Source organism: Linepithema humile, chromosome 4 (assembly GCF_040581485.1).
Source record: "Linepithema humile isolate Giens D197 chromosome 4, Lhum_UNIL_v1.0, whole genome shotgun sequence".
NCBI lineage: Eukaryota > Metazoa > Arthropoda > Insecta > Hymenoptera > Formicidae > Linepithema > Linepithema humile.
In genome coordinates this window covers 24,159,813-24,733,731 of record NC_090131.1, presented here as the reverse complement: position 1 = coordinate 24,733,731, position 573,919 = coordinate 24,159,813, and the positions used below count along the sequence as shown (strand labels likewise).

General features: G+C 36.5%; 49 protein-coding genes, 6 long non-coding RNA genes and 3 pseudogenes across 134 annotated transcripts in view; 33 read left to right on the top strand and 25 right to left on the bottom strand.

The window, feature by feature from the left end:
- mspo (M-spondin) overlaps nucleotides 1–27,039 on the bottom strand; it is a 164,973-nt gene extending 137,934 nt beyond the window's left edge. The window contains exons 1-2 of the mRNA XM_067354435.1: nucleotides 26,496–27,039; nucleotides 21,110–21,344 (exon numbers count right to left, since the gene is read on the bottom strand). Coding sequence (XP_067210536.1) covers nucleotides 21,110–21,344 — 235 coding nt within the window. The 5' untranslated portion in view covers nucleotides 26,496–27,039. The remainder of the gene's footprint in view (nucleotides 1–21,109; nucleotides 21,345–26,495) is intronic.
- The window catches only part of LOC105672472 (uro-adherence factor A), a 159,584-nt gene extending 32,194 nt beyond the window's left edge, over nucleotides 1–127,390 (top strand). Inside the window, exons 1-21 of one of the 17 annotated variants that reach the window (XM_012367416.2) lie at nucleotides 65,119–65,607; nucleotides 95,391–97,046; nucleotides 102,199–102,390; nucleotides 104,063–104,173; nucleotides 105,121–105,210; nucleotides 105,448–105,534; nucleotides 106,403–106,501; nucleotides 108,662–108,742; nucleotides 109,354–109,449; nucleotides 109,815–110,049; nucleotides 110,996–111,067; nucleotides 112,079–112,244; nucleotides 113,014–113,123; nucleotides 113,297–113,472; nucleotides 113,806–114,022; nucleotides 114,623–114,744; nucleotides 115,147–115,323; nucleotides 120,604–120,918; nucleotides 121,327–121,578; nucleotides 125,966–126,099; nucleotides 126,368–127,390. In XM_012367416.2, coding sequence (XP_012222839.1) covers nucleotides 95,424–97,046; nucleotides 102,199–102,390; nucleotides 104,063–104,173; nucleotides 105,121–105,210; nucleotides 105,448–105,534; nucleotides 106,403–106,501; nucleotides 108,662–108,742; nucleotides 109,354–109,449; nucleotides 109,815–110,049; nucleotides 110,996–111,067; nucleotides 112,079–112,244; nucleotides 113,014–113,123; nucleotides 113,297–113,472; nucleotides 113,806–114,022; nucleotides 114,623–114,744; nucleotides 115,147–115,323; nucleotides 120,604–120,918; nucleotides 121,327–121,578; nucleotides 125,966–126,099; nucleotides 126,368–126,551 — 4,539 coding nt within the window. In that variant the 5' untranslated portion in view covers nucleotides 65,119–65,607; nucleotides 95,391–95,423 and the 3' untranslated portion in view covers nucleotides 126,552–127,390. Of the gene's footprint in view, nucleotides 1–65,115; nucleotides 65,608–95,390; nucleotides 97,047–102,198; nucleotides 102,391–104,062; nucleotides 104,174–105,120; nucleotides 105,211–105,447; nucleotides 105,535–106,402; nucleotides 106,502–108,661; nucleotides 108,743–109,353; nucleotides 109,450–109,814; nucleotides 110,050–110,995; nucleotides 111,068–112,078; nucleotides 112,245–113,013; nucleotides 113,124–113,296; nucleotides 113,473–113,805; nucleotides 114,023–114,622; nucleotides 114,745–115,146; nucleotides 115,324–120,603; nucleotides 120,919–121,326; nucleotides 121,579–123,140; nucleotides 125,791–125,965; nucleotides 126,100–126,367 lie in introns of those variants that run through there. The other 16 variants (XM_067354404.1, XM_012367419.2, XM_012367418.2 and 13 more) reach the window with 16 other exon arrangements.
- Nucleotides 34,770–35,989, top strand: LOC105672422 (uncharacterized; annotated as a pseudogene).
- LOC105672473 (erythroid differentiation-related factor 1) lies at nucleotides 55,726–61,457 on the bottom strand. Its single transcript, XM_012367428.2, has 9 exons — nucleotides 61,276–61,457; nucleotides 59,989–61,027; nucleotides 59,462–59,887; nucleotides 58,603–59,388; nucleotides 58,348–58,527; nucleotides 57,893–58,266; nucleotides 57,449–57,767; nucleotides 57,059–57,359; nucleotides 55,726–56,969 (listed from the first exon to the last, which is right to left on the bottom strand). The coding sequence occupies exons 1-9, from the start codon at nucleotides 61,315–61,317 to the stop codon at nucleotides 56,828–56,830; spliced, it is 3,609 nt and encodes a 1,202-aa protein (XP_012222851.1). The 5' UTR covers nucleotides 61,318–61,457; the 3' UTR covers nucleotides 55,726–56,827.
- Arr1 (arrestin 1) lies at nucleotides 62,320–64,422 on the top strand. Its single transcript, XM_012367434.2, has 2 exons — nucleotides 62,320–62,684; nucleotides 62,937–64,422. Exons 1-2 carry the CDS (start codon nucleotides 62,377–62,379, stop codon nucleotides 63,766–63,768), a joined length of 1,140 nt encoding a protein of 379 aa, XP_012222857.2. The 5' UTR covers nucleotides 62,320–62,376; the 3' UTR covers nucleotides 63,769–64,422.
- An 899-nt stretch (nucleotides 127,391–128,289) lies between the features above and the next one.
- LOC105672478 (copper homeostasis protein cutC homolog) lies at nucleotides 128,290–129,018 on the top strand. Its single transcript, XM_012367435.2, has one exon. The coding sequence runs from the start codon at nucleotides 128,290–128,292 to the stop codon at nucleotides 129,016–129,018; it is 729 nt and encodes a 242-aa protein (XP_012222858.1).
- Nucleotides 129,019–129,343: 325 nt separating this feature from the next.
- LOC105672476 (uncharacterized) lies at nucleotides 129,344–138,712 on the top strand. Its single transcript, XM_067353910.1, has 20 exons — nucleotides 129,344–129,534; nucleotides 129,709–129,794; nucleotides 130,002–130,073; nucleotides 130,336–130,416; nucleotides 130,719–130,781; nucleotides 131,276–131,495; nucleotides 131,634–131,725; nucleotides 132,007–132,372; nucleotides 132,548–132,721; nucleotides 132,976–133,066; nucleotides 134,585–134,670; nucleotides 134,883–134,963; nucleotides 135,170–135,241; nucleotides 135,503–135,589; nucleotides 135,903–135,965; nucleotides 136,442–136,667; nucleotides 136,802–136,896; nucleotides 137,181–137,528; nucleotides 137,705–137,878; nucleotides 138,125–138,712. The coding sequence occupies exons 2-20, from the start codon at nucleotides 129,717–129,719 to the stop codon at nucleotides 138,260–138,262; spliced, it is 2,607 nt and encodes an 868-aa protein (XP_067210011.1). The 5' UTR covers nucleotides 129,344–129,534; nucleotides 129,709–129,716; the 3' UTR covers nucleotides 138,263–138,712.
- Nucleotides 138,713–140,371: 1,659 nt separating this feature from the next.
- LOC136999570 (copper homeostasis protein cutC homolog) lies at nucleotides 140,372–141,115 on the top strand (annotated as a pseudogene).
- A 274-nt stretch (nucleotides 141,116–141,389) lies between these two features.
- On the top strand, nucleotides 141,390–161,935 carry LOC105669624 (probable inactive allantoicase). Of its 7 annotated transcripts, none has more exons than XM_067354425.1 (14): nucleotides 141,390–141,576; nucleotides 142,111–142,192; nucleotides 142,398–142,469; nucleotides 149,790–149,870; nucleotides 150,077–150,148; nucleotides 150,402–150,482; nucleotides 150,689–150,760; nucleotides 151,018–151,098; nucleotides 151,393–151,455; nucleotides 151,930–152,146; nucleotides 152,281–152,375; nucleotides 152,685–153,047; nucleotides 153,222–153,401; nucleotides 161,326–161,935. In XM_067354425.1, the coding sequence occupies exons 2-14, from the start codon at nucleotides 142,118–142,120 to the stop codon at nucleotides 161,458–161,460; spliced, it is 1,587 nt and encodes a 528-aa protein (XP_067210526.1). In that variant the 5' UTR covers nucleotides 141,390–141,576; nucleotides 142,111–142,117; the 3' UTR covers nucleotides 161,461–161,935. The 7 variants fall into 7 exon arrangements, with proteins under 7 accessions (XP_067210526.1, XP_067210531.1, XP_067210525.1 ...); XM_067354424.1 differs by lacking the exon at nucleotides 161,326–161,935 and adding an exon at nucleotides 153,656–154,266 and having other exon boundaries at nucleotides 141,391–141,576; XM_067354430.1 differs by lacking the exons at nucleotides 153,222–153,401; nucleotides 161,326–161,935 and having other exon boundaries at nucleotides 152,685–152,840; nucleotides 152,921–153,047.
- Nucleotides 148,064–149,280, top strand: LOC105669618 (copper homeostasis protein cutC homolog; annotated as a pseudogene).
- Nucleotides 161,936–163,698: 1,763 nt separating the features above from the next.
- On the top strand, nucleotides 163,699–164,194 carry LOC105672419 (copper homeostasis protein cutC homolog). Its single transcript, XM_067353909.1, has 2 exons — nucleotides 163,699–163,788; nucleotides 163,853–164,194. Exons 1-2 carry the CDS (start codon nucleotides 163,699–163,701, stop codon nucleotides 164,192–164,194), a joined length of 432 nt encoding a protein of 143 aa, XP_067210010.1.
- A 372-nt stretch (nucleotides 164,195–164,566) lies between these two features.
- On the top strand, nucleotides 164,567–169,860 carry LOC136999756 (probable inactive allantoicase). Of its 2 annotated transcripts, none has more exons than XM_067354455.1 (10): nucleotides 164,567–164,753; nucleotides 165,224–165,304; nucleotides 165,504–165,575; nucleotides 165,819–165,899; nucleotides 166,193–166,255; nucleotides 166,730–166,949; nucleotides 167,080–167,174; nucleotides 167,470–167,832; nucleotides 168,010–168,189; nucleotides 168,444–169,860. In XM_067354455.1, the coding sequence occupies exons 2-10, from the start codon at nucleotides 165,230–165,232 to the stop codon at nucleotides 168,576–168,578; spliced, it is 1,284 nt and encodes a 427-aa protein (XP_067210556.1). In that variant the 5' UTR covers nucleotides 164,567–164,753; nucleotides 165,224–165,229; the 3' UTR covers nucleotides 168,579–169,860. The 2 variants fall into 2 exon arrangements, with proteins under 2 accessions (XP_067210556.1, XP_067210557.1); XM_067354456.1 differs by lacking the exon at nucleotides 164,567–164,753 and adding an exon at nucleotides 164,918–164,945.
- A 2,300-nt stretch (nucleotides 169,861–172,160) lies between these two features.
- Nucleotides 172,161–222,065, top strand: snu (snustorr). Of its 4 annotated transcripts, none has more exons than XM_067354417.1 (17): nucleotides 201,538–201,620; nucleotides 202,012–202,130; nucleotides 202,521–202,611; nucleotides 203,018–203,107; nucleotides 203,334–203,435; nucleotides 207,803–208,042; nucleotides 211,087–211,401; nucleotides 211,722–211,829; nucleotides 214,857–214,950; nucleotides 215,642–215,809; nucleotides 217,032–217,180; nucleotides 217,467–217,674; nucleotides 217,837–218,014; nucleotides 218,466–218,652; nucleotides 218,860–219,125; nucleotides 219,359–219,445; nucleotides 220,073–222,065. In XM_067354417.1, the coding sequence occupies exons 3-17, from the start codon at nucleotides 202,538–202,540 to the stop codon at nucleotides 220,285–220,287; spliced, it is 2,481 nt and encodes an 826-aa protein (XP_067210518.1). In that variant the 5' UTR covers nucleotides 201,538–201,620; nucleotides 202,012–202,130; nucleotides 202,521–202,537; the 3' UTR covers nucleotides 220,288–222,065. The 4 variants fall into 4 exon arrangements, with proteins under 4 accessions (XP_012222852.2, XP_067210519.1, XP_067210518.1 ...); XM_067354416.1 differs by lacking the exon at nucleotides 201,538–201,620 and adding an exon at nucleotides 216,459–216,590; XM_012367429.2 differs by lacking the exons at nucleotides 201,538–201,620; nucleotides 202,012–202,130; nucleotides 202,521–202,611; nucleotides 203,018–203,107; nucleotides 203,334–203,435 and adding exons at nucleotides 172,161–172,371; nucleotides 177,659–177,910; nucleotides 216,459–216,590.
- Nucleotides 201,325–201,620, top strand: LOC136999764 (uncharacterized). Its single transcript, XR_010890082.1, has 2 exons — nucleotides 201,325–201,411; nucleotides 201,505–201,620. It is a non-coding gene; the product is annotated as an uncharacterized lncRNA (long non-coding RNA).
- Nucleotides 222,066–223,344: 1,279 nt separating the features above from the next.
- LOC105672503 (retinol-binding protein pinta-like) lies at nucleotides 223,345–228,729 on the bottom strand. The gene is made up of 5 exons (XM_012367477.2): nucleotides 227,318–228,729; nucleotides 225,571–225,730; nucleotides 224,458–224,563; nucleotides 223,980–224,352; nucleotides 223,345–223,737 (listed from the first exon to the last, which is right to left on the bottom strand). Exons 1-5 carry the CDS (start codon nucleotides 227,481–227,483, stop codon nucleotides 223,655–223,657), a joined length of 888 nt encoding a protein of 295 aa, XP_012222900.1. The 5' UTR covers nucleotides 227,484–228,729; the 3' UTR covers nucleotides 223,345–223,654.
- Nucleotides 228,730–228,927: 198 nt separating this feature from the next.
- On the bottom strand, nucleotides 228,928–233,305 carry LOC105672502 (retinol-binding protein pinta). The gene is made up of 5 exons (XM_012367476.2): nucleotides 232,935–233,305; nucleotides 231,093–231,252; nucleotides 229,980–230,085; nucleotides 229,502–229,874; nucleotides 228,928–229,259 (listed from the first exon to the last, which is right to left on the bottom strand). The coding sequence occupies exons 1-5, from the start codon at nucleotides 233,098–233,100 to the stop codon at nucleotides 229,177–229,179; spliced, it is 888 nt and encodes a 295-aa protein (XP_012222899.2). The 5' UTR covers nucleotides 233,101–233,305; the 3' UTR covers nucleotides 228,928–229,176.
- A 1,205-nt stretch (nucleotides 233,306–234,510) lies between these two features.
- On the bottom strand, nucleotides 234,511–239,867 carry LOC105672504 (retinol-binding protein pinta-like). The gene is made up of 5 exons (XM_012367478.2): nucleotides 237,998–239,867; nucleotides 236,665–236,824; nucleotides 235,546–235,651; nucleotides 235,064–235,436; nucleotides 234,511–234,821 (listed from the first exon to the last, which is right to left on the bottom strand). Exons 1-5 carry the CDS (start codon nucleotides 238,161–238,163, stop codon nucleotides 234,739–234,741), a joined length of 888 nt encoding a protein of 295 aa, XP_012222901.1. The 5' UTR covers nucleotides 238,164–239,867; the 3' UTR covers nucleotides 234,511–234,738.
- A 491-nt stretch (nucleotides 239,868–240,358) lies between these two features.
- LOC105672500 (retinol-binding protein pinta-like) lies at nucleotides 240,359–244,441 on the bottom strand. Its single transcript, XM_012367475.2, has 5 exons — nucleotides 244,052–244,441; nucleotides 242,796–242,955; nucleotides 241,403–241,508; nucleotides 240,917–241,289; nucleotides 240,359–240,674 (listed from the first exon to the last, which is right to left on the bottom strand). The coding sequence occupies exons 1-5, from the start codon at nucleotides 244,215–244,217 to the stop codon at nucleotides 240,592–240,594; spliced, it is 888 nt and encodes a 295-aa protein (XP_012222898.2). The 5' UTR covers nucleotides 244,218–244,441; the 3' UTR covers nucleotides 240,359–240,591.
- Nucleotides 244,442–244,675: 234 nt separating this feature from the next.
- LOC105672505 (uncharacterized) lies at nucleotides 244,676–253,795 on the bottom strand. 5 transcript variants are annotated; one of them, XR_010890074.1, is made up of 10 exons: nucleotides 250,609–253,795; nucleotides 250,172–250,351; nucleotides 249,694–249,879; nucleotides 249,329–249,543; nucleotides 248,640–248,993; nucleotides 247,663–248,421; nucleotides 247,388–247,448; nucleotides 247,146–247,289; nucleotides 246,388–246,858; nucleotides 245,542–246,079 (listed from the first exon to the last, which is right to left on the bottom strand). XR_010890074.1 is itself a non-coding variant. In XM_012367481.2 (5 exons), the coding sequence occupies exons 1-5, from the start codon at nucleotides 247,746–247,748 to the stop codon at nucleotides 244,882–244,884; spliced, it is 780 nt and encodes a 259-aa protein (XP_012222904.2). In that variant the 5' UTR covers nucleotides 247,749–247,880; the 3' UTR covers nucleotides 244,676–244,881. The 5 variants fall into 5 exon arrangements, 2 of the variants coding, with proteins under 2 accessions (XP_012222904.2, XP_012222903.1); XR_010890073.1 differs by having other exon boundaries at nucleotides 250,172–253,795; XR_010890075.1 differs by having other exon boundaries at nucleotides 246,388–246,654; nucleotides 250,172–253,795.
- Nucleotides 253,796–253,948: 153 nt separating this feature from the next.
- BNIP3 (BCL2 interacting protein 3) lies at nucleotides 253,949–279,615 on the bottom strand. Its single transcript, XM_012367483.2, has 6 exons — nucleotides 279,390–279,615; nucleotides 268,090–268,267; nucleotides 264,187–264,274; nucleotides 254,802–254,875; nucleotides 254,430–254,582; nucleotides 253,949–254,162 (listed from the first exon to the last, which is right to left on the bottom strand). The coding sequence occupies exons 1-6, from the start codon at nucleotides 279,430–279,432 to the stop codon at nucleotides 254,111–254,113; spliced, it is 588 nt and encodes a 195-aa protein (XP_012222906.1). The 5' UTR covers nucleotides 279,433–279,615; the 3' UTR covers nucleotides 253,949–254,110.
- Nucleotides 279,616–280,981: 1,366 nt separating this feature from the next.
- Nucleotides 280,982–284,936, top strand: Paip2 (polyA-binding protein interacting protein 2). Of its 3 annotated transcripts, none has more exons than XM_012367484.2 (4): nucleotides 280,982–281,213; nucleotides 282,137–282,344; nucleotides 282,414–282,605; nucleotides 282,705–284,936. In XM_012367484.2, the coding sequence occupies exons 2-4, from the start codon at nucleotides 282,171–282,173 to the stop codon at nucleotides 282,807–282,809; spliced, it is 471 nt and encodes a 156-aa protein (XP_012222907.1). In that variant the 5' UTR covers nucleotides 280,982–281,213; nucleotides 282,137–282,170; the 3' UTR covers nucleotides 282,810–284,936. The 3 variants fall into 3 exon arrangements, with proteins under 3 accessions (XP_012222907.1, XP_012222908.1, XP_012222909.1); XM_012367485.2 differs by lacking the exon at nucleotides 280,982–281,213 and adding an exon at nucleotides 281,236–281,601; XM_012367486.2 differs by lacking the exon at nucleotides 280,982–281,213 and adding an exon at nucleotides 281,661–282,067.
- Nucleotides 284,937–286,623: 1,687 nt separating this feature from the next.
- Nucleotides 286,624–294,832, bottom strand: alpha-Cat (catenin alpha). Of its 2 annotated transcripts, XM_012367472.2 has the most exons (8): nucleotides 294,593–294,832; nucleotides 293,422–293,760; nucleotides 292,607–293,339; nucleotides 292,087–292,113; nucleotides 290,873–291,106; nucleotides 290,153–290,758; nucleotides 289,399–290,076; nucleotides 286,624–288,823 (listed from the first exon to the last, which is right to left on the bottom strand). In XM_012367472.2, the coding sequence occupies exons 2-8, from the start codon at nucleotides 293,736–293,738 to the stop codon at nucleotides 288,659–288,661; spliced, it is 2,760 nt and encodes a 919-aa protein (XP_012222895.1). In that variant the 5' UTR covers nucleotides 293,739–293,760; nucleotides 294,593–294,832; the 3' UTR covers nucleotides 286,624–288,658. The 2 variants fall into 2 exon arrangements, with proteins under 2 accessions (XP_012222895.1, XP_012222896.1); XM_012367473.2 differs by lacking the exon at nucleotides 292,087–292,113 and having other exon boundaries at nucleotides 294,593–294,829.
- A 1,062-nt stretch (nucleotides 294,833–295,894) lies between these two features.
- On the top strand, nucleotides 295,895–303,286 carry SF2 (splicing factor 2). Its single transcript, XM_012367455.2, has 4 exons — nucleotides 295,895–296,327; nucleotides 296,968–297,352; nucleotides 297,481–297,675; nucleotides 303,066–303,286. Exons 1-3 carry the CDS (start codon nucleotides 296,158–296,160, stop codon nucleotides 297,670–297,672), a joined length of 747 nt encoding a protein of 248 aa, XP_012222878.1. The 5' UTR covers nucleotides 295,895–296,157; the 3' UTR covers nucleotides 297,673–297,675; nucleotides 303,066–303,286.
- Nucleotides 302,861–307,939, bottom strand: LOC105672418 (uncharacterized). Its single transcript, XM_067353908.1, has 9 exons — nucleotides 307,139–307,939; nucleotides 306,597–306,809; nucleotides 306,153–306,403; nucleotides 305,833–305,979; nucleotides 305,727–305,754; nucleotides 304,160–304,389; nucleotides 303,733–303,997; nucleotides 303,475–303,650; nucleotides 302,861–303,134 (listed from the first exon to the last, which is right to left on the bottom strand). The coding sequence occupies exons 1-9, from the start codon at nucleotides 307,224–307,226 to the stop codon at nucleotides 302,961–302,963; spliced, it is 1,572 nt and encodes a 523-aa protein (XP_067210009.1). The 5' UTR covers nucleotides 307,227–307,939; the 3' UTR covers nucleotides 302,861–302,960.
- Nucleotides 307,940–308,077: 138 nt separating this feature from the next.
- Rab3-GEF (Rab3 GDP-GTP exchange factor) lies at nucleotides 308,078–331,996 on the bottom strand. 11 transcript variants are annotated; one of them, XM_067354268.1, is made up of 33 exons: nucleotides 331,858–331,996; nucleotides 329,039–329,269; nucleotides 328,657–328,825; nucleotides 328,423–328,588; nucleotides 327,965–328,148; nucleotides 327,650–327,807; nucleotides 327,278–327,578; nucleotides 326,829–327,161; nucleotides 326,689–326,721; nucleotides 326,217–326,329; nucleotides 325,308–326,023; nucleotides 324,577–324,809; nucleotides 323,954–324,151; nucleotides 322,341–322,718; nucleotides 322,116–322,184; nucleotides 321,833–322,033; nucleotides 321,487–321,679; nucleotides 320,958–321,050; nucleotides 320,734–320,873; nucleotides 320,503–320,661; nucleotides 320,107–320,389; nucleotides 319,701–319,837; nucleotides 319,234–319,374; nucleotides 318,383–318,527; nucleotides 318,163–318,292; nucleotides 317,827–318,043; nucleotides 317,486–317,758; nucleotides 317,023–317,202; nucleotides 314,602–314,610; nucleotides 311,119–311,191; nucleotides 310,907–310,953; nucleotides 310,521–310,662; nucleotides 310,091–310,304 (listed from the first exon to the last, which is right to left on the bottom strand). In XM_067354268.1, the coding sequence occupies exons 2-32, from the start codon at nucleotides 329,132–329,134 to the stop codon at nucleotides 310,543–310,545; spliced, it is 5,688 nt and encodes a 1,895-aa protein (XP_067210369.1). In that variant the 5' UTR covers nucleotides 329,135–329,269; nucleotides 331,858–331,996; the 3' UTR covers nucleotides 310,091–310,304; nucleotides 310,521–310,542. The 11 variants fall into 11 exon arrangements, 10 of the variants coding, with proteins under 10 accessions (XP_012222859.2, XP_012222860.2, XP_012222866.2 ...); XM_012367436.2 differs by lacking the exon at nucleotides 310,521–310,662 and having other exon boundaries at nucleotides 308,078–310,304; XM_012367437.2 differs by lacking the exon at nucleotides 310,521–310,662 and having other exon boundaries at nucleotides 308,078–310,304; nucleotides 327,965–328,139.
- Nucleotides 329,896–339,324, top strand: LOC105672489 (uncharacterized). Of its 3 annotated transcripts, none has more exons than XR_010890040.1 (4): nucleotides 329,896–330,197; nucleotides 330,838–331,172; nucleotides 331,420–331,631; nucleotides 332,475–337,375. It is a non-coding gene; the product is annotated as an uncharacterized lncRNA (long non-coding RNA). The 3 variants fall into 3 exon arrangements; XR_001100827.2 differs by lacking the exon at nucleotides 332,475–337,375 and adding an exon at nucleotides 338,966–339,324 and having other exon boundaries at nucleotides 329,897–330,197; XR_001100826.2 differs by lacking the exon at nucleotides 332,475–337,375 and having other exon boundaries at nucleotides 331,420–332,412.
- bbc (choline/ethanolaminephosphotransferase 1 bbc) lies at nucleotides 334,073–345,804 on the bottom strand. Of its 5 annotated transcripts, XM_012367450.2 has the most exons (11): nucleotides 345,568–345,804; nucleotides 344,711–344,858; nucleotides 344,494–344,616; nucleotides 344,290–344,393; nucleotides 343,271–343,405; nucleotides 342,069–342,203; nucleotides 340,588–340,719; nucleotides 339,208–339,366; nucleotides 339,001–339,126; nucleotides 338,779–338,920; nucleotides 334,073–335,425 (listed from the first exon to the last, which is right to left on the bottom strand). In XM_012367450.2, exons 1-11 carry the CDS (start codon nucleotides 345,802–345,804, stop codon nucleotides 335,349–335,351), a joined length of 1,518 nt encoding a protein of 505 aa, XP_012222873.1. In that variant the 3' UTR covers nucleotides 334,073–335,348. The 5 variants fall into 5 exon arrangements, with proteins under 5 accessions (XP_012222873.1, XP_012222869.1, XP_012222870.1 ...); XM_012367446.2 differs by lacking the exon at nucleotides 343,271–343,405; XM_012367447.2 differs by lacking the exons at nucleotides 340,588–340,719; nucleotides 342,069–342,203.
- A 314-nt stretch (nucleotides 345,805–346,118) lies between these two features.
- mRpL21 (mitochondrial ribosomal protein L21) lies at nucleotides 346,119–347,620 on the top strand. The gene is made up of 5 exons (XM_012367456.2): nucleotides 346,119–346,280; nucleotides 346,472–346,583; nucleotides 346,859–346,984; nucleotides 347,067–347,387; nucleotides 347,480–347,620. Exons 2-5 carry the CDS (start codon nucleotides 346,484–346,486, stop codon nucleotides 347,578–347,580), a joined length of 648 nt encoding a protein of 215 aa, XP_012222879.1. The 5' UTR covers nucleotides 346,119–346,280; nucleotides 346,472–346,483; the 3' UTR covers nucleotides 347,581–347,620.
- Nucleotides 347,621–347,977: 357 nt separating this feature from the next.
- Nucleotides 347,978–352,658, top strand: Nagk (N-acetylglucosamine kinase). The gene is made up of 7 exons (XM_012367451.2): nucleotides 347,978–348,199; nucleotides 349,107–349,378; nucleotides 350,424–350,508; nucleotides 350,706–350,804; nucleotides 351,070–351,322; nucleotides 351,571–351,869; nucleotides 351,959–352,658. Exons 2-7 carry the CDS (start codon nucleotides 349,182–349,184, stop codon nucleotides 352,205–352,207), a joined length of 1,182 nt encoding a protein of 393 aa, XP_012222874.2. The 5' UTR covers nucleotides 347,978–348,199; nucleotides 349,107–349,181; the 3' UTR covers nucleotides 352,208–352,658.
- A 386-nt stretch (nucleotides 352,659–353,044) lies between these two features.
- Nucleotides 353,045–358,145, bottom strand: Hr96 (Nuclear hormone receptor HR96). 2 transcript variants are annotated; one of them, XM_012367444.2, is made up of 6 exons: nucleotides 357,971–358,145; nucleotides 357,490–357,915; nucleotides 355,306–356,636; nucleotides 354,981–355,197; nucleotides 354,489–354,908; nucleotides 353,045–354,221 (listed from the first exon to the last, which is right to left on the bottom strand). In XM_012367444.2, the coding sequence occupies exons 2-6, from the start codon at nucleotides 357,625–357,627 to the stop codon at nucleotides 354,024–354,026; spliced, it is 2,304 nt and encodes a 767-aa protein (XP_012222867.1). In that variant the 5' UTR covers nucleotides 357,628–357,915; nucleotides 357,971–358,145; the 3' UTR covers nucleotides 353,045–354,023. The 2 variants fall into 2 exon arrangements, with proteins under 2 accessions (XP_012222867.1, XP_012222868.1); XM_012367445.2 differs by having other exon boundaries at nucleotides 355,306–356,064; nucleotides 356,152–356,636; nucleotides 357,490–358,138.
- Nucleotides 358,146–359,033: 888 nt separating this feature from the next.
- Nucleotides 359,034–369,925, bottom strand: LOC105672613 (lymphocyte cytosolic protein 2-like). Of its 3 annotated transcripts, XM_067354291.1 has the most exons (10): nucleotides 369,784–369,925; nucleotides 368,848–369,194; nucleotides 367,102–367,164; nucleotides 366,361–366,419; nucleotides 364,686–365,305; nucleotides 364,173–364,528; nucleotides 363,962–364,100; nucleotides 360,694–360,867; nucleotides 360,201–360,339; nucleotides 359,034–359,838 (listed from the first exon to the last, which is right to left on the bottom strand). In XM_067354291.1, the coding sequence occupies exons 2-10, from the start codon at nucleotides 369,052–369,054 to the stop codon at nucleotides 359,691–359,693; spliced, it is 1,905 nt and encodes a 634-aa protein (XP_067210392.1). In that variant the 5' UTR covers nucleotides 369,055–369,194; nucleotides 369,784–369,925; the 3' UTR covers nucleotides 359,034–359,690. The 3 variants fall into 3 exon arrangements, with proteins under 3 accessions (XP_067210392.1, XP_012223091.2, XP_012223092.1); XM_012367668.2 differs by lacking the exon at nucleotides 369,784–369,925 and having other exon boundaries at nucleotides 368,848–368,931; XM_012367669.2 differs by lacking the exons at nucleotides 366,361–366,419; nucleotides 369,784–369,925 and having other exon boundaries at nucleotides 368,848–368,990.
- On the top strand, nucleotides 365,936–368,015 carry LOC136999719 (uncharacterized). The gene is made up of 2 exons (XR_010890042.1): nucleotides 365,936–366,527; nucleotides 366,899–368,015. It is a non-coding gene; the product is annotated as an uncharacterized lncRNA (long non-coding RNA).
- Grx3 (Glutaredoxin 3) lies at nucleotides 369,903–371,389 on the top strand. Its single transcript, XM_012367671.2, has 2 exons — nucleotides 369,903–370,037; nucleotides 370,389–371,389. The coding sequence occupies exons 1-2, from the start codon at nucleotides 369,988–369,990 to the stop codon at nucleotides 371,023–371,025; spliced, it is 687 nt and encodes a 228-aa protein (XP_012223094.2). The 5' UTR covers nucleotides 369,903–369,987; the 3' UTR covers nucleotides 371,026–371,389.
- A 1,207-nt stretch (nucleotides 371,390–372,596) lies between these two features.
- On the bottom strand, nucleotides 372,597–460,088 carry Gprk2 (G protein-coupled receptor kinase 2). 6 transcript variants are annotated; one of them, XR_010890033.1, is made up of 10 exons: nucleotides 433,916–434,660; nucleotides 424,705–426,549; nucleotides 416,427–416,522; nucleotides 415,160–415,517; nucleotides 414,113–415,019; nucleotides 413,547–413,684; nucleotides 412,607–412,735; nucleotides 411,577–412,296; nucleotides 383,669–383,888; nucleotides 380,188–382,806 (listed from the first exon to the last, which is right to left on the bottom strand). XR_010890033.1 is itself a non-coding variant. In XM_012367462.2 (8 exons), the coding sequence occupies exons 2-8, from the start codon at nucleotides 424,754–424,756 to the stop codon at nucleotides 412,201–412,203; spliced, it is 1,776 nt and encodes a 591-aa protein (XP_012222885.1). In that variant the 5' UTR covers nucleotides 424,757–426,549; nucleotides 433,916–434,660; the 3' UTR covers nucleotides 404,772–412,200. The 6 variants fall into 6 exon arrangements, 1 of the variants encoding a protein (XP_012222885.1); XR_001100832.2 differs by having other exon boundaries at nucleotides 380,188–382,564; XR_010890035.1 differs by lacking the exons at nucleotides 380,188–382,806; nucleotides 383,669–383,888 and adding an exon at nucleotides 372,597–374,310.
- Nucleotides 379,193–404,549, top strand: LOC105672495 (large neutral amino acids transporter small subunit 1). Of its 3 annotated transcripts, XM_012367468.2 has the most exons (12): nucleotides 379,193–379,521; nucleotides 385,944–386,191; nucleotides 386,578–386,824; nucleotides 393,922–394,047; nucleotides 395,530–395,668; nucleotides 395,981–396,104; nucleotides 396,639–396,839; nucleotides 397,413–397,487; nucleotides 398,059–398,218; nucleotides 398,300–398,392; nucleotides 398,695–398,753; nucleotides 399,634–404,549. In XM_012367468.2, exons 2-12 carry the CDS (start codon nucleotides 385,949–385,951, stop codon nucleotides 399,634–399,636), a joined length of 1,470 nt encoding a protein of 489 aa, XP_012222891.1. In that variant the 5' UTR covers nucleotides 379,193–379,521; nucleotides 385,944–385,948; the 3' UTR covers nucleotides 399,637–404,549. The 3 variants fall into 3 exon arrangements, with proteins under 3 accessions (XP_012222891.1, XP_012222887.1, XP_012222889.1); XM_012367464.2 differs by lacking the exon at nucleotides 398,695–398,753; XM_012367466.2 differs by lacking the exon at nucleotides 399,634–404,549 and having other exon boundaries at nucleotides 398,695–398,759.
- Loxl2 (Lysyl oxidase-like 2) lies at nucleotides 439,244–445,500 on the top strand. 2 transcript variants are annotated; one of them, XM_012367463.2, is made up of 9 exons: nucleotides 439,244–439,765; nucleotides 439,995–440,239; nucleotides 441,725–441,871; nucleotides 442,243–442,524; nucleotides 442,974–443,183; nucleotides 443,699–443,996; nucleotides 444,443–444,571; nucleotides 444,755–444,878; nucleotides 445,022–445,500. In XM_012367463.2, the coding sequence occupies exons 2-9, from the start codon at nucleotides 440,044–440,046 to the stop codon at nucleotides 445,142–445,144; spliced, it is 1,509 nt and encodes a 502-aa protein (XP_012222886.1). In that variant the 5' UTR covers nucleotides 439,244–439,765; nucleotides 439,995–440,043; the 3' UTR covers nucleotides 445,145–445,500. The 2 variants fall into 2 exon arrangements, with proteins under 2 accessions (XP_012222886.1, XP_067210394.1); XM_067354293.1 differs by lacking the exon at nucleotides 439,244–439,765 and adding an exon at nucleotides 439,800–439,815.
- Nucleotides 447,651–453,600, top strand: boss (bride of sevenless). Of its 4 annotated transcripts, XM_067354281.1 has the most exons (9): nucleotides 447,651–448,676; nucleotides 448,974–449,102; nucleotides 449,444–449,938; nucleotides 450,628–451,137; nucleotides 451,454–451,705; nucleotides 451,778–451,945; nucleotides 452,153–452,493; nucleotides 452,723–452,956; nucleotides 453,213–453,600. In XM_067354281.1, exons 1-9 carry the CDS (start codon nucleotides 448,544–448,546, stop codon nucleotides 453,507–453,509), a joined length of 2,559 nt encoding a protein of 852 aa, XP_067210382.1. In that variant the 5' UTR covers nucleotides 447,651–448,543; the 3' UTR covers nucleotides 453,510–453,600. The 4 variants fall into 4 exon arrangements, with proteins under 4 accessions (XP_067210382.1, XP_012222884.2, XP_067210383.1 ...); XM_012367461.2 differs by having other exon boundaries at nucleotides 451,457–451,945; XM_067354282.1 differs by lacking the exon at nucleotides 451,778–451,945.
- Nucleotides 454,905–459,700, top strand: LOC105672496 (synaptic vesicular amine transporter-like). Its single transcript, XM_067354300.1, has 9 exons — nucleotides 454,905–455,065; nucleotides 455,299–455,470; nucleotides 455,540–455,749; nucleotides 456,117–456,383; nucleotides 456,476–456,516; nucleotides 457,234–457,380; nucleotides 457,709–458,030; nucleotides 458,286–458,505; nucleotides 459,049–459,700. Exons 2-8 carry the CDS (start codon nucleotides 455,377–455,379, stop codon nucleotides 458,501–458,503), a joined length of 1,299 nt encoding a protein of 432 aa, XP_067210401.1. The 5' UTR covers nucleotides 454,905–455,065; nucleotides 455,299–455,376; the 3' UTR covers nucleotides 458,504–458,505; nucleotides 459,049–459,700.
- A 6,654-nt stretch (nucleotides 460,089–466,742) lies between the features above and the next one.
- LOC105672490 (cGMP-specific 3',5'-cyclic phosphodiesterase) lies at nucleotides 466,743–479,932 on the top strand. 2 transcript variants are annotated; one of them, XM_012367458.2, is made up of 13 exons: nucleotides 466,743–468,724; nucleotides 470,706–470,908; nucleotides 471,469–471,800; nucleotides 471,968–472,204; nucleotides 472,468–472,825; nucleotides 473,032–473,201; nucleotides 473,459–473,681; nucleotides 474,216–474,290; nucleotides 474,362–474,400; nucleotides 474,817–475,098; nucleotides 475,619–475,995; nucleotides 476,151–476,587; nucleotides 476,661–479,932. In XM_012367458.2, exons 2-13 carry the CDS (start codon nucleotides 470,855–470,857, stop codon nucleotides 477,299–477,301), a joined length of 3,225 nt encoding a protein of 1,074 aa, XP_012222881.1. In that variant the 5' UTR covers nucleotides 466,743–468,724; nucleotides 470,706–470,854; the 3' UTR covers nucleotides 477,302–479,932. The 2 variants fall into 2 exon arrangements, with proteins under 2 accessions (XP_012222881.1, XP_012222882.1); XM_012367459.2 differs by having other exon boundaries at nucleotides 466,744–468,724; nucleotides 472,477–472,825.
- A 2,596-nt stretch (nucleotides 479,933–482,528) lies between these two features.
- On the bottom strand, nucleotides 482,529–486,332 carry LOC105672497 (golgin subfamily A member 7). 2 transcript variants are annotated; one of them, XM_067354320.1, is made up of 4 exons: nucleotides 485,947–486,099; nucleotides 485,475–485,534; nucleotides 485,094–485,258; nucleotides 482,529–485,010 (listed from the first exon to the last, which is right to left on the bottom strand). In XM_067354320.1, exons 1-4 carry the CDS (start codon nucleotides 485,989–485,991, stop codon nucleotides 484,720–484,722), a joined length of 561 nt encoding a protein of 186 aa, XP_067210421.1. In that variant the 5' UTR covers nucleotides 485,992–486,099; the 3' UTR covers nucleotides 482,529–484,719. The 2 variants fall into 2 exon arrangements, with proteins under 2 accessions (XP_067210421.1, XP_012222894.1); XM_012367471.2 differs by lacking the exons at nucleotides 485,475–485,534; nucleotides 485,947–486,099 and adding an exon at nucleotides 486,137–486,332.
- Nucleotides 486,333–486,407: 75 nt separating this feature from the next.
- Nucleotides 486,408–500,959, top strand: LOC136999718 (uncharacterized). The gene is made up of 3 exons (XR_010890041.1): nucleotides 486,408–486,524; nucleotides 486,637–487,060; nucleotides 500,819–500,959. It is a non-coding gene; the product is annotated as an uncharacterized lncRNA (long non-coding RNA).
- Nucleotides 492,658–499,606, bottom strand: LOC105672417 (uncharacterized). The gene is made up of 17 exons (XM_067352833.1): nucleotides 499,431–499,606; nucleotides 499,174–499,293; nucleotides 498,935–499,052; nucleotides 498,253–498,514; nucleotides 498,009–498,161; nucleotides 497,812–497,902; nucleotides 497,394–497,530; nucleotides 496,974–497,178; nucleotides 495,774–495,920; nucleotides 495,450–495,569; nucleotides 495,223–495,340; nucleotides 494,164–494,425; nucleotides 493,893–494,042; nucleotides 493,685–493,775; nucleotides 493,301–493,437; nucleotides 492,826–492,958; nucleotides 492,658–492,663 (listed from the first exon to the last, which is right to left on the bottom strand). The coding sequence occupies exons 1-17, from the start codon at nucleotides 499,572–499,574 to the stop codon at nucleotides 492,658–492,660; spliced, it is 2,394 nt and encodes a 797-aa protein (XP_067208934.1). The 5' UTR covers nucleotides 499,575–499,606.
- LOC105672566 (titin-like) lies at nucleotides 500,455–503,686 on the bottom strand. 3 transcript variants are annotated; one of them, XM_067354299.1, is made up of 6 exons: nucleotides 503,324–503,686; nucleotides 502,630–503,012; nucleotides 502,128–502,457; nucleotides 501,593–501,751; nucleotides 500,830–501,430; nucleotides 500,455–500,769 (listed from the first exon to the last, which is right to left on the bottom strand). In XM_067354299.1, exons 2-5 carry the CDS (start codon nucleotides 502,968–502,970, stop codon nucleotides 500,926–500,928), a joined length of 1,335 nt encoding a protein of 444 aa, XP_067210400.1. In that variant the 5' UTR covers nucleotides 502,971–503,012; nucleotides 503,324–503,686; the 3' UTR covers nucleotides 500,455–500,769; nucleotides 500,830–500,925. The 3 variants fall into 3 exon arrangements, with proteins under 3 accessions (XP_067210400.1, XP_067210399.1, XP_012223014.1); XM_067354298.1 differs by having other exon boundaries at nucleotides 502,630–502,998; XM_012367591.2 differs by having other exon boundaries at nucleotides 502,630–502,988.
- A 45-nt stretch (nucleotides 503,687–503,731) lies between these two features.
- abs (ATP-dependent RNA helicase abstrakt) lies at nucleotides 503,732–507,077 on the bottom strand. The gene is made up of 10 exons (XM_012367586.2): nucleotides 506,771–507,077; nucleotides 506,233–506,500; nucleotides 505,807–506,152; nucleotides 505,584–505,717; nucleotides 505,340–505,496; nucleotides 505,100–505,262; nucleotides 504,702–505,002; nucleotides 504,365–504,514; nucleotides 504,106–504,288; nucleotides 503,732–504,010 (listed from the first exon to the last, which is right to left on the bottom strand). The coding sequence occupies exons 1-10, from the start codon at nucleotides 506,801–506,803 to the stop codon at nucleotides 503,874–503,876; spliced, it is 1,872 nt and encodes a 623-aa protein (XP_012223009.1). The 5' UTR covers nucleotides 506,804–507,077; the 3' UTR covers nucleotides 503,732–503,873.
- Nucleotides 507,078–507,203: 126 nt separating this feature from the next.
- Nucleotides 507,204–509,611, top strand: LOC105672562 (TGF-beta-activated kinase 1 and MAP3K7-binding protein 1). Its single transcript, XM_012367588.2, has 6 exons — nucleotides 507,204–507,436; nucleotides 507,685–507,922; nucleotides 508,088–508,220; nucleotides 508,287–508,527; nucleotides 508,610–508,866; nucleotides 508,962–509,611. Exons 1-6 carry the CDS (start codon nucleotides 507,346–507,348, stop codon nucleotides 509,433–509,435), a joined length of 1,434 nt encoding a protein of 477 aa, XP_012223011.1. The 5' UTR covers nucleotides 507,204–507,345; the 3' UTR covers nucleotides 509,436–509,611.
- Nucleotides 509,612–509,642: 31 nt separating this feature from the next.
- Nucleotides 509,643–512,434, bottom strand: LOC105672563 (4-hydroxybutyrate coenzyme A transferase-like). The gene is made up of 6 exons (XM_012367589.2): nucleotides 512,016–512,434; nucleotides 511,518–511,670; nucleotides 511,187–511,426; nucleotides 510,566–510,970; nucleotides 510,220–510,486; nucleotides 509,643–510,116 (listed from the first exon to the last, which is right to left on the bottom strand). Exons 1-6 carry the CDS (start codon nucleotides 512,173–512,175, stop codon nucleotides 509,926–509,928), a joined length of 1,416 nt encoding a protein of 471 aa, XP_012223012.1. The 5' UTR covers nucleotides 512,176–512,434; the 3' UTR covers nucleotides 509,643–509,925.
- A 128-nt stretch (nucleotides 512,435–512,562) lies between these two features.
- On the bottom strand, nucleotides 512,563–519,846 carry LOC105672564 (4-hydroxybutyrate coenzyme A transferase). The gene is made up of 6 exons (XM_012367590.2): nucleotides 519,435–519,846; nucleotides 515,195–515,347; nucleotides 514,549–514,788; nucleotides 514,068–514,472; nucleotides 513,712–513,978; nucleotides 512,563–513,246 (listed from the first exon to the last, which is right to left on the bottom strand). The coding sequence occupies exons 1-6, from the start codon at nucleotides 519,631–519,633 to the stop codon at nucleotides 513,062–513,064; spliced, it is 1,449 nt and encodes a 482-aa protein (XP_012223013.1). The 5' UTR covers nucleotides 519,634–519,846; the 3' UTR covers nucleotides 512,563–513,061.
- Nucleotides 519,847–520,818: 972 nt separating this feature from the next.
- On the top strand, nucleotides 520,819–524,344 carry Vha55 (V-type proton ATPase subunit Vha55). The gene is made up of 4 exons (XM_012367587.2): nucleotides 520,819–521,046; nucleotides 521,901–522,367; nucleotides 522,485–523,150; nucleotides 523,281–524,344. Exons 1-4 carry the CDS (start codon nucleotides 520,959–520,961, stop codon nucleotides 523,545–523,547), a joined length of 1,488 nt encoding a protein of 495 aa, XP_012223010.2. The 5' UTR covers nucleotides 520,819–520,958; the 3' UTR covers nucleotides 523,548–524,344.
- Nucleotides 524,345–524,907: 563 nt separating this feature from the next.
- On the top strand, nucleotides 524,908–528,315 carry okr (DNA repair and recombination protein RAD54-like okr). The gene is made up of 10 exons (XM_012367614.2): nucleotides 524,908–525,064; nucleotides 525,326–525,541; nucleotides 525,619–525,809; nucleotides 525,899–526,101; nucleotides 526,180–526,622; nucleotides 526,699–526,960; nucleotides 527,054–527,216; nucleotides 527,287–527,692; nucleotides 527,847–528,010; nucleotides 528,091–528,315. Exons 1-10 carry the CDS (start codon nucleotides 525,062–525,064, stop codon nucleotides 528,281–528,283), a joined length of 2,244 nt encoding a protein of 747 aa, XP_012223037.1. The 5' UTR covers nucleotides 524,908–525,061; the 3' UTR covers nucleotides 528,284–528,315.
- On the bottom strand, nucleotides 528,295–530,164 carry LOC105672579 (uncharacterized). Its single transcript, XR_001100846.2, has 2 exons — nucleotides 530,033–530,164; nucleotides 528,295–529,346 (listed from the first exon to the last, which is right to left on the bottom strand). It is a non-coding gene; the product is annotated as an uncharacterized lncRNA (long non-coding RNA).
- On the top strand, nucleotides 529,340–540,915 carry su(sable) (suppressor of sable). 7 transcript variants are annotated; one of them, XM_067354275.1, is made up of 8 exons: nucleotides 529,340–530,934; nucleotides 534,425–534,809; nucleotides 535,030–535,297; nucleotides 535,531–535,874; nucleotides 536,032–536,245; nucleotides 536,326–536,621; nucleotides 536,721–536,916; nucleotides 537,103–540,915. In XM_067354275.1, exons 1-8 carry the CDS (start codon nucleotides 530,891–530,893, stop codon nucleotides 538,935–538,937), a joined length of 3,582 nt encoding a protein of 1,193 aa, XP_067210376.1. In that variant the 5' UTR covers nucleotides 529,340–530,890; the 3' UTR covers nucleotides 538,938–540,915. The 7 variants fall into 7 exon arrangements, with proteins under 7 accessions (XP_067210376.1, XP_067210375.1, XP_067210381.1 ...); XM_067354274.1 differs by having other exon boundaries at nucleotides 530,792–530,934; nucleotides 534,422–534,809; XM_067354280.1 differs by lacking the exon at nucleotides 529,340–530,934 and adding an exon at nucleotides 531,283–532,795.
- LOC105672468 (U6 snRNA-associated Sm-like protein LSm8) lies at nucleotides 540,596–541,795 on the bottom strand. Its single transcript, XM_012367412.2, has 4 exons — nucleotides 541,593–541,795; nucleotides 541,466–541,506; nucleotides 540,997–541,124; nucleotides 540,596–540,806 (listed from the first exon to the last, which is right to left on the bottom strand). The coding sequence occupies exons 1-4, from the start codon at nucleotides 541,621–541,623 to the stop codon at nucleotides 540,716–540,718; spliced, it is 291 nt and encodes a 96-aa protein (XP_012222835.1). The 5' UTR covers nucleotides 541,624–541,795; the 3' UTR covers nucleotides 540,596–540,715.
- Nucleotides 541,796–543,355: 1,560 nt separating this feature from the next.
- Nucleotides 543,356–545,995, top strand: LOC105672609 (HAUS augmin-like complex subunit 6). Its single transcript, XM_012367663.2, has 8 exons — nucleotides 543,356–543,692; nucleotides 543,802–544,099; nucleotides 544,177–544,330; nucleotides 544,418–544,560; nucleotides 544,631–544,803; nucleotides 544,874–545,261; nucleotides 545,340–545,567; nucleotides 545,651–545,995. The coding sequence occupies exons 1-8, from the start codon at nucleotides 543,513–543,515 to the stop codon at nucleotides 545,788–545,790; spliced, it is 1,704 nt and encodes a 567-aa protein (XP_012223086.1). The 5' UTR covers nucleotides 543,356–543,512; the 3' UTR covers nucleotides 545,791–545,995.
- A 736-nt stretch (nucleotides 545,996–546,731) lies between these two features.
- On the top strand, nucleotides 546,732–549,646 carry Pi4KIIalpha (phosphatidylinositol 4-kinase II alpha). The gene is made up of 6 exons (XM_012367666.2): nucleotides 546,732–547,478; nucleotides 547,640–547,758; nucleotides 547,888–548,380; nucleotides 548,459–548,724; nucleotides 548,826–548,965; nucleotides 549,242–549,646. Exons 1-6 carry the CDS (start codon nucleotides 547,109–547,111, stop codon nucleotides 549,333–549,335), a joined length of 1,482 nt encoding a protein of 493 aa, XP_012223089.1. The 5' UTR covers nucleotides 546,732–547,108; the 3' UTR covers nucleotides 549,336–549,646.
- Nucleotides 549,647–549,793: 147 nt separating this feature from the next.
- On the top strand, nucleotides 549,794–553,893 carry LOC105672612 (stabilizer of axonemal microtubules 2-like). Its single transcript, XM_012367667.2, has 6 exons — nucleotides 549,794–550,596; nucleotides 550,751–551,028; nucleotides 551,415–551,735; nucleotides 552,022–552,271; nucleotides 552,368–552,639; nucleotides 552,827–553,893. Exons 1-6 carry the CDS (start codon nucleotides 550,525–550,527, stop codon nucleotides 553,074–553,076), a joined length of 1,443 nt encoding a protein of 480 aa, XP_012223090.1. The 5' UTR covers nucleotides 549,794–550,524; the 3' UTR covers nucleotides 553,077–553,893.
- Nucleotides 553,512–563,271, bottom strand: Stat92E (Signal transducer and transcription activator Stat92E). 7 transcript variants are annotated; one of them, XM_012367576.2, is made up of 10 exons: nucleotides 563,131–563,271; nucleotides 561,902–562,053; nucleotides 561,646–561,802; nucleotides 561,158–561,519; nucleotides 560,929–561,075; nucleotides 560,365–560,836; nucleotides 559,597–560,272; nucleotides 559,326–559,508; nucleotides 559,016–559,250; nucleotides 553,512–556,723 (listed from the first exon to the last, which is right to left on the bottom strand). In XM_012367576.2, exons 2-10 carry the CDS (start codon nucleotides 562,030–562,032, stop codon nucleotides 556,540–556,542), a joined length of 2,547 nt encoding a protein of 848 aa, XP_012222999.1. In that variant the 5' UTR covers nucleotides 562,033–562,053; nucleotides 563,131–563,271; the 3' UTR covers nucleotides 553,512–556,539. The 7 variants fall into 7 exon arrangements, with proteins under 7 accessions (XP_012222999.1, XP_012223002.1, XP_012223003.1 ...); XM_012367579.2 differs by having other exon boundaries at nucleotides 559,326–559,496; XM_012367580.2 differs by having other exon boundaries at nucleotides 560,929–561,060.
- Nucleotides 563,130–567,052, bottom strand: rtet (major facilitator superfamily domain-containing protein rtet). The gene is made up of 7 exons (XM_012367583.2): nucleotides 566,352–567,052; nucleotides 565,763–566,025; nucleotides 565,380–565,671; nucleotides 565,000–565,220; nucleotides 564,819–564,909; nucleotides 564,554–564,691; nucleotides 563,130–564,470 (listed from the first exon to the last, which is right to left on the bottom strand). Exons 1-7 carry the CDS (start codon nucleotides 566,569–566,571, stop codon nucleotides 564,376–564,378), a joined length of 1,320 nt encoding a protein of 439 aa, XP_012223006.1. The 5' UTR covers nucleotides 566,572–567,052; the 3' UTR covers nucleotides 563,130–564,375.
- Nucleotides 563,681–564,785, top strand: LOC136999721 (uncharacterized). Its single transcript, XR_010890045.1, has 2 exons — nucleotides 563,681–563,802; nucleotides 564,148–564,785. It is a non-coding gene; the product is annotated as an uncharacterized lncRNA (long non-coding RNA).
- Nucleotides 567,053–573,919: the final 6,867 nt, after the last annotated feature.

The window sequence follows — 573,919 nt, the reverse complement described above, 5'->3', positions numbered from 1 at the left end:
TCCGCATTCTTCGCGAAAAATCTTTTGTTGTTTTCTTACTATTGACATGAAACATATATTTCTTTTTATTGCATAGTTGAGCGGATCATTTTTCGTTTTCACGCCGGCGTTTTGTCCTACTTGCCTATACACGCTCCTTCTCGCTCTCGTCGGCGGAGGAACGGTATGAGAATTTATGCGGAAAATCCAAGGAATTCGCTTGCAACGAATCGTCCAGAAACCGCTGGATCGTGCTCCCCCGAGATTTCAAAACGATGTTTTACCCGGCGTCCAACATACCCGGGATTCCCATTCTTCGTAGGAGGGAACAATAATTTCATTCCGCGCTCGGCATTCATTCCGCATAATTTTCTACGCGCGCACGTACGATCGGAGAATTGAACTTCCGGTCGGTGTGTAGCTTGTATTACAATCGTGACCGGGTTCGGGAGAGTCTTGTACGAAAAGCTCCGCCATCCCGGGGCGACGCCAGACATTCCGACCGCCGGGACCGAAACCCGTATAAGCGGGCGGGGTGGCGGGAAGTGGTCATACCCCCGCGCCGCCGTTTTATAAATTTACGCGCGAGCCCGTCGAAGAAGAAACCGAATCCCCGCCGCTCGTTGTTTCTGCGAAACTTCACGCCCGCCCTGCGGTCGTGCAGTTTGCATTCTCGGCGTGACTCGCACAGTAAAATTTCATCTCATAATGGCACCCCGGCCCTCCCCGTCGCCTTACACCTTCTTCTATCTTCTCGCGCCGACGGTGCGACGGTGGTCTCCACGGTGCGAAGTCGTTTCCGTTTTATTAGACAAGTTTCCCCATAAACAGGAAGGGAATCCGTGTCGTTTTTTGACCGGGTATTTATTGTGTTTTTGCCGTCGTCGTCGTCGTCGTCGTCGTCGCGGTATCGCGCGCGCGATAATGCCGCTCGTGGGAGCGAATTCTCTGTTGTGACCGTCGCGAAATAAAAATGCAAAAACGCGCGGAACTTTCCTCGACTTCTCGCACCGGCAAATGATGACGCTAATATATTCTTTCAAATGTTGAAACGTAATTGTGTTTTTTTTTAAAGTGAGATTTTACTTATTTATAAAAATTAAAAATTAGAGTGAATATGCAACGATAATGTTTCATGAAATCCGGATACCGTTAAGCGCTAATTTCGCAGACCAGTTAAATAAGTATCGTTAGTCAATCAAGAGTTTCATAAGTATACCTGGTTACGCTTTGCTCTCTGTGCGAGGAAAGCAGCGGCCTTTAATTAACGAACGACTGCGGAACTGTCAAAGACTCTTGGTAAAATGGGACGAACACCACTACATCCCTCAGTCTACGTAATTGGACGAATCTCATCGAGTATCGCGTTTCCGGAGCAGATCATAGAGCGGTGGTGCAAGAAATAAACATTTGTAAGAGAGGCAGTTGGCATCTTTGAGAGTTGCTGATGCATTAACTACGATCTCGTGTACGATAGAACTGTGTACCGTTTGTATTATCTATGATGAGCAGTACGACGAAGACGATTCCAACGACGACGACGACGACGACGACGACGACGACGACGACGGCGACGGCAACGACGATGACGAGTGACGCGTAAGCCGATTTGCAAGCATAAATCACAGACGAGGGTCTATGCGCACTTTGAATCATGAAGATGAAAGCTTATATATACAAATAATATCATACAAGTAATATTAGTCCAACTAACGTATCACGGCAGTTCAGCGTTTTCATTATTAAATATGTCAAATGTAAATGAGCTTTGATCTCTAAAGCTCTCAAGAATTAATCATTATTTTAATAAGCGCAATGTACATAACGGAAGCTGCAACAATGCTTCTCTCGTTAACTCGGTAAACAAAATTTGATAATTATGTTACAAATTGAACGATTAATTAATTGCAACAATGTTCCGATACATCAGTACAGCCATTGTATTATTAAAAGCCGAAAAAAAAGAAAACGCGCGCGAAAGCGAGAAGATATTTGTAAAGATTTTATTGTTTGAGTCAATGCGCGGGGTATCGGCTTTTCTCGGTTACCGCGAACACAATGGAAACAATGGCGAGGTGTCGTGTCGGGTATTGCCAGAAATCCCGTGGAAATCTTGATATGAAACGAATAATGTATGCCGCGCATCTGTTGTTCTGTGAAATCGATGCTGCCAGCAGTTATTTCGCATTTTGAAAGCGATATTCGAACGCATTAAATCCATTTTGCGTCCTGAAGCGTTACGTCTTGTTTTTCAGTCAATCTTAATTAAATTTCCAGTTACAATTAATTTCCCGTATGAAACTAACGTGGAGATAAATTCTATTTTATTTAATGAAATGGCACGATTTAATGAAATGTCGGATTTTCTCATAAAAGACGGATAACATTATTAATACCCGGAGTTATATTTTATTAAATTCTATTCTCTGTATTTTTACGTATTTGATACACTCAGCCGCTCTCTTTGCCTCGTCTCTGTTGTGCCCGCTCATACATATCTCTATTTGTAGCGCGCCCGTGCGCTTGGTTATAATTTAAAATCTTTCCTCTGATGAGGTACTTTTCTATAAAATGAGACTAAAGAACTTAAGAACATCGTTATACCGTTTGCTCGCGGCAGCATCTGAAATTCCTCTTTACGTTCGTGCTTTCTATACAAATGTTTCGGATCTCGTGGTTTTCGCTCTGGAACAATATCTGATTTAATTAAGTTAAAAGTGAACCGATATTTGCAGTTCTGCATCATTGCTGCCGCCGTTGCTTTTAATTATGTTGCACTTTTGTTGGACTTGGCGATTCTTCTCTGTTCGCATATATTTTTTTGCGGCAGAATGATTTGTTTTTTTTTCAAATCCCAAAAGCCATGAATGAATTCACCGTAATGAAGACCATACAGCAGCCTAGGAGTCGGCATCGCATGTAACGTTTTTCGCCATTCATGCGTCAGATTCATGCGGTCGGGAAATTTTTTTTTTTAATTATTCCTACATATTCACATAACGCGAAAGAGGGGTTTTCATTCCTTTTACGCCAAAGCGCACGTGTAATTCCCTGCCTATAAATACACAAAAGTGCGTACTAATTTAGTATCCACGCAGAAAAGCGCGCAATACGTACAATGTGCATCGAAAAAGATTGTGCATATATGAAAACTTTCAATCGAAAAAAGCGCTACACACAAAGTAACTTATTTAATATAAATCAAAGTGGTGATTGGATTTTTTCTTTCATAGCTTGCAGTGTTAGACAAATAAAAATTCTATTATATCGTATTCTTTTTACATATAAAAATATATATTTTATATATAAAATATATTTTAAATATATATTTTATATATAAAAATATATTGAAAATACAACGGGAAAGTCGGTCCGCGATGTTTTTTTGCATAAATTAATTAATACGAAAAGTCATATTAAATTCTCGTATTTCTAACGCGTGAAATCGAGTAAAAAAGACACAGGTGAAGATCATCAAACTGTAATCCGAGAATAACCCCGTGTTCGCTCCTGCCTTCAGTTCAATCACGTACGGCACTCTTCGGCCGCGTCGAAATTTTAAACGAACGCACGTGGCGAGTGTTTGCTCGCGACACGTGCGTGGTTTCTGCGAAATGCCGTTGCGCCTAAACATGCTCGTTTCCAGTCGGGGCACGATTTTTCGGCGCATTTACTCCGGGGTCGAAAGCGCGCCGTACGCGAAGGGTACTCCGCTGAATTAACGTCCTTGGTGGCGGGTGCGCGACTTTCGAGAATGAATTCGTCGTAATGGAGCATTGGTGTGCGTTCGTTGCGTATTTTGCGCGGAGGGTCGGGCCACAGTCGGCAAGGGCGATCCGAGCAGCTTCCGCGTACGACCAGCTCGCGCGGAAGAGAACGATGAAGAACGACTCTGTGGAGCGCGTCTCTCTGGGAGTTGGGACGCGTCGGTACATAAATACAGAGTACAGCGACGTCATCAACAATTCATCGCTATTATTAGCGGCGTCCTAACGGCACTCTCTGCAACAGGGACTCCCGAGGGCGGCGGGATAGGGGATGCGGCCGGAATGGCGACGGCCCCACGTAGTCGCTACACCCCGAACCGGCGACGAGAGCCCAGAGCTTCTGGTACACGCGCGACTACACGAACGCGGACGTCTAATCTGCATGACTAACTATGCAGTTTACCCCTTGCGACCACCCAAGTTGCTCGCCACCGCCGCCGCCGTCGTGGAAATTTGCCGCTTGTGGAAAACAGATCGCATTATCAACTTGCTTGCGGAGAACTGCGTGTAAATCGCCGACTGATGAATGATTTTGTCACCGAGACAATCGAACTGCCACTAAACTGGCACACGAGTTATCGTCGAAAGCGTTATCGCATATCGGCCATTTTATTTTATTTTAAGCTCTAAAAAAATATTCAACAATTAAGCAATGTTGAGAAGTTTTTGACTTTTTCTTCCAAATGCACGCTTGATAATATATTATTGCTAGAATAAATTTGTACCGCAATGATACAATTTTACTGATAGTGTCGTATTAATTTGTAATGCTAAGAGCAAGAGATTTCAGTGGCTTTAATAGTTCTTACGTGACATGAATATCGTCTGCGTTTCGTGTAGTGAATAAATTCTATTGGAAATTCAGGTAACGCCGTTTTGTAGCGCGAATCAAATTATATATTTATTTGAAATACTTGAACATATTTTACATCGATAATTTACAACTCGATGAAAAAATGATTGTTAGTAAAATAAATTGGTTTTCATCAATAAATATCTAAATTAATCGTATAGTTTAATTAGTTGTACAAAACAATTGCTGCCTGGAGACAGATTCATTCGTTATAATGCAATATTAAAATATATCGTCGCGTTATTATATATAAAACGTGTTGCAGCAATGGCAGTAATAATCGGATTGGCCAATAACAAACGGATAAGTTATTGAAGAGATCCCGTTCGGACTGTTGCCTTTTCATCAATGTTTAATTGCATTACTAATTAATGTCATTTAGAATCCGACTTTCGCGGAGATAATGGAACCTATTAATAGTAGTTAGCAAATCTTTAATCGTTTGGACGATATTATCCTTCTTATCTTCATCCCGTATCTCAAACTATCGCGCTACGCCGAAATTAGCTAGAAGCATGAGAATGAAGAGGCGTTATGACTCAACGTTGTTTGCTTGCATTGAAATTTTTCCCGAGTCTCGTTTTTTAAGCATGTCATTAAAATGGCATCGCTAAGTAATAGCGACGAAGGAAGTGCGCTCGCGCCTTAATTTCACGTAGTTAACGATATTTTGCGAGCGGGAGCGTGTACCCGCATTAAGGGAAAGATGTCGGGCGTAATCGCGTAAAGAGGAACGGATCACAATTTTTCCCTTCCTACGTGACTCTCCCCCCCTTTCCCCCCCGCTTAACACCATCATTGTTGTCTGGCGTTCGCCGTCTGGTTCTCGCGCTCCAGGTATTAAAATTAATGACACGTTCCAAAATCCATTCTTATTTCCCTTCTTCTTTTCGGAATAACGAGCGTGAACATTGGCGCGTACATTTGTAAAGAACAGAAGCAGCTGGACACCCCGTGTTTCCGTTTCGACGCTCGATTAATCAATTGACATTCGTCGCATTAATTAAACCGCGTTGTGCGATATAAAGCTGCGTAATATTTATCGAGTTTTTAGTTGGCTTGAGATGACATTTTAAATACGTTTTTTCTCGCAGCTCACGTGTTACTTTACAGATGGAAAAGTTAAAATTTGTAAGTTGTTGCGACGCGTATACAGTGAGGTGCGAAAAATCGCGAAGAGAAAGTGAGAACGTTGCATGTCAGTTGAGGAAGAGTCGTGACTGTCGGTCGCGCTAACGAGTTTTGTCTAGGTGAGACGTAACAATGGGTTGCTTTAAAAGTTCCGCGTAGGTGGGGTGAACGACAAAATTATAGCTGGGGTTAACTTTCGCAAAAGTTTATACGAGTTAACTCGCCCCTGTTCGCCGAAGTCTTCACCTTCGATGCGCCGCGGTGCGCTTTATGGAGGTCTGTGCGAGGGCCTCGCTATCTCTTTTTTTTTCTTTGATCGCTGACAGTGAATAAAGTATGAGCGTTGACTCCGTTAGCCATTTGCAAGAATTTAATACGCCGCGCGAGGATTAATTAGTATCAGAGCACCTTAATAACGCCGTCAGCGCTTTCGAAACTTTTGTCCGGCGGAAATTTATTTCAAACCGATGACAGTTAAATGAAAAAAAAAAAAAAAGGAAAAAGAGCGCGCGCAAACCTCTTGCAGGACATCGTGCACGCGCTAGAGAAATATAACAGAAAAATATTTCACGTTCAACACATACTAGGAACTCAATTCTCATGCAAATGCAGGACGCTCCCCCATCCGACGGCAATCTTTGTTTTATTCCGTACGTTTCAGAGGATTCTAAAATATATATATACACTCTGAGGGAGACTGCCTGCGACAGCAAGTATCGTGGCATTAAACTTTTGTTGCTCCGGGACCTCGGCTCCTAAATCTCCTATCTTTCGCCATAAACCTTAATGTCCAAATCGATATTCATTTCGAACCACCTTGCCCACGGTGCTTAAAAGTGTCCCTGACGCGTTTCGAATAAAAGTCAAGACCTCCGCGGCATCCATTTGCAGAAACGAAATGTGGGTCAAACTTACAAGGGAACACCGTCGTCGATCCAAACTCATCAATTCAAATAAAACTTTGGAAAATATATAGGATGACTCGAGACACGAATACCGGTATGCCTTATTCGTGTCCAACGGCCCTTTAAAAGCTCGGCATCTACCGTCAAAGTCAAACAGATGATATCCGTTTTCTCATGCGTAAATCTTTAAAATAATGCTCAAATATTAAATGATAATATTTTGCGGAGAATTAAATGTCACCAATGCAAGACATTTTTTAAATCTTTCTTTTCAAAATATTTTTCTCAAGTTTTATTTTCAACTTGATTGATTGTCAGCTTTTATTTATTACATTTCTATAGTCAATAAGAGTGCAATCGAGCCCATTCACTTGCCAGAGCCATGCAGTAGAATGCGCGTTTATTAACGCGACAAAAGTGCGCACGCATGGTGACGCAACGCGGATGCCGCGGATGTCCCGACGAAGCCACGGTGCGCGTCGGCATTTCCGGCGGCTCCCTTCTGAATTTTCTCGCAGACGGGAGGAATCGGAGAGACTCGGAAAGTTCGCCCACGATGAGTGTGCACGGACATTAACTCACCGTCATGCGAGGAATTTCGCCGATCGATTTTTCCAAGGCAATTCGGCATTACGCAAAGCTGCGCGCGATACATTCCGGGCACGTCTCAAACGCAAGAAGATCCCGGATCGACGGCCTCCGTGCTGCTGGAAAGGTGTTCTCTTTTTCCGTTTCAGCGGGATATACCCAAGAGGAAAGGCCGACTATCTTGGTGTTCTCGCGAAAATCGCGGCGCTTTATAACGCCGCATTAACCGGCAATCTTCCCGTCCGCTATACCGCGCGACGATGGCATCCGCGAATCCTTTCTCGAGGTAGACGGGAACAGAACGTCGATAAAACTTTTAATTGCCTTCGTTCGAGGAAAAAGGTTAAAGGTGGAGACGCGTGGCTTTATCGGCCGCCCAATCGCCGTGACATTTTTCGAAAGTTGCGTCGCTCGCGTCTGAAAGGCACGCGTGCACCTTCTAAATAAATGTCGAAGCTTCCGTTTGGAAAAGTTTGCAGGATACTTATTATTATCGTTCGAAGCAATTGTTTTGTCCGTTTAATTATGTACGAGTGCAATTCATAATTAGCAGTTGTATCGGTACGCTTGGCGAAGTCATTTCGCGGCGTTATAAATACTTAATTAATTAATCCCAGCAAACTTCCGCCTCGCACTTTATTGAACTTACGGTGGCTTTCCTCCGTCCTCCTCGTTTTTCAACCCCCCCGGGTCTCGGTTATCTCGGTTACTCACGCGGAAGGCTTAATTAGAGCGACCCTTTATACAGTTACATCGGAGAGCAACGTCGTTAGATCTTTGTTGGACCTTTCGCGACGAAACGGGGAGAAAAGGGACGATATTGCGCGGAGTAACCGGTGGCGAAGTTCGCGGGGCGTGCTCGACCCTCAAGACAGAATGTTACGGGCGACGTGAGTTCTGTTAACTCTCAGAAACCAGAAGCGCGCCGGGATAAGTTCCGAGTTTTCGTGTACCGTTTTCCTTTTCTTCCTTTTCGAGTTTCTTCTCACGCCCTTTCCCGCCACTCGACTTTTCTTATTACTCCTTCGATCGGTCTCGGGACACGGCCAGATTCGAGGAACAAACGAGAATCCGGCGATACCACGGAGTATGATCACGGAAAAAGCGGCGCTCGCTCGCTCGCTTGCGCGCGCGCGCGCGCGCATAAAAGCGGATATATTTACAAGTTTTAAAAGAAATATTAAGCGGAGACTCGCCCGCGGCGCTGGCGGCCGCGAGATGGTGGAAGTTGAGTTATCGGTGCACTTTGCATAATTTATCCCCGCGCAATACTTTCCCCTCCGAGGGGAAGAAAAGTTCTCTCATTTTCCGGCACGACATCGATCGGGAGCGCAATGTTACGTGCGTTTATTCATTACTCTTCACGTGTAGTGCAAGCAACATTGCGCGAATTATCAATCAAAGATGATGATATTAAAACGCGACGTTTGAATATGCGTTCTTCAAGTGTGCTACTGAATGGCGGAGTCTCAGCGATAGCGCTCGAAAGTGTTTACTCAAATCTCAGGATTATGGATCTTTACGTATATCCGTCTGAAATTAATAACTAGGGCGCGGATGTTCGTGCACGATCCCGTGTCGCGCGCAGAGAACCGCTGCGTGCGAGTGAGTCGAGTATTCGCTAAAGTAGCATTTCTCGAGAAGACCCGATTATACACATTATACACGATAGATATATTGAATTCAGATGAATTGACAATCGGGTTTTCTCGAGAAATGCTACCTCAGCGAGTACTCGACTCACTCGCACGCAGCGGTTCTCTGCGCGCGACACGGGATCGTGCACGAACATCCGCGCCTTATCAATAACTATACTATATGACAAGAAAATAGACGCGTCTCTAAGCTTCTAACTCAGCAAAACTTTGCACACATTATGTTGATAAGAAAATAAAGAAGTGATAATAATATCATGGCGCAAGATTTATTTTAAAAAATCTGTGTCTAAATGTTATAATAATATTTCATGAAGTTAAATGAGACGAATGCAGAATTATTTTACTAAAGTGGGTTGACCTTTTTATTAAAAGCTGCGATATTAATATAAACGTAGTGCGTTTGTATATTTTATATAATAATATAAAAATATTCACATTAGATATAAATCGCTTTATGCAGAGAGATACAAAATTTAATTGTTAACAAAAATCACAATTTCTCATAAATCGATTCATCGCCTCTCAGGAAACGTTCCTTCTTCATTTCTTGCCATGAAAGAGACATGGAAATGTAGTTTAATATTTTGAATTCCATGTATGCGCGGTAAGGATAAAAGATGAAGCGTCAAGAAAAACGAAACGTGCTCGCAGGACGTGACGAGATATTGAAAATCTTACGAATCATCCCCACGAGAGCGCCGGGTCGATCGCCATGTCGCATCGTCGAGCAGCAAAGAGGCGGCTTTCACCTCACTCTCGGCAACTCGATGATCTGTTTACATCGCGCAGAAGCGAGCTGCTTTTGATTGCACGAGGCCAAACGAGAATGTACACCCGGGGATGGTGGTATCTTGTTCGCCATCGGGCCTTCATCCTGAGATTCTCACGGAATCTTAACGGCTGCGCGCGATTCTCGGTTAGAAAATCGGAGCCGCTCCTACGCGCCGGTAAGAGGTATCGAAGCTGCATGAAACGATCGTTGTAAATCCACTCCGCGCGCGCAGATATAAAACGGCTATATCGCCGTTATAGTCATATCGTCGATAAAAGCAGCGGCACGGACGTGCCGGCATATTGCTGGCGGTTAACGGCGAAATCGAACGACGAGTGGCTCGCGCGCATCCACGCTCATAACTGTAAAAATGCCACTAATTCGTTTGTACATTAACGCGGACGAATTATTGCGAGGTGGGAGAAAAGAGGCTGTAAAAACGAAGCGCTACGAGACCTAAAATTGCGCGAAAGGAAGGTACAGTTAGCCCCAAGTTGTCGGATTATTAAACGGAATATGGTGGTATAACAGTTTAGTTTTATTCGTGACAATTATGGAGAGAGAGAGAACGTAAAGCTACGTGGAAGACAGTGGCCTTAGAAATGGCGTTATCATCTTATGCAAAAGTGATTATTTCACGCGCCACTCCCTTGGCGAACGGAATAATGGAATTACAAAAGAAAACAATATAAATTTTTGCTTTTTATTTATTTATTTTTCTTACGCGTCTCTTTTAACGTTCGGCTGCAGACAGCCGAGGCAATCAATGATCGACGGTTCAAACGGTGCTCGTCGCGTTTGAGATAAAAGAAAATTTACATTCAGACCCGGTAGTAAGAACACGCGTGGGCGGAATTTCGCGTGCAGTCGTTCTTACTGAAGGCGCGCTTAAAGCGCACACATGAAAGCGAATGGTGTACAGAACCACTAAGCTCACCGAGATAGAGACTATTACTGCTGTTACTGCTGTTATGCAGTGTGTATATAATTGTAATTGTATTAGAGGACACACATGCAGAATGTTTCATTTCATGATCCGGAGTTAAATTGCATTACGCTTAAACTACGCGACGGAGGACAAATCATCGGATAAATTGAAATGTTTGCGAGAGAAAATCGTCATCTTCGAAATTTAAATCCTCTTTTGCGCGTTCCGAGTTAATCCTAGAAAAAAACATTCGACATCGCTCTATTTTAATATTTTAAAATTGAAAACTGTGGAACGCGCAGATATGCAAAATTTAAACACATCTAAGAGATCGCGCGAAATAATTTGTTATTAAGCGCGACCGAATGAATCATTTTTACGGAATAATTCTACAAAGTGAGTCGGTTCAACCGTGTTATCTATCTGTAGCGGAGCTACATTTTGCACCCCATATATTCGTCCATAAATCATCGGCTCCCGTTATTCAGAACAAAATTATACACTATGAATCATTCATATACGAATTTACATATAAATCCAAAATTAGATCTACAAATCTTGCGACTAATAAAATTGTTCCGTTTTAAGTAGATAATTGTATCAATACGGGGATTTCTTGCAGATATTTATATTTGTAATGTTAATACAAGTGTCTCATAATTTTACTCACCGTAAAATCTACAAAAATTAGTATTTAAAAACCGTCGCAGCAGAGTGATCGAAAATTGCGAATATCGTTGGCACAAGAACTTCATAGAGAAGTTACACTTCTCAATGTATGTGAATAGCGCGTCGGTAAGTTATGACAACGGTCAAAGCGACACGAAAACCTTCAGCGAAATATCGAGCACCATCAGTATGCCTTCCGGATAGCGCGACACTAGCACGTACGCCAAATAACCAGGGCAATTCCAGAAATGAAATTCCACCTACGTAGCACTAAATCGTAATTAATATCGTGTTTCCGCCAAACTTGCTCGTTAATCAGATTTTATTCCGTGCAAGAGCGCATTATTATGACGATCGTATAACCGAGAACGTGTGGCTCATTACGCAAATGATACTTGCAGCGGTATATGTGTGCGTCTGCGAAGCCATTGCTGATAGTGCGAGTACGCCTGAGATAACTTGTATGTAAAGGTAATTCCCTTTCATAAGGACTCGACGGGGAGAAGAATTTATTAATAATGAGTTGTGAGTATTCACTACGAAACGCTTATCAACAGAAGAGATTTGCCGTCTGGAAATTACGATATGATTGTAATATTTGTATTTACAAAAATGACAAAAATTTCGAAAAATAATTATCTTAAAACACGAAAGTTGCGTCAATGGTTAGCGCGATTCTATCGTTTCTTTTCTTGCTTTAACTAAAAGTTGATTGAACCTAAATGTAATGAAAAGTGAATGACATATTTTTTTTACGAAGTAATTTATTTGATAATTATTATAGTAGTATGAAAGTCATAAATATGTTATTACTAAGTCACGACACGTCAACAGTGGCCGCTCTTTAGTTTATTTCATCCTGCCGCGCGAAGAGTCGTCTTTTGAGATTCACCGGGATCACGAAGAACGAGGCTCCTGATTCGTCCTGGAATCGAAGAGCGAGAAAATACGGGTGATTTGCTCCCCGTACCAATCGCGGGAGCTTCACGAAGGAGGGTGGCGCCATTTGAATAATTTCACAGGAAATTACCGCTTGACACTGGTTGCTCCTAGATCCTGTAGGAATTTTCCGACTCTATTTGTCGAGTGCGCGGCTCTCTATTATGACGGCGAATATTAAAATTCAAAGAGAAGACTCGCCCTGATAAAAACGCGATATCGTAACGAACGAAACGCGATACAGCCATCGCGCACGGGGAGGAGGAAAAAGGAAGCAGAGGATCCCGAAAGGAACGTGATACGGTGTAACGAGAATGCATAGCCGTGGAAAGAAGTTCGGATAACGAGTGAGGTAATTACAGCCGGCGCGCGGAATCGTGTACGCAAAACCTTTCCCCCCCTCCTCCCCCTCCCTCCCGCCCCGCCCCGCGGGCGCTTTGTAATCCAATCGGAAGCGGCATATTCGCGAATTCGAAAGTGCCGAGGAGCGGCATCGCCGTTCGTGTCGCGCCTCGTTATGCGTTTCGGTGTTTTTGCGAATCATGCAAATGCGCGCTCCGCGACAAAGGCAAAAGGGTATTTCGTTCCCAGCCGCGTCCGGGAGTGCGCCCGGACATTGATTCGCGCGTAACATAATCCGTAGCGCTCGCGGAAACAAATGAGCGGGGTAGCCGCGCGACTGAAACGGAAGACGGATAAACGAGTAAGGATAGAAAAATAAATGCGGGGGGGGAAAAAGCGGTGGGAAAGAGACGGATCGTGGGCAGGGCGGCGGGTTGCGAGAGTTGACGAGGAGGAAGGAAGGGTATGACAATGGGTAGTCAGAAGCTGGTGAGCTTGAGGGCTGGCGTTTATTAAATCAACAAAAGCCCCTCGGGGGATGGTTTTCAGATGCGAGTACTACATCTGCTACAGAAAGCTTTCCGTCGTACTTGTCCCTCCGCCGCTCCCCCCCACCCCCCTCGCTCCCCCTCCCGCCGACCAGAGACCTCAGACCTCTCGTTCTCTCTTTCTTCGCCTCCTTCACTTTCCGGGGCTTCTGTCAGACGCTCGTTCGCTAACCAAGCTCTTCCTTCGTTACATTTTGCGGTTTGTTCTGGCTGGCGATTACGACACTGATAAGGGGAAAGATTCGCCGACGAGTGAAAAAACCCATCGGGTAGTCGAAACCAGAAGCACCGCGGCGCTCCTAATGAATTACTTCGGACTCAAGACGCTCTCTCCTGTTGGCCACCAGGCTTTTCACCCTCCCGTTATTCATCCGGCCAACTTCTGTCGTTTATATTCCCGCATCCGTATAGTGCGTTACGATCGGGATTTATCACTCGTCAGATACAGTCGTCGAAGGTAATTGATGATTATTTATCTTATTTGTATTTGCACGTTAATTATTTTTACGCGCATGCATGCAATTCTATATTTATTAAATATCACGAAGTAACGTGGACTGCGAACAGGGAGAAAAAGCTTCTTCACTGTTTCCAATTTGATAAAATATATTAAAATCGTGCGCGCGAGAACAACTTTATGTTTCATAACACATGGATTATTTGCGGAATAATACCGGCAAGATAGCGATGGCCAAAGAGAAAAGCATATCGTGAAAGAAAATAATACTTAAATATCACTCGTCTAATGAGATCGCTTTCCGCGAGCGCTCGTTTTCATTACCTCTTTTAATCCGACATTCTCTTGAGAACGCGTTAATAACGTACGCGCGTAAAACTAATTAAACGGATATCAATTACGCAGTCGCGCTTGCGACTCGTGTCTCTCCGGATATATATTTCTCCGTTCTATTTTCGTCGGGGATAGAGAGAGAGATGCGTCGATATAAATATTTTTCGCGGCGACTCCCGGCGAGAGCGGTTCTTCGATCGCCACCGGTCGTCGTGGCAGTAAAATAACGCGGACATCGAGTATGCCGGACACGTCGTTATTAATGTGCCGCCCATTTCCTGTCGCGGCAAATTATTATCCGCATTATCGCTATATCGCCGTGGTATGGCGTGTTTACATCGCGCGGCATCGGGACAAATCGATACCCGCGCGCATTATTCCCGAGTTTCGAGAGTAAACAGATCCGGGATCTTTGCTCCTGATCCAGTCGCGAGCGCGCCGTCACGTAGCGTCGGTGATTCTCAAGTGCCGATAACGTTTTTATGAGCTCGAATTGCAAGCGACACGCGAACATCTTCACGGATCGTCGAGAATTACGCTCGTGAAAATGATGACGGCTCCAATTTCCGACATAGATCTGCGTAATGCCATCGCGGCGCGTCATCGTCTCGAATTGCGAGAGCGAAGATCCCTCGTGTTTCGCTCAATTAGCGTGTTACGACTTGAGCAGGCGGCAATTATAAATCTGCTCGCTCGTCGAGCAAGATGTTCCACAAAGATGAATTGGTTCGGCTTTTTAGATTTGCACGGTGCCGCGAGCGTCGAAGTAGGTTAAACAATTACGACGGGAAATGGAGTCGGAGAAACGATTTTCATTGGGGACAAATGTTAAAGCGAATATTATTATTTGGTTCGATGAAATTATTAGCCCGCTCTTTTCGCGTGAGCGGACATAGAGAATTTTTTATAACCCGGCTGATCCGTCTCTTTAATGCGCGCGTTGTCATGCGGAATATATCATTTTGGATGCAATCTCATCAGAAAGCGGACGAGGAAAAGAGTCGTACATTATCATACATGTGAACCGCGTGCTATTACAGCGCGCAGCATTCATATAGTGAAACATGAAACGTTCGCAAACGACAAGCAGTCGTACGTTAATGGGCAATCAAAAGCGTACGCGCGCACGTAAAGCAGGTTTCGAAAGTGCCTCTTTATAAAGAGTATTCTACGCCCGAGCGAGAAGTAGGCCGGACATTTGGACGGACTAAAAATTGCTCTTTCTCTCTCGCCGCTTGTCAAGACACGCCGAAGTGCTTCCGCTTTTCTCAGAGTATCAGGTGTCGAATAGAAAGCGGACGCGCCATGATCAGACGGAGATGGCCGGATACGTCGCGTTCAGCAGCCACGTCACGTCAGAAAAATTGTATAACAGCCGTCGACCGGCGCGGAGTCATACTTTAAGGTCGATGAATTTAACGTGAAGCTAACTGCGCATTATATAATCCTTTCACACTGGCGAAGGAGCCAGTGATCCGTCGCCGTCACGGCGCGTTTGCGCCCCCCCGCCGTCCGAGATTTCAATCTTAACAAATCCGCCAACAATGGCACCCTTTTTCGCCCCTCCCCCACCCTTCCCATCCCTTCTTCTTCTGCTTTTTCACCGTCAATATGGGTGCAGCCGGTGTATACGGGAAAAGAGAAACGGGAGCAAAACGAGAGAAGCTCGGCTCTCTCGGTCCGGGCTAAAAATACTCCTCCCCTTCGCCCGCTTTCTTCCCCTCATCTCCTCGTCCTCTGCCCACTCCTTCTCTCCCGCCCTCTTTTACCGTTCCTTCCTTCTCGCTTTTTCTGGATCTCTCCACTCTACCTCGTCTGTAGTCCAGCCGACTCTCTCTCTCTCTCTCTCTTCTGCTCTATCTCGTGCTTGCAACCAAACCGTCGCTCTGGCTATAAATAAAAAAGGAAAAAAAAAATAACGAGACCACCGCACACACGACGCGAGTGTCTCGGGAGTAGAATAATTAGAAGCGGTTCTCTCGGCTCGGAGAAGAGGCAATTCGCGTCGCGCAAACGTTCCCACCTCGCGCAGTTGCCTATTAACAGATCCAGATTTTGACGGCAAATTACTTTTTCCTTTAACATTAACAGTTAACTTTAATGAAAAGATATCTTTATAGTCATTTTTATTACGTAAATGTCACATTTTTGCATTTACTTCTTAATGAATTCTTTGCATATATAATTTTTCAATCTTTCGTGTTAAATAAATATAAATAAACATAGTTTTTTCTTTCAGAATCTTTTTAAGTTACTTTTTTACATTTATTTTCTTAGATTCTTGTTGTATCACCAAGTCGAGTATCTCGTTAAAGCGAAAATGTCGGCTGACGAAAGAGAAAAAAGTGCTTTGGAGGCAGAGACGAACGTTATATTCCGTAAGTTCCGCAAAGTTTCGCGCGAAATTAGCGTCCGCGAGCGCGCGCGTAATGTATACAAGCGTCATTCGCGGCAACTTTATCCTCGATCTTACTTCGCGCTACCGTGGCGTATGTGGCCCCGTTCCGCGTCTGGCGAAGTCTGCTTTACCTCCGGCGAAGTTCCAAGGCATTCTGCCGGCGGTGTCTAAACGGAACTTGCACCGAGAAATCTACAGTGTATTGTGTACGTCGCGCGCGCATAAAGTTATATTGGACATCCTCTTGCGCTCGCTCTCGTGATCAGATTTTCGCGGGTACGATAGTGGATTGCATATGAGCTTTCGTCGCGGCATCAAGATTTTTGCCCCGACAGTTAATAGAGTAGCAGCAGCTTAGTCAACAGCTAATTATCGATCGTTATATTGGTAAATCGATCGTTTTAAAAGACAATATTTTACATATTAATATTATATATTACCTTATAGTGGCAATATAATTTATGCATTTTTTCAATGTAGAAACATAATTTTTTAGTAATTGAATTCTTAGTTGATTATAAATGCAGGCGGTTATTTGTGAAAATGCATAAGTGGTCATTAGTGAATCTATCCTAGCGCAGTCAGGCGCATTCGCGTCGCGAGCCGGCGTTTACCGGAGATATTTTTGGGTCGCCCTATGTCGCGCTGGATGATGATTCATGCTACGGGAGGGAAGAGACGCTCTCGAACGTCCAAAGAGACTCAGCCGAGAGAGGCTCAAAGATGGATTGAGTATCCGCGTGAACGCACCTCCGCAGTCGAGGCACGTTCGCGGGAACAGTACACAGGATATCTTAAACGGTGTTTATCCCGCGCTCAGTCATCGGCCCGGCGAACCTCGTCGGTGACGAGGCAGATAATTCTTTTGCCGTCGCCACGACGGGATCTATTAGCATACGGGAATAGGCAAACTTTCGCATACAGCTGAGTGCCTTTTGGCTTACCGATGGCTTCGAAACGACCCTCTCCCTCAAATAGCCCGAACTTTCGGCGTGTATCACCGACGCCGAATAAAAGTGGCGACGGAAAACATATTATGGAAAACATATTGCCGTAATAATCCCGCCGCTCGTATAAAAGAAAAAAAAAAAAATCTGAATATCGATCACGCACGACGCTCGTTGTGCGGAAATAATTTATCGCAATGGAACGATTGCGGCGTGGATACATTGACGGTGCTCGTGCAATATGTACTTCGCATCTTTTTAATGAAAAAGCTGTTGCATAAATGCAGTCTGTTAAAAGAATGCAATTATTGCAGAACAATAATATATTTTTGCTATATATTTTCTGTTATAATTTTCTTTTCTTTGAGGGAGGGAGGGGTGGGGGAGGGGGGGAGGTATAATTTAACAAAGCGAAACGATTGCATTATTGAATACATTTTTAAGCGCGAAATTAAATTTGCGATTTAATTAGAACATTCCAAGTATCGCGATTGTTTTACATCTCTTAGAAAATATTTCATATTTCCGCACTTTGTACAAAGACGTTGATAAGATTTTCCTCTGTTATCTGATGTAATTCGCTTTGCCCCTGAAAAAGATATTTGTTCGCCATTAGCGTAGCGTCTACCGTGCATTAGCGACGCTATTATTATCGTGTTTACTTTGCAGATACGCGCGCGGTAACAGCGCGCCCCTTTGTTCCTCGTGGATACGCGAAGTTGCGAGCTCGTAACTGAGCAAAATGCGTATTTATTCCGACTCGATTCAATTATGGTCGCGTCAATGTGCTCATCCTTGACTCTCGTTTTAATTAGAGGTTACTTTCCGTGTCACTTCTCGCGTATACATATAATGCGCACCGAAGGATCCATTTCTTACAGAATGATTTAATGATATTAATTACGTAGAATATGATGAAAAATGTATATACTTTCCCACAGTTGCAGATTTTTTCCGTGCAAAGTATGCAATATTATTGTTGGTTTTTTTTTCTTCATTCTTATTGTTGGATAATTGAGTAAAAATATTTTATCTTACTCTGATTGAATCAAAATATTATATCACCTGAGGAATCTGTCTATTTTTACCCGAGATATTTATCTCTCTATATTTATAAAATATATAAAAAAACATAATACGTCATATATTTAGATTCGATCACGTTTAAGAAAACACAGCCGCGCGTGATTCCGCTGCAGGTGCTTTCACTTAAATTCGGAATTTAAGAACGGCGATAAAGGGAGCGATGATCGAAGGGGGGCGGAAAGAAAATACAGAGCAAGGAGAGCGGAAAAAAAGAAGCGAATTTAATCGACCATAGCCGGAGCCATGAAAGGAAAACAACGGCGGCGTGCGGCAACAATTTTACGATTTGGCCGCGTAGCTGAAGGAATGGCGGAAGCGACGGGGGTGTATATATACGGAGGGATGCGAATTCCATTCCATTAGTCGGCCGTTAACGATCGAACGTGTTCGCTCGTCCGTGTGCACGCAGGATATATCCACGGAGCGGTCTTCCGTGGAGATCCTGCGGAATGCACAGAGAAACCTATCGCCATCCTCCCGCCCTCTGCGTCTCCACCCGCCCGAATCACCACTGTCGAAGTCCCGCTCTTCCTCCCGCGATTTCTCCCCGAGACGGCGTAAAGGATTTTCGATTACGTTTTGTCGCCGCTTTTGTTCCGCTCCGCTCGGTTTCGAGCCCACTTCGCGTGGCCCCTTCGAATCGCGCGAAAAAAAGACTCATCCCTCTGGATCTTTTATTTAACCATCGTTCGATTCTTTTTCCGGAGCCGATCTACGAATTTTCCCGATTTCTCGCGTTGCGTCTCATCTCGTCTTCGATCGCGAAATTGCATTCTTACGAAATTCACTCCGGCAATATAGCTATCAGCCGAGAAAAAACTCTCACGGATCTCAATTAAAGTAGGTAAATAGAATTTATTTGAATAATTTAACAGTACATATTTATTAAGCGACGAAAGAGAAAAATTTTCAAACCAGGAGAAAAGCAATCCACGAATCTCCGATTATGTGAACGCGGAACAAAATGTAGCATTTGTTGTCGTGTTCTTTCGCTTATAAAAGTATAATATTTATTGTTATCGAAGAATAACATTCTTTTTATTATTCATTTTATCATGCGCAAAAATATAATTGTCATTAATTTCGAGATTGAATCGCAACGCATCAAGAGATGCGAGATATTTCGGAAAGTAATTCTGAGTCGCGAAATTCTGAATTACGAAAACGATTCGACAAAAGGGCAAAATGCCGCGAGGTCGGAGAACCCGGGATTCTCCTCATATCGCGCTACCCGATCGCGGTTTCTCGACTTCGCCGGAGTCGTGAAATTGAATTTCGGCGGCGGCGCGCGCGGCTTTCTAATTCGAATTTGAGGTTTCTCGCGGAACGCTCGTACATTCGGCAAAACGGCCGGATCAGGTCTAACGGCGGGATTTATTCGACTTCGCGACGGAAGAAAGGAGCGGCTGGTGCCAGGCGGTGAGGGGAGGCGCGGGGAAACGGTCGACGGAGAGACGAAGCGAGAACGAAGGGTCGCGACCACAGACACCAACCGAAAGCGCGAAACTATGGAGACTAACTGGTGGCGAGAGGGGTTGCGAGGGATTTATGGACCGACGAAGACTTACGACACCTGTTCGTGTGTATACAGGGTGTCCCGACCGGGCTCGATTAACACCCCAGACCCCTCCCATCAATTCGCGATCAGTTTATACTCTTAGCGAGAGAATTATTGTATCGCAACGTTCAATCATCGCGAATACAGTGTGAAAAGTTTTGGATAAACAATGATCTCTAACCAAATACAAGAATGTTGTGAAAATAAAAATTGATTCGGTAGTTCTGGAGCACCCGGTATATACACACTCTGTCGTCACTTTGGAGGCATCCGTGCACGCGCGAGGACATCTCGAATTCGCGTCAGGCGCGGACGACTGCGAACGCCCAGCGGCGTCATGCGATAATTCCCAACTTCTCCAATTATCGTTTTATCCCCCGCACGCTGCCACGAAAAGGAGGTCGAAGAGAATAAACCTCGAGAATAAGGCTGCGACTGACGTTGCCCGTACCGCGCGCGCGGCCGGGCGCCCGCAAACCGCCAAGAGAAATAAGTATTCGCTGTGAATCGCGCACGGAGACCTGGAGGGATTTGATCGAATTAAAGTTTCGGCGGTGACGCGCGCGGTAGAATCCGCCGCCACGGGGAATCGATAGTGCAGCCAACGAGAAAGCATCGACGGATCTCATTAAGGTGACGCTGCTCACCCGCGGATGATCGCGTTACTCATGGACAGCGTAGATGTCGAAATAATTAGAAGAATTCAGCGGATCTCAGCTCTTTTATTGCGTTCCCGATCGACGGGATTCGAATCGCTTCGGGAACGATTTAATCTGATTTCCATGACGCCGGGTTCGATTAAAACTGTATTAAAACGTAAAGAGCGACGTACACTCTAACGCGCTATTTTGCATTTCAATTTTCATGCTAGCCGGAGCTAAATCTCGTCGCTAATGGGACACCGATTTATGAATTAAGTATAACTGTCGGCAGAAAAACAGCTTTTAAGGTCGTTTGAGACTTCTTTTATGTGTAAATCCTACAAATTAAAGTTTAAAACTTTTGATCCGTTCGCTAAATATAATCCACCACTGTGACTTTAATTCCAGATTGATTCTCGTACTTTCCTCTGCGTACTTATATCGTTTTGTATTTTATTAATAAAAAAAATTGATATGTATTTCATCAATATACAATGGAGAAGAAATTGCAGGATGAAAAACTGTCTTGAATAATGACGAGTACCATTCTAGGATCAAAGTTTCTTATTCCTTGCGAAGCTTGTTGAACACAGATGCATGCGCTACTCACCGATGAGTTTGCCGAACTGCGCCGGCGGCTTCCACTCCGGATAATGTCGCGGGAAACGCGCCCTGGACCAGTAGGTCCTTAGGGTGATCTTGTAGAGCGCCAGCTTGTCCTGCTTGTCCTGCTTCTCCTGCCGGTCCTGGGCGTACGATCCGCACTGGCTGTGCACGGAGAGGAAACGCGTGGCCAGCAGGAGCAGCAAGAGCACCGACCACCGGTGCCACGTGCCACGGGACATCTGCGGACACGTGATGAAGAAAAAAGGGAATGATGAAAAAATCGCCATCGTGCCGACGAGCGCTATTATTCTCCGCCGCGCGCGCGGTACGCGACATATGTTTCACGCGCGCGTGTATATGTTGCATACTTGGGACGCCCGTAACCGAAATGCGCGCGCGATGAGGAATCTGACGCGCGCGCGTTACATCCGACAGTTTTCCCCAGCGTGCGCGAAAATATTAAAAGGAAACGTGAAACTTTTAAAGTGTTTCGCGGAAGAAAACGTCGGGGAAGGATAAAGTTGCAAAACGACTTACAAATGCAGCTACTTCGAGCTGTAATTTCTACCGTTGCTACGCGATATGTCGGGGAAAATGTAAAGCTCATCTCTTATCGGCGGACGGCCTGAAATAGAATAAAGCAGGATAACAATTCATCATGTCTTGCGCGAGCGCGCGCGCGATCGTCTAATATAGCCGCTGGTAGAAAAATATCGCTTTAATATCAGGATTATAAGCGTAAGCGCATCCCGCATAATCGCAGAGGTCGAATATAGCGAAGAAAAAGTGGAATACAAGTTTCATCTACTTTCGCCATTTAATTATGACACCTGCGGACAACGAAGCTTAATTCAACTTTTTATTATTTTGAGAAGCAAAAATTGTTTGTTAACATCGCGCTGGATTTTACTTTGTAAAATTTTATTTAAAATTACATTTTTCCGGAAGACTTTGCTCCGAAGGAAAATATTGACTTCAAATTTATGTGCACTGCATGAAAATTGTGTTGTTAAGCAGATTCGTTTTGGTAACCCGGTTTCGGCGCGGTAAACAGGATTGATCCGGCAAGCGTGTCGGCGAGGGAAGAGAAGGCGACGCGGACGCGTAGTTCTCCGCGTAACTGCTGAATAATTCAGGGGCCACCGAGAGCCCAGAGCGCGGGCGGGGGTCTCGGGGTTCTTTTACATGGATGCAATCAAAAGGATAATGCGATATTACCGCAGCAGGCCGGATAAAGGGCCGTGTAAAAGACGACGTTCGCCGGGTTCGCGCCATTACGCCCCCTCCGACCGCGGCGCGCCGCGTCGTAAGAACGTGCCGATTTCTTTCCTAAGTGAATCCATTAACCGAGGAAAGGTGAGAACGGACATCTCCCAATTATCATTTCAGCCGCGGAAACGATCGTGAGAGATGTCCGTTGTAAAAGCGAGCACGTAGCCGCCGCCTGCTCGCGCATACGTATGTTCTTCGCGACTCGCATAAATTTCGCGGCGTTTAAAAATTCCGTAATCTACCGATCAAAGATTGTTCTCCTCCTTGAAGGATTAGGCGAACGGCGATACAATCGCGTTGCACGCGCACGCGATTCTATCCTGCGAGCGAGGAATGGTGCGCTTTGTGTTTACATATGCAGATACGCGTACTCAAAATTCAAATCACATCCGAATTCGCTTCCGATCGGTCGACGCCAACCACTCGTGTCGCGAGTCGTCGGAATTTCACAGCGGTGATGCTCTCTGCCGGCTCTTTTCCGGTTGACCACTCGACACCACGAAGTCTCGTCCCTGGAATCGTTCCAACGCGAATTCGGGAATTGACGACCCATCGTGCGGCTACTTAATATCTAACGAAATGTACCCGACTACCGAGTGGAATACGTGGCCAATTTTTCGTTTCTGATTACTTTACATTATATATATTAATTTTACGTAGGAAAATATTTATGTATGAAAAAATGTTTAATACGAAAAAATTGGGGTGAATAATTTTTGTTGACAAATTGCATGTGTTTGACGTTCTATGCTAATCGATTTTCGTATAAGAAATTGCAGCAACTAGGCCATTCACGAAAGATGAAAATAACGTGAATATTTTTGTAGCATAAGTACGCTAAGTTTTACGCTGGGAAATGTTAATTATTTACAGTATTAAACTTGGAGCAACTTTTTCCCCGCGAATACAAGTTTCGGTTTTTGAGATGAGCGCTCCGCACAGCGCCGCTACTCTTCCTAACGAGGGACTAAAACATAAACGGACAGTTAATGAAAAGCACACGGGAAATATTTATATCCCTTGCGTGAAACTTTAGCAACTTTAAATCCACCGTCAAACATCTCTCTGAGCACCGGCACGAGGTAACTGCGGAACTTTCGTTGTTTCCGATTCGGTATTGATCACGACGCTGCGATTGTGAGAAACTGAATTCGAATGGGACGCGATTCGCCTCACTTGACGTTATCTACTGTTCTACCTTTGTACAAATAGTTTTTGCTACTTGCTGCAATTATAGGAGAAATTTACTTTTGCACGGTGCTTCAAAGACATAATTTTGTTTCGCAGTTTTATTTTCCAGTAACTTACATTCAATCGTTTGTTAAAATTTTTAATTGTGCGAAGATAAATATATATAATGATATACTAGTAAAATTGCTGCATTATAAAATTACAAGAAAAACGTTTGTATCAATTTCTCGTTAACCATAAAATAATTCACTCAACACGATTTACGGTTTCTCTTGCAAAAAGTACGCCTATGTTGTTTTACTCTATTTTTCCGTACGACACGAAGAAGTGGAGCAGTGACTTATAAGCTAAGTCCTTCCTGCGCGGGGAACTCAATTATTTTTGCGCGAGAAAATACGACGAGCATCTCACAGGAGACTGTCCTCAATATGCGACTCGCGTTGCGTAAAAATCCGTAATTATAGTTCGCTCTCGGCGTCCGACTCGACGACCGGGCGCACCTCGGAGAACGCCGAGCCGTTGAGCAGTTTCGCAGAACGTTCTTGCGGAGATGCAAGAGGGAGCATTATTTAACCGCGCGACACAGCGATTCTCTCTCTCTCTCTCTCTTTCTCTCTCTTCCTATCTAAATCCCCGTGAACCGCAGTCATAGCGACGGTGGGTAACTGAAAACCTTTTTGCTTTACATTTCATTATGTTTCATTACCGGGGCCGGTGGAGTAACTCACGCGGGCGCGAATTATGGTTCTCGCATACGAGCCCGGTGGCCGGACTCGCCACCGGTCGTCGTACAGAAGGGGTTTACGTCGTTGGTTTTTCTACCCGTTGACCCTATTCCGTCGCCGTTGTCTCCGGAAAGTAGAAGCGACGACGACCGAGGGAAATGCGACCGGCGACGGCGGGTGTACAAACGACCGCGAATGACGGAGAGAGAGCTGCAAGACCTGGGGCCCGTCCGCTAGTTTTCCCGGGTCGGGCGACTGATTAATTTAATGGCCGCGGGGGCTGATTTCTCTCTCTCTCTCTCTCTCTTTCTTTGCCTCCTTGTATCTCTTGTCGGTCCGTTAACACGATTCTCCGTCCTGGTGTCTTCGAACTTCGCCTTTCCGCGCGCGCTTTCCGGTAAGCAACAAGTTGTCGCAAATCTGATTACTTGTTGGCACGTAAATAATGAAAAGCCCGGAAATCTGGTCCGAGAGGAAGGTTTTTGCATGAATTTGAAAGACGTAGTGTCTTTCTGTCAATTTTCGTTTGAGAGGATGAATTGAAACGGTAATTTTGCGTAGCGTGAGGATTTCAAGAAGAAATCTTGAAAGTGAAATAATTTCATCATTCCCTTTAAATTTCAACGCAGTATTCTTCCTTTTTTTTCCGTCTGAATATCGATCCTTTCATCGCATTCGAATATTTTTATCGCGTCTTTGAAATAACTCGATTTATTTCTCGTGTTCTCAACGAGATTATAAGCACATTACGCGCTGGACATAATAGAAACTAAGTTTTCGCATAAGGGATTTCGTGTTACAGATAATTAGCTTTGGAGAATTAATAGTCACGTGTTGAGGAATCTGAGACGTACCACGTCGTTGTGTATAGTGCTGCAGCGAGCTCGGATTCAGGGTTCCAAACCGTGGTTAATGGGATCTCCCCTCGCCAAAACCTGAGCTGTGCATCGCGTGAATACGTAATAGTTGCTGCGTAATAATAACCTTAACTCGCGGATGTAACTCCGGTTACACAACATCGGAGCTCTCATCGTACGTCAGGTATCAAATGTCATTGCCAATTAACGAACCATAAAATGTACGATGTATATAAAATATTCGTCCTTTTGTTGCGCATAAAGTACAAAATGAATGTAATAAAAATAATGTAGAATTTATGTTTTTGCGGTTTAAAATTACACATTTGTAAAATGATAACAAAATTGTTAATTACGTGTATTTTCAGTATTTAACATTTTAAATTGCAAAAAAAATACTAACAAATATCGTTCACCATGAAAAAATTGAATAACGACGCGAGACGAAAAGCGGAATACGAAATACTCTATCGTAGAACTTGGCGAGCAAGAAAAAGCAAAAACTTCAGGCGTACACTTTGGACACGTAAACGCAGTGGCGATTGCTGGCGATGCACCGGCGCGCGGAACTCTTTTTCGATCGAAAAGTGCCTTCAACCTCCTGTTTACCAGCTCCGCGTTGAGTGAGTGGTCGGTTAAAGGGCTTAAGCTCATTCGCGTAGAGGCAGAATGCATTCGCTTAAGTGTTTCCGAAAACAAATTACCCCTTCCTGCGCAAATCATTTCCGCCCGTCTCTATTTTATCAGAGAAGCCACGTTTCTCTTCTATTTTTCCGGCTTTTCCAGAATCGCCACCAACGAATTACTTTGTGCAGCAACGTAAATTAAGGATGAATGTTATTGCGGCCAAAAGATTTTTAACTGTCACGGTGATGCGGCTAGAACTGATATGTGCCGTCGTGCATAATTCAGCGTCGTGCGTACGAACGCTGTATTTACCAAAAATTTCTATCTCCAAAGGGACATTTATTATGCGGTAATATTTTTCAGTTGATGGCGCAGCAGATTCCCAAAAGCATTTCATGAAAATACTTTTTACGAACAAATGAAATTCGTGTTTGAAAAAGAGCTCGACGTATAGAGGGATGCACTTTATAATCGAATCGCAAAATTTTATTTTCTAATAAATAGGGTCTAAATGTGCGCAACCAAATTTCAATAAATTTTTCGAATTGCGTAAAAACCATACTTTTATCCCCGATGATCACCGATTAATAATTTAAATTTAACTACAGAAAATTGCATACTGTGTCGAATACTGAATAATAATAATTGCGAGCAGTGAAATCGATGATTGTATTGAAAAATCGAAACGCACAATTCATTTCACATAACGGTGTTTTACCTTTCTGACAATTCGTCACACTTTTGGTTATTCCGCTGCCGCTCTCTGTCTACAACAACCCTTTCTCCTTCGGGATGGAGGGACGGCGGAGTGAGTAAGAGTACTCGCGTAACACCTCTCACACGTATATCACACAGACATCGTCGCGAGTCAGAAATCGTATTGCGAAATCGCGAAAATCGCGGCGCGCGGAAGGGAAAAAACGGCACAGGTGACAAAGTTACTATCTTTTTTTTCCCCCGATCGAATTCAAATTATTTCTTTCGCGAGGTTTCTCCGGCCTTTCGCCGAGGAAGCACCGCGACGACGACGCGCCCCTGGTGCGTATCGCCGGCACGCGCACGAATTTGGCCACGGACGATTTTCGGAGAGTGAGAGAAAGAGAGAGAGAGAGATAGATAGAGAGAGAGAGAGAGAGAAAGAGAGCGGGAGAGGTTCTCACGTTTCACACGACGCGCGTCCACCGCGAATACCCCTTTTTCCGGCGACGACGTGACGCCGTCCGTCGAGTTCGATGCTTTTAGCTCGAGGGTCGCCGCGGTACTGCGAGAGCGAGCGCGGCCCGTACGCGGGCGCTCGCGGAGCATCAACGTCGTGCCGCCCGCGCAACCGCACGTACCGTACGTTTCACCCCGTTGGTCGATTTCAAACTCGCGCTCTCTTATATTCGAGCGATTCTTAGAAAATATGTATTAACATATTTCTTTTTGCTTGAAAAAAAATTGCATTTATGAAATGAAAATTAGTACAGATTGGATTTTCTAAAGTCGAGCGAGAAAAAGTCGATTGGCAAGTCTGCCGACAGCACGTTTTAATGCATGCTCTGTAGGCATTCATGTTTTTCTAATATTACGTAATCAAGTGATATAAATATATTATTGCATTTGTGCCAAAGCTAATAACGTAAAAAATTGATCATTTTTCTCATATTTGCGGTAATGAATCATTATATATTTTTTGCAACAAAATTGGTCGTAAACCGTGCTATTATGTCGCGATAAAAATATTAAAAATCTGATTTACCGGTTGCGTGTTTTCAATTTTGTTAATAAATATCTAATTTTAACACAAGCCTTTTTTATCCCGTGTGCGCGAGTATGTGATGCTATAGCGCGATAGTTGGCCTCGGATGTATTAACATTTGATATTTAAGCACGTTATCGTGGACGAATATATACATATTTCTTCGATCAAGTTGCACAGTGAAATGCTTTACTTTTGACTCTTTTGCACGATTTTTCTTGCTTACGTAAAAGCAACGTCGTAAAAAAACACAAAATACTTTTCGGGAAAGCAACGCTATTTTCTGTACTTATCCCGAGAGCCAGAGTTGGATACACAAATAACCTTCCATATTGTCGGGCGTATATCTGCGAATAAAGTTTGCCGAAGGAGAGCGAAAAAAGTTTCAAGAAGGACGATTGATTTGCGAACTTGCCATGTAAACTCGGTGCTTTTTATTATCGACGGGATTTTAAAGCCATGAATTATTGAAATCGTCAATGAATAAAATGTTTTTAAATGTGAACATCTCGTGCCAAGCTACGCAAGAATATGCTGAGCTTTATGTCGCCAATCGTTACACAGTACTCTTAATTTTTATTCTCGCCCACTGACGTCACCTTCTCTCCCGCGTGTGATATCCCACTGCAATTCTTTCCGTTCTAGTTTATTGGACAATTAGCAATACGTTAATTAGACCAATACAGAAAAAAAAACGAGTATCATTAGTGACGTTCGCTCTTCTGACGTTGTTAATTAGAACGCCTTCGTTAAAATCGTTCTTTTTTTAATTACAACATAAATAACTTTGGTAAGTATATTTGATGTATAAAAAATGTAAAATTTAACAAGCACCGGATTTATTTTATTTTAATTTGGCTATTTTAATTTTAGCTATTTTTTAAATTATAGCGTAGTTTTTTGATATATTTGTTGCTGACAACTCTTCGACCACTGTAGAAAAAAAAAATACATCTCCTGAAACGTAAACAACCTATTTTCATTCAAAAACTATTTTCTCACGCGCGACTTGTACCTCGTTTTTCCGTACTCGCGCGAGATTCGCTGATGCTGGCATTGCCGAACAAATGAATTCCGCTGCAAGCATCCACCTCAAACGTGCGCGCAGCAAGTTCGCTGTTTCTCTATTTGCGCTTACAAACGAAAGCCTTTCCACTACGCATATTCACCTAGTTTGATTTTAATTCAAGAGTGGATTTAGAATCATAGCAATGCAGCTACGAATGTAAAAAAGATATATCATAGCGTAAAGCCATGCCGAAAGTAATATTCGCACTTGATCATTGTTATATCTGAGATTATATCTAAAAGCATCCAATTTGAATCTGATTTTCTCGAAATAGCGGCTAAATTCCCATTTTCAGAACATGAATTTTTCCATTATTCCTCTTCTACGAATCGTAGAATCCAGCAAGTTCGCTTATCGAGAGAGGCGTGTCCCGTATATTTCATGCAGGTACTTTTGCCGATCGTGCGATCGATAACTCTCTCTCTCTCTCTCTTTCTATGCGTTCCTCGAGTAATAACGATTGCCGCGAGCGTGCTGTAGCGCACTCGCGCGAGCACACGCGCGAGCACACGCGCGGTTCTACGACGAGGAAGAGAACGCAATTTACAGTGAGACGCGCGCCCGGGAACGCCAGACTTATGAGAGGGGAACTAATTGTTAATTATGTCTACCGGTAGATACACACACGGTTGCCGGGGTGAGAAGGGAAACTCGACACACACGACGAGCCAACACAAACGAAGGTGGAAGTAAGTACATCTGACGCACACGTATGCGTAGTTTGCCGTAAGCAAGGGAGCGAGGGTGAGCGAGAATGGGAAGGGAAAAGCGCGAAATGGCTGGGAAGGAAAGCTCTAATTCGACAAAGCTTCGTCATTACGGCGCGTTTGTTCTTGCCCCGCTGTTCGCTCCTTGGCGGCCGAGTGAGATGGGGATCGATGCCGCGGGACGAACAGCGAGAGACGAGAGCAATCGCAGAGACGAGACGGAAGGAAGCGTCGTTTAACGGAACGCCGCCGCCGTCGCCCCGACGCGATCGTTTCCTGAGAGCCACTTAACCGAAATTATCTGGTCCGACAAAGAGAGAAATCGCCGCTCTTGATCTTCGTGGCTTGATCGACGTGAAACACGTAACGCCGATAGTCTATAAATTGCGAATAGTATTGCGAGTCGATGCATGGGTCAAGATTCACGTTGAGATTGAAGTTATTTCTGTATTTTCGACAAGACAGAACAAGCGCAGCGAAATTATTATCAATCAAGTAATGCATAAAGTTCAAAAAATGCACGAATTTAGAAAAGTGGAGGCTAAATAGCTATTACAATGTGAATTTCGTACAATATTAATACTTTGAAATTTATAATCAATTAAAATTTGCAATTTACTATTACAATTTTATGTAATTAAATTGTACATATATGAAATTGTTTATCAATTTTTAATTAATTTTAATTAAATCATGGAAAAAGGTTCTTTGGAAAAATTTAATAGATTTTGCGTTTGTTTTCAGACAGCTTTTATTAAATTAATATCATAATTAATAGCTATTATATATTTTAGTGATATTAATTAAATGTGTAGCGTTATTTAATTTTTGATTTTGTCAATATAAAAATTATTGTCCCAAAATTAATATCATGTTGTGTTCAATTATCGTAATTATTCACACGAGAAAAGATGTCCCTAAGCTACCTCGTGTAGCAAAATGAAAGATAGTACCTTGCCGCGCTAGTTAACGGCGGTCGCAAATAACATCAGCATGTTTCATGCATGCTAAATTAATGGAACGAGGCCACCTCACCTAAAAATGCTTTGCTAAATAACCACGGGGATGTCAACAAAATATGGTGTTTTTTTTATACTTGGAATATTAGAGAACAGTTTTTCTGTGTGCGCGCCTAAATATTCCTTGCTATCTTTATCTCAGGCGATAATATCGATTGCCAATATTATTTCAGAATGACGCGATAAAAGCATAATAACGTTGGTCTATTTTATTACAATACAATAAATGTTTAAATGCGCAAATTAATATTATTTAATTTAATAATGCGAGTGCGCTATAATTATTTAGAACTATTTGTAGAAAAGAATTAATTTTCTCATGTTATATATTATATTTAAAATTATTCTTTATTCTCGATAGAATGATTAAATTAGCTGAATTGTGGATATTCTCAATTTGCTTTATGCAATAAATAGTTCTCGGATTTGTTATAATTTGTGTTAATACATCACAACAGTTTTCAACTAATAATTTATTCGTTTGTTTTTTGAGCGAGGAATTAGTCTAGATTTCTTAATTAAACGTCTACTGCGTAATACTCGGGCGGCCGACTGAGAACCCTCTCGTTACTTTCGTTGCTTTCGGTTATTCTTTATTTTGACGTCTCCGCGGAAAATTCAAATTACAAAGTTAGCTCAGCCGACGAGAAAGACGAAGAAGAGCAAGAAGCCGCTCAGCTGCTTGGGAAAGAAAGGAGGACACGCCACCTTCACAAGCGGCGATTCGCGTGACTTCCGACCAGCAGCTAGAGACGCATTCGAGTAGCTTGAGGGAAACTTTTGCATCTTCGCGATCCAATTCTCCGTTCCTCCTTTTTTTTCGTCTGCCCTTCCCCTTCCGCGTCCCTCTTCCTCTATCTTTCGCGAGGTGGTAGTCAGTCATTCGGTCCCGTCTCATTAATTCTTTCCTGTCTTCCGCGAAAGTTGTATCTTGGATGTTTCTTACCCCCCTCGGAACTGCCGGCCGACTGTACGCTCTCGCCCCCTTCCTCGGCCCCTCTCTCCCCCCTCGTCCGTTCTTTCCTCCCTTCTGCCCTCTCATTTTTCATTCGTCGCCGCTTGGAGAAAAGTGCACTTTAGCCATGTCACCTGTAGACAAAGATACAAAGGAATATGCTGTGCATTTGCGAATATCACGTAGCCGGGCCAGTGGAATATTTCATACGCCGTGAGTGCATGTCGTTGCTCTTAGGTCCGTATTTATAACCGACAGCGCTTAGACCCGAAAACACGCGAGCGCGCGAGCAGCCCCGTTTTATATGCGAGCAAATCCACGTTCAAACCCGTGTCGCTCTTCACCGAACATCTCTTTCCTTATCTGGCGTATATCTTGGTTCTTGCGCGCGGAGCACCGCGAGCGACGATTCGGGACGTTCGCGCGGAACGGATGGCAGAGAGCCGGGTGGAGAGATTCTCGAGTTTCGTCGGGACGTATCTCATTAGGATAATTAGGCTGCTAAGTTTCCCCTGATCTCGTCGCGAAGTTATGATAATGATGCCAACCGTAATTTCTCGTATGTCGTGGGCGGCCGATTCTTTTCTCTCTAAATTCAATTGGTGATTAAATGCATTGAAATTTTTGTACGATTTATTGAGAGACGCAGCACGCAAGCGTTCTCGACAGTACACATGCACTTTTGCTATCGAATTAAATTTTCCATTCGATCCTTGTCCTCTCATCTGGTTACATTCTGTAAAAGCACTCCTTTACGCTCTCATCCGAAAGAAGGAGCATCGAGCAATTTGCTCTTCGACGTTTCTCTCGCTCTGACTTCGCGGGTAATTGTTCAGAAAGCCATGCGACTAGATTTTAAGTAAATGGGAAAGAGGGGCAAGACGGACCATTCCGTCACGAACTCCGAAAGTAATTTATAGAAAATGGACATCGCCGGAGAGGCGAAAATAAAGCTTCCGTTCGATTAAGGTCTGGAGATGAATGCCGAACGGAACTTACATTTATCCGCCGGTTAATCTATATGTATATATATATATATTTGCATTAAACGGCGGAAGGAAAAACTTGCACAACTTTACGTTGAGTAAAATTACAAATCTTAAAGTGACGTAGTAATTACGGTGCGAAACTCGCGTGAAATCTTGGCTAAAGCAAATAAAAGATGAAATTTCGATTTGTATTATATTGATGTGATCGAAAGAAACACGTCGTCAATGAAAAAAATTCCATGGAAAATTTCTCATTTATAAGCAACGTGGTTTTTATAATTGAAACAGTAAAATTATCCAAGTCCTTTTAATATTACATGAGACAATCTGGAAAGGATAGGAGAATGTAAAAAATAGAAATAGAATTTTATATGTAAATATAGAAAGAGAGAAACTAATACTTATCTAAACAGATATGAATTATTAAAGTCTCATTTTTTATTAATCGCAATAATCGTAGCATATATTGTTAGCGCTAAAATCACGACTTTTTAAAAATATTTTATTTAAAAACTTTTTTAAATATTTTTAATATTTGTGATTATTTTGTAAATATTTTAGATTTACGTGCATATTAATGTGAATTAAGTAAAATAAAATATATAATAACTAACGTATCCGTAAGTTTTTTTTATTTGAAATTTTTAAACAAAAAGATAAAGTGCGTATTTTTTAATTAAATGACGTTACAAAATAAATATAGGAGGTGGAATGTATTTTCACATTATGTTTATATTTGTTCTTCTCTCGCGGTTCGTATTAATTAAACGTATTTTCAACGTCCACGCCGCGAAAGTGCCACTCGTAGAAACTAGAACGCAGTTATTTAAGCGCGAGATAAATCGCGCTGAAAGTTATCGCCACACCGGATGACGGGACACTTTATCGAATTCCCGACGAATGATGGATCATCGGTCACGTCGCCAAATTCATCTCGAGCATATTGCAGGATAGGCGCTGAATTATCGATACACTCTGAGACACGCTCGGCTGCATTTTGCAGCGCATTCTCGATACAATGGCCGCGTGTGATCGATATCCTCCCGTATGTTCCGCGAGATTGCATCGTTGATAACTTGGGATAATATGCAATGTTTGTCCTTCCGCGAGTATGCGATATTACTTCAGTCTTTGCATACGTCGCGCGTAACTTCTTCAAAATCTCGTTTTATTAAATGTAACATAAACATCGAGGATTCTGGGACATTCTGTATCGAGCGCATTAACATGGTCTTTATTTTTAACTCAAATATTGCTCGCAAGCTGTGCGAGTTATATTTTTATATGCGAGGAGACAGACTATCGGAGTATCGAGCGAATATCGAGATATTTATAATCGAATATTCCTTAAATAATATTCCTTATCAATTCGTTGTGTTATATGATATCATTGACAACTTCTCTTATGTATACTTCAATCGATATATCGGTTTTCGTGTCAGGGCATCTAAATATTTTCTCACGGGGACTACACTTCATATCGGGACGTGTACGAACTTCCGGCAAAACTGGTTCACGCGACAAAACTCTAAGCGCGAGTGGCACTTTCGCTATCTTTTCCATGTGCCTGGCTTTTCAAGCGTACACACGTCCCGTGCACACTTCAAATCGTATGCACCGTCGCAAAATCGACCTATATAAGCAGTGAAAAGACATATTTTTTCAGTTGGCGGACGGATAACCGAGATATAAAATTAATATTTCACTCTAACATGATTATCAATATCGGATATTGAAACGTTAAAGTTTTAATGATGGAAAAGTTTAAACAGTATTTTGTAAAAATCTAACTTTCAATCTTCAGTTCCGTATTTAGTTTAAGATATCGTGTTTTTTTTTTAGTATTGGAATTTTATTAGAATAGATCTAGTTTAAACAATTTGCAGTAACGTTATTTTTCGTAAAGCCGTTTATAAGTCACGTGAGAGAAATTGGCGAGGTAGAGGCATACATTCGTTCCACCGACAACTCGATGCATTCTCCTAAAAGCTTGAAATAAATGCTTTCCATTATTCACAAAGCCGATAATTTACACGGAAGAGCTTGTTGGGTTTCGTCGGTAAAAAATCCTTCGACGTACTTCCTAGTTAATTAAATGAGATACCTTCAGTCGCTCCAACTAACGCGTTTCACTTGTCAGATTATACGTTACTTTTTTCACTCATAAACCATGAATTCGACGTCGCGCAATCGGCCATCTCATGAATTTCCCTTCTCCCGTCCGACTGGCATCCCTCATTCCCGGTGACACCCTCATTTTCTTTTTTTTTTCCGTTATATTCTTTGTCTTCCTCTCCTTCCCCTCCCTCCACTCGGCCGACGGGACAAAGTCAATGTCAATGGCTTTCCTTCGCGAACCCTTAGTTTTTCCTCTCTGCCTTTCATCATTCAATCCCCCTTTTCACCTTCTCCACTCCGCCGCGGTCGTCTCCTTCCACCTTTGCGGAATTCCAGGATTATGACGAAAATCTGACGAGCGCAAAGGTGGTTTCCGTCAGACACATTTCGCATTTTTCCCGGCGCCGCCCGGAGAACGCGTTTTTCCGCTTCGCCAAATCGGGACTCTCGCGGCCGGATGGCTTCAAAAATCGCTTTCCCGCCACCCCTGTGAAAGGGTGACTCCGCGGGGCTGAATTTACACGTAAATTGAATAAAAACGGGACGTTTCTTAATATTGTTTCGAATAAAGCTTTCAAGTTTACGGCTCAAAGGCGTAATATCATATTTCGTTAAACATTGAAATTGAGACAATTACGTTATTCACTTTAATATTTATTTTATTCTTTTCGACCAAAGCACGCGAGAAATGTGCTTTACGTCGGAGCCTTCAAATTTTACGCGCAATTTTAGTATTCCAAAGGTATTGTTTCGGATTAACGTTGCTCGAACTTTCCGGTCGATTAAAGCTGTATCGCGAACATTTTCCAGGGTGGGAAACCTCTTGCAAATGACAGACGTGCCTGCGGAACGGAAAGGAATCAATATCAATTGCACAATTGTTCGGAAAAGAGGGCCAGGGGAGGAGTGCGGGGAGAAGGTCACGGGGGGGGAGGGAGGAGAGGAATGGCTCAAACTTCGTGTCCCAATGCGCCGATAGTCCGCCCACGGCTTTTCCACTTTCGATTGGGTACGATCGAGAATTCTTCGGAGACTCCAATTCTCCGTTGCAAGTGGCCCTCTACGTCGCCGGCGCTGTTCCTGCAATTGAAAAAGTTTGTTCAGCGAATTAACAATGGCCGACGTACGACGGTAAGTAAATGTCGAGTGTATCTCGCGACGAACAAAGCTTCAACGAGGCGATATTCTCAAGAGAGGTGTCTCCCTTTTCCGCTCCTCCCCTCGTTCTCGCTCTACCTCCTCGCGCTGCCTCTCTCGCGCTACTTGCACGAGCAAGCAACTTTAAATGATTCCGCGACGCATTATGAAAAGAACGTGCCGCACATTCGCAGAGAGATAAAAGTTCCCCTCGTTGCGCGCCTCTCGACGGGTTTCGGCGCGTCTCGGCACTTCCTGCTCGTTTCGTCTTCCGCTCGCTTCTCTTCTTCCCGTTTTCGTCGCTTTATATAATTGCGTCCGCCTTTACGTCCGCAGTTTTGCGCAATTTCATTACCGCGATTAGCATGTTATCACCGTCATCTGCATCGAGCGTCATTTCGCGCGCGTCTGCGCGCCGTCAGAGGTTGACGATGAATTTTGCGCAAAAATTTATGAAAATACGGTTAATGATTTTATATAAAGAGTCATCGATACGTGATGGTCGAAAGCTTGAATGCTGAAAGCGCTCCGCACGTTGTAAATTTTGGAGAATATGCGCGACGGAATGACGCGATTTTGTCGTAATTGCAATATAACGTAAGTAACGATACACGCTTTTCTGTTAGATGCAAATAATAATATTGCGCAAAAAAAACTTATAATACGCGCGGTACATAAATAAAGAATACACGGCGTATCCAGCGTGGATCACACAGTACGTGCACATCGAAGTATATTTTGCACTCGACGTTACTTTATTTTCCTACATCTCGCGTTTGCATTTTATCGATTTGTGTGTTGAACACCATAGCGCAGCTTTTCAGTGTATAAAAAGGATCATACACGGAAAAATCCATCATATTTCTAGCCCTCCTTTTAGAGAATAAATGATATTCCCGTATCGCATCTACTCGACGCTTGCTTTAAAATTCAATAAAAGATTAGTATAAAGCGTAATTAATTATGATTTAAATTTTCTGATAAACTAGTAATTAACTAATTGAAACTACCGTATACGTCGGGCGTTGAAATTTTATCTGAATTATATAAAATTTCATTATATCACTTTAATTTTTCAAATGATGCTAATTATTTTACAAAGAATCATAATAACAAAATAAGATATATGCTCATTGCGAAAATTTTGAACAAAATGTTTATTTTGCAATTGAGAAAATTAAAACTACGAGATTAACAGATTATAAACTTGTATAAAAAAAAATTACATTTTGTATAGTAGGAAAAAACAAAGAAAGAATTGCCCCAGTATGCAAAATAGTGAAAACAAACGAAAAAATCTAGATCGAAGCTTTGGTGTTTCAAACTTCAACAAACAAGACGTTTCGGTAACATGCGCAGCATAACACGCTCTTGTTATTCCCTCGCGACTTAAAATACGCTTCGCTTGTATATCATAACCGGACACAAAAGCGCGCAGATTATGCGCGGATAAATACATTAATAAATAACATATCGCGCGCGCATTCGGTTCATCTTCGTGCCGGCCGACCGTACGAGTTGTGCAACGTACGTTATGCAACGATAGGGGGATGCATAAATTATGAGACTCACTTTCAGAGCGATCGACAAAGCTCGAGACACAATGTAAAACAGGAAAATTCGGTATAAGGAATACGAAATAAAATATGACATTTCCACTGAAATAACATAAAAAATGTAACTGCGCGGTATTTATTTTGCAATATATTTTTTGGCAGCCAAAACATTTTTTTCGGACTAACGGACCGCCATATTATATTTACGAAAAACGTAAATGTATTTTAAACAAACTATGCGTTTTCACGAAATATCCGAAACGACAGTAATTGACTTTTAGACAACTGCGCGATAACACGTTGAAATAAATATTTACTATCGGTCTATTTGTCACAAATCCAATTGTCGATCGTACAGGATCATTTTTATATTTCATCGTCGCCGGGGCCCCTCGGGGTGTCATGCGGGATATTTTGAGGAGGAATCGCGGACAACTCGACGGCCTCGTCGAGTATCGCGAGAAAAAGAGCGAGAAATAGAGAGAGAGAGAGAGAGAGAGGACGAGTATCCGGGAAATCTCACGTCCCTTCGAATCGCGTAGATATCGCTCTTAAGTGCAGCTCGATTCTTCCCTCGGTAGCAACGAGAAGCGCGACAACGAGCGATGCCCCGCATTTTCCAAGATGTACTCCCGCGTGGCGCATGCATAGACGATCAAGCCGACGATCTCGTCTTTTTTCACACGGAGATTGAATTCGTCGAAGTAAACTCCATTCGGCGTCCTCTCGAAGGCGCGCGCGCACGCGCGATCTCTCCGCCGAGAGAGCCGAACGGTCGTTTCGTCCTGTCTTCCTTCTCTATCCTCATTTGTGCACTGCTCAATACTTTGTATTCACCGTACATACAGCGGTCCTCGACAGCCCGCATCAATCCAACTGCACCGACCGTGGCGAGCGGCGCATTACTCACATTGCGGGCGCGACTCCGTGAACGTTGTTTACGTCACCGGCGGCAGTGCATCACCGGAAATGCGCCGCGTTCACGCTTATCTCGACGTGCTGTACTCGCGTGCAACACGGTTTTCCATAAAACAATAAAGATAATGAAATTAATAATATTTTTTGACACAACTGTTACATAAATAATTGCGTCGGCTTTTATTTCATTAATTTTTTCGTATTTATTTTTTGTTTAATTATTCTCCGCTTTAATGTTGGAAAATAGTGCGCGATTATTCTTTCGTCCACGATGTGGATTAACTTATTTTACGAATGCGCACTTGAGAGGAATATATTGAAATGTGCGATGTCGACCGGCTGCTTCGGTGATCCCCGAAACTCTTCCGAGAATATTCACGAATGAGGTCATTCGAACGTCTGATAGCGGACAGCCATGAAAAAAAATCGATGAATCCTGCGGTCCTAATGACGTTCTTATGCAGGTCAGTGAGACCGACTTTAGTATATCGACGTGCTCGGACTTACTTCAGTCGGATACAGCCAGCGCACGGTATCTCCGGGAATGGCGATATGTAGATTAGGCGAATACCAATTTCGCGTGTTCGTGACCTGCGCCGAATGGAACGCAATACATAATCGAGAGATACTCGTGAGACGGATAACCGCGTTGTTCCTCGGTCATAAAAATCGTGTATTCGTCGGATGATAATCCTCGTAGTTTTTCCCGCGAATCGTCAAATATATTTTACGTTATCTCGCTTTGAATAAAGCAGCACTTTCTGAATAAGCAGCTATTTCCAAGATATGATAGGAAGACTAAATAAATATAAATATAAAGAGTCATAAATATTCGCGTTAAATTTCTTTGCAAATTATTACTTCTATATTTCGGAAAATAGGTTGCTATTAGAGAGTAATTAAATATTCCCGGTTCTTATCATTTTCCTGACTAAGCAGAGTAAAAGAGCTTCATCTGAATAATTGAAGTCTGCGCGCGAATGTATGAGGTAGTCTAATAATATGCGCAAGAGCGTCTATTTCTTGAGTTAATTTGCATATAATTTTTCTGGACATTTCTTTAGGAAAATTTAGTTTATTTCTTGACGCAGATCTATTTCGTGCCATAAATTGACAAAAATTAGATAAAAGATTCATTTAGAGACAAAGATTAAGAGCTAAGCCATATAAATGTCTCGTTAAATTTTCATTACGGTAACATTGATACTGAAGTTTCTCATGCGTAAAACTCTATCGCGAAATATTTTTCTTCGGACATCGCGTACGTTTCTGACGAATATTCCAACCGTACCGGCCGCAAGTCCTCGCGGTATTTAAACGCGGGATTTGTAGAAACCGCGCAAATCGGCTTGGCGCGGCTAATCTCTCTCCGTGAGTCGAGTTACCTTGCAAAAATAGCGGGACCAGTCCGTCGGACGCGTGCGCGCGTATTAGGCGGAGAGGCAGAGAATAAAAAGGATTAAGCAGCGGGAAGCGGGAGAGGAGCTTCGAACGCGCGAAGCAAAGTTCACGGAATCGTGCGGCGCGGAGATACAGGCGTGCGAAGTGCGGATGTCGTAACTAGACGAACGCCGAAATAAAAAGTTGTTCTCGATCGCGCGCAGATGCTCGCGGCGGCCTCACTCTCTCTCTCTCTCTCTCTCTCTCTCTCGAGGCTCGAATCTGACTCGTTGAAAATATTCCCGCGACAAAAACTTCCGCGAAGTCGCCGGTATTACAACGCGGAGACGTCAAAGTTATGCCACGAAGATTCGGCATTAAAATTTCTCTTTATTGCCGCGGCGAAGAAAAGGGAGATTTCTTATTGCGTTGCCCGACGGCGACCTCCCTGCAAAAGTGACTTAAGTACCCTCCTCGCTCTAAGTGTTTCCTTCGCTTATATTTCAAATATCGCTCCCCGTCCGGTCCTGACTCTCTCTCGCTCGCGTGTTTCTCTCCCGTTTTTATTCGAGCGTTACGAGGGTTCTCCTCGCGCACGGTCGGTGGGAACAATGCCGGCGTCTCGCAAACAACAAAATCCGCACCGCTTACAAGCTTATGCGCGCGGGGCGTCATAAATACGCGGATAACTTGAGCGCCAACAAATGTTCCCGCAGCTGAACATCAACTGCATCACCGTCGCTGATATTCAACTTATTCTCACGTAGTCGTGTTCATCGACTGCGCATATGTATAAATTGTCACGCCGCAGTTCTCTCTTCTCAACTGTCTTACATTATTTTTGTCGCACCCTGTATATTGTTTTAATTAACGCCATTTTTTGGGTTTCTTTCGCCTTCATTTTCCGGGTCTCTTAAAGAAACAGATACCTCTTAACAGAAGGCTAGCGCAAACGGGAGTAGAATGCGTTCCGCGTTTGATTTTATCATTCTAATTTAAATCCGACAACGAGAGAAACTCTCACTGCCCGTCCGAGCCAGATTCCCTTTATTTTAAGCCGCCTCTCTCTCTCTCTCTCTCTTTTTTCCGCATGCAGAGTTTCTTCACCGAATAACACTGCTTTAAAGCATTTATGGGATACCGGTATTGCGCATCGGACGTATACACCTCTCGCACATCTGCGTAGCGACAACCACTGACACGCCGCTTGTGCGACGGGATATGCTATTACGCGCGCAAAAAAGCTCACTTCTGAAACTACCTTCATGGTAGTAACTTCGTCCTCCGCCTGGCACGAGCTGCGAAAATATTAAAGCGACGCGCCCTTAACCGTCGATGACTTTAATAAAATTCAAAACACCCACCCCGCCCCGACGTACCGCGGCATGTGCAGTCCCTTTTGAATAGCGGCGCGATGAAACATCCGTGAAATTATGCTGAACATGAGTCCCCGTCGGTTTCGCACGTGTACGAATGAGTACCGCAAAAGCGAGACGCGGAAGAAAATCTGTGTGAAGTACGGGAGATAATTAAAAGACTAACAGAGATAATTAGATGAATCCTGAATTATGAAATTAATGACCACCGCGTCTGCATAATTTTATTATATAATGATTATTAATGTTACCTTTAAAAGTTATGTTATCTTGTTCACTCCGTTAATGCATTTAATTGGAAAATGTTGTCCTTCGATAATTTTATCGAGTGCAAAAATGCAGAGGATTAAGCAAACAAACTCATGTGGCAATTTGTATTAATTTTAAAATATTTTCAAAACACATACACACATATTAATCTGGCTTACAAAGTGTAAATTATATGACATGATAAAATATTGACGTAAATGTACATTTTTATATAATCGATAAATACTTCATCGTGCGTAAGATCTGTCTGGAACGCATTGTGCGGCGCAATAATGGACCTATAGCTTGGAAACGCCGGTATGTGTTATTTTATGAACGAAATCGTAAAAGAGACTATAGGAGGATTGCGTTCCGATACGAACACGGAAACGGCGCTACGCCGTTTCAATAAAATCGCCTTATTTAAGACGGTTGCTTCTAACGCAACATCTTCGAAATTGCTCGGTTCTCAACTATACTTTAGATAAATGTGTACTATTTTACGATAAGATTTTTAATGCGAAAGAGTCGCTTCTTAAAAGCGTGGATTATCACGACATAAAAATAACATCTATCGATGTAAGCGTTATAAGAAGATTAAAGGGGTAATATATTGTGCATCTATGGAGTTTCGTCGACTAATGTGATTAATCTCGATCCGCTTGTAAACATCGGTCGACGGTCGACTTTAAAAAAACGATTGGACATTCGCGGGCTGGCTTGCCGTTTTCGCCGACTCATCTCCATCATATCGTGATTTGGTTGGGGTAAGGGTCCCCCCTAATAAGATAAACCGAGTGGGCAAACTGACGGACGAGGGGACGGGCGCGCGCTCCCTCGCAGCTTAGTCACGAGACTTTCGCCGAATCAGGAAAATTATAATTCTCGTAAGTGCTGCTGCTTCCCCCCTTCACGCCTGAAAGGAGTCGACGATGTTCACAACGTTCGCTGTCTTTGTGTGCGCGGGAACGTCTTTCGAATTGCACCTTCCATACGCTCTTCGTCCAAATAATTTTCCGAATACCCCGACGCTCATCCGGCAGAATAAAGTGGCACAATAAATTGAAACATATTGCAGGATTGAAGGAACTTTATTGGCGCTCGTGAGATCCGTCGAAAGTGGACAAGGATCAAGAAATCTCGTCATAATTCTTTTCGCAGAAATGTGCTCAGCTTTCATATAATAAATGTCGCGGACAGTTTAGGGGAGATGATTGACGCATGTTATCACTGGAAGAATGTTAAATATATTAATAAGTTTCAGGAAAATTATTAAAATTATGGATAGTACGTGATGTTTTCCGTAAAGTAAAAAAAAATAGATTAAATTGTTTAACAAAATTTAGGAGAAGAATAGTGCTATTAAATATAATAATTCGTTCCCACGAATAACAATCCACAATATTCTTCCACAATATTCTCAACGTTATGTCGTGAATGTCATCAATAGGAAATGAGCGCCAGTACAGATGGAATATAACGCGATATCTGCGTGTGGTTGCCATCGTGGCTAACGTGAACGCAGCAGCTAAATTCAGACTTCATCGAACCGATAATTTCATGTATAGAATATCCGGGACCCTCATTATGCATAACAAGCGATCCACAGCGAATTGTGCGGCTAATTTGGACGTGCAGTGTTTCACTAATTTTAATTCTCGTCGAATATGAGTTTCAATTAAAAAATTTACCCTTGGAAAATTGGATATGATACGATTCTGGCTCGACTCACCGTTGGATCAAATACAATTAAAATTCCGCTTTTGTAATAAAGTTACTTATGAACCAAAGTAGAATAAATATTCACATTGCGTAATTGTTTAAGTAATTTGTGTAACGATAATTTGTACTCTCGCAGCTGGACAAAATTTGTACAAAATCAATTTTTCACGATGCTGTTAGGACGGTGAAAGAAATTGAAATGTACTTACTGTAACGCTCGCGCTTCTTTTACAATTCCTTTCTATCTGTGGGCTGTACATGTTTAAGCGATTCGCGAAAATGAAGGGGAGTACATCGGCTTACGCTTCTCCCCCGAGTAATCGTTTTATCTTCAACGAGGCGTTAGACGCACGTAGCATTTGCAATCAACTCGTTTAAGCTAAACGAATTTTAATACGAGCACTTGGATCAGCTTTGAAATTTAAATTGTATGATGTTCGCGGGAAAAAGAAATATACCGAAGAATACCGATGATTGTGGAATAATGGAATGCGAAACAATTGCAAAATTTTCTCTTCTTTTAAAAACCCATGCGAAAGCTGCAAGCGAAATAGAAACAATAATTAAAAGAATGATAAATATAAATTACAATGATACATATATTAATAACAAGGAGGATACTTTAAGATAAAAATTGCATTGAGAAGGAACTATCGAAAAGTAGCTAAAATATGCAACAGCTTTCTTTTTAAGGAAATTGGAAATAAAGACACACGGAATTGAATATGACGGATATGTGTTATGAAAAATTCACTATGTTAAAACAGGTCGAAAAGTGCATAAAACGTTCGTGAGAAAATATTTCCGAAGACATTCTATTACATTGATCATATTAAAAGGAATCTTCGAAGAAGAGGAAATTTCCTGAAAATTTCTTCCGAACTGAATATCCGCCTTCGAACTCCCGACATTGATTAGACATTGATACAACACTGATATGCAGATTATATTAAATAAATTACACACATAAAAGTTTGAAGTCAAATATTTTAAAAAGACGTTTTAACGGGACGTTTCTCAAATTTTTTCCGTATCTTCGGAACACTACTTTCTCGGGTTTTCTATCCGCCATCGTGACACTTCTATCGTTATTTATCGTGTGTCGCTCCATCTTCGTCCGTTTGTTTTCCAATCACGGTGGACAGTTGGCCGATTAAATATTAACCGGCGAAGACGTCGTCGGTAAAACTTTCGAAATCGAGTTGCGTCGCAGCACGGTGAAAGCAGATAAGACTGTTAGGGTCCGTCGTAATCGAAGGAGAAAGTTTGCGTAGGTTACACATCGAGAAAGATAGGTCGCTATCGATCACACTGTCATACACGCCGCCCCGCGTTCGCCGAATCGCGACTGACGTCACAAGCCCGCACACATCGCGTGCAAGATGAAAGCGTCGTTGACAATCTAAATGACATCTGTGAAAAGCCGAGAGGCAATTGGAACGGAACGCACACGTCGAACTGAAAGCTAGAAAAGTTTTTCCGACTTTAAGTGAAGCACTTATTTATTCGACATATGTGCAGGTAGGCACGTAGAATTATGCGTGTTACTGAAACTCATTAGTTCATACATTATGACATGGATGTTATATTTTTATCATTCGCTTTATAATTGAAATTTCCAGCGATATTCTTAGCGAGAAAAATTCATTGCGAGGTCATGATGCTTTTAATACTTTAGTGATTGCAAAATGTGTATACTTAAGTGCATGTTAACATGAACCTATTATTCATATATGATGCACATTAATTCAATGAGAATGCCATCGCATGATGAAAGCCTGGAAAGTGCTACAATAATGACATTTTATCAATGTACCTTGCGCATCAGTTTTTAGATTCATAAGATTATGTTTTAAAGAAATAATTTGATGAACGTTACGTTCTTATTTTATTCTTAATAGTGGAATTTGATGTAACCGTTATTAATCAAGTACAAATCGGGATAAGTTTAACCGGAATTAGTGTAAATAGTTTTCACATTAGATGCAAGTTTACATTTCAAATTACAGCAGTTGCTTCAGAATTGCATTACATTCATGAACAAATAAGATACAATTCTGACCAAGCTTTAGATGGTTTCTAGTAAAATAGAGAGAAACTAATCGATTTTCGCGTTTAAAGGTTTTATAATCCTCTTTTCTGTCGCAAAAGTAATTTTCGAGCAATCCTCCTTCAGGAAACGCGATTCTTCGCGCAATGAAGTTTTGAAAAGGAACCCGTCGATACCAGCGATACGCGGAGGAGATCGCCCGAGGACGAATTATCGCGACATCCGGCGCGCTCTTCGGATAATCTCGTCGTCGGGAACAAAAGGATCGCGATGCCGACGACGTCTAACGAAGAGTACGATGTTAAACTCTCGGCGCAGCAGGTGAGGCTCAGGCAGGAATACGCGCAGCTGTTTTCCTCGTCGCGAACGCATGCGAACGTCGACATGTCAGATGCCGTTTCCTAAAATCCCGTTTATATAATCTACTTATGACTGGCGCAACGTATCGGGCCCAATGCAAATCCATTTAATCGTAACTCTTGCGGAATAATTCGGTTATCCTAGATCTCTCGCAACGTTGTGCGTACGTACGTACCAGCCGGCAACCGCAATCGTAAGAGGGAGCGAGAGAAAGAGAGAGAGAGAGAGAGAGCGGCTGACCAATTCGCTATGTTTCCCCTTTACGATCGTTCTCGTTCTCTCGTTTTGGCAAAACGGGCCGAACCGTGCTTCGCAGCTCCAGTTATAGTTGCATTTGCAATTGCACTTCCTCATCTCCGTATATTCTATTGTTTATTAAATACGCGAGCGCGCGCACGATCCGATTTTCAACTGGCAGCATCGAATGTAATCGTGATAGCGACGAAGCTCCGTGCTACCTTTTGCCTCAAGTTCGAGCTTCGCCGAACTACGTGAAATTAATTCCGTCATTTTGTACGCTATTTGCGAAACGCCGAAAATCACGGATGCGTTCAATGGGTATTGTCGCGAAAACCAGTGTAACATCTATGAGAAATAGGTTTTTAGACGTATTAAACGCACTGTAAAATAGTTTTTTTTTTTTTAATATTAAATTACGTCGCTATTTGGCTACATTTCCTTTAGAGATGTGACGCATTATTTTGTGAAATTAACTTTCTACTTAGCATAAGGAGATTATCATATTTTCTATCAATCGAACGCAACTCTTTTTGCAGCTTTTATTCTGCAAATTTAAACGCGAAATAATGCTATCAAATCCGCGCGCATTTGTATAATGGACTCCAAGAATTTAATTTGTTTCAAATTTAAAAGCAGGATTATATATTATTTCAAAAATATTTTTTTCAAATTTTATATAAAATATGTTCAAATATCGAGATATCAGGTGTTCATTTCTGTTCTCCGAAGATTGATGCAAAAAATTTCGCACAAGTTTTCGCGAAAGTTCCGTTCTTTTTCGGGGTGCACCAAAAGTCAGAACGATGTCAGCTCGCCGTGGCGTCATCGCGTGACGCGAATGCTCCTGGGGAAAGTTTTCTCGCGGCAATTATTTCTCGTTTAGCGGCGGAGGCCGTATATCAGATCGACTCGCCACGGTCGGCCGAGTCACGTATCGCGCGCGGCAATATCGCCGGGATCCTTATTCTTTCTTATTACTTAATATCCTCGGTAACGAGGACAAATGCGGTGCCTCGCGCTCCGGCTGGGCTAATTGGCCCCAGTACACTCCGTCCATGTTTCTTCTTCCTCCGCCGTCATCAATCTGTACCGCGCATTGGCGCGATGCCGCAGGACGAATGTGCCTCGATCGAGGAGCGGGCGAACGTCGGATCCTTTCTGTAGATTTTGTGCTGCGGAGAGTGAAATATATGGCAAAACCGCCAATTGATGTTCGCCGGTCGAGAATTGGTTGAATCACCGATTCGTTTTTCTAATAGAGATTAAAAACTTAATTACGAAACTTGGATAAATAAAGGGAAAATCATTGAGATTGTGTAAAACAAACAAAATAACAACTGCTTTGAGTGATGATCTAATTGATTAATTAGATTGTGCATTATAAATTACGTAAAAATACTTTTATCTTTATTGTAAAATCAAAATAATAAGCTTTTCGTATAGAAATTTTAATATAGAAATCAATTTAGATAAAAACGTTCTCCATTTTCACTCGTAGTCGCGCAGTTTATTGCGCTTTTCCGCGCCGGGCGAAAACGCGCCATGTGTGTATTTTGATGGCCCAGTACCCGACAAGAGAGGGACCGAGGTCCACGACAGAGAATCGAACTTTATTAGCCGCGTCGATCGCAACGCGGCACGCATGTTACGCGTGCGTTGAACGAATTAAAATGCAATTTCGTGTCGCCGCGGGGCGCTAATAGCTGCCGTGCGTATACTGCGTCAAACATTCGGTCGGATCAATCCGGTTTACGATCTAATTTATATCGGCAAGAAATTTGCGACACAACGCGGTTAAATCAAGGGCGACGACTCGTGCGCGATCTGCTGAAATACATCACGCGCTAGACGAACGCGTTGGATTGGGAAAAAAGTAAATACAAAAATTGCTAAAAGTTAAAATCGGGAGCTGTGGAGGTCAGAAAGCATATAATTAATATCCTTACAAGGAATAATTAATTCTACATTAACAAACGGATATCGATTATTCCAAATCTGTTTTAGATTTCTGCGTTCGAAACACTGCGCGAAATTCTTGATTAAAATTTAGGAATTTTTAATTTAATTAGAGCGGGCGCAATTCTGGCGCACGGTTAGACGAAAATTTCCTCCGGTCGGACTGCTTCGGAAACGGAACGAATAGCTTAATTCTGACATCGCGCAAGGAGCGAGCGAATTCGTAAGGGAATGAAGACGGCGTTAGTCAGACGATAAGGGAAGAAAAGAGCAGTCAGGCGGACGAGCCGAGTAAATCTGCGAGATCTAAATCTATAAGCTAATTTCTGCTACACAGAGAAAAACAGAACTTATTACGCCACACAAGATTTTCTTCTATTATTTTTCTTCATTTTGCTTTACAAAGAATTGTGTATTTAATTTATCCTTATAATATAAATTATATTATATTTATGTCGTCACATATTTTATCTAAATTATACACATTATATTATCTGTGGACAAAAATAAGCGTAAAATTTTCAAAATTTTTCAATGCTTTCGATATTATCAATATTTTCAATTGAGAAAATACAGTAATCAGCATTCAGAAATATTAGACAGAGAATATCTTTCTATAATTTCTAGTACTTTCTAGCTTGTCAATATCTGTTTCTATCAGTATTCTGCCGTATGTAGAACACACTGGAAGCCACTGGTGCGTTTGGGAAGCTTCGAAAATTGAATCATAAATTGAAGTTCATTTGTTTCGCCGACGGAAACGAGTACTGCATCGGTAATGTAATGGCGGGTGAAAAGGATGATAAAGAGTTGCAGACCGGATTCGTCGGGAATGAATTGAATTGAATTTCGTCCGCTCTTAGCCGCGCTATGCGGCTTTGCAACGCGAGGATATCTTTCGCGATAGTGTGAAGATTTTATATCCTCCTCCGCGAATGTGTGTTACAATAAAGCTGTTGCATTGGTAGAAAAAAAAACATGTAAAATAATTCATGAATGTAATTACTAAATGTACGGATCAGTCTTCCGCCATCAATCTCACAGTTGCAGAATGTTATTTATTTTTCGTAAATAATTCACACAGTTAAACATTGGAGAGATGCGCGGAAGTCTTTTTTTTTTAAACCGACTGTATTGCTGAACATTTTTTAAAAAAACTTTTCATCATCTCGACATTTTTAACGTCCTGCCGTCAATCTACCAACTGAAGCGTTAATTAGCACCATCTATTCTCCGCGCGAGATCGAAATCCCTCGTGCACGAAATCTGCGCGTCGCGTGTCAAACATCGGGAGCGCCGATGAGCGACTGAAATTTATCACGGGATATTTATCGAACCGGAAACGTATCCCGGGGAAAATGTTCGCGGAAGACAGCCAGTTACGCGGATACTGATAAACGGCTTGACAATGCGAACGGCCGAACTAAAACATGGAAAGCGCGAGACGGGGTGAGACAGCGAGGGAGTGGAAAAACAGGGAACGCTGTGCGCGCCGGTGGCGCCGAGTTATTAATTAATTCATTTGAATTTCACGTCGGCCAGGCGCCATGGGCTGAAATTAGAATTTGTTACCGCGGGGGGGCAAGTGCCCGGGCACTTCGACAATGCCCGTGTCGTGGAATGTGGCCCTGTTTTGCGCGGGTGCATCGCGTGCATCGCAACGCGAGGCATTATTAATTAGCGCGGTCGCGCTCCCGAACCGCCGCGGGCCATCGCATTGTTCCGTGCGAAATTGTCAGCTGAACGTTCAACACGTCGAAGTCTCGAGGATCAGGCCCGAGTCGGCGTTTACATAGTTTGAGAATGAGATTGGCGATCTGTGATATTGGCGACGTATATTTCGTGTCGCTTCGACAAGTCACAAGTGACGAAACGCGCGGGAGGAAAAGAGATGCGCGTTTGAAAGTTTCAGATTACAAGCGCATTTAATTACGTCACTCTGGTGTCTGATATTCCCACCGGTATAGCGGTCTGATTGCAAAAGCCTTATTGTTTATTCAATGCGAATGCCCGATGCGAAATAGACGGCCACATTTAGCGATAAATACGTAATAAGAATTGGACTCGGCGAGACTGCGCTTTTCCTCAGAAAGCAAAAACTCTGCGAGAATATAGCCGTTTCAACAATCACCCGACAGATGAAGTCGCTTGAGCCACGTAATCGCCATTTTGAAGCTTCCAGGTCAGGAAACTTTTGCCTTATCAAAAATAATGAGGACTCTTAGGGAATTCAACATTTTTTTCAGAAAATTTCGCTTTACGACGTGAATGCGCCGGCTATAGTCGAATATCGCTAATGCGTCGTCTACAAAAAGTGCACGGGTTGCGTAGTAACCTGTTGTTTTCCCCCTTGAATCGTTGATCCCTCTCAGTTACTCTGAGCCACGTTTCGCGCAGTAGTATATCGACACAGTAAAATGTATACAAAGTTTTACGATCGTAGATACGGTATAAGAATTTATTCGAGAAGGGCAAAACGGGCAACTCTCTATTCATGTATACAAAATATCTTTGTTGACTGCTGTGTTACATCAAGAAGATATATAATAAAATGAAGTAAAAATATATATTGGAGCGATAAAATATTTTTCTTCGTTCGTTTTAATATAAAAAATCCGATTGAATTATTTTAATAAATTTGTATTTTAATAAAATTGTATTGATAAACTACAATTTCTTCGCATAAGAGATACGAAAAGCGGAAAAAACGCGCTACTCGCGATATTTATTTCTACGCAGAATACAATGGGCTTCGTATCGTCCTTTTACTTAATATCTCGCAGAGCGCGATTTTCACAAGTGTTATTCGTCATTGTCACGTCTGAGAAACGGAGCCGGTGTAGAAGAACTTATCGTCCCGTCTGTCGGAGTACGCAGTGGGTAAATCTTCGTAAAACGCGCGCGCGGGGGACGAGCCCGGAAAATTTCGCGCTCTGTTTGACGTACGTCGTATAAATCAAAAAGCATTTCCACCGGACGGATAAATACGTCTGTGTTTTTTTTTTCACAATGCACGCGATTTTACTGCATTTGGCGAACGTATCGTCGGTTACTTGTTGCACCACCGTTCACCTCTCATACTTTCGCGACACATTTCAACTCGATTTTCAGCGAATATAAATCTTAGACTGAAACAATTGTTTCTTCAATTAAAATTATTAAGAATTGAATAACATTTGACACAATGTTTTAAGAGTCTAATGTTCAGTTGAACAGAATTTTCACTCGAGACACATAAGTATCAAAATATTTAATATCAAAACTTAAAACAAATGCCACATTCGATTAAAGTGTGATAGAGGGGAAGTTATTTTGTTCTTCGACGAGCAAATATTTCCCGGTTCGCCAAATACAGCCATAACCGTAAAACCTGCATAAATTTACCTTCCGCGAGATTAGGTCGTTTGCGGGACTCTCTCGATGTCGAAATTACAAAGATTAGACGACGCGGATATTCACGAGAATTCAGCGTGGCGCGCGTCATCCCCCCCCCCCTCTATCGCGAAACGAGGCCGTTTTTAAACCGGGCACGTACTGTCTGTTTATTCAAATTTCCAACACGCGTATATGAAACTTTCGCCTCGCCTCTTCCCTCTCCCGGCCGCTCGTCTTTCGCCTTGCCAGGTTCGCGCGACTCGCCGTGCAGGAGTTCACCAGCCAATATTTCACGGGTGCAACGATGGGTGGTTGGCTGGATGCAGTACCCGCCTCCCTTCTCCCTCCGGAATTGCAAGGAGATTGTCGGCCGTGTCGCGCCAAGTCGACGTAACCGCACGTGTTCGCGGGGCGAACGTGCCATTTAAAATCCGCATTACAGGCACGTTACAGCACCACGGCCGCCTTGCTCGCGCGTTTGTCTTCGCCAGCCGGCCGTAATAGAATAATCCCGACTGGTCGTGGCTATAACTCATCCCCGATACCACTCCGATAACCTTCCAAACTTTGCGGCGGACGGACGATACGTGCGGAATATCGTCGGCGGTGTTACATTTGTATCCCGCGGCGAGATGGAGACGGTTATTTGCGAGTAAGACGCAGGTGGGGCTCGGATTAGAATCCCCGCGGCGATGCCTGATTGATTATTTAACGTTTGATTATTCTTTGATTTATAGAACAATACTGTTTTATCGATAGAAGTGTTAGAGAATGAATACAGAGTGCGAGTTAAATATACATGTACGACATACTTTGGATTCGTAAAAAATGAGCTGTTCAAGAAATATTTCATTCAATTCTAAACATAAACATAACTCTAACAATTATTTCGCACTTTTGTATAGCCGTATTAAAAAAACGATTCACACATTACGCAACAATACGACAAGTATAATATTAAAATTTTCTCACTCTCAAATAGCCAAATATTAACAATGTTGGCAAATTGACAGCAAATTTCATTAAGTTTGCTGTAAATCTATCAATATTGCTAACATCTTGCCGGGCCGTTTCACAAATACATTGATTAATGTATTTATAGATTACACCCAAGTTTCACTATTATTCACGTACATACACGATGTCCAAAAACATTCATCGCAAATGCGAGACCGTAACGAGAGATATCATCGTGTCTCGCGCCCTAAATCACGCGTCCAGCAAATGAGTGCATTCTAACCGATAAATTTAATATATCAGCGACAACGGGCCGGTCGCAACTGCTTTGAGAAATCGATCTATGTCGATTTGATCTGATGATGGAACTATTGATGGTGGAACCACGTGTTTCGTGTAGGTCAATAACCTATAGAGCGATGACCTATCCTCGTTACTAGTAATTAGTTGACCGGCTGATCGTAATACCGTAATAATTACGTTACATTATGCAGCGCGCGCGACACGTACGCACGCATCAGTTATAAACGGTGCACTCGCGCCGGAGTTTTAAAACATTATAACTCCGGGCAAAATTGACGTAGCGACATGCGACAAACACGTATCTTATCTTCTTCACATTCCGCAAATGTTTATGTGCAGTACATATGTTCTTATCATGACACTCGTGTATACTCGTGTATACATAATGTTTAAAATCGTCAAAATACTAAAATACTTAAAAATACAAAAAAAAAAAAAACAATTGTTTCTCTGAGGAAAAATTTTTTTCTACTCTGTGTTGCGTCAAATAAAATTTGATTATCTATTTAAATGTTTATGAAAAACTTTCTCAATCGCTATAAAATGCGTGAAAAGTTTTTGTACATATTTCAATGTCGAAATAAGATTTATTACTCGTAGTTCTAACATTATCTCCGCGGCTGCCTTAAAATCTCTTTATCTCTCCGGCGCCAGCATGAAACTCTTGCATCGCCTTACCGGCGATCTACAAAAAACTCTGTCGAATCCCATATTTCACGGTCTTCCGAGCATCGAATCTCGCATCAGAGACGAGAAGACGACCGTCGGAAGTGCCTTGCTACCGAGGAGAATCGCCGTAAATGCAATCGCGCGCGAGAGCGGTCGCGTGCCGACCGCGCCGACCTGGAACGCTAGGCTCGCCGAAAATATTTTCCCTTAGAAAAACCAATCGCGCGGAAAGGAACCGATAGTCGCGGAGCCGAAGGTCGAAGGGCAACGGCGGAATGGATGGCGGAATGGGCAAAGGCGACGATGAAAGGGCCGAGGAATGCGCCGACGGCACACAGACGAGACACCGCTGCCGAAGAGTCTAATTGATATGAGCAGATAAGACGCTGACGACCGCGTCGGATAAGGACAAGCCGTGAATTCGAGATTCCACGCGAAATTCCACTCGTCGGCGAAACCTTTCTGCTCCTCCCTTTGCTATTTCTTCGGGTGCGTTCATTCAGCGAAAATATTTAAGAACTCAATGGGATGAACTAGAGTTAATTTAACGATGATACAAAGCGAGCGTTTATGTGGGAAAACGGTATATTTTCATTAAAAGTCGCAAATGATACGATTAAAAGTGTGTACAAATGGTATTTACAGAATTTCAATCGAAGCATAAAGAATTTGATTCCACCATCCGGTTTGTTCTCTATAAATTTGATACATTTAAGTTCGCGAAGACGTTTATATACTTCAATGTGATTTTAATGAAACATTTATATAACACAAATAAATGCAAAACCATGGAATTTCGAAATTGATGGGCCTCATCGCGGTTTAAAATTAAAACGGGTCAGACAGAGTTAAATGCTGAGCGCTTCTTGTGCAGCCTCATCTATTTTGCACCACGTCCACCATTTTCCCCGAAAGCGTGCAGAAGATAAGGTACAAGGCCATAAATTGCGTGCGTTCAATCCAGAAAGGGTAGCGTGGCTAAGCGTGCGAGAGTGGGCTGGAGGGAAGGACAGGGTCGGCATTTCGCAGCGAATTTCTTCGCGGATTAATATTTGCGGCGGCGGCTGCGGGCGACGGCTTCCTGCAAGGTGAAAAGGAGGAGGGACATCCCTTCGCCAGGTCCAGAAGATGGAGCAAATAACGAGCGCGACGTCGAGGACAAATGGGGAGGATCCATCCCCGGACTTACCCGGGTAACGCACGACACCACCACCTTGGATTTCTAAGGAGAAAAAAAAGGGGGGGAATTTTTTCCCGAAACTGCGACTTCATCCGTGGATTCAACCAGGATTTCCCGAAATAATGTTTCGGGGAAGGTCTGCGCGAAATAACACGGGAAGGCATTAGCGATAAAAATGCCATTTCATCAAGAGACACAGAGTTCAATTCTCTTCGATATTTTTCCGCAAATTCAGGAGTCTTTATTAGGAAAGTATGATTTTGCGATGACATCGTGTCGATCCGATGGTCGAACGGACTGCTCCGTAAACCAGTGTGTATTTTAATAAATCGCGATATCCGAACTTTCCACTGTGCACATTTCCGCGACACCTGTCACCCCCGTCAAGTAGATTCCATTAAAAGTGGTGGATTTAGGTGGGTCGCGTCTTCGCCTGGCAGATATTTAACCGCAACGTTGCGCAACGTCAATACCGAAATCGCAATGTCGCGATCTCGATGATATTTCGAAAGAGAGAGAGAGAGAGAGAATGAGACAGAGATTGCTTGGAAGGGTCAGCGGCGAATTCAGAGCTCGTATTACTGGTTGCACCGAAGCGGGAGAAACATTTAAGTCCCACTGGCCGAGACGTATTGAAATTTCGAGAAGAGGGATAGAATAATTTATATTTAGAGTATCTTCTGCGCAAAATAATTTTTACGATTATTTAATTATTATTTTAGGAGAGTAAAAAAAGTTATTTCTAAATTTTACCATATATTTTATAGAAGCATCAACTAGGAATTACCAGTTTTAAAGAACGAATAATTATAAATCTGCGGAAGGATTTAGGACCCTTTTTAGTAGTTCTCTTAATAGTCAGAGTTCCGAGGGACCGTTTAAACCACCGCTATCAGTGAATCTGCGAAAGGTCAAACCACAGACGACGGCGGAGTACGAAATCAGGATCGGGCGGGAAATGAAAACAGGAAGGAGACAACGAATCGGCCGATTCTCTTCCGTCTGCTCCTTTTGTTTTGTCTTTGACATACGCTCTGCCGGTGCGTCCTCCCTCTTCTCTTCCGGGGGAGGTCGAATCCATTCGAGCGTGAGGGATGCGACTGACAGCTGGAATTGTTATATCTCGGCGGGCCGGACGGACGCCCCGCTCGTAGTTCATCGATCTTCGACCGGTCGACGTCGCCGCTGCCACCGCCGCCATCGACGCGATGGATTGGTTCGTGCCTTCGTTAAAATTAATCAGGCGAAGCGCCGGTGCGATTGCCTTTTGTCTATCGTCCGCAACAATTCGCAGTATATTATCCGAATATGCATACCGCGCGCACGTCGTCGGATGTCCTGGCAGAAATCTACTTAGACTCGCGGCCGATCGATTCCGGCCGGAAAAGAAGATGAAACGGAATTGTGAATTTAATCCCCCGCTATTGTAAAATTTGCCATTATAAAATCATACAGTTTAATTCATTGAATTAAGATCCAATCGCGATAAAACGAAAGTGATGTAGAATTGCATTTTTTAGCGTTTTGATAAAATTAGCATAATGCTTTATTTCTTAATCAGTAATGAATATTGAATCTGAATGAATTTAATTCATATTGAACATTGTCGCACACAAAATCTAATTTGTGCTACAATTTGAAAATTTTTTATTCAACTCTTGTTTGCAATTTCTGACATCTTACTTGTTGCACACTCGATTGTTCCAGCAATGTTACATTGCGTTTATGCATACATTTTACAAATATGACAATAATTAGATGAAAACATGTATTCAATTACACAAAAATTTATGAAAAATATATTGCTACAGTTCATAGATTACGCATTGCCCGTCATCCGCATAGATGAAACGTTAGTTTCCATTACTACGCGAAAATGCTCAACTCTGATAAAAATATTATAGAAAAAGCATAGACACATGTTTTATGTGGGATATTCCGTTTATTTATTTTTTTTTTTTTTTCAGAGATCTCTCCGTTTCTGATATCTGATAAAAAAAGATTAGCTCAGAGCAAGTTTCTCGTTGACGTGAAACATTTCTGATATACGCGCAATCAAGTTCGCAGCCGTGATTTAGCAGAACTCGGTTTCCTTTAATCTTCAACTTCGACCGGCCTCTCGGCCACGCAACAACGGTTCATCTCGGATTCTCTAATAAATGAGTTTTTTATCGAGTTTCCGCCCGACCGAGCCGGGCGCACCTCGCTTGCTTGCTCGTGTATATCAGAAACTTATATAAGCCACACAACGGCCGGGTGGAGACTCATTCAAACTCTCATACCGCCATCCGTCTTTCCGAAGACACGGAGACGCCTGTAAGAACACGTACGAAACCCCGACCTTGGCGATAAACTTAGGCTTTAACTTTGCCCTCCAATCTTGCCTTTATTTTAATTAAAATGTCATGCCGACATCCAACCCTGTCGTCAGATAAGTTCCCTCACCGAAAATCGAGCACTATTAAATCCTGATAAGGACTGTCGAGGAAGAACCTAATTAATTCATTGAGAATTCGGCTTCTGAAATATTATCCATCTTGAAACGCGTATGAAACAACGTAATATCTACTTAGGGAAGTAACTCGTTACATCTGAAATAAATTTCCGCATTCTTTATTCTTAGTTTAAAAATATATATTTTATATTTACACACGTTAGAATAAAAAAGCTGCACTGACGAATTAGAGTTCTTGTTCTATATATTTGCACTGTTAGATCGGTAATACAAACACCAGCACTTTCTCTTTTATACATACTGCATAGTTACGAAAAATTCAACATTAATATCATTCATCAATATCCACACTCACACACACTCTCTCACACACACACACAGTTTATATATACAGTGGCGTGTAAAAGTTTCCAGTGACATTTTGTACGCCACTGCATATATATATATATATATATATATATATATATAAAATATATTATATATATATAAAATATATTATATATATGCATAAACTGTATGTATGTATGTATAAATTTTATATATATATATAAAATTTATTTACACGTCGATTAAGATTCCACTTGCTTCAACGTACAGTCCAATTCTTGTAAAAGCTCCGTTACGTGTTTTATTAAGGTAGATCCAGACATCGTATCCGGTCGCAACGTTCGTACATAACACTGTTTGTATAGATTAGCGAGTGTCTCGTGTCTGAAATTTTATCGAAGATTACATGTTAAATTATGCCATAATTTAATATTTACTTAATTTAATAATAGACGAATGTAAGAATAACGTACTCTTTTTTATTGTGGCTGGGACTTTTACTGAGAAACAGTTTAGTCACTGATCGCAGAAGAAACTGCAGTCTCTGTTCAAGCAAAATAACGAGATTCTCCTCATCGTCCATCAACTTTTGTTCCTCAGCCGCTTTCTCGCGTTCTGCGCTGTCATTTTCTATTTTATTATCAGCTATCTCCTTCAGCTTTTGTTTCACTGCATTATTTCGCTCGCACAATATTTCCATAATAGGTATACATTGTAAAATTAAATCCAAGCCGTTCTGGTACGCTTTCAGTTTGCTGTTGAAAGTTGTGCCATCTGAAAAGTCAAACGTGAAGTCTTGTTATGTCGAGAAAAAAAAATCGAACGATGAAAGAATAATAGTCTGCCAGAGAAGGTAAACATACTACGTGCTTGGTATTCCGCCAGAGCGACTCTTTCCATTTGTACCGTCAAATATTCGCTACTCTGTTCTAACGAGAGTAACAACTTCGCCGCCTTGTCGTAATATAATTTGCACAACTGCAAACTCGTTTTTTTCTTGCCACTATCGGCGTCCGATTCGAACTCTCGATAGACGCGATGATATAATGAAGCTAATCGATGCTGAATAATCGCAGCGCGGAATTGATAAACCGGCTGCCGTGGTCCTGGCGTATCCACGTCGCAATGCTTGAGTGCCTTCTGAAGAATATCGACCACTTCTCTCTCCAATTCCACCTCAGTCTGCAATGAAAATAATTCATCAGTACATCTGTTTATTAATTTATTATTTAATTATTATTATTCAGTTATTATTCAGTTCGCGAAAGATTTATCAATTTATTCATATATTCGGCAAGTGATTATACTTTATATCCGGCTGTGGGATAATCTTGCAATAACGTAGCCATCGTGTACAACGTTGTCGACAGGTCCCACGTCACGGTATCCCATATCGACGGATTCGTTTTCCTACTGCCTAGAACTTGCACAGCCTTCTGATAGCTCGCGAGTGCCTTATTGTAAAAGTGACGCTCCTGCGTATTTTGCTTGCCGTGCATATGCGCGCAGAGCCGCATGAGTCGGCCGGTATTAGAATGCAAAAGAGCGAGATTCGCTTCGTCATGGACGGTTTCGAAGGCTTTAACGCCGGACTCCAAGTGAGTCAAGGAACATGTTAGAAGTGCCGTTACGTCCGCGGAATTTAATGATTCCTCAGTCTGATTTTCTTGCTGGTATCGAGCTGTAAGAAGTTAGTTTTTCGATTAGTGTGCGATATGTATTCGCGCCACTTTTCGCTGTCAAATGCGCAATAATTACATACATCCCGCTTGGTTCATGTAAAGAACACCCAATTCGTTATGAATGTTTCCTAATCGCCTTAGCAAATTATTTCTGTCCATATCTATCGGTTCTAGCGACAATGCTTTTTCGTAACATTTGTAAGAGGAGACCAGAGTAGATTCTAGACTTTCCAATCCCTTCGGTAGTAACTCGGCACCGTCTGCAACAAAATACACATCGTTAACGATCGTTAATGCTACTTACATCGTAAAGTTTTGCGTATTTTGATATTTACTCATATCCAAGTCTTCCATACTGAATAACTCCTCGACTATTTTCTCCTCCGTTTCGTTCTTCGTCTCGTAATCTTTCTTATGTTTCTCCACGTTGCACCAATCCTGCACGGTCATAAAACAACAATCTCCTGCGCGACCTAACAGATAACTGATCGATTTGTCATTCCTTACGCCACAGAAAATTTCCAGTATCTTTTGGCAGTACAATACTGCCAGCATGTATCGCAAAGAGGCGCCGTAATTCTTATTCACATATTCTTTCTCGGCGAGTACGGCAAATATCAACGAAGCCTTCTCGTATAACAGCGTTTTCAAGTGAGCGCGCCAGCAAATATTATCGCTCTTTTTCGGCGCCTGCCACGTGGGTAGTGTCTCCACCTTAGGTTTGCACAATAAAGCGTTTTCGCTCGCTATTTCCTTCGTAATGTTCTTCTCGTTCTTCTTCTTCTTTTGCTTATTTTTCTTCTTGTGTATGGGACTATAATTCTCTGATTCTTCTTCCGGCATATCGTCCTGGCTTTGCTGATTTAATGGGGCGTAAGGCATGGGAATCGCTTGAAAAGGTTTCGCCACATTCGGATGCATCTCTTCATACTTGCGTTTTTCCTTCTCAAGTTCCTCCGCTTTCTTTTGCTCCTCGTCGCTGTTGTCCTCGGTTGGAAAATACCGAAGGCACTCGAGTCCATAAGTAACGTGCTCCAATCCGGATAAACATCTCTCTTCTATCGTGCCAGAGATCGGTGGCGCCTTATATTTTGGTTGCTCGCGTTCTGTTTGTTCCTTCACTACAAAGACAATTGACTCTTAGCTTTTACGAGAATTTTAAGAGAATAGAATCTAGGTCAAAGACTTACTTACTGTTGGCTAGGGTCAAAGATTTAATCGCCGCGCAAGTCTCCTCTTCCTCCTTCTGTTCTTCCTCTTCCTTTTCGTTCTCTTGATTCGTGCTATATTCACTATGGGTGTCTTCCTCGTCGCTTTGATCCGATAAGCCTGGACTAGCTGGATCTGTGTCCGACGGTATATACAAATCCGAGAGCATGAAATGCGCGGATGTAACAATCTGCGGATACTTCTCTCTGGCCAGTAATTCAACACAATTTTTCAGCAACATTCTAATTGTACTCTGATAACGATGATAGTCAGGAGAGTACTTCATGTTGCGAGCTACTCTGTACAATAACATTGCAACAGGCACGGTAAAGGGGTTCTGTCCTTTCTCTTCCGAAACGTCACTGCACAATGATGTTAAATCATACAGCTTTACAACGTCGTCATCCTTACCTAAAAAAATATTTCATATATAAATCAAATCTTGTGTATTTAAAATAGTAAAAAGATAGTTTGAATTTTTCATATATTTAGGAAGCAAGGTTAATATTTACCTTTAAATAACCAATAAGTATGTCCAGCCTTCGTCGCGTTATTCTTTAGGAAACTCAATATATTCTGAGCGACGTCTCTGATCACTTTAGGGCTAAACTTTGAGTCATCCATATTTGGCAGATCTTCCGTCTTTATCAGTTCATATTTTTGCACGATACCATCCAAATGATAGCACATCACCACTTCCGGAACGTTACACATTAAATTATCTAACCAATAGTCTATCCCTGTTAAAACATTGATAGGCTTGGACATGTCTCTTAGACGTAAGCTTATACATGGATGGGTCTGACCGCCGAATATCGGCATGTCTGTTCCAATAAGCATCTGTATGTTCTCGAATGTCCATACAACATTTCTCGCAAAATTATGATTATAGTTTGGATCAGGTACTTTCTCTTCTTGTGTTGGCTCAGGTAAACAGGGTTCTAACGTTTTCACAGGTAATTGAGGTTTCTCATTTTGTTTGTTAGTATCCGCCAGTACTATAGAATGATACAGAAACTTAGAGACTAGATTTCTTTGCTGTAAACTATTTCTACTGTATGCTTTATGAAAGAGACGTTTTTCCTTGTCGCCAAGATTTTGAAAAATATGTTCATAGAAAAACTTCTTCAGCCATTCCCAGTCACTTTCAGCTTGCCTCAGCAGATACTTGTGTATATCAAAGTCATCTAGCAGCAATGTGTTTTCAATACGATGTACCATCATCGAGATCATTCCATGATTGTAAGGCAGTTTAAGTAACTTTTTTATGTTTTCTGCATCTGATACCACGTCCACTTCACCAACACAATCGGGAAACATGTGCGCCATGCGAAAACTGGAGAATCCTGTACTCTGAGACCAGACATTCTGCAAACCGTAACTCTCCGCGGAACTGCTCAGCCAGTTGCTAGGTGGAAGATTCAAGTCTGTGTTGCATTGGAGCTGAGCGTATGTTGCTGGCGTTTGAACTGCAGAATATTTCACCACTGCTGTAGATTTCACAGGCTTTTTTGGCGAGTCTGGCGGTACAGCTAAAGCCATTGATTTCATCTACAATATAAAAATTGGGCAATTCTTAAAAATATCCTTACATAGTTTATTATAAATGAATTTATTTTGCATGCAAATTAAAAAAGAAAACACGACATTATGAAAAAACAATTATATTATACAGGTCACGCCTTTATAAACGTGATTACAATGACGATACAAAAAACGTTTTCTGCTGGTCATAATATTTATAATGAAGCAATATTTGAAACATATCGATGTATTGACAATTTTGACAGCAAACTCACCGCGTTAAAACTGACATCTGAGTGATCTGAATCCTTCGACATTTTTGTCCATCGAGCAGTACTCTCACGTGTCTCACTTTGCAAAATAATCGCTCCAAAAACTTCTAGGACTGAGATAGTGTATTATTCCTGCAATATAAATAACACACTACTGCACACTACTGCTTATGTTATTGTGATGTCGCTGTTGTCGTTGCTTGTCGTTGTTACCTATCGCTACACTGTCAGTTTCCTACATTATCAGGTCGAAATAACACAAATTTTGTAGGCTATCGATTGAACAATACACAATTGATTATTTTAGATTAGATCTACATTTTTCGCTTAGAAAAGATTTTATTCAAGACTGAACAATTTACAATTTAAATTATGTGATTGTAGATTTCAAAAAAATTAATACATAAAGATTTACTTCTATCGGTATTTATATATTTTTTGCAATCCTTTTAACTTGATTATTTGCTTTACTTATTTTATTTTGTAATAACTAGTTTTGTTTTATAAATAAATATCTTTCTATTATTTAAAAAAAGTGGAATTATACAACTGATCTAATATTCTACTTTTTATTTATTTTGGAAATAATATTTTTTATTTAATATGTAACTGAATAAAAGAACACTAATTTACAATAAAAAATAAATTAAAATAAACATCAATATGTTTACTGAACAGAAATGCTTGCTTAAGACATTTGGCTTGAACGACGAAACGAAGCCCAAGAAGCCCGAAGATCAATCGAGTGATAAAAGTCCCGAAGTTACGTTGGCGTAAAACATACGTAAAACATATTACGCAAGAGGACACGCTGATAAAATCATCTTGTTTGCAACACAATAGCAAAATCGCAAAATTAAATTATTCACAATCGAAAATATAAGCAATGTTTCTCGCGTCATGAATAATCTACACTGCGTAATTATCTCAGAAACGCAGAAAGCCGTTGCATGAGTGCGACCTAAACGCTAAACCATGTCGCTAAGCGTCTTAAGAAGCCCTAGAAATCGATTATGCGTCACCGTAGTCGCCTCATATATAAATACTCGACCCGTTGCCAGACGATCCAGTCGTCTGCCGAACGAGAAGAAAAAAAAATTCACTATGGTAGCAAATTTCAAAGTCTACAAAAAATGTTCGCCGAACGGCAAGCTCGCCGTTTACCTGGGCAAACGCGATTTCATCGACTATCTGTCGGGCACCGAGCCGATCGACGGGGTGGTCCTGATCAGTCAGGATTACGTAGACAGCGGCAGGAAGGTGTGGTGCCAGCTGATGTGCAGCTTCCGGTACGGCCGCGAAGAAGACGAGGTGATGGGTCTCAACTTCCAAAAAGATCTCTACTTAGCATCCGAGCAGATCTTCCCGCAGATTAAGAAGCCCGACTCCAATCCTACCAAGCTGCAAGACAGGTCAGGACGCGTCTCTTAACGATTTTTGAACCTAGAAAACATAGAACACAGGATGAGTCGTTATTTTCAACCGGGAATATTTATTATTTTTTTTTTTTTTTTAATATCAATTAATCGATAGAAATTGATTGGGAGAAAAACTCCTCGAGGCATCAAATTATAAACGGCTGAAGTAGATTTCTCATCGGTGGAGGAGGTTAACGCACATCGTAATGCAAATCAATTATAAGACCAAAAATATCTCCGGAACAGGTTGCTGAAGAAGCTGGGCTCGAACGCGATACCGTTCACCTTCGCGTTCCCGCAGTGCGCGCCGTCCAGCGTGACCCTGCAACCCGGTCCCGACGAGACCGGCGATCCCTGCGGCGTCAGCTACTACGTGAAGGTGTACTGCGGCGATACGGAGACCGACTTAACCCACAAGCGCAGCACCGTGCTGATGGGTATACGTAAGATTCAGTACGCGCCTACGAAACAGGGCCGTCAGCCGTGCACGGTGGTGCGCAAGGATTTCCTGCTGAGTCCGGGCGAGCTGGAGCTCGAGGTCACCCTCGACAAGCAGCTGTACCACCACGGCGAGACGATCGCCATCAACGTGTGCGTGCGCAACAACAGCAACAAGATGGTGAAGAAAATCAAAGCGCTGGTGCAGCAGGGCATCGACGTCGTCATCTTCCAAAACGGCCAGTTCCGCACGGTGATAGACGCGGTCGAGACGCAAGACGGCTGCCCGATCGATCCCGGCTCGAATCTGCAGAAGGTGCTCTATCTGAAGCCCAGTCTGGAGAGCAACAAGAATCGCCGCGGTATCGCGCTGGACGGTCTGATGAAGCGGGAGGAGGGCGAGCTCGCGTCCAGCACGCTGCTCACCTCGCCGGACGTGCGCGACCCCTTCGGCATCATCGTGTCCTACGCCGTCAAGGTCAAGCTGTACTTGGGTGCTCTCGGTGGCGAGCTGGAGGCCGAGCTGCCGTTCATCATGATGAAAGCCAAGCCGTCCGAGCGGGTCAAACTGGTCCCCACGGACAGCGTTATGATCGAAGACATACCGCAGGAGAAGGTCGATGAGAAAGACAGCTGCTAAATTGACATTTGAGATTCTGCGAGATCGAATCCTACACTGGGTTCTTGTTTCGGTTCGCCGCTGACTGTTTAGTCAATATGGCGAGCGTAACGAGGTTTCTAGTCAATATAAATATAAAAAAGAAAAGAATCTAAAAGTATTCTAATGTATTTTTTAGAAATAGTTGAAGCCACGGCATTGTTGAATCGACTTCTTATATGTCTCTATAAATACTTGATAATAATATAAATACAAGTAATGCGAGCAACGCTAATCGATGCAGTCAATTTCTATACATTATACATTATAAAAATATTGGATTAATTAACTCTGTCGATAATTTGTCGACAATTTTGCGAGTAGAGCGCTAGTTGATTTATATGATCGATAAATGTACTTTGCGTTATTTATTTAGGATGCTATTTATTATGGGATGCAGATCATGTATATTGATTGTTTTTATATGAAATGCAAAATTACAATAAGCTTCGCTCAAAATTGCACGCGACTAAAATCCACTAAGCCCCGCATGATTCATTATTAAATATTTACGTTGATAAAACCCCTCAAGCTGTACAAATTTAATCGCACGCTTCTTTTATTCAACCGAACATTTCGTGCAATGGTGATCATAAAATATACTTTACAAAATCAATAAAAAAGAATGTACTCTGATTTTTCGATAGGTTCGATTTTCCTCGTTTAGGTCTCAGAAAAAAAAATTCAGTTTTGTTATTCAAAGCGCATATCCCACTCTCATTTGTTAAACTCTAGTTTGACATTTCTCGACTTTATCATAGCATATGTCGAAGGGCTCGAACAAAATTACGATTTTATTATCCAAGATACACACATATTCCCGCTTTCTCACCTTTATTAATAGAACTCTTTCGTGCCAATGGCGAGACTCAAGTCCGTAATGTCAGAATTATTTAAATACGGCAAATAGAATACGCTGATATTTGCCTCTCGGCTGGAATCTCATGGGCACCTTGGGCCCTACGAGAAACCACAACAACGTTCGTTCGTTCGTTCGCTCGCTCGCTCGCTCGCTCGCGTGCGCTCCGCCACATACGGGGTGTCGATCTAATTTCCGACTTCCTGCCGAAGAACGTTCGAGACGAAGGGCACGGGCGGTCGTCGGCGAAGGAAAACCACCCGATATGCGAGGAACGACGGGCGTCGGTGGGGCGGCGAAGAAAGATAGACAGATAACGCCGCCACAAGATTGGAGCGAGCGAGAGTGAAGGAGAGGAAGGAAGAAAACCGATAATGATGCGGCGGTGGTTGAACGAGGAAGGGAAAGGGAGAGAAAGAGAGAGAGAGAGGGAGAACGAAGGGGTCAGTCGACCGGCTCCGCAAATGCCGAGCGCCGAGCCGAGTGTCAGTCAGGCTCGAGACACCCGCGCGAACGGAACGAAAGAGAGAAAAAGAGAGGAAGAGAGAGACAGAGAGCGGTGGTGGTTGGCTTGCCTCCCCTTTTTCGGATACGTTCTTCGGATGCGACCCCTCCTCCAGCGCCCTCCTCCACCCACTCAGGCGAAATAGTAATCTCCCTGTTCCGCGTCTCGGAACAGTGTCGCGCGGTGTGTCGTACGGGATACGCGCAGGAGAGCGGCCAAACCGCCCGGTTATCACCCGGCGTTGTCACCCCGCTCGTTATCACCCCGCTGCACCTTCTCCTTCTCCCGTTGCCCTGCTGTGCATCGTCCGCGATCACCGGCCGGCGCGACGCCGAGGACGACCGCGGAGAGGAGGTAACGTACGTCGAAGAGGAAACGCACGGCGGCGCGGTCCCGAGTTTCGGCAGAGAGGGCCGACGATCGAGGCGGCCGGCCACGAGCTAAACACCAGCCGAGTGTAAGTACGCACTTTATACATTCGCTTTGCGCTCTTGTCCGCCCTTTATTTATTATAATACGCGACCGCTTCCTCTCGCCCGAGGGAGGTTCAGCCTCCTCTCTCTCTCGTGGGCCCCAGACGTCGGCATCGATTTCCTCGCACCCCGCCATCGCCGCCACGAGCCCTCGCCCTTCCAGCGACCGCTCTCTCGCCGCCGACCTTCGCGCTCTCTCCTTCTTTCCGTCTCGCGATTACGCGAATCCGGCGCTCTTTTAGAGCATCCTCCGAGACGTGTCACGCGGCAAAGGCGAGACGTGACGAGCGACGAGTGCTATCGACCCGGCTGGTGAACGGTATATTCCACAATGAGTACCGAAGGACGAGTGTGCCTGTCGCGCGAGGGCTGCTCCGAAAAGCCGGCTCTCTGAAAAAGGGCGTGTAATTCGCGCTGGATGCACGCTTCGATTTCTTCGAGAGAAAATTTGCCCCGTGGGTTCTGGCTTTTGCTTAGTTCGATAGAAAAATTGTATTTATCATTTGAAGAAGGATGAACATGTGTTTGTAATGCACTGACAAAAAATCGAACCACCTCAGTGAAACTTTACATGTGTTACGATAAGAAATAAATGACAACAATATTAGTTAACAGTATAAGATAAGCATTTTAAAAAATATGTTTAAGTGTACAACTAATATTTTCTGAAGCAACGTGATCAGGGTGTGCCGATTTGTTTGTCAGTGTATTTCCAATGTAACTTATTGAGCGTAATATACGCCCATAGCAGTAAGAAAACAGTTAAATGTTTATGAAGGGAAGATTTAAATATACGAAATGGAAGAATATGAAGATGCTTCTTAATCTCGAGAAGAGTAGTTTGTCAGAGCTATTTTTGAATTCTAAGAGTGTAGTTTTAATTTTAAATCCCCGATTATACGCGATGGGCCGTTACGTTTGTGGCGCTGCTATGCGTCTATATAATATTGATGTTTGTTACAAAATTTTTACAATTACATCATAAAATATATACGTGGCGATCGTGGAATGGGAAGACATAGCCGTTGCGTATTCAAATTAGCGCTTTGAGTTTCGGCGATAAAAGTGTTTATCTGGATCGAACGGTGCTACGTATTACGGAAGAAATAAAAATATATACAATTTTATTGAGATCTGGCTTGTCAACAAACACCTAGTCGAATAACAGTAACGAAAATTTTCCGCGGTTGATAATAAAATAAGGCAGTGAGCTCTCGCTGATGGCGCATTAAACTTTCTGGCAATTTCGCGAAAAAAATGGAACGCATAAGAGCTAACGGGACGAAAGCTCGTTTATTATACATACGCGGTTGAAGCGAACTTCATGTCGAATGATTAATATGGCACTGTTTGTAAATACAGCACCGCAAATGAAAAACTGGCCACCGCGGTGCGCAAGATACTGCGACGTGTGCGACGAGTAGAAACTCTCTTAGGAGGAAGTGCCTCTTTCTCCTTCGATGTCGGCATCGTACACCCGGTATTGTTGTTTATGGCGCTATAATAGTGAGAGTGCTCGTACACTAGAGTACATTTCGAGGGGAAACAGCCGGAGAATTTTGTTAAGGCGCTACTTCTATTCGAGCCTCAATCGAGAAATAAATTTCTAATTAATTCTGGATTCCAATAGAAATTTGTTTTTCGACCCAAATATTAATTTTAATATAAAAAAGAGATCTTCAGAAAGTTTTTCGATACAAAGTTTGTTAAAATTAATATTTTTCATAAATTAAGGTCTACAAATCTCAATAGCGGTTGATTATTTCTAAAAATTGTCCAAATCGGCCAAACAATCTTTTTACATAAAACGCGAATATACATTTACAAAATTTTAACGTAAGAAATATACATCGTTATAAAAAATTGCCTATATTCTGTAAGCACACGGCGCAATTAAGATAGCGATCGCTGAAATAACGGGCATGGAGTTGCGAGTTCACCGCAACAGGCTTAAAATATAATAATTGAAAGCCACGCTACACTGCCGGAAATACATGTAGATCGTAACAAACGGGCATTCTTCCTCGTTATCGTAAAAATACTTTTGCATTTTATTGCGCGCCGTTTTCTACGCCTTGGGTACCATACTCGCGTGTAACGCCCGGGCTCGACCAGTCGTGCCGCGCGCAGCATCATCCAACCGTTCCGGTCCCTCAAATATCCGTTAATTATCTTGTCGCTGAATAAGATATGTCTCTCCGGGCTTCCGGCGCCGGATGCAACTTGTCTTTCCTGAGAAATTAGATATCTCCCGCTAACACCTCGCGCATCTTCGAGTCGCGCTAACATCCCGGACTCCGTTCTGGCAGAACGCGGATTATCAGGTCGTTGCGCGTGAAATATGAACGCTCCGCAGCACGTTTCTCCATTTAAAACACGCCGTTATTTCACGCATGCGTGCGCGTCAGTCAGCTGAATCTATTTTCGAGCGAAAACAATTGAAAAAGTGTCTTCGGAAAATGCGTGCAAGCGGAGAAGATGCGACGTTAAAGGAATTTGTTGTGAATTAGCGCGGTCTGTTTCTCAACATCGATCGAGGACTCTCGCATGAGCGCGACCTCGTCGAAAGCGAGTCACCTTTATCATCGTCCCAGTTACTTTCATACGGCTTCCTCGTCGACAGTTCGCGATGCAATCGACGAGCCGGGATCGTGTTCCCGAAGTCTCCTCTCGGTGGACATGATTTACATACGGTCACTCGGCGGCCGCAAATAACGACCTGCCCTGTCGCCTTGCACCACTCCGGCACCGTTTCTCCCATCGAGATTCGACGCGAATAAGTCCGGCTTCTCTCAGCGTCGATCGAGAGCGAATGTCGGCGGAAGGTCGAAGAATTTTACATCGGCAAGAAAACCGACTTGCCATTAGCGTCTTCCTTGTTCCTTTTTCTGTCTATTTATCAAATTTATTCGCGTTTAAAAGTAGGTCAAGCATCTTTTTTGCCCCTTGACGATAAGAAATCTGCTTTGGACGGCGAATTGTAGTGATTTATTTCGTCGTATTTTATTTTGTATTTTATTTTATTTTCTCTCTCTCTGTCGTTTCCGATGTTGCATCGGCGCGTCGGCCTTGCCGCGACCCTTCACCTCGTGGTGAAATTCGCGATTCCGCCGCCACGTTTACGGTTACTGCGCGTGCTGAAAACGTGCGCTCCGTCTGGCCGGCTACCTTGCGGTCGCGCCGACGAAAGCCAACGGCGTTCGGTCCTGTCCTATCGTATATATGCATGCTTCTCTCTTTTGCCAGGCCTGCCTACCTACCTACCTGCCTGCAAGAATCCACGCTGCTCCATCGACGAACGTGACCGGTCGAAAACGGTGCGATTCGCATTCGGAATCTTTAACGCGCCGCGTCGCTATTTTCTAAGCCGGCCGGCTGGAATCCCGCACGCTACATTCCGAGCCGAGCCAGCTCTCTTTCTGAATCTTTCTTAATTTTTTCCGGGAGACGCGAACCGGAGAAAAATGTTACTTAACGTTACTTAAACTTGCGAAAAATTTTATTTTTATTTATATTTTCATCTGAGCGTGTAATGTTTCGTGCAGTGTTTGTCAATTTTTGAAAAACAAATTATTTCTATTCTTTCTTTTTCTTTTGTTTTTATTTTCCCATCATGTGGACACAAGCTATTCACGCAAACGGATGATGCTTCTCTTCTGACCAACTGCGAATAATACAGCTGTTTACAAGCAGACACGTTCCCCCATGAGGCGCGAGCGGACAACGCTCGCGCTGACTCTCAATCGTATTCGACGACGGGGGACAAAAGTCGCGTCGAGATTAACGAGCTTCGTGCCCCGAGACAAATTGGAAGAACTCCCCCCGGTAATTAGCAAAAGACGAATAATTCGTGGCTCTTGTTGCACAGAGAGACGGCGCGCATTCAGGCGGACGCACTTTCATTTTCTACAGCGCCGAAGGAGCCGACGGAACGTCAGAGAGATGTCAAAGAGCTCGGCATCGGCGTTCGACGTGGTGCAGTGAGATGGTGGGAGGGCGGGCAAGAATTCCCGAACGCACAGAGCCCCTTTTATCCCCGCGACCCGACGTGAGAACGGGCCGTCGACTCAAAAGAGCGTCGAATTTTCAACGCGATACCGGCAAGCGGCGAGACACGCATTCCGCGTCCGGCATCCGACGCGCGCGATCGCGAGACACGCGTATAAATTTTCACGCGTTAATTTCACGCGGCGACAATTATAGATGCACTCGCGCGCGTCGCGGAACGCCGGCGCGGCTCTCGCGCATCCGTTCCCACAATCGACGATCGAAATACGAAGTGCGAGGGTCTACACGCAGTCTACAGGGTGTCCTGCAATATCGTATGTTCTTCGAACACGGTTCTTTGGCCGATTTAAGTGAGCCAAGTTTTTCTTACAATTAGTTGAGCAAGTTCGGTGAATCGTAAAAGTGAATAACAAAATGCAGGGAACAAAAGGTGAATAAAAGTTCAACGTAAAATCGGTAAAATTGACACAAAATGCGCATATTGCCAGAAATTTCGTATTTCGAACAATTTATTTATACGGCGTTTACATTTTTATGATAATATTATAATATATTCTCTTCTTCAATTTTATAAATCAATGTTTTTTAGCAATGCTTTCATTGCTTTCTATTCATATAACGTGGTAAAAATATTTTCTCATTGTAAACAATACTCGATGCATTCTATTGCATACAATGGTCTCGGACAGACAAAAGCGACACGAGAGATATTGCAATGTAATGCTAATTGTCGTGCCTCGTTGCTTAGAACTATCTTCGTTGACGATGCGCAACGAAATAATACGAAGGATGTGATAAGAATTGATAATATTTAATCCCGAATAAAATTACATAGAAATATTTCATTAAAATTTATATTTAATCTCTCCGTGATTCAATCAGTGAGTAAAAATATTAATTCAAGTTTAATTGATTTAGTTCAAGTCGAAGTTCTGACATTTTTATTTAAACATTGATTCCAAAAAGAAGAAAAATTGTCGACGTCTACTTATCTTTCATTCAGTCAGCTATGCTTTTAATCTGAATTGATGCATTCGAGTGTGCGAGATGTGGTCTGTCTTGCGGCGTCTCGCTGCATAAAAACGCGATGTTTCGCGAGTAACGAACTCGCGTGAGTCATCGGTGCGAAAATAAAGAGTGCAGAAGCCCGCATGACCCCAGCCGATAAACTAGCTTAACAACAATGACCACATCGCGATGCATTCCTTGGAAAAGGAATTTTTCTGATTCGTTTGGGACACCGTCGCGATAATAAATTCTCAGTATTTGCAGTGGCTCTTTACTGAGAGAGAAAATTAATGTTTTACGAGTGAAACAAACGCGTAGTTTTTCTTGAGTAATTATTACCGCGCGTTTCCGTCATATTGGTGGACACATATCTGACACGGATGTTGCGATATCTCGCCGCAGGATTATCTTCCTGCGAAGTTAAGCTTGGAAACTTGTAATTTGCTTCAAGCCAGCGACAGTGAGTTTTCAATTGTGCCTGATCGAAATTAAATCATTTGATAATAACATAATATTTAGAATTTTGTACAACACACATGTTCTATACAGATAAATTATTTTTCTTTTATTTTATCTGTAGATTTTCGACATTTTAACTAAACAAAAAAATGTCTCTATGCATGTGAAAAAATCTAACACATCTACATAATTGTTATGCATATTCAAAATAGCGCGGATTTCGCCAATCGTTCTTTCCGCAAGAAAGTGGGGCACGCGTCGTTTCGCAATTGTCTTGTGCAATATCTCGTACCAGCAAAAACATAGGAAGTGCCGTGATAGCAGCCGCAAGCACAATAACGCATATTGTATCAATCAGAGGACGCGTAGCTATCAGTGTCATACTTGATAAACCACTGTTGATGTTTTATCGAATACTATCATCGAATAAATTCGAACAAACAGATATAGCGTAAAAAATCCAATATCTTATAAAAAGATAATACAAGACTTAATATTTTGACACAAGATCCATAATGAAAATGTTTTTTAATATCATGTTAGCGAAATTTGTGATTACACTAACATCTTTTTATTTCAAATAATTGTATTTCCAAACTTCTTTCTAGCATAAGAAGTTTGTGAAATTGCGTCTATAAATCAGATTAACACGAAAAGATCGACGGCTACTTAACGAACGCGATTCGATAAATATGGACGTTATTACCGGCTGTAATAAATTCTTACCGTTTTTCTTTTCTTTGATCGTGCGCTTTTTTCCATGCAATTTGCCGCGGAAATATTAACATGCCGTTTTAGAAGCACCGTTTAAATACATTTGACAAAATGATTTTAAGTGCAGCACAACTCATCGTAATTACCAGTGAAGCAGGTTTGCCGGGGATTTTCAGCGGTTTAATCGGATCGGCTAAACGAACTGCGAGAAAGTTTACGTCGAAAGTGCTTGCTTTTCCGATACAACGATCAAGGAAGCGCTCTGCGCTATTAAGGATAATGGCAGCACGACTTTATGATAGCGTATTATTTTATGAATACAGTGGAGAACAATCTCCTGATTTCCGAACTCGTCGAAACACGTGTATTCTCGAACGTGGTGAAAAATAAATGCGTCTTACGCACGCGAACTCTATTCTTGTCTCGACAACGCGACATAAAGAAGTCTTTAAGAGATAATAACGTCGCGAAACGCTACCGCTCTTCACTAACAAATATTCGTGAGCACGTAATAAATTCCGCCTGAAATGAGCGAGATAAAAATATTTATCCGATGAGATGATGCAAAAGCGTTTTTTTTTGCCTCGTTCACAGCCACGTTCCGTTAAATTCAATCTTTGCAAAATCGATATTGCTCGAGGAACAACAATAGCTTCACTGCGGGAGAAGGAAAATGCGCTATATGCACAAATAAGTGCCGAAGGCAGAGAAAGTGAGTGGGTGACACACCATGTTTCGTTCTCTGCTCTCGCGATTTACGTCATCGTTAGCACAAAATAAATCTAGAAGTGTTGTAAGAGAAATAATATAATAACAAATAATCAAAATAAAGGATAATCCAATATTATTTATATTATTAATATATATATAAAAATTTAGAAAACTTTTCATTCTGCTAAACAAAATTTTCGAAAAGAATTATGTCTTTTCCTTCTATTTTTTCATGAGAAAAAATCATTTCAATCGGTAATTTTGATAGCTAGGAAAATTATATCTTAAAGTAGGACGAGTAAAAGAATAATGCAAATGGCAGTTTGTAATTAATATTTATCAAGATTGAGTACACTTTTCTTCAAGCTGCTGTAAACCTACTTTTCTGAATTAATTTTTCAATAGATTTCGCAGAGAAACATGACACGTTCGTTGTACGTGACTTAAAGGCGACACATACATGTGATAAAACAAACGCGAGCACGAATTTACGATTCGAGGCGCCAACATAGGCGTAAAAAAGGACATTGTAAAAGGTCAGAAATTTATCCTTAATCGTTATAACTAAATTAAAATACGATATCTGTTAGCAAGACACTGCAATTTCGCAGTTAATAAATATTTACATGATAATAAAAAATATTAGAGAAACAATAAACTCAAAAACTTACTCGAAACGCCCGAAACGTTCCTTCCACGTTGCACTACATCCCGTGACATCATATGCCGGGAAGTCGAAGAGTTAGTTCTTGTCCTCTCTTATCTCGCACCCGCCATTAATGTGTCACTTTATCTACACGGTAGTCCCCATAGTCCGTTCGCGGAAATGCCGTGACCAATGAAATACGGTCTCTTGCTGGTCAGAGCTGAAATTAGACAGTATCTTACGATGCAAATCGATTCTCATTTATATGTTACTCGCAAATCTTTCTCCGAATACGCGTTCTTTAACTATTTTTTTTTTCCGCCACTCTGTTTCGTTATTTTTATAATAATATAACGATGATAATAAAATAACATAATTCACTTTCTTAAAATTTAATCACTTTAAATTAATGAATTTATTTTCTATCACTTCTAAAAATCCAACGAATGCTTCTTTATTCCACAGGTTTTATTGTAAATAACAAATTGCCATCGATTATTAAATTGAAGAGAAAAGTGATAGATCGCGCATTCCTGCGGTGAAAACTTTAGTAAGATAGTATAAAGTTTTGACATGATTTACCACGTAGGGAAAAATTCGTCATCAAACTGTTTTCTAAGCTTCGTGCTTGTCGTATTCTATGTAGGTATTCTATATCTACATATCTTGTGACTCACAAGTGCGATTGTGCTATTGTTAAAACGCACATATGTAGTTATCACTTGTGTCCTGTGCGACGTTCAAACTATGTTCAAATATTATCGTGAATCAAACCGTGAGGTATAATAAACGCTGAACGATAATAAAAAGTTAATGACATCCGTGACTATTAATTAACGGAATATAAACTTGATTTTTATCGTCGTTTAATGAGAATTCCGCCGCGAGAATGCCGAACGGTACACGCTGAAAACACGCTAAAATTCCACTGGAAATTTCTGCAGGCTCGAGTCGAGCTGGTGAAATGGCGTGATCTTTTTATAAAAACCATCGAGCACATGTTGGCACCATAAGCCAGCCGGCCACGTGGTCCGTATCCTTTCGCAATGCAGGTCTGACTAGTGTAAGAGATACGTCAGAATCTGCACTGTTTATTTTCTCGACAATGCAAACGACCATTTTAGAATTTAATTATTTCCAAAAAAATTTCTCACAATTTGCTATTGTCTAATTTACTTGCCGCGTTTGCTGTTATTGATGTCAATCGCCCATATTCTGTATTTATTTAAAGTTATTTAAGAATTATTATTTGAGAAATATTAAAAAATTTTAGGATGCACTTAATTATTCCAACAAATTAAACAGTTGGATGTTGCTAAATTTTTGCATTAAAAATAATGCTTCTGCAGCCGCAATATTTTTATTTTTACACAGAGAATAAAAATTTTTTTACAGGCTGCAATAATAATTAATATCGTAGAAGTGCTTGCGCGCATGCGCGCCGCCGCTGTATGTTTAAATTATAATAAATCCATGTCATGTCATTAACGTACTGACACATTGACACACGATGCAGCTGTGTTAATGTCATTACGATTTTTCTACGGTTTCTGAGCCGCCTAGGTGCATCCCTTATGCTTTGCGATTCGAAACTACATGCTTCTTCGAAATGTTATGTAAAATCTTTTTCGAAAATATAAATAGATAAAGACGAATTTTGACGAAGAAAAAAATCTATTTTTAATTTTATTTCTCCGTTATAATTTTTGAACATTTTTTATGTCACGTGAAAAATGACTGCAATCTTGAATTATGTAAGAATTTTTGAAGTCTATCACGCACACCCGGTATATTTTCGTCGGCTGCAAGGCGTGGTAGGGGTATCTCTGCGTGGAGAGCATATAGGGTGAATCAGCACGCATGCATTTCGGCCGACGGAGTGGTCCTCGTCAAACGGAAGTGTTTCGCGTTGACTCAACCATGAAAGCCACGGTAGTGTGACCGTCTAGTGCGCCTTGCATCGTTTTAGTTTCTGTCAGAACAGGTGCTTGCACAAAACAGCTATATACTCAGAAATAATAGTAACAAGTGAGAAATATTTATATATAAATATCACTATACGTATTTCAATAAACACGAGACTTTATTTTGGGAATTCTTTGAGAATTTCATAATTCAGCAAAATTTGTGATTAAAAATAATCGTATTGTTTGCATTGAATTACAAAAACGTAGCGAGGCTAATATCGCGATGACTTTTGATTGCGATGCGCGTGTAAGTGTGAAATTCTTTGCGATTCTATCACGTCATCAGCGGTCGGAGCACTAGGGATCAGATGTTCTATTTTTGACATCGAGCTGTTCCAAAACAGAGACAGGTCCAATTTCTGTCATCGCTTGACATGAGCATCGGGCAAAGCCATGGAATTCAGTGCAATAGATATACGGAAATTCAGAGAGCATATGTGTGTCGTAAATATCGTATATAGTGCTCGAAAATGGTCCCGAGTGATCTTCTTGATTAAAATGAGCGCGAAATCGTGTTTACACAATTTATACGTGTATTAGAATCGATATACTCGAATAGCGAATATCTCGTCAAAATTTGTGCCTTCAAATACATGATTATTGAGCTAATAACTTTATCGCCGATTTCGACAAAGAAATTAATATAAGATTGTAGTACATATTTTGAGAACCATTATCTTATATTCATTTCACAATCAAAGTGTTCTGAACATAAATTCCATTAAACATTAAATTATTTTTGTAGGTATATTGAGCAAATTCTAGCACACATAATTCGATAATGATAGCGGACGGAAATCGCAATTTTACCTTATTCTCTTCATTAAGTTATTCACGACCTAGAATGGGTGATTCAACGACTGCTTACATTGTTAGAGACGGATTTCCGCGGAAGACGCCTTATCTTCGCGTACAGCCGTCGAAGAAGCATCGCAAAGATTTCTCGGACCATTCTCCGTGGCTTACAGTTATTTTCAACGTTTGTTGCCGCGAGCGATCGCTCGGTGGATTCGAGCCCGAGTTACGAAAAAAACGGCCGGCCGGCCGGCCGTTTTGCATGCTCGCGTAGATCGAAAGCGACTGTTCGCGCGGAAAGATCCACTGTCTAGATTAAATCGTGGAAGATACAGTTCCTCGTCACGACGCCCGCTCGAATGGAAAGGCGTATGTTGGGGATTAGCTATTAGTTGCAAAGGACTCTCGACCGGCAATGCATAATGCATGAGAGAAGTTTCCTGATGTCACTTTGTGTAACGGAAAAAGAAAAGACGGAACAAACGTCGGAAGCAAAATGTTCTCCCGTCGCAATTCAAGCGCGACATGAAATTGATGATGAAAGGATGTGCTACAACGATCCATCGTAAATTGTTAGATTTTTTCATATGCAAAATATGCAAACCACCGATTAAACGATTCAGTATAATATTTTAACTCACCTTTTTAGAAATGCAAGACAATTGTTTCCATTAAAAATTGTTTGTCAATAATTCACAATTGCTTAATTAATCTTAAAGTAAAAAAATTCAACTTAGATATTTTATTTTTCTCATTTTTTTTTAAATTTAGCAATATTTTAATTGTAATAAATCTATATGAGATCGATCTTACAATCAAGTGTGTTAGAAATCTCGATGGATCGTTTCACTTACATTTTTCACACTTTACTTTGTCCCTTTTTCTTTCACGAAGAAATCTAAGTATAAATCTATCATTCGCAATATTCTAAGTGCAAAAGAAAGGAGTGATTTTATATTGTTTCTTTTTCCGCGACACCCTATATAAACTCGGATAAATCTGACTACCAGAAACCTAACCGCACGGCGTGACTCACAGCCGTGCTTTTGGCAGAATCTGGCTGCAGCCAGATGGCAAGGTAGCATTGGAAGAGGCACCGATAAATGACAAGACTGTAAGTCCACGGCGCGACGTTTATGAAATTTCGTTCGTCGGTCTTTGTATGGCTGCAATTATTCAACCGCGCGAATTCTTTTCTTCAAATTTCTCCGCTGCAGACGCCTTAAAACCATTTACGATCCTCCCACTGTTTTGTGATCCTCGGAGAGCGGGTCCGTTCTTTCGATTGAAGACTCGCCACGCTCGAAACCGGTAATAATGACTAATCGCTGAGAGTCGCGAGACAGTGATGCATCTGCTCTGATTCATTCCCGAGCGACGTTCGGAATGAATTAGTGTGGAATCAGCACACGAGGCGTGTAACTGGTCATAAAGGAATCATAGTAACGTTTTAAACTGTCCTGTCAACGGTCATTAATTCGGAGAAAGCCAACTGGACCAAAAGTATAACGTTTCACGGATATAATAAAAATGTGACATATAAAATGTAACACGAGTTACAAAGATATTTTATTGCGTTATGACTGCGGTTATTTTCGGGCGTAAAATTTTTCCAAATAAAATCTGAAAATAAATTTTTAAAAATGTTGGTGAGTTTGGTATTTATCAATGCAATTATCGTTTCAATTTTCTTCAATACTCTTCTCCAATTTTTAAATTGAAAAATTTATCACTATTTATTGCTATCGTTTAAGCGCGTGCAAATAAAGATAAAAAAATATAACAAAATATGAGATGTGATTTTCTTTGCACAAGAAGCATCCTGACGGACACTGAATTCTTCGCGCAAATAATATTCGTCATAATTCTAGAAAACACGCTTCCGCAAATATTATCGCACATTTTCGCACCTTCGTGCGTGCTTTCGGGAGAATCGCTCTGGCTCTTGTTCAATGTACGTAAGCGACCGCGCAGCACTTATTCAGAATTCCGGATATATAGAGAATCTTGTAAGGCTGCGTGCACGTTCTGTCGTGCGTAAATTTAGGCACGGAATCATAAACCTAGTGCCACTCCCGTACGTATAATGCGTCACTCTTGCCAGCTCGTGCACTCACGATCGTATATTCGTATGTATACGACGAATTTACCGAAAAGTACCAAAAATCCCAGACTTTTTCGCTTAAGCTAATTAATCCGAGATACTAAAAACAATTTTACAATTATAATTACGCATATTTATAATTAAATATGTATCTATCGACTTTTATTATTTTGATTACGTCAAGATGAATCTAAAGTTAATCTATCGACGTTGTCGATAAGCTCGACCATGTTCCGTACAATTTCCGAGAACCTATAAATGATAAACCGATGAATTAATAACGCTTGCAAGAGCCAATCCGCTCGTAAAAGATGCTCAAAGATCTTGGGTGTGTGTTTTTCCTTTTATGTATAATTTATCGATCCGCCGAAGATGCGTATCATATCGGACGTATGAAGATACATCCGTTTATAGTCTCATTTCGTTTTACGTTGCATCGTGACTGTCGCACGATCCCGGTTGTCGGCGAGTCAAAATGTTCGTTAAAACGCCAGTAGCGGCCTGCCGATTACAGAACTATGTCGCAGAAGCATTCAACCAGGCTGCAATTAAAAGTAACGCGGAGAGAAAACGCGTTTTCCTTCCCCCGTCGCATTCCTCGAGAATTTTTCGCATCGTTACCCTCCGCGCTGCTGCGCCCGATGATCGTTCTCACAGCGCGTTAAATCAGCGCTTCTCAATCCGCCATATATCTTCGCGTTATTTCTCCGAATTAATCGCACCGTGTCGTTTATTCGACTCTGATTAATATAGTTTTAATGCAGATAAATTGCCGTGGCGGAGATGGTTAAGTGTATCAAACACATTGTCTCGAGCGGTTAATTTTCACCCCGGAGTTTCGCCGGGGTTTTGATTCGTTCTATAAGAAATTTACATTGTTATCGATAATAAAGTAGCTGTATCATTCGACCGATAACGCTCGGTTATCTGACACGGACGTTCTTGGGCCTAGTTTTGCTCTGCGAGTCCCCAGATCTAATCAATTATCTTAAGGTGTGCCATGTCTACTGTAAGTCAAACAGTCGTCACGTCGTTAACTTACGTAAACATATCAAATGTAAGTATATCGTAAGTTCTAATGCAAGCTCACGTTAGAAATTATACATTCATTTTTTAATATATCACAAATTGCGTGAATATTTAATCTATATAATTTGATAAAAAAATACATTTTATTTATATTTTTCACGATAATGTAATTATTTGTGTCATACATGTATCTTCAAATAATTTTATATTTATATACATTTAAAAGATATGTAAATTCTAAGCGATCACAAGTGGCAATTGAAAGACATTCTTAGGTAAGTATTAGAATTCGACGAAACTTTAAAGCGCTGCTCGAGCGCATTTTTTCGAAGTCATTGCGTCGTCTGTCGCAACGTCGTCTTTTTCTACTTAGCTGACGATCGGATTAACAGTGGCCGCTGAGAGCTCATTCACAATAAGTGCTAGGCGACCATCACTTTGAGGCAGTATCGCTACTGAAATGTTGACTTAGGTGAAGTGTCGAATGAGATGACGTCACTCGAAAATATGACAGTGAAAGGCCTAATCGATGTGGCAATGCACATGAAATGTTTCAAATAACAACTCCTTGCCTTATCCATTAAATGGATAAATAAATGGGCCGTCAGAAAAAAGAAAAATGCAGAGAGATAAAAATATTTTAAGATATCTAAGAAATTACAAATCCTTCTTGCGGCGATGCATTTGAAAAATCAACTAGGCTCTTTATTTTTAAATCTCACTCAAGGAACAATCACTTGTATCATTCGATTCTGCGACTTGCACCGGCGATCGTTAGAAACGATTTTTTCGTACCGTTCCTCCGTGACTTTAATGTCGCTTATTTCGCGATGATAATAATCGCCGATCTGTTCGGACGTTTCTTTACCGGGATTATTAATATTTTAATGAATCACACGAGGATGGATGGGAAGAAGCGATGCATCGCGAGTGAGATCGGCATCACTCGTTCCCTCGTTACTGAAAGTTAAACAGATAAAATGAATTTATTCAGCGGGAACGCTTCTTGCCTGCTGCACCGCGCACGTTCGTGGGAATTATCGAACGAAACGGAAAGGCGTAATCACTTTCATGTGTTTTAAGGCTATTAATCGAGCGCCGATATTAGCGTTCTCCATCACCGTAAAATGTGGCCGATGAGATCCTGCAATATGCGCTCAAGTGTGGAACTATTAATGTATCTGGTGCGCTCGGTCGTTTCGTCGCTTTCCTCACGTTACTATCCTTTTCGTTGCATGTATGTTACGCAAATTGCATGTAATGAGATTATTTGTATTTCATTTCATTGAAGCGCAATTTTTTTACGATTGCGATATTACTGTTGTATTTTTACACGAGCATAGATAAAATCTTGCATTACGCAAATAAGAATTATATTGATAGCATCAAGAAAATATTTAGTTGATATTAGTTTCGACATATGTATAAGCTGGATTAATTATTGTTAATTACAAGTTATAATCATTATTATATTGGATATAATTATTATCCAATAATTATTAATCATTAATTCTTCTCGGCGCTGCAGAGATATTTCTAATAAAATAAATTTACCACAATTTAATCTCATATCAAATTATGATAAATATAATGTGATGAATAATCTGAAATTGTACGAAAATCGTTGCAATTAATCTGAAATCTTTGGAAACATATTTCGATGAAATTTTCATCTATTTGTATTAATACAATATTATTATATTAATTATATTAATTATTAATATTATCTATATATTTTTGTTAATATCACATTTATTATTATTAATATATTATGACACTGCCAATTTATCATTTAAACACTATCTCTCTTATCGGATACGATGACTCTCTTGCGATAACATAAGGAAATCGTTTTTGCGCGACGCTATCGATTCCGTCATCATTATTCGAGCACATAAAGTGGATATTCCGGAATAACCCTTCGCGATCCGATCTCGCGTAATCGTCATAAGTTTTACACGGCAAGAAAATCGCGAACGGGAAGAATTATCGAATTATCGTGGGTCAGCATGCGCTTTATCGGCGTGGGACCGATAACTCTTGAAAAATAACGCGAAGCCGCGCGCTGCCGCCGCCGCCGCCGGCATGTTCCACTTCCTGAACATACGTTCTGTCTATGAGCGCGTGATCTGCGTGCTCGTGTAGGCACGCACGCGTGTAAAATCTCCCCCGAGCCGCTGCCCCTTACTGTCCGCCTTTGTGGTTGCACCGTGACGCATTCGAAAGATTCGTCGATAGTCTCGTGCGTCATTGTGGGTGGTTTCGCCGGCGCAATACGCCGCAGAACCGCATACGATCTTATTATAAAATATTATAATAAGATATTCCATTGTGAGGAAAGTTATTTCATTTCGTGAAATGCTAACGTGGCGTCAACAGAACAATTCCGATGTCGCCGAGTCGACTCTGCTGTCAACAAATCACGAAATATGCCCGTTCGCGCAGCGCGTAGGACAATTTTATTCTTAAAGAAACAGTTGAAAGAGAGAGAGAAGTCCATATAAAAACGATTTGCCTTGATTAACACCGTGTTCGTAAATAGGACGACGCAACGGGCGCAATAATAAACGCGATACGAAATGAGCGCGGTGAAAGCAGCAGCAATATGCGCGTCTCTTTTACAATGTAATAATTGTTTTAAGGAGGGCCTGCGCGCGTTTTCATCTCGCCGCGCTAATGCGAGGGTCCGCCGAGTTGTAATCGACGTATCAATTGCCGTTGATTTACGAAGATATGCGTGCGCGCGAGCACGCATCGCGTCGGTCGGATCGCACGCTACTACTTTTTAACGCCTTCTCTCGTACGCCACGCGAGAGGAGCGGTGGACGCAGTCTAAAGACGCACGGATCTTTCTTATTTCTTGTTTTTTTTTTTTTTTTTTTTCCTTTCGTGCCAGCGCGGCCGCGCGGTGTATCGCTGATTGACTCGCGCGCCGGGTAATTAACCGCGTTCAGGGCCATGTAATGCACCGGCGGGGAATAATATTCATTCGGTTAGACAGCCACATTCGACGTGCAGCGATTGTGCAATCGGCGAGTCGTCTTTAATTAAACCTATATATAGCCGTCATCGTGCCAACGATCGTACGATACTAATTTAAGACGGTCCGCCCGTGCCAGCGGCTGCATTTAGAAAAAGAGATCGACTCGGAAGTGCAACGGTCGGACCCATTTTTTTTTCACGAGCGAAAGTTATGACGATGTCCGATGGGAGATAGCGTTGACGCGATAAATTGGAGATGATAATAACAGCAGGAAAATACTGATGTTACCAATGATAAAAATAAACAAACAAACTTCATCGAAATAAAGTGTTAAAATTGTTTAAATTGATTGCAATGATTTTTATACAATTTGGAACTATTCTCCATACTGTGCTTATCTGAAATAATAATCAGGATATTGATAATTAATAATTTATATCACACTACCGCGCGGAACTTAATTAAGAATCCGACTTGTCGCACATGTTGCAATCATTCCTCGTTACAATTAAAACGCTCAACATCCCTGTTACCCAATTTCTATTTAATTAATAATTTGTGTATCGGGCGATCTCGAGAGCGCGAGAAAATTGCCGAAAGATATCATCTGCGCGCTGGTATGCGTATTACGTCAAGAGACGAGCGGTCGCATTGTTCCTATCGTATATTATGTGAATGTAGGCCTGTAGGCGTGAAATAACACGAAACCTGTTACGCGGGTAGTATCGCGCACAACGACTCCGGAGAAAACGCGGATCATTCGCGAATCTACCGTGACGTCCCGAAACGAAATCTCGCCGGCGACGACGCGATTCGCCGCATACCTCGGCGATGGGAATGCCGCTTCTCTCGAGAGTGTATAAATACTAGTTCAGGGGATCGAAACCCGTGCGATCTGAGTAACCTGAGATTTCTATGTCAGTGACACACTGCGATAATGAGCTCAATGTTTTGCGGTGGTTTTTTTGTTAAATATGCATCGTGTAGCATCGTGATTTGTAGCAACTTCAAAATCTTTGAATAATTATGAATCAGAAAAATTACTATAAAAAATAAATAAATAGTAATTGTAAAAAAATTGGAAGTAAAAAACAATTATTATACCAAAATATCATACGAGCAATCTATAGGTTTAATCGTCTTGATATCGTTATCATCTCCGCGAGATTAAAGCGTCACAGTTGTGATATGACTTTAGTTTCTAGCGGCGCATGTATACCACACGTACATCTCTGACGCACTTTTTCGCGTATATTGCGACAAAAGCGCGTGATAATGTCGCGAAGGAACGAGTATCGGTTATCGAGTGGCATAAGAACCGGGATTTACGGCTCGCGCAATTGTTCCTCGTAATCGGTTTCCCGTAGTGTCTCTTTAAGTCCGTTCTACTTAACGATAGCGCGGTGGCGCGAGTGCGCGCGTTACAATACACCGATACGTATGCGCCAAACGGTTGGAAACGTGATAAACAGGTTTCTCTCTCCGCGGCGAGGCCCGGGTGTATCCGTGGAAAGAAGACGATTCTCAGGCGAAGATATTCGCCAACTCGCCGTGCCGTATGGCAGGCAGAATTTAAACCCGCGATTGCGTTTAGAGGCGACGTGCAATGAAATGACTCGGCGAAGTCTCGCGCGAAGTTCTGAAAAAGCGAATTATTCGCGCGACTTGGAAATCGAACCTGCTTTTATCTTCGACAGTATTATCAAGCTATTACACATTGAATTATCAAAACTAATTAAGTAATTATTAAAACTAATTGACCGAAATCAACTCCGACTCATTTATCAAATTTTTGATGAACGATACGAGAAACTGTTAACTTCAGCTTAAGTCAACTATGACGTAAATTTAAATTATCTTTTTAAAGTAATTAAATTTTATCAAATGTTGCTGCTTATTTTGTAGCATTTTATTGCCGCAATCATTGTACAAAAAGCAACACGTAAAAAAGTCCGTAACATGAGAATTGATCAAAGTCACGATCGGATCCTATTATCGATGGAGGTGTCGAAAGAATTTGTCAACTGACGAAACGAGGATAGATAACAGAGTTAGCATTGTGACGAAAACGCACTTGACATGCCACGTAAACGATATATCCCAGTGTCGAAGGTCCGTTCTGACAAAGCAATCTGAGACATTCGACGTGCTCCTGACTCGATCGTCGTGAATGCGACTTTTTCACGCTGTTAAAGCTTCATCAATACTGAATCGAAGTGCTATGTTAACCATCTGGTGGGTATTAAGTATCTCGGCATCCGGCTCATTTGCTCATCGAGAAATCGAGGACAAGCGTCTATTTATACGGGTAGCTATTTGGCTGAACGCTTAAATCTACTCTGTTCTTAAGTTCGGCGACTCGCGTAGAACGAAAAGCCACTTGAAAATCACTTCTTGTTCGCTATGCGCTTGAAAAGCTCTTCTATCATACATTCAGTTTCACGCATGTTACGGAAATTGTTCTCCATGTAGATACAGATTGGTAAACATTCTAAGTAAAATATCCAGCGAACGTTATTCCGCAGCAGCGAAAGCAAACACCGTAATACCGTTTTGTTTAATTATAGTAATATTTTGATATATTAATAACAAAAAATTTGTGGTTAAAATCGTCAGTAAATGATTTGTATCTACAAAACCGAATAGAATTTAATTTTCAAAATTCTCCAGCTTGAAATGAATTTTCGCACAACGAGAAACCGGAAAATTCAATTTTGATTTCATCTTTTATCGGCACATAAATCTCAGAAATATATAATAAACAGCTTGATTCTACGCTGTAGAGAGAGAGCTCGCTTCACAAGTTTCAAGAGACTGCGTTTATATCGAGCTGCATAGCTCGCGGTTCTCCACTGTGCCATGCATCGCCGGCCTACACCCTTTTGCTCTGCAAACATGTTTTGGCATTTAAAATGTAAATCTTCCAACACACACAGGCATACACAAGCAATTGCCTCTCTCCCGTATTTCGTTTTTCGTTAATGCAGCGATTGACCGCGATTAAAGATGGAAAGGCAAACGGACGTGTGAAACTGCTCGCGCTCAGGGAGCAGTGCAAATGGCATCGATGGTATTCCCATGGTACTCGTAAAGTGCTCGAGGAGCAGCGCGAGTGGCGCGCCGACTGCGAAATCAAGCGTCAGCTTTCTTCGGCGAGCTCCGTTCCTCTTGTCCACTCGATGCGCCGCCGCGCGAGCACGCTTCATTAATTCGCTCGTGGCATAACGATCGCCGGTCGCGCGTCGCTGAGCATCAGTCCCCGTCTGTTTTGCAACCTGCAACCACCCGCATTCTTCCGCGTCGTCCACGGCGCGCAGGCTAATTTCGCGTTACCGGAGTTTCTCGTCGCATACGAATGTCCGGTCGCTTCTTCGCCGCCGTTTTTTCGCTCGGCAAAATCACCGGTTCGCGAATCAAGTACGATCGAGCCAGGTTTCTCCTGTTCGTTATACAAGACGTCGATATGCAAGATCGACGAAGAGACATTTCAAGTGCCTCTTTCCGTCTTTTCATGCGTCCATCGGAGGTTATTATATTAAAAATAGATTTCTTTATGAAAAATTAACTATAAGAAATTCCTTTGAATTTTTTAAAATATTTGATTGCAAATAATTAGCCCAGAAATTAAGGTTCTGATTAAATTCCGCTTGGAATTAAACGAGTAATCGGGAAAATAAGAGTAGAGAGAGATGATGAGAGTCGAGGGAGCGCAGACACCTCGGTAAATAAGATACTCCGATGAGATTTAATTGAATTTCACAGGTGTTATGTTCGTGAGGTTGCAGTTTTGCGAATTTCGCAGCGTGCTTTCCGCTTCTCGGAGCGGAGTCGCGCATCGCGGGATGATGCGCGAGCACCGCGGTGTTAACGCATGCTTGCACGTCGGCCATGTGAAATGCAGCTGTAATGTACAACACGTGGCGTGGCGCGAACCGATCTTGACGGAAACGGATATTTTTCCAAGTCATTCCCGAGTTAATCCTCGAATCCATTAAGAGCTCTCGAGCCACTTAGCTGTGACACGGTAATTTGACGACGGCGAGAGATACGATAACTCTTTTTTACAAAATACAAGTGTGTTTTGATAAAAATTAAATGAGCTTCGGGAAATAGCAGAGCAAATAGCAAAATCTTTCTTCGCGCCTTATTTCACAGCGAATCTCAAGTTCCGCGGACTTTTAATTCCCTATTTTCAATTCTTTATTCTCACACTCTACACTCTCCGTAACTAACTCATTCCGTATACGATGCCGATGCAAAACATTAGCCCGTTTCTTCGCCAGTCAAACGATTCTCCCAGGAATACCGCGTTAATTGCAATTCGCTACGCGCGGTAACCGAACGCACAGTAATGTGCGCGCGCGTCTTTCCCCCTCGCACATTTTTCCCGTTTACGGTATTGTTTGCACCAGTTCGCGAATACCCCAGCCGAGAGAGCTGGCGCGCTCGCGCGCTCGGCCGCTTCCGGTGACCTTGGCGCATCGCGGCACATAAGCGACGCCGTTTCTCGCAGCCGCTACTGAGAAAGCGAGACGAGCAAGACTCTCATTCATTGTCTGCGATACGCGGATCGGTGGTAATTGACGAAGCGAGCGCGCGGCACGCTCGGTCATCTTCATTCGTTCCGCGGAATGCCGCGAATGCCGATTCTCGAGCGGTCGTTCAACCCGCCGTCGCCGTCGAGCGCGCGGCTTCTCGGCCGCAGGCCTCGGACCGGCCTCATTGGCGTTGCTCCGGGCCCGCTCCGATCCTCCGCTCGGATCGCGGAAAAGCGAGCGAGCTTTGAGCGAGCGCGAGCACACGCGTCGCGCCGGCGCGACGTGACGACGTGCGAGGCATCTTTCCAAAAAAGCGTCCTACATGCTTGGGAAATGCACCTACAGTGTCCGGTTACCGTGCAAAGCTTCGCCATCGAGACAGACGTCTATGTTGTAATAAAATAATAATGGCGTAGCAATAATAGTACGAATATAAAATTGTAAATTAACATTACACAATTTTGAATTGATTTTTGTCAATTAAAATTAATGTTCTCTTTTCTGGCTAGAAAGAAATTTCTCAATCGTCTACTTTAAAGAACTCTGGCTCGGAAGATTATTTAAAGCAAAATTTAATAGAAAAACGACAAACATTTATTATTGGTATCGTTGTACGAAGAATGATTGCACTTGCCAGTTGCGCCGTCATTATTGATCAAAATTGCAACGAAGTCTATTTTGCAAGTTAATTCCACGAAAGCGAGATTCAATAAAATGCAGATGCTGCAATATTCCATTCTCCATGAAATATACATGCCAAATGTTCGAACAGTCTTACGAAAACAATAGGCTACACAGAAATCACTCACGAGCTGATTGTTTGAATTCACATACTAGTTTTACTAGCACCTGGTCGAAAAATAAATTAACACTAGAATACGCAACATAGCTAAAGACGTGAAATTCAATTTGTTTATTCAAAATATCTAAAATACATATCTACTGTTAACACATTATCAGGCGCCGCGGAAGTATTTTTAAATGCGCGTTATATAGTGTGCTTCAATTGATTGAGTAAATAATCAAAAAACAAGAAAAAAGAAAAAGAAAAAAGAAGGGGAAAAAAAATAACCCATCTTTCCATCTTTCATGTAAATATTTGATGCTCGATATTTTCGGTCACGAAATACCTGAAGAAAACAGAAAAGCACCCGCGTAGCCCCCCCTGAATTATCTCTGGGTGGGCGGTCGCCCCCTCGCCCCCCCCCCACCGTTCCATGGCGCCTGCACATTATAATCTCAGATCCAATATTTATATTTTTAATCATTTTTAATCTGATAATTATTTCCTATTTTTGTATGTACAAACTTCGTATTTCATGTTTAAGGTCATTTATTTTTATTTATTGATGTGATTATATTCCACTTTTAATTTATTTTTCTGTATCTTTCTTTCATATTGGAAATTGATCGATTTATAAAGTTCTAGTCAAGTAAAATTTTGTATATCGCAATTTCTCTGAGCTCACGCGATTTCGCGGTCAAGAAGCCGCTCTCTGACAAGAGTCTGACCGTCAATTTCCCGGCTATTTTCGAAACAAAGTGCTCACGATCGACAGCTGCGAGCGCAGAAAGCCTGCGTTTATACAGCGGCGCGTATGTAAAATATCGCGGTACGCCGCTCCATTCTCATTACGCGCGCCGCGTGCGTAATGCACGCGGGATGGGCGGGAATGAGTAAATGCCGGTACACTAACACGCGTAACACACACTTGGCTCGATGTCCGTCAAGCCAGTTGTCGAGCGATGTCCATTCGCAACGAAAAATCGTGCTTCTCACAATCAGCAGTACGCACGATGGCACGACCGATCCGACTTGGAAATCGTGACGCATTATTATTAATTGCGTTAACGAAGCGCGTGCCCGCGATCGTGCATCGCCTAACGCTTCGCCGAAACACCGTTACACGGTCGTTTCTTGAATTTAGCAGCAATGTGTCGGCGAGTGATTATAGCGGGAACAATAAAACACGACGTTCGACTAATGCAATTGTATCTTTAGTGCGCAGTATAAAAAATTATGACAATAATTATCGTAAATCGCGAAAAAACCATTATAAAATTAAGAATAAAATTATTTATCGCTATCAACATTTATATTATCTTTATTGGTGAATGAAGTCTGCGAAAAAGAAATTTAGTACTCTCTCCATTTTGACGAAAATAATTTTTCGTTTTTATTTATTGCTGATCGCGAAAAAAATTTGACAAAAAATTACAACTTTGTGACATGCAAAATAATTCAGCAGAAATGTTATCTCTATAATTCGTAAACAGACGCGCAAGTTCGTGATTTAACAATCCATTTGTAAAAATACGTCCGCCGTAAAAATTTCCACTGCGCAACATTAAAAACACAGATATCAAAAGCTTCTCTTGCCATCGCCGAATCATTATTCTCGGTGTACCTCGAGAGAGATTCCGGATCTACACCTGCGGATGGGTTCGCGTATCATTTATACTTGCCAGCTAAAGGTTCGTAGAGCCGTATATCAGCGTCCGTGCTCTTTGTCCGACAACATCGGGAGAGGCTGAATCCCATTTTTACATTCTTACTCCATTCGTATCGACCACACGTCTCGCAAGACGTTCTATCTAAATATTTGTGCTCTCCAAAAATACTCGACGCATCGCCGAGCACTATTCGAGAAGCTGCCTCCACCCGATCGTCGCCAATTTTTCTCTAAAACCGTCGCTGTCAGGAATAGAATAATTGTCAATGAGAACAATAATAATAATCCTGAAACTTTATAGAAACCTGGCAATCTGCTCGCCGGGATAAATCCAGCTGTTAACTAAACAATATCAAATTTAATTAGATTTTAAACGTCGTATTTAAATGAATGAAAATAATAAATCTTTTTTACGTGAATAATATGTTCGTTTGTAAGAAAGAATAAAACATGAAACACTCTGAAGGCAGACCGTAGTAAAGTATTATATGTTCTGCGCATATCTACGCTCATCAGAGTAGAAATTGCGGAAGGCGACGAAATGACGGGACTTAATCGTAAAGCCGGAAACTGCGCGATCGTGTGTCGCCGCTCGGCACCGTCGTCTCTGTTTCTCGTCCGCGATCAGCGGGGATTGATCGGATTTCAGTCCTTGACATAGAACTTTATCTCGTAAATCCATTTTTCGAGCTGAATCTTGTATTACACGTGTCCGCCGTCGCGAAAATAAAAATTGGAAACGCGCCAAGGAGATGCCGTTTTCACGATGCGCGAAAATATTATTCAACGTAGGAATCGCACGAAGTTCTGCGAGCAACGAGAGGAGTCCGTGCCTGAAATACGCATTGGAATGAAGGGAAAAAAATGAAGTTTCTCCTCGAAGTACCGTGTTGCGCGATTTATGAACGAGACGAGCGCTCGCTCGCGCTCACGGGCGCGTGCCCGCCGCGGAATCACGCGTGCGCCTTCCGAAGGGGGAAAAACAAAAAGGGGACGAAATGAGGAAAAGGAGTGGAAGGACGAGCGGGTGTGTGGGGAGGAAAGCCGGTGAGTAAGTAAGGCCGGATAAGTATATCCGAGGCTCGCGCGCGCGGTAAAAGTGCGTCGGCCGTTTAATTTCGGCTTTCCTCGCGCCGAAAATATTCGCGCGCGCCACACTTTCCGTCGCGGCATAGCTTAACGGCTAACAGGGATTCCTGCGGCGGCGGCCTACCCGTGTCGGTTACCTAATTATAGTTGCACATAGAAATCTGTAAGGGGACACCGCACGAGTATCCGAGTGAGAAAGAGAGAACTAGAGAGAGAGGAGAGAAAGAGAGAGAGAGAGAACCGGGAACCGCGCCTTATGCATTCAGCTTGTGCAATGAAAGCGCACACCCCGCGCGAGAGACACGCGGAAGGCCGCATGCGTGCGTACGTCGTGTTTCCACGGATTTATTTTTCAGAGATGATTTAAGAAGGGATAAACGTCTCGTTCTCTTGTGGCAAAGCGGCTGTATGACAGCACAGAAATTTTTTATCAAAGATATTTGAACCATTAATCTTAATATTTAGAATATATATCGGATTTGAATTTATTAAATTATTTAGATTGCTATACTAAATCTTAGTGATAAATTTAATGACAAATTTGTTTATTTGTTAATATTTATTCTTTATTACGTAGCGGAAAAAGTAAATCAATGCGTAAATTTTATCAGATGAATCATAACGTTACAATTGTGATATTCACGCCACTAATTAACGCAGTGAGGTGTATTTAGAGGTGTACGTCTGGAGAAACCGGAAACAATTGAATGAGAAAATGCGCGATTCAGTAATTTAGTGATCTTCTAATTTGACGCGGATATGTAAAGTAGTACAGCGTAGTTGAATCGAATCGAATCGCCGGCTCGACGCTGTCCCAGTAAAATGTTAGCCAGATGAGGACCTATCACGTTTCTGCCTAGACAGAAAAGCGTCTGCATTATTCATCAGTCCCGAGCGAAGCGGAGAAGTAAAATTTGCATTATTGATCACGGCCGAAAAGCTATTACATCTTCGTAGGACGCAGCCTCCGAACGACAATGATCCCACACAGACAGGCCTAGGTGTTGCGCACCCCTTAAATTACGTTATTCAGCTTAAAATCGCCGTTACTTTCACCTGACGACCCGTGATTCCCTCTTAAACCGAGTTAGCGGATTTAAATGACTAAGCGCGCAGCATCTCGCTCGCAAATGAAAAGGACGCGCGTCCCTTTCATTTATCGCTTGTCAAGTGACATCGTGCACATTAATTCATTCACTTTGGCGGCACGAATCTCCCGAGAACAATTATCCCACGCTTGTTATTTGCGTCACGAAATCGGCGCGTCTTATTGCGTTACCGCAAAATACGCCAACCGCGACCGACGTTCTCCGATTAGAATTTAACGGCAGCAAATATAGTTATTATCTTAAAATATCTCGAATAAGAGTGGAGACTTAAAATGTTCCGTGCTTCCATTATTTTTAGCGCATTATTCAGAAATACTTTCGACGCACTCTAACGAAATTGATCGAAAACACGTACAGCTGCGCAGTTGCTTATTAATTCATTGACCGCGTTTGGAATCTACAATGAGTCTTTGTACCGAGGATTTAATTCCATACTAGCGATGCAGAGGGGATTGCAGGAGTGCGCGATGAATGCTCTTACGCGCAGACCTTGCGTTTTCAACGACTCGACCGCGCGCGCCGCAGAATTGGTATGCTGGCAGGTATACTTAGTGAGCGCGCTGCTATAATGCAGTTGCAACATTTTAACCGGACACGAAAAAAGACAACGGCATGTGCAACACCCTCGCGTGAGCATTCACCGCTCGTACTCGATTCACGAGCGCGAGAGCCGATACGATTTTGCTATTTGGACCACGGCCGAGATTGTTTTTCTTAATGAGACATAATCGCGAAAACAACCTCTATTTATTATCGTGATGCGCATTGTAGTATCATATCTGACGGCTTTATCTCACCGTGAAATGCACGTCGCGCCCTCGAATTTTCAAGGTGAAACACACTCGGCAAGGTCCGATCGCGTGATCAATTAATTTTTATTAGCGTGAAATCGTACGAGGCTCTCTCGTAATCCTTATATACAAGATGTAACAAAGTTAATTAGTATGAACTACAAATCCGCGAATAAACAAGTAATTAAATTTTCTTCGGTGAAACTTCGGAGATGCGGTAATTTTCATAACATTAACGTCCGGCAAATTTCTTCGAAATATCTCGCCAATTAAAGTTGAAATTTGAACATTTCTGATCTCGAGATACGCACAGCGTTTCCAGATTATATTGTTTTCTAATTTTCTCGCAGTATTTCGTCGGCCTTCCTTGACTTCCTTGACTTCCTTACTCAGATATCCGTTGCTCTCGTGAGTTTTACTTTTCTGCAACCTGAATATACGATGAGGGTACGACCTTATAACATCGCAAGGTGTACATCGAGTGCACCTGTCGCACGATCCAACATATAGAAAAATCCCTTTCCCCTGCCCTCATACCTCTCTTTCTCTCTCTCACTCTCTCTCTCTCTTCCGTCTGTATAGCACTCGGTCTCGTTCGCTCACCGCATTTGGGCAGAACATTTTCCGAGGATTACACGACGATGCGTCCAGCGCGCGCGCGCGCGCGTCTTTGAATCGCGGTAGTGTGTCATTCTAAAAATAGAGAGAGGTTGAAACGAGAGGGAAGCCAAGACGTGAGAGAACGAGAGGTGGCAGGACGAGAAGGGAGGAGAGTAAAGACACGGAGAGGAAGGGGAGAGAATGAGGCAGAGAGAAAGAGAAGGAAAGAGTACCTCCACATAGTCTCGGTCGTGAACCCCAGAAACGACCTCGGTGATACGTAAAGAGGAACGGGAGAGGGAGAGGAAGAAGGACAGAGAGAGAGAGAGAGAGAGAGAGAGAGAGAGAGAGAAAGAAAGAGAAAAAGATCGGGTTAGACGAACAGAGAGAATTAAAAGAAAGAGGAAAAGAGATAGAATCGCGGAGAGCAACACGGATAGAGAAAGAGAGAGAGAGAGAGATTAAATTAAGCAGCGCGAAAGACTCGAAGACGGCATAACGCGAACTAAGAAACTAGCAAACGAACGAACAGATAGCGGTAAAATTTCGCGCTCGATTTCGAATATTGCGTCGTAAAGGTGAGACGAAACTAATACGTGCGCGCGGTGAAGCTCACGCAAGCTCGCCACGCAGCTTTCTAATTTTGAATTCGGCCGCGTTGGTTCACGACGGATTCGAGCCGCTTACACTGTCCCTCTGTTTATAAACTCTTACGGCTGGGGACGCAGCGCTGGAATTTGTCAAATTATCAGATGGAACGCGGACACCGCTAACCTCCCAGGCGGTCGAGAAAGAAAATTGATGGTATCGTGCTCTTTCGAGGACACAAGGTGCTAATAATTTCCTTGAATTAATACTCGCACAGGTAATTCTTTAATCAAAAGCAAAATGAGTGAAGTTAAAGAAAGAATAGTGGACTAAAAAAAGAATCATCTGGAATCTAGTGCTCGTTTAATTCCAAAATTTTATCAAAATTCTCATCATTATTTGATCAAGATATTCAATGCTGAATGCAAAAGCAATTACAGATAACACTTTTCTCGAAATTTTGCCTTAGAATGTTTTTCAAGAATTATGGATTTCATATTTTGGAAGTGCATTCCGTTGTATAAGCATAAATCCGCAACGTACGGAATAGCTAATAATAGGAAGTTGGCTTGCCGGCCAACAACGCCGGTCTGCAGTCGCGACTGAGCTCTATAGAGGCGTAACTTCCGTTAATATCGCGGCGGACTTGATGCTCTTGGTACATCTCGGTGCTTGCACATCCGCGTATGAGAATATTAAGACGGCGCGCATTCCATCGCGATGGTTTCCGTGATTTCGTAAGCGAGGCCAGGAATCGAAAGCGCCACGAAACGCGTACTAAATGTAGTAACGGAGCCCCGAGACTGTTCTAGAATACTATAATTTTCAGAGATAAGTATAAAAGCGGAAAATCGCTGTCGTGCGTCCAACATTTTCCGCTATGCGACTTTTAAAAAAACAAATTTAATCTGGGCGATTAGTCACATGTATAAATTTATACAAACGCAATATTTATTATTTTATTTATTTTGTAATTTTTAACGCAGATTCTTATCTCACGTGTGCAACGAATAGAAGAAATATTATTATTTCAGCTATAAAAAGATTCAAATTTTTTAATAAACACATATAAATATGTGAATGGAAAAGTGCAAATTTATGCTGTTGTTTTATTTCTACAACTTAATACGATACTGATTGATACGAGATTGATCTCGCGTCTGGAGAATTAATTGCGTTAAGATATGACAGTAACAAATTTCGCCGAGCATTATTTGACCGGCAGACATTGCCTAACAAGCACACTATATATTTCTTCGGCCGTGATCTTGCACGACCACTTGCGCGGACTTTATTTTGCATAACCATAAACCAGCGGCTACTTCATCGAGTGGCAGATGGTTCGTTCGCCATGCGCGTTCCTGAAGAGCTTTCTTCGCACGCCGATACGATCCACAAAGAAAGTCAAGTGCGCGGGTCGAGGAGATCGAATGCATGTAAATACCATATTGAATAAAAAAAAAGGAAAGATGGATTATATTAACATAGATATTGCATCCTCGATATCATGCTCGATAATTATGATTGATGGCAAAAGATATATGTAAGCATGTTCAACAAAATTCACGTCAAAATATCTGAATACGAAAGTTTCTCTCTCTCTCTCTCTCTTTCTTTAGAAATTTGTAGATTTTTTGTGAATTCCAATACTGATATCAATATAAAAAAAATTAGAACATGTATTTTTATATAAAAGACGTTTCATCGAAGTAAACACTTGTTACGTTAACTTTCATACACACTTTCATTATCCAAAACGTTAATTTGAGTTCGTCACGTTTTTCCGCTTCGCAATCACGCGCATCTCAAGGAATTTTTATTTTATCTCGCACTTTCTAGCTCGAAATTACATAGAGAAACCGGTTGCGCGTAAGTGTTATTTATCGGTCCCACATTTCGCGTTCCCGTTGCCCAGTTTCTGTATTAATCTGCGACGACGTTTAAATTTATACTTATGCTTCTTTTGCTAGCGCGAGAAAAGGAAATCTATTTTCTTTATATTACTTCAAATATATATTCCGCGCGGAAGTGTTAAAATGTAACAGGAGCAGGTTGGATTATCGCCGTAATATTTCAGCCTCTAATTAAGATGAGCTTTTAATTAAGACCTTGATAATCGCCCGAGCGCGTCATAAATTGTGGGATTATTCTAAACGATTGTTTCCTTGCCTACAGGTGTCCACGGTGTGATCGCGCGAGGCAGCCACAATGGCAGAGGTGGCGACGAAGAAGTCGATCAATGTAGTAAGTAGCAAGAAGAGCGAGGTGTGCGGTGTGCAGTCTAACAACGGTTTGATTGATTTGGATGGTCTAACCGCGAGTAACAACCAACTAATCTCATTGTGCGACGACGACGAAGACGATCTCGTACTCACAAATAACACGCGCAACGAGCTCACCGGCGACGACAAGAGCCTGCAGGAGTTAATCGAGAGCGAGCTGGCGCTGCGAATCTGCTCGAGCAAGAGCGACGAGGATGAGGGCGCCAACGCGGAGGAACCCGAGGAAATCGCCAGCCAGCCGGAGACGATCAAGAGGATCGTCCTGGACCGCCGGCAGGATCCCGTCGACATCAACGCGGAGTTTATAGCGGCCGAGAGCGAGCATTATTCCTTAATCGAGGAGCCCTACGGCCATCGGAACGGCCACACGTCCCCGGACGCCGACGGCGTGAAACCGGAACCGGTGCACTTCCGCGATGAGCAGAAGGAACAGGTGCTCCTCGAGCAGCCGGAAGTCGGCGCAGCGCCGATAATCGTGCAGAAAGCGTGCGACGACGAGCAGGCGTCGACTCACGGCGAGCCTATCAGCGGCGACGACAGCGAACACTATCAAGCGACTATCGTCAAGGACGCCGCGCTTCCCACAGACGAGACGGACTTCAGCAACCCACTCGCGGACGAAACGAGCTCTCGGTCTTTCCCGGCTTCTACGCTTTGTCCCGCGGTCAAGTATCAACATGAGGAGGAACTGATGCAGAAGAACGATGCGGAACAAAAGCACGCGGGCGTCGCCCCGAACGCCGAACAGGCGCCGCTTTCGGCCGGTTTGCAGGCCGCTCAGTTGTCCGACAACTCTAATGAAACGATCTACCGGCCGGAAAAAAATCTCGAGGAGCAGAAATCCCCCAACGAGTCTTCCGCGAATGCCGATAATCTCGATGATTCCGAACACAGTCGTGTCGAGCAGGTTTCAACGCTGCCGGGCGAACTATCTCCCTCTAAAACGATCGGGGAAACAGATCTGAAGCTGCACGAAAAGCTGGAAGAGGATTTTCATGTGCAATCGATTCAAGAGCAACTCGAGATGGAAACAGCCAGCACGCAGGAGTTTCTCGACATAGAACGTCGTGTGTTGAGCGAGGAAACCGATCAGGAGGCGCCTCTGATCGTGGTGTCGTCGGAAGTCGGCGAATTGCAAACGATATCGGAATCGATCTCCGAAAATGAGTCGGCGGAATTCGGCAAGGAGATCGCGGAGGATGCGCAGAACCCGGTGGACGAGTCCTCGAGCGAACTCTCAGCGTCGGACTCGACCTTCATCGAGAAGACCGAGGTCGTAGTGTCGGATACGGGCGTGACGATCTACTCGGAGACGCGACCGGCAGCCGAACAGATCGAGAATCTGGATTCGTGGACCACAGTTGAGGAGGCCACGAGGCCCGCCGACGCCGAGGAGCAACGCGAGGACGCGTCGAAACGCGATGTTAACGAAGCGACGAGAGACGATAACGAGGATAGGCTGGACGATTCGCTCGCGCCCTCGTCACCCCGCGCGCCCCTAGCAACACCAGACGAGACGGAGACGAGCGATGTTTCTAACGCCTGCGATGTAAGTGTGTCTTTTTTCGTGAATTAATTCACGGTGCCCACGCACGACGAAGTGGCTCGAAAGAAAGAGAGAGAGAGAGACTCGAACATTCGAGATCTTGATCGGCGAGAAATCGAATCTTCGCACTCGCAACTATTTTCAACGCGAGATTAAGCAATGATATGCATCGCTGTCATAAAATTTATGACAGTGATATATATTTATTGTAAGTGTAAAACGTGAGAGAAAATTTCTAGTTTACGACACATTTTCTTTCGAGCTACCGTATACAGGTAGGAGTAAAAGTTAATTTTCTGGTTTATTATAATAATTAATTAATGCTTAATTATTGATGTCTGGTTTGCGCTATTTTATCAGTGTCGAGTGACATCGCTGTTATCGTTCTTGAAAACTTTGCTGCCATTTATTATCAGGAGTATGCAAAAGTTTCCATCGTTAAAGCAATTTTCCTTAGCAATGTCTTATGAATAATACAATATTTGTAGTCAAAATATTTTCTACCGCTTTATGACATCTTTCGGACAAAAGATGCGATCTATCTACACGAGCGATGGAAAACCTTTCATAACCCTCATATTATAGTTGCTAATCAACTCCGTGATATAATTCCGCCGTTTGAATGGCGAAAGATCGCAACGGCCTGGCTTTATATTTAAATTATACGACTCGCGCGTGTCCATAAATTGATACGAGCGTTTGTGCTTTCGACGTAAAGCTGCGAACACATCTCAGATATTCATATCGCACACGTTGCACAAGAGAAATACAAGTGCCATAACTTAGCTGCGCGTTCAGGTTGCCGGTGTCGGATAAGTCTTGCGAGCACATTGTGGATCCACTCCTCCTAGCAATTTCTGCAAGACTAATTGCGCCATCGCTCTATGTAACTCCTACGCGCTTTTACACGTTAGCGCGATTAATCTCCTTTATTCCTTTTTTTTTTCGGAGCCTCCAGCGCCCCTTCGGAGCGATTCTCGGAATGCCCACGGCATCTGCATAACGCGCGATACTCACATCGATGCGTTAAGTTTAGCAAATTTATGTTCCCATTACGGCTCGCAGCGACGCGTCGCCGCTAAAAGGATAACGCCGACGCGTTAACATCAATCCGTTCGATTAATTCTCCGACTCTTCGACGCAGGCCTTTGAAATGATCAGAGACACGAAAAAGATGTCTAAATAACAGTTAATCGCCGATAGTTAATATTCCTCTTCCTCACGATCGTACGTCCACTTAGATTTCTGCGCAATTGCAGCTTCGACGTAGTCCGACGTGCCTTTCGCTACAACTCATTACTTCGCAAAAATCCAAACCGCATTATCCCGTCTACATCTCCTCGATACCCTCGAAGGTACACCCTCCCACGATCAGCGGCGCGTGACGATCGCTCACGCCACAAATCTCATGCAAATGCAAGACCTGCAGTCGCAACGGAAGCCGGCTTATCGCCACGAATTTCGTATCAGTCCGCGAACCGTCACTTATCACGCGGCGGTTCAACGACACTTGTTCTTGCGAAAGAGTCCTCGACAGTTAATCCTTAATTAGTAGCGTCTAATTTCTTAAACTCTTGTACGATTCATATTCCGGATATACCGCTAACAACAAGCTTGATAATTACATTCGGAAGTTTCCTGCAGTCTATATTTGTAATGCAAATTTTTGCAAAGAGATGGTAACAGCCAGAATTTTGGCGGTAATTAATTAATTGCGTGTACGTAAACGGGAAAAAGAATTTAAAGGGGGGAATAAGCGAGATATATGTATATTCAAATTGCGTTTCTCGCAAATTTGGAGAAATAAAAAATTAACTTCTACAACGCAAATATTAATGATAAAATTCCAATGAACTATTTTTGGTATCGTGTGCTTTTATTTACAGACAAATTTAATTAAAATTTTAGTTCAATTTCCAAAAAATAATCTCATTGGAATGAAATTTTGGTGACTTCTTGATCTTAAATTTTGAGAAAAGAGAGGAACGATGTTTCGCGTTGAAAATATGAAAAAATGAGCCGATGCAAGGCCGCGTGTTTGTCACCGTCTAGACGGATGTTACTAGTTAAGGGCCGACCAAGATTGAGGTCGCGTCAAAGTCGATGCTACGCGCATCCTCGCGAAGCAACGGCCGCTTCTCCTCGGCCGCTCGCTCGCTCCTGGGACTCCCCTACCTCGAGCACGGTGGTTCTGCTGGCCGAGCAGCGAGTACCGCGAGCTCTTACCTGGCCAACCGGCTACACGTGCCCGGTGGAAGTGGCCAATCGGTGACGGCCGGGAAGCGCACGCTGCGTGCCACGCTTTGGAGAGCATCGAGTTTCCTGAACCCGTTACGAAACGCGCGCTCTCCTCGGGAGAGCCGACTTCTCGGTCTCTCAGACATCACCGAAGCACCACGCAGCGCGGTGTTCACGTCCGAGGATGATCATCGATCAGGTACGAAACTGCGGATCGCGGCGATCGATTTGACCTATCTGTAGGTCGCGGATTGATCTCACGGGGGAGGTGCGCACACCAGACGACACGGTCGTTGAGCAAGAACATTTGCCTTTTTTTCCACCAAGGTCTCCTTGCAGTCCTCTTCCTTCTCTTTCTCTTCATTTCTCTCTTCTTCTTTCTTTCTCTCTCTCTCTTTCTTTCTACTTTTCTCCCACTCTCCACTCGGCCGCCGACCGTCTCGCTCGCGCTGGAAACCCAACTCTTTCCTTCTCCTTCTGTCCTTCGTTGGCTTTCGTCGACCTCGTTGCCAAGGTGGACGCGCGTCCGTCATTGTGAGTGCGTGGCCGGTGTCGGTGCTAGAAGCTGCTCGGGCTTAGCGTCGGTAGACAAGAGTCCGTGGATTGTGATATAAATTGTGAACCAGTGGTGATGTGATCGGTAGTGAGGGATCGATATTGCTTTCGCGAGAAAATTCTCGGTGAGTACCATGGAGAACGTCGGCAGCGACTACCATCCGGTTTCCCCAGAGGGTAATTGAAGTAAGCGCAAGCTTACAGCTTTGCATTGCAATTGCGATAGAGAATACGTAAGCTCTGTGAAATATCACGAGTGGCCGCAGAGAGATCGTTACGAGTTCCGATTGTTCGAAAGAACGCTCGAGAGCGTTGGGCATTGCGCCAGTTATTCTCGAATAGCAATTTTGTAAAACATATTTTATATAAGATTCTCACGAAAGCATTTAAAATTTTTATGCAATGAGAAAGAGAGAGAGAGAGAGAGATATTTGAAATATTGAACGTAGCATCGCGGAAAAATTCGCGCCGAGTTGTCGAAATTATGCTCGATATTTTTGCAACAGAAAATTTCCAAAAATCCATCTTTAAAACATTGTTCGAATTAATAGAAGCACTGAAATCAATCATTCAGCTTCTCTGTGCCTTATCAATTTATCGCTTGATTTTAAATGGCAACAAGAAATTCGCGTGCATATTCTCCGCCGAGATGTGCGCCGTGATGCAGGACATGCTTGATTGGTGACCGAACGAAAGTAAATAAATATCCGCCAGGACAACGGAGTCATATCGTGCCGATTTCCCGACGCTAAGTAATTAATAGTCGAACGTCACACAGTCGAGATTACACCGGCGTGCATTATGTCACGCTCTGCGCCACGTTCGCATAGCTCATGCGTTCCGGAATATTGCTTTCCGCGCGCGCGAGCTTATCGGAAATCTTCCTTGTCGGCCAGTCATACTTGTCGAGCAATTACGCCGCCGCGCATAAATCGTCGAGAAAAGGAAGGGGGGGGGGGTATAAAAGCTCGGCACTGTTATCAGTTGTCTCTGTGATACTCGAAGCAACTCGTTTTTACATTTGAAAGCGAGGTGACCAAAGCTACGACGAAAAGAAAAGCGAAATGCTTCCTATCTTTTCAATTTATAATTTTAATATTCAACAATTTTAACTTACAATTCTCCTTTTTATTCGACCCGAATCTCGCGGTGCTACCGATGATTATTCCGTTACCTGGGCGCGTTATCGTGAGCATGTGTTAGATTATTACCAGCCGGACGATTATGACTCGAACCGAGAATCACGTAGGCGGGCGACGCTTTAATTGCAACATGCGATATCAAACTAGTTCTGCCGGCGGGTGAAACCGTACGATTAAACAAATATTCCGGCTCAAATCTTGCCTTTCTAACGGACGGATGATCGCGTTATGCACGCTCACGTACGTCTCGGGTGTCGAACATACATCGCGCACTGAGAACATGAGCCTGATTATCAGAAGGAAACTTACAACGGGATATTTGAGAGTATCGGAACGAATTTTATCTGTCGACATAAAGAAAGCGCTCAATCCGAAAGTGCGCTTCTAATATTATCGCGAGTATTTTTATTCACAATTTAAATATTGTCTTATTAATTAATATTGCGAAATATAGAATTATTTTTAATAAGTAATCGAATGATATTAAGCCTAAATTGGCCGATAAACTTAAAATTAAAGTTCTTAATATTGAAATATCTATATGGAAATAAAGGAAATGCCTTAAACAATTTCCTTAAAAAAAAAACCACATGTGCCGACTGCTTCATTAGCAAAAACCGTGCGATTTAATTTATTACCTCTTTAACACGCTTTCTAGCACAACATTTTCTGCACATTTAGTCCGCAATTTAATCGTTTTACGAACGGAAAATAGACTTTTCGCGAAAATCACTGCGCGCTAAACGAAGATTTATTTTTCCGCAGAAAAGAATCGACTAAACACATGGAAAGACAACGCAAACGGTGTGCTAATGTAATATTTTTTTACTTGTGTCAGAAAGAAAAACTGCCTTACAATACCGTGAAATCGATATTACTGCTTGCAAATCACGTTCGTTAGGCGAAACTGAACGTAAACTTCCGTGTCCAACCGCAAGACCGCATTTCACCCACCTCGACGCGCGCAATAAAATCCATTGAATCCCAGTGGCACAATAGCAGTGCGCTAAATCTAGTTCCTCCGCGCCTTTCCGGGAGGCCGCGTGCCACCTACGGTAAGTCACGAAAGAAGCATACGCCATTTCCGACGGAAGAAATCACCGTAATTTCCGCCTTAATTATTCGAGATGCGGAAAAAAATTCCCACGCTAACGCCGTAAAAATCACCTGAGATGTTCCACATGTAACACACGTGTGTTTTCTTTTTTTTCTCCTCGCAGAGCGAAAGCCGCGAGGAAACGGTGACCACCAGCTCCAATGTGGTGACCTCCTCGAAGGGCGGGACCAAAACGAAGAAGAAGAAGATCGAGGGCGTCGCTGGTAACGATGCCTCCTCGCCGAACCTTACGCCGCGCACAAAGAAAACCAAGAAGAGCAAGAAGAGCGATCTCGAGAAGGAGAACATCTCCGTGGTGAGTTATAAATCGTTTTGATAGACGTCCGCGCGCACGCGCGCGTGTAATATGTGTGCGGGATGTCCCGCAGCCATCCTTTCACCTACACGGATTCTCTAATCGCCGTGACGTCGATCCGGCCAGAACGAAAATCCGAACGGACGCCAGATCGAAGTGCCGTTGAGTCGTACGCTATAAAGTTAATCGACGAATCGAAACCGCGCGTTGCCGGATGAAGCTCAACTCGTCCATGTTCCGTCGTTTGTTATCGCTATATCGATATTGTCGTTCGAAACAATTCCGAATCGGTCGGTGGATCGATGAACGAGCAGAATCGTTCTGGGACATCCTGTACGCGTCGCATATCGTATTTGTTAGTTTATTATGGTCGCGTTAATCATCGACATCGGAACTTTCGTATATGTATATGTCAGCGCGATTTTTTATCCGATAATCGTCGGTTATCGGCGTCTGCTATCGGGGTAGCATAATTGAGGGCGGTCCTCCGTGATGCGCGGGTATGAAATCACCGAGCGCGGAACCGTTATCACATTAATTATCGCTTTGCTCGGTTACTCGCCCGCCGGCGCGATCGCGTCGGTGAAAACCGGAAGCACGGCGCTTTCGGGCTCTCATCTGCATACGACGCCGATCCGCCCGCTTTTCCGGATTTCGTCGGCACAGATAGGAGCGAGTTTTCTAACGTTGTGTCGTTCCTTTAGGTATCAGCGATCTGATACGCGATCACGACCGATATCGAAGTGCCATTAAGTAGAGCGCGGACGATATCGATCGAGAACGCGACATTTCCTTTTGCGGTCTGCGCGCGTGCAATTGCAGTTACATACTTTTACTTCCGTTCCGGGAATTGTAATGTTAAAAACGTTCAGAAAATTGAAAGATGTTATGCTAAAATTTAAATAATCCATTGATTCAAGGTACTTGATGGATCGACTGCTTAAAAAGAAGCACCTTCATTAAACATCTCAAACTAGTATCTATACCATTCATGTTTAATTATATTTATATCAATTAATGTCAATAATAAATTGGTACTATTTGCGCATGCAGATAATTTTTGTCGCGGAAAAATAAATTATATTTACAATGCAAAGTGTTTCACGTTGTCATCTAGTTTTGCGTAGCTCAACTCAATTTACTTTTAATTTTGTGGACTATTCATTTTTGCATAACATCATCCAATTATGCGCGAACAAGATTGCGTGATGCATCATTTGCATTCCGTAAAAAATAAAACGTGATACATTTGTTACTGTGCATTCTTTCCGCTAGTAGTAGCTCGTAAAATTTTTATCAAAATAGATTTCGAATTGATCGAGGAATTTATTAAAAAAGAATGCAGAGAAAATTATTGAGATTTTAATGCTGCAATATCTCAGTAGGAAAATATAATAAATTTTGTCGTTTTAAAATATTTCACAATTTTCATATATTGTTTATATATATTTTTGTACAATTTTATGTTAAGTATTTCTTCGGTTATACTTTCGAAATCTTTATTTTGACAAATGCGTCACAAGAAGCAATACGAAATCGATTAGCATGTCATAATCATTCTTGCCGTTTGGTATTCTATACAACTAATCGGCTCGACGCAAGTTAGTGTAGACGCGGCTTATTAATCTCTCGTTGCATGCTCAGTGTGTTCGTGTTTCTTTTTTTTTATCAGAACAGTAACTTACGAGACGCAAGCATGCACACGGGTACACGGCGATCACATTCGGAGACGATCGATTTCTCCGACGAGGACGATTTGTCGAATGTCAACGTTAAGTCATTGGTAAGTTGCGTTGAAGCGCAATTGTCTGAAAACTAACAAGTTCGCGCCCAATAATTGAGGCGTTCTCCAATTCCTAACATTTACAACTCAATCTGGTTAACATCATGCATCTTGAAAATTAACTTTTGATATCAATGGACTCGTAATTCTGTTCAAATTTTGTCAAACGAAAAATCAGCTTAGAATTCGTCACATCTTTGACATTTGACGTTAACTTCACGAAACATTCTTGTGTGTTCTCTGTTCTGTTTTTCATTTCTTTTTTCATTTTCGTTTTTTTTTCGTACCTCTCAGCCCATCTGTTCACGCGTGGCATTGAGATACGTTACATGAGAGAGAGATACAAGTACCATTTTCTAGCTTCATTTCTCAGTCGGCGGGATAAATAGACGCGGTTCGCGTGCATGAGATTTATCCTGGTGAGCCCCGCGGCCTCTCACCTCGTGATCTACTAGATGCGATTGCAGAGATAATGGCCAGCGCAGCTCTAAATAATTAGCGGCGGACGCAGCTGGCACACAATCGCTCCATTAAGCAATTAAAAAGTTACCTCCGCGCGCGGCGGCGCGCCGTCTGATTAAGCGCGCCGTCAAAATTATGTTGTCACTTTCGGGAATTGCGTGTGTAACTTCGCCGTAAGCGTGACCCAGTGTGAAACCGCGCTTTTGCACGAGTGGAGCGTAATGAGCTGAAATGACCGAGCATATTTTAAATCCTTTTTTACGGAGGGAAAAAGGCATATATTTCTCCGCGAAGTTAAATCGGGACGAAATGCATGGATGAACGATTGACATTAACATAGGTATAATTAATGTAACTTTTTTGTGAAAATATATCTGCCCGTGTAAAATCCCGTGATGAAGGTGCAAAACGAGTGTGCTAACACCGTTTGCCGCATGCACACTGACTCGCCTGCATTTTTGTTCCTCTTCTTTCTGCGCATGCAGACACAGAACTACGTCTCGGAGACGAGTCGCAACGATCAGGAGAAGCTGTGCCGGGAACGGATCGCGACCGGCGTGTCCATCAAGCAATTAGTAAGTAATAATTATACATTTGCATTTATAGCGAAATAGACATTCCGACGAAGACGCTCGCGCGAGATAAGCTAAGTCACTTTCGAGCGGGATAGGCACGAGAGAGCCTTTCTCCATAAATCGGAAAGGCCTCGTTTTATTTCGTCGATAAGAGCGATAATAATTTAACACGCTTTCGCCACAAATCTGCTTCGTTAATAGCTGATACATTTGTCAGATGTATTTTATTACTAACAGTGTCGCAGCTTTGGCGACATCTCGAACATGAGCGACGGCGATCAGGCGACTTTCGGAAAAGCGAACCACGCGATGGAAATCGAGGAGGTTTGTATAAATTTATGTTTTGTAATTCGTTAAATTATGTGCATCGGATGTCTCGTGTTCGTTTGTCTTGTCCGTTGCATTGGAAAATGAATATTTTGACACATGCAAATTTCGGCAAATTTATTTTTTTGACATTTTTTCACTAAAATAATTTTAAAATTACTTTTACTATTTATTGTTAAATAATTTACAAGACTAATCAGATTTTTTCAAAAGTTTTCAAAAAGTATTATGACAATATTATCGTGAAAAATAAAAGTCAATAAATATTGCCATAAATTTTCATTTTTTTTTTTTACATAATCGGTATCTTTTATTTATAAAGCAGATATTGACTTGCGCGACTTCTTTTACATAGTAACAAAGTAAAAATATTGCTGCATAGACAGAATTTGCAAGCATGTGAATGCTTATTAACGATGTTAGAAGTTAGTTTCTGGTATAATGTGTAGGACAGGAATGAGAAATATCTAACTTTCGTTATTGCATGAACTATTTTTGATATTTGCTTCAATATTGACGATAGTGTTATCCGAATTCCGAACAAATAATATGAACATCCTAATAATATACTAATTGCATCTCGAGCGTGAGTTCTGCGAAATAATTGCACAATCTACATCTTTTGAGAAACGTTGCATCAAAACACACACAGCTCTGTTGTACAAATTAATTCAAATATTATCAATATCAGATTCAAAAAATTATTTTTACTATATAAAATATTTTTATTGACAAATTTTCAAAAATTAAGTACTTTGGGCGTAAAATCTTTGCATCGGTTGCGATGCACATTTCGCAGAGCTTGCATCTCTCACGACTCACCACTAATCTGAATTCTCGTTGACGCTCTCGCTCCCGATCGTAGAAAGCGAGATCGATGGGTGATCTGAGATTATGCGAGCGGGGTTACTCGAGATTCGCCAAAGACGCACCCGTCTTCACCGGGGTGTCGGTCAAGGCCCTCGTAAGTACCTTTCGTAAGACGACACGGACAACATCGGAGTCGGTTGAACGATGCGATAAAGCGCGTATCCCGTAACGAAACTTGTATTTAATCGAAGTTTGCGATCAGGATTTCTATCCTGGGAGTAATGATCTACAAAGTCTCCCGCGGTGTAATTGTTTTATCTTACGGTACCCGGAGGCGGTCTATTATTTACTGTGCTTGTACTAATCGTGCACATAAGCGAATAAACGTTAGGAATACAGATAGCGTTCCACCAGCGTCGACTTCGCAATAACGATTATTTCCCGAGAAGTTAGAACTATTTCTTCCAATTAAAGCATATATTTTGATTTAAAAAAAATCATATTTTTTTAAGGAACAGAATTGACGCTGCTTTCACTCAATATAAATTTGTAAAATTGACTTCAACGCCACTTGTTTATCGGGATGAAATTTATCCTACTGTAATTTTGCTTTAGCCGGTTAAATTTAAAGCTTCGGTCGATTCGAGGAAGACTCGATTTACCTTCGAATACGCGAATGATTAGAAAGTGATCTGAAACAAAAGTTTCGGTAATATATATTTTCCTGAATGAGCACTCTCGGTCAAGTACATCGCTACGCGCTTCGAGAACTCGCATACACGCCGGAGTAGTTCACCGTCACGCTGCGAATGCCGTCTCTCCATTTATGGAAGGGCCGACTTGATAATAACCCACTACGTATTTGCCCTACTTCAGCCAACGGCGAGGAAACGCGGGGTATGGACTACAATTACGAGTTTTTGCCCCGTATCCACCCATTATCGGTTATCGAGATTTTGACGTGCGGTTTCGCTTCTGAGAACACCGAACGGGACACACGTGTCCCGTCGCAATTTCACAGATGGTTCCTCTTACGTTTCCTGTCATGAGTTCAAATAAGGAGAGGAAAGCGGGAAAAGCGGGTCAAACTTCTTCACGAATCGCGAATTGATACGCAGCTATAATAAGATCACAACGTCACAAAACCGATAAAATCGTCTTTTTCAATTATAAAATTGAAAAACAAGCTAGTTGTGATTGCTTCGCATTGAATAAGCAATTAAAAATAAGTGTAAACAAATATTTTAATAAAGATACAGTTAAATTTTTGAAACATGAGAAAAATATGTAAAATGACGATGCTTAAAATATGACAATTTTTATCTGTCAATTAATTTTTATTCGTCAACTTTTACCGCAACGTGATCTGACGATTTTTGTTTCTTATTTAAAAATCACACAGCTGATGACGTTTGATTTAAGATCCTTTTTATCTTCATAAAGAAAAAAAAATATCCTATTAGCGATGCATCCGTGTTAAAAGGTGGCTAATGTCAATCCATTAAGCGTTCGCAATCATATCGCTACTAAAGAGATGTATATGATAATATCTAACGGTGCCGAAAGCAAAGTCAATTCGAGATAAAGAGCGAATTCGTGACGAGGAATAATCACCCGACGCGATTCGATGGATGTTCTATACTACTCCTAATGTTGTCCTTTGTCGTTCGTTTTGTTCGTCCTCTTTCCTCCTGTCGTTCGATGCAGCAGTTGGCAAAGCTTCGATCAGCGATTAAAATGTCCCGCACATATACCGGGCGAGCCAGAAGTATTCGCGTATTTTGTAAAAATGTAGTATTCTCGCAATAAAAATACAATGTTCATAAAATAAATATCTCTAATTTTACATCACTGCGCATGACACATCGGCCAACAGTTCTTCACGCAAAATTGCCATCTCCGTTGCCTCAAGGACGTAATACATACATTTTATTGGATAAATACTCGGTGGAAAATATATGTTTAGAAAAAAAATACTCTCGGACGTAAATATTAGCGAAGGCTCGAGCACCGTCGCCGTCTCTGATGACGACACATCGCGCATACGTGTCCTCGAACGCGTGAAAGATCTTACCCGCAAATTGCGTTGAAATTTCCGGCCGCGTTGACGATACCAGAACCGTACGATCGTCACGAGCCCGCTAACTGCCGCATCCCAAGACAGTAACCAAATACCGCAACTCGTCCGCTTTTTTTATATGTTTGTTTTTACACTAACCCGCGGCCTGTTTCTTCTCTTTGTTGCTCGACGCTACCTCCTCCCGGCATGCGAAACCTTAATTGTCAAACATTGAAACCGACACCCGGGCGACAGAGGGCTTCCTACTGTAGTTTGGCAAGCTTAACGAGCGAGGGTAAGGACAAGGACCGGGCATGCGAGAGGCCGAAGCTCGAGGTAAGACCGAGATAACGCGCGATACGTCGGCTCGTACAGAGGTTTGACTTGACCCGAATTTTTTTGATCGCCTTTTTGCTACCTTCAGGAAGAAAGAAAAATACGTACGCTTTGCTTTCTTGCCCTGCGATTGATTTTTTTGCTTTCAGACCTTTGTACGACTTGGAAAATGAACGTCACCCTTGTGCAGATCGGAAATCGCAACGCGCAGAAGCTAATGCAGTTTATAATATGTTGGCATATTTTGAACAGTCGGTCTTCACTTAAAATTATTTTTTGGAATAATTACAATTGTGAAATCATATTATCTGAACTACTTAATAATTTTGCCAAATAAATTTCAGCGGTTTAATAATTTTACACGCACAATCTCCATTTGTGCACAATGGTGACTCTTTGAATTTGCTTATTTTCTCCCTAATAACTACTTTTCTCCTTGCATAGTTATTTTGAGAATGATAAACGGATGCAGAAGATAAAATTTTCCTATTCAGTTAACGATATCTTAAAAGGGCGAAATGTTTCTTCGCGTTTCTTTTTCTCCTCTTCCTTTCTTAGTTCTTTCATTCATAGTGCTTATCATCTAACACGAATAACATTTGTATTTTCAGAAATCGAGCTTTAACAAATTCGATGCTCTCACCAAGAAGACAGTTCTGCATGTGCGTTCGGTTGACGCGGCAAAAGTGCAACAACAGCTAAATGCCGTGAGTCTTGATTATTTATTTCATATTAACTTCCTAAAATTTATTGCCAATATTTTTAACACATTCATACACATTTTTAAAACTAGTTTAAAATTAAATATATGTTTAAAAAATGTTTAAAAAAAAATGTCTTATGTAGATACATAATTATGACTTTAACAAAATTATGAGAAATTATTTTATATGAAAAGTTATGTAAAAAATGATTGTTTGTGCAGCAACGCGATTGCTGTTGAGCTCGAAACTTCACTTCAACGCACATTTAACCGAGACAAACCTAGAAAATCACCTGCTCGCTTCCCCTAAGAGCATAGAGAGTGAAAGTCGTAAAGCTGCTAATTAATTCGTATGATTATGCATTGCAGGTGGGTCAGAATAGCGAAGCGAATACGAATTGTCGCAGCTGCGGCAAGGTCGTGTTCCAAATGGAGCAGACAAAGGCCGAGGGACTGGTCTGGCACAAGAATTGCTTCCGGTGCGTGCAGTGCAGCAAGCAGCTTAACGTGGACAATTACGAGAGCCACGAGAGTACGCTGTACTGTAAGCCACACTTCAAGGAGCTCTTCCAACCGAAACCGGTCGAAGAGTCCGACCAGCCCGGTAAGATGATTACCGTCGCGCGCAATACCGCCGCGCGGCCGCTAATCTACTTAAACGGATCGTCTTTTACGAATTACTCGTTAAATCTTAACGCATGTACTTAACGACCGACGTCGATTCCGTCGTCGATTCTATCTCGCCGCTAATCTCTCCGGCCGGGACGGACTTTGTGCGGTTGAGGCGAGCCTCAATTCCCGGTTGGAGAGCATCAAACGAGCATAAACATGTGAAATACGATTTGACAGGGAAATTGGCAGAGATAAAATTCATTTTCGTGTCGGTCGTAAATTTTTTTCACGCTATTATTAGCGACGTGCTCGATTAATTCCAGTCACTCGTTACATTCCGCGATTACCTGTACGAATCTGCGTCTCTTTTGTTTCTTTAAGCAAATAATATGATTTAGGTTAAAGAAAATTGTGTGGAACTACATATATACAATTGGAGACGAGACTGCATTTTCTTCATATAGAGAAAACAGAAAGAAAGCTCTATGCGATGAAGATAATATTAGATTGTTGCAAAAGATTGATCGTGTTTGTCAAATAAAAAATTAAAGACAAAATTGCAGAGTTTCAGATAAATTTTTATGAATTGAATAGTAATTGACTTCAATACATTTTTTTCATCTGGAAACAAATTTTTGTTCAATTTAAAAAACTGGGAATTTTTAGCATGAAAATCGTTAACCTCTTTAAAATAGAAACCTTTAGCGAGAAGCAGCAAAACTTTTGCACCAACCTAATAGTTTGTTTTAATACGCCGGCGTGTAACTTGGGGGGTCTTCGGTACACCGTCGTTTAAGACCCATTTTCTTAAACGCTTAGCACAGAGGCTAAAATTATAGCTCTCTTTGCTCTCTCTCTCCCCCGTATAATTATACGTAAGCGTGCTCGCGAGAGGGGTATCGTTAATGCGACAAAGAATTGTCTTGTGAACTCCGCAGTGCGACCTCGAAAGCCGGAGCTGATCATACGGGAGAACGAGCCGAAAGAATTGCCGCCCGATGTGGTCAGAGGTAACGTTCGACATGTGTGAGTGGCGTGGCTACGCGAACCTGGAGAGATTGTTCTTAACTTGTTGTGTGTCCGTTTTAGCGAGTGGCTTTTTAACTCGTTAATTGGCTGCTGATCGAAAATTTATCTGTGCATCGAATCACGTCACATGTCTCACGATCGACGTATCGATTAATAAAACGCGGAGCGTAAATCGTTATTTTACGCTGGGCGTTTCATTGATCGACATATTTTATCGGTACAACGAGATGATATATTTATTTATGTAGTTCACAAAATCGTGAAGTAACTTATTAATCCCGCATTTTTTTTTTTCAATTAATTTCTTGCATGAGAGAAATATTGTTTCGTTGGGAAAATAACATTGTTAACAATTGCACACATTGAACTCATTCATACAAAATTATCTTCGATACCTGTTCTATATATTTTGATATTGCTTTATACATATTAATATAGCTTTTTTTTTAATACAAATTAATAATATTTTAATATCTTGTTCACGTACTCACATATATATTTCTTTCACTTCATTTTACAACGTTTTTTATCATCTAATATATGTAGAGAAATCATATATCTGCAAAATAAACTAAAACAAGTAGATGCATCAACTTTTTCACTTATGCGGGCGAACATCCATCAATAGTTCGTGTGAAACAAACAGGCGGATAATATCTCGTAGATATGCAGTGCAATATCGACGAGAACGTAAAACTTTACTTGAAGCGTAACACGATCAATGTTAGAAACCATATCTCGTGTTTGACTACACTATCATATCGACGAGACTCTATCTGGTTCGATAATGCGAATGAATCTTTCAATGAGATTTCATCTTCGACGTTTTGAAAAATTTTATATTGAGTATACAACTTTGCCTTCTTTACATATCGCCGTTTTCTTGTAGCAGTCTAACAAATTTACCATCGAAAAAAGTGTATTCGGATATTTGAATAGCGCCGGTAGAATCGCGAAGAGAAAAGTAAAGAGATATCTTTTTGATATTTCAGCTTCCGACAAACCCGACTTGGGACTTGAGGAACTCTCGAGCTTAAACGTCAAGTCGCGCTTCCAAGTTTTCGAAAAAGCTAGCATGGAGAACTCAAATGATATCGAGAGATCGCCGTCGCAGATCGCCGTCAAGAGATCGCCCAGCATCCTCAGCAAACTGGCCAAGTGAGTAATTAATGACAAATCCCTTACGCAGTGGAAAAAATATCATGAAAAATCGATGCGCGATATTTGAGATATCTGCAAAATTTATACAAATTTGTATGCAATTTCACATTACACCGATAGGATATTAGCTAGTAATTCAAATTGCGCCTCTCTTCAACAAAAAAAATACACAGCTTTCCCAGTGGCGATAATTTTAATTCGCGATATCTTACCGTGACACAGATTCTCTTCTGTAGAATGCACAATAATGAGTCTGTAATTTCGTTAAGCTGACGTTTCTCAATTATAACAAAGCTCGCAATTACTCCATTATTTTTGCATAAATAATTAAAATAATAATTTCAACACTAATAAAGAATTAATAATTAACATCGATAAAGAAAAAATATCTATTACGCTCATAATGACAATCGCAATTTCCTCGTAAATTAACAAATTAGAATTTTTGGAAATGTTAGTATACTTAGAGATTTCAAGATTTATCGAAACGCCAACTTTTCATCTCTGATTACAATATCGAAATAACAACATCGAATTACAGCATTGAACAATCTCAATGCTGAAAATTTTATTTTATATTTTATTTTACTGAGTCAGTAGACTTTGTGGCAATACTTCTTGCGCTACTCAGCAGTCAGCAGTTTTCTTCTTTGTAATTTGAATCCTGAGAAAACATATGAAGTAAACATGTTACAAGTGTAGAGAAGCCGACCGATAATCATTCATGCGGAATGTCCGTAATCACTACGTACGTTTTCTCATTCAGATTCCAGGCCAAAGGCATGGATATCGGCGTGGCGGATGAATCTCTCAATGGCATACCCTACGAGGAATCCAGCGAAAGTGAAGATGAAGTGGAAACGGAGGAAACCGAAGGTAAGTAAATGAGAACATATTTATAATACGAGAAAAGGGAAAACGCGATAAAAATGTGAAATCGCAGATTTAGCAAATATAAATTTCTCACTAGAAAATTTAAACTTTTTTTTTCACTATATTTCTTATGTGTTAAATGTGCTAATTTTAAAACTATTTTTTTTTAATTTTAGAACTGGAGACCGAAATCATAAAATCGAAACGCACCACGCGCGAGCGTCCGATTAGTTTCTCGAAAATGGACGATATCAAAAATCGTTGGGAGTCGACCAGTCAACAAGGAAGGCGCGAGATTCAACGCGAAGCTAGGAAGGAAGAAATCGCAGGAATTCGTTCGCGATTGTTCATGGTAATTTAGTAAACTGATAAGAGACGAGTGCGAGCTTTGTTGCAATTATTTCGTTAAAGAAAGAATTTATAATTATTACAATTGTTTTGTTGTTGATGTGGACATTTGTATACGTAAAATTATACTATTTTCTTAATATCGTAAAAATGAAACTAGAAAACAACTACACACATTTCTTTCGCATTTTGTTCGCAATTTTTTCTTCCTAAGAAAAGAAAGCTTTTAAGAAAAGATAAAACCACCACGCCGCACTAACACGCAATCTTTTCTCAACACCGCATCTTGCTAATGTGTTATTAATTCCTTAATGTCTCCTTTTTGCTGGCTTTATAGGGTAAACAGGGTAAGATGAAGGAGATGTACCAGCAGGCGGTAGCCGGAAGCGACCGCGTTACAAAGATAAATGCAGCAGAGGAGATCCAGCACTCGACTGCCCACGCTCGCTCCATCAAAGAGAGATTCGAACGGGGTGAGCCAATTGCAGCCTCGGACGACGAAACCGACAGTAAACCGAAACCGGAGAAAGCCGACGAGGAGGTGATTGCAGCAGGTACGAATTGGTAACTTTCAGTAATTAAGTGACTTGCGAAAAGGCACAAGTGTCGAAAAGGTAACTTCAAACGGACTGGAGACATAATTTGAACGATTCAATTGAAAGTACTGCAATTATGAACGCAAAAAGAAAAATATGATAATTCTGGAATTACGTGCACGAAAGCAAATCTCTATTTGCAATGGAAAATGCGAAAAGTCTTTTGGCACTTGTATTGTTCCACATTTTACAACGAACTTATCAGTAATTGCGGATAGAAGTGAAAACGAATCAATGTTCCTGAGTTAAATTAATATCTATTGTTCTACCGTTGAATTACCATCGAGAATTAAGGGAAAAAACTCAAAAGAAAGCAATCTGGTATTGTTTTATACGCACGAGACATTCAGTATGAAAAAAAAAAACTCTATAGAATAAGAGACTGCGTGTTAAAGAGGCCGTATTAATATTCAGCGGGTTTATGAGAGATTTTTTGCCCTGGACGAAAAGATATATCATTGTGTTGTCGATACATGCGGGGTGAAAGTATTCGCAATGCTAATTGACAGTTTAAAGTGCCGATGATTTATGATAATCTATATTGGTCCCGCTATATAGGTATCAGCAGAAAATCGCGATCGCTCTTTTTGGAGCTGGACGCCTCTGCAGCGAAGACAGGACGTCCAGTAACGCCAGTGCAACCGAAAACACCGACCGAAACCTCACGGCGCGCACGAGACGTAAGTTCAAGCTTTTTTTTATTTATTATCTGATCGAGCCGCACCCACAGTTTGCTTTCATCGTGGACACATCGATCGACTTGTCTGCTGAAATTACGAATTTGCTATTTTTCACATATAATTTATATTTTTACATTAATTACATTCGAATTTTAATTTAATTTCTCTATTCAAAAAGATATTGGAAAATATTTTTTGTTTTATTATATGTCAGATTATTCACGATGCGATATTATATCGCTTAATTTAAAATTCAAAGCAAAAAGCGCATCAAGGTAAAAAATCTTATTTAAGAGAAAAGTATTTCGTCTTTGAACGAGAAATGTTAAGCGTGAAAAATTTTGCAAAATGCAAAGCTTGGTTTATCCAGTAATGGTAATTCTCAAAACATTTGCGGAAAAGGCATTTATGGGTCGTCAAGTCTCAGACGATGTGGTACGCAGCTCGGATACGGCCGAGGAGATTCACGTAGAAACGTCGGAAATTACGAACAAGTTCAAATTCTTCGAGACTTACAAGGAACCGGAGAAACAGCGGAAGCAGTTTCGAATCACGCCGCCTCGCGATGGTCAAGTCAAGGTTCGATCCTTTGACTTTGTTGATTGATTTATGTTTCTGTGTAATTTAATCTAACAACCGTGTGATCAGCGCGTGTTGACTAATTAAATAGCCGTGATTTGAAATCTCGGTGAAATGCGATTTAACATAAAAACTTACTGCTGGCATTAAAAAACGTAGATAGAAATGATTCATTAATACAGAAAGTGTAATTTAATCTCTAACTGATTGCATTTTACGCTAGCAACGAATAGACGTGTACTATATTTTCAGAGACAATGCCTTTAACAATCTAGCTATCTACTTGCTATAGAATCAACTTTTATACAGTTTTTTAAACAGTTATACATTTTGAATGCAGCTTTTATCGATGATATTATTAGTTATTTGATAAAGACCTTTCGGTTATCGATAAAGCGGCGATAAAGACTAAATTCGCATTGCAACACAAGATATTAGTTTCCCAAGAAATGGCGTGATCTCATTTCCAATTAAGATAGGAGAAATGTTCGCAATTGTGCGCATTTGCCCGTTTCGTATTGCATCACGCCTTTATCCACTTGCAGTTTTATGGGCATTTAATCATTCTGTCTGATACTAATGTGGTTTTATTACTTTCCTCAATTATGGCTGTTCGCAATAAATAACAATCACTGCTTAACAAAACTGCACAAAAATTTCTCTAATAAAACATTCGTCCAAATTCACAAAAAAAAATTGAGATCGGAAACATTTAATACATGAATAAAAAATAGGATCTCTTATTAAACATAAAAAAATAGTCCACTAAATAGTTTCCTTTGGAGAAAGAAAAATTAATAACAAAATTTTCCAAATTACTTATTTTATGAATGATATTTCCAATATTTTTCAATGGAAAAGATTTCGCTTGGAAAATGTTTAAAAAATTCAACTTTCAGTATTTTTCCGATGGATAAAATATCTATCCGCAATTTAAGGGGTAAAATTCCAATTACTTGCCACCTAAAAACAGTAACTGAAACTTTTTCCTCTTTTACTCACCAATATATCCCCGGCGTGGGATACATGTCTATCGATAATTATCGAAGCGCGATAACAAGTCCCGCCGTCGTTCGCGGACGCAGCTTATAAAAGGGTCCGTGCACACACAGTGGCGAGAGAGTTGACTCCGACAAACCGGACTGTCCTTGAACCCCCCCGGAGCGGCCGGCGCAGCAGCGGCCATACTTTTACCGTTAGTATTCCTACATCCTTCCATTCGTGAAGAGCCGAGCGAGGAGCAGACCGGGGATCGGCGGGCCCCGAGAATCTAACCGAGGGAAGGCGCACCACCATCGCGCGCGACGCGGGCCCTCCCAGTAACTCACACACCGAGGGGAGGAATACACACCGCCGGTCCGTATCCTCGTCGTGCGAACGGCATAGCAACCGGCGGCCCGCCGTCGTCGAACAGCAACCGGCTGTCGCGCGCCGTCCGCACGAACTTCTCACGAACCGGAGAAAGAGGGACCCTCGAGTGCGTGCCGAAGTGACGCGGACGGGACTCGCGGCAGTTTAAGTGACGACGCTCAGTCGCGATCCGCTCGCCGCGAAGGAGCTTTAATAACGGAAATTTAATTACGGGAAAAGGTAATTATCGGCCCGGCGTGCGCGCCCCAGTCAATCATTGTTCCGTAATCGCGATTAAATTGTCAGGTGTGCTGTACTTTTCGCACATACTACTCGAGATTACTCGGTATTGAGCATCGCTCGGTGTTTGAGCGATGCATCTTGAAAAAGTGACGCGGAAGAATCCCCAATTGACAAGCTGACGGATAATTAATGCTCCGGCGAACGCTTCGATTGACGGCATTCCGGCAATCGCGATCGATTTACGTACTTTCGGCAAGATGATCGATGCTTAATATTCGGGTCTGGTTGATTAAAAATTGTTTCGTGCTTGTGAGTGACCTATTTGCTAAGGACGACGCCGAAATTTTTTTTATAATTAATTGAAAAATAATCATCGACCTGATAACGCGTTTTGCAGTTGCAACAAAATTTTTCGGAATAGTGTTTGGAATTTAAAAAAATTTTGAAGTATAAATTATATTTTACGGACACACATTTTACTTGCTAAAAAAATCTAAATTGTTGATGTCAAAGTTTCAATTATTTCAAGGTGTTATTAAGGCGCGATTGAATTTTTCGGAATTAAAATGACGCATTTTAATATCCGGCCTACTTTTACTAAACATTTCCCGGTATTTAAGTTTTTTCAGTTGCTATTTATAGCAGATTATTCAGATCGAAAGCAATTAACCGTCGATCCGCCAATTAATTGCATTATGCATTCACGCTCATTTACATATTGACAAGATACACGATTGGTTTTTCTAAATACTTTAAATACGGTTAGTGTGTATTTGGTATGCGAGATCTTTCCAATTATAGGTTGTTCTCTAAAGTGTTCTCGAGCGATACATTTTGACGCGTTCACAAAAGAAGTGAAAATTGCGTGCGACTTTCTTATGAAAGTTTCAATTACCTTGAAGCATTTAGATAGAATAATTAATATGTGCAAAATAGTTGTGTTTCCATCGAATTGTTGGTTGTTCTAATTGCTCTCTGAAGTATACAATCAGGGTCTTTTTCTGACTTTATCGTGCGACCATAAGAGCGTTTCCGTTGATGGTAATCTGTGAAGGAGCGGACGTCGCTCGGGGCGCAATCTCGTCGCGGCTTGATTTGCCGCTTGACGTGTCGGCAGAGGGATACCGTGTGATCAAATATCCTTTCTGGACTGCTGATTTTATGGAATTCTGCTGGAAGTACGCTCTCGTAGCTTCTCCCGACATTCCATTACTCCAGCACGAAAGTTAAAGTAGCGCGAAAAATTATCCGTTTCTTTTACTTTTTGTATCGTGACTAAAAAAAATCTTTTATTTATTAACACACAAATTTGAATTGAAAAATAGATAATAAAATAATTCTTTCGTGTGACGGAATTTCCTGAATTCCGAGCAAAATATGATAAATACGATTTTCTTATGCAACCCAAGAGAAACATAGATCGGGAATTATTGATCTTTCATTTCCTGTCGCTTTTCGCTAAAAATTCACGCTGGATTGATTCGAATTTATAAATATCCCCATCGTCAATAAGATTATTCAGAATTCTTATTCAAAATTTGTATTCAGGATTCCTATCTACGATTTCATAATGATAAGACATTTTTTAATTGATGATACGATTATGCAATCTTTCTCTGCATACATTCACAAAAAATTTCCAGTCATTTATTCCTCTAATTACTTTAATTAGTTCCTCCTAACTGTAATATATTCATTTCAACAAGTATTGAAGACTTTATTCTTCGCTGCTGTCTAAACGAATCACGCATCGTGCTTTTCATCGTAGAGCAAAACCCGTCAATATAAACGAAAGCAAGAAGCGAATAGATAAATCATCGCAAGTGACGACAATTGACTATTCCAGATCGCGGCTCTTGAACATGTCAATCGTCATTTAAAATGTCAACCTTGAAGCGGCCCGCAGCCCTTTTGCCAGATTAAGCCGACGATTTGGCGGCGGTACCGTTCCCGATGGAACGTGAATTGATCGTGAGGGTGGTTGTTTTGAAATGTCATAAGTTTCGAGCAACCTTCAATCGTTCTGCGTCATCAGATTCCCAGCCTTACCTGACTGTCTCAGGCTCAGGTATAAGCGCGCACGGGTCGAAAAGGGCTAACCCTCAGAACTTGCAAAGAAACAGTTTCGATTCACAATAGGAATTCCATTTGATATTGCGTTGTCGTTGCTAAAACTTTCAAGCATGCGAATGTCTGGCTGTTAGTGTGCGTTGCATGATTTCTTCTTCAAATTGAATTTTTTAGAAGCATGTGAATTTTCCTTAAAGTTTCTGTTTGTGCGCAATTGAATTTATTTATAACATACTTTTTCTTAATATTGTATTTGAATTTTACTCTCTCTCTCTCTCTCTCTCTCTCTCTCTCTCTCTCTCTCTCTCTACATTTCCTCTCTTTTGAATATTATTTAATTTATTATCTTTGACGACTTTCCTAACTTTGTTGCATTATATTAAATGTTTTATACTATATTATATTCATATACTTAAGCCTTCAGAATAAGCCTTCGTTTAAAAAAAACCTGTATTCTTCCCACGAAATTTATTGCCGTGTACCACCCACGCTTGAATCCCTAAAGCTGATTCACGCCGGATACGGTTAAAAGGAACATTTCGGTCGTCGATCTCCAGCTTACCTGGATCTCCGACGATGCATCATGGCTTAAAAATTCGGCTTAAACTTATCGCGTGATAAAATGAACAATATATACGAGCTCGTGTTCTTTTCAATCAACTCGTCCTTGCCACGAGTAACTTCTCTACGAATTTTAGAGCAACAATCGCGCGAATAAAAAACGATGAATCATGAATACATAATCTACTGATATCAACGCTTTGGCAAATTCTTTAAAACATGAAACAAATTCATGAAAATACATTACATAATTAATATAAAAGTATTGCGCACATTGATTATAAATAAATCATTAGTGTAAATAATTAGCTAGATAATATATCAGATAAGATATTTTTCTATAATTTAACATTTTTCCTCAAGATTATTTTCATAATATAGATACTTACAAACAAAATTTTGATTTTTGATTTACCGATTTTGAGCGATAAAAATAATTAAACATTATCGAAAATAAAAAAATAATAAAAAAGATAGTCAAAATAAAAATAGTATCAAAATTAATATAATATTATTTCTTATATATTTATTATTCTCTTTTTTGAACAACAAAATTCGAAAAAACAATCTCTTTAAAAACAACAATTTATATGCAGTAAAAGCATGATTCAAAATTTATCGAAGAATTTGCCAGTTAGAAATACATCCTTTTATCAAAAAATCAACACATCTGTGAAAATAAAAGACATTATCTGATTGTGAGACATCAGACATAGTACGTCTGTCGTTTTCTTGTGCAGAAATGATAATGGTTGTGCGATTATAAAGTAAGCAATAAAATAACTGAAAAATATTGAATTAATTAATTAACATTAATTTGACTAATTATCTTTACATCTAAAAACTTAAAAAAAAAAACTGTTTTCTTTCAATTTGAAACAAATGGATAATGAAAACTATAAGTCTTGTAGGACCTTCTGAAATAAATTATTCAAAATATAAGAAAAATTAAGATTACTTTATTAGTTATGAAAATAGGATGATCAAGTTATACGATTCGAGCCTTATTCAATTATTATGTCAATATATATTATTTTTTCCTTAACAATTGGACAGATGGATTCACCAGATCGAGAAATCTACCGCGATCCCGACGTGGTCAGAGCCGACGACAGAGTGAACGAGGTAGTGCACACGGACACGGCGAGGAAGATGCTGTCCATCTTCCGACAAATGGAGGAAAACGCGAGCAAGGAAGAATTGCCGGAGGGCCCGAAACCCCTAAAGCGCTTCACGCCGCCTCCCGAGGACAAGTACGCCAAGGCGACGGCCTCGGACTCGGAAGAGGACGAGGAAGAAGAGGGCGAGGAGTCCGACGGTGACGACAGTGCCGAGGAAAGAGATCCCAACTACGTCCGCAGCTCAGATAAGGTAAGATTTATGTCGAATATTTTGGGATCAAGCTTATCGATAAAATGGAACCGAGATACAAATGAAAAGCTGTTGCTTAACATATGATACTGGGATGAGTACGATTTATTTACTGGAATTATAAAATTCCTCAAGTTTCCTTTTTACTTCTTTCTGAAATCTTCCCTTCGTCTTAAATATATACAATTCCTCCGCGTCTTAATTACCGAATGAATTAAGATCTAACACTCTAAAAGTGGCCAGAGTGGCCGGCTTGTCCGAACGTGTTGTCATTGCAGCATTAAGAAATTAGCGCGAACTTCTTTTCGGGCAAACCGATATTTCAGATTTCGTAGTTTCGCGAAAGTAGGCTTGTTGGCACGTACCACCCTGTAATCTACGGCCTTCTCCCGTCTGTTGTCCACCTAGGTCGAGGACGAGTTCTTGAAACAGGCGCAGAACGCAGCGCGCGCCAAGACTCTACGCGCTAAGTTCGAGCACTGGGAGGAGACCGACGGCAAAGTCAGCAATCACCACATCGCCGAAATAGAGATGGCTCAAGGCACGGGCGATCAGTCGAGCATAGAATCTGCGAGCAGTCTGAGGGCTCGTTTCGAGTCCCTCGGCTCGCAGACCAACGAATCCCCGCGCGCACCGAAGGTCAAAGTCAATCGATTTGTGGTGAGTACAGCATTATGTTCGTTATAATCGCACTTTCATTCTTCATTCGATAAATATACTTCAACACCATATTACGACCTGTTCATATAGTTATTATTATTTTCCTTGCATCCACTAATTTTATATATACATCACTCGTTTTAATTCGTCTTAATTCGTCATTTACCGATGTAATTAATTAAGGAGACGTTTTGGAGAACTTTGATCCCTTTTTTTTTTTTAACAACAACATTTCCATCAAATTTTTCCTTTTTCGTTTGTAAACAACTCGGCATTATAAAGTATGCGCATGGTGTGATTTGTAATTATCGTCTGCCTGTTTTATCCATTTTCAATTTATATGTTAGAATGATAAGTATGGTTTTATTCTACAAGCAGTGTCTATATTGTGTCAAAATTTTAGAAGAAATCTAATATTTTAGATACACGTTTTTAATAGACGTTTCGTTTTGAGTAATAAATTGCAATATTTCCAATATGTTTTGACGCAACTCGAGCACTGCTTGAAAGCACGACCGAATTTTTAATTTATTTTATTTTATGTGCTCCGTTTTCTATACATATAATGAGAATTTAATTTTGCACTTTTTATTGGCGACACATATATGTATATTTTGTAATGAGAACTAATCGCTTATAATCACTTAATCCGCTAATTCTACGTTTTGTACAGTGGATTTTGCGAATGTAATATGTCCATTATGAAAATATATGAAAATATGTCCGTTTGCTCGCTGTTATCAAAATTTTCTATAACTTTTTTTCGCATGAAAAATCAATAATCTTAATTGTTTTTTTTATGATATAATATAATGTCCAGTTAAAATTAAGATATATTATACAGATTTGTTATATATTCGCGAAAGCTAAATTTTAATATTAGCTAATATTTTTAAGCTATTTATTCGCTTAGCTTTAAATATCTGCATATATTATCTTTAAATATTCGTTTATATTAAATGGCAAGAACTGCGAACGTGTGCTATATTTTGGAGCAATAATAATATCTTAATAAACATTATTTATATTGTTTAAGCAATGAATACTATCAAATTCATTACTCGAATTCTTAAACCATTTCTATTTTCATAGAAACATATTTCTAATATGTAAAATATGTAATATAGAAAATTTTATATTCAAACTTACCCGTTTACGTGATGAGAATTTAATCCTTTATTGCTTGCAAGAAATGAGCGCACATAACGTAGAAACTTCAATTCCGCATCTAAAAGTGAAAAAATAATTCAATTAGTTTAATAAAAATACAAAATTTACGCAGTTGGATGAAATTTTTAGGGAATATGTGTTGTAAAACTCCAAATGTGCGAGCGTCGACGATTTAACCACTTTTATTCCTTTCGTTGATTATTGTCGAGCATGATCGATGTGATTATTTTTTAATTTTGCGTTATTGTTCTTATATTGTTCTTTTTTTTGTTTCGTTTAAAATCTGCCTGCGACATTTTAATCGAATCCTGCCCGCTTGTGTCGTGTGGTATCATAAAGAAAAAATTATCACAAGCAATGTCAAATTATCTTCTTTTTGTGACGCGATGCAGTAAGGGAGAGAGACCGAAGATATGCGGCTGGATTAAATCGATTGCGAGGAGGGGAGAGAGAAGGAGAAGAATCGACGGAAGGAAGGAGAGCGTCGGCAACACAACTGCGATGGAAAAAGTTTTTTTTTTTTTTAAATCTCGTGCATTGCGCAATAATGTTCGGTTATCGTCAATTACTGTAACGATCTTGTGTTTTTCTTAGGGAGATGGTTTTAACACGCCGAGCGTTACGTTCTCGTGTAGCGAATCTAGCCCGTAGACTGTACCATATGTTATGCGTTAATATATTATTACACTATGAAAGTCTGCGCAACTCCGGATCCGTCGAGCGTTTCATTCAATCGCCAATTAGATACGAAGAAGTACGTCAGCGGAAAAAAAGAAAAAAACAATCCAAGGCAGATGGCTGTAAAGCGCGCGAGGCAGCAATACGCTGAGTCACGTAAGAAAAGGCGTGCGAGAAATTCAGTACATCTGTATCGCAAATCCGATTATAGTGCTGTCGAAAAATTTATAATCCATCTATTAATCATTATTTTATATAAAAATCTATATATTAGAAGAAGGAAACTTGGACGGTTTCAAAATTTAATGAGAGAAAGAGAGAGAGAGAGTCATATAATTTTTAATATTTTACAGAGTATTTAATATTTTTGTCTAATTGAATAATATTTTTATTTTATCAAGAGATCGCGCAAATATATTTGTTACGCGGAAACGCTCGACATCTTATCTTAATATATATATTTATAACAAAGAGAAAAACCTTGTTTACTAATTTACTTTATATAAAAAAGACGAGCGCCCATCTGCGTCATAGGTACGTCGGTTACACAGCTTCATTATCATCAAAATTCTATTAGACACGTGTGACCGACATACCAACATGAAGCACGATGGATTCGCTCCTAAGTAGTGAAATTCGTAACGATGCGGACTCAGTCAGCCATAACTTAACGGTGATCCATTAAAACATCTTCATAATTAATCAAAAGTTCAAATGTAATCGCGTGAGCGATTGTGTGATTAATAATTTTTATATAGCAATTCTTATTCGGGACAGAGGAGTCACGATGATTTTACAAAGTATCAAATTTTGTTGAATACATTCAACTTTCAACATAACGATTTTTCTCGGAACGGATTTTAACTCTTCTTGACACAATCATTGAATGTTACAATATAACGTGCCTTTGTGATTTCTTTGTGTGTGATAAATCATCCACTATTTAGAGTAATCAGTCAATCAACTAATTGATTAAAATACATTATATTAAATCACGAGGCTGGTTGCAAAATATTTCGAGCAAACAGTAGATAAATAATATTTGCAGATCACATCTTTATCATCGACAATTATTCATATTTTTTTTAATTCATCGCATTTAATGAATACTTAACTAACAACAGCAAGATCAAAACTTTTTTTCCTCATCGTTACGATCTTTGTCTACCGCTTTAGATTTCTGATTTTCATAAGTGCCAAGTTTTTCGTCGATAGATGAATGAGTAGAGAGAGAGAGAGAGAGAGAGAGAAACAAAGAGCGAGAGTAAGAGCGCGAAAGAAAAAGAAAGTGCGTGAGAATGACAAACAAGAAGTAAAAAGTAATGCTTCCCCAAATTTCACGTGCGGGATGAGAGCCTGAAACGAGGAATTATCGCCTGTAGAGGAAGTGTCGGGTGCTCTAGGGCCGACTAGTGGTTAGGACCGTAGCTATTTCGATCGCTTTTACAAATTTCGACTCTTTTTACAGCTTAGCGCGGTAGTGCGTAGATTTTTATATGCGTCAACGATCAAACTGTTCGGGAAAAAAACACACGTGTATATACAATATATATATATATATATATATCTATACACTTGTGCGATATGAAAGACCGTGATTACGTATTTTATTGTTTAGAGCGCAAAAAATATTAATTCTTGTTGTATTACGCCTAAGTGCATTATTTCTCGTGAGTAAGATATCCTTTTATCGATGATTTCATTTGTTTTGATACTCATCGCCAGATCATGCAGGAAAGCAGCTTCGTCATAAATCTTTATAACTGACATTTTCGCTGATACTGTCATATACGAGAAAGTTATCGAAGCACCGTACCTATCGGCACACTTTACACTTTCAGAGAAGAAGCACAATGCGACTGATTTTCGGTCGCAGAATATCAGGGTAAAACGCGATCGCTTATCGAGTTTTTGAATCGAGTGCAGAGAATTGTTTATAGACGCATACGAATTTTGTAGACAATTATTTAGGTGCTGTGGAAAGAAAAAAAAAAAAAAAAAAAAGATCGAAAATGTATATTATCGAGACAGCCGATGTCTTTCTATTTTACGCGAAGTGAAAATATGCGGATGAGATTTATATCAAGAAGCGCTAAGCTGGTTTTGATTTGCGAACAATCCGCTCGAATAATCGAGATGTTAAAATTTCGAGACAATTTCGCAAGTTCTCGTTACGGCCTCTCGAAGTCGCCTAATTTGTAGCATAATAGTTAGCGATAATATTATATATATATTTCACGATTTTATTGCGACCTTTAGCGTATCGTTTCTATCGATGTATAACGATCCTGTTCTGTTAATCTTTCTCGTGTAACATTTATTACGATAATACACAAGTGGTAAATAAAAGAGATGCTAAATCTGTCTCGTCGATTTGAGAAGCAGCGCGGCCTTTCCTCGTCTTCTTCTTTCGCGTAGCGTACATATCCCTTACACATTACATTTCATCATTCAAATACACTTCCCATTATTCAATCATCGCATGGGCATTCATAAGGATAAATTATTATATCGTCTTGTTTTGACGTAAACAAAATAGGAGATCCAGACGACCTGCACGGACGTGTGCGAAAGCTGTCAAAAGAAGGTCTACCCCTTGGAGAAAGTTGAGACCAATAACAAAATCTTTCACAAGCAATGCTTCCGGTGTCTCCAGTGCAACTGCATTTTAAGGTAACGAAAGGAAACGCGTATGAATTCTTGCTTCTATCATACTTGCCTATCAGCTTTGTAATTTAATAATCTTGTACTTTTCGCCAGCGAAATAATATTAATATACAAATAAATATTGGCGACTGTTTTAAAAAAAGTTTTCCTGCAAAAATGTAATGATTATGATTCGTAGAAATTTAATATATATTTCTTTAAAAACTGAAATGTTTTTTAAGTACGCCCTGAATTTAACGTAATAAAATTATAACGATTTTATGCGTTCGAACAGGATGGACTCTTTCACCCTGAACAATGGGAAGCTGTACTGCATCCCGCACTTCAAGCAACTCTTCATCACACGAGGAAACTACGACGAGGGCTTTGGCGTCGATCCACACAAGAACAAATGGGCGACGAACTCCAACAATTCCACAAGCCCGTCGCCAATCGCGGTCTCAAATGGCGAGCTCTGATTTTCCAAGTCTCCCACCTCACCTTCTTCTCCCCTTGTATATCGCTATTGAATTTTAGTCGAATGCATAGGTGGATCTGAGCGAAGATTAAAAAAAAAATCTAATTTTCGTTCCTCAAAAATGCGTGGAATGCATATTTGTTGAGGATTTTTACTGTATTTTATGATTTTAACGTTTTTTTTTTTTCTTAAAAGCAGTGTGCTAGGTCCGCCTATGGTCAGAACGCGATGATAATTATAACAAATTGTATATTTTTCCTGCGTTAAACCCGTGAGTACGCATAATTGTATATTTTAATTAATCAGTAATCATTGGAATCAAATGCGGTGATCTGTCTCGGGGAGACAATCCCGAATGCGAATCCTTCTCGAAGTGTAATCTTGCCGAAAACGCTAAACGAATAAATTGAAAAAATGCGCACGATTGTAAATCGGAAATGCGAATATGATTTAGATTATATCGAGTCGAGTTAATAGTGGAAATATACACGTTTCGTTCCGTCAGTTTGTGCGCGTCATCGCGTATCTAAAGTGCGTGGAAAAAAAATATATTTATACGTTCGTTAATGAGCGAAGTAAATTTGTGGTATTTTCATATTGTAACGTGCTGATTAGTGTTTCATTTCTAATTTTAAATTTCACTGTCATCGCTCACCGTAAAATTCGCTTGATATTTGTTACTATTATTTTATTGATATTTTATTATTATTATTATTAATATTATTTACGTGCGCCGCACTTGGTATTATTTTATTATATATGTTGTATAATACAATATTACATTACGCTTCATGAACCTTGTATCCGAACCTATCCCTCAATAAATAAGAATTTTATATATCTTTGCAAATTATGTATCTTTCCGCGATGCATATGCGTTTAAATTAATACAAGCAATATTGTCCGTGATATAACAGCGTCATAATGAGATTTAAATTAATTCATCTAACAACAAAATGAAATAATTATGCACAATCGAAATACCAGAGAAAAAAATTGTCACAAATAAATAGCTGACAATGTTATCAAACAGTTCGCGAAAAAGGCATGGCTAACAAATGATATCGTTACCGTTTCCTGATAAAACACAGATGGCGAGACTCGCGTATACTGATTCCGACTGACGAGGCACAAGCTGGTAGCCATATCTAAAGTGCTACCAGCTGATGCAGTCTCGTCTTGTGTTGCTTGGAAAAATTAATTCTCACGGCGCATTTATATCACGACAGATCTATAATAATAATTTTGTCATTCGCTGGCTTAAATCTACGCAGCATAAGCACAAGTGTTACATAAATCAGTAATATGCGCCGTGAATGCAGCGGTGCAATACATCTTTAATTTATTTAAACCTAAATCTCTCATCAGTCAATCTATCTGATCGATCAAGCAGCTGATAAGCCGAAGTAAGTCACAAAATCATAAATAACATTTCGTCATTCTCTCTGACCAACTTTGTTTAATGTACAGAAATGCAAATGTCATTAATTATTCTTGTAAATATAATACTTGTTTACTTCGGTTGATAATTTACCGAAGAGATATAATCGCGCGCTAATTTGCCAGCATATGATGTAGTTTTTTTACGACGTAAACTAATTTATTCTCAGAAATATGTTTTTCTGAAGAAGTGCAATTATATATTAAATTATATACAGGTGCAAATACATTATTGCACTTGTAAAAAAATTAATATTACTCGATCTATCAATCGTTTGACTAATTATTTTACTTTGCAGATGGAGATCTGCATCGACTCCTTAGAATCTGCGAGAAACGCGATCGAAGGAGGAGCTAGCCGGCTGGAGGTTTGTATGGCCCTTTCGGAGGGTGGTTTAACACCGAGCCCAGGTCTGATTAAACAAATAAAAACTTTGGCGACCATTCCGCTTTACGCTATGATCCGCATTCGCAACGGCGATTTCATCTACAGCCACGAAGAGCTCGACGCTATGCTGCACGATTTGAAGATTCTCAAGGATCACGAAGTGAATGGCTTCGTCTTTGGCGCGTTGACAGCTGATTGCGAAATCGATATTGTCGCGTGTGAAAGGATCATTTCCGCCGCACGTCCCTTGCCGGTGACGTTTCATCGTGCTTTTGACCTAACGAACGATCCTTTGAAATCCATGGAAATCATCGCGAATCTTGGCTTCCAGAGGATTCTGACATCGGGACAGAAGAATACAGCTTTGGAAGGACTAGAGCTGATAAAAGTCTTGTTGCAAAAAGCGCCAAAACATCTGATAATTATGCCTGGCGCTGGCATTACAAGAGATAACATTCAAAAAATTATGGAATCTGGTGCTAAAGAATTTCACGCGTCAGCAAAGAGAAAAAAAATCATGACCTATAATGCGAATAAAGTCAGGATGGGCACCGGCGAGGACAATTTTATCAATGTAACGAATAGAGAACTAGTTAAGGATTTAGTTAATATTATCAAGAGTCAATGTACCGCCTCGTGAAAGATTATATAAAAAATAATATTAATTATATATTTTTATATGGATAGCATCTAAATATAACATGCACTCAATGTATTTAATTACTTTAAGACGAATAATGTTACATTATTGTATTTCTGTAATTTTGTATAATAAATAATAAATTGTTTTTTATTCTCATTTGTCCAACAATGCTAAAGATTAATTACATAAATACAATAATTATCGACCGTCGATCAGCACAAGATAAATTCTAATTTTCGTATTATCGATCCTCAGTTTACCATAATAATAAAAGCATACTTCTAAACACTGTACATCACAAATCACGAGATACTCAAAGTTTCAGAGGTCAGTTTCTTCAAGCCGTTGGAAGTGTTAGCAACATATTTTCTGAATTATCCTTTAAATCGTATTAATTAAAATAGACTATTCTATTTAAATAATCGTGTGTGAAATTAGTACATAGATATAAAAATTCTATGATTCCGAGCAAAGTTCCAGTTTTCTTTTAAAAAATAAGTTCTAAGTATTCCGGTATGTATCGACCCTCTATTCTAAATGATCGTATCAGTGAAATCATTAGAAACGTATCATAAAAGCATAGATTACTGTAAATTGTTAAATAGAAAAAATTATATAAGTATATATCTCAATTATTTATGCGATATGCTTATCAAAGCTTTAACGCTGGTTTATGTTGTCCAATAGAGGTGAAAATGGAAAACAGTACTGAATCTAATGACGAAGTCAACTTTAACGGATCAATAGCATTATACGAAGCCACATGTGCAACAGTAATTTCTTTTTAAAACGTGATTTTATATAATTGTTGTGTCTTTATCTGTACCTCTATTGCTAATTACTATATATATATATATAACGTTTTGATATAATGTAATATAAATTTTTGCAAGTATAAAAAAAAGTTTTAAAAATTCCGTTAAGAACCCAATTATATATTCGATAAGCTTATCTACATTGTTTTATGTTGTCTAATAAAGGTGAAAAGAAGGAGCAAAGATTCCAAACAGATGGATAACTCTGAAGAATCGGACACAGATATATTCCCAAGAGTAAGTTCTTTTTAAAACGTGATTACACCTACTTGTTGTATTTTTGTCTGTTCCTCTATCGCTAATTATGCATATTGTTTTGGTACAATACAATATAAATGCAATATATATTGCAATCGTAATATAAATTTGCAAACTTTTGTAAGTATGAAAAAAAAGTTTTACGATGTATAATGCCATATAATGTTTAATGCCGTTAAAAACTCAATTATATATTCTACAAGTTTATCTATGCTTAAACATTTTATATTGTTTAATAAAGACAGAAACGATGAGCAGCGCTGAATTTGAAGAGCTCGACTGTAATGAGTCAATAGAATTAATCGAAGTCACATCCAAAAAAGTAATTTCTTTTTAAAGTGTGATTACTTAGTAAACAAAAAAAATATAACTGTATTGTTGTTGGAGCGAACATATTTCTAATATACTGGCTCGTCACTAATTTTCCAAATTTTTTAAGTATTAAAATAAAAAACAGCACTCATTTCCTACTCGCTTTTTAACGATACTTTTAAGTTTTCTCTTTTATATATATATATATATATCACCATTTTCTCCAATAACTCAATACATTATTCTATTCATATAATAAATTACTGTTTTAATGAACTGATGCAAATTTAATAAAAGAACTGAAAATTTTAGAATAAAGCAAAAATTATATTTGCAACCGACGATTTCTATGGCGTGGCTGAAAATCTACTTAAAGTAAGTAGTTGTATTAAATATAACTAAAAATTCATATATATTCATGTATATTCGTCCAATATTATAAAAGATATCAGATATGATATAAATATAATAATTATAACAATCTAAATTGCAAAGTATTAAAATTTAAGAATCAAAGCTGGATGTTCGTGTTGAAATTATATTTACAAATTAGAATTATGTATGTAGTAGAATTATGTACGTTTCAATTTCTGAGTCATCTTCAGTATGAAAAGCTACAGTGATATCAAAATAAACGCAATGAATAAACAAATAAGCAACAATTGCACGAACAACAAGTTTAGCTCTTAAGCCTTGACATACTTTAACTTAGATTGTTAAATCAATTGAGTCACAATTTTCTAATAATTATAACAATAAAATATATTTCGACATAATCGAGAACTAGTCTAAAAAGCAAAGAATGTGTGCAGAAAATCTGCAATTAATACATTTAACATCGTTGACGATTTATTGTCGTTTCATTTCAGGATGACGATCCTGTATGCAATAAACACACGTTTTTTGATAATAAAATCAACAACAATGTCGATGGATGGAAAACTCAAAAAATACGACATAACAAAAATAATTTTGTTATTATCCAATTGGCCGGTGCAACTGATATACATTCCATTTGCATAGATACCACGTGCTTTACCGACCCCTATATTTCACAGTTTTCCGTACAAGGCGAATTGCTATCTAAACGTTCGTGAGAAATAACTTATAAGTAGCGACTTGTTAATCCTAACTTATTAATCTCATTATTATATTACTAACATTATAAATGACTTAATATTAATCCCTAATTGTAGTATCTATATATTAACATAATTTATTATGTAGTTACATTGGAGAAAACGTATATGCAAAACCGGAAAGAATTAAGCGGAAAGTGCAGAATGAAAGAGTATATGTACATGGAAAACGAAACAAAGGTTAATATTACAATAATATATATTCCAAAATCTATATTACTAAAATTTATATTATCTAACATATGTAATTTTTGTTGGAATTTGAATTGAGAATGATATAAACAAGGACACATAAATTATAAAACTTAATAATAAATTCATATATATAATGACAACTTATTTTTATAATATATTTTATAACAATAATTCTTTCGCCAAAAATGTCTTACGTATGAGAAATGTGTTACGTTTCGTGATGATTTTGCTGTCAATGGATCATTGATTGTCAAATGCAATTTCAGAAATGGGACTATTTGATTTCGAGACAAAAGCTGAACCCCGGCTACCCATCTATACGTAAAAAGTTCTTCAAAATATTACCGCATAATCCAGTGACCCATTTGCGACTCAATCTTTTCCCAGACGGAGGAATTGCCAGATTACGCGCTTACGGACGAGTGATACCCACCACCATAACAACAATGAATAGGGAGATTAATTTAATCTCATCTGTGTATAATAGTGATTGTGTATCATTTAGTGAGAGTTACATTGGACATCCTAATAATATTATTCAACCTAACAAAGCCACAAGTATAATTGACGGATGGGTAACTGCAAGAAAACATAACGAATACTACGAAATTAGTGATACGTTTTATGATGAGGTACATAAAACTGTATCAAATACTAATTATGAAATTGCAGTCAATTATTTAAAAATCCCGTAAAATAAATGTTTTTTTTAGCGCAATATGTATTTTACATCAATATTAATGGAATATCTCTTTACATAAAAAAAAATTATTATTTACGCTAAATAATTTGGTATAAAAATTTTAGATAATGACCGAACACTGGGCTTTGTTTAAATTAGGATGCAGTGGCACAGTCACTCGTATTGTTATCGATACAAGACTTTTCACTGGAAATGCTCCATTCATGGTACAAGTGCAAGGATTGTATGAGACAGATGGTGTAAACACCAAATGGAAAAACATCATACCGCGTACTTATGTGAGCTTAGTTTAATTAATTTTTCACGTTTTGAGGGTTTGGCTGTTTTAACTATATTATATAATGTAATTTATATTTGTATTACACAATTGATGCTACTAATTAATCACCTCTACTATCTCAATTTATTCATATTAATGAAAGTGATAAGTGCCAATGTAACTTCACGAATGCACAAAATTGTTGTGAAATGTCAGTATCAGCAAATTATAATCATATGCAATATTCTTTTTATAACTCAAATAATCTTACAGATAAATCCAGGCATGGAACAAAATATTATAGTGGAAACAAATCGGAGAATTAAAGTAACTTCCGTAAAAATAATAATTGGACCAGATGGTGGTATATCTAGATTCCGAGTGTTTGGCATACCTGAATTTAACGCATAAAAATGGAAAGAATAGAATATTTGGTGAGGACGATTTATTTTAAACAACTTATACTGAAAAAAAAAATTTATAATAGTTTCACTGTAATAGTGCTTTTTAAAGCCAACTTTATTTTTATGGGTGTTCTAATTATTTAACAGAACAATTTGAAGTAATAGCAATTCCTATAAAAATAAGTATCCGGACTATAATTACTTTAATATATAATTTTTGTTTTTCTCAGTATAATAATGACAATAATGATCAAACTATAGCATTTATCAAAGTAAAGACAAACTGTTGACATTCTTTTCTTTTCCACCAAATATTTTTCAAAAAATAGATAAAAAATGTTAGCATTTTTAATAACGCATTGTAGTATTTTATGGTACTACAAATATTTATTTTATAGCGTTTTATGTTCTAAAGTGACTCAATAAATCATAATTTTTACTGCTACACAAGTTTAGTGCATTAAATTCTTTTACTTCCTCGAACCGCGAGTTTTGATGATGTATAACGAAAAAGGCCGATATCTGCCACCATCGTGGCGGGACATGACAATCATTTCCTTGTGATGCCCACATCGTTTTACATTCATAGGGATAAATTATTATATTATTCTGTTTTGACGTAAACATAATAAGAAATCCAGACCGTCTCCAATGCGAATCCTCCTAAAAAAATCGTGACCTATGTGAATAAAGTCAAAAAGGGCACCAGTGAAGACGATTTTGTCAATGTAAAAAATAGAGAATTAATTAAAAAATTAGTTAATATTATCAAGAGTCAATGTACCGTCCTCGTGAAAAATTATATAGAAAATAATATTAATTATATATTTTTATATGGATGGTATCTAAATACAATACGAACTCAATGTATTTAATTACTTTAAGACGAATAATGTTATTATTGTATTTCTGTAATTTTGTATAATAAATAGGTTTTTATTATCCTCATTTGTCCAACAATGTTAAAGATTAAATACATAAATACAATAATTATCGACGGTCGATCAATGCAAGATAAATTCTAATTTTCATATTATCGATCCTCAGTTTACCATAACAATAAAGGCATGTTTCTAAACATCGTACAACACAAATCACGAAATGCTCAAATTTCAGAGGTCAGTTTCTTCAAGTCGTTGAAAGTGTTAGCAACATATTTTCCGAATTATCCTTTAAATCGTATTAATTAAAAAAGACTATTCTATTTAAATGATCGTGTGTGAAATTAGTACATACATATAAAAATTCTATAATTCCGAGCAAAGTTCCAGTTTTCTTTTAAAAAATAAGTTCTAAGTATTCCGGTATGTATCGACCCTATATTCTAAATGATCGTATCAGTGAAATCATTAGAAACGTATCATAAAAGCATAGATTACTGTAAATTGTTAAATAGAAAAAATTATATAAGTATATATCTCAATTATTTATGCGATATGCTTATCAAAGCTTTAACGCTGGTTTATGTTGTCCAATAGAGGTGAAAATGGAAAACAGTACTGAATCTAATGACGAAGTCAACTTTAACGGATCAATAGCATTATACGAAGCCACATGTGCAAAAGTAATTTCTTTTTAAAACGTGATTTTATATAATTGTTGTGTCTTTATCTGTACCTCCATTGCTAATTACTACATATATATATAACGTTTTGATATAATGTAATATAAATTTTTGCAAGTAAAAAAAAAGTTTTAAAAATTCCGTTAAGAACCCAATTATATATTCGATAAGCTTATTTATGCCTAAACGCCGTTTTATGTTGTTTAATAAAGGTGAACATGATCAACAATAAATCGAAAGAAGAACATAACATTGAACAATTAATGGAATCGTGCGAAATCACATCTACAAAAGTAAGTTCTTTACAAAATGATCACGCCTACTTATTGCGCCTGTGTCTATACTTATATCGCTAATAATACTGACATCTCGATTTGTCATAACGCGATAAAAATTTCCAAATTTTTTAAAATATAAAAAAAAGTTTTGAGAATTCTATTAAGAACTTAATTATATATTCGACAAGCTTATCTACATTGTTTTATGTTGTCTAATAAAGGTGAAAAAAAGGAGCAAAGATTCCAAACAGATGGATAACTCTGAAGAATCGGGCGCAAATATATCCTCAAGAGTAAGTTCTTTTTAAAACGTGATTACACCTACTTTTTGTATCTCTGCCTATTCCTCTATCGCTAATTATGCATATTGTTTTGGTACAATACAATATAAATGCAATATATATTGCAATCGTAGTACAAATTTGCAAACTTTTGCAAGTATGAAAAAAAAGTTTTGCGATGTATAATGCAATATAATGTTTAATGCCGCTAGAAACTCTATTATATATTCTACAAGCTTATCTATGCTTAAACGTTTTATGTTGTTAATAAAGACAGAACCGGAGAGCAACTCTGATTGTGAATCTGAAGAGGACGACTGGAATGAGTCAATGGAATTAATCGAAGTCACATCCGAAAAAGTAATTTCTTTTTAAAGTGTGATTACTTAGTAGACAAAAAAAAATTAACTGCATTGTTGTTGGAGCAAACATACTTCTATGTACAAATATACTGGCTTCTATTGAAATCACCAGTTTTGCAAATTTTTTAAATATTTAAACAAAAAGCAGAACTCATTTCCTACTCGGTTTTTAACGATACTTTTAAGTTCTCTCTTTTATATACATATATATCACCATTTTCTCCAATAACTTAATACATTATTTTATTACTATGATAAATTACTTTTTTTATCGACTGATAAGAATTTAATAAAATAATTAAAAATTACAGAACGCAGCAAAAATTATATTTGCAACCGATGATTCTTGCGGCGTGGCTGAAAATCTACTTAAAGTAAGAAGTTGTATTAAATATAACTAAAATTTCATATATAAACATACATATTCTTCCAATCTTGTAAAAAATATCAGTTATGATATAATAATAATGATTATAACAATCTAAATTACAGAGTATCAGAATTTAAGAATTAAAGCTGGTTGTTCGTGTTGGAATCATATTTACAAATTAAAATTATATACGTTTTGATTTCTGATTCATCTTTAGTGTGAAAAGCTACAGTGATATCAAAGTCAACGCAATGAATAAATAAATAAACAACAATTGCACGAACAACAACTTTTAGCTCTTGAGCCTTGACACACTATAATTTAGATTGTTAAATTAACTGAGTTACAATTTTTTAATAATTATAACAATAATATATTTCGACATAATCGAGAACTAGTCTAAAAACCATAAAATGTGTGAAGAAAATCTGAAATTAATACATTTATCATCGCTAACGATTAATTGTTGTTTTATTTCAGGATGACGATCCTGTATGCAATAAACACACGATTTCCGATAACAAAATTAACAACAATGTCGATGGATGGAAAACACGAAAAATGCGAGAGAAAAATGAAAGGAATAATTTTGTTATTATCCAATTGGCCGATCTAACTGAGATACATTCCATTTGCATAGATACCGCGTGCTTTATCGAGCCCTATATTTCAGAGTTTTCCGTACAAGGCGGAATACCAGCCAAACGTTCGTGAGAAATAACTTCTAGCGACTTGTTAATCCTAACTTATTAATCGCATTATTATATTACTAATATTATAAATGACTTAATATTAATCCCTAATTGTAGTATCTATATATTAACATAATTTATTATGCAGTTATACTGAAGAAAAAGTATATACAAAAACGGAAACACAAATTAGGCGGACAGTGCGGTATAAAAGAGTATACGTACATGGAAAACGAAACAGAGGTCAATATTACAATATTACATATTCCAAAATCTATATTACTAAAATTTATATTATCCAACATATGTAATTTTTGTTGGAATTCAAAGTACTAAGAATAATATAAACAAAGACACAAAAATTATAAAACTTAATTATAATTTTATATATATAATGACAATTAATTTTTATAATATATTTTATAACAATAGTACTTTCGTCAAAAATGTCTTGCGTATCAGGAATGTGTTACGTTTCGTGATGATTTTGCTGTCAATGGATCATTAATTGCCAAATGCATTTTCAGAAATGGGACTATTTGATTTCGAGACAAAAGCTGAACCCCGGCTACCCATCTATACGTAAAAAGTTTTTCAAAATATTCCAAAATCCAGTGACCCATTTGCGACTCAATCTTTTCCCAGACGGAGGTATAGCCAGATTACGCGCTTACGGACAAGTAATACCCCCCACTGCAATGAATAAGGAGATTAATTTAATCTCCTCTGCGTATAATAGTGATTGTGTATTATTTAGTGAGAGTTACATTGGGCATCCTAATAATATTATTCAACCTAACGAAGCGACAAGTATAATTGACGGATGGGTAACTGCAACAAAACATGACGAATCGAACGAAACGTCATACGATGAGGTAGATAAAACTGTATCAAGTACTAATTATGAAATTGCAGTCAATTATTTAAAAATCCCGTCAAATAAATGTTTCTTTTAGCGCAATATGTATTTTACATCAATATTAATAGAATATCTCTTTACATAGAAAAATAATTATTATTTACGCTAAATAATTTGGCATAAAAATTTTAGATATTGACCGAACACTGGGCTTCGTTTAAATTAGGATGCAGTGGTACAGTCACTCGTATTGTTTTCAATACAAAACTTTTCACTGAAAATGCTCCAGTCACGGTACAAGTGCAAGGATTGTATGAGACACGTGGTGTAAACACCGAATGGAAAAACATCATACCGCGTACTCATGTGAGCTTAGTTTAATTAATTTTTCACGTTTTGGCTGTTTTAACTATATTACACAACATAATTTATATTTGTGTTACACAATTGATGCTTTTAATTAATCACTTCTACTATTTCAATTTATTTATATTAATGAAAGTAATAAGTGCCAATGTAACTTCACAAATACACAAAATTGTTGTAAAATGTCAGTATGAGCAAATTATAATCATATGCAATATTCTTTTTATAACTCGAATAATCTTACAGATAAAGCCGGGCACGGAACAAAATATTAGAGTGGAACCAAATCAAAGAATTAAAGTAACTTTCGTAAAAATAATAATTCAACCAGATGGTGGTATATCTAGATTCCGAGTGTTTGGCATACCTGAATTTAACAGATAAATGGATAAAAATGGAAAGAGCAGAATATTTGGTGATGACGATTTATGTTGAACAACTTACACTGGGAAAAACAAATTTATAATAGTTTCACTGTAATAGTGCTTTTTAAAGCCAACTTTATTTTTATGGGTGTTCTAATTATTAAACAGAACAATTTAAAGTAATAGCAATTCCTATAAAAATAAGTATCCGGACTATAATTACTTTAATATATAATTTTTGTTTTTCTCAGTATAATAATGACATTAATGATCAAACTATAGCATTTATCAAAGTAAAGACAAACTGTTGACATTCTTTTCTTTTCCACCAAATATTTTTCAAAAAATAGATAAAAAATGTTGGCATTTTTAATAACGCACCATAGTTTTATGTTGCTATAAATATTTATTTTATAGCGTTTTATGTTCTAAAGTGACTCAATAAATCATAATCTTTTCTGCTACACAAGTTTAGTGCATTGAATTCTTTCACTTCCTCGAGCCGCGAGATTTGATGATGAATAACATAAAAGGCCGATATCTGCCACCATCGTGGCGGACATGACAATCATTTCCTTGTGATGCCCACATCGCTTCACATTCATATATATATATAAGGATAAACTATTACATTATTTTGTTTTGACGTTAACATAATAGGAAATCCAGACTGTCCCCAATGCGAATCCACCTCAAACTGTGACATTGCCGAACACTCTATACAAATAAATTGAAAAGATGCGCACAATTGTAAATCGGAAACACGAATAAGATTTAATTATATCGATTCGAATTAGTAATGAAAGTATACACATTTCGTTCTATCAGTTTGTGCGCGTAATCGCGCATCTAAAATACATGAAAAAATATATATTTATACGTTTATCAATGAGCGAAGTGAATTTTATTATAACGTGCTAATAAGTGCTTTATATCTAATTTTAAATTCCATTGTCATCGCTTACCATAAAATTCGCTTAATATAACTATTATAACTATTATTTTATCATTATTATAATTAATATTATTTATGTGCGCTCGATTTGTTATTATTTTAGATGTATAATACAATATTACATTACGCTCCATAAACCTCGTTTTCGAAACTATCCCTCAAAATAAAAATTTTATATATTCTTGCAAATTATGTATCTATCCGCAATCCATATGCGTTTAAATTAATATAAAAAATATTATTCGCGCTATAACTGTGATATAATGAGATTTTAATCAATTCATCTAATAACAAAGTGAAATCATTATGGACAATCAAGTACCCGAAAAAAAAACTTTGCTCCAGATTTCAGTAATTACAAATAATACAGCAACATTGACGGAAAACTTGACTCTTCGTGATGTATTGTTATTATATTCTTTGCTGCACCGTCACAAGTAAATAGTTCACAACGTTATCAAACAGTTCGCGAAAAATAACTAACAAACCATATCGTTACCGTTTTCTGACAAAATACAAATAGCGAAACTCGCGTATGTTGATTCTCGTTGATTGACAAGATACAGGCTGGTGGTCATTTTTAATGTGCTATCAGCTGATGCAAACGTTTCGTGTTTACTTAAAAAAATTAATTCTCGCGGCGAATATATATCACAATTGATCTAATAATTTTGTTATTTGCTGGCTTAAATCTGCGCAGCATAAGCAAAAGTGTTACATAGATCAGTAATATGCCGTAAATGCAGCGGTACAATATATCTTTAATTTATTTAAACCTAAATTGACCTCAATCTCTCATCAGTCAATCTATCTGATCGATCAAGCAGCTGATAAGCCGAGGTAAGTCACAAATCATAAATGACATATCGTCATTCTCTCTAAGCAACTTTGTTTAACGTACAAAAATGCAAATGTCATTAATTATTCTTTTAAATATAATTCTTGTTTACTTTGGTTGATAATTTATCGGAGAGATTTAATTGTGCGCTGATTTGCCAGCATATGATGTATTTTTTTTACGACGTAAATTAATTAATTCTCAGAAAAATATTTCTTTAAAAAAGTGCAATTATATAATAAATTACATACATATACACATGCAAATACATTATTGCACTTGTATACAAATTAATATTAATCGATCTATCAATCGTCTGACTATTTACTACACTTTGTATCAACTTCTTAGAATCTGCGCGAAACGCTCGAAGAAGCAGCTAGCCGACTGGAGGTTTGTACGACTTTCTCGGAGTGGTAACTTAATACCGAGCGCAGGTTTGATTCAACAAATAAAAACTTTGACGATCATTACGCTTTACGTTATGATCTGCATTCGCAGCGGCAATTTCGTCTACGGCTACGAAGAGCTTGACGCTATGCTGCACGATTTGAAAATTCTCAAGCATCACGAAGTGAACGTATTTGTCTTTGGCGCGTTGATAGCCAATTGCAAAATCGACTTGTCGCATGTGAAAGAATCGTTTCCACTACACGACTCTTGCCGATGACGTTTCAACATGCTTTCGATCTAACGAACAATTGTCTTAAATCGATAGAAATCATCTCAAATCTTGGCTTCCAAAGAATTCTAACATTGGGACAGAAAAATACTGCTTTGGAAAAACTAGAGCTGATAAAAGCATTGTTGCAAAATGGCTTGATAATTATACCTGGAGTTGACATCACAAAAAATAACATTCAAAAAATTATGGAACCTGGTGCTAAACAATTTCACGTCTTGGCAAAGAGGAAAAAAATCGTGACCTATGTGAATAAAGTCAGGATGGGCACCAGCAAAAACGATTTTGTCAATGTAAAGAACTAGTTAAGTAATTAGTTAATATTATCAAAGGTCAATGTACCGTCTCGTGAAAGATTATATAAAAAATATTAATTATATATTTTTATATGGAAAGTATCTAAATACAATACGAACTCAATGTAATTAATTACTTTAAGACGAATAATGTTACATCATTGTATTTCTGTAATTTTGTATAATAAATTGGTTTTATTGTCCTCATTTGTCCAACAATGTTAAAGACTAAATACATAAATGCAAAATTATCGACAGTCGATCAATACAAGATAAATTCCAATTTTCATATTATCGATCCTGAGTTTACCATAATAATAAAGGCACGCTTCTAAACATCGTACAACACAAATCACGAGATGCTCAAATTTCAGAGGTCAGTTTCTTCAAGCCGTTGGAAGTGTTAGCAACATATTTTCCAAATTATCCTTCAAATCATATTAATTAAAAAAAACTATTCTATTTAAATGATTGTGTGTGAAATTAGTACATACATATAAAAATTCTATAATTCCGAGCAAAGTTCCAGTTTTCTTTTAAAAAATAAGTTCTAAGTATTCCGGTATGTATCGACCCTATATTCTAAATGATCGTATCAGTGAAATCATTAGAAATGTTTCTTAAAAGCATAAATTACTGTAAATTGTTAAATAGAAAAAATTATATAAGTATATATCTCAATTATTTATGCGATATACTTATCAAAACTTTAACGTCGGTTTATGTTGTCCAATAGAGGTGAAAATGAAGAACAGTATTGAATCTAATAACGAAGTCAACTTTAACGAATCAACATTATTATACGAAACCACATGCGTAAAAGTTATTTCTTTTTAAAACATGATTTTATATATAATTGTTGAGTCTTTATTTATACCTCTATTACTAATTACCACATATATATATATATATATATATATATATATATATATATATATAATGTATATAATATATATATATAAATTGATATAATGTAATATAAATTCTTGCAAGTACAAAAACAAGTTTTATATATATAAAAATTCCGTTAAGAACTCAATTATATATTCGATAAGGCTTATTTATGCCTAAACGCTGTTTTATGTTGCCTAATAAGGATAAACATGAGCAACAATCGATCGAAAAAAAAACAGAACAATCAACAATTAATGGAATCGTGCGAATTCACATGTACAAGAGTAAGTTCTTTGCAAAATGATCACGCCTACTTATTGCGCCTCTGTCTATACTTATATCGCTAATAATAGCTACATCTCGATTTGCCATAACGCGATATAAAATTGCAAATTTTTTTAAATATAAAAAAGGTTTTAAAAAATCTATTAAGAACTTAATTATATATTCGACAAGCTTATCTACATTGTTTTATGTCCTCTAATAAAGGTGAAAAAAAAGAGCAAAAATTCCAAACAGAAGGATAACTCTGAAGAATCGGGCGCAAATATATCCTCAAGAGTAAGTTCTTTTTAAAACGTGATTACACCTACTTGTTGTATTTCTGCCTGTTCCTCTATCGCTAATTATACATATTGTTTTGATACAATACAATATAAATGCAATATATATTGCAATCGTACTATAAATTTGCAAACTTTTGCAAGTATTAAAAAAAAGTTTTATATATATATACGAATGCCGTTAAAAACTCAATTATATATTCTACAAGCTTATCTATGCTTAAACGTTTTATGTTCTTTAATAAAGACAGAAACGGAGAGCAACGATAAATCCGAAGAGTTCGACAGTCCATGGAGACAGTCAATGGAATTAACCGAAGTCACATCCGAAAAAGTAATTTCTTTTTAAAGTGATTACTTAGTAGACAAAAAAAAATAACTGTATTATTGTTGGAGCAAACATACTTCTATGTACAAATATACTGGCTCCTATTGATATCACCAGTTTTCCAAATTTTTTAAGTATCTAAATAAAAAGCAAAACTCATTTTCTACTCGCTTTTAAACAATACTTTTAAGTTCTTTCTTTTATATACATATATATCACCATTTTCTCCAATAACTTAATACATTATTTTATTACCATGATAAATCACTTTTTTTATCGACTGATAAGAATTTAATAAAATAATTAAAAATTATAGAACGCAGCAAAAATTATATTTGCAACCGACGATTTTTACGGCGTGGCTGAAAATCTACTTAAAGTAAGTAGTTGTATAAAATATAACTAAAACTTCATATATAAACATACGTATTATTCCAATCTTGTAAAAGATATCAGATATGATAATAATATAAATAATTATAACAATCTAATTTACACAGTATCAAAATTTAAGAATCAAAGCTAGTTGTTCGTGTTGGAATTATAATTACAAATTGAAATTATGTATGTTTTTATTTCTGTTTCATGTTCAGTATGAAAAGTTACAGTGATATCAAAATCAATACAATGAATAAACAAGTAAGCAACAATTGCACGAACAACAAGTTTAGCTCTTGAACCTTGACATACTATAACTTAGATTGTCAAATCAACTGAGTAACAATTTTCTAATAATTATAACAATAAAATATATTTCGACATAATCGAGAACTAGTCTAAAAAGCATAGAATGTGTGTAGAAAATCTACAATTAATACATTCATCATTGCTGACGGTTTATTGTTGTTTTATTTCAGAATGATGATCCTGTATGCAATGAACACATGATGTTCAATAACAAAACCAACAACATTGTCGACGGATGGAAAACCCAAAAAATGCGAAATAAACGGCATAATTTTGTTATTATCAAGTTGGCCGGTGCAACTCGTATAATTTCCATTTTCATAAACACTGCCTGCTTTATCAACGAGTTTTCAGAAATTTCCGTACAAGGCAAAATGCTAACCGAACGTTCGTGAGAAATAACTTCTAGCAGCTTGTTAATCCTAACTTATTAATTTCATTATTATATTACTAATATTATAAATGACTTAATAATGATCCCTATTCGTAATCTATATGTTAATATAATTTATTGCAGGTTTAATTGGCATTAAATATAGGCCAAATCGTACAAATAAATTAGGCACATCTTGCAATATGAAAGACTACATATCCATGCACAATACTACAGAGGTCAATATTACAATATTATATATTTCAAAATCTATATTACTAAAATTTATATTATTCAACATATTTTACTTTTTTTTCAAATGGAAGTATTCAGAAGTATTAAAGAGTAATATAAACGAAAATAAATTATAAAACTTAATCTTAATTATATATATATAATTTCAACATATTTTTATATGTTTTATGACAATAGTCCTTTCGCCAAAAATGTCTTGCATATGAAAAATGTGTTGTTTCGTGATGATGGTCAATAGATCATTGATTGTCAAATGCAATTTCAGAATTGGAACTATTTGATTCCGCCATTCACTCTGAGCTCCGGATATCCATCTATGTGTAAAAAGTTCTTCAGCACTTTACAGCATGATGTAGTGAGCCATTTGCGACTCAATATTTTCCCAGACGGAGGTATTGCCAGATTACGCGCTTACGGAGTAGTGTTGCCCATGATTACAAAAATAAATAAGGACATTGATTTAATCTCCTCTTTGTATAATAGTCATTGTACATTATTCAGTGACAGTTCCATTGGACATCCTGATAATATTATTCTACCTAATGAAGCCACAAGCATTGTTGAAGGATGGAATACTGTAGAAAAACATTACAAACACTACAAATTTAATGAAACGTCATTCGATGAGGTACATAAAAACTGTATCAAGTACTAATTATGAAATTGCAGTTAATTATTTAACAATTCCATAAAGTAAATATTTCTTTTAGTGCAATATGTATTTTACATCAATATTAATGGAATATCTCTTTACATAAAGAAATAATTATTATTTACGCTCAATAATATGGCATAAAAATTTTAGATATTGGTCGAATCCTGGGCTTTATTTAGGTTGGGATGCAAAGGCACAGTCACTCATGTTGTTATCGATACAAGACTTTTCACTGGCAATGCTCCATACATGGTACGAGTGCAAGGATGTTTTGGAAAAACTGATGATAATTTAAACGACAAATGGGAAAAACTCATATCGGATGTTCATGTGAGCTAAGTTTAATTAATTTTTCACGTTTTGTGTATTTGGCTGTTTTTACTATATTATACAATATAATTTATATTTGTAATACACAATTAGCGCTTCTAATTAATCACTTCTACTATTTCAATTTATTCATATTAATGCAAGTGATAAGTGCCAATGTAACTTCACGAATGCACAAAATTTATGCAGAATGTCAGTATGAGCAAATTATAATCATATGCAATATTCTTTTTATAACTCAAATAATTTTACAGATAAATCCGGGCACGGAGCAATTTATTACTGTGGACAAAGATCAGAATTCTATCATAAATTGGGTGAAAATAACAATTAAACCAGATGGTGGTATATCTAGATTTCGAGTTTTTGGCGAACCTAAAATTGATTGGACAAAATAAATGGAAGCTCTAGAATAAGGTGATGACGATTTATGATAAATATCTTATACTAAGAAGAAAAAAAATTGTTGCTGTAACAATATTTTCACTATAATAATCTTTGTAACAATATCACTATAATAGTGCTTTTTAGCGTCAACTTTATTTTTATAGGTTTTCTATAATTATTTAATAAAATAAATTGAAGTAATAGCAATTCCTATAAAAATAAGTATCTGATCTATTATTATTTTACTACACAATTTTAGTTTTTCTCAGTATAATAATGACAATAATGATCAAACTGTAGCATTTCGCAAAGTAAAGAAAAACTGTTGATATTCTTTTATTCCATTGACTATTTTTCAAAAAATAGTTAAAAGAATGCATTTTCAATAACGCATCATAGTATTTTATATTGCTATAAATATTTATTTTATGGCGTTTTATGTTCTAAAGTGACTCAATAAATCATAATTTTTACTGCTACACAAGTTTATTGCATTAAATTCCTTTACTTCCTCGAGCCGCGAGTTTTAATGATGAATAACAAAGAAGGCCGATATTTGCCACCATTGTGGCGGGATATGACAATCATTTCCCGATGATGTCCACATCGCTTCACATTCATAAGGATAAATTATTATATTATTTTGTTTTGACGTAAACATAATAGGAAATTCAGACCATCCCCAATGCGAATCCTCCTCAAACTGTAATATTGCCGAACACGCTATACGAATAAATTAAAAAGATGCGCACGATTGTAAATCGGAAACGCGAATAAAATTTAATTAAATATATCGATTCGAATTAATAAAAAAAATATACACGTTTCGTTCTATCAGTTTGTGCGCATAATCGCGCATCTAAAATACGTGAAAAAAAATATATTTATACGTTCGTCAATGAGCGATGTGAATTTTATTATACCTGCTGATAAGTGTCTTATTTCTAATTTTAAATTCTATTATAATTAATATTATTTATGTGCGCTCGACTTGATATTATCTTAAATGTATAATACAATATTACATTACGCTCCATGAACCTCGTATTCATACCCAACCCCCAAAATAACAATTTTATATATTCTTGTAAATTACGTATCTTTCCGCAATCCATATGCGTATAAATTAATGCAAGAAATAATATTCGTGTTATAACTGTGATATAACTGAGATTTTAATCAATTTATCTAATAACAAAATAAAATCAGCATGGACAATCAAGTGCCCAGAGAAAAAACATTGTTTCAGATTTCAGTAATTACAAGTGATATAGCAACATTGACAGAAAACTTGACTCTTCGTGATGTATTGTTACTATATTCTTTGCTGCACCGTCACAAATAAATAGTTGACAACGTTATCAAACAGTTCGCGAAAAATAACTAACAAACGATATCGACACCGTTTTCTGACAAAATACAAATGGCGAGACTCGCGTATGTTGAATCCGAATGACGAGATACAGGCTGGTAGTCATTTCTAAAGTCACGGCCGCATTTACTATAAGGCGCATAAAGCGCAAGCTGAAGCCTCATTTTGAAATCTTACTCCTCACTAATGACAATATAAAAAACAACCTAGTTATAGTTGTAAAATAAAATACTTACTTTTAAATATTAAATTTATAATATAAAAACTAGAGGCCGCTAAAAAATTTGTTAGCGGTAATTGTTTATTAAATTAAGCCTTTTTGCATCATGTAATGCATGTCAACTTTTATTTTCAATAAACTTAAAAAAAAATGCGTATGAATTTGATTAACTGAAATAGATTTGTTCTTTTGAGGCCTCATAATGATGTTGCGCCTAGAGCCTCCAAAAATATAAATGCGGCCCTGTCTAAAGTGCTATCAGCTGATGCAGTCGTCTCGTGTTTGCTTGGAAAAATTAATTCTCGCGGTGTATTTATATCACAATTGATCTAATAATTTTTATTTGCTGGCTTAAATCTGCGCAGCATAAGCAAAAGTGTTACATAAATCAGTAATATGCCGTAAATGCAGCGGTACAATATATCTTTAATTTATTTAAACCTAAATTGACCTAAATCTCATCAGTCAATCTATCTGATCGATCAAGTAGCAAATAAGCCGAGGTAACTCACAAATCATAAATGACATTTCGTCATTCTCTCTAATGTTCTATCTACACCGAAGGATGATCCTGCTTGTAGCTCATCCGATCACTTTCGCCTTCAGTGTGATTCTCAATGTATTTCAATGCGTCTACATTACTCGCTCGAATGAGCAACAAGCAGGATCATCCTTCGGTGTAGATAGGGCATAAGCATCTTTGTTTAACGTACAGAAATGCAAATGTCTTTAATTATTTTTCTAAATATAATTCTTGTTTACTTTGGTTGATAATTTATCGGAAAGATTTAATCGTGCGCTGATTTGCCAGCATATGTAGTATTCTTTTTACGACGTAAATTAATTAATTCTCAGAAAAAAGTTTCTCTAAAAAAGTGCAATTATATATTAAATTACATACATATACACATGCAAATACATTAGTGCACTTGTAAAAAAATTAATATTAATCGATCTATCAATCGTTTGACTATTTACTACACTTTGTATCAACTTCTTAGAATCTGCGCAAAACGCTCGAAGAAGCAGCTAGCCGACTGAAGGTTTGTACGATTTTCTCGGAGTGGTAATTTAATACGGAGCGCAGGTTTGATTCAACAAATAAAAACTTTGACGACCATTGCGCTTTACGTTATGATCTGCATTCGCAGCAGCAATTTCGTCTACGGTTACGAAGAGCTTGACGCTCTTACGTTGTACGATTTGAAGATTCTCAAGCATCACGAAGTGAACGGACTCGTCTTTGGCGCGTTGATAGCCGATTGCAAAATCGACTTGTCGCATGTAAAAAATCGTTTCCGCTACACGACCCTTGCCGGTGACGTTTCATCATGTTTTCGATCCAACGAACAATTGTCTTAAATCGATAGAAATCATCGCAAATCTTGGCTTCCAAAAAATTCTAACAATGAGACAGAAGAATACTGCTTTGGAAAAACTAGAGCTGATAAAAGCATTGTTGTAAAATAATTTGATAATTATGCCTGGAGTTGACATCACAAAGAATAACAATCAAAAAATTATGGAACCTGGTGCTAAACAATTTCACGCCTTGGCGAAAAAAAAAATTGTGACCTATGTAAATAAAGTCACGATGGGCACGAGCAAAGACGATTTTGTCAATGTAAAGAATAAAGAACTAGTTAAGCAATTAATTAATATTATCAAGAATCAATGTACCGCCCCGTGAAAGATTATATAGAAAATAATATTAATTATATATTTTTATATGGATAGTATCTAAATACAATTCAAACTCAATGTAATTAATTACTTTAAGACGAATAATGTTACATCATTGTATTTCTGTAATTTTGTATAATAAATTGGTTTTTATTGTCCTCATTTGTCCAACAATGTTAAAGACTAAATACATAAATGCAAAATTATCGACAGTCGATCAATACAAGATAAATTCCAATTTTCATATTATCGATCCTCAGTTTACCATAATAATAAAGGCATGCTTCTAAACATCGTACAACACAAATCACGAGATGCTCAAATTTCAGAGGTCAGTTTCTTCAAGCCGTTGGAAGTGTTAGCAACATATTTTCCGAATTATCCTTCATATCATATTAATTAAAAAAAACTATTCTATTTAAATGATCGTGTGTGAAATTAGTACATACATATAAAAATTCTATAATTCCGAGCAAAGTTCCAGTTTTCTTTTAAAAAATAAGTTCTAAGTATTCCGGTATGTATCGACCCTATATTCTAAATGATCGTATCAGTGAAATCATTAGAAATGTTTCATAAAAGCATAAATTATTGTAAATTGTTAAATAGAATAAATTATATAAGTATATATCTCAATTATTTATGCGATATACTTATCAAAGCTTTAACGCTGGTTTATGTTGTCCAATAGAGGTGAAAATGAAGAACAGTATTGAATCTAATGACGAAGTCAACTTTAACGAATCAACATTATTATACGAAACCACATGCGCAAAAGTTATTTCTTTTTAAAACATAATTTTATATAATTATTGAGTCTTTATTTATACCTCTATTGCTAATTACTACATATATATATATATATATATATATATATATATATATATATATAACATTTTGATATAATGTAAAATAAATTCTTGCAAGTAAAAAAAAAGTTTTATATATAAAAATTTCGTTAAGAACTCAATTACATATTCGATAAAGCTTATTTATGCCTAAACGCTGTTTTATGTTGCTTTATAAAGGTAAACATGAGCCACAATCGATCGAAAGAAGAACACAACAATCAACAATTAATGGAATCGTGCGAATTCACATGCACAAGAGTAAGTTCTTTGCAAAATGATCACGCCTACTTATTGCGCTTCTGTCTATACTTATATCACTAATAATAGCTACATCTCGATTTGCCATAACGCGATATAAATTTGCAAATTTTTTTAAATATAAAAAAAAATTTCTTAAATTCTATTAAGAACTTAATTATATATTCGACAAGCTTATCTACATTGTTTTATGTTGTCTAATAAAGATGAAAAAAAAGAGCAAAAATTCCAAACAGAAGGATAACTCTGAAGAATCGGGCGCAAATATATCCTCAAGAGTAAGTTCTTTTTAAAACGTGATTACACCTACTTGTTGTATTTCTGCCTGTTCCTCTATCGCTAATTATACATATTGTTTTGATACAATACAATATAAATGCAATATATATTGCAATCGTACTATAAATTTGACAACTTTTGCAAGTATGAAAAAAAAGTTTTATATATATATACAAATGCCGTTAAAAACTCAATTATATATTCGATATAGCTTATTTATGCCTAAACGCTGTTTTATGTTGCTTAATAAAGGTAAACATGAGCGACAATCGATCGAAAGAAGAACACAACAATCAACAATTAATGGAATCGTGCGAATTCACATGTACAAGAGTAAGTTCTTTGCAAAATGATCACGCCTACTTATTGCGTCTCTGTCTATACTTATATCGCTAATAATAGCTACATCTCAATTTGCCATAACGCGATATAAATTTGCAAATTTTTTTAAATATAAAAAAAAAATTTTTTAATTCTATTAAGAACTTAATTATATATTCGACAAGCTTATCTACATTGTTTTATGTTGTTTAATAAAGATGAAAAAAAAGAGCAAAAATTCCAAACAGAAGGATAACTCTGAAGAATCGGGCGCAACCATATCCTCAAGAGTAAGTTCTTTTCAAAACGTGATTACACCTACTTGTTGTATTTCTGCCTGTTCCTCTATCGCTAATTATACATATTGTTTTGATACAATACAATATAAATGCAATATATAATGCAATCGTACTATAAATTTGCAAACTTTTGCAAGTATAAAAAAAAAATTTTATATATATATATATATATACAAATGCCGTTAAAAACTCAATTATATATTCTACAAGCTTATCTATGCTTAAACGTTTTATGTTGTTTAATAAAGACAGAAACGGAGAGCAACGCTGAATCTGAAGAGTTCGACTATCATCATTCATTGGAATTAAAAGAAGTCACATCCGAAAAAGTAATTTTTTTTTAAAGTGTGATTACTTAGTAAAGAAAAAATATATAACCGTATTGTTGTTGGAACAAACATGCTTCTATGTACAAATATACTGGTTCGTCACTAGTTTTTCAAATTTTTAAGCATTAAAATAGAGAACAGCACTCATTTTTCAGTTGCTTTTTTATAATTTCTTAAACTCTTCTCTTTTTTATCACCATTTTCTCTAATAACTTAATACATTATTCCACTCACATGATAAAGTACTTTATTAATCGACTGATAAGAATTCAATAAAATAATTGAAAATTATAGAACGGAGCAAAAATTATATTTGCAACCGATGATTTTTACGGCGTGGCTGAAAATCTACTTAAAGTAAGTAGTTGTAATAAATATAACAAAAATTTCATATATAAACATACATATTCTTTCAATATTATGAAAGATATCAAATATGATATAAATATAATAATTATAACAATCTAAATTACAGAGTATCAGAATTTAAGAATCAAAGCTGGTTGTACGTGTTGAAATTATATTTGCAAATTAAAATTATGTACGTTCCGATTTCAGATTCATCTTCAGTGTGAAAAGCTACAGTGATATCAAAGTCAACGCAATAAATAAATAAATAAATAACAGTTGCACGAACAACAAGTTATAGCTCTTTAGCCTTGACACACTATAATTTAGATTGTTAAATCTATTGAATCATAATTTTCTAATAATTATAACAATAAAATATATGCATAATCAAAAACTAATCTAAAAAGCATAGAATGTGTGTAGAAAATCTACAATTAATACATTCATCATTGCTGACGGTTTATTGTTGTTTTATTTCAGAATGATGATCCTGTATGCAATGAACACATGATGTTCAGTAACAAAACCAACAACAATGTCGACGGATGGAAAACCCAAAAAATGCGAAATGAACGGCATAATTTTGTTATTATCCAATTACCCGGTGCAACTGTTATACAGTCCATTTGTATAAACACTGCCTGCTTTATCAACGAGTTTTCAGAATTTTCCGTACAAGGCAAAATGCTATCCGAATGTTCGTGAGAAATAACTTATAAGTAGCGACTTGTTAATCCTAACTTATTAATCTCATTATTATATTACTAATATTATAAATAACTTAATAATTATCCCAAATTGTAATCTATATGTTAATATAATTTATTGCAGGTTTAATTGGCATTAAATATAAGCCAAATCGTACAAATAAATTAGGCACATCTTGCAATATGAAAGACTACATATCCATGCACGATAATACAAAGGTCAATATTATAATATTATATATTTCAAAATCTATATTACTAAAATTTATATTATCCAACATATTTTACTATTTTTTCAAATGGAAGTATTCAGAAGTATTGAAGAGTAATATAAACGAGCATAAATTATAAAACTTAAGCTTAATTATATATATATATATATATATATATATATATATATATAATTACAACATATTTTTATATGTTTTATAACAATAGTCCTTTCGCCAAAAATGTCTTGCATATAAAAAATGTGTTACGTTTCGTGATGATGGTCAATAGGTCATTGATTGTCAAATGAAATTTCAGGATTGGAACTATTTGATTTTACCATCCACTCTGAGCTCCGGCTATCCATCTATGTGTAAAAAGTCCTTCTGCGTCTTACCGCATTACAACGTGACCCATTTGCGACTCAATATTTTCCCAGACGGAGGTATTGCCAGATTTCGCGCTTACGGAAAGGTGATACCCGCCGTTACACCAATAAATAGGGACATTGATTTAATCTCCTCTTTGTATAATAGTCATTGTACATTATTCAGTGACAGTTCCATTGGACATCCTAATAATATTATTCTACCTAATGAAGCCACAAGCATTGTTGAAGGATGGAATACTGTAGAAAAACATTACAAATACTACAAATTTAATGAAACGTCATTCGATGAGGTACTTAAAACTGTATCAAGTACTAATTATGAAATTGCAGTCAATTATTTAAAAATTCCATAAAGTAAATATATCCTAGTGCATTATGTATTTTACATCAATATTAATAGAATATCTCTTTACATTAAGAAATAATTATTATTTACGCTGAATAATTTGGCATAAAAATTTTAGATATCGGTCGAATCCTGGGCTATATTTAGGTTGGGATGCAGAGGCACAGTCACTCATGTTGTTATTGATACAAGACTTTTCACTGGCAATGCTCCATACATGGTACGAGTGCAAGGATGTTTTGGAAAAACTGATGATAATTTAAACGACAAATGGGAAAAACTCATATCGGATGTTCATGTAAGCTAAGTTTAATTAATTTTTCACGTGTTGTGTATTTGGCTGTTTTTACCATATTATACAATATAATTTATATTTGTATTACACAATTGACGCTTCCAATTAATCACTTCTACTATTTCAATTTATTCATATTAATGAAAGTGATAAGTGCCAATGGAACTTCACGAATGCACAAAATTTTTGTAAAATGTCAGTATGAGCAAATTATAATCATATGCAATATTCTTTTTATAATTCAAATAATTTTACAGATAAATCCGGGCACGGAGCTATCTATTACTGTGGACAAAGATCAGAATTCTATCGTAAATTGGGTGAAAATAACAATTAAACCAGATGGTGGTATATCTAGATTTCGAGTTTTTGGCAAACCAAAGATTCTTAGACAGAAAATATGAAAGCTCTAGAATATGGTGATGACGATTTATGATAAATATCTTATACTAAGAAAAAAAAAATTGTTGCAGTAACAATATTTTCACTATAATAGTCTTTGTAATGATATCACTATAATAGTGCTTTTTAGCGTCAACTTTATTTTTATAGGTTTTCTATAATTATTTAATAAAATAAATTGAAGTAATAGCAATTCCCATAAAAATAAGTATCTCGACTATAATTTTACTACACAATTTTAGTTTTTCTCAGTATAATAATGACAATAATGATCAAACTGTAGCATTTAGCAAAGTAAAGAAAAACTGTTCATATTCTTTTATTCCATTGATTATTTTTCAAAAAATAGTTAAAGAATGCATTTTCAATAACGCATCATAGTATTTTATATTGCTATAAATATTTATTTTATAGCGTTTTATGTTCTAAAGTGACTCAATAAATCATAATCTTCACTGCTACACAAGTTTAGTGCATTGAATTCCTTTACTTCCTCGAGCCGCGAGTTTTGATAATGAATAACAAAAAAGGCCGATATCTGCCACCATCGTGGCGGGATATGACAATCATTTCCCGATGATGTCCACATCGCTTTACATTCATATAAAGATAAATTATTATATTATTTTGATTTGACGTAAACATAATAGGAAATTCAGACCGTCCCCAATGCAAATCCTCCTCAAACTGTGACATTGCCGAACACGCTATACGAATATATTAAAAAGATGCGCACAATTGCAAATCGGAAACGCGAATACGATTTAATTAAATATATCGATTCCAATTAGTAAAAAATATATACACGTTTCGTTCTATCAGTTTGTGCGCATAATTGCGCATCTAAAATACGTGAAAAAAAATATATTTATACGTTCGTCAATGAGCGATGTGAATTTTATTATACCGTGCTGATTAGTGTCTTATTTCTAATTTTAAATTCCATTGTCATCGCTTATCATAAAATTTACTTAATATAACTATTATAACTATTTTTTTATTATTATTATAATTAATATTATTTATGTGCGCTTGACTTGATATTATCTTAAATGTATAATACAATATTACATTACGCTCCATGAACCTCATATTCAAACCTATCCCTCAAAATAAGAATTTTATATATTCTTGTAAATTATGTATCTTTCCGCAATCCATATGCAATTAAATTAATACAAGAAATATTATTTGTGCTATAACTGTGATATAACTAAAATTTTAATCAATTTATCTAATAACAAAATAAAATCATCAAGGACAATCAAGTGCCCAGAGAAAAAACATTGTTTCAGATTTCAGTAATTACAAGTAATATAGCAACATTGACGGAAAACTTGACTCTTCGTGATGTATTGTTACTATATTCTTTGCTGCACCGTCACAAGTAAATAGTTGACAACGTTATCAAACAGTTCGCGAAAAATAACTAACAAACGATATCGACACCGTTTTCTGACAAAATACAAATGGCGAGACTCGCGTATGTTGATTCCGAATGACGAGATACAGGCTGGTAGTCATTTCTAAAGTCACGGCCGCATTTACTATAAGGCGCATTAAGCGCAAGCTAAAGCCTCATATTGAAATCTTACTTTTCACTAATAACAATATAAAAAACAGCCTAGTTATAGTTGTAAAATAAAATACTTACTTTTAAATATTAAATTTATAATATAAAAACTAGAGGCCGCTGAAAAATTTGTAAGCGGTAATTGTTTATTAAATTAAGCCTTTTTGCATCATGTAATGCATGTCGACTTTTATTTTCAATAAACTTAAAAAAAAAATGCGTATGAATTTGATTAACTAAAATAGACTTATTCTTTTCAGACCTCATAATGATGTTGCGCCTAGAGCCTCCAAAAAAATAAACGCGGCCCTGTCTAAAGTGCTATCAGCTGATGCAGTCGTCTCGTGTTTGCTTGGAAAAATTAATTCTCGCGGCGAATATATATCACAATTGATCTAATAATTTTGTTATTTGCTGGCTTAAATCTGCGCAGCATAAGCAAAAGTGTTACATAGATCAGTAATATGCCGTAAATGCAGCGGTACAATATATCTATAATTTATTTAAACCTAAATTGACCTAAATCTCATCAGTCAATTTATCTGATCGATTAAGTAGCTAATAAGCCGAGGTAACTAACAAATCATAAATGACATTTCGTCATTCTCTCTAATGCCCTATCTACACCGAAGGATGATTCTGCTTGTAGCTCATCCAATCACTTTCGCCTTCAGTGTGATTTTCAATGTGTTTCAATGCGTCTACATTACTCGCTCGAATGAGCCACAAGCAGGATCATCCTTCGGTGTAGATAGGGCATAAGCAACTTTGTTTAACGTACAGAAATACAAATGTCATTAATTATTTTTCTAAATATAATTCTTGTTTACTTTGGTTGATAATTTATCGGAAAAATTTAATCGTGCGCTGATTTGCCAGCATATAATGTATTCTTTTTACGACGTAAATTAATTAATTTTCAGAAAAAAGTTTCTCTAAAAAAGTGCAATTATATATTAAATTACGTACATATACACATGCAAATACATTAGTGCACTTGTAAAAAAATTAATATTAATCGATCTATCAATCGTCTGACTATTTACTACACTTTGTATCAACTCCTTAGAATCTGCGCGAAACGCTCGGAGAAGCAGCTAGCCGACTGAGGTTTGTACGACTTTCTCGGAATGGTAATTTAATACCGAGCGCAGGTTTGATTCAACAAATAAAAACTTTGACGACCATTGCGCTTTACGTTATGATCTGCATTCGCAGCGGTAATTTCGTCTACGGCTACGAAGAGCTTGACGCTCTTACGCTGTACGATTTGAAGATTTTCAAGCATCACGAAGTGAACGGACTCGTCTTTGGCGCGTTGATAGCCGATTGCAAAATCGACTTGTCGCATGTGAAAGAATCGTTTCCGCTACACGACTCTTGCCGATGACGTTTCAACATGCTTTCGATCTAACGAACCATTGTCTTAAATCAATAAAAATCATCGCAAATCTTGGCTTCCAAAGAATTTTAACATTGGGATAGAAAAATACTGCTTTGGAAAAACTAGAGCTGATAAAAGCATTGTTGCAAAATTACTTGATAATTATACCTGGAGTTGACATCACAAACAATAACATTCAAAAAATTATGGAACCTGGTGCTAAACAATTTCACGCCTTGGCGAACAGGAAAAAATCGTAACCTATGTGAATAAAGTCAGGATGGGCACCAGCAAAGACGATTTTGTCAATGTAAAAAACTAGTTAAGGAATTTGTTAATATTATCAAAAGTCAATGTACCGCCCCGTGAAAGATTATATAGAAAATAATATTAATTATATATTTCTATATGAATAGTATCTAAATACAATACGTTCTCAATGTATTTAATTACTTTAAGACGAATAATGTTACATCATTGTATTTCTGTAATTTTGTATAATAAATTGATTTGTATTATCCTCATTTGTCCAACAATGTTAAAGATTAAATACATATATACAATAATTATCGACGGTCGATCAATGCAAGATAAATTCCAATTTTCGTATTATCGATCCTCAGTTTACCATAATAATAAAGGCATGCTTCAAAACATTGTACAACACAAATCACGAGATGCTCAAATTTCAGAGGTCAGTTCCTCTAAGCCGTTAGAAGTGTTAGCAACATATTTTCCAAATTATTTAAATCGTATTAATTAAAAAAAACTATTCTATTTAAATGGTCGTGTGTGAAATTATAGTACATAGATATTAAAATTCTATAATTCCGAGCAAAGTTCCAGTCTTCTTTTAAAAAATAAGTTCTAAGTATTCCGGTATGTATCGACCCTCTATTCTAAATGATCATATCAGTGAAATCATTAGAAATGTTTTATAAACGCGTAGATTACTGTGAATTGTTAAATAAAAAAAATTATATAAATATATATCTTAATCATTTATGCGATATGCTTATCAAAGCTTTAACGCTGATTTATGTTGTCCAATAGAGGTGAAAATGAAAAAAGGTACTCAATCTAATGACGAAGTCAATTTTAACGAATTAATTTCATTATACGAAGCCACATGTGCAAAAGTTATTTCTTTTTAAAACATTTTATATAATTGTTGTGTCTTTATCTATATCTCTATTGCTAATGACTACATTTATATATAACGTTTTGATATAATGTAATATAAATTTTTGCAAGTATAAAAAAAGTTTTAAAAATTTCGTTAAGAACTCAATTATATATTCGTAAAAACTTATTTATGCCTAAACGCTGTTTTATGTTGCTTAATGAAGGTAAACATGAGCAACAATAGTTCGAAAGAAGAACGCAACATTCAACAATTAATGGAATCGTGCGAAATCACATCTACAAAAGTAAGTTCTTTGCAAAATGATCACGCCTACTTATTGCGCCTCTGTTTATACTTATATCGCTAATAATACATCTCAATTGGTCATAACGCAATATAAATTTGCAAATTTTTTAAATATGAACAAAAGTTTTAAGAATACCATTAAAAACTTAATTACATATTCGACAAGCTTATCTATGTTTTATGTTGTCTAATAAAGGTAAAAAAAAGGAGCAAAAATTCCAAACAGAAGAATAACTCTGAAGAATCGGGCAAAGATATATCTTCAAAAGTAAGTTTTTTTTAAAACGTGATTGCACCTACTTATTGTATCTCTGCCTATTCCTCTATCGCTAATTATACATATTGTTTTAATACATTATAATATAAATGCAATATATGTATATTGCAATCGTAGTAAAAATTTGCAAACATTTGCAAGTATAAAAAAAAAGTTTTATGAATGCCGTTGAAAAGTGAATTATATGTTCTACAAGCTTATCTATGCTTAAACGTTTTATGTTGTTTAATAAAGACAGAAACGGAGAACAACGCTGAATCTGAAAAGCTCGACTGGGATGAGTCAAAGGAATTAATCGACGTCACATCCGAAAAAGTAAGTACTTTTTAAAGTTTGATTACTTCGTAGACAAAAGAAGTAAACTGTATTGTTGTTGAAGCAAACATACTTGTATGTACAAGCATACTGGCTCGTCATTAGTTTTCCGAATTTTTTAAGTATTAAAATATAAGAATCACTCATTTTTCAATAGCTTTTTTATAATTTTTTAAGTTCTTCTCTTTACTGTCACCATTTTCTCTAATAACTTAATACATTATTCCACTCACATGATAAAGCACTTTATTAATCGACTAATAAAAATTCAATAAAATAATTGAAAATTATAGAACGGAGCAAAAATTATATTTGCAACCGATGATTTTTACGGAGTGGCTGAAAATCTACTTAAAGTAAGTAGTTGTATTAAATATAACTAAAACTTCATATATAAACATACATATTCTTCCAATATTGTAAAAGATATCAAATATGATATAAATATAATAATTATAACAATCTAAATTACAGAGTATCAGAATTTAAGAATCAAAGCTGGTTGTTCGTGTTGGAATTATAATTACAAATTAAAATTATGTACGTTTCGATTTCAGATTCATCTTCAGTGTGAAAAGCTACAGTGATATCAAAGTCAACGCAATAAATAAATAAATAAATAACAGTTGCACGAACAACAAGTTATAGCTCTTGAGCCTTGACACACTATAATTTAGATTGTTAAATCTATTGAATCATAATTTTCTAATAATTATAACAATAAAATATATGCATAATCAAAAACTAATCTAAAAAGCACAGAATATGTGTAGAAAATCTGCAATTAATACATTCATCAACGCTGGCGGTTTATTCTTGTTTTATTTCAGAATCATGATCCTGTATGCAATGAACACACGATTTTCGATAACAAAACCAACAACAATGTCGACGGATGGAAAACTCAAAAAATGCGAAATGAACGGCATAATTTTGTTATTATCCAACTGGCCGGTTCAACTCTTATACATAACATTTGCATAGACACTGCCTGCTTTATCGACAACAAGTTTTCAGAATTTTCCGTACAAGGCGGAATGCTACCCAAACGTTCGTGAGAAATAACTTCTAGCGACTTGTTAATCCTAACTTATTAATCTCATTATTATATTACTAATATTATAAATGACTTAATAATGATAACTATTTGTAATCTATATGTTAATATAATTTATTGCAGGTTTAATTGGCGTTAAATATAAGCAAAATCGTATAAATAAATTAGGCACATCTTGCAATATGGAAGACTACTTACGCATGCACAATAATACAGAGGTCAATATTGCAATATTATATAATCCAAAATCTATATTACTAAAATTTATATTATGTAACATATTTTACTTGTTTTATCAAATGGAAGTATTAAGAAGTATTAAAAAGTAATATAAGCAAAGATAAATTATAAAACTTAATCTCAATTTTATACATATATATATATAATTACAACTTATTTTTATAACATGTTTTATAACAATAATCCTTTCGCCAAAAATATCTTGCATATGAGAAATGTGTTACGTTTCATGATAATAGTCAATAGATCATTAATTGTCAAATGCAATTTCAGAATTGGGAATGTTTGATATCGCAATCCGATGTAAGCCCCGGCTATCCATCTATATGTAAAAAGTTTTTCGACGTGTTACCGCAAAATACAGCGACCCATTTGCGACTTAATATTTTCCCAGACGGAGGAATTGCCAGATTACGCGCTTACGGAAAAGTGGCGCCCATCATTACACCAATAAATAAGAGCATTAATTTAATCTCCTCTTTATATAGTAGTCATTGTACGTTATTCAGTGACAGTTCCATTGGACATCCTAATAATATTATTCAACCTAATGAAGCCACAAGCATTATTGACGGATGGGATACTGTAAAAAAACCTTACAAAAACTACAAATTAAATATAACGTCATTCGATGAGGTACATAAAAACTATATCAAGCACTAATTATGAAATTGCAGTCAATTATTTAAAAATTCCATAAAATAAATATTTCTTTTAGTGAAATTTGTATTTTACATCAATATTAATAAAATATCTCTTTACATAAAGAAATAATTATTATTTACGCTCAATAATTTAACATAAAAATTTTAGATATTGGGCGGATCTTGGGCTGTATTTAAGTTGGGATGCAGTGGCACAATCACTCATGTTGTTATCGATACAAAACTTTTCACTGGCAATGCTCCATACATGGTACGAGTGCAAAAATGTTTTAGCAAAACAAATGACAATTTAAACAATAAATGGGAAAAACTCCTATCGGATGTTCATGTGAGCTACATTTAATTAATTTTTCACGTTTTGAGTATTTGGCTGATTTTACTATATCATACAATATAATTTATATTTGTAATACACAATTAGCGCTTCTAATTAATCACTTCTACTATTTCAATTTATTCATATTAATGAAAATGATAAGTGCCAATGTAACTTCACAAATGCACAAAATTTTTGTAAAATGTCAGTATGAGCAAATTATAATCATACGCAATATTCTTTTTATAACTCGAATAATTTTACAGATAAATCCGGGCACGGAGCAATTTATTACTGTGGACAAAGATCAGAATTCTATCGTAAATTGGGTGAAAATAACAATTAAACCAGATGGTGGTATATCTAGATTTCGAATTTTTGGCAAACCTGAAGCTGATTAGACAAAAAAAATGCAAGCTCTAGAATATGGTGATAACAATTTATTATCAATATCTTGTACTAAGAAAAAAAAATTGTTGCAGTAACAATATTTTCACTATAATCCTTGTAACGATATCACTGTAATAGTGCTTTTTAGCGTCAACTTTATTTTTATAGGTGTTCTAATTATTTAATAGAAGTAAATTGAAGTAATAGCAATTCCTATAAAAATAAGTATCTGGGCTATAATTATTTTACTACACAATTTTAGTTTTTTTCAGTATAATAATGACAATAATGATCAAACTGTAGTATTTAGCAAAGTAAAAAAAAACTGTTGATATTCTTTTATTCCACTTATTATTTTTCCAAAAATAGTTAAAAAATGCATTTTTAATAACGCATCATGGTATTTTATATTGCTATAAATATTTATTTTATAGCATTTTATATTATAAAGTGACTAAATAAATCATAATCTTTACTGCTACACAAGTTTAGTGTATTGAATTCCTTCACTTCCTCGAGCCGCGAGTTTTGATGAAAAATAACAAAGTAGACCGATATCTGCCACCATCGTGGCGGGATATGACAATCATTTTCCAATGATGCCCACGATGATGATCGCTTTACATTCATAAGAATAAATTATTATATTATTTTGTTTTGACGTAAACATGATAAAAAATCCAGACAGTCCGCAAATCCTCCTCAAACTGTAATATTGCCGAACACGCTATACGAATAAATTGAAAAGATGTGCACGATTGTAAATTGGAAACGCGAATAAAATTTAATTATATCGATTTAAATTAGTAAAAAAAATATACACGTTTCGTTCTATCAGTTTGTGCGCATAATCGCGCATCTAAAATACGTGAAAAAAAAAATATTTATACGTTCGTCAATGAGCGATGTGAATTTTATTATACCGTGCTGATAAGTGTCTTATTTCTAATTATAAATTCCATTGTCATCGCTTACCATAAAATTTGCTTAACATAACTATTATAACTGTTATTTTATTATAATTATAATTAATATTATTTATGTGCGCTCGACTTAATATTATCTTAAATGTATAATGCAATATTACATTACGCTCCATGAACCTCGTATTCAAACCTAACCCCCAAAATAACAATTTTATATATTCTTGCAAATTATGTATCTTTCCGCAATCCATATGCGTTTAAATTAATATAAAAAATATTATTCGTGTTATAACTGTGATATAAGGAAATTTTAATCAATTCATCTAATAACAAAAGAAAATCATCATAAACAATCAAGTGCCCAAAGAAAAAACTTTGTTTCAGATTTCAATAATTACAAATACAGCAACATTAACGAAAAACTTGACTTTTCGTGATGTATTGTTATTATATTCTTTGCTGCACCGTCACAAGTAAATAGTTCACAACGTTATCAAACAGTTTGCAAAAAATAACTAACAATCGATATCGTTACCGTATTCAAAATTACCGTAGACAAAATACAAATGGCGAGGCTCGCGTATGTTGATTCCGATTGACGAGTTACAGGCTGGTTGTCATTTCTAAAGTGCTATCACCTGATGCAGGCGTCTCGTGTTTGCTTAGAAAAATTAATTCTCGCGACGTATTTATATCACAATTGATCTAATAATTTTGTTATTTGCTGGCTTAAATCTGCGCAGCATAAGCAAAAGTGTTACATAGATCAGTAATATGCCGTGAATGCAGCGGTATAATATATCTTTAATTTATTTAAACTTAAATTGACCTCAATCTCATCAGTCAATCTATCTGATCGATCAAGCAGCTGATAAGCCGAGGTAAGTCACAAATCATAAATGACATTTCGTCATTCTCTCTAAGCAACTTTGTTTGATGTACAGAAATGCAAATGTCATTAATTATTCTTCTAAATATAATTCTTGTTTACTTCGGTTGATAATTTATCGAAGAAATTTAATCGTGCGCTGATTTGCCAGCATATGATGTAGTTTTTTAACGACGTAAATTAATTAATTCTCTGAAAAATGTTTCTTTAAAGAAGTGCAATTATATATTAAATAACATACGTATACAAATGCAAATACATTATTGCATTTTTTGCTTCACTTTGTATCAACTCTTTAGAATCTGCGCGGAACGCTATTGAAGAAGCAGCTAGCCGACTAGAGGTTTGCACGATTCTCTCGGAGTGGTGATTTAATACCGAGCGCAGGTCTAATTAAACAAATAAAAACTTTGGCGACCATTGCGCTTTACATTATGGTCTGCATTCGCAGCGACAATTTCGTCCACAGCTACAAAAAGCTGGACGCTATGCTGCACAATTTAAAGATTCTCAAAAATCTCGAAGTAAACGGTCCCGTCTTTCGCGCGTTGATAGCCGATTGTAAAATCGACGTGTCGCATGCGAAAGAATCGTTTCTGCTGCACGTCCCTTGCCGGTGATCATGCTTTCGATCTAACGAACGATTGTCTTAAGTCAACAGAAGTCATCGCGAATCTTGGCTTCCAAAGGATTCTAACATTGGGACAGAAAAATACTGCTTTGGAAAAACTAAAGCCGATAAAAGCATTGTTGCAAAAGAATTTGATAATTATGCCTGGAGTTGACATCACAAAGAATAACATTCAAAAAATTATGGAACCTGGTGCTAAACAATTTCACGCCTTGGCGAACAGGAAAAAAATCGTGACCTATGTGAATAAAGTCAGGATGGGCACCAGCAAAGACGATTTTGTCAATGTAAAGAACTAGTTAAGTAATTAGTTAATATTATCAAAGGTCAATGTATACCGTCTCGTGAAAGATTATATAAAAAATATTAATTATATATCTTTACATGGATAGTATCTAAATACAATACGCACTCAATGTATTTAATTACTTTAAGACGAATAATGTTACATCATTGTATTTCTATAATTTTGTATAATAAATTGATTTTTATTATCCTTATTTGTCCAACAATGTTAAAGATTAAATACATAAATACAATAATTATCGACGGTCGATCAATGCAAGATAAATTCCAATTTCCATATTATTGATCCTGAGTTTACCATAATAATAAAGGCATGCTTCTAAACATCGTACAACACAAATCACGAGATGCTCAAATTTCAGAGGTCAGTTTCTTCAAGCCGTGGGAAGTGTTAGCAACATATTTTCCGAATTATCCTTTAAATCGTATTAATTAAAAAAAACTATTCTATTTAAATGGTCGTGTGTGAAATTATAGTACATAGATATTAAAATTCTATAATTCCGAGCAAAGTTCCAGTCTTCTTTTAAAAAATAAGTTCTAAGTATTCCGGTATGTATCGACCCTCTATTCTAAATGATCATATCAGTGAAATCATTAGAAATGTTTTATAAACGCGTAGATTACTGTAAATTGTTAAATAAAAAAAATTATATAAATATATATCTTAATCATTTATGCGATATGCTTATCAAAGCTTTAACGCTGATTTATGTTGTCCAATAGAGGTGAAAATGAAAAAAGGTACTCAATCTAATGACAAAGTCAATTTTAACGAATTAATTTCATTATACGAAGCCACATGTGCAAAAGTTATTTCTTTTTAAAACATTTTATATAATTGTTGTGTCTTTATCTATATCTCTATTGCTAATGACTACATATATATATAACGTTTTGATATAATGTAATATAAATTTTTGCAAGTATAAAAAAAGTTTTAAAAATTTCGTTAAGAACTCAATTATATATTCGTAAAAACTTATTTATGCCTAAACGCTGTTTTATGTTGCTTAATGAAGGTAAACATGAGCAACAATAGTTCGAAAGAAGAACGCAACATTCAACAATTAATGGAATCGTGCGAAATCACATCTACAAAAGTAAGTTCTTTGCAAAATGATCACGCCTACTTATTGCGCCTCTGTTTATACTTATATCGCTAATAATACATCTCAATTGGTCATAACGCAATATAAATTTGCAAATTTTTTTAAATATGAACAAAAGTTTTAAGAATACCATTAAAAACTTAATTACATATTCGACAAGCTTATCTATGTTTTATGTTGTCTAATAAAGGTAAAAAAAAGGAGCAAAAATTCCAAACAGAAGGGTAACTCTGAAGAATCGGGCAAAGATATATCCTCAAAAGTAAGTTTTTTTTAAAACGTGATTGCACCTACTTATTGTATCTCTGCCTATTCCTCTATCGCTAATTATACATATTGTTTTAATACATTATAATATAAATGCAATATATGTATATTGCAATCGTAGTAAAAATTTGCAAACTTTTGCAAGTATAAAAAAAAAGTTTTATGAATGCCGTTGAAAAGTGAATTATATGTTCTACAAGCTTATCTATGCTTAAACGTTTTATGTTGTTTAATAAAGACAGAAACGGAGAACAACGCTGAATCTGAAAAGCTCGACTGGGATGAGTCAAAGGAATTAATCGACGTCACATCCGAAAAAGTAAGTACTTTTTAAAGTTTGATTACTTCGTAGACAAAAGAAGTAAACTGTATTGTTGTTGAAGCAAACATACTTGTATGTACAAGCATACTGGCTCGTCATTAGTTTTCCGAATTTTTTAAGTATTAAAATATAAGAATCACTCATTTTTCAATAGCTTTTTTATAATTTTTTAAGTTCTTCTCTTTACTGTCACCATTTTCTCTAATAACTTAATACATTATTCCACTCACATGATAAAGCACTTTATTAATCGACTAATAAAAATTCAATAAAATAATTGAAAATTATAGAACGGAGCAAAAATTATATTTGCAACCGATGATTTTTACGGAGTGGCTGAAAATCTACTTAAAGTAAGTAGTTGTATTAAATATAACTAAAACTTCATATATAAACATACATATTCTTCCAATATTGTAAAAGATATCAAATATGATATAAATATAATAATTATAACAATCTAAATTACAGAGTATCAGAATTTAAGAATCAAAGCTGGTTGTTCGTGTTGGAATTATAATTACAAATTAAAATTATGTACGTTTCGATTTCAGATTCATCTTCAGTGTGAAAAGCTACAGTGATATCAAAGTCAACGCAATAAATAAATAAATAAATAACAGTTGCACGAACAACAAGTTATAGCTCTTGAGCCTTGACACACTATAATTTAGATTGTTAAATCTATTGAATCATAATTTTCTAATAATTATAACAATAAAATATATGCATAATCAAAAACTAATCTAAAAAGCATAGAATATGTGTAGAAAATCTGCAATTAATACATTCATCAACGCTGGCGGTTTATTCTTGTTTTATTTCAGAATCATGATCCTGTATGCAATGAACACACGATTTTCGATAACAAAATCAACAACAATGTCGACGGATGGAAAACTCAAAAAATGCGAAATGAACGGCATAATTTTGTTATTATCCAATTACCCGGTGCAACTCATATACATAACATTTGCATAGACACTGCCTGCTTTATCGACAACAAGTTTTCAGAATTTTCCGTACAAGGCGGAATGCTACCCAAACGTTCGTGAGAAATAACTTCTAGCGACTTGTTAATCCTAACTTATTAATCTCATTATTATATTACTAATATTATAAATGACTTAATAATGATAACTATTTGTAATCTATATGTTAATATAATTTATTGCAGGTTTAATTGGCGTTAAATATAAGCAAAATCGTATAAATAAATTAGGCACATCTTGCAATATGGAAGACTACTTACGCATGCACAATAATACAGAGGTCAATATTGCAATATTATATAATCCAAAATCTATATTACTAAAATTTATATTATGTAACATATTTTACTTGTTTTATCAAATGGAAGTATTAAGAAGTATTAAAAAGTAATATAAGCAAAGATAAATTATAAAACTTAATCTCAATTTTATACATATATATATATAATTACAACTTATTTTTATAACATGTTTTATAACAATAATCCTTTCGCCAAAAATATCTTGCATATGAGAAATGTGTTACGTTTCATGATAATAGTCAATAGATCATTAATTGTCAAATGCAATTTCAGAATTGGGAATGTTTGATATCGCAATCCGATGTAAGCCCCGGCTATCCATCTATATGTAAAAAGTTTTTCGACGTGTTACCGCAAAATACAGCGACCCATTTGCGACTCAATATTTTCCCAGACGGAGGAATTGCCAGATTACGCGCTTACGGAAAAGTGGCGCCCATCATTACACCAATAAATAAGAGCATTAATTTAATCTCCTCTTTATATAGTAGTCATTGTACGTTATTCAGTGACAGTTCCATTGGACATCCTAATAATATTATTCAACCTAATGAAGCCACAAGCATTATTGACGGATGGGATACTGTAAAAAAACCTTACAAAAACTACAAATTAAATATAACGTCATTCGATGAGGTACATAAAAACTATATCAAGCACTAATTATGAAATTGCAGTCAATTATTTAAAAATTCCATAAAATAAATATTTCTTTTAGTGAAATTTGTATTTTACATCAATATTAATAAAATATCTCTTTACATAAAGAAATAATTATTATTTACGCTCAATAATTTAACATAAAAATTTTAGATATTGGGCGGATCTTGGGCTGTATTTAAGTTGGGATGCAGTGGCACAATCACTCATGTTGTTATCAATACAAAACTTTTCACTGGCAATGCTCCATACATGGTACAAGTGCAAAAATGTTTTAGCAAAACAAATGACAATTTAAACAATAAATGGGAAAAACTCATATCGGATGTTCATGTGAGCTACATTTAATTAATTTTTCACGTTTTGAGTATTTGGCTGATTTTACTATATCATACAATATAATTCATATTTGTAATACACAATTAGCGCTTCTAATTAATCACTTCTACTATTTCAATTTATTCATATTAATGAAAATGATAAGTGCCAATGTAACTTCACAAATGCACAAAATTTTTGTAAAATGTCAGTATGAGTAAATTATAATCATATGCAATATTCTTTTTATAACTCGAATAATTTTACAGATAAATCCGGGCACGGAGCAAATTATTGCTGCGAAAGAAAATCAGAATTCTATTGCTAATTGGGTGAGAATAATAATTAAGCCAGATGGTGGTATATCTAGATTTCGAATTTTTGGCATACCTGAAGATGCTTAGACAGAAAAAATGGAAGCTCTAGAATATGATAATGACGATTTATGATCAATATCTTATACTAAAAGAAAAAAAAATTGTTGCAGTAACAATAGTTTTACTATAATAGTCTTTGTAACAATATCACTATAATAGTACATTTTAGCGTCAACTTTATTTTTATAGATGTTCTAATTATTTAATAGAAGTAAATTGAAGTAATAGCAATTTCTATAAAAATAAGTATCTGGACTATAATTATTTTACTACACAATTTTAGTTTTTCTCAGTATAATAATGACAATAATGATCAAACTGTAGTATTTAGCAAAGTAAAAAAAAACTGTTGATATTCTTTTATTCCACTTATTATTTTTCAAAAAATAGTTAAAGTATGCATTTTCAATAACGCATCATAGTATTTTATGTTGCTGTAAATACTTATTTCATAGCGTTTTATGTTCTAAAGTGACTCAATAAATCATAGTCTTTTCTGCTACACAAGTTCAATGCATTGAATTCGTTTACTTCCATGAGTCATAAGATTTTGAGGATGAATAACGAAGAAGGCCGATATTTGCCACTATCGTACACGCGAGACATGACAATCATTTTCCGATAATACCCAGACCTTTTTTATACTTTATACAACTTGATTGCAGCTGTTCAGTGTGTATAAACGATTATTTAAACTATATTAATTGTTCTATATTACTCTCAATTACACCGCGATCTCATAATCGATAAATTTTATGTTCTTTCCATAAATCAATTTTTAAAGAGAGTCTTATGCAATAATATTCTTTCTTTTTTAAATGTGTAAAAGACACTTCATTCTTCATTCTGAAAGTTTCATTATTTCTATCTTTATTTCATTTTATCAGTTCTTGGATCGGCATAAATCTATCATATCGTATACACAACTTCTCTCTTAATCTAATCACGTCAATTAGAGATTACATGTAAGGTTGATTTTGCCAGAAAATAGAAGCAAATAGTGTAATTTATTTTTTTTCCAATAATCACCATGATCCTTCATCAAACAGCAATCTATTTTGCATAATAATATGAATAATAAGAACTATAATTCGTTATGTTTATCAAGCAATGTAATTTTTTCCTCGTTGAAATAACAAACACTTAAAGCGACGCGCACGTATACACGCGGACGTATTTGTATCGCGTTACGTGAATCAAATCATTAAACGTGATGCGAAGATCCTGCGACTTACCTGTGGTAAGAAATAATAAATTGTCAAACAATATACACGAGAAAAAACAATAGAAGAGATATATGTTTTGTTTATTTCAGCGTCTGATACATCTCCGTATTCATCTCACTTGAGTCTAGTGACGAATAATAATAACGTAGTAATAATTCTTTACAAATGCAAATTAATAATTGCGCATCTATTAAGCTAGCTAGCTAGCATTTATTCCAAATTTAACGGGCTAAGCAAGAGACAAGTGTATCGAATTTAACGAAGTTCGCAGTCTTCATGAATGTCTTGCAAAGAGACAAGCAAAAATACAGTATTTTGTACTATTCGGACTATAAAATTGCCGGAATGCGAATGATGTTAATAAACGACTATCTCGCAACGTACAATTGTCGGATAATAAACGGTTAGTTAAATGTATACCAAGAATTGGCCTTCAAAATAATCTTTCTTCCCGCAATTTTTCACAAGTGAGAAATCTACAATTCAAGAATAAGTAAATTTGTTTCTTTTCACGACACTAATAAATATAAATAGAGTCTTGCAACGCGAGAAACGATTATTAAAATATTTGAATAATATGAACTAAAAATGATAATTAGCGTAACGTATAAATCGTTTTATGAAATTAATTCGTTCAATCATAAGTAATAAGAAATTAATTTGTTTAATGATAAAAAAAACTTTAAGAAAATAATATAGAAAATTATCCTTAGTTCGTGATAATATTTTTATAACTTCTTGTTGAGAAAAAAAAAGCTTCTTGTGTAAAATGGCCGCGTACGCGGAAGACTATGGGGCCACGAGGCCGTAGACGGTGCACTTTCGTTCGTGACACACGCTCGCGATTGGGAATGTGTGTGCTGGGATATCGTTGATTCGAAACGAAAGTGACTAATGTGCCAGTGTACGTATACCTACATACGGTCAAGGAGCAAGTTTCACAGACACACGAGCGCTCTCAGGCGAGCGTCAACTGCACATGTAAAAACTGGTTATCCACATACATATACTTATGTCGCCATAGACAAGTTTTTGTACCGATTCGACCAGATTACTCTTACATCGAAATACTTGAATGCACAATATTTTATTTCAATTTTTAAAGATTCTCTCTCTTTTCTGTGTCACGTTGATGTTTGAACTTTCCAACAGCGAGCCTCTTTCGAGCATCCTAATGAGTCTCTCGTTTCACTGATTATAAAAAGAGTAATATCCATATTTTCTTAGTTCAAACGATTCTTGACTTGAAGTAAAGTCTGGAATTCATTTAATTATAGTAATTGGTCTGCAAGTAGGACGCCCTTGGGAGCCTTTCGCATCTGATCGATATGTGCGATAAAGTAAACGTTGATATGTTTAGCAACTTTCCTACGTTAAATAATCATGTGTCAAGCTGTCCTTTTATATAATTAATCATATAAACGTACGTTACTGCAAAGAACACAAAACGTTAACACGGGCTGGTCAACACGAACGAAGATCGCATATGTCACACTACGGCTATTGCGTATGTCATATTAGAAGATAAATGCATGTGTAAACACAGTTTACTTAGAAATCATGAATAAATCATAAATAAAAAATGCGTGCAATGTATCGGTGAACATTAATACACATGTAAACAAAAAAAATACTTATATAATCATCTAATTGCAGAGCAAGAGGCATGTACGTATATAGGTCAGCATCCTTGGTGTGTTTAAATGAAGTTGCGAATGCTTCGACTAATATAAACGATTTAGAAACGATATCATTTTACATATATCTACATATATCAAGTACATGTAGATTATTTAAAAATGTCTCATAATAAAATTTAATATTTTGCAATATTTAATTGACGATAGTAACATTGGCTCGAATTTTAAAAACTTTTTCTTGGTTTGCTCAATCGAAAGATTAATTTAAAACTCTAGCTGCGGTTGATTCTCTTATGAAGAAGCAGATATGCCAGATATTAAAGAGTTCGATGCGCTGCTTTCTAAAATGCATATATTTTATCGAATTTCCATGTCCAGCGTATACAACGACTACGGGCAACCGAAGGAGAACAAGATTCGAGATGAGTGATCAAGAAATTGCATTATTTGTTTGGTCTCATGAATCATCTAACCTTCAAAAGGGTCATTCATCTCTTGATACTTTTCTCAGACTCTATCCTGCAGATCCAAAACGCATTCCTACCCAAGTATACGCCCGCCTGTTTGGTTATGGTAGTGTAAATTGACCAAGAGCCCGACTCTGTATACTTCGCCGTGTCAGGTAAACGCGGCGGCAAGAAGACGTGGATACACCTTTCCCGCGAGCGTGCATGTGTGCGCGCCGCGGAGTGGTTAGAGCACGATCGTGCACCCGCGCGCTCATACGTGTGTTGCTCAACCGGACTCCGTACCGTCAGTGCGAGAAATACGTTCAGACGGATCGGCCGTACGCGTATCCGCGGTCGCGCTAGGCTTCAGAATCGTTCCTCCTCAACAGTGCATCCGCGAACACGCCGCAGGGAGATCCCCGCGCGAGAATTGACGAAACGAGCTCGACGAACCGAAAGGCAACAAACGAGGTCCCGAACGTGTCCCGCGATACTCCGAGAAAAGGTGCGATACCACCGCGAAAATAGTGATAAGTCACTTTCTTCTCGACATGGAATAATTACGTTTTCCAATCTAGTGAACAATCGCGTTCTCCAAAATAGAACGTCGTATTTTTTCAATGTGAAAAATTGGATTATCCAAGGCAAAAACTTTTTGACGTGCAAAGTAGTCCTATTTTCTATAAATTAATTTTCTTTGTCTTTCGATAAAAGTAATCATTGAAAATAAAAAATAATTTTAAAAAGCGTAAAGATATAGCTATAAACTGAAGCACAATATTTAAAGCTAAAAACTGAAAGTATGCAAAGGTTAAAAATGTGCAAAATGAATTCTGGAGAAAGTGCGTATACGTGATGTCTGCGATCACTTATATTTGATATTATAAATTCGATTCTGCTGATCAATAGCAACTGATAATTTCATCAAAGTGATTCTTCTAAAAAATGCATTTCTCAATACAAATAGAATATTACTAAATAGACCTAACACACCATTTTTCAAATTCAAGATGGTATCTTTTCTTAAAACTGAACTAGCACAGCACTGGAATTCGCGATTATGTAGTTAGCACATGAATATTAATATTTATTCGTACAAGAACACGTGTTAGAAATTATTCTCTCTGAATCTCTGAGAGTGCTGCCTTCAGTAAGAGTTCTGATCCCAATTCGAATACATTACGCTGCACTTTCCTACTTTCATCGCTAACTGGAAAATATGAATCAAGAAAAGATGTCATGAAGCGAGAGGCATCATAAACCTCTTTATGAAAAATTGATTAAATCTATATTGAACAATTTTAAACACGCTAAACAAGTGAACAAATAAATATAAATAAATAAATTTAACAATAATTATTTTATACAAATCGCAAACAAAATTTTTTCAAACTATATGAAATTGTCATGTAAAATTCTAGACACAAATGTTTTTATTAGACTTCACGCGCGAAAATCAATTAAAATCTGTTATTAAAACTTGTGTAAAATATATGTTGAATAGTGTAATAAAATATTTAGTATCTGTGCATATTTCAACATCAAAGATTACACTATGTACACATATCTTACTATTGAGTAATTGTAAACTGTGCAGGTGTCTCGCTAATAAGTCGACGACAGACTAGATACGTTTCGTTGTTAATAAACGGCTAGCAATACATAACACGCAATAGTTAATACCATATTTTTATAACAATCAGAGTATTATGATTATTAAAGTTGAGATCGTATAAAATATATTTTTTACTGTCAATTATCTAACATTACACAAAAGACCTGCTTTTATAATCAATTATTTAATTTTATTTATTAACATCAATTATGTGGCATTATTGTATTTTGTATATGCAATTGAAAATTTATGGATAACTTTATAATTTACAATAATGTACTAGTAGTATGTACTAGTAGTATAGACATTGTATATAAAATAGATTTTTAATATGATATCGAAAAATAGATGCACTAAACAGCAAAATTAAAAATTACTAAATTTCTGCAGAAAAATTGTCGATTTTTAAACTGTTATAACTTTGCAAAAAAAAAATCGTACAATAATATACTTGTCATTTTAAAAGGCGAAGCTTCTACTTTCACTTTCATAAGTCGATTTTCATTGAAGATGGTTTTGTATTAAAAGAAGCGAGGCAAAAAAATAGATTTTTAATATGATATTCAAATAGAATTTAAATCTCAAAAATTTTGTAAATTTAAACGACTTTGAGTCACAAAAAATTTTTTTGGCAACTGAAATTCACACAAATTTGAAGATTAAAACCTGCTCTTTAAAACGACTTATATAAAAACAGGTTTAAATCTTTAAAATCACGCAAATTGGAATCGCGAAAAAATTTTTCGTAGTTCAGAGTTGTTTTAATTTGGAAAACTTTGGAAGTTTAAATCTTGTTTGAATTTTCCTCGTTTCCTAATGCAAAAGCATCTTCAAGAAAAATCAAATGAAAATAAAAGTAGAGACTTATTCTTTAAAAAGGATCTCTCAAGCAAATTATTGCACGATCGTTTCGCAAAATTATAACGATTTAAAAATCGACAATTTTTCACACTGATTTTCACACAATTTGTTAAATGGTTGGGTGTTAATAAATTGTTGTCTAATTGTTCACGGCAACGTCGCTCCTATTCGCCGAGTTGCGTGATGCGAATAATTCATTCTTTCTAGTAGCACGTGCGATCATTGTTTTCCGATTGCATACACTGTACCTTCCGCTTCCACAATGCGTAATCAAGAGAAATATCTTTCGACTAGTTTCATGTAGAAAATTAACAGATCATATGTGTCCCTCACATGTGTATGCAACGAAAAATGTTGTGTGTAAAAAATTTACATTATGTAAAAAAATTTTTATTAAAACTAAAATTATTAGATATATCTCTTTAACGCCGTAAAAATTTATTGATACGACTAGAAAGCTTGTTTAATTATGCCAGAATATTAAAAAGTCTAAAAAGTCCATTCTAATTGATAAATAGTTATTTTATTAATGAAAATTATAATAAAGTGGGACGAATAATTATCACATTTCTATGCGATTTAAGATTTTATTTGCAATCTATAAAACGGGAATATCGATTGTGCTATGTGATTTGTGGTAATAGGATTTTATTTCGCAGGATTATGTTTCTCAACCACGTGAAGACATTTAGCATGTTTTCAAGTATCGATATATTGCTAATTAATCAGGCAGACTCGCGACATTTACGAATATCATACGGTCACTTGCTGACCTCCATAAGCGATTCCGGTATTGCTCTTGTAACAACTCGAAAGTAGGTTCTATATACTTCGACGCGTTGACAATTGCAAGAATCAATACTAAAATATGACTGTTACTTCATCAAGAAATTACAAGCTTGCGAAATATTGTTATAACAATTAGTATATTAAAAAGTGATGTGCAAACTTTTGAATCCGAAGTAAAAAGAAAGCTTCAGCAAGAAGAAGACGGAAACTAAAAGATAGAAAGTGAAATTGTTTCGTCTCGTGCCAAATATGAAACTGATTCATTAGATAACGGTTATACCATAGAACTTATAAGTCCGAGAGTTTTAAAAGAATATAAATAACTAAAACGTATAAATTAAATTAAAACCGTGTCATGTATATTTTTTGTAGAACAAAACAACAAAAAAAAAGAAGTATATTGCGGAAATGTCGGGACGCAAAAAATATTACAAATTAAAATAACAGTTATTTCGATTTTAGAATAAAAATGTTGTCTGTCCTGTTTTAATTAGCACATTTAATTTATAGTTTTTTTTTTTAATAAAAATTATATAAGTAAGCAAAATTATTTTCGTCTGTAAACCTATTTCGAAGAAGTCTGGAAAAAGTCTCTAAACTAATTCCTATTTCTATTTTGAAATAAACAAAAATAAATTAAAAATAAATTTTAAAATAAAGTTTACATTCGATATCGCGACCAACTTACTCTTTGTTTCTTGAAGAAAGATCGTGCGAAACTATCACGCGTACAAAAGTCTTATCTTCTCGCGACCGGCATTTCCCGACTTTCACAAAGTTGTCTCGGATATTTTTCACGCAGGACCGAGACCTTAAAATCTCTCATTGCATATGCAAATATGCTACTGGTGGGAAATGTCAGAGTGGTTTTCAAGATATTGCGCGTGGCGCAGTCCTACAAAATTCTGACGACATTATAGATCCGATCGTGCGACTGCAAAAAATCGACGAATTTTTATTTTTATTAATAAAATTATATTCATATAATCCACGATGTTATGCACGCAGAGATTTTTGTGTTATTTTAATTCTCTTCATATTTAAAACATTACGATTAAATTGTCAATCGCATCTTTTTCCGCGTCACTCAAGTGAGACTGCAAAATGCGCAACAATAGAACAATAGTGATTGAATACCGACTTAACTGCTTATAACAAATGCATTAATGAATGAATCATTAGAAAAATATGAATAACTAGCATAAAACAATGTTATAGTCACGCGCTATTGATACTGGAAGAATTATTACGATACATTTTTATTACCGCGCGTTTGTAAAGATATTTGGGAAAAAAATTTGCCAATCAATCTTCTTACGCATCTCATGCATTTTTAATCAAATCCATAATAATAATATCTTGGTTTATGCTGTAGTTTATCAATATATTGTTGTAAATTATCGATATATAATAAAGAAATCAAAATTTATCCTTGATTTTAATCATGTTGTATATGTTATTATATATAATTGTGTAATTATATATAACAAAAATTTATTTTTTTCATATATAATTGCAACATGATCATTAAAATCAAGAATAAATTTTGTTTTCTTTATTATATTAATCAATAATTTACAAATTTAAAAAAAATTAATTCTTGTTATACATAATTTTAAAATCGTGCTGTCTTACTTACTGTCTTATTACTGTCATTATTATTACTTAATTAGCACTTCAAAAATGCTATATTAAAAATGAAAAAATATATGATTAAATTGAACATTATTACATATTTCATTTTTTTAACACGCAAGAACAAAATTTCTTATATATATATATATAGTTTTTTAACTTCAATGGTTTTTAAATGTTTTCGATAAAGGCTGGATTAAGTAACATTCATAAAAGAACTGGATCGACACCTTTGCAATTTCTTACTTTCGATTGCCGGGCGACAACGAAGGCGACGCATGCCCGCGCTGCATCGTATCTCCCGTGATGTCCGAGATATATCCTAACAAGCCAAAGAAAATGATCGCTATTTTCAGTAACGTCACTGTATTTTCTATTCAAGTAGCCGACAGATCATTATATATCACGCTTTCTTCCTAATGACCTCGAGCGTGCACATCTCGCGCAACCGCGGTAAAGCTACGTTCAAAGTTTCACTTTCAACTATTGTTACGAATAAGCGTGCACACTTATTAAAGTAAATATGTATTAATATTCCTCGCGACGGAGAGCGAGTCATCGAGAGCAATCGAAGAATGTTCGAGACGTACGCAATTGACGTTAAATAATCTGCAGATCTTATGAAATAAAAAAAAATTCTAACACTCCAGACTCGAACACTACAGACCAAAGTTAATTTACTCGCAGAGTTAAAGTTAAATATTAGAAAATATTGCGCAAAATTATTTTAATCTATAATAAAAAAAAAATTCCATGTCGATTACAGCAAAAGATATCATGTTGAATACGTGAACCCAAAGCAAGATCTTGCTTGATGATTTAATATGTCGTTCGCATCGCGATGAGTAGTGTGTGTGGGCAGGAAACCTTCAATAATCTATTTACCTTTCAGCGTGGCGCTCGTACACGGGTGACGTGTTTTTAAGTGGAAACAAAAGATGCGCCGTCACTGTTGAATCTGCCACGGGACTCTCGCGCGCGAGTTCTCGCGAAATTTCTCAACCCGCCCCAGGTCGCCCGCGAAGTGAAAACTGTACGAAATTGCAACGTACACGATGGATAACAAGGGATTTCAGAATGAGGATGAGCAACGGCGGCAAAAGATAAAGAGGATGTTCAGCTGGAGCGATGGACTCCCACATAGGTAAGTCACGATTCATTGAACAATAAAAATAACGGAAGGGAGCTGGCAGATTTCACAAGCGTGGCCACTTTTCGCGTGTAGAAAGTATAGAAAAAAAAATGACAGTAGAAAGCAAATATAAATGAAACTCTGACGAAATTAAAAATGCGTTTTAGATATGCAAAAAATGCAAAATGCAAATATGCAAAAAATTATCTTTAGAATTTTTATATAGCATAAATTTTTAAGATATAGCAGATTTCTTTTGGGTGACACGTATACCGAACAACTTGAGGATTCGCACACGTGCACAAACATCGGCAAATTTGATTTCATTTCTCGAGAGTGGCTAATTACACAGCATCGAAATTTACGCATACACGCCGGATGTATTTTACGGTCCAGCGAAACTTTCTTCGACTGGTTTCTACGAAAGTCCGCGCCGTTTACGCATGCATAATCCCGTGGAATTAACGATCGCGCGATATTTCGATGTATTATGCGCAATTCGCGCAGCAGCTTCGCGAGAGAGCAAGCAGGAGCAAAGTTCTGTTTCAACGCGCACTGCGCACTGCGCATTCCATGCGAGATTTTGTAATACGTTGTAAGAACTTCGGCGCGTATTCAAGGCGAATTCGCCTTGAATACAAACGGCTTCTTTATAATAAACGAAAGACGAGATATGGATGGTTTTTTCCATTTACCGAGCGATGACATTTGCGATAGCCAACTTTAAAAATCCCGCTGTCTTGTCGTTTCATTAATTTTATTTAACTTTTCAAATCGTGCTGTCTTAGTTTTTCAGAAATTTTTATCGATCGGTAATTGTTAACAAATTATCAACGCAAACTCTTAATTCATAAAAGATCCTTATCATTCAAGCGCTTGCCAATGACATTAAGAAAAAACCTCGACAAAATCAAAAATCCCGATAATTTGAAGTGTAAGCGCAAATTTTAGGTCACATCGTGTAATATGTGCAACGTGTGCATATTTATTCGTGTTTGTTTTTCTTTTTTTTTGCGAGTGTAATTTCCGTCGCAGGAATTTGCGGCACACTTCTCACAGCAACGAGTCTCGCTTCTTCGGAGCTGCGAGTTCGCAATCGTGCGTGAAAGTGGTCGGCGATGGCCAGCAAGTGCAACGAGAGATCAGACCGCGTGCTTTGCCTGACTGCAGCATTGTACAGTGAAAGGACAAAATATAAATGAACGCACGCACGCACCGCACGTAACGCATCTTCGCTGATTAGAACACTTTTACGGCAGTAATAAGCTGATTTAATACGAGGTTTGCTTCGTTCCCCCTTTTACCGCATAAAATGACCGTATCGGCTGATCGGCGCGATAATACGTGCAATTTTCAGGGAAGGTGCCTTAAAACAGCGCGTCTCGCTTATGACTTTGTGTTATTGCATAATCCGATAATGTGTAATACTATTACGCAGCTAGGAAGCGCGATGTAAAACTCGAAACACGTGATTTGTTAACGGCTCGATGAACGCACAATACACAACAGACTCTTACTTTAAGTGTCATCCGCAGCAAAATTGCAGTGTGTTTTTAACAAACTTTTTTAGTATCGACTATTATGACATAACAGCAATCTTCAACAATTATTTTTCCGATCGCGACGCAACGCTAATTTAAATGTAAATGGATAACACGAAATTTTTATTGGATTAACATGTTAATTACTTTAAACCGCACCGCAAGTGAAATTAACTCCACGAATTCTATGACACTGCCTTGACAAAAAGAGATGTACAGAGAGAGATAATCTTTTATTTTTTTTTTTATACTTTAAGCCAATGTCTTTGTTGCCCAAATACTATACCGCGTGACTGAAACTTTTTCAAACTACAATCAAAGACTTATAATATTAAACTAGTATTAATTTTAATTTAAGAACTTTCTTTTAGAAAGTACAAACTTATTTCCATCCACGTACTAAAGAAAAAAAACAGGAGGATGTTAAAGAAAAATATTAATTATGCCGGATATGAAAGACTCATGCTATACATGTTAGAGTCAATTACGCTCGATAATCTTCAGTGATCGATATTCAGATTCTAAAGTTTTATCCGCAGGTGTATATCTTCACAGGTAAGATGTCTCTGTCAGGTGTCTCTTCCAAGAGATGGCACCACAACTTCTACTTCTTCGCGACAGGACTTTGAGGGTCGAATTAACATAAACGTTTTTTTTTTTTTTTTTTTTTTTTTTCGTATTTCGCAAGTATCGTAAGTGAAGAAACCATTAACTCAACGACCTATTTGTCATCGTAGCAGAAGTGCAAACATCGCATCGATAATATTGCTAAGTCGTCATTTCTATCTTTGTCAATAATTTTTTATCGAATTGCGGAACTTTTTTATAAATTTAAAGATTATATTTAACAGAAGACGGCAATTAATTTTCGATTTTTGACGTAAGCTTCTTGAGTAATATTTAAACAATATTTTTTTATATTACGTTATCTTGTTATTTTAAAAATTTGATTCATAAAAATTTCGTTACTTGTAGAAATGGCAAAAAAGCGACATTTAAAAAGAAAAAAATTGCATTTTAAATTACTAAAATCAATTTTTTGAATGCACGTATATTTATCATTTATTTATTTATTTTTCATTAATACCAAATATTAATTCCAATACGTAACATAAACATATAAAATAAACATCTTAATTACACAAGTTTTTGCAATTTCCATTGACGACAATTATACAAATTAAAGGCCACGATACTTCCGTTTAATTTTCATAAGTGCTTCATCATTTTGTAATCGAGAATCAGAGAATTGACGCACAACCAACAAAAAATCCTTCGAGAGTGTAAAAAATTCGAAACATATATTTGATGCGCTTTTTTAACGTGATCAACGTTGCCATCTTTAATAATTAATATTATACATGATAAAAAACTTTTTATCATATATAATATTAAGAAAACAAAAACATAGAAATAAAGCTTCTTATAAAATGCCGAAATGTTACATAAAATTCTAAATTGCTCACAGTTAAACGCGCTAATAAAAACAATTTGGAAAACACGTCTCCTAAGATGTTTATTAAAGTATATAAAATACGCTATTAATTAATTTTCGATTATTTCTTTTCGAGAATTTTTTATGCATTATTGAATCTCAATTATTTCGTTATATCATTATAAATTCACCTATATATGACTAAAAAGTCAACCTCATCTGCGAAATCAATCCTTCAATAAAAATTCACATCCGCCTTTCTCTTTTTCTCGTCTTTTATATCCATTGAATGTAATTTTTTGAATCCGTCAAATCCGTGATTCCGTGATTTTTTGTATTATAAATAGGCACGTCCGCGCTAATGATAATATTTTGATACTGACGAATAATTTCCTCATATAATGCACGTTGTAATTGTAAGTATATAGAATTTTGTTGTCAAAAAGTGCAAATAATAATATCTCAGTAAACGTGACATATTTCATCCTCATTTTATTCATCATTCAAAAATTATGTATAACAATCACACGTGTTGAAAGAATAATATTTCATTAATATTTTAAATTCCAAAGGCAAATTTACATTCCAACAGAGCCGAATGCTTACAAGTAATTCAATCATATCTCAACTCACGTACACATATATTGCAGCTGCATTATATGTCGCAGATTATGCGCACTTCCTCTATAGATTTTTCAACGAATGAAGGTTTTATTTGTTTTGTTAAGCAGAATATGTAACACTAATGACATTTTAATGAGTTTTCCAAATATATTTAAAAATCTAAAACTCTATACGAATTAACTTCTTAATTCAATTATTTTTCTCTTTCTCTTTAATTGTTGTACAAACTTATTAGCCTATTTCTATAATATAATTTTATGCAAATACTTTAAACTATAAGGACTAACTCGTCACATACAATAAGGCGCAAAACATTGGGCGCAAAATATATCTGTTTCTCTACTCAGTTCAAGACGTTAAATTCTAATGACGCAAACAGATAAAAAGAAATTTTAATGCTCATCTATTATTCAATGCTGAAAGCGACGTATCATTGCAAATTGCATGTAAAAATAAATATTTATTTGCCCAATTGCCTAATTGCGTCAATTGTGTCTGATCCGTACATGACTATAATGACACAGTATGCCGGTTCAATACATTACGCACGCATTATTAATTCGATGACGCAGGTTTAATCTTTCACACCTTTGTTTAACCAGGATGGTCACGTTGACCATACTTACTACTTTAAGATGGCTCCATCGGATCAGATCGAAAAAATTGGCCTTGCCGCAGATTCTCGTTCCGTCACGTCCTCTGAATGCCGTCAAAAAAATTGGCGAACGTCATGCGCCGCATGATTATCGAGTGACTAAAAAGACACGTGTCTTTCTCAAATTGTGTATTCATTAAAAAATCTCGGCGAATCCGATCGCATGCAAACGCACAATATCTCGATAATCAACATAAATAAATGTTTTACTTTTACGAGAGCCGATGATAATTACAATCCAAACTTCCTATATTTTCACAGCTATGTTAGTGGAGAAATGTGAACTTTTCTAAGGCAATATATACTAAAATATTCAAAGTTCCCGTAATAAAAGTTTTTGAAATTTAATCTTTTTCTCGAAAGCTTATTAAAAACAAATAAAACGTCGATCCTGTTTAATTGCAAACGCATTCATTAAACATGCTATTACGTGAATGCATAGTTTCTCCTGCTCTGTTATGTCACGTATCGTTAATGCTTCATCACCAATATGCGAAAGATCCGAAAGTCTCGTCATGCACCAAGCTTACAATTAGACGTACAGGATTTTGGTTTTAGACTCGCGGGACACGCGCAGATGGAACTTCCGTATGTATATCTGAATATCGATCACGTATCGACATAGTCTCGTCAGACGTATGATCTCTTCCAGGGAATTTACGTAACCCAGCAGCAGCTGGACTGACCGCTTTCACGTCTACGCCGTATCTTTGGCCGCGTTTAGCGACCTGGTTCGTTGAGAGTCCCGTAACATTTTCTTACATGTAAATACCGTCTATTTGTTCGAGTCGCAGCGTGCGATCGTGAAAGCAACCTATAGATCTATTAATTTGCAATTTGCATCTTGAAGAAAAGAGTCTGACAATGAGTTTTAATCGATTCAACATGTTGCTGCGTAACAGTAACATTATTATTTCTAATATGGTTTTTTAAGTCCAATAATAGGACGTAGGAGATTAAAATTCGACACATAAATTTCGCTTCAGGAAAAAGTAGAAGCTCCTAAATGGTTACCAAAATTAAATATTGTAGGATTTTAAGAATTAAGAAATGTTGAGAACCAAAATAAGTCTTTAAAAATGACTGCGATGATCATTAGGTTTTAAATAGGACCTTCGTATTACTTAGAGAGTTAGAGACGGAAAATAGAAGCTTTTGGAGAACCTACAGTTGCCAAAGGAGCATACAAATTATTAACTTATCGGTTCTAAAGAGACAAAATAGAATCTCAAAATCTTGCATCATTAAAAAAAATCTTAATTCGATTATAAAGAAGAAAAGAAGATGAAATTTCGACTCAGATTGGAATGTGAATATAATATATAAAATAAATTAAATTATTAATTTCTAATTTCTAATGCGCACACAAATCAAAATTACAATCAAACATAATTATATTTCTTAAATTAAAATTAAACAAGTTGAAGAACTCATACGTAAACTTTTAGAAAAATGTTCATATTTTAATTATTTGTAAATGGAAGTTAAACTTTAAACATTTTTTTCTAATAAAAATGAATAAATCTGAAGATTTGAATTGATAAAGGAGAAATTCATCCTACAATGAGCAACGATACCAATTTCTCTTTTGACTACTCCCGAAAACAGGTCAAGGCTGTTCATGACACCAATCGCGGAAGAGATGTAACGCATTCCCCGAATCCGTCCTGGGAAGATCGATCTCGAGTCGACGAACATAACGAGGATCGCGTGCTGTCGCTTGACCCGATAGTCATCGAGTGCATGAGCACCGAGGCGAAGACTTTCGCTTTTGCACAGACAGATCTACGAAAGTGTCTTGAGATTGTCAGACCTTGATGACACGAAGTCAGACTTGACTCGCATAAGCATTCAGTAATTGTTATTGTTAAACTTGTTTGTTTGAATATATAATATAGAATACGTGAATTGAATTCACAAATATCTTGAAAGAAACATTCGTGACGCTATTTTTTTTAAATGCTGTCTGCATTATGTATATTTTATGTTATAATAATGAGTTTTATAGGTAACATAAAAAGAAATACATTTCATAAATGCACGTTCATAAATGTCTGTCGCGTTTATAAATCTGTTTAAATTATAACTAAGAAATATTCAAACAAAAAGTTTTAGTCATAATCATGCTTTTGTAGTACCGAGTTGCATTCACACAAGACGCTTTTGTATCGTGAATAAAATCCTCGTTTTGACTCATATCAATGCCGTTAAATAATCGAGTATTTCATTTATCCTACGAGACACGTATAAAGTATAATATTGTTTATAATGTTAATCTCGATTATACAGATGAAGGAAATGATATTTCATGCTGTGAAACAATCATTGTTGTATTGTTTCAAAGCTTAACTCACTTTGAATTATTTAAATTTTAATTATAAATTATACGATAAGAGAAATATTTTAATATTCCGTCTACAAAAACTTTTCTAGTCAGATAATGAAAAATTTTATATAACTTTTGAATAAAATATGATAAATGAAAAAAAAAAGATTTTGAATTAATTCTCACTAGAATCGTACATCAAGACACTTTTTTGCGATAAAGCTTTTATACTGCTATTTATAATGACAAATTTATGGACTCTTACGTCAATTGATTATCACATTGATAGCAATAGCATTCGGAATTAGTCAATTATTGCATCGTCGTAAAGGCATCGTTGATCGCAACGTTTAATGCAAGTGGAGAACGTTGCAATAGCTAGTGACGCGTGAAGTGTAAATTCAATTGTGTATGAATACCATCGAGAGAGGACAGATGTAGAAATCAATGATATCGGCGTACGCGCTTGCCTCAGGGTCGAAAAATAACGAAATAGCGTGCATACTTGCGTGCGATCGTCGCGAGAAACGCTTTCACTTTTCGGTGCGGTTCGACTGGATGTTGAACGAAAATTCGAGCGAGTAATTGCATTAAAAAGAATCTTACAAGCAACAGCGTGTTAAAAATTAATTTGACAGTATGCAATTGCAAATTTCAAAATTACAATTCTGAATTAAAATTATATGTAAAATAATTACATATAAAATCTGTACATTTATGTAATTAATAAGAAGCACGATACCTATAAAAATCTGTTCTCTCTATTTCCGTTTAAATACGCTAGCTCTTCTTTTGTAACAAACCATCAAATTTAATACTTGCACGTAAAGTGCGTGACGTAAATGAAAAATATTTTTTTTACTATATAATACAATAACTAGATAAATAGATTTCAATCAGTATAACGCAATCAAAACATGAATATGCGAATAATCAGTTATGTAATGCTGAAATTTACTCACCAGTCGACATCCCACGTCTCGATCAAACGCGAAACAATTTTGTCCATTGAAAAATTCGGCATCGTCATGATGTCCACTGGAGCACCTGTGCGAATCACCCAAAGGAAATACTGATTGGAAGAGCTGATTATCATCACTTTATCATCATATCGATCAACACTGCATCTGACACTCTCGACGCACAATTACACACGCGACGAATTCTCGCCCGTAATTTTACTCGACACTCCCGTCACTACTGAAATACCTACGTTCAAGAAGACATTCGCAAGGTTTAATTCATGCCATCACGGCAATGCTTGAAAATTTGACGAATGATATCCGAAACGACGCAGTTTGCTTTACGAAGGTCATTGAAGGTTATGTCACGATACAATTGCGCGCCAATTTGCTTCCACTGCACGATGCGACACTATCGGCACTTCTGAGTATGTTTGCAAACTACGAAAAAGACGCAGACAATTTCATGCAGTTACTTGCTAATTTCAGTAGGAATGATTCGACATGATGCGACGAATGTGATCACTTTGCCGAACAATCGGTAGGTTGCTAATCACACGATCATGCAGGCCAGCTAACATTTCGCGATGATTCTCTATCGCTAGATTCGATACACCTGATTATCTATTTGTTCGCGGAGCAACTTCGAGAGAAAAATAGTGAACGGGAAACGCAGAACGACGCTCGCGCGCTCCCACCATAAAGCGACGAACGCGATTGACTTCACGAATGCCGAAAAACTGCTAACCGACCGTGTGCGTTAGGTAACGCTTCGCGATGATTGCCCGTCGCTGGATTCGACACATCCGATATTTGTTCGTCTGTGGAACTTGCTTCGAAGGAAAAAACACGCAACAAACGCAAGCTCTCACTCTATTCCGCCGTCGTCCCGCGAACTAGTGACCGAAGACGAAATACATCTCGTGACGTCACGTTCATATGACCCGATCACATGATTCCGTTCCGTTCAAATTTCTAAAACACATATTCCGCACATTATTTTTATGGTAAGTAGCATAATTAATTACATATTATCATATGTCTAAATTCTATTTAATATTACATTCCAGTATGTATTTTAAAGTTTAGAAGTTAATAATATATCGCTAATCTAATAGAAGTTATTTATATATATATATATATATATATATATATATATATATAATCTATAAAAATAGTTTACTTGCGCAATCTATTTTTATATAATAAAGTGAAAGATATGAAAGTAGTTTAAAACTGAATTACACAAACGTCAGTATGAGGTAAGATTTTGTAAAGAGCAAGGCGGCTTAAGCGCTGACTGTACTACTCGAATATCATAAACGTACTACAACACGTCCAAATCAATACTTCAGGCATTAATTCACAATTCAAATTTAAAATCAAAATCAAAAAAGAGTTAAAAACATTGTATTGTACAAAAATGTACTTTTAGATTTGACACAATTTTAAATTCGCGATAGTAAATGATTATTCATTTCGGCGCAGCGTGCACCTACTTTGAGGTGACTGTATACGTAACCGGAAATCGCGCTTTACAAATTTCTCGTCGAATTATTGCCAGTCAGCCAGCCGGAGACAATCATGCTTCCTTCATTGCAAACTCCAAACGGGACGCCAACGACGACTGTAACGAAATACGTTAATGCATGTAATTTTGTGCAGCTGTCTGTTTGGCAATCGACAACAATCGATACGTCCTTGTGCTTAATTATTAATACTTCTACAAAAACAAATGACAGGAGCAATGCCCTTTAAAGGCCATCGGCGTTGATGCAAGCTGATAGTAATGTAAATTCAATTTCCTTGCACACTTCAGTAATTTCTTAAGACGCAAATACACGATAGCCTACTTTTTCTTACGAGAAAATTATACAGAAAATCTAAGCCATCTATCGGAAATAATTGCAACATATGCAATATTTTGTAAAATTTATAATTTATGAAGTTGAATTACAAACTTTAATACATGCAGTGACGATTACGTCGTCTAATTATTCTCGGATATTAAATAAATAATGGTATCAACGATCATGATCCGGTTTCTTCTTGCAACATGTCTCATTATCATAAACTTCGATTTCGACTACGGGCCGCGACTGCACGCTGCTGGCGCAGTCCGATTTTCGACAGAAAGAGAAAAAAACGAAAGATTCATAACTCTCGGTTATTTAATCAGATTCACATTACGTCAGGTGCTGTGGCTACGTTGCGCAATGTTGGGGAAAGTGCAGACTGACTTGACCACCGTTATGGTTGCTACTTCTTGACCTGAAATAAAATTGCCGCTGGAACAATCGCATATCTACATATTTGCATAGCAAATACAAAAAAGAGTCGCAGAAGCAATATTGTTTTCAGTTCGATAATGCGCGATATTGTAAAGCACAAAAAGATATAAAAAATGACGGCTTGATATGGGTGACTTAATACGCACGTCAGATATTCAATTACTTTATCTGTTGTTTGCAATACAGATTTATTGAGAAGAGTGTTTTATTCACGGAATCATTCATGATTTTTTAGAGAAGCGCACGCGGAAGAATTAGTAATGCGTGCCAAAGTCTTGATATGCATGCCATTGTGTATCAGACACATGACAAGCCAGTTTAACGCGGAACGTATGCAACAGTGTAACAAATAATATATGCAATTAATTTTTACTCTTTCTTTTGATGAAAATCAAAGACGTGATTAATGATTGTAAGAAACGTGACAACTAAATTATTAAATCAATTCAGAAGTGTAACTTAAACTCGCTTTAGATGATTTATAATTTGCGAAAGAATTCCAGAGCAAAATTGTTCATAATTTTATGTAATAGAAAATATTTAAAAAATCGAAATACACATACGCTAACATATATTTTATACACGTGCATTCTGATTTTTTAAATACTTTTTTGTATTACACGGCATATAAAATTATACACAGAATTCTGTCGCGAATTATAAATCGTCTGAAGTGGACTTAACAATAGAATGAGTAATTTTAATAAGGTTCTTCCTTTATAAATATTTTGTCGCTGATTTGTACCGTTCTCTTTTTTTAACGGTTTCCGAGAGGGGAAACGCATAGGAATGTCATTTGCATATATTAAGCGCATGTGGGAAGCTCTGACGACCTCCGTGCGAGACATAATCACTGAGGACTGCACGTGCAGCGAAAAAAGATCTAAAAAGGTGAAAGACCATCATCGTGGACGATAGCGCGGCTATTTTACTAACGAGATTGCCGAAAGATTCTTTCGTGATATTCCGAAGTTTAAACTGACTCTCAAAACGTGTCGTTGAGTGCGAGCAATATCTCCCAGTAATATGACGCATGTTGTTTTCTTCACCCCGGCAACCCAACCATGACAAAAAAGCTACTAAATGAGAATGCATAGTGACATTCTATTCTGTGAATCTCTTCGACGAAAAATTAAATATTCCCATTACGACGATAAAAACACAACAAAAGAGACACGAGCGCGACAGATCATTAAAGAAATGATATTACATTTCTACGAAATTTAAATAAATGTAAACCACTTAAAGGAAGAATATTTTTAGAACAAAATTTCTTAATAATATATGTTGACCGAAAGATAAAATATGCAGAAGTGGGAAAAAAAATAAAATCGATACAACAAGATGGTATTAATCAAAAGATATCGATGTAGCTGACATTATTAATCATCAGTGTAAGATGCTGTCCGGAATTTATCAAAAATTCTGTGACATCAATGGACAAAGCGCAAATTGCATAGAAACCTGTTCTCGATTTATTCCGTTGATTTGACGTTCGACAAATTTCGCCTCTTATTCGGCTTAAAACAAGTCAACAGAATATTATCCACAAGTCGCGTACAACCGCAGGATTTAAGTGATTTCCACGGTCGTTAACCTTTCACCGTATTTCCCGGTTCGCCGCTAAATTAACGAGCAAAGAGAATTTTTCACGCTAACAGGAAGAAATCAAACTTCGCCTACGCATTAATCATCGCTCGTTTAAATTACACGAGTCTTTGTTATCTAATCAAACATAATTTTATACGAGAACAAATTTACACAAGAGCAATTTCACGCAAAATACTTTTTATACTTATATAAATTGCACAAAGCGTAACCATTATAAAAAATTTTTTGTTAAGGTAAAGTTTTTTCTCTCATTTTTATGGATAAGCAAGTGTACTTGAAATCCCGAGAGTTCTGTTTTCGTCAAGATCTAACAATTGCAAGCTAAAAAAATAAGAATTTTTTTTATTATATCGCCGCAGCTTGCGCTTGGTATGTACTTCTCGTTAAGCTCAAACGTCACGCGACATCGAAAGAATCTTCAGTATCTTATTATCGACGATGACAATGGCATAGTGAGATGTTTTATCAAATTAACTGCCGGAAGTAATTAAGCTATACGCAAACGGGCTAAGGAAGCCGGCGACTTGTGCCCTTGTCATTTGCAATGTGCTCGCTAATTTGCACTAAACATTGGGATCACGCGCCATCGAATTATTCGAAGAGACACCAAAATTGGAAAATACAGGATAACGAGAATTTTCTAGCCGCCGAAATAAACCAAGAAATAAATGCATGAATTAAGATTCATGCTCAATTAACGATCATCGTCAGAAGACCATTAACCAATAATTAGATAAAAAGTTATGCAGGATGCAGTATATGCTTTAACAGAGGAAAATTGAAAACGGAAATTGAGCAATTAGATAAAAAAATTATAAACTGTGCGCGAGTCACAAAGAAATAGCCTACATTCTGATGGATCCTCGTGAAAAGAAAACATTGCTTTTATGATATAAACTTTATATAATAAAAGACTGCAATACATAAGAAACAAGTAGCAAGAAGTACCAAGAAGAAAGAATCGTTAGAAAGCAAAGACCAAGATAGCAAATTTAAAATGAAAAACCGCGAGAGGATATTAACAAGATAATATGAAGCAGTCACATAAAAATCAAACGCGCGAAATTACGTCAGGCATTACGACGGAAGTTGATATAAGTTTGAGAGAAGGAAGTTTATGCTGAGTCGGCATCGACGGTATAAGCGCAGAAGAAGCGGAGAAAGCGATCTCGTGATGCCAAAACGGATCTCCGGATCGACGTGCACCGAAGAACGGCCTTTCGCGAGTGAACAACAGGTGATGGGAAGAGGTAACTACAGTGTCGAGATGAGCGAAAGCGCCTGCTGAGCGTAGGATCCACTTCTTGAATCAGTTCCATCGTACGATTGCAAGTAATATTAAATTAACGAGTAAATTGCTAGTAAAGTACAGCCTTGCAAAGTAAGGTATTCTTTTTTGCACTTAGCAATGTTTATCGGATATCTATAATTGAACGCAGTGATCTCTCTTATGTATATAAAAAAAATTAAATTATGTTTGTAGTACTGTAAAGAAATTTGTTTATGCAAATTAGGATGCATTAGAAACAACGTATTAATTTTCATTTGAATAATCCTTTATTCTTCTATAATGTCAATAATTCTTTAAAATTCTTTCATTTTAACTCTTTTTCTAGAATAAATAAAATTAAAAAATTTTTTTAATTGACTATAAAATGTATAATTTGCTGCAAAATTTTTAGTTTTAACAATTATATAACATTTTATTATATATATCTTTTCCCGTTCAGTTTTTTACTTGTCAATTAACCAGAAGCAAGATCCCGAGTGCAAAAATCCCGGTTAATGTATTCCGATTAATAGATAAAAGTCCGCGATAATCAACTGGTGATCGGCTGGAAATTCCAAGAAAATCGGAAGTCAGGAGAAAAAATCGGCGCCGAAAGCGTTGTCGACGAGAAGCCGATGAAGTTGCGGGCACAGGCGAAGAGGGAGGCGCGGTATGTGGCGAAACCCTAGGGAGCAACAGGTGGAGGGAAGGTGATGAGGAGTGCTCACCGTGGAGGGAAAGCGTTCGTTAAAGAGAGAGACGACTGGGGAAGTCTATCAGGAGAGAAGTGTAAGTGCGACGGCGCTACCGAGTGTCGCGGTAGGCCCCGTTCGTTCAATTCTCAGTCTCGCGTCAGGACTCGAAAGTTGCGGAGGAGTACGGTACCGTTCGATCGACTGACCGCTCTTCTGTCTCGCGATCAATCGACTAGCTCTTCGAACAGCAAAGTTTCCGGCTCTTCCTCTCGTGGTGCTTAGTGTTGAACAGAGTGTCAGAGTGTGTCAGAGTGTGTCAGAGAAAAATACTATCAACTGATAAATACACCCCGATGCTGTCGGTCGTCGCATACTCTTCTCATCTACGTCCCTCAACACCGGTTTCCGGTCAGAATTACACGTGAACTTTGAACGGAACCTCTCGACGAGGACAGGAAAAATCTCGGAATTTCGTGCTACACCGGTGCTTACACCGCGGAGCTGCGAAAGGTACGCTTCGGGGTGCAAAGCTTATTGCTTCAGCAAGTCTCATAGAATATAAAAAATAAAAACATTTTTTAATGAAAAATTTTGATTTTTTAATCATTTTTGACTAAAACATTATGGAAATAATTTATAAAAATATTGACAAGATTGTCATGCGCTTTGAAATTGAGAGAATATTAATATTCTGAATAATATTGTGAATTATTATTCAGTAATTAATGATTATGAACACAATTATTCTTTTAGTGATATGTACTATATTCCTCAGTAACTAAAATATTTTATAGCTAAAATGTTTTATAAGTTGTTTATTTGTAACCGAGAAACTAGAGGTTATTTTCTGATTTAATCAGGAAGATATTTTTAACTTGAAAGATTAAAGAATTGGACAAAGAGAACTGGTTATCATGACATTTTGAATATTACAAACAAGGCGTGACTAACTTTTTATGCAAAAGGCTCATGTTAAATTCATTAATTTATTACTAATAAATCAATCGTACATCTATTAAAAGAAGAATCGATAAAATATTTGGCTTTGTGCAAAAAAACTTCTAATTAGGATGAGATGCATAATAGGCACATTTAGCCGAACAAGCAACTTGCTGGTTCGCTCGCAACTACGCAGGTAACGAAAATAAAGTCAATACTTTTTGCAAATCTTTACTTCCTAGAAACTCAAATCTTCTTAAACAATGTCCATTACTTAAACAATTAATCCATTATGTCTGCCAACATATGTGTTTATCCTGTCTTTGAGAAAACCCCTAAAACGCCGACGAATCTCCATAAAAAAATGATGGATCGAAAGTCGCTAAGTATCATAATTTTAAAAAAATTGCTAATAAAAAAAGAGACACGCTCGGCTGCGCTCCTGTCAATTTTTATGCTTCATGGAAACCGACGAAATTTTCTTGACTCCGTAACACACATATTCTGAGTTTATTGTTCAAATTACTCCGAGTGAAATTTTCTTCAAATTGACAAAACTTTTTCGCACGCGAGAAAGTGGTTTGAATCTTTCAATCCGACGGTGATCAATTTTGAGCTCACAATAATGAAATAGAAACTTTAGAAATTGCAGAGAATACAGAGAGAAAATAGAAAGAAAATAATTCTATTAATCTTTTTGTTTTTGAACATTTGAAGAATTTGTACATTTTGTATTTAGAGTGTCCATTCTCACCTCGAATTTTGTACGCTAAAAACTGCACATTACATCATTATTGAGAAATGCATCATTATTGATTTTTAGATTCTCATGACAATAAAATGTTAATTTTCACATTCTGGACATCGCAGAATGTTGGCTCGCTTTCGATCTCAGTTGAATTTTTATTGGACTGTGAGATTTTGAATTCCAAAAGGAGCATCCTGATATCACAGCTATCTGCCCATGCGCATATACATACAATGCGATTGTCGCGGAGACGCGCGGAATATTCACACCGTGTCAACCTCACGTAATAGAAGAAACGGGAGTCGCGTTCTGATGATACCGGAACACACATCGCAGTGAAATCGAACGTCATGAGGCAGACGACCGCCTTCGAGCACATCTTCACACGCGCGTCAACATTTCCTATCTCTCGTTTCTCAGAATACCAACTTCCTAATATCTGCGCAAAGAGCTTTTCTCCGCCGTGCAGATTGCCTTCTGGCATTAATATTTTCTATAAAACTACGATTTCCGTAAAGCTGCATAAAAGACAGCGCATCTGAGAATCTCAAAAGCCATTTAGATCCTCGACGCAAAAGTTAGCTGCTTGAATCTTTGACATCTTGAATCTTTTTGTATCAAAAAAAAAATTCTAAATTCTCTTTCTTCTACAAAATTTTTTTGAGAATATAATATATATTGTTTTTTTATTTTTTAATTTGACTTATTTAACATATTTGATTTTAGAGAGCAAGAATACAAGTAAGAAATTCATATTTAGAATTTATATTAAATAATAATTGTTGAATTTATATGAAACAATAATTGTTCATAAATTTAATCAATTATTTGATATTTAATATTCTCACGATTATAAATCTTTGGAGAATCTAAATTGCAATTCTTCTTGAGCGCACCGACATGCGTTTTAATCATCATAAAATTTTCAACGGATTAATTAATCGTTCTCGATATACGGAAATGGACGAGCGCATAACACGAGAGTGTAATGTATAATGCCGTACAACGTCGTAAAGTCTCACGACAATATCGAGCCGCGATGTGAAAGACCGAGAGAAGTACACTTTCTAGACAGCAGAAGGAAAATGCAAGTTAAATGCGCCCGCGGCAAAAGTATTGTTTCGTCTCTCGCGATGCGACTCCGTAAGGTCACAAATAACAGTCGTGTCATAACTTTCATCTCTAATGCTTTCCACGGAACTCATTATAGTTAGTATACAGCAAGTTTCAAATCGCATTTATATCGTAGCACATTTTTCCATTGACATGAAATAATTCTAAGTAGAAAAAGTTCTATTATAAAAGAATAAAGCATACTTATGTAACACTAATACACATAACGCGTTAGAGAAATTATATAAATTATGTCAGACTAATTAAAATAATAGCAGCAACAATAAAAAATGAGAATACAATTCCGTCATCCCTCGATAAATTGCGCAGGTAACGTAATGGTAACGTCACTTATGCAATAACGAGAGCGGTTGAAAAATTGTGTTCTAATTCGCCACGCTCGGGCTTGTAGAAGCGCGCTTATGAAACGACCGAGAGATTAATTCGCGGGCGTTAATTCGCACGAAACCGTGCGGATGAACGCACGATGGCACATCGCATGAAAATACCAACAGAACGATCGCGCGTTCGCACGCTTTCTCGCAAAAAACCCGAAGATTGCCCAATTCTCCTTCGCTTCCTCGTTGCGCATGATGACTGCGATTTTCTGCGCGTACTTCTCTATTTATCCGTGGGATCTAAGAATCTTGTTTGCAACGATTTCGCATATGAGATATGAGCGAAAGACCGGAACACGAAAAGTCGTGTAATTTTCCCTTTAAGTATCGAGTTGTTATTATTGAAACTATTTATTTCTCCAAAGAAAATCTGAATTTTTTCACTTATAAGATTTGTTTTAAAATTTTGACATATCTTAAATTATATTCTATTTATTCGATATATTATCTTACTATGTGAATCACATGTGCATTACAATATGTGAATCACAATTACATTGTATAATATGAATCACACTTTTGAACTACATATATAATCAGGGGAATTAAATAAGCAAGATCATACGAAGGATTTACCAGCAGCTCTTGGAAATCCCTATCTGCCATAATATTAAATGCAGCTGCTCGCTTTATGACGTCACTGGAAAACCCTTCGATTCACTTCAATGAGTGTCTTTGCTGACATATAAAAAGCTAAGATTGTTAACAAATTTTAAATGATTTTTTACCAAGTTTTAATTAGTGATAACATATTGATGATGAATCGCAATAGTCCGTGAATTGATAATCATTTACACGTCGATCTGTCAGAATTATACTGCGTATCTCGCTCGCCAATATATTCTATAACGATTTAATTGCTTTCTGATTAACATTGCAGATTATTGTAATAATTATATCTTATTGATAATAATTATATAATTATTTTAATATAAGATATAATTATAAGATATAAGATATAATTATTACCAATAAGAAGTCAGTTATATTTCTTTAATCTTTTCTTTAATAAACATCAGCAATTGCTTTTAACAGTGCAGAAAACTGCATTAAACAGAAATTAATCCAAATTTACCACTGTAACACAATTGATACATAAATTTTTTATATATTTAATTAGATTATTTAATAAAATAATGATTAGATTATGAACAATATAATGAATCGACGGTATTTTTTTTTTTTTAATTGCTCTATTTATAATATTTAGTAGGATTAATTTACTTTTTAATTCAAATAATAGTGCAAAACAATAATAATCATATCAAACTTCTATTTACATAAAAACATGCTTAAGATAATTTTTTTTCTCTCTCTCTCTTTCTCTCTCATGCTGCAAGTCATAATGTTAATAAAAGAAATTTGAACTTGTTTTCTTTTTTTGCATTACTATATAATTTAAATCTTCAAAAAAAAAGGAATATTCGTAATCGTACAGATTGTGCATTCCGAGAAATACATCTATCTATTAATTGTACTGTTCATTTTACAAGATTTTATTTGTTTGCGACATTGATTGCCGTAACGATTACCATCCACCACGAAAGAATCAAACGATATTTGAACAAAAGCGTGTGAATCTCGAAAAAACAGCACAGTTTAAAGTACAAAATCAGAGTATTTACATGTCTGCAAATGTAACTGGAGGCGATCCACGTGATTTTTCATAACCCAAAGAGGTTACGGAACAACGTGATTGAAATCATCGAGGAGAAGAAAAAGTCGCGTAAAAAAGGAGCTCGTAATGTATATTGTTGTTACGAACATTGCAAAAATAGATGCATGTTATGCAACGAAAATCGACAACTTGATTATTGAGACTCGATCTCTTCAAGAATGTCTTTATTCAAGTTGAATGAAGTATCGATACTTTGCTTGTACAGTTGTTCGACGTAGTTTATCAAAAGCTTTGATGATTTTATTTATTTGGCATAGATTTAAATGTTGAAATATTCGGTACTTTCTCAAAAATATTGATGCCTAAATAAAATAAACTTTGATTTTTATTTAATTAAAATAATATAACTTAATATTGCTTGATAAATATTAATAAGCATCGATATTTTTTGTGCAGTGATAATTGAGAGAAAAAAACTCTTTGTCAGCATAATTAATTAAACATTAAAGCAAATTATCTACTTTAATAGCATAACATCAAGAAATACTACGTAATTTTCGCTGATCTTGAAGTATTATAAGCATTCGCGATGATCAATCAATCACAGAAGATAATTGCAAACGTAAACGATGTCTACGACTTTTCGATTCGCATTGCGCAAGGGAGCCGTCGTCGCGTAAGCCGACCCCAAAGAAATGACAACGGAATCGCGACAAAAGATCGCTCCGTCGCGATTACGAGACGAGACATAGAAACAAACGGCAGGACGAAGAAATCGACCCAGCGAAGGTCGCAGTCATCGCGCGACGCTTGTCATTTCAGTCACGTTTAAAAATCGCGCGATGCGATATCGCGAGCAGAAGCGCGTCGTCGTGTTGGGAAATGTGCCAAGGTCGGTCACGGGTGTCGATTTTAAAGCGAAAGTGGTGCAACGACGTCTTGGAAATGCGCTTGCGGTTCCGCGGCGGGCACGGGCGTTCACTAAACTACGAGGTCTGATTCCGTCACTGGCAAAACCAATAACGCTGTGTACACGGTACTTACGTAAGCTCGTAAAGCACGCGCGTATGTAACGCATAAACATACCGTAATAAGAAGGCATACCAGCGAAATTATCATTCCAAAAGAAACTTCATAAATGTTTATGGGCTTATGGACGGGTGTTGCTTGAACGATTCGCAATGTCGGAGAAACATTGTTAACTTTTTTGGCAGCTGTGTCACATATTTACACTTATTATATATTTAAATTTATATTACATTTATCTATCTCTAATTATTCTATTCTGATAATATACTTTCTATTACAGTTAAGACGTCAACTTTACGAAACAATTTTGTTAACAAAAAATCATTCCCGCTGCCGGAAGTTGTGAAATTTACGCGCGTGTTTCCGTAATTTCCTCCTTTTGACGTCACTAAGTTTAAGATGACTGACGTGGGCATCGCGAGCGCGTATCATTCCACGCCCATAAAATTTCACCCGAATTGAATTTAGGTCGGCGGTATTTCCTCCTGAAATACCTTTCCATTTACACGAAAGCGATTACATGGTTCGTCGAATAAGCAACTCTCTCGTTGAAAAAATAACGTTGTTACGTTATAATTATATAAGCATCGCGAGTACGTACGTCTCAAAGTTATAAAATCGCTGAAACAGATAACGCATGGCTCGCGTATCATCAATTGTTTGCACGATGAAGGTTGCAAGAAATGAATATTAATTATACAATAATTGCTTACACAAGCGTTACAGATCTTTTATAACGTTATGTATCATCGGAATATCAATTCTGTATATAAAACTCAGACAGTTTATTAAGTGGATGGACATTTAAGAACTCGATGAAGATGTTATAGGTGACATATTATCTGCTAATCGCAGCTACAATACTATCTAATGCATTAATCCACGGCAAAATATGAAGTTTCTCTTGTTAGGAAGAATCTGAATAATACTTCCTGGCTATTGTTTATACAAAAAACAAATAAATAATTAAACATATTAATTATAATGCAATCATTTTTTGTTTTTTTTTTTGTTTGTCTTTATATCCTGACAAACAATAAAAGTATTAATATTGTGTTAAAAATATTATTCAAAAAAATTTTATAAAAAAGTAATAAGCTTAAAAAACTCCTCATTACTAATTCCATTAACCTTCTTCAGGTCGTTAATTAGGAGTTAAATGTACTAACTAAATGTAGATGAAACAATGTGATATAAAGAACGATCGTTTCGCTTCCATTGTTTCATATTTGAAGGACATTTTCTTTATATAATTTGGTGTTTAATTTTTTTTATATAATTCTACATAATTCTAACAAAAGCTATGCTGATTTTACTAATGCTATGCTTACTAGCCAGTGTGTGTGTCGTAATCGATCGTGAAACGAGCATCGATCGTCAATGTTGCAAAATTTTTGGGCACGATTGGAATCGCATATCTGTTGAAAATCTCTCAAGGTTTTTTTTGTATGACCAAGGGCATAATTAAAAGCATCGCACGTGCCGTCAAACATCAAACGTCACGAAATTGCTGATGCACATACTCGCGCGGTAAAACATCTCTTAAGTGTAATAAAAAATTGTTAAAGTTAAATCAGTTCGTGTATAAATGCGCATTAATTATGCACCAACGTGCAATAACAAAATAAATAGACTTTGCCGTTTTTAATTTTACGATCTTTTTTAATTGTACGATGAAAGATATTGAAAAAAAGCGTGGAAATAGACGAGTCAATTAACAAATGAATTTTTGCTGAAATTAGATGTGCGTTTATATTGGAAAAGTTGAGCGAGATGGATTAAATATATGATCCTTCCATTTACAAATTACGTCTAAAAACAGTGAAATATGGCAAGTGCGCCTGTGACACGTGCGTCATCTAACGCGTTCGAAGTAATTGCGCTTTAATTAAATGCCGTCCCAGCGCGACAGACTTTAATTACGTTCGTTTTCGCAAAAACGTTTCAAAGTCGAATTGCGCGCTCATTCTGTCGCTTGATTAAACGCCACATTATAATTCGTGAGATTTCCAATCTAAATGTAAAAAGGTAGATAAAAAGATAGATTTTTTAAAATATGTTTTACACAGATTATTATTAATAAAGTGTGTGATTTCACATTTCCATATTTTGTGCTAACGTATTATATCACTCATTTATTTAATTATGCAAATAAGATATTATTATACTTAAGGGTTTTTCTGAAGTCTCGGCTGACTTAGAAAAAAAAGATGAGATACTGTTGAAGAAAACAAGCGTGGACTATTTTTTGCGCCTAAGGAATAAAATAAAATATGGAAAGCAGGGATGAATCACATTCGTGTTTCGACTATGGCCCAGAAAACAAGGAGGCTGCTGTTTCCACACGCGTCCTTGCCTCAAATGTCGCATTGTGCAACATCTGCACTCCGATTTTTGAATACTAAGCGTCATTTCGCTTTCACGCAGACATTTTCATTGACATTAGTGAATGCGTACTACATGTTAGCAAATATCAACGTCAGCGAAATAGATCTTCGCGAACGTAACAGCACGCTAACAAATTGCGAATCCTTCACTACTTGATACGAAGACGTCAATCGGATATACATAGATATTACACGGATATTTTACACAAGATGAATTAATATACGGTTTTTAATTAATTTTTTTATTATAATATCCTCGTAATTTTATTCGGAATTTTTTTTAATTCAGCCAAGCGTAAAATAAATCATATAAAAATTCTACATTTTACCATTTTCTAATCTCTACTTCGTAAAATTTACATACGCGCCTCTTCATCGATTATTGTATACGCTCAACATCTGTTTCCGCCGCTAAATCTATTTTCCCGGCGGATGAAAATTATCTGCACGACGAATTGAAAATCCCGTTTCAGCCACGAGCAATTAACGATCCCCGCGAATCAGAGGCATCCCCAAGGCGTTCGACTTTGCAAGGAATGCAAGGTAACTGCAAATTTCCAGTAAACTAGATTCTAAGCGAGATGAGCGTATACTCGTTTGAACTCCTTTTATCTGCTGCAGCCTTCTCATTATCGTAATCACTTTGAACGCCGTTCGTTTCCGATGCACAGATTATTTTGCTTAAAATCTTGCCAGTTTGTTAACACAGATTATTATTAATTTGTTAAGCATTTATGAACAGTAAGTAGCAAGAGTTAAATTCCTGAAGCTTACGGACGGCTATTAATCATTTATCAAATCTTCACTGAAATGAAATAAGAAATTATTTCAAAAATAACAAAAAGACTATCGTAAGCAATGTCCAATAAGTATCACGACCGTCGGGGGGGGATATAATTCCGCTAAATGAGGACGACTAAAGCTTGTGTTCTTAACGTCACGTTTGCGTAATCGATATCTACAACTGTCGTACGAGTTTCAGTGTCATTTTGCGAACGGTAAATCGCGTATCTACCTCTCGTCATTCATACGTCAGGCGGCGTTCTGCGGGCGGATTTAACGCGATTACGACGTAATTACGACGTTGCGATCGTACGGCAATAAATCATAGCGATAATGATATGCGACACGGCATCCGCATGTCACAGTGGAATCAACCGCACTAAGGGATGTGGCTGATTTGCAATTAATCAAGCCGCGAAGTTGCGGCTATCGCGGATTAGTTTATAACACGGTTTACGCTAAATGGTAGCGTCTCCTCGTCTTGTAACAGACAATTTCTGTGACGAATGTGAGAATTATGCTCGCGCCGAGCGATACACGCAGTACATATTCCTCGCCTTGCAGTGAAGTGCGTACGAGCGTCTTTGACATGATTGAAGACTGCGCTTTACATGCAACCGGCAACCGATTGAAATTATTCTATTGATCCTTGGCTGATTAGAGAACAACCTTTGCACGTTTGTTCGTCGAAATGTTTATTTATTGCGCAATTTTTTTTACCGCAAAGATTTGTGCGTGATTATACTCTGAATCAGTGCAATTCGCAACCGTGAACAAATTTTTCCAGAAGACATAAATAAATATTAATTTTTCATGAAAAGATTGTAAAATTAATTAGAAAAAATTATGCCACTTGTCAATAATATTTTATCTAAAATATTTTACTCTTTGCACTTTGAAATATCACTAACAATTATTATTTATTTGTGTGTGATCTACAGGAGCAAACAAATCTATGATCAATTGATAAATAATACCATTTGATTGATAGTAAAAATATTTCCTCGATGATTGATGCAAAGAAGGAAATATTTCATCGCTTCAAAATAAGATAAATCGAGACATTCTGATTATTACGCAAATTATATGTAAATATCATTTAAACGTATATAGTGAGAAGATTTTTAATATATTTTATCGCAATCTTTTATAAATAAAACTAACAAGAACATAATTTATAGTAAAAAAATCACAATCTTTTTTGCGATTATTTGTCGAAGGATTATCGGATGAATAAGTGGTTTACGCGACCGTGACCATATCGCCTTAAGCTCATGCAGTATTAACGACACCAACGGTGAACTCCCGACGCAAATACTACACAAGAATCTCATCTACACTATCTTGTCAACCTTCGCTGTCGCCTCGGCATGGCAATTCACATGACCGATCAAGTTTAGTCAGGAATCACGTTACAATTCGATCATAGTACATATTTATTCAAGTGGATACAATGCGCAATTGTTTTCTAAACGTCTTTTTATGCTTCTGCCGAATGGACCGCGCAATGATGAATTAATCAATGTTTTTCGTGCATCGCGAATTGTAATAATTCACAATAGCATTTGACTTTTTATAACAGGTGTAAAAGAAACGTAATTAAAGAATATTAATTCTCTAGCGTAAATACAGCAAAATGTATGAACTAAAATTATAGATTAAAAAATTCAAGTAATTTCTTATTCTAGAAAAATTCTGTGTCTACCGAGTTAACTATTTTGTAAACTTTATGATTAATTCAAACAACAAATACCAATGCTCTGATCGATAACGATTTAAAGTCTAAAGAAGAGTAAACGCAACCTTGGTAAGTTGAGTAATCGATTTACCAAGCACTATGGTTTACTTTACATTCAGGCACGTGGCATTATTCAATGAATAATCATAACCAATAGAGAAACTTATACTTATTCATAGTTTTCTTTCTTTCAACTTTGATTCGTTAGATTACAAATAAGATTTTCAACGTCAAAGAAATGTGCATATTTTTATCCAACAGTAAATGCGAGATAAATAATCTTAAATTCATAGCATTCGTAGCATTTTTGTATGTATTCTTATAATAATAAAAATACAACTGAAACAGAATGGCATAATATTTGCATAATAAAAAAGCTAATTTAAATGCACGCTCACCTTGATTCTAAATTTGATCTTACGGTTTTCGTATATATGAAAATATATTCTTCTCTCGCAGGTTAAATATAATAAATCATGGGGCGCAAACGGGACATAAAATCGTGCCCGCCCACGACCAGATCTAAATTTGCATCACGAATGCACGATAGGTAACAATGATTTTATCGAAACGCATAATCCTAATGTTTTGATCTTCGTATTCCGCTACGATCTTGCATTCGCTAAATGCGTATTAAGCTTCTAAGCTGAGATTTATTCAATAAACGTGAATCTACACGATAAAAAATGTTAACTATCATCAATTAATTTTACAATGATTCTCGTATAAATTAAATAATTTAATCTAGGTCTAAAAAAAATTATTATAATAAAAGTATTATTATACTTTAAATATTTTATTTTTTTTTTTTTTTTTTTTTTTACAAACGAACTGGATAAATTCCAAAGAAATTTAATTATTTATCATGTTTATTAATTCGAAGGTCGGAGGAATACAAAGATTAATTACACAAAGATAATGGTTTGTAACCGCAATGGATACTTTTTTCTTCGCAGTCGCGAGACGATTACGCGACACAAACGACGCAACAAATTGCCGACAATGTTACAATTGCCTGCCATCGAGCTCACACAACGACCTAATCGGTAAAGAATCCTTATTTTGCTCATGATTTTTAGCAATGAATTCAAGTGACAATTCGCTTTTATATACGAAAGATTTTTTAATGATCGTTTCTCAAATAAAAAAAAATTGAAATCATTGTAGTTGACATATTTCGATTGTTTCTCGATTAAAATAAAAGTAATTGCTGATGTAACTTAATAACAAATTCTTTATCTGAGAGGCGTATCGACGCACTAACCATTTTAGGTCAAAAAAAGCTATACGACATGCGGCTCGAGTCGGCGACATACCATCGAACTCCATGCTGGTCACCGAAATTGCATTGCAAGAACAGGCTGATCAGCAAAGGTGTTTTTATACACAATTATTTGTTGCAACCGTCTCTTAATGTAATCACCTTTTAATATTCCGAATGGTCGGATTTCACGCACGCATTAATTATTATTATTAGTGTCGTGTTAATTACGATCAGATCAATTTTTGTGCACCGTGAGAATATCCAAAATTTTGATTCCCAGATTTCGTTCTGATTGTTACAACTGGATTGGCGAGAATCAAAAAGTGCGCCGGCACATTCTTTTTTTTTTTTAAATACACGCTCTGTCGCAACGTAACATTTTACCGCTGCGGCTGCACTTCTTACCAACGCACGCATGCACGCAATCGTGCAAGAAAGTTTGATGCGGGAAAGTTTAATTCAGGATTCTGTTTCTAATTAGATACGCCATGTTATAATATGTGTGTCTAAATATATCTTATATACGTGTGTGTATATTTTAATTCTTCAAGTGTTCAAGTGGTCTTCAATTCTTCAAGTGTTTCTCATATTACACAACACAAAAATTTGCATAACGTAATAAATAAAATTCTATCTTGAATTCTAAAGCAATACTTTATCAAAACTGACCTACTTACTATTATAAAAATAATAAGCATTCGACCAAGTTATTGATATACCAGAAGCATTTTCATCTTTATTATGTTGCTTTTTTGCAATATCAGACATTTTACTGCACATATTGCGCAATGCAATCGCCTGATCCGATCTTTTCCTTTCTTTTTCGTACGCATTCTGAACGTCACATATCGTAAGCCATTTACCGCAATCGAAACCACATCGTAAGAGATTAGCAGAATACTTAAGTATAAAATACGTATCTCGGAAAAGCATTACGCCTATGCATTTACATTTAAAACCGTCATGCTAACAATTTACATATATTTATCTGCAACGCTCACATGCGATAAAAATTGCGACAGAAGTGTTTCTAAGATATTATTACAGGCGAGAAAATGCTGTTATTAAATTGATAAATAAAATCATATTAATTTTATTTCAATTTTATGTGTACATCAAATTACCTGTGCACATTTGATTCAAATTTTACATATTTTTGTTCTCTTCCAGAAATTTAATCCAAAATTTAAATTAATTAAATTATTTCACGTTAATATTAAACGGTTCTATAAAATAGTTTTCGCATAGTTTCTATTTTATCAGCCGCTTTTTTATTAAAAATTTAATTCTTTAGAAATATGTATATCAAGTATAAAAATGCGTTCTTAGAAAGTATAAATTGTATAAATATATAGGCTCGCGTGTTAAATCAATTATATTAAGAATCGGAGCCGGGTGTTTGTCGCTTGTTACAATCTTTTTTATTATTACATAAACATTTCGGTCAATTTTTTGACCATTTTCAATACATCATATGATAATTGTCCAAATATTAAGATAATATGAGGTCAATATTTGCGAAAGCTAGAATTAGAAGTGAGCGTTTACTATGAACGTTCTTAAAAAGATTAGCGACACACACATACACATACACACATATCTAATTATTAAAATAACTTATAACAAAAAATACCTAGTTATGTAAAAATGTGAAACATAGTCAAGAAAACTGCAATTAACATTACAAGTCACAGATTCCTGATAAAGTTAGAAATTGTTACGCATAATTAACGTCAAGTATACATTGGCGTCAGAACGCTGTGTTTCACGTTCTCGGGCTAATTAGTTTTCATATACTTTATTTATTAAGATTGATATATTTCTTTAATTATTCTTAACGAATTGCAAGAAAAGTAATTTGCATTAGTGACAATAATAATAAAAATCATCACTTTCCTTGATTGCAACTATAAATTATTCACAACATACGATCTTGCAATATAAATTAATTATTAATATAATTTGACATAATGCGGATATAATGAATATATAATTATTGATGAAAGGTTAAATTTCCCGCGACATCAGCATCATTAAGGTTCTGTTTTTAGTAGTAGAGTCGCGGAAAGCGATTGCGTCATACAGCTTCTTTTAATTTTATCGTTCTTCCTACGTATAAGTTATCACATGCACTTAAAGTGCATCAAACATTGTATTTACTTTATTTCTTCTAAATACATTGTATTAAGTATACCAAGTAAAAGTGCTTTTTGTTCTACGAATATTATTCTCTCTCGTTAATACTTATTCACAACAATTATCTATAAAATAGAAATTTCTTATACTTTATTTAATCGATATAGAATTATTGAAAATTCATAATAACAATTAAAGTTGATCATTCAACACAATTGCACGGAATATTAATAATAAATTCTAATATATATTTCTTTTCATTCATCTTAAATTGACATTAATTGTTAATATTTAAAATTCTAATATATGTATATATTTCTTTCCAGTCATTTTAAATTGACATTAATTGTGAATATTTAAAATTAAGTATTTATCATCATCATTTATTACGACATAATGTTATTTTATGTAACATGCAGACAATATGAAATTTCTCGCATGCAATTGCGGATTAGCATACGCATTTACCGCGATTTCCCTAGACTCGCGATACAGTTTTTGCACAGTTCGAGGTAACACACATGCCAACGGCTATAACTCAGAATGATTACACATGTTGCATTATTGCTAAATCATTCCCCTTCACGTGAATAATGCGTGGTTTATAACTCAATAAAAGCATGCGTGAAAACTCAGAAAAAGGGGGTTTTGCAACGAGGAATTTCTTAAGGCCACAATATATTATACGTGTCTGTAAATCACGTAACCAATTGTTTTTGTTTTTTCTGTAATAAGATTTTGTTGTTTTTTATATATTATAATAAATATATAATTATCTATAAACTAGAAATGATAATAATTATATTTTAATCAGTGATTTAGAATTCGTTGGCTTGCATATCGCATTAGTTATGCATTTCTGTCTCTTGATCTTTTTTATCTGAGATATGTTCGAAAGTTTCTTTGATTAATCTAGAGATAACGATATATATTCATTATATAGATGATTACTCGATAATCGATTGCTTGAATTAATTCAACCATTTAAGATTGCGCAATAAGTAACGATAGCAAAATTGCACTAATACTATATCCAGTTTTGATAGATAATCGTGTCTATTAAAAAGAATAAAATCCTGTCGACGTCTCAACAACAAGAAAACATTTTCCTAGACAAACATAATTAATAAACGAATATGGGAGTCCGCATATTTTATCAATGACAATTATAATCAATTTGGAGCGAATTGAATCACAAATACATACAATAGAAAGGAATGAATCACAAGTAATTAAAATTATGAATTAGCTTGTTCCTAGAAAATAATCATTTATTAATCATCCATTTAAGAAGAACAATAAATTTAAAAATTTATAATTAATTTACATACAACAAATATAATTTTATAATATATTACTATAATCTTTTAGTTGTAATAATTTTTTAGAGACGGAGATGCAGATTAAATTTTTGTATCTCTAGAGATACACTTGCTCCAATGTACATGAGACTTGCGTTCTATCGCGATTTAGCTATGAAAATCGGAAGACGTAATGTTCATATTCTCGCGAAAGCTTAGCTGGAGAAAGGGAAATCGCGAAGTAGATCACCGAAATTACGAGCGAAATAGAAGTGGAAGAATTTACGCTCGCTCGACTTACGCGCGCATGCCACATTGCAACCGCTGAACTCAATGTCTGTGAGCATTATGTATTCTGCATCTAATGCATCTGTGCATCTGTGCAGACGTGTACACATGTTCACATGTTTACTTGTATTACACACTAATGACACACATGAGCGAGCGTCGACGTATTGCCCAATGAATTGCCACGCGCGCGTCAGCAAAAAGAAAGCCACACGCCTGTGTGTTGCACAACTCGTTCTTTCTATACGCACACAACGCCGCGCAATCTGCACCAGAGACTTACAGAATCGTTTTTTGTCAAGTGCAATATGCGGTAATTCCGCAGACGCGCAATTGCGCGCTTTTTAGGGTCTCCGTACCGAGGCAATGTGCCGATGTACTGCAATTTTCTTTATTTTAATAAAATTTTAGAAAACAATTTTACATTTTAGAGACTTACTTCAAAAATTTATACTTCACAAACTCAGAAATTTATAATAAAATAATTAAGAATTTTATTTAAGGAACAAAACCAATTCATAATCGATTATTGCAACTATAATACAATTAGCTACTTCGATATTGCAAATTGGTGTTTGCATTATAACTTGCAACGATACACGAGTATCTTACAAGTGCTTTACAAGCGATTGCACATAGAGATCTTTGCCGACCATCGCATCGTACAAAATTGCACAAGATATCGCATGTGATTTGTAACATCCTCCGCGACGTAATTTCGCATTACCGTAATGCTCATTCTTATATTGCAGCGACGGAAGTGCGGGTGCCGAAGATCTCACGAACGTCACGACGATGCAGGGTAACGCAGACAGTAACGTAGACCTGACGGTGACGCCGAGCACCGTCCTGGCGACACCGGGCCTGAACAATCCCACCTGGAATCGTCAGCAAGCGGTCAGCGTCAGGCATGCTTTCAAAATCTACGGCAGCAGCAAGAATCCAAACCATGTCATACAGAATCTCAGTATGACGGTAGCCAAGGGCTCGATGTAAGTATATTCATTATTTTAATTAATTCAGATTCTGCGATAAAATATTGGATTTCGTGTATGAAAAAGAAAATACAAACAAATTTGATCAACTTTGTGTGAGAGAAGCTAAATAACGGGAAGCATTAAATTAAAAATATTTAGAATATCATGCAGAGAGAGTATCAATTATATATAAATATTTTTGCCAATTAAAAATAAAATTATGATAACATTAATAATGTATAAAAATCATTATATTTCGATGATGTAAACCATACTGATTTTGAACATCGCAGTGTATTTTTATTTAAAAAAATTTTACTTTATTAGTCTAAATCTAAAATATTGTTACAATAACGCATTACAAACACACTTGGGCAATGTTTTATAATATATTCATAATAATAATTGAGCAATTTGAGAATTCATTCAGCTATATTATGCACGTATTTGATGTAGCACGCTATAAATTTACGTATACCACTGCTAAGATTGCTTAACTTCCTGACTTCGGTGCCTTTTCTCTCGTAATCGTCATCGAAATCAAGAAAAATTGAGCATTTATGGCTTTCTACTGATACTGTCTCGAGAAAGCGATATAAGAAACTCGTTTTCTAACTTAACGAGTCGTTTACTGGAACGACGATTAATCCTCACAATGCGGTACGCATTAATTAACACGATTTCATCCGCCAGCAGTATTTCGAGATCGCAATTTATGATAAGAGGCCACGGCGATCGTTATTTCATAACGTATAACAACAATATATTCTATATAACCACCAGGAAGTTCAAACGGTAATTTCCGTCATTATTACAATTTGTTTCGTAATCGTTATAAGATCGAGATATGCAATTATATTGTGTCTATCGTGCTAACCGTCGCGAAATCTGAATAATAGTTTAGTATTATTATGCATTCAAGTGTACGATCGATTGATTTATTTTTAGTCTACGAAAATATTCATAGAATTTAAAATTATATATCTTGGAGAACATGCACATAAAAATGATAATATAGTAATACAAAATATGTAAAACACTAATTTAAATAAAAGATAAAATCGGACAATAAACCCATCATTTAGCTACTACAAGAACGTTGTTATTATAATTTAATTTTAAACATGGACACATCTGATTTTATACTTCTGACTTCTATTTTATTCACTGATTCTTTCTGAACACACTGGTTTTATTATTGCGAAATGTCTGACTAATCTTCTAAATTTTATCATCAGTTTTGTGCAGCCCATTATGTAAATGTGTTATCAAGTAGTATTTATTTATTTATTATTTTGCAGCGTTATATGTTATTTTGAAAATTTGCGTGCGTTATTGTTGACACTGAAATAGACCTGATGACAGGCTGAAATGTTTATAGATTTTATCTTAATACAAGGCTACGCACGAATAACTAGCAGTAGCTTTTTTTGCCTCTCTTATCTTTTATTTTGATTGTTAATTATCGGAGTCTTTATAATTTTTACACTATCTTAATTGATTACCGCACAAATGAAGAATAGCTTTAGTTAATTTATTCAAAATATTTCACTAAAAATATGCTTCACTCATCACTTTTTTTCGGAAAAAATCAGCAATATTCTGAATATTTTGATAGATTATTTATTCGTGAAGATTTATTTTATAAATCTCTTATTGGAATTCGTATTTTAACTTTTAGCAACTCTGTCGCATCTTGTTGATATTTGACAAGGCTTTAATTTGATTTCTTTTATTGATATTGATGCATATTTTTTTGTTTAATTACCTTGGCTCTTAGATATAATCCGCAATGAAAATTGGTATAAAAATACTGCTATCTAAAAACATTTATATAAGACTTTAATTAAAAAGCTTATTTGCGGTAATTGGTGATTAATATTCTATCTCTATTGATCATAGATTCAATACTTATCAAGCACAATAACATCGAGAAAACTTATTGTTTCTTAATTGCTTCCGAACTTTCCTTTAATCCTTTCCTCGTAATCAACTGATTACGTATATTGTACATTGTGCATAAGTGACTAATTAATTGCATGATTCAAATTCTCTAATCTTACATAATTTTCAAGTAAAGCTTGTTGTAACATCCTTATGATGATCTTCCAAAGTTAAGAGTAATTTCAAATTTAATTATGTAATTTGCTTTTACTTCTTATCTCGTTTTCTTTCGGCATTATTAACAAATAAGTAAAATTTTTTTTCTTAATTAGAATTAAATAGCTGCTGTCATACTTTTTTTAGTAAGAATTAAAATCTATATTTGGAAGACGCGTTCCGATTCTGTCGGGAGCGAAGGGAATACCGATGACGTGGAGAAGTGTTCTTCATATGAAAAGGCATAATGAATAAATCGATGACGATTCTTAGTGATTCACTTCGGTATGAAGGCAACGTCCCAGACCATGTTCTCAATTTCCATTTACTTTGTCGCGAGTTACATCACGTACACTTCGCGTTCAGCCTTCAGCTGACTCCACCGTTGCAATTTAAATCTGATTATTCGTTCGTTGTGCCTGCTTCAACGAATTCTTTACAAGTCACAAGTCTGTCTTGAAACGGCATTCATTCTGCCTCGCTTCGACTCTCTCGTGAGCACTTATCAGTCATGCAAACAATTCTGTCTCTCGACTTCCGGCAAAGCTTCTAAGTTCGAAGTTATGAATAATCCCCGAGAAATCATATTTACCTGAACTTCAAGGACTGAACTTTTCAAGTTCGCTAACTATGCTTTTGTTAGCGTCTTGATGAAAATTGCAAATGCAAATGACGCTCGACTAAGACTGTTGATTTGTCTATTCACATTTAAAAATAATCTCGAAGGCTAAAATCTGTAGAATGTATGGACATTTTTCATCGGCAATATTTGTTTTTTTTTTTTTTCGGTCTAACAATTAGCTTTCTATACAGAACGTATGGAATTTGCACGTATTTCTTTTATCAATTAAGATATATTTTACAAAACACCTTTTATTTTTCACTGCGTTTTGCTTCTCTCAATGTAACGGACAATAAACACCGAATGAATAAAAATCGTTGCAAATTATTCGCATTAGATACGGACTGCTGGGCGCCAGCGGATGCGGCAAGACCACTCTGCTATCTTGCATAGTCGGCCGGAGAAGATTAAATTCGGGCGAGATCTGGGTGCTGGGCGGCAAACCCGGGACAAAGGGCTCCGGCGTGCCCGGGAAAAGGGTTGGCTACATGCCGCAGGAGATCGCACTATACGGCGAATTCACCATTCGCGAGACCATGATGTACTTCGGCTGGATATTCGGAATGTGCACCGCCGAGATCGTCGAGAGGCTGCGTTTCTTGTTACAGTTTCTTGATCTGCCTTCGCAGAATCGCTTAGTGAAGAATCTCAGGTATGCATTTTTCGCGCCGCGATCGCATTGTACCTGCTCGTAATAACAATGATATAGTCTGAAGCTAAAGAAGAAAAGAGAAGAACTTATATTCCTGTTTTTCTCTATCATATGCATATTCTTTAGAATAAAAGCTTCATTTATTTTACGATTGAAAATTTTATCCTGTAAAATTAATTTGCTGACAATGAGTTGTATGATTTTATATCGAAAGAGTTAAAATTCTTTTTACATTTTTTTAAAATCAACATTTATTGTTACTGTTTTAAAAAATGCACATTTTATTTATTTTATCCATTAAACATACTTTTTTATATTAGCGGGGGTCAACAGAGGCGAGTATCCTTCGCAGTGGCTCTCATGCACGATCCTGAACTATTGATCCTGGATGAGCCGACCGTAGGCGTAGATCCGCTATTAAGACAAAGGTATGTAATTTTTTTTGTTTAATAAACTGCGTGAAAAGCAAATGCGCTGTAGCTAATTATATGGTTAATGAGTTTGATGTTAGTAATTAAAAGATATTGATCGAGCTATTTATGAACTACTATTTATGAGCAGCAATGATCAATTTTGCATTCTCGATTAGAATAATTAAATAACGTGACAGACCGTGACCCATCCTAAATAAACCTTCAATTTGCTGTTCATTAGCGGAATATGTATGCCACTAACGATGTAACAACAGTTACACGTGTACGATCAATTCAGTATTATTAGCAGCAGTAAATAAAATATCCAGGTTAACCGTAAATTATTCACGTCGTACGTGAATGCCTAATTCCCGTATAATGAATTTAAATTTATTTTTAAACCTTGTTCTACAAATTAATAGTATTATAATAAATATTTTAATTAATTTAATTATCCAAAAATTATCTATTTAAGTCATAATTTTTGATAAAAAATCCATGAGATTTTTTACTACACAATGATTCTCAAGTAAAAACCGAAATAAAGAAGAAAAGAGAATTGAAGGATGGTGAGAATCTTCGTTCATACTTTCGCTGAAAATCTAAACAACAAAATAAATCGTGCCAGCGATTCGTGACCAATGCACCAAATCGCAAGTCACGCTTTTAAGCTTCCCTTTAAGTGAAAGTATTAGTCAAACGAATCTAAATGGCAAAAAAGAGTAACAAAAAATGAACCAGGTCAAATTTATCAAAGCGCGCCGTTCACACTTTTCCAGCCGTCCTTTTCTCTTTTTATCCGATGTTAAGTCATCCATATTAAATAACAAAAATTTGCTTATTACTTATTAATTATTCATGACAAATTTGACTAAAATAATTTAAAAAATTTTGCTTTTTTATGATTTTACTAACGCTTGTTTTTCAGATTTTATCAATACTTGTTTGTAAGATTTTATGCTTATTCCTTAAAAAATGTCACGTCAAATCTTAGTACTTAGACATTGGACTTTGACTTCTGAAATAATAATCAATCACTTCTTGCGTATAATGTCTGGCTTTTGACAGAAAATCATTCAACCCCAATTAAAACATTGCATTGAAGCGTTTTGAAAATGAATACGAATGCTTTCATGTGAAAATGAAGTGTTTAAAGAAGTAATATGCTAGGCAACGGTCGATAACCATTTTAGCATAAATTTAAATAATACACGTATGCATGATAAGTAAAAAATATTATTTTTTCAAAGAATAAAGCACCGTCACAAAATTAATGAATAAGTCATTACGAATAAATCTTGCAGAATTGCAAGCTATTAACAAACAATTAGATATTATTGATAACTACATAAGCCTACTGCAATTGTTTGCAAAATATTTTTTATCTTGTCGAAAACAAATTTTATTCACGCAGAAGGGAAATCATCACTTCCGTCCGCGAGCAAATGAAGCGAATTAACCAAATGCTTTCCACAATAACACATGCTGTCTTTATAACAGGAAATCATTTACTGTAGTCATTACGTTGTATCATCTCATGTCTCACTCGCTCTAGTGCGACGTTTCTCTGAGACATAGAAATTTCCCAGGTATTCCCGGTCGCATTTATACGCCATGACGTAAATGGAATGGAAAAGAGCAAAATTGAACTTGCGTAAACATTTAGAAGTGGAGTTACTGCATCAATCCTGTATTTGTAAGCACCAGATACATAATTAGAATCCGTGGTCAATTTTGTCCGAAGAAAAAGTAAAAAATAATGATAACAATTTAAGTAGCATAAAGCGAAGCTTTGAGCATTTGTCTTGTTGCTCGAAAAAATTTATAACTTTATTGTGATTACTCACATTTTGACTCCACTTTTCTCAATTTCAGACACGCACAATTGTCTTGTGAAGCATTTATGAATGAACTCGATCGCTTTCACAAGAATATTTTTAGGAAAGTTATGACTTGTCAGTTTTAGATGCAGTTTTATTTCAAGGATCCGTTTTAAAAATATATTGCAGCTTATGCTAATCACTCGTCTCGCTTTGTTGAATCGATGACTGCTGTCGACTTTCTTGTACCTGTTGAATTATATTAATTGTGCATAGCATAACTAATCTTTTACGGTTCAATAATCTTCCTACTCGAAACAATCATTGGTTAAACGATACAGTTATATGCTAATATGTAATAACGTTAATTATTAAAATTTCACGAAAAGATTAAATTATCACATAATTAAGTATAATTTTGAATTTATCAACTAAATTATTTTTTAAAAACTTATAAATTAATGATTTTTATATATTTTATGTACAAAAAAATTAATTTTTTAATATACATCTCTGTTTAATGATATATACATTTCTAGACACGATAGATTGGAGCGTCGTGTCTACAACGAGCACGGCGACTTTCGACTTTTACTTTGTTACGGTCTAGTTTTATATCGACAAATAATCTCAATGTTATGCAGTAGTTAGCAAAATTAACCGACTGGCAGAAATCTTTTCAACACGATTCTACGTATGTATGTCTACGCTATGTTTACGTCCCAATAATACATTTTTTTACTTACTGAATGTAGAATATAAAACACAAGGACGCCGACCTTTTTTAATCCGGGTATCAAAGTTCAAGGTGGACCGATTGTAAGAGAATAATCAAAGTGGGGCGAAAAATTAATGTGTGAACGCGTATAATAATATTACATTAATCGAGTTTCGCACAAACACAAACACGTACTGATCATCAATAATGATTCTGTAAATTTCCGATTGCAGAATAATCAGAAATGCTTCGATTGGAATTTACGATAGCAAAAGTTGATCATTGTGACTCAGCAAAATATTTGCGCGTAGTATTTTATGCATTTAATTATAGTGCAGACACATTTACTCAGTAGTGCGCAATTATGCGCGCGTTCGTTCTCTCTTTTATTCCTGAAAAGAATAAGTTTTGAATAATTTTTTATATAAATTTATCACAATTAAAATTACATGATAATAATATGGAAATTAATTAAAACCTGTTTTCTCTATTTTTACTTTACAGTATATGGAACCATCTAGTTCAAATCACCAAAGATGGTAACAAGACCGTCATCATAACAACGCACTATATCGAAGAGGCCCGACAAGCGCACACGGTAGTATTACAAGCTCTTTAATTAGCTATCATGAGATTTCATTAACAAAGACTTAATTCATCCTTAACATTTCTCAGTTTTGTTGACATATTTGAAGTAAAAAATGATAATCAGCAATTTACTACAATTAAAGTTAGATAATGTATTCTAAACATTTGAAACATTACATACTTATATAAATTAATAACAATTTTGAGCGATTCTACTCGTGCCATATCAATCGCAAATGCCGTTAATAACTGACGTGGTACGATTACATACGATTAATATGCCACTGGTTGTCTGTCTGCATGTTACGTTAGACACAAATTACATTGTAATCACCTAGGAAATCGATCTTGATTTTTTACGACTGATTTATATTTTGCAATAATTATATTGGAACTCGCGATTACGTAATCGGTCGATTCGAGAAGGATTCGTTGTTTTCATCCAGTGATTTATCAAAAATAAGTCCGAGGATTAAAATTATTTATGGATATAAGAAAAATAAAATAATATTTTTAAACATTTCTTATACAGATTTGCATTGCAGACTCATTTTTAGCTAACATCCTGTTAGCTAACATCTTGTTAGCTAACATCTTGAGACTTAACTTTATAAGCTAAAGTGACAAATGCAAAGTGACGAATTTATTTGCGTCACAAAAGTTATAAGAACATGAATAGGAAAGAAATGATTTTATTACAGATCGGTTTGATGAGGAGCGGAAGGTTGTTGGCCGAGGAAGCACCCAGGACTCTTTTACAAATGTACAGCTGCGCCTCCCTCGAAGAGGTCTTCCTCAAGCTATCCAGAAAGCAAGGGCAATACGCTCAACCTCCGACAGAGCTGAATATCTCGAATAACATTAGCTTGGTGAGCGAAAAAATTAATGCAATTACTTTTTGAATTTTTATACAATATTTGTACAATGTTCTGCACATTTTACCTCAAATAATTTTTGCGAACTTTTAAGATCGACAAATACACTATATTGCACAGTGTAAAAAAACAATAATTTGTATGCAATTTTTATTTGATTTGAATTTATTATTTCTGCCAATTGTGTAATTTATTATTGTCTTTGTCGCTACTGCTTATTTAAATATTCATCTCAACGACATTGTTAATTTATACTCTTAAATTTAATGACCTCTCAATTATTTTTTTTTTATTTTTCAAGAAGTTTTAATTTTTATTTTTCAAATAACTTTTATTTCTTATTATGAACTCATATTACTCTTTACATCGGATAGCTATTACATTATATATGTACATCAATATTAGTGTTAAGCACCCGCCCAAATATTGTATTACATTATTAAATATCTTTCACCTTCGCGTTTAATTAATTTTATAACAAATACGTATCCGATATCGTATACCTGCGATGTATCCGCAATGATCTAAGCAATTTGTGTGCTATATTCGTTAATTATGTCCGATTTGCATCAAAATTAAAATTCAGCACATTTGCAGTTTTATTTCCTACGACCACGCTTTGTTTTTTTTTTCTTGCACACAGGCTTCTTTAAATTGGAGCAAAAAAGAACCAGTATATGTGACGGAGGAATCCGGCGTTGTTGGCCTGAATTTCCACCAGAGCAAAGAAGTCCTGATCCACGACTCCACTAACGGAATAGCGACTCACTATGACGTAAGAGATTGTCTTATTGCACATCACAAGTTAAATTTATTCTAATTCACCAGTGCACATACAAATGCTTCTTTTTTCATCGTCAGCCCAGCACGATGTGTTTTCATGTTGTTAAATTTTTAAAGTGCTTTTATACTCGAAAATTAGTGTCACTTAATTTTAATATTTAAAAGTAAGATAATGATATACATCGAAAAATATTATTCATATATTCTAAATATTATATATGTCAAAGAATATTAGTTTCTTTTCTCATTACAGTGAATATTAAATACATTAAATTGAAAAAAGATATATTATTGGATTATGTTAACGACTCAAAATATTAACGACTTTTTTTATAAAAAATCATAAATATGTATAAAAATGCATAGACTTTCAAAAGTAAATTTTAGATTATTATTTTCGGCATAATTCTGATATAAATGTATTGTAAATCAGATGCATGGCAAAGCGGTGCCGAGCGCAAAGGGAACCGTTCTGGAGTGCGACGATTGCGGCAGCTTCACGGACTGTTATAAAATCACCAGTTGGGGCAAGATCAAAGCGCTTTTGCAGAAAAATTTCCTGCGCATGTGGAGAAATGTTGGGTATGTTGCTGATCGCACAATTATTCGCTCAACAATGTATTATAATATAATAAACTTTGTAATCAATATTAATGCTTGATATAATCAAGCCCTCTACCTTTTAATTTTATCATTTATTTTCTTTAATAACGCTATAAAAATATGTTATTTAAACATTGAACTACAATAATTTTTTAGAGAAATAATTAAAACGATACTTTACGGAAATAACGAACAAGCGATTCACAATATAATTACAAATGTTCACAATATAATTACATCGTAATTGTAATTTATTTCCTCGCAGCGTGATGCTGTTCATCTTCGCTCTGCCGGTAATGCAAGTGATTCTCTTCTGTCTGGCGATCGGAAGAGATCCCACAGGACTGAAACTAGCCATAGTTAATCATGAGATGTTCTACGAAAATATGAGTTGCCCCGTTTCGGATGACTGCTCTTTCACGCATCTCAGTTGTCGGTATCTCAATTTCTTGGATAATGAAACAATGGTAAAAGTGAGTATCTCAATTATTACATAATATATAATAAAATATAACATACTGCAGCAAAGAAAATGCTCGGAATAATTAAACTAAGTTGAAGAAAATTGATTTAGCAAGCGACAAAGATGATTCTTTTTTTTCTTTTCTTTAATTTAATATTGTTTTCCATTGCAGATATATTATCGAGATCCAGAATCAGCGATGGACGCCGTACGCAGAGGGGAAGTTTGGGGTACTCTGTACTTTACGGAAAACTTCACGGACGCTCTCGTGGCGCGGATGGCCTTAGGAAAAGATTCCGACGACGAGACTCTTGATCAAAGCGAGATCAGAGTTTGGCTGGACATGTCGAGTAAGCATTCGTTCGATTCAAGCGTTAATTTGAAATATATTATATTTTATATTATATTTTATATTATATTACATACATATTATAACTTTTTGTCATCTCACAAATTTTACTCATTTACCATTATTTATTTCTTACTTGACACGTGTCAAATCTTCCGCTTGGCATTTATTAATCGCTTCCGTCGAAATATCACATTTGCATATCAATGTATCATTTATCAGTTGCCGTTTTTAAGAACCGTATTATTCAAAATATGCGCATGTATCTTTTTCTATTCATGACGCGATGATTAAACTTGAGGGGATCAAAGTTTATTTTGTTTTCCTTTCCGTACGCCTGGCGAAGTATTTACTACTGAACGACGCTATTTGCATCACCTCTCCGTATAGACGTGCTAATGGCTGCGTCTCGCGCCGTTTGTTTTGAATCAATGCTATTTTTACCATTGCAGATCAACAAGTAGGCCTGATGCTGGCGAGAAACCTTCAATATTCGTACAGAGATTTCGCCAAGGACCTCCTGTCGTCTTGCGAGCAGAATGCGAAACTGGCCGACGTGCCGATTCAATTTAAGGACCCGATTTACGGCACCAACGAACCCAGTTTCACCGACTTCGTAGCGCCCGGTGTAATTTTGACGTAAGATAATTAATATTCACATAATTTATTAATATAAACTTTAATTTAATTAATAAATTAATATAAATTTCCGTTTCTATTTTCTAAATGTTCTAATTAATTAAAATTATCTTTTGATAATTCAATACTTTCGCGCGAATGACTTCAAGAAAATGCTCTCCGCGAAGATGCATCTTTGTTGTTTTTAATGTTAATCTTTATCCACAGCATCGTCTTCTTCTTGGCCGTCGCGCTGACGTCATCCGCGTTAATTATCGAGAGAATGGAGGGTTTGCTGGACCGCAGTTGGGTGGCCGGTGTGTCACCCGGCGAGATTTTGTTCTCTCACGTGGTTACACAATTTGTGGTGATGTGCGGTCAGACGGCTCTGGTGTTGATCTTTATGATCTTGGTGTTCGGCGTCGAATGCAAGGGCGATATCGGTTGGGTTATCATTCTAACGATACTTCAGGGACTCTGCGGCATGTGCTTTGGTAAGACGATTTTGTACTGTGACTTTTATCTGTTCAAATAATACGATGAATTGATGACCATTTAAGATATTTAGATTGCCGTTTTGTCTTTATATTTTACTGTCAGTGTTACATTCCTCTTTTGATAAATAAAAATAAATAAATAGAAACTGAAATAAAATTGACAAATAAATTCTAGCGACAGAGAGAAAAAAGAATCGCCTTGTCATCTGGACTTTTCTTTTTTTTTGCAGGGTTCGTGATTTCAGCGATTTGCGAACTAGAAAGGAATGCCATTCAACTTGCTCTGGGCAGCTTTTATCCCACGCTTCTTCTCAGCGGTATGTATAAAGAATATCTGTTAAAATAACTATATATGTATATAAGATTGCTTAGAATCCTTTTTTTCTATTTGCAATAAGATTTAAATTTTTTTATTTTATTTGTGTAAAGCATGTTTGGAAAACAAACAAATCTTTATATAATTTTCTGTGTCGATTAATTCTGTATCGATAAACTGATAACTCGCTTGATATAATATCGCTTCGATATTGTGCGTAAATATTCGCGATTATCGCGCAGACAGATTTACTGTATCGTCACGTCAACTGGTCATTTTGATCTAAATGTCACATGTTGAAGTATTTGCCGTGACTGAAAGTGAAAGCTGACTATATATGCTGTGTTCCAATCGACTCGCTATACGAAATGCTTCGAAACTGTCTCATCCAAAATACAAATTCAATGCTCTAAATAATATAATTCTCAGAGATTTTTTTCCAGAAATAAGAAAATAATAACAATAACATTTAGTTAAAATATAAAATCTAACAGTTTGCTTGAAAATAAAGTAAGGCAAAAATAAGAAAACTTTAAATAAAATAGAGAAAAATTTGATAAAAATTAAGCAAATAAAAATTCTAGTATTGAGTTAATCTCGACAAGATACGACAACGACAATTTCGCAGGTGTAATATGGCCGGTGGAGGGCATGCCGACGTTCCTGCGATACATATCGCAGGGTCTGCCGCTGACAATGGCAACGACCGCCCTGCGCTCCATGCTGACCCGCGGCTGGAGCATCACGGAGCCGGACGTCTACAACGGCTACATCTCCACCATCATCTGGATCATCGTGTTCCTCACGATAAGTCTGCTGGTGCTGAAGTTCAAGCGCGGATAAGAATGAACTCTCGTTCTCGCGTCCAGACTGTATCCGGTGTACAGTGCCTTGCGAACATTGCGCGAAGAATAGATGGCGGAGTGCTGAATTAGAAAGGAAGTGTGTTCCCGAAAAAGAGAAACGAGTCGTGCGGCGGCAAACACGCGTCTGACCGATGGACGAGACGATCAGGACTGGTTCCTCGCGTTCAGGATCTTTGACGCGACGTCAGCGAGACCCCCGACGTTTCCACCGGGAATCGAAGTGATTTTTCGAAGACGGTCTTCTTCTCTTATGTTTATTATAGGCGATGCTGTAAAATTAAGGAAGCGGGAACCGGAACTGAATGAAGACTGTAGATGCAATTGAAATATCGACTGCCAAGATTGGGAAACTTTTGGACTTTTTCCTCGAACCGCACTGCCTATAAAGAAGCTCTGCTATTGAAGAAGGATTCTTCTATCGTCGAAGAAAGTTGTTCAACTAAGGAAAGGTCTTTCCAATTACCGCCATTATCTTGGCTTCGATTCCAGGTGTCGACGTGTTGCCGATACGATCTCGTTAGCACTCTCCGCATCGAATGGATCTCTGATCCATGTGATGCTCTTGTCCGCACTTAATGTGCTTCTAAAGCTTACATGTTGCATGTTTGTGTGTGTCTATCTGTGCTATCTGTGCGTGTGTACGTGTTCGTGCGTGTGTGACGAGAGAATTCGAAGGGATGTATAACGCGCGATACTGTTGCGTGCGAATGTGCTTGTTTATAGGAACTCTATTTTTATCTGAAAAAAAGTAGCGCGGTTGCGCGAGGATACCGCCAGGATTCTCACCGTACCGTGAGAACCGACCTCTTCTCGAGAGTTATGATCGAGAAAAATAGAATAGAAAGGATGAGCTTTTTAGCAATTCTGTTGGTTCGAGGGTATAATAAGAAATAAACCTATTTTTTTTAATACACCGATATCTTTTAAACGTATTGTTAAATACGGTCTGTAAAAATATATGCTAAAGGTGTTCTGCAAAATTCGAACGTGTTATAAAAAAAATATTGCAAAGGAAAATAGCTTGATGTGCTTGATGTTTTGAAAAAATCTGTCTATACTGCAATTTGTACATTTTTCTTCGTAAAATCAATTAAAAAAGGTGATTGTATATGGTTCAATATATATGGCCTAGAATTTAATGTAACCTAATATTTTTCGGTAGATAGATAGTTCAAAAGATGATAATACCACTTGATCTAAAAACTTCTCACTAAAATGTACATTGTTATTTAGTTTTGCAATAGTTCTGAATTTCTTTCTACTAAAAAAATGATACGTTCCGAACGTGTCTCATTTTGATTTAAGCGTTATTATATTTTATCTTATTGACTTTTTCATGCTCTTTGATAATAATTAGTAACTGAAGTTTGTAACTAAATTTGATATTGTGCCTATTAAACGGTATATATAGTCTATTCTTAAATTGTATAAATATATTTTAATATTGCATATTTAATAATTTATGCCCAATTTTTAGGAAAAATCCTTGTTTTTTTTATAAAGAAGCCCAATGTAGTCCGATTAGTATAGAACACTTATTACTTTTTGTTATTTTTTGCCTATTGTTTCCAATTTAGAAATAATTTCTAAATCGGAGAAAGAAAAAGATCAGTTGTGTCCTTAAAAGTATTTTAGAGTCAATCGCTCTAACGCAGAAATCTCGAATTACAACAAAGAAAAGACGAGAACTCTGTTACTTGCTCAATATGTGATCGTTAAATATTGCAATATCAATAAATACGTTTGCTGATTTAATTTAGTTTCATTAATTTACCTGCATACTTTTCAACTTTTCCTTTACAAAAAATTAATATCAAAAATCTGGTCCAAAATCTGAAAAATTATCACACTCTGTGTTCTTACACATATTATACTAGGATCATTTAAGTTATTTAAAATTTTTATTTTTATATACATGATTAACTGGTTACCATTTCAGTATCATTTTTTTATTATAAAATATATATATATTTTTTTTAGTATAAAAACTTTGAACTCTTCCTCCTTAAATAGGCCGTATAGAGAATGATTATCTTAATTCAGTAAAAACACGTACAAATAATGTATATTCTGTGCCTGTATTCTTATTACACCAGGAACAGAATATTCTATTCTTCTTTGTCTCGCATAATCTCTCATCTGTTTACATCCGAGATATAGGAAATAGAATCATACAATTGTACATTTTGTCGTGTGCGCCAGTGAGTTTCGTCGCCAGACTGCGTGCAATTCTCATGGACAATTCTAATCGTCTGATATAATGTTTCTATAAAACAATTTGGAAATTTGAAATCTGGTAAAATCGTTTCGGACTAGCATAGAATCGTAGTTGATAGTTTATAAGTTAACGAAAAATAGCTAGTTAATCGTAGCGCAATGTTACTTGCCCATGATCTATGTACGTACATTTTACAGTATTTATCTCCCTCAGAAATAAAAAATGCAAATGTCGATTGACAGCGACAATTTGTTATATCTATGGCTTATCATTCTGAACAAATTCCGACGTTATATAAGAAATAAAAGTACGTTAAAAAAATTATATCATGTGTTTATCGCGTTCATGAACTTATAGCAACTTACAAAGTCCACTTACAAAGACTGCGCGGTGATAACAAAAATAGATATAGAAATTATCCAACGAGAAATGACCTATCAATCGACATCAAATCGATGTCTGACGTCGAAATCATCGATATTACATCGCATTAATGTCGGTTCGACATTAATTCCATGACTTGTTTCTCGCTGGATAAATATATACATATATATGTATATATAATAATGGAGAAATTAAGATAGATAAGTATATATAATTCGTACGATCACAAACAGTTGTAAGAAATAAAGAATTCTGGCAACACCAAATATATTTTACGTACTAATAAATTATAATACAGTGATCGTCTGCAAAATGCAATTATTACGCGCAGATCTTGTTTGTCAAAGAGAAACTGCATACCAAACGTTTATCAATAAAAAAGAAAAAAAAAATTCCTCAAAAATCAAAGAAATTGCGAAGTGCAAAAAAAAAGCCTGGCAACGTAAAAATGTATATTTTATATTACTTACATAAAAGTGAAACAAAAAACTTCATAAACATACACGCAAGTAAGTATATTTTCTTTTTATGAAAATCTTAATCACATATTCTATGTACCGCATCGATATACATCGATATATTAGATTGTCGTTTTTTTTTTTTGTTACCTTATCACCTTATTATCAATTTATCCCTTATTTAAATAATATCACGTTATTTATTATCAACACCGTTTTATCAATTTTAAGTAGTCGGCAATTATTACTCTGTGTACGTGAGATTAATTCGGACACATCTCGGGCTACTTTTTTTTTGACACTAGCTTGTACTTTTCATCATCAATAATCCAGTCGCGATTCTCTTCGAGCACTTTCTTCCAATATTCTGCAAGCGTGAAAAATTACACTATGCAAATAAAGTTACAAATGTTCAAGCTTGAATGCAAATACATACAAATCAAATTTACGAATCTCAAAAAACATTCAGTTAAATACTCCCAATTATCGCAATTTCATAAATAAGAAGTCAAGAATTAATTTTTTGTTATAATTATTGGATAATACAAAATATATGAATTTGCTTTCTTTTTTCTTTCTTTTTCTTTCCGTTTTGCTTAATATAATTACCTTTTAATTCTACGATTGTACCATCAGTACCGCCATATTCGACCGGCAAGATATCAGCCGGGATATCATTGAAACAATTATGCATCATTTTTTTCGTATAAATCTGTACCCTCTGCTTCAAACTCTCGTTCATGCAATATTTCAAAAACTTCAGAACTACATTAACACACTCCGGTGTGTTGATAAAATTGAGTGACTGGATTTGCAGCGGAAAGCAATCTTGCAATGAGTGGATCGCATTCCTCAGGATATAAGGACGCATTTGAGTAACGTGACCCATATGCACAAGATCGAAATCTGCATATACGACGCAACCGTATATGGATGCTTCAACATGATTCCTCGTTAACACTTCCATTACCAGGTGACCGACCTAAAAAAAGATTATTCATTGAAAAATGAAAAAAGATATTACTTTAAATTATTCTAATAAAATACGTTATAAATTAGTCAAATCACATTACGCTATTAATCATACCTTACATAGATCTGTGAATTTCTGTGTGGATGGATTTTGCCGACCGACACGCGCGAAAAGAACACTCCTTTTCTGATCGTCCAACTTTCGTAAGGGCAAAATTAATCTAAATGTAAGTGAAATATTTCTAAATCAATGCAATTAAAACATTTTTTTTATTTTGTGGCAAACAAAATGTCTTTAATATTTTTTAAAGTGAAACAATTTGGCTTTAAACTTGTCAGAGAATTTTCCATCAAATTTTTATTGAGTTTCTATTAATCATATATGATTAACTTGTCAATCAATTAAAATCATGAGGCGCTCTGCCTTATATCAAATAAATAGAAAACTTCAAGATTTCATAAAAATCAACAATATGATGATGTTAAATGCTTAATTACAAGCTCATAAACCGGAAATATTATGAAAATTAATCACGAATTAATGACAAAAATTAAAATAACTAAATCTCACTGACTAGTGATTTAACGATGCGTGCCGCATAATTTGTGATTACACATTTCGAGAAAAATCGACGATAATAACTATTAGAGTCTGGAAAATCGTGAGATTTCACGGTGAAACAATTAAATTGACTGATTCAACATGCTTTGTTTTTTTGACAACATAAAAATAAATTAATAAAGATCTTATTCATAATTTAAGCAACGCAAAAATAGTTACACTTAGATTGCCTCAACGCATGCTACCTGAAAAAGTTGGAGTCACATGAGAACCATTGAGCGGAAAAGCTCATCGTAAAATCACAAAAATTTCCGCACTTTAGCAACGCTGTACAACATAATTTTTGTAACATCTGATATTTTTAATGCTTTTTATATATATTTTACGCTGACAATGAATTTAAAATTGTAATCAGCCATTTCTCTTCAATCCTTACTTTTTGTGTAAAAACTGTGATATTTCGTCATAACAGCGTATATATTTATATAGATTTATCAAGATGGCGTTTATATATATTTAAGAAATTAATCTATAAAAAATTTGATTAAAAAAAAATAAAAAACACGTTTAAATTTAGCATCAAAAATGCTATTAGATTTATCTGACACAATATTTGTGGAAAATTTTGTTGTTCAATGTAATTATACTTTAGAATAGTTGTGTTACCCTGTGTCGAGCAGGTCCTGCAGTTCTGGCCTAAAGGGATCCTTGTTTGCAAACCATTCCGGCAGATCGAATCGTAGTTTATAATAATTTCGTATCCTCGTTTTGGTTTTTTCAATATCAAACTTGCAAACTCTCAAAAACCGCAAAATAAAAAAATCATCTGTACTCAAAGTGATTAATTTTGTTAAATGATCAATTACAATAAAACAATCTGTCAACTATTGATATTTGCAAATAATGTTAATAATTGAATAATAATTTTTTCAAAAAGCTCAAACAAGAAATCAACGTCGTGAAAAAACCTACTTATTATTCAGGCAGCAAAATAAAATATTTATGTAACATATTATATAATAGATGTACATATTAAAGTAGTAACTTTAAATGACATTGAAAAAGAACAAAATTCTTTCTCATGCAACGTAATTTAAAAACAGTGTGAGATAATCATAAAACATCGTTTCAATCGCAGTAGCGTAATATAATCATTATCTAATTCTTACTGTTCAATTAATTTTATTCTTTATTTTTTTGTTTTATATACTGTATGTGTAAATTATAAATTATATAATAAATTAAAATAAAATTTTTTAATTTTATATTATATATTTATATTTTATTGTATATTGTATATTTTATTTAATATTTATGAGAAAATTTAAGACTGTGAAAGTTGACTCTATTTTTACGGGTATCAATTTAGATATGGCAACATTAAAATATTTATATAAGAAAAGATAAATAAAGAGTTTGGTGTACATAATTGATTCGTCAAAATAATATCAAACTCAACATTTCCTCAACTCAGAAAATTAAAGTATTTATAACACAATTATTAACCTTTAACTTGTTGCATTATCAACATCTACTTTGTATCAGCGAATTATAATATGAAAAGTGATATTCAAGTTATTAAAATACGTCTTCAAACAAACAAGCACATTACATAATGTGCAATAAAAACCTATTCAACATAGCGCAAAAAAGTAGCAATAAATTTGAATAATTTAAAGATTTTAATTATACTTTTAATAATGATAGTACATTAATTTTTTTCTACTAAATATGCGTAAAAATTGTTATGTAAAAGAATTTTGTTTGGAAAATTTATATACTTTTACTGTTAATTTTATCTTCTGACACATAAGTTTAATTTTTCTACTTTTAATGGTTGACTAGAAATCTCTGACTTTTCCAATTAAATTTGGTTCAATCAACTTTTTTCAATCAACAATTTCACACAACGATATCACTGTGAATAATTGTCAATCAAAATAATGACTAACAATAGTAACTCATTGATATCTGTTAAAGACTTCATCAACTATTAACTTTTTAATATATAACTGCGTGCTAACACCAACACATATCAACGATGTTCTATAATAATTGTTTAATTGATCCGAATAAGCGTTATTATTTGTAATGTAATTTTTTGTTTATTGTAAACTTGAGGAAAACCTGATAACGGATCAAAACGTTGTTTTTATAATTTGCCTTCGAATATACAAGCACGACCATCTAGCAACGGCTGTTTAGCTTTTTATTTATGCTTCGAATTATATACTTTCGTTACATCTTTATCTATTATTGTGCGATCAAAGACAAATTCAACAAGTTAAATATTATATGTATAATGTCATGTTAATTTAAAATTATTTTATTTTATCAATGCAGAATTTTAATCAATAGTATTAATTTTCAACAATTTAACGTGCACATTTTACGTAAATGCCGTTATTTTTACCGGTGCGAGCGCATAAATCATCATTCTCCTGGATCCAGTGTCTAATGTGCGTGATGGCCTTTTCTCTGTTCTCATCGGTCTCGTTCAAATTCGCCGCTGCATATTCCTTTTCTTTGATTGTCAGTTCACGAGTGACGCAATCATGACAGCTCTGTGGATCCGTCATCGTATAAATAAGGAGAACACGAAGATTTCACCGAGAAGACACCTCGTATATGCGAATCGCGAAAACGCAACTTTGGTGCAATCACCGCGTAATTGGCGATAAGAATGAACACCGGATAACGCAACGTTCTTTGCAATAATCTCCGCTATTAATAGATTAACTAACTACTAGAAATTGCACCGTCTGCCAGAGACGTCTGACGTCATTTCTTATTTCTTCCACACTGTGTATTGGTGGAGATGAGACAGATCCCCCCTCCGATAATATTAAACAGTCTTTTTCCACAATGGAACCGTTCCCACTCCTTCAAGGCTCACTCCAGTATGTTATAGACACGAACTAAGAAATAGAGGAACGGAGTTCAAGTTCTAGCGGAATAACACGTTCGCAACGGAAGCGGCCGCTATATTTGTTCCCTAGTTACGCAACATAGAACTCATACTTGTGTACACGTGAGAAATGAAAGTGAATAATAAAAGTTAAAACAGGAAGAATTTATTTTATACTTCTAACTTATACTTCGAATAAATGTGTATGTGTATTCTGTGCCTGTGTTTTTATTATATACTAAAATTATTTAAGTTACTTAAAATTTTTATTTTTATACATGTTCTAACTGACTATTATTTGAGTGTTATTTTTTTGTAAAATATATATATATATATATATTTTTTTTTTAAATACAAAAACTTTGAACCTTAGGCCGCATAAAGTATGATTATCTTAATTTAGTAAAAATGCGAACAAATAATGTATATTCTGTGTCTGAATTCTTATTACACTAGGAACAAAATACTCTATTTTCCTTTATCTTGCACAATATCTCGTCTATTTACGTTCGAGATATTGGGAATAGTATCGTACAATTGTGCATTTTGTCATGTGCATCAGCGAGATTAGTCGTCATACTACGTGATATTCATGAGTAATTCAAATTATCTGATATAACACCTCTGCAAAACAATTTGGAAACTTGAAATCTGTCTCGGACTAGCATAGAATAGTAGTTACTACGTTCATAAGTTCACGAACAATAGCTGATTAATCGTAGTGCAATATTATTTGCCCATGACCTATTTACGTACATTTTGCAGTATTTAACTCGTGAACGTATCTCTCTCAGAAATAGAAATGCGTCAATTGATAGCACAATTCATTTTATTTATCGCCTATAATTTTGACGTATCGAATTATCTAACAAATTAAAGTACATTAAAAAATCATATCATGTTGCGCACATAAACTTATGATAAACTCACGAAATCTATGCGCGATGATAACAATCCTTGTCAAAGAAAAACTACCGTCGGACGTTTATCAATAAAAAAAGAAGAAAAAATTCCTCGAAAGTCAAAAAAATTACGGAGTGCAAGAAGAAACCTGGCAACGCAAAAATGTTTAATTTATATTATTGCTTATTTAAAGTGAAACAAAAAACTTCATATACATACACGCAGGTAAGTATATATATCTTTTTTTATAAAAATCTTAATCACATATACCATGTACCGCATCGATATACATCGATATATCACACTGTCGTTTTTTTTTTTTTTTGTTATCTTATCACCTTATTATGAATTTATTTCTTATTTAAATAATATCACCTTATTTATTACGCCGTTTTATCAATTTTATGTAGTCGGCAATTATCACTCTTGTGTGCGTGAGATTAATTCGGACACATCTCGGGCTACTTTTTTTTTGACACTAACTTGTACTTTTCATCATCAATAATCCAGTCGCGATTCTCTTCGAGCTCTTTCTTCCAATAATCTGCAAGCGTGAAAGATTACACCATGCAAATAAAGTTACAAATGTTCAAGCTTGTATGCAAATACAAACAAATCAAATTTACGAATCTCAAATAACATTCGTTTAAATACTTCCAATTATCGCAATTTCATATATAAGAAATCAAGAATTAATTTTTTGTTACATATATTAGATAATACGAAATATATGAATTTGCTTTCTTCTTTCTCTCGTTTTCTTTCCATTTTGATTAATATAATTACCTTTTAATTCTACGATTGTACCATCAGTACCGCCATATTCGACCGGCAAGATATTAGCCGAAATATCATTGAAATAATTATGCATCTTTTTTTTCGGATAAATGTGTACCCTCTGCTTCAAATTCTCGTTCATGAAATGTTTCAAAATCCGCAGAACTACATGAACAATCTCCGGTGTGTTGATAAAATTGACTGACTGGATCTCCAGCGGAAAACAATCTTGCCATGTGTGGATCATATTTCTCAGGATATTGGGACGCATTTGAGTAACGTGACCCATATGCACAAGATCGAGATCTATATATGCGACGTAACCATATATGGATCCTTCAACATGATTCCTCGTCAACACTTCCATTATCATGTTACCGATCTAAAACAAGATTATTCATTGGGAAATAAAAAAAGACATTATTTTAAATTATTCTAATAAAATACGTTAGAAATTATTCGAATCACATTACGCTATTAATCATACCTTAATTAGATCTGATAATTTCTGTGTGGATGAATTTTGCCGACCGACACGCGCGAAAAGAACCATCCTTTTCTGATCGTCCAACTTTCGTAAGGGCAAAAATAATCTAAATGTAAGTGAAATATTTTTAAATTGATGCAATTAATACATTTTTTTTATTTTGTGGCAAACAAAATGTCTTTAATATTCTTTAACGTGAAAAAATTTGGCTTCAAACTTGTCAGAAAATTTTCCATTAAATTTTTATTGATTTCCTATTAATTATATATGATAGACTTGTCAAACAGTTAAAATCACGAGGCGCTCTTTTTTATATCATACAAAATAAATAGGAAACTTTAAGATTTCATACAAATCAACAATATGATAAAGTTAAATGCTTAATTATGAGCTCATAAACCAGAAATGCAAATTAATCACGACTTAATGACAAAAATTTAAATAGTTAAATCTCACTGAGTAGTAATTCAACTATAAGTGCCGCATTATTTGTGATTGTATATTACGAAAAAAATCGGCGATAATAACTATTAGAGTCTGGAAAATCGTGAGATTTCACGGTGAGTCAATTTAACTGACTGGTTTGAGATGCTTTGTTTTTTTAACAACATGAAAATAAATTAATAAAGATCTTATTCATAGTTTAAGCAACGCAAAAATAGTTACACTTAGTTTGCCTCAACGCATGCTACCTAAAAAAGTTGGAATCACATGAGAACCATTGAGCGGAAAAGCTCATCGTAAAATCACATGAATTTTCGCACTTTAGCAACGTTGTACACCATAATTTTTGTAACATCTGACATTTTTAATGCTTTTTACACATATTTTACGCTAACAATGAATTTAAAAATGTAATTAGCCATTTCTCTAAAATCCTTACTTTTTGTGTAAAAACTGTGATATTTCGTCATAACAGCGTATATATTTATATAGATTTATCAAGATGGCGTTTATATATATTTAAGAAATTAATCTATAAAAAATTTGATTAAAAAAAAATAAAAAACACGTTTAAATTTAGCATCAAAAATGCTATTAGATTTATCTGACACAATATTTGTGGAAAATTTTGTTGTTCAATGTAATTATACTTTAGAATAGTTGTGTTACCCTGTGTCGAGCAGGTCCTGCAGTTCTGGCCTAAAGGGATCCTTGTTTGCAAACCATTCCGGCAGATCGAATCGTTGTTTATAATAATTTCGTATCCTCGTTTTGGTTTTTTCAATATCAAACTTACAAACTCTCAAAAACCGCAAGATAAAAAAGTCATCTGTACTCAAAGTAATCAATTTTTTAAAATGACGAATTATAATAAAAAAATCTGTTAATTATTGATATTTGCAAATAATGTTAATAATTAAATAATAATTTTTTCAAAAAACTCAAACAAAAAATCAACGTTGTGAAAATACCTACTTATTATTTAGGCAGCAAAATAAAATATTTATGTAATATGGTATATAATAAATGTGCATATTAAAGTAGTAACTTTAAATGTCTTTATGATTCTTAAAGTTGCTGGACGAAATTCTTTCTCATGCAACATAATTTAAAAAGTGTGAGATAATCATAAAACTTCGTTTCAATCGCAGTAGCGTAATATAATCATTATCTAATTCTTACCGTTCAATTGATTTTATTCTTTAACTTGTTTTTTATACTGTATGTGTAAATTATAAATTATATAATAAATTAAAATAAGATTTTTTAATTTTATATTATATATTTATACTTTATTGTATATTGTATATTTTATTTAATATTTATGAGAAAATTTAAGACTGTGAAAGTTGACTGTATTTTTGCGGGTATCAATTTAGATATAACAACATTAAAATATTTATATAAGAAAAGATAAATAAAGAGTTTCGTGCACATAATTGATTCGTCAAAATAATATCAAACTCAACATTTCCTCAACTCAGCAATTAAAAGTACTCATAACACAATTATTAACCTTTAACTTGTTGCATTATCAAGATCTACGTTGTATCAGCAAATTATGATATAAAAAGTGATATTCAAGTTATTAAAATACGTCTTCAAACAAACAAACACATTACATAATGTGCAATAAAAAATCAATCAACATAGCGCAAAAAAGTAGCAATAAATTTGAATAATTTAAAGATTTTAATTATACTTTTAATAATAATAGTACATTAATTTTTTTCTACTAAATATTCGTAAAAATTGTTATGTAAAAGAATTTTGTTTGGAAAATTTATATACTTTTACTGTTAATTTTATCTTCTGACACATAAGTTCAATTTTTCTACTTTTAATGGTTGACCAGAAATCTCTGACTTTTCCAATTAAATTTGATTCTCTTTTTTTAATCAACGATTTCAAACAACGATATCATTGTGAATAATTGTCAATCAAGATAATGACTAACAATAGTAATTCATTGATATCTGTTAATGACTTCATCAACTATTAACTTTTTAATATATGTATAACTGCGTGCTAACACCTACGCATATCAACGATGTTCTATAATAATTGTTTAATTGATTCGAATAAGCGTTATTATTTGTAATGTAATTTTTTATTTATTGTAAACTTGAGGAAGACCTGATAACAGATCAAAACGTTGTTTTTATAATTTGCCTTCGAATACACTAGCACGATCATCTACCCAGAAAGAATAACAGGTCTAAGAAACGTTTAATAGACATCTAATAGACGTCTATTAGCCGTCTATTAGACCTGTTGTTCTCCCTGGGTAGCAACGGCTGTTTAGCTTTTATTTATTTTTTGAATTATATACTTTCGTTACATTTTTATCATTATTGTGCGATCAAAGACAAATTCAACAAATTAAATATTAGATGTATAATGTCACGTTAATTAAAAATAATTTTATTTTAACACTGCAAAACTTTAATAAATTGTATTAACTTTCAACAATTTAACGTGCACATTTTACGTAAATGCCGTTTTTTTTACCAGTACGGGCGCATAAATCATCATTCTCCTGGATCCAGTGTCTAATGTGCGTGATGGCCTTTTCTCTGTTCTCATCGGTCTCGTTCAAATTCGCCGCTGCATATTCCTTTTCTTCGATTGTCAGTTCACGAGTGACGCAATCATGACAGCTCTGTGGATCCGTCATCGTATAAATAAGGAGAACACGAAGATTTTACCGAGAAGACACCTCGTATATGCGAATCGCGAAAACGCAACTTTGGTACAACCACCGCGTAATTGGCGATAAGAATAAACACCGGATAACACAACGCTCTTTGCAATAATCTCCGCAATATATAGATTAACTAACTAGAAATTGCGCCGTCCGCCAGAGACATCTGTCGTTATTCCTCATTTCCTCCACACAGCGTATTGGTGGGGATGAGGCAGATCTCCCCTCCGGTAATATTAAACAGTCTTTTTCCACAGTGGAACCGTTCCCACTCCTTTAAGGCTCACTCCAGTATGTTATAGACACGGACTGAGGAATAGAGGGACGGAGTTCAAGTTCTAGCGGAGGAACACATTCGCAACGGAGGCGGCCGCTATATTTCCTAGTTACGCAACATAGAACTCATACTTGTGTACATGTGAAAAATGAAAGAGAATAATAAAAGTTAAAACAGAAAGAATTTATTTTATACTTCTGACTTATACTTCGAATAAATGTGAATGTGTATTCTGTGCCTGTATTCTTATTATATACTAAAATTATTTAAATTTCTTAAAATTTTTATTTTTATACATGTTCTAATTGACTATTATTTCAGTGTTATTTCTTTCTAGAATATATATATGTATATGTATATATATATATATATATATATTTTTTTTTTTTAAATACAAAAACTTTAAACCTTAAGTAGGCCGCATAAAGTATGATTATCTTAATTCAGTAAAAATGCAAACCAATAATGTATATTCTGTGCCTGAATTCTTATTACACTAGGAACAGAATATTCTATTTCTATTCTATTTTCCTTTCTCTCGCACAATTTCTCGTCTATTTACGTTCAAGATATTGCGAATAGTATCGTACAATTGTGCATTTTGTTATGTGCGTAAGCGAAATTAGTCGTCAGACTACGTGCAATTAATGAATAATTCAAATCGTCTGATATAACACCTCTGCAAAACTATTTGGAAACTTGGAATCTGTAAAATCGTCTCTGGCTAGCACAGAATAGTAGTTGCAAGATTTATAAATTAACGAACAATAGCCGATTAGTAGTGCAATATTAATTATAGTCCATGACCTATTTACGTACATTTTGTAGTGTTTAACTCGTGAACGTATCTCTCTCAGAAATAGAAATGCGTCAACTGATAGCACAATTCGTTTTATCTGTCGCTTATAATTTTGACGTATCGAATTATCTAACAAATTAAAGTACGTTAAAAAATCATATCATGTTACGCACATGAACTCACGAAATCTATGCACGATGATAACAATGCTTATCAAAAAAAAACTACCGTCGGACGTTTATCAATAAAAAAAGAAAAAAAATATTTCTCGTAAATTAAAGAAATTGCGGAATGCAAAAGGAAAGCCTAACAGTGTAAAAATATATATTTACTTATATAAAAGTGAGACAAAAAAACTTCATATACATACACGCAGGTATAGTCTTCTTTTTATAAAAATCTTAATCACATATTTTATCGATGTTATATTATCGTTTTTTTTTATTATCTTATTACCTTATCACCGTTTTATCAATTTCATGCAATCGGCAATTATCACTATGTGTGCGTGAGATTAATTCGGACATATCTCGGGCTACTTTTCCTTTGACACTAGCTTGTACTTTTCATCATCAATAATCCAATCGCGATTCTCTCCGAGCACTTTCTTCCAATATTCTGCAAGCGTGAAAGATTACATTATGCAAGTTAAGTTACAAATGTTCAGGCTCGTATGCAAATACATACAAATCAAATTTACGAATCTCAAATAACATTCGTTTAAATACTTCCAATTATCGCAATTTCATATATGAGAAATCTAGAATTAATTTTTTGTTACAATTATTGGATAATACGAAATATATGAATTTACTTTCTTCTTTTTCTCATTTTCTTTCCGTTTTGTTAAATATAATTACCTTTTAATTCTACGATTGTACCACCAGTACCGCCATATTCGACCGGCAAGATATCAGCCGGAATATCATTGAAACAATTTTGCATCATTTTTTTCGTATAAGTGTGTACTTTCTGCCTCAAATTCTCGTTCAGAAAATATTTCACAATCCGCAGAACTGCATGAGCACACGCCGGTGTGTTGATAAAATTTATTGACTGGATTTCCAGCGGAAAGCAATCTTGCCATGTGTAGATGAAATTCCTTATAATATTGGGACGCATTTGACTGATGTGACCCATATGCACAAGATCGAAATCTGTATATGCGACGTAACCATATATGGATCCTTCAACATGATTCCTCGCAAACACTTCCATTGTCATGTTACAGATCTAAATATAAAAAGAGATTATTTATTGCAAAACGAAAAAGATATTACTTTAAATAATTTTAATAAATACGTTATAAATTATTCGAATCACATTACGCTATTAATCATACCTTAATGAAATCTGATAATTTCTGTGTGGATGGATTTTGCCGACCGACACGCGAGAAGATAACCATCCTTTTCTGATCGTCCAACTTTCGTAAAGGTAAAAATAATCTAAACGTAAATGAAATTTTTAAAGCGATGCAATTAATATGTTTTTTATTTTGTGACAAACAAAATGTCTTCAATATTCTTTAAAATAAAAAAATTAAGGAAAAATTTGGCTTCAAACTTGTCAGAGAATTTTCCATTAAATTTTTATCGATTTTCTATTAATTATGTGTGATTGACTTGTCAATCAATTAAAGTCACGAAACACTCTGCTTTATATCATACAAAATAAATATGAAACTTCAAGGTTTCATAGAAATCAACAATATGATGATGTTAAATGCTTAATTTCAAGCTCATTAACCATAAATGCAAATTAATCACGACTTAATGACAAAAATTTAAATAACTAAATCTCACTGAGTAGTAATTTAACTATAAGTACCGCATTATTTGTGACTGTATATTACGAGAAAAATCGGCGATAATAACTATTAGAGTCTGGAAAATCGTGAGATTTTACGGTGAGTCATTTTAATTGACTAGTTCGAGATGCTTTGTTTTTTTGACAACATGAAAATAAATTAATAAAAATCTTATTCATAGTTTAAACAACGCAAAAATTGTTACACTTAGTTTGTCTCAACGCATGCTACCTGAAAAAGTTGGAATCACATGGAAACTATTGAACGGAAAAGCTCATCGAAAAATTACTGGAAGTTCTGCATTTTGTAACGTTGTATTACATAATTTTTGTAACATTTGACATTTTTAATGCTTTTTACATATATTTTACGTTGACAATAAATTTAAAAATGTAATCAGCCATTTCTTTTCAATCCTTGCTTTTTGTGTAAAAACTGTGATATTTCGTCATAACAGCGTATATATTTATATAGATTTATCAAGATGGCGTTTATATATATTTAAGAAATTAATCTATAAAAAATTTGATTTAAAAAAAATAAAAAACACGTTTAAATTCAGCATCAGAAATGCTATTAGATTTATCTGACAGAACGCTTGTGGAAAATCTTGTTGTTAAATGTAGTTATACTTTAGAATAGTTGTGTTACCCTTCGTCGAGCAGATCCTGCAATTCTGGCCTAAGGGGATCCTTGTTCGCAAACCATTCCGGCAGATCGAATCGTTGTTTATAATAATTTCGTATCCTCGTTTTGGTTTTTTCGATATCAAACTTGCAAACTCTCAAAAACCGCAAAATAAAGAAGTCATCTGTACTCAAAGTGATTAATTTTTTTAAATGACCAATTATAATAAAAGAATCTGTCAACTATTGATATTTGCAAATAATGTTAATAATTGAATAATAATTTTTTCAAAAAGCTCGAACAAGAAATCAATGTTGTGAAAAAATCTACTTATTATTCAGACAACAAAATAAAATGTTTATGTAATATGGTATATAATAGATATGCATATAAATATTTTAATGTCGTCATATCTAAATTGATACTCGTAAAAATAGAGTCAACTTTCACAGTCTAAAATTTTTTCATAAATATTAAATACAATAAAATGTACTAATATGAAATTAAAAATTTTTATTTTAATTTATTATATAATTTATAATCTACACATACAGTATAAAAAAAAAGTTAAAAAATAAAATCAATTGAACAGTAAGAATTAGATAATGATTATATTACGCTACTGCGATTGAAACGAAATTTTATGATTGCTTCACACTGTTTTTAAATTACGTTGCACGAGAAAGAATTTCGTCCAGCAACTCTAAAAATAACAATGATATTTAAAGTAGCAACTTTAAATGTCATTGTCATTTTACACTGTTTTTAAATTACGTTGCATAAGAAAGAATTTCGTCCAGCAACTCTAAGAATAACAATGATATTTAAAGTAGCAACTTTAAATGTCATTGTCATTTTACACTGTTTTTAAATTACGTTGCATGAGAAAGAATTTCGTCCAGCAACTCTAAGAATGATATCACAATCATAAAATTTCGTTTCAATCACAGTAGCGTAATATAATCATTATCTAATTCTTACTGTTCAATTGATTTTAATTTTTAACTTGTTTTTTATACTGTATGTGTAGATTATAAATTATATAATAAATTACAATAAAATTTTTTAATTTTATATTAGTATATTTTATTGTATTTAATATTTATGAAAAAATTTTAGACTGTGAAAGTTGACTCTATTTTTACGGGTATCAATTTAGATATAACAACATTAAAATATTTATATAAAGGAAGATAAATAAAGAGTTTAGTGCACATAATTGATTCGTCAAAATATTAGATGTATAATGTCATGTTAATTAAAAATAATTTTATTTTAATACTGCAGAATTTTAATGTATCAAATTATTTTTCAACAATTTAACGTGCACATTTTACGTAAATGTCGTTATGTTTACCGGTGCGAGCGCATAAATCATCATTCTCCTGAATCCAGTGTCTAATGTGCGTGATGGCCTTTTCTCTGTTCTCATCGGTCTCGTTCAAATTCGCTGCTGCATATTCCTTTTCTTCAATTGTCAGTTTACGAGAGACGCAATCACGACAGCTCCGTGGATCCGTCATCGTAAAAATAAGAAGAACACAAAGACTTTACCGAGAAGACACCTCGTATATGCGACCCGTGAAAACGCAACTTTAGCGCGTAACCACCACCGCGTAATTGGCGATAAAAATGGACACCTGATAACACAACACTCTTTGCAATAATCTCCGCAATAAATAGATCAACTAACTAAAAATCGCGCCGTCTGCCAGAGATGTTTGTCCTCAGTCCTCATTTATACCGTGTATTGGTGGGGATGAGACAAATGCCTCCCCCCCCCCTCCGCCCCGGCAATATTAAACAGTTTTTTCGACAATGAAACCATTCCCACTCCTTCAAAGCTCATTCCAGTATGTTATAAAGTTCAAGGATCTCTATCTATACTGGAGCACCGAGTAGGGATTTGTCCAATGACTCCGAGCGGAGAAGGAAAGTGTCTGATTAGATGTGATGCTTATTTTATTTTACACGTATTATCTAAGGGAATGCTCACACGTGTCCGATAAAAAATATCTGTAATCTAAAATTGTAAGTTTTATAACATATTTCAAGAAGAATTAAATCGGCGCCGAACACTTGTGACACTTCCCTACCCGAGAAAAAAATGGTATAATTGGTCAGATATAAATATATATAATTAGTTATGAAAAGATCTAACAACATATGTAATTTTATATGATCATATAAAATATTATTATACATGTTATTAGATCTTTTCATAAGCATCATAGAAATACGTTCCGAATGTATCTCGTTTTTTTAAGCGTTATCATATTTTATTGACAAATGCTCTTTGATAATAATTAGTAAAAATTTGTAATTGAGTTTGATATTGTACCAATTAAACTATATTTAGTTTATTCTTAATTGTATAAACATATTTTAATATTGCATATTTAATAAATTATGCCCAATTTTTAGGAAAAATCTTTGTTTTTCTACAAAAAAGACTTATGTAGTCTAATTAGTATAAAATACTTATTACTTCCTGTTATTTCTTGCTTATTTTCCAATTTAGAAATCATTTTTAAATCGGGGAAGCAAAAAGATGTTGTGTCAGAAAGTTCTTAACAGTATTTTAGAGTCAATCACGCTAATGCAGAAATCTCGAATTACAATAAAGAAAAAACGAGAACTCTGTTACTTCCTCAACATGTGATTGTTAAATATTGCAATATCAATAAATGCATGTGCTAATTTGATTTTGTTGAAACAAAAAATTAATTTATCAAAAATTTATTTAATTTACCTGCATATTTTTCAACTTTTCCTTTACAAAAAATTAATAGAAACTTTTAAAAAATATACTTTAGCAAAACGTTTAAAAAATCTGGCCCAAAATCTGAAAAATTATCACAACCTTCGAATAAATGTGTATTCTGTGCCTGTGTTCTTATTATATACTAGAATTATTTAGGTTACTTAAAATTTTTATTTTTATACATGCTTCTAACTGACTATTATTTCAGTGTTATTTTTTTGTAAAATATATATATTTTTCCTTAAATACAAAAACTTTGAACCTTAAGTAGGCCGTATAAAGTATGGTTATTTTAAATCAGCAAAAATGCGAATCAATAATGTATATTCTGTGCCGGTATTCTTATTGCACTAAAAATAGAATATTCTATTTTTCTTTGCCTTGCACAATTTCTCGTCTATTTACGTTCGAAATATTGTAAATAGGATCGTACATTTGTGCACTTTGTCATATGCGTCAGCGAGATTAATCGTCAGACCACGTGCAATTCATGAATAATTCAAATTGTCTGATGTAACATTTCTACAAAACAATTTGGAAACTTGGAATCTGCAAAATCGTCTCGGGCTAGCACAGAATAGTAGTTGCAAGGTTTATAAATTAACGAACAATAGCTGATTAGTAGTGCAATATTACTTGCCCATGATCTATTTACGTATGTACATTTTGCAGTGTTTAACTCGTGAACGTATCTCTCTCAGGAATAGAAATGCGTCAATTAATAGCACAATCCGTTTTATCTATCGCCTATAATTTCGACGTGTCGTTATCTAACAAATTAAAGTACGTTAAAAAATTATATCATGTCGCGTACATGAACTTATGATGAACTCACGAAGTCTATGCGCAATGATAACAATGCTTGTCAAAGAAAAACTACCGTCAGACGTTCATCAATAAAAAAAGAAAAATTCCTCGTAAATTAAAGAAATTGCGGAATGCAAAAGGAAAGCCTGACAGTGTAAAAATATATATTTACTTATATAAAAGTGAGACAAAAAGATTTCATATACATACACGCAGATATAGTCTTCTTTTTATAAAAATCTTAATCACATATTCTATGTATCGATATTATATTGTCGTTTTTTTTTTATTACCTTATCACCTTATCACTGTTTTACCAATTTCATGCAGTCGGCAATTGTCACTCTGTGTGCGTGAGATTAATTCGGACACATCTCGGACTATTTTTTTTTTGACACTAGCTTGTACTTTTCATCATCGATAATCCAGTCGCGATTCTCTTCGAGCACTTCCTTCCAATATTCTGCAAGTGTAAAAGGTTACATTATGCAAGTTAAGTTACAAATGTTCAGGCTCGTATGCAAAGATATACAAATCAAATTTACGAATCTCAAATAACATTCGTTTAAATACTTCCAATTATCGCAATTTCACATATAAGAAATCAAGAATTAATTTTTTGTTACAATTATTGGATAATACAAAATATATGAATTTGCTTTCTTCTTTCTCTCGTTTTCTTTCTGTTTTGCTTAATATAATTACCTTTTAATTCTACGATTGTACCATCAGTACCGCCATATTCGACCGGCAGGATATCAACCGGGATATCCTTGAAATAATCGTGCATCATTTTTTTCGTATAGGTGTGCATTCTCTGCTTCAACTTCTCATTCATGAAAGACTTGAAAATTCGCAGAACTACATGAGCGTACTCCGGCGCGTTGATAAAGTTTATTGACTTGATCTTCATCGGAAAGCATCCTTGCCACGAGCGGACCAGATTCATTATGACATTGGGACGCATCTGAGTAACGTGACCTATGTGAACAAGATCCAAATCTATATATACGACACAACCGTACATGGATCCTTCAACGTGATTTCTCGCCAACACGTCCATCGTCATCATACCGATCTAAAAAGAGATCATTCGTTGAGAAACAAAAGAATGAAAAAAGATATTACTTTAAATAATTCTAATAAAATACGTTATAAATTATTCGAATCACATTACGCTATTAATCGTACTTTAATTAGATCTGATAACTTCTGTGTGGATGGATTTTGCCGACCGACACGCACGAAGATAACCATCCTCTTCTGATCGTCCAGCTTTCGTAAGGGCAAAAATAATCTATACATAAGTGAAATATTTCTAAATCAATGCAATTAGTGCATTTTTTTATTTTGCTGCAAACAAAATATCTTCAATATTCTTTAAAATAAATAAATTAAGGAAAAATTTGGCTTTAAACTTGTCAGAAAATTTTCCATTAAATTTTTATTTATTTTCTGTCAATTAAATTGTCAGTCAATTAAAATCACGAGACGCTTTTCCTTATATCATACAAAATAAGTAGGAAGCTTCAATGTTCCATGGAACTAAACACTCTAATGATGTCGAATGTTCAATTACAAGCACTTAAACCGGAATTATTATGCAAATTAGTTACGAATTAATGACATAAATTAAAGTAATTAAATCTCATCAGTGAGTAGTGATTTAACGATGAGTGAATGCTACGTAATTTGTAACTACAACGTTACGAGAAAAATCGGCGATAATAACCATTAGAGTGTGGAAAATCGTGAGATTTCACGGTGAGTCATTTTAATTGACATTTTAATTAACTGGTTCGAGATGCTTTGTTTCCTTGACAACTTGATGAAAATAAATTAATAAAGATATTATTCATAGTTCAAGCAGCGCGAAAATAATTACACGTAATTTGTCTCAACACATTCTACCTGAGAAAGTTGGAATCCATTGGAAACCGTTGAGCAGAAAAGTTTATCGTGAAATCTCACGAATTTCCGCACTTTAGTAACGCTGTACAACATAATTTTTGTAACTTCTGATATTTTTAATGCTTTTTACATATATTTTACGCTAATAATACATTTAAAAATGTAATCAGTCATCTCTTTTCAATTACTTTTTGTGTAAAAACTGTGATATTCCGACGTAACAGTGTATATATTTATATAGATTTATTAAGATAGCATTTTTATATATTTAAAAAGTTAATTATCAAAATTTTAAGATTGTAACACATTAAATATGATTAATCGATTATAGTTTAGTATCAAGATCATCAGAACAGAAAAATTATGCACTTGGTCTCAGATTAAAAAATTACTATTGAACATTTATATTCCTAAGAAACCAAATTTTCCAAATAAAATATAAAAGAAAATTAATCAGTGTTATATTTTAATAAAAAATAAGTTTACAGAAAATATAACTTAATAGATTTATATCAAAATGTTTTACTCGAAAAATTTACGTAATTGAAAGGAATGAAAAACACGTTTAAATTCAGCATCAGAAATGCTATTAGATTTATCTGACACGATACTTGTGGCAAAAAATCAACTTTTTTGTTTAATTATACTTTGTAATTAGAATAGTTGTCGTTACCCTATGTCGAGCAGCTCCTGCAATTCCGGTCGAAGAGGATCCTTGTCCGCAAACCATTCCGGCAGATCGGATCGTTGTTTATAGTAATTTCGTATCTTTGTTTTGGTTTTTTCGATATCAAATTTGCAGACTCTCAAAAACCGCAAAAGAAAAAAGTCATCTGTATTTAAAGTAATTAACTTTTTTGAATGACCAATTATAATAAATAAAATCTATCAACTATTGATATTTGCGGTATTTAACTAATGCAAATAATTTTATAATTGTAAAATAATAACTTTTTGTAATCAAGAAGCCCATAAAAAAAATCAATGTTGTAAAAAAACTTGCTCATTAATCATGTAACAAAACAAGATATTTATATAATATGTTATATAATAGATAATGCATAATAAAGTAGTAACTTTAAAATTGTCATTCTTATGACAATTAGATTTTTTGTCATGCAACGTAATTTGCATGAGAAATTCTGAGACAGCCGTAAAATTTTATTTCAATCACAGTGTAAATATAATTGTTATCTAATTCTTACTGTTTAATTGATTTTATTCTTTAACTTAATATACGTACTATGCATAGATTATTAATTATATAATAAATAAAAATAAGATTTTTTAATTTTATATTAGTATATTTTATTTAATATTTATGAAAATATTTAAAACTGTGAAAGTTGACTCTATTTTTACGGGTATCAATTTAGATAAAAGATACATGGTCACATCAAAATATTTATATGTATAATTAATTCGTCAAATTAACGCGAGATGACCTTGCCTCGTGATAATTCAACTTATTTCGCATTATTAGCTGATTGTGACGTAAAGTGATATTCGAGCTGTCAAAATACAAGCGATGCAAGCAAGCATAATGCACAATATAAAACAAATCACATAGCAAGAAAAGCAGTGATAAACTTCAATAATTTAAAGATTTCAATTTTACTTTTAAAATTGAGAATACATTTACATGTTTCTATTAAACATAAAAAAATAAAAATTGTTATTCAAGAAAATAAAAATTTTTCTTTTAATAAGAAAATTTATATACTTTCGTTACATTTTTTTTATTGTGCGATCAAAGACAAGTTTAACGAATTAAATATTAGAGATAATGTCATGTTAATGAAAAATAATTTTATTTTAAAGTGTTGTTTATTTTAAAATGCAGTGGCAAAATTTCAATGAGCCGAATTAATTTTCAACACACACACACACTTTAACGTGCACATTTTATGTAAATGCTGTTATTTTTACCGGTACGAGCGCATAAGTCGTCATTTTCCTGGATCCAGTGTCTAATCTGCGCGATGGTCTTTTCTCTGTTCTCATCAGTCTCGTTCAAATTCGCCGCTGCATATTCCTTCTCTTCGATTGTCAGTTCACGAGAAACGCAATCACGACAGTTCCGTGGGTCTGCCATCGTAAAGATAAGGAAAACACAAAGACTTTATCGAGGAGACACTTCGCGTATGCGATCCGCGAAAGTGCACTCCGACACACAACCAACGCGTAATTGGCGGTAAAAATGAACAACTGATAACGCGGCACATTAATGCACAACGCTCTTTGGAACTATCTCCGTGATAAACCAGACCAACTAACTAGAAATCGCGCCATCTACAAGAGAGAGCGACAGAGATTGAATTCTGATGTTCACTGTTCACTGCCAGTACTGAAACTAATAGTTTGTGTAACGTACACTGTAGCATTTCAGTACTGGCCGTGAATCAGTGTTGCGATATGGGACCGGTTGTATGCGCATGTGCGACAATACGGCATCAGTACAGTGTCTCATACAAGTTAAACAAGGCACCGTTACCCGCTACATTAAAAATATTTCTAAATTTTTTGAAATTGATTGAAATTTTCTACTTCTTGGTTTTTTAGCTGCTGGCTTCGTAGATTCCATGCTTGTAAATAAATAAATCTTACCTTATTTGTAGTCACCTAACCTTCTCATGTCAAAACGTCCCGCCATACGGTCAACACACAACATATAATGGCACTGGATCTCCATCACCGCACATGCGCAGAGCCGCACATGCGCATACAACCGATCCCATATCGCAACACTGCCGTGAATATCAGAATACAGTCAGAGTCTAAAAAAGCATTTGTTATGTACATTATATATCAAAAGAAAAAAAATACAAAAAGTTTAGTTGTTATACACATTCTTTACACATTTTTGTAGAGTATATTTTAAATTAAAAATTTTTTTAATTTAAATATTTAAAAATTTTTTGAATTTAAATATTTTAAATAAAAATGTATAACGTAGCATAAGAATTCAAATAATTTAAATATAATAATTAAATAATTTAAATACTAGAAAGTTTCTTGTCTGTTTAAGTTATAAAAGTGCTTCCGCACAGAGCTTCAAAGATTTATGAAGTATTGATCATGCTGGATCAAACTCCAGAAGAAAAAGAAGAGAGGAAAAAACATCAAGCCTTCTTTTACTCTTTATAATTGCGTAAAAAAGAAAAAAATAATCCGATGTTTTTTCTCTCGTTTAAAACATTTGCTATGTTACATTAATGATATAACAACACGAGATCTTTATTGTAGCGTAGCTTTGCGCGTTCGAATGTAATTGATATGCACAAAAGATTTGTCTTTGATCATTTTGTCGTCTTTTATCGTCAGATTATCGTCAGATTTTATCAGATAAAATGATTGTATTATTGATTAGATTATTAGTGTATTAATTTTAAATATTCCTTTGAAAAAAATACATTAAATTTGAAAAATAACAAATTTAAGCTTTATTGTATTATTTATTTCTATACATGTAATTTGCACAAAATATAACATCTCAAGCCGAAATTTTTCTTTCACGCTACGTGACTGGCTAAATTGTTTTTATTTTTTTTGTATCAACACGTATCTACATTTGTTATTATATATATTTTTTTATATTTAGACAAGAAAAGTAACAAGTAACGCAAAAAATTTATAGTAACAAGTAACGCAAAAATTTATATTATAAACATTTATATTATAAATACTAATTAATGAATTATTTATCTCGAGAAACAAACAACAAAATATATATACATTAATTTATAGAAATAATACATTAACAAAAAGCAACATCAAATCTTTTTCCGTTCTAGAAATATTATGTAAATAAAGAAATATTATATAGAATATACAAAGAATATAAATATTATATAAATATGTAAAGAAGTCGTTGTATTAGTTCGACCATCCACTTGCTTTATAGCATCCACTTTGTTATATCATATTTAAAATTGTATTCCCGTTTTTAATTCCAACCTGAATATATAAAAATCAAAGGTATACATATCAAAGATACAAATACAGACAAGAAATAACATTGTGCTTACACACACACTTAATAATTAATTCAATTAAATATATTTACGTTAAAATTATATATAAGAAAAATAACTCTTTTTAAGAGTTTTTTGAGAATCAATTAAACAAAGCAGTTTAAACAAAAAAATATTATAAAATACTGCTGATATATAAAGAATTAATTATTCCAAAGTCATTGCGATAACACATAGACAAATTAAATTTTAATTAGTTTAACAACTCGTAATATATGGCAGAAAACGTACCTCAGCAATGCGCTCTGTCAATTGCTTCAAGAGATTGTATTTGTAGCGGATATCCTGTAGCTGACTTCTTGTTAGTTTATGCAAATTTAAAATTTCCGCGTTGTTAGATAGAAACAGATCCAATCTCTTGAAATAATTCATCAGTATTAAGGCAAATAACAAGCGATTCCTGATGAATGCGATGTATACGTTTTGAATTCGCGTAATCAGCAACTCTATTTTCATCAGCATAATTTTGTAATGAAAACTCTGGCCGATGAAATCCACCTGGTTAATGTGACCATCATAATCAGAGAACCAAACGAAAGGATCATCATTGTCGCTCATATCGCTATTGATACTATAATCGGTGTCACTATCGTACAAATAATCATAATATTCTTCGTCGCTGTTTATCCTATCGCAATGCTCAAAGATGCTGATGCCAGTAATCGTTTGATCATAATTCACACTTTGAAACTGGACTTTTAACTATGCGCAACATAAAATGCATAATATTATTATATGCGGCGAATTCAGACGAGATAAAATTCAACAAGCACCTAAATATAAAATTTTACAGGAAAATTATCTGAATTCCTAAATTCTACAAAATCGTCGTTAAAATCACTGAATCAATAAAACAAAAACGATCTTAAAAATAATCTTCGAATTCGACGATTAAAAATTCATAATTTTATATATAGAGAAATAATTGCCTACAATTTTTTGTTTTAATTTTACTTTTGCAGAGACTCACACGTTGGACTTTAACTCACCCTTGAATAAATGTCCAAAGCTTTTAACATAATCGCAAATATCGTCGGATTCCTTTGATTGCACTCATCCAAACTATTCGCCAGGTTTAAGTACTCTTTGCCTTCGTTTAGAAAATCTTCTAAATTCTTTACTCGGTCCGACGACTAAAAAGAACGCATAAGAAAAAATTGTCACAAATGTTTTGTTTTTTTAAAGCTTTTTTAATTTGCAGTATTATTGTATTGTTTGCAAGAATACTTACGTAAAGCTTTTCTACAATTTTTTCGGTTAGGCACGGTTTCGTCTCGTGGGGCAGCAATATGCTAAAATAAAATGTACAATACATGTTACCGCAAGATATCCAGCGTAAGACTTTTAATTTGTACACACCAAGTATATCGAGAATCGCATTCGAGCACTCTTTGACGAAATTAAAACAAAACAAAAATTTAAAAACAGAATTATTACACATTCTGTCGTAAATTATAGATTCTTCAAACAATTGACACGACACACACATTTAGATTTAACACAAACCTTTGCAGATTAGAATAAACGTGACATAATTGTAGAAGCATATCGTGTATTATGGAATAAAAACATGTGCAACAAATATACTTCATGTTTATGACTATATGAATATTTCTAGATTTAAAGAAGTATAGAGAAATAGCTTTCTTGATTTTCGTATAACTTGACTGACAGAGAAATAGCTGTTCACGCGCTATCAGCAAAGCACGGAAGAAGACTGAAGAATTTCTTCGGAAATTATTGAGTCATGAGTGTGTCAAATTTCGATGTTTATTCAAGAGATGAAGAAGAAAGGAGAGGAAAAACGAAAGAGAGAGAGAGAGAGAGAGAGAGAGAGAGAGAGAGAGAGAAAGAGAGAGAGAGACAGTTGTGTTTATCTGCTGGAAAATCATAATAAACAGCATTTGGTAGAGAAAATAATGATCCTTCATTTTCGTTAAATCGCAGATCCCAATTTGTTTAATTATTACATATTATCTCTAATAATTTTCTGTTATAAAAATTATTTATTATTTAATATAATTTTAATACAAATTTTAATAAGAACAAATAGATAATTATCAACTTTATTTAGTGACCAAAATCTTGTTTGTATTAATACACATAGACGTAAGATTAAAATAATTAGCAGGATGATAAAGTGCAATAAAGAAATTTTTTTTTAACAACGATGTCGATTAGGTAGCATTTGCTTGCACCAATGATTCCACCACATTTTCATACACTTCATTTAAGTCCTGCGCTTTAATGCCTTCCGCAATTAATCTGTAAAGCGTTTAGAGAATAATTAAACGCTTTTTTATCGCGTTTATGATTATCAAATTAATTTTTCCGCCGCTACTTATGAAAAGAACGATCTAATAACAATAATTAAATGCGCTAAACAGAAAGATTAATCAGTTTAATTAGAACTGTTTTAATCTTAATTTCAAGTGTGCAAATTGAAATAAAAAATTTGATTCCAAAATACGAAGGGAACAAACTTGTCGTATAATCGTTTGGTGATTTTCATCAATACTCGCGCTTGGGTAACGTTGAAGAGCGTTAACTCCGAAATGGAACCCTGCAAAAATTTCATTATATCCCGGCTAATCTGCTCGGCCCGCGATTTCGAGATGTTCATCAGCGCTTCTTGATGTAAAAACATAGCATTTAATTCCAGCTCCGTCCTTAGAGCATTTACTTCCTTTCGCAATTGTTGCACAATTAATTCCGCTTGCGGCCGAACGTATCGTATCGTTTTGATCAGTTTCAGTTTTGCGATTTTAGCAGTCAGTCGCATGGTCGACAAAGTGACATCGAGATCCTCCCTTGTGATCCGCACATGAGATATAAAACTAACAAGAAAAATTTCTTTTAACTTTCTGCCATAAAATATATTAATTAAATTTAAAAAAAAGAAATATTCGATTTATATTAAAGATTCAAAATTAAAATCATATTACAATGTGATTTAAATCAACGATTAAGGAGCTTATTTTAATTATTTTTATTGAATATCGATGATTCATATTTTTATCTAAGACAATCTAATTTTATTTAATTAATGTAAAAATCATTTATTTTGTTTTAATTAAGCAATATTCTAAATTAAGCAATAGATCAGCTTACAACCAGTGTAGTTTAATTATTTACTCTACTTCAGTTTAAGTTTCTATTTTTTTATGATTACCGAATGATGGATGTAACGGTAAGGGCGTCTTTCAGTAGCTTCAGTAAATTACTTGAGCGAACAACACTGTACATCGAAGCGTTCGGTTCTCTAAGATACATGAAGTACTGTTCTAGCTGCATTTTCATCAAATTCGCCGTACCCAAATCGGTCGCTGTCTTCGCGCAACTCGATTTCCCCGCTGTACCAGTTCCAGCCATCTCTACGACATGTATCTAATATCGATTCATAAATTTGTAATAAATCCATTAATTTTTTTCTTCAAAATGTAAACGTCTCAGAGATTTCTTTAAAAATCTCATAAGAACATTACAAATTTTTTTTAATTCATTTCTTTTTTAATGAAGCCAAACATGTCAAATTACTCTTGCCGTCGCTACGGTGGCCTGTGATTTTATTAGACTTGCATTTGATACGTGGAGAGTGATTATAGCTGCACCCAGATGTGACACCGGATATATTGTTCCTTTGACAATCGCTCTCCTTGCTTCTGCCTCGAGTATTTTCTTCAGGGTCTCCTCCTCGTTGTCTACATCCACTATAGTTACATGCTGGAATTATAACTGTTCCGATTTTTCACCGTGTCATTGTGCAGTTTTTTATCGTATCATGTTTTTCAAATCTATTGTATACATTTCTTGTATGCTGCATACAAGAATACAACAAAAGACTCATTAGATGAATGTAAAGAGTTTCAGAAAATTATAAAGCATCGCTTAAATATTTTTATGCTACTTTGTCGCAATGTAAAATCAATAGTTATATATTTTTAAGTTTAATAGAAATACAAATAAACAAAAGATCAATTTGGAGAGCTGATAATTGACGATACAAGCAGCATACCTTAAAGACATCGTGCTCGCTAATGTTAACGATTTTTCGTTTTTGCGTCGTAAGAAGATCGGTTACGTTTTTACCTCTCAGCTGAAGAAAACTCAAACGATAGCGTATATCACAAATTTTCCTTCGGTTTATTTTCTCCGTAAACATATCAGATAAAAGTCGCGGAATTAACCCTCTATGCTGAGAATAAGTAAAATCAATTAAACAAAGACTTAAATTTTATAATTAAAATATCAGTTAAAGCAACGTTAAAATCATAAAATTTCTTTAAAAAATTCAATTCTCAATTTCACTTAATTTTATATCGTATTATTTTAAGTAATTTTATATCGTATTATTTTAAGTAAGAATGTTCTTTTTCCAAAAATAATTTTTTAGTGTTCTAACATTTCAATTATTAATTATTGAGATTAAATTAATTCATTCTGAAAGCGTACTTCCCAATTATTTTTATAACCACCGATTGTGAAACTCTTTCCGGACCCGGTTTGTCCGCAGACGATCAGCACGCAATTTATGCCATCTAGGACTCTAAAATAATTTGCATATTGTGAATATTATAAACTTCTTTTTATAAATATCGCACCGCAAGTTCCTTACATTGTCAGCGGTATTTGCCAGATATTTTGTACAAAATTGATTTGAAACAAAGTAAAATAGCGTGATATTCTCAGATTTCTCTCTGATATTATTAATATATCATCATCGTAAAGATTCTTTATAGATTTTTACAGATAAATATACCTTATTCTTTTAAGATATTTAATTTAACGATTTCACAAATTTAGAAATGCTAAAATAAACTGGTTTACATTGCTACCGCCCGATTAAACGATAGTATCTCAATAATTAAATATTGCGCTGACGCAGTTCGGAATATTGTTGTTTTGCCGATTTTACATATCAACTACTTTCAATGTCAAGCACTTTTTTACAAGATCTCTCGTGGTAGCGCGATACACCTTATCTTGAGATGCCTCGTGGAAGATTCCATCGGTCAGGAAAGTCCAGTACATCGGATACGAGCCTGTCGACAGTTTATGTTGTCGCATATCTTGCAAACATCTTACGTATATCGTCTAAATAGATTAAACATCACAGCGCATTAATTGACAAAATGTATTAAAACATTATTAAACAAATTATCCAGTATTTCAGTAATAAAATATAAAACTTTTATCAATTTAAAGAAATCATACATGCATATAAACTTTGCAGCACTAACAAAGTTCGAGTTTTTCCTCGGTTAAAAATAGATATCTAAATGCTCGAGTCATCTTAATCGATAATAAAAAAACTCGGAATATCTTGATTCGACGATAAAGAGATTTACATAAATCTCACCTTGCCGTCCGCGCTGATCTTCGCGCAAGATTCGCACGGTTTTACGAGTGGTAAAATCCGCACGAAAACCTTTACATTTTTCTCGTGTTTCTTAATCGGTTCATCGTCCGACGTAGAAAAGCTTGCTGGATACATCTTTCATTCCCAACATTATTTTAATATCTCGGGTAACTGTGACAAACAAAGGTTAATTTTATTTTTTAATTTGTGCACTATATTTACTACGCTGAAATTGTCTACTATTCAATTTTGGTTATTTAAAAATCAACTTTTGACGTGTAAAGTCAAACGAGATTGTTATGTACGAAAAAAGAATTTAAAAGAAATTAAAAGTTTCACATATGAAATATTTGTGTATAAATTAAATACATCATTTTAAGTATGAATTTACAAAACCCTTTATTTCATAGCGCTTCTGTATAAATCATTCATAATTAGAACTTTAATTTTAGCAAAGAGAAACGACGAAAAAATATCGAAAAGAGAATCAAGTGCTCGATAACACTAAAAAGTCACCAACGCCACTACTACATACGATATGATTATTATTATGCGCATGATATACATACAGTATTACAAAATAATTGCTTATGAAAAATACGTTGAATATCAGTATCGTAAATTAAATAACGCGACTTAGCTAAGAGTACCAGAAAAAAAAACTCTACCAATTCACGTAAAATCGGGGATTGCGCTGCTGATTTTGCTGCTGCAAGGAAAGAAAACTTGCACAATTTGCATCTAGTAATGCATCTAGTACGTTTGGATGTGATTGATCTAAATCACTAACAAGTGTGATGCATTTTTTAGTCTGTTACATTGAATCGATACTCTAATCTCTAATGGAAACTCAGAAGATTGTATCGTGAATTCGCTTGTGCACATTTTCGATGCAAACTGATTCGTGATTTCTATCGCCCCATCCACTTTTCTCTGTCTAAAGTACAAAATCGTAAACTCGAGAGCATCATATCGTCGCACGAGGATCAAATTTCTGTCGTTGAAAAAAGTAGCAAATACACCACACATTCACAAAACATTTCCACACGCTTTTCCAAAAGTACATTAGACAAGATACAATTATTTTATTTCTTTAATATAGTTAATCTATTTAGCTTGTCTCATATATCGCAGTGCAACGTCAAAAGTCAAATATTATATCATACCGATCGGCGAAAAATTCCTCAGCTTCGAGCCGAAGAATTCATTGTAAAATAGCGATTTATCTTATCTTTTTATAGCTTTTAAATATTTGTTATCCGTGGAAAAGAAGTTTTAGTTTACTTTTACAATCGCTAACATAGATTTTTGCAAAGATAAGTCGGATCACTTACTTCTTCAATATCTCGCATACCAAAACCACAATTGATAATCGTCTCGTGGCCAGGCGGTGACCATTTGAAATAAAAACCGTAGACGTCGAAACACATCCTGTGTATGTGTGTGTGTGTGTGTGTGTGTCCGTGTGTAACTTCTGTGCAAGTTTATTACAAGGAAATTACAAAATCGCGGATTGAGACGTACAAATAAAGAAATGTCGTTCCGAAACTAATTCGCTGTTCACACAAGTTTGCTTGCTCGCTCTCGTGGTCCCTCCTTCCGGCTGCCATATACGATCGGCATCGAGACGGTGGACGACAGCGTCGTTATTTCCTCCGTAGGAACTACTTTCGTTACTCCCTCAATCATCATCGAGATAACGATCGCAATCGTCGATAATTCAGAGAAGAATCACCGGTCGACGTCTTATTTATTATATCCCCGATGCTGTTTCACTTCGGATTAATTGCACGGGTATGATTTAGACATACATTTCTCTCAACCTTCCTAACAAATCTCAACGTCAGAACTCGCTGACGTTCGGCGGTGCAACAAGAATTCCGTAACTCGCGTAAACAATTTCGTCCAGCGTCTTCGAGATTGTTGTTGTCGATAAATCCCGATCCTTTCCATCCGTCAAATCCTGACCCACCCACCTCGCACACGCGTCCGCGCAACAAGCACTCGCTCTCTCTTTCTCTCGCGCACTCGCTCGGTACTTTCTCTCCCTCCCTCTCGCGCTCTCAGTTTCGCTTCTTTCTTTCCGTTCTAACAATAATTAGTTTCTGATAAATACTATTCAAGCTATGTCTACAAACTATCGCAGATAGAAACGCATTAGAAACGGTATAAAATGGACATGTTTCGTTCATTTGCCTGTTCCTTCCAACAACACTAGACTATATACGATAAATCCTTTTCTTCGCTTTTTTTGCTCAGCTTTTCTTTCCTTTTCTAAGAGCGTACAATACGTATTATTTTTCTTGGCATACGCGACGTCTGAGAAGTACATCGTACAGTAAAAGGATTGGGGGGGAGTAAAAGTGCTAATATATAATACAAAGTGCTAATATTATAAATTGGGACAATCGAATTATGTGCTGCGTGTATCTGTTTCTTTTTTTTCTTTTTTTTTTCTTTTTTTTTTTTTTTTTTTTAGGCTCGATCGCCTACCGGCTTGTTCAGTCTTTCTCTTGCATTTAGTCCTCTCCTCTCCGCGCAAAACAAATTCAACCGTGACAATCTTAATGCTGACATTCCCAGAAACCGTCCCCTTCACTCAATGGCGACGCGAGACATCATGAAACCTCGCCTGGTGAGCAGAACACTGCAATCAAAAGGAACAAAATTCACATTCGAGACCAATAGATTATTGTGTATAATAACTACTAATCAGGATTAATGTGATTTTATTGATAATATCACAACAAATGAGAGATTAAATTAATATTCCCTCGTAAGTAATTAATATTATTTCGTGAATACAAAATATATACACAAATGCATAGAAATTAACTAACAAACGGTTAACAGACGAAAAAGTAGCACGACAATTATGTCGGCCTTGTGTCTCGAGTATTACAAGTAATCTTACCCCAGACCGGTCCCAATGAGCAGAGACAAAAGATTCGTGAAGAATAGCGTGTAAATGACCTCTTTGGAAAACAATCCGTTCTTGCCGACCTTCGCCGTGCGAATGCTGTACGTTTTCCTCTTGCTACCCAGAGGATGTTTGAATTTCCAATCTCTGCAACACGATAGTACCATCAAAGCTACCAAACACGCAGAGTGTACATGATAAGAACACTTTGAATTACTTCTGTACAGTTTATTTAGTGCAATGTTTCAACCAAAAATATTATCCGTTTTTCACAGTAATCTGATAAATTCAGTAACGATCGATTGCGATAATAATAAAAGTATCTCAAGTAATTCTTAGTGAAATCAAGAAACTCGATTATCGTACTTTGGCGGCGCCTGGTCCGGTCGAGAGCTCCATTCGTAGATCCAATCCGTGTTCTTGTCTAGAAACTCGCCCTCCTGCGAAGCAAATGAAAGCTTTATTAGTTTCCAGAACAGTCGAGGCCGAGAAACGACTGCGCCGTTACGCGATTATCGCGCAGCGCGACGAAAAAACGACCGAATTAATCAACGCCGAGATATCAGCTGGGAGAAGTCGAGGGGGGGCGGAGAAGATTGAAGAGGTGACAGTCGACGGCGAGGCATCCCCTATGAATGACACAGCCGCGTCGCGTGGAAGAGTGAATGCTCAAGAGTGACCTTTGGCGTGCCGCCAGTCGACATACGCACCGACGGGTGTATTCCGAATCCGATGTGCGCAGTTATATTATATCCGCGACGTGCGGATGAACGTCGCACACGCCGCCGGTTTGTAAACAATTGTGTCGACGATTATATTTCTGCCGGGATCGATGAAAGAGAAGAAACTGGCGCGAGAACTGGCGCTCCGCGAACTTTCAATCGGAAAATTTAAATTTTTAATGCGCCACTCTCGAGATAAGAGAATTTCGCTCGGTCCCCTTTCGAACTGGGTCATCGATTCGCGATACCCCCGATATGACAATGTACAGGAACGCGCGAACAAACACACGTAACTCCCTGCGTTGCGATTCGTGGATATGGAGGCTACGATTAAAAATAGCAGCTGCGCATGTAATGCACAAGCGGCATGAATCTTCTCCCATTTTCCACTGCGCGTAAAAGTGGGTGATTTCATTTCTTCGTGTTACCGCAATCGAGTAATGTTACGTTCACTGTTTAAGGAAAACAGATAATAAGAATTGAATAACAAGAAACAAAAGTCCGATTAATTAAATCTACGCGTTGTAGCGGCTACAAAGTATAGCTTTGTATTATTATCATCTTCCGTCGAGGTTAACGACGAGCGATCACAGACACTATAGGTCGTGATATAACTCATTATATAGAAGACAAATGTCCGGCTATTCTATCTAACAAATAAGTCCAATCTTCTTAACAATGATAAAACTAGCCGTCTCTATATTTAGACAATAGAATATGCATTTTGCGCTACTTATCGATCAAGGACTCTGAATTGCATATTCACGCATTAAGGACGCTCCGTAATCAGCAATAAATATTCATATTCGTGTTCATTTTCGTAATTGAAGGACCTCAAACGTCAGTTTAATATTAATAGGTATTAATTTAACAAAAACTGTTCAGAGTCGATCAAAAATTTATTTTTTTTTATTTTACTGTAAAAACTATAAAAAATATTTCCTTTTATAAAAACTACAGTGTTGTATTTCAAATATTATTTCGGAGAGAAATTGGATTTGTATTTCATCAATTCTCATACAATCAAATATATCAATTTAATATCAATTTAATATCAATTTAATATCAATCTTTCCTGATTTTATTGAAGGTATGCGTTTTGCGTGTTATTTTCGTCCGATATCTAAACGGTAGTGTTTACGGTTGTAGACAGCACTTCGTTATTGCTAAGATATGGTTAATCCCGCGGATGATTCACGAGGCTATCAATCAATGCGAAGATTGCGCGTGCAAACGCTCTTGGTTATCTCACACGCATAGCGCGCGCTGCCATAACGTAACGCTGCCAGAACCACACTCGCTGGATTATCAGCAGTCGAGAGATGATAATGAGCGTGCGGAGGAGTTACGATCGAAGGACACATCGCGACATTCCTTCCGTTTGCCGTATCGCGCAGTGAATACCGCGGAAATGTCGTAAATCGGAAATGTCGCCGTCGTAAATCGTTTATCGGAGCTGCGTAATCGGAAGGAATCGATAAGCGGAGAAGCACTCAATCTAACAATCACAATGGAGTCGCGAAAGCGGCGATGTTTCTTTCCAACATGCATCTCCGCGTAATTAACGATTTTTTTTTGCCTGCGTCATTAGCACTAATCGCGTTATCGCCTGCTTGGGGATGAAATATAGCGAACATTATCGTTCACTTAATCCATTTATCGTGATTCTTCACCGGCGCGCGGAAGAGGACGGTGACCAACGTTTCGCACGACAATGCATAACTGCACACGCGATTGCAATGCAACCGCGCGAAAAGACGATCGATATTGCACACACTCGCGTGCAGTGACTTTTTGTGCCTTTTATACGTTTTTTTTTTTTGCATCTCGTTTCTTTAATCCACGCGCGCAATCACATCTTTCGATTATGAGCGTCGAGACGTCGGTGGAAAGACCGCCTCGAGCGCCGTTATAAATAACTTTTGCAGCTGCGTTTTCTTTTCATCACCTTCCTCGGATCTGCCGGGGTCACACGTGCCGATTGCACGTCGTCAGGAAGTCGGCGACGATGAAGATACGATGTGACATGGACCCATTTAAGTCCAAGCAATTTTGTAATCTACTTTGATCAGATCTGAATTGCATTCGTTTATTCCTACTTTGCTAATATTTATTTTTTATTTGCTTCTAATTTGCCAATGCTAACATCCTTTTTTTATTAATTAGTGTACCATTTTTATGAATAATCAATTCTTCGCGCTATGCTACTTTTCTACTTTATGATAAAATACTACAGTTTTCCCACAAACGAGTTTCTTCCAAGGAAAGGAAGAAAAATACGGATGCGAAAGAGCCAGATGTACCGAATTAAAGCACACGAGAGTTACACGAAAGTTAAGACTGTGTTAGTCTTTCTACTTATCGTCGTCCTATTTTTTCCTATTCTCCTCTTTAGTTCGATGAGAAAATACTTCTCTAATTACAATCATCTAAAGCCGCAAATCTTTTAAAAAAACTTGAAAAAAGGAAGATTTGTATTCCATTATTTTTTACTTATTTTTCTGAATCAATTGCAATATTCTAACGTAAAAATAAATATTGGTGTGCTGATTGAAATTTACTCAGTGTCTCTTTCACCCATAGAAATAATCCCGAGTGAGTTTTCGCCCGATTGATCCGAGTCCAAATTTAATTTGCCTGCAACAATACGTTTCTCGCGCTAATTGCGTCGTTAGTGCCAAGTCTTTTGTCGCGCGTCGAGGAAAGGCGGATTCTGTTGTCACGCTGATGGAGCATCAATGAATCGAAAATGCTGGCTCAGCGTCCAAAAGGAGAATGGGTTCCCGGACAGCGCAGACGTAGCACATGGCGTGAGCTTGCCGCGATCGGCGATTGGTTAGTCGATACTACGACGTACACGAGAATTCCTCCTCGCGTTCTCGACTTCGGTTTTTTATCAGCGATTAAACGTAAGCATAGTAGCTGCGAAACGCAACAAGTTCGCGACGCGACTTGTTGACGATGCGCGGTGCGTCCCTGAAATTATTTAACGATAGAGAGAGTTCATCCGATTATAAACTCCGATGAATCAGGAATTTTTATTCTGCAAAAATATTTATCTAGCACGTCGTTTTTGCATAATTAACCTAATTGGTATATTTAATTATTTATTTATTATTAATATACATAATTAACTTTCTATTATTTTCGCAGCCAATTATCTGTGAAATAATTTTTTATCTTAAGTAAATAAAATTCTAAACAACTCAATTTTCAATGCTAAAAGAAGACACGACTGTCAGAGTGCATTAACCGCGCATCGCGCTAGTTTACAACCGCAACGCGGCAGCTCATAGACGAGACCATGTATGGCGTGTTCTTGAAGCCTCTCGTAATCACACTTTCCTAGATCAGAGATTCCCAGAGAAATAGGAAGTCTCTTCAATCGGATATTTGCAATTGCTTGCCCATTTCCTAATGGCTAATAATTAAGTCAATTTTTACCAAATTAATAGCAGAATAAATAATATTAATGGAAACTCCTGAATTCTAATTAATAATTTTCAGTATTATTTATTACTTGCTATTATAACTAAATTAATAGTTAATGCAAGTTCACGTTCATTCGATATGCGTGAATGCATTGCTGAACTCGATACATATGTTTTACATCACTCGTTCGCCTTCGCGAATGCCGACGCGCTGATTCTAATTATTCTCGCTATCTCAATTGCAGTGGATGTAACGGAAACGTCTCTCTTATATTTCACGAAATTTCCGAGTACGCCGTCGTTTCTCTGAACGATATAATTACTTTCCTCGCGGGAAAATACTTTCCCTTTTTAAAATTTCAATTCAATCGCGATGAGACGGAATGCAGGACACGTTGCTTCCCATTTGATTAACGGTTACGCTGAACAATGGTTGAGAAGCTTTGTCCCGCTACTTTGAATCCTTTCACGCGTTTACTCGCAACAATCAGCCGCGGTCGGAGTAGAAACGTGCTCGCGATTGCAGTCTCGAATGCAGCACACCGCCGGACGGACGTTGACCGTGCACAGCAGCCGGCGTTAACATTAACGTACGGAAATATAAATAAACTGTAGCACATAAACTTGCGGTAGCAAGTAAAACAAGCTCGCCACGGTCAAAAAAACGTAAGAAAAATATTTGCGTTATCATTGGCGTTTTTTCGCAGTTACACGCGAAATATATACGCAACGCGCGTGAAGGTATGGATATAAATTCCCACGTGACGCGTTAAAACACTGCGACGACATTTACGACTGACAATGGTGCACGTCGCGATTGGCCTTCAATGTCAGATTATTCAATGACACGTCGCGACATCGCTTCGCATTCGTATCTCTATTTAATATTTTTTTTTGCGGTCACTGATGCTCAATAAAGTTGAAGTTACGTCAGAGTGACAGTAAACAGCCATGAGAACAATCCAGTTTGATTAAGTAATCATTGCTTTCTCACACTTCGAGTGTTTCGCAAGGATGAAAACGATATTTTTGGAAGCTGAAAAATACAATCTTGTAATGCAAGGAAAAAAATCACGTGTCAACAGTGACAAAAATGTAATAAATAAATCAGTAAATGTATCTTTTATCATCAATTTATAAAAAAAAATTTTGTCGGATAATTAATCATTCATTATTTCGAGTGCCTGCAAAAATGACGTCAACAAAATGTCGACGATGGCGTAAATCGCAATTAATTAATGACGCTATTCTTTTTATTGTATTTTTACAAATTCCTCTTCAAACTTAATTCGCCAGTTCAATTTTTGATAAAAACAATTTTATTATAATTAAACGCTACTTTTAATTTGATCTGTATTTATTGAAAATATCTGAAATGTGATTTCCAATCATTTTAGGACGTCCTATAAACAAGCGGCACGAAATGTGCCGCATTACAGGCGCGTTCCATCGCTGTAGCATACTTTAATTAATAACGTGATTACAACAACTTCGTGTCGCGAATTTCGCATCCGTTACATCCGTTGCATTCCACGTTACGGATATATGCCTCAACGGAATGAGCATCGCAGCTATACAGTGTGTAAAACGACTGCGAATTATGCGCTGCGCAGGCTAACAGCATTTCACACTGTATCGACTTTACACCAGACAGTATTTTATAATGCGCAAAAAATTGAAATATAATACAAATTCAATTTTTATGAACTTGTGTGTTCAAAATCGGCTTAACGCGGAAAAATGTGAAAAAAAATATGCAAACGATAAATTCTCAAATTTCTGTAAAGTTTAATTAACGAATGTAGCGTTAACATCGCCATGAGAGTTGAAAAAGAGAAATTTGATATTTTGAAAATGATATGAGTTATGAAACAAAGAATCGAATCGCCGAAAAATATCGCGATAACAAACGACGTAATTGTTCTGCAAATAATGCACTCTTTGGAAAATGCACTCTTATCTTTAATCATTTTACTATTATATAGTTAAATAATTAAGATAACAACGAACATTGCTAATGCTCGAGACTATCTCTTGGCGTCGCATTAACACGCAAACTGCACGAATCCGTTCACTGCGAATGTAACAACCGGTTTGCGAGCGATATGAGAAGAGTAAAAGCGGGATACGTGTTGATCGACTTACAAGATCGCGCGATCGCTGTTACAAGTTTTACGAGTTTCATTGTCAACGAAACGGTACGCGACCTTCGATAACGGTAGGATTTTTTTCTATTTATCGTTATAACGATTTAACGTTTTGATTTTCGTTTCTGATTTAAAAATTTTATTTCTTCAACATAATGTTTAATTAAGTAGGCGAGTTCGACGACGTGAAAGAAAGTAAATTACCGACGTAATGACGAATAAAAGTTGAAAAACAATGTAGCTAAAGTACAGGCGTTTCCTAATTATTCTCAAGGCGTTGTTAAGAAATTAATGACGAAAGAAGGAAAGTGAGAAGCATAATTTCTTCAAGTATTCCACGTTACACAACTGGAGTGAAAGAGAATGTAGAAGCCTTATAAGATAAGAAACACGCCTTCACAATATTACATATAAATACAAACAATCGGTTTCCACCTAACTACAAACTTGTCTGGCAAACGAACTGTCTAATAAACATGTGGTTCTAACTATTTGTGAATACGTTACTTCGTAAACATGTAGTTTTTATCTGTAACGTATTCCTAACAAAATATTTTCTTACCCCAAAAATATCCGCTTGCGAGTCGTGAAAATATGTACGTAAACAAATGTCGTTACATTATCAAGCGCGTTTATATTAATAATGATTAAATTATTGAATAAACATGGTAATATCCGTATGATAATTCATGTATGTAGAGTTGAAATTGGAGAAAGATCAATTGCTTTAATTACGCGAGACTAACGCGCGGAAAAGAACGCCACAGTAAGGATATTAAACACGGTAAATTACCGCGATTCATATTTCAATATCAGCGATTTGTTCCTTTTTCCTCGCCGACACAAAGCGCTGGCGAAGAAACGCGACACTGCGCTAAAGAGCGAAGCGAAAGAAGGCCGGTGACTCATGGAAAAATCTTCGAGAACGTCCGTGCCACTTGTTATCGTCGTTACTCATACCGCGCGATACAGTAAGTCTTTGTCACTATTTTCGTCCGCCGCATAATAAAGTGCATTCACAGTCTTTATCGACAATTCCGCTGTATTCGTGCGACGGCTTTGTGCGCGAGTCACTCGTGAAGATGTTACGTATTGTTTCGAGAAACTGTTAATCGCGATCTCGCGATAATAGCGTCTGTTTGCCTTCCGCGTAAAGATAAAAAATGCAAACAAGATGCTTTACGACTCCCGTGATTATTGAGTGTGTTTTTTTGCGAAAACCCACCCGGAAATATATTTCTAACGCAAACATTAATCAAATGTTTCATGCTTCTGAAAAAAAAGATTTTCTATCGTATCTTTATGTCTCTGCAGTTTTGCACAAACTGATAAATAAATGGGCACAATAGAATAGTTGTTTTTTACATGATAAGCAACAGGTTCGATGTCATTATTCAGAGTCACATCTCTTTAGTTTTATTTTTTTATTATGCAAAAAAGGCAGATACAAAGATCAGATTTATATAGGCATTTAGAAACCACATTGCAAGTAATAAAAACGTAATTCAGAGAATTGTGCGTTTAAGAGAATTTTCATGCATTTAGAAACAATTTTGCGTCGCGTGATCACGCGCAAAATTACCAAAATTATCAGAGCGACGGATGTCCGTGACTTATTTAATAAAACGACGACTGACTCTAACAGAACTGTTTAAAATGAATGGGATATTTCTGCTGAGAAAAAAATCTGCTTCCGTCGAAGAATCGAACAAGTCGCTGTAACAGCTGCTAAACTCCTTTAAGAAACGTGAGAAAAATTAATCCGTACTAATTTCTCTCGACTTTGAGATAAAATTTCTCAAGTTTTCAAGAAAGTGGAACAGACTCATCGTATCGAATCCTCGCAAGCTTGTCATTAATTTTCTTACACCAGCGATGTTGTAGCGAGAAAGTTATCACAATCTTGGGAAAACAACATTGCGCGGGTTTCATCGCGCGACCTTCCGACATTCGCCGGGAAATCGGATGCGTGAAAGAGAGATTTCGATAATTGAACATCGCGAAGGAGCATCGAAATGCCGCAAACTCGGCGCGATTCGCCGTATGAATAGTGATACGATAACACCGCATTTGCATGCAAATTGTTTTAGTCGCGACTCGTTCCCGCCGATTTGCACGACTATACACAAAGCGAAGAACGGCGCCACGTTTGCGTTCGATCCGTTATAACACTTCCTGTTTGCACGAACCTTTTTACTTTACGCGCACCGTGGATTACGAGGAACGTCGCGATGCTGTTGTACGCGTGTTGTGAATTAACATTTATGTCAAGAAAAATGTGACTCTTGACTCTGTGTTGACATCCCGCATGATACAACAAATACAAGATTAATATCACGTAAAGATACTCTAAAAAATACGTGTGTACAAAATTGTTTCTAAATTAGATGCTATTTCGGAATATGAGCGAAGCTCCGTATCGTGCAACATCGAAGAGCGTCGTTCCGATCAAGATACCGAAAAGTCGTCGAAAGATTACACGTGCCGGATTTCGTTTCTCACGTAACTGGGACACGGTAAAAAGAAGAGATTCTGGAAGCGTGTGCAGCAAACCTTTGTGCTAACTGGCATACGTGGCAATTCGCAGCAGCTCGCGGCTAGAACGACGCATGGCGCTAATGAAGTCAGTGATCCGGAGACCTTGCACGGAAGAGACGGCCCCCGCTCGATAAAACCAGTTGCGCATCGCCACTACAGCCGAACACGGTATCGACGTCCCGTACGCGAACAGCTTAGTCGTTCGATATTATTCTTCTTCTTACTTCCGGCAACTTCGAGAAAGTGGCGGAAATTACTTTCATTATTGCGACGAAATGGGGAAATTTCAGTCTTCCGCGACGTTTGCAGAGTTCCGACTTTGAAAATTAATTTCACATTTCATTTTTACATCTCATCTTTTGGAAAAAAATTTTTAAATATTATTTTCAATTAAACGATTGAAAAAGAATGTATGAATATTCATTATTTTCGATCGAAAGCGGAAATGAAACGAGATCAACAACGTAAATGGATTATCATGTAGTAAAGTTTCGCAAAAAGTGCATGACAAATTATACAAACGTATTATTTCAAGAGATCGATTATAATCATCAAGTCAGACATACTTCCGCCAACTTTGAATAACAATTGAAACTTCGTTCTCGCATTACGAGAACATAGGTGTGTTCCACTTTACTCTTACTTTGTTGTATAAATACTGTAACAATGTACATAACAGATAAAAGAATAGATAAAAGATATACGGTGCGAAGAGATATCGCGATAGCAAACACTCTCCGCAAGAGGAAATTTGATCGCGATCTTGACACGCTTCTAGAATGATCGACCGGGCTCGTAAATCGCAACATAATGAGCATAAATACAGTTATGACACAGATGAATGGACATATGGCTTCCTATAGTCGCGTTCAACTGCGCAAAAAAGTGGTGAAGAATCGATTATGAAACTGACCTTGTTGCAGCTATAATTTATATAGACTCCTTTGAGCTCATCTTCGGTCGAGAGTTCCGTGTTCGGGCTGTTCGGCGGGCTCTTCGGGCTGGAAATGCAAAAAAAGAACGTGTTACAATTTGAAAACGGCACAAATAAGCAATTATTTTCCATCTCGAAATCCTTCGACCGAACTCATCGCTTGTTTATTTAATCGATATATTTGACGCTTGTTTTTTCCGCTTCGGTCTGTTTGATTTAAAATCACGTTTAAATCTGATTTTATTATATCTGCGTATATTTACATTCTCTCTCATCTCTGTGAAAAATAGATAATCCATTGCAGTACATAAACTCGATAGAACGACTATGACAAATCTTCTGCATATTTTTTTCAGGCACCCAAAATACTGAATAATTAAAATATATCGAGTGTAATATATTTCTTGTCAGAGATTCCATTCTTTTTGTTTAAAAAAATGAAAAAAAGACCTAAAATTTTCAATAAAGTGACTGTTCAATATAACAGGAATATTAAAAAATAACTATTGTTAGAAAAATATATATTATAATTAAATAAAAATAGGAATTTTGATCATCTGAAAAAAATCTATAAAATGCTATGAAACATATCGTATTTCTATAACTATTATGAATAAAAGATACAAAATTGTGAACAAAAACAAAATTAAAATTTATTCAGCAGCGTAATAATAAAAGTGACTAAAACGTGACTTTTTGTGTAAAAATGTGAAAAAAATGACTTAAGTAACTACAGAGAAATCCCTGTCTTGTAGTTTTTTCGTAAAATAGTCTCCAAAATAAAAATTGCAATTTTTTGCTACACTGCACTGCGCGTAAAAATGTGTAAAAATAAAACAATAAATATTGATTTATGTGCAAATACAACGCTAAAATAAAATAATAAATATTAATTTATTTTTTCGCAATTTTAAATCTTATCCTATTTTATATTTTTATTACATTTATATATACTTTTTATTATTTATTGCATTGTGTATATAAATTTAAGCTTCGAATATGTTTCAATTTTAGAACGCAAAATACGTTTCGCACTACTTTCCGATGGATTTCTCTGAAATTTGCCGAAAAGCATTGTCTGTCACTTGTCGCGATAAACGCGCAATAGTCGCGATAAGGTGATGCGTGAACAGTCGTCGCGATAAATGTCGCCTTGGAAGTTCGCGACCCCCCGCATGCTACACGTGATCAGCAGTGCGTCGACGAAGTCGATTGAGCCAACAAAGCAGTCGCAATGCGGAGGCTTGCAGTTATCTTGGCGTTCAAGCATCGATGCAACGAACAACGAAGAAAATTGCTGTCAAGCCCGTGTTATCACCGATGCATCTCAGAAAAAATACGAGAGTCGGGTCATAATAAGTGCATATCAAGTACATTCGTGTGTACATGGGTTTACAAGAGCGTTATCAGTTCTCCTACTACCTACTGCTTTTTTGATAAAACACGTGTGTTTGAATTTGCGATTATTTAAGTACGTACAATGATGATTAATATTTGCTCTATTTCCTTCGATGTATTATTATTAGTCAACACGTTGATTGACATGCGTATGAATGTTGATACACATTAAATTAATACACATGATTTAATAAATAATAAATAATAAAACTATAAAATTGTTTATATGCATCATTTTTCAACAATGTTTCATAACAGTAAAGTAAATTTTAAAAGTTAATTAAAAACCTTTAATAAAGATATTCCTGTTGGAACAAGTTTAAATTATCGGCAGTCAGTTTTAAAAAACTCGATATTAAACAATATATTTAAAAAATCGTAAATCTTTGTAATTTAAAACTGAATAAAATTATGTTCCATTAATTTTAAATATCAACCAAAAAAAAAACAATTTTTTATTCTTCTTTCATTTTTTATTTTTTTAATTAAAAATATATTAGATCATTTCATGATCACAAATTGCAAAAACAAAATTGCAAAAACAATTTTATCCAAGATTGAGAGATTTAACGATGAATACCAAAATTTATTCCATCGTGTTAATTTAATATCAGTATGATATTTGCTAAAGCTGTTAACCAGGTCGCTAATTTCCTTTTCAGAAATTCCTCCCTCATAAAGAAATCAGTAGCGAGTGATGAGGGTGTAAGCCGCGGCGTACACAGGTGCATTAAAGTGTGTTAAACAATTTGCCGTGGTGTTCAATACTGCACAATGTCGGCCACATTGTGTCCCGAAATTTGAATGAATATTCCAACGTTGTTGTGCAGATATTGTCAATAACAGGATTGCCGCGATTTTCACGCTCGAGATAACATTTTACGGAGAATGCAACCGTACACATATTGACGTCCGGATCGACGTCGCTTCACTGTACACGCTTGGACAGCGCGCGTGTGTTTTCGATGCAACAATTTGCGCGAATTTTCCGCGCTAAAAATCGAATCTCCTCGCATCGGAGAAAATATGTTGAGAATTTCGGTAGGTCAGAGACATTCTGCGAGAGATAGAAATACGTCTCTTGTCTGCAGATCACACAAAGGCGCATTGTTCTTCTGTCAAGAGATTTTTCAAGTCTGCCAGTAATGCTATTTTATCCGTGTTAAAAGTGCCACGTGCTAATTCATTCAGTACAAAGGAAAGAGAAAATATAAGACGTTTATTTCGAAGTAACTATAGGTTTACATTCTCTCTTTACATACGTCGTCTTTATTTTTATTTGCTGCGACACAACATTGTGGCGGAGATTCAATTTAATGCGTCATCTAACGCCGATTAGAAGATATAGACATCAATCAAGATAATCAAATCAGCGATAATTTCAGGCTGGTAGATAAAAATTAAATTAAATTCTGATCGAATACTTCAACTGATTAATTCACGCTACAAAATATACGAAATAATGATTTTTGGAGAAAAATATAAATATAAAAACGTGAAACTGTCTCTTTAAAAAAGACAAAAATATAAATAAATTTATAATCTAAATAATAATTTTAGCAAATAAAAATAAAAATTGTAAATATACATATATAAACATTTATATTATTGTAAATTTTTTTACAGTCAACGTATTTTTTGTACATTTTGTCTCTGATTGCGCGCATATTCATTCGTATCAACGACAAACAACTTCCGCTTTAAAGTCAATTCCTATTTCGATATTCGCGGTTCGCCAAAGCACAGTGATATAGCCAGTAGGTCATCCGCCTTTTTCCGCCTTTATCTGTGCGACCTTCAAGCGTTACGATGTGTGTGTGCGTATCAGAAAAAGAGTTCTCTGTGTACACGAACCGCCGCGTCTCGGCTCTGACTCATATGATGCTTATTTTCTTACTATGAAACCCTTGCCAAGGAATAAAGGGAAGGGGGCCAGACTACTTTTTTCATCATTGAAGATAGACTGACGCCGCGCCGAAGACTCAAGTGTATATACGCATCGGGGTGAATGGCCAACTTTGTCGGTCGAGTCTTCAGACCACCCCGAATATAAGAATTCGCGAATTGTGTCAAAGCGTCTTTCAAATCGCTCGATTATACTTTTTTTTCTTAATATCACGAAATCCATCAGACTGTTTTTTTTTTCATTTTAGTGTAAAAGATAAAAATATGATGCTATCATGCCCACCGATTGTTCCATCTTCTGGACAACGTGCACATTTTTTAAATAAAAATTAATTAAAAAATATTTTTTATTAAAGCAAACTACAACGTATTTAATGCAAAAAGTCGCACTTTGATATCTTTTTCCATTTTCTTAAAAAAAAATTCCTAGAAATCCCTTACCTTTTGATCGTTTAAACTAGAAATCCCCTTTAAAATCAGAGCGATCTTTGCTTGAGAGAGTGCTTTTAAAATACGGAACAGCACTTACTCGTTAATGGGTCGGGAGATCGAGTGAGAGAATAAGAGGGTTGTTCTTACCTGTCTCTTGGAGTGTCGCGACGCGAGGATGCCAAGGAATGCCTGGCGGATGAGTGTGTGGAATCTCTCTGCGCTTCTCTGAGAAGTCGCAGATATTCACGTTCGCCGCTAACGCTAAACGGTGTCGGTGTTACGCGAGCGGCCAGCGGCGGATCCGGCACCAGCTCCACCCATGACTCTACGCAAATAAAGAGAAAAAAAATCGGTTATTCCATGCTGTGCAGGTCACCAGCTCGATTGTATTTCTACACGAGTTTTTCGAACACGAGTAACTAACGCTGTGAGCACTTTTTGGATAATATTTTTTGTGCGCAAAAAATTTGTCAAAATTTCATCGCAAAAAATGAAAAAAAGAAACAAAAGCTATCAGCAATTAATAATTCTTCAATACCAAACAAAAGCTTCTTGTCATTTTTAGTAAAAAAACCTTTAATAAATTTTAAAATTTATATCTTTTTAATAAAAATTTTTTACGAGATGTACTTATTTGGCAATTTTTTAATTTAAATTTTAATTCAAATTTACAACTTTTTATTAAACTTTATTGTAAATATCTTTATCTAAAGTAAAATGTGCTTTTTCGTAAAATTTAACACACATAGTGAAGCACTTTACAATATGTAGAGAGTGAGTGTCGTTGAACGATACACGCGATGACACACTATAGATCTTTAAAAATAGCGTTACTGGCCACCAATATCGATTACAGTAACCCTAAGAGAAGGGTCAAGTTGAAGGAGAATCTCTCATACTTTTTTCATAATACTTCGTAAATAATACACCGTCAAATTATGTACAATCTTTCGAACTTATTTGACAAGTGTCAGTTTTCATTTTATACATCATCGATTCTTGCAAGCAGATTAAATTACTAGAGAAATATGTAACATTAATAGCTGTCGATAGCTTTTCTTTATTTACTTTTATTTTCTGCGATGAAATTTTAACGAGTATTTTACGTGCAAATAGAATTATCAAAAAAAATTCCAATATTTCAACTATGTGAAGATAACAAAATGTTACCATTCTGGAAATAATTATTACGTGTAAGAAATCATTACATTTGTAGAACAAATCGCATATTTCTACAACGTACAATTAGTATCACATTTTTTTTTCTAAATACGATCATATTTTAATGTTTTCTACTTATATGTTTTCTTCATATATATAGCTCATTGTGCAGTATGATTCATGATTTTTATCGCAAAGCATTGACAAGTAAAAACATAAAACGCTATCCAAGTCACATTTGCAACAACGTAGCGTCTCGTGTCTTTTACGTAAGCAATATAATTTACAAATAAAGTTGACAAGATTTGCTTTGAAATGATTGCTGTACGAGTTGTCGCCATTCTGGCGAGACAGTTTCGTTCTTTGCATTGTATGCTAACAAAAATGCTCAGCATGCATAACGAATTAACGGCAGTAAATGACGCGTGACAATTCGTCTGAACCAGTCTCGTTGCGAAATCAAACAAATGTAAATTGACTATCATTTTTTATGCATTTTATGCTTTATAAAATCAAAATTTAGTTTATTAAAGCATATTACAATAAAATCAGATATTTTTATTGCAAAAATAATCAAGTCAATATTACGAAAAGTTCAGACAGTTTTCTTAGTAATGTGCGTATGTTTCGCAAACTTGAAAAGAACCGTACTTCGTAATTTACAAGTTGATCGTCATATAACTTCATAGTCATTAAGTTTGTATAATGCAAGATGCTCATTATAATACTAACATTGATCGATGTAGCTAACAGTCGAGTAAGAAAATGCCGATCATTCAATGGCGAACCTACCCGAGCGAAACAGATTCTCAAAGAGAAATTTTCTTTTGCAAACTACGCGTGCTATCAATATTCCGCTTTAATTGCAATTTAAACGAAGTAAAATTCAATTATGTATTATATGATAAGATCGTAAAACGCATTTACATTTCAATGGCAAATTTCCTCTATTAAGAACTACAAATCTTACTGCTTGCAATTTTACTTCCACAGCGATAATTCATAGGAAGTTATAATACATACTATAAAGTTACCATCTTGAGAAAAATTGTAGAAAGTATTTATTTTAATAAATCGGAAGATAAAAAAATATGAAAAAAAAAGTAAAATCATATTTCTGTATTTACAAAACTAAATAATGATTAAATAACATGAAATTTTTAATTATAACTTCGGGAAAATTTATTTACGCAAGGAAATATTATTATTATTATTTATAAATGAAAAATTTGTTATAGTACATAGCAAAAGGATCGTTGGTTATATTTTGAATTTTTCATTTAGCTGTTATTTTATATTTCAAATGTATCGCTGGTTACATTTTAAATATTTGACTCTTTTACGTGAATGAAAAATTACTTCATATCGTTAATAATGCACATTTCATTACAACCCGCACATGTGAAGTGGTGCGATAAAAAGTCGATATTTGTAAACTACGCAACATAATCACCTAATGAGGATGAACTCATCACTTGAGTCGAGAAATCTCGAGTTCATCGCTACGATGATTTGCTAATTGTGTAACGGATGTGAATTCATATTCCACGCTCCAACGCGCTGCAATTTCCATAGTTACGAAACCATTGCGCTATTAATGTGAAAAAATGAAAATGCGTGGATTACTGTACATTTCCGTTTCTCGAGATAACTTAGTAAACCGTAAACGATTTATTTTGAATGAACTAAATTTGGACTTTTATCTCCATAATCGCGACTCACATTGGCCAATGATATACATTATCACTAACCAAAGTTCGCGTTCCAGAATTTTCATACTTTACGAGGTCACTGATTTTCTTAACATGCGCGCAATCAGTTCCACTTTAAAGCACGGTCTAAACTGCAACATACATTAAGCACTAATTATAAAAAATTAACAACTGCATATAGACATAATCATGAGTCTTAAAGCGATTTGGACTTTGATATATTTACGTCAATTGCTAATTATAAGTTAAAAAACTGTAATTAAGTAGCTACATAATCAGCCATTTAAGCAAAATTATGCAGCGCTTAAGGGTTGAAAAAATGAAGAAAAAGAAGATAATCGACTGCACGCATTTATCAACATGTCGTTGTGTTTATACATGTATATCACGTGTTACATGCGATAGCCACGACGGCTAGTACGCTGTCGCTTTTCTAGTCGCGCAAATCATCCGGGCGGTAAGGTTTACTTCGAGTTCGTTCACCTAAACGTAAACCGTCGCGAAGCACGTTTCTGCGCTTTCGCCTGATCTGACGCATCGATATCCCGGCACGTGAACAGCTGAAGCTACTCAAAGTACCGGAAGAAAAAGGAAAATTATTACGTTTCCGCTCGATTGTATCGAACAATTTCGTTTCAAGATATACGCAATAATTGTGTATCAATTGTATTTAATCCATTTTCTTTACGCAAGAAGCTAACTTTCCTTCCGAATGGCAAAACAATTACCTGGAAGGCCAAATAATAAACTGCTGCCACGCACGAGCTTTTAAAATCCGCGATTACACGGTGGATTTGTCACGCGATTCTTATTTCCAAGGGAACGATTGACTATTCGAGCATGTAGATTTAATATTCTTAAGAGTACGAATTATAAAAATGGATAGTTGCAGCGTAGTTCCTTCCCGCTCTGTAATTCACTTTGCGTTATAATTCACTTTGACAGTTTTTAACGTATTAAAATTGTAACGAGGTCTTCCACAGCAAATATGTAAACAATGTGATAATATCTTGTCTGCTAAAATAATAAATGACATACTTTACATAGATAATTCATAGTAAATAATTAATTTAATAGCTTTCAAGAATGCTATGTAACTGTTTTGTAAAACTATCGTGCACGATCTTTGAAAAACATCATTTTTATTAAGAAAAATTGAGAAAAGAAAATAAGCGCTTGAAAAAACTAAATATGCATTTTTTGTGTCAACGATGTTTTTCCATCGTGAAATATTCATCTTCTACAATAAAATAAAACGCAATTTTCCTGACAAAGTATTTCCGCGTTTTTCCACTTGCGGAAGCTCGTAAACATTGCAATCACCTGCTGATAGAAGCGTTACCGGCTTTCGCAGGTAAACCGAACGATACATTACGTCAATTGTTGACTCGACGAAGATGCGCGATATTGCTATAAATGTTACGTCAAGCTAGATCGAGCGAGCGAGCTCGTCAGAAAAAGGAAAAATCAACTTGATAAACACTTCGCGCTGTTTAAAATGCGCGACTGGTTTGACACAAATTCTTCGTCGAACAAACTTTGCTAATATTTACTGAACGGAAAATAACAAAATATATAAATATAAAATTGCACTGTACACGTGTACATATTATATAAATCGTGTTTAAACGAATATACGATAGAAATTCCAATTTATCCTTTAATACCTAACTTTCTTTCATTTGCTTACAAATAATTATATTTAAATACAAAAAATAAAAGCTGGAAATAAATAATATATATATATATTTCCTTTCATACGTACTATAAATGAAAAATAAATATTTAATAACTGTAGGCAATCTTTGATTGTACGAGTGCAATTGAATCAAATATTAATATTAATTAATATAGAATTATTCATATTTAGCATTATTAATATCAAATATCTGTTTACCAGTACACATTATATAACGCATTGCACCGGAAAACAATCGATACGCACTAGGGATCTCTTGTTTCTCACGATAACATCGCCACCGCTTCACATCGTGCATAATCACGTCGCGCAAAATTTAATCGTCTAATTTGCAGTTGATAAATAGTTCCGTAACTGCGTTACGTTACGCGTAATTATGCCTAAACCCGCCAGATTCACGAGCCGTATCAGGGATGCACGAGTTTACATACGCTCGCATCGTGATCGCGTATCGTCGCTGGAAACTACACTTGCGTAATCCGCTCGCAATTTGCAAGTTATGAACGTATTAATCACGGCGGCACAATATCGCCCACAAACTACGGACGAGCGAGTACTCCGCCGTCGGACGCTCTTTTGTACGCCAAATTGTAAATGCCGATGGACGCCGACGAAGATCAAAGCCCCGGAGAACCCATTCAGGATCCTGCGAATTGCTATTACTTGGTCAGCCGCGATCACGTGCGAATCAACGTGGACAAATTACGTCGGTTGATAGCTCTGACAAATCGGACCTTCCATCCGCATAGTAAATTGTGCTGCCCGACCGCTTACAAATGCAAATGTAACGCGAGAGTTAAAGCAACAAGTCGTAATAAAAAATGGGCGTGAGGCATTATCAACTTTTGCAATCAGAGACACAAAAAGAAACCAACCGTGAAGCTTCTATTTCGAAAATTGTTAATATAATATGCATCAAAAATTGTTTTATTGTTCTCTATTCAATTTCTGTTAAATATTATATTTTATATGTAGATTAAGTTTTACGTTTTACAGGTAGAACATTTAAAGAAGGCACACTAACATTACACGTGTCAAACTCGTCCGTGCAAAGTTGACTTGGATAGTGAATGCAAATATTGAAAACAACAAGTATTAATAACATTGTCCAACAGGAAACTCACTGCGAAACAAGTTTCTCCGCCCAGCGAAACTTTGCATGTGTTACATTGATGACAAGATGGAGATAAATGATAATGTCATTCGTTTACGAAAATCTGTGTCTTAAGTATCACAAATTAATCTTGTAAAATTTGCCAAATCTAAAATTACTTTATTGGGTTGCGCCGATCTTTTTGTCGAACAATGTTTATTAATAGTCACTTTAAATATATTTGCATTCGTGCTTCAAGTCGACCTCGCACATGTGAATGTGCCGGATGCAGCTTCACTCGCACTGGAAATATCAGCAGCTGATCTCTAAAGATATCCATTACCTCACGTTAAGTACATTCAGTTACTAACCACACCGTTTGCCAATTACAATCCCCCGCAAATTAACTTACGGTCGTTTAACTTTCATTAACCCGATCTTGCAGTATCAATCGATGTTATTGACTCATTGCTTTCGATCGTGCTGCAATTCGAAAACGGCGCGATACTCCAGTATCGGAATAACGGTTTAATTTTAACGATTGAAATTAAAACAGTTTATTTTTGTCCATAATTGTGGAATGGAAAAATTTCACGTATTTTAACCATTAATGTGTTGTCAGAGACAACTTGATAACATAATGAAAATGACGATAGAAATAACTACGTTAAAAAATATGTTGATTAATTTCCGTATTTCTAAAAAATTACATTTAATATTCCGTGGCTTTTCAATTCGCAAGTGCAATGAAAATTTTGATACGGAAAAGGCTTAGCGCGAAGAGAGACCTGCTACGTATCAGCCTAATGCAGCAAAAATAATATTATGCTAGCCGCAGTGTTAAGTCTACGAACATGTGCTTGTCAAGGCTGCGCGTATTGACACTGCACGATGACGATAACCGGTGTTATAGGATGTGCAAGCTGATCTCCAAGAAGCTTTGTGACTTCTCACAAATAGTCTCTGTTACATTGACAATAAACCGCAAATGGAAGTATCGTTGTATCCAATTTAATGTTGCGGCTTTTTACCGTAAGATTAGCATATTTTAAAATCAATTTTCTATAACTTTTTAACAATATTGCATTGTTCACTTTGCTATATTTTATCATATTTTTCCGCAAATTTTTTCTCAAATTCTCACATTATTCTCTTAAAAATATAATACGCAATTACTAAGGCATTCCTGAAATAACAAAAATAATAATTATATTTGTGAAAGAGACTGATAAATGAGTGTTTTTAACTTCCAATAACATGTGCTTCAAATTCCAGTAGCATGTATTTAAAAATGTTAAAAATTATTAACATGTGTTACTAATTAAAATAATTATGTGTTTGAAATATTAAAAATTATTTTTAATATGTAAGATTAAAGTGCTTTTAAAAAAAAAACTTACTTGTAATCCTCTTAAATAATTAATCTTCGCAGAGTGTTTCCAAGACTTTTGAGATGTTTTTATAAATCAAATATAATGTAAAAATTAATGCTCTGTTTCTCCTTTAAGCTTCGCGACAATACAATTTTATTGCAAAAAAATTTCCACGAAACTACACTCGAAAATTAAATATCACGAGTCACGTCCGCAGAATCGCTACTGTGTAGCCTTAATCAATCGGATTAAGGACTGGCGACGGTTGTTACGGCTAAAAATAAACGCGTGCGTGTCTCTCCCTATTTCAGTCTGCCATTTCGATTAACACACCATGCTCGTGGGCGTTCACGCAACCGATAATCGCACGCGCGTACCTTATCTATGTTTTAAATTAAACATCCTTTCATTGATAGTCAAATAGATGCAAACGTGCGAGCTGCTCCGCGTCGAGCCTCGCGCAGCAACATTGCACACAAATGCAAATGCTTATTGTACCGCCGAGATCTACACCGAGATTAATATTTTGACTAATTAAAGAAATAATTTAAGAATGAGATTTATTGATAGATAGATAAATGTTACTTTTAGTATTAACTATTTCAAATTTCACATAAACAAGTAAAATTAACACAAATAATTTTTATTAAATAAAGAAGAATAAAGAAATCAATATGTTTTATAACAATGGCGAATAAATAATCAAATGAAATAATCTCGTTAATACAGACGATGAAAAATTACGCCAATACGAACATTTCGATGTTTCTTCGATATTCTCTAACACGATATATGTATTATTAATAAACACGTCAGAGAGATTCCATTTATTACGGCTTTTTAATAAAGATTTAAAAACTAATAATTCAGAGGATGCTCGGCATTTATTTGCGGCTAGCTGATCCGTATCGATCGGCGCCAGTGGGCAACGAGAAGGACCGTTCGAAAGGACGAGTGACGGGGAGAGAGTATGTGCAGCCACGTGAGCTGAGTCACGTAGGCTCTCGAGTCCTGGGAACGATTTCGGGTCAGCGCCACTCTAATGAGCCGGGTCTTCGCGCGGAAGATCACGTAGCTACGTGCCGATGATCGCGTGTTGCGAGAGAAATGACTCATGTTCTTTAGACACAATCTCCGATAGAGTTCGAAATGTATATCCGAGTGTTTACTTCGTTTCGCGTGAAGCTAATTCCGTACACCAGATTCGCGTCCAACAGATTAGTATTCCCCGATGCAAATTAAAGTGCTTGGAAATAATGGGCGTTTACTCCGGGGATATTTGCTTGCCTCGCGCACTCTTGACACGATTAGAAATTTTGCGTATTACAATTTCTCTATTACGTGAGCTAAATCGATCAAAATTATCGCTTTGTCAACTTGAAGACAAGATAGCGAGTATCGTGACATTATTTCTCCGTCAAAAGTGACAACGCCCTACATCTAAAATTAACGGTGATACTTTTGGAAGACGTAATTTTCCATTGGATTTAAAGTATTGTTTGGCTATATGATTCAGTAGATTGAAGACAAAGGTACAATATTGATAGTGATAGACGTATACAGCCCTGATCTTGACCGAGCGCCGTGTTCATTAGGGCACATCCGATTTAAATAGAACAATCTGGCTGCGAGTTTGCAAGACGCTGACCCGATTCTATTTATAACTAGAATATTCGATCCAGTTGTCGCGACATTTTTTAAGTAATTTCGAAAAAAAACTAACAATTTTTTAACACAATTTTGAATACTTTTTTGTAATAGCGTTTTAATCTCCCGTTATTGGCTTTTTTAAAAAATTTTTGCATTTTTGTTCTCTCTCTCTCTCTCTCTCTCTCTCTTTCTCTCCCTGAAAAATACGAATATAATTTTTTTATGAACCTTTCAACGCGCCAGCCTTTCTCGCACAAAATTTAATCGATCGCTTTCAAAGTTAAATGCCTCACCGTACTGAACGGTCATACAATTTATGAGTGATTTATGACCGGTTTCCTATCGGAGAATGTACGCAAGTAAATCACCGCATAAGTTATAAATATGCGCGCGAATACACGTGTAAGAAATAAAATAAAAATTTACATATAAATGAAAAAATAACTTAAAATTCTTTTTTTTAATTTAATTTTAAAATTAATCTGACTGGCATATCAAATTATGCAGCAGAATTTCATTTTTAGGATAATATCGGAAATAAAGAAAGCAAAAATGTAAAATTCAATACTTTGAGTAGATAAATTTAGCGTCCATTCTCAAGTACGCTTGCAAAACGGTACTCCACTTTGTGGTTTATTATTGCGCGGACGTCACTGCTTAGAATCTTCGAAGATGCGGTGTGTAATTCAACATGAGAGAGAAGATGTGACTGGAAAGAGAAAGAGAAAGAGAGCGAAAGAGAGAGAGCGAAAGAGAGAGAATAGATAACAGTATATATTGCTACAAAGAAAATGAAAGCATCGACAGGTGTTTATTTTTTTCGTCAGCTATCAACCAGACAATACTTTGTAAAACAAACACAGATAACGTTCAAAATAAAAATCATATCTGTGGCTTAATCAAGTGGCCTTCACACAAGATGAGATTTGCACGTGTTAAAAAGAGTCAAGAGGCAAACCTTTTAGATTAGATTTCAATTAGACACAATAAGTTTGTTCTAAACTTACAACACAACTGAAAGAGACTGAAAACAGAGATGTTTGAATTTGAATCAAAAAATATTAAAAACCCATAAAATTATTTTAGTATAATAATGTTGATTGAATCAATATAAACTTTAGTAAAAAGACTAGAATAATCAAAGCGTCTTGTAGTAAAATACATAAAATTATTAAAGCAGTAGAGTCGTCTTCACAAAATTTCGTATGTTTTTGAAGAATTAGCATATGTGAAGATGTGATTATAAATTATTAATAATACGCTTGACCTATTTTATAAGACTAACCACAGCAAATATATCACTGCGGTATAAAACTTCCTAAGAAGATTATAAATTCAGACATATATTCTTTATTTAAGCTTTTAAAACTAAAAGAAAATAAAAAAATAATAAATTATTCATGTGAATCTGAAATGTTGTCAGGAATTTTAGGAATAACTTGTCGAAATTCAATATCGAGTTTTTAAATTAAATAAAAAAATTTAAATGCATCGTGAAATTTCCCGCAAATTGTGAATTTCAACGCGGATAATATTGCTGTCAACTGTCACTCTTCGATTACTGATAACCACATCGTGGTTGACATAGCTTATAATCGCCAATATGTCTATGGCCTACCATACTGAACATTTATGCTGGACATCACAATGAATCTTATCTTACTTTATCATGATTATACCGGATAATATCGGGTGCTGTACACAGGAAGTGTGTCTACGCAGAAGACATCATGTGGAAATAATATATTCATATGAAATGTAAATAACTTTACATCTGCAGTATCTTCCATTGAACATCTTCAATCATTTTGCTGAGCATGAATATTTTAATTTTATCTATCTCATTTATCAAAAAAAAAATTTTTGCTAAAAACACAAACAAAAATATTCGAGCACTTGTTTGTATTTAAAATTAGAACACTAGTTTCTAGAATTATCTTTATCTTTTTACTATTATAGCCAAAGATAATATAAAAATACTGATATTATTATTTATTTCATATTTCAATCTTTTTTCTTTTCATAACAAATCTCATAAAAGATGTAGATAAAAAGATACGAAAAAATCTTGATACTGAATTATGAACAAAATGAACAAAAATATGCATTTATGCGAATAAAAACTTTGACGGGGAAGATATAAGGACTTTTGATAGACAACGATTTAACACGCACAAATTTCATTCGGCGTACTTCGTGAAGTAGACTTCGCCATGAGACTTCATGCGTAGAACCAGCCAGGCCGAGTATCGATTCACGCGCGCAGCATCAAAAATTGAATCTTCGCCGGATACGACGCAGCAGGTTAAAAATCGAAATGGCGCCAAAACTACGCTGCATCACGCCGCATCACACGCTCCGAAAATTGAAACTACTACAATCCCCGAAAATGTCGCATCAACTCCAAACATCACGCATTGTCATGAACAAAGAGTCTGTTTTCTTTACAGTATCGAAATTTAAGCTCGTCATAATACTAATTACTCAGATATCAATCACCGGCAAATTTCTCGCCGCGCTTCCGCGTTCAGCAAACGGCAGTTCTTTGACGCCGATTCGAAAAGTGACGCGTCCTCGCGAAAATGCCGGTGGAAACACGATCGCGGATAGTAAACCGTGTTTGTTTATGCTCACGTCGCAAGAAGTGGAGGAGGAGGAGGGAGGTATACAGAGACAACGCGCGAAATGGCCGCGCGATATGTCGTCGCGTCTGACAATCGGCGTACCCCAGCGTTTCTACGTTTTACGTCTTTACTCACCGCTCAGCTGTTCGTCCGACGTGTACTTCACCGTGGACGACATCGTCCTGCCGTGCGTATATGCACTCGCGTTATAAAAATATCGTGCGAAGCAGCACCTGAACACTGGACGAAACGCGAGTACGATGTATACGATGAGACCGAAAAACAGGACGCTTCAACAACGACGCACTTGCCGCCGCGAGTAATCGCGATGAAATGCTGCTTGACGCTGCTACGAAGGCAGCGCTACCGTGCTTTGTTTTGACACACGGCGTTACACGCGCATGTCAGCTGCGGCTGTCTCGGCCAATCGCGCCTCGCCGCGGTGTAAATATACCGCGCGAGTCGATGCTGTAACTCGCGAGATGCGACTACGTGCATCAACGCGTCAGCGCGCTCCGCTCCGAATAAAGAGAGGATTGCACAATGTTACAACACGCGCGCGATTGTTTTCTTTCATCGCTGGATTACTGATAAATAAAGCAGAAATCTGTCTATAAAAAAACGTGTGATATAAAACGCATTGTCGAAACAATCGCGTCATTTACGAATAATAAAGATTCCCCAATCGACGAACAGCAAATGCCATCTGACGATGCTGTACTACAACACTTAGCTGCATGTGATGCATCAAATGCGACGTCGACCAATGAACACTCCGAAATCGGACGCTCACTACAATGCGGTTCAGATCGCAAGCTGATTGGCTCGCTGTAAGTGCGATAGGGGTATATATACAAGTGCGCAATTTTATCTTCGGTACTCAACGGCATCAAGTCGATGTTTGATTGAAGAGCGTTCAATTTCAAAATATTTGATGTTTTATTTTCGATGTATAGACGCGCAGACTCGCTGCTGTATGGCTCCTGTTATTCACGTTGTTTTACCAAATTGTTCAACAATATATTCAACAATTTTGAGTTTTTTATCAAAAGATAGATAGTTTAATTTTTTCTCTCTCGCGCTATTTCTTGCCAAAAAATATTTTAGTTTTGCTTATACTTCGAAATTATCAAAGATTTTTTTATTGAGATATATAAATGGTTATGGCAGCGACGTGTGTACAACCCGCTAAGTACTAACATTGTATAAAAGTTTAGAATAATCAGCAATATCTCTGAGATGATAAAATAATGAAAAATCTTGTAGTGAAATAACATAAATAAGATAACTTAACCGTACGTCCAGTTTATTATAATAAACATATATGTAACAAAATAAAATAACACAAACCTATCGTTATTGCACAAAGTGTGAAACTTGAGTAATGAAAATTATTGCTGCACGTTATAAGAAACTAAAATAAAAAAATAAATAATGAAACAATACGGAATTAAATATAAATAATTATCAAAGGGATGGAACAAACGTTAGGACTGACACCTATCGACAAATGACTCAACTATATTTTACATAATATAACGATAAAAAAATTGTGATTAATATTGCAATAATTTTTATTTATTTTTTCTCAGGACAATAATGATCATTATTAAATTATCATAATCAGCATAATTAGCAAAGTCGTAATAATCAAAATATTTACTTCGATAAAACATGTATATCATATCTAAAAAAAATTCTACATTTTTAATTTTGCATATAACAGACGTTTTACATATTATTCTCGAGAACTGAATTTTGACAATTTATTCGTGAAAATTGGACTTTTACCAGCGCTGCCTGTGGCCACGCTTTTAATAACAACGTCGATGGCAGCACTGTGCGATTGCTAATTTACGTTGACGACACGTATTTCGTACGTGCCTGTGAACTGCGTAAATCGTACGTACATTTCGCATCGACGACGACGAGTCCAAGATCCATTTTATCACAGACAAGGTACGTTTCATGTGCGCGTCCCAAAAATCGCGACGATCTATTTTTCGTCTTGGTCGAAATAGTCCGAGCAGAACCATCCTTGGAATCGCCGTAAACGTTCGTGGACGATAAACAATAGAGACGCGCCGAACGCCTCGTGCGAACGGAGCGAACGGAGCGAGCGGCTTACGCACGCTGTGTTCCGCGCGAGCAGCGAGCGATATCGCGGCCGATACGATCCGCGTACGCGCTCGCAAAGATGGTCGCCGTGCGACCGCATCTGTCAAGCGATTGACGATGATCCTCGCGCCGTGTATTACCCTCGCTATGCGCCGCTAGCGTAAAAGAGAGAGAGAGGAAAAAAAACGCCGCCGGATTGTCCTGCTCGTCCCCGGCCGCCAAATTTCAGGTAAACACCGGGATATTCTGATCGGGAGGGGAAGCGAGTAGAGAGATCGCGCGCATAATTTCCATATGCGCCGAGAACCGTGTCATTTCGAGGGACATCGCACGGTTTGTTGACTCCCGCGGCGTCTCCGCGGCCGGTCCAAGGTTGCATTTCGTCAGAACACCGCCTCGAAAGTAAACTTTTGCCCAACGGCGGCTCGTTCCTATGCATACAAAGTCGAAGAGTCAGCAGATTGATTATTCGGGAGAGATATTGTGTTTACAAGCGACGAACTCCGCTCAGTGCGTTCCAGTGCGTTCGCTCGTGGAAGGCCGCGTAGCCTCCTTGTGTTTATCTCGATTGTTTGTCTGAACGTGACACGCACGGTATCTGATCTGTGCGGTGTATCGCGCGAATTATTCATCCGGTGCGAACGACGGAGGAAAGAAGAGAGCCCGAGTGTTCGAGTCGCGACAAAGAATCGATTGTAATTCAATCTAACGTTACTCCGATAAGGACAATTCGTAGAAAAAGTATTAAGAGAGTGGACTTGCAGGTAATCGTCAGGTACATTGTTGGACATACTGGCTATGAAAATGAAGATTCCGAATGGTGGATCCGGAAACGGTTATTATGGTCAGGAAACAGGCATCACTTCTTATCTAGACAGCAACAGCGACACCGAACCCGAGATGCAGGGAATAGGCGATGGTGATTTCTCCGAGTATCTGTGGATGGAGAACGAGGAAGAATTTGACAAACAGGTATTTTACATGTGAATATAAACGCTTCTCGAGATATCCTACTACTTCCGGTGGTACGGTTTTGCTCAGGTGCTCCAACAATTGGAAGAGGAGGAATTGATGGAGGAGTGTCTGGAAGCGATGTTGGAAGAAGAGAGGCAGCACCAGAGAAATATGAATTCTACTGCTTGGTCTACGGCTAGCGGCACCTCGGACGCTAACGCTGCTGAACTATGTCAACAACTTAGCAGCCTGACGGTGCAGGACGATCTTGCTAAACAGGTATCGAAGTGTTTTCTTAATGTTTTTCCAGATAGCGTTTTTTATCAGATGTCGTTATCAGTATCGTGATGTTATCGTTTGTGAAATATGAATTTTTAGAGCACGCTAAATCCAGACGCAGCCGAATTTATTCCAGCGTTCAAATCGACTGTGGCGCCTGTAAGTACATCATCAGAGGCCACAGAAACCACAGAACCGTCGTAGAAATTTTCTGTATCGTTTCACTTCTCCTCACCCGTTTTGAGTCACGTAAAATCGGGCTACACATAATGGTTAGAGTCTAAGTATTTCCAATCGGACAGTCGTATTAAGTGGATCATGTTAGAGGTTCAATGACTGTGACTGTACGTACAAAGATAAAGAGAGATAGAGCGCGATTTGTGCGGGATGGCGCGTAGTGTGCGTCATCCAAATGTAATGTCAGTTACACAACCGGGCGAAATAACTGCGCTATCGAAATTTTTATAGGCGAAAAATATCGGATCTGATATTGCACGGAATAATTATATGTATATGCTTTTTGCCGAAATATTAACGAACGATTGTGTACGCAAATCACTCGTTAAAGAAAAAAAAAAAAAAAAAAATGCAATTTATATCTCTTATCCGATGCCGTTCACAGGTTTTCGCGGAGACAAAATGCTTTCAGCATTTTCAATTTGTATAATTTGTATAAATTCGAAAATATTAATGGAACACTGTTCGCATTCGAGCGAGCAGAGGGAACAGAATGCAAAACTGCTATTTACGAGGGTTATATGCGGTTTATGAAATGTGTGTATACGAACTAGGTGCACGTACAGGCATATATTATTCTGTAAATTATGTTCATATCTTATGTATATGTATATCTCAATCAGATCTTATCATCCCGAAGAATATGTAAATCTTTTTACCTTTTACAATATTCACTCAGCTGTAAAACTCAAGTTGCACCAAGCTGTAATACCTTTCGCTCAGAACGGTAAAACTTTTTTTACAGTCTGAGAGGAAGTCTTACAGCTTGTGTCCATCTGCTCCATGAAAACTTTCCTTAAGAGTTCCTTTTGTAATACTTATAGTAGAGAATGATGAGATGTTTACAGAATTATAATTAGCAGGACATGTAAGGAACGCGTGATGTTATAGATCGTGTAACGGAAATATTGGTGAATGAATGTTTTGCTTTAAAACGAACAACTGCAAAAGCATACAGTCGACAAATCAGAGTTATCATTTGTACAAATTATTTTATTTGAAAATTCGCATCAGGAAGATTCGGGAAAACACTATCATCGAGTCCTGCTTCAGCATTGAATCAACAAACTTAAAGATCTCAAGTGAAAGTCTTACTTAGGCTGTGAAGGACTCTTTTTACAACTCTTTTTTAGTGACACCGAGAATCAGGACGTTGCTTACTTATTTTTTAAACCGATTTCCGTAAGGTAACACTTCGAAATTTTAGGGAGATTGTAGATCGTAGAGTGTAATCTCGATGAAACATGAAAATAGAGTAAATGGTGAATGTACTTCAGATCAACTTGAATAGCAAGAAGATTGATTTGACTTTTTCTTTTGCCTATCATATTTGTAATATATACTTCTTATTTATAAAAGTGGATGTCACGTCATTTATACTTGTACGACATTTGACACTTTCTCTATCGCGTATTTTCTTTTAAATAGCTCCTTATTGTTTTCTTTTCGTTTTTTTGGAAAAATATTTTTTTATATCACATCACGATTTAATTGAACTCGAACAGAATTCTGTCATTTGTAAATTTGAAATCAAATCTTTTTGCGATCCAAGATTTATAATAGTGATTAAAACGCATTCGTGCTTACTTACACGGTGATATCTGCCATTCTTTTTAATAATTACGAGTAAGCGTACGAATTTTAATAAGACCTATACATTGAGAGATGTCTATATATTGTTATGTGTTTGCATTCTATATACTTTTGTAAATGCGCATTATTTTAGTCAGCCAATCTGATTTAGTGTGGACGTAGAACTGTGATTATCCAAACAGCCTTACTGTTTATTAAACAGTAATACGAAACACTAAACCGACAGTTTACTGAGTGTTATTCGCGTAAAAGCATCACATTAATCTCTTACAATGTATTTACTTTGGAATTCTTTTCCCTCGCCTACTATCATTAATTTTGCAAAGATGCAATATTATGTTTATAATATACACACATAATTATAGATTTGCTAGCTTGGAGTAAAAATCGCGAAAACGACTGCACGATTTTGGGAATAATCGGATATCTTGCGACGCGCATTATTTTTGCGAACACAAAATTATAATGCTCTGAAAAAAAAAAAAAAAAAAAAAAATCAAATCAATGGGAGTCTAAATAGAGACTGATTCCACGTCCATTTTTACGTCAGCTTTAATACCTGAACTAGAGCGTATCTATCTTTTAATTGTTACTTTATAACTGGCTAATCTAGATTCTGTGTAATATAGAAAGTCATTTGCAATATCTTACATAATGCTGCATAATATGAAGTTGATATGCTGATAAAAAGATACGATGACTCTGATCTACATTTAAGGATTTATTAAAAGATCTATAGATTACGCTACTGTGTAAAATTCTTCGTTTCGTACGATTTTCAAAACAAATCAATTTTCTTTGATGAAAAAAGCATGCAATTTTTTTTTTCCATTACAAAAGAAGAAACACATCCTTTGATTCAGTAATAAAATAATATTTCAGCGAAGACTCGGCGCGCGAATAGAACAAAGAGAGCTTTCTACGCGAGTTTTTTGTTGTGCATCAAGGATTCGTTTTTTTTTCCATCTCTCTTATGCACTAATGTAATGGTAGTTTAGACACTCGAGCCCCAAATTCTTAGCCGAGTTTAGCCGTTTTTGTCGAACAATTATATCTAAGTTTGTCTCGAAACTAAAAAGAAAAAAAAAAAAGACTATTCGCCGTTTATTATGCGGATAAATGCGATTTGTTTGCATGATATATAAATAAGGCAGTGTGGAAAATATATGTCATAAGTGTACACATGTATATCTCTCATCATTGTTCAAATTGTACAAATTTGACTTCGTTTTAAAACATCTTCAAATGTCAAGACTTAAACAATACATTTATATATGACACTAGAAATTGCATTACAATAGACTAGTTAACTGAGATTTATAATATTTATAAACGTCGCATAATTTATTCGCATAATTTCGTAGATTCCTTAGGCTTCTTAAATTTATCTCGAATTTTAATTATTGCAACTCCTTTTTTTTTTTTAACTTGCGAATATCGATATCTCTCTATTCGGCATGTAATATTAAGAATATTAGGTTTTATTCTAGATTTAAGAAATGTGCAGCTGTAATCTTCTCGTACAGAGAGTACAATATGAGGCAGTACTACAATAAACGATAGTCATACAACATCGTAAATCATCGTGATAACTGATTATATGTATCTACAGTAACCAATGCGAACATTGTATCTCGAATTTATTGTGAGAATGTTCGACCACTTGCGTGTTTACGAAAATAACCACCTTTTTAGCGTTATGTTAATCAAAGGAAAAAAAAAAAAGTACAAAAACTAAATGACATAAAAATATAATTTTCGCATTAAGTCACACTTTCGGCAGAATCGCGATCGTCATTCTCTGTTATTACACATTATTCACCGTATTATATCTTGTGCAATGCAGATTGGATTGTAAATTAATTAGTATGTAATTGATTCAGGTTAGGTGATATTACTTTTATATGCTATTTTAACTTATAATGTATTCTGTCACTTCCAGTAAATTTTTGCATTTGTGGTTTTTTTTTCGTGTCTTCTCCTTATATTTTTTTTCTGTAGCATTTAATATGTAGCATATAGAGCGAAATATATATATATATATATATATATATATATAAATATATGTATTAAAATGTAGATAAAAATTAGTTTCTATTATTTTCCATCCCTATCCATCGCGATGTTTCATCTACGGATAATTTGAGTGGAAGTAAATCAATATACGTGCGAAATAACAGACGAGTCATATCAGAAAAGCATCACCTTATATTTGGCAGCATATCGATTACAATGTTTCAATCTTAAAAATAATGCGGTATAATTAATACTCTTATTATAATAATAAAAAAGGGCGATGCCAATTCATTACACACTATATTGGCATCCGCTTCATGTAGCAATGATAGTTCGATTCTATATAAAGAATCTAGCAACATATAACGATATATATATTTGCTAATGTCAGAATACTGAAATAATATAGATAAATCAGAAATACACCATTATTATACACCCAGTGCACGAAAAGGCAATCAATCAATTCGATAAATAAGTTTCGTTGAACCTTATATCGTCACACATGTGTTCTGCAAATATGAGAATTATCATGAAACATGAAAGTAGCATGAAACAAAAGCATAAAAACTTACGTGTACTAAAGAAAATAATTACATCGAAAATATATGATTATAACAACCACATCTTTGACAAACTGTGTAGAATCCTTACATTTACGTCACTCCTCTATTTATACCATAGGTAGGGAACCATTCGAATGTACTATTATAATACTTGGTATACCTTATTTGAATTTCATATATTACAAAATACGAAAACCATTTCGTATTTATTCATAAATAAAAATTATATAGATATATATATGTATAGAATTATTCAATATATAGAGCGACAATGTATATTGCCCTAAGTTTTTTTTCTTTTGGCCTTTTAGTAATTGAAACCTTACTATTGCGAATGTTACATAGAGTACGATGTGTTTAGTACAGTAACATCAATCCTGATAAATCGATTATTATAGTAAAGTTGTTAGTAAAAAGATTATTATCGTTGCGATATGGACTAAACGGGAATTAGAATCTGTTTTCTTTCTCATTCAGCTGTTCATAATACAAAAATTGAAAAAACAATTCACCCACATAATTTTCTAATTATATATTTATACTTATATATATACAATTTAATATAGTAAATACTTCAACCTGCAGTCTCTTCATTTCGATACAATACTGTGTCAATTCATGATTTATATTCATCGATCTATGAGCTTAACCACCAGAAGGGTGTATAATAGACTTTTTTTTTCGTAGAAAAAGAAAAATTTACATACAAAAAAATTAAATTTTTAAGCTTGACGTTTGTAATACAGTTCCAGTAGGTATTATCAATAAGTGTATATAGAATACAAATCTGCAATATATAATTGTATAAAATAATACAAATTGTAAGAAATATTTTGCGATCGAAAAATAAATTAGTACAGGAAGCATTGGGGATTCTTGCATTTTGTTGCACGAATAAAATGTATCAATCTTACAGCTAGAAAAGTTCGATAGGAAAATCACTCAATTTCATCATGAGGTAAAAACTCTCAAACGTATGAAAGATAATCACATCGTATGAATTCGCAAACGAATATGACCTGACAAAAAGTCATCGTTCTTAATTGTGCCCCTGTAAGATTAAAGATAAAGATACACGTGTAGGTCAGCCTTCTTTAATTCGTATTTATTGAAATCTCCCTTAAAGTTCGGTTATTTATTGAGATTATTCGTATTCTTATTACGGTTATTATATTCTATTGAAAAAAAAATGATGATAAACGTACTCTTAACTTAAGCCGCGTGCTCGTCTAAGCATTTGTTTCGAATGAGCGTTACACGAGTGGGATCAGTGCTCACGCGCTGCTCGTTCAGATCTCTGGATTTACAGGATTTACCGCATGATTCTCGTTCGAACAGTTGTAGCGCTGGTCACGAGCGAACAGGATCATGACTAAAAATATTGCAGTTGCAATCCGATCACATGCTCACTTTGACGTACCGACAGCGCCTTGACGGCAGCTCATTCCGCAGTCCTGAGCACACTCACTCGCGAATGCTCAGATGAGTACGCGGCTTTATATTGTGTCTCCATAGCGCAATGATCGACGGGGTAGTCTATGTATAAACTTCATCGAAAATAAAATATCTTGACCTTACAACTTTCGAAAGGTGATGCTGTATATTAGTATGCTGTTTCCGTTTTACTTACATTGGCAGCGCTTACACACTCTCGGTAGGGCTCTGAAATTCCGAAAGTGCGTGTATAGGATTTTGCACCTTCTTTTGCGAACCTTTGCGCACTTTCGCTCGCACTTCCTCGGGTCTTTCGGGTCGCACCAACGGCTTCTTCTCCGGGGCCTTCATCTTCCAAATGACGATTGGAGACTAAGCGGAACAAATAATAAATATGTATTAATACGATAAGCGCAATTTATACCGTACATTTTCAATTTTGTGCATTACGTTGTGCTCCGAAATGATAAAATACTTCCTTAAAATCGTGGTTAATATTGATTCTAATAAATATCTATCTATTTTAATATCTGCATGTATGTAATAAACTTCTCTGTATTCAAATATACTCTACGCATTCGTGCATTCGTGATTTTTTCAAGATGACATACTTACATACTGAAAATCCACAAATGTTAGCGAAAGAAAATGTCATCAAAAATACGATATGAGCGATTAGCTATAATAATCTTCAAATTTTGTCATATTAAAAACTAATACAAAACCTAGTATTTCTACTATTTAATAATGCTTAGTTGGTGTCTTCTAATATGACTAAAGATTAAAATGTTTATAATTAGACAAGTTGATGAAAATTGGAGAATAAATCGACAAACTAATGAAAAATTTCAAATAAGGATTATCGATCACCTAATCGCAACGACTTTTAACCGATAAAATACCGAAGACTTGGCTGCTGCTAATTTATAAACACTGGCGAAACTTACCGTTACCGTAGATTGTCGTGGATACTTCGTTGAAGCGACGTAGGAAGCTTTCACAGTAAGCACGACAGCGTTCATCAAGTTTTTGGCAGCTTGTATCAGGGAGGTCGCGCTGTCTAGGCCGGAAACAATCAGCTCGCCGCTGATGTTCTGCACGTCCGCCTTCACTTTACTCGTAATGTTCATCTGGTGGCAATAGAGCGCGATACGTTGCAAGTACGCCAGTAGATCCTTCTTCGTGGAGCTCTCCGGGCACTGATCGGCGATCTGCCTGGTCAATTTGTCCAGCTTCGTGCCGGCTTCGGAGATCTTCTTCGCCGCGTTTATAACGTCCATCGTCGTCTTCAGGGGTCCTCGGCCTCGAGTGAAGTCCGTCATCTCCATCATGATCATGCACATGTGCTTGGCGAGAACGATGATATCATTGCCGGCGTCGTCCCACTTCGCCACTTCCTTGTCGAATTTCAGCTTCTCGCTCTTGAAGAACTCCACCTGCTGCAGAATCTTTTGCTTGTCCTCTTCCGGCATCTTCCTCATCGCCTCGCGGGCGGTCGTGATGCCGCTGATCTCCGGATACTCGTCCACGCCGTGTTCACCGGTCTGTGCGCTGGATTTGCTGCGCGTCTCCAGTGTGTAGTGCTCATCCAATTCCACGTCTTCGGGATCCAGGTCTTCGTCCGCCTGAAAAAGTGAAAATAAATTAGAAACAAGAACGGTCGTGGAGGCTTGACAGGCGTCGCGACGCCGAATCTCTCACCCTGTTCATCAGCACAGCTCGCCTGATTTCGCGAACTCCATCGTACACCAGTCTGGACGCGTCGATGAAATCATTCTCGTCCACCTCCTGCGCCGGGTTGCTGCGCAATGCGTTTACGGCCTCCTCCACCCGCTGCTCGAAGTTGGGCATCACCTGTTTCCTGAGCACCTTCACCGCCTCGAGGACTCGCTTCGTGTAGATGCAGGGCTCGTAGTTGTCCATCTCGGCCTGCACGACGTTGCACACCCTGGCGGAGCGGCCGAGTATCGCGCCCGCGTGCCTGTCCAGAGTGTCAGCGTCGCCGGGGCGCACTTGCAACGCCAGCACGCACTTGTTGACGTCGTCGAGAATGTGATTCTCGGAGACCGCCAGGAAATCGTCGATCGTGGTGATGTCGTCCACGGCCTCTGTCAGGACGCGCATCTGATTCTCCCACGCCTGACGGAACACCTTCATGTTCTCCTTCGCGACTTCCGAGTTCCGCGCGGCCCACACGCGCGCTGCGTTGATCACCTGCGGGCACAAGTTCTCGATCTGGGCCGCGGCGTAACGCACCATCTTCACGCCGTCCTCGTTGTTCGACATGCTGCACACCAGATTGGCAACCTGTCCGAGGCAAGAAAACCATTTTAATGATATATCTCGAAACGTGTACAGAAAATAAAATTCGGAAAAACTTTACGATTCATCATTCTATTCTCACATAAAAATTGTATTTACCTCCACGAGTTTGTTGGCATGTTCCGTGAAGATGAGCGCGTACTCTTCCACTTCCTTGACCCAACCTTTCTCCGCCGCTTCGTAGAGAGCCTGTAACGGCGCGCTCGTTTCCAGAAAACTATCTGACACATGATCCACCACGGCTTTGCGCAGCTGCCTGCGAAGATCACGGGTCTTCCTACACATGTGATCTATCGCTCTCTCTAAGCCTTCAGATTGTTCCTTAACGCCCATCTGTAAAATATATTTATCGTTTAGTGCCGGGTAGATTTATTGAAGCGTTACTGCACTTGAAATTTACGGCTGTAATTACTTCATACGCATTGTTAGTTTCAATTCGGTTCGTATAACAAAAACAAACGGACATATTATTACAGAAAAAGAATATATAATCATATTGCTAAAATAATGTTGTTAATACGCGAAATGTCTCCCAGAATATTACTTACATATCTGATTATATCAGAATATTTTAGGCAGCATATTTGCAGCAAGCGTTATTTATAAGTAAAATATATATGTACAAAATGTCTGATATATCGAGCCATTTTTTGCTCTTATATATTCTTTAATAAATTTAGAATTGATTTTTTTCTTAAGAAAAAATCGAAAGACTAATTATAAACGATAGAAAATAAAGAACCTTTTGAGAATTAAATTATAAAGAAGAAACGTTATTTTTTACTTAATTTCGTGATATTTAATGTTGAAAAATTTCTCTTTTTTTATTTCTCTCTACTTTCAGACAGCAAAAATGGATTCTAAATTGATTTAAATATCTATATGCAAAAGGTAGTCTCAGATAAATCTGGAACATACTGTACATATATGTTTACAAAAAACGATGTGTATAATTATGTACAGCATACTCTACCTTTCTATAGTTATGCTAATCTATCGCTTTGCTTATTGCATTTTCTATTGCACGTCAATATTTTGTTATTTTACATAATTACCACAAGTGATATTAGTCATTTAATATTTATAAAATTGTAGAAAATTAGGAAATTAATGAAAAAGATTGTGGGCACACAACTGATAATAATCTAACGGTTAGTGCTGGTTATTGTGTAAAAAGTATGCATTGGTAGTGTGTGAAAGATCTAAAATAACATGTATATGCGCATTAAACAGAAAACCCATAATAAGTATTTAATAATAAATATATGCAACCAAAGGTACAAAGAAAATGTAGGATCACTTCACATATTTACCCGTTTCCCACCCCGAGCGCGCTGTAACTGGCCATCACCAACAAAAACAAATCAGTAGAAAATTGTTTTAATAATTACATAAAAGAATATTGTACAGATCGCGTAGAAGTTTGTAACGTGAAATTAACGACAAATAAAAATTTTCGATTTAAAATTAGAAGCAGTCTCAGAGTAATAAAATTGTATATTATTTATATAAATAGAATGTAAATGTATGTACTTTCTCAAGAAAGAATGCTGAGATCAATGCAATACGTGAATACTGATTATATCAACATAATTTTATCTAAATCATACATTATTTCACTCAATAAATCAAAACTGTGAAAAAGAATAAATTAAAAATAAATCCACAAAAAATCTAATAACACTCAGCATCAAATCACTATCTATAAATCATATTGAGTTGAAACATTCGCATTTATATACATGTATTCAATCGAAGAGATCTCTATTTCTTCACATCCCTTCATCTATAACACACGTTTTATAGTATAATTATCGTTATAGTTTTACTTACATTGTTCATATATTCACTCAGGAGATCCTGAAGTGCCTGTCTAACCGCGTTACACTCGGCGACAATGCGCTCTCTACGCTCGTCGCGAGTGCACGATGAGTCCGCCATCAGCGCAGCACCGCTGATGATGCTCTCCAATCTTTCCTCAAGGCTTGGCCGCGTACGAACCTCGTTATACGCAAGCGGAGACATTACCATCCTCTCGTCGAAGTCGTCCAACGCGGCAGCCAATTCGCCCGGCCCGTCGTAAGGATGCTGGCTGTCGGGCGGCGTCTTTCCTTGAGCAACATCGTTTATTGTATTTACGGCCTCGCACACTTGTTTCAGCACATAATCACGATTCGCCTTGGCCGCCGCCAAGTCAGGATGCTGCACGAACACCTTCGACGCAGTGAGCAGCATGGTCGAGTGTTTCTTCAAAACGGCTCGGGCGGCTGCCAAGTCATCTCTGAGCTGCGGATCCTTTAGTTCTTGCTGACGCTTGGCCGCCTGATGAATCAATTCTGCAGCGTTCCTGCCGAATTCTTTAATGTTCTGAATCAGTTCACCTTGTGACGAGGCGTTTTTCAGTTTCTTCAGATCGTCTTCTACGACGTATAAAGATTTCAATAGCAAGTGAACATCCACCATATCCGCTAGAATGAGCAAACGCGTCACCGCTGACAGTAAGTTCCTTGCAGCGCGCACCATGTTGCCGCGTTTCAGCGATGAACAAGGATCTTCAGAAAATTCCCTATGCAAACGATTTATGTGTTAAACAAACGTAATACAGCGAAATAATATATTTGAAATTTTTATAAAAAAGACTACTATACCTAGCAGCAATGCTCATTGCTGCACCCGTTTTTCTTACTTCCTCTACAGCGCTTAACATCTCTGCTGTGATATCTGGGTTTTCATAGGCAATCTTTTCACCCTTCTCAATAAAATTGGTGGTTGCTTTCTCTACAGTTCCGACAAGTGCACTAGCCCTCTTTGATTTTCCTTTCTTCTTCTTGCTAGGACCTTTTGTGTTCACCAATGTAGTAACCTGGAGCACTAATGGTTCCAATGTCTTCTCTACAGACATAGTTCTTATCTCCAAGTTTTTGGGGTCCCATTTTAAAGTAATTGGCCCAAAGTGATCAGACATGTTTGTGGTTTTAATGTTTACTCTATAATTACAAAATAAAATATTATATTCCTGTTCTATAACAGCTTTATCTGTATTATTTTTAAATAATCTCAAAAATTATTGATATGTAAAATCACACAAAGTTTAAAGCTGTAAAATATTCTTTAGATTAACGCTTGACATGTAAAGCTTTCAATTGATTTGCATTAACTTGCAATAAAATACAACAGATTTATTTATACATTCTTATAAAGTTTAATTTTTCAATATTTAAACAGTTAAATTATGTTAATATCATATATCCTCAAATGATATAATTACATAAGTTTAGAAATTTAAAAATTTTATCTAATTTTACTTTGTAACAAATAACACACATTTAAATTCATATTAATCAATTATAAACGTTAAATTACTTGCTTTAAATTAAAAGCATTAATTACACTTTCACAAAGATCTCTATTCTTCATAGCTACTCCTTTCATACTTTTTCCCACATTTTCTTTGTCTTTTTTTGTCCTACTTTTGTGAGTATCTAGGCATATCTAGACATAATTAGAAAAAAAAAACTAATGATTTTATGAATAAAACTGATAATCGTTAAAAGTAGAATCATCAAATTGGAATGCTCGTCAGGCGTTATCTTGTCAAAAATAAATACCATTGATTAGCTTCCCTCAGTTACGCATTTTCGATTAGCGTGTGACGGAAAATCGAAGCCTTTCAATAATAATATATTTGTCCTTTCATTCCCGTGTTATATTGCACATTTCGAAGCTCTAATAACTTTATTCCTGAGAATATCGCGTCTTTCGCGTATGCGTTGGCATACGGCGAGGAAGATAATACGGAAACGAATGAACCCGGCCTACCTGCATCAAAAATGGGAAGGGACGCTGCGATTTTTCCTTCCGTCAACAGCAGCAAGTTTGCGCGCGACACAACGATATCTCGTCCAAAAGTGGCCGCATTAAACGAGACGCCGAAATGCACCGATATCGAGCTTTACCGCAATCGTCTCTGATGTATCACCCCGTTGGCATTCACTTCTCGCTTGCTACTCGAATCCTGACGTCATTATTTCCGCTGGGCTCGGGGGATTGGCGATACAGAGCGCAGCCTGGTCTACGCCCGAATCTTAAGCAAAATGCACACTACGTCCGTTATCTGACATACAATGTCCAATAAAAAAGTTTGTTTCTTAGAGATAAACATGGCATCAAACAAAATCCCTAGGAAATACATTTTATTATTGGATTTACAAAACTTTACAATTATCATTGAGAGAAAGCTGCACTGGGCGGCGCGATGCAATCTCACTTTAATCTGTTTGAAACGCGCACATAAAAATCGACAATTATGTCACTCGGAGATGTCGGTTGACTTTAGAGCAGAGCTGCCAGATTGAAGACCGAAGTAACGTACAATCGAACACACACAAGCAAGAATCGTACGTGTGAATTCCGCGCTTCGGCTTACTTCGGTTAATAGAAGAGAGCAGATATATATTTTGCTGTCTCCTTCTTACAACGAGCTAGCAACGAAGGCGACGTTGCTCGCTTTTTGATACGCGTGACAGCATTAAATAAAAACAATTATGTTGCATTCGCGAATTGTAGTCAGCTGAGATGCAATGAATATATCGACCCGTTAAAAATCAATAATTAAATGAAATAGCATGATGTCTTATCGTTTTCTTTTAAACAGTAACACATAAACACGAAGCGGAATCAAAATTGTAAATTGATTAACTCATTTAATAAAATAAGAACAATCTTATTATTTAATCGGCGGATTGTGTATATATCATAATAGAAAACTTATTAAAACGATATGTGTTATCTATATTATTAGTTTAAATTAATTTATTAATCGGATCGATATATATATATATATATATTAATTGCATCTTATTGTCAGCTGACTGCAATCCGCGAATACGAATAACGTTATCAGTTCGTTATAAGAAGGTGACAGAAAAATATATATCTGCAACGGAATTTTGTAATGTTAACGATGTCGTTATGGTATCGTTGCGCAGCTATTACACGATACAAAAAACCTGCGCAACGATACCATAACGACATCGTTAAGGTTACAGAATCCCGCTACTGTCCTCTTCTATTAACCGAAGTAAACCGAAGCGCGGAGCTCACACGTACGCGATTCTCACTTGTGTTCGCGTTTGGTTGCTCGTGCTACTTCGGACCTTGAATCTTGTGGCTCTGCTCTAGAGGACCTTTGATCACGTCGATTGAGTTGCTGTTTGTTATCTCCATTTTGTTTGTTTCCTGAGATACGGTGAGACGTGTGGGACGCACAAAACAGCAGTGGTAGGCGCTACTGTGAAACTGCATTACTCTGCAAAATTTCTGTTTCGTTGAACACGTCCGAGCATACTGTCGTATTCAATCCGTTCAGAGGGAAACTCATTATTATGTCTCACGGTGGCAGAAATGAGTGCAGAATATACGTGGGAAATTTGCCACCGGACATCCGAACGAAGGACATTCAAGATCTCTTCTACAAGTTCGGTAAAGTTACTTTCGTTGACTTGAAAAATCGTCGGGGACCACCGTTCGCTTTCGTTGAGTTTGACGATCCGAGGTAAGCTTCTGGCAAGAGTTAAACACCGAGAATACGGCGCATATACTACGTATATACTTCCCTTTTTATTCTAACATATATCGTTATTGTACAATATTAATTCTTATTACATTAATTACGCTGGTTTTTATATAATAACTTAAAATGAAGCTATTTAATGTATACATGTGTTTTCAAACATTTGTGTTTGTATTTACGAAGCTACATGTGGCAGATGGCAAAAAATGTTTACTGTTGATATACAAATGAAAATAAGATTGTCTCTATCATAACAATAATAATCATTTTTATTCAAATATTCATAAGATTACAGAAATTATCAGGCATTTTTCATGTTTATCAGAAGAGGATTTTTGTTTAAGAATATGGTATTTCAAAACATGTATATATTTTTTTTTATTTTTTTTCTATTTTTTGTAGAATTATTATTTAAGCTTAATGACATCATTTTGATCCACTTTATAATCTAATTTTCATTGTAATATTACATAAAATTATAAATTTTAGCTCCCATATGTTTGTTAAGATTCACAAATATTCTACTTAGATAATCTTACAAACTTATGTAATAGTTTTATCACAGAGGAGTTAAAAGTCTGTTATATCAAGGAATCGTACATCAACAATGTTTGCTTTTCAGGGACGCAGAAGATGCAGTACATGCGAGAGATGGTTACGATTATGATGGTTATAGATTAAGAGTTGAATTTCCGCGCGGCGGCGGACCCAGCAATAATTTTCGCGGTGGACGCGGAGCTGGGGACAGTGGCAGGGGTGGCCGTGGTGAGATGAGCAATTCCCGCGGCCGCGGTCCCCCTGCACGACGATCTCAGTACAGAGTGCTCGTCACCGGTCTGCCACCATCTGGTAGCTGGCAAGATTTAAAAGATCATATGCGCGAGGCCGGTGACGTGTGCTTTGCAGACGTTTATAAAGACGGCACCGGAGTCGTTGAATTTTTGAGGCACGATGACATGAAGTACGCTGTGAAGAAGTTGGACGATTCACGATTTAGGTCGCATGAGGTACGATTTTTCGTGAATTCTACAGCAGCTTTTGCATTGAGGCGTCAATTTTACTCGTAGATGTATTATTGAAATGCTTTTGTGCGCTACTTTGTTTTTAATATAGTTTGACGGCTTGATTTTCTTAGGGCGAAGTTGCCTACATTCGTGTGAAAGAAGACCACAGCGGTGGCGATAGAGGACGTAGTGAAGACAGGGAGAGGGGCCGCAGTCGTTCCCGAAGTTACAGCCCACGGCGTCGTGGCTCTCCTACTTACTCGCCATTGCGACGTAATTACTCGCGATCAAGATCTCGCTCCAGATCTCGTTCGTACGACTAGTGTGTACGTATGTGCTTCACATGATTACATAAGTACAGGTTTATATTGATATTTTCTCTTAATCAGTAATGTTCCATTATTGATTTAAATTTCACTTGAGGACGGCTTCTTCCAATCCAAATAGACTTTCTAAAGAAATTTAAATCAATTTTTGTAATTAGTTTAATTCATTGAATTTAATTGAGTTACATCTTTCGATTACATCTATGTATAGTGAAAACATTTTATTTCGTATAGATATATATATATATATATATATATAGATATAAATACATGTACGTGTCACGATTTTTATTCAAAAATAATGAAATCGTGCTCGTTGTTACGTGTATGATTGTTTATTATCTAAATTATCAGAATATTCTACTTTCTCATTTAAAAATACATTCCTATGCATATTTACCAATTTGTTTTTGTCATCGTTTGCGAAATGCGTAACAATACTGAAAAGCATCATTAATGAGACTTGGCTAAATTAAATCTAAATCTTTAACTTGTCTATCATTTACTTCGATTTAACTTTGATATAAATGGTGGATGTACTGGTGTCACTGATATCTATTGTGAATATTTTTAATTGACAATAACTCATTCACTTTTTGCTAATGTACAAGATATCTCTAATAGTGGTGACTATTTGATCGCATTGGAGCCAGTGTACTCCATCAACTATATTGACAATTGAGACTTTGTTTGCACTTGGATATTAGCATAATGAAATATTATATTCTCAAGCTTGCCTAACAAAAAAAATTCTTGCCTAACAATAACATGCAATTGTACTTGTCAATAGATTTGAATGACCTTCAACCGTTTGAGTGCCAAGAAGCGTGATCGCGCTTCCTGTTTCAAAAGTGTCGAAAGTGCCAGAAAAGTGCGTTGCCAATAGGCTTATTGATTCTCAGGAAATTAATAATTTTTCAGTTAAATAGAGAATACATTAAACTGCACAATCATCTTACAAGAGCAATTCTTAAATATCAAGTTAAAATACCAAAACAAAAGGAAGCGCGATAGCACTTGTTGACATTTTTCGACGTAAATGAGAGGCGCGATTGCGCTGCTTGGCAATTTTCGCACGCATTCTTGCGACCGCCTTTGGCACTCAAACGATGCATAATGTTCACGAGGTTATTCATTGATTTTGTAAATTGCGTTGGATTGCATTGTTGCAGGACAAAATATCTAAATTAATCAGACTAATGTAAACATACGATTATATATTAAATCTGCGAATAATCTAGACATTGGCAATTTGTCCGGATTTAAATTTTAAGTGGTGTACGATAAATTTGAAATACGGTGAAATAACTATTAATTGATATATTGTCCTTTGCATTTCTCTATTTGTGTGTTTTCCTTTCTCACGTATTTATATAATTAAATGAATGTTTCAAAAATTGAATTGCCTTCTGTCAAATTCGAAAGGAAAACATTCAACATCATGTATTTTACTATTATTGCAAAGTGATCCTGTGATCTCGCTTGATGACTTAATTTATAAATTGTTCGCTATATAATTTATAAATGTATGTGTTTCTCAAAAATGCCGAATATTTTTTTCTAGAAAAAAAATCTATATATTGTATATACAAATTTCACGGCTTTATAAAGCTACATCACAGGTATTACATTTGCATTGATAAACTATATATCTAACACATTACATTGTTTGCATTATATAAGAAACTAATGTATTTTTTCTTCTTTTGTATATTGGATTGGATTGTAACACAATGAATGAAAAACTGAAATCAACACGATCTTACTTCTTGGATGGATATAATACACATTCGCTTGACGTTGGGATGAGATGGATTGCGTTTCGGACGGATTTTGTAAGGAGATCATAAATTGTAAGAGGATTAAAAAAAAAAAGCATAGATGAAAATGAGAATCGCGAAAACAGGATACTTTCAAGAGGAAAATCAGGAGAACATTTGGACGAAACAAAGACGATTTGTTCCATTCAAGGATTCTCAATTAGCGGGATTTACTCCGGATTAGAGCTGGATCAGGAAACGTTGGCAAGTCCATTACGAGGAGGCGAAATAATGGTTAATATTTTTTTTTATTTTTTTTTTTGAAACTTTTACAAGTTTCTAAAGTTTGAAGCAAAAGATTTTTATGTGTCGCTGTTTGAAAAAAAAACATGAAGAGAGTGGAAAGTCTTTATTACATTACGTGTTTACTTAGATTATCCGTTAAAGTGCTTCGAACATATCATTTCCGTATTATGTCGAGAAAAAAAGAAACAAACGTTCCGCGTTTATCCATTCACTTGTAATCTGAATAGTCAAACTAGTAATGGATTGTCAACTGCACGGATTCTATCGGAAGCATTTTCTTCATAATTCTAAGTTTCTTGGACTTTAGTGAAGATTTATTTTTCGAATCGCACTCATTGAGGACGGATTTTCGGCGGGGTGCTTATCCTCTTGATAACAGCATCAATGACATCGAATACTAGACTCAATTCTGTTAATAGCCATTATACGTATGGAAAGATTCGTATTTAGTGTTAACTTGAAAGGTGGAAGTGATCCCTGGGAAAGAACTGTCGCGCGTCTTTCGCGACTGTCGCATTGTCCGATTGGTCAGAGAATATGACGTGTCCGCCGGTAATCATGGTTTTGGTCGACCGATCGCGTAAACCACAGTGCGCGTCTTCAGGATTTAACTGGCATAAACAAGAGGATGGCACGTTTGGGTAAAGCAAACTGTCCGTCACATCTTGACACGAACTGGGCCCCATAGTTTTAGAGGAAGCGAACGATGCGACGGACAGGATTCCGGATTAGGATGCCGACAGGATTGGGAAACGGGATAAAATTAGTATGCATGGACGGATAAGGATAATTTTGGGATAAGGATAAAAATCGTTCAACACTGGACCGTGTCGTATTGTCACCGGATCGTGTCGAGCGGATCACTCTCTCGGATTCATTAAGTGAAAAAAAAAAAAAAAATAAAACGATACGCAGTAATGGATGCGAGGATGTGGATTTGGAAGCTCGTTCACGCTTCACATAGGGTTCACGGATTTCTCTCCTAGGTCGGATACGGGATTTGGACTTGCGTTTAGTGGGATACAGTCGGCAAGATAGTTGGATGTCATTTATCTCGAGCGGAGATAAAACGGATGAGACGGCCGCTTGCCGTAAGGTATTTGCAAAACAGTTTATACCTGAGATATATACTATCGATATTTATTTCTGCATGCTTCCTTTGAAAATATTCTTATATTCGTATTTTCATTTTTGTCACCAAACAAAGGCAAAAGCAAATTTTAGTAACACGCAATACAACCTGCCTCGGAAAGAGACTTAAAATGTGTTTGCATTGATTAATCGATCCTCCTTTGTGTTCAGCTTCACTCGCATCGTCGCGAAATCTTGTCGCGCGTGACGCAAAGCTTCGTGACGGTGTAGCGACTAGTCGATAACTTGTTGAGTCTGCATTTTTTTCTTTTTGTTCAATTAACATCACAGAGACATTTGTATATTTCTAAAACACGTCACTTCTGTTACTATCGTTCTCCAACAGTTGATTGTCATATGAACGATGTAGCATAAGGAAATAGAGCGGTAGCGTCCAATCTATAACGTTCTCGCATAGTGTGTATTTATCCATAAATAATTTTTCCAAATTGATAACAATTCCGGTTGCGCTTGTTTAATTATGTATTACATACGTTTATCGTCTGCTAATTTTCTTTATTATTCCGTTACATTTTATACATAAGTGCTGCATATAGTATGTACTTTTTCACGTCTATATAGGCACTGAATAACACCGATTGCTTCACACTTTCAATGGGATTTGTTCTAACATGTTGCTTTTTTTGCAAATCTTTTTTTTTCTTTAACACAGATTTTTGTGAACTATTAAATTGGTATATGGGATGATTAGTAATAAATACGTCAGTGCACATAAACACGGCATTGTTTTGTACAATCATCCCTCAAAGTCCGCAAAGCAAAGTATTTAGGATGTAATTCATTTCCTATATGCACTTATATAATAAAGCAGTGCTCGGAATTAGTCTGAACATTTCAGCCGATTTCCGTGGTATACGCCTCCTTTCCTTTCCTTACCGCGCGCGCCGCAGCCGCTAGGGCCAGCGCCGCCGAGCGTTAGGAGCGACACTATCTGATTATGAGTGGGTTCTTTTCCCTATTTATTAAAATTTTAAAAAATGTATTAAAATTTATTAAAAATAAATTTTTTATTTTTAAATTTATTAAGTGGAAATATTTCAATAGATTTCCACGTCACCCATGAGATACTAATGCTGACGCGTTTTTTTTTTAAATGGTTTCCCCCGTAGACTTATTCCACTAAAGATAAAAATAAATTCTTAATTTAAAAAAAAATATATATAAAAGAGATTTTCTTAATTAGATTTTCTTAGCCTTTTATGAGAATGAACAATTGATGCAATAATATAGATAGAAACCACTTTTTGAAAAACGTGTCAGTATTAGTACCTCATGGGTGACGTAGAAATCTATTGAAATATTTCCACTTAATAAATTTAAAAAAAAATTTATTTTTAATAAATTTTTTTAAATTTTAATAAATAGGGAGAAGAACCTACTCATAGAACCTAATCAGATAGTGCCGCTCCTAACGCTCGGCGGCGCTGGCCGTAGCGGCTGCGACGCGCGCGGTAAGGAGAGGAAAGGAGGCGTATACCACGGAAATCGGCTGAAATGTTCAGACTAATTCCGAGCACTGTAATAAAGCAAGACCATAGCTATCCTTTTCAAGTTAAGCGTTATAGTGAAACCTTAATTTTAATCGTTAATCATTTTCGTTGCCTATTTGATTTCTCATTATCATGCAAGTAGCTACACTTCTTGGAAGCTGGAAGCTATAGAATTCAGCATGTGCACAAAGAATTTTCTAAATAATTTGTGTATAAAAGGTTTGAGGTGTCTGAGAGTTAATTCAGATCAATTAACAATCAGAAAACAGTTTATTCACAGTGAGATCTATTGAGTTTTGGAAGGAACAAGAAGTAAAATGTTATTTAAACGAGTGGATCTACGCGTAAAAAATTTGAAATCAATATATAAAGATATAAATAGAATTGCAATATTGTTCATTGAGAAATTTACAATATCTTAAAATCCCTTTCTGCTAAATTAATCTTTTAATAACAGGTATAACGACATAACAAGTATTTGAAAAAATGCAAGTGCTTTATTTAATTTGTCAACTCAAGTTGTGTGTTATAAGTACTACAATATTCATCGTAAACAACGATTTCGTCCGGCGCCCGCTCAATTAATCTCTCGGATGGGCGTAATAATGAGGTCCTTAATGAGCACGTTCTCCGGAGTCTGCAACGTGAAGAGTATAGCCTCCGCCACGTCCTTCGGTTTCAGGGCCAATCGTGGATTCTCCTTCAGCCACTGCTGGGTCATCTCGGTCTCCACCAAGCCCGGGCAGATGTTCTGTTGCGAAGAAATGAAAAAAAAAAGTGTTAACAAAAATATACTAATTAAACAAATATATATTCGAGTGAAGGTATTTCGTCAAGTAATCTTTTTATACAATGTATCTCTTCAAGATGTTATTCTAATAAAAAAAAAAAAAAGATCATAAATTCATATCGTCTATTATTGTCTTCTAATTCTTGGTTTTGAATTTTCAGTTCGTCCGCAAAAATCACGAAATCTTCGTAAAAAGACGAATTTTTTTATGGGCGCAGAGTGTTAGATGACTTAAAAAAAATTAGAGAATTCTTTGTCGCGTGAGTATAATTTTTCAACAAACATATGCGAGTGTACTCACGATCACTTTGATGTTGGACTCGTTCTGCGCCAATTCCAAACGAAGACTCTCGGTCAGCGCGGTGAGCGCGCTCTTGCTGGAAGCGTATGCCGGGGAAATGGGCCGATCGGAAGCGAGAGGCAACCATTTCAGGCCGATTATGTCGTTGATGTTGACGATAATGCCATTGTCCAATCCTGAATCGTTTCATTTGTCGCGTGTGAAAACCACTTTTTTCTACGAATCACTCTCGTGCGGTGAAAATAAGCTAAAACTTACCCTTGTTCTTCATCAACTGCAGAACTCCCTTGGTAATAAGCGTCAAACCGAGCAGATTGATGTCGAGAGTCTTCTTCAGCTCCTCTATTCCGCCGTTGATGCTGGACCAATCCAGATTGATACTGGCGCTGTTTATCAGAATGTCTATGCTGCCCAAGTTCTTCTCGATCCACTCCAGCGCGGTCTCGATCTCGCTCTGAATGCTCAAGTCGCATTGCAGAGGAATGAGCTTGCCGGGTTTGCCCTTCAATTCTTCCGCGAGTATCTGCAAAAATTCGAGTGTTCTTTCAGCAACGCAAAGAGAGACATGCTAAAAATTGTAACTCAACAATTTTGTATGCTGTTTTACTGCGTTTTATGGGAATCGACAACTCTATGATTGAATTTTCTTGTTAATTTATTTAATTCTCTACTGATTCAATGTTACCTTCAGCTTGTTCAAGTCGCTGGCGAGGCCGATCACCTTGAGTCCCTTCGACACCAAGTCCTCCACGAGCGCTTTACCGATGCCGGAGCTGGCGCCGGTGATGAGGACGATCTTGTTCAATAGAGAAGTCATGTTGAGACTCTGCGTTCTTGCTACTATGTGCACGAGAAAATACCGCTCACTGCTGCTGGGAGCTTCTGCATGCCCATCTCCGTCCACGACACCTCTTTATACTGTGCTGAAAATGTGGCCCTCGATTAGGAGGTCGCGCATAATCTGCGTCTAGATAGTCCATTGTTTTCTGGATGCCCTCTGGATGATGCATTCGCACGCGAGTATTGCATATACTTATTATTTATATCAACGCGATATTACTGCTTGTTTTCGGCACGCGAATCGTTTTTGAAGGGCGATACTCCCGACTCAAGAGTAACGTTGTGTATTTGTTACAGATAGCGCGTATCGTCGTCCGATATCACTGAGACGCGTTCTCGAATGTTGCTTATCGCGAAAACGAAATATTATTAATTGAGGTGAAGATACTATTTGACACATAATTTCTATAATGTAGATAGGTGTTTCACCTATGTCTCACGTTCTTGTTCTACTCTTTCTTGAAATCAACATATCGTGGTGGAGCGCATATTTTAAGGTCTTGCTTCTTTCAATTTTATTTAATTTTAAAATTTTATTTTAATTTAATTTTATCTTAATTTATAAATATTTTCTTATATTTTAACAAGCTTGAACGCTTATTATATGCCTTTTTCTGCATTTGCTATTTAACTCTTAAATACTGACGCTGGTAAAGTTTTCGTAAGATCTAAACAATCATGAAAAATTGCAAGATACATCAAAACATGAATGTACGAATGTTGAAATTAATACAATGCTTTTTAACAGATGTATCGCTTTTGATATTTAACATAATAGCTGAATGCATTACGCGTCAGTATTCAAATTTCGAAAATAAAACTGGCGAATATATTTAAAAGTTAACTATTCAATGTGCAACTTTGAAACGGCATTATCTCGTAATTATATATAAATAAAGTGAGATACACCGGGAACGTCATGCTGATGAAAATTCGCGTGAGGGTTTCCGAAGAAGACGATAAGACGTTTCGCGATATAGCTAAGAATGGTTGCATCAGAATTTTCAGAAAGTGACGATCTTTCGCGAATCGGTTGACGACCTATTTCATCAGCTTCAGTGCAGTCTGTTGTTCGCCGACGAGGAGATACGCTATTCTTATGCGAAAGCGCTTCCGCACAGCGGTCCTTGTGAGGATTCTCAAGATTCGAGAATACTTTTCCTCGGAATGATCGACCGGTCGCCTCGCGAACCAAGCAGTTTAGGTTCTCGATGATCTCTTTTGTCAGGTAAATCGTTTGCTTATTCTAATATAAATGGCAACAGTAAAAGAAATGTGAAAATGTTGAGGATAAATCGGCAAATCCATTTCATTATTGATATTCTCTCGTGAAAGGCACAATTGTTACATTTCATACTAATATTTGTAAAAGATGTGTACAACTGGTTTGAAAATCAATCACCATGATTCACCCAGAGGCCTCAACACAACGTCTTGTATCTGCAAGAAGATAATTTTCACAGTTAATTTTGACGCTTTCAAATTATTTCAATTTTGTACAATGAGAAGATGGCATACCAAAACGTGAGGAGGATTCGATAGCACGTAAATCGCCGCTGCCGCGACATCATCCGCGTTTAAAGTCGGCGTCGCCGCCATTGCTTCCGGGGAGAATATGCTGTAGGACGCCATGAAATCCGTCGCCACCAAGCCGGGGCTAATATTCTGCGTACGAAAAATGTAAGTAAATTTGTGTGTATCACAATTTTTTCATTCAGTTTGAAAAACACACATTTTACACATTTCTAATTACGTGCATTTTTAATATTACAATTAATATAAGTTTTAAGATGTGAAAAAATAGATCTTTTCTTTCATTCTATGTATTGAATGCTTGCCGTGACGCGTATACGTGTGCCTGCAAGCTCGTGTCGCAGGGTTTGAGCGAGGCCGGTGACGGCGCGCTTTGACGCCGGATACACGCTGAATCCTGGTATAAACGGTATTCTCTCGGCGGCCAGACTATTCACGTGAATCACAACGGCGTCTTCAGCCGTTTCACGCATCACGCGAACAGCTTCGCGTGTGCAAAGACAGAGTCCCAGGACATTCACGTCGAATACAGACTGCCAGTCCTCTAAAGTGCCGTCTGTAACACGCGTTAATATTCAACGTTAAAGAAAGAATAACATTTTACATTAGAAACATACTTCAAAGATGATTTTTTTACAGTTTTTGCACGATTATTCTCTTTCATCTAAGATAACTTTTACCCCTTGAATTTCTTTTTAATAAATTTATTTAATTTAATAATCATGTCTAGTTTAATTAAGCATCTTCACCTATGAGCGAGGATTCCTTGGTAATTCCAGCGCTATTCACGAGAACGCTTATCGGTCCAAGATTCTCCTTCACCCACGCAAAAGCCGCGAGTACGCTTTCCTCCTTGGTGACGTCACATTCCACAGGATGGAGCTTTCCTGGAGAATCCTCTAAACTGTCGGCAATTTCCTTGATTTTCTCCGCTCTCCTCGCAAAGCCCGCCACTATCATACCTGAAATAAGACAATCTATTGCTATTGCAATTAAGAGCGTTATTACGCTCTAATTCGAAGCAGTTCTTTTTACATTTTTGACACATTACTTTACGAATTTATTATATTAATTATTATACAAAAAGCGTTAATCTTGTTTTCATATGAGCGTAATGATTATTGCGTGATAATTGTGTGTTTATTAATGATTATTACATTTTTTTTTTCGATTAGACTAGCAGTTATCTCACGCCGACGAGTCGATAAACCCTTCGACATTATACTTAAAGTTGCAAAATTCATTGATTAAAATAAACTTTAATATGTTATTAATCCCAACACTTCCTCACCATGTTTAAGGAGACTCCGCGCAACCGCTGCGCCGATCCCAGCACTGGCTCCAGTAATCACGGCTACCTTACCAGTCCACCGCTCCATCCTCTTGTAACAAGATTCCAACGCGACTGCGAAGTACGAGTCCTCCGTAATAAGATCGTGCCTCCGGATATCAATACGTAAAAAAGGACAGACGTTCACCAGGTACGAAATCCGATAGCGACTGACCACCGCCTGGCCTCGATCAAATACGATTAAACTTGTTTATTAGATTGAATCTCAACTTCTCCGATGATCTTTAATACTTTACATGAGAATTAGATTAGAATTAATTTGATTACCCTTTTCTTTTGCGTTCGAAACAACTATTTTTTTTTTTTTTTTTTTTTTTTTGTATCTTTAAAAATATATATAGATATTATTGATCTATTATTTGTAGTTTGCTGCAAATGATTTGCAAATTTTAGTCATATTTCTCAATTGATTAATCGATCGATGCACAACTTAATTGTGTTTATTATTTTTTTCATTAATTCATTTTTATTTCCGCTGTTTTATTTGAATTTCTTTTTATATCTTTATTCAGAGTGAGTTTGAAGAATAATTTCTATAAGTTGGAGTGGCTTCAATTGATAGCAATTAGATTCGTCCTAAAATCGATTGGAAAGATAATATTGTAATTTGAATTGCAAATATCCTCCTGTTATCGCTTTAAACATGTCCCAAGGCCGGCGAAGCGCATTTATCAATCAAGCTTAACGAACGGCTAACTATGGCATAATTAATTGACCACATGCGTCCGCACGTGTCACTCATTATTATTTATTGAACGACATCGTCGTTAAATTACAATACGCTCTAGCGTCCTCCATTCTGCATCAAGTAAGCTGCAATTAAGAATTCAAATCGTGCTAGATCGCAGTTGGGTGGAAATAAATAAATATCAGCTGATATCGATTTGGCTACAAGTATATTTTGGGCATAAGGCGTCTACATGGATGAGTACTATACAATGCGAGGTATTAATTTCTCTTCTAGAGACCTAAGGTTTATTGTATAACCGTGATATATCTCGAAATGACAATGACCGACCGATGACTGTATCGTCTAAACATGGTACCGACGACGAGAATCTCTAAACATCGGGATTTAGGCAGACAAATTTGTTACGGAGGGATCGCGAAGTTCGTGTGCTTCTTCCTTTAGAAATGTTTAGAAGAGAAACATATCCCCTTGCTCTTAGAAACTCCCCCTACCTACACCCCCCCCCCTCCCTCCCACCCTCTCTAACTCAGCCGGCGAACGAGCTTTCTACGAATATGTATAGTCGTATTAAAAGACGAGAAATAAAAATTGTGTTTCACGCCTGTTTGCCTACGACGTCGCCGATTATTTACAAATCTCCGCATCCTTTTTCTCTTTACAAATATCTATATCGCTTCTTACGCTGCAAGAAAATATATACTATTTCCTCTGATCATCTGTGTGACTGTACGCTACGTTTTTACTTCACGCTGAGTTCGCGACTAAGTGTACAACACCTCCCTTCCGCCCTAGACTGGTCGTTTCGTCTATTCTACGCAACGCGTACTCTTAATCGCAATTAATCTCGGAAAGAATCTACGTATAATGTATTATTGTACGGCAAAGAAAATTACAATGACAATTTTCGCGGAAAAAACCTCGCCCCGCACTTGGTGCCGAATTCCTCCGACTGTCAACGCATCCGGAAGCCGCGATCTCGTTGTAGTTCGCGACGCTCAATTACCGAGTTCGCGCTTGGGTGAAACGTAAGACGTAATTATTTCACAGCGTTTCAAAGATGTCGTATTCTGTTTTCGGGGTATTGTACAGTTACATTTACATTATTACGAATAATGCCTATCACTTCGGGAACATTACATGTACCCTAAACGAGCTCTACGAGCTCCACGAGAGAGAGTTTTTCTTTATCTTCTGTATTCGAAACCGTACAAAATAATCATCAATGTGTATTTGCTCGAGACATAGCACATGCTTGAGAGATAGTACATCTTTTTTTTTTTTTTTTTACACATCCTACACATGACACTTTCGCTAACATTTTACATGCACAGTTGAAACGAAACGAATCACCGGCTAAATCCGATCGCAAGCGTAAAGAAAGAGAGAGAGACAGCAAACGAATAGACAGGTCCGTCGATGATGTATGTTTCTTTGTTTTTTCGTCGCGTGATTCACGTATCTAAGACACGATAGGAATAATTTCGACAGTGGTGATCAAGAGTTTGGCGAGGACCTCGCAATTTGGCGTTTATCGATCGACACCGACTACTCTCGACTATAAACACGAGCTAAAACCTTGACTCTTCCAATCGTGCGAACGCGATCACAATTACATAGATCTTTGTCGCGGCGCATTGTAAAATTGTACCGCGCCAATTACGAATATTTATTGTATGTTTAATTGCTTTAGGTAACGCGCGCACGTATGTGTTTTACGTGCGCGGACGAATATAAGAATACAATAGCTATCACATTGACGTAGGACTACGTAGCACTGAATGAAACTTCGCGCCATGAGTCTGATATTAACGAATTAAGCTAAGGATAGATATTTCATTTTTCTTAATCGTTACGATTTTCCTTTGATAATTTTTTACTTCCGGAGAGGAAGAATGCCGATTTATTTGAAGAAAACGGAAATTAAGACGGAATGCTTCTGCGTGAACGGAATGTCGCCTTGTTAACTTGCCCATATTAACTCTCAAATAAATCTCTGAAGAAGATAGCACACACTTATACCCAAGGTAGACAGGCGTAAGGGGCGCAACTATTCTTGTTGTGGAGGCTGACGAAGGGAAGCGAGTGTCTTTGCCTGTGTCAGTGTTGACGGGAATAAGGGTCCAGCTGCGTGTTTCTGTGGATCTGCTGCGGCGTTACATTGCTCGCTTGTGGTTGCTCCTGTCTGTGCTGCTGATGACGGGTTTGCTGATGGTGCTGTTGCTGCTGCTGGTGTTGTTGCTGTTGCTGGTGGCGTTGTTGAGGTGGTTGCAGCGTATGCTGCGATTGCTGTGGCTGTTGAGGGGATTGCTGCTGCTGCTGCTGCTGTTGATGTGGCTGGCCCTGTTGCTTTCGTTGCTCCGATCCAGCCGCCACATAAGAAAATACGCAGAGGACAGCGTAACAGATATCAGATGCCTGCGAATCAGATGGTCATTCATGTACACACATTGTGCTAAGTATACGCAATTAATTTGTTGGAAATTCCGACATGCTGTCGGACATCAAAACAAAACTATTATCAAATTTTAAATTAAATTAATTCTGATTCCAATTTGAAATAAATTAAGGAATAATTTATGAAAACGAAAATAAAGATTTACTGAACGGAACTGAAAAAGAAAACAAACTTACGTGAAACAAGAAATCAAAAAACTCAGGGATAAGCCTCGGTATCATTTTCGCACTTATGTTTATTCTGTGTCTCCGATGGAAGCTTATGAAGAGTAAATGCGACGGAAAATATTCTATGCAAGCAACGAACCGCCTCTTCAGCCTGTCACATAATATACAGCTACATAACTGATAAATGCAAACATAAATAATAAAGCAAAAGTATCTCTTATACGTTTAAAATAAATATTTTATTCGGACGAAACACAAATATAACCCCGACAAAATTAAATTGTTTTAGTAAAACAGATGTGTTATCATTTTTTTTTCTTAAATAGACATCTTTTCTTATTGCAACAAATATTTTATTTTTTTGCAGTAAAGAATTATGAGACACGCGTACTCACCATTTGTGACTTATATTTACGTTGAATTACTTGTCTAGTTTTAGGATCTGTAACAGAAAGACGCCAGATAATGTCGCGATCTCCAAACGCTAATTCTAAATTGCAGCGTAAGCGTGTGATTCAGTATCAGCGAATCTATTTTTCGCGAGTCTATCTTCTACGGCGTATTAAAGCGTATATTAAATCGAGGCAGTATTCCATGTGTGACTTACTGAATTCTTCCAAAACAAAGATTCCATCCTTTTGAGTAAAGCACTTGCGGATATGATCGAGTCTTACAAAAAACTGCAAATAACACAATCGATTTGCGTTAGTGGTCTGCGCATCGCGCGTACGTTACGAATCTGGATCTACTCGATCATGCACTCGTTGTGACGATTCTCTAGAGAGCCTAATCTTATATATATATATACGCCGATATAATAATATATATCGATCGTGTGTGCGAACAGCTCTTTGACAGGCGTGAAAATGGATCACGATGCTCGTCCGACGATAAGCGTCTGTTTCAACCCTCCGAGCGCTTACTTCTATGCATTTTCATTACTTTTTATCTTATTTTATTGTATCAATACTACTATTTTTGGCCAATTAAGCAGATTTATAAAATTTTATTTATGTAACTTTCTCTATGCAATTTAATTTCATTCAGAATTTTGATGCGCTCGATGGGTTTTGCACAAAAATTGTACTTTATGTACTCTCATTCTATTTGTTTCAATCAACGCGCGTCATCATACGGAATTATAATATAATTGTGTGCGTATGTGTGAATTAAATGTCTCACTTTTTAATAAAATAAAAAATTGCTTATTGATCGCCTTCACGCATGATGACGCGCGTGATGTACATCGAACAGAAAGTCCTCAGTTGAATCCGTTGTAACATCTACAATTGTAATAATCATCCTTGCTGTTATTATACGTCGCTTATGTGAGGCACGACAATAAAATATGTTTTACATTCATGTTAGATGCGAAGCGATGCTCGTATGTGCTAAACATATTATTGCGATAGCGTTTCTTCCGTTTTTCTAATAAATGCACGGTCATTTCATCTCCGACATATTAAGCCTGCACATGAATATTCATTCCGCTTAATATTTTAATTACTTTAATGCTTTCTGATTTTGAACGTTTCTTGAACATAATTTCACTTCTCAAATAATTTCTATTACAAAAAATTTGTAAAAAAAAAAACTATTGAATGATATCAGGAATAATGTCTCAGCGATAAACATTGAATCGCATTCTAGAATATTATAAGTTTTATATTTAATATGATTTTTGAGCGATATTAAAAATATCCATTACGTGCGGAAAATGTATGAGCTCATAAACGAAAGAAACGAGATCGGAGGATATCCTAGATATTTCTACATGCAAACGTGCACGGAATCTTTCCGATAGCCGTGCAATAATTGCCTCATAAGAGCATGCTCAGCCTTGCATAATAATTGCTACATTCTGATTGCAAATTTAAGCAGCAAACGATTATTTTCGCAAAACTCAGCTTCTACAAAATTAATAACTTGTAGAAAGCATATTTAAAACAAATATTCTTGCGTTATTCAGTGATGAAACAATTAATATCGTAAAACTACGGAATCCAATCTTGAATATCTTACAGTTGCTGAGTTTTGCGAAAACGAAACGCTGAACGAAAGGGCCAAAAGCGACGTATAAAAAGGCTATTCTAGGATTAAAATTTAACAAAGACACCATGCATCATTTAGCAGCCGTAATCTCGATATAATCGACTTCTAAGCAAAATCTAGCGGCAGAGCAGCGACGGCAAACAGCAGCAGCGGCGGCGGCAACATCAGCGATATTATAGCTGCGGGCGTTAATAGCGGCAGGCGTAATAGCGGCAGGCAACTCTGGAGATGGCCTAAACTCAATCGTAAAATGTCACTGATTGCTTAGCGTCGATAAGTTGCTAAATGTGCAATTGTATCATCTAATACAGACCGGTGGACGTGGTTCGATCGACAATGATGCACGGTCGTGATATATATATATCGATCGTGGGGGGGGGGGGGGGAGGGTAATTAAGGGGGGGGGGTGGTAAAAAATCGAGAGAGCGGGGAGTATATACGCTGTATATTCGGGGGGATAGATCGGAATCGGTTACAATGTCGTAAAACAGGGAAACATTATGTATTTAGCAGTGCCATGCCAGAGAAGTGTAAATAATATCGTGACGAGAAGGTGGAGGCTCGCGCAAGTCATAGTCCTCGTGGTCTCATTCGTAATATACGATCGGACAATCACTATACAGCACGAGAAATCATTGCTCTACTACATAACTAGCAGTGTGTGGGTGGACTCCGAGCGATGTGTCACGACCACATAAATCGGGTAACTACTCTTTTTTTTTTTTTCTAATTACTTCCGAAGCACACTCGATCAAAGCATCAAAGTATTAGATAAATTTTTATTGCATATCTAAATATTAATTCGCGATCGATTGACGGTGATGTCGCAATGGATTCTTTCGCGATCGAGTTACTTGAACAATGTTATGCAAGAATTATTTGACCCGCTAAGCTGTGATTTTAATTAAGAAATTAAGTGTAAGCTGTTTTCTTACTACTGTCTTATTTATATATGCAAGTTGTTTTCTTCCTTTTTTTTTCTGTAACGTGCGTAATACTGTTTATTTGTAAGCAATGTTGAGCGTTTCATTATCTGCATTCTGTACATTGGATGACTTGAGAAATCGCCCCCGATTTTGCTGGTCGACTGCGGTATAAATATGGAACATTTGCGACACTACGGATGTTTATTGCTATGCACAGTTCACGGCCGCACTCCAAAATCTTACGTGGCTCTTAAATGAGACGCAGCTTGCCCTCGCGAATACAACTTTCGTTTATTCTCACTTCAACTCAAAATCGAAATGAAAAAGAAAAACTTGTCAGTCGGAATTCCTTCCGGAAATTCTGTGGAAGTAGGCCGAGATACTTGTCATCGATCCTCGATGAAATCGTCTCGAGCAAAAAATTGGCAACGAAAGAAAAAATTTCGGCGAGTACAAAATCTCTCGACGAGCTTGTTTTCACAATCGTGACCGAGAAAGATACGGTGTGTAATAAAAAAAAAAAAAAAAAAAAAACGTGGAAGCTGTTAATGATGATCGTGACTTAATGACTGTGTACGGACTTCTCATGTCGAGTGATAGGCTATAGATATATAATATATAGTTGCATTGTGTGTGCATCGAACATCGCTCTACAAGTTGCACTAAACACTACTTACAAATATCTCATCTAAACGATATACAATATATAAGGTAATGTCGTCGGACTTTCGACTATATGCGGCAAACACTGTTCTGCATTTCATCGTTCATCACCGGATACCGTGGTGAGGTATCAGCTTTATATATATCGTACGGAGATACATATACGTATATATATATATATATATATATATATGTGTGTAGATATATATATATATTACAACTAACACCGATCGATCGTAGAAAAAACAATCAAGATAGACAGAGCAGATCAGTGAATTCGAATGCAATTTAAGAATGTAGGTAGATATATAGTATAATGGTATATATAATAAAAAATACGGCCAAAAGTAATGGTAAAAATAAATAAGCATCTCCGGAACACGGCCAACATTGAGTATATAGTCAATACTGAATTCGTATAACAAACAATGATTGATTTGATTTGATACCTCGAAATCCTGTTTGCCCAGCCGCAGGGCAATGTCGATGGACGGGACAAGAAACAGAAAACAGAAAAACAGAAAATTAAAACCCTTGATAACAGCAGTTATCCACTCAATTAAGATATAGTATATATATAGAGAGAGATAGAGAGATAGAGATAGAGAGAGAGAGAGAGAGAGAGAGAGAAAGAGAGAGAAAGAGAGAGAGCTGTATACGATGATATTACAGCTACGTTTGCTTCTTCTTTTTTTTTTATCACCTAACGTCATGGCCAATCGATGTGAACAGCAAAGGTATAATATTCATTGTTCAAGGACCATCTCAAAAGTTCCCCAGGCTGAGAAAAGTCTATCATCCCGAACGGAAACTGAATACCGAGCGCAATATCCCACGGATATTTCGTCATTCGCGCGAGATTCCGTCAAGCATATGATGGGATCCGCGAACGTTTATCGCCGCGGTGTGTCGGTAAACAGCGATTTAAGTGTAATGGTCGCGAGATTTTGTTGCATTTATTATCTTCTTCTTTTTTTTTTTTTTTTTTTTTTTTTTTTTCTTATCTCGAGCCACGAATAGACTTTCCTCGCGTATGACCACGACAGATAAAAAAGTTGTTAGACTTATATATGGAAAAAATATAATATAGCATCCAACATTCAATACAAATGATAAGATATAGGAGTATAGTGTTCAAAAAGACAGTCTGTATATATATATATGTATATATCGCCCTATACCTTATTTCCTATAAATATATATATATATATAAATGTAATGATATATATATAAATGTTATAATATATATATAATTATATAATATACAGATAAAAGAGTCTGCAACTGCACATCGAGCTTCCATGCAAGAAAACATTGATTATATAACGCCTGAACACAATATTATCCAGTAAAAATAACCGAGAAGATATCAGAGTCGTAATATAAAACTTGTCGAGTGCGTTACGCGCGGGAATACAATCGCGGGAGATTAATCAGAGCTCTAGATTAAAATGCGACACGAGTAGAACGATTATTCTTCCAGAAGAAGTTGTGTATGTATGTGTATACCTGTATATGTGTGTCATGTGTATGTAGATAACAAGGTATCTAGCTCGAAGATAATTACTTTGGTTAATAAAATTTTTTAGATAAACTATTTTCACGCTAGACACCTCGCAGACTAAGCGTGCTCTTTTTTAACCGCGGATTCTCCGATTAATTCAATTTTTCCCTCTTGAAAATTTTTTTTATAAAAAAATGATATCATTTTTGTAGTCATTGTTAACGTTAGTAAATAAACTTTAAAATAAGATTTTGTTTAAATTTTCATTAAGTGCAACAGAAATCAGAAATTATTAGGTACATCGACATCAAAGGAAAAACTGTCTTATCAGCGATTGAAGAATTCGCCAGTCAAAAAGAATCAAGATCGATCTGCGACATCCTGTGTACATGCCCATTTTTTTTTTTTTTTCGTAAAGTAGAAAGAAATTCCTATCTCTTCATCTCTCTTGTAGAATCTCTCTAGTTTCATTTCTTGATATAGATATTTGTGTTGTTATGAGTAACGCGCGTACGAATTTTGGCGAATTATGATAGATAATCCGGGTGTCACGTGATCCTTTCCGATTTGGACTTTGGAACACGACAATTGAATAATCGTCGGTCAAACTACCTTGGCGAGCCCGACCAGTCCTATCGCGGACGCATATCGCGATGAATCGCGTACAGAGGTACAAATCAATTAAAGCAGATCGTAAGTAGCTAGCAGTGGGAGATAATATTGAGTGGTCCTTGCATCAATGCAATAATGAAAAAATACACAGAGAGAGAGATATTAAATGATCGAGAGAATATGAATGGTAAAAAGTGGTTGAGCGATGACGAGATTTCCTATCTTGTTCGATTCGATTGAGCGCTGCCATTCTTGCATTCTTTTTCTTTTTTTTTTTCTTATTCTTTTTTTTTTAATCAATGCGGGTTTTTTCCTTTAATCAAATAATTACGAGACGATCGCGATCATCGAGCCTAAACGAAGGATATCTTTCTTTTTACGAATGCACCCATAGCTCATGGTAACACAACATATTCTCTGACGTATGTTCAATATATTTTCGCTGAAATAAACACATTATTATATACGCATTAATAAAGAGTAAACGGTAGCATCGGCCAAAAAAGACACGATATCACATATTCAGTCGAGAAAAAGAACGAAAGGAGATAATAAATCCTCAAAGTTCCCAATAAATATATACGGTGTCAAATGCGATGCAATATGACACAAACAATTGGACGTAGAAAAGATATATATAAATATAGTAAATAAGAGTCTGCGCAATCCTCGAGAGTCTCGGACTCTCGACTCCTTCCTGCACTGTCATCACAGCGTAAAGAGTGTATGGCTTTTGCGCGAGTGTGAGTCATACCTTGCTATTCGCGAAGAGAAGACCGACGCCCTCCATGCAAACCTGCAGGAGCCCGCCCTCGCCCGTTCGCATGTCCTGCACCGGAAACTCGCCGCCGAGCTCGTAGCCCACGTTGGCGCCTCGCCCGCGAGCCGCCGCCTTCTCCATCGCTTCCTTTATGCAGTAATACACATCTTTACACTGAAAAGCGACAAGATATTTAGCATACTGCCGAAATTGACGGCAACCTGTAATTCGAATGAAATTTTAATCGACAGATCTTTTTTTTAATCAATTTAAATTCTCACGCATTTCTATCGCATAAAATAATATTGAAATTTTTATGGAGCTTAGATTCAATCATTAAATGATGTATATTTCACTCATCAAAATTCTTATTTCATTTTGAAATAAACTTTTAGTGATAAATGTTACCTGAAGTAGAACGTTAATTTTTCTTTACTTAATTCTATCAGGCACATACCTTCTTGGTGTAATATTTATGTAACTCGGTATCGCTGCCGCTCCTCCTCCACAGGCACAGAACCTTATTCTTCGGGCTATACGTCATATTGACTACGCGCTCGTACCACCAACGTTCGACTATCACGCCGTTCACCGACCTCAGGACGAGACCGTCGTGGCGAACTTCGAGAAATCGTAGATCACCCTCAGCGTCGACCCCCGAATGCACAGTGAACGACTGCCGGTGCATTTGCCGTGACGTCAGCGGCTTCAGATCGATGTCGTTTCCGTGCTGAGAAAGAGGAGAGAGCGCGCGTTAAACGATATATGCGATCTCGACGCACAGCGAATCTCACTTACGAGATTGTTTATCTGGTCGAGAAGTAGATTCAATTCTTGGCTGTAGATGAGGCCGATGTGACTCTTGCCGAGCAACCTGCGCACCTTCCGCTTCAATTCGTTCTTGTCGACGTTCAACATTACCAGGATGGCGGTGAGATTGTGCAGCAAAGTGCACAGCAGTCTGTCCTCCTCGTGCTCCAACCGCCGCCTTTCGCTGTCGCTTAAACTTTTGTATCTGCGTAGCGCGTATATGCGTCTCAGTACGATGATTTTGTATTTATGCAATTACGTTATTCAATATTTTTTTTAACAATATAGCAAATTGTATACAATTTGACGCAGCTTTCCAATTACCTCTCCACCATTTCGCCAGGTCCCTGATCCATGCCCATCATATCGCGTTCCTGCGAAACAGCGTCCAAGAAAGCGTCCTCCCAGAATTGCATTTCGTCCCACAGTCCCGATCTCTCCTTCCCCAGTAAACCTAAATTCAAAATTCGCGATAACAAAAGATCTCGAGATACGTGAACGTGTGAATTCGCGTCGCTTTTATCCGGTTGAAAAGGACGCATACCTTCGAAGAGATATGTTCTCGCAGCGTCCGGACTCGGTAGCGTCGTGGTGGGTATCAAACTTCCGCCGTGATAACGGAATCCCGTACTCAAGGACGACTTGCTGGACCAAACGCTGCCGGAGCGCTGCTTGCCTTGCCGTGGAAACTGGAACCACAGAACCGCGTCAGAATGAAGTTAATGGCGTTTACCAGCGATTTGAAAAGACTTTTGAATAAAATTCCATAAAAAAGTTTTAAGAAAGCAATATCTTCTATCGGTGTCCGTCGAGATTTATAGTGATTAAGGCATTCCAACTGGAAATTCATTCGTAACTAATTGCGATACAATGCCATCTCTCTAAGGTCAAAGGGTAACTTCGCGTTGCACGCAAAAAGAAGACCCCGTTGTGCCTGGTCATACGAAACACAGTCATACGCGCCGATGTATCTTTTAATGTGATCATAACATTGCAATGGAACATGTCACTGTTACCCTTCGATTACGATTCTCTACGCAATCTATCAGCGTCCATTCGTGTTCCTGTCTGATGAATGCCGAGACGTCTGTGCGATTCGAGCGTTAGGAACTACGGGAAGCTTCCGAAGGACGAAGGATTCTCTACGTTCCTAAAGTGCACGCACTCGGATGGTCACGCAATTCATTTAACACGCTACCACACTTCGATTAACATGTACTTCAACATGGGTTTCTGCATGGATGGTTTCTGAATGATTTCGATTGTGGACATATCGAGTTAATCTGTCGTCGGTTAACTCCACGGGAATGGACGATGCTACTACGTGCGTTGCGCTCTACAAGAGATATATAACAACTATGTAAATATAAAAACTAATTCAAGTAGGTAATTTACATTGCCTTGCTCGACCTCGCTATCAGATACGGTGCTTCGGAAGGAAGCTTGGTGCGCTTGCCGAAAAGCAGGATTAGTGATAATGCTACCTCCGTCTGTGGATAAAGCTTCGCTGCTCCCCGTTCCACCACCCCGCCCACTCTAAAAAACACATGACACGTATGCATTGCACGTTATAATCGAACGTGGACAATTCGTCAACATTTGTATGATTTTCAATAGTTTTCTTTTTAATTATTCAATTTTAAGAGGAGAACCGTCAAAGAAGCTTTCAAGCCCCATAGTGTACATTCTATTAAAAAAAAAGAACTACTTATCACTTTAAGGACGGAGGAAGAAATATGTTATACCAATGTTATTCAACAGGGACCCCGACAGTATTGTTGCGATACCTAAATGGGACAGCTAATCAACTTGAAATTTGAGTTCAGGAATGAAATATCGTTCGAGAAGCAAATTCTTTCTACCTCCGAATCGAATGAGGTAAGCTTGCTCAGAAATTTTCCTTTCTTCGTAAACATGTCCAGGAACATGTCCGTTGTTGACTGGGTCGTTTCCGCCGCTGACGGTGCTTGCGGCATTTCCAAATGCACTTGCGGCAGTTCTAGCGTACGCAAAAATATCAATTATGTTTATTTTTCTATGCTTCGTCTTCTAAATCGACAAACGTCTATTTTAATTAGTCATTTAATTGATAAAACTGAACTTTTTATTTCTCAATGATTTTAATTCTACAAAAAATTAATATCTCTTTTTAAACCATTAACAAACATCGCCGTATCGGCGTATCGAATAACTGTTAGAAAAGAGTATATGTTGAAAAATTGAAGATTAATCAAAAATATCTCGATAACAGAATACTCCAGGACATACCTGATTTCTGCGCGCTTTCTGTAAATTCAGACTGATTCGGAGATTGTGGGGATTTCAAGTTTTCTCTACTACCGAACGGGCTAGACGCCTGCGACATCAAAGAGCTGTCGAAACCACCCTCCGCCGACAGATCTTTGCTCCAATAATGCGTGTGAGCGATTTCCATCAGTTGGAAGACAGAAGCCATCCCGCCTAGTCCGAAATTATTATACGTGTGTGCGAGACCATGCGTTACTGCTTGAAGGCACTTTAACATTCCCTTATACACGGGTTTTGATATGGCCTGTACAAAATTAAAGCAGACAAAAAGAGTAAAACCGCTTTTAATTAAACAGTATTTTAAAAAGATATATGAATAGGCGATAATTCATCGACTAAAATATATGAAAAATTTACCACATCGTCAATGTGATCATCAGGACTAATCTTCCTATTGAGACCTTTATTCAATTTTCTCACGACCAAATCACGATAATTCTCATCTTCCATTAATTTTTTCAATCTATTCAATTTCAGCCAACCAACACCTTCACCGGCCAACACTTGCGTTATCACCTGACGAAATTAAAAGACACGTGTAAGATCGAGTAAAAACTGTTTTGTAATCAACAATTGATGAATACTTACGTCGTTCAAAAAGGCTTGATTGTCGCTATTTGTACTAGAACGTTCCGCGTTTTGCATTCTCTGCGCATCTTCCTGATTAATTTTGTGCGAGGAATGTTTTATCAACGAGGAACGCTCTACTAATCCTGTTTTGCCTGCAACTGTTAATAAGCATATATCACTTTGAACTTTTTCTCTGAAATCTTAATTAGAATTAATTAAAAACGCTGCGATATCGCTTATACCTTTGGGAAATGGTGGAAGAATCGGATTGGTCTTTTCTTTCGACTTCTGATTCTGCGGGAAGAAGCTACTGCCTTTAGAATTATTTTTACCACCTGGAAGATAAATGCACAATTTTATTATTCTTTAAAACACATCACTATTTCTTTTCTTCCTCGACATATTAAACATTGTTGATTTTTATTTTCGTAAAATCCACGGAAAATCTGATAGAAAATTATAATCGACAAAATAACGAATTTTAGTCCATTTATTCTATAAAAAAATATACATAATATATTTCTAGAATATCAGCTGAAAATAAATTTACTTCATCAAAATATATAAAAGTAATTATTTGTTTATTATTAATAAAACTAATATAAAAAAAGCTTATGCCAAAAATGTTAGAAATATTTAAAAAATATGTAAGATAAAATGAATTTTATTTCGTTTAACGTAATTATTATTTAAAATAATAACCAACTTTAATTTAATTAGATTTAATCACAGATATAAAAAGACATAACATGAATTTTATTCGAGACGTACCGAATAAATCGCTGAACATACTGCTGGTTTGCGCAGCGAAGCCATTCAAATCGCTGCTAATATTGCTGAAGAAATCCCGGCCAACACCACTTCGTGTGTCCGATGCGACTAACTGATTGCTAATCGAATCCTTTCGCTGCTGCATCATATTAGAAGAGGAGGGAGAGTGTACCGGCGATTGTGATTCTAGACTCTAAGTGCACAAAAAAATTACATGATATTATTTGATAGAATTTGTACTGCACATTTTTCTGATCATTTTGTTACAGTCCCAATTTTTATACGATGATCTTTAATAACAAATGTGATCATAGAAAAACTATGTTTTCTACATAACGAAAAATACCTTGATGAAGCCTTTTTTCGCAGCAGCTTCTTTGGCACTTTTTGTCAGATCTCCAAATGTGCTTTTGCCGACGTACGTCAAATCGTCCAGCGTATTCTTGCTTACACCCGCCGCCGTTTTGCTCGCCTCCAACGCGTTCTTTGATACCTCTTGCACCGACTTGGTGGCCTCACCTACCGCTTTCTTAGTTTGTTGCGTAAACTAATTGAATCGGAACACAAGAAAGATATAGATTCAATGTATACATTACTTTATACTTCATACATATTTTACGAAAACATACTTGTTCCAGCGGCGCGAACAGACTATCCTCGCCTGCCTCCGTAATTCTTTCCTTCGCCTGATGCTTGAGCTATTAATTAAATAAACCAATAATCACTATTATAGAAAAAAATATGATATAAAATGACACGAGTTATTCGTCTGATTGAAAATTCTAAAATTGATCGTAGAAAAATATTATTTAAAACTATAAATCGCATTCGATCACACGCGTTCCTCGTAATACCTTGTCCATGTGCGCGAGCAGCCCGTCCTGACTGCTCTGTCTGGTCGTTTCGCGCACCAAATCCTTCGCCTGGCTGGCAATCTGCTCGAACAGAGAACCCTGAGAGCCTTGTCGAAGAACGCCGTTCCCGGTGGCGGCGCCGGTGGAACCGCCGCTGTTCTGTCGTTGCACCGTGCCGTCGTTCTGCTTTTGCGCGACCGTCGCTCCCGCGGATGCTTGACGCTGAAGCTGCGTCGCTTCGTGATGATGATCAGCGGCGGTGACCGCGCTTATCTGCCGCGGCAGAAGAGGCCCGCCGGTGGTGCTGAAGCTGGAGGCCCTCGCTAGAACGTTGCCTACGCTCGGCTGACGTTGCAGACCTGGTCCGGTGGGTGGCACCTAGAAAGATATATACAGTATTCATAATAGTCCTTCATCTTTCTTAACAGACATCCTTCTTGGGGCACGAGAATCAACTGCGAATCTTCTCTAATCCCGCGTGGCTAAAAATTTGGCAATTGAAAACGAGAGAGAGAGTTTGTGCGAACTTGGACAATAAATTAGTGATGTAAATTGCGGATTCATTTTTGAGACACGCGGAATTATAGTAAGAGACTTTTGCAACGGAAAGGAGTGCTTTTCCTCTGAGCTCTTACACAGTAATCGATACGTCACATTAACGAAATACATACTTATACCGTGTTCCTAAAGTTTAAGATATGCGGCAACATTGGTCATGCTTCAACATGTCGGACGCAGAAGTTAGATCTAAGTAAAAAAATAGGGTTGACGACACAACTTATATAAGTCTATAAAGAGAGCCATTGTACTTTCTTGTTCACTGTAATTTAAAAGGCGCAAATGGTGCATCACACATACGCACATATTCGTAAATACCGATTGTGTGTTTCTAAATATATCATTTAACTTATCGAGCTTGCTTCAAATCTGCGAACACAACTGTGTATCGAGAGAGATGGAGAAGATGTTGTAAATGTATCAATGTATCAATGTATGATGATGATATGTATTAGTTTATTTCGTGTATGTGTGTAAATCGCACACAATATTACACGAGCATCAATATGCAATAGCTTGAGAAAGTACAGTGAAAAGAATGTGTGCATTGCAGTCTGATGTGTTCGTTTCATGCTGAGAAGAAGAAGTGGTGCGATTTTAGAAACTAAGAGTGCGATACGCAAACTTGAGATCAGACAACTTAAATTCACAGCTACATTTAGTGCCAAACATGATACGTAAATTAGGAGCTATTGTGATTATGAATGAGCGTGCAGGGAATTAAAACGACGGACGTTCCTTCCTAGCGGAACGTTCGACGATATTAAACTAAAGATAAAAATGGATCACACAAACGAAACACGTTCGAAACAAAACGCAAATCAAGAGTGAGAAGCTAACATTCTCCCCGAACGGCGCTCTCTTAAGGAGAGGCCAGAGAAGACCAAAGAGATAGTACAAGAGAGAAGAAATGAACGAAGATTAAACATTCCACACGTTCCGGTTATCCCATTCGGTTCATCTATCATGCATCAGCAGCCTGAACGATGCCGAAGTGACACTCGTAGATGCATTCGAATGACAGAGTAGTTAGAGGTAATATGGAGATGACTCACAGGAGTGACATATCTACTGACGCGCGAGATCCTGTGAGGGGTGGTAGGACGTTCAGTGTCGTTGAGCGAAGATTGAGTGCCTAAAGCGCCCATGCTTATCCCTGTGAACTGTCCTACCGAACTTTGTGCGCTCAGGATTGTGCGCGGTGTTATTGTCGACGCGGAGTCTGACTCAAAGCTACCACCCTCCTCTTTATCCTATGATCAAGCAATCCGTTAGCGTACACCCGCTGATATGCTATCTCGAGCTTTCACGCATCTTAACGCTACGAAAGTACACATTTTATCATTAATTTGCGCGTGAATCGCCTACTTGTCTGCCGATTTCGAAATGCAAAAAATTTCGTTACTTGTTGCCGATTTTTTTAACTAACATCTTTAAGACTGAAGGGCTTTTTTTTTTTTTTTTACTGTAAAATTAATGTGTTACATGTTGCTTGTAATAGCTGAAAAATTTTGATTATTATCAAACTTTAGATTTTGATGTCGTGTGAATTTGTAGAATCGTAATTACATATATGAATTATCCATAAAGTATCATTTAGCATATGAAAAGTAGTGCGCACAGAGAGAAAGAAAGAGAGGCAGGAGGAGAAATCGCAGTAAGAAACTCGTACACTTACGTTAGCGGACTGCGAACCCTCTTGAACTCTTGGGTTCAATTCGAGCTCGGAGTCCCTGTTAAAGCTTGGGCTACTGAGATCGCTGTGACTGGAAGAAGTACTTGGTGGGCTCTCGGGTCGTGCTGGTAAATCCTCTTCCACTCCCGGATATTGCAAGGAGCTCGGCGGATTGTAGACGTTCTTCGGATCCACTGAGAGCGTTTGTTGGGGCTGGCTCACTTGAGGATTGTAACCTGTCGAAAATAATTCAATATGTTAAAATATTCAAGACGTCCTGAAAAAAACATCTTGAAAGGCGTCTTAAAGACGTCTTAAACAATTGACAAACGTCAATACTAATGCGTGTGATATCTATATTTAAAAAGTATTGCATTACATGCAAAAATTATTGAATCTTTTTAGTATTATCTTTAAGCTTATTAAAAATGGTTTCGAATGCTAAAATGTGCATTTCATTCATTTTTATATGCCTTAGAATCTTATGTCATATCAAATTTAAAAGTCCACTCAATAAGAATTATATATTAATGACATACAATCAAACTTTTCCCAATGCAGCACAAACTTTTTTAATTTAAAGTAGCAATCGTAATTATTCAAAAGCTGACAGAAAATTGTTATTCCATTAATTTCGTAATTTCTATTCCATTAATTTGATATTTGCTTGATCGCATCCTCTCGCTGACACGCAATTCCTTCTCATTACAGTCTTAAAAAAAAAAAAAACTCACCCGGTGACAAATCGGACGACGCCATTTCGGAGACGAAGTCGCTCAGAGAAGAATATGAAGAGCTGGTGCTCTCGGCACCCTCGGAATCCGATCCACTCTCATCCGTGGGCTGACTCTCGTGCTCCTTCATCGCCTTCAGGGCGTTCGCCAACGAGCTACCGGAGTCCCAGACGGGAAAGTAGATCGGCTCGAGGTTGGTCGCGTACCAGCGCGACTTGTCGCCGATCTGTGCAGGATCGAAGACTCCCGTCTGCACCCGGAGGAAGGCCACGTTGCTCGGCGTGAGCGACCACTCGGCCAGGAACTCGACCGCCTGCGTGCGCGCGAATCTGTTGAGGAAGCTGCTCTTCCGTGGCCGCGAACGGAGGAACGAATTGATCTGGAAAGCCACCACCGGCCGGGGATACAGCCGCAGGGTGCGCGTGTGCTCGGTGAAGTTGGCCAGCAGATTCTGCGAGTTGAAGAAGCGCACCATGGCGACCCGCGTGGCTATGTCTACCGAGTCCACGTCATTTCCGTAGATGAAGGGATTGAAAGGCGCCGGGCTCTGTCCGGGCGCTCTTGGCGGACCGGTCAGCCCGGCTCCTCCAACCGTTTGTGGCATCGACGGCCGACGAGGTGGACTCGCTGACGAGCTCACGCTTGGCGAATTAAGCGGGGAGTGCTGAATGTGCGCGCACTGGTCGATGCTCGGTCTGTGCTTCGTTGAAGCTACGCTGTAGGGCAATAATTCAACGTTAATTTAATAGCTGCACGAAAATTCGAAAACAACAATGGCAATACTTTATAATTGAAAGACAAAAATTTGACGAAAATTTAATGACTCAGCAATAAAGTTTATTAATTAGATTATTGTAAGTTTTTAATCGTCATTGTAATAGATTTTAGATGGATGAGAAAATTATATACCTTAAGGTGGAATGATGCGACGCCATGCTTTCTCTCCTACTCGGTGTTTGAAAAGAGAGACGTTGCGAGATTTCTTGCGACGGCAATGGCGGTCCCGTCATGCTAGCCATCGCCTGGAAATTTGTTACATAATGAACAAATCGAATTCGATTGAGTAGAAACGATTCATTGCAATGTTCTACTAAATTTGTTTTTATTGGATCACCAATCTACAAACAAAAAGTTGTGATAGCGTCAAGAAATAATTTCTACTTAATATTGGCTGAATTTTCTATTTAAAAAAAAAAAAACTACATCTTTCTTCGATCGCTATTTCTACGTTCTATTCGCTACTCGTAATTTCTATTCTAGTAATTTAGCAAATGCGTGTGACTACACTCGATTCTGCTCGTGATAAATCATGCATGCCGCTAAACTACGAAATAAAGACTACGCCATTAAGCGGAATGAGAATTGGTGAAATAATATTTACACTAGAGCCAACTTGATCCATCAGTTGCATTGCCTGTCAGGATAAGGAGTCATTAAATACGTTTCATCGTATACGTAGTTGACGAAAGTTTGACGAGAATTCAGTTGTATCGTTAATCAGCGCTGACAGTGTTACATTACCTGCCTCAGGTGATTCTTCAGGATGGTGCCCTCCGGTTCCGGTAGCGGCGGCAAACCGTCATCGTTCAGAGCGCTCGGCGCAGTTATTTTATTGCTATCCAAGTCCACCAGCCAGATATCGTCGGGCATTCTGAAGTTCTTCTTGTACATAAGGAAGGACGCGGGGATCCCGATCACGAAGGGCGTCGGCGCGAGCAGCAGTTGCTCCGCGCAACTCATGCAGGTGGGCAGCAAGGGTATCGCGGGAAACATGTACTCCAATGGATAGATCATCGTGACAAACGCCATGACCGACATAGACAAGGCGTTGTAATCACGGGATTGAAGTACAATCTGAAAAAAAAAGCATCAGTCGTTTCTTTAAATGCGGCAGAAAATTTTCTACAGAATTTCTGCTTGCTAATTGTTGGTCACTAAACGTGATTCATATTTTGTATTTTTTTTTTTACCTTATTCTCCAAGAGAATCAGCGTGAGAACCTTCAGACATATGTCGACGCCGAGGAGCTCCAACGGTAAATGCAATGGAAAGTCGACCAGGGAGAATCTAGTGTGATCCGGTAGGGCGAAGCATAGCGGTGGTTGCATACTGGGCGATATTATCTCGACTTCGACGCGCGTCTTTGTCGGGACGGGCACGGGGCTGCTGAGCAAACGAAGTATCCATGTCTCGATCTCGCGAACGTCGTGAAGCACGATGGACGGCGTGTCCCCTAGAGCCTGACCCGTTAATACGCTCCACACCGTGTCTCTGTAATGAAAAGTGATCCGTTCAGCTGGCGAAACGTAAGCACAAGTCGAAGTGAGCACGAGTGAGCGCACCTGTTGGTCTGCCGAGAGGCTCCCACCTTCTGCGGCGAGAAACTCTCGTTGCACGCGTCGATGATTTTCTTCAGGACGAAAAGACATTCCCGGAACATTGAGAAGAACGGATGGTGCGAAATGATGCATAGGGAAGTCAAGGAATGATTGCGAACCCTCTGTAACGCAGACGTTAAGCGATTAATGGATAGCGGGAGAAAGTTTTTATAAAAAAAAAAAAGAGTTAATAATTTAAAATTTATTCTTTTAATTTTTTCTGAATAAATCAACTATAAAAGCGTTAATGTATTATTCAATAATGCCTGTGGTATCGACCTGGCGTCTTCGAGAAGCGCGTGGCGATGGGGAATGACTGCCGCCGCTCTCGCTGTCTCCGCTCGCTGCGATGAATTCCAATCTCGGGGTGACCGAGCTGACCTGCGGGGTGTCCGAATCCCGCCTGCTGCTGGAGCAATCTTTCTCAGAATCACTAGGACCTACTGCACTGCTCCTATAGTCGCTATAACGAACGGCTAGAGATACAGTCTTATAAACGGAGCACTCTATCGAGTGCGCTGTACACGCGCAAGTTACTTTGTTTGAAATGTACAATGTAATTTTTGTTTAATTTAAAAAGGATGTTGGCTTTTAGAAGACTACAGAATTTAACTTTATAATTTAAAAATTGTTTGTTTTATTATTATATTGTGTCAGAAGTATACTAATACTTTAATTTTAATGAAGTGTAACAGAATAAGGATCGGTGAGGGGCAAATAATTATAAGCCATTTCACCTAGAAAAAGCGGAATCCGTGCTTCTCTCCATACTCTTCCTCCAGCTTTCCCTTCGAAACGTGGTGTTGTATTTTTCCCTCTTGAGCGCAATTCCCCCGCCAGCCACAAGCCCCGCCCTTTCCATAGATCGGTAAAAATTCACGCAAATCCCATAACGCGTTCTTCCTGCAATCAAATACCTCTTACAGTGGATGCAACTTGACAATTTTCTGCATTTGGGAAGAAATGCAAACCTGAATCTTTATCGGTGAGTGTAAAAGTGAAGGATGTTGCCTCTCGTAAGGCCGTGCGCTTTGGTCCCACGCTACTGCAACCTTCTGGTTGGCAGAAGTACACCATATCCAGAGGCAGAGGAAAATCCTTGTGATCCTCTACCGGATATCTGCGTAGCAACTCTGGGACCTGTAGATAGCATTTATGCCAAGTAGTTTATTACAAACTATCATCTTTTCCCCAGATTATTGCATTTTTTTAATATTCTAATTTAGGAAGATATAAATTAATTAAAAATGTCGGCGTAGAAAGTTTTATAAATACAGAAATTTGCACGTGTAAAAGTTGGTTATTCAAATATAAAATTTTGCAAATGAGCTTTGGCACTTTCGAACTTTATACCTGTACGGGCTGACGAGAGACAGCGGGCATCCTGGCTCCAACGATGGCGAGGTAGTCCACCAATCGGGGGCACAGGAATTTCTTCTGTATATCCATAATTGTGATTTATGTATATACAGCTGTGTCACCGTTGTATGCAGTATATACAGGACAGCCAAGCCTCTGAACTCTCCTCAAGATCGTTTCCAGCTTGAATCATGATTGTACCATTATCTCGCTTATTAATTCCACCTGCAAACAGAATTGCGAATTGGTTCAAACTAGCTGACGCTTCTACCTTTCAGCTGCTGAATAAACACAATTAATTAGCTTCCGCTTAAACTGTTCTCTGTGGGTGCGAGTTGAACTTATACAAGATATCCCACTTCTGGCTCATTATTTTTAATGGCAGACCTCTCGGCTAATACTCGGAGATGATATTTTCTCGGAAGAAAAATGCTTCGAGGGGGGGATCGTTATTTGCGACGTTATATATCTGCGCAGTTATGGCCCTTATTAAAATTTTTAAAAAATAAAGGTCATTAAATAAAGAATATAATTGTGGCATTTATTTTCCCTGTTAAAAAGCTAAATTATAGTATGCAAAAATATTAATTTTAATAAAAATTTTGAAGTATCTTATTTTATGTAATAGAATCCTGATCCAAAAAATTGAGGTTACTGTATTAATATCTCAAAAATCATCTTCGAACTTTTCTAACGAGGCGAGAAGCAGAAATAAAGGGGAAAGCGAAAGACGATAATATCAATGAACAGCGGCCACTTCGAATAAGGATTCGAGAGATCGATAAATCCGAAAACCCAAAAAAATATGTATGTCACCATGTCGAGAACTGACGTGCATGCGCGGGTGACGCGGGGAGGTGGAAAAGCGCGTATGCGCGCGTGTTTAATTCGCGCGATATCGAACCTTCTCTCGTATTTCGCGCCGTGGCGCAACGACGAAGTAACGAGACGAACGGAACGGCGTGTGCACGAAGCCACGTATTTCCGTATGATTACATTGCCGTCGAGCGATTACAGCAGGAACGTACGTGGACTAATTTAGGGTTTGACTTATCGATCGTCGTAAAAAGGAGGACGTTAAATATGTACACGATGGAAATTCCCAAAAAAGAGGTTATGATCTTTCGGACAATTCGGACTGTATTCGTTACAGGTAATTGTCTGTAAAATTTACCGCAGATATCTTAATTCTTCAAATATTGTTCGGAAGTTTCTCAAATCTTTCTTGCACTGTTAGTGCGTGATTGGAACACGAAAGACGATCGATGCGACGACGACAGTCGTCTAATCCGTCTCTTTAAGAACTCGAGCAATTCAATCTCGCGTGAAGTTGAGGGAAACCTAAATTTAATTTAAAATCCATTTCTCACATTCCGAAAAAATTGGATTAAGTACATCGCTGTTGCAGTAAATCTTTCAATTTTCGAACGAAATGACGAAAAACGTGGGGAAGTAAATCTTAAAATTTAGAAGCCCAGACAAGACGCACGTTTAAAAAAATTTAATCTGTCTGAAAGCATTTTATTTTTTGCAGATATCTTGTTAATGTATTTCAGACGTTTTTCAGATACGCATATTGTCTGGGAAAATAATATGTTAAATTTATAAAAATGTAAATTTGATACTTGCAATATTGAACTCTTCCATTTTTCAATAATATATATTGCTCATGTGAAATTTACTATGTTTAAAATCAATATTTAAAGTTTTATATTTGTAAATAAATTATTCTTTCTCTAAAACAGTATTCCAAATTGACATATTAATTGTGACAACACTATTCTGTTTTCTAGTTTACCTTCCAATTTCCAAAAATCTGGATTTTTACATTGATCATCATTGACGAAAGATGCCTTAATCATAAAAGCAAAATTTATCACAAGAAGAATGCGGTGAAGCTCCATGTGCCAAAAATGTGTTATTGGGTCGAAGGCTATGATAATTCACTATTTTGCAGAATTATTCATTTTCTAATCACGATTTTATTTTAATTGACTGACGTTCCTGAAATATTAATGGAATCGCCGAGACGCGAAGATACCAATAATGACATTTGAAATTATTCACTCGCAGGAAAGTAGCCTTCAACTGCGATAAATGTGATATGTAATCACCTGCGAACAGCCTGGTGAGGCACTCACGATTAATATCGACTACAAACTACTACTTCCGAAATAACATTGATCGCAACATCGATCCGAGTAATATCGATTATATAACTTTGCAGCCACAAATCGTGCGCGAGATTCAATTTGCAATTAATTAGAGGAAATTCGTGTTAATTTTGCGAAAAAAACAGCGAAAACTGTTTCAACCTTTAACCCGAATCATGCAGTACAGCGAAGAGTAATTTAATTTTTTACTTTGACATATAGGAAACATCAATAGTCATGAATTTTGGAGCTGTCACTCGCGCGGAAAAACTTGACTGTAAAAAAGATTTGCAAAAGTGCATGTTGAAATTCGAGGAGGAACGATGTGAACTAATGGTTGCTTCATCGCATCGATCCTGAACCATAAACGAGCCCTACTGGGAGGTAGTTTCACCTTTTAGAACATCGCACATCGCTTTGGGATCGCGACTCAAGTAAGAAATCCAATTAATTAATTCAGAAAAATTCGCATCAAATCTTTAAGAAAATCTACAGTCACTTCTTTAAATTCCGACGCAAAAACCTAAGGTCGCTATGAGCCTGTTAGGATAAATCCTGTCCTTTATCGCGATGCCACAAATGCGAAAGGATGTCGACATTGACGTCAACGTTGCGGCGAACGCTTCCTCTAATTTTTTTTCTAACTCCGCGGACACTTACGTTTTGCAATGCGCGTTAACGCGAGTGACTGCCGCGCGTTCTCGTCCGACTGCCATACGAATGACGGCCAGGCCGTATTCCGTATCAGCCAAGTGGCGATATCACACTGGCGATCCGCCGACGCGCCCCGGAGCTTCGCGGTCGTCGCGACGCCGTCGCGCCGCTGATCGTTCGCCGGAACCAGGCAGGCGCACGTCTGGACGGACGCGCCTCCAGTACCGGCGCTAGAATCCCGATTCCGCTTCCGAAAGTGAATTTCCGCTCCCGTTATTGGGACACCCTGTCGTCGGCTCGATATCCTTCCGTTTTCTCGCTCGTTGAAGCGCGGTTGAATAATGAGTGGAAAACAACCGAACGCTGTAGTTCCAAAGAGTTTTCAACATTGCGCTTCTTTGTAATAAAATATGATTTTAGACCGTATTAGATGATATTGATTTTTTACGCAGGATATAAAATATACAACGTTTGCTTTAAAGAGTGCGTAAAACGTAAACTATATTGTAAATATTATTCTATATATTTATAGATTTGATTAGATCGATCATATAATCTTTATATCGTATCTTTAAATATCTATACCTTTAATACCTTTAAAATACCTTTAAAAAAATCTACAGTTACTTCTTTAGATTCTGATACAAAACTGACGCAAAATCTAAGGTTTAGTTTAGATTGAATATATAAAAATCTATACTAATTTATATTGAAGACCAAAGAGCCTCGAATATACAATTTATTATTTTAATCCTAATACTGGCATGATGCAATCTTTAACGTTACATGATTTTTATATTCGTAGTAAGTATAATTATCCGAGAAAATTAAAAATTAGTTAATAACATAAGTATATTGTTTTAAGAACAATAGTGCTTCTACTGTTTTTTTTTATTATTATTTTTATTACAGAAGCACTTTATTTTAATTATGAGCGAAAAATCGAACGAAATTAACAAATTTATCAGTCAACCAGATAAGTCAACAAATTTATCAAGGTCAACGTAGTCATTTTTCATTTCCTTATTATTAGTCAATATTTAATATCGTCTTCCTTCTTCATATTTGAAAAAAAGGATCTTCTTTGATTAACAAAACTTTTAGACTATCAAGTGACTTTCTCTGATTCTCAAAATTAAAATTATTCCGAATTATTATTCAAATCGTCCCAAATTTACAATTTATATTTATTTTCTTATTTTTAAATCGTCTTAAATTTATATTAAACTCAATCTACTCAATTAAACAGGATTTACACGAAGACACGATGATTTCATAACTCGAAAACGCGTAACATCCATCTCTTTGAAATATCGCTTTACAGCTTTTAAGCTCTTTAATTATAAAAGCTTCGGAGTGAGCTCTTTAATTCGGCCCTGTGCACCCAGAAGCACATCGCGTGCACCCGTTGGCGTACTCGCGCGGCGTCACCAGCCGGATCAATAATGTCCGTCAGGTTCAGCTGAATGTCTGGGGGAGGATACATGGGGAGGGAGGTAGGCGTGCATATGAGGGTAGGAATGGGGCCAGAACCTTGCGGGCGTCGACTAGGTCGTCCAGCCGACGGTGACACGATGGAGGACAAGGGTGCTATCTTCGACGTCCTTCGACTGCGTCCAAAATCCCCACGTGGTTGCGGGTTGCCTCGTGGGTGAGAGCTGGCCTCATTTCGAAGGCTGTAATTATGTCAACGTTGCGAATAAATTATAGTCCGCGACAATGAGCAGACATAAATTTGCCGATGTCATTTTAATCACTAAAAAGAGGAAAGATATATTATTATACGGAACATATTTAAAATGTAGAATAATTATAATAGTAAAAAGATACTCACTGCTTGCAATTATAATAGTAAAAAGATACTCACTGCTTGCAAAAATATATACTTAGAGAATGTAAAACGTGTCTTTTTATATGATACATTGTTTCCAAGAAAAATAATACTAAAAATTAATAAATTAATGATCTTTCAGCCTTTTTATATATATAGAAAATTGTTACAGTCTAACAAAACTATTCTCTCGCTTTTAAAATTTAACTGGCAAATCTTATTCATCAAGATATTTGATATTAAATTGATATGCTAAAATAAATCACTTTTTGTGCGTGTGACATTTTTCCATAAGCATTTTAATAATTAAAAATAAATAAAAGCTTTCTAACGCGATTGTGAATTATAATTGTGGGTTTTTTTCGCAATGTTAAGGAATAAAACGCACCATCATGTTTGTATAAATTTTATATATATATTAAACAGGATATTAATTATAATTAAGAAATTATGATCGTTGAGAAATAGAAATATCTTAGTATTTATATTTACAGTGTGATACTAAATCACCTTATGCTGTGCGAACACCACAGATTAAAATGCAAAACATTCCGAGATAAAAGACGATTTCAAACGTTCGTAAGAAAATCTTTAACGTCCGTTGATTGGATTTCGTATTCGTACACGGACAAAGAAATGTATTTATCGTACATTAATGTGCAACACGTAATTAACACATGTGGATTCACGAAAGGATCAAAAATTTTTAAACTATAACATTAACACTTATCGGGCTGTAGTGTTCGTTCATTTTGCTATACATATATTTAACAATCGCCTGCAAGCTTTCGAAAGCTACTTATGCCGATTATTTCGTTATTTTATATATAAAATATAGATTCGATTCTAAGCTCAGTCTACGTCGCTCACATACACTAAAAGAAAGTTAATTCTGCATTACAAATAAATAAATCAAAGTATACTTTTAATATTTCAAAATACTGCTTCCGTCTAGTCTCACATTTTGAATGCATTTCACTAGATTTCCTTGGAGCCTTTTTGATGCGATATTGGCGCGATGAGTCGTTGAATTGAACTATCTTATATTAGCTATAAATATCTTTAAGTTTAGTATCAAACATGTATAGGAGATTACGCGAAGAGTTGCGTCTACGCGCGCATGTTCAACATTGTAAAGTGTACTTTTTTTTTTTTGCTTTCGTACAATTGTTTAAGTAGTATCGTTTAAGTAGCACCAATATAGCAAGCGCAAACGTAAGAAAACAACTGTCCAAACACATCGGTATGACCGTCGATCGTATTGCTAATAATATTCTTGCGCACTTTGTACTGTTTCCATTGTATGCATTATATGCTTTCCATATATCGTATGTGTAGCGTAGAAACGATGTACAAAATATTGCGATATAAAAAGGATGCGAAAGATATCCCTTCTTTTTATGCGTGAGCACGTACGCAAAGGTACATCATGCATTCATAGGATAAGATTGATAAATCATTCCTCGTGCAAGTCATTCCACGCTACGTACTCTTTGCGGATGTCGCTTCGTATCAGCGTCGGACGGTAATCTCACGCGAAACAAACGCGGCTTCGCAATCCCGACGCTGTGCAATCAGCTTACGTTATTGTTTTACGTCGGTGGATGTGTGTATGTGTGTGTGTGTGTGTGTGTGGCTAAATTAACAATTAACACTTTCGCTAATATCAGAAGTCGACGGTCGTGTCGGATCCGCGATGATCGTCCTCGTCTAACAGCGGCTCTTCTTCCACCATCATGTGAACTGTGAACAAAACTCGTCATGCATACCAACGAATACAAATATCAACACATATATCCTAAATGCTAACACCTTCGACAGCGTTCTCTTTTAGCCAGATGTCTAAATCTGTACCGTGACATTTACGTACGACAAAATTGAGGATAATGGAAGCGAAATGGAATCGTGTTCACCTTTCACATTTTGTATAATAAAGCTGAATACACTTTCATTCATCTGCAAAGTCTAGATAAATTGCATTTTTAATTCAATGCAAATTGTTTGCTTTTTCCATGTATATTAATTAACTCGTTTTCCATGAGAATCAATTATGAAAACGACAAAGAAATTTAAATAAAATGTAATTGGAGAACGCGAACCTTTCGCTTGTATATTTCTCGACTCTTCTACATTCCCACTTCTAATTTTTTTCACATTTTAAAAGAAGAGATATAAGCATAGAAGATTCAAATTTTCCATTTAAATGGAATCGACTTTTGAGAAGTAACGTCGTATACATTGCTGAATAAATTTCCTTTTTAAATTTTCCAACTCTAAAAGTAAAATTTGGACTAATTACTTAACTCGTTTATCTATGCTTTATCTACTCTGTTAATCAGAGGGTCACATTCTCTGAAAAGCACACAAATTGAAAATGTATACTAGTCTACTACTCATGTATACACACACATACGAGAATTTTTTATATATTCTCACAATAACTTATAAACAAAATCCAAGCAGCAGGCAGAAAAACATGCAAAATAATTATATAATTATATATCGCAAAAATAAAAAAATTTAAGCGAGACTTTTGTGAATTTTTGCATAAGACAGATAATTGTTCGTAATACAAAAAATGATTTTCGTTAAAAAAGATAACCCCATCGCTCGCACACAATATAATCATAATTTGTTAATATTTCACAAGTTTTATGATCACTGCGTTTAAAACGATTCTTAAAGTGTTCAATTAGTGTTCAATTACCGATACAATTAGTATTGTCTTTTAAACATAGATTAGAATTGAAATTACGAAAACCTTCAACACATAGCACATTTTTACCGAGCAAGTCTATTCAACTTAACAAGTTTTACATAATGCTATTTTACAAACGGACCGATAAAGCTTATTTTGAATAAACACAAAAAAATCAAATAACACATGCAAATAAGAAGTCAGCAACATGCAAGACTTTATAAAAATCGGTAACATGCACATAGTACGCGCGAGCGTTATTAAGATGTATAACATATCTATATTAGTAATACAAATTTTTATATAAGAAAATAAGATAACATCGATCAATCGATCCCAACAGACTTTCACAATAGCAATCACATTACCTTTCCATTTTAAGCAAATTTTGCACAAACAGAGAAAGCAATAAGTACATAGCATGCGTATTAGTTCTCCGTGTAATTTTGTTAACGATACTTTTACGAACTTTTTATTAACTTTATCATTCGAAAGTGCGGAATATATATATATATTTCGCATGGCGAAAGAGCAAAATTTCTTGCTTATATATATTCCGCGTCGAATAAATTTACGTTTTACACAATTTTCTGCGATGCGATACATAAAGTAACATACAGTACAAAGTTGACATTAGATCTGCCAAATAACCTGAATAAAATATGTTCTCACAAAAGAAGCTTCTGGCAAGTCTGGTTGAATTAGAATAAAAAATAGCGTGCCGTAGTAAACTTATTTATCCAAAAAATATAATACAATTCAGAAACAAAACTCGAAATATGATACAGTTCAATAAAATTACATGTCATTCATTGCAATGTTTACAGTACTCTCTTCGAAGAAACGTGACTAGTTAAAATAATTTAATTATTATCTCATTCATTTTTTTAACAACATAACTCTGAAATGTGTTCAACACGTAATAAAAATAGAAAAAAAAAAATAGTTCTAGTACATTTTAAACAAGAATTACTGCAATTAATATAACTTGTCAATATGAAGACGTTGTTCTCTTTGTATCTTCCTCAAGAAACATTTTCATTTAGGAATAGTACAATAGAAAACTTATAAACATTGACACGTGGAATATCTATCATACATCAAGTTTCTGCAATTTATATCTAATGAATTTAATTATAAAATTTGAATTACTCATTATTTAGTAAGAAGAAATATTACTCTAATAAAATTACACATGTGTAATGTAATATACAAATAATAATTAAGCATGTATCTGCCATTTGCTTGTAAAATATATATATATATATATGTAGAAAGTATATTTAAAATATATGTATATACGCTTCTCTCTGTCGCAGAATATGTGACACTTACATAAAGAATGTCTTAATAAAGTGAATATCTTAATTGTACCTATTGTCGTACGATGTCAAAGTAAACCAACGTATCTAGTGCAAAGTTGCATCTCTAGCCTTTTTTAAGTCTTGACACACAACTTGATTAATCGTAACAGCGTTAAAATGTCTCTTTTTTTTCTTTTATCAAAGTCACAGACACACGCGTAAAAGCAGAAATAGAAAACGTTCATGATACATCCCATGTTATCAAAAACTATACATTTCAAAAAGAAACGGGTACTAGCAGTTCGTTATACTTGATGAACATCATATTTCAAATAAATTTGAAGGAATTTTTTGTGCTTTCTAAAGTTTGTTGGCTGAACAAACCATATTCGATTAATTCAATTTATCGATATTTTTTCCATAAAAATAAATCATAAATCTCATCAAAAGAAGATACCACTTGTTGACCGAGCTATTGATAAAGCGATTTTAGATTTAGATTAATTTTTGAAAAACTCGCCTTACGAACGATGGAGAGAGATTTTTGATTTTGCGTTTGATGTAGAATCTCTATTATTACGATTACTCTACAGCAATGAACGAGATATATTGGAATCCGAAAAATTATCGGCATTTAGAAATTTAATGCAATTAATGCAAACTCGTAACATTTTCATAGAGACATGTAACATTGTGCCTCTTTTCCAGAACACTGGATTATAATTTATTTATCACTGGCTTATAAGTATGGAACGAGTGCCGTTACTACGACCGGACGGCACCCCCTTTTGCTTTTATGCAGTAAACTTGACTAAAAGTAACAACTGTAGTCGTAATAATTACTAATCAGTTTAACTAAGGCTTTAATCACAATTTCGTTATTCGTTATACTAATCTGAAACGACAGATCATATATTAAACGTTCTTCTCTCTAGCTGTATATACATGTAACTCGTCATGTGTCTATTCTCTGTGATATTAGGAAATCTCTTTATACACACATCAGACAAATCGTACAGAGCAGTCATTATATCACCGGTTGAAACTCTAGTGATGTTTCTTATGCAATCTGTTACGTTGTGACCTATTAGTACCATTTTTCTCGGCGGCGTTCGAGATCTGGATAGTGCTTGTGTGATGATCGCATGGTATCCTGAACAGCCGGATCTTCATGTGATCGCATATTTCAAGACACACTTGCGCGCTATATCGGAAGAGATCCAGCATTACCCAGATCTAAACACATATATAAATTTTTTTATTTGTTATTCCAAATTCCAGATCATTCGTGAAAGGGGATCAATTGTGCGACTTACGAAACACAGCCAAAGAACGTAATACTCTTTGATGAAAAAGTTGAAATATTGATTGAGGAACAGCATGGCTGGGCCAATTAACGAGCTATCCAAATATTGCATTTCATTCTTCGTCATGTGAGCAACCTGGAAGGCAACAACACGACAGATGACACTTGGACGAATATGCTACGGATGCGAATATCGATATTTAAACGATATACGTACCACCAATTTGTTGGTGACTTTGGCCGCGACCATTCCGAATGCAAGTATGTACAGGGCTGGATGATTTTCATAGACGTGCTCAGCACTTTTTCTATATATTATAAACGCTGGTACTACCACAAAACTAAATGGTATAATTGGCGACAAAACGGACGTTCCCTGAAACCAAATTCAATTATGCAGAAACTATTTCTAATTATGTGCAGAGATTACATCGCATTCGTGAAAATGTTTTAATTAAATACACATTTTTTTTATTAAAAAAAATATATATATTTAATTTAAATTTTATTAAAAAAAATATATATATTTAATTAAAACATTATTTTTTTATTCAAAAATATGTCTTAAAGTTAGTATTTATATCTTTGACAAAAAATGCATTAATTCTTTAAAATACAAAAAATTGATGTAAAAATTGTATTATCGAAATATATGTATACAAGTCATGTAAAACAAAAATCTTCAAAAATTAGTATAGCCATTAATGCTTTACGTCTAATAATTATATTATCACAACAACTACTGTTATACATACATTCGACAAACAGGAAGATGCAAATATGAAGAAAGAAAAAGGCGATATGTTAAGCATGTTAAAATCTAATATATAAAAATGAAACTTTAGTCGAGTCGAGTTAGTACAATAGATAGATCAGTCTACCAAAATACAATACGCTAGATAAGTTATAAGTTATAAGTCATAGATAAAATCTAAAAGGAAACACAGTGTTAATAATTATCATTACGATATAAAAGGTTAAGTTTATCTGGCGCATGCAACACGCTCTAATGTAATATACATATGCGTTAAAATAAAACTCGCAATACCGAAACGAATTTCATAGAAGATCGTTATAATAGATAGCGCGTAGCAGGCAATGCGTATCAGTTAAATGTTCTATTTTCTACTGTAACACGCGTGCAATAATCCGGCCCAAAAGTAGAACTCAAAAAGATATCTCATACTGCAAGATGAGAAAGAGGAAGTGAAAGGAAAGGACGTGGATTTTTCTCTGCGAACAAAAATGTGGCGGAACGAATATTAACGTAACGTAAAACTGGTAATGTGATGAGTGACTTTGTATACGACGTTAGATTTAGGCCCACAATTGAAATTGTCTACAGGAACTTCTATCTTCATTTTCGACAAGTGTTGCTGCTGCAATTCATTACTGTATTAGAAACAAAATATAAGGCACATTCTTAATTTACTACGGACAATAAATAAGATTTGTTGCTCCTAGAGCATGTTTACATTAAGACCTAATGTACTCGCTCAACGTGACGTTTAAAAAGCATGGGCCTAAATCACGAACTAAACGAAAAAAGAATGCACTACACAGTGGACCCACTACTTTTTTTTTTCAGCAGACTTACTGCGACGGTGGAGCCATTTTTTCCGACACCACCGGCGAGAATGACGGATATACTGCTCTGTGCAAGTAAAATAGCGATGCCCACAGCAGCCCATAACGGAAACACCTTCACCTCTGTGCCAGTGTATGGCAACTGTATAAGCGACACGAAAGATCTTTTGATTAGTCGTCAGAAGCTATCCCTCGCATCTCGAGGACTTTCTAATACTCTATATCCCTGACCATACATTAATAATTGCGAAGTGAGAAGTCAGAAATATATTTTTTTTTTTTGCTCTTGAAACAATTTCGTATTTTCGGTGGCTTGTTAATCATGCATTTTATTACCACAGAATATATGTACAACGTTACATTGCCTATATTCCTATGTCAATTGATATATTCATTCGTTCAACTAAATATTTCAATATACCTTCATTGTTTCTGTGACTTCTGATTGGAGTTTGCATTTGTCTTATAACACTAATGACGTAAATCTGTCCCTTTTTATTTGTATCAGGAAGACTGATAGTGTGACAGTTTATACATAAAATTTTTAGACTTCTTTCTTCTTATTAATTAAGTAATATGGTATGTTAAATTAGTTTTCTACTATCTTCGCAATAAAAAAAAAAAAAAAAAAAAATTCCTGTGGAATGAGGATGGGTTCGTCTGTAAAAAGATAAGAGTGCGGGGCCATATGCGAAATTTGCTGTTATTCCACGAATGTTAAAATGTGATCGGGAAAGTGCAAGGAGCAATACATGGTGGTACAAGATCCAATTTGGATCCGGAAGAAAAAATTCAAAACTAAAATTTTATTACTATGCATTCGGATGTGTTGCTACTTTTTTGCTTCTTTTTATAATGCATAACTGAATGCACATCATGTTTCTTTGCAGGCATCGCTCTATTCCGCAAAAAACTACATTTCAATAAATTACATACATGAAAATTTTGTTTCAATAGATCTTGAAAAAAAAAAATAATTTAGAACTTCCAAAATACGTGAAAAGCTCTCTGTCTTATATAATCAAGTATAAAGTTTTACATAAATTATACAATATATATTATAAAATTTTATATAAATAAAAATTATTTTTTAATTTAAAACAATTCGTGTTTCGCTTTATTTGTTAAAATTACATTTTTCTAAAAATAGCCAATATAAGCATAAATTTCTTGAGAAAAAAGTGATTGTAGTTCAATTATATATTAATTTTGTAATTCAGTTATATATTAATTTTGGATATTAGATGATAAAAAAAGCGTTTGAAAAAAAATGTGCAAAATACTGAAAGGTATCACTCTAGTGTTTGAGACATAAGTGGCGTACATCAATGTTTAGTAATCCAAACACCCGATGTAAGTTTCCCAGAAGAGATCAATAGAGAGATAGCAGGCAAGAAGAAATATAGGAAATAGACAACATTTCTACTGTACAAAATGGCAAAAGATATTAGAAATATGTCGCACTATGCGAATGCCAATTCTCGCACTTACTGCAATTGTGGAACCGTTTTTTCCAATCCCACCAGATTCAAAGACTTTACAGAATTGAAGGAAGACATGAATGTAGCCTGTATAAAAGATCACTGCTACGTAGTTACTGTATGTGCCTACACCGAGCACAGGGATCTAAACAAAGCCACAAGATCTTCGTTTATGATGAGAATTATATGTTGCATTATTCTTCTGTGTTCTGTGTTCCTAAGTATACTTATACATAAATTTTTTTATAGTTACATCTCTCGACACTACTGCCGCTATAATATTGCTTCAGATGGGCTTAGTTCTACCTGTGGTTGTATTTACATATCAATGGAAATAAAAACTCAAGTTATGAAGCACGAGGAAGCAGCTAATTAGAATATACACAAGTCGAATGAAAAGGCTGCCTCGTCCTGCACTCAACATATCACAATTTTCATCATAGAGAGATGCTAGAATTCTTAGTCAAATACGCAATATTTGAGAGTTTATTATCTATAGTAATGCAAATGCTTTTCTTCTTTAAAAACGTAATATAAACAAATGTAATGTACTATTTTTTATAGCCATACAGAAAAAATTTTGCAATATTTGTTTGCATCACGTACTTTTATTTACATAAAAAAAATTACTCTTCGCAATTACACGCAAACAAATGTTGCAAAGATGTTGTACACAAATGTGTATGATACAAATTTATACAAAATTTTACATTGGACCGTGAAAATTTCTAAAATGTATTCTTTGATTTGAAATTGTTTCAAAAGAGCATTGTTGTGCACTTACAAAGAAATTGACTGATGTAATCACAAGATTTTTCATCGTGAAAAACATAGAAAAACTATATCTATTTTTATATGGAGAAAGATCTACGTTATGAAAAAAAAAAAATTTTTTTTTTTTTTTAACAATATACTGAAACACTAATGACTTGTGCTGAAAAGTCCAGAAATTTATATATAAAACAAATATACTTATTGATCATATTAATGGCACATAAAATGGCACATATTATTATGAGAATTGTAGGATGTCGGGGTGTTGAGAGACCAGGGCGTACGTAGGATACAATTTAGTAAGGAGCATGGAAGTAAGATGCGTGTTAAAAATCAGTAAATATTTTGCAGTAAAGAAGTAATCTCAGCGCTGCTCCTCATGCCATGCTGTTTCCCATTTCTGCATGTTCAATAAAAGATTTTAATTAACGGACTTACAGCCACAGTGGAACCATTCTTGCCCACTCCTCCGGTAAAAATCACCGAAAATATGGAATACAAATTTGCCAGTGCACACATCACTGTCATAACTCCTAATAAATACTTAAACATAAAACCATCTAAGAATGGTATCTGCAAAAAATATTTTCATTAAACTCACGTAACGATATTGTCGTATTAAAAGTTTAAAATGTTTCGTAAATACCAAATTCCAAGAAAAATTTTTTTCGATAAAAATCATTTTTAAGCAGCGCAAAGTATAACTTTTTAATGTTATATAATGTATTCGGTTCTCATCTGTATGTATGTGTTGTTGTCTGTTTATATGTATGTATAAAAAAGAAAATGTGACATAAGTTGTAAGAAATCAGGTTTACGGAATAAAACGGAAGGTTATTTTGCATTACTAATGTATATACATAATTTACTACTTCCTTTTTATGTATAGTTTCTAACGTAAATATGTGCCCCACAATATAAGCTATTAAAATTACTTACCAGGCAGTGAAATCAATAGTACAAGCAAAATATAATTTTTAGAATAATATTTATAACTCCTAAATACTATAAGACAAAATCATATATATACAACAAATAAAATTTGAGAAAAGGATAAAATGATATTTTTATGTAATAAAAATGTGTAACATGACTTTCAAATTAAAATTCACTTTTGCCTGTACTATGTGTGAGTTACACTTTCTTTTAAATGTGGAAGAAATATTACAATGCAATTGATTTTTGCGAAAATTGGATTGTCTTGTTTGATGCAATAACCACAAGAGCGTGATTGTGAATAATTAAACGAATACCTTGTGTTAGCAATAATTCAATGTGAAAAAGAATGATGATATTGTGATTAATGCTTTAAAAGAAGCAAATGTGAAATATATCATATTTGTTATAGCCGTGCAAAATACTAATAAATTATACAGAACACGCTCTACAAATTGCCACACAAGATATTCTTGCCATGTGTATATGCAAAGCAAAGGTATAATTGAAAATTATACAACCTCCATCATCCAGACTTCTGGACCAAAGATTGCGGAAATCAGGTGAATACCTATGATGGTGAATTGTGCTTCCGTTACATCCACTTTACCGAATCTCAAGGAACCTATCAAAAAGTTATTTTAATGGGTAAAACATAAAATTTATTACATCACTAAATACATTATGTAGAAATTCTAATGAGTGGCATTGCAAATTTTTTTTACCTGAAACATAAGTCTGCCAATGAGCACAGTAAAAAAGCGTCATCGCGCAGAAACACTGGAAAAACATCCATGTTGGATAGTATCCTAATTGTACTGCTATACACGCCGACAAAGCAACGAATACTGAAAAACAAGGAACATTGTTAGTTTATTTATTCTAAATACTCATTAAATGCAAAAACAATGAAAGAAGAGATAATACAGAAATGTTGCCTACCTGTTGATATTGAATCGCATCCATGATCAAACAGTTCACCCAATGGGGTAGACGTGCCAGTTCTTCTGGCTTGTTTTCCATCGATAGCGTCTAAACTCTGGTATATAAATAGACCAAGCGCACATAAAAAACATGCCCATCTTGGTGGCTAAAAAAATAATAAAATGTCAGTTAATTTTATTATAGCTACATTTTTGTGCACTCTAAGTTATATTAGATATATATTATTAAATTGTTTAGAAAAATATAATATTAATTTAATTACTCAAAGATTTAAAATACAGTTTAAAATACAATTGGTAATCATTTTACAATAGAACAACATGGTGTTATATAAGAGACAAGGCTCTGTTATATTTGATGAATCATTATATATATTTTCACACAATCATGTTTGCTTACTTGCTTAATCAGAACAAATGTTCTTCAATGACTCATCATTATTATGATTCTTGCAAAACTTATAAACAAATCCATTAATTTTGCAGAGTTATTATAAATTTGTTATAAAAAAGTTAAATTTATAGTTCATAAATTCCATTAAATAAATTTAACCTCTAAGCTTTAATGTGGGAATTGTTAATGACACTTCAATTTGCATAAAATGTAGCCAATGTTATTGTGAGATAACAAGTTGTTATGAGATAAATAAAGTATTAATAAAGCAGTGTCAACATGAGGAAAATATTCTTTCATACGTAAAATCAGCATTTTATATAATTTGGGTGGTTTTCATACCTTTTTAAATGTTAACAATATTAAAAATTTGCAGTAATATTTAAAAACGTTATAGGGAATTCAGCTGTTCACACTTCGGACAAGTGTGCGCCTTAAGCAGGTTAGGCTGTTTAGTCTACCTCGACTCTCGCGTCTGGGCTGTAGTAGACGAGAATCAGGGTTGTGACAATGTTGACAATGAGCCCGAGCACGGTGATGAGATTAGGCGCGAGCCAGAGCGGCACCTTGCTGACCAGCCAATCCCACCAGGGCTGCAGGAAACCGTCCAGAAGGCTGTTGCTCGTGCAGCTGTACTTGTGCTCGCTCAGCCGTTTCAGCTGGCCAGGCGACAGCAGTTTCTCCTTGTAGAACTGCATGCTGCCTCGTAGACTGCACGCGTGATGTTGCGAAGCGAGACCTCTTCGGTCAAACGCGTTCGGTCCTGCGAAGAAACGCGCGACGACACGGCAACACTCACCGAACACCCGCGTCAAAACGGTCAAACATAACAAGCGATCATCGCATATGACATCTCAGCCCGCTCTGCTTCTACGCCGGAAACTGGCTGCCGCAGCACGGCTGGCGCCCGGAACTTGCCGCGCGTTCAATGCGCGAGTGCGATCGCGTGACGTGGACTCGTCTCATAGACGAGTTGTAAAAAGAAGCGTCTATGTTAAAAACTGTGTGTTCAAAAAAATCTGCAATCAACATGAATTTTATTCAATTAATATAATTAATAATTAATAAAATAAATTAACATAAATTTTAAATTATTTGCTACGTACCCCTCTCTTCTGAAAATAAGGTCCTTATCGCATGAAACGTGTTGTAGGAGAAGCAGCTTTCTGCTCCGGTGAGCGTTCATTCAACGGTTGTGTTTTCTAAACACTGCCGTTGTTTTTTCTGCCTGTAATTCATAATTTATATTTAATCGTCGCTTTTTGCTGATGATAAATTGTTTTCCGAAAAAAGTCGATTATTGATGTTTGCATTTTGCTTAAAAGTATATAAAAACACTACAGTTTTTACTGTAATTTTGAATAGTGTTTACGTACCATGGCCACTTTACTCGGGTTTTCAAGACTTTTTAATTACGCAGCGAGTAATTGTTTGAGAAGAGTGACACCGATTGCAATTTGCAAGCAATATTATCCTGGTATGTAATTTCAACAAAATTATGTTTGACAATATTACATAACGATGCAGTAGACTCAAATGAAAATATAACCTCTTCTAACCACTCCACATTATTCCTGAAATTATAAATTAAAAGTTATAGATATTTCTATATTTTGTTATGTTAATATGATCCTGCTGTAACGCAATATTATATAAAAAATAAAATAATACATAATTTTCTGTTAAAATTTTACAATAGTAACAAACAAAATGTCACTTTATTGATAAAAAGAAATAATTTTTTTGTTTCAGTATTAAGATTATGGGAGACACCAATAGCAGAGTATCGAACAGTTAAATCACCATGGATGAAGACTATTCCATCTTATCAAACAGAGATACAAGAGTGGGACGAAAAGAAAGAAAAAATATGTGCTGGTTGTTAACAAAAACTTATTTTGTATGAAGTTTTTATGAATATTGTCTAAATTTCAAATAATGTTTCATCCTTTATTTGCAGACGTGACAAATGAAATCAATAATCAGATTGCAACAAACACAACTGGTCGAATGTTTGCAGTCGTGCAAGTATGTGGAAAGCAATTTAAAGTGACTGAAAACGACATTATAATTATACAAGGATTCTGGCCACCAAATATAGGCGATCATCTAAAGTTAGAGAAAGTATTGCTCGTCGGCAGTACTGATTTCACTCTTGTAGGAAGGCCACTCTTAAACAGAGAACTCGTTTCGGTCGATGCAACTGTCATTGAAAAAACTCTATCTCACACAAAAACTCGCTTTAGGTTTCGAAAGAGACAGCAATATCGTCGTATAAATTGTAAGATATGAAGACTGGAAAGACGAACTTATATAATGATATATTTAAGATGTTTTCTATTTCATTTGTGTTAATACATTTTTATTTTTCAGTTTATAGAGTACAGCATACAATGCTGCGAATTAACTGCATAAATGTAAATGGGAGCATTGACGAGAAGAAAGAAGTTGAAGGATTAGACAGAGTATATTGAAAGTAGAATATATATAAATTAATAAAAAATAATATGGAAATCTTGTATATTATCTCTTTTCCTAAAAAAAGTGCTCACATCTGATGAAAAGAAACATTGCAACTTTATAAAAGTGTACAAATTAATTTCCTTCAGCGCATTTTTGTATACTTAAATTATTTTTAATCCATAATTATAAATGAAATTCATAATGATCATAATAATTTACAGTTAATCAAAATAATATTAAGTTCATATCAAGATTTTATATATGATTCTATCGAATTGATAATTCAATACCATAATTCCATCGATGACACTTCACGGAAGCCGCGTGTTCGCAAACATGCGACATCTAGCTCGCGGAGTCATGGAGTAGTGTAAACGGAGCTGCGACCAGCAGTGACGGGAACAACGTCGCGCGTTGCAGTCGATTGTTTCATTTCCCGAATCGATCGGCTATTATTATACATCAGCGTTCCCAGCTGGATCGCGCATTCCGACGAAGAGACTATTTCTCACGGAATTTTTGTAAACCACGTGAAAATGTTTTTCACGATTAACGCATTCGCCAGACATTGACACTTTCTTCTCAACATACACTCGATCATCGGCGCCGAAGGAGAGCGGGAATTTTGTAGTAAGTTCAACACACGCGCATATGTCGCTGGTCGGAAAACCGGAAGATCAAGCGCAAACTGGTTTTTAAGGACGCACGATTTTTCCAGAGCGGTTTTTAAATACCTTTAATTGAATTTGATCAGCCTGTTTCGCGCAATCTTACAATTTCTTATCTGCAATTCAAGTCAAAATGCTGCAATTATTAAAAAAAATTTTTTTATATTTTGTAAACTACATCGAAAAATTATATCAAAATAAAATTTAATCTTTAGAATTAAAAATTTATATGTTTAATATTTTTTACATTTTTTTTTTATTGTAATATAACTTTATGTTTATTTTGTTAGTCCAAAAGTATGCTGTGCATAATCAACGCCGTCCGTAATTGTGGAGTGCAAGATTCGTAAGGGACTAAAATATTATTTTCAAAATGTGAAAATTGTGTGATTTTTTCCTTTGAATCTTGTTATATTCTTACAAATTGCTTACGCTATTTCGTCAACCTGTTTTTGATGACTCCGGATATAGTCTGCATGTTTATCTTCAGATGTAATTCATCTTCCATCATGATAAAGGCTTTTAGCATACAATAAACACAAATTAAACTGTTGATCGCTATGTGGTGTGTGTGAGCATTATCACACAAGTATATCTATATTGTGATAACAATTATGCATAATTTTCCTCTGCATATATAGCTCTTTAACGCATAGAAAATAGTTACACATAATTGTTATCACAATATAGATATGTTGCATATATGTCTTCTTTGTAATTATGTGATAAAAATGTATCGCTGACAAATTCCGAAAGGCATCGAACATAACATAATGGAATCGTTAATTAATATATTCACTAATTATGTACTCACCCAATTGGCGATAAATATCCTTTCATATATCCTACATCGCTCCTATCCTGTCCAGATTCCTGTTGAAGATTCCTTATTGCACGGCAACGATTTTTGAAGTACACCGCAGAGGTGAAATAATCTGAAAAAAATGGCAGGAAAGAAGAAGGGCAAGAAGGTGAAGAAGCAGGCGAAGAAAACTGTGGATGAATATCAGCTCCGCAGGGATTTGAGGGAGCAGGCAAAAATGACAACATCCGCAGATTTGGCGCAGGAAGCTGTGACGCAGGCTGCTGTGAAGGAGGAGCCGCGATTCTCGGAGAATATTAGAATCGGTGGTATCGAAGGGTGAGTCCAATCCGTATTTTGTTAAATTTCGATGCAGGTTGCATCTTTATAAAGGATCCTTGAAGATCTGAAATCAATTTTTTCTTAGTTAAAATGTGTAATTCAAGAATAGTAAAATTATTATGCTTATAAAGCACAGAATCTTCTATAACACTGACACAGCTAAATTTTTTAATCAAATTTTTTATGAATATAAATGACTTGAAATAATACTACATTTAAATTCACTGATAATTAAATGGGCCGATTATGGTTAAAAAATAAATATACACTGTGTTAGGTGTTTTACGTAATCTAATTCTGATAAAAAAATTAGTTATCGGTAATGAAAGATAATATCTTCTGCAAAATGTGCGTATCATCGAGATATGCCGTTATATCTTACATTTCCTATTTAAAAAATCAAACCCGGAAAATGCGCGATAATAATCTTGTGAATTATATCTCTGTTGCAAGTTACTTATAATTTTATCTGCCGAAATTCAGACGATTACACGCATGACTGCTATTTAGCTTGAGGTCATTTAATAAACAAATTCGAATATTTTCTTCATTTCTTTCATCCTTTAAGATTTATAACGGCTCAACATTTATCTTATCGTACACAGCTACAATAAGTTTATAAATATAATTTAGATGTGCATTCAGTGTTATTTTAACGATGTAAATATTTTTTATTTATTGTTTTGTTATTACATAATATTTAATAATCTCTACCTACTGTTTGGTTAATAATTTTCACAATTGGAATTATGCGATCAATAAAAGAGACAGAATGTGACTTAAATACTGATAACGGCAATCAGCATTCGTTAGCCGAGTTTAATTCTGAGAAGTCTTGCGCATATCTTATTATTAAATGGACAATGTATCTTTGTTCTCTGAAAAGAAATCAAATCATTAAATAAGAGAAAATATAAATTATTATATAGCAACCATTATAAATGCAGAATAATTAAAAGAAAGAAAAGATATTTAGAGGCGCGTATTATGCTTGCGAAAATTAAAACTATAAAGTATATAAATTTAATCGTTTGATTTTCAGAGGTGGCACACATTCCACACTTGTAATACTCAATGGAAAAGGTGTGAAGTTAACGGAAATTAAAGGACCGAGTACTAATCATTGGGTGACTAAAATAAAATTATCCTTAAAATGAGCTGCTTATCTTTAAAGTGCTACGATATAAATTTATAATATTACGAATTTCACAAACTGATGATTTATTAATTTTCCACAACAAATTTAAAGTTTTCGAGACAAATTAATGAAATTATCATTCTATTTGTTGAAGTTATTCACAAAAAATGTACGCGGTTTTTTCAGGCAATTGGAATAGATGAGACTGCCATCAGACTTAGTAGAATGATAGAGAAGGGTAAAGAAGCGCTAAGTATACCGGAATCAGTTCCTTTGGATTGCGTAGTGAGTATAAATTAAATATTTGTATCGTTAGCGCAAAGTATAACTATTTATACTTATGAATATAATTAATAAAATTTAAAATACAAACAAAATTTTAAAAGCTATAATAATTTTAAGATGATATATATATTTTCTCTTTTTTATTTTGTGGCATTTAGCTGTTTTTAATTTCCAAATTTCTGATTATACCTCAGTAAGATCAACACCGATCATTGAAGTTTATTGCTTCCATAAAGAGAACGCTCATGATTCCTTTTTTCAACAGGGACTTTGTTTAAGCGGCTGCGAAGAGGAAACCACCAATCGTCAGCTCGTAGAGACCCTATTGCAAAAATATCCAAACTCGGCCAAAGATTATATGGTCAGCTCAGACTCTCTCGGCAGCCTTAGGACTGGTTTGGAATCCGGTGGGGTTGTGTTGATCGCCGGAACTGGTAGCAATGCTCTGCTGATCAATCCTGACGGGACGACTCATAATTGCGGAGGATGGGGACACATGATGGGCGATGAAGGAGGAGGTGTGTATTTTTAATACGTAAGAACGCAAATAAAAAATTAGATTTGAAGTTAGATTACTTTTAAATTAAATTCGCGAATAAAATTTTTAGACAAATTCATTAAATAAACGATAAATTTTCAATTAAATCTTATAGAAATAATATGACTATATTGGATCTGTTGGATTTGTTTAAATCTAGATAAATTCGCACTTAATTTTTCTATAAATTAATTCTAATCAATTACCTTCTCTTATCAATATTTTAAGCTTACTGGATCACTCATCGAGCTTTCAAATATGTGTTCGACGATATTGACGGCCTCGTAAAAGCGCCGGAGCCTATAAGCTACGTGTGGCCGGCGATGAGGAATTACTTCAATGTGATCGACCTAAACGGCATATTACCATATTTCTATACAAAATTCGATAAAAGCGCTATTGCTAATTTCACTAAAGAAATCGCGACCGGCTGCGAGAGGAATGATCCGTTGTGTCTGAAGCTTTTCGAAGAGGCTGGACAGGTCCTGGCGAAACACATCATCGCCCTCTGGAAAAAAGCACCGTCTGTCAGTATTTCAATTATGATAAAATGATTTAATGTATTTGTAATAAAACTTTATAAAGCTGACTTACGAATATCGCATTTGTCTTTCAGGAGCTCACGTCAGGTTTCGATGGCTTAAAGGTAATCTGCGTCGGATCCGTATGGAAATCGTGGAAATTCATGGAGAAAGGTTTTGTGGACGAAATTCGCAACTGTAATATCATAAAACGGTTGAGTTTACTGCGTCTGACGACGACATCGGCGCTGGGCGCCTGCTATCTAGCAGCGGAAAAGATTAATTGTCCATTCGTTAAACCGTACGATGACAATGTTGAGGTCTTCTATCTTTACTGCCAATAATTTGAAAAGATAGAGAGAAGAGCTATTAAAAAATCGTACCATTGTTTCTGATAACGCTCCTGTTCACGGAAACGGGGAAAGTACACGATAGAGCATGAATAAGGAAATTGTCTAAGCATCTTCAAGCGGAGAAAAGCGCTGATCAACAGGCATTACATCATATGGATTATCTTGAACGGTTAACAATCTGAAAAAGATTCTGCCTGATGATTGCGGAGCACAAGAATAGAAATAAATAATAAATAAATTAAATCTGCAAAAATGTAACAATAAAAATATTATTTTTGTAAAAATTATAAACTGTAAATATATCGACTCAGTATTTATATAAATTTTTATCAAATCAATACAAAATTTTTTCGAACAGTTAGATCCTAATTATTAGAATATATAATAGAGTAAAAAAAAATTCGTCATGTGTAATAAATTTATGATTTTCTTGCACAATCGAGATATGAATTTTGTTTCTTTTTAATATACATACCAAATTTCACAGCAATAAGAAGATGGGATTGAAAGCAATCTGGAATATAGCTTGGGACTGGATAGCGTGGGCTTTCTCGTTTGTCGTTAAAATTGTGTTGTATTTGCTCTTGTCTCTCTTCGGTTTGATATTCTTCCTGGGCATCATTGGCGCAATACTAATCTTTGTTTTATACGCGCTTGGTTTCTTATCGCAACCGACACACGAACGCAGATGATTAACAGATTCGAAAATGCATCCAGTAAGTGTGACGCAATGCTTTATCGTCGCCATAAATTAAATGGATATATAGTTTGAGAAAAATAGCTCTCATTTGAATACGAATACTTATCGACGTAAAATTACATGCAACATACTTTTGAAAAATATATTTATATCAGGTTATCACAATTTATCGCGTGCACATTGCAACAACAACACGTACACACGTACAATATCTTTCTTCTACTCTCATTTACATATATACTTTGACTAAATTTACTATATTACAATTCATATAATCAAGTTTACATAATTAAAATCTCGTTCTTTCAAGATGTCCTTCGGAGCGCAAAGTTTTCAACATTTACAGTCTTGAACTATATATTCATATAGATATATTGCAAACGCAAGTCTTATCTTATAAATAATGTACATTTGCTTAGAGAATAAAAACTTTGACAAGATATAATCCACGTGTTAAAAAAAATATATATATGTATATATATATATATATATATATATTTAATCATCTTTCGAAAAAACATGATTGGAACAGCCACCTAGGAATTATGCTGTCGTTGTACGCGTACATTTACTCTTAGCACGCAGTAAGAATGATAGAGCTCAAAAGATACTCCGTGAAAATACTTAACAATATAACATGTACTTATTACGAAGCAGAATATTGCCATTCTTAATTATGACATGGCATTCTTACCATTAGTTCTAGTACAATTAAAGTTGCTGATTTTCGATGAATCGTGCGTAAATGTGTTCCGCTTGCAGAGCTACTGAATTGTGGCAGACATTGTATCACTTTATGTTAAGCTCATATTGCATTAACCGGCTTCTTTTTTTTGCTTTCTACGTTTTCTCGCATGCTAAACTATATGCTACATAGTCTTCATTTCGTCGCACGAAAATCTCGAGAGTCATTGAAGTATCGCTGTATACTATCATTTATATAAAAAGAGGCGATGCAAATGAAATTTTACTTAAAACAACCTTATTTTATAAATATCTGAATTGGCGGTCCCAGGTATCGGCTTCTTTGACTTAGGATGTCGTGCGGAAATATATTCCAGCACAAATGCAATAGCTCCTTAATTCTCATACGTAGAAAATGAGAAATCAATGCTTCAAATCGAATATTTCTATAAGCAGTGGCTCTACGCTGGATGGATTGACGTTCAAGTAAACTCCCACGACTTCGTCGTTGAGTTTATGAAGCTCGGAAATCTTCTGTATCAATTTGAGGAACGTGGATTTGGCCTCGCAGCCGGGATAAACGCTCTCCAGATATCGTCTGAGGAGATAATAGTATGAATTCTAGAAGAAAGAAATGCAATACATGTGAAAATATAGTCTGAATTTTTCAAATATGTTGAAAAAAAATATAAGAACCTATTAATATTTTATAAACATTCTGCAAATTTTTATTTTGTTTCATTGTAAAGATATATTTTAATATACATATGTATCACATATGTATAATAGTTCAAAATTATGAGAGAAAATCAAAGATTTTTTATACTCTTGGACACTAGAAAAGCAAATAAAAAGTGGCAAATTGATGTATCTGAAGATTTTACTTACTTGCTCTAGTTTAATAACATCCCCGTGCACAACCCTCGGTCTATCAGGCGTGAACAAGGCGATTGCGCTCAAAATTAAAATAATGTTTTCATCCCGCCAGCGTGGATCAAATGTTCTCACAAACCTCGCGTGTTCCGCGTACAAATTTCCTTTAGCTTCTTTCAGAACGTCAACTTTAATATTTGACATACTTTCTTGGCTATGAGGTATCTTCCACATGTCTTTATCCGGATCGTAATTGATGGCCGATCTCAAAATCATCATTTCTGTGCAGCCGCCTTTCAGCAGGGCTAACTGATCCTCCTGGCACATATTCTTGAAGGCGTTTATCTTCTTCGACATTTTTATCAAGCGCCTAATTGCTATAGCCGTTAGATTTATTACGTCTAATAGCATTGGATCAGATTGTCCGAAATTGTTCTGAAAATAAATATCTATCTTTACCATCCGTTCTTACTGAACGCATTATCGAACATAAAAGTTCAGCATTACCTTGAATTTACATTCCTCGCCAACTAAATTCGTTATGTCATCGTCTAAGGGAGCCAATAACGCTTTATTGGCAACTATCAGCTCGTTCAATTTCGCTCTCTCGGCGTCATTTAATTCTCTACTGCTTTGATTGCCGCCGAAACTAGAAAACGCTGAATATTCCAACTTGATGGCCTCGCATAGAATAGACTCTATCGAATTAGCAGCGATTGGTATCCTGAAATAAATAATTCAATTTCAATGGCGTTTTGAAATATTTCGCTTACTTCATCATGTAAATTATTAGAATCATTAAAATACGTACGCGAAATTAAGTCGATCGTACCTTTGAACTTCCTGGAGAACATCTCTGGTGACATCGGCAGTATTTTTATTCCAATCCGTACTCGTGCCAGGTTCCAAGTTTTGATTCTTACATTCTTCGGTATTACGATTGGTAATCAAATCCGTCAGGATCGGATTCTCCACGTGGCTACCTTTGGTCTTTGGCGTGGTGACGTTACTACTACTACTACTATTACTACTACTACTACTAGTATTATTTTCCACAACTTCTTTCGGCTGACTAGCCGTTTTGTTGTCACCTGCGTCGGTCGTACTGCTCACGCCGTGCTCCTCCAAGAACCGCGTTATGTGCGGATCGGCTGCCAAACACGTCGCCATATCGGGATCCGCCATAATTTTCATTATCACCCTCTGATCCTGAAATATCTTCGCGAGCAAACTCGAATTGCTGGCGAACTTTGTGAGCAGCGCGGGATCCTCTTTGAATTTGGCGACCAGACTGCTCCCGCTCGAGCACGTTTCCTTCGATTTCTGACACAGCGTCTCTTCTTTCGACGGCGTGAGACTCAAGTCCGGCTGACTCGTCGCGCTGTACGCGAGAGAATTTTGCTCGAATTTGGAGTAACTAGGCGCGCTCTCCTCAAACGGAGAACTGTACATCGTCGCGTCACCGTTCATGTTTACAAATTCGGTGCTGAACTGCAATGGGCTCTGCTCGAATTTCCCCGAGTTCGTGGGAGAACTCTTGTCCTTTCCCGTGTTCTGTGGCGTCATGTTGAAGTCGGTGAATCTCGCACGGCTGTGAACAAAGAATGCCGATTTAATCCTTCGCGATTCTATCTCTACGTTGTTCTTTACATACAGAATAGATTTGCATTCGTCGTACCTGGCAAGATTGGATCTTGAACCATGAGCGGACTCCTTCAGCATGTCTAATGTCTTCGTTTCAGCGATATTCGTGCTCTCCGGTGGACTCGATGGACTCGGCACGCTCGCCGCCGTCACCGGGCTCATACTTTCGACTACATTCTGCCTATTGCCGTCTAAGTCTGTGTATTTCCTATCAGATTCCCAAAAATATGTCTCCGATATCGTCGACGCGACGGAATTGACCGACATCGACGTGTCCTCGAACGTACAGTCGTCCACGGAGTCCTTTTTGATTTTTGACGCTTTGGCATTGTCGGATTGAGTTCGTTTCTTCGCGCGATTCTTCTCGATCTTCTTGCGCTTCAGGACTTTGTCTTCTTCAGACATTATGTACTCCTTGCGCATACCAATACTAAAACATTTGTCCAGACGACATTTTTGGCAAAAACGTCTGGTTACTGGCGTAATGTTACAGTTTTCCGTGAAGGGACATTTGAAGTCCTGCAAATAACAAATCTTTTTATTCGCTGGCCAAATAATATCAAAATGAAGTTTATTTATTGATTTTCTTACGCATTTCAGAAACTTTGCGCAAAGATGCTCTTTGATTTATTTTAAATAATCAGGAAATAAATTACAGTATAATCTTTTGTTTTGTCATGAAAACGGAAATCGTTTAAAGTTAGAAAACATCAGTATCTTATCTAAAATTCTTAACAGTCTGTTGCTAATGAATTTCAATGTGCGGAATCTACTTATAAATTAAATAATTGCGTCTTTAAGCATTTATTATTAGAAATTTAAAGGTCACAAGATATGCTTGCTTATTGAAACCAATATGATTTCTTTATCATATCAAAAATTTATGTCTACATTGTAAACATGAGAAAATTATTTTCAACTTTGTATCAGCTGATAACATAGTAACGTAACATTCCAAGTGAAAGTAAAGTTATCACTTACAGATAACTAAATTTGTTGGAAAAGTGAGCTGCCTAAAAACTTTTCTAAGAATTTCAAGAAGTCTACATTGAAAGTTTTTCAATATAAAGATTAATCTTTTCAAGTTTAGAAAAAAAAATAAGAGTAAAATATTCAGCACAGTGATCTGATTCATTCTTCTCGAGGAATTGAATTTGAATTCAAAATAATAATAATAAGAATTTGAATTGTAAAATAAGCGACTAGTGAGTCGTAGATAATCAAGATTCAGCGCGATAGCTGTTCAATTCACCAGACTCACGAATTGGATTCAACGTCAAAATTTCTCAATGCTAGAATTAATCTTCTCAAGTTCCTCCGGAAGTGAATTAGTTCAGCAAAAACCTTGAGTCAAAAGCATAAATGAATTCACCTTGTTCTTGAGCGCATTCCTCCTGAAGAAGGCCTTGCAGCTCTCGCAGGAGACGGCGTTGAAGTTGTAGCCGAGCGCCCGGTCGCCGCAGACTCCGCAGATCTTGTTGGCCTCCCTCGCCGGCTGTTCATCGTCCATTGCTCCTGAGGTGGCGTTCTCGCGAGCGGCGATTAGCACGTCTTATCTAACGCAGGCGGTAACATCGTGCTCCCCTCTCGCTCTCGCTCCTCTTCTCACTCTCCCGTCCCGTGTACAAAATGTGCTGTCGCTCCCAAGCGCCGTCGCCGTGACTCACGTCAACATTGTTTATCACATCCGTGATGCACGCCGCGGGGGTCGGATCGCGACTATTTACCGCTCACGGCGGCCAGCATCTTCCTCCGCCGCCACGATTCATCCGCAGTCCAACGCCCCTCGGATCCGCGCCTACAAAAGCTCCTTAAGTGATCGAACCGAATGAAGCGCTCAATTGACGGCTCACTTGTCAGCAGTTAACGAGGCGGTGTGCACAAATCCGTCGTACAATCCGTTCCGCCATCCTTCCCCACTTTGTCCCACTCCACGTCTCGCGCCATCACGCTGCCTGCATCACCCGCGCGATGCAAGATACCGTGACACCCCGCGCACGCATTAGCTGCCACATCGGCTGCGTTCGGAAAACAGAACGTTTGAGCACTCGCCTTTTGAGAGGCAGAACCGATTGGTAGATCTAGGAGAATGTATGATTATCACGCAACGGTTGCGCAACCGTTGAGTGAGCACATACGACTCTCATTGAGAGGACTTGTCTGAAACTTAATCTAAATAATTTTAACAATTTTAAAATTTATATCAACAGGAACAAAAAAATATTTTAAATTAAACATTGTAAAGTTTAGTGAATATACATGATCACGATTAACCAATCCATTCTACGGATATATAAAATTGTAACGCGAGAACAATTATGCCGACTATTGAAATGCGATTGTTCCCTTTTTTGAGCTTGCTCAATCTTTAAATAATTTCACATTGTATCGAGCTTGATGTAAAACGAGGGGATGGCGCTCGATTTTACTTCTATCAATTAGCTTGGCTCAAAGTTCACGGACACGCATACATAATACGACACGATTGTCACGATTACGCGAGACCAGATGGATTTACGGCGGTCGATCGTCAGGTCGTCAGGTTATTTGCCGCGATACATAAAAATCGAATACATTTCGCCACTATCGGAGAAAGAGTAAGGACGGTCACAATTTTAAAAATCATTTTGTAGACTTGACCTGCTGGCAGGTCGGCGTTAACAGCGATTATCCTTATCGCTCGTATTTCCGTCTGCGACCGAGATAATTACCGTACGGGCGTGTATGCGATTCGTATGAATCACGTTTACAAAATTGGATCGTGCGTGGAATCGATTAATCGGGAGGGAAAGAGGAAAGCGAGAAAACATGAACAGCTGTAGGAGAAAGTGATAGGACGCGGTAATATTGCATGTTTCATTCATGGACGTGCAATCGCGCTCGCGTTGCGCGTAAAAAGAGAGAGAAATCCCGCAATATTTTCTAAGAAAAATTTAATAAAGTCTTAATACACGTAATCACATTGATCTCTCGAAAGAAATAGAGACGCTTCGAGAGAACTAAAGATAGCTTATGCGCACGAATGATTGATCACTTTGATGTCGCAACAAAATGAACAAATATTAACTTTGATACACAAAAATACTGATACGATAAAAGTAACGATACGATATTATGCCTGCTTGAAGAAATATTCTCAACTCGATGATATAAAAGCTATTCTCTTAGACAATATGTCAGCCATAAATATATATACATTTTCCATGTTTAAGTAAAAGATTGAGATATATTAAAAAGATATATATAGTATGTTTTCTATAACAGACCCGTTGCTCAATAGTGGAACTTAATTAAGTCATTTTCTTCAAAGGCACGCATAGTAGACAAACAGATCAAACTGGAACAGCTTGTCATCAGCTTAATAATAATGTAGCAAATATTCTTGCTGGACGCATATTGTTTCAGAAATACGAAAGCACCGTTTAATATTTCCTCATTAGCCTATTAATGTTTTAGTTCTGCTTCAAGCAAGAATCTTTGCTTGGCAGTGTTTATACATCGCGCACGATCTCATATGCGGCGATGTCATCAACGAAATTCTTCCTTCGCGCCTACGATTGTAATGAACTATAATCACTTTGGCGGAGAGTCAGTCAATCTCGTACTTCCAGTCTGTATACCATCGCTGTGGAGTATTAGTTCTTCATTTTTGTGAAACGCCACCATCTCTTCAATCGACGAGAAATTTTTCTCGTCGACCTTTGGAGAGCCCAAAGCGTATCTAAATAATTTAACAAATTCTTCTCTATTAAATTTGATTAACAATAAGTTAACGAAAAACATCTCTTGCATGACAATCACTAAATTTAAATATTTTTTTCCATTTTGTTGACAAAACATGAAATAAACTGGAGTACTGATTTTTCTTCAGATAGAATGTTGATCTTAAAAATTTGTCCAATCATTTAAGTTAAAAATATTATTTTACATTTATATTAATGTTAATAAAAAGTATATTCTGTCATAATTAATGAGAATCGAAGTTATAGTCCGGTGCTCATAAATACTCGAAAGTATACGGACAAAAAAATATGAATAAAAAACTGAATAAAATGGAGTAAATTTAATAATCAGAATACATACCTATTGTCGTTCCTCTTCCTAACTGAAATGTTATAAACCTTATCTCTGTACCAGAGGACTAAAGTAAAAGGATTGTTAGGTTTCGTTGTTGATGGCCTCACGAGAAAATATCCATCCTGCGAGTTATTGTAAGTACCTTCTGAAAATGTATAATTCCATATTTAAGTAATTTTCTTCCTTCTCAGACTGCTACTTAAGTTTTATATAATTTTCGTGTTTTAAATAAAAAAGATTAAAGCGTAGAAAATCTTCCGCAAAGATATAACTACTTTATGACACATGAATATATTTCAATATCTATATTAATATTCGCAAAAAAGTATTTAAGTAATTAACTTTACAGAATGTTGCACAGATTTTTTGACAAAGTTTTCAGAGTTGATTTCCTTCTTAAATTTCACTACTAAATATATCTTTTAAAATCTTATTTCTTATCTTTTTAAATGAAAAAGTTTTATCTTCAAAAAAAGAAAAAACTCTAGCTGATACGTACGTTCTCTGATAAGAGTAATCCCTTGTTCTCTCGTAACAGTATGATACCACGGCTTGTCCGTGTATGATTGTCTGTCGGGCGGTGGTGGCAGCGGTCGCGTGGCTCTCTCGTTTGACGGTGAATTGTTACTGCCAGAATGAGGTAAAGTGGCAGATTTCTTATCTGGCGATCGCTCTGCAAATACATAAGAAAGTCAAGATCAAGCTGCGAGTAAATGTGACAAATTGATACAATAATTACCGCTCATTTTCTTAATATGTAAGTGAATCGAAGAACCAGAAATAGAGATTGAGAGAAAAGAAAACTAAGAAAGTGAACGATACGAAATTTATTTCAACTAAGAGAAATTTCCCGCTTTCTCGCTCGAGAATTGATAAGAAATTGCACAGATCGTTCGCGGAAAATGCGAGAGATGCGTGATTTCTGAGCCGGACGAACAAATCGCGTTATAAGAAAGGCATAATTTATTTTTGAAGCCTCTTTTCCGCATTGCTCATTGGTCGTTTCGCGTTGCGTGTTATTACGTGTCATCGCAACGTTCGTGTTGACGATTTTTTTTATTACCGATTGTTTATCATCAAGATGATTTCGTTTGGCAGCTTGTATCTTTGTATACAAAAGGCAGAAGTGCTTTGAAGAAAGTAGAGGTTTAAATTATTATATAACGGGAAAAAATTGCGTGCGCTTGTGCGGCCTAATGTAATGAATTCTAAAAATTCTATACCGCTGATCATCGGAACAGCAAACACATTTATATTTATACAATTCAAAATATATCAAATAATATAATACAAATTAATGGAAAATAATTCAACAATCACAATTTTATAATAATAATGTGAGAGATAAAATATGATAAAATATTCTAAATTGTTATGCAAATATTTAAGAATCTTTTTGTAAAATATACACGCAGTCGATTGCGCTACTAACTTGCTAAATTGAGTCGAGCCTGCGTAAGGGCCGCTTGCGTCAAACACTCGGAAAGACTCGCTTGCCGGCGTACTGCCGTATTGAGCGATATATTCCGTTTCGTGTCACTGATTATAGTTGCCATTATCGCGAATTTGTCACGTTTCCACGGCGAGTCGTGAATGTAACTAAGCGTCTATTGAGAGAATGTATACGTGTACCGCCGTTGATTTCTCTATCAATCTTCTATGATTAACTGGCAGTGATTAAATTGCTACCAAGACTCGTTGCAAAACGCGTTAATATTGTATCAAACGTTGTTTTTTTTTTTTAAATAAATATCTTTTATGTAGCAATTGTCGCCTGTCTTCCGCGTGTCGATTTACTTTAGTTAAATATACAGTCGCGAGTCTTTCAGGCTGCACCGAGATTCAAGGAACAGGCTTGGTACGCGACGCGATCGTCGCAAGAACTCCGGCGAAACTGAGATTTAAATCTGATGCAGGTCTTTTTAAACCATCGCAAAAAAAAAAGATGAGCGATGGTCAATCCGTTGGTCTCTCGGCATGGGACTTCCGAGGCGCATCCGAATACGTCGCGTTTAAGAATACCTTCCGTGAATTAGATCAGAAAGATCAACGATCTTCTTCTGCGATCGCAGAAGAACAAAAAAGATCCGACAATGGTGTCCTTCAAAGGACGAAATTCTCGATAATCCGTGTATTTTTATAAAATTGCGAAAGAACTTTCAATTTCGTCCGAAAGCGCTTGCCTCTATAATTTAACTTTGCCTACAATAAGCAAAATTGCAAATTATATTGCAATACAAACATACACATCTAATTACAAATTGCACTTAATTATTGTTACACTATCATTTCGTCGGAAATTCCTAGCGGAAGACGCGGTGAGCGAAGAATTATTATGGTTTCCAAAATCTATTTCCGTTCGCGACCGCAGTTCAGTGACCTTCAGGCAAAAAAGGAACAGATGTTCCATTAGCGCGCACGCACGCGTCGAGCCGCGATCGCATGACGATCGCGCTGACAAGTATAAACGCAGAACGTCGCAGAGGAATGCGCCACTCAATCGTTTTATATACCTGGCGGCTCAGGTGGTTGCGAATAACAACACGTGGACAGGCCCCTCTTGACTCGCACTATCATATCGGCGACCTCATCGGCCAGACGCGTGCCCAGGCCACCTAGGAGCTGTTTGCTTAATCGCAGATAAAAACAGGAACACATTCCATCACCCGGTGTTTTCGCTCTGTCAATCTCTGACGATCGTCGCTATTAAATCCTCGCGCACGCGTCCTTATCGCGGCTCGCGATACCGCGTGCAATACGCGATTGTAAATAGCCGCAGTTCGCGTCTTTATCGTCCGTCCTCGCGACTCGCAGCTCCTTTTTCTTTCGCGGAAATCCGTGCGCCAATCTGTGCGTTGCACTAATCGCGAGCAGGATACTGCTCTATTATCACTTTGCCGCAACAAAATCTACTGCGTTTCTCACCGGTGCTTCTCACTCACTCGGGTCGAAAATCGTCAAAGAACTATCTTCCCGATCTCGCCCGACAACAGCATGATCTTTTATTCATATTGAAGGTCGAAGGTTTCGCGCAAAGTTCCGCGTACAAAAAATATTCTGCGAATTGTGAATAATCGCGGCGACGTCGATCGCATGTTGTACGACAAAAGATAATTTTTTCTTCCGACATAAAGACTCTTACGCGAATCGGGCATTGAAAACGGTGGCCGGCACACGACTGCTCGCAATATCGAAATGGCAATGCGCATCAGGTTGCATGGGAACTAAAGATGGGCAGCAGCATTTGTCAGCCACGTGTTCATGAGAAATTCTTACGACGACGATGCTGCACTCATCTTTACTGCATCCTGCACTTTTTTTCATTCGTCATTTCTGGACCGCGCGTCCCGCGACGCTTCGCCCTAATATTCCATTTGTTTACTGACGTAACAGCGAATCACGTCCGTGCAAAAGAGCACATCTAATTGCTTCTTCGTTGAGTAGAGCGATAAAATCAGCGAAAGTAAAATTTTTAAAGATATCAATTTTAGAGTTCAATGGCGAAAATTCTAGTTAAATTATATTTCTAAGTCACAGAATCAATTATATATTTCCTATCACTTCACGAAACACTATCGTGCTACTAAAATTCAAAACACAAAATGAATAATAATCCGTTTACGGAAAAAATTTGATCCAGGTTGGTTGGATTCAGGTAACATCTCTGGTTGCGTGGCAAAGTAGAAACTAATATTCTCCGTTTCTTCCTCACAGTTCATCGACACAAAAAGAATAAAGAATACAAAAAAATAAAGAAGAACACTAACCTTTGAGTTTTTCTGGCCTGGTTCTGTTGGGAAAAGTGGAGGGAAGTAGAGACCGTGGTTTGCTGGTAGGCAAAGGAGGCGGTCCTTGATTCGTGTCGTTTGTCCTTTGAATGGGCGTCAAGTAGTCGTTATCCTCCGTCTAACGCGACAATGAGAAAGTGAATAAAAAATAAAAAATATTTCAAAAACTTTCAAAATCATCGAAACTCACCTCCACTTCCTTAATAGCCTCGTAAATCTCGTAGTCCTCTTGCTCATCGTCGTAACTGGCGGCGCTGGACGGCGCTTTGTAAACACTCTCGACTGATCCTTGACGACTGTTGTGCAACGACAGCTTGCTGTCGACCCGCGAAATCTCCTTCTGCTGCTCGACGACGTTTTCATCGAACGTCTCGTACTCGTCTTCGCTCTCCTCCGTTCGCGCTGGCAAATTCGCGACCAAATCGAGGTTCCTTATGGTGACCGGCGGTAATTTGAATAACTCTTTGTCGAGTCCTTTCTTAGTCTCCAGGGACGTGTGGTTCTTGTTTTTCTTGGGATCCGCCGGCGGCGGCACGGCCATCCTTCCTGAAGACATATAATTCGTCATGACTCCGATCTCATTGTTTGTTTAATCCTTTCGGCGCACGGAGAAACTAAACAATATAATGTTTATTAATAATACATCATTATTAATAACAGAATCGTGATCCGAAAGGATTAACGCACAATTCAATGCACTAACTTTGTGTTTTGTTTTGCTCCACAGAAACGCGTGAGTGTATTTTTGGCGCATTGTGTAGAAAAGATTTCTGTGCGAGTTTCTTATCGGTGGCTGCTATCGGTATTTTTTTCGGCGGCAGCACTTCCGGTTTCGGGCCGATAGTTGGCTTATTATTCGGCTGATCTTTTTTGCGTTGCCGCAACTCTTCATTCAGCATCTCGGCTAGACTTTTCTTTGTCGTCTCGTCGTGCAGTTTCGAAACGTTTCTCGTCAACGGTGGCTTCGCCTCCTCGAAATTCGCGTACGTATTCTCCTGGCAGGGTTCATCCTGACAGGACTCATCCTGGTAGGATCCGAAATTGGCGTAAGTCTCTTCCACCTCCGGTTTTATTGTTTTCTTCGACGGAATTTTACTAATCGCTTTCCTGTTGTCCCACAGAGACGCCTGCTTGATCATACTCGGTTTTATGACTTCCGACGTATTTTCCAAGGAGTGGCTCTCCTCGGTCGTCTCATCCTCAAAGTCGGTCCCCCAGGAACCGCTGTCACTTAAATGATCATCGTTCTGTGGCATTTCTGTCTTGTGCGACACATAGTTCTCCGGAAAGTTTTTCAACTTTTGCACAAATGCCAATAATTTACTGAAATAAATTTGAGTTTTATTAACATTAAAAGAATACCTGATATCTGATAATAAAACTAACTAGAAATTAGACAAGAAAATTAGAAAACAAATTAGATAAGAAAATTAATATTTGTTACATAAGCAAAAAAAATTAAAAAGCACAAATGTTAATAATTTGCTGAAATAAATTTAAGTTTTATTAACATTTAAAAAAAAAAAATACTTAATACCTGAAAAAAAATTAACTAGAAATTAAACAAGAAGATTAGATAACAAATTATATAAAAAAAAATTAATATTTGTTAAATAAGCAAAGAGAATTAGAAGGCACAAATGTCAATAATTTGCTGAAATAAATTTGAATTTTATTAACATAAAAAAAAACTTAATATCTGAAAAAAAAATTAACTAGAATTAAAGAAGAAGATTAGAAAACAAATTAGATAAGAAAATAAATATTTGTTAAATATGCAAAGAAAATTAGAAAGTAGAATAATAAGCAGTATTTTGCGCGCAACATAGCGGTACGCAGCGTTAAAACGTAACGCGACAGAAGAGTGTAACGATCGAATGCGACCCATGCGGTGGAATTATGCATTTATGCATGACTTGTGCAGTCATCAGATAATTAGCAGGTCGCGCAAAACACATTCGTCTCAATAGCTCACAACGTCGTCTTTTTAGAGCAGCAAGTTGATTCACATAAATTATTAGTTACGTGACTTCCCTTGTCATATGCATAACACAATAATTTTTGCTACTAGAAAACTGTTTCTTAGCGAGATTTTGACATATGCAAATGATTTTAAAGGCGATACTATAGAATTAATGATGTGTTACACGATATTTTCTCTCCGCGTAACAGATGCTCGCTACTGTGTTGCTCATACATTTTGCACGCGTAAATACTTGTAAACGCGAGCGCGACGGGCCGTTCGCATACTGAATAATCGGATACCGTTAAGAACGCTATGAGGTGCGTGAGACACGATTCCGTGAAGAAGAGAAGAAGAGTAGACGGAACAATGTGACGCGGACAGAAATAAAGCTGGATTTGCTTCGCTCTCTCACCCTATCAATGGACGCGTGAGGTCACTCTTCCAGAGAGCCAGCTTCCCATCCGTCAAGTGCTGGAATAATTACAATTAATTAAGGGACGGCTAGCGCACGCGTCGGCTGTCTCGAAATATTGCTGCTGCGGCCGGGAAAAGAAGCACGGGCTCGCGTTATCAATGGAAGTGGGTAGATAATTACTGCATGCGTAGCGCGTGTCTCTCCCATTACAAGTGCACGATTCCGTGACTTCGCGAAACTGTGTAATGTTAAAAAAAAAGAAAAAAAAAAAATGCATCCAGTAATAAAAAATAAATTTCTGTCAATTCCATGTTGAACATCACTGTATTAACAGACATAAACGATGCGAAACATAAATATAAATATATGCGATAGCTACGCAACTAGCTATAATCTATAGATCTTCCATTAGAAATCAAAATTAATAAACCTGTTTGAACAAATGAGTGAAAAATGTAGATATATATACATTACTTTTAAGAGCAAATATTTGAATTCCAAATTTACTCTTTTGCTGAAAATAATGTTTTTTTAGTTGGCCGATTAAATAACGCGGATAACGCGAAGATTCTGCTAATGGAACGTTTCATTTTCAAGACACTCTATACATTCGAGCGACTCAGGGGTCATCGACAGGAACACCAGTGAAGCATCGTTAGCCGACAAATGAGACGAAACCGAGAAATCGCTTGCACGGACGCCCGTTGCCTTGGTCGTAAAATAAAATAATTTACTTACGAGAAACTCGTCTCCATCAATCTGCCGTTTTGCCACCGCCTTACAATACTCCTCCAATCCATTCTACAAAATCAGGAAATTTTTTTAGTCAGCAGGATATACAGTGCTGATAGAGAGAGAGAAAGAGAGAGAGAGAGAGAGAGAGAGAGAGAGAGAGAGAGAGAGAGAGAGAGAGAGAGAGAGAGAGAGAGAGAGAGAGAGAGAGAGAGAGAGAGAGAGAGAGAATGACACGCACACGTATTCGTATCTCTCGTGTGCCATGAAAAAATGCGCATATCCTTATTGATAAAAAAGGGAAAAAACCGAGTTATCAATGATGTGTTGTAAAACATATCGCCGCATATCTAATCCGAACTCAAATATCTTGCTAAATAAAATAAAATAAACTGGAATATTATTATATAAAATACTGAAATATTGTTACACAACAAAAAAAATTGATTTCAGAAACCTAAGCCATATTTTGAGCTATAATAACATTGTTATAACTCGGAAATTTAATGTGAAGTCGTAAGAAAACTATCACGGCGATATGCCGACATTGGTTTTAGTTTGTCAGGTATCCGGGAAAGCTACAAGCCCGACTGTACAATGCACACGTCCCTTTCGCTGGTCAAATTCTTTTGGAAGAAAAAAGTATTGTTTGGAAGAAAGAAGTATGGGAGAAAGAAGTATTCCTATAATGCTGAATAATCTGGTGAAACGTTCAGATTACATAGCAAAAAGTTATCACACAAAAATTTTTTCTCCTAAAAGATGTGATGATATTGTGCATATAGTTTTCAATTAACTACTTTCAATAAGCTACCAATAATAAATTAATAAAATATATTACAGAAGTTTTATACAGTATGATATTATTTCACTACACTTTCAAGAAAATAAAACGAACGCAGAACGTGAAGAAAAATTAATCGATATAAACTCAAGTAATTGGTATCGGAACATTCAATCATTTATTTCGATTATTTTCAATCTAAATTAAAGCAGATAATACATTTGAAACTAATGATGTGAATCCATTAATCATAATCAACATCGATTGACTTTCACGTCTAAGCATCTGCGTTTCAGTTTTTTATTGTTATTTAATGAGATCAATATTTTTATTTCTTTTACTCTACTTTTTTATAGCAAACTTATTCTTCAACTTTGCATTTCATCAATATACTAATGTAATCGTGAAAAATTTATTAAACATTTAAAATACAAATTTCTTATTTTTTCTCTTACATATATAAAACTAAACGCATATTTATATTTTAAATATGAATAAAAAAAGATCGCAAGTGTAAGAAAATGTTGAGGTTGCGAGTGAAAGAAATGAGCAAAAGTTGGAAAGTTTAATCGCTGGAAAAGTTCTCTCTCGCGTCAGAGATCCGCGCCTTTCCGACTGGCGACGCTCTTTTTGCCACATAGTCGTGCTATAAATATACATACCTCGTGTATTTATCGCTAGCACAAGGCACGTGTATTTCGCATCTTTCGTGTCGCGCGCGTTAGGTGTTCCCCGCGATTGGTCGCGTCGTGCTATTGACAGTTGGTGGACCGTCATCGAAACGCTTGTATTTACATTCTGCCATTTCTACGCTCCTCTACATTTTCTCGCATTTTCCTCCATTTTTATCCATTTTTCTTATCATACAAATTCATATCTGTGCCGTTTTAGTGCACGAAATATCCGTGAAGTGTACAAATCGCGACGGATTCGTCGCTGGAGCGACGCGATGACGTCAGCGAACTCACCTTGCGCAGCAGACACAGCACCTCTTCTGTGTTCCAGGTGGAGATGTTATCAAGGGCTTCTCTCTTCGACAACTTCTTGGACATTACGGCCGCGCACGGTCGTGGAAAAAAAACTATCGCACGTGTACGTTCACCGCCCGGCGGCATCTGTATTAGCTTTTTACGACCGTGCAGTCGTCTGACAAGCCCCCCCATCGTTCTCTTCATAGCCCTTTCTCCTCGTTCTCTTTCTCCTGGCTCTTCACGACCACCACCCTCGCGATAGCCAACGGCTATCCGCGCGATTGGTCACTTTCTCGTGGTGCACCTGTGTGCGCCAGGTCTGTCTCGAATGAGATGCAAACCCTCTGTAATAATAATTTTGTATATTAGTATATCTTTATATATATATATTTACTTTTACACAAAATGTGAATTCTAATATTCCCAGAATCTTTGTTATATAGAATATTTTGCAATTCGTGTTTTTAATTTTAATATCAGATTCTAATTTAGAATTAATTTTCTTGAAGCAAAGTTCAGAAAAAATAATATAAAATAGATAACATGTTAGTTTTCATGATAAAAAATTATAATGATGTATTTGAACAAATTAAAAAAATTAAATTTTGTTGAGTTTTTTTTCAGCTAACTGAAAACTGAGAGCGAGTCATATAACCTACTGTTTCAGTAATTCGAAACTTTGAATGTATCAGAATATTCTTATAAATCTTCGCAAGCTTATTATTTTGCTGAAAGTTGAAAAAAGTGAAATTGTAGATAATAAAATATGCTAAATTTTGAAATTAACCTACAAGACTTAAATAAGACTTCACATTTAAAGTAAATCTTAATCCAAGTAAATTTAAGATAAATGTTACAAATAACGAATATGTAATTCATTTAAGCTTCAAGTTTCAAACTGTAGCGGATTTTTTTTGGCATTTTGTTCATTACCTCTTTCGTTCACGATACTGCATTTTTCTAGAACTTCTACGGAAACAACGCATGACTGCACTGAAGCGACATCATGCGTTCGAAAAAGTTTGCAGCCATCAGCGTAGTGCCAGAGGTCGCGTAGACGCGCTTGCTGTCGGTAGGAGTTGGCGTAGAATTGTGTATTATTTTATAGAAAACCACGCGATATACAAGGGTGACACGATGACTGTCACCGAGCTAGCCACGCAGCAAGATTTCGACGATTTCGTCAAGTGAGTAATCGAAAATTCTGTAACAATAATACAACGGCAAATTTATAATTTTGTCTCGCACGTTGCCACTAAAATAAATACATGTCATACATGATAACAATAACCTGTTTAAAAATGTAATTATTACAAGTTTAATTAAGAAAAGACAGTTATATATCCATATTTTTACCGTCAAGCAATTATTTTTGAAATAATAAATTTGATAAAAAATAAGAGTAACATGATTGTCATTATTTTCATTTCTTCAATCGAACTTTAATATCGCATGATAATGACTTTATCAGTATATGATTGTGGTGAATGCTCTTTGATCTTCTGTAATTTTTCATAAATGTGTTCTTATTACGCAAGGTCCGAGGAACTCTCCGTCGTTCACTTTCACGCACCATGGGCAGAGCAATGTTCCCAAGTAAATGATGTGCTCGAGGAGATGAAAAAGTTGGACCAGTATAAAAGTGTAAAGTTCGCCAAGATTGAAGCGGAGAATATACCTGAGGTATCTCTGAAGTCCGGAGTAGCTGTTGTTCCCACTGTCCTTTTGTTGCGAAACAGTGGCATAATAGACAGGGTGGATGGTGTCAATGCCACTGAATTGACTGAGAAAATCAAACGTCATTTGAATAACAAGGATGCCCCTTTGTTGAATATAATCAAGTCGAAGGAATCTCTCGAGGATAGACTGAAGAAGCTGACAAACCAAGCGCCTTGTATGTTGTTCATGAAGGGAAACCCGCAGAATCCACGATGCGGCTTTTCCAGAACGATTGTTTCCATCCTAGACAGTTACAAGACAAATTACAAATCGTTCGACATATTACAAGATAATGATGTTAGGGAAGGACTTAAAAAGTTTAGTAATTGGCCAACGTATCCACAACTGTATCTATATGGAGAATTAATTGGTGGATTGGACATTGTGAAAGAGATGAATGAGTCAGGTGAACTAGAAAGTATGCTACCGAAAATGGAGAGTATTGACACAAAGTGAATTGTAAAGGTTAAAATTTTTTTCAAGAATTAAGTAGCTACTTTATCTATCAATAAGTTTTTAAATTATTTTCTAATTTGTATTCATAACATGGTTCTGAAGTTATTTGTTCAAATCTATTTAACTAAATAATTTAAATTTGATAACGTATTGTTACGAATAACTTTGGAAATACAGATGTGTGTGTTCCAAGTAATAATTACAATTAATCCTAATATCAATATGTGGAATATAAGAAGGGAATGTGTTCAGCAGAGAATATAATGAAAATCATCAAATGTATCAGATGTACATTTTGTAAACCAGGATTATAACAATGTGTCAAAATTACAAATAAACAAAATCTTTGATCGTGCAAGGAAAATTATCTAATTCCCTTATTTGATTTTGTCATTACTATAAAATTATGTTTCTATTGGTTAATTTAATATATTTTATAATTTTTTCTTCATTAATCTTATCTTATCTATATTTCATGTGTCAAACATAACGTTGAAAGTTTTGAATTATAGTGCAAAAATATTTATCATGAACATTATGATCTAAATATAACTAATTTGACAGTATAATACATTTTTTTAGATTCGGTCAAGCAACGCCATCTGAATATGATAATTAGGAAAAATGTAATAATGTTCCAATATTCATTCATAGATGGCACTAGAATTCAATATTTAAATTTCTTTCTTCACTTTAACATTGTAGGCAAGTAGTTAATATAATTTTTTAAATCTTTAGTACAAACGCGTAAGCAAACAATACGTATGTCGAATATTTGTTACAAAGCGACATTTCAAGTAAGCATATCATTGATTAATTTTACTGTTACGCGATTACATAATGTAATATATTCAGTGTATGACATTTTATAACGTGTGTTTCTTAATTTCTGTATTTAATTTAATATAAGATAACATAAAAATTCAAAACATAAAACATGAAAAACGAAATAGCAATCACTACACAATCTCACTACGACACTATAAATAATATAATAGATGTATCAGGCTCTGATGATTGTTAAAATCAATAAATTTGATAGGAGCGTAAAGAGCCAACCGCCAGATATTCGTGCGAAGGTTATCGTGTATTAATTTATAACCATTGAACAATACATTAAAAAACAATGTTTTTATAAATTAATACACGATAACCTTCGCACGAATATCTGGCGGTTGGCTCTTTACGCTCCTATCAAATTTATTGATTATAAATAATATTTTCTATTTAATCAAACTAATAAGATGCAAATATAGAAACTAGTAAAATAAATGGAGGACAATTTATATCGCGTTTGTAACATTAATCTATTCATGCAGTTAGTGTTACAACCCAGACAAAAAGTTCCATAAAAACAAAGTTATCATACGCGATAGTAAAATCAAAAATTTTAATTCCTCCGTAAGAAACGATAATAGTAATACGAGGACGATAATGCACAGTAATGTCTCGTTAGATAACGAGCAACTCTTCGTTAGATAACGTTAATAACCAGAAAGGATATATTTCAAAAGTTAAAACAGATCAATTTTATTGATAATAAGTTTTAATTATTTCTATTTATATTATTTTGCAGAAAAATCATTAAATTATGTTAATTAAATTTAAAATGAGAACATTATATATAATTTATATAACATTTAATAGTAACATTAATTTATGTAACATTTAATTCAATGTATCATTTTATGTAACATTTAAGGCTCATCTACAATGTGCTCTTTGCTTCCTGTTTTTTGCTTTTTGTCTGTTATCTTTTTGCCTCTTTGAGCACTGTTTTACCGATAATCATGTTTCTTGTCATGTGTTTCTTGTTTCTTACGAAGTTCGTCAACTTTTATCTCGAGCGACAGAAAACAAAGAAACATCGTATGACAACAATGGTATCGAACATTTATTTATTTTATTCAATCGATATTCATAGTTTATACATTAAAATTATCCTAAAATATTACCTTAAACATCATTAGTCAATAAGAGTGCTGTTGAATATTGATCTATGATTAATCAATGTGAAATAACATTTTTCTTCGGAAGTTCAGAAGAAACAAATTGTACATGACAATGTTTCACAGTTCCATATGACAAAAGTACAAGAAACAAACAACAAAAAGCAGAAGGCACGAAACAAGACGCAAAAAGCACATTGTAGATGAGCCTTTAATGTCATTTCCCACACAGCACAAAACATCCTATGACATCTTAGGGATATCTCAATGTCCTGAGGATTACCTGAGAATTACCTGAGGTAATCCTCAGGACATTGAGATATCCCTAAGATGTCATAGGATGTTTTGTGCTGTGTGGGTTAATGTCTATCTGTCATGTAATGATAACAGCATAATTGAAATATCGAATGTTTAGCAAGGTTGCAACCTTTACTGTTCGTAGGAAAATTGCCAGAACGGAAGGAAAAAGGAGTTTGCATATGCTACTCGAGTATGGCTTCCTTTATAAATAAAATGTAGCGGTTTTTAATCATATACGTTATATTTTTATTCAATTCTCTTTAAGATACAAAATTTTTAATTTTTAGGATTTTAATGTATTATTCAAGTAAACTTTGTAGAGTTTATTATAATATTTGTTCGTAGTATTTGATCAACTCTACCACGTTAAATCTATCGAATTCCAGCAATTTCTCTCGCGGTTATTTACCCCTCGTATTGCGCAACGCACGATCGTTCGTTATCGCGTCACGATAAAGCATGAGGCATCAACTAAATTTCTTATCTACTGCGTCCAGTTAATAGTCATCGAATCACGAGCAGATATAACTTTGTTTATTTCCATAACTTTATTATCGATACTTGACAGCTGACGAGTAACCAGAAAAATGTATCGTTATTTAAATGTAAAATCATCAAAATATGATAATGATAATTGTTATGCAAAATGATAAAAAATATCTCTAATAAAATTTCTAAAAACTAATATTGCAATAATTTTAATTTAAATCTATTTGTGTTTCTCTCTCTCTCTTCGTTAAACTTAAATTGTATGTATGCAACAAATGCACTTAAATAAAATATTCTTCTTATTTAGTGTATTTGTTTCAAAAGAGTGGCTGTATAAATTTTTACCTGACTTGAAAAACAGTTTTTTGAAAAATAAATTCTGCTGACGCGATATAGCTTGATTCCTCTTGATTGCATTCCTCGAAAAGAAAAAGATAGATATCATCACGATGACGTAAGTGGACCTCGCCTCTACCTTTCGGTATTGATTCACTGACGTCACCGAAGAACATCCTACGCAACAGGAGTTCTTAATCCTGTGGCTCAGCTGAAATCACATTTGCATATAAGCATTAAAAATCTCGATATAAAACTTATGAAAATAACTATAAACTACATTTTTTTTCTTTTATAAAACAATCTATGCATATTTAAAATAGCAAATGTGCCATTAGTAGATTATTATACACACTTACTAATATAGCACTATTATCATTTCAAAAAGCAATGTTTTTTATGCGATTTTAATTTACATACTAATAATATGTACATACTAATATGTACATACTAATAATATTTCTGAACGGAGTGATGCAAAGTATGGCAAAACTGCTTATTATCACATTTCTTTTCTTTCATCACTAATGCCGCTTCACGCATTTTCATGTTTAATGATGCATTCCGATTCTGCAAAAAATGATATAATAGCGTTAAATTATAATACCTTCTGTGTAAACAGATCCGTGATGTTTCTCTATCATTATGTACATCAATCTCATTCTTTTTCCCTCTCATTCAATATCTTACGAATCTTTGAATAATATTTCGTCATCCGTATAAACAATTTAATTTCTGCAAAGTAACTTATTTAATTATTGCAGCGACATCAAATATAACGTTTCAGATTATTCCACAACTCAAAAATTAATTCTTTGGGTGTCTCTTTTTAAAAAGCTAACATAATATATAATAATAATATAATATATCAATAATATAATATAAACTAATAATATAAAATAAAATATAGTAAATAATAAAGTAAATATGAGCAGTAGCAAAAATAGAGCTAGTGTTGGAAAATTGATATTGTCGAAGTTTCTCTAAATTAGTTACATCCTAAATTATTGTATAAAATTATTAAACTAAATATTATTTAGTCATAATAGCTAAATAAATATCTTTCTTGCACCAATATTAAATTATTTTAATCGTGAAGCTATTCTAAAAATAATGAATGATTTTTGGAGAAATGAGTATATATTTTATAACTGTCAGTTTTAGTGGAAGTTTCAATGTGCTAAAGTGTCAGACATTTGTAAAGCAAATCGCTTCGCCTTTCGCAAAGTAACATAAAAGAAATCGACGCACCGCAGTCAAAGAAGACCGGTTAAAGAACGATGCCGAGAGAGGTCGGTCGAAAAAAGAAACAAAAATTATATACATTCTTTCTATCTTTTTTCCCAAACCTTTCAACTTCCCCCCCGCATACTTCCTTTTTTTGTGTAACTTTCAACGGTCCGTGAATCCAGATACATGAGCATCCAACCGATTGCAAAATAATATCTAACGCAATCTAGTAGCCATATGCTTTCAAAATAATTTTTTTTGCTATTTTCTTTCTTGTGCGATTGATCTCTCTACGTTATGTAACAAAATTGATTGCGCTCATATATGTAAAGTGCTACTCACACTTGTTCCTATAATTATTGGCTGCAAACTTGTCAAAATACAAGTTACAATTAGTTATGAATATTAATAAATATTGCATGGCTTCGCTGAAGTGACTGACCTTTCCATGCAGTATAAAAACATATATCTCAGAACACGCTTCTTAAAATATTTATATGATACTGATAAACTTAAGAACAAAAAAAAAACGAATTCCCAAAACAAAAATGAATGTAGAATCATATATGAATCATACCTTATTATTCAGTCTCTCGTTAAATTTTCACTGACGTTCGCGAGTGCGAAAGGGTCGCCGGGAGTAATCGATGAAACGAGATTGTGCAATCTGTGAGTAATTTGTTTGCACGCCGCATGATAAGGGCGGGATCTCGCAAATTATTGTTCGATCGTCGCGTGGATGAGTCTTTTAATTGTTCGATTTGCAGGCATACTTCGATCTTGCTCGACTCGCTTTTAAATAACTCGCATTAACGCGACGATCGATAACTATTACTTAATCAGTGGGTGAATATATTAGAAAGGTAACCGATTGTTTGCGAAGAAGGATCGCCACCCGACAAGGTAAAACGATCGTATCGTTTTATCATGAACGAGAAAAATCGATCGATCTTTTAATTCTTTATTGCATATGTTAATCAATACGTCTCGACAAATACACTCATTTCTCAAAAGATTATTGGATTGAGTCATAAATAACTTCCGCCGCGCGGTAGCAAATACTTATCTAACAATAAGAAGTAAAAGCTATTTATGATTCAACTCAATATTTATCAACACTAAAATAGCTTTACGATTAAAATCATTTATTAATATTTGCGCGAAAAACACATGATTAAATAATATCTTAATTAATAGATATATATTTGTAGTAATTATATGATAGAACAGAAGAAAATATAAATTTCCCAAAAGTAGCTTTATTTTTTCCCTTGATGCTCATCTTTGCCGGCAGCTGCGATGCATCTTTTTCACGCAGTAAATTTTCAAGAATTTATTATCGCCAAAACGCGATTGTTTTGCAAAGTCAAATAATATTCTTAAAATTAGCTCGTGTTCAACGATAAGATGAAATGGTTTTCAACAAAAATGCAAAAGCGGTAAAACTGCAAATTTATTACACGGAGCTCAAACATTGCAGACCTAATACGCCGCTCAAGGTGGAAGAAGTGCATTCTCTTAATTATTACACTTTCCGTTACCTTGCAACAAAATAGCGCATTGCAAGAGACAATCGCGATCGTATCATGTTTACGGCATTATTGTGATAATGCGCGATGCGTTGCAATGCAATATTTGACACCGACACGTGTAGTAAGAATATCGCGGCAATATATACGAGTAAAACAAGTTTTAATGAGAGCAAAAAAAGAAGGAAAAAAATCGAGCAAGCGATTTCCCATCGAAAGAAAGCACGTATCGACGTTCATAACGACGTCAATGTTCGATTTTCCGAGAAACTCTTCTCGTTACAGCAAATTGCGTTAATTCTCGGTCTCAGTTCAGCGAACGAATAACGCGCCAGTTAAACGTAAAATTGCTTGCTTGCAAATTCATATCGAAATTTAAATTTGCGTCACGAAGACATATTTTTGAAAAAGTGTAACAACTGAATTTCACATGAGCGAACTACGAAGTGACTGTCAGACTGGAGAACGTTAACTTGTCGCCATTCGCTTCCGCACGTCAACTCGATTCTTAATCCGCCACGTAATAAACTGTAAATGAGCAACGGAGGAGTACGCACAACCTTCTGCCTCGTGTAGGATACGATAGCGATGGATTTATCAGAAAGATTTTTTTTATCGCTCTCAAGGTTAATAAAGTGCATGCTAGTTAGAAGTACACCAAAGCGTTAAATCTTATGCGATCGTTAGAACGCGCGTTATTTCTTTTCGAAAAGCAGAATGCACAAAACAGATATCTCAGACCTCTCGCGATGCCCGCCAATGGCAGATTCCTGAGATTGTTTAAAGATGAAAGTTTTAACACCAAAATAATCGATTTTAAAAGTTTAAAGTTGACTAAGTAGATAATCTAAAGTTAGCGCGTATGCAATGCAATATTGATGCTCTATTTTCGATATTTTATGTAAACTGTGCGAAAACTTATGCAAAACCGATTCGAAAATTTAATATTTTGGTTAGATGTTAAGATTTTCATTTCCGAATATTCTCAGGATTTTGCCAAACGTCACGAAAAATCCGAGACATCCTATGTATACGAATAAATGCTCTATAAATTTTATCTGAAAATTAATATTTTACTTGAAAAATAAACAAATAATCGTAAAATTTTGTTAATGCATTGTCGAATAATATCGATGCACACTAATATGCGTAAATAATTAATCTTGTTCCGTACAATTGCATTGCAACAGATAAAATTAGACTGGATCGTGAGAGAAAGCATTTATCATCATCGTTTACTACGTTATTATCGTGAATTATTATCGTGTTTTTGACACACATTACTTTTTGTCTTATGACTTCTGTCATAAGACAAATAATCGTAAAATTTTGTTAATGCATTGTCGAATAATATCGATGCACACTAATATGCGTAAATAATTAATCTCGTTCCGTACAATTGCATTGCAACAGATAAAATTAGACTGGATCGTGAGAGAAAGCATTTATCATCATCGTTTACTACGTTATTATCGTGAATTATTATCGTGTTTTTGACACACATTACTTTTTGTCTTATGACTTCTGTCATAATCGCATCGACGCAATTGGTGTTGCGAGAGTTACAAGATTTTTACAACCGCGCAACCACACGCCAATATATAATAATATAATCTCTGTGGCACACATTTATGCGAGAATATGATAACACAATTTGTGTACAATTTTGTGTTTCAACTCAGATAGCTGACTGCTGTAAACAACGAAAAGACAATAAAATTAGCAAGCGCCATCAGTCGAGACGTTTGTTTTAAAAATATAAATATCAAGTTTCAGGATCTAATTATAACAATCTAGAGCTTGTATCTTGCAATTGGTCTAGTTTGCTAGTCGCTGTTCTATTCACACGTTTAAATCGTTTAACAACAAACTAAACTCCAATTAATAAATTATACAATGTTATCAATTGTAACACAATAAAACACAACTACGCAAGCAGTCCGCGTGCTGCTATCAGTTAGCGATAAATATTTATTTTATTCATCCTCATTTATTTTTATTTAAATTTACAGATACAAACGCGAGTTTATTATTCAGAAGAAAAGACGTTATCTTAATTTCACTTTTTCTTATCTCAATCAAATAACTTTTTAATTTTTCCTTCTTCTGCACGTTAAATATCTACTTCCATTTGCTCGTTTCTTTTAATCCTTATTTACCCCACGGAAGTCGGATGGAACGGCGCCAGGGGCGGCCGCTCGATACACCATTCCAGGGGTGGCACGGTGGCGCGGTTTCCTTCGCCATTCATGTACGTATAGAAGCACATACATACATACCACAAATATGTGCGAAGCTTGTACAACGGGACGGACGGGAGTGAGCGACGGTCATTCAGAGTCCGACCAGCGCGTCGTGCACACTCCGCGCCTCCGTCCGAGCTCGTCCTCGTGCTATCTCGTGCCGCACGTCGTTAAAACGATAAAATCCGCGCGAGCGACGAGGTGACACTACCTCGCGGTGGTTCGATCGACCGGAGGACAGAAAGAGCGAGAGCCCGACGGTTCCGGAAGAGAAATTCGCACGATGGCGTCTAAGTGATCGATCCCTAAGTTCGCAGTAACGCGCGCGCGAATTTTCTCCCGAGTTTTTCCTCGGCGACCCTTAATTTTCGGACGATATCCCGCGGCAAGGATTCCAGACGGACGTGCGAACATCTACAGGTGAGAAGCGAGGCCGCGGCCGACGCCGAGACACCGCGAATTGTCGCGTCGCAACGCGTGCACCGCGCTGCGCATTTCGTCGCGATGTTGAATGAAAAGTCGCGCGGAATCCCCCGACGTCGCCGAAAAATGTTAGGCCAGGGGGTGGAGTGTACAATATGAGCGCAATATCGGTGGCATCGTCGATAGGCTTGCGAAAATGCAACGTGGTGCTCGTACCCGGCGGCGCCGCGCTCTGCGCAGCATGGCCGCCATCCGAGGGTGCGTTATATCAGAAGGGCGGTTTCGGGTGTGCGTAGTCGGCGGGAGAAGGTTAAAGGGTGAACTGTGTATCACGGATCAACGCGGAAATTGCGAGAAACCCCGTAATTCTACGTAGGCGAAACGCAAAAGCTACGAGCAATTGCGTCGATATTTCGCGACTTTGTCGTTAAATTATTACATTCGCTCTCGGTGTATTGCTACAATGTTGTAGTAAAAAATAGACAACCGTTTCGCAAATTTATTTCATATTTACGGATGTCCTTAATTTTTTCAAAAGCTTTTTCAGAAGACAAATAAAAAAATATAATTATTGTGAAGTTTTAGAGAAATTAAAGTTTCACATTTAATAATGAATACAAATTATCTTGAATAGATATAATTAAAAACGCATAAATATGATAATTAAGGCATATGTAATTTAATTAATTTTATGAATAATGAATGAAACAATATTTGAATTTCTGACACAAACCCATTAAAGCAATGTAACGTTCAAACGTTCGCAAACAATTCGCATTGATTTCTTCGCAAGTTGATTGCGGTTTTTCGCGCATTTGGATGCGACACGTGTAAAGTATACAACACACATCTTAATATCGATTATACTTTATAAATAGAGAACTTCAGTAGAAGCGTCAAATGTTTATTATCTTCTGCGTAAAAGATTAAACAAGTTCGTTAAAACTTGATCTTTTGCCATTAAGTGTTACAAATTTTTACGCCTTAAGTTCAACGATTCTTTACTCTACTTTTAGATAACAAATCGTAAATCAACAATAATTATCTTTGCAAAAATAAATTGTTCGAAAAAATCTTGCTCCAAAAATTAACGCGCAGTTTACTGAGAAAATGTTACATATAAAAAATGTGATAAAAAGATATATTTAAAATTAATGGTGAAATAAAAATGTATTTTTTTAAAGAAACAATGGAGAATATTTGAAGAGTAAAAAATTATCCACATTTGTAATAAAAAACGTAAAAATATGTTCACCAACTACAAGTCAACTGAAAAGTGAAAACGACGTTAATTATTATTTTTAGATAACGTTTAATTTTCACAAAAATAGAATTTTGGTGATTCACGAAGAGTTATCGATCGCTTTACTTCCGTCTTCTTTGTTAACTTCATATATCCGTGCATGACGTCACGAGCCTCTTATCGATATCCAGCGATAAAGAAATGAATAACGAATGTTCCTATTTGGTCAATTTGACGCGCTAATCTTGCCGCGTCATTATCTTGCGGGAGCGAAAACTGCGTTCGGGAAACCCGGTCGGCGACCCACGTGGTCTATTGATTTTCTTGTCAGCCACCACGCTCGCTCTTCACTCGCGTTGCCGCTGGAAACTGGCCCTTTCGCCATCGTTTAACGAATATCGCGCTCTCAAGTACGCGAACTCGAAAAGGTACTCGAGAGTACGCGAAAGCCAAGAGTGTATACGCAATACCGGAAGTAATGTCACTTGTCAAATTATGCAAAGAGAGCTGATGCACTCTTGCGTTTCGCGCTCGCAATTTTACTCGACAAATAGTGTCGGTCTACGTCGTCTTTTAACCGAGCTATCTTATCGCGATTTTATGACACACAAGCACTCCTTTCTTCCCAAAATTCCTCACTATTTGTACAGCTACGATTCTTCGACTCTGACTTTGATAGATATGATACATTTTAACTTTGATTTTAATATCACCGATTAAAACATCTTGACATTTAGTAACTGCGTTGTCGTTAATTTTCCTTGGAATTTTCCTTGCTAAAGATTTAGCAAGAATTATTTTAAAATGTTTCGAAATGGCTACCATTGTTTTAAATAGAAATTTTTAACTACAACATTAAGCTCTAAAAATAGAAAACTGACTCCGACTCGACCTTACTTTTCGCGAGAATAATTATCTAAGTTTTTGCACGTCAGATTAGCAAATTTTTACGTTCCGTATTAAAGAACGTGACTTTTGTTCATTGCGGTGACAAACTTTTTACGACAATCAAGATGTTATTTTAGGTTCTTTACAGAAAACTCTCAAGAATAGAACAAAACGATTTGTCTTCTCACATCGTAAAAGGCATGTCATCGTTCTACCGACAAGGTAATCGATGCCAGTGGTCTTTGCTCTTGCAGCAGGTGTCTTTAAACACAGTTCACATCAGACCAGTACGCTGGTAGGCACAGAGGTCGAGTCAGGATCAATAAAAAGCAATGATGCAACATTCGGTTAGACTTTCATGGGTACCATGTCGCGACCTTAGTCAGCACGCGCTAGAACTGTACTCGTGATACCGACGTGATCGTAATAAACTTTGTTCATAATAATATTTCACACACACACACACAATGTATCTCCTACAATAATATTTTATATATATATATATCTAAAATTTATAAAAATAACAATAAATTAAAAATGTTGTGACAAATTCACAAAATGGATAAATGTAAAGAAAAAAGCATAAAGATGCGTGCATAAAATTTGCAATTTGTAATTCTTTATTTTTCTGATTTGATAAATCAAATTTCTCAATTATGTTTAATGAGTTAAAAAGTAATAATTAAGGAAATGGCAGAGTAAGCCTAAATTACTGATTGGATCATAACTAAATCTCGTGCGAAAATCCGTTAGACTAGCGAAATTGAAAGGAGGGAACGGTTTCGTGGAACGTCGTTGGCATGTCTGGTCCAAAGTGGTCGGCATTTAAGGACCGGTATTAGAGAAAAGATTCTAGATAATGCCTGTAAGGCGCGGACAAAGCCTCTCCCAATGCTTGTTCACGAATATCTACACACACGTATGGAACGAAGGGAGAATTATTAGAATAGACGATGCGTGTACGTATGCGCAATTTCGTACGTGTGTCGCGTGTGACTCGGGCAGCTGAAGCAGTACGAATGCGCCAGACTGACGCGTTAAGACTCACATTAGAATTAAAGGGGTTCTACGGTGCGTTACCCCATCACGGAACACCGCGGTAGCACCGTGAGTAAAATCATATGCAATAAATATTTGCGACGTCCAAACTTCTATCCAAAAGTTAAAAAATGCAGATAAAATATAACGTCACAATAGCAGATAATTATGTCATAATTATTTTTAGTGAAAGATATATAATTTTCATCTAAAAAATTTTAACAAAAATCTATACTTCGATAAATATAATTTTTTTTGGTGCCGCTTCGCATTATTATTTGTTACTGTTTTCTTAGTTTCAATTGTTATATATTTTTTTTCTTATTTGCAAAGATGTTTCCCACGCTAGAAAAAAAAAACGGAGCATGCAGAATGTATTGCAGAGTGTGTTTAGATTGTAACGCGAAACTACAACACTCGATACTGGACATATCGTGTCGTGGGCGAGACGAAATGTCGTCGCGCGATGTGATTAAAGATCCGGCCACGTGCTAGGCACAGAGGTGAATAAATTTTTTTCAACAATAGACTCGCACGATTGACATATCAAAACTGGAAGGGCATTGACTTTAAGGACAGACGTTGATAAGTGCAAATTGCGTTCCGCTTCACGAGCGAATAAATCTTTATCGACAGCGAAAGGGTCGCGCATATTAGTTTATAAACTTGTTACAGAAACACGCGCGCGCAAACTTTCCTCACAAGCGCTACATAAGCCTCCGTAATCTACGTTATTCTATTACTGAGTTCTCAGCTTTCTTAGTATTATCTCGTAGCTTGCTTGTCAACTCTTCTCAATCACATTTTTACTGAGAAGACTTTAAAAAAAGATTTACTAAGCCTCTCATTTCGTTGAACAATTTAAGTAATAGAAGAATAAATATTGCACCGACATATGTAAGTAAAATGAGTTAACGCTTAAACCGTTCTACTTTAAAGAACACAGAAACCCTGTAATAAAAAAAACTGACATACCTCTACAAGTTGCCGTCTGGTACGGATTTGTCGGGCATCTCCGGGCAGGAAGCCCTGCAATATTCTACTCTTTTACTCGCTTCAGCGATTTACGTTATTCAGGCGCCGTAATATTCATTCCGCCTGTCGTCGTAAGTGACTCGATACGATTTTCAAAGACTAGGATCCGTGTAGAAGCTTTACTGTTATTAATTCTCGCATTCGCCAAGGACAATTCAATCTGAAAAAAACATTCCCTAGTTAGAAAAATATAATTTCTTAAACGCAAAACATGGAGCTAACAATATTAGTATCAAATAAATAGTATTATAACGTAAGAATGATGCCTTTTATTAGATCTAACGTTCTCATATGAGAATCTACGATAGAGTACAGGAAATCGAGAATCGAGCGATCGATAAATCAACGCGACAAAACGACATTGGCAGCGACGCGGCCGCGGGCTCGGCGATCGATCGGCGAATCGGATATTATGTTTCGGTATTTTAGATGTATGGTAATTAATGAATATGCGAGCAGGCGTATCGGGAAACAGGTTTCTCATTTCCTCGAAGCAAACCGTTAGATAGGTGACAGTAAGGTGTATCGATAATTGCGCACATGATTGGTCGGGATCCAGTTCGGTAAATAGTAACAATATTCAAATTAATTCATTCGGAAATTTATTTTGACGCGCTAGTTACGCAGCTGCGCTCGCGACGTAGCGTCGGATTCTGATAGAGATGAAACGAAGAGTTCTGAGACGTAAATGATAAAGTTAAGAACAAATAAGTGTGATAACGCACAAGCGGCAGGAATTTCCTTCCTCACAGCGAGAAGTTAAGCGGAAAATTTGTTAAGCAAAAACGATCGGTAAATATAATAAAAATTAATGTAAAACTATATTATTCGATATATTTACTAGGGAAAATAAAAAAGGATTTCTCTTCTAATACCCAAATCGATCGTAAATGTCTTTTTACTTTTTCATTTTTCCTCATACAAACAATATATAAATATTAATGTATAAAACTTTCTATTGAATTTTCTTCTTTTTAAATATTGACTTCTTTCTTTAAAGTTGCTTTGATATTGAAATTTTTTCACGACCTTTGACACTGAAGCATATTTAATGAGTACTACATTCTATCAAATTGAACAATCGATATCGCTTGAAAGGTTCAGGAAGTTTTTCCGCAGAACAAACCTGATGTCAACAAATAGAACTTGCTATGCATTACGAGAGTGTGCAAGATTTCTAAAAACCGAATTGGAATAAAATCGATCTTTCACCCACGCAGAAACTTTACCTGTATCGTCGCCGATATACGAGAACGGAGATTCTTTTCTCCAAGATGAATTGATTGCTGATTACAAAGTAAAAGTTGTTCCCGCTCGCTCGTTTCGTTTCAAGCGATGTCAGATGCATTATTCAGAACAAGAACGTGAAAAATCCTTCGAAAGAAAGTATCAGCCATGAAACTAAAGATCAGGATTTACACAAACGCTTTTATCACATTACTTTAAGATCTGATAAGAAAAAGGTAAATATAAATTCTTCGTTTAAAAAAAATAGGTGATACAGTCTTGTTTTTTTTTCCAAATAAATTTTGATCTAATCAAACATAATTCCGGTATAATTAACGATATATAATTAATATTAAAAAAAAAAACGAGTAATTTAATCTTGATTAACATAATGTTTTCTCTTGCTTTATGTTTGACAGAATACTTTTTTATAAAAACTAAATTGCTCAATAAATAAGAAAATAACTAAAAATATAAAAAATGACTTTATAGAGGTTTACGTGATTGTTGCGTGACTGAACGCGATCATTTCAATATGATCATCGATTTAATATCCTAGTAGTGTATAATCAACGTAAAGGAATTGATGATTTGTTACGTAAGGTATTATACTACATAATGTTCTACATCTAAATATATTTTAAAACGGAAAAAAGCACTCCTATCTTCCTCAAAATAGATCTATCGAATGTGAATCAACTGACGATATGCGAAAAGTTACAAATTGAATATTTCTAATAACAAGCCCATGAATGAATAGCAAAATAATAAAGAATTGATAAGTTTTTACGCATTTCATAACATGGCATGACAAACATCATTAGTCGCATTATACTTTGTTCAGAAATCGTAGATCGTAGAATAAAAAGCGTTTACTTTTTCAATCTTGTAGTATTTTCCTCATTGGATAAAAAATACTTCAAATTAAATTAATATAAATATTTAAAAATCTAAATGCAAAATTGTATAGTATTGTTGCGCGTTTCAGGAAAAATGTCGAAGTCAGGGAGTATCAAAGATGGTGAGAAGGGTCCCTACGATCCGATCCCTACCAGCGAGAACCGCAACGATGAGATCAAGCTGGAAGCGAAAATGTCGCTTCTCAACGGCGTCACCGTCATCGTCGGCTCCATCATCGGTTCTGGCATTTTCGTCAGCCCAACGGGCGTCCTTAAGTACACCGGCAGCGTGAACGCGAGTCTTCTCGTATGGACGGCATCAGGAATTTATTCCATGGTATGTTCAATTTTTCTCTCCTTTCAGCTAAAAACAGTTTCCGGAATTCTCGCCAAATTGTTTTTTTCACAAAAAGCATAAAAAGCTTAATTTACCTCACGATTATACTAGACGCAATATGATTCAAGCTGCCAGGACCTAAAGATTGTCAAACACGAAAATGGCGACAATATGCAAATTCGCGATGCATTCGGATTTCGTAGCGCGCGTAAACACACCTTGTTGCCTTAATTTATTTCGCGTTTGCTTACGTCAAATCGAATAAAAACATGAGAATCCAAATTAGTAAAGATAGAAATTTATCGCGAGAAATCTGTTTTAATGTACAAACAGCGATATCTGTGCCAAATGAGTTAAATGCCTATTCTTTACGTATCTTTCCACAGATCGGAGCTTATTGCTACGCCGAGCTCGGCTGCATGATCAGAAAATCGGGCGCGGATTACGCGTATATCATGGAGACCTTCGGGCCTTTTCTGGCGTTCGTTAGATTATGGGTCGAGTGCATGATAGTTCGCCCTTGCAGCCAGGCTATCGTAGCCTTGACTTTCAGCGTCTACGTCCTCAAGCCGCTCTTCCCGGACTGCACACCGCCCGACGACTCCGTAAGAATGCTCGCCGTCTGCTGCATATGTAAGTAGACGATGAAAAATCGTATCTCACACGAATGGAATCAGACATTCAAAAAAAAAAAAAAAAAAGAAAAAAAGAAAAAAAGATCAGTCCAAAATTCAACTTTCTACCAGACCGACCTGTTTCGCACGCGCGATTTTATCATATTAATTTATTCAACGGATCGGTTTATAATTTTTTTTTACACCGCGCGATTGAACGTGTGATCGGCATGCGAAGCCTGGCGCAATTAAACTTAAATACTTAATATATATTATTACAATCAAATGAGATTGATTATGTCTCTAATCCTAATAATCCTCTACGGCAAGTAATCCTCTACGCAGTATAATACCGAGGCCAAGGACTGAATTTCATTGACACGCGCGTTCATCGTGCACTTAACGATTTCAAACGGACCGACAATATGGCTCACACAAAATATTCGTCTTTCCCACAGCAATCATGTTAATGACTATACATAATGTCACTTCGAGGCTTTGATTCGCGCCTGTAATTTTCCTCAACCGCTTCATCATTCATTTTTCAACTTGCCCCCAGAACATCTTTCTATTAATCATTTCGTAGAATCAATCAATTAAGGAATCATGATTTATCGTGCGTCAGACTAGCAGTCAATCAGATTAATTAATTTATTGTTAGGATTTGTTTGTTCGATTCATCATATAATTTATTTACTTGCATCTTGCGTTTAAAATTATTGAAGTCTTTCTTCGGTATTTAATCCGCTCTCTCTTTCTTGGATAAAATTATTAAATTGATTACGGCATTTCCTCTCATCACGAGATTGCATCTTCAATAAATTTTATTTATAAACATTCAGAGGTCACGTAGAAATTTTGATTTCATCTTTTTATCATTTGATTGCGAATCGCTGAATTGCAGTTTATGATAAAACAAGTTGCATGTATTCGTAATATTGGAATCATATACAAAATCTCTTAACATTTGATTTTCTCTTAAAAAAAAAATTAACAAGCAACAAAATTATTTATATATAATGCATAAATTTCAACATTTTGAATAGTATTATTGAATAAAAATAGATTTATAAAATTTATAACAAAATTATATAAGCAAGTTTCAGATGCAAAAAATGCAACAAGTCGTTGAATAAAAGATAGAAATGATTATGATAATTTTATGTCCTTTCTTGATTTTGCTAAGATCAAAACGTTTGCAAAAATGCAATTGAACATTTTGTGCGGAAAGAAAAAAATCTTATCTTTAGGAGTTGTTTTTTGCTCGCGCAGCAATTATTTGCCAGACTCTCACTGGGGAATTTCAATGAAGCTTCTTACGCATTTCTAAAGGAAGCTGCGTATATATATATATAACATTCTAAGCTCGACAATATTCCAACAGTCACGAGCTTTCCTACGCTATATTTCGTCCTTGGCGTTTTGTTCTTTCTGTTCATTTTCTAAAGAGGATTCAGCTATTCTTTTCTCGTGGCAAACAAAGTATAGATCGTAATTGTGCGTTCTTAGTTGTTAGTACAGCTAGTTACTAATAAGGCGGCTTAAAATGGAACTCGCAATCCGCGAAATAATATTCTTTTTAATAATATAATATAGCGGTAAAAAGAATTCCAACCGCAAGCAAAATTAAAATTAATTATTGAATCAAAAGCAAATTGCAAAGTAATAATTCTACATTGTTACATTGATTTGATACATTCACTCGATGTGAATCCTGTTGCTAGCCTGCATATAAAAACAGCAGCACGTTCTATTGACGGTTTGCGCGACAAGATGGGATAAAAAACGTCCTTCAAATTATTCTCCCTTTTTTACTACACGCTTTAAATAACATAATGTAGCAATCTGATAGCAAATAGAAACAAAATGTCGTAACAATTTCGTCCGTGCTTTTTCTCGATGCGCAAAGATAATGACACCCCCGCCGCAAACCGACATTCTGCTTCTTCCTCCTTTTTCTACTATCGTGAGAAAATTACGAGCATTATGCGTGTCGCAATTTTTATTCCCTTTAACTTCCGCGAGCAATTGCAAGAGAAATGCCGCATAAATCATGAAAAGCGAGCGGTAAATGCAAATTATTACGTGGTTATGTAACCGTAAATATGCGTAAAAGAGAAATTTGACATCAGTCGTGACGTAGGACAATTGTGTCACTCAAGGATACTTTCCACCCTAAAACGGAAACTCAACATGCTGCTAAATATAATACAAAAATGCTATATTGCTTATTTATGCTATATTGTCATTGCTTTATTGCGAAAGAAGAATTCTTTTTTTTTTTTAGAATGATTTATATTGCTTTATTGCAAAAGAAGAATTCTTCTTTCGCAATAAAGCAATATAAATCCTTCTAAAAAAAAAAAAAAAAATTCTTTTTTCGCAATAAAGCAAAATATAAATCCTTCTCAAAAAATCCTAAAATATCTTAATTCAAATCTTTATTGCGAAAAAAGAATTCTTTTTTTTTTTTTTAGAAGGATTTATATTGCTTTATTGCGAAAAAAGAATTCTTCTTTCGCAATAAAGATTTGAATTAAGATATTTTAAGATTTTTTGAAAAGGATTTATATTGCTTTATTGCAAAAGAAGAATTTTTTTTTTTGAGAAGGATTTATATTGCTTTATTGCAAAAGAAGAATTCTTCTAAAAAATTATTATAAATCCTTTTCAAAAAATCCTAAAATATCTTAATTCAAAATAATTCGCCTAATATATAAAATGCATTAGTCGATTAAGTGTGATATAAGCATGTCTTAAGTTCTTATTAATTCCACATTCGTTTGCTTTAATTTTCAAAGTAGTTTAATTATTATTTTCTTATGTAAAATAATAATTAAATACTTTCTAATTAAAACCACTTTGTAAATAGAAATTATCACAGTGTCTCCTCTTTTGCATTTTTAATCTAATAGTATTGCACAATGCAATCACGCAATATATGCTCTTTTCGAAAATTAATTTAATTACTTCTACTCTTACAATGGCAAAAAATCGCCCGAACGAAGCCACGCGTAACATTGCTGTATGATTGAATAACAGTTAATAACAAAAAAATTCGTTCATGGTCGCCGATAGAAATAAATAAAATGACGGTAAATTACGTCACGGGATGGGGCGTATTCTCGCGGAAATTCGAGGACGCACGCAATTTTGCACATCGCTTTCCGCGATGTAACGTGTTCACCGTTTTCGTTCGTCGCAAGCGAGCGTTTGATAGCGCACTGGTTGAATATCATAAAATGTTCTCGTAAAATATTTAACTCAAATAATTATCAAGTGAAAAAAGAAAAAAATGTAACGAAAATAACACAAAATAAATTAAACTTAATACTGACGATTCATAATTAATATAGTTTATATCCAGATAATTTCTGCAATTGCGATTATTAATAATTATTAAGCGAAAGAAGTGCGGAGTTAAACCGACCGCAAGGAACACGATCTGGCCATTCGCAATTGTATCCTCGCCCGCAAAATGGATCTACCAAAAATGAACTTCCATCATGCGGTTTGTGTATCGTATGTGATTATTGAAACTCTGGCGTATAACGAGTATTGTTGAAAGAGCAAGCAGAGTTGCAGCAACTCCAGTAATATCCAGATAATTTCTACAATTGCAATTATTAATAATTATTAATAATCGCAATTGCAGAAATTATTTGGATATAAAATATATTAATTAATCTTGATAATTATTTGATTAATAATTATTAATAATCGCAATTGCAAAAATAATAATTAATACATATAAAGGCTCAAATGATAACAATCAATTAATATAATAGAAAGGCATAGAGAGCCGTCGCGGGATGTTAGTGCGAAATTATAATTTTTCTAATAATAATTATATTCTAATAATAATTAATAATTATTAATAACAATTATTAATAATCGCAATTGCAGAAATTATCTGGATATTACTGAAGTTGCTCAATGCAACTCTGCTTGCTTTTTCAATATTCGTTATACGCCAGAGTTTCAATAATCACATACGATACACAAACCGCACGATAAAAGTCCATTTTTGGTAGATCCATTTTATGGGCGAGGATACGATTGCAAATGGCCAGATCGTGTTCCTTGCGGTCGGTTTGACTCCGCACTTCTTTCGCTTCGGTATCACTCCTGCGTGCAACGGATCGCTTTACAGATGCGCAGACATAACTGTATTTCAGTTACTTTTTCTCGCGAGACAATCGACGAAGCACTTTTTACTTTGTAAATATTTACGCCAGGTACTATTACATTCCATCTCGATAAGATCGATAAAAGAAACCTTGAAATGTTTATAGTAATCAAATGGTTATAGTAATCAGATATTAAATGATTCATATATCAATTAAAATTAAGCATGTTGCGATAACGCGGACATATATACGACTCAAATAAAGTTTGCTTATCCAAAACGATTTATACATATATATTTATAGCAAATGTTTAAAACATATTTATCTTCATGTTAACTGAAATACTGATTTTTGCGCATTTAAGTGGAAAACCTGATATCATTAATATGTTAAAAGACGCCGTAACAAGCATTAAATATTTTCGGAGTAACAGACCGTAATCCTGTTACGTTCGATCTGTGTTCGATCGGCGCGATCTTTGACGAACCGCTTCGAGTAATTGGAAACTAGTCGTTCATTAATTGAACAAATATAAACATCCTGCAATAATTCTCTCGCGCGAGACATATATTTTGAATTCAGTGCGAAATAGCGCGAGAAAAATATCACGAGATGCAAAGCGACGAGCAGTCGTCAATGACGAACCGGGAAGCTCATCTATATTCATCTATATTCGAGGGAAATAAGATTTCGCTGTATATAAAGCTCCATTTATTTTCCGATAAATCGCTCCACAAACCGGGAATAAGTTTTCCTGCGAAGCGCGAATACACGCGTTCAATCGGCAACGAGGATGTCATTTGTGAATAAATGAGCGCCGCGTTTCAATATTTTCCGATCTATCAGCCAGATCTATCAGCCAGAAAAGATTATAAATTAGTAATAGAGAGAAATTCCATTTTCGAGATAATTTAGAGTCCACTCTCTCTCTAAAAGAAAATTTGTAATAAAATATTTGTTGAATGAGAGTTATTTAAAATCAGAAAAATATTCAATTAATTAATAAAATAAATATTCGATTCAATTAATGCTAAGTTTGCATAAAATTACAAAAGATTCGCTAATTAAATAATTATTAAAAAATGTAACAAAACTGGAATCGCATGAATTGTGAAATTCTATTATTTGACCTCATAAGTAATGTAAATGCATTCGATAATTTTGTCTTCCTCGAACGAATCAGTAGCAATCCCTTTCCATTGCATCCTGGCAAGTGATAGAGATCAATGACCAGAGCATGCAAGAGCGTGTCCTTTGTATCCTCGTATCGGATATATTTGCAAACAATAATCGGCGACGGTTCACTAATTGTTTTTTCTCTTTTTCATTGGCAATTTTTGACAGACTTTTGCAATCATGTTCCCGTAGTTTTTCCTTTACAATTTTATAAATAAACAATCTCTATTTTCCATATATAATTTAAAAAATGTTACGATTTAAAATTAAAATCTTTAGTTATATAGTTTAGTATAAGAGTTTAACTGTATAGTATATCAATCGACACAATGATCACGGTGACACGTGGACGGCCAGTGGAAAGTGACGATTAGACGTACGGCGCGCTGAAAATGTCGATACAAGACACTCGCGGAGTCCCGCTAGTCAAAAGCCTGATGGCAATCACGTCTCATTGTGAACAAATGTAATTTAATAACGTGACAACTGGTCCCCACAACAGCATAATTCGCCGGTAGGGGGGAATGACGCGACGAGGCGAAGAAGGACGAAGCGGTTGCACGAAGGGTGGAAGAAGAGGAAGAAGCTTGAGGAAGGCGCGAAGGGGAAAGGACGGACGGAGTCTCGCGATATTTCTGTGCGATATTGCGTCAGTCTCTCGACATTTCTTCTTCCTTTTCTTTCGCGCGAATCCGTCAAGGACGCAACAGAAATGTTTCACGTCGTCGAATGTGGAATTTTTTGCGCGAAGAATTCCACTTCGACGAAGAAATAAAATAGCTTACGATTATAATTATTTAAATTAAATATTTCTGGCTGTCGGATTTGAGATACAAACTCTACTAACACACAAAAATTTAGAAAAAAATTTTAGTAACTAAAAGAAGAAAATTTATTAATGATGTGAATTTAAAAAAAATTTTTTTTTTAATATCCAGACATTTCAATTTAAATAAAAACATAAAATAGAAAAATATATATTGCTTATTAATTAATTTATGCATTTTTCCAGCGCAATTTTATTAATCTAATTATCATCGACTTTTGCAATTTGCGGACTGAAATGTATAGATTACTTAAAAAATTCTTATTGCCATCTTTAAATCAGAATAGTATTGAAACATTGACAAGGCTTATTACTTCCCATTACCCTGTCAAAGTACACAGCTATAAAGTTATATATGTATAACTTTTCCCTCGATGCAGCCGACATAAAGTCACTACGAACATTACGAAAATTACCACACTATCATCGACCTACGCTAATAAAACTGTCGCAGCAATCTTCATTTTCGCGGAATTCTCAAGAGGAAGAGACTTAGTCGACCAATTGTGAATAACGTATTCTCGCTTATAAATTATCCCTCTCAGTCTAAAATTAGCATATACCATTTTTTTTATAATCAGCACGTTCCCACCCTCTTTTCCGTGATGTTTACAATGCCGAAATAGTGTCAGCGTAATCTGAAGTAAAGAAATCGAGCGGTAACCGGTTTCACCAATACGGTAGTCATTCATAATGGATTTTTGTTATCATAAAATTATGGCAAAACATTGAGATATATAAGTGCATGACATTGGACCATGACACGTGCGACCACACATGATTCTTAATTAGATTAGTAGCATTCATATGAGTCATAATAAGTAAATACATCACACTTATATTATAAGTAATATTTTGCTTCACTGTCGGTAAAATATAAAAATAAGGCCACTTGCCCGGAAACATAATTATATTTATTGCATAATTATAAAAATATTTCTGATTCTACGATAATTAATTTTACTATTCATTTTTGTATGCCAGGTGTTCTCGCTTTTATAAATTGCTGGGACGTCAAATGGGCAACGAGAGTGCAGGACATTTTCACGTACGCGAAACTTCTTGCGCTCTTCGTTATAATCTTTACTGGAGCGTATCAGCTTTGCACCGGTAAGTTTAAGTCCTAATTGATAAATTATCAGCAGAATAAACTTTCACACACTGATTTATTCAAGCAAATAAGGAAAAATTTTTTAAATTTATAATGTCTAAAAATATTGTGCTATTTCTTGCATCGCGTTTGTCTGTGAAATATTCTCATGAAGACAATGTTGGACAACATTTTCGGTAGTTTACTATCTTTAAAGTAGAACATGCGATAAGCTAATTATACAAAGCGAATAGATGTTACGGGATTGAAGGTTAATGACACTGATGTTAAAGCACGATTGCGTGCGGTTGCAGCTATTTGCTATAAATTGTGAGCGGCACTAATTCGTGCCGTGATTGCGTTGCACGTTTTCGTGAGCCATAAATTTTTCTCGTTTTCTCGTAACGTTTGATTTCACGGAACGCTGAGATATTCGAAATTTCCGCGTACTTTCGATCAATTAAAAATAATCGATCTTGCATGAGACGAGCTTTCTCCTTGTAGATAAGTTATCTATTCTGTCGATCATTCCAACTTTTTTCGACACACCAATCTTTCGCTGTGTCACGGCATGTTATGTTGGAAGGCAACATCGCGAGGAGCATAAAAAATTAATAGGATAGAAACAAATCGTCCTTTTATAGCAAAACAATGTCAGATTTTATTACGTAAAATTATAAAGTGAGAAAAGAATTTCACAGAATCTAGATATCGATAAAAAGTATTTCCGGAATAAGTTTTGCGATAAATTTGGAAAAATTCAATCTTTTCTCTGCGAAAAAAATGTATTTTTCATTATTCACGGCGATATTTTTAATTTTTAAGTTTAATTGCCGGCGAATAAGCCTCAAACAAAATTTTTGGTAAAATAAAATCAATAGAAAGTAAAACTTTATCATTAATTTGTGCGAGCACAAAAATGGAATCAGAACTGTTTGACTCCTGTTAGATGTCTTTTCAACATTATACACTTGCCGGACGAAACAATTTACCCAATCAAAAAGGTGGGTTAAATGCAGAGGCAATGCGACGTAGTCGGTGTGCGTGCAAGGAATCGCTTAAATTGGACTATTCAGCGAACCAAATAGTTCCTTGACCGCGTGCGGTAACATCGTGGTTCTGATGAAACTTTTCTTCGATCTTGCATGCTACGAAATTGTACACTCGTCTTTAGTCAGCAATTCCTCTAAAAGCGCCTATCAAAAACTTGATTAAAGAAGACTCTCTTTCTCTCTCTTTGTTTTTCTTTAATTAAAAAATAAAAAATAAAAATTATTAAATTATTAAAACGTAAATATTTTGCAATCGGCAATATTGCAATTACGTTTATATTTTATGCAAAAAAAAATATTAAATTTACATCAAATATTAAAAAGTAAGAATATTAAGAAACTATTCATGCTAAAATATTAATATTAAAAATATTACAAAATAATTAAATCATTTATTTATGTTGTATTTGAAACAACAATTTATATCGATGTCTGCTCGTACTTTTTCAGGACATACGCAGAATTTCACGTTCGAGAACAGCAACACGGAAGTCACGTCTATAGCTCTTAGCTTTTATTCAGGCCTGTTCGCTTACAACGGCTGGAATTATCTGAACTTCATAATTGAAGAATTGAAGGATCCCGTTAGGTGAGAATTAAGGTCTGATTTACAATGTGCTTCTTGTGTATTGTTTCTTGCTCTTTGCCTTTCGTATTTTTGCTTCTCATGTGTTTGTCGCATGAAGTCAAGAAACATCGCGATTTACAATTACTCCTTTCTGAATTTCCGAAGAAAAATATGCTTTTATATAAAAGCAAAAAGGCAGGAAACAAAAATCAAAAAGCACATTGGGTTTAAGAGCGTAGCAAATTAAGCAAAAGCATACGTAACGAAATAAACCATAATTTAGTGACATTAATTGTAGAATTTATTAGTACATGTCCAACCGTATTTCTTTAGGAACCTGCCGAGAGCTATTGGTATTTCGTGCACTCTAGTCACTGTTGTCTATGTTTTCACGAACATGGCCTTCTACACGACATTGAGTCCCGTCGAAGTGCTCGGCAGTGAAGCTGTGGCAGTGGTAAATAACAGCAAATATATCTTTTTAATAAGAAGCTAGAGTAAAAAATTACAAAAATTAAATTCATTTCTTACAAATAACGATTTTCATTATTTTGTTTTAATTATTATGGAGATAATTTTCATAACTAAAACGAAAATAATGAAAATCTTTATATTTGAGAAATATGAGATATAGCTTTTTGTGATTTTTTACTCCAAGTCTCAGCCAAAGTTATACAATTATTATGGAAATAATATACCCATACAGCACAAAATATCCTACATATCCTTAGGACATCTTGGGGAGATCTCGATGTCCTCAGAACATCCTTGAGACACCGAAATATCCTCGATGTCCTGAGGATATCCTGAGGATGTTTTGTGCTGTATGGGTATCTATATTATTTTCGTAATAAAATAATATATTTAAAAAATATATTTATATTATTTATCCTATCAATGGTATTATATCAATGGTACATCGCTATGGCCAATATTTCTAAAATAACTTTGTCATCGTTCAAAATTCTCAAATTGGCTCTATTATCAACAGACATACGCAAACAGATTATTCGGTGTGATGGCATGGACAATACCGGTTTTCGTGGCTCTCTCTACATTCGGTGCGGTCAATGGCATTCTACTCACGTCTTCACGGCTTTTCTACGCAGGTGCCTGCGAAGGTCAGATGCCGGAAATATTGACGATGATCCAAATTTCCAGGCTGACACCTACGCCCGCCGTAATATGCATGGTAAATCATTTCTCTTTCTCAAATAATTTTTTATAAACTTATTTCAGTCCAATTCGCTGAGATATAAGTCGCCTGCAGACTACACGCTATCGATCAATAACGTATTAATACGTCGTAAAATACATCACCGATAAATATAGTAATTCTTTCTTTAGAAGAAAAATTGTAACTAATCTAAGTGAATTTTATTAGTAAATAATTTGATCAACTTTATTCTAAAAAAATTTAACGAAAAATATCACAAATAACACTATATTAAAATTATATTGTTAATCTCAACTGATGCGAGATCGAATTTTCTTTCAATAATTTTCGCATGAATTTTCTCTTCATACTTTTACGCCATAAAATAGGATTACGTGCTGCGCGAAATTTCGCGTGTCTAAGCCGAGTCTTCTTGTTTGTTGACCAACATGATTGCTGATCGACAAACAAGACACAATACGAAGCTGGTAGATTGCTTTTTTTGTCGAACTTGTTGCGGTGATCAAATTTACTCTGTCAGAATTAAAGATACCGACCATCGCAAACGCAAGCATTAAACGAAAACTCGTTTCACGTTTTTTTTTTCAGGCCCTGTTGTCCATGTTGTACCTATGTTCTTCGGACATCTCCGCTCTCATCAATTACGTCGGCTTCGCCACTTGGGTACGTATAATTTTCGTTCGCCGTATATTTCGTTTTGTCTTGGATTAAAGCGTGCGCGTATCCCGGAAAATAATGCCACGCGCGAAGAGATGGCTATCTTGTTGTACCGTGGCCATGATTTGCTCAGTTTTTTTTTTTCCATAATTAATGCGAAACAGTGTGTCGATTCTCCCCGTTAATTATGCTAAACACGAGTGAGTATTTCATGACGAAGGTTGTGCAACGCGAGCGTCACGATCGCATGATCTCTGCAAGCTTATGTACCTGCCCGCGGCGAATCATTAACTTGACCGGACGAGTAATAATTTTCTAATTGGCTCATACAACTCGGCGTAATTGACTTAGACCGTCGCAGCGATGTCACAGTGTGTATAAAAGCCACTCTATTAAGAAATAGCTGCTTTGTAACACCGCCGCGCCGCGCTATAAAAGGTGACCTACGCTTATTGACAAATATTTTAGGACAGATTTTTTCTACGAATTTAAACTCGATTTCCACATCATTTTTCAAATAAACTGTTATAATTATTTAAATTCCGAGGTTTAATTTAAAACTGAACTTGATTTCTAGCTGAGCATAGGCGTCTCCGTTCTGTGCCTTCCATGGCTCAGATGGAGCCAGCCGAACTTGTCGAGGCCGATCAAAGTAAACCTCATCTTTCCGGCCTTCTATATTCTGGCGACCCTTTTTGTAACTATTGTACCGATGTATGCTAGCCCCGTTGAAACCGGTAAGAATTTGTCATCGATAATATTTACGTCAACTGTATAAACAATTATATCGTAAAAATAATTGTTTTTCTTTTTAATAGGATACGGCTGTCTGATGATACTTTCTTCTGTACCTGTTTATCTCGCGTTTATCTCGTGGAAGAACAAACCTAAATGGTTCCAGCAAGGGGTTGGTAAGTTGAACAAATATAATATGCATCATATATCATCAATTGAGAACAAGAAAAATATATTCGAATGTTGCGATAAAAACAACATTCGACACAAAACTCTGAGAGTCGAAACTAAAGGTTAAATATGAGAGTTGAAGTATTTATAATATCACTTAAAAAAGTTAGAAGAAAAATATCGCCAAGTACTAAACTTTTTAATAAAATTTAAAATTTAAGGATTTTTTTTGGACGCTTGAAACTAATTCGCGGTAATTTTTGGTTTTTGTTCCGTGTGTTTCTGTTTAACAAATTTATTCCCACAGGCTGGGTCACCCAAACTTTGCAGAAGCTGATGGTAGTCGTGGGGCCACAAAAGACAAAGGTTTAAAACACACTGTAACATAATTTTACTCTTGTCATGTCACGCATGCTTAGCATTCATTTGTTTTCTTTGCCTCTTCATTTTATCCAGTAAAACCTCTTTGGAGATCACTTTCGATTCACCATGCATGCTTTTAAATGTTTCATCAAAATTTTCTCTCACTATATCGTGTGTACTAACATTTTATTGTACAATATCTATCTCGATTGGTCGTTACTCCTTTTCAAAAAGTATTCCATCGCAATTCCTAAGCTTTTACAAAAACTTTTACTTGTCTGTTTTCTCATCTCGCTTATCATTTCTTCGATTTGAAATCTCACCCAATTTTTTAATACATCGTTGCATACTCGTACTCTTATACTTTTTTACTGTATAATATAATTAACTAAAAATTTTTTTATTATATTTTTCTTAGAAATTTGAAAAAAATTAAGTGGCTTCAAAAAAGCCAACAATTAAATTTTTTTAATATTATCGAATTTTTTTTTTAATTTTTTGTTTTATGCTAGAAAAATATATTATTCTACTCTCTTAAATAATTTCTAAATTAAAAGAAGATATCCACATTTTATTTAACATGTCAGAAATATCGTTTCATCGATTACGAATAGACAGCTAATTAAGTAATCGCCGCGACTTTCGCCTAAGTTGACCAAGACATTGTTGAGATTTAATTTCGCACGTCAGACATCACGCACACACTAACACACTCTAATCTAATCTCTCTCAAAGCCCTAACAATTTAAATATCAGCAACTAACAGCAAACGCGATCGATCGCGTTGTCGACTACTGTCGATTCCTTGCTAAATTTGCACCTGCATCCGAAACTTCAAATCATCGCAATCGTGTTTCTAACATGTCGCTCGTTCCTGTTGCAGTAAGCGTAACGAAGCTGCTGCAAAAGATAATGCTGGTGGTCGGCAAGGCCAAACCTGCTCAGGTGTAATCAGTCAAGATGGACCGGCTCGAGATCGAGACAAGGAAGGCGAGTCTTTTCGGAAACCGGAAGTCAGAGAAACCCCAATCGATCTTTGAATCGATGACGATCGTCTCCTTCTTCTATCGAAAGGATAATGGAATTGGGGGCGAGATCGGTTGAGATATCAGTTTGATAAATCAACTAGATTTTTCTGTTGACTGTTTAGAGATTGTGAATGAGGCGTCCTACGACAAGAGACAGCCATATTGTGTCGGGACGCCGGAAAGATAGAACAGTGTAAAAGATTAAAGCGCGAAGCGGCTCGTCTTCCAGATCTGTATCTCAGTCCTTGACGGACTCTCATCAGGACTTGCCCACCGGATTACCGAATAAATCTCGAAATAAGGCTGATGTCTCTCGTTCGATTTCGCGGCGAAGGCATATACGCGATGACACGACCGCACGTTTCTGAATTAATTAATTTCTCTTGAAAAACAATTGCAAGTTTTTTGCATTTTGGTAAATTAAATATATTTATCTTAATGTCATTATTTATATTTGTGTTAACGCTATCAATATAAATCAGACAACTTCGATAATGTTACATGAATGCCATTTCTCTAAGAAAATACTTGAGTATCTCAATAATTTACTCGAGTACAGAACTGTAAAAGATAGAATAATTAGTTGAATATTTCCATATTATCAAAGTAAAATACTTACTCAATTTTTTAAACGATTAACTCATTCGCGGTTTTTTCTAGCGGATACTGATAGTGTTATCACTAAAACGTCATGAGAAATTTTAATTATATTAGTTACATCATATGTTTGCACATATGACATATGACAAAACAAGATAAAATTTAACGAATGTGTATATCGCAGCCACGATATAGAAATGATTTGATCGCAGTTTTATTTAAAAAATTGTAAATTATAATTTATACAATCTAAAAATCTAATGTTAATTAATTTTGTATGAGGAATGTATTATGCATATAAATTATAAGCTCTTTCCTCAAATTACAATAGATTAACTGTTAAATGAAAAATAATTGACAAATTACACATGCGAATCGAATGTCTAGATGTGCATTTTGAGCCAAATTCGGGTTCAAAATTGAAAAATCCAATTTGAAATTTGCGTGTACTTTTCGAAAATCTATATGTGATACACATATCGTTCTAGATGAAGAAAAAAATAATTGCGACTGCAGGTCTCATCGCGATTATATCTTTTTCCGTGCGATGAACAAAGTTAAACCTAGAAGAGTCGAATGAAAATGTCTGGTCAGTGTACCAAAAAGTTGAGATAACGATGTCGCTGTAATTAATTAAGCGCCGCTAGTTGTAGTCGTAGTGTTCCTTTGATAGTGTCTGCTGTATGTGCGATCCTCGTTGCCTATTCCTCGTTATCTCAACTTCATAGTTTTGGCACGCGGACATTTGTAATTGAACTCGACGAGAATCGACATCGCGTTCACTACTCACCGGCGAACATTCCATATTTATCGTTTCTTTTACACATCGGCCTGTTTTATTTTCAAGCTAGGGATGCAAATACCTAGAAAACGATATCGATATATTCGTGAAATCTAAAAGGGGTCTTTTATCTTCAGAAGAAAGGCAAATCCGTTATGAACTGAAAAATGCAGGTGTTAGCGCGATTGCGTGTTCTTTAATTAACAATTGCGATTAAAAAAGAAATATCATTTCTTCAATAAAATTAACATTTATACTCTCTGGTATTATCAGACCAATTTATTAAAAATTCAAAATGTGTTATTACTATTCATTTGTATAATTGTTCTCACAATTAGTGATAAATTATTTTAACTTAATACTTTATCAAGTGTTGATAAAAAAGCGCATTAATTATCTGAAAATATCGGGCTATCCGATTGCCTTGAGAAATTAATATGTTACAATTAATGATAATCAATAATTAAATAAAACAAGAACTCGCAATCATATTAACACTTGGGTTTTTGCACCGTTTGTAAGATTTCTTTTAGATTTTTCTAATAACGAGCTATCTCCGTTTATTATATTATTTTTCGATATATTCGATATTTTAATATCCACGGAAAATATAGTTATCAAATAACTAAAGTGCGTTATGAAACCACTTTAACATTAAAGAAAAGAGTTTTAGAAAATTACTAAAAAAAATATAATGGAAAAAACTGTGATTTTATATAAGTACATATACATTGATGCTGACATCTATTTTATTTCTCATATATTTTTATCTGTTTTATCTATTTTTATCTATTTTATCTTATTAAAAATGTTTTATAGAAATTTTACGAAAAAGTTAGTTCTGTGAATATTTTATAAAAAAGCATCACGAGTATTTTAGGAAAAGAATCAGTTTGGTGCAAAATTATCTCCGCGTTATATTACAAAAAAGTATGAAATACTTTCATATATTGTTAATACGATTTGCATCCCTAATAAAAATCAACACGTGCGTGCGGAGATTTAACCCTTCATTCAAAAAAACGCACTTTCACCATCGTTCTCCCCTTTTCCGTATATATTTTTAAGTTTAATTATAATAATTTTCATTTCTGTAAAATGAAGAAACAAAAGGTTAAAAGTGCATTTGTTACGCGCTGGCACTCGATTGTCAACGTCGCATAATAGTTTTACATTTGACTGCCACTGGTGATAAAATGCGTGTGAGCGTGTATGTGTGTATGTGTAGATGATTATTAAACGCAAAACACGCGAATCAATCAAGTACAATCAAGTACAATCGATCGATGTCTAACAGAGGAAGCAAGAGAATAGAAATTAAGCAAAGACAATTTTGGCAGGACAAAATCACGCGGATAAGAACGGTTCTTGGGAGACATTCGCGTGGAATGCGTATTAGAAAGAAATAGTGGTGTGTATTGATGACGTTTGCAGGCAAAGTAGAAAATGAAAAGCTTCACAGTTGAAAAAATAATATTTATCAGGTGAGTCCATAAGTGCACGCGTATTTCTCAAAGCAAAGATAAATGAAAAAACACAGTTTACTGTTTTAAATCTCATTAATGATTTATATTCTTTCATTGTCAATAATATCGACATATATTCTACTGACATTTTTTTATTCATAAAGTGCACAAGCTTATGGACGTTCACCATTCTAACTGATAACGATTAACAAGAGAAATACGATTTTAGTTCCTATAATACTCCGAGATTAGCAAGGAATTTAAGAAAGAGCAAGAGAAAAGTGTTGCCCGCCATCGATTGCATGCATTTCTGTTGAAATGGACCGATTGTTCGATCTTTGGGCGCGTTTGTGCCTCTCAAGACGTGATATTTAAGTAGAGTCTCGATTTTGGTATACGTGTAACGCTTAAACCGCCCAGGGGAACAAATGTAATGAGAACGGAATTTCGGTTTTCACGATTTCATCTGTTCCTTTCATTCTCGGTCTCACGGCATTCCAATGAAAAGTTTTTCTTTTCAACATAGCAATAGTGATACTATCATTGTAGCTTATACTTTGCATCCTTAGAACTTCGTTTCTATGAGCGGAGAAGATAGCTCGCGACCCGGCAAATGGCACCGTTGCACATATCCGTAGCAGAATTTTTCTAGGACCAAGCGTGTTTTCTACAGGGTGTTTTTGAAAAGAGATCTCGCCTAATTAAAGAATTATCCTAACTTCCTACATAGTTTTAGTTATCGCAGTAACGTATTTAAGAGGCAGCGTGGCGATTCGTCCGCCTTAAAAATTTAATTGATAAAACATAGCTGTATGACAAGATTTAGCTTTTATAGCCGCAAAGCATAAAATATCTCTTATCATTGCAATCTCCTCGGCAACACAAGACAATAAGTTTTCTCATGGATTTAGATGAACGTTTTTTTCATAACAGTAGAAAGACGAATCGCCAACGTTACTCACTTCAAGTGATAATTACATAATTCTTCGTCGTTTAGCTATATTTTTTATGAGACATGTTTCGAGAATCACAAACACTCATCAACGTTCTTCAGGATGCTTGCAGGCGCGGTATTTCATGACGTAAATACTTCACCACTAGATTTTATCAATCACCGTTATAACGTATTTAAATATTCTCGATTGTATATTCTAAGTATGATAATATAAATCTGTATTTCTGTATCATTTTTAAATAGCTATTATTACAGCGATAGCCAATATTCAATGTTTTATACATTTTGTATATTATTAAATTAAGCAACGTGCATAAATATTATTATTGATAAAAATAAAAGTAATTTTTACAAATGTCAAATTGAGTTATGACATTTTAATTAAACCTTAAATAATCATTGCAAATTTACGATATCGATTTTAATGTTAAAAAATATTATACTATTTACTATTATATAAAGAGAAGCCAGCAAGCATCCTGACTCGTGACAATAAGGCATCAATGAATTGATCGATGGTAAAATTAGGTGAGAGTGAGAGTGAGAGTGAGAGTGAGAGAGAGAGAGAGAGAGAGAGAGGGCGAAAGCGAGAGCGAGAGAGAGAGATGAGGATACTATCAATATATGAATGCATTTTTTATATTAATTTTTATGTTGAAGCCTGTAATATGAGTATGCATTCGGATCGATTTTGGGAGACTTTGATCGAACGATTAACAATAAACAATGAATTGTCAAGTAACACGTCGTTTCCTCACGTGACGCGTTACCGATTAATATACAATTGTGCAAAGAAGAATTGTAGCTTAGGATCTGAGCACGTAAAAAAGGAGAAGCAAAAAGAGGAAAATATAAATATATATATATATGAAGAGCGAATTGTGACAATATATTATATTGTGTAAATATCGTGTATTAATTATGCAACCCTTCATGACTGAATAAATGAGCTTGTCGAAGTTACAAGGATCCAGCTGTAATTTTTTGTGCGTGCAGATTGTTTTTCAACTGCGGGAAAAAAAGTAAAAAAACTACACTGAAGACGGATTGACGATATTACGAGGAATCTGGTTATGTGCGTATCTATATATTTGCATGTATAAACATATAAGTTATAAATACAATGAGTCCGAGTATTTATAACTTACATACACGATGATATATATGTATATAATATATTTATAATATATATTCGTTTTTATAACTTTTTACTTCACAGCGATTGTACAACGTATCGAAGTTGTGAGAAACAAAAGTATTCACATGGCTTTGCGTAGAACAGAATGGTATTTTACATAGTTTTTTCTTGTTTGATTTCCTTTCAGAAAGGATCGCCCACTTGCGAAACGAATCGAGATATCGTCCGCTTACTTAAAACTTAGGAAAAATCCGAGATGGGAAATGTTTCGGAGATATCAGGCTGTTTACGGAACTACGTCTGTTTGCGAAGTTGCGTAATAAAAAGCATCTGTCGCAAAAATATTTTCGTCGAAAAACGCATTAATATATAAGTCTGTTGAATTGCAAATTAATCATTAACAATTATTCACCCAGCGATATTCCCATCTTTTTTTCAAGCGGATGTTGGAAGAATATGAAGCGTGCAAATAATCATGCACATTCGGATACACCGTTAATTAATAATTTAAAACACTTAATTAGACTGCGATATTGCTACAATTTGTCTCCTTTCGTCGACGAGCTTCCGCGAAAAATGCGCAATGATAAACTAAACGTTTCTAAATACGTCTTTCTGCGGAAGTTCATTGAAACTTGCCTCGCTAAAATCTCACATGCTCTACAATCTACAGGACGACATTGCAATAATTACATGTTAACTATGCAGCAGCGGACTGATTTGCGGTAGTTTCTCGTTGCAATGACACCGTCCACGTCACGAAGGCTTCAAGTGTGATGTCGCATTGTGCAAAATTAACTAAATTTAATCAAGATAATCGTGACACTGTGAGAAAAATAATGCTGATACTTTACTGATAATCGAAGTAACGCGTACATCATTTTCTAATAGTCTTATAATAAATATTAAATCAAATCGCCATTATCTCCCAGCGGTCTTACACAATAACTATTATTCTCATCGCTGAAAAACATCGCGGTGTCACGATTATCTGATGTCACGCTTATTCCGACGATTTCTACCGTTTACATGCGCTACTACTATTACTATCTTATGCTAATACCCCCGCGATAAGTCAATCAACGTAAAAACAGCGCCTCATTATCTTGGCATGATAAGTACGACATCACAACTAAAGCGCCGAGCTGTTTATTACAGGTGATGTTGATGACAACGAGTGGAAGATTGGAGAGGAAATATGAATGGATAGACGAGATGTAGATGCGCGGCGATAGCGCCGCTTCACCGGAAAGCATCCGTCTCGCGGTGTTCGTTTTTTCACTTAATGACAGCTACGTACACGCAACTACGTCTGTATATTTCATGCTAAATTAATTCTTATCGATATTACTATCACTGACGTATTTACAGTGGACTGTCAGCCACCTCGTGTTACTTGTATGTTACGACGGGCAATACACGCGGCGAGTCCTCCAGCGATGTGCAAAAGAGGAATTCACCATTCGATATTATCGCCCGCGCGAAAAATCCTCTGCGGGACAAATCGCGCGTGAAACATCACGATTTATTTTTATATTTTTTTTTATATTTATGGTAGCTCTAAATTGTGCGGAATATACCACCCTAAAATTTCACTCAATCTCCGTTTCAGTAATATAAAATTATAGGACAGACATTGGAGGAAAAAAAATACCCGGCTGCGAGATATAAAATATAATATTTTATATATAATATAAAATAATAGGAAAATAGTCTATTTTTTTTTCTATCTATCGATCAGTTCTCAATTACTGGCATTTCGAGACCACACACGGTGCTCAGATTTATCGTGTTACTGAAATTATAATAAACGGCGAACAATCGGACGATCGCGATTAAAATTTACCGTCGCAAAGGGCGACCATTTTCTTGTATATCTATATTAATCATCTTCGATTATGACGTCGGAAGCGTGCTCTCAGATATTTCTGGCCTGTTTTAAAATATATTCGCTCTTTCGGACGCGCTTGTCAGACGCGAAACTCGCGCAAGTGACATAGCTATTCGGATATTCCAGCTATCACATATCAATATCCTTCCCTTCAGGATACTTTTAATATTCCACAAGAGTGGGACGCATTGCACGCGTGACAAGGGTGGAATGACTATCGAACGTTAAGCACGACGCGACAAATATTATCGTGGACGACGTACCCATCCTCTCAGTCAAGAATTTAACGTCGCGCATCAATTGTTTTTATCTCATGGTCATTAATCTAGTTACTTGACGCTCGTCTAGATTTGGACCGACGGGAAAGCTACGTCGAGCGTGATTATGTACATAGGAAACGAGAGTAATTTAATCTGATCCAAAGTGGGGTTTCTCGATGAGGCTTTTAATTACAGAATATCTAGTCCGTATAATCGGCGTAGACCAAGTGTTTACATACATCCGTAATAATTTAAATACGAATTGTACAAGAGAAGCGAAATGGTATTTGCAAAAGTATATTCAGCAGTCTATTGTGTATATATATACATATACATATATATATATATATATATATATATATATACCTACCTTACATATATAGACAAAAATATATATATATATATGTATATGTGTGAATAAATTACGCGCTTATTTATTTAGAAAAATTATTAAATAGTTTGGTATTTCGTCAATATATATAATCGGACAACGCTACCTGCAGCTACAGTGGACTGCAGATCTCGCAAAACGGGATCTCGTTAGATCGGAATATCTTACCCGTGTCGTTATATAAATAATATAAAACGATAAGGTGCGTAGGAAGAAAGTGCAACGTCTTAAAAATATTCCTGAAACGATCGGTACAAACTAACTAACGAGATTAAACAGGACACTTTGAGAAATCACAGTTAAAAGATAACGAGAGATTCTCTATGCTAAAGTGTGAGCTAGTGGATTATCGGCGCGGTACGAAGACTGTTAATCGCGCAAATTAATTAATAAAATATTAATTTAAGTTCAATAAAAAATTGCGAATAAAGCAAACTTTCGTTAAATTTCTAGACAATTCCCAACCTAATGTCGTCAACAAAATTGATAATTAAACCGAGAGGTAATTATTTTTGTGAAATTGAAATGTAGATTAGAAATAGGGTTTACAACTTTTCTGTTTCTTTTTTTATTCTCACAAATAATAATACTTGCGTATCCGCGTCGATAAAAGAATTACGGGGTTTGTGCGCGTCATAAACGAGAGCGCATTTTGCAGCTTTTCCGACGAGAGTGATTTTTCACACCGTCGTAAGCTGCCTTCTTTTTGCACGCTTTATCACACATTGTTCTCGAGTTTGTTGGCATAATCGTTACATCACGTGCGATAGCTTGTTTCCCATGTAAATTATAAAGTATACAATGATAGGTACGATACAGTCACAATAGGTCGCATTGATGTCGAGAAAGTTTAAACCATCTTAATCATCATTACGTTAGGCGCTTACTTTTTCCCATATAATTCCCATTTAAGTATTCAGTATTATGAAAACATTAAAAAATGGACATCAACCAAGCGCCAAAAGCTACATTTTAAATTATAAGAAAAGAAAATGTAAATTTTCATATTTGTAGAAATATTGTTTGTGAGTTAATATTTTAATTATGATAGAAACACTAAACTAAAATAACAACTTTATTAAAAATACGATATATTTTTTTATATTCAATTTTTATATTTATGTTTATTATTTAAATTCGATTATTATTCGATATTTAAATTCAATATATAAAAAATACATTTGAATATAACATAGCAAGGAACAATTAACACTTCTGGCACTTAGCTGAAAAAACTTCCGCTTTTTACCTCAACCTTTCAACTATTTTTAGACACGAAAAATTAATTCTATCAACTTTAGCGTAATCATCATAAAAATACTCATAAAAAGGAATCGTCATAAAAATAATCACTTTAGTCATCTCTTTGTGATTTAGAGCCATGACAAGAGATTTGTACCTGTTCATATGACAATTGTTAGGCGCAATTTGTGCATCGTATTTGTGAATCGTCGTAATTATAATAAATAACAGCTATTTTTGTGATTCACATTAGATTTATCAATAGCGTACGATCGTGGTAATAAATGTGGAATTTTTTAATTCAATCCACAAAAATCGATCCAAAGTTTTATTTATATCCATTTAAAGAACTCAAATTCAAGATCTTAAATATTTCTGATTAAATTCGGACGAGTACGTATGTGCGTTTGTAAGTCTGTTTCTGTGATCAATTGTGCGTTTGTTTTTCCGAACAATTCCGTAGAAATAAAAAAATGCATACGAAGATAAGAAATTAATATGACGCACGACTTTATGCCGCCTGTAATTCTACAAGGCTTCAAACAATTATTTTTGTTTAATAATCGCGTAATTGTTTTTATAGGTTTTCTCTCTCTCTCTTTTCTTCTCTTACCTTATGAAAAGTTGGCTGATAAGATTTCCAAAACTAATTCTGTACAATGTGTTCATTTGATATAATAATCATCGAGTCAATCATTCATAAATGATAGAAACTCGTTATCGTGTTTGCAATGAGGCAAATGTTTAACCAAAAACAAGATTCATCTGCAGCATCCAAGATAGAAAATATAAAAATCATACGATAATCATAAAAAATATGAAACATGATTTTCATATTTTCTATTTTGCCGTAGTCGATTCTTGTAAGATTCTCCATGCGATTAAGAATGATGCATTTCCGAGTGCATCGATGTTCGCATCCGGGTTTATGAGATGCAATAAAGGAAAGTGACACGATATTTTCAACACGGTTACCCCGAACGACTGTGCGCCAAATAATAGCGAAGACTTCGAAAGCTCGAATCGCTGGCACATGAATCGCGATTGGAGAACGGCCAAAGTGCTCACGAATTATCCGAGTGTGCCCATTAATCCGACCCGTCGCGATTCGCAAAATCTTCTCGCGAATTTCTCAGCTAGTGCTACAAAAATGTCGCGCGAACAAGAATTTTACGTGTCGTGTTAGACAGAAAATAAATCGCTGAAAAATATTTTCGTCAAAGTATTTTGTAATAAAAATAAAGTTCGCGAACTGCGTCTTTCCAATAGATAGGCTGCTCCGGAATCTTCGCTTTCGCTTTAACGAAAAATTCCTCGATAAATCTAAAGTCGAGTTCTTTGTAACTTCCTTATAAACCAAAATTGTAACTAGAGTTTTTGTTATATTATTAAAATTAAGTTCAATCATATTCAGATCAATTCGAATACTGGCCGCATCAGGAGAATTTTCGTGTTTTCTTTCCCTCGAGACAATATAATAAGATTGGTGCATCGAAAGTGATATGCGGACTTGTAACTTTTTGAAAAACACTCGTAAAAGACGCGGATATTGCTCGATCGTAACGCGGTTTCCCGAAATTGTCGACGGATGCAATTTGCGTTTGTTACCCCTTATTTCTTACTTTCTGGACACTTGCCCATCCTTGAGATGCGGTAACGCCGATTCGAGTTCGCAGTTGGATCAAAGTCGTACAGAGTGTTCAAAGGCGTCCGAGCAGATGCTTCATCTTACTTTAGATCTTTACACGTTGCAAACATCTCATTGTTACAAAATCAAAGCTGTAACTTACTGCCAAAATATTTATAAAAATATTAATGCTTAAAAATTCGAATTTTTAAATTATAATAAAAGTATTTTATCAGTTTTTGTATTGAGAGAATTTTCCTAAGTAAATAATTCCGTTATTTTTTATATTATTATATAGTATATCATATTAATATTATTATAACATAATATAATTTAATGTAAAATTATATTATATTACACAATATTAATGTTACATAATATAATATATAGTATATATTATATAATATTAATACTATTAATAATATAATGTTGCCAAGTGCGATTCTAAATAGAAAAATATTTTATAAAATTAGAAATTTTTAATGTTTCCATCCGGCAGCGAGATAAATATACTTCAATGATACTCGCATTGATATAGCGTCTTCTCGGCGCCGTCAATTCACTGCATCCTATTCACATGCCTGCACAGTTGCAATCTCCGGATATATATCGGGTTAACGTTTATAAACGTGCGAGTACACGCGAGTGTTTACTTGCTCCGCGGTAGTATCGGGTGTCCGTTTGTCGGTAGCTTAATGTCGCGAGGGCGAGCGAGCGTGAGCGCCGGCTCACGTGTTCCTTTACGATCTGTCCGTACCACGTGCGCGCTCGTTATCGCCCGTCTACGCGCTTCTTCCTACTCTATTTTCGGCCCCTGCAAATCCTATCCTAGATTCTATCACGCGCACGTTCATAAATCATAGAAGCCGTTCGCGCGCAACTTCGGTTACGACCGAAGTTCTTGGCCGTCTGGTTTATTCGCCTCAATACGACCAGCAATACGACCTTACGAAGGATATATCGAGGTCATCGACGATCAAAAGCTAGATTGAGCGATCGTCTCGAGATTTTCGAAATATTTAAAAGCAATAGGGCGGATCGAGTGTAAGAGTTAGATTGCAGCATATTTCTCACTCGATCATCCGCCAATATAAATTTCTCCATTTTTCCCTACAGAATGGTGATAAACTTCTGAATCATAAAGAATAAAATACTAAAGATCTAGCAAGGAGACGATGAGAAACGCTCTCCCTGATAATTAGTTAATATTATATAAATAAATTTTTATATTCATTAATTTAAAAAATTTCATAAGTACGTATAAAAGTGTCCATTTGCGCAAATGATTGCAACATCTATTTGCTATGTACACCTGGATGTACTCGTCGCTTTTCAACTTAAAAAACACCTCGAGAGTGAATACTTGGAGCGATTAACGAGAAATAAAATAATCTAATTATACATTTTGAGAGAAATTTTCCTCGCGTTAAAAAAAAATTACACATACCTCGTGTCGCGTAGTCGCATCGAGCGTAATATATCCATCCATCTATCTATACCGCCTTGAGTTCTCGTCTGCGACGCGTCTGAACCGTGTTTGCAATGCACGAGTGACGTCGAGGCTCAATGAAACACACATCGATATATGTACAGAGGTACATATGTCGGATGTTTCCGTGTTCGAACTCGGGAAAGATATATTTGGTAACGTATATGTTCCTACGCCGCTCCTGACTGTATACAATACTGGCATGCATGTAGATGTATGTTCCCATCTATGTGCGTGCGTAGGCGTGTGTATGCATGTAACATCACGCAAACGCGCGTTTGCCACGCGAATCTCGGAGCCGAATTCGGATTCCGAGTCGAGGGAACGCATCGGAGACTCACTTCGGGTCCGCAGCCGCAGTGATATTTTTTTTTATTATTTTTATTTGAGCGGACCGTTACGTAAACGGTTGCCGAGGACTCAGGCGCCGCCGAGGGAGAGACAGATAGGGAGATCGGCCGGCTCTTATCACAGCAACCACGGGCAGCAGCACATGGACACGCGCCGTCGTCAGCCGCGGCAGCAGCGTCGAAACGGCGACGACGTCGATCCATTCAGGCTGTTACTCGCGTTCACCCTGGATCAGCTGGCCGGCATCTCCGAGCTCTGTGTCTGCGACAGCTCCAGCAAATGGCACTCCGACAGAGGCACCTCCCTCGTGCGGGCGCTCTGTTTTCTCTGCACAAAACAATCGCAGTGTAACTTTAATAATATTCTAATAGTAATTCTGCAAATTATACTTGTTACGCGAGAAAAAAAGTTTCACAAACATATAACATCCTTCTGAGTATTTTTTTTTAAATATTCTTTTAATGTCATAAAAATTCTTTGGATATATCTCGAATTATCCAAGCTGTAATTTTTTCCAATTCTAAGACACCTTTTAGGTCCGCGCTCGAAACTTTTCGCTACTACACATTGCAAAAATCTAATTTCGAATTGTTCGAAATTAAGTTTAAGAAACTCGAGGACTCGTAAAACAACTTACCTTTCTCCGAAAGGGAAAACAGCCTCTGTCCTCGTTGTTGGGCGGCGGATGGTTTATCAGTAAGTCTGGAGTGGGCGTGTTGTTAGGACCTAATACGTTCAGCTCCTTGAAACACTCAGTCTCTATCATCTGCAAGAAGAAAAAAGCCAAGGTGGGCGAGTCAAGTCGCGGTTCGACAATCTCGGTCCACGAAGTGCGTAGTAAGCGACTTAAGGTAGCTCGCGTGTGTAACGCATCTACGCAGCATCGCGGCTTTAAATACATTCACCCGAATAACGCCAGTGATAAGAAGCCTCTCACGGTGCCTCTGACGCAGGAAAATACTTTTTGTGAGCTCCACATTTCTCGATCTAAGTGCCACCAGATGTTCCGCGTATAAAATATTTCGGGAAGTGAGAAGCGGACACTCGGGTCAATCGGCGAACCGTATTTTTAAAGTGCAGTTAAATAATAAAGTTTTCATTGTTCCCTTGCGACGCTTCAAATTCCACTTTCGCAGAACTTCAACGAAGTTTAACTAAAATATTTAATGTTGACATTTTCAAGAATGCTACACTAGTGACGTTTGGCAATATTCTGGAAGAGAAAAATTTAGTTAAAAATTTACCGAGAAAACTGTTATAAAAATTCAAGGGGAAAAATTCAGACTACCCTATACATATGTTTAGACATTACTTTTAGACCACTAAGTGTCGATATCGACACGAAAGCTTGAGAGAAGAGAGAGAGAGAGAGTGAGAGGGCTTGAGACGCACGTGGGCGGTCGAAGAATGTGATTTACATTCATCTTATAATGGAGATCTTGTTAAGTAGTCGTCTGCCGGGTGCCACGTAAGATCAATATTATTTTTATGGGAAGGGTCAAAAGCCTCTACGAGACGTAACGTGTCTCACAATCGGTGATTACAATACGGATGTGTGACATTTACGGTTGCCTTACCTCATTTTGCCATGGAATGGACACACTGCCGGTATTAAACTTGCTATAGAAGGTGTCGTCCGTGGCGTCTAAATTGACGCCTTTTACCGTGGAGAACTGCTCAATGTCCAAAACATCTTTAGCGTAAACTGCGCGAGGCTGTAACAATGATATATGATGGTTAATAATCTTCTGGAATCTACATTTTCAGAATATTAGAATTTTTATGACAATGATAAATCGTTATAGCACGCGCAAAACAATGAAATCCTGTGACAGAAATTTAATATAAGAAAAACAGAAATAATATAACGTTAAAATTTCTAGCAATTTACTAAACTTGTAAAACTTATCGAAATAATTATTGAGACTTATTAATTGTTAAGTTTTTACGTAGCTTATGGATAGAGAATATCTAAAAATCTTATTTCACAGAAAGCGCAAATAGATAAAAGAAAAGCATCGCTACATATTGATTTACGGGAACGCGTGTAACAGAAGAAGTTAAGAACGCGAATGGAGCCGAAGAAGTGGAACGCAAAGTCTCGACGTGGACAAGACAATCGATCACAACAACACCTACTTACATCCGGCACAAACGGTGGTTCCCACATACCGGCCTCGACCCTCTTCCAGTTCAAGCACTGGAAGAAGCTGTGCAGCTTCACCTCCCGCGCCCCGTGCCGGGCGCACTTGCAGCCGAGCCTGTTCTTCGGGCTCTTCTTCAGCAGTTGCTGGCACAGGTTCTTGGCATCCTCGCTGAACTTGGACGAGTACCTCTCCTGATCCTCTTTGACGCGCCTGTCGACCTCCTCGCGCTTGACCTTCTCTTTGCGGGCGCGGAACGGCGCCTGGCCCTCGATCATCTCGTACAGCAGACAGCCGAAGCTGAACCAGTCAGGCGAGAAGGTGTACCTCTCATTGTCGATCACTTCCGGTGCCATGTAACCCACCGTGCCCACCCTACCGCGCACCATGTCGCCCTCCGTGATCTCCACCGCGAGGCCGAGATCGGATATCCTCACGTGACCGTGATCGTCCAACAGTATGTTCTCCGGCTTGCAGTCCCTGTAGACGATACCCTGGAGATGAAGATGCTCCAGGCCGCACACAACCTCGGCCGCGTAGAATCGGGCGCGATTTATGTCGAAACCCGGTTCACCGCCCATGTTGTAAATATGGAACTTGAGATCACCGCCGTTCATGATGGTCAGCACGAGACAGAGCGCGTCCTTCGTCTCGTACGCGTACGCGAGCGAGACGACGAACTTGGAATTGATCTTTTGCAGAATGTTCTTCTCGATCAGCACCATCGACTCTCCTTTTCGCTTCTTTATTCGCTTCTTCTCCAACTTCTTGCACGCGTACATCTTACCGGTGGCGCGCACCTGGCAGGCGCAGACCTCGCCGAAGCCGCCTTTGCCCAATACCCGGTACATCCGGAAGGTCTTGTATGTCACCGGCTGCGCCTCCAGCCATTTCCACTGGAGATACCTAAAGAGATGCAAGAAAAAAAATGTCGCTCGATTGTCGCCGAAATACGGAACGCTTTCATCGGGAAGATTATAACAGCTTTTGCCTTTAAAAATTAATTCCAATTCAAAGAAAGTTTTTTTTTAATCGTGATATTTTACCTATAGAAGTAGAAGCTACTGAGGAAGGCCGAGAACGGCTCGCCGGCTAGGAAGTTCTTCACAGTCTGCGCGACCTCGACGAAGAGCTCCTTGCCGCCAGAACTGAGTCGCTCTTCGCACTGCGAGATCAGAGAATCGTTCAGGATGTCGACCACCTCCGAGCCCTCACGCTTCAGGTACTGTTCGAACAGGTCCTTCGCCAGCTCGAGGCGGTTCTCGTCCAGCTCAATCTCGTATTTCTCGATCGCGTCCAGGAAGAGGTTGTAACGGTGATAGGCCGGCTTCTTATCCTGGCAGAACTGTCGGAAGAGCAGCCGTCCGATCGGCTGTTGATCCACGACATAGCCGTATCTGATGTCTGTCCGACATCACGAATTATGTTAATTTAGTGATTCGTTGATTTATAGCAATTATATTCCTGCGATTTAATCTCGAAAAAGTTGACATTAAATGTTCAGCAAAGTTGTCTTATTTGAAATGTAATATTCCATTATACATATTGAATATAATAATCCTCGTAGAAAAGCGGAGTACAGATTTCCGGAATTTATCTCTGAAAAAATTTAAATCTATTCTCTTTCTTTTCCTGGAAAAAATGAAAACATATTGCTCGATACGTTGAAACATTTATCCAGATAAAAATAACTTTAAATTAATTTGTATATTTTTCAGAAACAAATACTTCATTTTAATCCCAGTAAAAGAAAAAACTGAGTTAATGTCACGTTTTGAAGTAACATACGTTGATCATTCTGTAGAAAGTTTTCAGTTTATTTTTAAAAAATTAATAATTTTGTAATATCACAAAATATTCTGTAAGGAAAAATAACATTTTCAGTAAAATATTAAATTAAAATAATTCGTCAAAGTTTTATAGCAACCGTTTAAAATAATAGCATTAAATGGTACTAAGAAAAAACTTGAATATTTTATACGACTTATTTGCGAATATAAGAGAGACGCATTCATCCACGAGTTTTGATTACTTCAAAGAGGGTGGGCGTTATCAGAGTAGGTTAACGGAACACGCAAACGAGCATTGTCTCATTTTCGCTTGCAGCTTTTTTAAAACAACTGCATAGTACGCATTGCATGTCGCTCGTTGAGATTCAATAATCGCAAAGTGAATTTTATATGGAACATTTGTTGTCGCAAAAAAATTTGAGATATCGCTCCCACAAAATATTATACAAATAAAACAGCTTTCCCTAAAATTTCGATTTCTTAAAATTTGTGAATTTGTGAATTGTTTTGAAATTAGACTCACCTAGCTTATCTTTTAGGCCGATGCACTGGGAAATGTGTGGGAACTGAAGTATCTTCCGCCATTTCTTACTCTTCCCCTTATTGCTATCACCACCACCTGCACAGAAAGACAAAGGAAACTTTCAAATATGCGAAAGCATAAAAAATTCACAAACTAAAATATAATGAGAGCTACAATTATACCTATGAGTAAAATTTTAATTATCCTTTACACATTATATATATGCGCACAGCAACCGGTTATTCTCCATGCGTTTTATTTGTGCCGCCGAATATTTTTACATTAATGCGTGTTATCTCAAATTTCATTACCGAGAATTTTATCGTCGTACATGCGGAATGTTATATAAGCGTTGCACGAAGAAAACGTTACATAAACAAAGGGGTGGAATTCTCTAATTTCCATGTGCGATGTCGTATATTAATTAAAAGTAAATACGCGCACAGCTCGCCTATGACGATCATTAGCTAGAGCTCGAGTGCAATTTGTGTAGTAATCCCCGATATACGGCTGCACGTGCGTTGATGGATCATTTAAAAATGTATTATTAAAATACGGTAAAGTCATTGTTTTAATCGACGTATTTTTTGTTCGATGAAGGAGAAAGCTGAGCGCTTCGATGCAGAAAAAAAACGCAAATCGTATCTTGCGAAATAAATTTTTGCCGAATAAAGATCAACTATAATTTTGAGGTTCCAATATCGTGGAAACTTTAATTATAGTAATTAACTGATAATTCGTGCAGATTGAGATTATCTGAAAAAAGTCCTTTAAAAATTTATGCGAAGACTTTAACGTCTATATGATTCGGAGCAGACGCTTCTCGCCAACGTCTTCACGGCGAATGAACAGCGGAACACCGGATTGAAAAGTACCGGAAGTTACAGAATTCACTCAGACGGGAATAACGGCAGATATTGGATCAACGTTACGAGATTTATCCCGGCACTTCCTAGAACTCGAAACGACGTCACGTCGAGAAATCCGTTGCGATGGAGGTTAAACGAGAAGAAAGTTATTCCTTCTCTCGCCGTTCATAATTCATCGCCGGAAATATATACAATATTCTCACAGTTTCAACGATTCTCTTTCCGTCGTTCAGAGAACGTTCGTTCTTTTTATCGCGTAGAGTAAATGCACAGTAACAAATTTCATATTTAATTTCTTAACGAAATTAATTTCGACAATTTTTATCATTATCTTCGCGTTTCCAGAGAATTTAAAAAACACAAATCTCAGAATATCTAAAATATTTGGTACATAATAAACTTTATCAAAATTTAAAAGTTTGCACACAAGATAAATTTAATTTCTGCTCAATAAACACATCTCATTTTCTCATCTTTTTTTTCTCAAATAACTCAATAATACATTTAACCAATTTTTTAACCGCGCGAAATGTACAACGTCAAGAAATCGATGTCCTAAGAGTGATGTGTTTTTGACAAGCTAAACTTCTGACATGCTTCATCGTTCAACCGCGGAACTTAGACTCGTATCATTCCGTATGCAAGGCGTTACTTGCAACAACGGCAAACCGACAGCGAAAGACTTGCGCGCTAACAGAAATTTATTAATATCTTCGACGCGAATGTGTGTCATAACATTAGATAACACGTTGCAAAAATGCGCGTCGCGTTACAATGCACATTCTATATGATGCCGCGCGCTGATATGCAGCAATAATGATTTATGGCATACTTGTCGTTATTGCGTTGCTTTCTATCGAATAATACCGCTATTCAGCATTGTAAAGGAGAAAAGAGACGGAAGGAATTTATCGCCAATAACTAAATTGCGAAAATAAGTAGCTGCATAACTTAACAGCACGCAGAGTATTTAAAATTTTTATTAACTTCTTTAATTTATGTGTAAGATTGATTTCTCTTTAATGAAAAAGATACCTGGACATTAATATTTTATTACTGCTTTGAGAAGCGAAATTCTGGGAAATTGCGAGATTTAACTTTCCGCAAAAAGACATAATAAAAGTATATTTAATTTGAAATAAAGTTTTATTCATCAGAATCTAAATTTTAATTTTAATTAAAAAGATACTTAAAAATGGAAAGACCGACTTAAAATTAATGGAGCAATTTACGAATAAAAAGAGTGAACGCAAGGCAGTAGTTCTCGAATACTCTATACGTTCAGTTGTGCTAAACGAATTCTGGTTACGGCAAAAAGACGCTGTAGTATTCGGCGAGAAACCCACAAAATATCCCGCACGACGGTATCGATCGTGCGGAAAAACACGGAAAAGCGGAGGGAAACGCATGGCCCTCGGTCCCAGTTTTTCGCTTCCGTGAACAACTTATCGTACAGGCCATCCCAAGAAAGCTATATCTCTCAACTGTACCGTGAGATAATAGATTATCTGACAGAAAGCCGATTATAGAGAACCATACATCGGGACAAAAGCTACCTATTTTTGTCCGTGCATTTAGCCCGAACGACGCGTTCGGAACTTTGACAGAGAGCAAACAGAGATGTTGGATAAGTCGAGAAAATTTCAACAATGGAATTTAAATTAAATAAACTCAATTCTACGCAATCTTATTGCTTGAGTCATATATGAAAAGTATTAATAATATAAAATAATTCATGATGACATTGTTTTTTAAACAAGCATTAAGTTTGTCTCGATAAATATATCAATCGCATTAATAAAATATTTAATATTAAAAATAAAAAGAATTACGAGTAATTCAAATTTCAAATAAAAATTTTTATTAAGATCGCAACAATTCGAGATAAGCTTGAAAGAGTTGAATAAAGTCCTCGGCGCCGGTTTACATTCTCTGCGAGACACCCTGTACCTCGCCGACATGCACGAGCCCGCTCGTTCGATCCCCAACGAGCGGAAGTCGGGGGTCGCGTAGCTCCACCTTCTCTTTGCCGGAGGTAAAAGAAGGAAAACGGGGGAGGAAGCGCGACGCGGCGCTCCGATGCGTGCGAATTGCATCGCGCGGAATGAAGTTCTGTTTGATACACGTTGCGTCCTACTTGCAGGATAAATCTATCATCTCTCACCGATCAATCGTTGAATGTGAAATGTTCGAAAGCACATTATAATTTTTAATTAAGCCGAGTATTTAAATTTCGAATTAATAGCAGTGAATTAATTTTTGATAGTCGTATCAATATTTCAAAGGCAGAAATTAAAGAAAATATAATGACACTTGAAAATTCTGTTATAAAAAACTAAAGCAAAATTCGAGAGACCGAGCAATCGAAACTTTGTTTCGTATCTTTCGCGGGCAAGGCTCAATCGTTCTGTTTATATTGGGCCATTCTGTACAGCTGTTGCTAATCTCGTCTAATCGGTGTGCAGTCGTGTTGGCGTTGCCGCGAAATGAAAACCCGTATTCGCATCAATAAAACGCGAAAAGAGATAAAGCAAGCGACAATAACCGCATGTTTCGTGCAATTTTAAAAAACGACAAAAAAATATTTAAAAAGAACAGAATTATATAACCGAAAATACGATAAAAAATTTAAAGAAAGATTAAAATAAATCCGATTCGTAAAAGCTCTATTGTAAGTGTAAACTGTTTAAGCGTTTAAAATCAACCTTGCAAATGATGGAATTGCTCCTTTCTCGTTTTGAATTTTTTATTCAAATTGTTCACTGAAACAATTAAGCTCTTAGGAATTTTTGATAACATTACTCAAGCAAATGATTTTAATGTTTACTCGTCCGCTGGTACATTTCATCAAATTTCGCGACCAGATATTTTTGCGCGATTTCGTTATACATGTCGTTGTAAATAATTATCTTTGCTTCAAGCGCGAGGAAATTTATCCGAGATACCCCGGCTGTCTATGACCGTGAAACTTTCTCACGCCCCCGTCATCAACGTATAATTATATCAACGACAGGCATAGCCTCCTAGCTTCGTTTATTATGATTCCATCGTAGAGATCTTTCTTGCTATCATTATGATAATTCAAGTTTGCGTGACACGACAAAACATGACTTTTGATTATACGAGCACACCGGTGCGTATATCCATCTCCGAAATGCATCTTTGATCGTGGAATCGCAAAGACAGTCGCATAATGCATCGTCTCTCGGCATTTTTTCATTCGACGTTAAATTTTATGAACGACACGACCTGTTTATCGTATCGCGGCTCATAATTCCGAAGATTTTCTAAAGATTTCTCAAAATCAAATTTTGAAAAATTCAGTAAAATGTTTCTTAGAAATTAGCAAAATTTCTAAAAATGCGTGGTAAATTTATTTATAATTGTGACTAATTATTACAATTATTCAATTCCAACGCTAAATTTTTAAATATTTTCTTTTTGAGAAAGTGCTGAAATTTTCAATAATGATCGATAAATGTAATATTCATAAAAGAGAAATATATAAATTCCAGAAATACTTCAGATTCGATAATAAGTGTGTTAATAGTTCGTCTTTCCAACACAATTTCAAAAGTGTTAACGGACTCTTCAGAAAGAAAGTTGAAACTTTAGTGAGAGCTACTGAACTTTGTGTCGAGGTGCTAATTTTATGTATGCAAATTCACGTGTCCTCCGAGAATCAATCCAGGATTAACACCACCGACGACACACCTCTCGACACGCAAATATCACGGCGTCATAACACGGACTGCAAATAACCAACCACGATAAATTGGGCTCTCGAAAGCGGAAAGGTTTTTCACCGTCGCAACAAATTGATTACAGTCATTTCCCGATCGCGCGCCCGCTAATTACGTTACGTATCGCATTACGGCACATACAAGAGACCGCTAATTAATCCGTTATCCCCGGTAACCCGTTTTGTACACTTACGTAATTCGCGACGGCCGAGCTACCCCGAGGCTTTCATTTACAAAGTTTATCAAGGCGATGCGATTACAAGGCCATTGACGTGGTCGCAGGCTGGCTCGCTATCACGCGAACCCATTTACCTACTTTCCGACCATCGCGCGCGGCACGCCTGCACTCTTCGACAGGACGTCGTTCGTAATACACTAATTGAACCGACGGGCGATGATAACCCTCCCCCCATTGGATCGACTGATTACAGCCGATCGTGCAATTCACGGTGATCGCACGAAACTTGCGTTTGGAAAATGCAATCATAATTTCTATGCAAATTTTTTTATTCGAGTATCCCCAGAGACTTCAAGTTCTCAATCCTTTGAATTGCATTTCGTCGAAATAAAATCCCGCTGAGAAATAAACGAACAAATGACACACTGTCTATTTGGGACACATATCACGCGAACATCCACCAATGTCACACTCGTTATTTGTAAAAGTCAACTTGGGAAACTTTCCAGATATTAAGCTGTAAGACACGAAGTTTTCAAATTTAATCCCCTGATAAAAATTTAAATCCTTCTTTAGATCGAATTTCAAAAGTTTGACAAGAAAATTATTTTTTTAATACAGTAACTTTTCAATATATTATTTCGCATTACAGAAATAACAACCGTCGGAAATATTCAATCATACAAAAAATGGTTTCTTAATTTTTTCTCGCGGCGAAGAAAATTTCTTATGATTATCAAAAACTCTTTCGTGTTGAAAATCCATCATTCCCATAATTAAATAAATTTCCGAGTAAAAAATTACGTGGGAAAACCTGGAAAACCTACTTATATATTATCCCGTGGGACGTTGCAAAGCATAACGAGAAGTAAAACGTCACATTTTCCTGTCAGCAGAAAAGTTCATTGTACTTTATAACAAGACTAAAAATAGACAGCAACAGAGTCGAATCGAGTGTATTTGTCCCTGCAAAAATCTCTCGAGTTCCTACTTTTTGACGGAAGCGTCAGAGGTGCGCGGGAGATGCTATTTTCGTCGGCTCGAGTTTCTCGCAAAACGCCGTTAACTGACCGCCCGTGTCAGACAGTTTTACACGTGTGTGTTATAATAAAAGGATCGTTCGGAATAAACAAGTCGGAGATAATGTAAAAATCGAAGACGTTGTAGAAAGTAGTATTATAAATATGCATAGTTGTCAGAATTGTGACATTTCCTATTCGATACATGAGTTTTACACATTATTTTCTGTATATTGTAAAAAAATTCGATAAGTTTACAAATAAAACCTGGAAAATTAATGTTTCTTCAGATGCTTTTTTCGATTGATTCTATGTTTACTGTACACACATATCGTTACAATGCTTACGGTATATTTTTTTTCGATATTGCCGGGATCGACGATTCCATCTGCAATAAAAAAAAGAGTAAAAAGAAGTGCTATCGCGAGAGGATTTTAAGCGCGCTTGTACGGCTGACATATCGCACCGGCGATATTTCAATCTCTCTCTTTCTCTCTCTATTTCTCTGGTCCGTCCTGTATATCAATTAAGGAACAAATATACGGTAGCGATATCGGTCGACTCCGCTCGCGTGATATACGTAATTTCGTTTACCAACGTTTGAGCGCGTGTCTGCCATGGGCGTCGCGACGCCACAAGCGCTTGAACCTAAATATGACTTCATATCCTGCAAGTATTTTCAACTTTCGTTTTTTCTTTTTACATTTTGCAGCAATTAATATTTATATCTTTGCAATTTAAAATATATGTTTTCTATTTGTTAAACAAATTTTGCGTTCGAAAAAAGTTAGATATAATAAATACTTTATACTTCTTCAATTTCAAATTTCTTAAATTTTCCTTACTTTGAACTTTTCTTACATTTTATTTGTTAATATTTCCATTGTATTCCAATACATTTCATACTTCTCGTTATGCTATAAATTTAATTTGTTGCTTATCTAAAAAAGGAGGGGGGGGCTGAAAAATTTAGGGATGTGTAATGCCCAGAAAAGTAAGCAGAAAATAACGTAAATCCACAAATCAATGCTGGTGAAGATAAGACAAAATAAGAAAGGGTGTTTATTTTATTTAGGCGTTCCACCGGCGCCTATGACGATAAGTGTGCTGAAACGTGCGCCGGACTGAAAAGTCGGAGAGAAAAAGATCCTCTCACCGTAAAGATTTTTTGCTTCGATCTATCGCTCGCGTTGCGGCGCTTAAGCTGTCGGCGCGAGCATCACGATCGTTTTACGCGCGCATTAAAGCGCGGGCACCTACACTAAACCATAAGTGACTTAACATTCGCTGGATAGGCATTTCTCGATCGAACACTGTCTAGATACCACGTCTAGATATATATAAATGACAACTGCGAAATCGCCGTCTTTCACGTAGCGGCGTTATAAATGTCTCCCACGGATTTTTTTTATCGATCAAAATGACCTAAATTACCGGCGGCGAACAGAAAATATCAAACGCGCAAGTTTTCCCTCGCCATTCTTCGTGATCTAAAGTTTTTTAAAGCTGCCGTAAAAATCTCGTAACACGCGAAAAATTATAAAAAAAGAGGAAATTTTTTTGTTCAGCCGTTAAACTGCATTAAAATCTTCGAGGGAATGTAATCCTGTTTGCACGGAAATATTACATTTGCTCCGGATTGCGTCCAAGTACTTAAGGATTAATTTTCTTGACGACAGCAGTTCGAAACGTGTAGGTAATGGTCGCGGATGCATATTGCGCGTTAAATCCGAACGCTCAATCTAGCGGCTAAAATTACTGGGCGACTTTACGCCCGTAATAAATGTCGCCCACCCGAACCCTCGGTAATGACGGCTTTGTATAGGGTGTTCCGGGAAGGCTATATACGAGCACGTATGTGTAAAACAGCAGAATTGTACATTCAGCGCGCGCGCTAATCGACTGAACTCAATAACTGTTTTTGACACGCACTGTAAACGCGGCGCACCATTAATTATTGCACATCATAAAACAACTTCTATAACTATGTCTCCACTGAAATTGCGCAAACTTTCTCAATTATCTAACAGCCGCCACTTAAAAATGAAAATAATGAAATTGCAGGCACTTATTGCAGGCGTTATTGAAATCGGTCATTCTTTTATGCACGCGTTATAACTAGCGTACGATTAATTGCTGTCAATAACAAATGTTTTCACAAATGTATTTTAACAAAAACCTCACTAACTTTACGTGCCTACTTTCAGTACTGATCAATTTATTTATTTGTTAGTAAAGATAACCCTCTTGTCTGTATAATAACAAAAGCAAAAAAAATAGCTGCGTAATTAATAATTTCGAGAATTTTAAGAATTCATAATAAAGCAATTAATTTTCTGACTTACTAAGAAAATACGAAATCATGAAAAGACCGTTCAATCGTTCACTTCACTTATATAATAATAAATAAATGAAAAGTGTAAAGAGCGACGAGCTAACATATAAGTAAACGGCACAAGCAAGACTTACCTTCTCTGGCTTTCAGGTACACGGTGTTCGCCACGATGTTCTCCAACTCCATCAATTCCAGCTTGATCGGATTTGCGCGGCCGAATCTGATGGAAGAAGGAGTCTCGTGATCGACGGTGACGTCGGCAAGCGACGTCGGCGTAGGACGGGTCGGTGGTCGCGAATTCGAACTCGATCGCGAAGAGTTCGTCCGATTGTGGTCGCTGCTGCACGGGGTTGATCACCCTGCCGGGTTCTAGCAGACCAGCTCCCATCTGCGGCCACAGGACACCACCAGGAGTCCACGATCGGTCCCCTTTCGCCGAGGACCAATGACAGGATCCGCTTATCCTTCGGTATATCTTCCGATCCGGACGACGGCGATCCGCGAATCCGAGCCTCGACGCTGAGTTTCGCTCGGTCCCTTCGCTTCGTCAGACCGACTTACCGTTCGATCGATCGACGGTGTCTGCTCATTTGAAGTCGATTCGATTCCCGGGAGAACGCTTCGAACAGGAACCGCGCGTCCTTGCGGTCGCCTTGGTTTCTCGAAGGAAACAGCGCGCTTACACTTAGCGTAAACTCGCGTGAGCACGGATGCCGCTGAATAATTTCGAGTCCCCGGCACGCAATTAGGCTAATTAACGGTAGTTTAGGTAGAAGGCGACGTTGCTGAACTCCGATCGAGAAAGCTATATCGGTCGCGAAGCGAACGGCGCCGGAATCTCAATGGCGACAATAAATCTGCGTCGCGCTGGATTCCGCTGGTTTACTTTATCAGTCGATGGATATTTCTTTATCAGTCTAGAATCTCTTCTATCTTAATAGACGACGTCAATTCGGTCGGTCGGTCGGTCGGTCGGTCGGTTGGTGTGTGTGTGTGTGTGTGTGTGTATTAAAGAAGGAAGGCTCTTCGTCGCCGTTCGTAAAACAGCAGCAATCCCAGCGTATCTCCGTCGGAATTAGATCGCGCAGCGGCTCTTTCTAGATTCGTCCACATTGATCGCATAATCGACACTGGTCGTCGGCGAATTCCGCGCGATCATCCTCGCTGTCGATTCGCGATTAACGCTCGTCCGCAGTCGTCGATCACCACGGACACACGCCGACTCTTCCTCAATCGAGCATTCCATCAATTCCTCCCCCGACGAACGACGAAGGCGTCTCCTCGCGAGCATCGACAAATGCGCTCTTTCACTATGCAGTCCTTCGGATAGAATTTGTCCTCTCTATCTCCGCAGCGCGGTCGGAATTACACTGCGAACGAGAGTGAGAGCGTCTCGGTGCAATTTGAATCCGCGTTGAAATTCACGTGCGTTAACGAGACGTCACGAAAGACTATCTTTTATACAGGAATATATATATATACATATACAGCTGCGTGCTATATCGAGACGTTAATGAACGACGGAAGACCCCGAGTGTGGCGCACGCATGCTTCAGCACGACCCCGCGAAAATATCGCGTGACTTTTCCCCTGGATGTGCTCTTTCAAGAGGTGCCACGCGTGGCGAAGCGCCTTTCACTCTACTGACGCCGGCGCTGGGGAAACTGACGAGACGGCGCCCTAACGGATAGCCGAAACAGTGGCCGAAGATTCGAGGGACGACGAATTACCCCGAGAATGCCGGTCTCGCGAGCGCGAATTCACTCACTTTGCTCGCCTCCTCTTTCGCGTGGTGGTGCTGTTGCTTCTTCTTCTCCTTCTTCTTCTTCTCTTCTTCTTCTTATGTTGCGCCCGCAGGGTGAATGACATTCGCCGAGAGCGGATTCCTAATGGCTTTCGCGCATCTCATTTCTTCGCGCGTTCACCGGCGCGTTACTCGCGCGCACCGTCTCGAGGATTCGCACCCGTGCATGCGCATTCTGAAAAACAATTACGGATTCGATTAGTTTTTTTTTTATCGCGAAGACCTGGATTTCAAACTTGAACGTAATAGAACTTTATTTACAGTCCACAATTCGTGCGTTCGAATCGAATGCGAACAGAAAGAAAAATGTTACGATAAATTAATGCAATGTAATTTATTTCTATCTATATATATATATATTATTTTTATAGCAAAGAATAATTGACTTTTCTACATAATTGTTATAATATTAATCCAGTATTTAATTATTTGTTTATACGATATTGATTCAACATTTCAAATAAGAAATTTAATATTTATATAAAAAATATTTACGCAAGTGGACGTTAGAGCTAACTTTGTGAAACATCGTTTCACATTAATTTCACATTAATATACATCTTCATTTAGAAAGGAACTAACAGGATCATATCGCAGCACGCGATCAGACCGTGTTTACAAAAAAATATATAATATATTCTCCCAAAAATCTAAACTTCAAAGTCCCGGTATTCCTCGCACAACATGCACCCGTCGCCGCCGTGTCGCCGTCGCCGGCGCACATGTGCGTACGCGTGAATGGCGATGCATTGGACAGGTACATCGAGTACAAGAACGAGAAGAGAGAGAGAGAGAGGAGATAACGATAACGCCGCGTCAACGCGTGATAGCTGACGGTAATCTAATAAGCGTTGCGCGAGACGCGCGTTATTTCCACGTATTCATATCCGCCGGAGCTTTTAATGCAATCCATTTCTCTGTGCGCGCCGCGCAGGGAACATAAATTCCGAATAACCGCGGAAACGCGGGGATTAGAACCATGGAATTAGATGGACTCACTCGGCCGCAAATTGGACTCGCGCGCCGCCCTATCCAATTATCTCGCGAGCCGCCGACCACAGCCGACGAGACACTTTTTCCTTTAATTCGCCCGATATCCCGCGTCACAGTCGCGTCGGAAGCCGATTCGATTAATTCTCGTGCGGCGGATCGCTCGAAGCTGGACGAACGCTAAAGAGAATTTGCGACGTTTCTATAAATGGAGCTTTTAATCTCGGAGCGGCGATCAAACGGTCTTTTATTAAACTACGGCGAAACAACATAAACAGAAAAAAATTGCAAACCGTTATTTGGAAACTGCGTCACGTGTTCGTATTGCAATTTGCATTAGTTGCGTTTTCATTATTCGTATCGCTGTTTCGTGAAATTAGACACAGAAATTTTTGGCGGACCGCACTTTCTCCCAACGACACATTCTATCAAAAGAACTGTTTTTTTTTACAGAAATGTGATTAGCGGAATAGTTTTTGAATGGCAAAAGAGTGTTAACCACTTGCGATGCACCGCCCCGACATGCTCTGGAATGCGACGCGGTTTTCATGCCATTGTACGAGATACGCAATACGCGACTGTAAATTGACGACGCGACGTGCAACGTGTCGAGCGTGTCTGGATTCCCGGCCACGCTAACGTATGTATCCCACTATTAATTGCAATCGCATTCCCTTTCGGAGTCATCCAATCCACAATATGCAATTACATTTAATTGATTTTCAAACATAATTCCACATAATCGTCAATATTAGTTTTTCATATCAAAGAAAAAAAAATTACCCAGAAAGAATATCACATACGCGTCTTTTTCATACATATTTTTCCAAATGTTTTCACATCATTACTTCTCTTTCCCGTTCAAACCGTCATCATCAATTTTAATAATATTTTTCTAATGCTCGTAACGAAGTTGCGCAATTTTGATTAATGACGCCAAGCGCAGAGAGAAAATTATGTCGGTTGCATCGGTTCACAACTCGACGCAATTCCACGCTGAAATCGACACGGAACATGCGTACATCAATACGATAAATCAACTCAAGCGTCATAACAACCGCAAATGCGATAAAACGATTCGAACGTGAAAAATGAAATAAGAGAAGGAAAAAAGTGGTGAAACGAACCCACGCCTTTGAAATCCTCGAGCTAAAATCGAGAACGAGACGAATCATCTCGCTCGCGCACCCTTCTTCGACGATCACCATTCGCGAGATATATATATATATATATATACATACATGATGAAATAGAAATTGCCAATAACGGCTCGGCGGAACAATACATGTTGCTGACGTTGATATGCATTAAAGGCGTTCGCGTTGTGTCAATCAGTAATGCAGTTTATACGTGACTGACGGTATCATAGGCGTTATAACCGCGAGCGGGTGTGTGCATTCACGTCTACTGGGTGTCCCAGATCAACAAACAACTGGAGAACATGAATTTAAAAAAAAATAGATTTGTGGAACTGTTAACAGCTAATAAAATTTTTCAAACAATTTCGACTGAATTTTATCTCAACAAAGTCCGGTTCAAAATTTGGTCACTAAAAAAACTAAAAAAAAAATACAACCCATTGTAAGTGAGAATTCACACAAAATTGAACGCAAAAAATTCAAAAGAAGATTAAACAAAACGCAGTTGATCCGGGATGCCATGTACAATATCGTCAATCGTATATCGTGAGCGTACGAGCACGACAGATGCGTGAGTGTTATGTGTGCGTAAAAGAGGAAGAGAAAGAGAGCGCGGAAGAGGATCCGAGGGGGATGGAAAAGCCAATTCCGTCGTATCAGCGCAAATGGCTATTGGCCGACAGGAAGGAACGCCGCGCGCTCTCCGCAGAAGACGATAATAATAAACGTTCACGATCGGCAAGCTTCAAATTGAAGCGCGAGCGCGGGACCAGAAGCTTTTATAATCGGTCCTTACGCCACGCGATATTTCAATATCCGAGGCCCTTCCACGGTCGGATTATGGATCACCCCGGCTTGCTCTTTCATTAGTCCAAAAACCAGCCTACAATTTGTAACGTGGCGCGAAAGATGAGTTTTTCCAGAGTTCTTCACGAGGGTGTTTCAGCAAGATAAATTATCGCCTGCCTAAAGTTTTCGAAATTTACCGAAGAGAGCGATATCGTATACGTGCGAGAAATAGAAGCAATGCAATTAAGAAAAAAGAATTGTCAACGTTTTTTAAATCATCGCGACATCTCATATCGTTAATCATACTTTCACAAAATGCGAAATGAGTAATCAAAACTTTCAGGCACGAAGCGTCGAGTTTTCATTAAAAATTTACGATTAATCTAAAATCTACTTTCACATTTTTTTTACAACCTTTCGCGTAATATAATTTTCGTAATAATTTTACAAATTGCAATCGCAATTTTGAAGGTTTTCAGATTAGATAGACGAAATCAAATAACGCGAACAAATAACAATCGCAGTTTTGCACACATTCACATAATAAGAACAAGGAATAGTCCCAAAATAATAATGAAGTAACCTTGGTTGAATGTTCTATTGTTGCGCGGGATGCGTAGACTGCTTTATTTTCGGCTGGCAAATAATGTACAACGAGCATTACGAAATTAGTTTAAGCTAGACGAAAGTTGCACGCCCCGTTGCGAACGACTGAGTATTGCGATAGCGCATTGTGTTTCACTTGCGCTACATATGAGAGAGATACGATTAAATAGCAATTCTTTTGTCTCGCGTGCTAAGTTCGCGACACACGTCCTTGCCATCGGCTTTTAACACATTATAACAAACGAAGTTAATTAACGTTTTAAGAGATTAAAGTATAAATTGTTCAACTAATTTAAACTAGTATCTATATTTCGGTAATTATTTAGTTAATATAAAAAATTCCAAATACATGGCAATTTTTTAATAGTGTTAATTTAAATAATAATTTTAATAAGACTTTTTTCGATTAATAAATTTAGTAAAACATTTTAAAAATCCATCCAAAGTTTCGCATCGAGCAATTAATTTAATGAGAATAGTTACGATACTCGGTTAATATCGAACAATATCGAAATACCTCTATTTAGGGTATGATAACGGATATACCTCTGACATCGATATTTCATGTTCAACATTAGTTAGTTAGCGATACATGAAGAGAAGTATCGAATTTCGTGCAATATTCCACGGCTGCGTTCGATTTCAATCGCCGTCATATCACGCGGAAGTTTCGAATTCTGAACTTCAATCTCAGATTCCAGGGTCTAATTAGCAATTTAATGATACGAGTTTTATTAGAATGACTTCGCAAACAGTACATTATTGCACTTTCAAGTTTTAATACGTAGAAAATTAGCGGTATCTTTTACGATTCCCATTTACGTGAATTACGAGCAAAATATCTTGAAATTTTTCACTGGAACTACCAGTATTTTTGAAAGTTTCATATCAGCTAATAAAGATTAAAATATGCTTAAAGATACTGACGTATCGGAAGAATGTTTCTCCTCGCCTGTGGTTCGTTTGGTGTGTCCAATTGCGGTTCGACGGCTTGCGGTGCGTGTGATACCGAACTTATATGCGTAATATCCTCGTCGCACGAAAAAATCCGTTGGCAGAATAACGGGATATAAATGACTTTTTTGCGGAGAGAAACCAAAGGAGCACACAAGTATATAAAAATATTTTAAACAAAAATCGGAACTTTATGTCGCGGAAAACAATTTGTGCATGCAAAATACGCATTTAAAATCTCGAATCGTAAACTATGGTTACAAAACCCATGGGTTTTGCAGCGTGCATTCTTATTCAGAAAAATAAAATATGTCCAAACTTGATGGACACAATTCTGGATATTTTTTATATCATATGAGGTCAAACTATATATTCATAAAAAGATTTCGAATTCTACCGCAAGTAATACGTCTATTATCCTATTTATCCCATTACGGTGCTATTTGTTGATATGATCCGATGTGTTAATGTTTTCGCTGCAAACTTGCAGTAGAGAGTAAGCACTCGAACCGGTCGGCCGGCACGTGCGCTCGGAAGTACGTAGTACGCTTTTCCGTACTACAACGTGACGAGGCGAACAGACTTTGGGATGTAAATGAATATTGCAAGTCCCCCCCTTCCTGCCAGCATGTCATGCGCCGGTCACGTCAACGAGGGATATATATATATATATATATATATATATATATGTATGTATGTATGTACCTGCCGCCCGGGAAGCCTCGTTCGACGACCCTGAGGCTCGCTTTCTCTCTCGATCCGTCTGCACCGTCCTCTTTCATCGAACAAAAGCCGAATTTTTGTGCTAACGATCGGACACTGTGATTTATCGCCAAGTGTACCTAACTCTCATTTCACATCGACAAGTATTATCAGTATTATATCGAATCGACAAAAATTGTTATTGTCATGACAGTTGTGTTTAACGTTAAGCGTGCGAAGAGAGGATAAGAGGACTCGAGAGAAAACATTTCCACGAATTTAAACTAAAAATTTATTGTCATATTGTAATAACAATATTGCTATGAATTTACTGTCTAATTTTCTTCTAAAAATAAAGAAACAAACATTAAAAATTTACATTGAAATATAAGTAAGTCGTGATCATGTACTATTCTTGTATGACGAAATTTAATTAAATAAAATTGATCTAAGAAATTTTCGACTAACGCCTACACGATAAATATTAAATTAGTATTAAATCCATTTTAGAAAATTGCATGGTTTTGTTTTATTAATACGAAGGCACCGCCTGAGTCGGATTTAAATACCCGACAGTCTGCAATGTGCTTTAATATGTTTATGTGAATTTACGCGCGAACAGCTTAATCTACCAGTATAGATAGATAAACGAAGGCGGAACGACAAATTAATCGCGCGGCTACGACCGATAATAAAGCTATCAAGCTGGCGAAATATCCGATTCTCTCGCGCGCTCTAAAGACCCGACCGGATTCTCTCTTTGCGAAGCAAACACTCGGGAAATCGCATCTAATGACGACGACGGCTTAATACGCCTGCTATTTGCTCGCGGCGGCTGCAAATAGAGAAAGAAATACGCGTGCGAGTGCACGCGGATGATGGAACACACGCCGCGCTTTTAACCCTTTTAAACCTCAAAAATTAAAGTACCGAGGTGGATGTTTATTCATTTTGTATGTACCTCTGAAAATTTCATAACCAATTTGATATTGACTTTTCCTCAATTAAAATATCGAGAGATTTAAGTAATTAATATTGGAATAAAATCAAAATAAAGATAAAAAAAGCATCAAATTTTATTTTTTAATTTATTTCAGATGGATTTTAATAGAATTTTAATCTGAAGCTTAATTACAAAATGCAATGTTAAAAATTGAGAGGATGCAATAAACGATAATTTCTCTTGATGTTTTTATAAAAAGAACCTTTAAATTGACAGGAAAAAAATATATAATATAAAGAATAATATCTATAATTTTAGAACACTATATTGATGTCTTCTAGAAAGTATTACGATAGTAAACCTTTCAATTTCAATGAATTGTTTCACTTGCAAAACTATTTAGATTTAAAGAATTATTATATCATTCATCTTTAAGCGAATTTTTATCAAATTTGTTTGAAATTTTCAATAAATAGAAAGAATCAATACAAAATGGATCGAATATTAATGTAGAAAAATTAAAATAAATAAGGACAAATTTCTTTATGTATATTCGGTATCCAATGCATCAAAATTGCTTTTATGATATTATTTAAGTAAATTAATATAATTAAATTCATACACACAATTTAAAAATTAATTTCATAATGTATTAAATAACTTACTCTTGCACAATGAGCGCTGGATCCGTTCACATCTTCTTTTACTACTGACTGTTTACGTTACAATCGCGATCGCTTTGTTTACATCGCTCGAGACAAAACACTATCCTACTACTCGTCCCTCAAAACCCTCTATTAAGAGCGTAAAAACGGAATTCTCCGAATGAATCTGATATCCTGCACGCGATTGACGATCAGGTGATCCGCGGGTTAATATATTCAGACTCTGCGACGGCATCAACGTTACAAAAACATTAATACGCAATACTCCCGTTTCTCATTTCTCGGGAAAACGAAAAGAAACCGAGAAAAAGAAAAAAAGCACCTGTTCTCGACAACCGTGAACTTGGGGACCAACCTCCGTGCGTGCGTCACGGAAAACGCGGGAGTACTCACTCCGGGAGTCGCGCTCGTGATCGAAACGTGAGCTTTCGTTTTCCCTTCCCTCTCTTTCTCTCTCTCGCTCTCGCCGGCCTTCGCCTCCTCGACGCCGGCTCGTGAGATCTGTCACGCCGGCCGTTGACTTTCGATTCGAAGTAAAACGGAGAAACGTGACCCGGTGTGACCCGAAGGAGCGTGTGTCATTAAAGCGAAAAGAGAAAGAACCGAAGAAGCATCAGTGAAGGAGCGGAAGAAGAGCGAGAGGGGCCCCGGGCATCACGTTACCGACCGAGTGTCGCGTCGCGCTCCGCTTCGTAGAAGCGCGAAAAACGCGAGGACGGGCGTAAACGTGCATCGTCTGTTTGTCTCACTTACCCCGGTGCTGCTGACCGTGGGAGAAAACGGCGGCGAGGGAGATGATGACGATGACGGGAGAAGATTGTGTCAAAGAATGGCAACGACTCCCGGTAGTAGTAGCCGGTGATCGGCTTACAGCGTGCGCGTACTATCTTCTGCTCCTGCAGACTTCACCCGGTGCAGGCCGACACAGAGCACACCGACTGACAGCAGAGCACCGCGCAGTTGTATCGGCGACACGAAGAAAGCACAATGGCCGACTGCGCGCCGTGCGCCTCCGGTCTCGCGGCCACGATCCAACGCACGGGGGTCCACGAGGCGCGCTCCTTCTTCCCCCCTCTGAGAGAACGAAGACGCGTCTGCTTACCTTCCTTCCTTCCGGTCAAGACGCAGACGCGACGCGGTTTTACTGAGCGTACGGCGACACTATGAACGTCGTCGCAACTGCAAATTACCGAAATGCACGCCTTTGCGAGACACGACGGTGGGTTCGTCACTGTGTGTGTCCGATCGCGTAAACCCGCTCTGTCGCTCTCTCGCGCCAAACCGCCACACACCACTTCGCGCGATGGATAAAAACCGACTGACTGGCGTGCCGCTCCGCGGCGAGGCGCGATGCTCCCGCGACGAATGAGAGGTTAGGTGGTGGGGATGAAAACGCGGCGCGCTCCTCGTATCCTCGCGGAAAGAAGGCGACGCGTCTTCACTCACGCGGGCGCGAGTGAGACGCGCTCGGTATGCGACGGCTGCGATTGGGCGTGGTAGAGTCCCTAGACTCGTCCTCGTATCGACCGCCGGTGCGGCCGCGTGGTCACCATTGCCCGCCGCCGGTTTACGCGCGAGATATAAATATGCACAAAAAGAGAACAATTTTATTTATTATATAGTTCCTTGCTGTATGAAATATAATACTTTTCTAATCAAATTTTTAAAACTTTAACTTGGATAAAACTCGTAATAATTAGAGTTCTTTGGTTCATTATAGCATATACTAATAATGATATTACTTTTGTGTTAATAATATTTATAATTATATAATGTTAAAATATTGAGAATAATTATTAAAACGCATGCACCATTTGTAAAAATTCGAATATTCTATAGAAAAAATGATAACAGTAATAATATTTGTTTTTACAATATGATAATTATCATTATGTGTACCAAAAAAACTTTATATAAAACTTTATAGAACTAATAATAGCAGCTATTGAGGGCTGCAACAGCATGTAAAAAATGCAAAGCAAAGAGTGTTTGTAAGATAAACAGCGCTTGGAATGTCCGGAAGGAATCAAGATCTTTCTTGAAGTTTCTCGGTAGATTCCAGGCGTAACGAGCAAACTTCTTCGAAAGATTATTCGTATGTTGCGATATCAGCGCGATTATAGATGATTCGGTATAATAAACATTATATTTAATGTCTAGACTCGTTTTTGCGCACAAATGTTCGACAATGAATAAATATTACACGACTCATAAAAGTGATATATTTGCACTTAAAAAGCGTCTCGACAGATGCTATATATTTTTATGAATTATTGGGACTATATTTTATGTAAACGCGCGTAAGAGAGATTTATGCAACGAAATAAATTACAAGTTCCTGCTCAACCATGTAAAGTGTAACCACTTCAAAATTCAATTTTTGAACAACTCTTCAACTGCGTACAATTTCAATTTAAACGCACTTTAAAACGACGTACATAAATAAATCTCTTTTATATCTCTCTTTTACTCTTTTATATCATCCTTTTACTCTCTTATTTTATAAAGATTAATATTTATAATTCTAAACAAATTTCAATTTAAATAATTACTAAAAAGTAATTTCCGTAAATTAGTTGCTTCTGTTTAAGAATTTCTAGAGTCGTTCTATTTAATTAATCGGCATAATTTCTTCGATCGTGACAATCGAACGCGACGAGGAAGGCACAATTATTAAATTAAGCGTACTTATCAGGTGGACAAATTGAACGACGACGAGCTGTTCAACGACACTGCGTGCTTAATCGAGTGCATCGATGAGACCTGCGCTTGCGGTCGAAAGGTGAACGTCGATCGCTGCATCCACACCTGCTCATGTCGTTGCACACATGATCAGGATTTATGATGTCCATTGTCGTTGAGACCGCGACAAAAAAAGCGCTCCACTTTCGCTTCTCCATATTCAACTCTTTGTTACATTAACCCGATGTTCACATACACATACACATACATATACATCGCATGTATCGCCAGCCAAAAAGGTTCGTGTCTGTATCGATTGGATATTAATAATTCAGTTAGGAAACGCCTAGTAAACTTTTATTTATTCATAGACGTGATACTTTTTCATCTGTCTGAATTCGGCAAATAATAAATAATTTAACCCTAATGTTACCGAGTATTAGTAGAAAAAAACGAAGAAATATATGACTGATATATATAAAAATTTCATTATCTCGCCAGAAATAAAGATGTAAAAAAATATAATTTAAAAAAACGTAATATTCCTTCTTAATTTTATTTCAACGACTTCTTTATCTTTGCATAACTTATTAGCAATTAAAGAGAAATTTATATTAGACCACAAAAATATTTTTTTTTATTATTTTAATTATTAAAAATAATATTTGTTTTAGCATACAATATTGATTTGTGCTCATGTTCTCGTATAATTTTGAATTCAATATTATTCGATATTGTGTATTTAGATAGCACAAAAATCCGATATTTTCAAACTAAATTTTTAACTATAGAATATTTTTCTGATTGCAATTAAAAATAATTCATACTACAGATTAAATTATTAATAATGCGTAAATTATTAATATAAAAACTATTAATTTTATTAACTCGCTTATATATAAAAGAATTTTTTTTATACCCTCGTTGTACACAATTAACTATTTTTCGTTGAAAAAATTTGAAACAAACAAATATCAACGAACTATCGTGCTTTCTAATTCGGCGAGAATGAGAAAAATAGTTTATTCTTTTAATAGCACGTAGCAAGAAATCGTTTACAGACAGATAACTCCTCCAGTCCCTTTATCCCTCGGCATTAAAGGTATCTCAAGACCGAAGTATGTCAAGAATTTAGCCGTAGGCCGTTTTCGCTAATAGTACGCGATAATTGCTTCGCCACGCATTCATCCGCACGATTACATCACGGAATGAAGCGTGTCAAAAGTGCGGCCTGTTACATGAATTATATGAATTTCTTTATACCAGCCCGCCGCGATGATGAGGTCACGATCAATCGGAGAACGGAGATAGAGAAAAAGTTCAGACACACGCTTCCGAGTTGGAAGCGTTTGAAGTATTATGTTCTATGAGTGATGATATTCTTTCATTTTTATATTCAATCAAAAAGTAATCAATAAAAAAATTAATATATAAATATAATAAAAAAAAAACTCTTAAGAAATAATAATCACAATTTAAACAAAGTATGAGAGTGTTAAATTCACAATAAATCGAAAATAAATAATAATTCGTAATAACAAGTCGGCAATAAACGAAGTCTTCAACAAACAAATTCTACTCAAACGAATATATTTAATTCTGTTTAATCGCATTACATCAAGCATAAGACGATTATTGTTAATCTAAATGTTAGCGGTGCGCACAGCGCGCTCGTACACGGCGATGGTCATTTAAATTATACAACAAGAACACTGCAGTGACGTAAATACGATTTAATTAGGCCGACTAGCGCAGCGGTGAATTTTTATCGGCTTCTCCACGCCGGCGTTCCACTTGGTAAAATATAAACGTGCGATCTCCAATGAGATAGTTGCGCAATGTGACTACGAATGATACGGGACCGACGTATCGAATGACGAGAACCGTGTCTTGTCGGAGGCTTTCCAAACTACTCTTTCTGAAGATCGAGCTTCCTATCCCTCCTTTCTCTCTATTTTCGGAGGAATGATGACACTCGAACTCTGATTCATCACAGCAAAGAATCGAGAAAAGTACGCGAACGCGCTTATGTATGCATTTTCTTGCGACGCGCGTATTATCAAGACTACCTACTGATAATGAAGAAACGCATACGATAAGAGCATTTGATACCAGCTACGTTTTTGACCCGTAAAATTAAATATGTAACATTTAATATTTAAGAAAAAAATTCTTAAGAAATAGAAAATAATAATAAATAATAAATAAAAATTATTAATTTAATGTAATGTATACAATAAATTAATATATAAATTTAAATTATAGTGTAATATTAAGATATATAACATTAGACTTTGGTGTCTTAATTAATGTCTTAATTACTGTGCTAATTAATGTTAACAGTAGTGGATAAAATTAAATATTAGATTTTGCGAGTGCAAGAGAGATATTTAGTTAATATTGAATATAAAATAATCAATATTAATAATTCTGTAATTTTATAAATTACTGCACTATCTTATTCTACTTTATTTTCTTATTTTTTATAAAACTTTAATGCTCTTCAACATAGTGATGATAAATTCACAGGGAGTGATAAATTACCGTGTATGAAATGTTCCAATTGAAAAGCTGCTGCAATAGAGATATATAAACCCTGGCCTTCAAGTACTATAACGAGGTCAAACCTGCTTCAAGATATTTCGCAAAGATTATCAGAGTAAGCGCCTGCCTGAGTCATTAGATCTTATTATGCTTGTCTTTTTTCTTTACAGCCTTCGTAAATATATAACGCTTTCTTTTGCGAAGGTAAGTAATGAAAGTTAAAGTGACTTTCCAGGTGACATTAGCGTTATTAATTATTGAGGTTAAAGTGACCTCGTCATTTCTCATAGTTGCCGAAATTTAACCGTAGTAATTGAGGGTTAAACTAGTTGATTCCTATCTATGAGCACGACGAAACAATATGCCGCGCGTTTCCGCAACGCTCGAGAGCCGAAACGTTATAAACGGCCGATTCGAACCACGCGCACGCTAGTATCAATCATCGCGGTGGATCGCATTATTCATCCGCAGAATCAGAGAAGGTCGGCCGAAGCCGGGCCAATCTGGTGTAAATTTTTCAAGAGCAAACCACAGCTTCCGCCCACGCGAGTAAACGCGCAATGGATCGAGGAAACTCTAAAAAAACGTCTCGAATAATAAGCAGCGCTGACCTTTCCCTCCAAAATAAAATCTGATAGATTTTTAAAGCAAAGAAAAATAATATTCACGTGCCTTTTTCAATTTTTCTAATGTTTTAATTTCGATAAAATTGCATCTCAAATTTATGATCGTTTATTATCATAAAAGATATTTTCTATATTTTTTATATTTTGGAAAATTAATTGCTATATATTCATCGTTTTATTTAATAATTTACCTAAATAACCTAATAGAGATTTTTAAGATAGTTTTGGTGTCTCGCCATTCCTCTTTGCGGTGAAAAGATCGAATGTCAAAGCAAGAACAGGAGAAGGAAGATTACAAAGCGAGAGAAAACCGAGAGAAAGAAGAGATCTTCTCGAAGTTCCATCTTCCGTCAGAGGTCGGATATCATCATGGCTATTCTAATCGCGTCAACAGTTGGTTTAAACGGGTCATCGGGGCTACGGTCAGCAACGAATCGTTCAGGAAGAGATTGACGATGCGGTAAAAAAGGCGATCCGCCATCTGGACTGCCGATGATCTTATAAGTCGGCGCGGTGTGTGCCTTACGAGTCAAGAAGCGTGCGCATCGCGTGGCGTGCTGCACGATCAGTAGCTCGCGGAATCATATGCAAAATCGCGTGTGCGATTTTCTGAGAATTTATAACCAGAAAACAATCCGGAAAGAGTGTAATTAAACTGTGAGTGCTCGCGCATAACTCATTGTGTTCAAATATATACAATATCGAACAACATGGACGTAGACGTGTACGAGTGTACGCAGTGGCGACCATCGTAAGCATAAAAGAATTATATGTACAAATTTTGTCGAAGAATTTTTTCCGGTCAATATTTTCTAGCATAATTATTTTCTAAGTATAAATATTTTTTCATATGCTATCTTAGTTTTCATGAGATAATGTAATAAAGCTGAATATTGCATTAAAATTCTGTTTAAATAAATTATTGATGAAAGAAAAATATCAATCGTTTGTAATTTTTAATCTTGTATAACGTGTTACAGGTGCATATGATACTCTTGTGATAAGGAATATCTTTATAACGCAAGAAACATGAGATGGCAATTACAACGAATAGGGATCGCATTTAGCTTTATAGTGCTATTATCTGAATTGTGCACGAGCAATAATGATACTAGGACTAATAATCGTAACAAGATAGTCAGGAAACTAAAGAAGGATTTCCGAAAGCTGAAAAAAGAGGAGGGAGCGCTAAGGCTAACAGGAGGCGAAAATGGCGATCACGAAGGTAATTCCGATACTTCAGTTATAACTCAATTTCTTTTTAAAATATTCTGAAAAAATATATAATGCTAAAAAAGATATCATTCAATTTAAAATTTAAACTCTTTCCTTAGAGAATATTTAAGATTGCTAAGTAGCGTCTTTATTTATTTAGCGTATTTATTCAAAATTAATTAAGCGTTAATTAAGAAATATAATAATAATAAGAACCGACGACAGCAGAGGAATCTCATTAAAGTTTCATCAGATGAAGCATCCTGTGTCGTATAAAGTTACGTGTGTTGAGGAAGCACACTCGGAGTTTATTGTGACGTACGCGGAACAAGGGAACTTTATTGTTCAATCGGATCAATTGGCGCGACGATCAATTACGCGTAGCATCCTCTCGATCTTCTTACCGCGACGGACCGATGCAGCGAGTGTATCGATCACGTAGTCGACGACGAGCCGCGACCGGTATGCCGCATAAACGACGGGCGTGTCGCGACGCGTCCGTCTCGTAAATCCGACCGGGATAAAAGCGCGAAGCTCGACTCGCTCAGGGTTGATATTTTCCCCGCGATAAAGCGCAACTGCAATATAAACGGGTTATAAATCTCTCTCTCTCTCTCTCTCTCTCTCCTCCCCCGCGGGGATAAAGAGGGAGATGCGAGTTTTATCGCGCGGTTGTGCAAGTCGCGAGCGCATGATGACGATTAAAAAGGGGTCAACTCGAGGAAGATTTATGTCAACAACCATGTGTTAGCGCGTTGCGTACGTCACGTGTCCGTGTATGCGTATACGCAATACCGAGAATCACTAGATAACATAGTCACCGTAAAATAGGATCACGATCCGCGATACCAGCCGGCCACCTCCACTTTTCGCTTTATATCGTAAGACGTTTCCGCGGGATTTTTCCTGAGTTTTATTGAGTCGAGGATATGCAATGAATCTCGATATACTACGGCTTCTGACTAACTTGATTACAGTTTGATTATAGTTAAAGGGATCAATACTAATTCAATGCGTTAGGATTTTAGAAATCATTGAGAATAATCAACATATTATCAAAGAAATTGTTTCTTTCGATATAAATATACGTAAGAAATATTAATTTAACGTTTGTTTCTTTAATTTTTATCAATGTAAATATATGTAAAAAATAGAAGGCATTATTTCCCCAATTGGCTTTCGTCATTCGAAATAAAATTAAGTTTAATTACTATATGAAGTAATCTAATATATTAAGTATAAAATTTACATCTTATCCAAATTACACATTCATGTGCATATAATAATGGAAATTTTTCGCATCCATTTTAATAATATGTTAAATATTCGATTAACTTCACCTTGTATTTAATAGTTTTCGTTATCGCTGACTTGATAATAAACGGTTTCCGTTAATAAGTCAGGAACTTATAAATCAATCCTTTTCTTCCTTTTTATCGCGTCGAGTCGCCGCAACAGGAAAAGCGTAAGCATAAGATTTTATTGCTATATGCAGGAAACGTGGAAATACTTCACGACGGGAAGTGGGGCAGTATATGCGACGACGAATGGGACGACTTGGAGGCCAGTGTGGTTTGCAGGCAATTAGGCTTCAACGGTGCAATTAAAGCGACAACGTACGGCCACTTTGGTCAGGCCAGAAGTGAGACGAGATATTATTGTTTTTTCATCTTAATCTGTCGTCTTTCACGATCGAGTGCAAGAATCGCCATGTACTGTCGAGAGAAGCGACACATTCGTTTTAACAAGTTGTTCATTTATTCCAATTTATGTGTCGTAACATGCCGAAAACATGCCGAAACATGTGCCGTATTTTTAATGTATTGCGTTGATTTTTATTTCATGAAATCGGCAAAGTATTATATGATGTTATCTACTCCGAATATAATAGTATTATCTATATTATATTTTATTTTGCTACTTATTCAAGCATTTCATTATTTTCTCAGTCAACAGTTAGATTAGATTGCGGAATGCAAGCGTGCAATTTTTTACATTAAAAATGTCTCGAAGGAAGATACTGGATGGACAACGTTTACTGCGACGGGACTGAAAACGAACTCGCGAAATGCCGTTTTGACGGATGGGGCATCTCCGACTGTGGCAGCAACGAAGCGGCCGGCGTCATTTGCGCGCACGATGAGAAAGCAAAAGCATCACTGTCACCGGTCCAACCGGAGAGATCACCACCAAAAGCCAGAATAAAGGACACATATCAACAAGGAACGGCGTTACGATTATCCGGAGGACGCGTACATTCCGAAGGCCGAGTGGAAATTAAATTGGGCAATGCAGGTAATAAATGTGTCTTTGAGTATAATAACATGGAGAATTCATTATAATTATTTCCAATAATCTTTAAAACTTTAAAATAATAAAACTTAAAATATTTTTCAAAGAGATAAGGAAAGTTTGTACAATTATAAAATGTTATGTATGCAAATGTTTTCTCCGCAAATTACAACACTGCTACTTTACCCTCAAATATTTTCTCCGCAAATTACAACGCTTTTTAACAGCTTTATTGAATTTTATTAAATTGCTAAAATCGAATAAAAATCAAAGATAAAATCTAAATTGTAGTCTCTTCTAAATTTCTACTAATATTTCTTCTAAATCTTCTAAACACTTTTGTACACAAATTCTTCTTTCTACTTAAATGAGATTTTTAAGAAAAATTATGAATGTAATATCTCTCTGAACCTCTCAAGCATATAAAGTTCGCGACGGTTATTTGATTTCAGATTGGAGTGTCATTTGCGGCGACAGTTGGTCTATTCTTGAGGCCAATGTGGTTTGCCGTCAATTGGGCCTCGGCTATGCCTCAGATGCGGTGCAAACTAACTTTTTCAACAACGGGGAACCGACACTGATGTCGATTAGTGGTATACAGTGTCGGGGAAACGAAGGAAATCTAGCAGAGTGTTTACATGACAAGATAATAGACTGTCCAGGTAAAAAAATTATGATGATAAATAATATTCATCTCGTTTGTCGGATAAAACAGAAAAATATTTGTTCGTAAGAATTAGTAAAAATATTACAGTTTTTAAAATGTAGAGAAAATATTCTATGAATACAAAAAAAAGTAAGAAAAATTCGCGATAGCCAAATTTTGCTATTAGATCGCATAAGAAATCAGTTATATCGGAAGAAAATGTAAATCTGTAAACAAAACAGAAGTAAAGCTTCTTTCAAGCTTTGTCATGATCTATTTCTTATGCAAATCTGCCAGTGGAAAATCTTGTTTCAGCTTTACCTCGTCTCCAGTACAGTATTTCTTGAATATATCGCGCGCATAGTAAATGCCAACGTTATGCTAAAATAAGAAATGCCATGAGAGAAAAAGAGAGAGAGAAAGAAAATACATAATCGTCTTGCAGAACGAGTGCGAGATTCGAGCCCGTTTACTATATTCGTCGTACAATATCGCGAAAATTAACGCGAAATAACCTGATTGCGGTTTCAGGGACGGCGGAAAACATAGCGGGGGTGGTGTGTCGTCGCGAAATAGCCGATCTCGTGTTCGATCATCTCGAGCTGATGCGCACGGCGCATCTAGAGGATCGTCAGCTCTATTGGCTGCAGTGCGCGATGGAAGAAAATTGCGTGGCATCGCAGGCCTACAAAGTGCAACGGGAATCCGAAAATTGGCATCTAGAAACGAGGCGACTGTTGCGCTTCACGGCGAGGATCTTGAACGCGGGCACTGCGGATTTCCGTCCCTCCGTGCCCAAACACTTGTGGGAATGGCACATGTGTCACATGTAAATGCGATTCGATCGATAATAATGACGGGAGATCGAGGTGATAACGGATTGTGTCGTTATCGCTATTAATAAATCATACCGTCGATATGAACTTGATATTCATGAATACTTTGTTAGCTGACTCAAAGCACAAATTTGGTGAATCATGAGAAAAAAACATAAAAAAATTAATAGTACAAGTAAATTAGTAAAAACATGACTGATTGTTCTTGTAAAAATCTCTAACAAAGATTAAAATAAATGTGGTTCTAATTAAAATTATTATGATAAAGCATAAATTTGTGAAAAATTATTATAGGAAAGTAAGAAGTTTTAACTAGTGTAAAACTAAATGGAAAAATGTATATTTTTTAAGTAAATTTCAATTGAAACGTTTATTAATTATTTGAAATATTAAGTTGTCGATAGAATAAAATATCGACTGTATTATTTTCTTTTCGCAGGCATTATCACTCGATGGAAGTGTTCGCCACTTTCGATGTAATCGATTCGAACGGCAATAAAGTCGCCGAAGGCCATAAGGCGTCCTTCTGCCTGGAAGACAATCAATGTATACCCGGTGTTCAACCTAGGTAAAAATTCTGATAACATGTGATACACGTGAATCCTTTTTTCGTTGCTCGATACACGTGAATTTTTTTCATACGTAACACGCTATTTCTGTATTTAATTTCGTTCATTTTATAAATTCAACATTTCGTAATCACGATTACTCGCGAACTCATTAATTGTTTGAAACGTTGTTACTGTTTCAGGTACAAATGCGCCAATTACGGAGACCAAGGTATTTCCGTTAATTGCAGTGACATTTACAAGCACAATATCGACTGCCAGTGGGTGGACATCTCCGAGCTCGAGCCAGGACATTACACGTTCAAGGTATACGCGCGAATAATAAAGTTATTTTCATAAATGCAAGGAGAAGGGTCTCTCTTTCTCTTCCTCCTTTTCTCGTAAAATTGCGAGTATTGCGAACTTCGACTTCAAAGAATTTTCATGAAGACGAGTTTTCTTGTTTCCAGGTCGCGGTGAATCCTGAATTTAAAGTTGGCGAGATGTCGTTCGATAACAATGCGGCGATCTGCCGTTTGCTTTATACGGAAACTTTTGCAACTGTCCACAGTTGCATAATGGGACGTCCTTGACACAATGCGCACGATTGCGGGGATTTTTCTAGCCGCAGACAATTCACGGGGTGAGATTAATGTCGGCTCATTCGCATACTGAGTGCGATAAACGAGAAGCGACATATTGCGACCTTATGAATTCAATAATATAATTTCCTAACATAGATATATAGATTCGCGAATAAATTTGAACAGGTTTCAATCAAGATGCGATATACATGTAGGTATATTGTATCAAATTAAAAAATTGCAATTTTTAAAACAAATAAAAAAAAATTTTTATGCCAATTTTAAAATTGTTATAAAAAATATGTGTAGAGGAATTATAAATTTAAATATAAACTAATATGCGAAATAAAGGCAATGGAAATAAATGTCTACTCTTAATCTATTTCTATTATCTCTATACACTGCCAGAACTCTATTTAAATATAATAAAGATTTTTTTTCAGAGTTAAAAGTCATAATTTAATTCCTTTTATCAATTAATTGTCAATTCTTTATATTTTATAATTTGTATACCTATAGTTTCTGTTTCTTTGTTACTTTATATAATTTTTTTCACAATTAATCTTATTAAAACTAGACTTGACATTACCATATGACGATAGACGACAATGAATCTTCGAAGAGACATCTTTCATGCTATTGAAATCCCGGTTTCCGCACTCGGCTTTCCAGATCCTATCGTCTCCATTCACGCGACTTTTCGGATAATTACAGAGCACGGTGGAGCGACCCTAGCCCGGGTAATTACTAACGTGGCTTAGCTATATAGACCTGCGCGCGCCTAGCGAGAAGCAACCGAGTGTGAAGATCGAAGCTGCTGTGAGCCAGCCGACCGGCCGGCCGACCACCTCCTCGGCTTGCATGCCGGCCGCGTACGGAATCTCAAGTTTTGGACTCTAGGACGTTATTTATAGACGCTTACTATTTATAGACAAACCGCACTATGTGTGAAACTACCGGTCGCTCTAGATTTCCGCGGCCACGACTGGTCTCTAATGTCTCCTAAACGAATAGACGAATTTTCAGAAGCGTTTCCTCCTCCTCCACCTCGGCGAAGGGCTCGAAGCGACGGTTTTCCGACGCTTCCGATAACGCCCTCCCAAGAGATTGCCTAATCTCGCGTGTGCACGACGTTAATTATGACTCCTAGGAAAATGACTATCAGGGGTTCAAACTTGCTCTATAGACCGAGCCTAGAATAGAGATACGCTACGTCACGCTCGAGCACTATGTTGGATGTTACCGTAGGCTATCTGCTACCTGCTCGCAGGTGTGTGTTCCTACACAAGCATATCTGTATCTATAGCTAGAACGGCTAATCTCGTTTCTACGTACAGGGTGTCCCAGTGTTACCGTCGAATTTGTTACAAAGGTTTACGAGTGCAGCCAAATTAAAAAGCTCGCACCCGGATGAACACATATATGGCTGCGATAACTTTGAATTTAGTAGATTTTACAATTTGATATTGTATAATAGATTGTCACTAACAGTTTACAAACACTCGCGAGTTATATGTAAAAATTAGATGCTGCAGATTAAAATATTGGCATATGAAAGTGCGATTATTGTTGGTAATAAAAGTAATAAAATAAATCTCTTCTTTAGTATTGAAAAGTTTATGCTGTTCGTGCTCATGTATATACAAGTTATATAATACCTCTATTTTTGAGGATTAGGGATTATATCTGACTAAAAGTAATGTTTTATTATTTACGATGTTGGCTATATAATCCTTCTTTAAAGATTGACGAAGCATGTATCCGATTATAACTAATTCTTCAGGCTTGTAAAATAAATCTCACATCTGTCCAGCAGGCAAAATTATAATTAAAGTTTTCGAATTTTGCCTCTACAAAGTTATTATCTACCCCCCAAAAAAAAACAAAATACATTTTTAATACACTCAAAATTAATGAAAGAAAGATTTTTTGTAAAAATATTTAATAGTTAATTAGTTTTAAATCTTTGCTAACTGATTACGTAAAATGCAAAGAGAAAAGGTATACTAAGAAATGTAAGATTATTGCGAAGTAATATCAATTTTATAATATCTTATAATTTACCTCTTTTATTTTATATTTTTATTAAGTTTAATCTTTCTTTCTATTAAAGAAATTAAACTTTACATTAATCTGTTGAATAAATGGCAGACTATCTTGAAATGTTTATGATGGCGTATTATAACATTCGCTTCATAATTCAAGTTTAACTCTTTTTTTATTAAAAGGATTAAACTCACGATCGCAAAGGTGCGGTATCGTGAAAAACGGACTTGCAAAAATTTATTTTGTTCCGAATATTGGAATCGATCAAAAAATACCAATAATAAAAAATATCCTTTATACACCGATGTATATTTCAGTTTTGTATAAACAAAAAACCTATTTTCACGCGGCAGCATTTCGCATGTCAAAAAACATACATCGAATGTCAATTGCATATTGTGTTTAGTAGCAACGTAACCATATAATTCGTTTAAAAAATATATACATAGGGGCGACCCGACAGAGATATGGCTTCCATTGGTCGTGTTAAACGCAGTACCGCGGCGACTCTTAACCTCGCACATCGCAGACAGAAAAGAAATGCGTAATGCGATCGTCACGACGAACTGCTAAGGATGAAAATTATTCGAAGGAAAATTTTGTGAAGCAACAAAAGACGTTAATGTTAAGATGTTTGTTCATTAACAAACATTATTTGTGAGATACAATTATTCAGAAATGGTGAAACTTTTCGGGGCGATAGAACTCTTCAAGGACAGTCAATCACGAACAAAAATTACGCTGGTGGAGTAGAGTTTTTCAGAACAACGAAATTATCCGTGGGAAAATCGATGCTTGCGACTAAAGTGGCAAGTTCTTCACCAAGAGTAAAATAGACCCTGACGTACGTCTATAATCATAAAAATTGGAGCAGCAAAGCTAAAGAGGGTTGACGCGTGTTTCGTGCCGATTGTCAAAGACCAAAGTGATGCTTGACACGCGACTGAATATTCAATCAAAATTGATGACTGGAAGGGTAAATAAAATTTTCGTGAAGAATGCCCTTCATGCAAAACGATGCTTATCGCACTGACATGACGTCATCCAAGATTGAATGCTGAATACCGATCACTAATCGGCTAATTACAGAAGTAATAGAATTGTTATTAAGATGTTATTAAGATAAGAGAAATAATAGAAATAATATCAAACAGCGATGTAAAGAATTATATAATCTCACCATTATCTCTTTTTGCTTCTAATCTTCGTAATGTTAAATAAATAAGTAATGAACTAATGCGATATGTATTCTACAAGTCTTCGAAATAATATTATTGATGAAGACTATAAGCGTATAAAATAAAAGTTAAAACAAAAAAAATGTTAGAGATTATTTAATCATGTTCTACGATTAATTAAACGATGGCAAATGATATGCTGCTCAAGGCTTCGTTTTTGCTGAGTGTGGTTCCGTTAACTTTGACTACGGACGAGCAAATCGTGTGCTCTAAAAACAGCACGATATTGGAGACCACGGGTGATGCTATTTTAACCGGTAAGCCGTCAATTTATTCCAATCAATTTGATCTAAATCTAAAAGCTACTATACATGATTTATGCTTAGAATAGAATTGGTTATCTAATTACAGCGTATTTTACTAAATTTTTAATTATGTATGCTGTGTAAATAACGTTATACATTATTTGCAATCAAAATTGTTTTCTTAAAAAATCTAAAAATATTTTATAAATTTTAATTGAATATTTTTACACGTGTAAATAGAGAAATAAACAAGTTTTACATTCTCATTAATAATTATTGATATTTAATTAATTATTGATATTTAATTAGTCTTCGTGGACGCCAATTATGGACAGTATTGCAACATATCATCAGTTAAGGGTCTCCAACAAATATCAACGGCGCTACATGTAGTGCGGACTTTGAACAAATATGACTACGTACCGGGTGTGAAATTGGGTGAGCAAAGTAAACTTTCCGTTATCCATTTGTCAAACAATTTACTGTACTATGCAATGACAAACAGAGATAATTGTAAATAATTATAAATATGCGTCTAAGTAATTATTTAAAAATCGTTTTAAAAAATTGCAAGCAATGACTAACATAATAAGTTATTCATTGTATCAAAATATTTTAAATAAAATTCGAATTAAATAAACATATAAACTATTGATTGTGAAATATTTTCGAGAATGTGTCATTTCAAGTATATCTGTAGTAATTATTTGCATAAATATTTTTGGTTGAGGCGATCCTTGAGGCATAAATTCTCATAAATTAACGCATCTCTTACACAGGATTAAGATTCCTCGACACGTGTCAAGATGGGATTACGGTGTTCAGGCAGGCTTTGCGAACAGCGGTCGAGCGAAATTGCGCACCGGACTATGAGATGGGCGTACTGGTGCCGTTCCAGTATGGTCCTACAGTGGATTCCCTACGCTATTACGGCGGTTTGCTTATTAACACCTACGGGGAACGGAATTTCACGGAGCCTACAATTGACATTTTAGCGCACTACCTAAGCACAAGGCACGAGATCGTCGATCTAGTGCTCGCCAATGCGAACCACATTCTCGATCGTTTCCTGAAGATCACTAGAAATGCCGGTGTATGCGTAAAGCGACATGACAAGCATGTCAACGATAATAAGGACACGAACGTCACGGAAGCAGTGATAATCGCGATCGGCGATGGAAGTGACATACAACAATGGCTACGAGAGAGCGAGAAATCGAAGGATTCCAAGAAGACGTGGCTTCTGTTGCCGCTCGATAATCCGGACATTGATGGTAAGTAATTTTAGGCGTCTACGAACGATGAAAAAAAATTACAAAGGACAATTTATTCCTCGTGCGCTTTTATTTTATAAAATAAAATGTCATTTTGTTAAAAGAAGAATATTTTTGCGGCACCTTCATATTTCTTACCGCACTTTATCAGTGACTATTTATTTGCGGTAAGAGACAAGAGTTGCTAGATGTTGATTTCACCTAAACTACGCCATTTAAATAAATATTGTAGTTTCGAGCTCGTAACAGTAGTTACATTACCCAAGTTTAATCGTAGTAGTTGAGAGTTAAGAGGCAGTTTCACCAACGTCGCTTAACTTTAACCTTAGTTTAAGCGATCCTTTGTTTCTGTCTAGAATTAAAACTAAGATTAAACAACGAGACAGTTAAATTGCAATTAAGGTCAACTGATGTTGCTAAGGTCATTAAATTAATATACGCAAATTTCAAATCACGCGACAATAAGTTTTAATTTTGGAGCAAAACGCATGTCGAGAAAAAATTTATTCATATCTTAAATTTTTTTTTTCTAATAATTAAAAATTTTTATTATATTTATAAATATGTAACAAGTATTATATTTATAAATTATTATGTTATTACTTGAACGCTAATCATAAATCTTACACTGAAATTAGCACACGAGAAACATTAATCTTTTAACGCCGACAACATCTTAAACTTTCTAGATCTTATACCATCCGGATCGTACATCATCAAACCGGAAACTCCTTTCTCCGATTTCGGCGAATTCTCAAACATGGACGAATTTCTAGAGAACACTACAAATTTCGCAAACTACTCTCCGTATCTCATCGGTATCGGCGGAGCCGTTGTCGAACTAGCAGACGTTCTCCAGGACATTCAGAAAGGAAACTGGTCTATCGATGACGAGGAGAGTTGTGTCGCGTCACAGTTTCATCCAGAATCGAGGCGTGAAATTCGTGATTCCGATGTCTACAAGGCTCTGCACATACAACCGAAATCGCACTCGGTAAAATACGTCGTCGCCACGAAGACGCAGCACGGGCTCGTCAATGTCGCTTTCTACAAAATTGAAATGTCTAAGTTGCGCGTTCATCCGGAGAGAATAATATCCGAAATGCCAGGGCTCTGCTTGGGCAATCTCGTTGGGAATTGCGAGAACTGCACGAATTTTCGTGGGCGCTCCGACACGCCTGTTATTGCGAAAGACAAAAGTAAGATAAATAACATAAATATAATTGCTGCCAATAATAATGTGCGATGCATTAGACACGAATAAAATTTTCATAAGATTTCTACCATAGAATTTAAGTTTCTTAAATTTTCATAAATTTCTTTTTATTTGTTAAATTTACTTCATCGCGATCTCTTGAAATCAAAATTGTATGCTCGCATTCTATTGCTTGCATAATTGAAGGAAATCAACTCGATTGCTTCGATTGATTCAAATGATCAGATTGTTTTCATATAATGCGCAGCTTTCCAAAGAGACAATATATACGTATCGAAGAGATCAATTCTACGTTTCAGCAGACGTCACCGGCAGAAGCGTCCTCAAGAACACCGTCTACGTTCCTATTTTCCTGATCGCTATTGTGTGCGGTACGCTCGCGTGCTGCGTCATCGTGATCTTTATTGTCCGCCGTTTCGCGACCGACGAGATGCTCGACGGCAATCCGACCCTCACGATTGTCCTCATCCTGGCCAACATGTTTACCTTGCTAACAACGCTGCCCTTCTGCATGACGGACGATTATTTCGGCACGGAGAATCTCAATGCTCGTAAGATTCTGCTGACTACTCTCGCATTCGGCCTCACGTTCTCGATCATGCTCTCGAGAGCACTCTTTCTAGCCTTGTCCTCGGGCGATGTTTTCATCGCTCATATTAACGGATATCTGCAGAGTCTCATGACGTTCTTTATGTGCGGCGTGCAAGTCGCGATGTCGATTATATATTTCGTTCTGAATACCACGGAATCAGCCGTTATCGTCAGAAGCCCTATCTTTCTTGCATTATTAGGTACGTTAGTAATAATTTTCGTAAGTAAGCTGCGATTTAAAGATCATAGTTTCGTATATAAATTATTTTGGCATTATTTCTGCCTGGAAATTTTACATGATTTAATTTATTTTCTTTTGCTTCTTACATACAAATTAAATTTCTTTTTCCTTTTGCTTAAATCAACTTCATCAATCTCTCTAAATAAAATTCAAACTTTGTTTTCAGGATACGACATGTTTTTATTGCTTGCGCTGTTCGTCGCTTGCTGCTTCATCACGCAGGTACAACGCAACTATCGCGAGGGGAAATTTTTCTTCGGCACTGCCATCAGCTTGCTGGTAGTATGGGCGATATGGCTGATTTGCTTTGTATTAATGCAGCCGGAGAATCGTGACACGATTGTCTCCTTCGGCACAATCGGCACAGCTTACTCAATTATCTTCGGTGTCTTAATACCAAGAGTTTATTATATGACCACGCATCCCCTTAGAAGCAAAAACCCCGGACAAAGATTCGATCCCATCGATATATCACCCGATTCGATTGTCAACACGATCATCAGACAGGTCAGAATGCTGCACGTATCTGATTATTAATATTTTTAAGAAATCAATTTTAATAGAAACTAATTTAAAATATTAATTTTGTGATTCTAATAATTTGCATTATTAGTTGCTAAAATTTAATTAATAATTGAAGAAATGTTTTATTTAATTTATATTGTAGAGAGAAATAATTCAATATGTTAAAAACAATTTAATTTTTTTATGAATAATAAAAAAGCTCAATTTCCAGTCACGTTACTCCTACGATAACGTTTATCCTGCTCATGAAAGTCAAGTTCCACGAACGCCACCGACATGTTTGGATTATTACGGCAATCCAAGCCCGGGCTCGAAATACCACGATCGATGGAGAAGTGCGAATCACCGCGAAATGCCTGGCTACAGTAATTACGGATTTCAAACGGAAATGAAGGAGATCGACAGTGCTCACGTCGCGCCGCGAACACGCATTGAGAACAAAGAGGTAAATAATTAGACTGTGAAAGTCTATTTCAATTTCTATAGAAGTCCAGATTTAATTAACTATGTCTCTACATAGATAAATAATAAGAATAATAAGAAAATTCTAGATAAAACGTTATTTTTGTTGTAACATGCGCAACAAATGAATAAAATATGCGATTTATGTTTCATGTTAATGATCAAATTACGTGAAAATTTTTCTAATTTATGTGTATAAAAGCGCGAAAGTTATTTTTGACATTCTTGTAAATTTCCAGTCTCTAAGAAATCTTGAAGTGGCACCAAATGACGTCATTTACACGCAGCCAAAAATCTATAGATCGCAGAGGATAGTTTTGGGAGAAAACAGCAATATAAAAAGCACTTGTAATAGACATAATTTGTCACCTATCACTAAACCACATCACGAAATGTATCCTATAAGATATGCTAGCCCAATAAATATAGCGAGGACAGAAAGGATCAACGAGGAGGACGAGGACGAAGACGAAAACGACGAGGAGTATCGGGAAGATCAGGAGGACGAAGACGCCAGCAGAGTTACCCGCTTTTGACAGTTTTACCTAATTTGTATTCATTTTAATATCCTGCGTTACGAAAAAGCTTGTAAATTTTTCATCAAACAAATAAATAACTTTCTAATTAGACACTTAAGAAAAATTGACAGTTTCCAAAACTTTTAAAAAATTAAAGTGACTGAAAAGTTCATCAGTAAACAAAGTATGTAATTTGTAAGTATAAGATTCTAGTTCTCTATTTTTTTTTTTAATCTTCTCTCTGCTTAGTAACCTTGAGTATTTGAAATTTCGTTAACCATCGAATTCTATTGTAATTATTGGCGAACTCGCTGGCCAATTCGAGGACGGAAGTCCGTCACTGCATTAAGCGAGGCGGACACGAGCGGAAAGCTGCGCCGTGTGCGGCACAGAATCAATTTGGCGTGTACCTCAACGCCAAAATTGCATTATGGTCGATCGTAATTTCGCAAGCAGGGTACAGGTGTGTGCTCCGCGAGAATATCGATGACGAGATAGCGAGATAGCGGGTGCACAACAAAGGGACTCGCGAAAATGAAGTTTGCGCTCACCGCAGTGTGACGTATGAGAGGACAATTTGCCGTCTGCACGAACGTTTTTCCTTATCTTATTTCTCTCCGATATTAAAAATGTAACATATAATAAATTAGATGTTGTACACGTGATCGTCTATATTGTTAACATCTCGAGTTTGAAGATTAAATAATTTAACAACTTTGCAGTTAATTTTTCATTAACAAATATCTGTTTGGAACATTAGAAATCTTGTAATAAAAGTACAAATAAATAAATTTTTGCATAAATAAAATTTATCTGTAGCAAAATAATTAAACTGAGCTTTCTTATCAATTAAATTTATATTATAAATTTTAACTTCTCAAGAATGTTATATTTAGAAATTAATTTTCAACTTTTTATAACTTAGAAATGTATTATTTAATAATAAATAAAAATAAAGTACAGTTGTACAAAAATCGCTGATTTTACCGTTGAGTTTACCGTAAAACTCGATATTAAAGTAAAATTCTAGATTCGTAATATTTTCCAATTTCAACTGATCATAGAAACTTCACACGTTCGAAAGAAATACACATACGTGACACTCCGAAAATTCTATCAAACGCGCGCAGCTTGTCAGTGTCGTCGCCACCGTTCTCCGATGGTTTACTGCCATATGCGTCATGGTTTATTTCCACATCATGAGACCACCATGAAAACCGCGAAAATCAGACCGGCTGGCGACGGCCGATAAGCCGCTATAATGGAGATAAATCGAAAAGTGCATCGGCTCGTGAAAGGGTGCGCCATTCCAGACCAACCTTCACGTTGCCCCCCATGAAAAAGCTTCTGCGCAAGGACGAGCTTCAGCGGCTATAAAAGCCCGTACGAGACTCGTCTGCTTTCCAGTCACGTTTAGAGCCGCCTTTCAAGTGACGAAAAAAAAAAGAAAAGTGGAATTCGAGCTACTTGAATTACGTGCGCTTATCAGGCCGAAACGAAAAAAAAAGAGAGAAAACGAAATTCGATTGCCGAATTTATCGACATTCGAAAGGAAGATTCGTCCTGACCGTCGAGTAAATAGATTGAAGGAAATATAGACTAAAGAACAAATAATCTCAAAGAACAAATAATGGAATAACGGAGTTTCTATCACTTAATTTACACCTTGATTCTCTTCTCGCGAATCTTTTCTTGAAAAATTCAATTGATTCGATATTGAATTAATCATGAAATTGTTAATTTAACCGTTAAATTATTCAATATAAAAAATTGCAGGAATAAATGCATAATTTTCATAAATTTCTAGTTTTTGGCTAAGTTTCTCTGCGAATACATTGGCTCAATCGATCTTGTTTTCATCCTACATCGAGATCGATGATCAAGGATGAGATTGAGCGATCTGAAAAACAGTCGCGCGATCACCGTCGCGGTGGTCTATCTCAGCCTCTTCCTGGATAATGTCCTATTGACGGTAGTCGGTAATTAAGAAAAAGAGAAAGGGACGAGTCTCGGATTTAAACAATTCACTGATTCGGAAAATGTTTCAGTGCCAATCATTCCCGATTATCTGTGCACGCTCGACGCAAATACAACCGCGAGCACTGCGGAGGACGAAAACGGTCGAGTAGGATTACTGTTGAGCTCGAAGGCTCTGGTCCAATTAATTTTGAATCCCGCTGTGGGTACTTTTACCGGCACCCTGGGCTACGCTAAACCCCTCTTTCTCGGAAATCTTAGCCTCTTGCTGGCTGCTTTGCGTAAGTTATGAACGGCACTTTTAATTGCATCGACATTTCCTTCGACAAATAGAATCTTGTTCATTTCACAATTCGCGGAAAGTCTGTGATATCAGTAACGATATTAAAAGTTTATATGATAAAAGGAGAAACTTTATGTAATTTACATGTTACATTTTTCAAAAATATTCTGAATCAATTTATCAAATATTATAAATATTGTTTATCTTAAATTAATTTCTATTTTGTAGTCGATTTTCAATTAGATAAAACTTCTGTTTAAATATTGTCACATACGTGTTTGTGGAAACACTGTTTATTATTTTAGCACCGAAAGCAAATTAACAAACAGCATTTCTGCAAATTCGATTTCTCGTTGTTGTCACAGTATTCGCCTTTGGACAAACGTACGAGGTGCTGTTTCTGGCCCGGAGCATTCAAGGTATTGCCTCGGCATGTATAGCAGTCTCTGGCATGTCTTTGGTCGCATCTCAGTACTCCGAAGAAGACGAAAGATCTAAAATCATGGGTTTCGTCCTCGGCAGCATCGCGCTGGGCGTTCTCCTCGGCTATCCGATCGGTTCCGTGCTTTATGATCTCGAGGGAAAAATGGCACCTTTTCTGTTGGTGTCCTGCCTCATCGTTATAATAATTTGTAAGCGGTTTACGAAAAATCATAATTGTAAAGTAATTTCCGTTCGTGCCTATTCGAAAATAATGAAATGTCGAACCGTGTTATTTTCACAGGTCTGCAAATATTAACATTAGATATTCAAGCAAACGTCGAAGTGAGTACAAAACTTATTGTTCAACACAAAATATAATCAAAAAATAATTTTCTATAATACTATGTGAAATCTAGTTTCAGAAATTATAAAACAAATTAAAGCTAAATTTCGAATAATAATAAGACGTAATCATAAAATTAGCCGAGTGTCATGTAAATCGAAATTTTTATTTAATGTATCAAACATTTCTGTTCGTATTTCTAATTTTCTTTACTAATGTAAAATTAGTTGCAATAATCATTTTAATGATTGTATTGCTAAAAAAGATCAGAAAAATAATTGAACCATGTTTGTGATACGTTAATTAAAGTTATACGCTACTTCAGGCTAGCTTTTAAATTATTACGTTGTAGCATCCGCGGTTCGGCTCTTACTTTCTTTTTAAAACTTCTTCCGATTGAATATCCAAGAGCCATTTCATGTTAAGTTTTTTCCAATTCAATAACGTAAAGTAAAATCTAATTTGAAATATGTGCAATTTACGAGAGAGCTTTTCGCGAAGCGCAATTATCGAGAGTCGCTCTCAAAGAGTGATTCCAGAATCTGTTATACACTTCCAAGACTTTTTACGAGCTTGAATTAGTATTAATGTTGTCATTTACATTATGCTATATTTTTTATGATTCAAATATAACAAATTATTTTTTTATCTTACATACAAATGTACGATTTTTGATGTACGATTAATTAAGTTTTCTCATTTTTTATATACATCAGCCGAGCGAGCAACAAAGTACCTGGATGCATTTATTATCTAATCCACATATCCTCATTATCTCCGGTGCTATTTGGTGCTCTACGTCGCCGATGGCGATACTGGAGCCTTGCTTGCCGATTTGGCTCCGGACTCGTATAAAACCCAAGGTTTGTGATAATTATTTCATAAAAAAATTTAATTAACGACTATCATCAATTTTGATTATCTTCCAATATTATACAGCAAAAGTACTATCATCGCATATATATTGTAATCACTGCTGCGATTAACGAACAAAGCATTCTTATCAAGATATCAGGAATCAATTAAACTACAGTTAAAGTCGGCTAAAGTTCGTTAAATGGAGCGTAAAAAAGTTCAAAACTTAATTAAAGTGTCTAGATAACGTTCGAATCGATGCCAATTGAATGCGACTAATTCCACAAATTCTTGAAAAATGTAGGGAAGCATTGCTTTAATTAACGACCCTTACAGAAATGGCAACTGGGCACGGTATTCATACCGGACAGCGTGGGCTACTTAATTGGGACCAATTTCTTCGGCATGATAGCGTATCGTTATGGGCGCAGCAAAGTGGCAATCCTGGCTATGTTCGTGGTTGGCGTTAGTGCCATTCTCATACCATCGGCAAACACAATGTCGCAGCTAATATTCCCGCATTTGGGCATGGGTTTGGGCATCGGCGTCGCCGATGCAGCTCTAGTACCGCTGCTAGCTAGTTTAGTGGACCGAAATGGCAATTATGGGCCAGTTTACTCGATTCAACAAGTGGCTGTCAGTTTGGCTTATTCTTTAGGTAAAATATTTCAACCAGAAAATTAAGACATTTCAGATATAAATAAAATTCATATCTTTAAATCTTAAATTGATATCTTAATTTCGTAAACGAAAAAATTTGTTTTTAAAATAAAAACCAAATTTATCTTAGACTTATTCGAGATAATTTCTAAATTCAATATCTGAATATTCTAAAAGATATAAATTGATTAATAATTAATTTATATATTATTTTAAATATTTAGATTCTAACCATAAATTGCAATCTTTACAGGACCTATCACGGGCGGCGAAATGGTCAAAGCCGTCGGATTCCCATGGGTTATGCGCATCGTGGGCATCGTAAATATAGCGTACTGTCCGTTGTTAATATACCTCACATTGGAACGAAAGAAATTGTTAATCAAAAAGGAAGAACAGAAGGATTATGACACGTTTCAGAAGCCGATCACGTCGTATGAAAGATTTCACGATTCCGACGACGATCTTTGACGGTAAATAGAATTCATTTAGTAACATTCGTAAGCTAATATCACACTGATAAATCCGAAAAAGCTTTGAAAATTCAATACAAGAATTCAATATATCATTTCTACAAATTAAAATCTTCAAAAAATTATAGTTATATAATTTTGTTCTTTAATAATTAACTACACGGAAAAAACACTTTGAAAAAGATCGAGTGCTCTATTGACAAATTTTAAAAGTCCAACAAAATTTATTTTTAAATCTTTATCTGGCACAATTTTTTTAAATAATTTACTTTTTGATAATAATTATGTATATATAAATATACATAATCATATATACATAGTATAAATGTAACTTGCTTGTTTGCCGATCAATCACTAACAAAAATCTATTAAAATGTTACGCCTCTTGTAGACTCAATACGCGACAAGCGATTACCATATAATTATGTGTTGCGAGACATTGTCTCCGCTTCAATAGACAACCGCGCGGCATCAAATATCGTTAAATCCGCCTTTGGACGCCGCGAAATAGCGTCTGGTAATGTTATTGTGTTCTCAATTAAGCGCGCCATGCGGAACCAGGTCTCCGTCATATAACTAGTAACCAAGTGAATTATTGGCTGAACAACATCCCCGGAGCTGTCATCCGTGGCACGACGACGTTCCTCGGATCGGAGAGCAGGAATTCGCTGAATTCATGGGAGTGGTAGACAAGACGGATAAAGAATGCGCGTTTCCGATAGCGGAAAATGACAACCTAACGATCGATCGACCGATGCAGCCAGTTCCACCGCCCCTCGCTCCTCTCTGAAAGCTTATTAATGCACTCAATCTACAGGGAAATTCGCTTACGTTGCATTAACGGTGCCGCTGCACCTGCTGCAAGCATTGACTTGTCATTAGCTTACGCAGATCGTCGTGCCATACACATCGTAGTCGATCAATGCGTATCCTATTGCGTTTCTAAAATTGAATCCCGTGTGTTAAAAAGAATCTAAATGCAAATCTGAATATACATGATTTGCTTGCATACTGAACACAAATAAATTTGTTATTTTCATTTATATTAAATTTATATTATATTATTAAATTTTATAAATATTTATATCGTGTGTGCTTCTCTTACAGTATCGAGCCGTTATATTCATCGAATTGCTCGAATTGCTCGATCGCATAAAGTTTCTGAACAAATAATAAATAAATGATAAATTATTTACCTTAATGTGTTCCTCAAGTCTGATGCCCCTCAGATTCTCCTCAATGATCCATTGATGATTGCTCCTTCATTGCACTTATAAGCATAACGACTTATTACGATCGCGCAATATTTGATATGAGATTAAGCGATATACATATATAAACGCAAACTTTGTCACATGACAAAGAAAAAACTCGAGAAACACATAAAATCGCACAAAATTATAAATCATTCGACACTCGCGACGTCTGGAGCAGGCAAGCAAACGGCAGAAGGGAAAATTACACAATTAATTTTGCATGTCACGGCTATGCTAACAATAAATCTAACGTACTTTTAAAAGTTTCTATGCTTTCTGAATGTATATGTATATATAAAAGATAAAATTTATCTGCGTTTCTCAAAGCGTGTTTAGAATATTTTATCTCGTCTTGTAACAAACAAACAAAATATACATGTTACAATTAAATATACATATATATATATATACATATAAGAATACAACATGATTTATACTGCCGTCTACTTTGTCTGAATGTCGTCGTACGAATGGTAGCAAAGCAAGGTGATAGCGCGCGAGCAACAGCGCGCGTACGCTATGACGTAGGTACACAAAAAAACAAAAACAACAACCGAGTTGCACGTCTAAGTATTTAGGTACTCGCACGTAACCAGCGCTTGTTTATTTTCCTGGTGATCTAAGATACACGTACATACACACGTGTGTTGTCTACGCGTAACGTATCTCTACCATGCGCACTTTCAAGCAAAGCAGGCAGCAATAGAAATCGCAACAAATGTTATAAGATTATTTCTTAAAAGTAATTACCGATTTAATGTTTGCATGATTAATTTTAACATGATTGCATTTGCATGATTGATTTAAAACGCTAATTTAATTAACGATTAGCGACTCAGATGTTTTATTTCATTTAAATATATATTTTTTATCGTAACTTCTACATTTTATTCGTTCGCTATAATATGAGATAAACATTTTGAAATGAAAATATCTTATTTACGCAGACAACAAGACTCGTTCTATATCATTATTTATATTATACATTTCAAATATATTATTATTATTACGAATATTAGAATATTATTTTCGAGGAATAATTGTCAAATTCACATATCGCGCAATTAATTAGCTTCTACAATTAGTGATTCGAATATTTTGTTCCATAAATTTTTAATTATAACTTATATGTTTTATTAATTTGTTATAATACAAAATAGTAAAATGTCTTAAACGCAACAGATACCATGCAAAATTAACTACACAATTTTTTTTTATTTTCCTGTATCGTCATTGTCTATTTTTGCGAATATCAAACGGATCGTAGCAATTTCACACGTTTATCGAGTTTGTCCTTTATCATGATGTGACAAAGTTCGCATCGGTAGAGTGGTCAATATTGGTTCATCTCATACCAAATATCGTACAATCGTAATTGTTGTGGTTTTAAGTGAAGGAGCAGTCACCAATGGATCATTGAGAAGAAAAAGAGGAAATCTGAAAGGCCTTTAATTTAATGGAAGAACATTAAAATAAGTAATTTATTATTTATTTATTTGTTACTTGATTCGATATTGTAAGAAATATATGATAAATATATATTTATACAATTTAATAAAATTTATTTATTGTGTGTGTGTTGATTTATCTGACTATAAATTGTTTTAAATATTAAAATTTATTTAACATTAAATATTTATTTCCTCTCAATTTCTCTCATTCTCTCAATAACTCTCATATTTTCTGTATTTTTTCTATCTGTTTTATTCTCTCTTATTTTCTTTTATAGTTTTTCATATTTTTATTATTTACAAATTATTGATGAAAAAAATGTTAGGTGAGAAATATTTGTTATCAATATTTTATAAACCAATTTTATCAAATGTGTTATATAAAAATGTTGATATTAACAACATGATATTTTTGTAAAACAAGCAACTTTTTTGTCTGTGAGCCCTGCTTCGTATAAAATAATATAAAAAATTAAATAATCTACATTTTCCTTCTGGTACTTTTATTTTTCTTTGATTTCTCCGGTTAGACTTTTGAAAATATAATACACTTGTTTATTACTAAATAAATATTTGTTTTTCCATTCATTTTCGTTATTTATCGAAAGCTCACGCTCTGCTCCGCATATCAATGTTGTTTGTATAAATTGAATTGTTCCTATACATATATTTCCGCGATTTATATAGAGCGGCGTTCCAACTATATTTTTCTCTGAACGGACTAATGATTTCGGTTTGTCCGAATAAAGGAACGTAAATATTGGTTAAAAGTTCAAGAGCGCATAGATAAATCCCGACTCTATTTTCCTTGAGAAAAGTCGGAGGCGTAACGTAAACAGGCGAGCGGTGGTGTTTGAGGGATTTGTAAACGTAGCACGCGGGGAGAAGCGAAATGGGGCGTGACTTTGCGCCCCGGGGTTTATTCGGTGAACAACGCCGGTCGTCATTAGCAGCGGTGTTGGACTAATCGCACCGCCGCCGGGGAAAGGCTAAATGCAACCCCGATGTATGCATACGCGCACATACTCTTCTAAAAATGAAGCGGACCCCTCGGAAAAAATTGCACATCAATTTAGGGCAGTGTTGAATTATTAATAATATATAATTAACGTTATTAATAAATTAATCGATGCTAAGTTGTTGCTACAACGTAATATATCGTTCGACGTTGGTTCTCAAATTTATGTTGTAAGTGTGTTGATATAATCATTCGTTTTGACAAAAATGGTTATGTACTAATCTTTGATCGATGATAAAACGTTTTATCTTTCTGCTATAAGAATTAGTGGCTTTGTTAGCAGCAAATTTAAGTATAAATAAAAATATAGTTTGGCAATTAGTTTTTGACAAAAATGAGAAAAAATAATCATTCATTATTACTTTTTACAAGGCAATCTCCTCTACTTTGCAAAAAGATATATCTTTTCGCTTCTCTTTTTCTTGTCCTAATTTAATCCGCAATTTTCTCTGAGAGAACACAATCATTTTCACCATTTTATATAGGTATGCTTTCGTAATTAGTCGAAGAGGTTAATTCTGTCTGGACGTCGTAGCGAGCCAATAATTAAGGCTCTGGTTAAATTATATCCTATAAATAGAAAATCGATGTGTGGTTGGTATGCTGTCCGACTCTAATCCCGCACGAAATAAAGCGCGTCGCGCAAAGTGCGCGGCACAAAGACTCTCTCGGCCACGTCGTTAGCAGTGCTAGGGTAAGTAAAGAGAACCGTGATAAAACACAGGCGACGGCGACGACGACGACGACGACGACGACGAAAAGTCAACGACTGAAAGGGCGAAAGAGCGCCACGTATATTTAATGGAAGAGCACGATGATGGTCCAGTAATTCGACCGCCCCCGCATGCCGAAACGTTGATGGCCTCGTCTGGTGACGCAAAGCTTCGAAGGTAGTGCCGGTAAGGTAAATACGAAAGAATATATCCAGTAATAATAATCGCGTGACGTACAGACGAAGAACGGAGACGGCTTATCTTATATAATTTTCTTCATTGCACATACATCATTACATTATCGTCAAGTAATTACAAGGAATATAAGGAAAATTCCACTCGTCGTGTTCGTGCATATTTTTTTCATTTTTAAATAATTGCTCATTTATCTTGTAACGCGTAATTGCTTTCTGTTTAATAGTTCTGTAATCATAAAATCCAGGTAATTTTAATAATTCTAAAATAAACATGGATGATTTGTTCCTGTTTTAACGCAACGCGCTCTTTCGACCTTCGCGAACGGTATCTTTATTGGCTTCTTCGGCGAAGAAGCCTTTTCAGCTTTAGACATTTCTCTCTCGCGCGCGCACTGCCCTAAATTCTGGTCGCCGTTTCCCCGTCTTTGTATTCCACGAATGTGGCGAAGATTAGTGGCGCGACGTTGCATGAAAGATCGTGGAGTAAACCCCGAGATAAAGCGCACAGCAGCCCTCGTCGTCATCGTCGTCGACCCTGAGCGCGGAATTTAATGCCCGCCCCCGCGCAACCCCTGACCTCTTTCCTCCTCGTGATCGCTAACGAGTCATTCAGCGCGCATCAAATCTCGATGGCCCTTCTCGCGCGTTTTTTTTAACCCGCGGCGTCGCTGTCTTCTCTCTTTCCATCCTTCGCCCGTCTCGTTCCGTTTTCGAAACCATAACTCTGGCCGGAATCCAACGAGACCAGGGAGACCCCGCAATTGTCGATGTCCCTGACAATCTGTCCACCTACACATATCGGCTGTGCCGCACATATTTTACCGCGATACGCGACCCCGCAGGCACGACTGACCAACATGCACAACTTGAAAATTCAAGAGCCGAGAGCATCAAGATCCTAAATCCTCCGAATCCTCGTTCATATTTCAGCATTATCGAATAAGAGACAGAGAGAAGAAAATTTCCAATTCAAAAGTCCGAATTGTAAGAGAAAATGTATGTTTTATAATTTTATTTTCATAAAATATCGGAATTTTTAAGCACACAAAATCGAAAACTTCTTCGTATTTTCGTGGTTTGATAAAAGTCTGCATATAAATATTTATTTTAACATTTATAGTATATGTTTCAAATACCTTAAATAGTTTTTTTACTTTCATTTTATGCTTTTGTGATACTATTTTTTATACGAAATTGTTTCATGATGTTAAATCCAACTTTTAGATTAGAAAATGTTGCGCAAATACGAAGTAACTCTATCACTTCGGTATTTGCATACTGGTAGTCCTGTAATTAACGATAGGATTTCGCGAATTCTCGCAAAGGAACACTTTGTCAAAGTCTTATCTACGTAACGAAAGGAAGAAACTCAATCTCGTTAATCCTGTACAGAAATTAGAATGGGGATTAAAGTCAAATTACGGACAAATTACAGATGAAAAAAAAGGAAAGAAAACTCAAATAAGGGAAAATAAAGCCGTAACAGCCTCGGCTAAATAACCACGCTATATTTCGTCTGTCATTCACGAAAACACTCGCTTTTAATTCAGGATAATCAATCGCCGACATCGTCCTAAAAAAGATCTCGAGAAACGGGGAACACAGAACGTAATTTAATTTCTCATCCTTATATAACGAACGTATGTAAACACATAGATTTCGGCGTTGTGATTATGTCAGATCTCGTCGTGGTAGAAGCTCGTGAAAATACTACGTCCCCTCGCTCGATCGATCTATTTTCGTAAAGGGACGAGCGCGAGGTACGTCATATTAATTATCTCTTCGCGAGGATAAAAATTTTAACTACCTCACGGATAATAATAATAAGAGGCCAGACATAAAACCGTTTAGCCGCATAATCATCATATATTTTATTCAAGATTGCTTCAAGAAAGAACACATGTTTTCGGGCCTGTGCATCAATTACATTGTTGTTCGAAAGAACATCTCTCAAGGATCGAGTGATATTTTCGTATATAGAGTGTTCGGAAAGAGCGTGCATTTTCTCATAGTTGGCATAATCGATATATCTTTAATGAAACTCGAGGAAAAAACCCAAACGCGGAATTAAAGTACATGAAATTAAAAATATATTCAAATTCAGCACAATTGTGTGAAGATTGACTGACGTTGACAAATCAAATATCTCGTCTAGACTCTGCTCGATTAATTAATCATGAAAGTATTCAATATCGAGAATTGCGTTCGATAATGGTTCTATTTTTCGCAATTGAAAGGGGAAAAAAAACGGCGACCGCAATTTGAAGAATCCGTCAAAAAGAACACGCAATACACCCTATACAGAACGTCTACGCAATCCGATTTTACTTTCGTCGTGAATGTGCGTACGTCAAAGCTAGGTGCACGTACCTGCGTATGTTGCATAATGAAGCATGCAACATTAACGCGAACCGATTGCCAATTAGCATTGATAAGGGCTTACGTGTAATACCAAATGATTATAATGGCATCAAGAGCGAGAAGGACACGCAATTCTCGTTAGCCGATGTAAATCCTGTTTATAGCAGCTACGAAGACATACCATGCTACTTATTCCGTTCTACATTGATCAAAATTAATTACAAGTAGAAACGGGAATGGACAAGTTTGCTACATTTTCTTTGTCAAGTTAAGCTTAAATTAGATTTTACAAATTATAAGAATCTATTTTTGCTCCGAAGTCCTCGACTTCTTTTTTCTATCGAGCTAGAATTAAAATACACTAATTTCCTTTATTCAATAACAGTTCAATACTTTTGCACGTAATTAAAAAAATTACACGAATTGTCTCTGCGTTAGAAAATCGATTCTTAAACTTTGCGATGCAAATATATACATATTCAATACTCCAATTACCACATCAAATATCGAAATCCATAAGTTTGTTTGGTTTATTATATTTTAAGATTTCCAGTTTACCACTACTTATGCTATAATACTGAAGTTTATGAAAATTTCATAATAGTCGCGTGGACTTGAGGGTTGAAATCTGGCGCCGCGCGCGTTTGCTGTGCGTTAATAATAACAGACGTCGATAGTTAATTTTCGCCGAAACGCGCATTAGGCACAGGTGTTCGAATAGTGGGGTCCCGCACTCATTAGCTTCCGCAAAGCGCGCGCAAGAGGGAAAGAGAGAGAGAGAGAAAGGGAAAGAGCGAAATGCGACGGCAGGTCGATCGATCGAGCGCGCGCGGCATCATCGGATATCGACGCACCGCCGGCCGACGCTCTCGCGAAATTCCGAAGCCGAAAATCTCGCGGGCCGGCAGGGGATGCTGCCTGCCTGCCTACCTGCCTGCCGGCCTGCCTGTCCGCCTGCCTGCCTGCCTGCCTGCTTGCCTGCCTACGTACGTCCGGGACACTCTCTCTCTTTCTCCCTCCGCCAGCCGTTATCGATCTTCCCGGAGCGGCGAGAGAGCGCGCACGAGAGAGAAGACGGCGTATCCTTCTCCAATGTATCCCTGCCGCACGTGCGCGCACATATACGCAGAGGATATCTCCCCTCCCTCCCTCCACACATAGATACAACTTCGCCTGTGCCAGCTGAAAGATAAGCGTTCGTGAGACTTGCGCACACTGGAGCGTAGCTACGAAGACGATAAGCGTTCGCGAGGCTTCACGCATACGCAGCCGCGAGGACTGGTGCCCCTCGTACTCGAACGACATTCACACCACGAGGACGATAAGCGTCCGTGAGGCTCACGTGTCACCGACATACACGGACAGCGAGCGCCCGTATTGCGAGCGCGCGCGTTCGATGCGGAGATAGTAGTACGTCCCAAGGCGGACGTGGACGGCAGTGCGCGCGTACGAGACGTGCGCGGAGCAGAGCGGAGCGGAGAGAAGAGCCGTGGGAGGCTCGGACGCGTAACCAGCCGAGCTCCGCGCCGCGGACACCCCCTCACACGCCTCACCGCCTGACCCGAGAAAGAGAGAGAGACTTCAGTAAGCTCGGAGCTTTCGACCGGTCTGTTCGTTGTCGCCGCGTCGTCGTCGCCGTCGCCGCCGTTGTCGTCGTCGTTGTCGTCGTTGTCATTGTCGTACGTCGCGTCGCGTCCCGGCGCGAAACGCATCGACACGCGATAACGCTGGCGATTGTCGCGCAGCAGCGATCATTCTGGAGATATCCTCGAGTCGAGCTGTCAATCGTGAATCCTGTGATATTTCGACAAACTGCAGTGAAAATCGAGAGGTGTAAAAGAGAGGAGCGAAAGTCGCGAACGAGTGTCAGCGAGCTGATCTTGAATAATGACACTGACAGGACAAGGGTGATCTCTCGAGGGGTGGCGATGAGTGACAGTGTGTCGAACGAATTAAGAGTTTTCTTGCCGTCAATTTCGAAGTAGACGATCTTGCCGAATCCCGCCGGTGAAGGAAGAATGCGGACAAAGAAAAGGAACTCGCGAGGACCAAGTGCCGGTCGATGCGGTTTCGAGTTGACGATCGCGCGTCATCGAGCTGCGCGTTGATCTTGTCCCGCGCGCGAGAAATCGGTGCGATCCTACGATAAATAATTTTCTAAGGGGAGATTGCGAGGGAAGGGCTTTTCTATTTGAGGCCGACGACGTGGGGACGATCGAAGCCGCGTGCGGAGGAGGCGATGATCTCGTTCCCGGAAGCGGCCGGGAATCCTCTCGTTTAGAGCTCACGTCGATCACGCGTGATCACGGTGATCCTGTCGCAACTGCGGGGGAAAGGGGCTCTAATCGCTCGATTGGTTTCCCGCTAATTAACGCGCGTAATACACTCTTAAGTATAGCGAGGAAGAAATAATAGGGTGATAAAAAAACATGAAAACAAATGAACATCGATAAAGCGATTGATAAAAGTTGTAAAGATCAAAGCGGAGCAAAGAAGGGATTGCGTTTAATATCGGGGCGCAAAGTTGTCGGATTCGAGCGTTGAACTAGCGACGGGAAAAAGTGAACGCCAAGCGATGAGAAAGTCCGCAAATGATAGAAGCTCCGGAAAACACACACCGTAACGGATATATCGAACGGCGACGAACTTGAACGTGAAAAAAAATACGCGAGTTACGAGTATGCGTCTGCGTGATCGCGCGGCGACGATTTCGGCGTTTAGCGGCACCGAATTTTGCGAAAACGGCGACGGTCGCTCTTTCATCGACGAGCAATCAGTTCCGTCCAGTCGATTTCGCGATTGAATGCTTTACGGAAAACATGAGAGCAAAACGACCGACGAATGCATCTTCGACGTGTTCAATTTAAAGAATTTGAAAAAAATATAAATTGTAAAAAGAACACGTTTGCCCCTTGAAAAGATCGAGAATGGAATAAAAATGAGAAAGTGTAGGATTATTGTGAAATTTTATATTCATACATTCAACGACACACGCTTCAAAAAGAAATAGTGACGAGACGTTAGGGAATATTATGGCCTGTTGAAATGACGTCTATTCAATGTGGTGACTACCGACGAAGGACTCGATTGTACGCGATGACGGCAAGCTTTCACGTGCGGCAGAAAATCACGAATGACATTTTGCAAGAGTGATGGCTATTTCGGGCCGGACACGCGGGTGTGCTGCATTTATAAGACGATCCCCGCGAACAGTTTACCGCAGGTGAGCAATGCAGGTGACTGTGTTTGTGTTGGTCGGGTCGGCGTATTTGTTTAGATATTGTGCAAGTAAGCGATCAAGTTATTGTTACATCGCACAACAACTGAGTTCCCCCATGAGTTGTTAAACGTGTACGCTTCTTGTCTAAATAATTAGTGACGCATTTTGTTCCAAATTATTACAAATTATTACAAATACGTTTAGCAATGCGTTTGGTTAATGCGCAAAACTTAGAAACTCGTAATTTAAAAATATATATTAATATTTCTTGGAAAACTTAGTTGAAGAAAATGTTATATAAACAGTTCTTTCAAACGCTTATTCAAAGTACTAATAATAATTTATCAACAAATTCAAATGACTAAATTGACTCTAAAAGTATTACACCTGAAAAATTATAATATATGGAGAGTATTGTAACATGAGAGACATTGAAAATTGGCGAAACATATAATTAATCTTTATGAATATTTGATTTTTGTTTACCAGAACACATTATCGTCTTGATAGTTTTCGAGCTATTAAAAACGAAAAGCTTTTAGCAAATTAACTTCAATAACGTTTAAGTGACCAAGAAAAGTTTTATTATTAAATTATGAATTTTTCTAAATATGAAACAAAAAGTCGTTAAAATATTATCTCAAACGTCGAATAACAAATTAAAACTTACAAAAGCTTACAAACTTTCTGACAAACATTAACTTCTTATTCTCGCAGAGGTAAAATTGATCCCAAAAAAATATTGACGTATCCACTTTTCGCTTACTTTGACTTATCTTATATTATCCTATAAATGGATATAAAAAACGTATACATTTTTATATTTTTTAGAAATTTCAATTTTTTCCAATTTTATAAAAACTAATAAACATGTTTAAACATTCTTTAAATATATAGCTTATTCATGGTTGAAATCACGACCAAAAATATGCAGCGGCATTTCATAATAAAAATAACTGCGATGCGCTGCTGCATCAATGTACTTAAATATAATAGCAACTTTGTAAAAATACGCATTGTATTTGTGTCCACGCGTGTCATCATGACATTCCAATTATCCGCAGTCTCGATTCTAATTTAACGGATAAAATGCCAGAGTTAGGAGAGCGAGAAACACGCACAAAAGGATAATCATCGACAGGAAACGTATTAACAAGGGACTTAATGCAAAGAGATTATTCTCGTTGAGAATTGCAGACGTTGCCGTCGGATTGGTAGTTTCTTCATGAATATTGAATCGCGTAATTTCATAATTTAGTGATTAGACCTGGATTTCCCTGGTGGGTCGTTGCCTTCGATGCTTTTGAGAGAGGGGAGGGAGGGCAAAAGAGGAAGAAAATGCGCAAAAGGGAGGGCTAATGCGAGGCAGAGAAGAAGGGTCCCGTCGCATGCGAGAATTATACAAATTGCCGATAAAATTGGCAATTTATGGAATTGCCGTCGATTCTCGATATTTATAAATAAATTTATAAATAAATATCGAAAATATATTCGAAATAATTAAATAAAATTTTAAAGCACTTTTGTGCGAAATCTTATCTAAATTATATTCGGAATAGTGACTGAAAAATTATGAATTATATTATGATTTTGTTAAAATCAAATGTAAAATGATAAAATGTCAAACCAATTTGTATGTAATATCAAAAATTTACATTAATATTTGCAAATTGCAAATAAACATTTGTATATAAATAAAATCACAATTTCATATACCAATAATTTTAAAAATTTTGTTCCTGAATTTAATACAGGAGAATTTATTTATAATTTATTTATTTGTTAATTTAATTGACGTCATTAGACAAATTTTTATTTTCTACGAGCTTTTTTGTTCTCCGCGAGTTATAAAACTACAAAGAGGTGGAATATAATATTTCAACATTATAAAATATGAAATAAAATGTAAATAACTATAGAAAGTATAATATAAAATAATCAGAGCGAAATATATCGCGTCATGAGTAAACCGCAATTCTTTCAGATTCGAGTTTCCGGGATTCGCAGAAACGTGCGTAAACGCCGGGAAACGAAGGGACGACGGGATGTAAGGCTTCCTCTCGCACGATTCTCGCGGGTATAACTGAACGTTCCTATTGCGCTCGATGCACGTTACATTAAGCTCAAGGTGATATGGAAGCAGAAGACGAAGTGGATGATGAGTTGTCGGAGGCCGCCGACACGGAAGTAATTAAACAATTTGCATTAATGCTTTTGTCGTTGTAACTGTGCACAGTTGCGTTTCGACGGTGCTTACGTTAGACAAATCGAGAATACTTTGTGACCAGACCCCGGATATTTACAAAAATTATCCAAATATGATGTATAAAAAACAAAAATTCTTAAATAAAACTTTAAATATTTTGTATAAAAATAGTTGAAACGTTTAAGCAAATATTTATTTATGATTTTTTTTCACGTAATAAAAAGATGCAAAATTTATGTAAATTTTATGTATATCTGATATGTTAAAAACGTTATATGCAAATCACGCATGTGTTAAAATATCTAAATAATTTTTAAAAAGTTTTTAAAATAATTTACAAAACGTCATAAAAATATTCTTTCAAAAAGAGATGAAAAATTCGGGTTCTGCTCATGATTTAACAGGAATCGCGGTTTTTCAACTACACATTTTGTTTTATATCTCAAAATAATTAATAGATACGTATAAATGAAAGATAAATAATATCAAAAGAGAAAGTTGTGCGAGCGAATAGATAATTTCGCTGCAACGCCTTTTGTAGGCAAATCACAACAATAATCTTGAGAACTTCGAAACAATGAAGATCTCTACGAAGCCGGTGTCCGAGAGGACACCGGAGAAAGACGACTGTCCTTTGGTGCGCTCGTCCAATCCCGAACGAGCGGAAAATGTTGATTCCACCGACAACGACAGTCCCGAAAAGTTGAAAACGTCCGCGCGACCAGAATCAAAAGTACCCCTAAGTACAAGCACAAAGACTGACGTCAAGGAGATTGAAATCGCTAGGCTGTGCAGAAGCAAGAGGGTCAGCTGCCAGGACACTATACACGAATACGACGAGGACGATAATCTCACCATGGATAGAGTCGGAAGGTATTATGATCTAATCGCCACATGCGACAACATATTGTATTATTCGTAATATGAAAAAGACTATAAAAAATATTAATAGTACCAAAAAAAATTAATAAAAATTCAACAAATCAACAAAGTTCGATCGCGTACAAAGTCGCATAATCGCTGGAATTCTTACAACGAAGGTACCTGGAAGCGCATCCTGCCCTAGCAGAAACGTGGCTGCGGGAGAAGGCGAGCCTCCAGCTTCGGCAACGATTACAGAACACATGTGTGGTGCAAACGATAACGCCGAGCGCGCCGAGGGTGCACTCGGAAGAGAACCTCCTCAATCGGAACAAACGCAACAGCGTTACGTCCGATCTCTTTCAGACCTGGCTGGCCTCGAGTTCACCTGCGAAGCGCAGCAAGAGCCCCAACAGGTAATCAACGAGATAACGTATTACACTATGTTGTTTTGCATTCTCATGTTTCAAGCGTTCTCGATAAATTCCCGCGATTTGACGATATTCGTACTTAAATCGATGTCACACTAAAGTATTCAATCTAATAAAATTAAATGAATAAAATAAAAATACAGATATCAGATGTTTTTTATACATAAAAAACAATTTTTGAACGTTAAAATTGTTTGAGCTCAATCGGAGCTCGCTTCGCGATCAGGCAAGATGTTAAAACCTTTCAGGACTCACAGCTCGCTGATGGGTCGCCGCGAGGAGCTCGGAAGACTGGACGAGAGCGACCTATTCATGGAGCTGATAAGGGACGTGGCGAATGAGCTGGACATCAACATCCTTTGTCACAAGATCCTGGTGAACGTCGGCCTACTCACGTATGCCGATCGCGGCAGCCTGTTCCTGGCCAAGGGACCCCTCGAGGATCGTTATCTAGTGGCGAAGCTGTTCGATGTCACGCAGGACACCGAACTCGAAGAAGCTGTCCAGCGGGCCAAGAACGAAGAGCTCAAAATACCGTTCGGCGTTGGTATTGCCGGTTACGTCGCGCAGACCAAAGAGACTATCAACATCAAGGACGCTTACAAGGTTTCGCCTCACTCGTTCGATCGATTCACTGAGCATTGAACCTTCCGTTCAATCGCACGGTCTTGTGTAAATCCAATAACAACCGTGCTACTATCGTGCAAAAATATGATTAATTTCCTGAATAATTATTTAACGGCTAATTAATTACGCATTCATATTCCCGATGATATCGAAGTTAAAATGGATATCTCTATCGCGTCCACCAGGATCCGAGATTCAACAGCGCCATCGATATGCGGACCGGCTACAAGACGACGTTGATCCTATCCATGCCGATTTGCAATTACGAGGGCGATGTAATCGGAGTCGCTCAGATCATCAACAAGACGAACGGCAGCAACGAATTCACCGACCGGGACGTCGGGGTGTTCCAAAGGTGAGCGAAAAAAGACGCGCACTCGGTGAGAATTGACAGTTTGGCATAATGACGCGTGATAAGCAAGTGTTCGGGACGCTTAAGTCAGGCGCCAGAGCGAGAGTGTATTGCGCTAACTGATTGCGTAATGACACAAGGCTGGTTACAGGGCTATGTAATTACCGCGTGCATGCAATTATAATCGGCGCCGCGCGCGATCGATACGTTTATTAATACGATCGCGCGTCTAATTTTACGCGACGCATCGATTGTCGCAGATACCTCACGTTCTGCGGCATCGGCATACAGAACGCGCAGCTGTTCGAGCTGTCCGTGCAGGAGTACCGGCGCAATCAGATACTCCTCAATCTCGCGAGAAACATATTCGAGGAACAGAACAATCTCGAGTGCCTCGTGACGAAAATCATGACCGAGGCGAAGGAGCTGCTCAAATGCGAGAGATGCGCTGTTTATCTGCTGGATCTGGACTGCGGCGAGGCAGTAAGTCCACTTTTGTTTGCGAGGATGCGTCGATTTGATCCTTGCGCGACGTCGCTTGGAATATGCTATCGAACCTATTGAATCGCTATTGAACCGTGATAAACTCAGAGGCATAAAAAAAATATACGCTTCTCTTTGAAACTGGAACAGATTGTCGCTTTTTCTTAAGCAAAGAGAAAAAAATAATGAGGAAAATATTTTTTCTAGATTCTAGAATTCATTCTTCGCATGAATAAAAAAATATTTAATTCGTTTAATTATCATGATGCTTGATATTAAATATTTATGTGACTTGAAAAATAATGTTTTATATATGTATCTGTACGACAAAATTTGGCTTGTAGTAAAAATGACAATTATATAGCAGTTAATATAAATAATTACTATCAAACCGTGTTAAATAAAGTCTGTTTTTAATTCATAGAAACGGATGACGCATTTAATTAAGCGGATATAATTTATATATAATTCTATTAATTAATCATCTCGCGCGGCAATTAAGAGCACAATAAGAGATGCTAAGTCTCGTTCCAGGGACATCTTGAAAAAATTGTCGAGCGGCCCGGGAAGTCGGTGCAAGAGAGCAGAAAGCCGTTGTCGAGAAGAGAGGTGAGTGGCACCGCCACACGTTACTCGAATTCGTAAGTCTGATGATCTTTTTCTCTTTCCTGGCGGCTCAGAGCAACAACATCGACATGGAGGACATTTTCCAACAGCACGTAAGTGATCGCGATTTCGTAAATCAAAACATACATGAATAAATCTATGAAATTCAATTGTCTTTCAGCGCTCTCGAATAAAACAAACGTAATCTATTGTTCTTTCACTTAACTTACTTCAACGTTCGCCAACTGACTAGAATTTTTCTCAATAGCTCAAAACTTACGAATTCTTTCTGAAGAGAAAAACTAAAGATTTTTTTTTTATTCTTTGAAGTTTTATTTTTCTCTCGCACCGAGTAATGAAGCTTTTGTAATTATTTTGTGAAATGTAGCTTGCTATAACTTTAGGAACCCAAATCCATATTAAGTAGTTTAAAAATGGCAACTTTTTGAAAGCGCAAAAATAGAAATGGAAGTAAAGAAATATTGCCAAGTAATCTTTGTACGACGTTTCAATTGCCTATTCTCTTCAGGCATCGACCGAGGACAATAAATTCACCATGGTCTTCGAGATGGAAAATGAAACGCAAGAGGCCCGGGTCTATCGGCCGAGTCACAACGATCTATCGAGTTCTTTGGGACAGATCGCGAGGTACGTCGCCGCGACGGGTCAGATTCTCAACATCGGCGACGTCGCCACGTGGTTGAAGAAGGGTGTGATGGAGAGCGGAAAGGAGCCTATCAGAAGTATCCTGTGCATGCCGATCGTGAACGGACAAAGAATCGTTATCGGAGTTGCTCAATTGATCAACAAGGTCTGAATCGATAGCCTCTTTCTCAATTTTTATCTGACAATCGGAATAATCTGCAATAATCTTAAATAATCCATTTTATATGTATTCCGTATATGTATTCCGTAATTGACAATTTGCATGTATACTATTAATAATTCGCATTTAATCCCCAATAATCTATTATTTGCCTGATATTATGTCATCATATGCGATTCTCTTCTATTGCTGCTCTTGTACGTTACTTGAATATATATCACCGAGTATTAAGCAATAAATATGTTGCATCATTTAAATATTCACGTAACGTCATCATGTAATTATAATATATAGAAAAATATGATTTATGAAATATTAATGTTAATAGAATATTAAAATACTGATACTGTAATAAAATATTCTTATTATAAATCAGTATTATCATTTCTAATCAATATTAACTACGCGGCGTTAATTTATTTTAATTTCTGATAAAATCGTTAGAAGCAATCTATCTATCTATTGTTACGAGTATCTATTAGTAACGAGAAAAAATTATTTGCAGGACAACGGCACGTCTTTCACCGACTCGGACGTATCGATATTCGAGGCGTTCGCTATTTTCTGCGGTCTCGGCATTCACAACACGCAGATGTACGAGTCTGCGTGCAAGCTGATGGCGAAGCAGAAGGTGGCCCTCGAGTGTCTGAGCTATCACGCGACCGCCAACAACGACGACGCGCTGCGTCTCGTCTCCGATCACATACCGTCCGCGGAAATCTACAATCTTTACAGTTTCACGTTCATCGACTTCGACCTAACCGACGACGACACATGCCGCGCTACCATCAGGATGTTCATGCAGTGCGATCTCATACAGAAATTCCACATACCGTATGACGTTCTGTGCAGATGGATTCTCAGTGTGAAGAAAAATTACAGGTGGATATTCTAATCTGTATCTCATTATCAGTTTTCTTTGCTTTTCGATTATTTTTGTCACGCTAAATTTATTTCTTCATTCGACGCGACGTATTCTAAAAATACCGAATGTAGTTTTAAATCCAACAGAATTGAGAAAATTATTTCCTCCACAGGCCAGTAAAGTATCACAATTGGCGGCACGCGCTGAACGTCGCGCAGACGATGTTCGCGATGCTGAAAACCGGCAAGATGGAACAATTCATGACCGATCTGGAGATCCTCGGGCTCCTAGTGGCCTGCCTCTGCCACGATCTGGATCACCGCGGCACCAACAACGCCTTCCAAACGAAAACGGAATCCCCACTCGCGATTCTGTATTCGACTAGCACGATGGAGCACCATCACTTCGATCAGTGCGTCATGATTCTGAATTCCGACAGCAACAACATCTTCCAGAGCCTGTCGATGGAGGACTACAGGCGAGTGATGAAGGTCGTGGAGAGCGCGATCCTGTCGACCGATCTGGCGATGTATTTCAAGAAGCGGAATCGCTTCATGGAAGTGATCGACGAGGGCGAGTTCGACTGGCAGAGCGAGGAGAAAAAAGAACGTAAGCGTCTCGGCTTAATATGTTTGAATAAGTTTTTCGAAACTTCTAATTAACTTTATCCATCTTTTCGCAGTGTTGTGCGGCATGATGATGACGGCGTGCGACGTGAGCGCGATAGCAAAACCCTGGGACGTACAGCATCGCGTGGCGAAGCTGGTGGCGGACGAGTTCTTCGATCAAGGCGACCTGGAGCGTCTTCAACTGAATCAACAACCGGTAGCGATGATGGATCGCGAGAGACGGGACGAGCTGCCACAGATGCAAGTTGGCTTTATCGACGTCATCTGCCTGCCTCTCTACAAGGTCATGGCAGAAACGTTCCCGTGGATACTGCCGCTTTACGAAGGTACTATGGAAAATCGAAAACACTGGCAAGATCTGGCGGAGAAGGTCGAAATGGGGCTCACGTGGATCGATCGCGACACGATCGAGGAACCTGTGGAAGAATTCGTTTCCTACGAGCCCAGAGACATTGAATTCACAGTTACGACTCTGAATTGCGCGCATGCCGACAAGAAAGAAGAACAGCCGCCGGACAAGTCGACGCTCGGCAGATTCGCCTCGTTGAGAAAGGGCGGGCGTACGCTGAGCAAAGGGATGCGACATCGCATCAGCAGGTCTCTCTACACCAGGAGCAGCTCGGAAGACGCCGGCAAGTCGAAAGCATTGCTCCCGGAGAGGAAAAATCGAAACAAGCTATGTCTACTCATTTGACGGCTAACTTCGACGACTCTAGAAAGCATTCCCGAGTGATAACCGACAAACGGCGGTATTCGGAAGATGAATATTTAAACGCGTATCGCGACTTCCAGGTCGTGGAAGAGGGAATCTTTGACGTTAGAATCGCCTGGAAGCTGAAGTTTGACAGGCAATCCGCGTACAGTGCGGCTGTCATGCAAAGAGAGCTTTACGCTAAAAGTCGCTTTTGCGATGTTAACAGATTGATGGAATCAAGAGCGCGATTCGCGACGGAAAAAGCGTTGTCTGACAACGCGATATGATTACTCTTTAGAGTGACAGAATGAATTATCTAAAGCAAAACTTTGAAGCTACTTTCATAGCAGCGAAATACTATGGGAAATGAATCCTTTTTGAAAAAGACATTGACATTTGCAGAAATAATCATACCACGATCGTGGTCGGTTGTAATCCGAAAAAATCTCACTTGATAAGATTTAAAATCGATGAAAAAATGAAAAGGTAAAAAAAGACAAGCGACAAGAAATTTTGTTAATTAAAACTCAAATATTTTAGCAAAAAAAAATGAGTTTTTAAAGACAGATCTGATAGAAAAAATTGACAATATTGGCGAGCAGAAAACGCAACAATTGCTAAAAGTAATTCAAACAGATCAAAGAGAAAATAAAGAAATTCACATTTCGTATTAACAAAAAGCTCTGACATAATTATCGAGAAATCAATTATAATATTTCATAATTACTTATTTCTCAGTATTTTATAAAAATATGGAGAGAAAATTTCGAATTTTACTTTCTCGCATTGGACACGAATCAAAGTTGTACTCGAGAGAAGAGTTAGCGTCTCATTGACGTGTAAAATTTAGAGAAAATTATATAATCACGTGCATATTTGTATAACTATTGCTGGCGAACATTACTGAAATGAAAAATATACTCGAACGCATCTTACTGATTCCGACTCATTATTGTCAAACGTAGAAAACGATGAATCAAAATACCGAAGTAATAATGCTAAACTGACGAATTCTTGCAGCGTGAAGACAGTGAACCAAACACATAACTCCCGAGAAAGTAGGAAGAGGGGAAAAGAAGAAAAAGAAAGAGAAAAATGCGAGGTAATCTAAGAAAGGATCTGGCGTCGGATCCCGAGAAGACTGTTTGCCCGTAGGTTTTAAGGCGATAACACACACGTAGACACGGTATTACGTAAAACATGTACATTTAGTCGGTGGCTAGGTAGGCTAGAGAACTTGACGGTCGGTCGTTGCACCTCACAACGACATTGCTCATAATCGCAATCCCGTAGAGCGCGAGGGAGTGTGCTGCGTGTGCGTGTAAACACGTCGGGCGTCGTCGGATAATGATTTGTGTGTGACAATGACGAGTTCAATTTTGACAATCTTTTTGTATCACATCTCGATGATGTATTCTAGGCTATACACGATTCGACGGGACGAAGGGATCGATGACGTGACGCTTTACAGAGACATGCGAAGTCGGACTCGCGGACACGCTGCTCCACGATGTGCAATTTAAATTAGGAAACGAGCGCAATTTCATTGTTTCATTATCTCAAATTTTTCCTCGCAGAGCGATCTCCGCGATAACGAAGATGAACAATTGATATGGTTAAGATAAAAAAAAAATTGCTCAAGTCGATTTTTTTTATGTTGACTGAGTTTCGTATCCTTAAATCTTTTAGCGAGATATTTTAAGCAAAGAGTTGTAAGCATCTTAAATTCTACAAATTAATAATTTTATGTGAATATATGTATATTAGAGAGATTTTAAATTTTGCATAAACAAGTAAGAGCTGAAGTGAGTGAAATTTAAATATTTTAAAAATTATATAGATAAGGAATTTTAAGTAAACGAATTTCAACGATGTCGAATTTTGTAAGGAAAGAATTTTCAGAAAATTAGCATACAGCATTTTCAATTTCGTATGTGAGAAAAATTCTACCTTGTAAGAAAAGGTCCTTCTTTCAAGGAATTCAGAGTCGACTCGGATAATTGTTGACACGATCGCATAAATCCAAGAGTATTTATCTTTCAGTCTCATTGTATACGTGTACACAACGATCGCGAGTACATAACAAGCACCGGCACTTTCGTGTCGCGGTAATCGGTGCTCGTAAAACGGAGGCAATGATAGCATTAAATCGTACACACGCACGCAACGTATATAATCCGTGACGCAAGCATGATCGCGAGTCCATCAATTATTTGCAGTTCGAGTTTTGTACATTGACCCTTCAGGAGATCGGCAAATGCGCGTTACGTCACTCATTTACGTGATATATTTACGTGATATATTTACGTTTTCGTTACGTACACATCCCGACGGGATAATTCCGATTTCTTGACGCAATTAATGCGCGGTAATTTAATTCCTCTTGCGATTAATGCTATCGTATCGATTAAACTGCGTTGGATATTGCGAAAAATTCGTGCATACAAAATCGAAGCGCAGTTTATTATGTTCTATAGAATTTCTCAAATGCAAATTACGTTTTCGAATGTATCTGAGAGTTGAGCAACACGAGAGTGAGACTGGTTTCTAGTCTTTTGATATAGCTGCGAATAAATATGCCTATCAAAAATTGTTGCACATGGTTAAATAAAATCTGGATGTGCTCAAAAAGCGCGAGTATAGTTGCGGAATTATTTAAAACCTTTGTACAATAAAGATACGGTCGCTTTTTCCACATTTAAGCCTTGTCTTAAACAAAGCACTATTCAAAAAATATTACGCGCTATTTTAATTAAACAGAATTTTTTAATTATAATTTAGAAATATGATAAAAATGTTTAAATTTATTATTAAGTATTAATTTTTTTTTAATTATTTTTCTTAGAATATTTGAAGCAAATATATATGTGTTTATATTCCCAAAAAGCCAAATATTAATCAAAATATTGACAAACTTGATCAAATCTTGTTAATATTTGGCTTTCTGGATATATAAATACATATATATTTGCTTCAAATATTCTAAGAAGAATAATAGAAAAAAAATTAATACTTAATAATAAATTTAAGGATTTTTATCATATTTCTAAATTATAATTAAAAAATTGCTAACATTTTGCTTACTGTTTTTACTGACTATTTATATATTTGAGACCATATATTTTATTAACAATAAAAGTTAATATTGTAATAAAATATAACGTAAAATTGGAGATAAAAAATATTTGAGAATTTATTGTTAGAAATAATTTGTTGGCCCACTTTGAAAAAGAGATTTACTAATAAAAGAATAAAATTTCATAACTAGCAAATGGGCTAGTCCTCTAGTGGGCACGGAGATAGTGGAAAAAATTTTGATCTAGCCGATTATCGGTAATATTGCAATAATACGCACACGTTGATAAACACTTTATGTAAATTCAAAATGACATGCATGTACTTGCCTAGTGATGATCGTGGACCAAGCGTTCCTTCACTGCATTTGAAAGCTGCATAACGGCCATAGGAAATATATAAAGATGATTTCGGACAATTCCAGGCACGCAGAAGTAGAAAGCAGTTGAAGTAGAAAGCTTCTGACGCCGAAACCGCTACATTGGCACATATTTGCGGTTATGTGCGTTATGAGTCCAAGAAAATCCAACACTATAATACACTCGCGATAATTTTTCGCGCGCGTTTCATTTCGCGTACTGATTCACTTTCAAACTCGCAACATTCGCGAAAATACAAAACGATTCAAATGCAACTCCGCCATTCGTCGCGGCGCGCTCGATCTCGGATATGCAGAACGGAGAGACAACGAAGTCGCGATATCGGCGTATAATAACGATTGCACATCGCGCCCACATCACGACGAACACTTTACGAGACACTTTCAACGCTTTTTCGTGCGCGAGATTTACTTTTGGACAGTTATAATCCCGAGAAATATACGAAGCAACTCGAATGCAACTCTGCGAGTCTCCGCGGCGCGTTCCGTGACTTTGCTATTCCAGATCGAAGAGCCATCTTGCGATTCTTAAATCGAAACGATTAAAGCGACGAGCTTCGCATCGCAATATTTGTTCCGTTTGTTTTAATTGCACTTTCTGCATTGAATACGAAATGAGCGTGCATTTATACTTTGGAAGAGAAAAGAGCGAAAAGAGACAATAAATACAATTAAAAATGCAACTAAACAAACAGAGCTACTAAACAACAATAAAATTCAAAATGTTTTATTTAATATTAGAAATAATCAACATAGCGTATTATTGCAATAAACATAATCAACGCAGCTAACTCTGAATGACAAAATGTACATACCTGACAATGATTGTTGTCGCATGCTTGCTGCATTCCGACGAGAAAATAATGGTCAAGAAATATGCAGAATTCAATTGACTTCAGACACACGGACGAAATCGCAAATGTCGAAATCACAGCACTAATCTGTAATAGCCATATACAGGGTTCGTGTTACGACAACTATTTCACGAGAAATTTCCAATATGCGTGAAATTCACTTTTAGAGAACTACAATCATGAAAATACAGAAACGATCAAATCCAACCTCGCAACTGTCGCGACGCAATCGATTAGATCGTGGGCATCAAAATCACAATATCAATGTAAAATAACAATTGCTTACCATGTTCACGTCATAAAGAACGCTTTGCGAGATACCTCCGACAATTCTTCATACGCGAGACTCACTTTTTTTAAACTTACAAGCGCGAGAAATACGACTGGGAGCGATTAGAATGTGAGCGTGAGCCATTACGGCGCGTTCTATGACAAACCGTTATTTCAAACTTATTGAAGAGTCATAATTGGAATTCTAACGAACCAATCATATTACAAAAATTGCGTCTGTTCTAATTTTGTCCGTTTTACTGTAACCAATAATATCGCAAAAATTTCGTCTGTTCTATAATTACACTTTCCGCACTTAATCTAAAACAATACACATTTATTTTTTAAAGTGGAACGAAGAAAAAGGAACGAAGAAAAAAATAAAGACATACAAAAAGTCCAACAAAAGCTACTATTGAATGCAAAAATAATATTTAAAATGTTTTGTACATATTAAAAATGGTCAATATAATACATTATTGCAAAAAATATAATTGTCGCTTAAACTATACGTAATGTTAAGCTACGCAATCTTCCGTTGTAATCAGTGATTTCTTATATTTCGATTTTTTTATATTAATTAGGCATAAAATCATCGAAAAAATCAAGGATTGATCTCCAAGGATATATATATATTTATATATATATATTAATATATTTACGCCGTTTTTATTATTAAAACATTTAGAAATTACACTCGTACGATGGTATCCTTTACAATTACGGATCATCAATCCAATATTGGTCCTACTAAATTAAATTAAGTGTAACAAACGATTTACTTCTTTTTTGCTTCGATACTCCGTATGTCGACGATTAATCCGCTATATGTACATTATATGCAAACATGCGTATTGCATGCAGTCAGAGTCCTAGGACGTAATATTGCGACGTCCAAAAGAATTCGGAAATTCTCTACAATTCCCCAGGAGATCCCCTTCTTGTCGTTTCCCGCTTCTGAAATTGCTTCTTCCATCCAATTTCAGAAAACGGATTTTTTTAGTCTTCTGTCTTCGATGATCTCGTACGAAGTTTCTTCAACGACGCTCTCCCGCGCCTAGAAATCGTACGTCGAGGCAGTGACACGCTTTTTGGCAAGATTCTTTCAGCAATACGTCGCATTACAACGTCGGACAGGCTCCGCGCACATTGTGATCAAGAACGAGAGAGATCGTTTGCCATTACATGCGATGCCGCGATGATAAAAATAATATAATATTGCACTCAAATCAAAATTCGCGCTGTTTCTAACAGCACTTACCATTACATGTTACAATGTTTTAGGCTTCCAAAGCGCGTGATAGAAATTAATTAATTAATTAAAAACTAGACATGGTGTTGCGTCGTTGTATCGTTAGAGATCACTGTCATTTACAACTAATTAACAGGAACGGAATAGAAGGCATCCAGCATGGCGAGCGGACACCAAGAACTCACGAACGGAGACTGGCAACAATAGGCAACGGGCGATAGTCCTCCAGTTTCGATTCGGAGAGCAGACTAAAGCGGCATACGAAATTTCGCATCGCAAATGCATCGCAAATGGTTCCGGCTTATCCTTGATCACAATGCCGATTGATTGAACGTAATCTACGTTTCACATTTTGCTTTATATCGTCGCTTTTATATAACATTTTTTTTTCTTAGCCAATCCTCGGGTTTCTTTAGTGCAACAAGTGTTTGTGCCAGTAATTTCGATCGAATCTATCTTCTTTGTTGACGCGAGACATCCATTCGCGCGATAAACAAGATATCTCATTCGGTGTACATACGTATGCGAAATGACTTATGCTTCTGCATGCGGATACACAAGCGCAATGGAAGATACATCGCGGAAGATAAGAAAAACTTAGATCCATTTGTGTAAATGTTTATCGAGAACGAAAATCATTGGAGCTATAGTTTTCAGTTCGGTTTTTTGATAGAACTAAAACATAATATGTGCAGAAATACTAATATCGAATGCCATCATCGCATAAATAATTCACGCAGACACGCATCCCATTCACGTCTCATTAATTAAATGCAGATGATACGATAAAGTCATAAATGAACAGTAAAAAAATATGTAGACCCCATCGTGTACATGACGAATCAACGTAGCGGCTCGCGCAAAATAACTTGCGTCGTTTAACTACATGCAAAAATGCGAACGACAAAGTCATGTTTTTCTCCGCACCCTGATTCGCCGTGCATACCTCATATACTTTCGTATGTTATATTTTCTGTACGCATATAGAAAATTGAACTTATAGAAGTGCCACGGCACACCTTTGTTACACATCCACGCGCTTTGATGCACGCCCTCCCTCGAGATTGTAGGAGCTATCACTTAGAATTGAAGTACCACAAATGCCAATAAACGCGGGACTCTCTTGCTGCAATTAGACCAACCTTGTATATCAGTTTTTTATTATATAATTAGTTCAACAGATAAATCTAGAATGAAATCTCCACGAATCAATCATGTACATTCCCGCAATACGTATCCCCCATATTCCGTGGGTTTCCACACACATATTACATCTGCCCAATGTATCAATCTATTTATCTCTTAGGACTAAGGAAAAGGCTTGACCCGACAGCGAGAGAAATCCAGCTCATTGTGCACCTGAGTGGTTTGCGGCCTATAAGATATCATCGTTGACGAAGAATTGATTTTTCTCAAACATTTTAGGATTGCCGCACTTTGTACAACTGGCTCAAACCAGCCGGTAAGCCCCGTAATTACGCTGAAAGACACTCACAAGCACGTGCATGTCCGTGATTCTGGCAAGATAATATCCGGATTGCTGCGCGGCGGGTCACATGAAGAACTCCCTGGATCGGCTAATATGCAGTCACGACGCAGGTCTATCCAGTACCGAGATCTCTATTAGCCTGAGTCCACGAGTCGTTGGATCCGTTAACAAGAGGCCACGCGGCTTATACACTCGATCGTTCTGCTCGCTGACAAATTTGGCAACTTTGCGCAGACACTTTTCATAATGCGTCTCGGTGCATATACTTATCAGATAACCCGTGAGACAGTATAGGCAGCTCTCGCAGTAAGTAGAACAACTAGCACGCTCCGCTTCCGCAAAGTAGTTATTCAACTGATTGATCGTGTACTCAAACAATTGTCTATCCAACTAAATCGGAAAATACATCATAAATATGTTTTATTTATTTCTCCTAACTTTCAAAATTTCATTAAAAATGTAAAAATACTCACCCTACTTTCCAATTCTGTTGGAAATCGTGTTTGAAATTTGACCATTGTGCCATCACTGTAGTCACGCTGTATAAAAACTTTCTGACAATTCTGAGGAGGCCCTCCACCTGCTTGCCCTCGTCCCGCGGACATGTCTTCCAGCGGCGTGAGGGCAGCGTGATTACCCTGAAAAGATACAGCCTTGTATTTTCCTATTATCTCAGAAATATTGTTTAAAAAATGGGTATTCTATTAATCTGTAGTTTGTATTCAGGGTTATTCTTCACAAATATGTAACATATATATAATATACTTTTAGATATTAATTGGACAAATAGTAAATTATGGAAACATCACTGTTGATATCGATAATTAATATAGGATTCTTGTACACTAACATACTTTTCTCTCGTCAACAACCTCTTCGGTCTGTACGCATAATGACTTCTTCGAACTTGCGGTCTATAAAGTAAAATACAATATTGATGCATCGCATAACTATCTTCAAGTTCTTCCACTTAAAAATTCTGTTACTCTCATTTGCTTTTTTTGTAAACATTAAAACATTTAAATATGTATTTAATATACTGTCACATTAGAATTTGTCAATTAATAAACATTAAAAAAATATTATTACTGATAGGAGCCACAGTTTAACATTAGCATAAGCCCGCATACATTGACATACTTTTCTGTTATAAGTTATAACTGGTCTTTTTAAATGATACTTCCAACAAACTCTTTTAAATGAACTGTCCATCAAATAAAACCTAATGCTTGTGTTTTGATCTCCATTTTCTTCTTCGAAAACTCCTGTTTCCCCTGATTTTTAATGTCATTTGTAGCTAACCACAAAACCGCACCCAGGTCTCACCTCAAAAATCGCGAAGACTGGCAGTCGCGTTCCCGCTTGTTTCATCACGATTGCTTATAATTTAAGAATCGACAAAAGCAGAAGGCATTTTCGAAGAACGGATTGTCAATGCAGGAGAGCGAGACAAGAGCGTGTTTTGGCTGAGATGACAGCCAGAAAAAGGGGACTTCCATGCAAAGGACGGACTTACCAATGGCATTTTGAGCTTCGTCTTGCCGGCTGTATGTGTACGTTTTTCCGAGGAAAGTTGAGCTCGACCCTTGTTGTCGCGCTCGAAAAATACACTTAACTTCTCGAACGCAGCGCGAACCACTGAAAAACCAAAAAACCACTATCGCTGTCAACTGTGTCGCCTGCTGCACACGAACGGATCCACACGATTCGCCATGAATGATGCGCACGCATACAAGTTGTGCAGTGTCGCGAGACCTTTTCGACGAAAGAATTTCCTACGAGCGGAACATGTGGGACAATCGTCTGATTCCTTCATCAAGTATATAAATTTTATAGAGATGAGAACAATTAAATTTATTGCAACAAATTGGTGTATAAGTAAGATTAATTACAGATGTAACAAGGTAATAAATTTTATGTATATCAGCTTTTATTTAATTAATAAAAATTTTTGTATTCTTTATTTTACCATTTTGTTCCGTGAAAAATTTAATTAATTATACATTGAATTTATAGTAAATATGTACGCAGCTGAAGCCTAAGATTATGTGCTACGCAAGTTGTGTGGATATATCTTAAATAGCGCTCATGTTACGCATGCGCAGGTTTGTCCCTCTGTTTTACACTTGCAAAGTTTTATATCAGCTGTGCAGTTCAATCATTTGTTTGATATTTTCCATTTTTAGCATATTTTTATTTATTTTGAGCACTTAAAATATAAAGTAAAAGAAATAATAAACTCTGAGTGATGTGAAAAAAGAAGAAAAACATTTATTCAAAGCATTAAAGTGCAGATAAATAGAATAGATTTTGAATTGCTTTTTTTGGTTATGATTTCTTGTACATTTGAAATAACACAAGTGTATTATTTCAACTCTGGAGGAGGAGAGAAGAAGAAGAAAAAGTTGCAGGCGATTGCAGAAATAAAACATCGAAATTGGTGAGTTTTTTAATTTCATATTTTTTATACTAATAATGCATATAATACTATGCAATAATACTACTAATGCACAAAAAGGAATATTATCTAGATATTGTAATGATATGGTGTTTTTAATAATATCGCCATGTTCGATAAAAACAACCAAAACTATGCAATAATAAAATAAATATCAAGAATTAACATATAAATTTAATATTATTATTATTGTTGCATATCGAAGTGGATAATTAGCGACTTGAAATCAAGGAGTAAAAACGAATAAATATTGAAAAATTTACTTTGTGAATTTATACAATATTTTATACAAATGGCAGAATGTTAGCAATATTATCAGATTGATAGCATTAAATTTGATCAATTACTGTCAATTTGTTAACATTGCTAACATTTTGTTTACTGGATTAAATATGTAATGATAAATATAATACATACACGCAATTACTATAAAAATGTTAAATAAAAGCAAAATTATTAACTGATTAAAGGTGCATTTTAAAATAAATAACGCTGCATAAACAACGCTTTTTTGTTGCAACTTATTAATGATTATAAATTACTCGGAAACATGTTCGTGAACCTAGCATATCATTTTCCAGCAGATCAAAAATAAAAGAGAGTTCTTGTCGCATGCAGTCGAGTTCTATAGTTCCTTATAGTTTTTAGTAATAGTTCTGGTGATTTTATCCAAAAAAACACCAATCGAAAAAATGATCTGCTAACTTCCCGTAGCAGATCATTTTCTAGCAGATCAAAAATAAAAGAGAGTTCTTGTCGCATGCAGTCGAGTTCTATAGTTCCTGATAGTTTTTAATGATAGTTCTGGTGATTTTATAAAAAAAAACACCGATCGAAAAAAATGATCTGCTACGGAAAGTTAGCAGATAAAAAATAGAGGACACTGAACATATATGTGATATGCTGGCCGTATATTGATAGTTCTGTTGATAATTAAAGAGTTTTCGTGTAGTTCTGAGCCAGTACATTGCTTTTCCAAAGAGTTCTGACGACTAAAATAATTAGAAAATTTTTTAAACAATTATTTTACCCGAAAAACACGCATTTTTGAGTATATGTGTGATATGCTGGCCGTATATTGATAGTTCTGTTAATAATTAAAGAGTTTTCGTGTAGTTCTGGGCAAGTACATTGCTTTTCCAAAAAGTTCTGACGACTAAAATAATTAGAAAATTTTTTAAACAATTATTTTACCCGAAAAACGCGCATTTTTGAGCATATGTGTGATATGCTGGCCGTATATTGATAGTTCTGTTAATAATTAAAGAGTTTTCGTGTAGTTCTGGGCAAGTACATTGCTTTTCCAAAGAGTTCTGACGACTAAAATAATTAGAAAATTTTTTAAACAATTATTTTACCCGAAAAACACGCATTTTTGAGTATATGTGTGATATGCTGGCCGTATATTAATAGTTCTGTTAATAATTAAAGAGTTTTCGTGTAGTTCTGGGCAAGTACATTGCTTTTCCAAAGAGTTCTGACGACTAAAATAATTAGAAAATTTTTTAAACAATTATTTTACCCGAAAAACACGCATTTTTGAGTATATGTGTGATATGCTGGCCGTATATTGATAGTTCTGTTAATAATTAAAGAGTTTTCGTGTAGTTCTGGGCAAGTACATTGCTTTTCCAAAAAGTTCTGACGACTAAAATAATTAGAAAATTTTTTAAACAATTATTTTACCCGAAAAACGCGCATTTTTGAGCATATGTGTGATATGCTGGCCGCATATTGATAGTTCTGCTAAAAATTAGACAGTTCTCTTCTAGTTCTGGGCGAGTACATTGCTTTTCCAAAGAGTTCTGACGACTAAAATAATTAGAAAATTTTTTAAACAATTATTTTACCCGAAAAACACGCATTTTTGAGTATATGTGTGATATGCTGGCCGTATATTGATAGTTCTGTTAATAATTAAAGAGTTTTCGTGTAGTTCTGGGCAAGTACATTGCTTTTCCAAAAAGTTCTGACGACTAAAATAATTAGAAAATTTTTTAAACAATTATTTTACCCGAAAAACGCGCATTTTTGAGCATATGTGTGATATGCTGGCCGTATATTGATAGTTCTGTTAATAATTAAAGAGTTTTCGTGTAGTTCTGGGCAAGTACATTGCTTTTCCAAAGAGTTCTGACGACTAAAATAATTAGAAAATTTTTTAAACAATTATTTTACCCGAAAAACACGCATTTTTGAGTATATGTGTGATATGCTGGCCGTATATTAATAGTTCTGTTAATAATTAAAGAGTTTTCGTATAGTTCTGGGCAAGTACATTGCTTTTCCAAAGAGTTCTGACGACTAAAATAATTAGAAAATTTTTTAAACAATTAATTTACCCGAAAAACGCGCATTTTTGAGCATATGTGTGATATGCTGGCCGCATATTGATAGTTCTGCTAAAAATTAGACAGTTCTCTTCTAGTTCTGGGCGAGTTCATTGTTTTTCTAAAGAGTTCTGACGACTAAAATAATTAGAAAATTTTTGAAACAATTATTTTACCCGAAAAACACGCATTTTTGAGTATATGTGTGATATGCTGGCCGTATATTAATAGTTCTGTTAATAATTAAAGAGTTTTCGTGTAGTTCTGGACAAGTAAATTGCTTTTTCAAAGAGTTCTGACGACTAAAATAATTAGAAAATTTTTTAAACAATTATTTTACCCGAAAAACACGCATTTTTGAGTATATGTGTGATATGCTGGCCGTATATTGATAGTTCTGTTAATAATTAAAGAGTTTTCGTGTAGTTCTGGGCAAGTACATTGCTTTTCCAAAGAGTTCTGACGACTAAAATAATTAGAAAATTTTTTAAACAATTATTTTACCCGAAAAACACGCATTTTTGAGTATATGTGTGATATGCTGGCCGTATATTAATAGTTCTGTTAATAATTAAAGAGTTTTCGTGTAGTTCTGGGCAAGTACATTGCTTTTCCAAAGAGTTCTGACGACTAAAATAATTAGAAAACAGAACTAGAAGAGAACTGTCTAATTTTTAGCAGAACTATCAATATGCGGCCAGCATATCACACATATGCTCAAAAATGCGCGTTTTTCGGGTAAATTAATTGTTTAAAAAATTTTCTAATTATTTTAGTCGTCAGAACTCTTTGGAAAAGCAATGTATTTGCCCAGAACTACACGAAAACTCTTTAATTATTAACAGAACTATTAATATACGGCCAGCATATCACACATATACTCAAAAATGCGTGTTTTTCGGGTAAAATAATTGTTTAAAAAATTTTCTAATTATTTTAGTCGTCAGAACTCTTTGGAAAAGCAATGTACTTGCCCAGAACTACACGAAAACTCTTTAATTATTAACAGAACTATTAATATACGGCCAGCATATCACACATATACTCAAAAATGCGTGTTTTTCGGGTAAAATAATTGTTTAAAAAATTTTTTAATTATTTTAGTCGTCAGAACTCTTTGGAAAAGCAATGTACTTGCCCAGAACTACACGAAAACTCTTTAATTATTAACAGAACTATCAATATACGGCCAGCATATCACACATATGCTCAAAAATGCGCGTTTTTCGGGTAAAATAATTGTTTAAAAAATTTTCTAATTATTTTAGTCGTCAGAACTTTTTGGAAAAGCAATGTACTTGCCCAGAACTACACGAAAACTCTTTAATTATTAACAGAACTATCAATATACGGCCAGCATATCACACATATACTCAAAAATGCGTGTTTTTCGGGTAAAATAATTGTTTAAAAAATTTTCTAATTATTTTAGTCGTCAGAACTCTTTGGAAAAGCAATGTACTGGCTCAGAACTACACGAAAACTCTTTAATTATCAACAGAACTATCAATATACGGCCAGCATATCACATATATGTTCAGTGTCCTCTATTTTTTATCTGCTAACTTTCCGTAGCAGATCATTTTTTTCGATCGGTGTTTTTTTTTATAAAATCACCAGAACTATCATTAAAAACTATCAGGAACTATAGAACTCGACTGCATGCGACAAGAACTCTCTTTTATTTTTGATCTGCTAGAAAATGATCTGCTACGGGAAGTTAGCAGATCATTTTTTCGATTGGTGTTTTTTTGGATAAAATCACCAGAACTATTACTAAAAACTATAAGGAACTATAGAACTCGACTGCATGCGACAAGAACTCTCTTTTATTTTTGATCTGCTGGAAAATGATATGCTAGGTTCACGAACATCTCGGAGACATATCCTGTAAAAAAATTAATTCAAGATTTAATGAAAAACTATTTTTGAATGTTAAAAATACTGACAATGAGATATTATGCAGAAGCAAGAATTGGAATTATAATAAATCGATTTGTAACAGCAATTAAACAATGAAATATGAATATTATAATAGATGCTTTAAGAAAAAGTGCAAAAGAAACTAATTTAAAAAAATTTTAATTGCATTATGGAATAAATAGCATCGTCAAATTCTTTACTAAAATTTATTAATTATGATCAAACGAAGACGTAGTGGTGAAGAACTAATACATACTTATAGCGTAGGAAAACTTGTTAAACACTTATGGAACACAGTTTGAACATAACTGAATCGTGTAAATCATATAATAGATTACCTCAAAAGCGCAGTAACTAATTTTAATCAAAAAGCAGAAAGACCGCAACAAATTCTTAATAAGCTTATGTTGGAACGGCCAAAAACCTGTTTGACAAAAATATGTGGTTAATAATTGTGGTCTCGTAAAAAATTTTCCAACATAATGATTCTTTGCTTCGCGACGCAAAACCGATATAATGACACACATATCGTGTGTGCCATCGATTCTTTAGCGCACAGTCGCATCTGTCACAAGAAGCACGAAATTATGCGTTGTCAATCGATATTAAATGTGTCCAGCGAAGTTAAAGTCTATATTATTACTTACACATATATTAATAACACCACTTTCTCCATTTTTGAAGTAACGCTTGTTAGACACTTTTGTAAAGCGATGTATTATATATATTGTAATGATATAGCATGGTATACAGTAAAAAAATGAGAGTAACAATAGCAACTAGACAGCACATACTAATTTTTTGTCTTCCGTTGCTCTCTTGTTAGAATTTTTTTTAGTTTATTTAAAAGCTTTTGGTATTTGAAAAAAAATTTAACTAATTGCATTTTTAGAATAAAGAATTAATTAAATAATTAAATAAGTCAAATTTGATATTTTGTTCTGCTAATTCAAAGGTGAAAAAAATTTATAATATAAAAAATCTAGAAAAATTTCGGTGATTTGATAAAAACAAGAATTTCATATCATAATGTTTTAACATTTGAATTTTTTATTGGATTCTATTGAATTAACAAAGTAAATATTTTAATTTTTATTAATATACGTAAGTAATAAGATATAGACTTTATTATACATTAAAATTCATAATTATTCACTAAAAAAAAAACAACTAATATGAAAAAGCAAAACTTAAAATTATACTTCATAAGCATGCAAAAGGTTGGTTTTAATTAAATAAAATTCTAAGTTGTTTTATTCATAATGTCGTAGATCTCTTTACTACAATTTATTGACAAAAATGAAACGAAGACATAGCGGTGAAGAACTAGATCTAGAATTTGAAAATTCGGTAATCACTCTTTGAGTGATAAAAACGCTGTGAAATAAGATATGCCCATTCGTACTGCCTTAAATCGAATACAGATGCGTAAATAATTTTATATGTATATATAACACTACTATGCAAATTAAGTTACAACTTTGCGATACTTACTGCAGCATAGGTAGCTATCGACAACGGAACCATATTACCTGCTTTTATTTTGCATGGCACATTACTTCTGTAAAGAATTATCATCATTAGAGATTTTATTCTAGGCGAAAAATAGTACCATTCTGCTGCATATCTGCAAGGATAAATATAAATATTTATTTAAATAAGATTTTCAGAAGTATTATTTTTAAATAAAAAATTAAAATTTTTTTTTAAACTATGATTAATAATGAGTGATATGAGTAAACGTATGGCAAAATAATTAGCAATATTGAAATAATTCTCGATTTTTTTATTAATTCTTTTTACATTAATTATATTGCAAATTTTATCTAATAAAATATTTGGAATAAAAGTTGAGGTAGATTTAAAATATTCAAGATGTGTTATCAAAATTTTCGGCATGCAATTTCAAAATTCTTTATATATCAACATGTGTGAAAAAATATAAAATAGAATACAAAATAATAATTACGCTCGGTAAAATATATTCTGACTTTCATCCATTAATTTTTGACCAGAGTAACATGAGATCATATGATTTATCAACGTTCCTATGATAATAAATAAATATCTTGCTATTTCTTTTATTTCGTTTAACACATAGATGATCTACAACAACACAGAAGTGTAAATCACATTCGAATTTATAACTATATTTTTATTTGAGATAAAAACACTAATTTTATAGCATGCAACAATTAATAAAATTTTAGATAAATGTTTAGATTTTTGCATTGAAAAGAAAATTGAAATTTAATGTAAGATATAAATTTCTTATGCAATTTCCCATTGTGCCGTTTATGTTAATATACTTTTACAACTTGTAAACCAACTTATATGAATACTTAATACTTACGCGAATTCCGATTAGACTTAAAGTTGCAGTAACCGTAATTAACATGAATAATGCAAGCCCTTCATAGGATGATCTCAATCTATCAACAAATCTATAAAATAGAAATAATATTCGAGTTTTTTTTTATACAGATTATAAGTTTATATGAACTTTATACATTTTATATATAGAATAACAATTGAAAAGCAACTGAAAAAAGATTGTTTACTCTATAGCAAGTTGATGCTTTTTCAAACATTTAATATATTCTTCATATATTATTTTTTCTCTCGATGATTCAAACTTCATATTTTCATGACATTCATATTTATTGAATTTATTGTTATCATTTACCTTTGAAATATTTTCAATTTGTTCGCTGAAAAATGTATAAATTTTGTGGGGAATAATTAGCATTAAATAATTTTATCAATAATTCTCTTATGATTACGTTATCGTCACATGCGGTTAAGTTATCGTTATATTTGAGATATATCTACCTGATAGCTGCAAATAAACTGCATGCATGAGCGGTACATGTAATATGCATTGCATCGACACCTACCATGATGCTTATACCCACCACAATTATAGCGGTAGTGTAACAAAAAATTGGTAAAAAGTACTCGTTTTTATCCACCCTGAATTCGACCTCAAGGGCGAAGGTTCGCGGCCGAGATTCGTTAAGGGGTGATACAACATCTAGGAACACCGGTGTCAATGGTAGTATTATAAAGGTGGACATCATGAGATACATTAGTGCTGTAATATTATGAGAAAGAGAAATGTCATTCGTTCATATCAATAATATCGAATTGCAACGATAAGACATTAATAAACATTTAATTGAATGTCATCTTTCTATCAAAAATATTAATTCTCGATATCAAACATTTAAATTATTTAATCTTGGAATATTAAAGAATAACATTTTTTATTATATTTTTACATTCTATATATACAGGGTGTTCCGTGGGAAGTGGCTGAAATTAATTATCTGTCATTTTTTTAAACGCATATAGCGAGCAAGAAAAATAAAATATCTTCTGATGATATTTTGCACTTTTATTTACATATAAACTAAAAACAATCGGAAATATTTTTATTATTATATAAACATTTATAAAAAATGCCAAATTTTACTAATTTTAATGGTTTATATTTTTGAAGTGCGCATTGTCAAAATTATAACAAAAAAATTATGTCACTTTTGGAAACTATGAAAAAACTTTATGCAACACAAATTACAGTTACAGTTATAGTTTCCAAAATCGACTTAATTTTTGTTATAATTCTAATGATGCACACATCAAAAATATATACCAAATAAAATTAGCGATATTTGGCATTTTTTAATAAACGTTTATTTAATGACAAAAATATTGTCTTTATACGTAAATAAAACTGCAAAATGTCCTCTGTTAGAAAATATTTTATTTCTTTCGCTCGCTATGTGCGTTTAAAAATGACAGCTAATTAGTTTCAGCAACTTTTCATGAGATACCTCTTACATAGATAATAGCTCTAATGATATTATCGTTGCAATGTAAAACACCCACCCGAGTAATATTTCGCAAATTTTCGTGATATCGTAGAATACTCTGACAAAACTTGTACTTCCATATTATTCGTGAATATGTTCCAGTGATCATCAATGGTTTCATACAAAAGTCGCAACTGACGACAACAACAAATACGAAAATAATTGAACCTATTGTATCTAAAATAGTTTAACCGAAAGAAACATAGTTGAAAAAAAATTAAGTAACACATTATAAAAACGTACTTTGTCGTGATTCTGAATCTCGTTCGCTATTCTTATGAGGAAAGAGAATGTAATTACAAATTGATACAGGGCTTCAAAAATCAGTTGCGAATCGTTCATATGATCATATAACAGTAATATCTGCGTATAAACGTTGATTGTGATACGTAAAATGGAATATAAATTCATATGTTGGAAAATTATTATATTTTACTCAATTATTTAACTATTAATTATTTAAAAAGTGTCACACTTCTATTAACCGTTGATTATTAGCATGATAAAAATTGATAAACACCAATTAAACGTATTTTGAGTTATAATGTGTCTATTCGTATGCATTACCTCAAACCATATATAACTTATTTCGATCAAAAGGCAGGAGCTCCGTAACAAATTTCTAATGAGCTTATGTTGAAACGGCCAAAGACCTACCAACGATAAAAGTATCCGGTTGACATTGTATTCTCGCAAAAAATTCTCCAACATAATTATTTTTTACTTTCCGACGAAAGACTACGATAATATAGTGGCACGCGCACTATTGATTCTCCGGCGCACCCAAGTCCCGTCTGGATCAAGAAGCACGTAATTGTGCGTTGTCAGAAATCGTCAGTGTCGATCATTTCACAGATATTAAAGTGTGTCTAAGGAAAAACACTACTTTTCCCATCTTTAAAATAACACTTGTTAGACAGACACTTTTATAAAGGGTATTATAGTAATGATATAGCGCAATATATTGTGTGGCAAGAAATTGAGGGTATGTGTAGATGTGCGACAATAGGAACAATAGGAAGGCGCGTACTATTTTCTTGTCTTCTGGTTTTATTGACAGTGCTTCTTTCATAGAATTCTGTCCGCTGCTTTCTTAGAATGTTTCCAAATGATGGTGTTCGAAAAGAAGTGAGTGCGTTTTGAAATTAGGAAAAAAGTGAATTAAAGAACATGAAGTTTAATTTTATTTATTTGAGGGAGACAAAAAAATTTTTTTAATAAAATTTTGAATATTTTTAGAGAAGAAGAATTTAATATCATAGAGCACCTCAATTAAAAATATTAAACTCTACTGGATTCTATTGGATTAGTAAAATGAATACTTTTTGATGCAATAACATATGCGAATAATATTATAGACTTTATTACATACTGAAATTCATATTTATCGACTCGTAAAAAAACATAAAAAAGCAAAGATCGGAATTATGCTTCGTAAATATGCAGCATATAATTTAATATTCATGTAGACATTGATACATTATGTAAGTAATGACAATTTTATAATATAATTACTAGATAGTAAAATATGAGTGTAAAAGAATTACTGAAAGAGTATGAAATTCTAATAATGAGTGACTTTATATAATGTTATAAGCCTCTTTACTATAATTAATTGATAATAAAATTAAACAAAGACACATCGGTAAAAAAAACTACTACAGATGAAAGTTCAGTGATTACTCTTTGAGTGATAAAAACGTTGTGAAATAAGACATGCCCATTCGTACTACCTTCAATTGAATACGATTGTAATAAGTAATTTTATACGTATATGTAATACTTCTTATCAAAACTAGAAATAGGTTTGCAGCTTTGTACTTTGTACAAAATACTTACTGAAGCATAAGTTGTTACCGATAACGGAACCATATTACCTGCCTTTAAAATGCATGGTACACTACTTCTATAAAGAGTTATGATAAGTAGAGATTTTATTCTAGGCGAAAAGTTGTACCATTCTGTTGCGTATCTGCAAAAGTAAGTTTCAATGATGATTTCTATTAAATCTTACAATTAAAAGAATTATATTTAAATAAAAAATAATATTTAATGAAGAATACTTTAAATTAAAATTGAATTAAATTTTATATTCAAAGAAAGGTTATCAAAACTTCCAACATAAAATTTCCAAAAATTTTATATATATATATCAATATTTATGAGGATATAAAATAATATTATTACGCTCGATCAAATATATTCTGACTTTCGTCCATTAATCTTTGACCGGAGTAACATGAGATCATCAGATTCATTAAAGCCCCTATAATAATAAATAAAAATCTTGCCATTTCTTCAAATTGGCCTAGCACATATACAATCTATAACACATATAAAAATATTATGTAACTATCCAAAATAAAGTTTTTATTTGATGCACAAACCACATAGACCACACATGTAGAAATAATATTTTATCTAAAATAGTTACAACTTCTTTATTTCTATTAAAAATTGAAAATTAAAAGTTTTTGTTGAAAAAAATTAAGATTAATAAAAAATATTTTATATTTATATCAATAATTTGCTGCTCTATATTTTATAATAACTTAATTACTTATAATTAAACATATAATATATTCCCGGTACAACATTTTCTTACCCGAAGTCCAATTAGACTTAAAGTTGCAATAACCAATATTAATAAGAATAACGCAAGTCCTTCATACGATGACTTTAATAAATCGACAAATCTGTGGGAAAAAAACAATATTTTACTTTTCTCGCATAGCAATAACTATATGTAGGTATCTTCTCTATAGTGTGGCAATTAAAAAACGATTGAAAAATACTATTTACTCAATGGCAAGTTGATGTTTTTTTAAACATTTAATATATTCCCGGTACAACATTTCCTCTCTCGATATTTCAACTTTCGTATTTGTGCGACGGTCATATTTGTACATTTTATTATTATTATTCACTTTCAAAATTATATTTTCAATCTGATAGCTGCAAAATATATAATTTTTGCACAGAATAATTATAATAATTTAACGATAATTTTATGTTCAAATTATCGTTATATTTGAGATATATCTACCTGACAACCGCAAATAAACTGCACGCGTGAGCGGTGCACGTAATATGCATTGCATCGACACTCACCATAATGCTGATACCCACCACAATTATAGCGGTAGTGTAACAAAAAATTGGTATAAAGTACTCGTTTTTATCCACCCTGAATTCAACTTCAAGCGCGAGGAATCGTGGCCGAGATTCGTTAAGAGGTGATATAATATCTAAGAATACCGGTGTTAATGGTACTATTATAAAGCCAGACATCAGGGTATACATTGATGCTGCAATATCACGAAAAAAATACATTTGTTTTTTGTTTCATCAATAATATCGATTTATAAATTATTATCATTCTATTAACTCATCTATAACGAGCAATGTTATTCGACAGTATAATAATAAGATATATATATATATATATGTATATTATTTCTTTAATAATATTATTACATAGGATATCTTAGAAATATTATCAGAATTGGCTCATTAATAATTACAGACAATTAACGTTATAGACACTAATATTGTATAATGAATATTTGCGTTTATTAAGCATGTAATTTTTAACATTGATACATATGGATTACAGTGTTGCTTTAGTAAGTTAAATATTTTTGTAATTTTTATACGACTTTTTTATTGCATAATTATATGAGCAGGCAATAATTAAGGATGTGATCGTTGCAATATAACGTACTCACTTGAATAACATTTAGTGAACATTTGCGACATGAAGGAGTAGTCCTTCAATATTTGGATTTCCATGTCGTCCGTAAATATATTCCAATGGTTGTTAATGGTTTCGTACAAACGTCGCAACTGATTACGACAAAATGTAAAAACAATTCAACTTAATACATTTAAAATTCTTTTTCCGAAATAATCATAATTAAAAAAAGAGAAACAAAAGTAACACGTAAATGGAGGTCTAAGAACTTACCTTAGTGCGATTCCTGAGCTCGTTCAGTATCCTTGCGATAAAAGACGTCGACAAGACAATTTGATAAGAGCTTTCACAAATCATTCGCACATTGTCCCAATGATCGTGCAATGTCAATATCTGCGTCACATTTAAGATCAGTATCCATAAAATTACATTTTTTATATATTATACAATAAAACTAATAATATTCATAAAACTTTTCAAAGACTGATCAGACACATTGAGATTAAAGTCTTTAGATTAGCGTGTGATACCTCGAATGAATAGTAACTAATTTCGAGCAGGAAACATAATGCCGGCAGCAGATTTCTCACTATCTTATTTTGAAACGGCCAAAGACCTATGCGTGACAAGAGTACTCGGTTGACATTGTACTCTCGCACAAAGTTTTCTAGCATGATTAAACTTTGCTCCCCACAAAAAGACTACTACTATCACAACGTGACATGCTATCGACACACAAAACGCACATGTTGCAAAGAATACGAAATAATAGGTTGTCAGGAATCAACGTCACTTTATTATTTCGCAAATATTAGAGCGTGTCTATCGAAACAGAACCGTTACTTTCTTCGACATAACGCTTGTGGAATATTTTAATAGAATGATGTATCATTATAATAATACAATAGAACCCCATATAATCTCTTACTTGTTTGCTAGATCTTGCTCCAGTCTTGTGAGAATTACAGTTTTTTATTTTTTGTAAATATTTAGCATAAATTTTAAATTTTAATTTTAACACAGTTTTATTTAAATATACACTGGAAGAAAGATCTTGTTGACTGAACAAACCGTCTATTAGATTTCCGACGAGCAAGACAGATTCAGGTTGAATCTACCAAAATTTCTATTAATGCAACAAGATTCTAGTAGATTCATCAAGAATCTGGTAGATTCAACCAGAATCTGAATTAGGTCATAATCAGATTGAATTTACTAGATTTTGATTGAATCTACCAGATTCTAATTGAATCTGCCAGAATCTTGTTGCATTAATAGTAATTCTGATAGATTCCTGAATCTGTCTTGCTCGTCGGAAATTTAACAGACGATTTGTTCAATCAAAATCTTTTTTCCAGTGTATTCTTTTGTGAATTTTGTAAATACATTTTTGTCACAAATAGCTGATTAAAAATATTACCAAATTTAAAAATAAAAGAGCAATAATTACAGAGTTATAGTCTTCTCAAAATAAAGGGGAACAGGTTTAAAAATTGTTAACAGCAAGTTTAAAAATTCAACAACAGAGTTAGGAGAATAATAAGAAAACGCAAAAAAATTTGAAATGTATAATATAATATTAAAAAACCATGATTTCCATTTTTTTATACAATTTCTTTCGCAATGCATGTACATTGCGCAAAGTAATTTGCAGAATTTGCCAATTTATTTGTATGCAATTAGAATAAATTAATTTATTTGTACAAAAGTTTATATATTGCTGTGACTGCCAAAAGTTTTACATTGAACGCTTTTAATAATAAAAAGGGATATCAAGAGATCTAAAGAAGCATCTTAACACACAGACGTTGATGACAAGTGATGATTCTGCAGATGTCGACTGTCTTCATTGATTGTCTTTCTGCGTTTCTACAATACAAAATAATATATTAACAAAAAATCTTATGATTTGTTTCAGCTTGGTCGCACCTTGCCCCGACAACAATCGAGAGTATCTCAATTAAATCTCTCAGAAGCGAAAATGGTTCCGCTGGATTCATCCATTCGCAGACGACAGACGAAGGATCAAGGACTATCGAGATCGATGAGATCGGACTCGTCCAAATGCGGACAGACTCCGCACATGGCCCAGGGATCCTCCAGCTCCCAGAGATCCGGATGCAGATGCTCGCGGCCGGGCGGCGGTCCGCGCGGCGGACTGGGCGGATATTGCTCCACGTCGAAGAATCTCTCGAGCTCTTCTGGTTCGAAAGGTGGATACTCGTAGGGTTCGCGTCTCGGTATATCGCGCATGGAAGTTTTTATCCTGGACGGGAGCGCTAGATCTCCCTCTTCCTCCCAGGATATATCGCCCTCGCGGAAGAACTCCTCCTTGAACGGCACGTCGAAGCGCAGGTCCTCCGGCAACGGCTCCCTGGCTATCCTCTCGAACTCCTGCTCAGCCCTGCGTGTCCTTTCTCTGCCCCTGATGCCGGCCATGCTTCTCTGCGCGAATTCGCGAGCTGCCACGACGCTCGGATGCTCCCTGCCGTACTCGACGCGGAACATCTCACTCTCGATGTCTGGGATTCTGCATTAAACGCGAACATCAATCAAATCAAGTGAAATTTTGACGCTTTTATTACCAAGAAACGTGATAAAGCTGAAAAAATGTCTTTTTTTGCTCTTGACTGAACTTATCAACTTTGATTTTTACATATAAATTTTTTTTTTCCTTTTGTAATGTTTTTACTTGTAGAGATATCTAGGTTTTTCTTCGTCTGCGAGTTGCACGGCGTTACCACCGACATTCGCGACGGCCATCACAAAATCCCGTCTAGCGTGCTGCAAGTCCTCCAACTTACCGTGCACTGCGGCAGCTTCTGCCGCATCTTGCTCGTCGAGAGTCTCGCTGTCGAATGATATTCATGATTAACAATCATTAATGTTGCGTTATTAATTTGCAAAAATAGATCGATTCCAAAAATTTATAAGAATTATTCCACGAGAAACAAAATTCTCAATATTTGCATCAAGGATTTAACACAAGACGATTTATTTTGATGAATCTATTGATGAAACCAGAAGTTTAAAATTTAATTTGTTGTTAACTTTTAAAATATGTATATAAAAAATATATATTGAACTATATAGATTCTTTTCTATATTTTACATTTAGAGCTTTTACGCGTGGACTGAAAAAAGATAAAAAAAGAATCCAAGAACTTTCCAACTTTAATTTCGCGATATTTTTTTAGAATAACATTAATAAAATATTTTCCAGGTACCTAATCACTTGAATGGAACGATTCGCAACGTGAGACACCGGCGCTTCAACGGCGGCAGCAGGTGGCTGAGGGATGCTAACGATAGTGGTGCGATTTTCGTTCACCGCTCTCGGCGGTATCACGATACTGTCGATCGGGCCCTCACCGACCGGCTCGGCTTGGATCACCTGGGCATTCATGGACTTCGCCAGTTCTTTAGTCTTTTCTGGTATAGGCGGAAGTGCTTCCGGCGCTCTTCTACTCGGCGGCGGACGCGGGGGTCTTCTGGGGGGTGAAACCGGTAGTGACGGCGTTGGTGCGCGTCTCGCCGGTATTCTTTCTCTACCAAATCTGAGTGCGAAAGTGTGTAAAAAATTTCCGAGTACTTTAATTTAAAAATGTATAAAATGTATATTAAAATATATAACGAATTTATAGCTGCTTAAGCAATGTTTAGCGCGCAGAATGACAAGTTGTAGAATCAACAATGTTACAGAAAACAATGTAATTCTTGAGGCTCTACCTAGGATCACCGCTGACTGGCGCAGGTGTTCTCCTTGGCACTCTACGCACCGGCATCATCTCTTCTTGCTTGCGTTCGTACTCCTGCTTGAACTTCTCCGCGTGTTTAACGCGCGCCATCATCGCCTTCGTCATAGTCGGCTTGCTGAAATCAACCCTTTTCGGCTCGACATGCCTACGCCTCCTGCTAGGTTCCACCGGTCGTTGCGGCGGCGGCTGCTGCTGCTGTCTGCCTATTTCCTTTTGTTCATATTCCTTTAACAAAGCGGCACTTTTCGCCTGCCGCAGTTGTTGCGTCTTCGTGAGACCGGGCCTGGACAAGCCTGGATTCCGACTCGTCATCGTCGATTATCGTCGGTGCTAGGTAATTCTTAACGTATAAAACTTAATATGCGACATATAATTATTTAATAAAATATTACAATTTTATTTTGATAAAATAAATATATATAGATAATATATTTTGTTAATTAAACTCCCCCATTAAATTTTAATTTATTTAAACTTATTTTGCAGAATTGAAACGTTACATAAAATTACAGTGCGTGCTTTGCATCGATACGCATTGACGCAGAAGAAATAATTCGAGTATTTGTATTTTGTGACACTTTGCGCCATATAATCGCTCCAACACCAATCAGGCGGATAATTCTAAAGAAACATGGAGTGAATAATTTTGAAAGAAGCGTGAAAACCTCGTAAAAATATATTTTCTGGAATCTGTGATGGGTAAGTTTCTTCGGTCAGCGTGATTTTTCTTGGCGCTCAAATAACAGGTCCAATATTTTTTCATGTTGCGAAAGCTTGCGATGTTAATAGCCCATTCTGGGCGGTACGACCGGCACTTGACGAAGGCCGGATGGATTAATTTATCATTATGCACAAGAATTTTGAATTATGAGGGGCCTGAAGGGTTTGTATGATTTGACATGTAAGAGAATCACCCGGTGACGGAATAGCTTTTGTTTCGCACTCGCGAAACACATTTCTCGATCGAGATGAACGAATCTCTGAAGTTAGCGAAGACGGAGGAATCTTTTTTTGCAAGAAAATTTAAGTGCATTTGAAAGGATAGTAAATAAACATCTACATATATATACATATAGAGTTGAAATATTTTATTTATTTTTTTAAAAAACCAATGAAAGAACCTTTCTCTTCAGAGAAAGAGAAATTGATTATATAATACATTTGTATATACATATTTACAATGAACATGATTAATCTGCTTTAAAATCAATTACTTTAATAGTCAGCGGCATTGCTGGCTAAATAATCGCGACGCCCAATATTGGAAGCCTGTTTGTTCTGTACAGCTTCCAATTTCGGGCACTCCGTAATTCTGTGACCAAGACCGCCACAATAACTGCAACCACGTTCGTCTGTAAAGAAAACCAGAAAAATGATATAAATTACAGTGATGAGAAATGAACGTCATCTAAAAAAAAGAGAAATTAAGTATCAACTATTATATTACCTCCCAGATTGAGGTACTTTTCGTTCTCCGAGCAAAGCTCCAGCAAGAACGGCGGCACCTTCTGCTTCGCTTCCATCAGCAAATGCTTAAGATCAAGTAGCACCGATTCATCGTTCGCTTTGTTAATAAAGGTCGTCGCTATACCGGTGCGACCAGAACGACCTGTTCGTCCTATTCTGTGCACTGAATTAAGAGAATTACATTAACATCTATTCCGTCTTTTTTCAGATATTATAATTTTTGTATCACGATAAATTACCATAATTTTCTACATCGTCCGGCATATCGTAATTGATAACGTGTTGCACGTCGGCGAAATCGAGACCTTTCGACGCAACATCTGTCGCAACGAGCACATCTTTCCGACCCGCGCGAAAGGCTTCTACAGAACGCGATCTTTCTTCCTGATCTGAAAAAGATGTCACAGAGAAATAAGTGGTATGTTCCTTAATTGTAAGACTAATATCTTAATGCAATTTAAAGCATTTTTGTTTTACATTTAATGTACGTTTCTTTTATAATTTATTGTTTTATTAAGGATCTATCTTGTATCTTATTCATTTATTTTTTTATTTAATTATTCACGTAATATCTACCTATTCCTCCGTGTATCGCGACAGCTTCCACTCCTTTTATGAGCAGATACTCGTGGATGGCGTCTACGTCACGCTTTTTCTCCGCGAATATTAAGACTGGCGGCGCAGTCTTCTGCAGACATTCCAAGAGATACACAATTTTAGCTTCCTGTTTGACATACTCCACTTCCTGTATCACGTTCATCGACGCAGCACCAGCGCGGCCGACGTTTATCGTCACGGGCTTCACCAGCGCCGACCGTGCAAAGTTTTGAATTCTTTTGGGCATAGTAGCGGAGAATAACAAAGTTTGCCTCTGACCCTGTAAAGGTAATAATCAAGTTTCATTATTTTAGCATTTGCTTTTATGTATTTGTTGAATGAAAAATATGAAAATTGAAATTTAAAATAATAATTACCCTGAAAAATGAAAATATCGTTCGCACATCTTCCTCGAAGCCCATGTCTATCATGCGATCTGCCTCGTCCATGCAGAGATAACGGCACACGCTTAAAGTGACCATTTTTTTATGTAACATATCCATCAATCGTCCTGGCGTCGCCACCATTATGTGTACGCCTCTATAAATAATGCAATAGAATATTATAAATTTATAGCATATCAAAAAGTAGAAATCATAATAGCAATAAATACTAACTTATTGATTATAGCTAACGATTCCGAAACCGGTACACCTCCGATCGCCAAGCAACAGCGTATTTCCGGACAGTCTATTTGTCTCAGGCTATTCGTATAGTGCCGAATTATGTCATAGGTTTGCTTAGCCAATTCTCTTGAAGGACATATTACCAAGCCTGTGAATCACAGAACACTGAGATTGATATTTGTGTACATTTATAAATCAAATGTTACTCTATCTATTTAGCGTTATAAGTGTTTACCATAAGGTCCCTCCCTTTTAATGAACGGCATATCGATTTCTTGTTCCAAGCAAAACTCGATAATAGGTAAAACAAATACCAACGTTTTACCGCTGCCGGTAGAAGCTATGCCGATCATGTCACGTCCTGACAACCTGCAATTATTTAACATCTCGAGTTTTCATTGCGTCAATTAACTAATTAAAAGAGGTATAAGAGAATATTATTATGAATAAAGACTCACACTGTAGGTATTCCTTGTACTTGAATCGGAGTTGGCTTGATGATACCTCTTTGCTCCAATCCATACAGGATTGCTTTGTGAAATTTCATTTCCTTAAAAGTCTTCAAGGGTGGCGGTACTTCATCACCTTCTACAAGTATCCTAAGCTTTCTTCTTACTCTTTCGTGACGTGCCTCACCGAGACTGAGTATCACTCTCGGCGGTGTCCAGTTGGTCTTGATAGGATCCTTATATTGAATACCTTTGGCTAATTCAGCCACACCCATTAGAGCTTTATTCTCAGCAACACTTTCTAGAATCTTCTCTTCCTCCTTCAACTGCTTTTCCATAGCACTCTCCTTCTTGGCTAAAGTTACAATAAGAATTTTATATAAAACAGTTTTTAATCAAGTTACAATTCTTTTGTTTATAGAAAGTTTCATATACCTTCAGCCAATTTTTTCAACTCTGTATGCTGATCCAAGAGAGAAATATTAGACTTTCTTCCCCAAACCTGACCATCATCATTGTCAGCATCATCTCTTTCATTTTCACTGCTACTCTTCCCGACACCATTGCTACCTTCTTCTTTTAGCTGTCCAAGTTTACCCAATTTTGTAAGCAATTGTTTCTTACGATGCTTGAAAGGCACGTATGGCACATATTCGTCATCTGTATCCAAAGGACTGTCTTCTTCCTCCTCCCTTCTGTACTTCTGCATCAAAAATAATTTCATACTTAGCGCAGCAGTACTTAAATATATTGTACAAAATATTCAAAGATTTTATAGACCCAATAAACATTAACATAACCTCAATTATAAATTTCCCACTCACAATGATATAATTATTACAAGACATGTTACATTATTATAGTAATATTTAAGTTAAATAGGAAATTATAACATTGTTAGTTAGTCTTTACTGGAAAATACATTAGGAAATATATAATAAAATAGTTCACAGTAACGATTAGGTTAACAAACCTTTATCGGAGGTTTATTATTATCCTGACTCATTGTAGAAACACAATTACACGACTGAAATTGTTCAAAAAAACAACTGCACTATATTGTCGTATTAATTATTTTTCTATTCTATATAATTGTTTTATATTTTAGATTTGTCTTCGATGAAAACTCCAACGTCCACAATGCGTCAAAATGCCAACGCCGTACAATCCAGTATGAGAAAAGAAAATTCCATAAGAGGTAAATAAATAGAAAATTTTAAAGCTCTCAAATTTTCGTTCAAAAATTCAAGTTTCAAGTTTTTAATTTTTCCATTAAACACAACATTTGTTTTATTGTCAGGTAATTTTTAGAGAGAAACGTTTGAACAAAAATCTTATAACATTTTCTTTTCTCGCCACTTTAATACGTCACTGAGATTTTGGCCAATACGCATGTGCAAAATAGCCACTTACATCACTTGCCTCAACTGATTCGCGATCTTCGCTGAGAAAACGTGGCAAACTGAGTTGTTTATTTCACGAGACCGTGCAAAATAATCTGTCGAGTATTATTGACTGTTATTAAATTAAAGTAAAATAAGAAGAAAAATGTCTACGGGAACGGAACGTCCAGCTTCAATGCCTTTTCAAGATAGTCAATACAATTGGACGGATGATTTACCAGTTTGCAAACAATCCGGTACATTTTATTTCATTACGATAATCTCGATAATTTCATAGCCAAATGTTATTGACGAATATTCAAAATCATTCTTGAAAATAAAGTCTTGTGTGAAAAAAATTTGATTTTACATTTTCGACTTGTATTTGCATGTATCGGTATCTTTCGTTGTATCATTAGTTCGGAAACATTCTATATATGTATCAAATTAATGACAATTTATATAATAAAGTTATTGTGATGGCAAATTTTGCTTGATGTATCAGGAGTGGGTTTTTCCACTAATCAGATTTATCGAGAGGATGGATATCGACAAGAGGAGCATCAATTTGAAGACCGTAGTTTTCACTGTAGATACGACGACTCCACGTTCCTTTATGCAGTATTCGATGGCCATGAAGGCACTAAAGCAGCTAACTTCGCAATGCAAAGAATGGCTGCGGAGATCCTACTCGGGCAGTTGAATGAAAAATCAACCGACGAGGAAGTGAAAGAAGTTCTCCGGTAAGAATCTTATCAATGTAGAAAAAAATGGAGAAAATAAAAATTGAATTTTATGTAAATTTTACGCATAATTAAATAAGTAATTTGAGGGAGTATTTTCAAGTTGTAAATTTTTTTTTTTTTTTTTTTTTTTTATTATTTACGTACAAAGTATATATTTTATAGACAGGCATTCATAGCGGTTGAAAAAGGATACTTGGAATCGATTGGCGATCTGTTAGCAGAACGTGCTAGTCTGCAGTTTGACATACCCGATGGACTGAACTCTTATGAAACCTATCAAAAATTTCCAGATTTGGTTAGTCACGTGATCAAAATTAGTCACAATTTTTTAAATGGATTATATAATTTATTTTTATTACAGGTTGACAAGCTGAATGCGCTGAATTGCGAGCTGTCAGCTGGGACCAGTGCTGTGGTTGCCTTAGTTTATAAAGGGAGACTGTACGTCGCGAATGTCGGAGACAGTAGGGCATTGTTGTGCAAAACAGATAGCAATCAAGTTTTGCGAGTAGTACAATTAACCGTGGATCATGACTTAAAGAACGAGGATGAGCTTCTGCGATTATCTCAACTAGGTTTAGATGCCAAATTGATCAGACAAGGTGTGTTCGACGTATCTCATGCTTACTTGTGCCGACATTTAGCTTGTTAAAGAAATCTCAGTAAATAAAAATGATGCCACAGGTTCTCATCTTGGAAATCAGGAAAACACGCGGTGCCTCGGCAACTATCTCGTCAAGGGAGGATACAGAGAGTGCGAGAAGCTGGCAGCTTCCGTGGCAGAACCAATCATCGCCGAACCGGAAATCAGCGGTGGCATCGAATTGGATGAATCTTGCAGATTTCTATTGCTTATGTCGCGCGGCTTATATAAATCGTTGGAAGAAGCAACCGATACTGATCAAGTCAATAAAGAACTAGCCTTGATAGCGGTCGAACAGGTGATGCCTTGGCTTAAATACAATTATCGACTGAGCAATTCTCATCTGATAATATCTGATAATATAGGATCTGATCGTATTTTTGCAAATTTTAGTTTCGCGTACAATCAACCTTGACCGGCGTTGCTCAGGCGGTGGTCGACAAAATCGTCAGAATCCACCATGACGCGTACATGAACAACACACAGAACACCGTGACGACTGGCAAGCGCGACGACATAACTCTTTTAGTGCGGAATTTCAACTTCCCGCTGACACTCAGTCTGAAAAGTCCGACCAGTCAATCTGTCAGATTCAATCCCGTGGTGCAAACCGCGTCGATCAGCATACCGGACAACGAGGATGTCTCGAGCACCAGCACCGGCATTAGCGACGAGAATGTTAACACATCGACGTCGACAACAGAGACGTCAACAACGACATCAGACTTGTATCCACCTGGCGCCAGAGGAATCTTGACGGATCGAAACGCCAGAGTCAAGCCTTATGTAGATTTTTCGGAGTATTACAAGAATCTCGAGAAGAGAAAGAAAGAAGGAACTTTGCCGAAAAATATAAAATTCTTTTAGGCATTGAATTAGGTATCGAATTTGGCTTATATGATATTGACATTTTAAGCATGTACATACACGGAAATGTTCCTATTATAGCATATTTTTATATGACTTTGGTATTTCATGTATCATAAACGACAATACTTATAATACCACTTATACCAATGAATAAAATATTTCAGTTCAATTAATTAACGAATTATTTAAATTTAAAATAATGTGTAACTCAATGTTATATTATTATCTTTTTTATCAAAATAAGTTACATTCTTCTATATAAATATGCTTAATTTAAAATGTTCACGACACAAAACGTGAAAAAAAATAGTACAAGTTATTTAATATAAAAACATCGCACAATGAAAAATCAATATAAAACGTGTCCTTTTAGAAAATATTTAAGATGTGATATTTTAATAGTTGATTGGAACTTAAATTATCACATACTTCGATTTTTGTATTGTGAACTTACTATCACAGAATTTGTATTTACACATCACAAGCATTACAGATATTTCGTTGGGTTAGCTTTCAAACGATCAAACGCGGCCTTTTCAAGGCACTCCCTGTGATCGGGATGCGCGATTTGAATCAGCGCGTTCGCTCTTTGCCGCAGGGTTTTGCCGAAAAGCTGCGCCACTCCGTGCTCCGTAACTATATAATGCGCGTGAGCCCTTGTAGCCACCACTCCGGCTCCTACATTGCAGATTCATCAAGATGCCAAATTTGTTAAATATATTCGATTAAATTGTTAAAAGTATTATCTTGCAGCGATTGTTCGTCGAATCTGAATTCGTACCGAGTTTAAGCACCGGCTGTATTTTACTCTCTCCTGAACTGGTAACTGATGGGAACGCGACGATAGCTTTTCCACGACCATCCTGACCCTTCGCGGAGCCACGAAGAAAGTCTAACTGGCCGCCGAAGCCGGAGTATATCTTACAGCCCAAGCTGTCCGAGCAGATCTGGCCGGTGAGGTCCATCTCGATGCAGGAGTTTATGGCCGTCATCCTCGGCTGTATCGAGATCACTCGGGGATCGTTGACGTAATTGATCGCTAACAGTTCTAGCGTGACGATAATTGTAAAATAGCGTGAGAGCGTTCTTCTACGAACCCGCTGCAGTGAACCAATGGTCATAATTACCGACAAACGGATTATTGTGCAAGAAGTCGTACAATCGTTTCGTGCCAATGGCGTAGGAACCGATCATACGTCCTCTGTGCTTGATCTTGCACTTGTTCGTGATGTTGCCGTGCTCGACAAGATCGACCATCGCGTCGCTGATGACCTCCGAGTGTATGCCCAGATCCTTGTGGTTGACCAGGGCGCAGAGCACCGCGTCGGGGATGCAGCCGATGCCAAGCTGTAACGTCGCTCCATCGTCGATCAATCTCTGCGCGATTATCTTGCCGATCTCCTGCTCGAGATCGTTCGACGGTGGACAAGCCACGCAGGGCAAGGGACAGTCGTATCTCACCGCCAAGTCGAAGTGGCTCGAGTGGATCACTGTGTCGCCGAAGGACCTCGGCATGTGCTCGTTTACTTGCGCTGAAAAAAAAATATCTTCTTAATTCAGTATAATTAATAATTTGAAGTAGCAAAGCAAAACAATTATAGGATTCCCTTAGAATATGTTACTTCTGTTAATTTAAATAATTATTATTTTGTTTCGCTCACTATTCACCGACCAACGTGAATCACAATGATCTGTTACAACTATTCTTATTGTTACAGTTATAATCATTAATAATTCGGAGTACAAACCGATGATGATTTTGGCGGTGCAAATTGCGGCACGGGTGCAGTCCACGCTCACGCCGAGCGAGCAAAATCCACGGGCGTCCGGCATGCTCACGTGAATCAGCGCGATGTCCGGCACGATTCTCTTTTCGTAAAACAACCTCGGCGCCTCGTGTAGGAACACCGGAATGTAGTCCGCTCGTCCCTCGTTCACCGCCTCCCTCACATTGGTGCCCACGTATAGACTGATGGATCTGAAGTGCTCTTGAACGTAACATCGTCGCAAGCTGTTATTCATTTTTGCCATTATCAATCGTGTCATTTTGACAGAGGCTGCCCCTTGCGAATACCGTACTCTCAAACTCCGGATTGGCGAACGGTGCGTCTCCCTCGAGGCTCATATGCACCAGTCTGACGCCGCGCAAATTGTTGCATACTCCATGCTCGGTCATAGCACGCACTAGCTCCGTCGGCGTGGCTGAACCGCCTTGTATGAAGACCAGATGTTCTGAAAAAGACGATTACATTGTGCATAAAAGAAACTTCTAATAACATTCGTGATGACAAAATAACGATAGCAGTTTACATTCGCTAACTTCATTAAAATGTTACTTTCTATAATTTTTTCTAGAAAATATTTAACAAACTTCTGTTTTTCTTAATTCTAAAATTTCTCACCTTTTGTTTATACATAAAAATTATAAGATTAAGGCAATAAAGTATGTTATATATTTTTAATTCACGATTAATCCAATAATTTTTTAATTTTATTTAAGAAATGTATGAAAAAGAATAGTTTATCATTTTTATATAGAAACAGCGATCTACTAAAATATGATACAATTATAAATACCTGAATTTATAATTTTCACCGCTTCTTCCACGCAAACCCATTTCGGACACCGTTTCAACGGTTGAGAAGGTTCCCTCAAATCTATATGCCGCCGTGCACATAAATGAAAAGATTTGGCATGCCGAATTTTGCCGAGTACTAATTTCAGATTTCGAAACATCTTCTCATCGCTCCGAAACTGATAGAATCAAATTCACAAGTTCCCGTTGATGATACGATGAATGTATAGCAACCACATGAAAGCTAATACGATGCATAATCTGAAAGGTCTAGTCTAAAACATTAGCCGCACATGTCAAAGGAAGCCATCTCCGCAAACCACTATTTGAACATCTGAATTGGCGGCGTTCGATTATTCGACGGCATTTATAGTTGGCGGATTATTGATTTGAACTTTCGCGCAACTTTAATTTTGCCGTTTCCAGAGATACATAAATAGAATAATTATAATAAATTTAAATATATATTGATACTATTTAATGCTACGATTATTTCGGATAAAGAGAATATACGAGAGGATGTCGCGTACAATAAAACACCAATGATGTCAGCGTTCTCATCTTATATATTTCTTCCTGCATGTTGCTATTTCGATTTTAATATAATGGTAACAAAGGAAATTATACAAAGGAACATTAACAAATTTAATATAAAAAACTGTTTACATCTCGGAAACAGCACTGGCAAGCACCGTTTTTTTATTTGAATCTTGTTTCAGTTGCGCGTGAACACGTCACTTCGTGATATAAAACACGTTTAAATAAGTATTATCTATGATATGGAAACGAGCGCGATCATGCATATTTACCGTTGCGGATTCTTACATATATAATGTTACAATTTAACGTATTAGATTTTCGATCTAGTGCGTCACTCTCTTATTCTTGGAAGCCAATGGCAAGAGAGTTTATCTTCCGGCAAGAGAGCGCGGACATCGTACAAGAAGACACTTCGTGACGGTTGTCTATTGCGCGCAGCTAACGCGCGCGGACGACCGCTTGTAAAATGCTATTAAATGAGACTTTTCCGTTTCGCGTGTCTTCGATTTATGGCGCAGGCATCACTTTCAAGCGTTCGAACGCTGCTTTCTCGAGCGCCTCTCTGTGATCCGGATGGGCGACCTGGATCAGCTCGTACGCTCGTTGTTGAAGACTCTTGCCGAACAGGCTGGCGATTCCTTGTTCCGTCACGACGTATCGCACCACTGCTCTGTTAGTCACCACTCCAGCACCTGAAGAAATGGCGTGATAAAACAATGATTTCAGCAATTATAATTTCACTTCGTACGCAATAAGAAGTAAATTATGAATCCAAAGTTAGATTAAATATGAGTTCGCGTTTTAATCGACAATATGAAGATATATTTTATAATTTTGCACTAGAGTTACATTATTTTGAATTACAGATTCAAATAAAAACTTTCCTTTTTCGGGACATCAAAAAACTCGATAAAAAAAATTGCGAAAGGTATTAATTCTTTCGAAAGAATCAATAGAAAAAAAGATTATAACCAAAGCGCAGATGTTAGAGCGTAGTAAATTTTTATTATCTGGTTTTATTATTCGGTAATAAAAATTTGTTGCATCCCAACAACTGCGCTTTGATTCTTACAGTCACATTAATTTTTTTCGCTTAAAAATTGACAGAATTATTTTTACATTGTCTTTTATAGAACAAAGGATTTTAATCAGCTTACCCGATGTTAGAACCGGTTGTATTTTGCTCTGGCCTTTAGCGGTGACAGATTGAAGCGCTATGATCGGCTTTCCTTGCCGATCCTCGCTCATCGACGCGCCCGTGATGAAATCCAGTTGTCCACCGAAACCGGAATACATTCTCGTACCAATACTGTCCGAGCAGATCTGCCCAGTGATGTCCACCTCGATACACGAGTTAATGGCCGTCATCTTAGGCTGCTTGGCGACTATTCTGGGATCATTAACGTAATCCACAACCAACATTTCTGTAACAGAAAAAAAAATCGTCAAACAAATGTTTTGAAATTTCTGAAAAACATGTTTTGATAACTTGAAACGGGATACAAATTCTGACCTATGAAAGGATTGTTATCCATGAATTCGTAGAGTTTCTCCGAGCCCACGCAAAACGACCCAACGATACGACCGCGGTGCATCGTCTTCTGATTATTCGTGATGCAGCCCTTGTTCACGAGATCCACCACACCGTCGCTGAACATCTCGCTGTGAACTCCAAGATCCTTGTGGTTGCCCAGCAGCGACAGCACAGCGTCGGGTATGCTGCCGATACCCAGCTGCAACGTGGCGCCGTCCACCACCAGGTTCTCGGCGATGTGCCTGCCGATATCTTGTTCGGCCTTAGAGGGCGCCTTCACCGGGTGGACCGGCAACGGCTTGTGATGCTCCACGGCGAAATCCAGATGACTGACATGGATGAGAGCGTCACCGAAGGTCCTGGGCATGTGCTTATTGACTAATGCTGTAAAAATTCAACTTTCTTTGTAGATTCCATCGATCAAGAGAGACGTGAGCGTTCGAGATTTTCAGAAATTTACCTACGATACGTTTGGAATGACTAACAGCCGACCGAGCGCAGTCTACGCTGGTGCCTAACGAGCAGTAACCTTTCTCGTCCGGCGGAGACACGTGGATGAGCGAGATGTCGGGCTTCAGGTAGCCTTCTTTGAAGAGGCGCGGAATTTCGTGCAGGAAAATGGGAATGCAGTCGGCGGTGCCAGTGTTCACCGCGGGCCGCACGTTGCCGCCGATAAACAAGCTGAAGGATCTGAAGTGCTCTGAAAAATACAGACACATTGTAAGATAGAATAACATATCAATACGACATTCGTTATATGCCACTGAACCTCAATAACTTGATTTTGATGAAACAAAATTGTTTTCAGCAAAAATTGAATTCTTTATATCACAATTTCTTTACATTTTGCTTCAAAAATCTTAATATCTATCTCACAATTTGAGCTTCTAAGTAAAATGTTTTGCAATTAAATTTTAAATATAGTGGTTGATTTGTTCAAAAGTTATGTAAAGTACGTATGCTGTGCTAACACAGAGAAAAGTTGAACGAAACAAAGCGCAAAAGAACGCGAAGGACAAAACAACGTTGCGCTGAATGGTAAGTTGTTATTGAGATATGTATATTATTTAAAAGGCAGGAGATTACGAGTGTGCACCACGACGTACTTGCATTTTCTGGCTTAGCGAACGGAGCTGGCCCCTCGAGATGCATATGATACAAACGGACGTTTCTCACATCGCAGCGTACCCCGTAATCGGTCATCGCTCTTAACAATTCAACAGGAGTTGCCGCCGCGCCCTGTACGTACACCACTTGATCTGTAAATAATAAATTGAGAGTTAAAAAATATCGCAAATTTTACGCCGCAACAAAATTTATACAAAATTAAAGAGTGAGACTTTATCTATTTGTACATTTATGAAGCTTACAATTAGATATTCCGAGGAAAAGTCCTCTAAAATTTAGAAAAATTCTAATAAAAATAATAACACTTTATATTACACAACTCTTGGATCTGGTATCTTAATATCATTTACATAAATAAAACCTGCATTAAATAATTCATATGATTTTAATCGTAATATAAATCATACGACAAAAACTTATCAATACATTTTTCTGTAGCAAAAGACGTCGATAATCAATCTTTTTTTAAAATGTATATAATATGTCGTGTATCTAACTACAAAGTTTAATAAAAAAAATTATTTACTATACTGATAAAAAGCCTGACACATTCGAGGACTTTTGTACTTTGGACCGTATAATACTGTAGATTACAGTATGCGTTGCCTAATGTTTACATGGTTTATGACGTTGCAGTTATTAGTAAATAGGAAGACTTCATTTCAAAGTGAAACATCCTGTTATTTATCGCACTAAATGCATTTTTTAGCAGCAATTTTCATACAGTTTATTCTACAAAATAATTAAAAATTTAATCTGCAGTTTAGTCTACAAAATAATTAAAAATTTCACACAATAATAATATAAAATATCTTTACTATTTATGCTAATTATTATTTTCACTTATTGTTATAATTACTATTATCTTTGATAGTTTTATGTTAATATATATCAAGAAAAGATTAATTTTATTACCAAATCAATTCTGTTATTAATGAGATAAATTCAGCAGATAACATCGCACATATCTTATCAAAATTTTTATGATGTACTAAGATATGAATTATTACAACATCCCGAGCACATTTACATATATAATTCATATGCATTTAGAAACATGTGTTTTACTACAACATAAAATAATTATTAGCAGAATTAAATTAGTCTCCAAAATAGCAATTTTTGTCGTTCTCGCATGGAAAAAAAATTTGCTGGCACAGCAAATTTTACGCTGTTATAGCAAAACATGTTAATTATTACATGGATACCAAAGAGATTTGTTACGAATGCTAATTTTATTTGCTGCAAATAATTTTGCTAAATCTACAAATTATATCACTATTATAACAAATTAATTTTTACTTTGCCATTAAAATTTGCATCTTTGTGTCTTTACGAACAAATGTATTCAACAAAATTCATCTATCATTCTACCAGCAAAATGGATTTTGCTGATATATCGAATAATTTGAAAAATTAGGTATGGTAGCATAATGTTGTCGCTACCACATCTGATACACAATATAATGACGATTTTGCTGCGATAGCAAAATTCTTTTTTTCCATGCAATGTTATAGTTATAAATAATATTCGATACAACTAGTTTAGAGAATATTTTTAAAAGCCGCAGGTCCAAAATACATACCGGATACATCGATTCTTCCGTACATTAAAAGATATTTTTATCATAGGATAAGTTATAGAACTTTCATTGCAAAATATGTTACATTATCACATGTGATGACATGTGACATTCCAACTCTCATACCTACGTCATTCAATATATGTACTTCAATTACTAATACATATCTTTTTGCAACAAGGGTAATTAAGATTAAGATATTGCAAAAACTGAAAAGATAAAATAACTTTGTTTTTATTTTATTTAAAATAACATATGCATTACACATCGCAGAAAGGAAAAATATTTACGTCGCAAAAACCCGAAATAATCATTTATTGTGCAAAACATCGGTAAAATTTTAGTCGGCGATGATGAGCTATATTTAAACGAGAACTAGACTTTGATATCCACGTGTATATGCAAACACCGACGTACAGCTGCACATTTGCGTATGCGTGTCGAGGTCAATGTTGGTAGCTGCGATCCATTCTTTCCGTATCATGCACAGCTGTCAGCAAAACAGATCATTAAATTCATCAAGATCAACGATGAATAAACTTACAAAATCAATTTTAAATTTCGTAAGATTATTACAAAAATGAAATTTAAAAACTCATTTAGTTCAACTTAAACACATTAGAGCAGCAAGGACACCTTACAAAAAAGTGACATCACTTTAGAAAGCCGTGTATCATAAAAATAAAAACCAGCGCCGTAAATGTGTATTAAATTAGCTCTAGATGGCTTATATTTCTATTATTTTCGTAAGATTTACATAATATTATAATTTTCTCATAAAGATATAGATTATATAAGATGTCCCAGATCTGCATATCACTCACTAATAACTAACATTATCATTTTATGATAATATTTTATCTTACGATTATATCAGATTGTTATTTTATGAATACATAAATAGATTACGTCCGTTAACTAAAGCTCATTGATTCTGTCGTTATCAAATAAAGAACAAAATAATACCCCCAATGCTTCACAATAGTGCAAAAGATATTTATATATATATATATATATATAAATCAGAGTATCAATAATTGTAAATCAGTCATCATTAGCAGCAGCCAAAAATTAACAGCTGCTTAATTTTAGTCAATTATTAGGTAATTTTCTTTATCAGTAAGAACGCAGAATTCTCTCATTTTTCTTCATAAATATAAAAAGCAATAAATTTTAGATAGATAAAGAAACGTTAGCAGCATTCCTCTCTGGTTATAATTATCCACATATAATAAGTGTTGACATCTTTGGAACGAGCAAGTTCTGTTAGTTGAAAATAAGTTAAAGTTGTTTGCAGTCTCATTCTGCATGACTATTAAATTGTTCTAAGCCTTGAATATCTAAAGGATAATTTCAAGAGATTTTGCGATTAATTTTATCAATGCACTTATATCTTCTTTGAAATCCTTGTGTTGCGCGTAATAAATTTTTGCTATATTGTATCAGATATAAAGAATATAGTTGCTCGAATTACATCGACTTATTTAATCGACACGTTTATCTACAAGTCATTTTCTACGCGAGGGTCGTACGAAAATAATGTCGTATATTCAAGGCAAACGTCCTATCTATACCAGGCCTCCGTACTGGCAATCGATTATCTCACAAGTAGGAACTTGAAACGGCGCGAAAATCGACCGAACGCAAACATCTTGAGCGGCCAACATCTAATAAAAAATAGCGAATACATGACAAAGGTAAGCACACTCATACAAATATTGCAATATGCAAGTTAGATTATTCGTCTGATCATTTATCTATCTGAAAGATTAACTATTTGGCTTATATAAAATTATTTAAAATTCATTACATTTATATAACTTCACACATTCATAGTCAAATTGTTTCTTAACTCTGTTTATCTTGTTTGTAACTAATTGGTGTAAATAAAGATTCATGTGTAAACACTGTACAATAATATGTTTACAAAACTCGAAATAATATCATCATCAATTTCGCAGCATCGTTTGTACCTCGCCGCACATCTATGTGCATGCATTTAATCTATGTGCTTGCATTTAATCCGATTGCAGGCGGTAATAAGCTTGCTAGGAGGAAGTTCAGTTTAACGGATCGTTCTTGTAAATCGACGATCAACTGCGTATTTGCACAACTCCTCTGACGTTCAATGATTCTAGACTTCGGAGTTGTATCTCATTATAATAAAACATCCACGAAAAACTATGATAATAATATAGTTTTGGCCACCTTACAGAAATAAAATCCTAATGCAACAATGAAACAGATGATATGATAGAGAATAAATATAAGATAATTCTTGTACAATCGAAAGGATCAATTTTCCTCCGGGAAATGCAAAGCTTCAGCCAGATTAAAATACTTTGAAATCCTCATAAAGAGATGATCTCAGAACTTGGGCTCGTCTTCAACGCAAACTCATTAATGATGACGGATTCCGTAAAAGACGGTAATTTGCCGTCCTTTTTTTACTAGAGTCTCACATATGATATAGACAAAGACCTATGATAAAGAAAACAAAGTTGACGTCACCAAATTACCTACACATTGACTTAAAAATCGGTCTTATATAAACCTCAAATAATCCATGAAAAATCATCATATCGCTGTCCTCTTTTCACATTGGCGAAAGGTGGAAAACACTGTCATCGATTACCTGAATCAAGTTCAGCCTGTTCGATGGCTTCGTCGGCGGTCTTCAGCCAGCAGGGCTCCTTGGCGGGGATCGGCATGGATGGCTCGTTCACATACGTGAAAAACGTTTTTCTGGAGGCATGTTGCAGACAGGGCCGCGACGCGGACGTTATTGTTGCAAGCGCCCGGCTTAGGCTGGTGATTCGTTTAAGGGCCGCCATCACTTCGACGTCCACTGGTTATCAACTTGTTACTCGCTCGCACACTGAGTCCAACTGACTCGATTGACTGGCTCGCGATCACGCTGAGAAAACCTTGCCGTCCGCTCTAGCCCTCACTACGAAATACACTCGGATGTACCAACCACTGCCCCGCCGCCACTCCGATAAGTGTCAGCGGCGGACCAAGTAGCGTGAACTAGCGCCGTCACGTCACGAACACTCGCAAGCCGCGCCACTCGCACCTGATGTCGCGCGCTCGTCTCGTACACTTTCTGTAAACGAAGTACATATTAATACATACATATGTATTTATATTGTAAATGCATATTTACATAGTTGAGGAAAAAGAAAAAAATAAATAAAGTACAAAAAAGTGCAAGTTTGACTTTTAAAGGTTATAAATATTTGTATCTTAAGACAACGCTATATTATTTTATAAACTATATATGATTACAATATAGATTATTGTGTAATATCTTGAATAATTTAAAAATGTTAGTGTCAAATTGCAAAAAAACAAAAATTTATTTATAATATTTTATTTAAAGTATTAATGGGAATAAAATTTAATGAGCTTTTAGGTTACCAACTATACTCACGAATTCAACAAGACTGGCGAAAGCAATGATTTGTTTAAGGATACATGCTTATTCAGATATGATAAATTGAATACGATAATGTGAGTAATGAATAATTTTATGTAATTTATCAGTATCCGGCAATTAGATTGCAGAGCCGTCTATCGCGCTGTCATCATGCATTGAAGAAGCCGCCATCTTCTATCGCTAGATGGTAAAAAAATACAAAAAATGATAGACTTTATCGTGACTTCGTGAATAATCCCGTCGACACTTCTTTTAATTTCGTACCCTTCATTTTCATATTTAAGTACAGTGTCTTCCTATGAATTCATTCGAAGCGGACGTTTAATGATTCACTTAGTTCGAGCCACGTGATTGCACGTGCCTGATCTACCGTCCTTCTCACTCCTTCAAAATGTACACTGCATCGTCACGCGTATTACAATTTTCGCCAATTTCTTCAAAGGAATCGAAGGAATACAATATATTTCAGTACGCAAATTTTTCAAGGAGGATTTTCCATCTATTTTTCACAACATATATTCCATATATTTGCGCGCCGTAGTCGTTATTTAGACGCGCGAGTCACACGCTCATCCCCTCTTCATCATCACGCCGCTCAGTCCGTCTCTGTCGGTCGACGCAGTGGCGAAGCCACCAGTATCTTCTGCTGTTTCGTCGGAGCGAGTACAGTGACTACGACGGATAACGTGAGAGTGCGAACCGTCCGTAAACGAAGTCGAGATGTTCTCGAAAGGCATCGACAGCCATCAGGCAAGCCAGGAACACGCGCTTGCTGTGTCCCGCGACTTCGTCGCTCAGCCGCGTCTCAGTAAGTAGCCGCCGACGATGAGGTGCCCGAGAACCTCGGGACTTTTATTGGGCGTAGCATTTGATCGATCCCACCAAATGGGTCAGCTGATCCCCGAAATTCTCGGTCTCAGCCGAATTCCTTCTGCGCAAAGAATTCTGAAGGACGATAATATCGTTCTGTCTCGCGGATCTCCTCATAAAGAACGAAACGATTCCCCCGAGAACATCCGCGGCTTTGCTATCGCAAGGCTGAGCTGCCAGCGTCATGTGACTGCAGACGACGATTCGTTTTCGCTTGAGTGATTGCGTGGGCGCGCAATTTCGGTTGTTTTTATTGGGTTTTTAGGAAATATTGGGATAGCTTTTTGATTAATATTTAGAAATTGCAAAGATGGTTGAGTTATTTTAATCCTGGTTTTTAAATATCTGATATTTTTGGCCACGGGCGTAACCTGTGTCGTCGGTATCAGGAAAATTATGACATAATACACCATCGAAGAAATATGAATATCACATGATTTAGTTAGTAGTTTTAAATTTAGTAAAATATGGACAATAATATAAAACACTTTCAGACAAAATAGATAAAAATTATCTCTAGAAGATACAGAATTTTATCTCGTGGAGATAATAAAAAAGATCATATATCTCAGTTGATATTATATTTTTTGTCTGTTATCGCATTTGAATATATATATCTCTATGCGTGGATACATATTTATTTTTATTTCTGGCGAATAAAAATATGTAATATATTAACAACAGAATATAAAATGAAAAATACTTGAAGGTGAAAACACAAATACATTCTACATTTTTAGATATTATTGAATTGATAAGAGTAATTATTTTTTTATTTTTTATCTCTTACAGCATATAAGACAGTATCCGGTGTAAACGGTCCATTGGTAATATTGGATGAGGTGAAGTTTCCAAAATATGCTGAAATTGTACAACTGAAACTCGCTGATGGCTCCCTACGCTCTGGTCAAGTATTGGAGGTCTCAGGTTCCAAGGCTGTGGTTCAGGTCTTCGAAGGCACATCGGGCATTGATGCAAAAAACACTCACTGCGAGTTCACCGGTGACATCCTGCGGACTCCAGTGTCCGAGGATATGCTGGGTCGTGTGTTTAACGGCTCAGGAAAGCCGATAGACAAGGGGCCGCCAATCCTGGCGGAAGATTACTTGGATATCCAGGGCCAGCCTATTAATCCTTGGTCTCGTATCTATCCGGAGGAAATGATACAAACTGGAATATCGGCCATTGATGTTATGAACTCCATTGCCCGTGGTCAGAAGATTCCCATCTTCTCTGCTGCTGGTTTGCCGCATAATGAGGTATTTTTTTACTAAATTATTTATAATTAATGGTTGACTTATATATAGTTTCTAAAATTTTTTGTTACTATATATAATTTTTATCAATATTTTATTCTTTGATTTTTACTTTAACAGATCGCCGCGCAAATCTGTCGTCAAGCGGGTCTTGTGAAGGTGCCCGGCAAGTCCGTTCTCGACTCGCACGAGGACAACTTTGCCATCGTGTTTGCCGCTATGGGTGTCAATATGGAAACCGCTCGTTTCTTCAAGCAAGACTTCGAGGAGAACGGTTCCATGGAGAACGTGTGCCTATTCTTGAATCTGGCCAACGATCCGACGATCGAGAGAATCATTACACCGCGTCTCGCTCTGACAGCAGCTGAATTTCTGGCATATCAATGCGAGAAGCACGTACTAGTCATTCTCACCGATATGTCCTCGTATGCCGAGGCGTTGCGTGAAGTATCGGCCGCCCGTGAAGAGGTGCCGGGTAGACGTGGTTTCCCCGGTTACATGTACACCGATTTGGCCACAATCTACGAACGTGCCGGCCGTGTAGAGGGCCGCAACGGCTCTATCACGCAGATCCCAATTCTTACTATGCCGAACGACGATATCACTCACCCGATTCCCGATCTTACTGGATACATCACCGAGGGTCAGATCTACGTCGATCGTCAGCTACACAACAGGCAGATCTATCCACCAGTGAACGTGCTACCGTCTCTGTCGCGTCTCATGAAGTCCGCCATCGGCGAGGGTATGACGCGAAAGGATCACTCCGATGTGTCCAATCAGCTGGTGAGTTGTCGTGTATTAAAGATAAAAAAATTACAAATTTGTTTCAATCTCTGAAATAAAATTATCACATTTTTTCCTAAATTTTTTAACATGTTTTTATATTTTATAATTATATAAATATTTCTTTTAGTACGCGTGTTACGCCATCGGAAAGGACGTCCAGGCGATGAAAGCTGTCGTAGGAGAGGAGGCGTTAACACCGGATGATCTGTTGTACTTGGAATTCTTGTCGAAATTCGAGAAGAACTTCATCTCACAGGGTAGCTATGAGAACCGCACGGTCTTTGAGTCGTTAGATATCGGCTGGCAGCTTCTGCGAATCTTCCCGAAGGAGATGCTCAAGCGAATCCCGGCGAGCACTCTCGCGGAATTCTACCCGAGAGATTCCCGTCATTAATTATATGTGCAAGCTTGTTCCAATGAAACAGCGGAAATTACGCGTACAAAATCGACCTATCTTTTCATCGACGTTAATTAAAATAAAACACACGTCTATTTTCGCGTGTTTACAGCAGAAAACGGTAATGTGACAAGAGAAAGTTAAAGAGAATAATTAAAACGGCGTGTACGCTTTCGTAAGAAAAAAAGAAAATATGAAACAATATAATATAACTTGTTATATGCTATAAATATTAACGTTATTATAGGCTTACAGAATCGTACACGGTTTTTTTTTCTTTTGATGTTGTGCAATGAGAGTGTAAAGTAAGTAACAGTGAGATATTGATATGTAAATTACAATGGATTTATCCTGAATTTATCTTGCACGCAAATCTGCAGACTGCAGATACGAGACTCTACATATGTTATTTATCACGGAAATAATAAACATTGTGAATATATTGTTTCAATAATTGACGCATGTATCTCTCGTGCTTTCGAGCAACGGTGCTCACTCACGTCAAGCGACAAGCATTGTAAAGTGTAATATATCGTACAGTATTAACATAGACGAAAAGCATAGAGAAATATATCCACTATCACGTTGTATTTGTGCGTTCCCTACATTCCACTAAATTCACATGTGTAAGATTATGCGTTTAAATCAACCGAAAGAAGAAATGTTTAACATGATATGTACAGTTGTTTGTTTAGAGAATGCTCTGAAGCGAAACATTATCGTGTATTGTCTTGCAAAAGGCAAAATGTACATGTTAGAAATAGAAAATTAAAGAACAATTGTTGTCTTTGAAACGTTTTTTGTTTATTTAATAACTAATAATCATGTGATTTTATACTTTATAATTAAATTGATTTGTCTTTTTTCTTGTAAGTTTATAGATGACAAATTTTAATTCGAAGAAATTTTTATTCTATTAATAGCATTCAATTTTGCCATCTAATATTTAATCTAATTTGTATTCAAGATGATTCAAATTTCACGAGACAATTTTCCAAGTTCTGATTGGCTAACCAGACTTTGTTCTTGAACGAACGGTTATGGTGCATGAATATCTAGATGTAAAACTTGATGTAAAATTTTAACCGTTAGTGAGTAACTAAATTCAAGCATGAAACTTTATCAATATAATAAAAAAATTTTACTAGGATAGATTATACTTTAATATAATAAGATATTGAATAAATACGATTTGACAAGAAATTATGTGAATTAAAATCAACGCAAATTTATAGAATACATGTTTTTCAACATATTTGTATATTTTACTAAATGCTTATTTAAAAATTGTGCATAACTGTCTATTTTCTGAACATACTTCTAATCAGCTGTGTTCAGAAAAAATAATAGGATGTTTCATCTAGTATCGTCTTATAGTCAATGGCTGAAACTCGTTATAATCGAATTTGAATAAAATTTTATTTAGTAGTTCGCGCCACTTTCATGTTTAATAATAAATGAGGAGAAAACTGAGCTAATTTTCAAAAAGGATGAATATTTGACCACGTGAAATGGTAATAATTTATAGGATATTTGTTCCTCTTGTTGATTAATATATATCTTTATAAAATGATTTCTATCAGTGTTATGAAATCTAAGGTTATGTTTTAATTATTACATTTGTTTATAATTCATTGATAAAATATACTGAAAAATATTGACCTGTTTTAAAAATTCATATTTTAAGGAATTATTAATATTATTAATTAATTATTGAATATTTTCTGTATATTTTATATGTACATATTTCATTTTACTTATTTGGCATGCTCTAGATTCGATCATTTGCACCCAGTCAAAGAGGAAAACGGCCTTTACTTTTGGATATACCACAGGATGTTATAGAATTAAGCCAGTCTGAAAACTATGTGCAACAAGAGACAAAAAGAAGGGCTTCCAAGAATGTCAAAGACATACAAATATCAGAACGCAAAGCTGTTCTTCTTTCTGATAATGGCATCCACACGATGCAAAAAATAGTATCTGAACATGTAAGTTTATTTGTAAATAATTATTTTTATTTTTATCTTTGTTAATTACTATTAAAACAAGATGTGACATTGATTAGGAAGCGAGAGTGAGGAAACTTCTTAGCAAACCATTTAAAATACCAGTACCTGGTTATGAATTATCTGGACGAGTTCTTGGACTACGTCTGTCAGGACCACGTAGGCCACTGCATGATCCTGACGACCCTAATGCATTAATTGTTTATTCTCCACCTGAACTGTCTGAACATGAAAGATTAAAAGTTGATCTGTATGTATACTTTTCTAAATATGGTACATTTCTACAATTTTCTTTAATCCATATAATGTGTATGTTTTTTAAATATTCAATTTCAATAGATCCAAGCAACTCGTACATGTGGTTGTAGACCCTGTATTGTGCAATGTGTTAAGGCCGCATCAGCGTGAAGGTGTGAAATTTATGTATGAATGTGTAACAGGTAAACGTATAGAAAATGCACATGGTTGTATCATGGCAGATGAAATGGGACTTGGTAAAACGCTGCAATGTATATCTTTGTTGTGGACGTTGCTCAGACAAGGTAAAGTATCTAAAGTCACTAATAAAACTAAAAAAATCAAAGAAATACTTATATTTAAAAGATGATTGCATTATACAGGACCAGAAGCTAAACCGTTAATAGAAAAAGCAATTATTGTTGCACCTAGCTCTTTGGTGAAGAATTGGTACAATGAGATTAACAAGTGGTTAAATAACAGAGTCAAAATTCTCACTATTGATGGCGGAAAGAAAGCGGATATTGACAGGAACCTCATGGGTTTTATGAAGACTTACGGCGGCAGATGTGTAACTCCTATTCTCATTATAAGCTATGAAACGTTTCGCTTACACGCGCACGTGTTGCATCAAGATGAAGTCGGCCTTGTATTGTGCGACGAGGGTCATCGCTTAAAAAATTCGGAAAATTTAACATATCAATCGTTGATGGGTTTAAAAGCTAAAAGGAGAGTATTGCTCAGTGGAACGCCTATACAAAATGATCTTTTGGAGTACTTTTCCCTCGTACACTTTGTTAATCAAGGATTACTGGGAACTGCACAGGTAATTGAAATGTATAGAGCGCTGCATAATTTATCAATATGCATTTTAACTCATCTTATTCGAATTATTTTTTCAGGAATTCCGGAAAAAGTTTGAGACGCCCATATTACGTGGACAGGACGCAGCTGCAACAGACAAAGAGCGTGAGCTTGCCCAAGAACGTTTGTCCGAATTAGTATCCGTTGTAAATAAATGTATGATTAGACGTACCAGTGCTCTACTTTCAAAGTATCTACCATTGAAACACGAGCTCGTGGTATGCATAAAGATGGGAGAGCTGCAAACGCGTCTCTACAAGAATTTCATACACAGTGATAGTATAAAAAAGTCTATGGAAGGTATATATTTTTATTATAGTTTTGGTAAAAATTTTGAAGATAAAGACAAGCACTGTATAAGAGAGATAAAATGTATGATTTTTATATTTACAGAAAGTGATAATCCGAAAAAGGGAAACACTTTGTCTGCGCTCGCTGCTATAACTCTCTTAAAGAAGCTGTGCAATCATCCCGACTTAATATATGATAAAATTATGGAGAGGGCAGAAGGCTTTGAGAAAGCTGCACAATTGTTACCGTCAAATTACTCGACAAGGTAAGATTGATTTATAATTTTATAAAATACAAAAGCTAAATATATCAATAATGGAAAATCTTTGTTACAGAGTGTTGCTACCGGAATTATCGGGCAAGCTGATGGTTTTGGATTGTCTGCTGGCGTCCATTAAAACTACAACGAACGACAAAATAGTGTTAGTGTCTAATTACACTCAGACTCTCGATTTATTTGAGAAACTCTGTCATAAACGTTCCTATAATTATGTGAGACTCGACGGTACGATGACGATTAAGAAGAGAGCAAAGGTAGTGGATAATTTCAACAGTGACAGCAGTAGCGATTTCATCTTCATGCTCAGTTCGAAAGCTGGCGGATGCGGCTTGAATCTCATCGGTGCGAATCGTCTCGTCATGTTCGATCCTGATTGGAATCCTGCAAACGACGACCAAGCGATGGCCAGAGTTTGGAGAGATGGCCAGAAGAAGCCGTGCTTCGTCTATCGTTTCCTTTCTGTTAGTAACAGAATAATAATTTTGAATAATTAATGAACATTTATTTTTCATGAATATATTTATATTTTTTTAATCTTTACATGCTTAAGAAAGACGCAGGAGTTATATTTTCATTATTTAATGACCAGATTTTTATATGCTTTACATTCTTCAGACTGGAACGATAGAAGAGAAAATATTTCAGAGACAAGCTCATAAGAAAGCATTGAGTTCCACAGTGGTCGATCAAGAAGACGATGTGGCGAGGCATTTTACCATAAATGACCTTCGCGATTTGTTCAAGTTGGAAGAGAATACGGTTTCAGATACGCACGCAAAGTAAGTACAAAATTAATAAGACTGCTGGAAGTATTTTAGGGATTACTCAAGCAGCAAGAATAATGTCATTATTTATTTAGGTTCAAATGCAGACGTTGTGTCAACGGCATCGAGGTAAAAGGTCCATCGGAGCAATCCGACTGCAACTCCGACCTGTCCGAATGGCGACACTCGCATAATGCACGGCATTTGCCGGATATACCATTGCGGCAATGTTGGTCTAGCGGTATATCGTTTGTTTTCCATCATCGTTCTCATGAACAAGTAAAATAAGTGGACAAATATAATAATTTGATAGCGCTTTATTTCTACATCTTGTACAGTTCAAAAGACATTGTAAATATTCCAGTGATATCAATAACAGTATTTTAACTGCAAAAAATTATAACTTTTTGAGGAATTGATTTGTACAATAATTTTTTTTGAAAGTCGAAATGTTAGAATCGGGAATTATATTCAGATCAACGTCAAATTAACATGAATAACAAACTTTAGTTTTTTTTTTAGAATAAAATAGCCTTTCATATGTAATTTAGTTCATATTTAGCAAGAGACTGTACCAAAGAATTGTTCAAAAATGCAATTATGATACTGTTTGTTAGTGCTTTCGACACAATGTCGCACCTTATGTTTTGTGAAAAAGTTATTTATATATTTATAAAAAAAAAAAGTTGCGTATAAAATATTTTAATAAAATTATTGAATTAATACGACAACCAACAGGAATATCTGAAAGTCGAATAATAACGGGCAAAACATTGCAGTATCTTCAAAATTGAAGATTCAGAATTTTCCGAAAATATTTTTTATGCTAGTCATCGTAATTGCGTGCTTGGGAAAATCGCCGAGTCACGCACCTGTATGCCTCGCGAACTCATGTTTTTATCTCGTGTAGTAAACCGCGTCGCGCCTTTCGCAGGAGTTCCGTAGCAGAGCATAGCTGTGCGCTGCAGCGATATTCAGGAATTCCTTTCGCACGACGTGAAGAGATATCGGGCGTGAAAGCGTGAGAGAGAGAGAGAACAGGAGAGAGGGAGAGAGAAAGAGACGCATGACGAGTGAAAGAGGAACTTTAGGTGCGCGGAACAGGCGGACGAAGGGCGAGCATTCACGTGACCAGTAAACGCGAATCGCGATTGGCCGGTGGCGACGACGACGAGCGTCGTTTTCCCTCCTGACCCGCTGTTCGCTTGTTCCCGCCGCTCATCGCCACCGCCATCCGAAGGTTCCCGTGACGGGCGTCTGGGTGAGAGGCTCAGAATAGTTGCAGATGTGGCCATGTTTAGTTTGATCTCCGAAGTTTTCATCGTTATAGACTGCTACATTTTTATACCACCTGCTGACAGTAATATATCCGATTATCTCTACGTCTTGCTTACGGCAATAATAATCACGTTTACTCGCAAACGTCCACAATGCCGTTAATACGCTCTTGCTGAGAGACACCCGAATCACCAAACGACGCGGAGACGCGAACGAGAGAGAAAGAGAGATAGACATATGTTTGTCGTTGCTGTTATCGCTCCGCCGATTCCGTCTGCGGAGCCACGCGATTCCGTGACACATCCGTTTATCCGTCTCGCCGACGAAAATTCGCTCTCGTTCATTCGCTCGTTCGTCATTCTTTCTCTTGGCAAGGGCTCGCGCGCAATTGTAGAAAAATCGCTCCCTATCTCTGTCTCTCTCTCTTGGGAGAACAAAGCCGTACGTCGTTATCGGGCGAGAGAGAGAGGAAAGGAAACAACGTCCATCCGCCGTTCGTTCGTTTGCCGAAAAATCGTGCTCTCGTAATCGAAAAATCGCAGAAGTGAAAGCGTCATCATCAGCGGGCGGGGCTGGGGGTGGAGGGACTGGGAAGACTTGTCAGCGGAAAAGAGCCGCGCTTTTCTTTTCCCCTCTTTTTTTTTTTGTCTCTCTTCCGACGGGATCCAACGAGTACGCACGCGCGCGTTCCATTTTCAGCGCGTCGCACTTCCGTTTCGGACGCGACAAAGGTCGTACACGCAACGGCGTCACACTCACACACAGAAACGTCGACGTGGGGGGCAGAACAGACAGACAGACGGGCAGGCAGGGCGAAGTAGGTAGAAAGATAATCGATCACGGGAGAGAGAAAGAGACGCCCACGAGCGTTCGTCGCCTGGATGAGCCGTATGCCACGTCAGCCAGAATGACGTCGTTCACGCGACGGCGAGAAAAGGAGGATCGCGCAATGATCTGACCGAGATCCATTTGCTTACGGGCTTTTTGGGAGAGAGAAAGAGAGATCCGCTCTCGCCAGTGAAAATTGCATTCGCCTGTCCACGGCGAGGGAGAGAAAAAGAGGGTAAAACCAAGCAACCGAAAGTGCGATATTCTCATTCATTCGGTAGGAGAAACTTCTGAAGGGACACAAAAAAAAGACCGCATCCGGGAAAGATCCGCGGGAGTCCTTTGTGCGAGGGAAAACCTGGGGCGAAGCCCGTTCTCGGTAAATCGAGCCGGTTAACAGTCGTAAGTTCGTAAAAACAGAATCGGTGCGCGTGAGAGAAACAGAGACAGAGACAGAGAAAGAGAGAGAGATACGACGGAGAAAGGGAGAAAGAAAGAAAAAAAAAAAAAACACGAGTAATCTTTTAATGCGTACATTCGACGCGCGGGGAGCAGCGTTTTGTTAAGCTCCTACAAATGCTAGCATTCGGGCAGCGCGATTATTACGCCAGAGCAAAGACCTGTCGAGTGTGGTCGGGCGAATCGATCGCATGATCGCCGTTTCCCCCCGGCTGATCGGACGGACGGCCGCAAGTGCTGAATATTAGAGAGAACTTGTTCACTCCGGGGCTTACTCCGTGAGCGCAATAACACAGATCGAGATCGATCTGCGGAACCCGCAATACGAAAATGGCAGTAGAGAGTGTTTCCGCGGCAGAGACTCTAATCCAAAGGTTTGCCACCTATACTACATACTTTAACATAGTTTTTCTTACTCGATGAGGACGGAAACGAACATGAATTTCGCGAGTGACTATCATATTGACAACAATGCGCAAACATACGTATACATGCATACACACGCACGCACACGTACGCATAGACATTCCTTATACATCCTTTCCTCGCTCCCACTCGCGATATATTTTTCTTTCTAACCCTCCCCCCCCCCCTCATTCCGACCGATATATTGCACCCGATTGCGATAAAAAGAGCATTCGATTTAATTTCAATACGCTGCGCTCCTTTTTGCCGAACGCGAACGTTTTATTGATTTCAATTTCTAGAATATTCGATCCTTTTTTTTTTTTCCCCTCTCAGAACATGTCAAATCGATATTGACGACCGAGCAAGAGTGGCATGAATTTAAAGGTCAAGGCCGTTTTGATGACGTTCTCTCGGAAATGGCACGAGTAACGATTATTTTTCGAGCTGATCGCGATCCCGCGGGAGACCCAGCGGATTATTTTCGGAATTGGGTCGCGGATGCAATTTTTGGCCGAGAGAGAGTCCGTGGGAGAGTCGCGTTACCGCACGATACGCTTTTCCCTTTATTTGTAGAAAGACGATTGAAAGCCGTGTAGAATTTCGACAGACCTAGATTTCGAGGTCGCGAGCACGCGAAAGGAGAACAGCTCACTTTGATTTTCGCGAGTAATTGTGCAATCTTCGATTCAAAAATAATTACTGTAAACAATTGCGTGTGAAAATAGTTCGGGATTTCTGATTCGTCGACGCATTCTTACAATGCAAATAACGGCATAAACGTCGCGCGGAATATATATCGATTACTTCTGGTTGAAACCTTTAGCTTCTTTCACCTCCTTACAGAAAGATTGATTAGACAAATACTATCGATTACATGCATACCGATTCACACATTGTGCATAAATAGGACGGAAAGAGACGAATAACCTTGCAATTCTTTCTCCGATGACACTGAAACGTCTCAGACTTACCACGCTTTATTTCTTCGATTAATTTTCCGATTAAAGTAAATTATTCTTCCATAAAAATGTGATGACAAAATTCTTAGACGTTAAAATTGATGTTTAAAGAATTTGATGAAATATGCAAGTCATAATAGAACTCTGCTTGTTTAGTGTTGAAAGTCAAGTTAATTAAAGAAAAGGTTGATGAGGTCAGTTATGTGAGAGAAGTGGATAAAATGAAATTTTATCGTATGAAGAATTATCACAAAAAATAACGTAGATAAAGCGCGATAGATCTGAGTCACTGAATACACATTCTCCTACGACAGCAATCAAACGTTTACGAGGTCTTTAGATTTCTTCCTCACACAAGCAAGCATACATACATACACACACACACACACACACACACACACACACACACACACACACACACACACACACACACAGATACACAACACACACACGCATTCATACATGGCAGACAAAGAAAAATCCTTCAATGAACGAAAATCGACACGCGAAGAGCTTTTCAGCGTAATCGTCCCATCGACATCATCGGCTTTAATATCGCCTTTAAATCGACAATGCTGCAGCGACAACTATTGAGAATGTGATGGTTCCTTCCATGTATGCTATTATGACTTGATTATGACAATTGGTCATGATGATGATGATGATGATGATGATGATGATAAATTAATGATAATGATGATCCAATGAGATGCGGTAAGACAATACCAATTTTTTACTCTTGCTCGGATTCTGCGGCGACCTGTCGCCATGCATAAATTAATTCAGCTATCGATCGATGATTCACGAAATGGATGATTTTACAAGCAGGAATTCGGGGAGAAGGAATTCGAGGACGATTGTAACTTCGGTGAGTCCATTTTCCGGCGCCATAGGTGCGCGAAAGAGAGGCCTGGTGCGCTTCGTTTTGTCCGTGCGCGAGTAAACGCAAGGATTATCTCGAACGTCCGAATCTGTGTGGATCCATAAAACTATGCATATCGGTTTTGGAATTCAGTAAATTTTCTTTCCATTACAATTTTTTTTTTATTTACACTTATCGATTACGTAACAAAGTTATAAATGTATCACATTGGCGTGAGTCTTCCGTTTTGCTTTCAAGGCTTGAAATTACGCGTCGAGTCTCCTACGCCACAGAATTGTGGACGAGTGGGTTTTACTATCGATTCTATTTCTGTCGTTAGCGATAAACGTGGAGATCGTTTTCGCGAAATCTAAATTCGTTGAATTATACACCGATATTATTCTTCTGTTTTCTTTTCTTCGTCTGTTTGTGGGACAAACGTTTACGTGTAATCGTCTTTCAAACGAGGCCTCTTTACGTAAACAGACGGCTGCGCGTTTTCCCGCCGAATTGCTGTCATCGATCGGCTTCCATCGGGTGTGCAACTTTGTTTCGCGCCAATATGCTGGACTCGCGGTCTCGTTTTCCGGGGATCGGATGTTTTCAGCACGGCCAGTAGGCCTGCGACGCCGCCACGTTACAGCCCGCTCGATCCGAAGCGGACTTTCCCCTCTCGAGAGTTGTCCCCCGTGCGACGTATATAGTCCGTCGACCTGTTCAATGACTGCTCTTGCGCTATCAATTTGTCCTTGGCGACAATCATGAGTCCATCTTCATGATCTCTCCTCGGCGTCATTTTTAGCCCACAAACAGACACGACACACAGGCACACGCGATAGCCCGACAGACAGGCTATTATGAAATATGATGAGGTGATAATACTGCGTCGAGAGATGCGTTTTTTTTCTTATAGAAGTTCGTAATGCGATCGTAGGACATTCGATATGACGGTTGTACTTATGCCGATTAATTTGTCGATGAAACGTATATATATTTTATCAATAACGTGTTTGACAATTCGAGATGTATTCTCATAAAATGAACATCATCAGATCTTCATCTTCATTTTATATACGGGAATTTGTATTAAACACTGAGCAATGAAAAAAGAAATTTGCATGTTATATGCTAACAAGATACTTTGTATATTTGCTTTCATAATTTATTATGCTCAGAATCAGGAATCTGACAATAATATATTATGCATGGAAGGAACAGTATTAATTTTTTAATAATGTTAATTCTATATTATGTAATATATATATATATATATATATATATATATATATATATATATATATATATATACACATTATGTATAAATTATAAAGAATAATATATTCAATATCTGAGAAATGTTGAAAGAGAGACACGGGAATATACAAAAGCAGTTATTGTCATCGTTGCAGCCATTGTGAATTGGAACATCTTGTTATTTAATGAAACAAATTATAACTACACGATTATTACCCTTTATATAGTGAATTGAAAAATTGCTACATGGAATATAGAGAATATAGTCCGCATACATAACTGACTAATGTGATAAATCAATATATAAAGGGTGATTTTCAAAATTTCTACCATACTTTTATGTTCTCAAACTAATTTCTCTTTTTTATTAATGTGCAGCAGTAATGATAATGATTTGGAAGATGGTGAGATTCCATCAGACGAAGATGATGAGCCAAGCACTTGTGCAGCAAATGACGCTGCGCAACCAACAGAGACTGCCAAGCCGATGCCAAAGCCAGATTCTGGAAAGAATAAGAATTTTGATGCAAAATTCAACAAAAGCAAAAAGCAGCAGTCTGCACAAGCAGTTGGTAAGCATGATCGGTTTTTGAAGTACAAAGGTCCAACTGAAGATTGGGCTGGAGATGTCGAGAAAGCCATCAAGGCTGCGATGGAAGAGGATGGAGGCAGGAATCCGGAATCGAAGACAAAGAAGAACAATAGGAACAAAGTTCGGAAGAGAATACGCGATGAGAGAGAGGAAGATCGTGTTAAAGATCAAAAGGTAAATACACATCCCCTTCTTGGCTGTAAAGCTAAAATGAAATTAGCTAAGTAAAAAATACATAAGTTACTAATGAAAGAAATGTCTAATAAAAAATACATATATGACAAATTTCATAAAGAAACATTAATTGTTGTTTTTATACTGAGCTTGTTTTGAAGCACTAAGTATAAAAGTTGTTTATGTTCTACAACTGATTGATTCTTATGATGCTTTGTAGAAACGAAAATTGAGTGATGACGAGAACACCAATGAGGATGAAGATGAAATGCTGTTTGTACGAGGTGCCTCGCCTATCAGGAAGGAGAATTCTCAAGAAAATAATTCTCCCAAGCGTGCTAACGAGCACGAAACTTTTGACAACAATTCGGATTATGAAGAAAGGCCTAGTGTAAATCGGCACAGAGAAAATGAAAACAAACGCAGCAACCAACGTGGAGGAGGCGGTGGTGGCGGAGGAGGCGGTGGCGGGGGAGGAGGCGGTGGTGGTGAGTACGAAGATTTAATTTATATTTTTCTAAATTAGACTTACGTAACTAAAATATAAAATATTGATTTTTTGAATTATAATTTCACAATTATTGATTTTTTTCCTGTGAAAATAAAATTGAAAAAAGTGGAAAGCTTTCTGAACAACTCAGCAAAATAAACTTTTACGTAAACTATTAGAAATATGCATGTAATTGTTTCCAACATTGTTAACTATCACGTATTATTGCAGGGCGTCGCGGTGGTAAGAACGAACGAGGTAAAAACAAGGCTCGGGGCCAGAATCGAAACGACCGAAATGGTCGTAGGCAACAGAACAACGATCAAGATACTGACACGATTTGTGTATATTATATGCAAGGAAAGTGTCATAGGGGAGACGAGTGTCCGTTTTCTCATAACGCCCTGCCACCTAGAAAGATGGAATTATGCAAGTTTTATCTCATGGATTGCTGTGCAAAACGAGATAAATGTCTATATATGCACCACGATTTCCCATGCAAGTTCTTCCATACCGGTTTAAAATGCATGCACGGCGATAATTGTAAATTCTCACATCAGCCTTTAAGTGACCAGGTACAGCAATTTTATAATTTACAATCTTATAATTTATGATATTTTACAATAGAATATTATATAGACATATAAATAAAAATTTAACGATACTACTAGGAACAGAATAAGTTAAATTTGTTACTGAAATAATTTTATTGAAATATTTTTTGTGTTTTAGGTGAAGAGCATTCTCTTGAAACACTTGGAAACTGCGCCGAAGGAAATTCTTGGTGATTTTCCACGATTAAGCCGAGAAGGTGCAATGTTAATGATAAACAATACTGCACGTAGTTTAGCACAAGGCCAAGACACGGCAAATCAGAAAATTCCCAGTCTGTTGGAATTGAATTTATCAGCATCTACAGAAAAGATGGATGAAAAAGAAGAAAAAGGTAACTAAAAAAAATAATTTTGTACTAAAAATTTTGCCTTTTTATCCGATTAAAATTTTACTTATTATTCCATTAAATAGAAGAACAACACAACCAACAAAAGGCGCACGCGAGAGAGAGGAAACCTTCCGGAAAGAAGACGCGATGGGGATCGGACGAGGACAGAGTTCCTTACGAGCAGATTATGCTAATGCAATCGGCAAACGAATTCGGTCTTCAACTTCCAAATGCCGCATTAGGTTTGGCCACACAGCAACAAAAATCAATGGCGCCTCTAGATTTCTATAGCGAAAGAAGTATGGAATCAAGTAAAGCTGTGCACAAATCGAAAGAAGATTTTACGAAGGACGTTGGAGAAGAAGACATATTGGACGAGGTAAAACATATAAACCGATAGTATCAAATTGCAATACTAATTAAAATTTAAAAAAATACAAAATCGGTGCATTAACTCTACTTTATTTATGTTTAACAGACGAAAAAGAAAAAGGATGTTGACCTGAGGCAATTACTGAACGCAAAGAAAACACCATCCGTTATGATAGCGGACAAAGTAGCGAATCTAACGAAAAACAAACCCGATGACGAGAGCGATCAAGACGAAGAATCGGATCTTGTTATCGAGATGCCAGCCGAAGATGAGGAAAGAGGAAGAAATCCTGATGAAGAAAGTAAGAAATTAATATAAAAATATGCTTATAATTTTATTCTTCTTCAAAGTAATATTCGACTCGTACGAACTACTTGGTAATTTTGATTTCTATTAATATCATTTGGAAGATTATCTATACAAGTAAAATTAATTGAATACGAACTAATGATGCGGACGGAATTCTACATTTGATTATGTTTAATAGGTGATCAATTTCACAACATTTCCTTCTCGTCTTCTTTGGAGGATCATGAGGTCGCGCCGCCTCATTTGCCGAAGAAGGCGCAAGAGTTGTTCATGCGAATACAGCAACAACAACGCGCGGCGCAGGATAGCTTTAAGAATTTGGAGAGCGAATCCGACTCGCGTCGCACCGATCAAATCATTGAGGATTGGTATTCGGACGATGAGGACGACGACGACGACGACGATGAAAGCGGCCATCTCACCATAGTCGACAGTTCAAAGGACGATATTGAGTCCACTGAGAAGACCCAGAACGTCGTCGTGGACGACATCCAATCGACACCACCCGCGCCGAACATACCTCAACCGGCAGTAATCGTGGACAAACTAGGCGACTTGAGCAAGATCGACATCAGCGCTGAGGTGTCCAAGCTGCTGTCGAGCTTGAAAGCTCAGAGCTCGACGGGCGGTAAAACCCAGCAAGCATCGAGTCAAGACGCGAAGGCTAAATCGACGCAAGATTCCAAGATGGACGGCGAGACGTCGTCGAGTCCGAGACGGTCGCCGGGCCCGAGTTCCATGCCTGTATCCAGAGATCCGCGGATGTCCAATCGCGATCCCAGACAACGTCGGGCGGAGGCGGAGCAGAAACCAAGTAGCCCAATCATATCTGACGTCAAGAAAGAGAAGCCGCTTAGATTGGAAACGAGTATCTACAGTTCCGGCATCACGTCGGTGGACGCAAACATGGATACGGATCTCCGGACGAGGGCGGATCAGGATCTCAGGCGGCAGGACATGGACTTCCGGCAGCGTTTCCAGACTAGCGATTTCGGCGATACGGATCTTCGCGTCAAGTCCGACGTGGATCTGCGGCAGATACTTAGCCTGCCGTTCAAACCAGCTCCCTCGCACATACCGTGCACCGAGATCAACGCGAGTATCGCATCGCATCCGCCGATGACGTACAAGGTGTACGTGGTCGACATACCCAGGCCGGATTACACCGGTCTTAAGCTGACGAAGAACGATGAGCAGGTCAAATACGATCCACGTCTTCGCAAGATCTTCCGTATCGCCAAGCCCGAGCAGCTGGCTGACTCGCCGATGTCGCCGCCGCCGCAGATGAAGCAAGAAACGCCGAAATCACCGCCGCCGACGCAGTGCGTCCGCTCGGATCCGCGACGGAAGACGCTCGAGGCGGCCGCCTCCAGTCAGCAATCTTCGCAGAACGCGATGAACGCTTCCATGATGGCCAAGGGTATGCAGCCGCAGCCAATGGACGCGATGGGGCCGAACATGGGTCTTGGCCCGCCCGGCATGCAGGTGGGGCCGCCCGGCATGCCCGCCGGTATACCCGGCCCGCCGCAGAGCATGATGGGCCCGATGGGCCCGAATCATCCGATGGGCATGGGCAACATGGGACCGATGGGGCCGATGATGAATCCCGGACCCATGCCGCCGCAGAATATGCCGCCCATGGGCATGCCGCCCGGCGCGGCGATGGGCATGAACGGACCCGTCGCGATGCCGCAGAATCAGATGAACTTCGATCCGCGATTCAACGTGCAGCGCAACAACGGCGCTGGACTCTTGGGCCCGGCCCCTGTCAACTTCGGGCCGGACAATTACGAGGGCGGCGGGCCTTATCCCGGCAACTTTAACAACTTCGGCGGGCCTGGAGGTCCCGGCGATTCCGGTATGATGGGCTTCAATCCGAACGCGTCGAACGGACCGAATTTCGGCCCGATGGGCGGCGACGGCCCGGATTGGGTCGCGGGCGGCAACAGACAGCGCGGCGGCCGTATCCGTCGGCGGAATCGCAACCGGACCAACATGGTAACCAACAATTGAAAGGCGTAGTAAGGAAAGTAGGTACATAGACTGAGTACCTGATGACAATTCTCACGAGCGATAGCGAGTGTATGCATTGCGTATCACTCTCGATCGCACATTCAAGTCTTTCCGATTTCCTTTTTTTGGTGGTGTTAAAACATAACGGCGGCATACTTGTGTAGCTCTAAAAATTTATTCTTTATAAATTTGTAAACCAGTTTATATAAACTTAAATATTTATACGATTTCTTTTATTATTCATTTTTTTTTATTTATATTAAGATAAAATCGGTAGATTTATTTATTCGAGAAGAAAAATTCTAATTTTGATGAATAATTATTGTATTGTACGCTCAATGACAATTGCAATTGATAGATCAGGAATCTATAAAGTTGAAATCTAACAAGCGACGGGGAGAATCAATGACGCATTATACGTAATCTTTAAACCAGTTTGATAATGCAGCGAAAGAAATTTTTGCCACATACAATGCTCACACACGCGCGATTTTCCAGTGTGCACTGAAAGTCCGCGCGCTCCAACACACTGAGAAAACATACCTTACAAATACATCCATCACTGTAGTTGTAAGTTGTCGCATAATTCTCAACGACGCTAGATAGATATGTTCCGATAAAATAAGAAATATTTATACATACATAGACAATGACTACAAAATATGTATCCATTCATTAATAATAAATAGATTCTATAGATACTTAGTACACGTAAGTCGCGCCAAAATAATCAGGAGCGAGAAGAGATGATAGGAACAATTGAGTTGATAGTTTTGTTGTCTTCCATACGAAAGCGTCCGCAGCTTGTGCGACACTCGTGCTCGCGATTCGAGCTATTCATAAATCGACATACACATCCTTATCCGCGACCGTGGGGACATCCCGCATTAGACATTAGAGACTAATGTGAAATGCAATATTTTGTAAAGAAAAAAAAAAAAAACGTAGCGGTTTTGTAAAATGACGTGTGTAACGAGATACTTTTCTACGCTTAATAGAAGTGAGGTACGCGGGCGCATGTAAATTCTGGTATTGTTTCGCTCAATTCATCCTCTGCAGATGACATTAGCACTCGAGATCTCTCGATACCTGAAATAACATACAGTATTCCGTATTCTCGCATACCTCCGATGTAAATTATTGTAGCTCCTCTACTCCTCTATCTTTTGGTGGTACACAGACTTGTACGTCCGACTTTAAATAATAATATACTGCGATAAAAAGGCAGAGATTTCTAGAAGTACGTTTTCTTCGGAAGAAATCTAAGAATGAACACAGGATATTTAAATTTTTGCCGAATTATTTGAATGTTATGCAATGTTAATATATATTGCAATTATATTTTCATTTATTATTATTATTATTACTATTGCTACTTTATGGTATAGAGCTAAATTATATTTCTAAAGAATAAAATATTGTATAAGATTTTTGTACAGACGAGAATTCAAACGTAAGCTCTCAGTGCTTTGTTTAAATGATGTAAATAATGCTGTATTAACACTCTTATGCACTTTTTAAAATACAATTATAAGAGATAAAGGTGTCTACATATATATATATATATATATATACATATATATATTAAATATATATATATATGTATATATATTTATACATATATATATATGAAAAAATGATTTTTATACAATATACAATCTGTGTGGAAAAATTTGTATTCTCTTTTTTCTAACGCATTTGATTTTTACTTTAAATTTGGAACGAGAAATTAAAATTGGAACCAGCGGTAATTTTTTCTGCAATTTTAAGTATATTTATTAATGTATAATAGAACTTAAAGGATCAGCTCGTATCGCTGATAAATCCAATCGTGCATCCATTTCATCATCTAATTCTCCTACTATTGCTCTGAAAAAGAAATATAAATTAAGTACTGTATATTTTTTATGAATGCTTATGTTTAGTATTTATTTTCTTACAAACAATAGTGTAAAATAAAATTATTTTTCTATAGTAATATTGGTGTAATAATATGAAGAAACATAATTATAACATGACACTACATTTTGTACAATTTATCTCGAATGGTTATACTCACACATTATCTCCTCTAATAATGTGTAAACCCAAAACAACTTGTTCCACCCCTTGTGTTGTACTGTACACTCTTTCATGTGATTCATCCAGAATTATATTAATAGTCTGATCAAAACCTTTCAATGTTCCCTGAAAATAGAAGCTAAATTTGAAATTAAATCATAGGATTATAATAAACACAGAACTGTGTATAACTATAAATTCTCTCATTTAAGTATTATTTACACATAAACAAAATATATGAAACATCTTTAAAAATTAAATTATATTCTAAGTATCATAAGAATAAATTAAATTTAGCAATCCTCTGATATGAAAAAACAAGGTAGCACAATATAAACATTACATTGCACTTTGCCATCTAGTCACTCTACACTGATAATTAAATATATTTTGACATTCACAATCGTTATAGATAAATTATATACATAAATTGATGCACTTGTAATTCTGCACATTAATATACTTACGATAAAATTTCTACCGTCCGACGTAATAATAGAAACTGTATCTATAAACAATGTTTTGGTTTAGGTTAACATATTCATCATGCCTTGTCACAATTGAATTAAAGTATATATATAATAAAAAGGATACGATTTACGTAGCTCTCTAATCCCGACGCCATTATCTATTGTCAATTGCTTATTGAAATGTCAATATACAGCCATATAAATAGGTTAACTAATTATCAGTTATCGTTGACACTGATTTATCATATATCTATATACTTCATATATCAATTCATCACAAGTTCACTAGTCGGTTTACTAGTCCATTCATTCGCCGCTAGGTGAAATTTAAAGATAAAGATTCCGTATAGAATCAAAAGTCCCTAGAATTTAATTTAAAGATATTTACATTATCAACGATCGGTTAATGGAGAACGCTAAAAACGTTTTCGACTAAATAAATTTTAATCCATCAGAGATCAATGAATCCCTGTTTTAATATAAATTGAAGTCTTTTATTGACGGAGAAGATACAATAATATCATTAATCGTACTTGGATCGATTAAAATCCGGTCAGTCGAAAACGCTATGAGAGCGACAATGCATGTGTTTATTGTGTTACTCACCAATTCATCTTGCTCTATTAAACAACATATAAACCATAATAAATAGTTTTTTCTTACAAAAATTGTAAAAATTATGTTTATTATTTTTGTATTATATAAAAACTACACAAAGCCTCCATAATTCTTTCTGAAACGACTAACGCGTGATTCTGTAACCGCGTGGTGCTGTGATCGAGCACCTTGTATATGTTTGTCCGATTTTATAATTCTAAAGGCTAATGTCCACAATGCAACAGAAATCGGTCCGAGAAACATATATCTAATAAAATTGCCGTATTTCCATAAAAAATGCAAGTGATTGGTTATAAATTTTTCGGAACGAGATGTCGGACCGATTTCTAGCATCGTGGACATTGGCTTTAATAATCACGAACACCAAACTGTTCACCAAAGAATCAAAGAGTTTGTTGTTAAATTTTCGTTGCTTGCTTTTTTTTGACGTAAATTATTTTATTAACAACAATATTCTTATTAAAAATTTTTGTGAATATGCATCTTACGATTAGTAAACTAAACTAAACCGAATTTTCGAATTTAAACTGAATTTTTAGATACAAACTCAAAATCAAAGTAATTTTTTTATATTGCGTATTTTATGCACAAAGAAATTTTTCTATCTTTTTTTTTCATTGTTTTTTAATGAAAAACCGTGTTTTTATTTCTATTCTATTGCTTCCACTTCGTTGCTTCTTCTAGTTTTCGTTTTTCATTTCCTCTTATAACGTTTTCGACTCAATATATTCTTTCAACTAATAGCGTTTTCGATTATACAGGATTTGAACGACCCAGGGTTGATCAATCACTATTTTACTATAAATGCAAGTCTTTCATTGGTGGAGAGGTTGCAATGACGTCATTAACCAACCCTGGGTCGTTCAAATCCCTTATAATCGAAAACGCTATAAATGGCCGGAGCACAGACTTTTGCATAAAGCATAACGCATAAGCATAAGGAAATTGATTGGTCCATTTCCTTATGCATTTGCTTATGCTTATATATAGACCAATCAATTTCCTTATGCTTATGCATTACGCATTATGTAAAAGCTTGTGCTCTCGGCTAAATACTTTTGATAAATTCATGATCTATTTATCATCTTTTTATCTATTGAGCTCTATAAAGCTAGCATCAGACTCTACAATTTGTTAAAGAAATTTGCATGCAATCTAGTGAAAATTACTAGAAATACTGTGTGCTGTATGGTGCATTTTTAGTAGTTTACTATATCGCATGCGAGATGCTGCAACAAGACAGGCTTAAGTCGCTGTAATAAATTGTATGAAAATTGCATAGTCTGATGCTGGCTTAATGTTGTGAGCCTTTTCAAGAATTATAGCGAGTGTTCACTTGACTGTATTCTTGAGTCTATGGGAGATACTTTGTTTACAAACATAAGAATTTTTTTTAGGTGATAAAGTATAAGTTAAATGATTGAACATGCTGTATAAGCAAACTGATGAAACGAATTTTAATCAAATTTATTTAAACGTTATTATAATGAACAGACTGGAAGAAAATCAAGTTATTACAGCTATTAGTTCGTCATTTTATAAAAATGTATTTTTACTCACGCGAGTGCTACCACCGTCTTCTGAATTTCAGCAATGCTTCAAAAAAGTACGAAAACAAATCATAAGTATTAATTTTGTTTAACTTTATACATCTGCATTTTTTGTTAATTTTCAACGTAAGTTGCAAATTTTTCATGTAAGTATTCTTTTGACAGAATATGTTTGACAAGCCAAATACAATGGGCTTTTTACACGTATCTCATTATCTGTCAGTCATATATGACTCGAAGCTCTTTAAGCAAATGGTCAGTTGGCCGGTCTTGTGCAAAAAGGATGAAGTAAAGTATCGTACAGAAATTAAAGATTTTTTCTTTGTCTTATCGCAAGACAATCCTGATATTAATTTTCCACCAGTATTGATGTCCCATTTGATCCAGTCAGGAGGAACCAGATTTCTAATTATTATGTGGAAATTATCACAACTTGCTCTCAGAGCTTATATTAAAAGAGAATGTAAGTAATGTGCTCATTTAAGAAAAGCTTAGCTGTATTATGTATAAGCCATTAGTTAAATCAAAATTTTTTTTTAGTTCAAGAAGAATTGCTATATGCCCCGCGTACAAGTCCATTGGATGATTTAACAATAACATACTTTAATAACATAATTGCAGAGAAACACAATGTTATGACAGAGACTCATAAGAAAACGAAAAGAGTTTTGGATGCTGCAAATAACTTTCTCCAGTAAGTTTTGTTGACTATTTTTACCCATGTGATTAAGGGATAATTTCAATTTTCATAATTTAAATAATTGTTTTTTGTATATTTTAGCAATGAGATTAAGATATTAAGTGTTTATAAATCAGAGATTTTTGATAGAAGAGAAAACTTAAAAAGGGTAGTTTCTAATCTTCTAACTTATCCATTGATTCAAGAACAACTGATGAATGTTGAAGACTCTAAAATTATAAGCTGTTAGTGTTTTACAAACATTTGTTTTAATAATTTATTATTTTTATATTTTATATTTTTGTAATTTTGCAGTATGGAAAATAGAAATTTTGAAGAAAATGCAATATATACGTAGGAAGAATGAAAAATTAAAAAAATTGGAAGACTCCTGCAATCGTTTGTGCAAACTTATTGTGGGAATAAACTCAAATTCTGAAATACTTGATGGAAATAAATTTCCCAAAGTTAACTGTGATAGTTACTTGGTAAGTATATAATTCAAAATACAAATAAGATAATTATGCAATTTTTACAGGAAATTTTTTTTTATTTAAGCATTTGAACTGTAATTTATATGCGGATGGCTCCATTATATTGTCTACTTTGCTATCATTGCTCTATGTATCATTCATACAAATACAGTATCGTATAAACACTGCCAATTTCTCAGATCTGTCGTCATGCTTACTATACATTCAAAATGCTTGCAAAAATATAAAATCTCTGAAAACGCTATTTACTGCAATGAACACAAGAATTAGCAACATATTTCAAGATGAACAATATATCTTTCGAGAAATTGAAAATATTTCCAATTTCGATACAAACAGTATACTGACAGCAAAACGCTACATGTCCTTGCAATCACCAAAGATTGATTTTAACTTTAATCAATGTTTGGATGATAATCTTTACGAGAAGTTGTCTTTATCTCCAATTCGAGGTATTATCAATTAAAGAATTTTATTGTTTTAAAATAAAGAATAAATTTTTATCACAAAAATGTATTCACGATTTCCAGATAAACATAAGCATTTATTTAAGAAATACAAATGCAAATATTGTCCATCATCCACGTTACAAGGAGCATTATCGGATTTCAGCAGCTCTTGGAACAATATGAACGGATGGCTGTCACCCCGTGCACATTCTATCAAATATGAGCAAATTACATACAATGGAAAACCGCTCTCGCCTTTGTATTCTCGACTATTACAGCATTCCAAATTGAGACTAAAGCATTCTATAAGTTTGTTTTACATTTTTAATATGCTAATGTTTAAAATTTTTATTGTTCGCAAATTAAAACTAATTTAGTGTATGTGCTTTCAGATAACACATCGTGCAGCCCAAACATGAGTTATGAAGGATTGAATGTAACGCCAAAAAAACGTCGCTCAATATCAAAACATCAAGATAGCCATGGTGAAACAGCGAAAAATCTTTTTAATTTTGCTGTGACCCAAGATTAATATATCTTCAGATACAGAAAAGTGACATGAAAATAGAATTTATAATATTAATGAAGACCTTTAGTGAGAAATTGAATGGTTTTCTAATGCTGGACAAAGAAATTGTGATGCAATTTTTAAATGTTTAAATAATGTTTATTCCAATTTATTAATAGTATGTGATACTGTACTTATATATTTCATATTATATTTATTTCACAAATAATTCTTGTTTGTTAGTAACTATGTTTTACAGCATCAACCATTTTAACACCTTCAGCAAAATAATTTTTTTGTCAAAAATTAACAATTATAATTACACAACTAAATCAAATATCTTAAAGTATTTTTTCTACGATATTCTTCAAAAATTTTGCAAGAACATATTAATTGCAACGTTATGATGATTTAACAACGTTATGATGATTTAACAACACTTGCGCTAACAAAAAAGTTATGTTTCTGTTCAAATATGTTCCGTTTAGCAAGTGCTCGTTCAATGGTTGCGATCTTTGTATGTAATCCATTGAGCTCTATACATACTGGAGTAATTCCAGAAGTTTAATGATGATAATTGATAATAATTATAGAGCTTAATGATGTAATCTTCAATCTTAGCGTTTTCAAGTGAACGGATTTTGATCCATCTCGGATCAATTAATATTTTACTATGAATTTTGATCTTTTATTGGCGAAAACGATGAAATGACGTCAATCAATCTTCAATCCGCGTTCACTGAAAAATTAATTTTTTATTCTAGCAATACTAAAGAATTCGCATGAAAGATCAATCGCAATTTCGTGTAATGACGTAATGAGTGAGTAAGGAATGCAGAAGTGCAGTCGCACCAGACGACGTGAAAGAAAGAAGAAGAGGTAGAGAGAGAGAGAGAGAAAAGTGCATACGCGTCGTGCAAATATGGCGGTAATCCTATCAGCTGATAGCGTCCGCCGATGGGATGACGGGTCGCATTTTGGTTAATCGGGTTAGATCGCAACAGGCACTCCTTTCCCCGTCACCGTTGTCACCGATGATCGCAGGCTGCGTGTGCTGAGCTATACCACGCTACACAAGACGCGTGATCCGAATGACGCACACGCGACGATGTTAATGCGTCCGTCATACGCTGACACATATTGTGACACGGAAAAATCGAAGTCGGATACGCTACGTCGCTGACAGGCGAAGGAGAACTCGCGGGAATGCTTGCAAGGTAGATAGGATTTTTTCTCAGGGTCGGAACCAAAGTCGAAAATCATTCCTCAGCAGCTGAAATCGTCAAGCGAGGTCCGCTTTGATCGCGGGGCGGATCGGCTTAAGAAGCGTGATTAGTCTGTGATGAGCGACTCCGAACAGCAGCAATTGCACGTGCCTTATCGAGAGTACCAAAGCCAGAACAATACCGCTCCCGCTGCCGCCACCGCCGTCGCTGCCACCGCCGTCGCCGCCACCGCCGCCGCTGCCGCTTTGGTAGAGACCGATGCGCTGGTTGACCTTTCCATCGCACCTGTCAGCAGCAGTAACCATCAGCGTTTGTCAACGCAGTGCGACCAGCCACCGCCGTCGGCGGATCTTCTGCCCGACGTCGAGTTCATTCCCGGTTTGAGCAACGACCAAACCCTAGCCATAGATTCCTCCGGGATCGACCGGGAGAGCCAGCCTCTCCTTGGTCGCTTGGAGCTCGACGTCACGTTCAACAGATTTCCAGGTTTGTTGTGTCTCCTCTTGGTTCTAACGGTGCAACAGTGTCCCTTCACTTTTCATAGCCGTGTGTCATTGGTGATTCATGATCTAGTGATCTAAGAATCATCGTTATAGTGCTATCTCATATGCAGAGTTAGTCATTTGATATATATATCTGTGTTATAGATGATCCACAGTTCTCGGAACTGGTATGGCAAGCTGAGTGTGCAATAGACAATGGAGTTTACCCAGAAAGGATATACCAAGGTTCCAGTGGGAGTTATTTTGTTAAAAATCCTGCCGGGGTAAGCTGTACTATTAAACTTTTCGAAAATAAGGAGAAATTTCTCCTGAACTCTTTGAATTCTCATAGTTTCGCATTCATGAAAACCAGTAGTATGCAAGTGTCGCTAATGTCACGCTGTTTCATCCAGAAAATAATAGGTGTATTCAAGCCGAAAGATGAGGAACCCTATGGCAGGCTGAATCCAAAGTGGACGAAATGGATGCACAAGCTCTGCTGTCCCTGCTGCTTTGGCAGGAGCTGTCTGATTCCGAATCAGGGATACCTGAGCGAGGCGGGCGCCAGCTTGGTCGACCGCAAGCTAGGCCTGGGCATCGTGCCGAATACAAGAGTGGTGAAGCTTGTGAGTGAGGTGTTTAATTATCCGCGTCTGGATCGTCAGAAGGCGCGCATGAAGCAGGCGATCATGGACCAGTTTCCTACGGTGGGGTCGCATTTCAACCGCATCGGCCTGCCCCCGAAAATCGGTTCTTTCCAAGTCTTCGTGGACGGTTACAAGGACGCCGACTATTGGCTGAGGCGGTGGGAGAGCGAGCCCATGCCGGCGCGTCTGAGTCGGGAGTTTCAACTACAATTTGAACGTTTGGTCATTCTGGATTATATCATCAGAAATACGGACAGGGGTAAATAAATTATAAATGCGACTCTGCGCCCGTGATAATGTCAGGTTGCCTCGTTTCTCATTCCTTAAAATCTTGCAGGTAACGACAACTGGCTGATCAAGTACGATGCCAGCGTCAACAAGAACGGGTCTGAGCAGGGCGAGGTGAAAATCGCGGCGATAGACAACGGCTTGGCCTTCCCCTTTAAGCATCCGGATTCTTGGCGGGCGTATCCTTACCATTGGGCGTGGTTGACCCAGGCGAAGCTGCCGTTCAGCGAAATCACGAGAGAATTGGTCCTACCGCAGCTTTCGGACCAGAACTTTGTACAGGATCTCTGTGACGATCTGTATCAGTTGTTCAAGGTACGCTACACATATTCTTAGAAGAGAACGATTGTTATATCGTGTTATCTCTCTACTTGCTCGTGTAATATGATACATAATTTGCATATCTACTTTTGCAGCAAGATAAGGGCTTCGACCGGCACCACTTTGATAGGCAAATGAGTGTGATGCGCGGACAGATTTTGAACTTACAACAGGCTCTGAAAGACGCCAAGAGTCCTGTACAATTGGTACAAATGCCGGCTGTAATTGTGGAAAAGTACGTATTTTTACACAACATGATAACGGTGATGAATCACCACGCGAATACATCAGGCGCTTTTCTGCGATATAAAAATTTTTGAAAAATTAAAAAAAAAAAAACACCCATTTAGCATGTATTAATTATTGAAAGTAATTATCTCTAAAATCTCTCAAAGCTTATCCGCTCTGAGACTAATTTTCCACGCCTCCCAAGTGCTTTAATTGTGGTAATTGCGCTTTAATCATCGTTAACAACAGAAACAAGTCTATTAATGTCGTAATGCATTTTCAGAGCCAAGGGAAACGGCGCACCCAGATTGTTTTCGTTTTCTGACACGTTTACCCAGCGCTTCCAGAACAAGAGCCCGTTCTTCTCCTGGTGTTAGAGACGCGATTTGAAAGCGAGTGCATGTGAATCAGTGTCATGTCAGTGATGTCAGTTACACGATGGAACTATCTTGCGCGCCACGAATAACGTTATTACCTTATTTTTTTAAGTTTACCCTACACATTTCTACCTCTCTTCCTTAAGTTTGATTTCTATCGCGTGGCTGCGGACTGATTAGGAGAAGACGGTTGGTTCTTTTTAGGCTGTCTTGTATTTATAATCTCTATCTCTCTCTCTCTTAATTCAATTGGGACATTAAAATATTCATACACTATATTGTATACAGTAAATATATATATAACGTTAAAACAGAGATTCTTTTAATGCGCTTGATATGCGAATGAAGTGCAAAAGAGGCGTATAAAATTATATACAATCTATGAATAAGACACAGACGCGAGTTCCACACTCGAAATACGTCTTTTGTGTCTTCCACACACACAAACACAAACACACACACACACATCACACACGTACACATATTGTAGTTTGTGCCAATTAGTAATGACGGAAAGAGTTCTTAGATCAATATCTTGAAGAATAACGTCATCTTAACGCTCAAACAGATCGAAAGATAAATATCCTATATTCACATTCAAATGTGCGATATTTTCTTTCTTCTATTTCCGTAATCGAAAAGATGACAGTTATTCTACAAGATGACGATTGTGGACATTTAAAAAAAAATGCTGTATAAAATTTTTTAAAGTGTGGTCCTGTGATACACACATCACGCATGTATTGATAACAGAAAAATTCTACGTAGTTATAACAACGCTAATTATTAAGTACAAATGAAATTCCTACGGAAGCACTAGACGTAAATAGAGTTTCTAGTGCAATTTTTATGAAATTGTATTTTTGCTCCTTTTCTCTTTGTAATACACACATTTATCGTGAGAAATAGAGTCGTACGATCATATTCAAGTTCAAACTCATATCTCGACGATATATTTTCCGACGAATATATCACGAAGTTAGTTCTGGGCAATGTTGTGTCAAACGTATTTTATCAGATTTTTTTTTAATGTTATGAAACATCGGCTGCAACAGATACGATTTTATTATTTTTAATGTCTTGATACTTATTACGATACACCGTTTACAGCAGAAATAATAATATTGATGCACAATCTCGTGTATATGTGATATATGTGATACGATAAGTAAGGAAGTAAAGCTGCGATATGGAGGTTTTTGAGCCTTGCTCGAAGAGGAAAGCCTTACCATCTAAGAAATCATGTCCGTGCAGGACAAGAGTAATGTTTATCTCGCCGATATTTTTCAGATCTAATTATTTTTAATATGATTTCATGATAATTATTAATAGCCAATCTATTTTATAATTGTATATTATAAAATATGATATACGATCATAATAATTTCCGATTATTAATACTTATTCGTGCGCAGTATGCCAAGAGATATGTGCAGCCGCCACGTGCAAAGTCCTTCGCACCAGAACGATTGTACAAGGCTCCATCGAAGCTGCTGGATACCAGTACAACGTATCACTTGTCCTATCTCAATGTGGACCCTGCAATGGCGCGTTGTTTGCGAGCGCAACCGATTCGGCCCGTCCATAGTTTTCAGAAAACCACCGGCAAATTTTTCGACGAAACAACGAACAAATTATCCTACAGACCTGTGTGGCAGGTCGTCAAGGCGGCGCCGATTATACCGAAACGTAGGTAAGAGAAAGCGATGATATTTGTACACTTTTGCGAAAAATATTTACTATATATTTTATTGCATAATTTTGCTATCCTTTATCTTCAGTAAAGTTTCCACGCTTTTACTTATCATTTATTTAAAACTTCTTGAGTTACAAGATAAATAATTTAGAACATTGCGATAGGAGAAATCTAGAACAAACTTCCGGAACGGAAATCAAGAAAAATAGTTCTCTCTGTTTTTTTTTTTAACTTTAGCTGTTTGAAAACAGGTCAAGCAAGTTATCTTGAAGTAAGCGGAAATTTTATTTCTCGGAGTCGATCAAAATGAAAAGAAGTCTTCTGATGTCTGATAATAGTCACGCTGAAACAATAAGTTAATGTAAGAGATTATTATCTTTCAGACCGATGACAGTTCAAGGTTCAATGGAGACTGTAACAACAGTACGTCGCGATTACGTGGCGAAGCACGTTGAGAGGCCAGAAGTAATTATACCCTGCGGAAATATTCGTACGAGCGCGGCTCCGTTGGACGATAAAACGATGGCGAGACTATCTTACATGCATCCGGGACCTATTGAACCTGCAATCAGTTTCAAACCGATACCGAAGTATCGTCCACCGAGTCTACCCCTCCCTTCGGAAACGACACAAAAGCTGAGTTATCAGCCCTTCGCCGTTGATAAGAAGGAATTTTATCCATGGGCGCAGAAACCGGTATACAAGTACGCTTTGCGCGTGTACTGCGAATTAATTAATAATACAACCGGCGATCACGAATCTAGAAAATATTCTACAATGTAAAAATTATTTTCCACAATTGTGAAAAGAATATTAATATACTTATTGTTAGTTTATTTATTATGTATTTTTATTTACCATAAAATATCAATCCCGACTTTGTAGAATAATTGAAATGCATCGAAGAAATCTTTTATATAATTAAAGAAAAAATATTCCACGACAATTGTTTCTACTCTGAAAGAAATATCGGTGTAAAAATGCTTAAAGGCGACCGGACACCGCGATGTGCGGTAAGACCACTTACGCGGAGAGCTACATGGAGAACGATGCGGTTTCCGTGGAGAAACCTTTCCTTCCTGCCGCGACATACGTGCTTCCTTACGGCGCGGAATTCAGGGACAAAACCATTTACAAGGAGAGCTACTTGCCGGGTGACGCGGAGCGCGTGATACCGTTCGTCCCTCGCGGCAGTATTTCTATACCCGATACGAAGATGTCCGCTGACACGACGAACAAGGTGACCCTTCCTGATTATTCCCACCGCGCGCGACGTTTTTTATCCCAGCGCAATTTACATTCGCGATGAGCATCATTTATGCGAATCACCTTGCAGCTGAGTTATCAACAAGTCTGGACCGAGCGGCGAGAGCCGATTGTGCCGCCGCGCGCCAGGATGCTGGGCACCGGCAAAATGCAATCCGAAACGACGACGCGCAGCGAATACGTAGCGAAGTCGACGTCGCGTCCGGTTGTTATCATCCCGTGCGGTAATATTCGCACGGCCGACGCGCCGTTGGCGGGAGATACGACCACCGGGTTATCTTACATAAAACCCGGCGCGATAAAACCTGTTCGTAGTTACAAGCCCGTTATGCAATATTGCAGGTGAGGAGGCGCTATATCTAAGGTCAAACGGTACAAAGTCTGAAAGACCGTTTACGACGCGCCTAGAAAATGATATAAATCGATAAATCTTGTAAATGATTTTACGATACGATTACTTAGACGCTCGACTTTTACGATGCGTCTAGGCTTTCAGTATATAAATTACAGTCTATTGTGTTTTGTCCAGGCCGCAAGCTAAAATCGACTCCGAAACGATAAATAAATTGTCGTATCAAACGTGGACACCCAGCCCGAAGGAGGAACTTCCGTGGGCGAAGAAAGGTAAGTATCGGCCTCCAGAACATCCGATGGCCGACGACACGGTCTATCACATGAGTTATCCTGTGCCGGGTCATTATGTCGAGGACGAGTCGTGCGCAGAGCGTCCTTGCCCGAGCGACGAGCGGAATGACGTTTCGGCAAACGCGGCATCTTAAACGTTTCTGAATTAGACGGCATTTGGTATTCGCTGAAATTCAATTGCAAATTTCATATTATACTGCTATTTTGACTTATTAAAATGTTCTATTTCTGGAACATCGATTTTATTAAGAATAAAATTATTTTAGTAAAAGATTATTTTTCTTTCAATTCTCTCCGGTAGCTGCTTCTTAAATCTTTTAGAAATATAATCATTCTTGGAAAATTCTGTCGATAAATAAAACAAGTGGAAACAATTACACCAATTATATTGGTAAACACTTATTATGTTCCCTAACGAGTTAATGGAAGAAAAACGGAGTAAACACGACATAAAAATATGTCGAAATTATATTTTGTCTCTCGAGACTTCGAATACGAAGATTATATCGGGCGAACCGCGCGAATTTTATTCTAAATATAGGGGCAGCAAAGTAAAAATACCCAATGTATTGATTTACAACGTACTTTATTGCGCGTAAACATGCATGTAATGTTACATTTACGTAGCACTTACACTAAATACGATGTTGTATACGAGTATAATCATTCTTAATTATCCTTTTCAATAATAAAATAAACTCTAATCTTTGATAAAAAGATCAGTAGACGATCATTATAACGTCTATCTTCTCTTATACTTGTACAAGCAAGCAGACTTGTACAAAGCAGCAACTTTTACGATTACATGTTAAAATAAGACAACGCGCCGAAGGCAGACAGCGTTGTGTGGACTATGTGCGAAAAATGTGTTTTATATAGATAACAATTGTTTCTTCTATATAGATAACAAAAGTTTTCCTTTTTTTTAATAATATATATACGTATAAGATACATATAGGGTAAGGAATGGAGCACCGTAGTAACTATTTTTAAATCTACGATGTACGCATGACGTGCCTCCTTAGATCTTCTTACGCTTTACATATTTTCGCTTAGTTCTCTAAAAGTATTCGCTAAATAACAATCTAAATAATGTATGAATCTTTGCTTTGTAAGGAAATCGCCCCTTTAATAAAAATAATACACATGCATAGCTTCGAATACCACTACCCTAAAATATCACGAAATAAAAATTAATTAAAAATTAGTTAAAACATATATGTATGTATCTACTCATTTTACCTTTATGAAAAGATTTAAGAATACAGGACTTAAAACATTGTGTAAGGCACTAAATTACGTATTAAACGTGGTTCGAATTCAGTCCAAAAGTCGAAACGCATTTAATAACAATTTGATTAAGTAAACATAACGTGAAGATGATTGTCTATTTTTTTATATGTTACATTGTACTTTTAAAATCTCTTTTTAAAAATGCTCTAACGTGTTTGCCTGTCGTTGTCTAATGCTTAAAACACATTTAAAATAATAAAGTTTATAACAACTTTTTTTTGTAATCCTTCAAAGATATGCGAAACGATATACAAATCTACTCGTTTTACCTTCATGAAAAAAAAATTCAAGAATAAGAATTCAGGATTTAAAAGATTGTGTAAGGCACTAAATTATGTATTCATTCACAACTGGAAACCAATTCATAATTGTGAAATTGTAGGCATGAATTCTTACTATAGGGAAAAAAATAACATTTATAGTAATCCGTTAAAATTCTCTCTAAAACGATCTAAATGTTTAACAAAAATAATTACTATATTAATCTCTATGTGTATAACACGACGTATAGATATTAATAGTATTTCTATTTAGGCATGCAATATATAAATCTTTATATTCACATGCCCTCGTAGCATGTATTGATAGATAATATAAACCTTTGTACCGTTTCTTTTATACGATGTAAGAACTTAAGCTAAATATCGTCAAATATGAAAACTCAAAAGCAACAAAGATTCGATAAAATTTGAACAGAATTGTCAACGGAGGCTCACAAGAAAGCAATTTTTGGTTTCTTACTAGACAAATTGACATTAACGATATAGAAACCTAAAATTATCTCGGACACCGATGTCCCTCGTTTTACACTTGACAAGATCATGTTCATGAAAAAAATTGTTTTTGTTAATGATGGTTGCGACAAAGACTCGTAAACAAATGAAATAAATATGTAAGTCACACGCCAATATGATTCGTGCAGAGACTTTCGCAAAAAAACTTGATCATATTGCACACGCGGTTATAACTCGATTATATATCGTCTTTGAATTGTAAAAAGGCAATCAGATAAAAAACATCAAAATGCATTATAAAATCACAGAAAATAAAATCACTGCACACTTGCTCATTTGTATGTATCTACTATTGTTTATTCTACAAATTCATACACGCAGAGAGTTACGTAATCACTTAGCACTTCTCTACACAAATAATCACGAATGAAAGAGAGGAAAAGTGATATACAGCACATTTGATTCAATAGGAAAAAAATTTATATCAAATCTTTATAACCAAATATCTTATAAACAAACAACAATTAATTTCTGTTTATTTCTCTACTATATATATATGTTTTCATATATATATATACATATATACATATATACATATATATATATGTTTTTCTACTATATATATATATATATAATTTCTATGTATTTGTTTATATTTTTGTAGCGCGTAACTGACATCAAATCTGCAAGTGTGAATAAATCAATTTTTAAAATATGTAATCTGTCATCTTTCTGAAATTCAAAGACGATACAATCAACATTTGTTTCAACAGGTATATATTAATCTAATTTTGGATAAATATTGCGGAACGCAGAAATCTTTAGAGGACGGGAAGTCGATTTCTCGGCTTTACTGACATGGATCAATATTTCATTTTGAAGAGTATCAAATAAAAAATACTCCTGTATCTTTACTTAGCTATTTATGTGATAAAAAAATATTTTACCATCTTTCGCGAAAAATATTTTTCCTTTGACGTAAAAATAATATTTTTGTTCATATTTTTATACCATCTCCGTATTTTATAAAGATTTTTATTTTTTTCAACAATCCGGACGGAAAATTGATTTTAAGGCTCTACGTCGATTTCATATTTTTTAACAATATTACGGTCACGTATTAACTTCTCCGTTGTTATTCCAAGGCGAAAAGATCGTTAATGAAAAATTCACCGGTGTTGTTACAGAAATAAAGAAACGTTTCATTATTCCTATCGAAGACCTTTAGAATATCTAAGCTCGTTCAATGTTCACATTTAAAATATACACGGCGCTCTATATATGGACAACAAGAATATAGAATATCTTTATCGATCCTTTATACACACACGGGCTAATAGTAGAAGAGTTAAGATACTAAAAACCGCCAGGTCCTAAAGAGATCCGCGTCCGTCCTCTAAGGATTAATATCCCTTCCCCGGTAGATAACATATTGCTTCGCGTGCTCTGATGGAAAATGAAAAAGAGATCGAAGAAGGGTTGAGCCGTTTCAGGCTCGCGACAGTGACTATCAGTATCGTCATATCTCATTCATGACAAACAGCTAACACCCCGATCGGCATTTGCGTACCTATTGCGGCTTGCTGGTGGTGTACGACTGCATAAAGTCCGAGAAGCCGAAGCCGTTCAAGTGGTCCAAGTTGAGATTTTCGTCCATCAACTCGCTGTGACCCAAAAGCTGTGAATCCACCGTGACGTACTCCATGTCCGCGCTTGGTCGTCCCATACCCGACTGGCCGAGACCCGGAGCATAACTACCACAGATCAAAACACAACCCCAATCACTGGCAATGTTCGGGCAAATCGTTGCAGGCTTCAATCTCCCTCATTTCCTTTCTTTTTTTCTTTTCTCTTTAAGTCTAAGTAATTTCAGTCTTGACTTTAAAGTGTGTACTGCGTTTTTTTGAAGGTGAGACCGATTATAGCCGGAATAGCCGGTACAACACGGCAAAGGTGGGGGCATAAATGACAACCACAAGATCTTCGTCGAAACCAATTTTTGCAGATCGGTCCCTTGTCGTTTTCCAGAACAGTGAGGTCGTAAATGGGTTTCTTTTTTTTTATTATTATTATTATTACCTTTCGACTCGCGATATCGCACGGGCAAGGAAACGGCAATTTGTGGATCACAATGTTACTCAATTGCCAGCTGCGAGTGATTGGAGCTGCGTTTTGCAGAGTAGTATCGAATAGTTGTGGTTGTACCGGCTTGCTCCGGGCCTCTGCCTCTTTTACTTTACGAACGTAATTATTTTACTAACACATTCGTTTGTCCAAGTTATTCGTAAATGTGCGTGCGTGCGTGTATGTGTGTTTCTTTACACGCAAATGTTTACGCTTATATATATAAATACGCATATTACTACGGGCTAGAATACGTAATTCGCAATACAAAAGCAATATCAAAGGTATGGATAAGTCGTTAGAAAAAAATAGATCGTAGAAAATATTTGGCAGTCGAAAAATTAATTGTACATTATTTTATCGTCGATGATTATCACTGGTCCACAATTCAGATACTACTGTACGAAATTAGTTAAGATAGAAATGCTTTCGTAATAAAAGTTAATATAAATAAAGTATCCATTCACTTATTTATGAATTTACTAGTAAGTTTCATTTTAATTTTTCTTTTAATAAATTTTCACGCAATTTTCCGTTTAATATATATGTCAAAAAGTAAATAATAAAAAATTATAGCAGAAAACAGAGATCAAAAAAATTTTTACACAATACCAATTCTACATTAACTTATATAGATATATTAACAATATGTAAAGCTGAAGTACTGTATATAAATGTGTGTATAAGTGTATATAAAGGCACTTATTCGCAATATTGTATATGATGCACTTTCTTAGACTGCTCTCTTAGGATCAAAACACTAATCCAGCATCATCGATAAGTTAATATTCAGTAACAATGCCCTTCAATACTAAGCATACAAATAGCTGATTCAATTACTGCGATTGTTGGACGGAAATACTGGGAGAATAAATATACGTTATTACAAGATGCAATAACAATGTAATTGAAAAAACGTAAAAAAAAAAAAGAAATATATTAAATAACAATTTTGAGTCATTGAATAATCGACATTGTAAAGATTAGAATATATACATATACATTTTGAACATTTTTCAGAATAACAATTTCAGAGTAACAATTATTCGCCTATTCATGCCACACTTTCGTCGTTTAGATATAAATGTAATCCAGATAACCCAGTATCGTCCAATGTACAGTATCATCTGTTTCACAACAGATTGAATAATGCGTGACTTACTCGTATACAGCACAATGCACACTTTAATTTTCTATACTTGCGTAGTTAAGTATAAAACTAAGTGTATTGTAAAAATGTTTACAAAAGGCACGATTGCGCATACAGTATATTAATATAATTTCCCTACAAAACTCTTAGTCAAAAGACGCGTCTACAAAAAAAAAAAAAAGAAAAGAATACTGACAATTATCTGCGATAAGAAAGAAGCTTAGCTCTGGATGCTTAAAAAAAAAAGAGAAAAAATTATGTTGTTGTTATTAATTAGGACAGACTTAAAGACATCTTTCAATGGGTTCTTAATTACACTGGCGCGTTTAGAACGACAGTTTAAAAGTTTCAAATTGTCGCAACCTTTTACAAATCCTAAATTATTATTCACAAAATACGATGTTCGATATACACACGTACAGATGCCTGACGAATGTCGAGTTACAATTTTATGAGAAACCAGTTTCCCGTAAAAAATATAGAATTTCCTTTCTCTTATCATTGCAAAATTCGTGGGAAAATCATTTTCCCCACAAACACAAAATTGCACCAAAATTACATCACATAAAAGGATTCATCTCTTAACGTGTCCTTTGATTTTTATCGAACATCCCGTATATATAATCCGAGATTCATTTCATTCTCAGAGATAACAAAGTTAAACGAGGTTAACGATTAAAGACGAAATCGTTAACTAAATATTTAGCGTAGTTGATTTAGTAGAAAATTCGAGTTACGATTGTCGATAGAGTATTACATCCAAGAAACTGACCTTGATGCTACGGATGGCGTGTCCCGCGTCACAGACGGATCCGGGCTATGCGCTTGAAACATAGTTTGCGGTGTCGCGGGATAACTTCCGCCCTGTCCGCCCTGACCGTTGCTACCTACGCCCACGACGGACGAATGGGACGGTGTTTGACCACCGAGACAACCGCCCGGCCAGCCTGGCACGGTCGTCACCAACACTGGTTTCACGTATCCGTTTGTCGATGTAGATTGATTCTCTGCGGAAATTGAATGAATTATCATCGATTGATTAGACGCGATATAGCACGATGGCTCAGGCAAGTGATGCTCACCGTTGAATGGCGTATAATATTTGGCAAAGGCGTTATCTTTAGGCTGATCAGGATACAGGTACAATAGCTGTTGCAGGTCGTAAAGACGATCGGCTAAGTTACGAATATTGAAGTCCTTGCTCGTAAACGGCTGCAGCATGAAGATCTTATCGGTTGGTTTTTCTGTGGGCACTAAGCAGGAATCTATGTAATTAGGAATGTAGGCAATTAAATAACGCGTATCCGAGAAAGAATGATCTAAATGTTACTGGTGTTCGTTTCGATATTTTACCTCCGACAAATGCAATGGTGATGCCGCCGAGCTCAGAGTCGGAGAATCGCATGAGAAACGTGCCGGTTGCGCAGCTCAGCAACATCTCCTCGGCTTGCTTCTTCCGGATGAAGCCCAAAATACATCCGTCAATCCACGGACCTCTCAAATGCTCTCTGGTTAGCTTCATAACGGCGTAAAACCATTCCCAGAAGGTGAAATTTCTCTCGGGCAACGGTTCCTTGCAGAACTGCGCCCAAGTCAACATCAGATTCGAATAATCGTGAACGGCAGCATTGGCGTTGCTGCGAAATGCCTTCTCCGCGAGAAACCGCAGATTATCCTCGGTCAGGGAGCGTCCGGTCGCCGAGCGGAATTTGACATTCAGAGCCTCTGCCACTTGACGCCACGACACCTTGTCCGGGACTGCAAACGGCACTCTGCCGGGCTCGGCAAACGCGTTGTCCCAGGTCACCGTGGCCCACGCGTGTGGTTCTTGATTTCCATGCACGATCACGACCACAGGCAAGCTCAGAGTCCATACCTGGAACACCAGCTCGCCGCCGCCGACGCTGAACTGTGATTGGAACAGCAACGAGAATTTCTCATCCATCACAGATTCCGTGCCCTTCTTCTCCGCCCGCTTAATCTTTTTCAGTTGCATGTTGCGGAAGCTCACTGAAAGTTGTCTCGTCGCCTGCAAACAGCGTTACCCGAGCGTGAAGATACTTTCGAATTTATATTAAAAAGTGACGTACACACAGCCTTTACACAAATATTAATGCGAACCTGATGATATTCCATCGTGCCGGTGTTATTCAAAATCTCGCCGCTCGCCTCGCCGTTCTTCGCCATTTTGTCGCTCTTCAGCAAGGCGTTCGCTTGGCCCTCGCTGATTATACTCACTTTTACCTGCGGCGGGGACATGTGCACGTTCAATTTGCCGCCGACGAGCAGGCGCACCGTGCTCGTGAAACGAGTGTTGGTCTTCATGACTTGCGGCGGCTGCTTCTCGATGATGAATGTGCTTGTAACCAGAGAACTTAACAGTTGTGTGATTTGAGAATTCAAGTTTGGATAAATGTCTTGATACATCGTCGATTCGGGAAGTGGAAGCTTCTGCTTCAAGCGTTCTGCCTCTTTGATCTGCTGCCGTGTCAGCCAGATTATCTCGGCGAGGCTCTCGCACCATTCTTGAATGGAGTCCAGATTACTGTTGAAAGGCGCACCGTTGCCCGCTAGCTGCTGATCCCTCTTCCATCTATAGATCCAAACATGATGATAATTAACAATTAAGATAATGTCTGTATCTTATCATTTCAACAATACATATGTCTTTCGTTTTTCATTTACCTGATAAGTTCGTCATCGAGAACTCTGGATTGTAAAGTACCCAATCTCTCAATGGTGTCCTTCAATTTATCAGCTAGATTTAGACGCGACCTTACTAAGCCAGCAAGTTTGTGCTGCAGAACTTGCTCTTGCCTATATAAAGAATCGCTAAATCATATGTATATTATTGGTTTTGAATAATATGCCATAGATTATCGCGTTAAATCGCAAATTGTGTTGTATTATGTACCTTTTAATGTCCTTCTTCGCCGAGTCCAAGTTGTTGAGATTGTGTTGATTCTGCGGGTGCGTTTGGGCGTGTTGCATCTGTACTTTCAGCTTTGTACACTCGTGATAGGTGATGGCAAAACCTTCCTGCTCCTGCTCCATTATTCGCAAGTCCTCTCCGCTCTCATACGTCTTGCGCCGTAAAATCTCCAGCTGCTGACTTATTTCCGTGACCGAATCGCCCATCATTATATTGAATCTGTCGTTAGCTATATTCATTAAAGCGCCTCCTAAATTTTCCGCCTGCGCCACCAATTTCATCTCTACACTTAGGCAATGCCTAAGTATCTTAAATAACATTATTGGATTTTGGCTATACTTGTGCTGCAATAAAATAAGAAACGTGAGTTATTATTACCAGTCCAATTATCCCCATCATAATTTTGATTCAGTTGAATTACAAGATTCAACGCGGGAGAGTGAGTGAAAGAAAAACCGTATATAACTTACACGAAACATCTTAGCAGCATCCATCAACTTCATTTTCGTTATGAACAGGTCTTGCGAATCTATAGACTCCGCTTTTAATTCTAATTCTTGTATCAGAGCAGCGATAAGACCGGCTATGTATTGCTCACTTTGTGGATTATCCGGTTCTATGTCAGCCCTAAAATATCGATGTATTGTGACGATTATATCCTCCAAGATACATAGCGCTTTTTTTCATTAAATTCAAAAATTTCTGGACTTTGTCTGCCGTATTTACCTCATCACTTTATCCTCTATCCATGCTGATAAAAAGTGTCTCACTTCAATCGGGAAGTAATCTCCATATGTGGAACGCACCTCTTGCAGTTGTTCCGGTGGCAACAACTGCGATTTCGCCCACAGAGCCATGTTTTACAACAGCTTTATTTCCTGGCATAAACAAAATGTCCTTTCAAAAATACTACATGGATTTGTAATTGTTGAATGAGAAATATTTCACGACATTATGAATTTATATAGCGTGTATTGAAGTCTGTATTTAAGACATCTTGAATATAAAATCAGAGTACAAAAACCACAAGTCAACTTGTGTTTCTTGCTGGAAATCACACATTTTGTTACATTATTTATTGATCAAATCTTTTATTTCTAAAGAAAATCTCTTTTTATTTCATAATTGATACAATATGCTCCTAATACAGGATGCTCTTAAAACGTTTGAGTAAGCACTATCAGATGAATCATCCTGAGAGAAAAATTGAAATGTCATACAAGCATAGATTCATGAAGTGTTCCTCCATGTTACAAATGTTGTACATTGGTAATAGAAAAATTCCAGCATTCAAATATGTTGCCAAGCATGCTGAACATCTGACATTATCAGACTGGAACTTTCAAGTATTGTAAAACTTGAAACATTTCAGAAGCACCCTTTGACAAATACGCTTTTACTTAAATTAACAAAATTAAATCCCCGTGCTGTTCAAAAATTCCGAACTTGGTGTAAATAGATTGAAAAAAAAAAAAAGAAAAATTGCGAGCAATCTTACGAAACGCGTTTTATCATCGACGATAACACGTTGCGGCGCAAACACACCGAGAATTTCGCCGGAGTAGCGGCACGTTCGGCGCGTTATCGCGACAGATACCTGCTGCAAGATTCAGAACGGATGAATAGTCGACAAGGATACGCGGAAAGCTCGATGTGCTGACGCGCGCGCGGTTCTCCCGAGATCGGCGCGAAGCACGCGGGAGTGCACGTTTGCCGAACGGCTGAGCGATGACGATGTCGCATCGGCGTGCGACAGAAAAATCACCGTCCGCAGAAAAAGGCATATCGCGGCGGTCGCACTGGTAGAGATAAGTGCGCAGTGGAAGGCACCGGAGAGGGACCGTAGGAAGGGGCTGAGTGGACAAGGGGGGGGGCGAGGGGGGGAAAAGGTGGCAGAGCGAGTAAACGTTGCGGCATGACTACTGACGACTATTTCGGAATTCGGCGGCGCTCACCTGCTGCTCAAGCTGCTATACGGTCCCTCGGAGTCCGCCCCCGACGGAGACGATGTTGCGACGCAACACGGCGCGCAATCGCCGTCGTCTCACCTCCTCCTCCTCCACCGTCGCCGCCGCCGTCGCCTCCTCCTCTTGTCTCGTCGTCGTACCTGCGGATCGCGGTGACCTTCGGTAACACGCGCCTAAGCTATAGCACGATTAACCGCGCAATAATCATGGAGCGTGGTAACTATTGCGAGTGGTCGCGCTTCCATCAATAACGCCGTCCGTGTTCCGTGTGTCCCTTCTACTAAAAAAACCCTCCTCTACTCCCGCTTCGCTCCCGGCTTCCGCTCCAATCCGCGTTCTTCCTCGCAAGCACCAGGCGAGCGATGAAGTGGCGACGACTGAGTGAACTGACGACGCGGACGGTAATTCCCGGAATTTGCTACCGTAAATGGCGCCGGTGGGGGAAACGACTGAGGGGGTGAGACGGTCACGTGATCGTGGGAGACCTGCGCAGAGCCGCAGAATCGCGCCGTCGTGATTTATCGATAATCTGCTACCCACCGACGGATGTGTTCTTCTTCTTAGCTAGCTGTCTCTCTTTTTCACGCTCTTCTGCGAATAAACTGAAATGAACGAATTATTAGCACGCGCACGGAGGAACGTATAAATAATTGAAGATAGGTAAGATAAACAGACCTGTTGACACACTATTTATCGATAAATCACGATTCCGATACGATTCCCATGATTCAGTTTCTCTGCGCATATATTTATGCGATTATGCAAATTCGTCCAGCCCGGTCTTTAAACTTCGGAGAAAGAAAGTGTAGAAAGTATAATAAAAAGAATAAACGTATTGAGAGTGAAATAACTAGAATATAATTCTAGACATAACGTATATCAGCTTGTTTTTATAAAATGTATAAAATTTATTTTAAAGTATTAAAATATAATTTTAACTTTTTACACTTTCGAATAAAATTTTATACTTATATAATGTGTATAAATATATATTTTTTTCTTTAGAAATGTATACTTTGTTCGTTAAATATGTGTAAGTAAATTTGCATTAATTGTTCAATAATTATCACTTTCTTAATATCATAAGATATAGAATGTAACGTATATAAATATATCTTCAAAAACCACAGTAGGAAGAGCATTGATATAATAAAGATATAAAAATATCTGTAAAGCGAATTTGTGAAGATAAAAGGACAGATTATGCGAGATAACATTTGACTATGTCAAACATTATAAAGCACGCATGCCGTGCAAAATGAGTGGCGGTAGTGTGAGAAGTAGAGCCCCAATTAGATATGTCGAGGCACTTCCGATACACCAAAATGCTGAAATAGAAACGTGCTCGTTCAAGGAAACGAGATCAATAAAGTAGGAGCATTTTCGCGAGATTTAATAACGTTTTGATTACCTGTAGACGCGACGATAGGTCCGCAAGCGCGAGCCAAGGCACCGAGAGAACGAAATGTGCCGGTGATCACGCCTTTTTGATGTTCTGGTCCAATACGAGTCACTAGAGTCATCATACAAGTAACAACCATAGCGGTGGCTGCAATGAATAAAGTTTGGAATAATTGTTACGGCAACATATTGTCTGCTATATTACATTGTATCGAAATAATACATTTTAATTGATCAATTTACATCGATAATAAATAAATAAACATAATGCTCACAAACTGCGAAAAGAAAAATTCCTACACACAAGAGTGACACATCGGTAGCGACACCGATACATATAAATGCAGGAATTACTAGCCACAAACCCTAGAATAATATAAAACAAATATCACGTAAAAGAGTATTATTTAATAATAAAAAATTTGAAGAAAAATTCGTGTGGATTAAGTTTCTCACCAGCTCGCTGATGGCTTTTGTACGATTTGGTGGAATGTGTCGCACCCAACCACCCTGCAAAATTGCCATGATCAGCCCAATGCCAAGGAACATCCAACCCTGTTGCATACTTGTGAATCTGAATGTGTGATGAGTCAAAAATGTCAAAGTAAATTCTAGGCCGCTGTAGATAAATAAATATATAAAATATGTTCGGCCCAGCGTCTTCAAATCTTGCTGATCTGGAAAAGTAGAGTTTTATTATTAAAATTAAGTTCTATGCTATTTATGAACTGACATTATAATCAGAATACTTCAGTTTATAAATAATACGTTATAAAATTGTTGGCAATAATAATAAAAATAAATTGCTTTCAACATTTTATGTTGGAAATAAATACCTTGCTGATTCAAGTCGGACACGCCATTAAATTGGAAAAGATCAGCGGGATTAATGTATGAAATTGCCCCTGATAATCCTTTGGCTAGAGTAGTCGCTCTATGTTTTAATGGCAGACTTTCCTTCAGGTAGCAAGCAACAAAAAATAAGTCACATAAAGCAAGGAAGAGCGCAAACAGAGCCGGTATCACATACCACGTGCCTTCTCTATTACCACTCGAGATCCATGCGAAAAATGCCCCTATCATTGGTCCTATTACAAAACCTATAGAGAAAGCTATTCCGACGAGAGCCTGGAAAAAAATAAGGTTTGATAAAAAATTCAGTTTATATTTAATCTTTACTTATGCATACGAATACCGATTCATCTCATTTTTATTTTACCATTGCCTTTCCTCTTGTTTTTGGAGAAGTGACATCGCTGATAATAGCCATTGATAGACTGACATTTCCTTTACTAATACCACCAACGAATCTCGCCAGTACAAAAATAGCAAAATTTGTTGAGAATGCCCATAGAAGATGAGATAGTGAAATGCCTATTAAGCACAAAAGCATTAACGGCTTCCTTCCATAAATGTCAGATAATGCTCCTATAATTGGTGATCCCAGAAATTGTAAGAAAGAATACATAGAGCCTAGAAAACCTAAAAAAGTAAAATAAAATGGATTTAGATTATTGCTATTCTTTATGTGTCATTTATACCCAGTTCCACCAACGTAGATTAACTTTAATCTCGGTTCAACTTACTCTTCACCTTTTTCTAATTCTTAGAACTAGAAAAAGATGAAGAGTAAGTTGAACCGAGATTAAAGTTTATCTACATTGGTGGAAATGGGCATTAATGTTTGAAAATTTTTACTGTTGGACAGATATGCAGTTCAAAGATCTCAGTTCTGAATAGAGTCTGAATGTTTGTAATTGCTTCTATTTAGAAATCTGAATAAATTTGTAAAAGTATAAGTCACCAACCTCCGTAAAGAACTGTACTGACTTTATCTGGCGCGTCAAAAAACACTTGTATACTCTTTACATAGCTGAAAATAGAGGAATACAATCCATGACCGTTTTCTATCTCTTTGTAGTGATCCAACAGAGCAGGCAGCAGTGGCAATATCATTGTAAATGATAGAAGATCCAGCAGCAAGGATATAAATACCACTCGCACAGTGTTGTCTTTGGTTTCATTCATCTTTCCCAATAGAGTGTTTGCTCCAGATTCACGTAGTATATTTTATTTATTTATATAAAAATTATATAAATTTCTGTAATCTTCTCTGTTTGGAAATTGTTCATTTCTGCACAGGAGCTGATTCCTCGATCGACGATAAACTCACACAAATTATCGGATGTTTCTAGGTTTCAGGAAGCAGATAACTCTACAATTTGCAAAATAACAGGTATCCTTGCAAATTTAATTGGCACTTTTATCAGGCTACATCATTAATGTAGAAATTGTCGCGTGATTTCAAACGTGGTCCTTATGGCCTCGGGATACAATAACGACGGTGCGTCTAGCGGTCCTGTCATTGCGGTACAAGATCGCCGAAAAAGATACATGTCCCGAAGTGAAAGGCACAACCGTCTGCCACATTCCTTTACATCCCGCACATGCCTCGACGTAATGCGGTCAGTAGTGTCATCCATGCATTGTAGAGCGCTCTAGATACGACAGTAGGTAAAGTAAAAAATTTCAATACGTTTAACATCAATAGATAAATCGAATTCTATGTATCCGACTGAAGTTTCCTGTCGGTAAAAGAAAACTCTACAATATTTACATGTGCGAGAACCGCCTTGTCGAAATTGCAAACGGAGCATATACACGCCATCAGCACATCCAGCCGGATGTATCCAACATTAAAATCTATCTCAGATTTTCGTTGATTTGCAAGGACACGATGAGTGATGCCAGGAAGCATTGATGCGAATCCGCGGAAAAGCGGTGGTCTTCGCGCGGAGCAGCGCAGCACTCCGGTATTATCATTACATTGTTTTTATTTGCCAGTGAAGCGAAAAATAGCCGGCGAGCGAGCGAACGGGCGCACCCAGGAGCATTATGCACGCTCTGACTTCCGGCAGCAGCAACAGCGGCCGGCGCACGGCACAGCTCTCACACGTGCATTCTCGGGCGTTCGCGCGCGTTCTCTCGCTCGCACGCGTACCCGTGTGCGTGCATATAACAGACCCACTTCCTCGCTCAACGCGAACAAAGATCTTTTCAAACCCGTCCCGAACTGTAACATCGCTTGGTCGCGCGAACGATCGCTCCTAAATACGCTGCAACTCAATACTCCCGGCGCTATTTTTTCTCTCCTCTCTCTGTCGAACTATAATGCAAGCACGTTTCTCCTCTTGCCTATGAGATTCTGTCTCCCTGTGCCGTGAAAATACGAGTTACGCAGTACGACGGAAGGGACAAAAATCAAAGCGTGAGAAACGATCCGCGTGATCGATCGGACGCGCGCGTGTAGAATGTGGTCCTTTTTAGAGACGAGAAAAATTCTGTCGTGCAGCGAAACGAAATGCCTTTGAAAACTGCGAATCATTTCTGAGTGAATGTTGACGATGTATATCGATGAGCTTGATGATCATTTCTCTGCAGATGGTTTTCATTTTTATATTAGATATATTTATATATGTTATTGTATTTATTATTACTTAATTCATTATAAATCATCTTCACATTATCACAGTATATTATTACGAAACTAAATTAAAATTAGCAGATTGTAATTTGAAAAATTTGGTTCTCAAAGTTTCAAAGAAGCAAATAAGTATATATTGTTGAATGTTCATTAAGGATATTTTGTGTGTTTTTAAGCTAAGAGAAAATGATGATTTTTATTATCTTAATTGCTCGCAATTTAAATGTAATTACATCTTTATTACATCTCTAATAATCTAATTTCCAACTGATTGCTTACGCTTGTTTGTAATATTGTCAAACGATAGAACATCAAGACACAAAAAAAACATAAGAAAACGAAAACAAGCAAAAAATTGTATTCGACTTTAACGTGTGGCGACTTTAACGTTGAAGAGGAAGACACGTGGAAAGGCGTTTCTAAAATTTTCCAACCAACGGAAGCACAATAGGTACAAACGAAATAATAATTTATCGCACGATAAATGTCAAGATGAGTCGGTCATTTATCATATTGCGCTCGTATCTGTCGAAAATCGTGTCGTTTAACAAATAAATATACCTGGTCTATGTGCAGAGCAGGTGGCAACGCAGTTGCGTCGTTGATACACGCGGTCAAAATTTAAGCGAGGGATCGGACGCTTGCCATCTGGGCCTTTGCCTACCGTGCAAGGTCCATACGGTATACTGACGGTAGTATCAGTCTTGCATGCCGCTGTTGCTCGTGATTTCCAAATATATAAAGCGATAAGAAACGAAATTCTAGATCTTGCGTCGTATTTATAATGTCATAATATTTCCCAATGCCATGTCAAATGATTTATCGATAATTCCTCATGATGTCTATTAAATAATACGTCTAGTACTTATACAATAGTCACAATTTATGTCTGAAAGCAATTTCTATATTATACAATGTTTCAATTTATAATTTGAAACATTTTTTAAAGCTTTTAATTTTTGCTCGAGTTCTAAATAATTCTCAAATTCTTCATCTTTATTCTAAGATGATACATTCTATGTTTAAGAATTGAATCAATTAAAAAATATTTCACAGTATTTCATTTATTTTGATGAAGACTACAAACATATCACAGAAAGAGGCAATATTAGAAAGATGTAGAGACAAACAACTCTCGATCTTTCCTCAATGTTTCTCCTACTTTCTTGATAATATTTCGTTATTGTTCTGCGTTGATCGAAAACGACATCGATCAAACATCGGCTTATGAAGCGAATACATACAATGCAATTCTTTGCAATTCTTTGCAATTCTTTAACAAATTTTGACCACAATCGAATGCAATGTTAATGTGAAAATTTTCTACATTAAAGACTAAAGGAAAATGATAGATCACGAGCTAATTATAAAACGTATTAAAGAAATTTATTTGTTAAAAATGTTGAACTATTTTTCTTCTTAAATTTTCTAACGTCTTTCTGCCTTGATCGTTACCTTCTGCTTTCCTAACTAAGAAGAAAAAGTCTTCTAATTTTTCTAAAAAAGACTTCACAAAAAAAATGTTTCACGCTGTGGAATTTCCTTGAGATTTTCCTGTGAGAACAATAGTGCCAAAATTCTGAATGGAGATCTGAATGGAACATAAAAAGAAGGAAAGTAGTAAAGAAGCCGCAAAAAAGGTAAATGGTTATTTTTTAATCCTGACCTGTTAGGAGACCTAGCTTTGAACAAGTCCGTCGTTACACATAATATTTCAGTAATGTAATTAATAACAGTATTACATAAGTATAATTTCGTTCAACCAAATTTGAGAAACACATCCGTATTCGCGTTGCGCCTTCTCGCGGTCGTGCATATCTGCATCACATAATTCGTCAAAGTACAGTTCGAGCGACGAACCGAGGGAAAAAGGGAAAAAGAGAGAGAGCCACCCCGAAAAAGGTTAAAAGAGAGACATTCAAAAGGTAAAGGCATATAACTTCCGCAAAGGACAATATAGAACCTAGCGGCACTTCCTGTGTTCAAAAGACGAAATAATGTGAAAATTTCTAAGAAATTTCTACCACACATGTTGAAAATACGATGATACTTCTTGCTTCAGTATAATAGAAAATAGCATATACAAAATGTTTCACAATTTGCAAACTTGGAAAATTCTCAATTTTTACAAGAGATATTTTATAAAATGAAAAAATCTACTCCAATTCATTCAAATTAATTGTTCTACATAAAGAAATGCAACGAATACATTACAGCACATACGTAAATAAATTTTAGAGTAAACTTTAGCTAGGTAATTATTAAAACTTTGTGAGAACATTTAACGAATATCCAAAGATTAATAATTTTAAAGACTTTTATTTTTCAATTTATAAGTTTATATCAGCACTCGAAATTGGTGCACATTTCGGACTCATTCCCGAGACGACGCAGCTCCTATTCCCCCCACTACCGCCCGGCCGCTGGCGGCCGAGCCGCCGCAGGCGGCCTCTGGCGTTTTATATAAGAAATAGGCTGGGTTCTGAGGCTCCTTTCAAAAAATATTACGATTTTCTGAAAGATTTCCTAAACAATTCAGCCTATTTTTAATATAAAACGCTTCTACGCCAGAGCTATCGGCGGCTCGGCCGCCAGCGGTCGGGCGGTAGTGGGGGAAACAGGAGGCGTCGTCTCGGAAATCGGCCCGAAATGTGCAACTAATTCCGAGCGCTGGTTTATATGTATGCAAAATTTTTTTTATATCATTAAAAAAAATTAAGATACTTGTTTTTAACAACTTTTTATAAAATTTTTATAAAATTTTCATAACTTACACATTCAATATTCAGTAAAAAATTATTTTTTAATTTTTTAAATGAAAGGAAAAGTAATAGTTCGTTACAGTGTTGTCGAATATAAATTTAAGGTAGTTTCAACGGTACAATCGCTGCCAAAAATATAAAAAGTAAGTAGGGTAACATGTATAAAGAAAATATTGTAGAAAACAACAGATAAAACAATTTTTTCACTTGACTATACTTTTCACATGTAAATAACGATATACGTTTGCACGTACACTACTATATTCAATGTAAAATGGCTCGCAAAAGATAAAAAATGTTGTAGGTTTAATTTACAAAATTAAAAATTGATTTCTATATTTCAAATTTTACGAAAAAAATTGTTATGCGCTGTTTCTACTTGCTGCTCTATCTGCACGCACGATATTAAATTATGTCAATTTTGTCATAAAAATTATTCAACACACACAATGTGGTCAATGTTTGCAAAATTTAAATGCAATTTTTATAACATATTTATCTAATTATATTTAATTTTTTGTAAATATTTCAAAAGTAGTTTTCCTATAATTAGACAAAATTGACTCCGACTTTCGTCTGATTAACCTACGAAAATTATTGACTAAATGTATTATTAAATAAAGGATATTTTAATATCTAATGAAAAATTCAAAAAAAAAATTTTAGATATTAATAGTGCATATATTTATTTCTTAAGAAGTTTGAAATAAATCTTGAATGATTGAGAATCCGGACTATCTTGAGAAGGAAAAATCGTTTAAATTGACCGTTTCTACTACGAGAAACATGGGTTTAAGAGATATTATGATTGACCAGCTCAAACCGGCGTTTTTGTACGAACTAACTAAAATGAACAATGGAGAGTTCGTTGCCTTCCAAGGAATAAAAGGATACATGGCATATGTAGATGACAAATGAAAAAAAAAAAGAAAATGACATGGACGACACAGTCCCAAATATAGTTTATACAAACAAATCTCATTTCCTGCTCTCCAGGCCCAGCTCCGGTATTCTATTGAAAGAAAAAACCTAACCCTCAAACAATAGGAAATTTTCGATATGTGCATAATCATAGTATAATGCACTACGACCGTGCACTACGTGCACAATTTGGAAAGCTGTCTACTAAACTATTTGGTAAGCTAACTTTGATATTCCAAATCTAGCATAGAAAAATAAGAAGAAATCAGCGCGGAGTAACACGTCGCAGCAGGACTATTTAAAATAAAGGTTCACTAATTCAATTGGCTATAATTTCTAAAATAAATAAAAAAACAAGATTCTTTTTTTTTTATTTATTCTTTGAATCATGACAAATTATAACGAATTAGGTGTTAAACACAATGTCGTTCAAATGGCCGCTTCGAGCTGAGTCACAAATTTGAGCTCTTTTTATAGCATTTTGCATGTAATTGTTTTTTTTAAATTTTGTTTTTTATTTTCAACAAGACGGTGCCACACACACATCTCGCGAAACAATCGCGCTATTGCAAACAATCTTTCCAGATCGTTTCATTTCTCTGGCAGTTTTGATTGGCCTCCAAAATCTTTAATTTAACGGCTCCAGATTTTTTTTGTGGGGCTATCTCAAAGAAAAAGTGTATGCGAATCATCCAGTAACAATTAATGAGCTGAAGGATAACATTCGTGCAAAAATAGCTGAAATTTTCACTTTATGTGAGACTTTGTGTCATGCGAAATGCTATAAAAAGAGCTCGAATTTGTGACTCAGCCCGAAGCGGTCATTTTGTTCCATATCTAATTCGTTATAATTTGTCATGATTCAATGAATAAATAAAAAAAAATCTAGTTTTTTTATTTATTTTAGAAATTATAGTCAATTGAGTTAGTAAATTCATTTTAAATACCCTGTATATAGGATGTATATAGGAATGTATTTTAAATACCCTTTATTTTAAATATCCTGTATATAGAATTTGTAACAATCTTTTCCAACGAATTCCTTCTTCTCAAGCAAGTCTATCTTAAGTCAGGATAAAATATTTTAAGTGAAGCACAGCTATTACAATATTATAGCATTAAAAACACTAAAACTTGAAAATTTTAGGCAATTCTAACTGAGAAATATTTCGAAAAAAAAAAAAACTCAGAAACGTTGGCACTCATGGCACAAACCGTTGCTGTACTTCTCTTTCCGTCTCTTTCTTTCTCTCATTTAAAAAGCCTCCTGGTACAGCATTTTACAATATATAGGGTGATTCGCCATTAGTTTGCGAAAGTCTAAGAACATATTTCCCAATTAAAACCCGTAAAAATTCTTATTAAAATGTGTCGAAATATCCATAGTTTTAGGTATGTGAAAATACAAGAAAACTTGATATTTTATTATACTCTCTAGAGCGAGTTTGCTTTTTCATAGAATTTTTAAAATTTCTATTTAAATACTATTATACTAACAATTTAAAATTAGTTATATGGATTACCTTTTCAACCATTTGACCAAGTTGACACATTTATTCCTATGATTTTGACACTTCGGTTTTTAAGTTTTAACGTAATATTCATTATGAGTGTTGAAGGCGAATCATGGAACAAAAATCTATCTCTGGCTCTTCTATTAGAATTCCAATTATATCTTCACATTGGATTCTAATTTATAGGAAGAAATCAATGCGTAGCTCGTAGCGTTTATTTATTTAATTTTTAATGTTCCGACTATCAAGACATTGTATTTATTTTGTAATTTATGGTAAATGTCACTGAAGAAGGCCTAATATAGGCAGAAACGTTTGATTTTGAATGTATTTTATATCTATAATATAATTCGATTTTATGCACGAACACCTTGCAACGGCTCTTTTCGCCTCTCATCCCTAATTACTATTATACTATTTTATGTTATATTAAATATCTATATATTATTTTAGTATTAATTTAAAAAATAATTTATTATCAGTATATTTAACATCGTTAAGAAATTGCGATAAATAATAAATTATTTCTCTATAATGTGTTGAAGAATTTTTGTCTTCCAGTCTTCAAGTTGCATCTTAAAACTCAATTGAACACCGTGTTCTTGCTGAACGTTCTTGCTGAACATTCTAGAAGAATTTCCCGCATTCCTGAATTTCTACGTTTCCCTAGAAATCGGACTGTTTCAATTGCCTAT

Excerpts from the sequence above, each read along its gene's own strand:
- LOC105672564 (XM_012367590.2), bottom strand. The coding sequence starts at position 519,633 with ATGGCGGCCCTTAAACGAATCACCAGCCTAAGCCGGGCGCTTGCAACA. Across the intron at positions 515,348-519,434 it reads ACAGGCTGAACTTGATTCAG|ATCAAGTGGTGTACGTACAG; the intron begins GTAATCGATGAC and ends TATTATTTACAG. Across the intron at positions 514,789-515,194 it reads CGCTAAGCCAGAAAATGCAA|AGCACTTCAGATCCTTCAGC; the intron begins GTACGTCGTGGT and ends TGTATTTTTCAG.
- LOC105672473 (XM_012367428.2), bottom strand. The coding sequence starts at position 61,317 with ATGTCGAAGGATTCAGATCACTCAGATGTCAGTTTTAACGCG. Across the intron at positions 61,028-61,275 it reads CAGATGTCAGTTTTAACGCG|ATGAAATCAATGGCTTTAGC; the intron begins GTGAGTTTGCTG and ends TTTATATTGTAG. Across the intron at positions 59,888-59,988 it reads TACTTATTGGTTATTTAAAG|GTAAGGATGACGACGTTGTA; the intron begins GTAAATATTAAC and ends ATATTTTTTTAG.
- LOC105672503 (XM_012367477.2), bottom strand. The coding sequence starts at position 227,483 with ATGACGGATCCACAGAGCTGTCATGATTGCGTCACTCGTGAACTGACA. Across the intron at positions 225,731-227,317 it reads TGATTTATGCGCTCGCACCG|ATGATTTTTTTATTTTGCGG; the intron begins GTAAAAATAACG and ends CTTTGAGTACAG. Across the intron at positions 224,564-225,570 it reads CAGGACCTGCTCGACACAGG|ATTAATTTTGCCCTTACGAA; the intron begins GTAACACAACTA and ends ACTTACATTTAG.
- LOC105672500 (XM_012367475.2), bottom strand. The coding sequence starts at position 244,217 with ATGGCAGACCCACGGAACTGTCGTGATTGCGTTTCTCGTGAACTGACA. Across the intron at positions 242,956-244,051 it reads CGACTTATGCGCTCGTACCG|ATGACTTTTTTCTTTTGCGG; the intron begins GTAAAAATAACA and ends CTTTAAATACAG. Across the intron at positions 241,290-241,402 it reads AGTTATCAGATCTAATTAAA|ATCGGTATGATGACGATGGA; the intron begins GTACGATTAATA and ends ATCTCTTTTTAG.
- boss (XM_012367460.2), top strand. The coding sequence starts at position 448,544 with ATGGCAAATGATATGCTGCTCAAGGCTTCGTTTTTGCTGAGTGTGGTT. Across the intron at positions 448,677-448,973 it reads GGGTGATGCTATTTTAACCG|TCTTCGTGGACGCCAATTAT; the intron begins GTAAGCCGTCAA and ends ATATTTAATTAG. Across the intron at positions 452,494-452,722 it reads TCAACACGATCATCAGACAG|TCACGTTACTCCTACGATAA; the intron begins GTCAGAATGCTG and ends CTCAATTTCCAG.
- LOC105672476 (XM_067353910.1), top strand. The coding sequence starts at position 129,717 with ATGGAAAACAGTACTGAATCTAATGACGAAGTCAACTTTAACGGATCA. Across the intron at positions 135,242-135,502 it reads GCGCAAATATATCCTCAAGA|ACAGAACCGGAGAGCAACTC; the intron begins GTAAGTTCTTTT and ends TTGTTAATAAAG. Across the intron at positions 136,668-136,801 it reads AGGCGGAATACCAGCCAAAC|TTATACTGAAGAAAAAGTAT; the intron begins GTTCGTGAGAAA and ends TTTATTATGCAG.
- Stat92E (XM_012367576.2), bottom strand. The coding sequence starts at position 562,032 with ATGGCTCTGTGGGCGAAATCGCAGTTGTTGCCACCGGAACAACTGCAA. Across the intron at positions 561,076-561,157 it reads GCGAAGAAGGACATTAAAAG|CGATTCTTTATATAGGCAAG; the intron begins GTACATAATACA and ends CATATGATTTAG. Across the intron at positions 560,273-560,364 it reads GCACGATGGAATATCATCAG|GCGACGAGACAACTTTCAGT; the intron begins GTTCGCATTAAT and ends CGCTGTTTGCAG.
- alpha-Cat (XM_012367472.2), bottom strand. The coding sequence starts at position 293,738 with ATGTCTGATCACTTTGGGCCAATTACTTTAAAATGGGACCCCAAAAAC. Across the intron at positions 293,340-293,421 it reads GCAATGAGCATTGCTGCTAG|GGAATTTTCTGAAGATCCTT; the intron begins GTATAGTAGTCT and ends TCGTTTGCATAG. Across the intron at positions 288,824-289,398 it reads CACGACAATCTACGGTAACG|TCTCCAATCGTCATTTGGAA; the intron begins GTAAGTTTCGCC and ends TGTTCCGCTTAG.
- LOC105672613 (XM_067354291.1), bottom strand. The coding sequence starts at position 369,054 with ATGAAGAGAACGATGGGGGGGCTTGTCAGACGACTGCACGGTCGTAAA. Across the intron at positions 364,529-364,685 it reads GGAGCAAAACAAAACACAAA|GAAGGATGGCCGTGCCGCCG; the intron begins GTTAGTGCATTG and ends ATATGTCTTCAG. Across the intron at positions 360,340-360,693 it reads GATTACTCTTATCAGAGAAC|AAGGTACTTACAATAACTCG; the intron begins GTACGTATCAGC and ends ATACATTTTCAG.
- LOC105672418 (XM_067353908.1), bottom strand. The coding sequence starts at position 307,226 with ATGGAGCGGTGGACTGGTAAGGTAGCCGTGATTACTGGAGCCAGTGCT. Across the intron at positions 306,810-307,138 it reads GCGGAGTCTCCTTAAACATG|GTATGATAGTGGCGGGCTTT; the intron begins GTGAGGAAGTGT and ends GTCTTATTTCAG. Across the intron at positions 304,390-305,726 it reads CGTTGTGTTGAGGCCTCTGG|AAAGAGGTGTCGTGGACGGA; the intron begins GTGAATCATGGT and ends TCAGCACAGTAT.
- okr (XM_012367614.2), top strand. Across the intron at positions 526,961-527,053 it reads TATAAAAAAGTCTATGGAAG|AAAGTGATAATCCGAAAAAG; the intron begins GTATATATTTTT and ends TTATATTTACAG. Across the intron at positions 528,011-528,090 it reads GTTTCAGATACGCACGCAAA|GTTCAAATGCAGACGTTGTG; the intron begins GTAAGTACAAAA and ends TTATTTATTTAG.
- LOC105672497 (XM_067354320.1), bottom strand. The coding sequence starts at position 485,991 with ATGAAACAAGCGGGAACGCGACTGCCAGTCTTCGCGATTTTTGAG. Across the intron at positions 485,535-485,946 it reads CAGTCTTCGCGATTTTTGAG|ACCGCAAGTTCGAAGAAGTC; the intron begins GTGAGACCTGGG and ends TTTACTTTATAG. Across the intron at positions 485,259-485,474 it reads AGGTTGTTGACGAGAGAAAA|GGTAATCACGCTGCCCTCAC; the intron begins GTATGTTAGTGT and ends GTATCTTTTCAG.
- Gprk2 (XM_012367462.2), bottom strand. The coding sequence starts at position 424,756 with ATGGAGTTGGAGAACATCGTGGCGAACACCGTGTACCTGAAAGCCAGA. Across the intron at positions 416,523-424,704 it reads GTACCTGAAAGCCAGAGAAG|GTGGTGGTGATAGCAATAAG; the intron begins GTAAGTCTTGCT and ends CTTTCTGTGCAG. Across the intron at positions 415,020-415,159 it reads AGTAGCTTCTACTTCTATAG|GTATCTCCAGTGGAAATGGC; the intron begins GTAAAATATCAC and ends GCATCTCTTTAG.
- LOC105672478 (XM_012367435.2), top strand. The coding sequence starts at position 128,290 with ATGGAGATCTGCATCGACTCCTTAGAATCTGCGAGAAACGCGATCGAA.
- BNIP3 (XM_012367483.2), bottom strand. The coding sequence starts at position 279,432 with ATGTCGTCCACGGTGAAGTACACGTCGGACGAACAGCTGAGCG. Across the intron at positions 264,275-268,089 it reads CGCGACACTCCAAGAGACAG|CCCGAAGAGCCCGCCGAACA; the intron begins GTAAGAACAACC and ends TTGCATTTCCAG. Across the intron at positions 254,583-254,801 it reads CCGGACCAGGCGCCGCCAAA|AGATTGGAAATTCAAACATC; the intron begins GTACGATAATCG and ends ATCGTGTTGCAG.
- LOC105672419 (XM_067353909.1), top strand. The coding sequence starts at position 163,699 with ATGGTCTGCATTCGCAGCGACAATTTCGTCCACAGCTACAAAAAGCTG. Across the intron at positions 163,789-163,852 it reads AGATTCTCAAAAATCTCGAA|AATCGTTTCTGCTGCACGTC; the intron begins GTAAACGGTCCC and ends CGCATGCGAAAG.
- rtet (XM_012367583.2), bottom strand. The coding sequence starts at position 566,571 with ATGAATGAAACCAAAGACAACACTGTGCGAGTGGTATTTATATCCTTG. Across the intron at positions 565,221-565,379 it reads GTCCGACTTGAATCAGCAAG|ATCAGCAAGATTTGAAGACG; the intron begins GTATTTATTTCC and ends CTACTTTTCCAG. Across the intron at positions 564,692-564,818 it reads AATTTTTCTTTTCGCAGTTT|CCACCGCTATGGTTGTTACT; the intron begins GTGAGCATTATG and ends TATTCATTGCAG.
- Nagk (XM_012367451.2), top strand. The coding sequence starts at position 349,182 with ATGGCAGGAAAGAAGAAGGGCAAGAAGGTGAAGAAGCAGGCGAAGAAA. Across the intron at positions 351,323-351,570 it reads GATGGGCGATGAAGGAGGAG|CTTACTGGATCACTCATCGA; the intron begins GTGTGTATTTTT and ends CAATATTTTAAG. Across the intron at positions 351,870-351,958 it reads TCTGGAAAAAAGCACCGTCT|GAGCTCACGTCAGGTTTCGA; the intron begins GTCAGTATTTCA and ends TTTGTCTTTCAG.
- LOC105672468 (XM_012367412.2), bottom strand. The coding sequence starts at position 541,623 with ATGGCGTCGGGATTAGAGAGCTACGTAAATC. Across the intron at positions 541,507-541,592 it reads ATTAGAGAGCTACGTAAATC|ATACAGTTTCTATTATTACG; the intron begins GTATCCTTTTTA and ends CATTGTTTATAG. Across the intron at positions 540,807-540,996 it reads ATTATTAGAGGAGATAATGT|AGCAATAGTAGGAGAATTAG; the intron begins GTGAGTATAACC and ends TTTCTTTTTCAG.
- LOC105672417 (XM_067352833.1), bottom strand. The coding sequence starts at position 499,574 with ATGCTAGAAAACTTTGTGCGAGAGTACAATGTCAACCGAGTACTCTTG. Across the intron at positions 499,053-499,173 it reads AGCTCAGGAATCGCACTAAG|TTGCGACGTTTGTACGAAAC; the intron begins GTAAGTTCTTAG and ends TGTCGTAATCAG. Across the intron at positions 497,903-498,008 it reads AAACATCAACTTGCCATTGA|ATTTGTCGATTTATTAAAGT; the intron begins GTAAATAGTATT and ends TTTTTCCCACAG.
- LOC105672609 (XM_012367663.2), top strand. The coding sequence starts at position 543,513 with ATGCTGTATAAGCAAACTGATGAAACGAATTTTAATCAAATTTATTTA. Across the intron at positions 543,693-543,801 it reads TTCAGCAATGCTTCAAAAAA|AATATGTTTGACAAGCCAAA; the intron begins GTACGAAAACAA and ends TTCTTTTGACAG. Across the intron at positions 545,568-545,650 it reads GAGACTAAAGCATTCTATAA|ATAACACATCGTGCAGCCCA; the intron begins GTTTGTTTTACA and ends ATGTGCTTTCAG.
- LOC105672504 (XM_012367478.2), bottom strand. The coding sequence starts at position 238,163 with ATGACGGATCCACGGAGCTGTCGTGATTGCGTCTCTCGTAAACTGACA. Across the intron at positions 235,652-236,664 it reads CAGGATCTGCTCGACGAAGG|ATTATTTTTACCTTTACGAA; the intron begins GTAACACAACTA and ends ATTTACGTTTAG. Across the intron at positions 235,437-235,545 it reads AATTATCAGATTTCATTAAG|ATCTGTAACATGACAATGGA; the intron begins GTATGATTAATA and ends TTTTATATTTAG.
- Grx3 (XM_012367671.2), top strand. The coding sequence starts at position 369,988 with ATGACTGTCACCGAGCTAGCCACGCAGCAAGATTTCGACGATTTCGTC. Across the intron at positions 370,038-370,388 it reads GATTTCGACGATTTCGTCAA|GTCCGAGGAACTCTCCGTCG; the intron begins GTGAGTAATCGA and ends TTATTACGCAAG.
- LOC105672612 (XM_012367667.2), top strand. The coding sequence starts at position 550,525 with ATGGAGGTTTTTGAGCCTTGCTCGAAGAGGAAAGCCTTACCATCTAAG. Across the intron at positions 550,597-550,750 it reads CATGTCCGTGCAGGACAAGA|TATGCCAAGAGATATGTGCA; the intron begins GTAATGTTTATC and ends ATTCGTGCGCAG. Across the intron at positions 551,029-551,414 it reads CCGATTATACCGAAACGTAG|ACCGATGACAGTTCAAGGTT; the intron begins GTAAGAGAAAGC and ends ATTATCTTTCAG.
- LOC105672562 (XM_012367588.2), top strand. The coding sequence starts at position 507,346 with ATGTCTACGGGAACGGAACGTCCAGCTTCAATGCCTTTTCAAGATAGT. Across the intron at positions 508,528-508,609 it reads TGCCAAATTGATCAGACAAG|GTTCTCATCTTGGAAATCAG; the intron begins GTGTGTTCGACG and ends ATGATGCCACAG. Across the intron at positions 508,867-508,961 it reads CCTTGATAGCGGTCGAACAG|TTTCGCGTACAATCAACCTT; the intron begins GTGATGCCTTGG and ends TGCAAATTTTAG.
- Pi4KIIalpha (XM_012367666.2), top strand. The coding sequence starts at position 547,109 with ATGAGCGACTCCGAACAGCAGCAATTGCACGTGCCTTATCGAGAGTAC. Across the intron at positions 548,381-548,458 it reads CATCAGAAATACGGACAGGG|GTAACGACAACTGGCTGATC; the intron begins GTAAATAAATTA and ends AAAATCTTGCAG. Across the intron at positions 548,966-549,241 it reads CCGGCTGTAATTGTGGAAAA|AGCCAAGGGAAACGGCGCAC; the intron begins GTACGTATTTTT and ends ATGCATTTTCAG.
- Vha55 (XM_012367587.2), top strand. The coding sequence starts at position 520,959 with ATGTTCTCGAAAGGCATCGACAGCCATCAGGCAAGCCAGGAACACGCG. Across the intron at positions 521,047-521,900 it reads CGTCGCTCAGCCGCGTCTCA|CATATAAGACAGTATCCGGT; the intron begins GTAAGTAGCCGC and ends TATCTCTTACAG. Across the intron at positions 522,368-522,484 it reads CTGGTTTGCCGCATAATGAG|ATCGCCGCGCAAATCTGTCG; the intron begins GTATTTTTTTAC and ends TTACTTTAACAG.
- LOC105669624 (XM_067354424.1), top strand. The coding sequence starts at position 142,118 with ATGAGCAACAATCGATCGAAAAAAAAACAGAACAATCAACAATTAATG. Across the intron at positions 142,470-149,789 it reads GCGCAAATATATCCTCAAGA|GTAAACATGAGCCACAATCG; the intron begins GTAAGTTCTTTT and ends TGCTTTATAAAG. Across the intron at positions 151,099-151,392 it reads AAGAAGTCACATCCGAAAAA|AACGGAGCAAAAATTATATT; the intron begins GTAATTTTTTTT and ends TGAAAATTATAG.
- SF2 (XM_012367455.2), top strand. The coding sequence starts at position 296,158 with ATGTCTCACGGTGGCAGAAATGAGTGCAGAATATACGTGGGAAATTTG. Across the intron at positions 296,328-296,967 it reads GTTGAGTTTGACGATCCGAG|GGACGCAGAAGATGCAGTAC; the intron begins GTAAGCTTCTGG and ends TTTGCTTTTCAG. Across the intron at positions 297,353-297,480 it reads CACGATTTAGGTCGCATGAG|GGCGAAGTTGCCTACATTCG; the intron begins GTACGATTTTTC and ends TGATTTTCTTAG.
- LOC105672566 (XM_067354299.1), bottom strand. The coding sequence starts at position 502,970 with ATGACGAGTCGGAATCCAGGCTTGTCCAGGCCCGGTCTCACGAAGACG. Across the intron at positions 502,458-502,629 it reads CCAGTCAGCGGTGATCCTAG|ATTTGGTAGAGAAAGAATAC; the intron begins GTAGAGCCTCAA and ends TTTCGCACTCAG. Across the intron at positions 501,431-501,592 it reads AAACCTAGATATCTCTACAA|AATCCCAGACATCGAGAGTG; the intron begins GTAAAAACATTA and ends CGTTTAATGCAG.
- LOC105672505 (XM_012367480.2), bottom strand. The coding sequence starts at position 247,748 with ATGAAGTATATTTGTTGCACATGTTTTTATTCCATAATACACGATATG. Across the intron at positions 247,290-247,387 it reads AAATTGTAGAAAAGCTTTAC|TCGTCGGACCGAGTAAAGAA; the intron begins GTAAGTATTCTT and ends CGTTCTTTTTAG. Across the intron at positions 246,080-246,387 it reads TGACAGAGCGCATTGCTGAG|GTTGGAATTAAAAACGGGAA; the intron begins GTACGTTTTCTG and ends TTATATATTCAG.
- LOC105672490 (XM_012367458.2), top strand. The coding sequence starts at position 470,855 with ATGGAAGCAGAAGACGAAGTGGATGATGAGTTGTCGGAGGCCGCCGAC. Across the intron at positions 470,909-471,468 it reads CGGAGGCCGCCGACACGGAA|GCAAATCACAACAATAATCT; the intron begins GTAATTAAACAA and ends CGCCTTTTGTAG. Across the intron at positions 475,099-475,618 it reads TTGCTCAATTGATCAACAAG|GACAACGGCACGTCTTTCAC; the intron begins GTCTGAATCGAT and ends AATTATTTGCAG.
- snu (XM_067354416.1), top strand. The coding sequence starts at position 202,538 with ATGGGGCGCAAACGGGACATAAAATCGTGCCCGCCCACGACCAGATCT. Across the intron at positions 203,436-207,802 it reads GAACAGGCTGATCAGCAAAG|CGACGGAAGTGCGGGTGCCG; the intron begins GTGTTTTTATAC and ends CTTATATTGCAG. Across the intron at positions 215,810-216,458 it reads TCTCGAATAACATTAGCTTG|GCTTCTTTAAATTGGAGCAA; the intron begins GTGAGCGAAAAA and ends TCTTGCACACAG.
- Paip2 (XM_012367484.2), top strand. The coding sequence starts at position 282,171 with ATGAAAATGAAGATTCCGAATGGTGGATCCGGAAACGGTTATTATGGT. Across the intron at positions 282,345-282,413 it reads AGGAAGAATTTGACAAACAG|GTGCTCCAACAATTGGAAGA; the intron begins GTATTTTACATG and ends GGTTTTGCTCAG. Across the intron at positions 282,606-282,704 it reads AGGACGATCTTGCTAAACAG|AGCACGCTAAATCCAGACGC; the intron begins GTATCGAAGTGT and ends ATGAATTTTTAG.
- LOC105672563 (XM_012367589.2), bottom strand. The coding sequence starts at position 512,175 with ATGTTTCGAAATCTGAAATTAGTACTCGGCAAAATTCGGCATGCCAAA. Across the intron at positions 511,427-511,517 it reads CGCCAATCCGGAGTTTGAGA|AGCACTTCAGATCCATCAGT; the intron begins GTACGGTATTCG and ends GTTACGTTCAAG. Across the intron at positions 510,971-511,186 it reads CACCGCCAAAATCATCATCG|CGCAAGTAAACGAGCACATG; the intron begins GTTTGTACTCCG and ends TTTTTTTTTCAG.
- LOC136999756 (XM_067354455.1), top strand. The coding sequence starts at position 165,230 with ATGAGCAACAATAGTTCGAAAGAAGAACGCAACATTCAACAATTAATG. Across the intron at positions 165,576-165,818 it reads GCAAAGATATATCCTCAAAA|ACAGAAACGGAGAACAACGC; the intron begins GTAAGTTTTTTT and ends TGTTTAATAAAG. Across the intron at positions 166,256-166,729 it reads TGGCTGAAAATCTACTTAAA|AATCATGATCCTGTATGCAA; the intron begins GTAAGTAGTTGT and ends GTTTTATTTCAG.
- bbc (XM_012367450.2), bottom strand. The coding sequence starts at position 345,804 with ATGCAGTTCTACAAGGAGAAACTGCTGTCGCCTGGCCAGCTGAAACGG. Across the intron at positions 342,204-343,270 it reads AGAATGGTTCCACTGTGGCT|ATCCCTGTGCTCGGTGTAGG; the intron begins GTAAGTCCGTTA and ends GGCTTTGTTTAG. Across the intron at positions 339,367-340,587 it reads AAAATGGCTCCACCGTCGCA|GGAACGTCCGTTTTGTCGCC; the intron begins GTAAGTCTGCTG and ends ATTTGGTTTCAG.
- mRpL21 (XM_012367456.2), top strand. The coding sequence starts at position 346,484 with ATGGCCACTTTACTCGGGTTTTCAAGACTTTTTAATTACGCAGCGAGT. Across the intron at positions 346,584-346,858 it reads TTGCAAGCAATATTATCCTG|TATTAAGATTATGGGAGACA; the intron begins GTATGTAATTTC and ends TTTTTGTTTCAG. Across the intron at positions 347,388-347,479 it reads GCAATATCGTCGTATAAATT|TTTATAGAGTACAGCATACA; the intron begins GTAAGATATGAA and ends TTTATTTTTCAG.
- Hr96 (XM_012367444.2), bottom strand. The coding sequence starts at position 357,627 with ATGGACGATGAACAGCCGGCGAGGGAGGCCAACAAGATCTGCGGAGTC. Across the intron at positions 355,198-355,305 it reads GTTCTCCAGGAAGTTCAAAG|GATACCAATCGCTGCTAATT; the intron begins GTACGATCGACT and ends TATTTATTTCAG. Across the intron at positions 354,222-354,488 it reads ATGTTATTAAACTAGAGCAA|AATTCATACTATTATCTCCT; the intron begins GTAAGTAAAATC and ends TCTTTCTTCTAG.
- LOC105672495 (XM_012367464.2), top strand. The coding sequence starts at position 385,949 with ATGTCGAAGTCAGGGAGTATCAAAGATGGTGAGAAGGGTCCCTACGAT. Across the intron at positions 397,488-398,058 it reads ACGTCGGCTTCGCCACTTGG|CTGAGCATAGGCGTCTCCGT; the intron begins GTACGTATAATT and ends CTTGATTTCTAG. Across the intron at positions 398,219-398,299 it reads TGCTAGCCCCGTTGAAACCG|GATACGGCTGTCTGATGATA; the intron begins GTAAGAATTTGT and ends TCTTTTTAATAG.
- abs (XM_012367586.2), bottom strand. The coding sequence starts at position 506,803 with ATGAGTCAGGATAATAATAAACCTCCGATAAAG. Across the intron at positions 506,501-506,770 it reads ATAATAAACCTCCGATAAAG|AAGTACAGAAGGGAGGAGGA; the intron begins GTTTGTTAACCT and ends TTTTTGATGCAG. Across the intron at positions 506,153-506,232 it reads GTTGAAAAAATTGGCTGAAG|CCAAGAAGGAGAGTGCTATG; the intron begins GTATATGAAACT and ends TTGTAACTTTAG.
- Loxl2 (XM_012367463.2), top strand. The coding sequence starts at position 440,044 with ATGAGATGGCAATTACAACGAATAGGGATCGCATTTAGCTTTATAGTG. Across the intron at positions 440,240-441,724 it reads CGAAAATGGCGATCACGAAG|GAAACGTGGAAATACTTCAC; the intron begins GTAATTCCGATA and ends TGCTATATGCAG. Across the intron at positions 444,879-445,021 it reads CAGGACATTACACGTTCAAG|GTCGCGGTGAATCCTGAATT; the intron begins GTATACGCGCGA and ends TCTTGTTTCCAG.
- Rab3-GEF (XM_012367436.2), bottom strand. The coding sequence starts at position 329,134 with ATGGATATACAGAAGAAATTCCTGTGCCCCCGATTGGTGGACTACCTC. Across the intron at positions 319,375-319,700 it reads TTACCTCATTCGATTCGGAG|AGTGGGCGGGGTGGTGGAAC; the intron begins GTAGAAAGAATT and ends TGTGTTTTTTAG. Across the intron at positions 317,759-317,826 it reads TCGACCAGATAAACAATCTC|CACGGAAACGACATCGATCT; the intron begins GTAAGTGAGATT and ends CCTCTTTCTCAG.
- LOC105672496 (XM_067354300.1), top strand. The coding sequence starts at position 455,377 with ATGAGATTGAGCGATCTGAAAAACAGTCGCGCGATCACCGTCGCGGTG. Across the intron at positions 457,381-457,708 it reads GGACTCGTATAAAACCCAAG|AAATGGCAACTGGGCACGGT; the intron begins GTTTGTGATAAT and ends CGACCCTTACAG. Across the intron at positions 458,031-458,285 it reads CAGTTTGGCTTATTCTTTAG|GACCTATCACGGGCGGCGAA; the intron begins GTAAAATATTTC and ends CAATCTTTACAG.
- LOC105672502 (XM_012367476.2), bottom strand. The coding sequence starts at position 233,100 with ATGACGGATCCACAGAGCTGTCATGATTGCGTCACTCGTGAACTGACA. Across the intron at positions 230,086-231,092 it reads CAGGACCTGCTCGACACAGG|ATTATTTTTGCCCTTACGAA; the intron begins GTAACACAACTA and ends ACTTACATTTAG. Across the intron at positions 229,875-229,979 it reads AATTATCAGATCTAATTAAG|ATCGGTAACATGATAATGGA; the intron begins GTATGATTAATA and ends ATCTTGTTTTAG.
- Arr1 (XM_012367434.2), top strand. The coding sequence starts at position 62,377 with ATGGTAGCAAATTTCAAAGTCTACAAAAAATGTTCGCCGAACGGCAAG. Across the intron at positions 62,685-62,936 it reads CCTACCAAGCTGCAAGACAG|GTTGCTGAAGAAGCTGGGCT; the intron begins GTCAGGACGCGT and ends TCTCCGGAACAG.